This window comes from Oncorhynchus gorbuscha, linkage group LG06 (assembly GCF_021184085.1).
Source record: "Oncorhynchus gorbuscha isolate QuinsamMale2020 ecotype Even-year linkage group LG06, OgorEven_v1.0, whole genome shotgun sequence".
NCBI classification, from domain to species: domain Eukaryota; kingdom Metazoa; phylum Chordata; class Actinopteri; order Salmoniformes; family Salmonidae; genus Oncorhynchus; species Oncorhynchus gorbuscha.
Genome location: NC_060178.1, coordinates 74,215,422 through 74,785,838, shown reverse-complemented (window position 1 = coordinate 74,785,838; position 570,417 = coordinate 74,215,422). Strand labels below are relative to the sequence as shown.

The 570,417-nt window shown below is 43.0% G+C and overlaps 6 protein-coding genes across 18 annotated transcripts; 4 read left to right on the top strand and 2 right to left on the bottom strand.

Annotated features, from left to right (window-relative positions):
- Positions 1 to 69,166: 69,166 nt before the first annotated feature.
- Positions 69,167 to 161,594, top strand: LOC124038322 (zinc transporter 6-like). The gene is made up of 15 exons (XM_046354055.1): positions 69,167 to 69,497; positions 82,455 to 82,501; positions 82,955 to 83,041; positions 93,149 to 93,233; positions 119,214 to 119,256; positions 119,430 to 119,495; positions 136,065 to 136,145; positions 137,157 to 137,192; positions 137,919 to 138,013; positions 146,433 to 146,481; positions 155,388 to 155,507; positions 156,461 to 156,563; positions 157,263 to 157,310; positions 159,724 to 159,792; positions 160,434 to 161,594. The coding sequence occupies exons 1-15, from the start codon at positions 69,311 to 69,313 to the stop codon at positions 160,998 to 161,000; spliced, it is 1,683 nt and encodes a 560-aa protein (XP_046210011.1). The 5' UTR covers positions 69,167 to 69,310; the 3' UTR covers positions 161,001 to 161,594.
- An 18,605-nt stretch (positions 161,595 to 180,199) lies between these two features.
- On the top strand, positions 180,200 to 259,133 carry LOC124038320 (acylphosphatase-2-like). 4 transcript variants are annotated; one of them, XM_046354052.1, is made up of 4 exons: positions 248,609 to 248,740; positions 249,171 to 249,187; positions 249,385 to 249,494; positions 258,323 to 259,124. In XM_046354052.1, the coding sequence occupies exons 1-4, from the start codon at positions 248,674 to 248,676 to the stop codon at positions 258,435 to 258,437; spliced, it is 309 nt and encodes a 102-aa protein (XP_046210008.1). In that variant the 5' UTR covers positions 248,609 to 248,673; the 3' UTR covers positions 258,438 to 259,124. The 4 variants fall into 4 exon arrangements, with proteins under 4 accessions (XP_046210009.1, XP_046210007.1, XP_046210008.1 ...); XM_046354053.1 differs by lacking the exons at positions 248,609 to 248,740; positions 249,171 to 249,187 and adding an exon at positions 180,200 to 180,384 and having other exon boundaries at positions 258,323 to 259,131; XM_046354051.1 differs by lacking the exons at positions 248,609 to 248,740; positions 249,171 to 249,187 and adding an exon at positions 196,168 to 196,283 and having other exon boundaries at positions 258,323 to 259,133.
- On the bottom strand, positions 229,678 to 232,687 carry LOC124038319 (forkhead box protein G1-like). Its single transcript, XM_046354050.1, has one exon. The coding sequence runs from the start codon at positions 232,429 to 232,431 to the stop codon at positions 231,373 to 231,375; it is 1,059 nt and encodes a 352-aa protein (XP_046210006.1). The 5' UTR covers positions 232,432 to 232,687; the 3' UTR covers positions 229,678 to 231,372.
- Positions 259,134 to 272,660: 13,527 nt separating the features above from the next.
- Positions 272,661 to 385,446, top strand: LOC124038318 (spectrin beta chain, non-erythrocytic 1). 2 transcript variants are annotated; one of them, XM_046354049.1, is made up of 35 exons: positions 272,661 to 272,810; positions 301,039 to 301,268; positions 332,042 to 332,193; positions 339,312 to 339,485; positions 350,126 to 350,217; positions 356,768 to 356,964; positions 357,806 to 357,918; positions 358,113 to 358,300; positions 358,932 to 359,049; positions 359,436 to 359,594; positions 359,931 to 360,233; positions 360,443 to 360,596; positions 360,845 to 361,715; positions 362,544 to 362,681; positions 362,795 to 363,551; positions 364,757 to 364,959; positions 365,285 to 365,375; positions 365,657 to 365,803; positions 366,301 to 366,564; positions 370,557 to 370,781; positions 371,513 to 371,602; positions 371,793 to 372,077; positions 373,193 to 373,323; positions 373,957 to 374,161; positions 374,259 to 374,633; positions 374,814 to 375,058; positions 376,188 to 376,326; positions 376,522 to 376,606; positions 376,767 to 376,963; positions 377,620 to 377,720; positions 378,026 to 378,080; positions 382,247 to 382,449; positions 383,530 to 383,703; positions 383,822 to 383,864; positions 384,052 to 385,446. In XM_046354049.1, the coding sequence occupies exons 2-35, from the start codon at positions 301,091 to 301,093 to the stop codon at positions 384,253 to 384,255; spliced, it is 7,056 nt and encodes a 2,351-aa protein (XP_046210005.1). In that variant the 5' UTR covers positions 272,661 to 272,810; positions 301,039 to 301,090; the 3' UTR covers positions 384,256 to 385,446. The 2 variants fall into 2 exon arrangements, with proteins under 2 accessions (XP_046210005.1, XP_046210004.1); XM_046354048.1 differs by lacking the exons at positions 272,661 to 272,810; positions 301,039 to 301,268 and adding an exon at positions 312,003 to 312,603.
- A 4,826-nt stretch (positions 385,447 to 390,272) lies between these two features.
- Positions 390,273 to 490,275, top strand: LOC124038315 (echinoderm microtubule-associated protein-like 6). 4 transcript variants are annotated; one of them, XM_046354037.1, is made up of 43 exons: positions 390,273 to 391,606; positions 422,001 to 422,160; positions 424,182 to 424,280; positions 424,450 to 424,518; positions 425,559 to 425,744; positions 426,134 to 426,269; positions 436,710 to 436,911; positions 437,912 to 438,049; positions 442,021 to 442,277; positions 443,598 to 443,810; positions 443,991 to 444,161; positions 444,447 to 444,553; positions 445,869 to 445,987; positions 449,664 to 449,850; positions 449,968 to 450,073; positions 450,272 to 450,365; positions 450,727 to 450,827; positions 451,120 to 451,322; positions 455,098 to 455,209; positions 455,539 to 455,666; positions 459,493 to 459,634; positions 459,816 to 459,968; positions 460,179 to 460,310; positions 460,417 to 460,505; positions 460,764 to 460,940; positions 461,071 to 461,275; positions 461,424 to 461,550; positions 463,626 to 463,640; positions 467,359 to 467,437; positions 467,601 to 467,730; positions 467,855 to 467,953; positions 468,308 to 468,328; positions 468,607 to 468,780; positions 468,964 to 469,172; positions 469,334 to 469,491; positions 477,223 to 477,337; positions 477,957 to 478,145; positions 478,319 to 478,491; positions 480,758 to 480,920; positions 482,853 to 482,956; positions 484,089 to 484,242; positions 485,952 to 486,052; positions 487,929 to 490,275. In XM_046354037.1, exons 1-43 carry the CDS (start codon positions 391,410 to 391,412, stop codon positions 487,951 to 487,953), a joined length of 5,919 nt encoding a protein of 1,972 aa, XP_046209993.1. In that variant the 5' UTR covers positions 390,273 to 391,409; the 3' UTR covers positions 487,954 to 490,275. The 4 variants fall into 4 exon arrangements, with proteins under 4 accessions (XP_046209993.1, XP_046209994.1, XP_046209995.1 ...); XM_046354038.1 differs by lacking the exon at positions 463,626 to 463,640; XM_046354039.1 differs by lacking the exon at positions 468,308 to 468,328.
- A 431-nt stretch (positions 490,276 to 490,706) lies between these two features.
- On the bottom strand, positions 490,707 to 522,926 carry rtn4a (reticulon 4a). Of its 6 annotated transcripts, none has more exons than XM_046354041.1 (9): positions 522,178 to 522,926; positions 515,970 to 516,020; positions 513,426 to 515,201; positions 502,802 to 503,009; positions 498,111 to 498,249; positions 497,049 to 497,118; positions 494,684 to 494,730; positions 494,452 to 494,510; positions 490,707 to 491,615 (listed from the first exon to the last, which is right to left on the bottom strand). In XM_046354041.1, exons 1-9 carry the CDS (start codon positions 522,641 to 522,643, stop codon positions 491,570 to 491,572), a joined length of 2,862 nt encoding a protein of 953 aa, XP_046209997.1. In that variant the 5' UTR covers positions 522,644 to 522,926; the 3' UTR covers positions 490,707 to 491,569. The 6 variants fall into 6 exon arrangements, with proteins under 6 accessions (XP_046209997.1, XP_046209999.1, XP_046210000.1 ...); XM_046354043.1 differs by having other exon boundaries at positions 513,426 to 514,751; XM_046354044.1 differs by lacking the exon at positions 513,426 to 515,201.
- Positions 522,927 to 570,417: the final 47,491 nt, after the last annotated feature.

The window sequence follows — 570,417 nt, the reverse complement described above, 5'->3', positions numbered from 1 at the left end:
ACTCCTGGACTTGGAAGGAGATTCTGGACGACAAGGGACCATGGGCACAGGCTGGAGAATATCGCCGCCCCAAGGCTGAGCTGGAGGCAGCGAAAGCCGAGAGGCGGTGGTATGAGGAGGTAGCACGGCGGCGCGGCTTGAAGCCCGAGAGGCAGCCCCAACAAAGTCTTGGGGGAGGCACATGGGAGTGTGGCGAAGGCAGGTAGGAGACCTGCGCCAACTTCCCGTGCTTACCGGAGAGAGAGAGGGACCGGGCAGGCACCGTGTTGTGCGGTGGAGCGCACGGTGTCTCTGGTGCATGTGCATAGCCCGGTGCGGTACATTCCAGCTCCTCGTATCGGCCGAGTGAGAGTGGGCACCGAGCCAGGTGCCATGAATCAGTCTCTACGCATCAGGTTTCCAGTGCGTCTCCTCGGGCTGGTGTACATGGCACCAGCCTTACGCATGGTGTCCCCGGTTCGCCAGCACAGCCCAGTGCGGGCTATTCCACCTCGGCGCACTGGCCTGGCTACGGGGAGCATTCAACCAGGTAAGGTTGGGCAGGCTCGGTGCTCAAAAGCTCCAGTGCGCCTTCACTGTCCGGTCTGTCCGGTGCCACCTCCACGTACCAGCCCTCCGGTCGCAGCCCCCCACACCAGGCTGTCTCTCAGTCATCTCCCTACAGGTGCTCCCGCCCGTCCAGTGCTGTCAGAGCCTTCCTCCTCTGCAGCGCTGCAAGAGTCTCCCGTCTCTCCTGAGTCGCCAGAGTCTCCCGTCTGTCCTGAGCCGCCAGAGTCTCCCGTCTGTCCTGAGCCGCCAGAGTCTCCCGTCTGTCCTGAGCCGCCAGAGTCTCCCGTCTGTCCTGAGCCGCCAGAGTCTCCCGTCTGTCCTGAGCCGCCAGAGTCTCCCGTCTGTCCTGAGCCGCCAGAGTCTCCCGTCTGTCCTGAGCCGCCAGAGTCTCCCGTCTGTCCAGAGCCGCCAGAGTCTCCCGTCTGTCCTGAGCCGCCAGTCAGCCAGGACCTGCCTGAGCCGCCAGATCCTCCCGTCTGTTCTGAGCCGCCAGTCAGGCCGAGTACGGCCTGACTGGTCGGACCAGCATTGAACAGACCTCAGTGCGGGAGCTTCTTGTTTTAGTTTCTGTCTGTACGCAGGGAGCAATAAAATGGAGTCGTGGTCAGCTTTTCCGACAGGAGAGCGGGGCAGGGCCTTATATGCATCGCGGAAGTTAGAATAGCAATGATCCGAGGTTTTTCCAGCCCTGGTTGCGCAATCGATATGCTGATACAATTTAGGGAGTCTTGTTTTCAGATTAGCCTTGTTAAAATCCCCAGCTACAATGAATGCAGCCTCGGGATATATGGATTCCAGTTTGCAAAGAGTCAAATAAAGTTTGTTCAGAGCCATCGATGTGTCTGCTTGGGGGGGAATATATACGGCTGTGATTATAATCGAAGAGAATTCCCTTGGTAGATAATGCAGTCGACATTTGATTGTGAGGAATTCTAAATCAGGTGAACAGAAGGACTTGAGTTCCTGTATGTTGTTGTGACCACACCACGTCTCGTTAACCATGAAGCATACGCCCCCGCCCCTCTTCTTACCAAAAAGATGTTTGTTTCTGTCGGCGCGATGCGTGGAGAAACCAGCTGGCTGCACCGACTCTGATAGCGTCTCTCCAGGTAGCCATTTGACTAGATGTTCAGGAGTCTTATGGCTTGGGGGTAGAAGCTGTTTAGAAGCCTTTTGGATCTAGACTTGGCGCTCCAGGATCCGCTTGCCGTGTGGTAGCAGAGAGAACAGTCTATGACTAGGGTGGCTGGAGTCTATGACAATTTTTTGTGCCTTCCCCTGACACCGCCTGGTATAGAGGTCCTGGATGGCAGGAAGCTTGGCCCCAGTGATGTACTGGGCCGTTCGCACTACCCTCTGTAGTGCAGTGTGGAGTGCAATAGAGACGGTATCATCTGTGGATCTGTTGGGGCGGTCCACAGATGATGAGGTCTCTATTGCACTCCACACTGCCCTTTCCCACCTGGACAAAAGGAACACCCGTGCCCACCTGGACATCACAGTTGATGGCCCATGATAATGTCCCGATTTCGATATCTGGGAAATTCATCAGATTTTCCCAAGCACACAAGTCTCTCACCTGAGCCGCCACCACCATTCTGTACAGTCCATTCTGTCTGGTCCATTTTCCCACCAGTGCACCAGCAGCATGAAAGGAGTTTGAACGTGATCCCTCTCCATGCTCACTCCATATGCAAGGTCTAGGGACTCCTGCCACACTCCTGCCACTCGTACACAGGTTGCTGGCTCAGACTCAGGTCTCAGGAGAAGTGGTGCAGGACAGGGCCCTAGTGAACGCCATTTCTTCAGCTGGGTGGGGGGGGATGAAGCTCACTGTTCTCATCGTATTATTTCTTCCATGCATATAGATACAATCAGTAGTCACTATCGCCATAACTACAAGAGAGGCCAGACCAAAACAACAGTTTCATTAATTTCTGATTCAGAAAACCAAACAACTATTTACCATATGTGACCCGTATCAGGAAAGTAGGTGAATGTCATGGGTCATTACTTCACAGGAGAGCCATTTGAAGAGCCGTTTGCATTCTTATCAAAATGCGTTTTTTGGCAGAAATGCCTTCTCAAACATATGAATTTTCATGTGCCTTAACCTGTTAAGTCGACCCTCTACTTTTTCGAACATTCTGTTAAAAATTGCGCAACATTTCAGCGCCCTGCTACTCAGGCCAGGAATATAGTATATGCATATGATTAGTATGTGTGGATAGAAAACACTCAGACGTTTATAAAACTGGTTAAATCACGGCTGTGACTATAACAGAATGTGCGTTTCATCGAAAAGTGCAGGAATATCTGATCACTGAAAATGGAAATAAATATCCATCCGCGACTTCAAGGAATTGTTCAAAGTGAATCGAATTACATGAGACAGAGGTTTCAGTGCCTACAGCTTCCAAACGTTGAGTCTAGAGCAGGGGTGTCAAACTCATTTCGCATCGTGGGCCACATACGGCCTAGGGAGATGTCAAGTGGGCCGGACCATTAAAATTATACCATACTCTGCTATAAATAACCAAAATATCATGTCTTTCCTTTGTTTTGGTGTAAAGAAGCACAAGAACATTAGGAAAATATTGAAATTTAATGAACTATCCTTTTACAAAACATTTCATGAAACACCTCATATTTCCTTAGACAAATGTGCAATTTACTTTTATCATTCACAAATATGCATTGCAACTGATCCCACTGATTGTACAAAGGCACAAAACTTTAATTGGTACTGAAAAATATAGTAATGCACTTTAAGATTAAATGAGACTTTTAAAGAAAGGAATTTTTAAACCACTTACACATACGCATATAAAATCTAAATGTAATCCCTGCGTACACCTTACAAACTAAGGAGAGTGATTTTAAATGTGTAATGAAGAAAGTGTTGCCTGTCCTGTAAATCTTTAAACTTCATACATGAAACATACATACACATACAATACATACTGAAAATTTATGGAGTTGTATGAACAGTAGAATTCCATCACACAACTTTTGTTTTGAAGCTGCTGACTAACATTAAAGTGCACATTTTTTAAATCACCACAGTAAGGATTCATCTTCAAGAGCTGTATTCTTTCAATGCAAACAGTATCTAAGGCAGCATTTTAAAGGTGTTAGTCTAGTCTGGACTTGTATTTGTACCTGAAACTTGGCATCTTTTGGCCTGTACAAGTGCATCAACACCAGGTGTCATGTCCTGACTAGCTGTCACTTTCAGAATGTCATTTAAGTGCTTGTTTGTGAGCCTTGAACGCATTTTTGTTTTATTGATATTCATCACTGAGAAAATTTGGTCACAAAGGTAGGTTGTCCCAAACATGCACAACATTTTAGCAGCCAGGGCTGTTAATTTGGGGTACCCTGGTAGTAGATACTGATAAAATCTGTCCAGACCTACAGAGGCAAATTTGCCCTTCAAATCTGCATCACACTGCAAATCAATTATCTCTAGCTGAATTTCGACCGGCAGATCAGAAGCTTTAACTGTGAAAGGTGAGCGAAAAACTGAAAATTCTGTCTCAAGTTCACCAAATACCTGAAAACGTTTCTCAAACTCCCGCAGTAGTCCTGCAATTTTGTCTTTGTACCGTTTCATGTCCGCATCAGGTCTGGTCACACACATCTCTCAGACAGGGGAAATGAGCAGGGTTGCCATTTGCCAGTTGCATCTCCCACAAAGTCAGCTTCAACTTAAATGCATGTATGTTGTCAGAAAACTGTGTGACAACTTTTTTGCAGCCTTGCAACATTTTGTTCAGATTGTTCAAGTGTTCAGTAATATCAACCAAGAATGCAAGGTCCCGTAGCCATTCCTGAGATTGTAATTCCAACACCGGTTTTCCTTTTTCTCCATGAACTGTCCGATTTCCTCTCGTAGATCAAAGAAATGCCTCAGCACAGCGCCTCGGCTTAACCATCTCACTTCAGTGTGGTATGGCAGGCTGTGGGTAATGTTGCTGTCGCTGAGAAGTTTGTCAAACTGACGATGGTTCAGACCTCTGGACCGGATGAAATTTACAGTGCGAACAACCACCTCCATGACGTGGTCCATTTTCAGCTTGGGGGGAATATATAATGCAGTCGACATTTGATTGTGAGGATTCTTCAGGTGAACAGAAGGACTTGGACCACACCACGTCTCGTTAACCATGAAGCATGCCCCCGCCCCTCTTCTTACCAAAAAGATGTTTGTTTCTGACTTGCAACACAATGCCTCCTGGTGCAAAATACAGTGAAATGTCCAGAAACGATCTCCTCCATTAAGGGCTTGTACTTTGTCTTTGAACTTTGTCGCGACACCTGCTTTCTTTCCGACCATGGATGGCGCGCCGTCTGTAGCCAGGCTGACAGCGCGGGACCAGTCCACTCCAACTCTGTCCAATGCAGCAACGACAGAGCCGAAAATGTCCTCGGCTGTTGTGGTGTCCATCATTGGCACCAACTCAAGAAACTCTTCAGTAACAGTCAATGTCTCATCAACTCCTCGAATAAATATGGCCAGTTGGGCCACGTCTGTGATGTCAGTGCTCGTCAATTGCCACGGAAAATGCAATAAATGACTTGACTCTCTGTTTCAATTGACTGTCTAAATCTGCCGATAGTTCCGAAATCCTCTCTGCTATAGTATTCCTCGTCAGGCTAATATTGGCAAAAGCTTGTCGCTTCTCGGGACATACAAGTTCAGCCGCCTTCATCACAGATTTTTCCTCACCTGAGCCGCCACCACCACACAGTCCATTCTGTCTGGTCCATTTTCCCACCAGTACACCAGCAGCATGAAAGGGTTTATGCATCGTTTAACAAAGTCACCGTCGGAATACGGCTTCGATGCTAATGCTATTTCGCTAGCAATTAGGTAGCTGGCTTTTACCGCTGCTTCACTGACTTCTCGGCTCTGGATGAAAGTTGACTGCTGTTTCCTCAGACCCGCCAGCAATTCGTTAATCTTATCTCTTCTCAGTTGTCCTTGCAAGCCGTCATATTTTTCGCTGTGATGAGTCTCGTAGTGGAGTCGAATATTATATTCCTTCAATACCGAAACTTGTTGCAAACACACCAAGCACAAAGGTTTTCCGTGCATCTCTGTAAATAAATAGGACGTGGTCCATTTTTCTTTGAAAATTCTACACTCCTTATCTACTTTTCTCCGTTTGGATAACGACATTTTGGCTAATGAAGGTGTAGCGGAGAGGTAGAGACCAAGGTATTAACAACGTCGTAACAAGCAGCAGATGGCGCATTGATACCGTCTGCTGTTTTCAGTCTGTCTCAGTGATGCGGCTTGTCTTCTACTCTGATGGAAAGAGTGCGCCCCTTAGCGGATAATCCATGAATTGCAGCGAATTAAAAATATTAATTCCATGTCTTTTATGCATTTTTTCCACTTTCAAATTATCCTGCGGGCCTGATCGAACCTCCTTGGGGGCCGGTTCCGGCCCGCGGGCCGTATGTTTGACACCCCTGGTCTAGAGTCTTGTCATTTGATTCGCAATTGATTCTTGGTCTAACCGAATCAAGGGAATCGATTCCCTCCGGTCTCCGACCGGATGTTTTGGTCGAGCTCTCTCCAAGACATTTTTTCGAAACAGACACCTATAGAATTGACATCGCCTCCTGATGAATTTTATCGCTTATTACCGTGTACTAATACCTAAAGTTGCATTACAAAAGTATATCGAAGTGTTTTGTGAAAGTTTATCGTCGACTTTTTGAATTAAAAAAATGACGTTACGTTATGAAACGCTATTTTTTTCCGTTTATCACACAGTCTTCATAGATCGATATCTAGGCTATATATGGACCGATTTAATCGAAAAAAAGACCCAATAGTGATTATGGGACATCTAGGAGTGCCAACAAAGAAGATGGTCAAAGGTAATGAATGATTTATATTTTATTTGTGCGGTTTGTGTAGCGAAGACTATGCTAATTATTTTGTTTACGTCCCCTGCGGGTCTTTTGGGGTGTTACATGCTATCAGATAATAGCTTCTCATGCTTTCGCCGAAAAGCATTTTAAAAATCTGACTTGTTGCCTGGATTCACAACGAGTGTAGCTTTAATTCAATACCCTGCATGTGTATTTTAATGAACGTTTGAGTTTTAACTAATACTATTAGCATTTAGCGTAGCGCATTTGCATTTCCAGAGCTCTAGATGGGACACCTGCGTGCCAGGTAGGACCAAGAGGTTAATAACAAATGTGTATGCCATCTGTAAATACGAATACAATTGTTAAATTACGAGCCGACTTGGTTTAGCCAAAGAAAATGTGAGCAACCTTCCCACTAGCCATGATTGGCTAATGAGTGTTTCTCTCCATTTTCTGGAGGACTGAGTTTTGAAATCAGTCGAATTCGAGTAGGATAGCTAAGGACATGGAGAAAACACCTGTCTCCGGATTACATCTTCAAACTTAGGACAAACATGACATCTGACAGGAGACATGTCCAATCATGAATGATGTATACAGGTAAGATAGTCTAGCTAGCTACATTTTCAGACATTACACGTTTCTAACTTTGATAGAAAGAGCCATTTGCTTGGCTAGCTATAGCCTAATGTTAGCTAGCTAACATTGAACCTGGTCAGTTAGCTACCTGCAGATTCATGCAGGGTAGTAGTGTCATGAGTTGTCATGCAGGGTAGTAATGTCATGACTATGTTTCATTGTTTACCTAGCTAGCTAGCTAACGTTATCTGGCTGGATCGCTAGCTAACGTTATGTATATGACCTTATTAGTCGTATCGCAGAGACATTTGGTTAGCTAGCTATAGGCCAATTTTATCTAGCTAACATTGCCGCTCTGTTGAAGATCACTTCCAGGTATATGTGACAAGCGGATTGCCACCGGACCCCTGCTCCATGCTATCGGCTCGGGCAGAGGGTATGGCTCTCCACCTGGGACCTGCTCCTCTGGGTGGAGTCCTGTTTCCCCCCGTTTCATCGGCCCGTTCCCCATCTCTAGAGTCATTAGCCCCACTGGTGTTCGTCTTTTGTTACCCCGTACCCTCAGTATTCACCCTACTTTCCATGTGTCTAGGATTAAGCCCGTTTCTCACAGCCCTTTGTCTTCTGTTTCCAGGCCCACCCCTCCTCCCCACCTGGTTGACTGGGAGGGTTATGGCCCAGAGGAGAGCTGCTGGGTCCCTGCTAGAGACATCCTGGACCCAGCCCTCATTGCCGACTTCCACCGTTGGCACCACGGTCAACCAGGTATGTGCCCAGGTAGGACGCCGTGTGGCGCCCCTGGAAGGGGGGTACTGTCACACCCTGATCTGTTTCACCTGTTGTTGTGATTGTCTCCACCCCGCTCCAGGTGTCACCCATCTTCCCCTGTGTATTTATACCTGTGTTCTCTGTCTGTCTGTTGCCAGTTCATCTTGTTTGTCAAGTCAACCAGCATTTTTGTTCTCAGCTCATGCTTTTCCCAGACTCTCTTTTTCTCGCCCTCCTGGTTTTGAGCCTTGCCTGTCCTGACTCTGAGCCCACCTGCCTGACCACTCTGCCTGCCCCTGACCCTGAGCCTGCCTGCCGCCCTGCACCTTTGCCCCACCTCTGAATTATTGAGCTCTGTCTACCCTGACCCTGAACCTGCCTGCCGTCCGGTACCGTTGCCCCACCTCTGATTTACTGACCACTGCCTGCCTTGACCTGCCTATTGCCTGCCCCTGTTGGATTATTAAACCATTGTTAATTCGATGTTGTCTGCACCTGGGTCTTACCTTCCTACCTGATAGGCGACCTCACCGCAGAGTTACTAGGTCAGAGGGTTAGAGAGCTAACACTTAAGGAAAAATCCCGACCATACTGCAGACCCAATCTGGTGAGATTTGTATCGAAACAAAACTTAAAACCAAAACAATAACAGCTATACACTTCTTCATATTATACTTAAATCTCACCCAATGGGTGGCAGGTAGCCTGGTGGTTAGAGAGTTTGGCTAGTAACTGAAAGGTTGCTAGATCGAATCCCCGAGCTGACAAGGTAAAAATCTGTCATTCTGCCCCTGAACAAGGCGGTTAATCTCTCTTGGGTAGGGGGCAGTATTTTGACGTCTGGATGAAAAGCGTGCCCAAAGTAAACTGCCTGTTACTCAGGCCAAGAAGCTAAGATATGCATATAATTGGTAGATTTGTATAGAAAACACTCTAAAGTTTCTAAAACTGTTAAAATTATGTCTGAGTATAACAGAACTGATATGGCAGGCGAAACCCCGAGGACAAACCAACCCCCCCCCAAAATGAATTCAGCCTATCCACAATTTTCAATGGCTACAACTTTTATTATAAGGCCAAGTGCAGTTCCTAGCGCTTCCACTAGATGTCAACAGTCTTTAGAAAGAGTTTCAGGCTGGTTTTTGGAAAAATGAGCCAGAAATTTGTCCGTCTTAAATTATATTGTTTATTTACGTATTAGGGTACCTAAGGTTTGATTATAAACGTTGTTTGACTTGTTCGGAAAAGTTTATTAGTAACATTTCGGATTCATTTTGTATGCATTTTGATGGAGGGAAACTGGGTTGATTATTGACTGAAGCACGCCAGCTAAACTGAGTTTTTATGGATATAAAGAAGGACATTATCGAACAAAATTACAATTTGTGATGTAACTGGGACCTTTTGGAGTGCCAACAGAAGAAGATAATCAAAGGTAAGGCATTTTTTATATCGCTATTTCTGACTTTCATGTCGCACCTGCCTGGGGCGCTGTCCTCAGATAATCGCATGGTTTGCCATCGCCATAAAGCCTTTTTGAAATCTGACACAGCGGCTGGATTAAGTTAAGCTTTATTTTGATGTATTACACTTGTGATTTTATGAAAGTTAAATATTTATAATACTGTCGTTTGAATTTCATGCTCTGCAATTTCACCGGATGTTGGCCAGGTGGGACGCTACCATTCTACCTGCCCATAAGAAGTTAACCTGCTGTTTCTAGGCCATCATTGTAAATAATAATTTGTTCTTAACTGACTTGCCTAGTTAAATAAAGGTTAAAAAATGTGAGGTTGATCAGAAAGTCAGGACAAAGGTCAATCAACGCCATTATGTAGCTTCTTTCCCTTTTCTTTCCTTCAGAAACCATTTAACAACATTTCAAACATTTCCATCATTCTGTGTTGCGTACCCAGTCAACAACCAAATTAAAAAGACCCTACACAATAAATTAAAAACGGTATTAACACCACTAACAAATATTCATAACAGGTGAGTTGTATGTGCGTACTGGTGTTGGCTTTCACCCTCCCTTTACGGGTCTAAGAGGGAACCAACACCACCCGTGATTTACCCCCTAGGACTTGCCCTCTGCAGATACCAGCCTGCTCGGGCATACCTTCCAGGACTTACCATATACCATAAATCTCCAACCGGTCGTATTACAATGGGACTACTGAATATACTCAGGCTTTCTAGCTCTGTATCCTATAATTGGTTTAGCCTACGACTCTCATCTCCCCAAGATGTCAGAATGAGTGGCAACAGGTGTAGGAACTGTGCCTACGTGCTGGCTCCTGTTTCACTGATTCGGACTCTCTAGTTCGACTGTAAATCGTGGTGAACCCTGCTCACTGTTAGATTCTAAATAAACAGAGTAAAACTCACAGATGACTAGTAAAGCTCAAACCAAGTTTATTCACCCACTAGGTCACATAGCTGCATAAGACAAAAACATGTTTCCACCAGCACAAGTCTTTATACCCCCCCTTGAGACAGTCTCCTCTTTTTCTCTCTTCATTACATCTTTGTTGCTAGGCAGGAAGTTAAGTGATGTGGGTAGTAAACTGTTCCTTCTCCCTTCATGTGACCTGACCGCGGCCCCCATTCCTCACTAATCCACAGCTATCCACCCTTATCAGTGACCGCAACCATGTGATTGGCTTTTCCCTTAGTAACATTCTAAGCCCCTGGCTCATATCCAGAGATTGAGATTCAGATCAACTTTATTATCCCACCAGGGGGGAAATTAATTTGGTCATGTGCTTAAAAATACAGTACATAAAACATGAAAACCCAGAAACTACACAAACACATTCATTCAAAGTGCTATAGCTACACATTTAAAGTGAAAGTATGATATGCTGCATACTCCATTGACCCCACCATATAAACTCCTCCTACATATAACCATTCACTTTTGCTGTAGCAAGTATTTCAAACTAGAACCCAACAGTAGTAAAGTATTTGAGAAGTACATTTCCTTGGAAAGATAACTGCCCCATGTTTCTCCGGACATACGTAGCCTACCCTATTTAATTGAGACCACACACGCTCCTGATCACGCAGGTATGGCTTCTGAACTGGACACAGCAAGAATAATGACAGTGACACTTGCTACATTTTGCATAGGCCTATAGGATATAGCCTACCTTTTAAGAGGACGATTTGCAGGCAGAGACACAAAAATGGGTAATCAATACTTATTGAAAATGAAAAGCGCAACGCTCGCTCAACATACTACCCTAACCTATGTGCACGGTGTGCCTTTGTCTTTTAATGATGATTACATTTTTTGATTGCACTTCGACTCTGTGCAATCAAAAAAATGTAATCATCATTAAATGTTGAGCCAGTCTTTTCTTATGTGCCTCTGCCTGCAAACCATCCTCCACTTTGATTGCAGTTAAGCACCCTCCTTCTTTCCAGTATCAATAGCCCATTTATTTACAGACACTGTAGCAAACTACAGTCTAATCATATTTGAGTTAACTGTATACAGCCTACTCTATTTCAATAAGACCAGACATTTTTTATTTCACTAGGCAAGTCAGTTAGAACAAATTCTTATTTACAATGACGTTCTACGATGGCCTAACCCGAACGATGCTGGGCCAATTGTGCACCACCCTATAGTACTCCCAATCATGAACGGATGTCATACAGCCTAGATTTGAACCAGGTACTGCAGTGACGCCTCTTGCACTGAGATGCAGTGTCTTAGACCACCGTGCCACGTGTAGTATGTAGTATGTGCACTTGAACTCTCACGCCCAACTAGGAGAGGTAGGCTACTGGTTGAAGCGGGCCAATTCTGAGAGTGAATAATACGAAAATGATGTGATTTTAATAGAACAGGTAGGCTAACGCATACAAAGCAGAAAGAGGGCCGTTTCCAAATAATCTGTGCGACAACTCAAATATTTTCATCCCAAAGTCGTTTGTCTGACCGACCGCAACACAAGGATCTCTGTCGGGACTGCAGCCCTCTAGAGCACAGTCAGTACACAACACTGGAATATGGAATAAATGTTGTGGATCTTAATGTTTTTCCTCATAATCCTGGACTATCGGACCACCATTTTTCTTTGCAATTGCAACAAATAATCTGCACAGACCCCAACCAAGGAAAATCAAAAGTCTACCCAAGGACGCCAGAGGACAAAAAATCAGTTAACCACCTAACTGAGGAACTCAATTTAACCTTGCGCAATACCCTAGATGCAGTTGCACCCCTAAAAACTAAAAACATTTCTCATAAGAAACTAGCTCCCTGGTACACAGAAAATACCCGAGCTCTGAAGCAAGCTTCCAGAAAATTGGAACGGAAAGGGCGCCACACCAAACTGGAAGTCTTCCGACTAGCTTGGAAAGACCGTACCGTGCAGTACCGAAGAGCCCTTACTGCTGCTCGATCATCCTATTTTTCTAACTTAATTGAGGAAAATAAGAACAATCCAAAATTCCTTTTTGATACTGTCGCAAAGCTAACTAAAAAGCAGCATTCCCCAAGAGAGGATGACTTTCACTTTAGCAGTGATAAATTCATGAACTTCTTTGAGGAAAAGATTATGATTATTAGAAAGCAAATTATGGACTCCTCTTTAAATCTGCGTATTCCTTCAATGCTCAGTTGTCCTGAGTCTGCACAACTCTGCCAGGACCTAGGATCAAGAGAGACGCTCAAGTGTTTTAGTACTATATCTCTTGACACAATGCTGAAAATAATCATGGCCTCTAAACCTTCAAGCTGCATACTGGACCCTATTCCAACTAAACTACTGAAAGAGTTGCTTCCTGTGCTTGGCCCTCCTATGTTGAACATAATAAACGGCTCTCTATCCACCGGATGTGTACCAAACTCACTAAAAGTGGCAGTAATAAAGCCTCTCTTGAAAAAGCCAAACCTTGACCCAGAAAATATGAAAAACTATCGGCCTATATCGAATCTTCCATTCCTCTCAAAGTTTTTAGAGAAGGCTGTTGCGCAGCAACTCACTGCCTTCCTGAAGACAAACAATGTATATGAAATGCTTAAGTCTGGTTTTAGACCCCATCATAGCACTGAGACGGCACTTGTGAAGGTGGTAAATGACATTCTAATGGCATCGGACCGAGGCTTTGCATCTGTCCTCGTGCTCCTAGACCTTAGTGCTGCTTTTCATACCATCGATCACCACATTCTTTTGGAGAGATTGGAAACCCAAATGGGTCTACACGGACAAGTTCTGGCCTGGTTTAGATCTTATCTGTCGGAAAGATATCAGTTTGTTTCTGTGAATGGTTTGTCCTCTGACAAATCAACTGTAAATTTCGGTGTTCCTCGAGGTTCCGTTTTCGGACCACTATTGTTTTCACTATATATTTTACCTCTTGGGGATGTTATTCGAAAACATAATGTAAACTTTCACTGCTATGCGGATGACACACAGCTGTACATTTCAATGAAACATGGTGAAGCCCCAAAATTGCCCTTGCTAGAAGCATGTGTTTCAGACATAAGGAAGTGGATGGCTGCAAACTTTCTACTTTTAAACTTGGACAAAACAGAGATGCTTGTTCTAGGTCCCAAGAAACAAAGAGATATTCTGTTGAATCTGACAATTAATCTTAATGGTTGTACAGTTGTCTCAAATAAAACTGTGAAGGACCTCGGCGTTACTCTGGACCCTGATCTCTCTTTTGAAGAACATATTAAGACCATTTCAAGGACAGCTTTTTTCCATCTACGTAACATTGCAAAAATCAGAAACTTTCTGTCCAAAAATGATGCAGAAAAATTAATCCACGCTTTCGTCACTTCTAGGTTAGACTACTGCAATGCTCTACTTTCCGGCTACCCGGATAAAGCACTAAATAAACTTCAGTTAGTGCTAAATACGGCTGCTAGAATCCTGACTAGAACCCAAAAATGTGATCATATTACTCCAGTGCTAGCCTCTCTACACTGGCTTCCTGCCAAAGCAAGGGCTGATTTCAAGGTTTTACTGCTAACCTACAAAGCATTACATGGGCTTGTTCCTACCTATCCCTCTGATTTGGTCCTGACGCAGGCCTCCTAATTGTCCCTAGAATTTCTAAGGAAACAGCTGGAGGCAGGGCTTTCTCCTATAGAGCTCCATTTTTATGGAATGGTCTGCCTACCCATGAAAGAGACGCAAACTCGGTCTCAACCTTTAAGTCTTTACTGAAGACTCATCTCTTCAGTGGGTCATATGATTGAGTGTAGTCTGGCCCAGGAGTGGGAAAGTGAACAGAAAGGCTCTGGAGCAACGAACCGCCCTTGCTGTCTCTGCCTGGCCAGTTCCCCTCTTTCCACTGGGATTCTCTGCCTCTAACCCTATTACAGGGGCTTAGTCGCTGGCTTACTGGGGCTCTCTCATGCCATCCCTGGAAGGGGTGCGTCACCTGAGTGGGTTGATTCACTGATGTGGTCATCCTGTCTGGGTTGGCGCCCCCCCCTTGGGTTGTGCCGTGGCGGAGATCTTTGTGGGCTATACTCAGGCTTGTCTCAGGATGGTAAGTTGGTGGTTGAAGATATCCCTCTAGTGGTGTGGGGGCTGTGCTTTGGCAACGTGGGTGGGGTTATATCCTTCCTGTTTGGCCCTGTCCGGGGGTGTCCTCAGATGGGGCCACAGTGTCTCCTGACCCCTCCTGTCTCAGCCTCCAGTATTTATGCTGCAGTAGTTTATGTGTTGGGGGGCTAGGGTCAGTTTGTTATATCTGGAGTACTTCTCCTGTCCTATTCGGTGTCCTGTGTGAATCTAAGTGTGCGTTCTCTAATTCTCTCCTTCTCTCTTTCTTTCTCTCTCTCTGAGGACCTGAGCCCTAGGACCATGCCCCAGGACTACCTGACATGATGACTCCTTGCTGTCCCCAGTCCACCTGGCCGTGCTGCTGCTCCAGTTTCAACTGTTCTGCCATATTATTATTTGACCATGCTGGTCATTTATGAACATTTGAACATCTTGGCCATGTTCTGTTATAATCTCCACCCGGCAAAGCCAGAAGAGGACTGGCCACCCCACATATGCTCTCTCTAATTCTCTCTTTCTTTCTCTCTCTCGGAGGACCTGAGCCCTAGGACCATGCCCCAGGACCTCCTGACATGATGACTCCTTGCTGTCCCCAGTCCACCTGACCGTGCTGTTGTTGGCCACCCCACATAGCCTGGTTCCACTCTAGGTTTCTTCCTAGGTTTTGGCCTTTCTAGGGAGTTTTTCCTAGCCACCGTGCTTCTACACCTGCATTGCTTGCTGTTTGGTGTTTTAGGCTGGGTTTCTGTACAGCACTTTGGGATATCAGCTGATGTACGAAGGGCTATATAAATCAATTTGATTTGATTTGATTTTGATGCTCATCATGTCTTAGCAGGATTAGATGGTGACAGGGGTCCCAGCAGGGTCAGACAGCCAGGGAAGACCAGCCTACGGATCTCAGGTGAATTTTGCAGTATATTAACAATATCAGTGAACGATACAAAGTTTCATCTTGAATTGATAGATACACCTACAGTAGCTACAGGACAGCAGTTTAAGCTTTATGCTACAGTTTTGGGATCTGGGAAGAATAGTCATTTCAATTATTGAACCATTGATTCTGTTCTTTCATAATATAATGTATAAATGTACACCAAGGTAATTCTTTGTCAGGCCTGATCTTAGGAGGATCAGATGTTGACAGGGGTCTCAGCAGGGCCAGGCAGCCAGGGAAGACCGGTCTGTGACGGAGTTGAGGTGAATATCTACGGATACAACACTATCCTTTCTGTGCAGCAAACATTGGATAAGCCAGATGCTATTTTAAGGCAGTCTGATAAACCTCAAGTTGATTTCCAAACTGTATCAAGGGTTGAGAGAGGCTTTTCCAGATGACATAAAACATGTCAAACAAATATTTCAGGAAGATCTGGTAGAAGCTATTGATGATGATGAATGGATACAGATATGTTAGAATGCCCAGTCACGTTCATATCATCTCAGACATACATTACTGCAGCTTAAGACCATCCATAGAACGTACTATATGCCAATGAAACTGAACATCATGCACTCAGAAATTGTATTATGGAGATGCAAAGAGGACTATCATGCAGGTGAAAGAGGACCCAAAAGCGACTTAACAGAAACAGAGTTTATTCAAGTCCAAACAGGGAATAACAGACATCCTCTAGTCTGTAGAGGGGAATAACAGGAGAAGCGGCCACAGACTGCAGGTCGCTTCGGGTAGGCGCAGGCCGTAGTTGACAGAGACACCTGCTCACACGCAGCATCTGATGAAGGCAAAAAACACGACAGGACAGGGCGAAAAACAATCACAGCACGGTGAATACTAAACAAGGAACCGACGGGACAGGAACGGAACACAAAGGAATAAATAGGGACTCTAATCAGGGGAAAGGATCGGGAACAGGTGTGGGAAGACTAAATGATGATTAGGGGAATAGGAACAGCTGGGAGCAGGAACGGAACGATAGAGAGAAGAGAGAGCGAGAGAGTGAGAGAGGGAGGGGAGAGAGAGGGATAGAAAGAGGGAAAGAACCTAATAAGACCAGCAGAGGGAAACGAATAGAATGGGGAGCACAGGGACGAGACATGATAATAAATGACAAACATGACAGTACCCCCCACTCACCGAGCGCCTCCTGGCGCACTCGAGGAGGAATCCTGGCGGCAACGGAGGAAATCATCGATGAGTGAACGGTCCAGCACGTCCCGAGACGGAACCCAACTCCTCTCCTCAGGACCGTAACCCTCCCAATCCACTAAGTATTGGTGACCCCGTCCCCGAGAACGCATGTCCATGATCTTATGTACCTTGTAAATAGGTGCGCTCTCGACAAGGACGGGAGGGGGGAGGGAAGACGAACGGGGGTGCGAAGAAAGGGCTTAACACAGGAGACATGGAAGACAGGATGGACGCGACGAAGATGTCGCGGAAGAAGCTGTGTCGCACAGCGACAGGATTGACGACCTGGGAGACACGGAACGGACCAATGAACCGCGGAGTCAACTTACGAGAAGCTGTCGTAAGAGGAAGGTTGCGAGTGGAAAGCCACACTCTCTGGCCGCAACAATACCTTGGACTCTTAATCCTGCGTTTATTGGCGGCTCTCACCGTCTGTGCCCTGTAACGGCAAAGTGCAGACCTCACCCTCCTCCAGGTGCGCTCACAACGTTGGACAAACGCTTGAGCGGAGGGAACGCTGGACTCGGCAAGCTGGGATGAGAACAGAGGAGGCTGGTAACCCAGACTACTCTGAAACGGAGATAACCCGGTAGCAGACGAAGGAAGCGAATTGTGAGCGTATTCTGCCCAGGGGAGCTGTTCTGCCCAAGACGCAGGGTTTCTGAAAGAAAGGCTGCGTAGTATGCGACCAATCGTCTGATTGGCCCTCTCTGCTTGACCGTTAGACTGGGGATGAAACCCGGAAGAGAGACTGACGGACGCACCAATCAAACGACAGAACTCCCTCCAAAACTGTGACGTGAATTGCGGGCCTCTGTCTGAAACGGCGTCTAACGGGAGGCCATGAATTCTGAATACATTCTCAATAATGATTTGTGCCGTCTCCTTAGCGGAAGGAAGTTTAGCGAGGGAATGAAATGTGCCGCCTTAGAGAACCTATCGACAACCGTAAGAATCACAGTCTTCCCCGCAGACAAAGGCAGACCGGTAATGAAGTCTAAGGCGATGTGAGACCATGGTCGAGAAGGAATGGGGAGCGGTCTGAGGCGACCGGCAGGAGGAGAGTTACCCGACTTAGTCTGCGCGCAGTCCGAACAAGCAGCCACGAAACGGCGCGTGTCACGCTCCTGAGTCGGCCACCAAAGCGCTGGCGAATAGACGCAAGAGTGCCTCGAACACCGGGATGACCAGCTAACTTGGCAGAGTGAGCCCACTGAAGAACAGCCAGACGAGTGGAAACAGGAACGAAAAGGAGGTTACTAGGACAAGCGCGCGGCGACGCAGTGTGCGTGAGTGCTTGCTTAACCTGTCTTTCAATTCCCCAGACTGTTAACCCGACAACACGCCCATAAGGAAGAATCCCTCGGGATCAGTAGAAGCCACAGAAGAACTAAACAGACGGGATAAGGCATCAGGCTTGGTGTTCTTGCTACCCGGACGGTAAGAAATCACAAACTCGAAACGAGCGAAAAACAACGCCCAACGAGCTTGACGGGCATTAAGTCGTTTGGCAGAACGGATGTACTCAAGGTTCTTATGGTCTGTCCAAACGACAAAAGGAACGGTCGCCCCCCTCCAACCACTGTCGCCATTCGCCTAGGGCTAAGCGGATGGCGAGCAGTTCACGGTTACCCACATCATAGTTGCGCTCAGATGGCGACAGGCGATGAGAAAATAAGCGCAAGGATGAACCTTATCGTCAGACTGGAAGCGCTGGGATAGAATGGCTCCCACGCCTACCTCTGAAGCGTCAACCTCGACAATGAATTGTCTAGTGACGTCAGGAGTAACGAGGATAGGAGCGGACGTAAAACGTTCTTTTAGAAGATCAAAAGCTCCCTGGGCGGAACCGGACCACTTAAAACACGTCTTGACAGAAGTAAGAGCTGTGAGAGGGGCAGCAACTTGACCGAAATTACGAATGAAACGCCGATAGAAATTAGCGAAACCTAAAAAAGCGCTGCAACTCGACACGTGACCTTGGAACGGGCCAATCACTGACAGCTTGACCTTAGCGGAATCCATCTGAATGCCTTCAGCGGAAATAACGGAACCGAGAAAAGTAACGGAGGAGACATGAAAAGAGCACTTCTCAGCCTTTACGTAGAGACAATTCTCTAAAAGGCGCTGTAGAACACGTCGAACGTGCTGAACATGAATCTCGAGTGACGGAGAAAAAATCAGGATATCGTCAAGATAGACAAAAACAAAGATGTTCAGCATGTCTCTCAGAACATCATTAACTAATGCCTGAAAAACAGCTGGCGCATTGGCGAGACCGAACGGCAGAACCCGGTACTCAAAATGCCCTAACGGAGTGTTAAACGCCGTTTTCCACTCGTCCCCCTCTCTGATGCGCACGAGATGGTAAGCGTTACGAAGGTCCAACTTAGTAAAGCACCTGGCTCCCTGCAGAATCTCGAAGGCTGATGACATAAGGGGAAGCGGATAACGATTCTTAACCGTTATGTCATTCAGCCCTCGATAATCCACGCAGGGGCGCAGAGTACCGTCCTTCTTCTTAACAAAAAGAACCCCGCCCGGCCGGAGAAGAAGAAGGCACTATGGTACCGGCGTCAAGAGACACAGACAAATAATCCTCGAGAGCCTTACGTTCGGGAGCCGACAGAGAGTATAGTCTACCTCGAGGAGGAGTGGTCCCCGGAAGGAGATCAATACTACAATCATACGACCGGTGAGGAGGAAGGGAGTTGGCTCGGGACCGACTGAAGACCGTGCGCAGATCATGATATTCCTCCGGCACTCCTGTCAAATCGCCAGGTTCCTCCTGAGAAGTAGGGACAGAAGAAACGGGAGGGATGGCAGACATTAAACACTTCACATGACAAGAAACGTTCCAGGATAGGATAGAATTACTAGACCAATTAATAGAAGGCAAAATATACTAACAACATGACATACTAGCCAGGGATGACCCAAAACAACAGGAGTAAACGGTGAACGGAAAATTAAAAAAAGAAATAGTCTCACTGTGGTTACCAGATACTGTGAGAGTTAAAGGTAGTGTCTCAAATTTGATACTGGGAAGATGACTACCATCTAAGGCAAACATGGGCGTAGGCTTGTCTAACGGTCTGAAAGGAATGTTATGTTTCCGAACCCATGCTTCGTCCATGAAACAACCCTCAGCCCCAGAGTCAATCAAGGCACTGCATGTAGCACCGAACCGGTCCAGCGTAGATGGACCGACATAGTAGTACAAGATCTAGATGAAGAGACCAGAGTAGTAGCGCTCACCAGTAGCCCTCCGCTTACTGATGGGCTCTGGCCTCTTACTGGACATGAATTAACAAAATGTCCAGCAACTCCGCAATAGAGGCACAGGCGGTTGGTGATCCTCCGTTCCCTCTCCTTAGTCGAGATGCGAATCCCTCCCAGCTGCATGGGCTCAGTCTCAAAGCCAGAGGAGGGAGATGGTTGCGATGCGGAGCAGGGAAACACCGTTGATGCGAGCTCTCTTCCACGAGCCCGGTGACGAAGATCTACCCGTCGTTCTATGCGGATGGCGAGAGCAATCAAAGAGTCCACATCTGAGGGAACCTCCCGGGAGAGAATCTCATCCTTAACCACTGCGTGGAGTCCCTCCAGAAAACGAGCGAGCAGCGCCGGCTGTTCCACTCACTAGAGGCAGCAAGAGTGCGAAACTCAATAGAATAATCCGTTATGGACCGTTCACCTTGGCATAAGGAAGCCAGGGCCCTAGAAGCCTCCCTACCAAAAACTGAACGGTCAAAAACCCGAATCATCTCCTCTTTAAAGTTCTGGAACTTGTTAGAGCAATCAGCCCTTGCCTCCCAGATAGCTGTGCCCCATTTCGAGCCCGGCCAGTAAGGAGTGAAATGACGTAAGCAACCCGAGCTCTCTCTAGAGTATGTGTTGGGTTGGAGAGAGAACACAATCTCACACTGCGTGAGAAAGGAGCGGCACTCAGTGGGCTGCCCGGAGTAGCAAGGTGGGTTATTAACCCTAGGTTCTGGAGGCTCGGCAGGCCAGGAAGTAACAGGTGGCACGAGACGTAGACTCTGGAACTGTCCAGAGAGGTCGGAAACCTGAGCGGCCAGGTTCTCCACGGCATGGCGAGCAGCAGACAATTCCTGCTCGTGTCTGCCGAGCATGGCTCCTTGGATCTCGACGGCAGTGTAACGAGCGTCTGAAGTCGCTGGGTCCATTCCTTGGTCGGTTCCTTCTATCATGCAGGTGAAAGAGGACCCAAAAGCGACTTGGCGAAAACAGAGTTTATTCAAGTCCAAACAGGGAATAACAGACATCCTCTAGTCTGTAGAGGGGAATAACAGGAGAAGCGGCCACAGACTGCAGGTCGCTTCGGGTAGGCGCAGGCCGTAGTTGACAGAGACACCTGCTCACACGCAGCATCTGATGAAGGCAAAAAACACGACAGGACAGGGCGAAAAACAATCACAGCACGGTGAATACTAAACAAGGAACCGACGGGACAGGAACGGAACACAAAGGAATAAATAGGGACTCTAATCAGGGGAAAGGATCGGGAACAGGTGTGGGAAGACTAAATGATGATTAGGGGAATAGGAACAGCTGGGAGCAGGAACGGAACGATAGAGAGAAGAGAGAGCGAGAGAGTGAGAGAGGGAGGGGGAGAGAGAGGGATAGAAAGAGGGAAAGAACCTAATAAGACCAGCAGAGGGAAACGAATAGAATGGGGAGCACAGGGACGAGACATGATAATAAATGACAAACATGACAAGGACATATTTGCATATGTTGTGGTCTTGTGAAGGCTGGCTGAAGTCTGGCAAAGAGTATGTTCTTTTATGTCATGTCTACAGATTCTCCCTTCTCCCTGTTTTTGTTTGCTTGGAACTATTGATACTGGAGACTTATCTGAAGAAATGGTGTAACCAAGCATTTATAGCGGCTAAGACATGGATTGACATTCATTGGAACGTTGGTTATCCTCCCACAATGTCAAGTCATGTATCACTAGCATTGATTTATTATCAGTTTAAAGGGTATACTGGGCAACTTTCATTATGTCTGGATGCCTTATACAGAATACAGTATGACTAAAGGAGTTTGTATTGAAAACATGCCCACGTCAGGGGAGATATCTATTTAGGAAATCCCTAGCTGCTGGGCTGCTCAGTCCTGGCCCTGGGGATCTGCCGTCCTGTTGGTTGTCTCTCTGACCTTACACATCCGAAACCAATAACTTAATGTTTCACTAAGATCCTAAAGCTTAGTGGAGTGTGTTGGGGCACTGCAGAGTGGTGGACCACTCGGGATAGGATGGTGCGATAGGATGGTGCTATTTTATGTGCAAGTAAAAGGATCTCTACAGTACCATAAGGCCTATGAGATTAATTATATGTAGAATTTCCTGTTTCTGTGTATTAATGTATGTTAAAAGTTTTTTTTAAATGTTTGGGAATTAAAAAAAACTGAAGGTGGGAACTGGAAAGGAAATTGTGTTGAGAGAGAGTTGAGTTATTGACTAGACTGGTGGGGGTCATGCATGCAGGTGGCTCGGCCTTGCTGGTCAGTCTGGCTGAAATTTCATATTGAGAATGTCTTAATAAAGACAATCAAAAGTTGTTCATTTGTTAGGCTGTTAGTTAAAGGTGCAACACAATATGTGTTATTGAATAACTTTGATCTAGCTCAGCCTTATTAATCGCTTAAACATATTGAATAACGATCTCTTACCTAGCTTTGACTGTGGGCATTTTTGCTTACTTTTTGTTCTAAATAGAGACGCCATATTTGATTGTGTAAAAGTGCAGGAAATTAGCTTTAGATGCCCCAGAAAATTATGGGGGAGGACCCCCAGATCCTCCACCAGGTTATGTCCCCCCACACTTCTGTGCACAATGCCAACCGTCGGCCGGAATGGTGTAAATGGTGTAGAGCAATGGAAACGCATTCTCCTGAGTGATGAATCACGCTTCACAATCTGCCAGTCTGATGGGTGAAGATGTCTTTGGCATATGCCAGGAGAACGCTAGCTGCCCCAATGTATAGTGCCAACTGTAAAGATGAATGGTCTTGGGCTGTTTTTCATGGTTCGGGCAAGGCCCCTTAGTTCCAGTGAAGGGAAATCTTAACGCTATAGCATACAATGACATTCTAGACGATTCTGTGCTTCCAACATTGCGGCAACAGTTTGGGGAAGGCCCTTTCCTGTGCACAAAGCGAGGTCCATACAGAAATGGTTTGTCAAGATCATTGTGGAATAACTTGACTGTCCTGCACAGTGCCCTGACCTCAACTCCATGGAACACCATTGGGATGAATTGGAACAACGACTGTGAGCCAGACCTAATCGCCTACCATCAGTGCTCGACCTCACTAATGCTGTTGCGGCTGGACGGAAGCAAGTCCTCGCAGTAATGTTCCAACATCTAGTTGAAAGCCTTCGAAGAAGAGTGGAGGCTGTTATAACAGCAAAGGGTGGACCAACTCCATATTAATGCCCATGATTTTGGAATGAGATGTTCAACGAACAGGTGTCCACATACTTTTGGTCATTTATGGGCATTAATATGGAGTTGGTCCACACTTTGCTGTTATAACAGCCTCCACTCTTCTTCGAAGGCTTTCAACTAGATGTATGATTGTACAACAGTTGGTCTGACACAAAACCACCTTGTTCACACAGTCACACCCTTGTAAACACACTCCATCAACCAATGTACCAGTGTCCACATCACTAAGGACCTACCATGGTCCAAACACACTAACACAGTCGTGAAGAGGGCACGACAACACCTCTTCCCCCTCAGGAGGCTGAAAAGATTTGTCAGGGGCTCTTAGATCCTCAAAAAGTTATTCAGCTGCACCATTGAGAGCATCTTGATTGGCTGCATCACCGCTTGGTATGGCTACTGCTTGGCATCCGATCGCAAGGTGCTACAGAGGGTAGTGCGTGTGGCCCAGTACATCACCGGGGCCGAACTCCCTGCCATCCAGGACCTCTATACTAGGCGGTGTCTAAAGAAGGCCCTAAAAATGTGATCTCTGCTAACGCACTGCAAATGATAGCAGAGCACCAAGTCTAGGACCAACAGGCTCCTGAACAGCTTCTACCTCCAAACCATAAGACTGCTGAACAGTTAATCAAATGACTACCTGGACTATTTGCATTTTGGCTCTATGAACACTCACTGGACTCTACCCACACAGTCACAGATATTACACTGACACTCCAACACACACACACACACACGCACGCACGCACGCACGCACGCACGCACGCACGCACGCACGCACGCACACACACACACACACACACACACACACACACACACACACACACACACACTTCACATATGCTGCTGCTACTCTGTTTATTATCTATCCTGATTGCCTAGTCACTTTTACCTCGACCTACATATACATATTACCTCAATTACCTCAAATAGCTCGTACCCCTGCACATTGACTCTGTACCAGTACTCTTTGTATATAGCCTCGTTGTTGTTATTTTACTATGTTACTATTTGTTTTGCTAATATTATTGTACTTTATAATATTTTTTTCTTTATAGTACTTTATAATATTATAATATTTTAGTACTTTTTAACCCAGCATTGTTGGGAAAGGCCTTGTAAATAAGCATAACAAATAAAATTTGATTTAATTTGAGAATGCATCATCATAATAGTAAGACTGCCATCTAGTGGCATCAGATACTAGTGCTCTTTTCACCATGAAATCAGTCATATCTCAAACCCATCAATCAGTATGCGAGGGGAACATTTTTTAAGAATAGTGTTTCGTTTATATAACCCAGTGTATGGTCCTGAGAGTGGAGGCAGTTTTAAGTGGGGTTTGATGATGTTCTCCTCTGATATTGGTGTGTCTAGAGGTAGTGTTAAAGAAATGTTCCGGAACTTTGGCGACTACTAAGTATTTTTTAAACCTCCCACTTTGGGTTGTATGTGTCAATGTGTAGTTCATACATGCATAATGTTTGAGCAGAATTACTGTCTTACCTCAATTTGCCACAAAATCCCTAGTTTGAAAGTGACTGTTTCTCTGGAAGCTGTGCTGCCAGATTTTTTCCCACATGGGCCAGCCCCCTAGCAATTCCTGTTCAACCAATGAGCTTCAGCCCCTTGCCATTTCGATGACGGCTAGCAAGAAGCACATGATGCACCCCCAGCAGAGCAAGAGGGAGAGAGAGCAATGACGTGGTGCACATGTCTGCACATATGTGATGGAATACGCCATTTTCGGGGACCACTTTTGGCAGAAAAGTATACTGGCTAAAAAGTATCCAAAAGTACCGGAGGATCTCTTTAACAGTATCTGGGTGGTGAAGGTGAGAGCCAGAGCTGCAGCCAGGTGAGGTGTAATGGACGTGAAACGCTAGCTTAGTTAGCGGTGGTGCGCGCTAAATAGTGTTTCAATCGGTGACGTCACTTGCTCTGAGACCTTGAAGTAGTAGTTCCCCTTGCTCTGCAAGGGCCACGGCTTTTGTGGAGCGATGGGTAACGATGCTTCGAGGGTGACTGTTGTTGATGTGTGCAGAGGGTCCCTGGTTCGCACCCGGGTATGGGCGAGGGGACCGTCTAAAGTTATACTGTGACAGAGGCATCAGTCTGTGTTACTGGGTCTGGTGCTCAATGATCTTCAACTCTTCCTTGTCCTTCTGCCCAAACTGAATGACGACTGGAAGGAGAGAGGGGAGCGGAAGAGAGTGAGGAGCGAGTAGAGCATGAAAGAGGCTTACATTTGGTGTGTGTGCATGTTTTGTACTGTGAGTGTGCATATGCTGATGTGGTGGAACATTAGTTTTGTGGAGTGTATGTTGAGTGGTGAGATGTGGTCATCGCCACACACATGCCTTGATGTGCACTTGTTGCTCTGGAAGCACTACAAAGCTTATCTCTGACTACTGCATATCTAAAACAGCACAGGTGTCTCAGAGGGGAGAATGGGGGAGGGTTTGGGTAGACAAAGGCGATGGATGGTTTACAGGGTACATGAAGATATTGCCGTCTCAAAAGGAGGCACTGTTATCATTCATCTTCTGATTTCTAGACTGAAGGGCAAAATATACTAACATTGATGACATAAGCTAACTAACCAAGATACTGTAACGTTCATGTAATGTGACACTCAAATGTTTTTAATTTTAATTAAACCTTTATTTATACAGCTTTTTCTCATTGAGATAACATCTTTGTTCCAATAGAGACCTGGTCCAACGGCAGCAGGTGGAACAACGTTTCAGACAAAACAACTTACATACACTAACACAACATTAAACAAAACTACAAACACACATACAGTACAACAATTACATATTACTTTAAAGACACAGAAGTCTTGACTAAAAACAGCTGTCCTAAAGACAATTAATCTCTTCTATGATTATTATATCGATCAAGTGTTTAAACTCCACCAACGAAACTAGATCATCACATTTTTGAACATTCAGGAGAGAATTCCAGAACCACGGAGCTAAGCAACTAAAACTATTTCTTCCATTGACCTGTTCTAATATTTGTTACTACTGTGACTACTGCAAATGATGTACTTCAGATGTATTGTTTATGTTGTACACCCTAACTGTACGATTGACAGTCCAATGTTACTGCTAAGATGTGTTAAACAAAAAGATAACACAGATGTTTCTACTATGTCAAGGATTGTCCCCAATCTGCTTTGACACGATGCCAGACCACAGAAAAGAACACACCTGGGTGTTAACACAGAGGGGAAGTCCTCACACAGACAACATTCCCACAACCTCTTCCAAGTACAGTAGTCTCGACTCTGAATTTTCCTGGAGTAAAATGACCAAATCGCCCTCTAGTGGCCTCATGGCTGAATTGCTTTAATATTTGTCTTAATTTCATAATTATTAATTAATTAACATGAAGAAAATTTTAATTCCAGAAATCCAGTGTTTCTATGTCAAACGGTTTTGTTATATTTCAGTCTTATGTGATGAATATAAAGTGTAAAATTGGGACGCAAACTCGAAATTGAATACATTTCAACTCCATATCTGACATGGTATCGGTGTCTTCTTTTTTAAGCCCATACCCATGTGTGTGAGGTGTATACTTTTTTTTCAAATAGATTTGTTTGACTACCAAGAAACACTGTGTGACCCTGATTTAGTCCACTGCAGTAAAATGTTCAATCTTTTTTTTCCCTCACCCATCTACACACCATTCCCCATATTGACAAGGTGAAAAGATGTTTTTAGACATTTTTGCTAATTTATTGAAAATTAAATACAGAAATATCTCATTTACATAAGTATTCACAATCACAACCAAGTGTCAATACTTTGTAGAAGCACGTTTGGCAGAGACTACAGCTGCAAGACTTTCTGGGTAAGTCTCTAAGTGTGACATTAATGCTAGTACGAAATCTGACCCAGGCGCAGAGAAACACAGCAGACAGAGGTAAGGGTAAATCCACAATATTTACTTAAGGTCTTCATCGCAAAACAACAACACAAGGGCACATGAGAACACTGACCAAAACTTGAGACCCGAGCAACTGGCCCAGTCCACAGAGGAACCTAAATTGTCATCCAGCAGGTGATCCCAATAAGCCCAATCAGGGCCACCTCGATACTAGAAGTAACCCAACGGTGCTCTCCAGTGGCAACCGTTGGTAGTACACTCCAGGGAGAAAACCTGACCTAATATTTTTGAGAATTCTTCAAGCTCTGTCAAATTGGTTGTTGACCATTGCTAGACAACCATTTTCGGGTCTTGCCATAGATTTGAAAGTAGACTTAAGTCAAAACTGTAACTCGGACACTCAATAATATTCACTGTCTTCTTGGGTTATTGTCATGCTGAAAGGTGAATTCAAGTCAAATCCAATTTTATTTGTCACATACACATGGTTAGCAGATGTTAAATGCGAGTGTAGCGAAATGCTTGTGCTACTAGTTCCGACAATGCAGTGATAACCAACAAGTAATCTAACTAACAATTCCAAAACTACTGTCTTATACACAGTGTAAGGGGATAAGGAACATGTACATAAGGATATATGAATGAGTGATGGTACAGAGCAGCATACAGTAGATGGTATCGAGTACAGTATATACATATGAGATGAGTGTGTAGACAAAGTAAACAAAGTGGCATAGTTAAAGTGGCTAGTGATACATGTGTTACATAAGGATGCAGTCGATGATGTAGAGTACAGTATATACATATGCATATGAGATGAATAATGTAGGGTAAGTAACATTATATAAGGTAGCATTGTTTAAAGTGGCTAGTGATATATTTACATCATTTCCCATCAATTCCCATTATTAAAATGGCTGGAGTTGGGTCAGTGTCAATGACAGTGTGTTGGCAGCAGCCACTCAATGTTAGTGGTGGCTGTTTAACAGCCTGATGGCCTTGAGATAGAAGCTGTTTTTCAGTCTCTCGGTCCCAGCTTTGATGCACCTGTACTGACCTCGCCTTCTGGATGATAGCGGGGTGAACAAGCAGTGGTTCGGGTGGTTGATGTCCTTGATGATCTTTATGGCCTTCCTGTAACAACGGGTGGTGTAGGTGTCCTGGAGGGCAGGTAGTTTGCCCCCGGTGATGCGTTGTGCAGTCCTCACTACCCTCTGGAGAGCCTTACGGTTGAGGGCGGAGCAGTTGCCGTACCAGGCGGAGATACAGCCCGCCAGGATGCTCTCGATTGTGCATCTGTAGAAGTTTGTGAGTGCTTTTGGTGACAAGCCGAATTTCTTCAGCCTCCTGAGGTTGAATAGGCGCTGCTGCGCCTTCTTCACGACGCTGTCAGTGTGAGTGGACCAATTCAGTTTGTCTGTGATGTGTATGCCGAGGAACTTAAAACTAGCTACCCTCTCCACTACTGTTCCATCGATGTGGATAGGGGGTGTTCCCTCTGCTGTTTCCTGAAGTCCACAATCATCTCCTTAGTTTTGTTGACGTTGAGTGTGAGGTTATTTTCCTGACACCACACTCCGAGGGCCCTCACCTCCTCCCTGTAGGCCGTCTCGTCGTTGTTGGTAATCAAGCCTACCACTGTTGTGTCGTCCGCAAACTTGATGATTGAGTTGGAGGCGTGCGTGGCCACGCAGTCGTGGGTGAACAGGGAGTACAGGAGAGGGCTCAGAACGCACCCTTGTGGGGCCCCCGTGTTGAGGATCAGCGGGGAGGAGATGTTGTTGCCTACCCTCACCACCTGGGGGCGGCCGTCAGGAAGTCCAGTACCCAGTTGCACAGGGCGGGGTCGAGACCCAGGGTCTCGAGCTTGATGACGAGCTTGGAGGGTACTATGGTGTTGAATGCCGAGCTGTAGTCGATGAACAGCATTCTCACATAGGTATTCCTCTTGTCCAGGTGGGTTAGGGCAGTGTGCAGTGTGGTTGAGATTGCATCGTCTGTGGACCTATTTGGGCGGTAAGCAAATTGGAGTGGGTCTAGGGTGTCAGGTAGGGTGGAGGTGATATGGTCCTTGACTAGTCTCTCAAAGCACTTCATGATGACGGAAGTGAGTGCTATGGGGCGGTAGTCGTTTAGCTCAGTTACCTTAGCTTTCTTGGGAACAGGAACAATGGTGGCCCTCTTGAAGCATGTGGGAACAGCAGACTGGTATAGGGATTGATTGAATATGTCCGTAAACACACCTGCCAGCTGGTCTGCGCATGCTCTGAGGGCGCGGCTGGGGATGCCGTCTGGGCCTGCAGCCTTGCGAGGGTTAACACGTTTAAATGTCTTACTCACCTCGGCTGCAGTGAAGGAGAGACCGCATATTTCCGTTGCAGGCCGTGTCAGTGGCACTGTATTGTCCTCAAAGCGGGCAAAAAAGTTATTTAGTCTGCCTGGGAGCAAGACATCCTGGTCCGTGACTGGGCTGGATTTCATCTTGTAGTCCGTGATTGACTGTAGACCCTGCCACATGCCTCTTGTGTCTGAGCCATTGAATTGAGATTCCACTTTGTCTCTGTACTGACGCTTAGCTTGTTTGATAGCCTTACGGAGGGAATAGCTGCACTGTTTGTATTCAGTCATGTTGCCAGACACCTTGCCCTGATTAAAAGCAGTGGTTCGCGCTTTCAGTTTCACGCGAATGCTGCCATCAATCCACGGTTTCTGGTTAGGGAATGTTTTTATCGTTGCTATGGGAACGACATCTTCGACGCACGTTCTAATGAACTCGCACACCGAATCAGCGTATTAGTCAATATTTCCATCTGACGCAATACGAAACATGTCCCAGTCCACGTGATGGAAGCAGTCTTGGAGTGTAGAGTCAGCTTGTTCTGACCAGCGTTGGACAGACCTCAGCGTGGGAGCCTCTTGTTTTAATTTCTGTCTGTAGGCAGGGATCAGCAAAATGGAGTCGTGGTCAGCTTTTCCGAAAGGGGGGCGGGGCAGGGCCTTATATGCGTCGCGGAAGTTAGAGTAACAATGATCCAAGGTTTTACCACCCCTGGTTGCGCAATCGATATGCTGATAAAATTTAGGGAGTCTTGTTTTCAGATTGGCTTTGTTAAAATCCCCAGCTACAATGAATGCAGCCTCCGGATAAATGGTTTCCAGTTTGCAAAGAGTTAAATAAAGTTCGTTCAGAGCCATCGATGTGTCTGCTTGGGGGGGAATATATACGGCTGTGATTATAATCGAAGAGAATTCTCTTGGAAGATAATGCGGTCTACATTTGATTGTGAGGAATTCTAAATCAGGTGAACAGAAGGATTTGAGTTCCTGTATGTTTCCTTCATCACACCATGTCCCGTTAGTCATGAGGCATACGCCCCCGCCACTCTTCTTACCAGAGAGATGTTTGTTTCTGTCCGCGCGATGCGTGGAGAAACCCGTTGGCTGCACCGCCCTGGATAGCGTCTTCCCAGTAAGCCATGTTTCCGTAAAGCAGAGAACGTTGCAGTCTCTGATGTCCCTCTGGAATGCCACCCATGCTCGGATTTCATCAACCTTGTTGTCGAGAGACTGGACATTGGCAAGAAGAATGCTAATCTCCCAGTGTCTGGTAGAAAGCAGACTAAACCAGGGTTTCCTCTAGGATTTTGGCTGTGCTTAGCTCCATCCGTTTATTTTTTTATCCTGGAAAAACTCCCCAGTCCTTAACGATTACAGTCATTCCCATAGCATGATGCAGCAACCACTAGTCTTGAAAATATGGAGAGTGGTACTCTTTGTATTCAGGACAAAAAGTGTACTTTATTACTTTAGTGCCTTGTTGCAAACAGGATGCATGTTTTGGAATGTCTTTATTCTGTACAAGCTTCCTTATTTTCTCTCTGTCAATTAGGTTAGTATCATGGAGTAACTACAATGTTGTTGATCGATCCTTAGTTTTCTCCTATCACAGCCATTAAACTCTGTAACTGTTTAAATTCAACCTGAGCGGTTTCCTTCCTCTCCATTAACTGAGTTAGGAAGAACGGAACACAAAGGAAGAAATCAGGGGAAAGGATCCAGGTGTGGGAAGACTAAATGATTGATTAGGGAATAGGAATGCCTGCATCATCTTTTTAGTGACTGGGATACACCATCCAAAATGTAGGTAATAACTTCATGATGATCAAAGGGATATTCATTGTCTGCTATTTTCTTTTATCCATTTACCCTTATTTGCGAGGCATTCAAAAACCGCCCTTGGCTTTATGGTTGAATCTGTGTTTGAAATGTACTGCTCGGCTAAGGGCGCTTACCAGATAATTGCATATGTGGAGTACATAGATGAGGTAATCATTCAAAAAGCATGGCAATCACTAGTATTGCACACAGAGTGAGTCGATGCAACTTATTATGTGACTTGTTAAGCATATTTTTACGCCTGAACTTATTTAGGCTTGCCATAACAAAGGGGTTGAATACTTATTGACTTGAAAACATTTGATCTCTTCATCTATTATTCATTTGTAAAAATGTTGAAAAACGTAATTCCACTTTGACATTAAGGGGTATTATGGGTAAGCCAGTGAATAAAAAAAAGCTGTTTAATCAATTTTACATTTCGGCTATAACACAACAAAATGTGGAAAAAGTCAAGGGGTGTGAATACTTTCTGAAGGCACTGTAACCCTGATTGTAGGTCTGACACTCTACAAATGTCTAAAACTGGCCACATGGCCCGAATACACCCCGGATATATATATGTGTGTGTGTGTGTACCAAGACCACTAGCCCCACTTTAAGTTCTTGAAGGTTTTACTATGTGTGTTTGTTGTGCATTGGTGGCATTGGTGGGGTGGGGGTTCTTGGTTTTGTTGTGGGTTCTTTGTCATGGTGCCAGATGGAAAGCCTGATACCATGGTTAGGTACAGAACAGAACATTTGTCACAAAACAGGAAATGTGTCCTCCATGTGCAGTAGCACCTTGTGATTGCCATTCTTTCTTTCTTTCTCTTTCTCTCTCTCTCTCTCTCTCTCTCTCTCTCTCTCTCTCTCTCTCTCTCTCTCTCTCTCTCTCTCTCTCTCTCCCTCTCCCTCTCCCTCTCCATATATATATATATATACATGGGGGTTATTCTGGGGATACCAACCACAGAGAGAACCCTTCCCCTCCACCCACGCATTTGCCCCCATATTGGAAACTTCAGCAGAACACACGCAACCCACATGTGAGGATGCACAAAAACACAACAACAGATACAGAAAAAGAGACTCAATAGGGCTGTCAAAAGAACTCTGTTTTCTGAGGTGAACAAAATAATGCTTCATACCAGCTGTTGTTTTCTTTCCATTTTCTGTTGTTTTCTTTTGTTGACATTCTAAACATATTACACCTAAAAGGAATTAAATGGAGTTGGGTCAGCTCTGAATTGAAATAATGTCATCTACATACATAATGTATTACATACAGTATATTATGCTATGAGCTGGATTGGAGCTAACCTATCACTTCTATTGGCCTTATGGTAACGTTCCACATAATGAAAATGGCCTCAAATCAACTATTGTGCTTGAGCAGGGAGTACAAAATGCTACCTCTAAAATTACTGTCAGAACCTTTTACTTTTCAGTTGGAAATACAACTGAGAAAATTATATATTCCAATATCAATCACATTTAATGCATATGTATATGCATACAGTACCAGTCAAAAGATTGGACACACCAACACATTCAAGGGTTTTTCTTTTTTTAAACATTTTTTTAACTAAAAATAAACCAAACCCCTGGAATGAGTAGTTGCGTCCAAACTTTTGACTGGTACTGTATATAAACTCAGCAAAAAAAGAAACATCCTCTCACTGTCAACTGCATTTATCTTCAGCAAACTTAACATGTGTAAATATTTGTATGAACATAACAAGATTCAAAAACTTAGATATAAACTGAACAAGTTCCACAGACATGTGACTAACAGAAATGGAATAATGTGTCCCTGAACAATGGGGGGATCAAAATCAAAAGTAACAGTCAGTATCTGGTGTGGCAACCAGCTGCATTAAGTACTGCAGAGCATCACCTCCTCATGGACTGCACCAGATTTGCCAGTTCTAGCTGTGAGATGTTACCCCACTCTTCCACCAAGGCACCTGCAAGTTCCCGGACATTTCTGGGGGGAATGGCCCTAGCCCTTACCCTCCAATCCAATAGATCCCAGACATGCTCAATGGGATTGAGATCTGGGCTCTTCGGTGGTCATGACAGAACACTGACATTCCTGTTTTGCAGGAAATCACTCACATAACGAGCAGTATGGCAGGTGGCATTGACATGCTGTAGAGTCATGTCAGGATGAGCCTGCAGGAAGGGTACCATATGAATGAGGAGGATGTCTTCCCTGTAACGCACAGCGTTGAGATTGCCTGCAATGACAACAAGCTCAGTCCGATGATGTTGTGACACACCGCCCCAGACCATGACAGACCCTCCACCTCAAAATCGATCCCGCTCCAGAGTACAGGCCTTGGTGCAACGCTCATTCCTTAGACGATAAACGCAAATCCGACCATCACCCCTGGTGAGACAAAACCACGACTCGTCAGTGAAGAGAGATAAACTTTAAATACTTATTTTCCACCATAATTTGCAAATAAATTCATTAAAAATCCTATAATGTGATTTTCTGGATGTTTTTTCTCATTTCGTCTGTCATAGTTGAAGTGTACATATGATGAAAATTACAGGCCTCTCTCATCTTTTTAAGTTGGAGAACTTGCACAATTGGTGGCTGACTATATACTTTTTTTGCCCCACTGTATCTATGTCTGTGTGGTACTTTGTCTGAAGAGAAACACTAGCTCTGAAACTGCACAGGAAAAACTTTCACAATTACATAACAAGGGAATTGCAAGTTGTTGTTTGGAGGAAGTCGTGGTAGAATTTCATATCACTCATATCAAAAGAGGAAGTTCTGTGGGCCCAAAGCATAAAAACACTGCTGGAAAAGTAAACATGGTAATCGTGAGTTTCATCACAACAACACTTAGATACCTGGTTGAAAGTACATACCTTTGTTTTCTTTGTGGTGAAGGATGCAGGAATGTTATCTGGGTGCATGTGTGTCCCTAGAAATCTGGGGGACGGGGCTTTGTGAATAACCTGCAAGTTAGACAAGGCGTCCATTTAACGCTACATGAGCCATGGTATGCTGTTGCTCTTACGGTCATATGCTGAACAGACACTGTGCATACAGGCATGTTATGTTGTTTTAGGCATAGGGGATCACAGGGAACCAATGTAAGAACAGTTACACACTCTTCAATCCTGACACAGCTGGCCATACAAACCACTGTTATAATATAGCATCTCACTATATCCTCCATGTTAATTGCATTCGGTGTGAGAATCATGGGTGTATACTGTAGATAGACCACTCTTGTTGGATGAAGTTTAAGGTCTAGCTATGCATGACGACATTCATTGGAGGCCACTCACAGCACATGTTTGTAATTCACTAACATTCACTAATGGGCCTTACTGGATCACAGCATGATTGCAACACATGCATCTAATTATTGTGACTAGTTACAGAACAGTAAAATGACATTATTGTTTGCCTGTATAACAGATGGGGGATCTGTGAAACTCACTCCTCAGCCTGAAGTGTCTTCACTTGCGCTGGTGAAGAGAAAGCTTTTCGGTGGTGCGACTGGGTAAGATGCTTCAGGGGTGCAATCACATGTGTTTGCGAGGCAGAGGTCCTGGGTTGGAGCCTCTGTATGAGCCGAATCATTAGGAAGCAGTACTTGCTAAGCAAGCAGTGTGACGTCCTTTACACCTGACTGTATAGATATTCTCTCTGTTTGTGACATAAGTAGGATAGAGAACAGTGTCCTGACCTGACATTGTGTCATGAAAACCTCCTTTATGGACCTAAAGTGGGCTAAAAACTTCCCAATATAACCACAGCACCTCTTTATGCTACAGGGAATGTGTGAAACATACAACCCCACACAACACATACAGAGCATTTCCAATTATTACACACAAAGCATATTACATGATTTACATATCTGATTTATTTGAGGCAGACAAACCTGCAGTGTTGCTAAAACTACAGGGGAGTCAAGCAGTATAAACACACCTGCTGCATTTCTGGCCCAAAGAACTCCATCAATGGAGGGGTTTGGGACTCTGCTTTCTCACCAGTTGCTGCTGCTAGTATTTTACGAAGCACCGCCACCATCCAATTAAAACCTGCCAGAGACAGTGAGCATTCAGGTCCATTAACATTTGAGCATAAGAGAAGGTTTTTCAATTTACACAGAGGGATCCGGAATATAAAGGGTTAGTGTCCTTTGATACTCTTAAAAATGTTTCCCCACGTTTCACAATTAGGCAAGAGTGTTATTAAGTTATTATCCCAAAATATTTGTCATGTGAGTGGCAATCCGCTAAGGAGCAGTTTCCCAGCGACAGAGGAAGTCTTGTCTTGGTATAAAAACCTTTCTCAATTGAGAATCTTCATTAAAAGTTCATTTTAGTCCAGAACTAGGCTTATTCTGTCATGCAGGTGAAAGAGGACCCAAAAGCGACTTGGCGAAAACAGAGTCTTTAATCCAGTAATTCCATGAAACAACCCTCACCCCAGAGTCAAGGCACTACCTTCCAGTAAAGTAATTACAAACAAAAAACACAACTTTCACTCGAAATGACGAGGACAAACTGGAGACTCGATCTTGAACAGCAGGTGAACAGCAGGTTGCCTCGGGAAGGCACTTGAACCAGACAGACTCAGACACCTGCTCACCACGCAGCATCTGAGGAAAACACGACACGACAGGGCGATACACAAACACAGCACGGTGAATTCTAGACAAGGAACCGACAGGACAGGAACGGAACACAAAGGAAGAAATAGGGACTCTAATCAGGGGAAAGGATCGGGAACAGGTGTGGGAAGAGTAAATGATTGATTAGGGGAATAGGAACAGCTGGGAGCAGGAACGGAACGATAGAGAGAAGAGAGAGCGAGAGAGTGAGAGAGGGAGGGGGAGAGAGAGGGATAGAAAGAGGGAAAGAACCTAATAAGACCAGCAGAGGGAAACGAATAGAATGGGAAGCACAGGGACAAGACAAGATAATAAATGACAAAACATGACATATTCTGGGTCTGGAAAACTAGCCCTTAGTGTTTTGTAATATCCATAAAATGGTTTCAAGGACTGTGAAAGATACAGCTAAAAAGAAACAGGGTTAACATCAATGAGGCCGTTTGAGGTTAAAAGGGGAGACAAGGTAAAGGGTGGGACACACCTTCAAAATCAGGATTTGAAATATACTCAGAGTGCATTTTGCACTTTCTAAATTGTCCTTTACAATTTGCATTGTCCTTACAAGATACTTTGAATGGTAGGCTACGTATGCTTTGAACTGTGTACTGAAGATTTCAAAAGGACCAAACTAAAAGATATACCTTTTTTTTTACACCAAATTAACAATGTATAAGGCAGGCAGAGCCACGGGAGGTAGTGGTGCTTGGGGTAGCACCCCCTGTGGTGAAATGGTGAAATGGCACCACTCCCTGCAGAAGATTTGCAACAATTTGTGTTGTTGCAATGAAAACGACAAAACTATTTTTCCTTTGCACTATTGCTATAAATTATACTGGGATTGGGGTAAGGGAGAGACAAAATACATGGGATATTTATATAGGGACCCCATTCTTAGGGGTGCTCCCGAGTGGTGCAGCAATCTAAGGCGCTGCATCTCAGTGCAAGAGGCATCACTAAAGATCCTAGTTTGATTCCAGGCTGTATCACAACTGGCCATGATTGGGAGTCCCATAGGGCAGCACACAATTGGCCCAGCGTCGTCCAGGTTATGGTCATTGTAAATAAGAATGTGTTCTTAACTCACTTGCCTAGTTAAATAAAGGTTAAATAAAATAACATCTCTGCATGGAAAGCTCTCAGCTCTGTTTTGTAAGTGGTGCGTTCATGATCTTATCTATTCAGTTGTGGGGGTTTGGAGTCGGAAACACGCTCTTCTGTACAACAGACAGTTCAGTTTGAGTTGAGTCGGGTCTCTCTCTCCCTCTCTGTTCCTCTCTCATCTTTTGCTCCCTCTTCTTTTCTCTCTCCCCCTTGAGGTGGATATTAAGTGATCTGGAACATGCTCACAATAGTTTTCCACTTTTATTTTCTATAAGTTTACAATTCTAAACTTGGCTAAAATGGGAACAATATAAAAAAAGGAGGATGAATTGCACAGCTGTCCATTTGTGCTCAGTTTGAATCGTAATAATCTTGTTTTTACTCATTTAGGTACAAAACCCATCTCATTTTCTCTCTCTCTCACACACAGACCCATTGTAATAATGCACTACAAAGACATGTCTGTTCACAACGGTCTATTTTGCTTTGCAAACAGACATGAGGTAAATTAACTTAGGAGGTAGTGAATACTGTAACCGAATATTGTCCTATGATTAGGCTACTCGTCACATCAGGAATCGTATACTATTGTTAGCCTGCAAGCGCTTCATTATAAAGGTGCTTTTTTTAAAGATGATTTGGAGATAAAGTTTGGGAAGGAAGGTCTCTTCTACCACATAATATATGCATCCAAGCCAAGCTGAAATCTGATCAGAAACATGTTGGGTCTCTTTCACAGCTTTCTATTTCCTTACAACCAGTCAAATTGATGTACATTTTAAATTTTGCACAGAAAATCTTTCCCATCGTTTGTTTTGTCATTCCATTTTCTCCCAGGTCCCTAAACGTCTTTGCTCCGCGCAAGAAGCAGACATGACAGAGAAAACTTTACCAATGTCAACTGGATTGAAGTATTCATTCTATAATTTATTACATTATTCTTTATTTAGTCTAGGGCAACATATAATAATTGAAGAGAAGCTGCGTGTATATGTCTTATATACAAGTTGACTAACAAATAGCCTACAAAATTTTGGGAAATTATGAGCAGAAACATGTCAAATGTAGTCCATTTTTCTTTTTGCATCCCCTGTCAAAAAATCATGCCGCCATCTCTGACTGTAGCCTACAGCGCATTTTCTATATATGTGGGTTAGGGTCAGGTGCGGACTTAAGATTTTCACTTCATCAGTTGCTTATGAGTTATTAGCAATTGCGGGCTGTTGAACAAACAGCTGACCCACGCACCACTAGTGTGTGTGTTATTTTGTCACGTCACTACGTGTACCTGTGAGTGTGTGTGCAATGTGCATTTGTGTGTTTGTAATACACATTGAGTCTGTATATGTGGGTATATACCAGTAGGTGTGTTAAGGTTACATTAAAGATATATAATACATTCATAACACCTTTATTAAACTATTCATAACCGCTTTGTGAATTTTGCACTATCATTTATAATAACCTGTATAACACATTTATACAATATCATTCATATGAAACCTTCAAAATAAAAGTGTTTTTTCATTACAGCATTACAATTTGTTTTATTAGAAATATATTGTGGGAGTGAGCCGGACAGTTGCTGGTGTTACTGCCTGTGTTAGACTTGCTGAGCTAAAGCCAGGTCATTAGCTTGTGGAGCTCATGCAAGTCTCAGGCAAGGTTACTCGACATATTACAATGACACCAATTGCACTGGTGCCCTCAAGACCTGGGTGCAAATAGTATTTGAAATTGTTCCAGTACTTTGAGGGTTTGCCTGGAGTGCCAGAAGAATTAGCACTTTTGGGACTTCTCCATTGGTTCCATTGCGCAAAGAAAGCACAATCATCAAGTACATTGAGTTAAAGCATTTGAAATATAGGGTCTACAATTTACACCCAGGTCTGGCTCCATTGTGGACTTGAGCCAGGCATATGAACCCAAGGAATATATACTGAGCAAAAATACTGCATGAACTCAACATGCAACAATTTCAATAATTTTACTGCGTTTCAGTAAAATCAGTCAACAGAAATAAATTCATTAGGCCCTGGTCCATGGATTTCACATGACTGGGCAGGGGTGCAGCCATAGGTGGGCATGGGAGGGCATAGGCCCACCCACTTGGGAGAAAGGGCCAGACAATCAGAATGAGTTTTTCCCCCCACAAAAGTGTCCACCGAAACGATCCCACAGGTGAAGAAGTCAGATGTGGAGGTCCTGGGCTGGCCTGGTTACATGCGGTTGTGAGGCCGATTAGTCGTACCGTTAAATTCTCTAGAACAACATTGGAGGCAGCTTATGATAGAGAAACCAACATTACATTATCTGGCAACAACCCTGGTGTACATTTCTGCAGTCAGCATGCCAATTGCACACTCCCTCAAAATGTGATACATATTTGGCATTGTGTTGTGTGACAAAATGGCATATTTTAGAGTGACCTTTTATTGCATCCAGTATAATGTGCACCTGTATAATGATCATAACACTTTTTTTGGTTACTACACGATTCCATGTGTTATTTCATAGTTTTGATGTCTTCACTATTATTCTACAATTTAGAAAATAGTTCAAATAAGAAAGATCCTTGAATGTATGACATTTTAGGGAGGACCCAGATGCAGACAGTGTCAAAGTAACAAAAGTATATTACTAGAACAGGGGCAGGCAGAGGTCAGTACTCCAGATCAGAGTCAAAAGGTACAGAATGGCAGGCAATCTCAGGGGCAGGCAGAGGTCAGTACTCCAGGGCGGTGGGACAAGGTACAGAACTGCAGGCAGGCTCAGGGCAGGCAGAATGGTCAAACCGTGAAAACTAGAAAACAGGGACTATAGAAAAAGACAGGAGCAAGGGCAAAACCGCTGGTAGGCTTGACAGACAAAACAAACTGGCAACAGACAAACAGAGGAATAAATACACTGGGGATAATGGGGAAGATGGGTGACACCTGGAGGGGGGTGGAGGCAAGCACAAAGACAGGTGAAACAGATCAGGGTGTGACTGGTACTGTAGACCTTCTCCCTGTGCACGCCCTCCATGAATATTGCAACACCAACGTTTGATTGAACATTAGTTTTGTGAGATACGTAATTATAGTAATGTTTGTTTGTCTGTGAGAGAAATCTGATATTGCTGCTAACAACTGAAGTTTGTCTTGAATGACAGATGTGTGGAGCTCTTAGACCCTAAGATGCTGCATGGAAATTATGTAAGCCTATGGAGATTGTGCTATTCTTGTGGCGCTGAAACTGAAATAAATTGTTGAATCGCTTCATTTGTCTGTCCTTGATGCAAAGAACCTGTGCTTAGTTTAGTCCCAAGGACCTCACCTTGTGTATAAAAAGGTGGCGTATTGTACAGGAATAGATATTTGTGTAAATCTCCCACGTTAGATTGGGAGTAGCGTGATTCAAGTGTGGGCTTTGCCTGTGCCTCCCAAGGACATTCACATTCGTATTCTGAAGCCATTCCAGTGTTGCTTTGGCTGTATGCTTGGGGTTATTGTCCTGTTGGAATGTAAATCTTTGCCGCAGTCTAAGATTGTTTGCCCTCTGCAGCAGGTTTTCATCAAGGATCTGCCTATATTTGACTCTATTAATTGTTCCCTCTATCCTTACTCGTCTCCCAGTCTCTGCTGCTGAAAAGCATCCCTATTGCTTGGTGCTACCACCACCATGCTTCACGGTAGGGATGGTGTTAGACAGGTGATGAGCTGTGTCGGGTTTTCTCCAGACATAGTGCTTTGCATTCAGGCCAAAGAGTTCAATTTGTCTGATCAGACCACAGAATCTTTTGCCTTATGATCTCAGAGTCTTTCACTTTACTTTTTTCAAACACCAGGCGTGCTGTCATGTGCCTTTTTCTCGGGAGTAGCTTCATTCTGGCCACTCTCCCATAAAGCCCAGATTGGTGAAGTGCTCTAGACACTGTTGTCCTTCTGGCAGATTCTCCCATCTCAGCCAAGGAACTCTGTAGTTCTGTCAGAGTGGTCATTGGATACTTGGTCACCTCCCGGTGCCTGACTAAGGTCCTTCTTGCCCAGCTGCTCAGCTTGGTCTGACGGCCAACTCTAGGCAGTGTCTAGGTTGTTATATTTTTTTTCCGTATACCAATGATGGAGACCACTGTGCTCTTGGAAACTTTCATCGCTCTACAAATGGTTTTATACCTTTCCCTTAAAGTTCCAAAAGTATTGGGAAGTGACCATTTTTGTTTTGTTTTTGCTCTGTGCTCCACCACGCCAGAGCAGAAACTATACAATGAAGATCAAGGAACTGTCCTTAGATCTCTGAGAAAGAATTCTATCTCAGAGATCTAAGGACAGTTCCTTGGACTTCGTGGTATAGTTTCTGCTCTGACATGCACTGTCAATTGTGGGGCCTTATATAGACAGGTATGTTTCTTTCTAAATCATGTCCAAACAATTTGATTGGCCACACGTAGACTCCAATAAAATTGTAGCGACATCTCAAGGATGATCAAAGGTAATTGGATGCACCTGAGCTCAATTTTGAGTTTCATAGCAAAAGTGTGTGATATACTTAGTGTCATGCTGGTGAAAGAGGACCCAAAAGCGACTTGGCGAAAACAGAGTCTTTAATCCAGTAAAGTAAATACAATCAAAAAAACACAACTTTCACTCGAAATGACGAGGACAAACTGGAGACTCGATCTTGAACAGCAGGTGAACAGCAGGTTGCCTCGGGAAGGCACTTGAACCAAACAGACTCAGACACCTGCTCACCACGCAGCATCTGAGGAAAACACGACACGACAGGGCGATACACAAACACAGCACGGTGAATTCTAGACAAGGAACCGACGGGGCAGAAACGAATAACAAGGAGAGAAATAGGGACTCTAATCAGGGAAAAGGATCGGGAACAGGTGTGGGAAGGCTAAATGATGATTAGGGGAATAGGAACAGCTGGGAGCAGGAACGGAACGATAGAGAGAAGAGAGAGCGAGAGAGTGAGAGAGGGAGGGGAGAGAGAGGGATAGAAAGAGGGAAAGAACCTAATAAGACCAGCAGAGGGAAACGAATAGAATGGGGAGCACAGGGACAAGACATGATAATAAATGACAAAACATGACAGTACCCCCCACTCACCGAGCGCCTCCTGGCGCACTCGAGGAGGAATCCTGGCGGCAACGGAGGAAATCATCAATGAGTGAACGGTCCAGCACGTCCCGAGACGGAACCCAACTCCTCTCCTCAGGACCGTAACCCTCCCAATCCACTAAGTATTGGTGACCCCGTCCCGAGAACGCATGTCCATGATCTTATGTACCTTGTAAATAGGTGCGCTCTCGACAAGGACGGGAGGGGGGAGGGAAGACGAACGGGGGTGCGAAGAAAGGGCTTAACACAGGAGACATGGAAGACAGGATGGACGCGACGAAGATGTCGCGGAAGAAGCAGTCGCACAGCGACAGGATTGACGACCTGGGAGACACGGAACGGACCAATGAACCGCGGAGTCAACTTACGAGAAGCTGTCGTAAGAGGAAGGTTGCGAGTGGAAAGCCACACTCTCTGGCCGCAACAATACCTTGGACTCTTAATCCTGCGTTTATTGGCGGCTCTCACAGTCTGTGCCCTGTAACGGCAAAGTGCAGACCTCACCCTCCTCCAGGTGCGCTCACAACGTTGGACAAACGCTTGAGCGGAGGGAACGCTGGACTCGGCAAGCTGGGATGAGAACAGAGGAGGCTGGTAACCCAGACTACTCTGAAACGGAGATAACCCGGTAGCAGACGAAGGAAGCGAATTGTGAGCGTATTCTGCCCAGGGGAGCTGTTCTGCCCAAGACGCAGGGTTTCTGAAAGAAAGGCTGCGTAGTATGCGACCAATCGTCTGATTGGCCCTCTCTGCTTGACCGTTAGACTGGGGATGAAACCCGGAAGAGAGACTGACGGACGCACCAATCAAACGACAGAACTCCCTCCAAAACTGTGACGTGAATTGCGGGCCTCTGTCTGAAACGGCGTCTAACGGGAGGCCATGAATTCTGAATACATTCTCGATAATGATTTGTGCCGTCTCCTTAGCGGAAGGAAGTTTAGCGAGGGGAATGAAATGTGCCGCCTTAGAGAACCTATCGACAACCGTAAGAATCACAGTCTTCCCCGCAGACAAAGGCAGACCGGTAATGAAGTCTAAGGCGATGTGAGACCATGGTCGAGAAGGAATGGGGAGCGGTCTGAGACGACCGGCAGGAGGAGAGTTACCCGACTTAGTCTGCGCGCAGTCCGAACAAGCAGCCACGAAACGGCGCGTGTCACGCTCCTGAGTCGGCCACCAAAAGCGCTGGCGAATAGACGCAAGAGTGCCTCGAACACCGGGATGACCAGCTAACTTGGCAGAGTGAGCCCACTGAAGAACAGCCAGACGAGAGGAAACAGGAACGAAAAGGAGGTTACTAGGACAAGCGCGCGGCGACGCAGTGTGCGTGAGTGCTTGCTTAACCTGTCTTTCAATTCCCCAGACTGTTAACCCGACAACACGCCCATAAGGAAGAATCCCCTCGGGATCAGTAGAAGCCACAGAAGAACTAAACAGACGGGATAAGGCATCAGGCTTGGTGTTCTTGCTACCCGGACGGTAAGAAATCACAAACTCGAAACGAGCGAAAAACAACGCCCAACGAGCTTGACGGGCATTAAGTCGTTTGGCAGAACGGATGTACTCAAGGTTCTTATGGTCTGTCCAAACGACAAAAGGAACGGTCGCCCCCTCCAACCACTGTCGCCATTCGCCTATGGCTAAGCGGATGGCGAGCAGTTCACGGTTACCCACATCATAATTGCGCTCAGATGGCGACAGGCGATGAGAAAAATAAGCGCAAGGATGAACCTTATCGTCAGACTGGAAGCGCTGGGATAGAATGGCTCCCACGCCTACCTCTGAAGCGTCAACCTCGACAATGAATTGTCTAGTGACGTCAGGAGTAACGAGGATAGGAGCGGACGTAAAACGTTCTTTTAGAAGATCAAAAGCTCCCTGGGCGGAACCGGACCACTTAAAACACGTCTTGACAGAAGTAAGAGCTGTGAGAGGGGCAGCAACTTGACCGAAATTACGAATGAAACGCCGATAGAAATTAGCGAAACCTAAAAAGCGCTGCAACTCGACACGTGACCTTGGAACGGGCCAATCACTGACAGCTTGGACCTTAGCGGAATCCATCTGAATGCCTTCAGCGGAAATAACGGAACCGAGAAAAGTAACGGAGGAGACATGAAAAGAGCACTTCTCAGCCTTTACGTAGAGACAATTCTCTAAAAGGCGCTGTAGAACACGTCGAACGTGCTGAACATGAATCTCGAGTGACGGAGAAAAAATCAGGATATCGTCAAGATAGACAAAAACAAAGATGTTCAGCATGTCTCTCAGAACATCATTAACTAATGCCTGAAAAACAGCTGGCGCATTGGCGAGACCGAACGGCAGAACCCGGTACTCAAAATGCCCTAACGGAGTGTTAAACGCCGTTTTCCACTCGTCCCCCTCTCTGATGCGCACGAGATGGTAAGCGTTACGAAGGTCCAACTTAGTAAAGCACCTGGCTCCCTGCAGAATCTCGAAGGCTGATGACATAAGGGGAAGCGGATAACGATTCTTAACCGTTATGTCATTCAGCCCTCGATAATCCACGCAGGGGCGCAGAGTACCGTCCTTCTTCTTAACAAAAAAGAACCCCGCCCCGGCCGGAGAGGAAGAAGGCACTATGGTACCGGCGTCAAGAGACACAGACAAATAATCCTCGAGAGCCTTACGTTCGGGAGCCGACAGAGAGTATAGTCTACCCCGAGGAGGAGTGGTCCCCGGAAGGAGATCAATACTACAATCATACGACCGGTGAGGAGGAAGGGAGTTGGCTCGGGACCGACTGAAGACCGTGCGCAGATCATGATATTCCTCCGGCACTCCTGTCAAATCGCCAGGTTCCTCCTGAGAAGTAGGGACAGAAGAAACGGGAGGGATGGCAGACATTAAACACTTCACATGACAAGAAACGTTCCAGGATAGGATAGAATTACTAGACCAATTAATAGAAGGATTATGACATACTAGCCAGGGATGACCCAAAACAACAGGTGTAAACTGTGAACGGAAAATCAAAAAAGAAATAGTCTCACTGTGGTTACCAGATACTGTGAGGGTTAAAGGTAGTGTCTCAAATCTGATACTGGGAAGATGACTACCATCTAAGGCGAACATGGGCGTAGGCTTCTCTAACTCTCTGAAAGGAATGTCATGTTTCCGAACCCATGCTTCGTCCATGAAACAACCCTCAGCCCCAGAGTCTATCAAGGCACTACATGTAGCACCCGAACCGGTCCAGCGTAGATGGACCGACAAAGTAGTACAGGATTTTGATGGAGAGACTTGAGTAGTTGCGCTCACCTGTAGCCCTCCGCTTACAGATGAGCTCTGGCTTTTACTGGACATGAATTAACAAAATGTCCAGCAACTCCGCAATAGAGGCACAGGCGGTTGGTGATCCTCCGTTCCCTCTCCTTAGTCGAGATGCGAATCCCTCCCAGCTGCATGGGCTCAGTCTCTGAGCCAGAGGAGGGAGATGGTTGCGATGCGGAGCAGGGAAACACCGTTGATGCGAGCTCTCTTCCACGAGCCCGGTGACGAAGATCTACCCGTCGTTCTATGCGGATGGCGAGAGCAATCAAAGAGTCCACATCTGAAGGAACCTCCCGGGAGAGAATCTCATCCTTAACCACTGCGTGGAGTCCCTCCAGAAAACGAGCGAGCAGCGCCGGCTCGTTCCACTCACTAGAGGCAGCAAGAGTGCGAAACTCAATAGAATAATCCGTTATGGACCGTTCACCTTGGCATAAGGAAGCCAGGGCCCTAGAAGCCTCCCTACCAAAAACTGAACGGTCAAAAACCCGAATCATCTCCTCTTTAAAGTTCTGGAACTTGTTAGAGCAATCAGCCCTTGCCTCCCAGATAGCTGTGCCCCATTCTCGAGCCCGGCCAGTAAGGAGTGAAATGACGTAAGCAACCCGAGCTCTCTCTCTAGAGTATGTGTTGGGTTGGAGAGAGAACACAATCTCACACTGCGTGAGAAAGGAGCGGCACTCAGTGGGCTGCCCGGAGTAGCAAGGTGGGTTATTAACCCTAGGTTCTGGAGGCTCGGCAGGCCAGGAAGTAACAGGTGGCACGAGACGTAGACTCTGGAACTGTCCAGAGAGGTCGGAAACCTGAGCGGCCAGGTTCTCCACGGCATGGCGAGCAGCAGACAATTCCTGCTCGTGTCTGCCGAGCATGGCTCCTTGGATCTCGACGGCAGTGTAACGAGCGTCTGAAGTCGCTGGGTCCATTCCTTGGTCGGTTCCTTCTGTCATGCTGGTGAAAGAGGACCCAAAAGCGACTTGGCGAAAACAGAGTCTTTAATCCAGTAAAGTAAATACAATCAAAAAAACACAACTTTCACTCGAAATGACGAGGACAAACTGGAGACTCGATCTTGAACAGCAGGTGAACAGCAGGTTGCCTCGGGAAGGCACTTGAACCAAACAGACTCAGACACCTGCTCACCACGCAGCATCTGAGGAAAACACGACACGACAGGGCGATACACAAACACAGCACGGTGAATTCTAGACAAGGAACCGACGGGGCAGAAACGAATAACAAGGAGAGAAATAGGGACTCTAATCAGGGAAAAGGATCGGGAACAGGTGTGAGAAGGCTAAATGATGATTAGGGGAATAGGAACAGCTGGGAGCAGGAACGGAACGATAGAGAGAAGAGAGAGCGAGAGAGTGAGAGAGGGAGGGGGAGAGAGAGGGATAGAAAGAGGGAAAGAACCTAATAAGACCAGCAGAGGGAAACGAATAGAATGGGGAGCACAGGGACAAGACATGATAATAAATGACAAAACATGACACTTAGTGCCATGCAAAGGTATTCATCCCCCTTGGTGTTGTTCCTATTTTGTTGCATTACAACATGTAATTTAAATGGATTTTTATTTGAATTTCATGTAATGGACATACACAAAATAGTCCAAATAGTTGAAGTGAAATTTAAAAAATTACTTGTTTAAAAAATAAAAATGTAATTATGGAAAAGTGGTGTGTGCATATGTATTCACCCCCTTTGCCTTGAAGCCCCTAAATAAGATCTGGTGCAACCAATTACCTTCAGAAGTCACATAATTAGTTCAATAAAGTCCACCTGTGTACAATCTAAGTGTCACATGATTTGTCACATGATCACAGTATATGTATACACCTGTTCTGAAAGGCCCCAGAGTCTGCAACACCACTGAACAAGGGGCACCACCAAGCAAGCGCATGAAGACCAAGGAGTCTCCAAACAGGTCAGGGACAAAGTTCTGGAGAAGTACAGATCAGGGTTGGGTTCTAAAAAAATATCTCAAACTCTGAACATCCTACGGAGCACCATTAAATCCAGTATAAAAAATTGAAAGAATAATGCACCACAACAAACCTACCAAGAGAGGGCCGCCCACCAAAATTCACGGACCAGGCAAGGAGGGCATTAATCAGAGAGGCAACAAAGAGACTGAAGATGACCCTGAAGGAGCTGCAAAGCTCCACAGCGGAGATTGGAGTATCTGTCCATAAGACCACTTTAAGCCGCACACTCCACAGAGTTGGGCTTTACGGAAGAGTCGCAGAAAAAAAGCCATTGCTTAAAGAAGAAAATAAGCAATAATGTTTGGTGTTCGCCAACAGCATGTGGGAGACTCCCCAAACATATGGAAGGTACTCTGGTCAGATGAGTCTAAAATTGAGCTTTTTGGCCGGTCAGATTTTAAGGAATGATGGATGGCGCTAAATACGGGGAATTCTTGAGGGAAACCTGTTTCAGTCTTCCAGAAATTTGAGACTGGGACAGGGACAGAGGTTCACCTTCCAGTAAGACAATGACCATAAGCATACTGCTAAAGCAACACTCATGTGGTTTAAGGGGAAACATTTAAATGTATTGGAATGGCCTTGTCAAAGCCCAGACCTGAGTCCAATTGAGAATATGTGGTATGACTTAAAGATTGCTGTACACCAGCGGAACCCATCCAGCTTGAAGGAGCTGGAGCAGTTTTGCATTGAAGAATGAGCAAATATCCCAGTGGCTAGATGTGCCAAGCTTATAGAGACATACCCCAAGAGACTTACAGCTGTAATTGCTGCAAAAGGTGGCTCTGCAAAGTATTGACTTTGGGGGTGGGGATGTGGTGGGGATATTTATGCACGCTCAAGTTTTCTGTTTTTTTGTCTTATTTCTTGTTTGTTTCACAATAAAAAATATTTTGCATTTCAAAGTGGTAGGCAAAAATCCCTATTAATTCCAGGTTGTAAGGCAACAAAATAGGAAACATGGGGGGTGAATACTTTTGCAAGCCACTGTAAATAAGATATTTAATTAATTTTCTACAGTGCCTTGCAAAAGTATTCGGCCCCCTTGAACTTTGCGACCTTTTGCCACATTTCAGGCTTCAAACATAAAGATATAAAACTGTATTTTTTTGTGAAGAATCAACAACAAGTGGGACACAATCATGAAAATCAGGAACGACATTTATTGGATATTTCAAACTTTTTTAACAAATCAAAAACCGAACAATTTGGCGTGCAAAATTATTCAGCCCCCTTAAGTTAATACTTTGTAGCGCCACCTTTTGCTGCGATTACAGCTGTAAGTCGCTTGGGGTATGTCTCTATCAGTTTTGCACATCGAGAGACTGAAATTTGTTCCCATTCCTCCTTGCAAAACAGCTCGAGCTCAGTGAGGTTGGATGGAGAGCATTTGTGAACAGCAGTTTTCAGTTCTTTCCACAGATTCTCAATTGGATTCAGGTCTGGACTTTGACTTGGCCATTCTAACACCTGGATATGTTTATTTTTTAACCATTCCATTGTAGGTGTTGCTTTATGTTTTGGATCATTGTCTTGTTGGAAGACAAATCTCTGTCCCAGTCTCTGGTCTTTTGCAGACTCCCAGTCTCTGGTCTTTTGCAGACTCCATCAGGTTTTCTTCCAGAATGGTCCTGTATTTGGTTCCATCCATCTTCCCATCAATTTTAACCATCTTCCCTGTCCCTGCTGAAGAAAAGCAGGTCCAAACCACGATGCTGCCACCACCATGTTTGACAGTGGGGATGGTGTGTTCAGGGTGATGAGCTGTGTTGCTTTTACGCCAAACATAACGTTTTGCATTGTTACCAAAAAGTTCAATTTTGGTTTCATCTGACCAGAGCACCTTCTTCCACATGTTTGGTGTGTCTCCCAGGTGGCTTGTGGCAAACTTCAAACAACACTTTTTATGGATATCTTTAAGAAATGGCTTTCTTCTTGCCACTCTTCCATAAAGGCCAGATTTGTGCAATATACGACTGATTGTTGTCCTATGGACAGAGTCTCCCACCTCAGCTGTAGATCTCTGCAGTTCATCCAGAGTGATCATGGGCCTCTTGGCTGCATCTCTGATCAGTCTTCTCCTTGTATGAGCTGAAAGTTTAGAGGGACGGCCAGGTCTTGGTAGATTTGCAGTGGTCTGATACTCCTTCCATTTCAATATTATCGCTTGCACCGTGCTCCTTGGGATGTTTAAAGCTTGGGAAATCTTTTTGTATCCAAATCCGGCTTTAAACTTCTTCACAACAGTATCTCAGACCTGCCTGGTGTGTTCCTTGTTCTTCATGATACTCTCTGCACTTTTAACGGACCTCTGAGACTATCACAGTGCAGGTGCATTTATACAGAGACTTGATTACACACAGGTGGATTGTATTTATCATCATTAGTCATTTAGGTCAACATTGGATCAATCAGAGATCCTCACTGAACTTCTGGAGAGAGTTTGCTGCACTGAAAGTAAAGGGGCTGAATAATTTTGCACGCCCAATTTTTCAGTTTTTGATTTGTTAAAAAAGTTTGAAATATCCAATAAATGTCGTTCCACTTCATGATTGTGTCCCACTTGTTGTTGATTCTTCACAAGAAAATACAGTTTTAGATCTTTATGTTTGAAGCCTGAAATGTGGCAAAAGGTCGCAAAGTTCAAGGGGGCCGAATACTTTCGCAAGGCACTGTATATATATATATATGTCAAAAGATTTCTCAAAACATGTTTTCACTTTGTCATTATGGGGTATTGTGTGGATAATAAAATCATATTTAATCCATTTTGAATTCAGGCTGTAACACAACAAAATGTGGAATAAGTCACAGGGTATGAATTCTTTCTAAAGGCATTGTATATATGTGGTTAGTTGTTATATTGAGTACTGTCAAATAAGTGCATATATTTGTCCTATAATGAAGTCGTGCGTTTACAACAGAGAGTACAGCACTCCTTTTCTCCATATGAAGTTTCTAGTCAGACTCTTCTTTCACTTGTTATTAGTAACCTTTATTCATGTAGTTAACTCATCTGTTTCTCTATGACCGTGTAGAAGTGGGAACATGACCATCTCAGTAGATGGCAAGGTGTAGGTGTATTCAAAGAAAATCTGGATTCTGTCTTGATATTGTGGCATCTGGATCATCCTATTCCGATCCTTTTTTTAAAAACTGCCTCAAAATCGGATTAAAAAAGGGGATTACACAATCCGGATAATTATTATCCAGAATAAATATTTTTAAGACTGGGCCCTGAGGCTTACCCAGTTCTCCCAGACTGTTGCATACATTATGTGTCAGGGGGTTGGGTACCGTGGTAGCAAAAATACAAACTTCCTTTGTAATAATAAATAAAGAACTATTCAAAGGAAGTTTTCTTTTTGAAAGTTCCTTACGAATGATGTTGAATAAATGTGTAATAACGGTTGTTATGAATGATATTGCAACACTCATAAAGGTGTTATAACTGGTTTCTGTGTGTGTGTGTGTCTGTGTATCTGTCTGTGTGTGAGTGTGTGTGTATGTTTCTATAACTGCATGTGTGGACATTTCAATGTGTGCTTCTGCGTGTGTGTGTAAGTGTGCGCATTGGTTTGTGTGTGTATTTTCAAGAGGTGGAGAGTGGTATTCAAATAAGGGAAATGATACATAACATGTTTTATTTTAGTACGCTATAATTGATTGGACACATACTTTGGCTATTAATCCAAAAAGTTGTTACATGGTATTACATTAACCGGTTTTATTACATTATAAATATGAAAGTTTATTACATGAACCGTTGTTACAAGGGGGCCTCTATGTTTGCAGTATGTAGAGTGGCCTGTGTTAAATTCAACATTCATCACTGATTGCTTATCTTACATCAGGAAAGAACTGACAAAGCCAGCAAAACTGGCTGCACATTTGGGTTGTAATAACAAGGTTAAAACCAGAAACAGACTTTATTGCAACCAATTTTGCCTGCCGGGAGGTCCTACCCCAAAGCGCACAGATCATATTCAGCAAGTCCAAATGCTCAGAGGCCCATCCATTGTGAAATTGAATTATAGGTCACTTTTGTAAGAGAATACCCCAAACCCACTCAGCAAATCAAAAACCTTTTGTATAACTTTGAATACACGCTGCAATAAAATGGCATACACTATGAGCTATGAGTAAGACAACACTATAAGTAAGATGTATTGTATAATGAACTTGAACTTTGAACCTTATGTAGGTAAGGCCATAGAGTAGACAACTGAAGACCAAGAGGAACATTCCTTATTTTACTGATTAAACTTGATACAATAGTAAAATCAAATCAGAAATCAAATCATATTGTATCCGTCACATGTTTCGTAGACAACAGGTGTAGACTAACAGTGAAATGTTACTTACTTACGGGTCTTTTTCCAACAATGCAGAGGTAAAGATTAAAATATAAGATACAAAATAAAAATGTAAATAGTGACACTGTGAATAACGAGTAAAAATAACATGGCTATATAGTGAATGACTATTAGAAAATGTAAATGCTTAATCAAGATGCCAATTGCCCAAGGATGACCATCTAAATGTTTAACAGTAATTCCACATTCAAATATTTTTGACTTACCACATTTGGGATATGCAACTAACATTACATCATCTGCTCTTGCTTCCAGCCTCTCCATAGCCTTCAGGTTCTCCACTGGACTCATGATGACAGGGTACAGCACTCCATTATATCTGTACAACTTATCCTCCTCCTTCATATCTTTAGCCAGTTCCATTTTGGCTGAGAAAGAGCTACTCATTTTGGAGAATACTGCAGAAAATCTCAAGGTAAAGAAAATTCAGTTTCCACCGCTAACAGGCATCCAGTATATTTGTGCAGTTGGATGGCCACGAGCTCCGCTCTGTGTATGCGTGTGGGTGTGTGAATGTGGGTGTGTGTGTGTGAGAGAGAGAGTACAGTAGGAGGAGAAGGAGGCACGTCCTTCAAAGATAGAGCTTGCGTGAGAAGCAGGGGTTTCCTTGTTTCTGTAGCGGAGAATGGAAGATCTGGTGTCCTGTGTGATTGATGGGGAGATGCCTGTGCAATACTAACCAGATGGGAGGGACTGCTAGAGCTAAGACTACAGTAGGTCATTGAATGGAAGGAACTGTTTGGGTAGGGTATCCAAAGGCAGCTGGCCAATATCTGTCCAATGTTGCATGAAAGTAAACTATTTCTATTACATATGTTTTTTCCCTAAGCGTCTAAACAACACTGTGCTCTCTGACATCGAACATACTGTAAATGAATCACTTTAAGGGAATGCTGTGAATCCCTTGCTACACATTTTGCCATTATGTAAATAGAGAGCGTTTGAAATATCCCAGATGTTGAAATGTTGAAATGTCCTGCCACAAGTGTTTTTATAAACAATACCTATGTGGATGTATTTCCCTTAGAATCTAGTGGCCCCTATAGTGGCCCCATCCACTCAAAGGCAAAAGTAATAACTGTTGCCTCATTCACACTTTCTACTGTCACTTGATTAACCGTTTCTGTACAATGTGACTATTCATGCCTATAGAAATAAGCAAATAAGCTTCCTCTCTGGCCTCCCTCTTGGCATGGTGCCACCAACTCAAACACAGGGACATAAAGCATGGCATGTGGTTACGCTTCACATTTTCCATACTCTTACTGGAAATGAATCATCTCTGAATAATGCTTTGAAAATGAGGCCCATTCAACAGTGCCGGCAATAGACAACGTCAGAGGTCGGTGAAAATTGAGATAGGAAAATATTAACGGGCGTAAATTAATAAAATGGGAGGTTTTAGTTAGTTCATTTTCTCGTTTCACTGCGAAGAGTATCATGCTGTAATCTCCGTATGCATACATCATTAAGTATCCCTTTTAGGTTGTTGTTGTTGTTGGACTATTCTTTACTGAGACATCCATATAGGGAAAATGATGACACCCGATCAACCCATAAAAGCCCCAAACAGGCCTAGTTTATTAGTGGTGAAAGTGTGCATTGGATGAGATTTTGACATGATGTGATATATTATGACTATTCTGACCCTGCTGATGTACCATCGACAGGAACGCTACTATTTTTCTGGATGACTTAGACAGGTTACATACTGTATACCACCCACACAGAGCACTATAATGGAACGACTCAAGGGTGTTTTATCACCCAAAGCTGCACAGCACCCAGACTCTAACTCACCTTGACACATGTCACAGCCTATTGGAGAGAAAGAGGTGACTATGTTTCAAAAGATGAGGTCCTCCTTTCCAAGCAGCCAGTCAGGAGATGTGCCCTGTGCTAAACATAAGAAGCTCTAGCAGGCCTCCAGTCTCTCCAAGTGACTACAGGACTTACAACGGCTGGATGACCAAGTGAATTCAGTGAGTGCGGATGTGAATCTGAACACAAACAACACAGCCTTCTCCCATAGCTCTGCAGTGTTGTAGCAAGCACATAACACTGTGATAACCTGGGGAGAAATCATGTAAACCGACTGACTGTATGAAGTGCCGAGATACAGAGTGAAATACAGAGTAACAGTAGAACCAAACTGAACCATCACTGGCATGTTCATGGATCACTCAAAATTGTCTCCCACTGCTGACAAGTGTTTGGCAGTCAAGTTAGCCTTGATTTAAGGATCTGCTAATATTGCTCTTGTATTAGACAAGAGCTATTATTACCCAGCTGAATCACATAGCCTCCTGTTGAATAATCATTCAGCACTTTGCTTCGTGTTGTGTGTATTATTTGTATTATTATTTTAAGTCTCTGTAGCTGCAGAATAATGCTTACACCCACACTACGTGTTTCCAGTTATACAACAAGTTAAGTTGCTGGTCACACGCAACATGATTATATCTTCTATTTTATTACTGCAGAATCCAAAGAATGTAGTAGGCACATGACTATTGTGGTGGTGAACCAAGAAAAAAGGGGTGTGAGCAGATCTGGGTCCAGATTTACTGGGCTTTTGCACCTGTTCAACCTTTCTATGATATTATTTCTAGAATCAATAAAAATAAATAAAAGTACAATTAAGGATGAAAGACTCATATAAACACAGTTTCATGTTTGTTTGTTTTTCATTGTTATCTACTTGGTTGGTCACATATTTTGCTAACTATTTGTGCAAACTAAATACTATATAGTATTTATATATACTATATAGTACTATGTTTTTTATGTTTGTGGAAACTATAGAGTCCATGAGCAATATCTACAGCTATTTAACTATTGACTGTGTAATGGTGTTGATAACAAGTGGGTTGGGCCAGGTGGTAAAACACTGACAGACCAGTTAGGCGGCTTGTTGAGATATACACTGAGTATACAAAACATTCAGATGAGGTCCAATGTACTGCATAGTGCAGTGGCACATACTTAAAAGGACTTCTGTTTGTGCTTACCAATCCAATCTACTGTTATGTTATGTATATCCACACGGTATGTAATACGGTTTACAGAGAAAGTACACAAACACCAAAAAAGTATACTGTTTTTGTTTTAAGTAAGGTGATCTCCTTCTCATGTCATACCACAGTGTAATTACATAACACTAACTTTCCTTGTTATCTTATCAAATAGCATAGTAGCATCTGAACCTTTGTTGAAGTGTATTTCATTTACTGCCCATGTGGATATGTCTTGTTTGACACTGTTTCCGCATATGAATGAGGGAGTTTGACGAAGCTGAACCGGTGTGCACCGGGCTATGGCTCATGACGTGAACGGGCGATTTGTTGTGGCCTGTTCCACCTGTGCCCAATGCAAGTCCTCACGACAGCAATCGGCTGGGTTGCTCCAACCTCTGCCCATCCCCAGCCGGCCCTGGTCCCACCTGTCCGTAGACTTTATCACAGGGTTACTTCCATTCCAAGGGCTTACTACTATCCTGGTGGCCATTGATCAGTTCTCCAAGGCAGCCCATTTCATTGCCTTATCCAAGTTGCCCTCAGCGAAGGAGACTGCTGATCTCATGATTACCCATGTCTTTCGACTATACAGACTTCCCCAGGACATCGTCTCGGATAGTTGGCCCCAGTTCATTGTACGTGTCATGCAGGTGAAGGAGGACCCAAACGCGACTTAACAGAAACAGAGTTTATTAATGTTCAAAACCGAATAACTGAAATCCTCTAGAATAGTAGAGGGAAAAACAACTGGAGAAGCGGCCACAGACTGCAGGTCGCTTCGGGTAGGCGCAGGCCGTAGTCAACTGAGACACCTGCTCACACGCAGCGTCTGAAGAAGGCACAAAACACGACAGGACAGGGTGATACACAATCACGGCAAAAAACACGACAGGACAGGGCGAAACGCAATCACAGCATGGAATACAAAACAAGGAACCGATGGAACAGGAACGGATCACAAAGGAATAAATAGGGAGTCTAATCAGGGGAAAGGATCGGGAACAGGTGTGGGAAGACTAAATGATGATTAGGGGAATAGGAACAGCTGGGAGCAGGAACGGAACGACAGAGAGAAGAGAGAGCGAGAGAGTGAGAGAGGGAGGGGGAGAGAGAAGGATAGAACCAAACAAGACCAGCAGAGGGAAACGAATAGCATGGGGAGCACAGGGACAAGACATGACAATGAATGACAAACATGACAGTACCCCCCCACTCACCGAGCGCCTCCTGGCGCACTCGAGGAGGAATCCTGGCGGCAACGGAGGAAATCATCGATGAGCGAACGGTCCAGCACGTCCCGAGACGGAACCCAACTCCTCTCCTCAGGACCGTAACCCTCCCAATCCACTAGGTATTGGTGACCCCGTCCCCGAGAACGCATGTCCATAATTTTATGTACCTTGTAAATAGGTGCGCTCTCGACAAGGACGGGAGGGGGAGGGAAGACGAACGGGGTGCGAAGAAAGGGCTTAACACAGGAGACATGGAAGACAGGATGGACGCGACGAAGATGTCGCGGAAGAAGCAGTCGCACAGCGACAGGATTGACGACCTGGGAGACACGGAACGGACCAATGAACCGCGGAGTCAACTTACGAGAAGCTGTCGTAAGAGGAAGGTTGCGAGTGGAAAGCCACACTCTCTGGCCGCAACAATACCTTGGACTCTTAATCCTGCGTTTATTGGCGGCTCTCACCGTCTGTGCCCTGTAACGGCAAAGTGCAGACCTCACCCTCCTCCAGGTGCGCTCACAACGTTGGACAAACGCTTGAGCGGAGGGAACGCTGGACTCGGCAAGCTGGGATGAGAACAGAGGAGGCTGGTAACCCAGACTACTCTGAAACGGAGATAACCCGGTAGCAGACGAAGGAAGCGAATTGTGAGCGTATTCTGCCCAGGGGAGCTGTTCTGCCCAAGACGCAGGGTTCCTGAAAGAAAGGCTGCGTAGTATGCGACCAATCGTCTGATTGGCCCTCTCTGCTTGACCGTTAGACTGGGGATGAAACCCGGAAGAGAGACTGACTGACGCACCAATCAAACGACAGAACTCCCTCCAAAACTGTGACGTGAATTGCGGACCTCTGTCTGAAACGGCGTCTAACGGGAGGCCATGAATTCTGAATACATTCTCAATAATGATTTGTGCCGTCTCCTTAGCGGAAGGAAGTTTAGCGAGGGGAATGAAATGTGCCGCCTTAGAGAACCTATCGACAACCGTCAGAATCACAGTCTTCCCCGCAGACAAAGGCAGACCGGTAATGAAGTCTAAGGCAATGTGAGACCATGGTCGAGAAGGAATGGGGAGCGGTCTGAGACGACCGGCAGGAGGAGAGTTACCCGACTTAGTCTGCGCGCAGTCCGAACAGGCAGCCACGAAACGGCGCGTGTCACGCTCCTGAGTCGGCCACCAAAAGCGCTGGCGAATAGACGCAAGAGTGCCTCGAACACCGGGATGACCCGCTAACTTGGCAGAGTGAGCCCACTGAAGAACAGCCAGACGAGTGGAAACAGGAACGAAAAGGAGGTTACTAGGACAAGCGCGCGGCGACGCAGTGTGCGTGAGTGCTTGCTTAACCTGTCTTTCAATTCCCCAGACTGTTAACCCGACAACACGCCCATAAGGAAGAATCCCCTCGGGATCAGTAGAAGCCACAGAAGAACTAAACAGACGGGATAAGGCATCAGGCTTGGTGTTCTTGCTACCCGGACGGTAAGAAATCACAAACTCGAAACGAGCGAAAAACAACGCCCAACGAGCTTGACGGGCATTAAGTCGTTTGGCAGAACGGATGTACTCAAGGTTCTTATGGTCTGTCCAAACGACAAAAGGAACGGTCGCCCTCCAACCACTGTCGCCATTCGCCTAGGGCTAAGCGGATGGCGAGCAGTTCACGGTTACCCACATCATAGTTGCGCTCAGATGGCGACAGGCGATGAGAAAAATAAGCGCAAGGATGAACCTTATCGTCAGACTGGGAGCGCTGGGATAGAATGGCTCCCACGCCTACCTCTGAAGCGTCAACCTCGACAATGAATTGTCTAGTGACGTCAGGAGTAACGAGGATAGGAGCGGACGTAAAACGTTCTTTTAGAAGATCAAAAGCTCCCTGGGCGGAACCGGACCACTTAAAACACGTCTTGACAGAAGTAAGAGCTGTGAGAGGGGCAGCAACTTGACCGAAATTACGAATGAAACGCCGATAGAAATTAGCGAAACCTAAGAAGCGCTGCAACTCGACACGTGACCTTGGAACGGGCCAATCACTGACAGCTTGGACCTTAGCGGAATCCATCTGAATGCCTTCAGCGGAAATAACGGAACCGAGAAAAGTAACGGAGGAGACATGAAAAGAGCACTTCTCAGCCTTTACGTAGAGACAATTCTCTAAAAGGCGCTGTAGAACACGTCGAACGTGCTGAACATGAATCTCGAGTGACGGAGAAAAAATCAGGATATCGTCAAGATAGACAAAAACAAAAATGTTCAGCATGTCTCTCAGAACATCATTAACTAATGCCTGAAAAACAGCTGGCGCATTGGCGAGACCGAACGGCAGAACCCGGTACTCAAAATGCCCTAACGGAGTATTAAACGCCGTTTTCCACTCGTCCCCCTCTCTGATGCGCACGAGATGGTAAGCGTTACGAAGGTCCAACTTAGTAAAGCACCTGGCTCCCTGCAGAATCTCGAAGGCTGATGACATAAGGGGAAGCGGATAACGATTCTTAACCGTTATGTCATTCAGCCTCGATAATCCACGCAGGGGCGCAGAGTACCGTCCTTCTTCTTAACAAAAAGAACCCCGCCCCGGCCGGAGAGGAAGAAGGCACTATGGTACCGGCGTCAAGAGACACAGACAAATAATCCTCGAGAGCCTTACGTTCGGGAGCCGACAGAGAGTATAGTCTACCTCGAGGAGGAGTGGTCCCCGGAAGGAGATCAATACTACAATCATACGACCGGTGAGGAGGAAGGGAGTTGGCTCGGGACCGACTGAAGACCGTGCGCAGATCATGATATTCCTCCGGCACTCCTGTCAAATCGCCAGGTTCCTCCTGAGAAGTAGGGACAGAAGAAATGGGAGGGATGGCAGACATTAAACACTTCACATGACAAGAAACGTTCCAGGATAGGATAGAATTACTAGACCAATTAATAGAAGGATTATGACATACAAGCCAGGGGTGACCCAAAACAACAGGTGTAAACGGTGAACGGAAAATCAAAAAGACATAGTCTCACTGTGGTTACCAGATACTGTGAGAGTTAAAGGTAGTGTCTCAAATTTGATACTGGGAAGATGACTACCATCTAAGGCAAACATGGGCGTAGGCCAGTCTAACGGTCTGAAAGGAATGTTATGTTTCCGAGCCCATGCTTCGTCCATGAAACAACCCTCAGCCCCAGAGTCAATCAAAGCACTGCATGTAGCACCCGAACCGGTCCAGCGTAGATGGACCGACATAGTAGTACAAGATCTAGATGAAGGGACCTGAGTAGTAGCGCTCACCAGTAGCCCTCCGCTTACTGATGGGCTCTGGCCTCTTACTGGACATGAAATAACAAAATGTCCAGCAACTCCGCAATAGAGGCACAGGCGGTTGGTGATCCTCTGTTCCCTCTCCTTATTCGAGATGCGAATCCCTCCCAGCTGCATGGGCTCAGTCTCAAAGCCAGAGGGAGATGGTTGCGATGCGGAGCAGGGAAACACCGTTGATGCGAGCTCTCTTCCACGAGCCCGGTGACGAAGATCTACCCGTCGTTCTATGCGGATGGCGAGAGCAATCAAGGAGTCCACATCTGAAGGAACCTCCCGGGAGAGAATCTCATCCTTAACCACTGCGTGGAGTCCCTCCAGAAAACGAGCGAGCAGCGCCGGCTCGTTCCACTCACTAGAGGCAGCAAGAGTGCGAAACTCAATGGAATAATCCGTTATGGACCGTTCACCTTGGCATAAGGAAGCCAGGGCCATAGAAGCCTCCTCACCAAAAACTGAACGGTCAAAAACCCGAATCATCTCCTCTTTAAAGTTCTGGAATCTGTTAGAGCAATCAGCCCTTGCCTCCCAGATAGCTGTGCCCCATTCTCGAGCCCGGCCAGTAAGGAGTGAAATGACGAAAGCAACCCGAGCTCTCTCTCTAGAGTATGTGTGGGGTTGGAGAGAGAACACAATCTCACACTGCGTGAGAAAGGAGCGGCACTCAGTGGGCTGCCCGGAGTAGCAAGGTGGGTTATTAACCCTGGGTTCAGGATGCTCGGCAGGCCAGGGAGTAACAGGTGGCACGAGACGTAGACTCTGGAACTGTCCAGAGAGGTCGGAAACCTGAGCGGCCAGGTTCTCCACGGCATGGCGAGCAGCAGACAATTCCTGCTCGTGTTTGCCGAGCATGGCTCCTTGGATCTCGACGGCAGTGTAACGAGCGTCTGAAGTCGCTGGGTCCATTCTTTGGTCGGTTCCTTCTGTCATGCAGGTGAAGGAGGACCCAAACGCGACTTAACAGAAACAGAGTTTATTAATGTTCAAAACCGAATAACTGAAATCCTCTAGAATAGTAGAGGGGAAAAACAACTGGAGAAGCGGCCACAGACTGCAGGTCGCTTCGGGTAGGCGCAGGCCGTAGTCAACTGAGACACCTGCTCACACGCAGCGTCTGAAGAAGGCACAAAACACGACAGGACAGGGTGATACACAATCACGGCAAAAAACACGACAGGACAGGGCGAAACGCAATCACAGCATGGAATACAAAACAAGGAACCGATGGAACAGGAACGGATCACAAAGGAATAAATAGGGAGTCTAATCAGGGGAAAGGATCGGGAACAGGTGTGGGAAGACTAAATGATGATTAGGGGAATAGGAACAGCTGGGAGCAGGAACGGAACGACAGAGAGAAGAGAGAGCGAGAGAGTGAGAGAGGGAGGGGGAGAGAGAAGGATAGAACCAAACAAGACCAGCAGAGGGAAACGAATAGCATGGGGAGCACAGGGACAAGACATGACAATGAATGACAAACATGACAGTACGGTATTGGGAAGCGTTCTGGTCCCTGTTGGGGGCGTTAATGAGTCTCTCCTCGGAATTCCACCCACCCCCCCAAACAGAGCGGGCCAACACAGAGTTGGAGAAGTTCCTCAGCTGTTTCGTCTCCACCCAGGCCAGCAACTGGAGCAAGTTCCTCCTCTGGGCAGAGTATGCTCAGAACACATTGCCGAACTCGTTCACTGGACTGTCGCCATTCGAGTGTCAGCTTGCCCCTCCCCCCATTTGCCGCACAAGAGGTCGAAGCGGGGGTGCTATCAGCCGAGGCATTCATTCGACGGTGTCGCTGCACCTGGATCAGAGCGTGATCCTCCTTGCTCTGCCCGACACCTACACCAGGCAAACCGGCACGAAGGCCTCTGGGGCCGTCCCACCGGGTCAGCAGTTGTGGCTGTCCACCCGTGATCTTCCTTAAAGGTGGACTTGCAGAAGCTCGCTCCACCTGCATAGGGCCATTCAAGATCCTGAGTCACATCAACACGGTCACCTATCGTCTCCAGATTCCCAGGTCTTTGAGGGTCTGTCCATCCTTCCATGTCTCCCGTCTCAAACTGGTAAGAACCAGTCCCTTCACTCCCCCTACACCTGCCCCTGTGCCCTCGACATTTTGCTGGTCACCCGGCCTACACTATCCAGAATCTTTTGGGCGCTTGTTGAGTCCGAGGCACCCTGCAGTACCTGGTGGACTGGGAGGGCTACGGCCTCGAGGAGCGGGTGTTGATGCCTGCCCGGGACATCCTGGATCTGGGACTTGTTCAGAACTTCAACCAACTATGTGCTGGTTGCCCTGGCTCCGCGGCCTAGAAGAGGGGGTACTGTCATGGTTCTATCTGTCACCAGAGGCCGGCAGAGACCGTCCTAGAGATATTAACAACACTCTGGTGTGTCCAATTTACTCATTATGATTTACATGTTAAAAGAGGTGTGTTTTCTGTTGTCCTTTGCAGAGCTTGAATTGTTTACCGTGTGCATGTGTTTCCTGAGTGAGTTTTCGAGACTTAGTGTTTGTTGTTTTTCCAAGTTTACTGTGTTCATTCTTAGTAAAGTATTATGTTTATCCTTAAGCACTGATTCCTCGTCTGGTCTCTTTTCTGCACCTGGGTCCAACCTCAACACGTCACACATTCCTGATGACTATTAATCATTTGATAAAAATGTTTACTTTCCATCATTCACACTATGAAAATAGATACTTGATACAAATAGGCTATCCAATATCATAGCTTAGGCTACATGTTATTGCATAAACACACAGACAATAGGTCATACATTGGTTACTGACATGATAGAAAAGTCCCTAGTGGGCTAAGCTGATATGACGGCTTGGTAGACAAAGGAAAGGGGGTGGGGACAGCTCAAGAGCGGGAAACTCAGAGAGTATTCACTGTAATCAGTTCATAAGTACACTCATGAAGTGCTAATATTTTTAACATGAACAGCCTCTCATTCAAAAGGAAATGGCAATTTACATATTTACGAGTGTATGCCTTTGTTGTCCCTCTCTGTGATCTCCTGTCTTATCCGGTGTCCTGTGTGAATTTAAGTACGCTCTCTCTAATTCTCTTTCTTTCTTTCTCTCTCTCTCTCTCTCTCTCTCTCTCTCTCTCTCTCTCTCTCTCTCTCTCTCTCTCTCTCTCTCTCTCTCGGAGGACCTGAGCCCTAGGACCATGCCTCAGGACTACCTGACATGATGACTCCTTGCTGTCCCCAGTCCACCTGGCCGTGCTGCTACTCCAGTTTCAACTGTTCTGCCTGTGATTATTATTATTTGACCATGCTGGTCATTCATGAACATTTGAACATCTTAGCCATGTTCTGTTATAATCTCCACCCAGCACAGCCAGGACTGAGGACTGGCCACCCCACATAGCCTGGTTCCTCTCTAGGTTTCTTCCTAGGTTTTGGCCTTTCTAGGGAGTTTTTCCAAGCCACTGTGCTTCGGCACCTGCATTGCTTGCTGTTTGGGGTTTTAGGCTGGGTTTCTGTACAGCACTTTGAGATATCAGCTGATGTACGAAGGGCTATATAAATACATTTGATTTAAATTTGATTTGATTGAATGTGTGAAGATATCTTAATATCTCCTTGGATCGGATTCTGCACAAAGAGGTTTTGAAACGTCTTTTTCCCAAGGGGTGCTTTCGACAGATCCCCCCTGTGGATGACTGCGTTGCATTTAGCATTGGGGGAAGACAGTGTGGTCAGTGAGGAAGGCACTGTGACCTGTGAACATACATGGTTGGATTTCCAAACCATCAGTGGGAGTAACCGATCCATCAAGTCTGTACCGAGTAGCAGGATTTCAGATTCAAGACTGATTCGAGTCTATAGACAAAGCTTGTGGGCTATTTCCTTGATCGAGCGGGCCCTGGATAGGGTCTCGAGTGAGAGCGGAAGAAATTAGATTTTTAACTACCTTGCTAAGGGTGTTAATTCCCGCGGACCTGGTGTCTGGCAATTCCCCGTCTGGTCTTTGTGACTTATCTTCGACCCTTTTCTCAAAATTTTCTCGCTTTAGTTCTTCACGTAGTGGAACTTTTAAAGAACATTGGTCTACCTTTTGATCATCCTTTAACCCTTTGTTAACCTTGCGCTCTGACACTTGGTGTGGGTTGGGTGCAGGAATTTAGCGAACAGGTCAATTGTAGCGGTAGTCGTTCCGATGGAAACGTACTTTACAGTTATTTCGACCACGGTGGTTATTGGAGTCGCTGTTTTGTGGTAGAAACCATTGTTGTGCGTCATCACTCAATGCTCCAATACCTGATAATACACCCTCTAACTGGAGTGAGTGCTCCTGGTCAAACTTCAAAACTGAGTTGTCAGGGCTCTTAGCATGGCAAGCTTTTGATGCCTCAAAAGCTGTGCTTGCAAGCTCTCTGAGTTGTAAGATAGGCAAGCCAACATGGGCTGTAGGGCCCATGTAGGTCATGAAGGTGGGATACACATTTGTCAGAAACATTTGTTTGAATGGTAACAGCTCTTCCATTCATGTTTTAGTGAGTAGGACAAAGTAAGCTGAACGAAGCCTATGATAGTAAGCTTGTAGGTGTTCATTCCGAACTTGTTTGGCAATAGGTCATGCATTGGTTACTGACATGATAGAAAAGTCCCTAGTGGGCTAAGCCGATATGACGTCTTGGTAGAAAAAGGAAAGGGGGTGGGGACAGCTCAAGAGCGGGAAACTCAGAGAGAATTCACTGTAATACAGTTGATAACTACACTCATGAAATGCTAGTACTTTTAACATGAACAGCATGAACATTCAAAAATAAATAACAATTTACATATTTACGAGTGCATGCCTTTGTTGTCCCGCTCTATGATCACTGGTCCGTCTGCTGAATAGTCAGTAAACAGAAAGCCTCTGGTTTGTCCACCAGAGATCAAAGTCTGTTGGAGTTGTAGGTTGTTATAATGGATACTTCAGAGTAACATTCTGAATTGTTCTTAGGTTGGATGCGTTTACCAGACTAAAGTATTTAAACAGCTGCAGCCTGATTACGTGTTCTTTAGTTTGTAGATTTCTTTGCCATTTCAACGTGGGAACTCCCGTCCCTGAGTTTTTGACTAATGTCAATTTTGTTGGAAGTGGCTTTCATACTAGAGTAGAAAAGGGGGCGGCAATGATGGCAATGTAAATATCTGTACTCACGGGGTGTCGTCACTGACTAGTTAAAACTCGATATGAAAACCCATACTCTCGTTTAGAAGGCTAACATCACATTTCATCTTCTCACAAATAGTTTAATATTTAATCAGATATTTTATACCATATTCAGATGAAAACCCCATAATTGAGAAGTGTACCCAACCAAAGACACAGTAATGTGTGTTTCTTGTCCTTCATGAGATCACCAAATGAAACACACTCAATATGACTGCCCCTTAATTAAGTGTCCACGGACCACTCCCACATTCTAAAAAATTGAAATATTGTTTAATTCTCGATTTTGAGGGATTAGGAGTTTTAGCAAGAAGGGGCCATGATATACACCCAAAAGGGCCACCCCGTGACAACTATATAGCCTGAAAACCCATATTGCCCAAAAAGTTATACTTTTGAATCATCTGTCAAAAAGAACATTCTTCCAAGAGTCTTGATGATCATCCAGGTGCTTCCAGCTGCTTTTTGGCAAACTTGACTCAACTTTTTTGACAACATGGTGCCCATTATTGCCTGGCGAAAACCAAACACTGCATTCCACAGTAAGAACCTCATACCAACGGTCAAGCATTGTGGTGGTAGTGTGATGTTTTGGGGATACTTTGCTGCCTTAGGACCTGGACAACTTGGCTTTCTTTGAAAAGTGGGATTGATCTGTTTTGTCTTTGTTTGTTTCAGTTTTCAGTAGTTAAATTCTTTGACTTATTGTTGATTTAATTATTTTTCATTTTCAACAAAAATGGACTGGATCGGTTGAAGAGTGATACTAAACTTAAACTAAGGTTGTTTCTCAAAATTCATACTACCGTGCTCCGAGCACACCAATTGGAGCACGGAGGGTCGGACTAAGAGTCCAAACAAAAAGTATGCAAAACGGAGTATGAAAGGCGGTTCTCGAATGCGTACTCTGTTTGTAGATATTTTTAAGCATGCATTGATGCAAGCTTCAACAGACAGTATGCAAAGAAATTTGAGCTGAAGCAAGAGAAAATGCACTCAGACTTCAGAATTAAATGTTGCTTATTAACATCTCATTAATAGCCACGAATAATTGTTAGCTAGCTACCCACAAAAAATGTACATTGACCTTGTATAAAATTAGTTGTAGGTAATTTTTGTCTGTTTAACTAGTTGGCTAGCTAGATTATTATGAGTCACATATCTAGCTGATAAATATGAAGTAAAAGTTTGCCTTGTGTATATCTTGTTTCTTTTATTGTTGCTATTGTTCCAACATCTGTCGCCGTTCCAATTCCTCCCAGAGTTGTTGGGGAGTTTTTTGATAGGACATGTAGCTAGCTATCTAAACAATGAACCATAATCACAACTCATGACGTGACTACCCTGTATGATTCTGCAGGTAGCTAACCATCCAGGTCCAATGTTAGCTAGCTAACATTTGTCCATAACAAGCAAAGCAAATGGGTATGATATAAGAAAAATAAGATAATACACATAATGTTAGCTAACGAGCTAGTCAGCTAATGTTAGCTAGCTAGCTTGAAAATACTTCATGTCAAAATTAGAAATGTGTAATATCTGAAAATGTAGCTAGCTAGACAATCTTATCCGTGGTCTGAAATCAGAGTAGATAGCCAGAGTGAATTTACCAGCTAGGATATCGTCTCTGACCGTGGGCCCCAATTCACGTGACTGGTATGGAAAGCCTTTATGGAGAAGCTGGGGGTCACGGTCAGCCTCACTTCCGGGTACTGGCCTCAGTCTAACGGGTAGATGGAGAGGAGGAACCAGGAGTTGTGGATGTTCTTAAGGAGTCACTGCCAGGACCGGCAGGGGTAGTGGCCCCGATTCCTTCCTTGTACGGAATATGCCCAGAATTCATTGTGCCCTTCTTCCACCGGGCTGACTCCCTTCCAGTGTGTTCAGGGTTACCAGACAGTCCTAGCCTCATGAACTCCGAGCCAGACCAAAGCTCCTGTGGTGAACGAGTGGTTCAGGCGTGCCATTCGCTGTCAGAAGGAGCAGGCGGATTGCCAGTGAAGAGATGAGTCTGGGAGGCTGGCCTTCTAGGCAGAGTTCCTCTGTCGAGTGTCTGTGTTCTTTTTGTTCAGTTGCCCATCTTAATATTTTATTGGCCAGTCTGAGATATGGCTTTTTCTTTGCAACTCTGCCTAGAAGGCCAGCATCCCGGAGTCGCCTCCTCACTGTTGACATTGAGATTGATGGGTACTATTTTGCGGGTACTATTTTATGAAGCTGCCAGTTGAGGACTTGTGAGGTGTCTGTTTCTCAAACTAGACACTCTAATGTACATGTCCTCTTGCTCAGTTGTGCACCGGGGCCTCCCACTCCTCCTTCTATTCTGGTTAGAGCCCGTTTGCGCTGTTCTGTGAAGGGAGTAGTACACAGCGTTGTACGAGATCTTCAGTTTCTTGGCAATTTCTCGCATGGAATAGCCATCATTTCTCAGAACAAGAACAGTTTGTGGGCACTGCTTGTCGCCGTTATAGTGCAATTAATATATTGTTTAGTGTTGTTTAGTGTCTTTGCTGGCATGCATCTAAAAAAATGTTTGGGAGTTTGCCCCACCAAGATTTTACATGCTAAAAACTAGAGGTCGACGATTAAATGGAATGGCCGAATAATTAGGGCATATTTTAAGTTTTCATAACATTCGGAAATCGGTATTTTTTACACCTTTATTTAATCTTTATTTAACTAGGCAAGTCAGTTAAGAACACATTCTTATTTTCAATGACGGCCTAGGAACGGTGGGTTAACTGTCTCGTTCAGGGGCAGATTTTTACATTGTCAGCTCGGGGGATTCAAACCTGCAACCTTACAGTTAACTAGTCCAACGCTCTAACCACCTGATTACATTACACTCCACGAGGAGACTGCCTGTTACGCGAATGTAGTAAACCAAGGTAAGTTGCTAGCTAGCATTAAACGTATCTTATAAAAACAATCAATCAATCATAATCACTAGTTAACTACACATGGTTGATGATATTACTAGTTTATCTAGCGTGTCCTGCGTTGCATATAATCGATGCGGTGCGTATTGTTGCTCCAATGTGTACCTAACCATGAATATCAATGTCTTTCTTAAAATCAATACACAGAAGTACATATTTTTAAACCTGCATATTTAGCTAAAAGAAATCCAGGTTAGCTGGCAACATTAACCAGGTGAAATTGCGTCACTTATATTGCGTTCATTGCACGCAGAGTCAGTGTATATGCAACAGTTTTGGCCGCCTAATTTGCCAGAATTTTACATAATTATGACATAACATTGAAGGTTGTGCAATGTAACAGGAATATTTAGAGTTATGGATGCCACCCGATACGGAACGGTTCCATATTTCACTGAAAGAATGTTATAACTAAGTATGATTTGATAGAGCAGTCTGACTGAGCGATGGTAGGCACCAGCAGGCACGTAAGCATTCATTCAAACAGCACTTTTGTGCATTTGCCAGCAGCTGTTAATGACTTCAAGCCTATCAACTCCCAAGATTAGGCTCGAGATTAGGCTCGTGTAACCGATGTGAAATGTCCAGCTAGTTAACGGGGTACGCGCTAATAGCGTTTCAAACATCACTCGCTCTGAGACTTGGAGTGGTTGTTCCCCTTGCTCTGCATGGGTAACGCTGCTTCGAGGGTGGCTGTTCTCGTTGTGTTCCTGGTTCGAGCCCAGGTAGGAGCGAGGAGAGGGACGGAAGCTATACTGTTACACTGGCAATACTAAAGTGCCTATAAGAACATCCAATAGTCAAAGGTTAATGAAATACAAATGGTATAGAAAGAAATAGTCCTATAATTCCTATAATAACTACAACCTGAAACTTCTTACCTGTGAATATTGAAGACTCATGTTAAAAGGAACCACCAGCTTTCATATGTTCTCATGTTCTGAGCAAGGAACTTAAACGTTAGCTTTCTTACATGGCACATATTGCACTTTAACTTTCTTCTCCAACACTTTGTTTTTGCATTATTTAAACCAAATTGAACATGTTTCATTATTTATTTGAGGCTAAATTGATTTTATTGGTGTATTATATTAAGTTAAAATAAGTGTTCATTCAGTATTGTTGTAATTGTCATTATTACAAATCTATTTTTAAAAAATTGCCAATTAATCGGTATCGGCTTTTTTTTTGGTCCTCCAACAATCGGTATTGGTATTGGCTGTTGAAAAATCATACTAAAAACGCCACTTGGGCATATGGCCAATATACCACGGCTAAGGGCTGTTCTTGGGCACTACACAACACCCAGAGGTGCCTTATTGCTATTATAAACTGGTTACCAACATAATTAGAGCAGTGGAAATAAATGTTTTGTCATAACCCGTGGGATACAGTCTGATATACATCGCCTGCCAGCCAAAGACCATTAAAAAATATATGTTTACATGTGTACGTTGAAATGACCTGAAACGTCTTTTCAACGAAAACCGAATGTAGACGGACGTCTTTGTAGTCGTCTTTTCAATGACATGAAAGATTCTGTCTTTTCATCTTTCAACCAAAACCGACTGTAGATTGGACGTCGGGCATAGCAGTCTTTTAAACTACATTTAGCTATGTAATTGTCTGTGTCGTGTACAGTTCACGGATCATAAAAAGGCCTAACAATTTTCAAATGGCAACTTTAATTACCATTTTCTCAACAAAAAAAAGACAGAATGGTAAAAAATAGCTACATTTCCAACATTGATCGCAACTATGTTGGAAATGTGTATGTATATTTTTCTTATCAACCACCAACATAACTACAATTTTCTTTCAAACAGAAAGTGGGCTTTCAATTTATCATTCAGAGATCTGTGATTTAATTAAAACAGCAAAATTAGCAAAAAAAAAATGCGACAAAAACGGTATTTTCTCGACTTCCGTTGTATTACGCGCTGAAATCACTGACTTCTAAGCATTGTAAACAATCGTCTTTTGGCTTAGCCAAGAGCTAAGGTTACATCACGATTATATTATTTACAGATCTGTGCATTTGCGCAGGCTTTCGACAGTTCAATCGATTCATTTTGTGGCTGAAGAGTAAAAAAAAAATGGCGATGGACGGTGGCATGTCCACGTCTCCATCAGGACTATCGTATCACAATGTTGGGGACTTTTACCCCAGAAAATTCGGTTCCAAGCCGGACGTGGTGCCGTCCGGGGTGACCGAGAGGAAAGTTGGTCCCCTTGATAAACCTGACATGGTGGCGGTGGACGTTGTCAACATCAACGACTCAGGTAGCTACTAACGTTACCGCTAGCTAGCTAGCTAGTTATGTTATGCTAGCTAGCCAGTGCAATGCAATTTAGTTGGGGTAACTAGCTAGCTGTCTAGCCACGTTTAGCTAGCCCCATATACCGCTGTGAAGCCTCTTTCCACAACTGTATGTGTCGCTAGTAGCGAACTAGCTAAATCTTCACTTTAGCAAGTGTATTGTTATTCATTGCCAAGACAATACTTGCTTTAGAGTTTACCTGAATTCCGTGGCAAAGCTAACTAACGTTAGCAATGCTCTATCATCTAACGAACGCTATGTAACGTTGTCCTTTGTATATTCTTTATATATACTTGTGTTCCCCCATGTACTTCTATTAATTTGTTCTTAATAATAAAAAGTACAATAATAGATATATATCTCAACGTTAAAAAGTTTAGCAAGGCCAGGAAACCAAAGCAAAGATGGTGGATAAATTAAGATGCCCAACTCAGGCCGTTTACCATAGGATAAAAAGGGTAAATTCTGGTCTGCTTAACCGGTTTGCTCTCACAAAGGCACAATTTCATTAGAATCTGCGTCTTATCAGAGAGGGTCCACCCCTGTCATAGGAATACAGCGATTCTGCTTATTCCCGCCGTTGGGACAACTCTCATTGTTAGGGCGAAGACAAGACCATCTCGTCAATATATACAGTATCTCTGGTCTGCTTAGTTCATTGACTGTATTTCAACCAGAAAAAATGAGGGAGTGCGATGTTTCGCTTCCTTTTCCGCCTCTGACCGAAGCAGATATACAGTTGAAGTCGGAAGTTACATACGCTTACATACGAGTCATTAAAACTAGATTTTCAACCACTCCACACATTTATTGTTAACAAACTATAGTTTTGGCAAGTCGGCTAGGACATCTATTTTGTGCATGGCACAAGTCATTTTTCCAACAATTGTTTGTAGACAGATTATTTCATTTATAATTCCCTATATCACAATTTCAGTGGGTCAGACGTTTATGTACACTAAGTTAACTGTGCCTTTAAACAGTTTGGAAAATGTCAGAAAATTATGACATGGCTTTAGAAGTTTCTGATAGGCTAATTGACATCATTTGAGTCAATTGGAGGTGTACCTGTGGATGTATTTCAAGGCCTACCTTCAAACTTAGTGCCTCTTTGCTTGACATCATGGGAAAATCAAAAAGAAATCAGCCATGACATCAGAAAAAAACTTGTAGACCTCCAAGTCTGGTTCATTCTTGGGAGCAGTTTCCAAGCGCCTGAAGATACCACGTTCATCTGTACAAACAATAGTACGCAAGTATAAACACCATGGGACCATGCAGCCGTCATACCGCTCAGGAAGGAGACTCGTTCTCTCTCCTAGAGAAGAACACTGTCCCAACCGTGAAGTCCATTTCTACAAGGACTACTAAGAATTGTGAAAAACTGAGATTAAATGTATTTGGCCAAGGTGTATGTAAACTTCTGACTTCAACTGTAGCTAGCTAGGTGCCTGCACAGTTGTTAAACCTTTTCCATCTGCATCCATTTTGCACGTTAACGTTACAATACGAAGGAGAGAATTCCCTTTCAGTCTTAACGTTATGGCTAAAGCTAGGCATGCACTACTCACACGGATCTTTACATCAGGGGAGCACTTATGCAAATTGTCTGCATAATCTTTCCATCCTGAAGTCTGTGACCACTGTTCTCACATTGTGACCTGTCAATCAAAATTATATAATAACACAAGGAATAAATACACAATGAGTAACGATAACTTGGCTATATAGGCCTACACTGGGTACTAGTAACCAAGTCTGTGTCCTGGTGTAAGGGGTAATTGAGATTAGATATGTAACTGTAGGTAGGGATGAAGTGACTAGGCAACAGGATGGATTTAAAAAAAACAGTAGCTGCAGCATATGTGATAAGACAAAAGAGGTAGTGAAAAAGGGTCAATGCAAATATTACTGGCAGCTCTATTTGGTTAACTATTTAAGTAACTATTTATCAGTTCTATGGCTTGGGGGTTGAAGCTGTTCCGGATCCTGTTGGTTCCAGACTTGGTGCATCTGTACCATTTTTCCATGCGATAGCATAGAGAACAGTCTATGACTTGGGTGGTTAGAGTCTTTGACAATTTTTTGGGCCTTCCTTTGACACTGCCTGGTATAGTTCATTGATGGCAGTTAGTTTGGCCCCAGTGACGTACTGGGCCATATGCACTACCCTCTGTAGCACCTTGTGGTCGGATGCCAAGCAGTTGCCATATACTCAGCGGTGATGCAGCCTGTCAAGATGCTCTCAATGGTGCAGCTGTATAACCTTTTGAGGATCTAAGGGCCCATGCCACATTTTTTTCAGCATCTTGAGTGGGCAAAGGTGTTTTTGTGCCTTCTTCACGACTGTGTTGGTGTGTGTGGACCATTTATAATTCCTTAGTGATGTGAACACAGAGGAACTTGAAGCTCTCGACCCGCTCCACTACTGCCCCGTGGTTGAAGGTGTGCTCGCTCGGCCCATCGTTTCCTGTAGTCCACAATCATCAGTTCCTTTGTTTGGCTGATGTTGAGGGAGAGGTTATTGGCCTGGTTTGTGCTGGTAAATAGACAGTTAAAAATATAGATAAACTAGCTTGGTAAATAGTATTGTCTGCAGCTTCTCATGAGGGATTCTATCTCAGATGAGCAAAACCCCAAGACTTCCTTAAATTTAGAGATCACGCCCCAGCAGACACATACCTCCCCCTTAACCTTACCCGAAGCTGCTGTTCGGTCGAGTCGAAGTATAGAAAAAACATCTAGATGTGTGTAATCCATGTTTTTGTTCAACCATGACTCCGAGAAACATAGGATATTACAAGTCTTCAGGTCCCGTTGAACGGAACTCGTTCAATTCTCTAGTGGTTGTATGTTCGCCAATAGAAAGGACTCTCTTGTGCTATGTATTCCTCTTTCAAGTACAGGGGATTAGGCCCTTGTCCAGAAGGAGTACTTCCAGAGATGCCGATTCATTGAAGTAGAAATCTTCAACCAAATTGAAGTTAGTGATCGCTGTTGTGATGTCCAGAAGCTGGTCATATGAAATTATGGAGGAAATATGATGTAAAAATGACAATCAACTTTTACAAAAAAACATAAAAAGTAGAAGAATTGGTCAGGAGCCCGTAATACTGCAGCTATCTACTGCAGCTTCATCTTCCATTGTTGCATCGTAGCACCCCCTCGCTGCACAAGATACGACTGGATATTTCTGGCATGCCAGAGAAGTAATCGGGACCTAAGATTCTGATCAGCAGAGTCCCATAATTGCACGTCTTTCACTCGCTCACATTATGCAACGTACGACGTCTTGGTTGTAGCCTACGACGTTAGGATGTACCTGCAGTCCCCGGAATTTGTTGTGGACCCCAAACTGGCTCCTCTGTTGCGACGTCCCCTGAATGCCCATCTGCTAGCTTGCTAGCTGCGCCCCGCTAGCTGTCTAGAGCATTATGGACTGTTCGCTTAAGAGGCCCATCAGACAAATTCTTTGGCCACAATACCTATTCTGCCAATTGACCTGGATCCCTTTTACCACACGAAGCCCTGCTGATCCACGACAACTGGTCTGCAGACATAACAGCATGAGGGGGCTACAACAGACTTGCTAGCTTGCTATCCATGGCACGCTAGCTGCCTGAATCACCGTGTCTCTGGCCCGAGCCACTCACTGGACCCTATGATTACTCGGCTACGCATGCCTCTCCCTAATGTCAATATGCCTTGTCCATTGCTGTTTTGGTTAGTGATTATTTTCTTATTTCACTGTAGAGCCTCTAGCCTTGTTCAATACACCTTAGTTAACCCTTTAATTCCAACTCCCACACATGCAGTGACCTCACCTGGTTTAAATTGTTTCGAGAGACAATGTCTCTCTCATCATCACTCAGTGCATAGGTTTACCTCCACTGTATTCACATCCTACCATACCTTTGTCTGTACATTATGCCTTGAATCTATTATATCGCGCCCAGAAACCTGCTCCTTTTACTCTCTGTTCTGAACGTACTAGACGACCAGTTCTTATAGCCTTTAGCCATACCCTTATCCTACTCTTCCTCTGTTTCTCTGATGATGTAGACCAGGGGTCCCCAAACATTTTCCTGTGAGGGCCACATAACTTTTCCCTTCTCTGATGGGGGGCCGGTGTCAGTTTGTAACAGAAAAAGTGTGACGATCGTAGGGGAGCTTAAAAAATTTATTGTTTTCCAGAAAGCCACACATAACCAAATAACCCTTTCCAGGTTCTTTACAGAAAAAAAGTCAGGAAACAAATAATAACACTATTAATGAAATAAATAATAACTAAATAACCCTCTCTGAGTTCTTCACAGAAAAAAACAGGAAATAAATAATAACTAAATAACTCTCTCTGGGTTCTTCATAGAAAAAAAAGCCATGGAACATTAACTTTCTGTCGTGCCATGCACAATCTTAACAGATAAAGTTCAGCTCAGTTGTCAGAGCAGAATCTCTCTGACACATATGAGCAGTCTCTTAAAGTTCTTGTGTTCCTTCCTTATAATCCTTTTGTAGGTTCCAGTAGGCTTGTAGACACCGCTGTTTGCAGCTCTCTCTCATCAACTTCCCTGTGAAAACCACAAAAGAAGCAGGTTGAGAAACTGAACTAAGTGATACAGCACCTACACAGCACAATACATTTCACTACCAGTATGGTTGTAAAGATGGATTTTATCCCAGTAGATTTTATTATGATTATATTTGTTTATGCTCAGAATGACTCATTCAAGTCAGAAAAGTGAGCTTACCTATGTATGTTCATCAGTGTGAACTGTGAGCCTGCATCTGGCTGGTGAGAAGTTGAATATCAGGTTCCATTCTAGTTACAGCCAGTCTCAAGCACTGATGCAAATGTTCATCTGTCAATCTTGATCTCATCTGGGTTTTCAGCAGTTTCATGCGAGAAAAGGTTTTCTCGCAGATATACGTGCTGCCAAAAACTGTGGACATTTTCATTGCGTGTTTTTTGATGTTTGGATATGTGTCGTTTGGGAGGGCGGCATAGAAGTCAATGAGACTGTTGGGCTTGAATGAGTCTTTCAGAACATCACAGTTCTGTAACTCAGCCAACTCAAACTGATATGAAGGCTGGGCTTCATCAATGTCGGCAACAAAGGGGTTCTGAAAAAGACGGATTTCTTTTGCATGAACATGTAGTTCACTGAATCGCACACCGAACTCCGCCTTCAGCATTTCCAGTGCTTCCACGCACTTTTCAGCTGGGAACGGGACCGCTGGGTTCTCTGTCGACAGGTTTTGGGTAGCAGGAAGATGGACGAAGTTGCGCTTTTTCACTTGTTCCAAAAGCAGCGCTAATTTCACCTCAAATGCTTTTATGTGTGAATACATGTCGCAAATGAGTTTCCCTCGCCTTGTAGCTGCAAGTTAAGGCTGTTAAGTATTTCTGTCACGTCTGTTAAAAATGCGAGGTGCCATTTCCATTCTGGGTCGATCAGCTCTGGGACCGTTTTGTCTTTTAAATGAAGAAATGCGTTAATTTCGGGTAGCAGCTCGTAAAAACGCCTCAAAACTCTGCCCGGCTCAGCCATCGGACCTCTGTGTAGTACAGCACATCTCCGTGCGTAGACTCCAGTTCAGACAGGAATTCTTGGAACTGCCTGTGTTTAAGTCCCTTTGCTCTGATGAAGTTTATGCACGACACCACAACCTTCATTACAGAATCCCACGTCAACACTTTGCAGCACAGTGCTTGCTGGTGAATTAGGCAGTGGACTCGTAGCGGGGCGGTGAGACCCCTTTTTTCCAACTCCCGGTTCATGCGTCCTATTAGACCGCGAGTTTCGCCCACCATGCTAGGAGCCCCGTCAGTCGTGATGCTAGCTAGCTTTGACCAGTCCAGGTCCAACTTCTCCATGGTTTGGCACACTTTGTCAAAAATATCCTCTCCCGTTGTAGTCCCTTTGAGACTTTGGAGGGCTGCCAGCTCCTCGCATATCTCAAAGTTTGCGCTAACTCCACGAATACAAATGAGCAGTTGCGCTGTGTCTTGCACGTCTGTGCTCTCATCCAGTGCTAATGAAAAAAAGTCAAATTCTTTCGTCTTCTGCTGCAGCTGGGCATATACATTACTCCCGATTTCTTCAACGCATCTGGTGATTGTACTCGCCGACAGACTTACGGCATTAAATGCATCTTTCTTCTCGGGACACACCTCCTCCGCGACAGCATCCATACATTTCTTAACAAACTCTCCGTCAGTGAAAGGCTTACCGCTTCTTGCTATCAGTTTAGCAACCCGAAAGCTGGCCCGAACGGATGCCTGGTTCAGCTGAGCTTGGCGTACAAATGTATTCTGCTGAGATAGTAGTCCACTTTTTAGCTTTGAGAGTTTGTCTGCTCGTATTTGGCCTTGCAAGCTATCGTACTTGTCTTTGTGACGGGATTCATAGTGTCGGCGAAGATTGTATTCTTTGAATACCGCCACCGTCTCTTGACAGATGAGACAAACAGCCTTTTCTTTGCATTGAACAAAAAAATTATTGTTTGTCCACTGCAGGTTAAATACCCTGCATTCTGAATCAATTTCTCTTACCTAACCTTTTCGCCATTATTTCGTTCTCTCTTTGACAGGGCCGGGCCTAGGTTTTTTTTTCTGGAGGCCAAATAGGAAAAAAAATTGATAGCGTCTCTGGTATTGTTCAGAGGGCCGGGCCAAATGTGCTGACGGGCCGTATCCGGCCCGCGGGCCGTAGTTTGGTGACCACTGATGTAGACGTTAATCCAGGCTCTGTAGTGCAAAGTTTCACTCCCATTCCCCAGGCGCTCTCATTTATTGACTTCTTTAACTGTAAAAGCCTTGGTTCCATGCATGTTAACATTAGAAGCCTCCTCCCTAAGTTTGTTTTACTCACTGCCTAAGCACACTCTGCCAACTCAGATGTCCTAGCTGTGTCTGAATCCTGGCTTAGGAAGACTACCACAAACCCTGAAATTTCCATCCATAACTATAACATTTTCCGACAAGATAGAACTGCCAAAGGGGGCGGAGTTAGCCTGCAGAGTTCTGTCTTACTATTCAGGTCTGTGCCCAAACAATTTGAGCGCCTACTTTTAAAAATCCACCTTTCCAGAAACAAGTCTCTCACCGTTGCCGCTTGCTATAGACAACCTTCTGCCCCCAGCTGTGCCCTCGATACCATATGTGAATTGATTGCCCCCCATCCATCTTCAGAGCTTGTGCTGTTAGGTGACCTAAACTGGGACATGCTTAACACCCCGGCCATCCTACAATCTAAGCTTGATGCCCTCCATCTCAGACAAATTATCAATGAACCTACCAGGTACAACCCCAAATCCATAAACACAGGCACCCTCATAGATATCATCCTAACCAACCTGCCCTCCAAATACACCTCTGCTGTCTTCATCCAGGATTTAATTGCCTGTGTCCGTAAAGGGTCTGCAGTCAAACGACCACCCCTCATTACTGTCAAACACTCCTAAAACACTTCAGCGAGCAGGCCTTTCAAATCGACCTGGCCCGGGTATCCTGGAAGGACTTTGATCTCATTCCATCAGTAGAGGATGCCTGGTTATTCTTTAAAAGTGCTTTCCTCACTCACCTTAAATAAGCATGCCCCATTCAAAAAATGTAGAACCAGGAACAGATATAGCCCCTGGTTCACTCCAGACCTGACTGCCCTTGACCAGCACAAAAACATCCTGTGGCGTACTGCATTAGTATCGATTAGCCCCCACGATTTGCACATTTTCAGGGTAATTCGGAACCAATACAGTGGGGGGAAAAAGCATTTAGTCAGCCACCAATTGTGCAAGTTCTCCCACTTAAAAAGATGAGAGGCCTGTAATTTTCATCATAGGTACACTTGATCTATGACTGACAAAATGAGAAAAAAATCCAGAAAATCACATTGTAGGATTTTTAATGAATTTAATGAATTTATTTGCAAATTATGGTGGAAAATATGTTTTTGGTCAATAACATTTTTTTTGTTGGTATTTTGCTAGTATTTTGGCCCATTCCTCCATGCAGATCTCCTCTAGAGCAGTGATGTTTTGGGGCTGTTGCTGGGCAACACGGACTTTCAACTCCCTCTAAAGATTTTCTATGGGTTTGAGATCTGGAGACTGGCTAGGCCACTCCAGGACCTTGAAATGCTTCTTACGAAGCCACTCCTTCGTTGCCCGGGTGGTGTGTTTGGGATCATTGTCATGCTGAAACACCCAGTCACGTTTCATCTTCAATGCCCTTGCTGATGGAAGGATGTTTTCACTCAAAATCTCACGATACATGGTCCCATTCATTCTTTCCTTTACACGGATCAGTCGTCCTGGTCCCTTTGCAGAAAAACAGCCCTAAAGCATGATGGTGTTCTTTGGATGCAACTCAGCATTCTTTGTCCTCCAAACACGACGAGTTGAGTTTTTACCAAAAAGTTATATTTTGGTTTCATCTGACCATATGACATTCTCCCAATCTTCTTCTGGATCATCCAAATACTCTCCAGCAAACTTCAGCCGGGCCAGGACATGTACTGGCTTAAGCAGGGAGACACGTCTGGCACTGCAGGATTTGAGTCCCTGGCGGCGTAGTGTGTTACTGATGGTAGGCTTTGTTACTTTGGTCCCAGCTCTCTGCAGGTAATTCACTAGGTCCCCCCGTGTGGTTCTGGGATTTTTGCTCACCGTTCTTGTGATCATTTTGATCCCACAGGGTGAGATTGCGTGGAGCCCCAGATCGAGGGAGATTATCAGTGGTCTTGTATAATAATAATTGCTCCCACAGTTGATTTCTTCAAACCAGGCTGCTTACCTATTGCAGATCCAGTCTTCCCAGCCCGGTGCAGGTCTACAATTTTGTTTCTGGTGTCCTTCGACAGCTCTTTGGTCTTGGCCATAGTGGAGTTTGGAGTGTGACTGTTTGAGGTTGTGGACAGGTGTCTTTTTATACTGATAACAAGTGGGGCGGCAGGGTAGCCTAGTGGTTAGAGCGTTGGACTAGTAACCGAAAGGTTGCAAGTTCAAATCCCCGAGCTGACAAGGTACAAATCTGTCGTTCTGCCCCTGAACAGGCAGTTAACCCACTGTTCCTAGGCCGTCATTGAAAATAAGAATTTGTTCTTAACTGACTTGCCTAGTAAAATAAAGGTAAAATAAATAAATAAAAATGTTCTGAAAGAGCTGCAAAATCTGGACCCCTACAAATCAGCCAGGCTAGATAATCTGGACACAATTTTTTTTAAATGATCAGCCGAAATTGTTGCAACCCCTATTACTAGCCGGTTCAACCTTTCTTTTGTATCGTTTGAGATCCCCAAAGATTGGAAAGCTGCTGCGGTCATCACCCTCTTCAAAGGGGGTGACAATCTAGACTAGAGGTTGACCGATTGATCGGAATGGCCGATTCAAGTTTTCATACAATCGGAAATCTGTATTTCAGGGGCAGAATGACAGATTTTTACCTTGTCAGCTCGGGATTAAATCTTGCAACCTTACAGTTAACTAGTCCAACGCTCTAACCACCTGATTACATTGCACTCCACGAGGAGACTACCTGTTACACGAATGTAGTAAGCCAAGGTAAGTTGCTTAGCTTGCATTAAACTTATCTTATAAAAAACAATTGAATCAATCATAATCACTAGTTAACTCCACATGGTTGATGGTATTACTAGTTTATCTAGCGTGTCCTACGTTGCATATAATCGATGCTGTGCGTATTGTTGCTCCAATGTGTACCTAACCATAAACATCAATGTCTTTCTTAAAATCAATACACAGAAGTATATATTTTTAAACCTGCATATTTAGCTAAAAGAAATCCAGGTTAGCAGGCAATATTAACCAGGTGAAATTGTGTCACTTCTCTTGCGTTCATTGCACGCAGAGTCCGTGTGTTTGCAACAGTTTGGGCCGGCCTAATTTGCCAGAATTTTACATAATTATGACTGTTAGAGCCGATTTGGACATATTTGTATAAAAGACCGAACATATGGAGCTCCATGTATATTTGTGTAAATATATTAAATATGAATGTAAATGATGAAATATTAGGTACGTACCTTTATGATTTATATTTACCCGATTGAGATATATTAATTTGTTGTTAGTGTAACTCGGACATTTGGCCCCCCCTCTTGCCTGTTCATTGTATTGTGGTAATTGTGTTAGGATAAAGGCAGGAAGTTGGGCCTTCGGGAGGGAGTCCTTGCTAGATGCGGGAGCGGTATAGTTTTTTGACCATACAGACATACAGACATAGACATACAGGTCATAATATGTATTTTCCATATCAAGTATTTTGTGCTTTAAGTTGATTGGAGACTCATTTATTTGTTAGATATAAGAAGAATAAACATTTTTGTTGCACCATATCCCTGGATGTCATGGAATGTTTGTTTGGAAACCTTGAGTGTGGACTGTATGCGTACCAAACAACCCCGCTTCAGGCTTGGGCAGTGGCTATGGTAAAGACGAAAGGAAGCCACTACATTCAAATAACATTGAAAGTTGTGCAATGTAACAGGAATATTTTGACTCATGGATGCCACCCGTTAGATAAATTACAGAATTCACTGAAAGAATAAACGTCTTGTTTTCGAGATGATAGTTTCCGGATTAGACCATATTAATGACCTAAGGCTCGTATTTCTTTGTGTTATTATGTTATAACTAAGTATGATTTGATAGAGCAGTCTGACTGAGCGACGGTAGGCACCAGCAGGCTTGTAAGCATTAATTCAAACAGCACTTTTGTGCGTTTGCCAGCAGCTGTTTATGACTTCAAGCCTATCAGCTCCCGAGATTAGGCTCGTGTAACCGATGTGAAATGGCTAGCTAGTTAGCGGGGTGTGCGCTAATAGCGTTTTAAACGTCACTCACTCTGAGACTTGGAGTGGTTGTTCCCCTTGCTCTGCATGGGTAACCCTGCTTCGAGGGTGGCTGTTGTCATTGTGTTCCTGGTTTGAGCCCAGGTAGGGGCGAGGAGAGGGACAGAAGCTATACTGTTACACTGGCAATAATAAAGTGCCTATATTATAAAAAATCATAATCGGTCGACTTCTACTATCGACCCAAACTGCTACAGACCTATATCTATCCTACCCTACCTTTCTAAGGTCTTCGAAATCCAAGTTAACAAACAGATCATCGACCATTTCAAATCCCAACGTACCTTCTCCCCTATGCAATCTGGTTTCTGAGCTGATCATGGGTGCACCTCAGCCACGCTCAACTGCCATCGATAAGAGACAATACTGTGCAGCTGTATTCATCAACCTGGCCAAGGCTTTCGACTCTGTCAATCACCACATTCTTATCGGCAGACTCAACTGGTTTCTCAAATGATTGCCTCGCCTGGTTCACCAACTACTTCTCTGATAGAGTTCAGTGTGTCAAATTGGAGGGCCTGTTGTCTGGACCTCTGGCAGTCTCTATGGGGGTGCCACAGGGTTCAATTTTCGGGCCGACTCTTTTCTCTGTATACATCAATGATGTCGCTCTTGCTGCTGTTGACTCTCTGATCCATCTCTATGCAGACGACACCATTCTGTATACTTCTGGCCCTTCTTTGGACACTGTGCTAACTAACCTCCAGATTAGCTTCAATGCCATACAACACTCTTGCCGTGGCATCCAATTGCTCTTAAATGCAAGTAAAACTAAATGCATGCTCTTCAACCGATCGCTGCCTACACCTGCCCGCCCGCCCAGCATCACTACTCTGGACTGTTCTCACTTAGAATATGTGTTCAACTACAAATACCTAGGTGTCTGGTTAGACTGTAACCTCTCTTTCCAGACTCATATTAAGCATCTCCAATCCAAAATTAAATCTAGAATCAGCTTCCTATTTCACAACAAAGCATCCTTCACTTATGCTGCCAAACATACCCTCGTAAACTGACTATCCTACCAATCCTTGACGTCGGCGATGTCATTTAAAAAATAGCCTCCAATACTCTACTCAGCAAATTGGATGCAGTCTATCACAGTGCCATCCGTTTTGTCACCAAAGCCCCATATACTACCCACCATTGTGACCTGTATGCTCTCGTTGGCTGGCCCTCGCTTCATATTTGTTGCCAAACCCAGTGGCTTGAGGTCATCTAAGTCTTTGCTAGGTAAAGCCCCGCCTTATCTCAGCTCACTGGTCACCATAGCAACACCCACCCGTAGCACACGCTCCACAGATATATTAAACTGGTCAACTCCAAAGCCAATTTCTCCTTTGGCCGCCTTTCTTTCCAGTTCTCTGCTGCCAATGACCCGAACGAACTGCAAAAATCACTGAAGCTGGAGACTCATATCTCCCTTACTAACTTTAAGCACCAGCTGCCGAAACAGCTGAAAGGTCACTGCACCTGTACATAGCCCATCTGTAATTAGCCTATCCAACTTCCTCATCCCCATACTGTTATCTATTTGATTTATTTTGCTCCTTTGCACTCCAGTATCTCTACTTGTACACTCATCTTCTGCACATCTATCACTCCAGTGTTTAATTGCTATATTGTAATTATTTCACCACTATGGCCTATTTATTGCCTCACCTCCGTTATCCTACCTCATTTGCACACACTGTATAGAGACATTTTCTATTGTATTATTGACTGTATGTTTGTTTATTCCATGTATAACTCTGTGTTGTTGTTTGTGTTGCACTGCTTTGCTTTATCTTGGCCAGGTCGCAGTTGTGAATGAGTACTTGTTCTCAACTTGCCTACCTGGTTAAAGGTGAAATAAATAAATACAAATCATGGCAAAATCGCAGTTAAAAATTGTCTAATGTATGGCCAGTTTAAACCAGACCAACCAGATTATTGGTGAAATTTTGAAAAACATGCATAGTCAGACATTAAACTTCACTTTGTGTACAGTCCACATCAGTCATCTGTTGTTTTTCATTTTTCACAACCAAATACTTTCTTTGCAGATATCCCAATCCACAGAAAAAAGCAAGAAACTGACACGTATTTGCTGGTAAGTTTTCCTTATTCAATACACCAGTTGGTAGGGTCTAAAGCAGGGATGTCAAACTCATTTTGCCACATTTGTTCTTTAACGTGGTCCGGAGGGCCTTACTGAAAAAAATGTGAGAGAGAAAATTCCTCCATCCATTGTTTTTGCCATTTCCGATGCTCCCTGACTTTATAGTATTCATTTAGGTGATTTATTAGTGAGCTGGACTCTGTCAAGAACATTTCCACACAAATTTTTTTTATTTGGTTTCAGTCATAAAGTATATTGAGTATGTCCCCCCCCCCTCCACCCAAATGCCATATGTTTGACACCCCTGGTCTAAAGCAGAATTTTGTTTTACAGGCAGCCTACTGTAGCTAAATACGAAGGATAAACACTAGATGGTGGTGCTTCTCTCTGAGTCCTTAATCTCACATCCTTCCATGTGACTGTGTTTTTGTGTGGTACCCACAGGGCACTATACACCCATTCCGGAAGACGCACAGATCCTTCTTTGGGAAACTCTCTCAAGAATTCCGCTTGGTTACTTCAGACAGACGGGTAAGGAATTAGTAAGGGGTGTGTGCATGCGTGTACATTAACATGCCACAGAGACAACTGTCCCACAGTGCTCTTTGTTTTGGAATTCCCCATCCCTGTATAATGGCCCTTACTATATTATTGCATTATTCTGGTAAGCTGTTTAGACATCTCATTTCTTAGGCAAGCCCCCTAACACCATGTTAATTGTTCAAAAGTTTTTAGTTGGTGGCAGCAGCCCATTATTTGGTTGCACCACAAAAAAATATTTTGCAGTGTCACACAATAGAACAATGAGTAATCAATCATTAAGTAATTCACAATGCTTTATTAAGAAGTGTGATAATAGACTACTGAGATGGTATTCATTAAATTCGTTGTTACCTCTAACAGGTCCAGGCAGGAATGCATGATTCAACATATTTTAATATTCATCCTAATCCAGTGATTGTCATGAATTTTAGGTTGACAATTAGACTATTCTTGCTATAATTTACTGTAAAAATTATGCTGCAGAATAGAGATGAATTTGCCTTTATCTTTATGTGCACTAATATTACATGTCTAATTCAATTAACTACCTGAGGAAGTGCAAACTCAAAATAGATGGCCAACTCTAGATAGCTAGATCGCTAACTCTAAAAATAACACCTACTGCTTGTAGCAATGTATGAATCTAACAGTAAATGTAATGTCATAAAAAAAACTTTGCATCGGTAGTAGTGCCGAGGAATGTCTAGCTAGGAAAATCAAAAGCAGGCTAGCTCAGTATTTAGAAACTGATGAATTGACACATTGACCAAAATCGAACATGTTGCAAATATTAGTTTAGTTTATTCACTAATAATAAGGCTTGTGTCGACTTGCCCAGACATGCATGCAATAAGCAAGCTAACTAGCTAAGAAGATAGCTATGTGAAATGTTAGCAAAGTTGATAACTAAACCTTTCATCTGTGGTGTTAGCTAGCTAGCTAACGTTACCTGGTTATCAACATGCACCATTTTCTTCCTGATCATGATTAAAAAAAAATGCTATACTGAACAAAAATATAAACCCAGAATGCAACAATCTCCAACGATTTTACTGAGTTACATGGGTGGGCCTGGGAGGGCATAGACCCACCCGATAGGGAACCAGGGCCAGCCAATCAGAATGATTTTTTTCCCAACAAAAGGGCTTTATTACTTATAGAAATGCTCCTCAGTTTCATCAGCTGTACGGGTGGCTGGTCTCCGATGCCACAGCCTACAAAGTCAAAACGCAGCCACTGCCAGCTAGCCTACTTCAGCAGTACTGTATCATTTTAATCATTTTAGTCAATAAGATTCTTGCTACGTAAGCTTAACTTTCTGAACATTCGAGACGTGTAGTCCACTTGTCATTCCAATCTCCTTGCATTAGCGTAGCCTCTTCTGTAGCCTGTCAACTATGTGTCTGTCTATTTAGGTCTCTCTGCACAGACCATACAAACGCTCCACACCGCGTGGCCGCTGCCTAATCTGGTGGTCCCAGCGCGCACGACACTGACAGAAACATGGATCACCACAGATAACACTGCTACTCCTACTGCTCTCTCTTCGTCCGCCCACGTGTTCTCGAGAGTTTTCTGGTCAGCGGGGTGGTGGCATCGGGATCCTTATCTCTCCCAACCTCTTTCTCCCCTTACCCATCTGTCTATCGCCTCCTTTGAATTTCATGCTGTCACAGTTACCAGCCCTTTCAAGCTTAACATCCTTATCATTTATCGCCTCCAGGTCCCCCATCAATGAGTCTGATAAGCTCCTTTCCTGAATCACCTCTCACAGTTCTGGGCTCACAGTTTCGACTTTAACCTCCCCACATCTACCTTTGACTCATCCTTCTTTCCACTCCTCTCCTCTTTTGACCTCACCCTCTCACCTTCCCCCCTACTCACAAGGCAGGCAATACGCTCGACCTCATCTTTACTAGTCCTGTCCCTCCAAGTCTCCGACCACTACCTTGTATCCTTTTCCCTACTCGGATGGTAACGCCGTCCCAACCTTCGCTCTCTCTCCCCCGCTACTCTCTCCTCTTCCATCCTATCATCTCTTCCCTCCGCTCAAACCTTCTCCAACCTATCTCCTGATTCTGCCTCCTCAACCCTCCTCTCCTCAAACCTTTCTGCATCCTTTGACTCTCTATGTCCCCTATCTTCCAGGCCGGCTCGGTCCTCCCCTCCCGCTCCGTGGCTTGATGACTCATTCCGAGCTCACAGAACAGGGCTCCGGGCAGCCGAGCGGAAATGGAGGAAAACTCGCCTCCCTGCGGACCTGGCATCCTTTCACTCCCTCCTCTCTACATTTTCCTCCTCTGTCTCTGCTGCTAAAGCCACTTTCTACCACTCTAAATTCCAAGCATCTGCCTCTAACCCTAGGAAGCTCTTTGCCACCTTCTCCTCCCTCCTGAATCCTACCCCCCCCCTCTCTGCAGATGACTTCGTCAACCATTTTGAAAAGAAGGTCCGACATCCGATCCTTTTGCTAAGTCAAACGACACCGCTGGTTCTGCTCACACTGCCCTACCCTGTGCTCTGACCTCTTTCTCCCCTCTCTCTCCAGATGAAATCTCGCGTCTGACGGCCGGCCGCCCAACAACCTGCCCGCTTGACCCTATCCCCTCCCCTCTTCTCCAGACCATTTCCGGAGACCTTCTCCTTACCTCACTCGCTCATCAACTTATCCCTGGCTACGTCCCTTCCGTCTTCAAGAGAGCGAGAGTTGCACCCCTTCTGAAAAAACCTACACTCGATCCCTCCGATGGTCAACAACTACAGACCAGTATCCCTTCTTTCTTTTCTCTCCAAAACTCTTGAACGTGCCGTCCTTGGTCAGCTCTCCCGCTATCTCTCTCAGAATGACCTTCTTGATCCAAATCAGTCAGGTTTCAAGACTAGTCATTCAACTGAGACTGCTCCCTGTATCACGGAGGCGCTCCGCACCGCTAAAGCTAACTCTCTCTCCTCTGCTCTCATCCTTCTAGACCTATCGGCTGCCTTCGATACTGTGAACCATCAGATCCTCCTCTCCACCCTCTCCGAGTTGGGCATCTCCGGCGCGGCCCATGCTTTGATTGCGTCCTACCTGACAGGTCGCTCCTACCAGGTGGCGTGGCGAGAATCTGTCTCCTCACCACGCGCTCTCACCACTGGTGTCCCCCAGGGCTCTGTTCTAGGCCCTCTCCTATTCTCGCTATACACCAAGTCACTTGGCTCTGTCATAACCTCACATGGTCTCTCCTATCATTGCTATGCAGACGACACACAATTAATCTTCTCCTTTCCCCCTTCTGATGACCAGGTGGCGAATCGCATCTCTGCATGTCTGGCAGACATATCAGTGTGGATGACGGATCACCACCTCAAGCTGAACCTCGGCAAGACGGAGCTGCTCTTCCTCCCGGGGAAGGACTGCCCGCTCCATGATCTCGCCATCACGGTTGACAACTCCATTGTGTCCTCCTCCCAGAGCGCTAAGAACCTTGGCGTGATCCTGGACAACACCCTGTCGTTCTCAACTAACATCAAGGCGGTGGCCCGTTCCTGTAGGTTCATGCTCTACAACATCCGCAGAGTACGACCCTGCCTCACACAGGAAGCGGCGCAGGTCCTAATCCAGGCACTTGTCATCTCCCGTCTGGATTACTGCAACTCGCTGTTGGCTGGGCTCCCTGCCTGTGCCATTAAACCCCTACAACTCATCCAGAACGCCGCAGCCCGTCTAGTGTTCAACCTTCCCAAGTTCTCTCACGTCATCCCGCTCCTCCGCTCTCTCCACTGGCTTCCAGTTGAAGCTCGCATCCGCTACAAGACCATGGTGCTTGCCTACGGAGCTGTGAGGGGAACGGCACCTCAGTACCTCCAGGCTCTGATCAGGCCCTACACCCAAATAAGCGCACTGCGTTCATCCACCTCTGGCCTGCTCGCCTCCCTACCACTGAGGAAGTACAGTTCCCGCTCAGCCCAGTCAAAACTGTTCGCTGCTCTGACTCCCCAATGGTGGAACAAACTCCCTCACGACGCCAGGACAGCGGAGTCAATCACCACCTTCCGGAGACACCTGAAACCCCACCTCTTTAAGGAATACCTAGGATAGGATAAAGTAATCCTTCTCACCCCCCCCTTAAAATATTTAGATGCACTATTGTAAAGTGGTTGTTCCACTGGATGTCATAAGGTGAATGCACCAATTTGTAAATCGCTCTGGATAAGAGCGTCTGCTAAATGACTTAAATGTAAATGTAAATGTCTTGGGCAGTCATGGTTTCACTGAGATTTTCAACCTGTCCCTGACCCGAGTCTGTAATACCAACATGTTTCAAGCAGATCAGCACAGTCCCTGTGCCCAAGAACACTAAGGTAACCTGCCTTAATGACTACCGACCCGTATCACTCACTTCTGGAGTCATGAAGCGCTTTGAAAGGCTGGTGATGGCTCACATCAACACCATTATCCCAGAAACCCTAGACCCACTCCAATTTGTATAGCGCCCCAACAGATCCACAGATGAAGCAATCTCTATTGCACTCCACACTGCCCTTTCCCACCTGGACAAAAGGAACACCTACGTGAGAATGCTATTCGTTCACTACAGCTCAGCGTTCAACACCGTAGTGCCCACAAAGCTCATCACTTAGCTAAGGACCCTGGGACTAAACACCTCTCTCTGTAACTGGATCATGGACTTCCTGACGGGTCACCCCAAGTGGTAAGGGTAGGGAACAACACATCTACCATACTGATCCTCAACGCGGGTGGCCCTCTGCGTACTCAGTCCCCTCCTGTACTCCCTGTTTACCCATGACTGCATGGCAAGCCCGATTCCAACACCATCATTAAGTCTGCCAACAACACAACAGTGATCACCGACAACGATGAGACAGCCTATAGGGAGGAGGTCAGTGACCTGGCAGTGTGGTCAAGACAAAGTAGATGATTGTGGACTACAGGAAAAGGAGGGCCGAGCACGGCCCCATTCTCATCAGTGGGGCTGTAGTGGAGCAGGTTGAGAGCCTCAAGTTCCTTGGTGTCCACATCCCCAACAAACTGTCATGGTCCAAACACACAAAGACAGTTGCGAAGAGGTTACGACAATGCCTATTCTCTCTCAGGAGACTGAAAAGATTTGGCATGTGTCCTCAGATCCTCAAGAAGTTCTATAGCTGCACCATCGAGAGCATCCTGACTAGAGGTTGACCGATTAATCGGAATGGCCAATTAATTAGGGCCTATTTCAAGTTTTCATAACAACCGGAAATCTGTGTTTTTGGACACCGATTTTTGCCTATTATTATTTAATACCTTTTAGAGTTAATTCTTTTTTACACCTTTTATTTAATCTTTATTTAACTAGGCAAGTCAGTTAAGAACACATTCTTATTTTCAATGACTGCCTAGGAACGGTGGGTTAACTGCCTCGTTCAGGGGCAGAACGACAGATTTGTACCTTGGATCCCCCGAGCTGACAATCTTGCAAACTTAGTTAACTAGTCCAACGCTCTAACCACCTGCCTCTCGTTGCACTCCACGAGGAGACTGTTACGCGAATGCAGTAAGCCACGGTAAATTGCTAGCTAGCATTAAACATATCTTATAAAAAAACAATCAATCAATCATAATCACTAGTTAACTACACATGGTTGATGATATTACTAGTTTATCTTGCGTGTCCTGTGTTGCATATAATCTGACTGAGCATACAAGCATACAAATATCTGACTGAGCGGTGGTAGGCAGCAACAGGCTCGTAAGCATTCATTCAAACAGTACTTTCGTGCATTTTGACAGCAGCTCGTCATTGTGCGTCACGCATTGCGCTGTTTATGACTTCAAGCCTATCAACTCCCGAGATTAGGCTGGTGTAACCAAAGTGAAATGGCTAGCTAGTTAGCGGGGTGTGCGCTAATAGCGTTTCAAACATCACTCGCTCTGAGACTTGGAGTAGTTGTTCCCCTTGCTCTGCATGGGTAACGCTGCTTCGAGGGTGGCTGTTGTCGATGTTTTCCTGGTTCGAGCTCAGGTAGGGGCGAGGAGAGGGACGGAAGCTATACTGTTACACTGGCAATACTAAAGTGCCTATATGAACATCCAATAGTCAAAGGTTAATGAAATACAAATGGTATAGAGAGAAATAGTCCTATGATTCCTATAATAACTGCAACCTAATACTTCTTACCTGGGAATATTGAAGACTCATGTTAAAAGGAACCACCAGCTTTCATATGTTCTCATGTTTTGAGCAAGGAACTTAAACGTTAACTTTCTTACATGGCACATATTGCACTTTAACTTTCTTCTCCAACACTTTGTTTCTGCATTATTTAAACCAAATTGAACATGTTTCATTATTTATTTGAGGCTAAATTGATTTTGATGTATTATATTAAGTTAAGATAAGTGTTCATTCAGTATTGTTGTAATTGTCATTATTACAAATAAATTAATACAAATCTGCTGATTAATTGGTATCGGCTTCTTTGGTCCTCCAATAATCGGTATCGGTATTGGTGTTGAAAAATCATAATTTGTACGGCAACTGCTCGGCCTCCGACTGCAAGGCACTACAGCACATCACTGAGGCCAAGCTTCCTGCCATCCAGCAGCTCTATACCAGGCCGTGTCAGAGGAAGGCCCTAAAAATTGTCAAAAACTCCAGCCACCCTAGTCATAGACTGTTCTCTCTGCTACCGCACGGAAAGCGGTATCAGAGTGCCAAGTCCAAAAGGCTTCTTAACAGCTTCTACCCCCAAGCCATAAGACTCCTGAACTTCTAACCAAATGGCTACCCGGACTATTTGCGTTTCTACGCTGCTGCAACTCTGTTTATTATCTATGCATAGTCACTTTACCTCTACCTACATATACATATTACCTCGACTAACCTGTCCCTGCACATCAAATCAAATCAAATGTTATTTGTCACATACACATGGTTAGCAGATGTTAGTGCGAGTGTAGCGAAATACTTGTGCTTCTAGTTCCGACAATGCAGTAATAACCAACAAGTAATCTAGCTAACCATTCCAAAACTACTACCTTATAGACTCAAGTGTAAGGGGATAAAGAATATGTGCATAAGATATATGAATGAGTGATGGTACAGAGCGGCTTAGGCAAGATACAGTAGATGGTATTGAGTGCAGTATATACATATGAGATGAGTATGTAAACAAAGTGGCATAGTTAAAGTGGCTAGTGATACATTTATTACATAAGGATGCAGTAGATGATATAGAGTACAGTATATACGTATACATATGAGATGAATAATGTAGGGTATGTAAACATTATATTAGGTAGCATTGTTTAAAGTGGCTAGTGATATATTTTACATGTCCCATCAATTCCCATTATTAAAGTGGCTGGAGTTGAGTCAGTGTGTTGGTAGCAGCCACTAGTGGTGGCTGTTAGTGGTGGCTGTTTAACAGTCTGATGGCCTTGAGATAGAAGCTGTTTTTCAGTCTCTCGGTCCCAGCTTTGATGCACCTGTACTGACCTCGCCTTCTGGATGATAGCGGGGTGAACAGGCTGTGGCTCGGGTGGTTGTTGTCCTTGATGATCTTTATGGCCTTCCTGTGACATCGGGTGGTGTAGGTGTCCTGGAGGGCAGGTAGGTAGTTTGCCCCCGGTGATGCGTTGTGCAGACCTCACTACCCTCTGGAGAGCCTTACGGTTGTGGGCGGAGCAGTTGCCGTACCAGGCAGTGATACAGGATGCTCTCGATTGTGCATCTGTAGAAGTTTGTGTGCTTTTGGTGATAAGCCAAATTTCTTCAGCCTCCTGAGGTTGAAGAGGCGCTGCTGCGCCTTCTTCACAATGCTGTCTGTGTGGGTGGACCAATTCAGTTTGTCTGGGATGTGTACGCCGAGGAACTTAAAACTTACTACCCTCTCCACTACTGTTCCATCGATGTGGATAGGGCGGTGTTCCCTCTGCTGTTTCCTGAAGTCCACAATCATCTCCTTGACGTTGAGTGTGAGGTTATTTTCCTGACACCACACTCCGAGGGCCCTCACCTCCTCCCTGTAGGCAGTCTTGTCGTTGTTGGTAATCAAGCCTACCACTGTTGTGTCGTCCGCAAAATTGATGATTGACTTGGAGGCGTGCGTGGCCACGCAGTCGTGGGTGAACTGGGAGTACAGGAGAGGGCTCAGAACGCATCCTTGTGGGGCCCCAGTGTTGAGGATCAGCGGGGTGGAGATGTTGTTGCCTACCCTCACCACCTGGGGGCGGCCCGTCAGGAAGTCCAGTACCCAGTTGCACAGGGCGGGGTCGAGACCCAGGGTCTCGAGCTTGATGACGAGCTTGGAGGGCACTATGGTGTTAAATGCCGAGCTGTAGTCGATGAACAGCATTCTCACATAGGTATTCCTCTTGTCCAGATGGGTTAGGGCAGTGTGCAGTGTGGTTGAGATTGCATCGTCTGTGGACCTATTTGGGCGGTAAGCAAATTGGAGTGGGTCTAGGGTGTCAGGTAGGGTGGAGGTGATATGGTCCTTGACTAGTCTCTCAAAGCACTTCATGATGACGGAAGTGAGTGCTACGGGGCGGTAGTCGTTTAGCTCAGCTACCTTAGCTTTCTTGGGAACAGGAACAATGGTGGCCCTCTTGAAGCATGTGGGAACAACAGACTGGGATAGGGATTGATTGAATATGTCCGTAAACACACCAGCCAGCTGGTCTGCGCATGCTCTGAGGGCTGGGGATGCCGTCTGGGCCTGCAGCCTTGCAAGGGTTGACACGTTTAAATGTTTTCCTCACGTCGGCTGCAGTGAAGGAGAGTCCGCATGTTTTAGTTGCGGGCAGTGTCAGTGGCACGGTATTGTCCTCAAAGCGGGCAAAAAGTTATTTAGTCTGCCTGGGAGCAAGACATCCTGGTCCGTGACGGTGCTGGTTTTCTTTTTGTAATCCGTGATTGACTGTAGACCCTGCCACATACCTCTTGTGTCTGAGCCGTTGAATTGAGATTCTACTTTGTCTCTATACTGACGCTTAGATTCTATAGAACCAGAGAGACTGATCGGGGTAGAGTCAACGGAGTTCACTTCACATGCATGGAGAGGAGACTAAGTTTCCCAAAAAGAACGTTCCTTTGGTGGAGAAAGTGGAGAGTGGTGTCTTTCTTCATAAGGGTGTGATGACGTGATTATTTAGGTTAGGTTACTGTGGCTTGACACTGGGTGTCTGCTCCATCCATGCACTAGGTAGTGGGAGTCTTCCAGACGGATGCTGCTGTTGACCTGGCAGTAAAACTCTTCTCTCCTTCTGTGCTGCTGAGTAGCCCTATATTTGTCTGGATTAAAGCTGATGATGAAGTACATGACGTAGGCATATTATCTACAGATGATATATCAGCGACAGTATTCTGTTACTCAGGGAGGCTGATGTTCCTGAAGGTGTTTGCGAGTGTCACTCCAATATAAGATCTAACCTAGATATGTGATGTCTAAAGAACAACCCTCAGGAAAAAGATGTGCCAACATTTTACTTGCAATATCTTCTTCACCCAGAGGGTGGCAGTGACAACTCGTTGTTTCCTGCTTTCCCAGAAAGTGTGTGTGTGTGTGTGTTTGGGGGGGGGGGGTTGTTGTATGTGTTGGGCAGCATGCTGTTGCTCTGTTTGCACACTGACACAGGCAAAGCGATATACAGGGCCCTGAAGCTGCAACAGGCCCACACACACAAACACACACACACACACACACTTCAGCTCCCATCTCTATCCCTGGCTCCAGCTGTCACAAGACGCCCTAGTCCTGTCATAACACGGTGCACTGCAGTAATTGTAGATTTCACAGCACTCCAAGGACAGGCACTGACTCCAACACAAAGTGACAGACAAAGACGTGGTGGATAGCCTTGAGTTTGTACTGTCCTCACATTTTTGCTTTCCATTTTGTACGTGGTTTGTCTGCAACAAAGCATTCCCTGAATTGGCAAATTAACAATACAATATTATCAGATTAGCCTAACTGACAGATAGGTTAGGCAATGCCATAACAAATCATCCACCTGCATTAGCTATTAATACACCACTCCAAGCAATCCTATAGATCTAAATGAATTCATTGGTTTAGAAAGCTCTGGTTAATGTTCTGTTTGTGTTTTAGTCATGGAGAATCCTGGTGTTCGGGATGCTGAATGTTCTTTGTACTGGCTGCCTGCTGATGTGGTGCAGCTCCACCAACAGTATGGGTGAGTACTCATCTACATGACACAGTGTTCCACACAGCCAGCCAGGCAGAGTTAGCCTAGAGGTTAGAGGGCCCACTGAGTAAACAAGGACATCTATGGACTACAGCTTTGGATACTACGTAGTAGAGTACATCCATGAACACTATGTACTGACATTGTTCTGATACTATGCTCAGACATAATTCTGTTCTTCACCAAGGGCACTTGCAGTTCCCACCATTATAGTGATTATTCTCCAGCTTCCTAGATCCACTCATGATGTCACGTATCCAGAGGGGGAGAGATCCGATATTATAGAGTCCTGCTGACCCATAGGAATAGTAATTAATCTACTATGTTCTGACCTCCCACCCCCATGCAGATTAGATCTCTGCTGGTGTCGCAGTGTTATTGTGATGGTGTGTTCAGGGCTCTAAATTGCGACCATTTTGGCCTCATATGCTCCTAAATATTTTGCTCTGCGGCTATTAATTTGGGAGGACCAGTGTGCCTAAAAAGAAAATCATCCAGATGTAATGATGCAGAAAACAGGATCCCTCATTCAAGTTAAGTAAGAAAATAAAATAAAAAATAGTTTAAGAGCAGCAATGAAGTAAGAGTAGCGAGGCTATATACAGGGGGTACCGGTACAATGTGCTGGGGCACAGGTTAGTCGTGGTAAATGAGGTAATATGTCCCCCTTAGGTAGAGTTAAAGTGACTATGCATAGATGATAACCATATAGTAGCAGCAGTGTAAAGGGGGGGGGGCATAGTCTGGGTAGCCATTTGACTAGCTGTTCAGGAATCTTATGGCTAGGGGGTAGAAGCTGTTAAGAAGCCTTTTGGACCTAGACTTGGTGCTCCAGTACACTTGCCGTGCGATAGCAGAGAGAAGTCTATAACTAGGGTGGCTGGAGTATTTGACAATTGTTAGGGCCTTCCTCTGACATCGCCTGGTATAGAGGTCCTGGATGGCAGGAAGCTTGGCCCCAGTGATGTACTGGGCTGTACGCACTACCTTCTGTAGTGCCTTGCGGTCGGAGGCTGTTGCCATACCAGGCAGTGATGCAACCAGTCAGGATCTTATCGATAGTGCAGCTATATAACCTTTTGAGGATCTGAGGTTACATCATTTTTCATGTGTTGGTTTCATGAGCTGAATTAAAGATTCCAGCACAAAAAGATTATTTCTCTAAAATGTTAAGCACAAATGTGTTTACATCCCTGTTGGTGAGCTTTTATCTTTTGCCAAGATAATCCATCCATATGACAAGTGTGGCATATCAAGAAGCTGATTAAACAGCATGATCATTACACAGGTGCACCTTGTGCTGGGGACAAAAGGCCACTTCTCAGGGAAGCTCATCTGTGTGCTCATCGTCCTCACCAGGGTCTTGACCTGACTGCTGTGCAACATCGCAACCGACTTCATTGGGCAAATGCTCACCTTCGATGGCTACTGGCACGCTTTAGAAGTGTGCTCTTCACAGATGAATCGCATTTTCAACTGTACTGGGCAGATGTGTGGGCTAGCGGTTTGCTGATGTCAGCGTTGTGATCAGAGTGCTCCATGGTGGAGATGGGGATATGCAATTGGCAGGCATAAGCTACGGACAAAGAACACAATAGCTTTTTTCTTTGGCAATTTGAATGCACAGAGATACCATGACAAGATCCTGAGGCCCATTATCGTGCCATTCATCCGCCGCCATCACCTCATGTTTCAGCATGCTCATGCACGACCCCATGTCGCAAGGATCTGTACACAATTCCTGGAAGCTGAACATTTTCTAGCTCTTCCATGCCCTGCATACTTACCAGATATGTTACCCGATGAGCATGTTAGCGATGCTCTGGATCGACGTGTATGACAGCGTGTTCCAGTTCCCGCCAATATCCAGCAACTTCGCACACCCATTGAAGAGGAGTGGGACAACATTCCACAGGCCACAATCAACAGCCTGATCAACTCTATGCGAATGAGATGTCGCACTGCATGAGGCAAATGGTGGTCACACCAGATACTGACTGGTTTTCTGATCCACACCTAGGATTGTTGCGGTGACCATATTACCGCCACACCGGCCATCACAAGTCATGGAGGCAGTCAAATTCCACATGACCATTTAGTCACAGTAATTAGGCGTCTCCAATCTCTGATGCTGCTGATGGTCATTAGTAGTCTACCAAACTTGCTAACTGCCTGGTACTCAGCACTCTATTGTCCCTCTAATCACTCTGACATCAATGCAAATGTAATAGAAAATCTAATTAAACAAACACTTCATGAGAGCTCATGTTGCGCAACATTTCTATAGGCTATCCAATTGCCGCTAATAGAAAGAGGATTCCATTGGGTTTCTATAGGCTAGGCCTACCATATTAAGCACATTGATTATATTTACAACAGGATTATAGCCTACCTTGCTGGCATGAAAACAAATCCCCGAGAATAAATCGTCCTCAATTCGCTATTTAAGTGCATAGATGACATGTATTTTTTTCAGGTGCATGATAATGGTTCATTCTAAACAAATGTCACACATATATTATTTAGTATATGTAAAGACAATATTAAATTAAGAACAGTCTGATGGGTGCCAATTTTACTCTATCACTTGTGAATGATGCCCAGCATAAGAAACACTGCCTTTCTTTTGGCAACTTGTTCAACTCATAGTTGCACACCTCAAGTAGCTTAGGCCTATATGTTTTAATAAGGTTTGTGTAACTTCTTAAATTAAAGCACATTAATCCGCTTTACAAGGGGTGTAGAGTCTGGCATGTATAAGCAGCACGTGAGTTTGAAGTTTGGGGAAGATAATTTTCACTATTAAAAATGTACCATTATAATAAAAGCATCACATGCATAATTGCATTTGTGGTCACTTTTGATAATGATGTTTTCTGCTAATGGAACATTCGTGCTTATAACCTACTACCATGTGCGCATTTCTGTGCTTATGTGAAGAAATAACCTCATAGTTAATCAACATTTTAAGCTACATGTTCTGTTGCGCCAGCCACATTGCATAAAAACATTTTTTTTTTTTAATGCTGATGGTTGTAGTAATTTGGGATCTATCGCATCCCACAACTTTCCCAGACTGTTTGGAATATTTATTTCTCACACAGAATAGAATAGGTTGAGTGGGAGAAGCTTCGGATTGCGCAGCACACTCTGGGAGAAGGGCACAACGCAGCACTCCGGGCCTCAAAAGGCATGGATTTTTTTAGGATGCATTATTGCCACAATGGGAATGAGGCTGTGAAGTTGAAGTAATTATCAAGTGCTGGTCAAATTGGGAATGACAGACTATTGGAGTGTGTACGGCCTGTGCAAAAAAAACTAAGCAGAAATCATGTCCTTTCAAGCAACTTGTAGCCTTACAATGTATTAAAAATCTAAACATATAGCCCGACATTTGTAGAACAACTAAAGTCACATTAATAACTCTAAATTAAGCATGTATGAGTACCTATTTCTTTGTAAACCGCTCAACAAAGAATAGCTGCATGTGTGGACTCCCTCATTGTTTTGAGAAAATATCTATTTTTTAATTCAGCTTTGTTCATTACATTACATTTACATTTAAGTCATTTAGCAGACGCTCTTATCCAGAGCGACTTACAAATTGGTGCATTCACCTTATGACATCCAGTGGAACAGTCACTTTACAATAGTGCATCTAAATCTTAAAGGGGGGGAATACTTATCCTATCCTAGGTATTCCTTAAAGAGGTGGGGTTTCAGGTGTCTCCGGAAGGTGGTGATTGACTCCGCTGTCCTGGCGTCGTGAGGGAGTTTGTTCCACCATTGGGGGGCCAGAGCAGCGAACAGTTTTGACTGGGCTGAGCGGGAGCTGTACTTCCTCAGTGGTAGGGAGGCGAGCAGGCCAGAGGTGGATAAACGCAGTGCCCTTGTTTGGGTGTAGGGCCTGATCAGAGCCTGGAGGTACTGAGGTGCCGTTCCCCTCACAGCTCCGTAGGCAAGCACCATGGTCTTGTAGCGGATGCGAGCTTCAACTGGAAGCCAGTGGAGAGAGCGGAGGAGCGGGGTGACGTGAGAGAACTTGGGAAGGTTGAACACCAGACGGGCTGCGGCGTTCTGGATGAGTTGAAGGGGTTTAATGGCACAGGCAGGGAGCCCAGCCAACAGCGAGTTGCAGTAATCCAGACGGGAGATGACAAGTGCCTGGATTAGGACCTGCGCCGCTTCCTGTGTGAGGCAGGGTCGTACTCTGCGGATGTTGTAGAGCATGAACCTACAGGAACGGGCCACCGCCTTGATGTTGGTTGAGAACGACAGGGTGTTGTCCAGGATCACACCAAGGTTCTTAGCGCTCTGGGAGGAGGACACAATGGAGTTGTCAAACGTGATGGCGAGATCATGGAACGGGCAGTCCTTCCCCGGGAGGAAGAGCTGCTCCGTCTTGCCGAGGTTCAGCTTGAGGTGGTGATCCGTCATCCACACTGATATGTCTGCCAGACATGCAGAGATGCGATTCGCCACCTGGTCATCAGAAGGGGGAAAGGAGAAGATTAGTTGTGTGTCGTCAGCATAGCAATGATAGGAGAGACCATGTGAGGTTATGACAGAGCCAAGTGACTTGGTGTATAGCGAGAATAGGAGAGGGCCTAGAACAGAGCCCTGGGGGACACCAGTGGTGAGAGCGCGTGGTGAGGAGACAGATTCTCGCCACGCCACCTGGTAGGTGCGACCTGTCAGGTAGGACGCAATCCAAGCGTGGGCCGCGCCGGAGATGCCCAACTCGGAGAGGGTGGAGAGGAGGATCTGATGGTTCACAGTATCGAAGGCAGCCGATAGATCTAGAAGGATGAGAGCAGAGGAGAGAGAGTTGGCTTTAGCAGTGCGGAGCGCCTCCGTGATACAGAGGAGAGCAGTCTCAGTTGAATGACTAGTCTTGAAACCTGACTGATTTGGATCAAGAAGGTCATTCAGAGAGAGATAGCGGGAGAGCTGGCCAAGGACGGCACGTTCAAGAGTTTTGGAGAGAAAAGAAAGAAGGGATACTGGTCTGTAATTGTTGACATCGGAGGGATCGAGTGTAGGTTTTTTCAGAAGGGGTGCAACTCTCGCTCTCTTGAAGACGGAAGGGACGTAGCCAGCGGTCAGTGATGAGTTGATGAGCGAGGTGAGGTAAGGGAGAAGGTCTCCGGAAATGGTCTGGAGAAGAGGGGAGGGGATAGGGTCAAGCGGGCAGGTTGTTGGGCGGCTGGCCGTCACAAGACGCGAGATTTCATCTGGAGAGAGAGGGGAGAAAGAGGTCAGAGCACAGGGTAGGGCAGTGTGAGCAGAACCAGCTGTGTCGTTTGACTTAGCAAACGAGGATCGGATGTCGACCTTCTTTTCAAAATGGTTGACGAAGTCGTCTGCAGAGAGGGAGGAGGGGGGGGGGAGGATTCAGGAGGGCGGAGAAGGTGGCAAAGAGCTTCCTAGGGTTAGAGGCAGATGCTTGGAATTTAGCGTGGTAGAAAGTGGCTTTAGCAGCAGAGACAGAGGAGGAAAATGTAGAGAGGAGGGAGTGAAAGGATGCCAGGTCCGCAGGGAGGCGAGTTTTCCTCCATTTCCGCTCGGCTGCCCGGAGCCCTGTTCTGTGCGCTCGCAATGAGTCATCGAGCCACGGAGCGGGAGGGGAGGACCGAGCCGGCCTGGAGGATAGGGGACATAGAGTCAAAGGATGCAGAGAGGGAGGAGAGGAGGGTTGAGGAGGCAGAATCAGGAGATAGGTTGGAGAAGGTTTGAGCGGAGGGAAGAGATGATAGGATGGAAGAGGAGAGAGTAGCGGGGGAGAGAGAGCGAAGGTTGGGACGGCGCGATACCATCCGAGTAGGGGCAGTGTGGGAGGTGTTGGATGAGAGCGAGAGGGAAAAGGATACAAGGTAGTGGTCGGAGACTTGGAGGGGAGTTGCAATGAGGTTAGTGGAAGAACAGTATCTAGTAAAGATGAGGTCGAGCGTATTGCCTGCCTTGTGAGTAGGGGGGGAAGGTGAGAGGGTGAGGTCAAAAGAGGAGAGGAGTGGAAAGAAGGAGGCAGAGAGGAATGAGTCAAAGGTAGACGTGGGGAGGTTAAAGTCACCCAGAACTGTGAGAGGTGAGCCGTCCTCAGGAAAGGAGCTTATCAAGGCATCAAGCTCATTGATGAACTCTCCGAGGGAACCTGGAGGGCGATAAATGATAAGGATGTTAAGCTTGAAAGGGCTGGTAACTGTGACAGCATGAAATTCAAAGGAGGCGATAGACAGATGGGTAAGGGGAGAAAGAGAGAATGACCACTTGGGAGAGATAAGGATCCCGGTGCCACCACCCCGCTGACCAGAAGCTCTCAGGGTGTGCGAGAACACGTGGGCGGACGAAGAGAGAGCAGTAGGAGTAGCAGTGTTGTCTGTGGTGATCCATGTTTCCGTTAGTGCCAAGAAGTCGAGGGACTGGAGGGAGGCATAGGCTGAGATTAACTCTGCCTTGTTGACTGCAGATTGGCAATTCCAGAGGCTACCGGAGACCTGGAACTCCACGTGGGTCGTGCGCGCTGGGACCACCAGATTAGGGTGGCCGCGGCCACGCGGTGTGGAGCGTTTGTATGGTCTGTGCAGAGAGGAGAGAACAGGGATAAACAGACACATAGTTAACAGGCTACAGAAGAGGCTACGCTAATGCAAAGGAGATTGGAATGACAAGTGGACTACACGTCTCGAATGTTCAGAAAGTTAAGCTACGTAGCAAGAATCTTATTGACTAAAATGATTAAAATGATACAGTACTGCTGAAGTAGGCTAGCTGGCAGTGGGTGCGTTGTTGACACTACACTAATCAAGTCGTTCCGTTGAGTGTAATAGTTTCTACAGTGCTGCTATTCGGGGGCTAGCTGGCTAGCTAGTAGTGTTGTTTACGTTACGTTGCGTTAAAAGAACGACAATAGCTGGCTAGCTAACCTAGAAAATCGCTCTAGACTACACAATTATCTTTGATACAAAGACGGCTATGTAGCTAGTTATGTAGCTAGCTATGATCAAACAAATCAAACCGTTGTACTGTAATGAAATGAAATGAAAATGTGATACTACCTGTGAATGCGACCGGGTTGTTGAGTTCTATTCAGAAGACGTTGGCTAGCGTTGGCTAGCTGTTGGCTAGCTAGCAGAGTCTCCTACGTTAAGGACGACAAATAGCTGGCTAGCTAACCTCGGTAAATTAAGATAATCACTCTAAGACTACACACTCTAAACCTAAACAACACAATTATCTTGGAACGAAGACACGAAGACAGCAAAGACAGCTATGTAGCTAGCTAACACTACACTGATCAAGTCGTTCAGTTGAGTGTAATAGTTTTCCCAGTGCAGCTAATCAGTGGACGTTAGCTAGCTGGCTAGTGAAGACTACGTTAGGACGGCGAAATACGATAATTACGCAATTATCTTTGATACAAAGACTGCTATGTAGCTAGCTGAGAAGAAATTGCTAAGATTAGACAAATCAAACCGTTGTGCTATAATGAAATATAATGAAATGTAAAAAGTTATACTACCTGCGTGAGCGAAGCGCCGATGCGACCACCCGCTCCAAACCGGAAGCTGAAGGAGGCTGTATTACATGGATTTATTAGACTTTTTAAAATGGCCTTTAGGTTACAGTATATGTGGAAGCCAGGAGATGCTAAATGTGTTTGTTTATTGATGGTCAATTACCGTGAGACTGACAGTTATATGCTTGACAATCATCGGCCGTCACAATTTTGTGACCGCCACAGCCCTATCCCCACCCTTACCTTTAAAACAAAATCTGGGACCAACATATGCATATTTGTAAGCCCAGTTATGTGAAATCCATAGATTAGGGCCTAATTCGTTTATTTCAATTGACAGATTTTCCTTTTATGACCTGTAACTCAGTAAAATCTTTAAAATCGTTGCATTTTTATTTTTGTTCAGTGTAGCTTTCTTCCACATCTCAAGATGTTTTCCAGTCATTGCATAAAGACCCTGATGTGGCGATCTGCGCGTTTTGGTTTCTGGTTCATAAGATTCCCTTCCCCTCCTGTCCTTTCTTTCCATCCCTCCCACTTCATAGTAAACAATGCCACCACTACAGCAAAGCTACTACACTACCTCAGCTGCTGCTACAAAGGAGATGTACGATTGTCATACTTGTGCTGTACTGCCTCTGGTGCCTTGGGTGGACTTTAATTATTCCAGGACAGTGTAATAATCATGACCTGAGGGACGGTGTGATTACGAGAATCTCTAATTGCGTTTTATACAATAATGCACCAAGGCCATGCAGCAGGGAACCACAGAATGCAGTGTTTGCATAATCGGGCCATAATTTATCCTATCAGCGGCCATATAGTCACAGGGAGAGGAAGAGCGAGGAAGGGCTGTTAGCCTGGTCTGAGAACAAGTCTGAAGTCCCCATCAGCAGCACTGAGCTTCATCACTGTGACTGGTCTTAGCTGTGAATGTAGCTGCTTGGTTGTGAGACAGCGGCTTACTGAAGCGATCTCCTGTTGTAAACTTGAGCAGGATCTGTGCTTCCATAACAAATTCCTTGCAGATTGGCTAGAATCAATGTTCACTCCACAGAGTTTGATGCAAACCCGAGGGTGACGAGGCCTTCACTGATCTGTAAAGTTAAAGCTCAGGGTTTGTCGTTAAGCGAGATAATGATTAACTAAGTTAATTTTATCTCATTTTTCCAATTCAGTGACACCCTCTCTGACTTTTAGGTATACTTAAAGTACATTTCATAAAGCGGTTGTTCACAACGTTACTTGGAAGAGAACACATAATTAACAGTGACATTGCAGGCTATTGCTTGGCTTACCGTGTATGGTGAATAGAATACATCTAGGTCCTGCAATAAACTAGTGCCCTCTCCAGCTGCCTCACATTACAGAAACAGGAGATAGGGCAGGAGCCTATGTGCTGTTCTGGCTCGGGTGAGGCTACTTACTTATTTAGGTCACATTTTTTGTATATCGAGTGTCTGGATGAATCGAGAACACCATAAATTGAAAAGGTGGCCTATCGCTTTAAGATGCCATTACCAAGAAGTCTTGAAAATTCGAAAGGAAGACATTGCACTGCAACCAATTTTCAGTTTGTTTCTCATCTGAAAAAAAGAGCGCTTGATCTCTTAGGAGGCTACTTTTGCTGATATATGTACATTATCCTCAGAAGCTAGCCTAATAGCTATGAACAATAGTGGGAAGATATTAGCTTGTAATTTACTGAATTGTTACCCATTCTGGAAGAATGATATATGCTTTTTTCTGACACTTTTATAAGGTAGCTACCGGAAATATTTGTACATGTTTTGACCCGACGAAGATCTTCTGGATCAAAACGAGATTAAATGGGGAAAATATTTGCCATCAAACAGTGTGTAGGCCTTTGTTCTTTTCATGTATGTACCATTAGCCCAGCACCTAAGTTTCTTGATGGATGTGCATATTACCACAACCATTTCTTCAGCTGAAAATGTTCCCATTCGATAGCAAATTATTAGATTTGATTTTTCTTTGTCTGATTTTCACAGAAATCTGCTTAACATACAAGGAAATCCACTGTGATATGATGAAAGACATGGCATAGGCCTGACATAGCATCAAACATACACAACAATAATGACCGCTTTAGCAACATGAAATCTTGTTTGAATGTGTTCATATACACCCCCAGGAAGAATATGGCAGTGAAGCGAGCACTTAGATATGGTCATTTTCATAAATTCTTAGAATGTTTGGGAATTACATATACTAAGGCATTTTGTTTAAATTCTATGACAATATAGAGTGGTAAAGGGGCCGTGCATTTGCACAAATAATAGACACTGCAGGAAATAAAACCTAATATAAACATCTGTCTTGTCCAGGACCGGAGTCTACGCAGACCAGTGCGCTATAGTCAATCAGAGCTACAGTAGGCCTTTATGCAAATATGCCTTTTGCCACACGGGCCTACCATCACTCACTTTGAACTGGACTGTGTTTACAGGCAGTTGCAACAGTGTGACTTTAAATCATAAGAACGCATTTGCAAACAGCCACAAAATAAACCTGAATGGATTTCTGCAAATACAGTTTGTCGTAAGTTTACATACACTTATGTTGGAGTCATTAAAACTCGTTTTTCAACCACCACCAATTTCTTGTTATCAATCTATAGTTCACCATTTAATAAATTCACCATTTATTGTAGCACAATTCCAGTTGGTCAGAAGTTGACTGTGCCTTTTAAACAGCTTGGAACATTCCGGAGAATTATGTCATGGCTTTTGATAGGCTAATTGACATCATTTGAGTCAATTGGAGGTGTACCTGTGGATGTATTTCAAGGCCTACCTTCAAACTCAGTGCCTCTTTGCTTGACATCATGGGAAAATCAAAAGATATCAGCCAAGAATAAATTGTAGACCTCCACAGGTCTGGTTCATTCTTGGGAGCAATTTCCAAATGCCTGAAGGTACCACATTCATCTGTACAAACAATAGTTCACAAGTATAAACATCATGGGACCACGCAGCCGTCATACCGCTCAGGAAGGAGACTCATTCTGTCTCCTAGAGATGAACGTACGTTGGTGCGAAAAGTGCAAATGAAACTCCGTTACACCAGCTCTGTCAGGAGGAATGGCCCAAAATTCACCCAACTTATTGTGGGAAGCTTGTGGAAGGCACCCTGAAACGTTTGACCCAATTTAAAGGCAACTCTACCAAATACTAATTGAGTGTATGTAAACTTCTGACCCACTTGAAGCACGAGGGAACAGCAGGCTGCGATAGGGATTGATTGAATATGTCCGTAAACACACCAGCCAGCTGATCTGCGCATGCTCTGAGGACGCGGCTGTGGATGCCGTCTGGGCCTGCAGCCTTGCGAGGGTTAACATGTTTAAATGTGTCGGCTGCAGTGAAGGAGAGTCCGCATGTTTTGGTTGTGGGCCGTGTCAGTGGCACTGTATTGTCCTCAAAGCGGGCAAAAGGTTATTTAGTCTGCCTGGGAGCAAGACATCCTGGTCTGTGACGGGGCTGGTTTTCTTTTTGTAATCCGCGATTGACTGTAGACCCTGCCACATACCTTTTGTGTCTGAGCCGTTGAATTGAGATTCTACTTTGTCTCTATACTGACGCTTAGCTTGTTTGATTGCCACGGTTTCTGGTTTGGTTTTGCGCTTACGTCAAATCATTAGTTATTCTGTGCTCTGGAACACAGACGAGTGTGCTCTGAAATTGGGGTAGATAGCCAGAGTAAATTTGCAAACGAAAGAGATGCTAACTGGATAACAGTTGTTCAACTTCTTGCTAGATACCCAAATTACCCCTGCCTTTGTAGCTTTGAATAGCCACCGATAAGAAACAATATGAGGGGGAAAAAGTCACTTAATCACTCCACCCATGACATGACGTTCTCCTAGCAGCTTGCTATCTAGCTAACGTTAGGCTCCGTGTTTTTAGCTTGCTACATAAATAGATACGCTAGCCACGTTATGACTGACTGGTGATCATTGCCCTTGGTAGTTTGATTGTATTGACATTCCAAGTCATTGAAAGTGAAACTGTACATCCCGAATGGAGGCAACAAACAATGTACCAGGCCAACTGTGATTTACAACCTGATAGTCCCAAAATATTGCTATCAAGAAATATATTGGTGAATTATATTAATCATGCATTAAACTGCATCCCTCTTTTCTGCCAACAATGCCTTTGTGTATGTCCTGGAATGTTGAGTCAAATATTTATTTTTGAGGCAGTTTTCAGCAGACTTGTTAACCTGGCTTTTGCCTGCACTGTGACACTGTTGTACTAAGCAGTAATGCACTCTGAATAGCGGAGAAGAATCAAATCAAATGTATTTATATAGCCCTTCGTCCATCAGCTGATATCTCAAAGTGCTGTACAGAAACCCAGCCTAAAACCCCAAACAGCAAGCAATGCAGGTGTAGAAGCACGGTGGCTAGGAAAAACTCCCTAGAAAGGCCAAAACCTAGGAAGAAACATAGAGAGGAACCAGGCTATGTGGGGTGGCCAGTCTTCTTCTGGCTGTGCCGGGTGGAGATTATAACAGAACATGGCCAAGATGTTCAACTGTTTATAAATGACCAGCATGGTCCAATAATATTAAGGCAGAACAGTTGAAATTGGAGCAGCAGCACGGCCAGGTGGACTGGGGACAGCAAGGAGTCATCATGTCAGGTAGTCCTTAGGCATGGTCCTAGGGCTCAGGTCCTCCGAGAGAAAGAAAGAGAGAAAGAGAGAATTAAATTCACACAGGACACCGAATAGGACAGGAGAAGTACTCCAGATATAACAAACTGACCCTAGCCCCCCGACACATAAACTACTGCAGCATAAATACTGGAGGCTGAGACAGGAGGGGTCAGGAGACACTGTGGCCCCATCCGAGGACACCCCCGGACAGGGCCAAACAGGAAGGATATAACCCCACCCACTTTGCCAAAGCACAGCCCCCACACCACTAGGTATATCTTCAACCACCAACTTACCATCCTGAGACAAGGCTGAGTATAGCCCACAAAGATCTCCCAAGGGGGGGGGGGGCGCCAACCCAGACAGGAAGACCACATCAGTGACTCAACCCACTCAAGTGACGCACCCCTCCCAGGGACGGTATGAAAGAGCCCCAATAAGCCAGTGACTCAGCCCCTGTAACAGGGTTAGAGGCAGAGAATCCCAGTGGAAAGAGGGGAACCGGCCAGGCAGAGATAGCAAGGGCGGTTCGTTGCTCCAGAGCCTTTCCGTTCACCTTCCCACTCCTGGGCCAGACTACACTCAATCATATGACCCACTGAAGAGATGAGTCTTCAGTAAACACTTAAAGGTTGATACCGAGTTTGCGTCTCTTACATGGGTAGGTAGACCATTCCATAAAAATTGAGCTCTATAGGAGAAAGCCCTGCCTCCAGCTGTTTGCTTAGAAATTCTAGGGACAATTAGGAGGCCTGCGTCAGGACCAAATCAGAGAGATCGGTAGGAGCAAGCCCATGTAATGCTTTGTAGGTTAGCAGTAAAACCTTGAAATCAGCCCTTGCCTTGACAGGAAGCCACTGTAGGGAGGCTAGCACTGGAGTAATATGATCAAATTTTTTGGTCGAGTCAGGATTCTAGCAGCTGTATTTAGCACTAACTGAAGTTTATTTAGTGCTTTATCCGGGTAGCCGGAAAGTCTAACCTAGAAGTGACAAAAGCATGGATGAATTTTTATGCATCATTTTTGGACAGAACGTTTCTGATTTTTGCAATGTTACGTAGATGGAAAAAAGCTGTCCTTGAAATGGTCTTGATATGTTCTTCAAAAGAGAGATCAGGGTCCAGAGTAACGCCGAGGTCCTTCACAGTTTTATTTGAGACGACTGTACAACCATTAAGATTAATTGTCAGATTCAACAGAATATCTCTTTTGTTTCTTGGGACCTAGAACAAGCATCTCTGTTTTGTCCGAGTTTAATAGTAGAAGGTATGCAGCCATCCACTTCCTTATGTCTGAAACACATGCTTCTAGCGAGGGCAATTTTGGGGCTTCACCATGTTTAATTGAAATGTACAGCTGTGTGTCATCCGCATAGCAGTGAAAGTTAACATTATGTTTTCGAATGACATCCCCAAGAGGTAAAATATATAGTGAAAACAATAGTGGTCCTAAAACGGAACCTTGAGGAACACTGAAATTTACAGTTGATTTGTCAAGAGGACAAACCATTCACAGAGACAAACTGATATCTTTCCGACAGATGAGATCTAAACCAGGCCAGAACTTGTCCGTGTATCGGATACCCCGAAAGACCTCAGCCTGCAAATAAAGTACTTGCGTTGTTGCACCTTAGCACACAGTCCACATGGACTCTCCATCTCAGGTCATGGTCAACATGTACTCCCAGATATTTATACGAGTCGACCTGCTGGATCTGTTCACTTTGAATTATGACTTGGTTCCGGTCAGCCACTGATGTGGGGTCAAATATGACGACGTGTTTCTTTAAAAAAATTCAGGACCAGAGAATTTGTGTCACACCAGGCTGTTTACACTGTCTAGGTACAGAGGGAGGTTGCTGTTGTCACCTATTAAGGCCAGCAGGACGGTGTCATCTGAGAACTTAGTTATGTGCTGCTTGGTATTTTGACTTGTGCAATCGTTGGTGTTCAGAATGAAGAGGACGGGTGAGCTCACACAACCTTGCGGGCCCCTGCAACTGGTGACCACAGGAGGGGGAGAGAGTGTTGTTTACCTTGACCAACTGAGTTCCGTCACTGAGAAATGAGTGATAGAAGTGAATGAGGTGTGGGTTAATATCCAGTTCTTTCATTTTGGTTAGGACAAGGCGTGGTTGTATGGTGTTAAAGGCAGATGAATCTATAAAGAGTGCTCTGGTGTAGGTTTTTGGTTGGTGATGGTGTTTCTGGGTCAGGTGTGAGGGTGGTCACTGCCTCATCTGTACTGCACCCGTTTCTATAGGCAAACTGGTAGGTGTCCACATTCCTATCCACAGAGAGTTTTAGGTACCGAACCACTATTCTCTCTGGAGATTTGATGAGCACTGAGGTCAGGGCCACTGGTCAGTAGTCATTATGCTCCATGGTGCATGGCTTGTTTGGGATGAGGATGATGTGAGATGTTTTCCAGGTCTGTGTGTGTGAGTCGAGGGATAACTGGAAGATGGATTGCCAGACTGGGCCAAGCTCCTCAGTGGTCTTGAGGAGGAATGGGCTTACATTATCTGGCCCTGAGGCCTTCCTTGGGATCAGCTGTTTAAAAACCTTTGTCACCTGCTCTGTGGTAATTATGATTTCCACTGTGTCAGAGGTAGGGACAGTCTGTAGGACTACAAAGTAGGCATTTGTGTGATTTTTGGATGTCGCCAAGCAGCGCACGGCAAGTATCCGATAATGGTACCTTAAAAGGTGGTGTTGGGACGTTTCCAGAGGGGAATCTAAATTGTATTTCCTTGATTCTTTGCGTCCTCTGCTCACCTCTTCCTCAAAACGCATTTTGTGTGTGTGTGTGCGTGCGTGTGTGTGTGTAACTTATCCTAAAGTGGTGAGCTGTTCCGTAGCCTTTCAGAATAAAACATATGAGTCTACAGGATGCTGTTTGGTGTTGTCAGCTGGTCCAGATCATATTTTGCACCGCTAGACTAGATAAAGTTTCAAGCTGTTGAAAAATGCTTTCATTTGATATGCACATTCCTCTTTTGTCAACACTTCTTTTAGCTGGATCAATACTCGCTGGGGAAAGTGGGTTGTGTAGGTCATTACATACAAACACAAACTGACTGCACAAAGTTGTTTGTTTTCAAGGCCAATGATCCTCTAGGTTTATTCCCTTCTTATACTGTGTTTGTTTACTATGCCAATTATTATGCTAAATTGATACAGGGGATTATACTGGATGATTATAGAGGGTTACTTTTAAGCATTTTTAATGCTCCTTTGTGATTTCTGGAAATTCAGGACTTTTCTGCGTTGATGGTATTATGGATCATGGACACACACACACACACACACACACACACACACACACACACACACACACACACACACACACACACACACACACACACACACACACACACACACACACACACACACACACACACACACACACACACACACACACACACACACACACACACACACACACACACACACACACACACACACACACACACACACACACACACACACACACACACACACACACACACACACACACACACACACACACACACACACACACACACACACACACACACACACAGAGTTTAGTTGATCAGTGTGAGTGTGTTTTCTTGTTATAGGTTATGTTTGTTTTTGTGTTAGTTGGTGCATCTGATGTCTTTCTGCTCCTTTATATCAGACAGCATCCTGTCAGAAGCACTAGTCTCTGGGACTGTGTGTTCCCGCCGTACACCGTATTTCTACAGCTGGAGGAAGCCAAGCGAAAGGAGGTCAAGTGCCTGTTCTGCAGGCTTATAAACACCCCTCCTCCTCCCTTATCCTCCCCATCTCCATCCTTCCTCCTGCTCAGGGAGCGAGAGAGCTGAATGAAAGGGTTTACCCTGTCGGACAACCCCCCTAGTCTGAGCTGCTGGCCCAGTGTGGCTCTCGGGAGACTGGCATGGTGGCAAACTCTATGCAGATGCCCCCCAAAAAAAGTATGTGGGTAAGAGCGTGTGACTGACAGTGATGTAAAAAGAGAACGTGTGTGTGGGACTTGAGACTGAGCTTGTCCTCGTTAGGCTCTTGCAGCATGTGTGTGTACAACTGTCCATGAGTTTGTTTGTTTGTTTGTCAGTGTGTGTTTGTTTGACAGTGTGTGTTTGTTTGTGTACATGTGCGGCTGTGTATAAGTGTGTGTGTGTGTTTTCGGTGAAGGGAGAGTTGGTTAGTCCCCAGGCCCCTCCTGTTCTTCCACGTTAGAGCACAGCTGGTGAAGCCATTGAGTCCCACAGGGCTATGAGTAAAGGGAACAGTCCTACATTCAGATTCACTGTCTGTTCCAAATGATTCTCAGCTTTGCCTATAATGAACTCACTTACTTTATTCCCCAAACGACCACATCAGGAAGATCACATCTGCTTTACTTAGAATCTGTCTAAGTAAAGCACGCCGTGATTTAAAGGTAATCGGTCCATGGGGTTCGTTTTTTTCATAGAGATGTAGCTAATAGGCTAGAACTAAGTGATGTCGACACCACAGTCGTGGCCAAAAGTTTTGAGAATGACACAAATATTAATTTCCACAAAGTTTGCTGCTTCATTGTCTTTAGATATTTTTGTCAGATGTTACTATGGAATACTGAAGTATAATTACAAGCATTTCATAAGTGTCAAAGGCTTTTATTGACAATTATATGAAGTTGATGCAAAGAGTCAATATTTGCAGTGTTGACCCTTCTTTTTCAAGACCTCTGCAATCCGCCCTGGCATGCTGTCAATTAACTTCTGGGCCACATCCTGACTGATGGCAGCCCATTCTTGCATAATCAATGCTTGGAGTTTGTCAGAATCTGTGGGTTTTTGTTTGTCCATCCGCCTCTTGAGGATTGACCACAAGTTCTCAATGGGATTATGGTCTGGGGAGTTTCCTGGCCATGGACCCAAAATATCAATGTTTTGTTCCCCGAGCCACTTAGTTATCTATCACGTTTGCCTTAAGGCAATGCGCTCCATCATGCTGGAAAAGGATTGTTCGTCACCAAACTGTTCCTGGATGGTTGGGAGAAGTTGCTCTCGGAGGATGTGTTGGTACCATTCTTTCTTCAAGGCTGTGTTCTTAGGCAAAATTGTGAGTGAGCCCACTCCCTTGGCTTGAGAAGCAACCCCACACATGAATGGTCTCAGGATGCTTTACTATTGGCATGACACAGGACTGATGTCAGTGCTCACCTTGTCTTCTCCGGACAAGCTTTTTTCCGGATGCCCCAAACAATCGTAATCCCTGTACCTTTTACAGAATATCAGTCTGTCCCTGATGTTTTTCCTGGAGAGAAGTGGCTTCTTTGCTGCCCTTCTTGACACCAGGCCATCCTCCAAATGTCTTCGCCTCACTGTGTGTGCAGATGCACTCACACCTGCCTGCTGCCATTCCTGAGCAAGCTCTGTACTGGTGGTGCTGCGATCCCGCAGCCGAATCAACTTTAGTAGAAGGTCCTGGCGCTTGCTGGACTTTCTTGGGCGCCCTGAAGCCTTCTTCACAACAATTGAACCGCTCTCCTTAAAGTTCATGATGATTCGATAAATGGTTGATTTAGGTGCAATCTTACTGGCAGCAATATCCTTGCCTGTGAAGCCCTTTTTGTGCAAAGCAATGATGACAGCACGTGTTTCCTTGCAGATAACTGTGGTTGACAGAGGAAGAACAATGATTCCAAGCACCACCCTCCTTTTGAAGCTTCCAGTCTGTTATTCGAACTCAAACAGCATGACAGAGTGATCTCCAGCCTTGTCCTCGTCAACACTCACATCTGTGTTAACAAGAGAATCACTGACATGATGTCAGCTGGTCCTTTTGTGGCAGGGCTGAAATGCAGTGGAAATGTTTTTTTAGGGATTCAGGTCATTTGCATGGCAAAGAGGGAATTTGCAATTAATTGCAATTCATCTGATCACTATTAATAACATTCTGGAGTATATGCAAATTTCCATCATACAAACTGAGGCAACAGACTGAAAATTAATATTTAGTCATTCTCAAAACTTTTGGCCACGACTATATGTTCAGTAAAGCTAATTTATGTCCTCATCTGCCTCGTTTTATGTAATCTCTTTAGAGCTACCATCCGTCCAAATGAGCTAATCTAATAGCGGCGTCTAGTTTTGTTGCTGTTAAATAAAGAGGAGACTGTAGTAAGACACCTAACACATTCCACAGGTACAGACTGAGATCCACCCTCACAACAGAATCCTATCCAAGCCAAGTCTGGCCAGAGACAGTGTATTCAGCTCAGGGTTGGAGCAGGGAGCTCGCTCTCCTGTCTCCAGGGCAGGGGACGATATCACTACAAGCTGGTATGAAGCTCCTCAGGGGCCTGTCCTTGTACCCCTATTAATTTCTGACAGCCTACTTAAAGTGTAGAGTTCCAGTCTCCATCTGTAGCCTCACATTACACAAGCCTATTCCTTCTTGGAAAAAACTATGTGCTGCTCACCCATGTCTTCCTATTCACAGAGGGCTACATCCTACTAGCCTCATCCATCAGGATTCAGTGTAGCCTGTCACTCTGACAACAGTAGGGCCACCTTGTATAATTGTCTTTAGGCGCTGCGCCGTGAAACACCAACTGTCAAGAGTGAACAAGTGAGAAAACTTTACATAGAACCTGCAGCTTTTTAAAGTTGTAGTTAAATCCATAAAAATACAATCTTATTAAATTCTGTGGTTACAACACTATACCTTGACCATTATCAGAACACTATCCTCCTAAATCAGTGGTGTACCCATCTTCACTTTATTTCCACTGAATGGTAAATAAAAATGTTGATCTCAGAGGTCAGGTTTTCTTTCAAGCAGTTACTCCATTGATTTAGTGGTCTGGTGAAAGTTTCTTAGTGAGAGCTGGTAGTCACTGCTAGCTTCAGGTTTTGGTTACTGATGGGTCAAGTTTGATGGGTCAACTCTATCTCATCAACAGTTGTGTTTTTTATATATATGTGTGTGTGTGTGTGTGTGTGTGTGTGTGTGTGTGTGTGTGTGTGTGTGTGTGTGTGTGTGTGTGTGTGTGTGTGTGTGTGTGTGTGTGTGAAAAATAATATACACTGCTCAAAAAAATAAAGGGAACACTTAAACAACACAATGTAACTCCAAGTCAATCACACTTCTGTGAAATCAAACTGTCCACTTAGGAAGCAACACTGATTGACAATAAATTTCACATGCTGTTGTGAAAATGAAATATACAACAGGTGGAAATTATAGGCAATTAGCAAGACACACCCAATAAAGGAGTGGTTCTGCAGGTGGTGACCACAGACCACTTCTCAGTTCCTATGCTTCCTGGCTGATGTTTTGGTCACTTTTGAATGCTGGCGGTGCTTTCACTCTAGTGGTAGCATGAGACGGAGTCTACAACCCACACATGTGGTTCAGGTAGTGCAGCTCATCCAGGATGGCACATCAATGCGAGCTGTGGCAAGAAGGTTTGCTGTGTCTGTCAGCGTAGTGTCCAGAGCATGGAGGCGCTACCAGGAGACAGGCCAGTACATCAGGAGACGTGGAGGAGGCCGTAGGAGGGCAACAACCCAGCAGCAGGACCGCTACCTCCGCCTTTGTGCAAGGAGGAGCAGGAGGACCACTGCCAAAGCCCTGCAAAATGACCTCCAGCAGGCCACAAATGTGCATGTCTGCTCAAACTGTCAGAAACAGAGGGTGGTATGAGGGCCCGACGTCCACAGGTGGGGGTTGTGCTTACAGCCCAACACCGTGCAGGACGTTTGGCATTTGCCAGAGAACACCAAGATTGTCAAATTCGCCACTGACGCCCTTTGCTCTTCACAGATGAAAGCAGGTTCACACTGAGCACATGTGACAGAGTCTGCAGACGCCGTGAAAAACATTCTGCTGCCTGCAACATCCTCCAGCATGACCGGTTTGGCGGTGGGTCAGTCATGGTGTGGGGTGGCATTTCTTTGGGGGGCCGCACAGCCCTCCATGTGCTCGCCAGAGGTAGCCTGACTGCCATTAGGTACCGAGATGAGATCCTCAGACCCCTTGTGAGACCATATGCTGGTGCGGGTGGCCCTGGGTTCCTCCTAATGCAAGACAATGCTAGACCTCATGTGGCTGGAGTGTGTCAGCAGTTCCTGCAAGAGGAAGGCATTGATGCTATGGACTGGCCCGCTCGTTCCCCAGACCTGAATCCAATTGAGCACATCTGGGACATCATGTCTCGATCCATCCACCAACGCCACGTTGCACCACAGACTGTCCAGGAGTTGGCTGATGCTTTAGTCCAGGTCTGGGAGGAGATCCCTCAGGAGACCATCCGCCACCTCATCAGGAGCATGCCCAGGTGTTGTAGGGAGGTCATACAGGCACGTGGAGGCCACACACATTACTGAGCCTCATTTTTACTTGTTTTAAGGACATTACATCGAAGTTGGATCAGCCTGTAGTGTGGTTTTCCACTTTAATTTTGAGTGTGACTCCAAATCCAGACCGCCATGGGTTGATAAATTTGATTTCCATTGATATTTTTTGTGTGATTTTGTTGTCAGCACATTCAACTATGTAAAGAAAAAAGTATTTAATAAGAATATTTCATTCATTCAGATCTAGGATGTGTTCTTTTAGTGTTCCCTTTTTTGAGCAGTGTATATACAGTGGGGCAAAAAAGTATTTTGGCAGCCACCAATTGTGCAAGTTCTCCCACTTAAAAAGATGAGAGGCCTGTAATTTTCATCATAGGTACACTTCAACTCTGACAGACAAAATGAGATAAAAAAAATCCAGAAAATCACATTGTAGGATTTTTAAATGAATTTATTTACAAATTCTGATGGAAAATAAGTATTTGGTCAATAACAAAAATTTATCTCAATACTTTGTTATATACCCTTTGTTGGCAATGACAGAGGTCAAACGTTTTCTGTGCGTCTTCACAAGGTCTTCACACACTGTTGCTGGTATTTTGACCCATTCCTCCATGCAGATCTCCTCTAGAGCAGTGATGTTTTGGGGCTGTTGCTGGGCAACATGGACTTTCAACTCCCTCTAAAGATTTTCTATGGGTTTGAGATCGGGAGACTGGCTAGGCCACTCCAGGACCTTGAAATGCTTCTTACGAAGCCACTCCTTCGTTGCCCGGGCGGTGTGTTTGGGATCATTGTCATGCTGAAAGACCCAGCCACGTTTCATTTTCAATGCCCTTGCTGATGGAAGGAGGTTTTCACTCAAAATCTCACGATACATGGCCCCATTCATTCTTTCCTTTACACGGATCAGTCGTCCTGGTCCCTTTGCAGAAAAACAGCCCCAAAGCATGATGTTTCCACCCCCATGCTTCACAGTAGGTATGGTGTTCTTTAGATGCAACTCAGCATTCTTTGTCCTCCAAACACAACGAGTTTTTACCAAAAAGTTATATTTTGGTTTCATCTGACCATACGACATTCTCCCATACGACATTCTCCCAATCTTCTTCTGGATCATCCAAATGCTTTCTAGCAAACTTCAGATGGGCCTGGACATGTACTGGTTTAAGCAGGGGGACACGTCTGGCACTGCAGGATTTAAGTCCCTGGCGGCGTAGTGTGTTACTGATGGTAGGCTTTGTTACTTTGGTCCCAGCTCTCTGCAGGTAATTCACTAGGTCCCCACGTGTGGTTTTGGGATTTTTGCTCACCATTCTTGTGATCATTTTGAGGGTGGAGCCCCAGATCGAGGGAGATTATCAGTGGTCTTGTATGTCTTCCATTTCCTAATAATTGCTCCCACAGTTGATTTCTTCAAACCAGGCTGCTTACCTATTGCAGATTCAGTCTTTACAGCCTGGTGCAGGTCTACAATTTTGTTTCTGGTGTCCTTTGACAGCTCTTTGGTCTTGGCCATAGTGGAGTTTGGAGTGTGACTGTTTGAGGTTGTGGACAGGTGTCTTTTATACTGATAACAAGTTTAAAGAGGTGCCATTAATACAGGTAACGAGTGGAGTTCAGAGGAGCCTCTTAAAGAAGTTACAGGTCTGTGAGAGCCAGAAATCTTGCTTGTTTGTAGGTGACCAAATACTTATTTTCCACCATAATTTGCAAATAAATTCATTAAAAATCCTACAATGTGATTTTCTGAATTTTCTTTTCTCATTTTGTCTGTCATAGTTGAAGTGTACCTATGATGAAAATTACAGGCCTCATCTTTTTAAGTGGGAGAACTTGCACAATTGTTGGCTGACTAAATACTTTTTTTGCCCCACTGTATATAGGCTTTCTAGGGTAGACCAGGGCTTGTGACTTCATGCTCCAGATCGGATGGTGGGGGCCCTGGAATTCACGTCATGTCATGATCTTTTTTCTTATCACTTAAATTATAAAAAGGGTGGTTTAAACATTTAATAAAAATCACTTTTGTCACATCTGTAGTGTGTGTGCTCTCAGCTCTCAATGCTATGTAGCAGGCAGCCCTGAGTGTGTTTCCCTTGTCCCCCCCGTGGCTGTCAGCACAGGCCCAGACCAGCAGCAGCTTCCTTTGCACGGCTCCCATTTCCCCTGCCAGGTGTTTCTATGTAGTAAGTCAATAAAGCTTTTAGTTTACATATGGAGCGATTTATTGTTGTTTTAATGTGCCACGTCGGCAGACACCCGAGATGCCCCGGTCGATGCGTGTTTCTCTGCGCAATGACAGCCCACACAGCTGCAGTTAGCAAATCTCTCCTATCTGAGATACTGTGTGTGTGGGGAGGGTGCTATGAGTGTATACTAGGGTTGAATATTTTACAAATGGTCCATCCCAAGAAAAATCACTTTTCTCCGGGTTAACTTGGTACTTCCCACCCAAACCGTAAGTTTCAGTTTAAAGCATATAAATAGGCTTTGATCGAAAATTCAGGGCTGATGAGACATACATTAAATACATTTTATGACCCCTACATTAAATATATTTTATGAGCCCAAGCTCAAAGCCCAAATGATTGTGTTGTTATCCAAGAGAGCATATAGCTAGGGCTATATGTTCTCTCAGCTTTATCATGGTTTGAAAGAGGTGCGTAAATCCAGTCCATATAATACAATTCACACTCAAAAAGATTAGCCTACTGGAGTTTTACCCAAGAGAGCATATAGCTAGCTACATCTAGAGGCTTTAATGTTTTTCTGTCGTCTATGGGCTTTGATGTTTTTCTGTCAGAAATGTAGCTGGCTATATGTAGGATGTCATTGTAAATAAGAATTTGACTTGCCTACTAATACTGACTTGCCTAGTTAAATAAAATGTAAGATTGAATGGTTATTGGTCTGGATAAATAACTTCTATAGCCTACAGCCATCGTGCGTTCACTCTTCTTTCAATCTACCTGTGAGTTCTATTGGCTGCTGTATTTAACATTCAGCAAACAAGAGCTTAGCATCCCTCTTTGAATAGTCTATTGGTAAAAGAAATGCTACAAAAACGATGCCCAGCAAGCTATTCTAGTCTAGCTTTTCCTGCATGGGACTCCAAGAGCTAAGGAGTGTTTTTTGTTTTAGGAAGAGAGGCCATTGAATTTATTACCTGAAAGAGGTATATGGGACATCTAGATTAATCCTGTTCAAGACACGTTATGCTTTTATCTATTTTGGATGGAATTGATGCGGGGAGAGAGAGAGACTGCTCACTCATGCTCTGATTTAAAGCAATGATATTTGAGTGATAGGCTGTTTTAAAATGTAGGCCTACCTGTCACAAGAAAAAAAGTTACCATGATGAGATGATAGGTTTACATCCTTTGTAAACTGCACTACAAACTGAGATGGGCTGACTGTCCCCACCATGAGCATTGATGATTTGATCATGCAGAGAGAAGGCCATAGAGAAGACCGATTTAGTCATTGTATATCATTTAACAGTTCCATTTCACGTCATGCTGTTGATATAAAAAATGTATTGTAATTGACCGGTTTCTCTGAGTTATTTATCCCGGGAAAAGATACTTGTTTTGGGCGGTTGATCTCAGAAACTGTGTTCCTGCCATTCAACCCTAGTGTATACCTGTGTGAAACTGTCTATCTGCCAAGGCAGATAGGACCCAACTTGGCCTGGCCCAGGGAAAGGTGATACACAACAATGGTCCAAAGGCGCCTTTTAACGTTTGCTTATCCTCCGATAACCAGGCAGCACTTAATGCCGTTAATGGATTTTGTTCCCTGGGGTGGGTGTGACTGATGGGCTGGGGCTAGGGGGTGAGGATGGGGCTGGGGCTGGGGCTGGGATTGAGCTGTGGCTGGGATGGCAGAAAGGCATGGGGCACGGTCAGCTGATCAGACTTGTTTGGACTTCTGCTCTGCAGACATCATTAAATATGCAGCTCCCGGGTCATATTCCTCCACTCTGCTCCTTTTTATCTCCCATTGATCAGGTCTACAAACATACACAAATGACCTTTAATCTGGACACGTTATGCTTCACATATTGGGTTCAGCTCCGGAGGGAGCCGAAGGTATGACTAATGTACTTGTGCTGCATGATACCACACAAGTGTGCCAGTGTTTGTAAGTGCCAGTGTTTGTATCCATGATATTTGGAGGGAAGTCTATTTTAAAACCAAAGAGAGCAGAGACAGTCAGGTGGATAAGTGTATAAACTGCTTAGCGTTAAACTCATTCAGACAATTGGCTAGGATATGTGTCCTAATGGATGCAATGTGTCGTGAATTGAACACTGTGTGATGGATGTAAATTATATTGTAAAGGCGCTGAGCTGATATGGCCGGAAGAAAATCTCACCCTCTATTGTTTTATTAAACATGGTCCTTCTTCTAATCATTGAGTGAATAGACCATGCCTAGCACCAGGGCTCATCCAATTGGATAATTTATTTACCAATAGGCAAGTCTAGCCTATGTCCTCCCTGATGTTCTAGTACATTCACATGATTAAAACCTAATGTTAATGCCTGTACCACAGTGGATTTTATAGGATTGGACCACAGTTGAAAAGCCATATGGGATGATACCCTATTTGAGGTGATCTCATGTACCTGTTTGCTCTGGCAGTGACACAGTCACTGTGGCAGCGTGGCCTGGACAGAACAAGCAGAGCTCAGTCAGTCCGATAGATCCACTGGGTGAACGGATAATGGATTACGTCAACTCAATTTAGTCAACATGGTAGAGCAGTGTGAAAACAAAATGTTCCTCTCCATGCAAAGCTTTGCTAATCTCTCCATCATATTCGGCTTACATAAAGCCGGGTTTGCAGGCCGGCAGATATCACTCTGCCTCCACCTCTGTCTCCTCCTCGCCATCCAGCCTACTGCTTCTCTACTCTACAGCGCCCCCTAGGACCAGGGAGTTTACTCCATGTGTTTTTTAAAGTATATATACATTGGGGAGCAGTAGATGGCTGGAGACTGGTTAAGGCCTGTTCACTGAGTATTCACAATTACTGACTTTGTTTATGTGCATGCGTGGGAGTTGGCATTTTAACTTAGACACCACAGCTACACTGTCATCTCTACTGGTTAGGAATAACACAGTTTTGTCAACCAAAGGATATTAATGTTTGTGTGTTCGTGAAATGGCTGGTACACTAAAGGTGTTACGACCGACGTATCATTATAGAACATTTGTCTTGTTGATCGACAGTATATTCAATTGTGGTTTATCTCACCAAAATAGGCTATATTCTTTCAGCTGGTGTATTGCAGCTACCAGCTTCATACTTAAACGTGTTGCAATCGCTTTTACAGAGCAAAAAAATAATTCCTTGATCTCTATTATAATAATTTCAAGTAAAATATAGCACTCACTGATCATCTATTTCTCTTTCATTTCAGCCTTAACTGCATTCACGTACCTCACCATCTTCGATCTCTTCAGGTGAGTAAGTGGGAATCCTGGGGCTCATTATGTTTTATCATCGCTGTCTGAAGAAGTTTTACACTAAGCTAAGTTGTGTACCTAACATTTGTGTTGACTGCTGTGCAACTGCTTGTGTTGAGCTGTTGTTGTTAGTCATTATGACTTATGTGTGTGTACCTGTTGGCCCACAGTCTGATCACCTGTTTGCTGAGCTCTTGGGTGGCAATGAAGAAGCCTAGTCAGCTCTTCTCTTTTGGGTAAGTCCACTAGCACACTGATTCTACAGTAGCCCCTACTGTTAATCTTGATTTTTAAAATGTAGTCATTAGATGACCGTGTTTCCATTGCCCTGTATTGATTATTAACAATATGTGTGGTGTTCATTTGAGGTGTGTATGTATTAATGTATGTGATACAACACTTACATCTTACATACCAACGCAGCTTAGGTTGTTTAAGCCCCTGGGGTACGACAACGACTATGGATCTGTCTCCGTCTGTTCGCACATTAGTTTACAAAATAACTCTGATTGGCCCAAGGGATGCTATAGTAATTGACTGAAATTCCAAACTTTGAACAAACATATCTCCTGTCCCATTTGAGCTACAGTCATGAACAGCAAGTTTCCTGTTAGGACCTATAAGCTCCGGCAATTAGATTTTCTGGCAAATTATACTTTTTGTCCCCCACAATTGTGGTGGCGAATATAATTAAATATATATATAATGCTGCTACTCTTCCTTCCTATAAGATTTGATGACACTACATAACCGCCTGGTATTTTGTCACAAAACTTGTCACAATTTTATTTTTTCATAAATGTGCATGCATTAGATATTCTCAACTTGTTTTTTTTTGCGAGTACTTGATAATAATCTAAGCGAGTACTCACAGTGAAATAATTGTAAATGCCCTAGGAGTGTCTTACATGCCTACTGTATAGAGACCGTTTGCATAAGTGTAAACGATCTACAACAGTGGATCGATGTGAATATTTCAGTCAATTCATTGACATGGGACCATTCTGTTACTTTCAGTTTAGTCTAGCCGCTAGACTAAACAGGATTTATTTTTATGGGCAGACGAGACAGTTATACTGATAGTAGTCTTGCTAGACTCTAGCGAGACTACTATCAGTATAACTGTCTCGTCTGCCCATAAAAATAAATCCTGTTTATATCAATGCTTCTTCCTATCAAGCAGTGGAGTCCGTTCTCTGACATCCCGTCGATTTTGAGCTATCAAGTTTTGATTTCAAGTGAGGGGAGAAAAATACTTAGTTTTTTTGTTGTCTCTCTCTCATTAATCCATGCAACATACATTTTAATAATTGTCACGAATTGGGGGCGAGGGACAACATGTTTAATGTTGCCTTGATGGGGTACGACAGTTGAACTTAGCTCATGCGTCATTTCTAAGTTATTTTCTTCAGTAATCAGTGGGTACATATCATAAGTCAAAAAAATAAATTATGTAGCAACTGCTGATTGCCCCTTTACAGCTGGAAAGGCTTCAACATTGGTATAAATGTACAATAGTATATGATCACATACTGAGATATGGAATTTGAGATGTATTTTTCCGTGCCTTTACTTTCAAAATGTTAGCCCCACAAATTTTGTGGAACAGAAAGGGGGGGGGGGGTCAATATCGAGCCTTTGTTTTACAGGGGCGTGTTTGGGTTCAACTAAAGGGTCTGTTTGCAGTTCTGGCAAACACGAGTGACCCAGTGACATTTGGATGTTGGCTTGACGGTCCCACAGAATGGGACATGGCACTCTGTTGCCCAAACAACCCATTAGGCTTCATTATGGGGATATGCGATGCCTCGCCCTCTTTTTGTGTTCTGCTTTTTGTGGCCAGTGCTATGGTGTGTTAGCAAAACAGAAGTTGGGTATGCAACATTTTACACACATGAGTTTTATTTTGATATTCTAGTTGCCAGTAGACATCAACCCAACTGATGTAGTATTGTATTGTGGTTTGTCTTTGGGTTTTGGACAGACCACTGAGGCTGAAGATGGCGTACTGGTTTGTATCCCGGTCAGGGGAACGGTTTTTGAAGATGAACGGTCATTTGTGTTATCTGGGATTAAAATGATACAGTAGCACTTTCATTAAGGCTTACAGGGAACTGTCCTGTGCATCATGTCACCCAGTCCCAAAACTCATACATTGTATGTTGTTTTATTTATGGACATCTATTGTTTCACAGAATGTTTATATTTACCTCTCTGTTGAGGTTTTCATAAGACACAATGAGATCAGTGACAAATGTTTTGTTAAATCTATTTTCAAAAATGTTAGTAGTCTTTCAGTAGTTTAAATGAAAATGCATGAGTCAAAGCACCTTCTCTGATGTCAGTCATCTGTATTTTCAGTTATGTCAGTTTGCTTGATTGCTCATATATTGTGTGTATTCAGTGTGGGTGTGTGTTCGGTCTTTATTTGAATAGTTTATCTGTAGATGCTTCTTGCATTGGAATATTGAATTCTGCTTATATTATCATGCTACACCACAATAAACGTAACATTCAAATGCTAAGACTCCGAGATCATTAAGTGCTTTTGAAAGTTGTAGCTTATCTCTGCTGCGCTGTATCAGCACAATGGACAGCGCCCTACAGCTAGGTAGTTTGGGTAATGAATATAGGCTACAAGATAGATAGGGCCATTCACAAATTACAAGCAGCATATTTGAATGCAGCTGTACACACAGCTGTCTTACCAAAATAATGCTAAATAAATGCTGAAAGTACTGGCCTAGTCATTTATGCATTAAAACAAAAATACTGAATAGCAGTTTGCCTTAGAATACTGACAACTGTGAATGCAAACCGAATAAAACAGCGGTGCCAAGAAGTAGCGGTGCCAAAATATCAAATGAAAAAGGCATGACAATCTATATTTAGGCTAGTTACATACACAGTAAACAAAAGGTGAATGGAGATCCAAATAACCAAAATATAGCCTACTACAGTGAGATGCAGCCAGTAGGGCTGGGTGGTATACTGTATTTTACTATATACAGTGGCATGCAAAAGTATTCACCCCCTTGGCATTTTTCCTATTTTGTTGCCTTACAACCTGGAATTCAAATGGATTTTGGCTGGGTCTGTATCATTTGATTTACACAACATGCCTACCACTTTGAATTTGCAAAATATTTTTGTGAAGTCAACAAGAAATGAGACAAAAAAAACAGAACTTGATCGTGCGTAACTATTCACCCCCCTAAGTCAATACTTTGTAGAGCCACCTTTTGCAGCAATTACAGCTGCAAGTCTCTTGGGGTATGTCTCTATAAGCTTGGCACATCTAGCCACTGGGATATTTGCTCTTTCTTCAAGGCAAAACTGCTCCAGCTCCTTCAAGCTGGATGGGTTCCGCTAGTGTACAGCAATCTCTAAGTCATACCACAAATTCTCAATTGGACTGAGGTCTGGGCTTTGACAAGGCCATTCCAAGACATTTAAATGTTTCCCCTTAAACCACACGAGTGTTGTTTTAGCAGTATGCTTAGGGTCATTGTCCTGCTGGAAGGTGAACCTCTTTCCCAGTCTCAAATCTCTGGAAGGCTGAAACAGGTTTCCCTCAAGAATTTCCCTGTATTTATACCTCCATCCATCATTCCTTCAATTCTGACCAGTTTCCCAGTCCCTGCCAATGAAAAACCTCCCCACAGGATGATGCTGCCACCACCATGCTTCACTGTGGGGATGGTGTTTTCTGGGTGAAAAGAGGGGTTGGGTTTGCGCCAGACATTGCATTTTCCTCTCATCTGACCAGAGTACCTTCTTCCATATGTTTGAAAAGTCACCCACATGCCTTTTTGGCGAACACCTAACATGTTTGCTTATTTTTTTCTTTAAAACCTCTTGTAACTACCCATCCCGGATCCGGGAGAATTGTCATCAACTGACACTAAGTAGCAATGGACAAAAAATCTTACTAGAAAATATTCATATTCATGAAAATCACAAGTGAAATATATTCAAACACAGCTTAGCCTTTTGTTAATCACCCTGTCATCTCAGATTTTGAAAATATGCTTTACAGCCAAAGCAAGACAAGCATTTGTGTAAGTTTATCGATGGCCTAGCATAGCATTATGCCTAGCTAGCAGCAGGCAATCTAGTCAAGAAAATCAGAAAAGCAATCAAATTAAATCGTTTACCTTTGATGAGCTTCGGATGTTTTCACTCACGAGACTCCCAGCTAGATAGCAAATGTTCCTTTTTTCCAGAAAAACTATTTTTGTAGCCCAAAATAGGTCCGTTAGTTCTTCACGTTTGGCTGAGAAAACAACTGGAAACACTGAAAAATATTCCAAATTAGCTCCATAATATCAACAGAAACATGGCAAACGTTGTTTCTAATCAGTCCTCAATGTGTTTTTCAAATATCTATTCGATAATATATCAACCGGGACAGAGCTTTTTTCAGTAAGACCGGGTGGAAAAATGACTACCTCTGTCTTTTGCGCAAGAAATACACAGAGCCATCAGGTGGACACTGACGCAATGTTGTCGCTCAGGCTCATTTTTCTAAATAAAAGCCTGAAACTATGTACTAGACACATTAAGGACGCCATAGAAAAAGGAATCTCGTTGATATCCCATTCACTGCTCAATAGGGAAGCATAAGAAGGGACTCTTATTTAGAAACCGCTGCGTTCCTGATTGGATTTTTCTCATTCATTTGCCTGCAATATTACATTTACATTTACATTTAAGTCATTTAGCAGACGCTCTTATCCAGAGCGACTTACAAATTGGTGCATTCACCTTATGACATCCAGTGGAACAGCCACTTTACAATAGTGCATCTAAATATTTTAAGGGGGAGGGGGGTGAGAAGGATTACTTTATCCTATCCTAAGTATTCCTTAAAGAGGTGGGGTTTCAGGTGTCTCCGGAAGGTGGTGATTGACTCCGCTGTCCTGGCGTCGTGAGGGAGTTTGTTCCACCATTGGGGAGCCAGAGCAGCGAACAGTTTTGACTGGGCTGAGCGGGAACTGTACTTCCTCAGTGGTAGGGAGACGAGCAGGCCAGAGGTGGATGAACGCAGTGCCCTTATTTGGGTGTAGGGCCTGATCAGAGCCTGGAGGTACTGAGGTGCCGTTCCCCTCACAGCTCCGTAGGCAAGCACCATGGTCTTGTAGCGGATGCGAGCTTCAACTGGAAGCCAGTGGAGAGAGCGGAGGAGCGGGGTGACATGAGAGAACTTGGGAAGGTTGAACACTAGACGGGCTGCGGCGTTCTGGATGAGTTGTAGGGGTTTAATGGCACAGGCAGGGAGCCCAGCCAACAGCGAGTTGCAGTAATCCAGACGGGAGATGACAAGTGCCTGGATTAGGACCTGCGCCGCTTCCTGTGTGAGGCAGGGTCGTAATCTGCGGATGTTGTAGAGCATGAACCTACAGGAACGGGCCACCGCCTTGATGTTAGTTGAGAACGACAGGGTGTTGTCCAGGATCACGCCAAGGTTCTTAGCGCTCTGGGAGGAGGACACAATGGAGTTGTCAACCGTGATGGCGAGATCATGGAACGGGCAGTCCTTCCCCGGGAGGAAGAGCAGCTCCGTCTTGCCGAAGTTCAGCTTGAGGTGGTGATCAGTCATCCACACTGATATGTCTGCCAGACATGCAGAGATGCGATTCGCCACCTGGTCATCAGAAGGGGGAAAGGAGAAGATTAATTGTGTGTCGTCTGCATAGCAATGATAGGAGAGACTATATCAGTTCTGTTATACTCACAGACAATATCTTTACAGTTTTGGAAACTTTAGAGTTTTCTATTATGTAAATTATATGCATATTCTATTTTCTGGTCCTGAAAAATAGCCCGTTTACTTTGGGAATGTTATCTGTGTTAGCTTTGCAGCTACTTCAGGGTTATCTTTGGTCTCTTTGTTGCCTCTCTGATTATGCGTTCCTTGCCTGGTCTGTGAGTTTTGGTGAACTACCCTCTCTTGTCAGGTTTGTTGTGGAGCCATATTCTTTCCATTTTATAATAACGGATTTAATGGTGCTGCGTGGGATGTTCAAAGTTTCAGATATATATTTATAACATAACCCTGATCTGTACTTCTCCACAACTTTGTCCCTGATCTTTCTGGAGAGCTCCTTGGTCTTCGTAGTGCCACTTGCTTGTTGTTGCCCCTTGCTTAATGGTGTTGCAGACCTTTCAGAACATGTGTGTGTACCTACCTACCTACCTACCTCCACCGGGGCCTCCCACAGGTTGGGAAACGCGTAGTATTAAATAGAGCCATGACTACATGTAACTCTCTGCCACCCCAGGTAACTCAAGGCAGCAATACAAACCAGTTTAAAAAAAGAGATAAAAGAAAAACTTACTGCACAAGGGGGAGGGTGAAGGGACACAGCCATTTTATATCAATCATATTCAATCAATCAAATTCATTTCTAAAGTTATTTTTACATCAGCAGATGTCACAAAGTGTTTATACAGAAATCCAGCCTAAAACCCCAAACAGCAGACAAGCGTTGAAGCACAGTGGCTAGGAAAAAATCCCTAGAAAGGCAGGAACCTAGGAAGAAATGTAGAGAGTAACCATGCTCTGAGGGGTGGCGAGTCCTCTTTTGGCTGTGCCGGGTGGAGATTTTAAGAGTACATTGCCATTAAGGCCAGATTGTTCTTCAAGATGTTCATAGATGCCCAGCAGGGTCAAATAATAATCACAGTGGTTGTAGATGGTGCAACAGGTCAGCACCTCAGGAGTAAATGTCAGCTGGCTTTTCGTAGCCGATCATTCAGAGGTCAAGACAGTAGGTGCGGTAGAGAGAGGGAGAGTCAAACAACAGGTCTGGGACAAGGTAGTATGTCCGGTGAACAGGTCAGGGTTCCATAGCCGAAGGCAGAACAGTTTGAAACTGGAGCAGTAGCACAAACAGGTGGACTGGGGACAGCCAGGAGTCATCAGGCCAGGTAGTCCTATGGCATGGTCCTAGGGCTCAGGTCCTCCATTAGGGGAGGAAGATGGGGCGAGAGAATTAGAGGAAGCATACTTCACACAGGACACTAGATAAGACAGGAGAATTACACCAGATATAACAGATTAACCCTAGCCCCCCGGTACATAGACTATAGCAGAATAGATACTGGAGGCGGAGACAGAGGTGCGCCATCAACAGACCACCAACTTACTACCCTGAGACAAGGCTGAGTATAGCCCACAAAGATCTCCTCCACTGCACAAGCCCGAGGGGGCGCAAAACCGGAAAGGAAGATCACGTCAGTGACTCAACCCACTGAAGTGACGCAACCCTCCTAAGGACGGCATGGAAGAGAACTAGTAAGCCAGTGACTCAGAGGCAGAGAATCCAAGTGGAGATAGGGGAGCCGGCCAGGCAGAGACAGCAAGGGCGGTTTGTCCTTGCCGTTTACCTTCACACCCCTGGGCCAGACTACTCAATCATAGGACCTACTGAAGAGATCTCGAGACAATAAGGAGGCCTGCGTCTTGTGAACGTGTCGGTATGTAAGCCAGGACCAAATCGGAAAGATGGGTAGGAGCAAGTCCATGTAATGTTCTGTAGGTTAGCAGTAAAACCTTTAAATCAGCCCTAACCTTAACAGGATGCTAGTGTAGAGAGGCTTGCCCTGGAGTAATATGATAAAATAGTATGGTTCTAGTCAAGATTCTAGCAACCGTGATTATCACTAACGGAAGTTTATTTTGTGCTTTATTCGGGTAGCCGGAGAGTAGAGCATTGCAGTAATTTAATCTAGAAGTGACAAAAGGATTGATGGACTTTTATGCATCATTTTTGGACAAACGTGTTTCTGATTTTTCAGAAAACGGAAACGAAGATGTAAAATAGCTGGCCTTGAAATATTCTTGATATGTTCGTCAAAAGAGAGATTGGGGTCCAGAGTAACGCCGAGATCCGTCACAGTTTTATTTGAGACGACTGTACAACCGCCAATATTAATTGTCAGACCCAACAGCAGATCTCTTTGTTACTTGGGACCTAGAACTAACATCTCTGTTTTGTCCAAGTTTAAAAGTAAAACATTTGCAGCCATCCACTTCCTTATATCTAAAATACAGGCTTCCAGTGTAGGCCATTTTGGGGCTTCACCATGTTTTATTGAAATGTACAGTTCTGTGTCATCCGCATAGCAGTGAAAGTTGATTTTCACATCACTATGAGGTAGAATATTTAGTGAAAACAATTGTGGTCCTAAAACAGAAGCTTGAGGAACACTGAAACGTACAATTCATTTATCAGAGGACAAACCATCCATGGACACCAAATAGGGTTTCTAATCTCTCCAAAAGAATGTGGGGATCGATGGTGTAAAACGCTGCACTAAGGACTAGGAGCATAAGGACAGATGCAGAGTCTTGGTCTGACGCCATTAAAAAGGTAATTTACCACCTTCACGAGTGCAGTCTCAGTACTATGATAGGGTCTAAAACCAGACTGAAGCATTTCGTATACATTATTTGTCTTCTGGAAGGCAGTGAGTTGATACATAATTGAAATTGAATTCTATATAGGCTAGAGGTCGACCGATTAATCGGAATGGCCGATTAATTAGGGTCGCTTTCAAGTTTACATAACAATTGGAAATCAGTATTTTTGGATACCGATTATTTTATTTATTATTTAATCTTTATATAACTAGGCAAGTCGGTTAAGAACACATTCTTATTTTCAATAACGGCCTAGGAATGGTGGGTTAACTGCTGTGTAAGTCGCTCTGGATAAGAGCGTCTGCTAAATGACTTAAATGTAATGTAAATGTTGTTCAGGGGCAGAACGACAGATTTGTACCTTGTCAGCTCGGGGATTCAATCTTGCAACCTTACAGTTAACTAGTCCAACTCTCTAACCACCTGATTACATTGCAATCCACTAGGAGCCTGCCTGTTACGCGAATGCAGTAAGCCAAGGTAAGTTGCTAACTAGCATTAAACTTATCTTATTAAAAAAAATCAATCATAATCACTAGTTAACTACACATGGTTGATGATATTACTAGTTTATCTAGCATGTTCTGCGTTGCATATAATCGGTGCGGTGCGTATTCATGAAAAAGGACTGTCGTTGCTCCAATGTGTACCTAACCATAAACATCAATGCCGTTCTTAAAATCAATACACAACTATTTATTTTTAAACCTGCATATTTAGCTAAAAGAAATCAAGGTTAGCAGGCAATATTAATCAGGTGAAATTGTGTCACTTCTCTTGCATTCATTGCACGCAGAGTCAGTGTATATGTAACAGTTTGGCCCGCCTAATTTGCCAGACTTTTACATAATTATGACATAACATTGAAGGTTGTGCAATGTAACAGGAATATTTAGACTTATGAATGCCACCCATTAGATAAAATATGGAACGGTTCCGCATTTCACTGAAAGACTAAATGTTTTGTTTTTCGAAATAATAGTTTCCGGATTCGACCATATTAATGACCTAAGGCTCGTATTTCTGTGTTATCATGTTATAATTAAGTCTATGATTTGATAGACCAGTCTGACTGAGCGGTGGTAGGCACCAGCAGGCTCATAAGCATTCATTCAAACAGCACTTTCGTGCATTTTGCCAGCAGCTTGTCGCTGTGCTTCAAGCATTGCGCTGTTTATGACAAGCCTATCAACTCCCGAGATTAGGCTGGTGTAACCGATGTGAAATGGCAAGCTAGTTAATGGGGTGCGTGCTAATAGCATTTCAAACGTCACCCACTCTGAGACTTGGAGTGGTTGTTCCCCTTGCTCTGCATGGGAACGCTGCTTCGAGGGTGGCTGTTGTCGATGTGTTCCTGGTTCGAGACCAGGTAGGAGCGAGGAGAGGGACAGAAGCAATACTGTTACACTGGCAATACTAAAGTGCCTATAAGAATATCCAATAGTCAAAGGTTAATGAAATACAAATGGTATAGAGAGAAATAGTCCTAATAATAACTACAACCTAAAACTTCTTACCTGGGAATATTGAAGACTCATGTTAAAAGGAACCACCAGCTTTCATATGTTCTCATGTTCTGAGCAAGGAACTTAAACGTTAGCTTTCTTACATGGCACATATTGCACTTTTACTTTCTTCTCCAACACTTTGTTTTTGCATTATTTAAACCAAATTAAACGTTTCATTATTTATTTGAGGCTAAATTTATTTGATTAATGTATTATATTAAGTTAAAATAAAAGTGTTCATTCAGTATTGTCATTATTACAAATACATTTTTTTTTAAATCGTTCAGATTTATTCGATATCAACTTTTTTTGTTCCTTCAATAATTGGTATTGGCGTTGAAAAATCATATTCGTTCGACCTCTAATATAGGCCAATAGTTTTTTTCCATTATTGGGCTCAAGGTTTGGCTTTTTCAAGAGAGGCTTTATTACTGACACTTTTACTGAGTTTGGTTTCCAGAGGATATGGAGACATTTATTATGTCCAAGCACCAAGCACAGTAGTTTAGTTGGAATAGGGTTTAGTAAGCATCTCGAAGGTTTAGAGGCCGTGACTATTTTCGTGAATGTGTCAAGATGCATGATTTAAAAAACTTGAGTCTCCATTAATCCTAGGTCCTGGCAGTTCTGTGCAGACTCAGGATAACTGAGCTTTGCATATATACGCAGATTCAAAGAGGAGTCCGTAATTTGCTTTCTAACGATCATGATCTTTTCATTGAAGAAGTTCATGAATTCATCACTGCTGAAGTGAAAGCCATCTTCTCTTGGGGAATGCTAGTTTTTAGTTAGCTTTGCGACAGTATCAAAAATAAATGTTGGGTTGTTCTTATTCTCCTTAATTGAGTTGGAAAAATAGACTGGTTGAACAGCAGTGAGGGCGCTTCGATATTGCACAGTACTGTCTTTCCCTAGACGGTGCCATTTCCGTAAAAATGTTCTGGAAGATTGCTTCAGGGCTTTGGTATTTTCCGTATACCATGGAGCTAATTTCTTATGACAAATGTTTTTTGTTTTTAAATGTGTGACTGCATCTTCAGTATTACGCAAGGTTAAATTTAGATCCTCAGTTAGTTGGTTAACAGATTGCTCTGACGTCCTTGGGTAGGTGGAGTGAGTCTGGAAGGGCATTTTTGGTTTGTCTGAGAATTTATAGCATGGCTGTTGACATTCTTTGGTTGGGGTCTGAGCAGATTATTTTTTGTGATTGCAAACGTAATACGATGGTGGTCCGATAGTCCAGGATTATGAGGATAAAAAAATGTATCCAAAATATGTATTCCTCTGGTCAAAACTAGATCCAAAATATGTCTGTCACAATGCGTAGGTCCAGAGACATGTTAGACTAAATCCACCGAGTCTGATGGCTGTGAAAGCCTTTTGGCGTGGGTCTGTGGACTTTTCCATGTCGATATTGAAGTCACCAAAAATTATCAGCCTTGACTACAAGGACCAATAGGAATATTTGGGAACTCAGTGAGGAACGCTGTATATGGCCCAGAAGGCATGTAAACGGTGACTATAAAACATGATTGAGAAGGCTGCATAGATTTCATGACTAGAAGCTCAAAAGACAGTTATTTTTGGGGTTGGTAGACTTTGTTGTTGGAAATGTTAGCAACACCTCCGCCATTGCAGGATGCATGGGGAGTATGGTCACTAGTGTAACCAGGAGGAGAGGCCTCAGCATGCTTGAGCCATGTTTCAGGCCAATCACATCAAGGTTATGATGAGTGATTAGTTGATTGACTATGACTGCCTTGGAAGTGAAGGATCTAACATTAAGTAGCCCTATTTTGAGATGAGATGTCAGAATTTCTTTCAATAATGACAGGAGGTCTTTATTCCAGTGCGATTGCTAAGGCAAACACCGCCATGTTTACTTTTGCCCAACCTAGATCAAGTCACACAGATGCTGTTTTAATGGGGATAACTGAGCTGACTACACTGACTATGCTAGTGGCAAACTCCACTAAACTGGCAGGCTAGCTAACAACCTGCAGCCTGGCCTGCACCCTATCATTGTGGAGCTAGAGGATTTAGAGCCCTGTCTATGTTGATAGTTAAGATGAAAGCACCCCTCCAGCTAGGATGGAGTCTGTCACTCCTCAGCATGTCATGCTTGGTCCTGTTTGTGGGTGAGTCCCAGAAAGAGGGACAATTATCTACAAATTCAATCTTTTGAGAGGGGCAGAAAACAGTTTTCAACCAGCGATTGAGTTGTGAGACTCTTCTGTAGGGCAGAAACAATTACTCAATGCCGGCACATCTTTCTAGCTAATTTACAAGCTGAAGCTATGTTGCGCTTGGTGATCTCTGACTGTTTCATCCTAACATTGCTGGTGCCGACGTGGATAACTATCCCTATACAATCTACACTCGCCAGTTTTGGACTCAGCCAGCAATCTCTTCAGATTAGCCTTTACGTTGGTAGCCCTGCCCCCATGATTGCTGAATGTTTGTTTTTATGTATAATATTATAGGTATTGGAGTCGCCAATGACCTAGGGTTTTTAATTTGCCACGGCCAATGGTGGGAGGCTTTGGCGACTCCGACCCCGTAACCGGTGGAGGAGACCTGAGAAGGCTCGGCCTCTGACTAACTCGTTGCTTAATGGGGAGAACCGGTTTAAAGTTTCTATCGGCTAAATGAGCTACTCCGGTTGAGCATGCCGACAGCATTTCTTTCCAGAAGCCTTGACAAAATTGTCAGACTGCGTGGATTGTGCGGGGGGGGGGGGTGTATACTACTATCTGTACTTACTGGTGGCACAGACATTGTTTCTTCCTTTCCTACTCTTAAATTTCCTTTGCCTAACAAATGCATCTGAAGCTGGGCTTGTAAATCGGCTATCCTCACCATAAGGCAGTAGTTCTCCTGCATATTATGAGTACAGCGTCTGCATAAATCTGTTTTGTCACCAAAGCCCCATATACTACCCACCATTGCGACCTGTACGCTCTCGTTGACTGGCCCTCGCTTCATACTCGTCGCAAAACCCACTGGCTCCATGTCATCTACAAGACCCTGCTATGTAAAGTCCCCCCTTATCTCAGCTCGCTGGTCACCATAGCATCTCCCACCTGTAGCACACGCTCCAGCAGGTATATCTCTCTGGTCACCCCCAAAACCAATTATTTCTTTGGCCGCCTCTCCTTCCAGTTCTCTGCTGCCAGTGACTGGAACGAACTGCAAAAATCTCTGAAACTGGAAACACTCATCTCCCTCACTAGCTTTAAGCACCAACTGTCAGAGCATCTTACAGATTACTGCACCTGTACATAGCCCACCTATAATTTAGCCCAAACAACTACCTCTTTCCCAACTGTATTTAATTTATTTATTTATTTTGCTCCTTTGCACCCCATTATTTTTATGTCTACTTTGCACATTCTTCCATTGCAAAACTACCATTCCAGTGTTTTACTTGCTATATTGTATTTACTTTGCCACCATGGCCTTTTTTGCCTTTACCTCCCTTCTCACCTCATTTGCTCACATTGTATATAGACTTGTTTATACTGTATTATTGACTGTATGTTTGTTTTACTCCATGTGTAACTCTGTGTCGTTGTATCTGTCGAACTGCTTTGCTTTATCTTGGCCAGGTCGCAATTGTAAATGAGAACTTGTTCTCAACTTGCCTACCTGGTTAAATAAAGGTGAAATAAATCCAATTTAAAAAAATTAGATGGCATAGCGTTAATGTTAATACTTTGCTTTTTTTGGCTTGTGGAGGTTCTATAGAACCATGTCCAGATAAAGCGTCCGGGGTGAAAAAGTTCAGCGAGCAAAAACTAAGACGTTGGTTAATGTGTTAAATGCAGAGTTTTGAAAAAATAAAACATTTGGCAGGTAACCAAGTAGCAACAAATAGCACAGCAGCACGGATACAATCCGGAAGTGTGACATTGTAATTTGCACTATACTATGTATTAGACCTAGATATTGTGTACACACAAATATACATTTGTTTGCTGCTTCAGTGGCTTTGGATATTTTTGTCAGATGTTACTATGGAATACTGAAGTATAATTACAAGCATTTCATAAGTGTCAAAGGCTTTTATTGACAATTACATTAAGTTGATGCAAAGAGTCAATATTTGCAGTGTTGACCCTTCTTTTTCAAGACCTCTGCAATCCGCCCTGGCATGCTGTCAATTAACTTCTGGGCCACATCCCGACTGATGGCAGCCTATTCTTGCATAACCAGTGCTTGGAGTTAGTCAGAATTTGTGGGTTTTTGTTTGTCCACCCGCCTCATGAGGATTGACCACAAATTCTCAATGGGATTAAGGCCTGGGGAGTTTCCTGACCATGGACCCAAAGTATGGATGTTTTGTTCCCCGAGCCACTTAGTTATCACTTTTGCCTAATGGCAAGGTGCTCCATCATACTGGAAAAGGCATTGTTCGTTACTGTTCCTGGATGGTTGGGAGAAGTTGCTCTTGGAGGATGTGTTGGTACCATTCTTTTTTCATGGCTGTGTTCTTAGGCAAAATTGTGAGTGAGCCCACTCCCTTGGCTGAGAAGCAACCCCACACATGAATGGTCTCAGGATGATTTACTGTTGGCATGACACAGGACTGATGGTAGCGCTCACCTTGTCTTCTCCGGACAAGCTTTTTTCCGGATGCCCCAAACAATCGGAAAGGGGATTAATCAGAGAAAATGACTTTACCCCAGTCCTCAGCAGTCCAATCCCTGTACCTTTTGCAGAATATCAGTCTGTCCCTGATGTTTTTCCTGGAGAGAAGGGGCTTCTTTGCTGCCCTTCTTGACACCAGGCCATCCTCCAAAAGTCTTCGCCTCACTGTGTGTGCAGATTCACTCACACCTGCCTGCTGCCATTCCTGACCAAACTCTGTACTGGTGGTGCTGCGATCCCGCAGCTGAATCAACTTTAGGAGACGGTCCTGCCGCTTGCTGGACTTTCTTGTGCGCCCTGAAGCCTTCTTCACAACAATTGAACCGCTCTCCTTGAAGTTCATGATGATTCGATAAATTGTTGATTTAGGTGCAATCTTACTGGCAGCAATATCCTTGCCTGTGAAGCCCTTTTTGTGCAAAGCAATGATGAAGGCACGTGTTTCCTTGCAGGTAACCGTGGTTGACAGAGGAAGAACAATAATTCCAAGCACCACCCTCATTTTGAAGCTTCCAGGCTGTTGTTTGAACTCAATCAGCATGACAGAATGATCTCCAGCCTTGTCCTCGTCAACACTCACATCTGTGTTAACGAGAGAATCACTGACATTATGTCAGCTGGTCCTTTTGTGGCAGGGCTGAAATGCAGTGGAAATGTTTTTTGGGGGATTCAGTTAATTTGCATGGCAAAGAGGGACTTTGCAATTCCTCTGATCACTCTTCATAACATTCTGGAGTATATGCAAATTGCCGTCACACAGCAGACTTTGTGAAAATGTATATTTGTGTCATTCTCAAAACTTTTGGCCACGACTGTATGTATTGATATCTAGGCTGTGTGAAGTTTTAAATGTATGTATTTCGGTCCTTAACTAATAATGTCCGGTACTATGTTTCATGTGGACCCCATGAAGAGTAGCTGATGCTTTTGCGATGTGGATCCTAATAAATACCAAAGCATATTTAGAACTTGTATTATTCAAAAACATTCAAAACCATCATACCGTCAATAATGTGAAAAATATTGTGATATGATATTTTGGCCATATCGCCCAGCCCTAGCAGCCATGTACAGCTGTCTTGACAAATAAATAGGCCTATACAGGCCCGCTTCAAGCATGGAAAATCATGCCACTCGCTCATGAGTTCAGCAACACGTTGTGAAATGGCACAATACAATTCTCTGAATCAAATTTGAGCAACATAATCAATTAAGCAATGCCACCCTACCATACAAACGCTTCCATTATATACAGTTCATTTTACAGAAATAGAAACAGGCTATAGAATAGGCTATTAAGAAAACCATAATAGCATCTGCAGTAACCAAGTGTTCCAGCCACACTCTTCCTATGAACCAGTTGCTATAAAGTAACATTTTTGGATAGAACCTGCGGCTGGGGTAGGATTCTAAGCTAACCTGGGCTGGCTCCTCTGTTCCAAGATCATCAGGGACAGTTGGAGGTGGAGGCGGCTTTGGAGCCATTATCCAGGCTGCGCTTGTGGAAGGGTGGGTAGGCTCTCAACAAGGAGTTAGCTGGAGCTTGGCAGCGGCCTTGGTGGTTTGATGCTGCTGCTCATCACTCCTCCTTTGTTTGGGTACTTTGGCAAAGCAAATTTCTGATATTTGTCTTGCCAGATTAGCTGGTTCGAGCTAGCTAAATAGGTTAAGGCTAATAACATTAACACTTTTTACAGCTAGCTAAGCGATAGTTAACTTGACCGCGCCCTTTCACGTTATTCACTTAGCCTGCCACCGAGATGAGAGATAAGAAGCGTTTTTTTCATGGAGTCCTACCTAACCGCCCAGTGGCTTTCCGTAGCCCCCCTACACACACCACGGCACGTCCTGTCCATTGTGCTGACACAGCGCAGAGGAGATGCAGATTTTGTTTGCGCCTACCTGTCACTCATTTGAACGTTTTTGCTATTTTTATAAAGGGACATAAAACTAAACCGAGGGGTCTGTGCCACCTTTAGCCCCCTCGTGGAGCGGGGCCCAATGGTCATACGATTAACAAACTATCTGTTGATAAGCAATTGCTTGTTATGGTTATGGCTTGGGTTAGGTTTAGAATAAGGGTAAAAGTTAAGTTTAGGGGTAGGATAAGGGTTAAGGTTACTGTTGGTAGATAGTTAGTTAATTGAAATGTTACTGATAGTGTTTAGACCATATACAGATGGACAATCCAAATAAAGTGTTACTGTGTGTTCCTCCAGGTTTGAGCGGCTGGAAGTCCTAGCTGTGTTTTCCTCCACGGTGCTGGTGCAGCTGGGAGCTCTGTTCATCCTGAAGGAGAGGTGGGTGGAACCAGGGTTTACCCCTGTTTGTGACAGGGGATGGAGTGGGGTGGGGGACTGGGGCTTCTGAATATTTCAGCTGTGGGAATGTCTCCTCCTGCCTGTGCCCGCACCTAGGCCCAAGCACCCAGAGCCAGGGTTTATCCAGCGGTCACGGCTCAGGCAGGGAAGGGGTGAGGAGGGGAGTGAATGCTGCCAACTAGTACAGCAACCATGTGTGTGCAGTGTGTGTGTGTTTGTGTGGCCCTAATTCCAATAGCATAGAGAGTAAGAGCGAGAGAGAAAGAAAGACTGAGTGGGGTTATATGAGGAGAAGATGGATGTTTGTGTTGATGAGTGTAGGACATATTTCAGAGCTGTGGTCATGTTTGCTCCTGCATATGTCCACACCTTAGCCTGAAGCACACATTATAGAAGACATGGTTTATCTAAAGGTCACATTTCTGGAAGGGGAGGGGAGAGATGGTGATGTTACACCGTCGCACAAGCATGTGTGTAACAAGGCTCCCGCTATTCAGAGAGAAACGGAGGGGGAGGGGAGGGCAATATGAGAGAATACATACATACTGTGTATCTGTGGTAAATGTATGGTAAATATAGACTGGCCGCATGCCTTCTTCCCTCCATGCCTCCATGAATACTGGACACAGGTTTTGATCGTCCACCTTAAAAGGGTCAGGTTGATGTTGTTGTCATGTTTACACGTCGGAATTTATCCTGTTGAAATCTGCAAGAACACTTCTGTATAGCCTTGAGGGGTGTTTCTGATGGCTGTTGTCACGGTGAGTGGTACTCGTGTCACTATCAGACTTAATCAGCCATTTAGCTCCCAGCGTGTCCAGGCCATCTATTATATCACTCTGCTTTAACATCTCAGCACAGGCAACAGTTTTTCCCGGTCAGGTCACGTGGTACCTTTAAAAAAAAAAAAAATTGTTTGTTTATTTACTTGTCCCATATTGCCCAATGTTTCTGTGTGACAGTTTTTCTTCCCTTCTGTTATTTTGCCAGTCTGGAGAGATTCGTGGAGCAGCCGGAGGTGCACACGTAAGTAGGCCCCGGTCCAAACACGCACGCCCACGCACCCCTGTTCCACACACACACTCCAGGGAGAACATCAGCCCAAACAAACATCACAGCTGGGTCTGGGTCCAGATAGAATTAGCCTACCATTCCTCTCATCCCTCTAAACTGAACGCAGTGGGATTTTCAGCTAATCAGGTTGCTGTCCCTCGCTGCAGCTGCACCATCCTGGATCGCCATTATGAAACAAAGATTAGTAGTTTGATGAAAACACGCCCGATTTAAACCAGTCTTCGTTGACGAGATTACCTTTTCAAAGCAGTGGAACATTGGAGATGTGATGTTGGGTGTAATGCAGGGCAATATCACTAAAACAACAGATTATTATCACTGCTGGGCAGCAGGTGCCAGCCAGGCAAGACGCCACATGTTCTAGGTAACAGAACACTTCATCTAGTGGAGAACATCCATTTACACTGCAGCACCAACTGAATTCCTCCAGCATTAAAATCTGCCTCTATTTTGATGTTTATGTGGATGGTTGTGTTTTGGAAATGTTTACATGTGTTTGTTTTCCATTAAGATTGACTTATTTCACTTCATTGTGAACGTGTCATGTATTCCAAATGTAATTTTAGCAATAATATTGAAGTCAACGGAGACTACTGTACAAGCCATGGAGAGGATGTGCTGACATGTGTTACAAGTAAACATCTATGTTGTACTGATAATGCTCTTCTGTGTGTGTAGGGGTCGTCTGTTGGTGGGGACCTTTGTAGCGCTGTTCTTCAACCTGTTAACTCTGCTCTCTGTGAAGAACAAGCCCTTTGTCTATGTCTCAGAAGGTAGGTCAACTCTGACTCTCCTCACCTCTCACTGCCTTGTATGTCTGAGGTTATAATAAACTGCTATACCAACTTACTGTGTGTAAAAAGAGGTTGACAATATCAGTGTCAATAATAATTTATGCCAATTATAATGCATCATTATTGTGGTTCATTCTGGGATACTATCAGGTTTTTTGACTGTTTTTGTTAGTAATGGATTCCACATGGTCATTGATAATCAATTATAGCTGTAGTACATGCCAGTCCTAGTACCATGGTGCCTCCTCACTTTCCCTGGTTCTGCTGTATGTGGCTCTGCCTGCTGCAGTTTGGCTGTTATTCCCTGAGCTGCCAGCAGAGGGCTTGGCGCTGCATGATGCCTGTGGCTCCAGTACTCCACTAAGCAGGGCCCAAGCTGTCATGGCTCACTGTTTGTTTGTAAATCCTCATTGACACAGTTATGGACTCTTGGACAATCCAGACCCCAGACTAGTTGACCCTCAATCTGTCTGCCTGAAATCCAGTGAGACGTTTAATTTTATACACCGTGTACACACAGCCCTGGGCACGTCATTTGCACTGTCTCTACTCTAGCCCAAGATTGAACCAAGTAGTCAGAGAAAAAGTTTGCTAGGAGGGATGCAGTAAGGTGAAAGAGATGAGAATGGCCATAGAAGTGAGCCAGAATGAACGAATGGAGGGAGACGGGGGGGGGAAAACACAATACCTGGAGATCACTCAGTCAGCACAGAAATCTGACCTTCCTGTCTTTGTTTGTTTGTTTTCAGCCCAATGTTTACGACACAAGCAAAACGTTGTCTTTGTCCCCTTCGCCTATGGTTCGTGCTGTATTAGTGTCAGCTCCGATTTGCCCAATGTTTTTGATTGGTCCAGATGTGGTCCATTTGATCCATGGCCTCTTAGAGACTATATAGCTTTGTTCTTATGTAATTAAGGGCTTTAATTGAGCAGTATGCTCGATTTAGGAGCACTACGACTGTCTTGCCTTCCTCCTTTGCCTTTCATTGGAATGACTTAATCTGCTCGAGGAACATTATTAGGACTCGAGACACGACTTATATCATGGACGGCTTGTCTTCTCTGTCTGTCACCCAGTCACGTGCCACAGAGAAGAGCTCTGAATGGCTCTGGTTGTACCTCTCTCCACCAATCCTCTCCTTGGTTTGGAAGGACTTCTTCCTGTGTTTTGGCCCTGAGCAGGTTGTATTGAGTAACAGTGATGTAGTGCACAATGACTGAAGGTTTTCATGTTAGTATGCACATTTAGATTGTGCTGTTTGATTGATGAGTTGTGGTGAAGCTGTACATTGGATACATTTTGTCTGGGTCATTCACTTTACCCCACACTCAAATTAACAAGGCTAAATGAACAGGCTAACTTCATTTAACATCTCATTGCCAGGAGTGCATTAGTCAGGCTAAAGGCACACCGCGCGCGTGCACACAGTGAGTTCAAAATGGTATTATATAAGCATGTTCCAGACGGCAGAGCCCTGAGGCAGCCAGACAGGCTGCCATATCATAAATAAGTCACTCTGCTAAAATGGTTCATTCATGGAGTAGGCCCAGCAAAATTGCCCTTCCTGTGGCTTTACTCAACACAAGTCCACAGAATGGGGGGTGGGTTTCATGTGTTACTCTGACTGTTTTTGTAGACTAAGATTGTTTGCATTATGATTATAAATCATTGTTTTTATCCATAATGATTAGTCATTATTCAAATGAACATGTATAGACTTAAACACCTTTATAATGCTTTAACGGAAATGGGGCTATGGACAGTAAACTTGACAGAGGATTGCTTATCTGTTGGTTAGCAAGCAGACTTTCTAGGACTATTCCTTTCTCCATCACAAGCACCTCATTCTCATATCCTTAAGAAGCGGTACATGATACTAGGGTTGGGATATTTTACGATTGCATCATCTATAGAACTTTTCAACTGTCAAATCGATAACACATTTCTACTCTACATAACCAAAGTATATGGACACCTGCTCATCAAACATCTCATTCCAAAATCATGAGCATTAATATTGTGTTGGTCCTCCTTTTTCTCCTATAATATCCTTCACTCTTCTGGGAAGTCTTTCCACTAGATGTTGGAACATTGCTGCGGGGACTTGCTTCCAATCAGCCACAAGAACATTAGTGAGGTCGGGCACTGATGTTGGGCGACTAATGTTCCAATTCATCCCAAAGGTGTTCGATGGGGTTGAGGTTAGAACTCTTTGCAGGCCAGTCAAGTTCTTCCACACTGATTTTGACAAACCATTTCTGTGTGGACCTCGCATTGTCATGCTGAAACAGCAAAGGTCCTTCCCCAAACAAGCCTCAAAGATAGAAGCACAGATTGGTCTAGAATGTCATTGTATGCTGTAGCGTTAAGATTTCCCTTCACTGGAACTAAGGAGCCTGAACCATGAAAAACAGCCCCAGACCATGATTCTTCCTCCACCAAACTTCACAGTTGGCACTATGCATTGGTGCAGGTAGTGTTCTCCTGGCATCCACCAACCCAGATTTGTCCATCGAATTACCAAATGGTGAAGAGTTATTCATCACTCCAGACGCTTTGCGCATGGGGATAGGCTTGTATGCATCTGTTCGGCCATAGAAACCATTTCATGAAGCTCCTGACGAACAGTGCTTGTGCTGACGTTGCTTCCAGAGGCAGTTTGGAACTCGGTAGTGAGTGTTACAACCAAGGACAGATGATTGTTACGCTACGCAGAAAAAATCGGAATCCACTCATTTCAAGTGGTGTCCACATACTTTTGGGGATCATTGGAAAATGTTTTCCCCCCCCCCCCCATTTATGGCGGTGGTCGAGGGAAAGTCCTTATGACATTAAAAGCAACTCGGGAGTATGAACAATGTTTGACAGCCATCACTGATGGTAATGACATTGTGATGTCACAAACAATGGTTTAGCATATTTGAAATTGCCTGCAACTCCTGATGAAACTGAGTATTTTTGTCTGTAATATAGCCCTATTGTGGGGAAAAACTCATTCTGATTGGCCTATGCCCTCCTAGGCCCACCCATGGCTGCGCACCTGTCCAGTCATGTGAAATCCATGGATTAGGGCCAAATTAATTTATTTCAGTTGACTGATTTCCTTATGTGAACTGTAACTCAGTAAAACTGTTGAAATTGTTGCATTTCTATTTTTGTTCAGTAGAGTGTAGAAAGAGCAGAGAGCATCAAAGCAGAGCAAAACGTCAGATAGGGCCTAACATGTTTTATTCCATCCTCTCCAATGTTGAATTATCATGGGCCTTTTGCAGCAGACACTCTGGTTTATTGTTTAAAATCATAATTTCCCTTGATCTCCCCAATCTCCAATCGATTTTAATGTGACGTGTTGGCCTAGCCATAGCCTACTCTTTCATGATCAACCATCTCAGAAAGTTGTTTGGTAATAATGAGAGATAAACAATTGCAAGATAGACTTATCAAATAGGAAGTTTAAACAAACCTGGTACATTTCTGCTTTAGTTGAAGTGTAGGCAAATAAATTGTGCCCTTGGAAAATCCTTCCTTGCAAACCAAACAGCCAATAATATAGGCCTTCACATTGGCTACTGTCAATAAAAGTTGCAGTAAATGTTTATTTCACAAATTAAACAATATAAACAAATTTTTCTAATACTGTCAGTGTTTATTCATGTCCTTGAATTGCTCGGTGGGCAATCGGCATAAGCTCCCGCAACAACGCTTTTTAATATAATTTTCAATAGCTTACAAATGTTGCATTTACAGTGCATTCGGAAAGTATTCCGGCCCCTTGACTTAATCTATATTTGTTACGTCACAGCCTTATTCTAAAATGGATTTTAAAAAGATGTTCCTCAATCTACACACAGTACTCTATAATACTCTATAATGGCAAAGCGAAAACAGTTTTCAGCATTCAGACCCTTTGCTATAAGACTCGAAATTGAGCTCTGGTGCATCCTGTTTACATTGATCGTCATTGAGATGTTTCTATAACTTGGTGCAAGTCCACCTGTGGTAAATTCAATTGATTGGACATTATTTGGAAAGGCGCACACACCTGTCTATATAAGGTCCCACAGTTGACAGTGCATTTCAGAGCAAAAACCAAGCCTTGAGGTCAAATAAATTGTCAGTAGAGATCTGAGACAGGGTTGTGTCGAGGCACAAATCTGGGGATTGCCTGCAGCATTGAAGGTCCTCAAGAAACAATCACAGTGCAATCCGTTTTGTCACCAAAGCCCCATATACTACCCACCATTGCGACCTGTACGCTCTCGTTGGCTGGCCCTCGCTTCATACTCGTCGCCAAACCCACTGGCTCCATGTCATCTACAAGACCCTGCTAGGTAAAGTCCCCCCTTATCTCAGCTCGCTGGTCACCATAGCATCTCCCACCTGTAGCACACGCTCCAGCAGGTATATCTCTCTGGTCACCCCCAAAACCAATTATTTCTTTGGCCGCCTCTCCTTCCAGTTCTCTGCTGCCAGTGACTGGAACGAACTGCAAAAATCTCTGAAACTGGAAACACTCATCTCCCTCACTAGCTTTAAGCACCAACTGTCAGAGCATCTTACAGATTACTGCACCTGTACATAGCCCACCTATAATTTAGCCCAAACAACTACCTCTTTCCCAACTGTATTTAATTTATTTATTTATTTTGCTCCTTTGCACCCCATTATTTTTATGTCTACTTTGCACATTCTTCCATTGCAAAACTACCATTCCAGTGTTTTACTTGCTATATTGTATTTACTTTGCCACCATGGCCTTTTTTGCCTTTACCTCCCTTCTCACCTCATTTGCTCACATTGTATATAGACTTGTTTATACTGTATTATTGACTGTATGTTTGTTTTACTCCATGTGTAACTCTGTGTCGTTGTATCTGTCGAACTGCTTTGCTTTATCTTGGCCAGGTCGCAATTGTAAATGAGAACTTGTTCTCAACTTGCCTACCTGGTTAAATAAAGGTGAAATAAAATAAATAAATAAATAAAAAATCCAATGTTATTTGTCACATGCGCCGAAGGTGTAGACCTTACAGTGAAATGCTTACTTACAAGCCCTTAACCAACAATGCAGTTCAAGAAAGAGTTAAGAAAATATTTATTAAATAAACAAATGTAAAAAATAAAATAAAAATTGGGAATCAAATCAAAAAGTAACAAGAAAATTCCATAACAATGATAAGGCTATATACATGGGGTACCGGTACCAACTCAATGTACAGGTTAGTCGAGGTCATTTGTAAAGTGACTGTGTGTAATGAAAACAGGATGGGGGGGGAGTCCAAGTAAATACTGCGGGTGGCCATTTGATTAATTGTTCAGTAGTCTTATGGCTTGGGAATAGAAGTTGTTAAGGAGCCTTTTGTTCCTAGACTTGGTGCTCCGGTACCGCTTGCCGTGCGGTAGCAGAGAGAACAGTCTATGACTTGGGTGACTGGAGTCTCCCAATTTTTGGGGGGCCTTCCTCTGACACTGCCTAGCTTGGTCCCAGTGATGTACTGGGCCGTACGTACTATCCTCTGTAGCTCCTTACGGTCATATGCCGAGCAGTTTCCAACAGGTCAGGATGCTCTCAATGGTGCAGCTGTTTAACTTTTTGAGTATCTGGGGTGTTGTCGTGCCCTCTTCACAACTGTCTTGATGTGTTTGGACCATGATAGTTTGTTGGTGATGTGGACACCAAGGAACTTGAAACTCTCGACCTGCTCCACTTCGATGTTAATGGGGGCGTGTTCAGCCCTCCTTTTCCTGTAGTCCACAGCCAGCTCCTTTGTCTTGCTCACATTGAGGGAGAGATTGTTGTCCTGGCTCCACACTGCCAGGTCTCTGACCTCCTCCCTATAAGCTGTCTCGTCGTTGTCGGTGATCAGGCCTACCACTTTTGTCGTCAGCAAACTTAATGATGGTGTTGGAGTCGTGTTTGGCCACGCAATTGTGGGTGAACAGGGAGTACAGGATGGACCCAAGTGTTGAGGATCAGCGTTGCAGATGTGTTTTGTCTACCATTACCACCTAGGGGCGGCCCGTCAAGGAGTCCAGGATCCAGTTGCAGAGGGAAGTGTTTAGTCCCAGGGTCATTGGCTTAGTGATGAGGTTTGTGGGCACTATGGTGTTGAACGCTGAGATGTAGTCAGTGAACACAGTGACCTCCATCATTTTTAGTTTTGAACTGTCAAGACCTTTTTCTAGAGCTGGCTGCCCGGCTAAACTGAGCAATGGGCGAGAAGGGCCTTGGCCAGGGAGGTGACTCTCAGACCATGAGAAACAAGATTCTCTGGTCTGATGTAACCAAGATTGAACTCTTTGGCCTGAATGCCAAGCGTCACGTCTGGAGGAAACCTGCCACCATGCCTACGGTGAAGCATGGTGATGGAAGCATCATGCGGTGGGGATGCTTTTCAGCAGCAGGGACTTGGAGACTAGTCCGGATCAAGGGAACGCGGAACAGAGCAAAGTACAGAAAGATCCTTGATGAAAACCTACTTCAGAGCGCTCAGGACCTCAGACTGGGGCAAAGGTTCATCTTCCAACAGGACAATGACCCTAAGCACACAGCCAAGACACCGCAGGAGTGGCTTCGGGACACGTCTCTGAATGTCCTTGAGTGGCCCAGCCAGAGCCCGGACTTGAACCCGATCTAACATCTCTGGAGAGACCTGAAAATAGCTGTGCAGCGACTCTCCCCATCCATCCTGACAGCGCTTGAGAGGATCTGCAGCGAAGATTGGGGGAAACTCCCCAAATACAGGTGTGCCAAGCTTGTATGATAGTGTCATACCCAAGAAGACTCTAGGCTGTAATCGCTGCCAAAGGTGCATCAACAAAGTACTGAGTAAAGGGTCTGAATACTTATGTGAATGTGATATTTCAGTCAAAACAATTTAACCTTTTTTTGCTTTGTCATTATGGGGTATTGTGTGTAGATTAATGGGGGACTATTTAATCAGTTTTAGAATAAGGCTGTAATGTAACAAAATGTGGAAAAAGTCAAGGTGTAAACAACAATCAGATAAAAAGGTATTATTTATCCTATAACATCCTTTATAACACTTGAATGAACATTGGCTTCGGCAAAAAACCTAATAGGTCCATTATCCTTAAGGCCTTTTGCCTATCGAACTGTAAAAATCCTAAATCTATAAACCGATAAAGCAAATTATTATTTATAACATTCTTTATAGCCTAACACATGAAAACAAATGAACATTCGCTTATGCATTCGCTTAAAACTAACAGGCCTTTTTGGATATGCCTTTTTCCTATCGTACTGTAGAAATCCTAAATACAAGCCTGCGAGTTATAAAATACATTAGTCAAGTTGTGTAAACAAAATACGAAACGACCTAAATTCGTTTTTTTTTTAAAGTATTTTCAAGGTTTGACGGAACATTTTTCTGGATTTGAATATAAGAGGCTATATTTAAAGTTAAATCATAAAGTGCAACAAGGAACCATTAGGTCTAGTTTTTTTTACCATGTCTTAGGCCTACCGAATGTCATAGCCACGGGAACTAAGGGTGCTGAGGATGCTGCAGTTGGAAAAAAATATTATTTAAGAAAATTACTTTGTGTACTAGGCCTTTTATTACTCCTGTATGAGCGGAGAAAAATACTCATCAGCAGAGAGGGGAAAAAGCAATATCTTTGGATTGCACATTTGCAACTGTCAATTTATTAACATTTTGTGTTTTGTGTTTTTGCGTATGTACATGATTTATCAGTACAAATTAGAGCATAAGACTATGTCCTGTCCCCTTTGCCACACCAGAGTCTCTTTCAGAGAATATTGCCGTACAGAATCTGGACCAAACATTTAGCTTTGCTTTGCAAATTTGGATGTTCTGTGTCCTGTCATCTCAGAGTCAGGGAGAGACCTGTTCAAGGAGAGCAAACACGCATACACAAACACCCCAAAACTCCTGGTGTGGTCAGGCTTATGTGGGGGAGTGAAAATTGGATTTGGGGAAGGCTTTTTTGTAGTCTCTCTCAATGCCTCTCTCACTTATCTGCCTAAACCACAGTAAACTAGCCAATATGGGCTGAGAGGTTTGCTCTGTAGCCATTTGTGTTTAAACGTCACAGATGGCAGTGGGATACTCTAAAATCATATATGTGCCCTCCCCTGGTCAGTCGTCTGTGATTGTAACCCATCCTCTGGGGTGGACAGCTGAGGACACACTCTGCTTGCTGATCAAATGGCACTCTGGCTCCTGTTACTGCCACAACAATGGCCACTATGGAGGAAGATATATGGGAACAGACTGCAGATAAGGGCTGCTAGAGTGATGCTCTCTCACTGTGTTGATGTGTGTAATTCTGACCCCTGTCTTCTGTCTTCTCTCTCTTTTTTTCCCCTCCATCCCTCACTCTCTCTCCCCCTCCCCACCATCCTCCCAACAGCTGCCAGCACCAGTTGGCTCCAGGAGCATGTCGCAGACCTGAGTCGAAGGTAAGATCCTCTTTCAATGAGTCATCCTGCTGTATTGATCCTCCTTGTTTTCCCCCTGTAGTCCAGAAGTGGACAGTTTCCCTCCCAAGCATCCCTCAGGAAGTGTATGCACCACATTGTATCTGTGTAATGTGATTAGCAGTCTGTTCCAATCAAACTGAGGCTAAAGGGTAAATAGACACACAGAACTACCCTACGCCTTGCCTTGACCCTTTTCTCCGCATTTTCTCCAGATGAAGTCCTGCGACTAGTGAGGTCCGGTCACCCAACAACCTGTCCGCTCAACCCTATCCCCTCCTCCCTTCTCCATAGTATCTCTGGAGACCTTCCCACTTCCCTCAACTCATCCCTGACCACTGACTGCATCCCCTGACTACAAAATGGCCCGAATCGATCCCCTCCTAAACAAACACTTGACTCCTGACGTCAAAAACTACAGACCTTTATTTTCTTTCCAAAACACTTGAGCGTACTGTCTCTGACCAACTCTCTTGCCATCTTTCTCAGAATGATCTTCTTGACCCTAACCAGACGTGTCCCTCAACAGAGACTGCTCTTCTCTGTGTTACGGAGGCTCTCCGCACTGCCAAAGCTGACTCTCTATCCTCTGTTCTCATCCTCCTACATCTATCCGCTGCCTTCGACACTGTAAACCGTCATATCCTCCTCTTCACGCTCTCAGGGCTGGGCGTCTCAGGCTCTGCACACTCTTGGATTGCATCGTACCTGGCAGGCCATTCCTACCAGGTGATGTGGAAACAATCTGTGTCTGCACCACGTGCTCTCACTACTGGTGTCCCCCAAGGCTCAGTTCTAGGCCCTCTCTATACACCAAGTCACTCGGCTCTGTCATCCTCGCATGGTCTCTGCGATCATTGCTATTTGGATGACACTCAACTACTTTTCTCCTTCCCCGTTCTGACACCCAGGTGGCGACACGCATCTCTGCGTGCCTGGCATATATCTCCGCTTGGATGTCGGCCCACCACCTCGAGCACAACAACACGGAGCTGCACTTCCTCCCGTAGAATGCCTGCCCGCTTCAAGACCTCTCCATCACGGTTGACAACTCCACGGTGTCCCCCTCCCATAGTACAAAGAACCTTGGACAACACTGTTGTTCTCTGCAAACATTAAAGCAGTGACTCACTCTTGCAGGTTCATGCTTTACAACATCCGTAGATTACGATCCTACCTCACACAGTAAGTGGTGCACGTCCGAATCCAGGCACTTATCTCCTGTCTGAACTACTGCATCTCGCTGTTGGCTGGGCTCTCCGCTTGTGCCACCAAACCCCTGCAACTTATCCAGAACGCTGCAGCCCGCCTGATGTTTAAGCTCTCTCATGTCACCCCACTTCTCCACACACTCCACTGCCTTCCAGTCGAAGCTCGCATCCACTACAAAGCTCGCATCCACTACAACTTTCCTACGGAACAGTAAGAGGGACTACCCCTTCCTACCTTCAGGCTATACTCAAACCCTACACCCCAACCCAAGCACTCAATTCCGCCACCTTTGGTCTCTTGGCTCTCCCAACCCTACGAGAGGGCAGACCCACAGCCCAGTCCAAGCTCTTCTCTGTCCTGGCATCCCAATGGTGGGACCAGCTTCCCCCTGAAGCCAGGAGAGCAGGGTTCCTGCCCATTTTCTGAAAACATCTGAAACCCTACTTCTTCAAATATTAAAAAGAAATAATCCCACAGCATCTGTCTTGCACCCCCTTTCATGAACTAACACTCGCACTTGTCCCCCCCCCTCACCTTTACTAGCGCTGACTTTGCTGTAAGCTACTTTATTGAGGAAAAATGTGCTTACTATGAATGTGATATGCGGGTGTCCGTCCCACTTAGCTGTCTTAAGATGAATGTACTCTGTAAGTCGCTCTGGATAAGAGCATCTGCTAAATGACTAAAACATTTCAAAATGTCAAATATGACATGGGGTGTAGTAGTATATTTTTTCAGCAAGATGTTAGGGAGTGGCTTTTTCAGGGAAACATATTGGCTTAATCGATTGAGCTTCTTGGAATTATTGTAAGGTATCTGGACAGCAAGGGCCGGTCTCATGTAATTTCCAATGGATGACAATGACCCCCTCTGGCGAAACCTGCCTGTAGAGGTCAGATGTGAAACTCTTATCTTCCCTTTCACCTCCTCCGTATAGTGCTGTGTGCCCTTGCCCTGGGGTTAAGACCTGATGGATACTCTCAGGTCAGCCACTTCCTGGCCCTCACCCCTGGAGACCCTGTGCAGGGCTGGGGAGAGGCTTGTCAGTGAAACTCCACCCCTCTTCCCTCATATAGTAGCTTCCAGGATGATGAATCGCCTCACTTGTTTTGTCTGAATAATGGATGTTGGTGGGTTTTGTTTCAGTCCAGAGTGTTGAGATCACTTTGCACCTCTACTTTCTCTGCTGGTGCCCCGGTCTGGATTATGCCACTCAGGAAGTGGAATATGACAAAAGGCTGAGTCATGTTTGGAGTTGGAGGACTCATTGAAAAATAACCCTCCCGTACCTCCTAATGGGTTATGTGAATGAGCTGCTGAGGGTCATGTTAAACAAGCCTCTAACTCATTGCAGGTCCAGCTATATTTTGCTTTCCATTATGCAGGCGTTCCCTCATAGCTATAACACCCTGATCTGAAATAATATACCAGTAGCACTCTATGAAACAAAACTAGACCTAAATAAGATTGATTCTCATCTATTCTAAAACCCTAAATATTATTGAAGTGGCTTTCTGTCGCATTCCATCCTGAATAGTAAAAGGCACGTACAATCCCACCCACTCTCCAGGTCACCTAGGGCAAAAGCACCTAATATACAGTTGAACAAATTTATTGAAAATTCAATTACAGAAATATATCATTTACATAACTATCCACACCCCTGAATCAATACATGTTAGAATCACCTTTGGCAGCCATTACAGCTGTGAGTCTTTCTGGGTAAGTCTGTAAGAGCTTTGCACACCTGTATTGTACATTATTTGTACATTCTTTTTCAAATTCTTAAAGCTCTGTCAAGGTGGTTGTTAGCATCTAGACAGCCATTTTCAGGTCTTGCCATAGATTTTGAAGCCGATTTGAAGTCAAAACTGTAATTAGGCCACTTATGAACATTCAATGTCGTCTTGGAAAGAAACTCCAGTGTATATTTGGCCTTGTGTTTTAGGTTATTGTCCTGCTGGAAGGTGAATTTGTATCCCACTGTCTGTTGGAAAGCAGACGGAACCAGGTTTTCCTCTAGGATTTTGCCTGTGCTTATAGCTCTATACCGTTTCTTTTTTTTAAATCCCTAGTTCTTGCAGATGACAAGTATACCCAAAACATGATGCTGCCACCACCCAGCTTTTAAATATGAAGAGTGGTACTAAGTGATATATTGTTAGATTTTCCCTAAACATAACACTTTGTATTCAGGTCATGAAAGTACATTTATTTGCCAAATTTTTTGCAGTTTTACTTTAGCGTACTTTTGCAAAAAGGATGCATTGAATATTTTTATTCTGTACAGGCTTCTTTCTTTGCACACTGTCATTTAGGTTAGAATTGTGGAGTAATTACAGTGTTGTTGATCCATCCTCAGTTTTCTCCTCTCACCGCCATTGAACTCTGTAACTGTTTTAAAGTCACCATTAGCTTCATGGTGAAATCTCTGAGCGGTTTTCCTTCCTCTCCAACATCTGAGTTCGGAAGGATTTGAGGAGTTTCTCCCATTCTTCTCTGCAGAACCTCTCAAGCTCTGTCAGGTTGGATCGGGAGTGTCGCTGAAAAGTTATTTTCAGGTCTCTCCAGAGATGTTCGATCAGGTTCAAGTCTAGGCTCTGGTCAAGCCACCTAAGGACATTCCGAGACTTGTCCCAAAGCCACTCCTTTGTTGTCTTGTCTGTGTGCTTAGGGTTGTTATTCTGTTGGAAGGTGAACCTTCGCCCCAGTCTGAGGTCCTGAGTGCTCTGGAGCAGGTTTTCATCAAGGATCTCTGTACTTTGCTCCGTTCATCTTTCCCTCAATCCTGACTAGTCTCCCAGTCCCTGCCACTGAAAAACATGTGCACACCATGATGCTCCCTCCACCATGCTTCACCGTAGGTATGGTGCCAGGTGTCTTCCAGACGTGACGCTTGGCGTTCAGACCAAACAGTTTAATCTTGGTTTCATCAGACCAGATAATCTTATTTCTCATGGTCTGAGTCCTTTAGGTGTCTTTTGGCAAATTCCAAGAGGGCTGTCATGTGCCTTTTACTGAGGAGTGGTTTTTGTCTGGCCACTGTACTATAAAGGCCTGATTGGTGGAGTGCTGCAGAGATGGTTGTCCTTCTGGAAGGTTCTCACATCTCCACAGAGGAACTCTGGAGCTCTGTCAGAGTGACCATTGGGTTCTTGGTCATCTCCCTGACCAAGGCCCTTCTCCCCCGATTGCTAAGTTTGGCCGGGCGGCCAGATCTAGGGAGAGGCTTGGTAGTTCCAAACGTCTTCCATTTAAGAATGATGGAGGGTTCTGTGTTCTTGGGCACCTTCAATGCTGCGCACACATTTTGGTACCTTTCCCCAGATCTTTGCCTTGACAAAATCCTATCTCTGAGCTCTACGGACAATTATTTCACCTCATGGCTTGTTTTTTTTCTTCTTTGAAGTGCACTGTCAACTGTGGGACCTTATATGGACAGGTGTGTGCTTTTCCAAATCATGTCCAATCAATTCAATTTACCACAGGTAGAATCCAATCAAGTTGTCATTATGGGGTGTTGTGTGTAGATTAATGAGAGGGGGGGGGACTATTTAATCAGTTTTAGAATAAGGCTGTAATGTAACAAAATGTGGGAAAGTCAAGGGGTCTGAATACTTTCCGAATGCACTGTACACCATCCAAAGTGTAATTAACTTCACCGTTCTCAAAGGGATATTCAATGTCTGCTTTTTTATTTCTACCCATCTACCAATAGGTGCCCTTCTTTGCGAGGCATTGGAAAATGTCTCTGGTCTTTGTTCTTGAATCTGTTTTTGAAGTTCACTCCTTGACTGAGGGACCTTAAAGATAATTGAACAGAGATTAAGTAGTCATTAAAAAATCCTGTTAAACACTTATTGCACACAGTGAGTCCATGAAACTTATGTGATTTTAAAGCACATTTTTACTTATTTAGGCTTGACATAACAAAGGAGTTGATTACGTATTGATACTATTATTAATAAAACTTTTTGTAAAAATGTCTAAAAACATAATTCCACTTTGACATTATGGGGTACGTTGTGTATGCCAGTGACACAAAATCTAAATTGAATCACTTTTAAATTCAGGCTGTTTTACACAACAAAATGTGTGAAAAGTCCAGGGGTGTGGATACTTTCTGAAGGCACTGTATGACAGAGTAAAGTTCTGATAGTTCTGAATAGAAGGCACAGTGGACAGGATGTCCCGGACTACTTTGACTCATTGTTTCATTATCTGCTTTAATCGTGTCATCCGTGCCTCTGGGCCTCACCACCCTCCCTGATGTTTGGTGGGTAGACATTATATAACCCTCGGAGCTAGTCCACTGTGTACTATTATTTGGGCAACAGCGTTTAGCCTGTATTTATAGCCGACCGACATCATATCAAGTGTTTGTATGTCTCACCGTAATCCCACAATTTCTGTCTCCAGTGGGTGGTATTATGCAAACTGTCACTCTGGAACAAAGCTCCCTCTATACACACAGTGTTCTCTCTCGCTCTCTCTAGGCAGCGCCGGACGCACAGACTGTGCAGACAGACGGTCGTGGAATCACACGACCCTGTCCCTAGTACTCAAATTATATCAATGCAGTGGGGAGATTTAGGAGATTATTGGGATTGTAAATCCTGCTTCCCCCCCCCCCCCCCGCCCCAATGTTGGCTTCAAATTAAGTGACCGGAGGTCGGGCTTCTTTAGGTTAATGGGTTTTCTTTTCTTTTTTTAAAGATAATGCCTCTTTTTTTTATTGTGTCCTTGTTGGACATCAGTGGACTAGTATCCATGCATGTTTAATAAGAGGTTGACAATGGACAGGGATGCAGTTTAAAAACACTATATAGAATTCATCTTCTCAGTATTTATCTAATCATGACCTATTTCAAATAATATTATGCCAAGATCTGAATACATCACTGCAGATAAAAAAAACAGGGCTAAATGTCCTGATTTAACACTGGCTAAATGTCCTGATTTAACACTGGCTAAATGTGAGTGAACTCATTGCCCTCTACTCCCCCTACAGATGATGATGAGTATGATGTGTGGTCTCAAACACTGCGATCCCCAGAGTTGACAGCACATCCATTCATATCATCATGTTTACTCTGATGGGTTACACCTCCTAATGCACTGCATTAACATCTCTGATTAAACACAAATAACTGATCTGTAAAGCACTGCCTCATCACCACACAACTAAGATCCAGAGGGGGTTCAACTCACTATAGGGATCTCGTTTTTCTTTTTGTGAAATGAGAGCAATGTATTTATTTTAGTCACATGCTGAAAAGCGACACACATGAATGCTTAATTGTACATGAATTGTATCACAACGGCATAATGAACGGCTAGCCATTTGAATTAGATCAGACATTGGTCATTTATGAACAGGACGAAGCACATCCCAAAAATATAATTGATCTAAAAACACACCACGTAGAGAACACGGGATGAATGCATACATCCATCTGTCTGTAAAATAATACATTGAAGTGTTGGTGCCCAAGAATATACACTACATGGTCAAAGTATGTGGACACCTGCTCAACGAACATCTCATTCCAAAATCATGGGCATTAATATGGAGTTGGTCCCCCTTTGCTGCTATAACAGCCTCAACTCTTCAGGGAAGGCTTTCCACTAGATGTTGGAACATTGGTGCGGGGACTTGCTTCCATTAAGCCACAAGAGCATTAGTGAGGTCGGACACTGTTGGGCGATTAGGCCTGGCTCGCAGTCTGCGTTTCAATTCATCCCAAAGGTGTTCGATGGGGTTCAGGTCAGGGCTCTGTGCAGGCCAGTCAAGTTCTTCCACACCGATCTCAACAAACCATTTCTGTATGGACCTTGCTTTGTGCACAGGGGCATTGTCCTGCCGAAACTGAGATTTCCCTTCACTGGAACTAAGGGGCCTAGCCAGAACCACGAAAAACAGCCCCAGACCATTATTCCTCGTCCACCAAACTTTACAGTTGGCACTATGCATTGGGGCAGGTAGCGTTCTCCTGGCATCCGCCAACCCAGATTTGTTAATTGGATTGCCAGATGGTGAAGTGTGATTCATCACTCCAGAGAACTCGTTTCCACTGCTCCAGCGTCCAATGGCGGCGAGCTTTACACCACTCCAGCCGATGCTTGGCATTGTGCATGGTGATCTTAGACTTGTGTGTGGCTGCTCGGCCATGGAAACCTCTTTCATGAAGCTCCCGACTAACAGTTATTTTGCCAATGTTGCTTCCTGAGGTAGTTTGGAACTTGGTAGTGAGTGTTGCAACCGAGGACAGATGTTTTTTTATGCGCTCGGCAGTCCCATTCTGTGAGCTTGAGTGGCCTACCACTTCGCAGCTGATCCATTGTTGCTCCTAGCTGTTTCCAATTCACAATAACAGCACTTACAGTTGACCGGGGTAGTTCTTGCAGGGCAGAAATTTGCCAAACTGACTTGTTGTGAAGTTGGCATCCTATGACGGTACCACGTTGAAAGTCACTGAGCTCTTCAGTAAGGCCATTTTACTGTCAATGTTTGTCTATGGAGACTGCATGGCGGTGTGCACGATTTTTATACACCTGTCAGAAACGGGTTTGGTTAAAATAACGGAATCCACTAATTTGACGGTGTGTCCACATACCTTTGTGTATGTATATTGTGTATTAGTGTTTCATATTTCATAAATTCTAACATCAGTTAAAAAAAAATGTTTCTTCCACTTTTACAATAGAGTATTTTGTGTAGATTGTTGATGAAAAATGGCATTCATTTTAATCCCACTTTGTAACACAACAACATGTGGAAAAAGTCAAGAAGATGTGAATACTTTCTGAACACACATTGAACAACACAGCAGCTTTTCAGCATGTTTTGTTATTTCCTTATAACCAAAAGTCGATGAAGAACGTTTGTTTTCCAAAATGTGTGGTCGTGGTCGAGGGGAATTCTTTCATATGACATGAATACCGACTCGGAGTATCAACAATGTATGACAGCCATCGTCGATGGTGACGGCAGTGTAATGTTACTAACAATGGTTTAGCAATGGTTTAGTACAAGCATTTCGCTACACTCGCAATAATATCTGCTAACCATGTGTATTTGACCAATGATTTGAGCATATTTAAATTTGACTGCACCTCTGTGGAGTCTGGCAGCGCAGTGAGCACACCAGCCACCTGAACATCTGATCAAACTGGCTGTAATAAAGCCTTTTGTGGGGAAAAACTCATTCTCATTGGCTGTGCCTGGCTACCCAGTGGGTGGGCTCCCCAAGGGGGCTATGCCCTCCTAGGCCTACCCATGGCTGTACCCCTGCCCAGTCATGTGAAATCCATAGATTAGGGCCTAATGAATTTGTTTCAATTGACTGATTTCCTTATATGAACTGTAACTCAGTAAAATCATTTAAATGTTTTGCATTTATATTTGTGTCTAGTAGATTGTTATTACAATCACTTAGTCTCAGCATTATTAATATTTAAACTTAAAAAGATGTGTATATTACAGGTGCTTTCTGTGAGTCCCTGTCTTGGATTGTTTGTGTGATTTCTTTGGTTGCCCTTTGGTAATGTGTGTTGTCACTTTGGTAATGTGTGTTGTCACAGTAACTCTAACAAGTTTAGACACGTTTGGAGCATCACCGCAGGGCTGAATGGCTCAGTATAGTAATTGTATTTTTGTGTTTGTATGTTTTCAGCCTGTGTGGGATTATCCCTGGTCTCAGCAGTGTCCTTCTGCCTCGTATGAATCCCTTTGTCTTAATCAACGTGGCCGGAGCTCTCTCACTCTGCATCACCTACATGCTCATTGAGATCAAGTAAGTCCTCCCCTCCGACATGGTGTAATGGAATTAGTTAGTGGATTCGGGGAAGTTATAAATCAATATTGTTGAGGAATAATGTGTACTCTGAATTGTGTTCCCACAAAGCCCTCATTATCGACCTGATGTGTGTTTGGCATCCCTCTTGTTACTTATCAACCTCCATGATAACTGTTGACATAGAGATGGGACGATAAACCGAAAATTATCGACACCGACCACTTATCGTGGGCATTTGCTGATATCGCTCATAATGATAAGTTGCCTATACTAGAGAAATGTGAACTTTGAAATTAAATAAGTCTGCTTATATGGAAATGGCCTTGTACCAGCCGCTCATAGGGCAGGAGCCAAAAGCTAGTCTATCGCACGGCCTTACCCTCAATCTATCTCCTTAATGCGGCAGGTATTAAGGACTGTGGGCGGCAGGTAGCCTAGTGTTTAGAGTGTTGGGCCACTAACCGAAAGGGTGCTGGATCGAATCCCGAGCAGACAAGGTAGAAATCTGTCGTTGTGCCCCTGAACATGCATTTTCCCTGGTAGGCCGTCATTGTAAAAAATAATTTGTTCTTAACTGACTTGCCTAGTTAAATAAAGGTTAATTTAAAAATGCTGAGTGCCAAGCAGTGACTCGTCAGGTGCCATTTTTACAGTCTTATACAGTATGACTTGGCCAGGGATCGAACTCACAGCCTTCCAATCTCAAAGTGGACACTAACCACGACTGTGTTGGTGATTGTTACATGGATGATGTTATATGGATGATTGTGAATACCGTTATGGTGTACATGGATGTTATAAACGTATCGTTATGATAATTCAGTCAGTTTATTGTGATATGGATTTTTGTCCATGTCTCCCAGCTCTATCCTGACAGCTATATGCTCCTAACTTTATAACGTACTAATAGTATCTATTATGAAGTACCTGATGATTCTCTCTCTCTCTAGTAATTACAATGCCGTGGACACCGTTTCGGCGGTGGCCATCGGCCTCATGATCTTTGGCACCATGTATCCTATGAGTGTGTACAGCGGGAAGGTGCTCCTTCAGGTAGGCTATTCAAACATGTCCACAGTCTAAATTGAACTGGATCATTGATTCTCTGTAGGATGTGATGTGGATCGCACAACTTTACTGTAACTCAACTCAACACTGTAAACTCTTGGAATGACTGAGTTATGTTCTGTCCGGATTATGTTTGTTTTACAGTGGTTCTTCCTATAAAAGTTGCAGCACGTCATTTAAGTGTCAGCCATTGTTGCCAGAATGACACAATTTACCACCATCTACCACAAACGGTCGTGGCATAAGCTCAAAACTTTTAAAGGAAGAAGCACTGTTGGGGCTGCAGGTAGCCTAGTGGTTAGAGCGCTGGGCCAGTTACCGAAAGGTTGCTGGATTGAATCCCAGAGCTGACAAGGTAAAAATCTGTCGCTCTGCCCCTGAACACGGCTGTTCCCCAGGTAGGCCGTCATTGTACATGAGAATTTGTTCTCAACTGACTTGCCTAGTTAAATAAATACATTAGCCTAGTGGTTAGCATGTAGCAGCAGTCAAGCTTTCAAGATATTGGACTTTTAAGAAACAACGGCCACATCATCATGATGATGCAGGAGACATTTTGGGACTGCATCAACAGTGGACTAATGAAAGAAATACTAAAATAGTTTTCCTGTGGATTTTCTGGAGCACTGTGTTTTGAACAGAGGCACTGGTGACTCACACCTGGCTGTGTTCTGTTCTCTTTAGACCACTCCCTCCCATGTCATCGGTCAGCTTGACAAACTGCTCAGAGAGGTAAGAGCACTCAAGTGGGGGTGATGTTTTTGTTTAATTAACTATTGAAATAGGATGGGAGGTCAATTTAAGGACGGTTTTAACTAGGTGGTATACAGCTACGGAAGTTACTTTTTTGTAGCTGGTTAGTAGAACTTAGGCAACGGGTCTGAAGAATTAACGTAGCAAGTTAGGTGAATTAGGAAAGGGGTTAGCTAAAATGCTCTCCTAACCTGCTACAAAAAGTGACTTCCGGTCATAGTTGTACTCCATCTAGACAAAAGCAATGAGGACAACCCTAGTGAATTGTGGAGAGGAGATAATCCTAACAATAAAGGGAAAGGGGATACCTAGTCAGTTGTACAACTGAATGCATTCAACTGAAATGTGTCTTCCGCTTTTAACCCAGCCGCTCTGAATCAGAGAGGTACGGGGGGCTGCCTTAATTGACATCCACGTCATCGGCACAACAAAGTGTAATGTAATGTCCAAATGGAGCTAAAGTTAGACATGAAATACAATGTTAATAACGAGGCATATGAAGTGGAAAACATGTGAATTATTTACATAATACGGGATATTTACACAGTGATCAAACCGTTCACAGAAAATATTTAAATAATGATTTTGATGGTCCAACAACCCTGGAGTTGTTTGGCTCCATGGTTGTGGAGGGCAACGTGCTGGAAGCCGAATGGGAACCTCTCATCTTTGCTCCTAATGGCAATCAGTGATGCGTTTGCTGAGGGTTGTCCTCTTTTGACCTCTTTCCTATATTTAAAGCACGTTGCACTCGCTAAATAAGGCAGTTTAAATGTGTACCATGTGTATTGAAGCCAATTTTTGTTTCTGTGCTTTATATGTATATATTATTGAAGTGTATTTCACAGTGTGCAACAACTTGCAATGATTCCCTAACATGTTTTAAAATATATTGTGCCCCTTGGGATCCTATTGTGCCACTCTAGCAATATTATAACTAGAGCCAGTTATATTTTTTTCAGACCATTGGCATTGACTGGGACTGGTCACACGGTCAGGTTATACTGGTTCCCTCGTGGCAGAGACTCTGTTAGACCCCTACAGAGATTGTGGCGCGGTCTGCATTTTTCATGATGCGGTCAGATCCCGCAGGTTATTTGGAAACATACGTCTTTCTGCTTTGTTTGCCTTCCTATTGTATTAAAAGCACCTCTTTGTCGCGTTTTTCACACACCCTCAGAATTTCGCTGATTCAAGTTCAGTAGCCTTCCTCTCCTAGTTGGGTGTGCGAGATCATGTGCGCCACTGGTTTCAGTGAAGTAGAGTAGGCTGCCTATGCATGGGCAGAGAATCACGTGGCTAAAGCCCAACTGATATTTTTTTGGGTCCAATACTGATTCCAATTTTTTTTTTGTGTGACAAAACATCTGCAGCTATATCTTCCCGTTGTTTCACTCCAGGGAAATTAAATCTATATAGCATTTTAAAAAACTATCGGCCGATTTTAATATCGGACTCTACACGTTGCAGGTATCTTTCCAAAGGAAATTAATTTCAATATGATTAGGCTATAATTTACTACAGTGTCTGTAAAGTAATATTGATAATGGAAAGAAGTGTAGGGCCCTCAATCAACGTGAGTCCAGGTGCAATCAAAAAAATATATAATTGAAAAGGCGCAATGTATGCATAGGCTACCATCGTGAGTGAGCATTACGCCTTTTCCATAAATATGAATTACCCATTTATTTGTCTCTGCCTGCAAATCGTCCTGCTCCTAAAGGTAGGCTACATCCTATATGCAAAACGTAGATCAAGAAAAAGTGCAAGTGTCCGCGCTCATCATTTTTGCTGCTTCAGGTTCAGTATCCATATGTGCAAGATCAGGTGGGCATGTGGTCTCAATTAAATAGAGAAGGTTATAGCCTATGCATGTGTGGAGAATGATGGGGCAGTTATCATTTCCAAGGAAATGTACTTCCTAAATCTGATTTATACGATAGTTTACTACATTGCCTTGAAATAAGTACTGATCACCCATATGTCCCATCTGAAAATTGTCTCCTGCTCCTTAAAGGTAGGCTATAAAATGTAGCTCAAGAGAAAGTGCAAGTGTTCACACTGCTCTCTTCAAACTCCATCTAGCCTGTTGGTTGATATAGCCCAGGAATACCTACCATTAGCCTAATATAATGGGCCATGTGACGTAAGAATCTTAGGTATTTTTGCACATTTTGATACTGCCTATAGGATGCAGAATTGCTGGGACCATGGCTGGCAAGTAAGCCGCGTCACATACGCCTAAAATAACATTGCGGGACTGCGGTTGGGTTCGGGACCAGTTATTGCAGGAGCGGGTGGGAGTCAGACAGAAAGCCAGCGGGAGCGGGCAGGAGCAGACCTCTAGACTGTATGTACGTATGTGTGTAAAACTGTACTTGTCTTCCATCAGGTCTCCACTCTGGATGGGGTCCTGGAGGTCCGTAACGAACACTTCTGGACGGTGGGCTTTGGCTCTCTGGTACGTCATCATCGTTCTGTCCATGCTGTCTCCTCATTATACCCAGCAGACTCCTAGCGTAATGCGTCACGCTCTGTTTGCTCTGCCTCTAGGAGAAGCAAGGCCATGTTCCTTGATTCCCATTGTGAAGACAGAGTAGTCACACAAAAAAGATGACAGTAGTCATGTCGTACTCCAATACAGGGAATATGGCATAAAGACAGAAATGCAGTCATTCGGGTTTCATTGAAACGCCTGAGATGTAAATTATTCAGACTGTGGCTCTAACAATGTTGCTTCACGTAGAATGACTTAAATACAGATTCTGTCTGTTCTACTGCTACATTAAATCTCATTCAATGAAATAACACTTATTTGCACTCTGCATAATAGCAGTATAATGTAATGGTAACATTACGCAATTACAGCATCACTGCTGTCATATCGATAAATAGACCAGCTTCTTGGCTGCACTCGTAAATTCCTGTGTAGACTAAGTTTATACAGTGGTGTTGCTGCTGTGCTCAGTTGTTGTCACACTGTTCTCTCCAGATTGTATGACCTAGTAGAGCAAGAGGGAGAGAAAGGGAGAGAGAGAATGTGGAATAAACACGCAGACTGACACTTTAACTCCTTGTCTCCTCCACCGGCTTTGTGTGCAGGCTGGCTCTGTCCATGTTCGAATACGCCGGGATGCCAATGAGCAGATGGTGCTGGCCCATGTGACCAACCGCCTCTTCCCCCTCGTGTCCACGCTGACGGTTCAGATTTTCAAGGATGACTGGATCCGGCCTTCCCTCATGGCCGGAGTGCTCCCAGCCGGCACACTCAGTCCCTCTGACCACGGGGGCCTGTCTAGCTTTGTCCCCCCTTCCCCCAAATCCTCTGAGGACATGGACCGGCTCACCTCCACCCCATCCAAACTCAGCAGCCCACCGCCAGAGTTCTCCTTCAACACCCCAGGGAGGCATGTCCAGCCCATGGTGCTTCCCAGCACCCAGCCCCAGAGGCCCTACAGCATGGGCCTCAACTACGGAGCCTCCCCCTACACCAACATGCTCAATCAAAACCTAGCCCGGCCAGGGAGTGAGCTGGGGATGGGTATGAACCTGGGAATGGGTGTAGGGATGCCTTCATCACAACAAGGTTTCAGAACTGCCTTAGGCGCAGCGCCACAGCGATTTGGAATCAACCCTCTCCCATCACAGTACAGCCAGTACAGACCCTGATGTTTAGAACAAAAGGTATAGAAGTGGGATATTCAGAGAGAGAATATATTATGGTATTTATTTTGATGGGACCAGGACATACATTCTGACCTTTGGTGGATTTTCTATATTTTTTTGTACTATTCTTCAAAAAGCAAATGAGTTTGAAATTAACTGTAGGCATGTGTTCTGTATATGATATGCCAGTTAACATTTTTCTTCTGATTGAGAATCGTGGAAGAGCTCTATGGCTTTTGTGTGCTTTAAACCATTCATTGACTTTCGTACTCATAGGACTTGAATGTTTGATTACATTAACTATTATTCCCTTGGTAAATGGTCATCAAAAGATGGTCAGCTCAGCCGTTCCTACCTGCAGTAATATTTGTAGGTAGAAAACGGTGAACTAATGCAGGGTCAATACATAATGGGGTAATTAGACTTATGTTTTGCCCCATAACTGCTGCATTAAAGGCATCACTTTGTTAAACTAATGTTTCTTAATGCCAACCTCATTGTGAAGGAGCGATCTGTATGTATTTTCACCTTTAATGGAAAACAAAAACTGTAATTTTCCGTTTCAGTATAGTCTGCAATAAATTAAATGCAAATGTACTATACTTGCCCTATTATTTGTCACTAACTTTATAGGTCAATGTCTATTGAAAGACTCTCCAATGAGTTTGGCGACACAGCGTGGGACATGAATTATCCTAGGCATATAGGCCTGTCTGGATCGGAGTTTGGGTATAAGAAATGAGGTAGGCCTACGTAAATGTTGCAACATAATATCCTGACCGAAACTTTAAGACGTTGAGTAAAAAAAAACACCCTGGGCTACCTGAAAGTGTTGTTGAGAGCAAATGTTGAATAGTGAAGAGGACCATAAAGAAAATGGATGTGTGAGATGAGTGTTTAATTTAAAAATCTGATTTGTATTTCATTCATTTAATTCATGTTGATAGTAATTCATGCCTCCCAGGTGACGCAGCGGTCTAAGGCACTGCAATGCAGTGCTAGAGCGTCACTACAGACCCAGGTTCGATCTCGTGCTGTATCACAATTGGCCCAGTGTTGTCCGGATTAGGGGAGGGTTAGGCTGGGGTGGGGCTTTACTTGGCTCATCCCGCTCTAGCGACTCCTTGAGGCAGACCGGGTGCCTGCAGGCTGACCTCTGTCAGATGAACGGTGTTTCCTTCGACACATTGGTGTGGCTGACTTCTGTGTTAAGCAGGCGGGTGTTAAGAAGCTCGGTTTGGCAGGTCATGTTTCAAAGAACGCATGACTCGACCTTTGCCTCCTGAACACGTTGGGGAGTTGCAGCAATGAGGCAATATCAAAATTGGGGAGAAAGAGGGTAAAATACTACTACAACAACAACAAAAAATTAATGCATACATATAGTACCAGTCAAACGTTTGGACACAGGGTTTTTCTTTATTTTTTATATTTTCTACGTTGTAGAATAATAGTGACAACATCAAAACTATGAAATAACACATATTGAACCATGTAGTTACCAAAAAAGTGTTAAACAAATACAAATAGATCTTAGATTCTTCAAAGTAGCCACCCTTTTCCCCGATGACAGCTTTGCACACTCTTGGCATTCTTTCAACCAGCTTCACCTTGAAGGAGTTCCCACATATGATGAGCCCTTGTTGGCTGCTTTTCCTTCACTCTGCGTTACAACTCATCCCAAACCATCTCAATTGGGTTGAGGTCAAGTGATTGTGGAGGCCAGGTCATCTGATGCAGAACTCCATCACTCTCCTTCTTGGTCAAATAGCCCTTACACAGCCTGGAGGTGTGTTGGGTCATTATCAAATGATAGTTCCACTAAGCACAAACCATATGGGATGGCGTATTGCTGCAGAATGCTATGGTAGCCATGCTGGTTAAGTGTGCCTTCAATTCTAAATAAATCACGTGACAGTGTCACCAGCAAAGCACCCCCACACCATCTCACCACCTCTTCCATGCTTCACGGTGGGAACCACACATCCAGAGATCAGCCGTCGCCTACTCTGCGTCTCACAAAGACACGGCTGTTAGAACCAAAAATCTCAAATGTGGACTCATCAGACCAAAGGACCATTGCTCGTGTTTCTTGGCCCAATCAAGTCTCTTCTTATTGCTGTCCTTTAGTAGTGGTTTCTTTGCAGCAATTCGACCATGGAGGCCTGATTCACGCAGTGTCCTCTGAACAGTTGATGTTGAGATGCCTGTTACTTTTACTCTGTGAAGCTTTTTTGGGGCTGCAATTTCTGAGGCTGGTAAAACTGCTGAAGAGAATACGTTCATTAGAAGTAACTCTGGGTCTTCCTTTCCTTTAGCGGTCCTCATGAGAGCCAGTTTCATCATAGCGCTTGGTGGTATTTGCGACTGCACTTGAAGAAACTTTAAAAGTTCTTGACATTTTCCAGATTGACTGACCTTCACGTCTAAAAGTAATGATGGACTGTCATTTCTCTTTGCTTATTTGAGCTGTTCTTGCCATAATATGGACTTGGGCTTTTACCAAATAGGGCTATCTTCTGAATACCACCCCTACCTTGTCACAACACAACTGATTCAGAAGGAAAGAAATTCCACAAATTAACTTTTTACAAGGCATACCTTCTTTTAATTGAAATGCATTCCAGGTGACTACCTCCATGAAGCTGGTTGAGAGAATGCCAAGAGTGTGCGCAAAGCTGTCATCAAGGCAAAGGGTGGCTACTTTGAAGAATCTCATATAAAATATATTTTGATTTGTTTAACACTTTCTTGGTTACTAAATGATTCCATTTGTGTTATTTCATAATTTATGTCTTCACTATTACTCTATAATGTAGATTTTTTTTTTTTTAAATAAAGACCCTGGAATGACCGGTTGTGTATGTACAGTTGAAGTCGTAATTATACATACACTTACATTGGAGTCATTAAAACACGTTTTTCAACCACTCCACAAATATCTTGTTAACGAACTATAGTTTTGGCAAATCGGTAAGGAGATCTACTTTGTGCATGACGCAAGTAATTTTTCCAACAATTGTTTATAGACAGATTATTTCACTTCTAACTCACTGTATCACAATTTCAGTGGGTCAGAAGTTTACATACAATAAGTCGACTGCCTTTTTAAACAGCTTAAAAATTCCAGAAAATTATGACATGGCTTTAGAAGTTTCTGATAGGCTAATTGACATCATTTGAGTCATTTGGAGGTGTACCTGTGGATGTATTTCAAGGCCTACCTTCAAACTCAGTGCCTCTTTGCTTGACATCATGGGAAAATCAAAAGAAATCAGCCAAGACCTCAACAAGTCTGGTTCATCCTTGGGAGCAATTTCCAAACACCTGAAGGTACCACGTTCATCTGTACAAACCATAGTATGCAAGTATAAACACCATGGGACCACGCAGCCGTCATACCGCTCAGGAAGGAGACGCGTTCTGTCTCCTAGAGATGAACGTACTTTCGTGCGGAAAGTGCAAATCAATCCCAGAGCAACAGCAAAGGACCTTGTGAAGACGCTGGAGGAAACGGGTACAAAAGCATCTATATCCACAGTAAAACGAGTCCTATATCGACAAAACCTGAAAGGCCGCTCAGCAAGGAAGAAAAGCCACTGCTCCAAAAAGGCATAAAAAAGCCAGACTACGGTTTGCAACTGCACATGGGGACAAAGATTGTACTTTTTGGAGAAATGCCCTCTGGTCTGATGAAACCAAAAAATAACTGTTTGGCCATAATGACCATCCTTATGTTTGGAGGAAAAAGGGGGAGGCTTGCAAGCCGAAGAACACCATCCCAACCGTGAAGCACGGGGGTGGCAGCATCATGTTGTGGGGGTGCTTTGCTGCAGGAGGGACTGGTGCACTTCACAAAATAAATGGCATCAATAGGGAGGTAAAAGTACGTGGATATATTGAAGCAACATCTGAAGACATGAGTCAGGAAGTTAAAGCTTTGTCGCAAATGGGTCTTCCAAATGGACAATGACCCCAAGCATTCTTCCAAAGATGTGGCAAAATGGCTTAAGAACAACAAAGTCAAGGTATTGGAGTGGCCATCACAAAGCCCTGACCTCAAGCCTATAGAACATTTGTGGGCCGAACTGGAAAAGTGTGTGCGAGCAAGGAGGCCTACAAACCTGACTCAGTTACTCCAGCTCTGTCAGGAGGAATGGGCCAAAATGCACCCAACTTATTGTGGGAAGCTTGTGGAAGGCTACCCAAAACGTTTGACCCAAGTTAAACAATTTAAAGGAAATGCTACCAAATACTAATTGAGTGTATGTAAACTTCTGGCCCACTGGGAATGCGATGAAAGATGTAAAAGCTGAAATAAATCATTCTCTCTACTATTGTTCTGACAGTTCACATTCTGAAAATAAAGTGGTGATCCTAAATGACCTAAAAACAGGGTGTTTTTACTAGGATTCAATGTCAGGAATTGTGAAAAACTGAGTTTTTAAATGTAAACTTCCGACTTTAACTGTATATATATATATAAAATACTGTGTCTTCGGAAAGTATTAAGACTGCTTAAATTGTGTGTTTCATTCCAGTATATATTAACACACCTAATTAGTTGAATCAGGTGTGTTAGTAGGCTTAGACAGGGGGTGTAGGAAGGCCTCTGACATGTTTAAAAACTGTTTTTAAATGCTTATTTCTAGTGACTTTTGAGAAAAGAATATAGACAAATCTTAACTTACAAATCAGCAAATTTACAAGGCTAAGGGGGGGGGGGGGGGCTTGTAGAGGTTGTACTATGAACACACCTGCTTCAACGAATAAGCCTGACCTTGATTAGTTGGGCTGGAAAAATAAAGCCTGAATGCCCTGGGGGTTCCAATGATCAGATTTGTAGAACATTGCTCTAGATAACATTCCAGTAGAGTGATGGCCAACATTACCTATGTTCTTTAGGAAACCCCTTAGTTTACAAAGGCAGGCAAGTTCTGATATATATTTTTTAATTTGCCAATAGCACTGAAAAAGATCTGATGTGAAACGATCTGGTGTGATTGGTCAAAAGACTGATTAGTAGAAAAAAATATTACAGCTGGGCTGCCTGTGTAAACACAGTCTTAGACCACTTAGAACCACTTACTCAGACTGTAGTTTTATCCTAAAATCTCCTTATTGGATGACTCATTCAGTAGCTAAACAGTACTGGAAGTTATATCCTCAGTGCTGCTTGGAAAGCAACTGACTAGGCTGTTTTCCAATGGATCATTTGCACAGTTGTAAAGTGATTATTCTGTCAGGCCAGAATACAGACCATATACAGAGCATCCTCGAAGCAGCAACACCTAAGGCTACATTTATTTTGCTCTAAATGCCTGACTCTAGATGCTTGAGGTGGCATATTGCCTAGCGGTTAGAGCATTGGGCCAGCAAAGATTGCTGATTTGAATACCCGAGCCAACAAGGTGAAAAATCTGTCGATATGCCCTTGAGCAAGGCACTTAACTCTAATTTGCTACAGTGGTGCCATACTACCATGGCTGACCCTGTAAAACAACACATTTCACTGCACCTATCCAGTGTACACTGGATACAACTCAAAATTATAGCGTGACTATTTCATAGGTCTCATATGTTTTGTTTTTATTCCAGTCTTTATGAAATCACATTAAAATTGTATCTTGGTTTATCAGATCAATTTCTCACACATAATGCCTCCAGTTGCAATTATTTTTATAAGAGTGATTTTTAATTGGAGTTCGATTCTGGTAATGGTTCTTTGGTATATTGTCTGAGGATGTGTGTGTGTCCATATTCATTATATATTTCTGAATTGTCATGATTTACTTCACACTTATCAGTGAAATTTGCCCTTTGTCAAGTATTAATTGTTTAGGCCACTGCAGCTCTCAAGTGGCACAGATCGACTGAATGACTATATAGATGATTTATTCTGTTCTGTGCCATTTCTGTTTAGTAGAAGTATTTATTGGGATACCCAATTAGCCACTGTCTTTCCTAGGGTCCAAACAGGAAACAAAACAAAAATACATAATACTATATAATCTCCTGCTGCCTCACGAAAGAGGAGATGGCTTCTGCCCTATGAGCCGTTCTGGTTCGCACAAGCCAAGGATTCGTGCAAGGCCACCCACCTACATAATACAATAAATACAGAATTACAATAAAAGATATATAAAAATGGCTGTCTCTTCGCAGTACCCATTGTGCCGTAAGGTGTTCTTTTATCAATTTTTTGTATCTGTTTTTATTGCTAGTTTGAGTAACCTAAGGTAGCAGAGTTCCATGTAGTCATGGCTCTTTAATACTGTGTGTTTCCCAGCCTCTGTTCTGGACCTGGGGACTGTGAAGAGACCTCTGATTGTATGTCTTGTGTTGTGTCCGAACTGTGTGCCAGCTGCTTGAATGGTTCCAAATCAATTTGTCAGCGAATGTCTGACATCTAAATACAGGGTTGATGAGATTTTCGATGTATTGATTCCATGGCACATGGTGGGTTGAGTGGTTTGCTGATGTCAACGTTGTGAACAAAGTGCCCCATGGTGGGGTTATGGTATGGGCAGGCATAAGCTACGGACAACGAACACAATTGCATTTTATCAATGGCAATTTGAATGAGGCACATTGTCGTACCATTCATCTGCCGCCATCACCTCGTGTTTCAGCATGATAATGCAGAGCCCCATGTCGCAAGGATCTGTACACAATTCCTGGAAGCTGAAAATCACAGTTCTTCCATGACCTTCATACTCTCCAGACATGTCACCCACTGAGCATGTTTGGGATGTTCTGGATCGACGTGTACAACAGCATGTTCCAGTTCCTACCAATATCCAGCAACTTCCCAAAGCCATTGAAGAGGTGTGGGACAACATTCCACAGGCCATTCAACAGGCTGATCAACAGATTTATTTAATGTTCGCCTTCACACATTACAGTCGTCTACAGTACTCTCTACAGTGTCTTCAGCCCAACTCTCCAATACTCTCCAGAACTTTTACTGCCCTTGCATCTCATAATCCAATCACTTCAATGCAAGAACGGAAACCCCATTATCATTTGTTAATTCAAATAACTCAACCCCTACATACAAAGCCCATTGGCTATTTGCAACCATTTTACTTCTAAACTCATTAACACATAATACATTTCTCAATACACCACACCCCAGATATTCTCACTTCCTCTGAAAACATCCTTTATGAATATCATGGGTTTTCCAAAACAGTTTTTCCACTTATTAACTCATATACAACCTGTTTACAGATCCAATCGGTCCGGAGGCCTTCTGACCATATTTTGGCCTCTCATGATGCTCTGGGCCCTCAGGCTCAGGGCCTGGCACAATCTGTGTCTCTGTATGAGTGCCTGTCACGGTCGTAGTTCCCAAGTCCCAATCAGAAATGTTCCACTCTGACACATTCAGGTCTTCTCTTTCATTGTGTTGCATCATCATTTGATCCACATTCTTCTTACACAATTTTCCCTCAGTCTGCACTAAGTAGGTTACAGGACCAAGTACCCTTTTCACAACCCTGGGTACCCATTTCTCTATCTCTCCCCCCCGGTAATCTCAGACAACACTGTTTGCTCCTACTGAAACAAACAAAGACGCTTTGCACACCCCGTTGTCCTGTATCTTACACGGAACCCAAACCGGCTGCACGCGTACGCCATTGTGCATAACTTTATTTTGTCCCCCCACATCAAACGCGATCACGACACGCAGGTTGGCCGACAGGTCGAAAAGCATTAAACATTTACGGCAATGTAGCTAGTTAGCTTGCACTTGCTAGCTAATTTGTCCTATTTAGCTAGCTTGCACTTGCTAGCTAATTTGTCCTATTTAGCTAGCTTGCTGTTGCTAGCTAATTTGTCCTGGGATATAAACATTGAGTTGTTATTGTACCTGAAATGCACAAAGTCCTCTACTCCGACAATCGACACAAAACGGTCAACCGAATCATTTCAGGTCATCTCTCCTTCTAGGCTTTTTCTTCTCTTGGCTTTATATTGCGATTTTCAACTTTCATAAAACAGGTGCATTACTGCCACTGACCTCATTCGTCTTTCAGTCACCCACGTGAGTATAACCAATGAGGAGATGGCACGTGGGTAGCTGCTTCTATAAACCAATGAGGAGATGGGAGAGGCAGGACTTGCAGCACGATCTGCGTTAGAAATAGAACTGTCTTATATTTTAGCCCTTGACAATGCAGACGCTCGTTGGCGCGCGCGCAATAATTTAATAATATAGATTTCTAAATGTATTTTGCAACGCTCGTGCACGTGATGCGAGCGGTGTAGTCAGCCTGTTAGACTGCATGTCAGCTGAAAAGCTGGGTTTATTCAGTGATAACCTTGTTCTAACCTGTCGTTTTAGGAACAACTCTGCTGGAGTTTTTCCAGTTGTGGCATGTGGCATATTCCTGTAGGTAACTAGTAAGTTGTCCACACTATGCTGTACAGACCGTCCTGATGACTTGTCCTTCTCTAGAGCCTGTTTCAGATTCTGTACAAGTTGCTGCGCCATTTGAAGCTGCATGATACGGAGCCGACTCAACTGGAAGAATGTCTCCATCTCCTTTGACACAAGCTATGGCCCATTGTCTGAAACACACCCCTCAACTAACCCATAGACTGAGAACATTCCCCGGAGTGTCTCTACCGTGTAGCTGAAGTATTACTAACACACTTTACTTCAGGCCAGCGTGAGTATGCATCCGTAACTACTAAGAACAGGTGCTTTCCCATTTGAGCAAAGTCTATATGGATGCACTGCCAGGGCCTCAGGCCATTTCCAAGGATGCACTGGTGCAAGGTTTGGCATATGTCTATTAGACTGACACACCTGGCATCTTCTTACCATGTCTTCTATGTCTGAGTCTAACCTGTGCCACCAGAAGTGTCTCCTTGCAAGAGCTTTCATTTTTGCCATTCCCCAGTGGTTTTCATGTAGCTCCTTCAGTAGATCCCTCTGTAGAGTAGCCGGCACCACCACCCTCATACCCCATAACACACAATCACTTTCTACAGTAAGCTCATCGCTTCTCCCCCAATCAGGCTTTAGTTCAGGATCAGTAACATGGTTAGGCCACCCTGTAAGTGTGAAGTGCTTCACTTTTGCCAAACCCTTGTCCTTGGTAATTTCCCTGGCTATGTCCTTAGCTAAAATGGGAAGTACATCTAAAAATGACACTCGATAGTTTGGATTGCTCCCCCCCTCTATCTTTCTGTAAGAGCTCTGTCGTAGGTTTGTTGGGAGTAGAGAGATTCTTCATGAACTTGCCATAGTAGGTAAGTAAAGCCTTTGCTATGGCTTCAGTCTTGTCCTGCACTGGATGTAGCACATGTTCGTCTATCCTGTGACCTAAGTGACACAAGACTGAAAAAACGCACACTTGTCCCTGTTTACTCTTAACCAAAGCTCTTGCAGCTCTTCAACACTGCTTCTACATTCTGTAAGTGGTCCTCCACCGATTTCCCTGTGATACGAATGCCATCTAGAAAGCACACAACCACAGATAAATCCTGTAATACATTGGTCCATAATATATTGGAATATAGCTGGAGAGCTTGATACTCCATAAGGCAGTCTATTCATCTGGTAAAAACCCTTCAACGTGTTTACAGTCAGGAAATGCTTTGACTCTTGAGCTATCTCCACTTGCTGGTAGGCCCGTGTAAGGTCTAACTTTGAACTGTTTACCCCCGGCGAGATCAAACAAGTCCTGCGTCTTTGATAAGGAGTACTGGTACACATCCACCCATGCATTTACAGTCACCTTGTAATCATGACATATTCTGAAGCCCCCGTTTGTCTTTGGAACACAAACTATAGGTGCTGCCCATTCACTGTATTTTATGGGTGTGATCACTCCTTGTTTTTCTATCTCTGTAATCTGTTTGTCTACTGCCTCTCTGAGTGTATAAGGCACAGGTCTAGCCTTACAAAACTTTGGAACAGCTTTTTCTGACACTTGAGTTTTGGCTTTAACTCCCTTTACCACACCCAGTTCACCACTAAACACCTCTGCATATTTATCACACAGCTGCTGCAACTGAGTCTGACACATTGTTCACTCTTAACCAATCTAATTTGAGGTGATGAATCCAGTTCCTCCCCATTAGCTAGGACCCTTCCCGTTTGACACTAATAGAGGTAGTAGTAACACCTGAGCACCACATTTCACTTTAACCTCCAGCTGTCCCAATAATTGAATTGGCTGAGCTGAGTAAGTTCTCAAAATAACATAACATGGTTGCATTTTATGCTTCTTAAAGCTGCTGTTGTACAGCTTCTCTGAGATAATAGACATGGCAGCCCCAGTATCTACCTCTGACTTTTCCCATGTAAGGTTTCACATACTCACAGTCACGATCAGTACACACAGTAAAAAGTCCCAAGTCCTTTTCTGACTGGTGATTTCTGACTGTGCTGGATCCTGCAGGTGTAACGGATGTGAAACGGCTAGCTTAGTTAGCGGTGGTGCGCGCTAAATAGCGTTTCAATCGGTGATGTCACTTGCTCTGAGACCTTGAAGTAGTTGTTCCTCTTGCTCTGCAAGAGCCGCGGCTTTTGTGGAGCGATGGGTAACGATGCTTCGTGGGTGACTGTTGTTGCTGTGTGCAGAGGGTCCCTGGTTCGCGCCCGGGTATGGGCGAGGGGACGGTCTAAAGTTATACTGTTACACAGGCAATAGAAGTTCGGCCTCCTCAACTTGATCTGTTGTTCTACACCTGCATTGCTTGCTGTCTGGGGTTTTAGGCTGTCCCCTTCACTGGATTAGAGTGCGCTGTTTGAGAGTGTTGCTTAGAAAACGTGCTGCTCCCCGCAGATACTCTCCCCCTGCAAACCCTTTAAAGATGTCCGTTCTTCTGGCACGCTCTGCATTGGAACTCCTTGTAACGGCAGGTCTGCTGTGTATGTCCTCTCCCCCTCTGGTTTGACATCCACTGTCTCTCCCTGTCAGATCCTGGTCGATGCCCCTCCCGTTTTGTGGTCAACTGAGTCGGTGTCTGCTGGAATTTCTGCATACTTTGGGCTGTGCATTCGAAGTTGTTGACAATGTCCAATACTTTTGCCCATGTTAAATTCTCCCTGACTGCCTGCGCTTAACATCTTGCTACACAGCTCCTTACTGGCAACTCCATAAACTAGCTGGTCCCTCCTCTAGTGCAGCCCCAAACTCACATGTAGCCGCCAGTCCCTATAGCGATGCTATATACTCAGCTAACGTCTCTCCCGCCAACTGTTTCCTATTCCGAAAAGCATACCTCTCGCTCAACAAGTTCTGTTTTGGCGCACAAAAGTCTCTCAGAGCTGAAATGAGCTCCTGGAAGCTAGCCTCTCGCGGCTTCTTCGGCGCTACCAAATCTTTCAGCAGCGTTATAATGTCTTTGAACCCACGGCTGATAGAAACACCGCTCTTCTGTGGTCGTCAGCTATCTCTCGTTGGCCTCCAAAAACGTCAAAAAATCGCTCCTCATATGTGCTGATGTTCTCGTTGGAAACACAAACCGGTCTCACTGCTGAAAAGTGCCATAACTCTCATTAGCCCATGCACCGTTTCTTCCCAGCTGACCAGTTAATTTACTAACGTTAGTTCTAGCTAACTTTCTAGATCGTTCACTCAGTTGGTCATCAGTAGTCTGAGGATTTTGCCTCAGAATTCCGTTATCCTCGTCGCCAGTTGTTGCATCCTAAGATGCTGGGTTTCTTTTACTGAAGACTTCGAAGCATACTTATAACAGATGGAAAAGATTTATTTAATAATGTTCTCCTTAACACATTATAATCGAATGCTCTCTACAGTGTCTTCAGCCCAACTCTCCAATACATCATTGAACTTTTACCGCCCCTGCATCTCATAATCCAATCACTTCAATGCAATAACGCAAACTCATTGTCATTTGTTAATTCAAATAACTCAATCCCTGCATACAAATCCCATTGGCTATTTGCAACCATTTTACATCTAAACTCATTAACACATAATACATTTCTCAATACACCACAGTATATGTGACCAATAGATGCATATCTGTATTCCCAGTCATGTGAAATCCATAGATAAGGGCCTAATTGACTTAAATTGACTGATTTCCTTATATGAACTGTAAAATCTTTGAAATTGTTGCATGTTACATTTATATTTTTGTTCAGTGTAAGTGCAACACGTGCTGCTCTGTTCTGGATCAACTGCAATTTCCATATGTCCCTCTTTATGGTGACTACACAACTGGGCAGTAGTCCAGTTGCGACAAAACTAGGGCCTGAAGGACCTGTCTGGTCGACTGAGATGTCAAGAAAGCAGAGAAACACCTTATCGTGGACCGATCTCTTCCCATTTTAGCAATCTTTGAGTCAATATGTTTTGACCATGACAGCTTGCTCTCTAGGGTTAAATCCAGCAGTTTAGTCTCCTCAACTTGCTTTGACAGAATGTCATCCAAATCAGTTGATCTCTTGTGGATGTTTTTTTTTTAAAGCCAGGTGTTATTGTTTGAATAGAGCTGTGCTTCCCAAAATGTCTACACTACCTAGAGGTGGACTAACAAGTGGTGAAAGAAGCTCTTGGTGGGGTGTTAACAGGGCCACAGCTGGTGTGAAAACTGGTGCTAGCCCTGAGCGAACAACCCACGCCTCAGATATGCTATGAAAGCTTAGCTGTCACATTGGATGAAGGGGGAAAAAGCTACACAGTACACTGTGAACCATTCCCAGGGAGGGAGTAATTGCGATGCCAACAAATGTTATCACCTTTCACCCCAATGCCCATGGAAATGGTGAAAAAAAAAGAACGCTTTTCTGCAGAAAATGTATGGTCTGAATTCCCCTTGCTTCCTCTATTACTCATTATTTTAAGCACTTTCATCCAAACAACTTGTTATCATGTGACTCCCAACCACTAACTGTGTTGCTTTACTCTCAATGTGGATTGGAATAGACCACTTGATATCATAATCTGATTGCCTGCCAGTACGTAAGAGAAGTGGACAATGCCACCACTGTGTTGGACACACTTGACCTTTTTACTCAAGTTCACTCTTGAATAACTGTACATCATGTCTTGCTGCCTGACTGCATCTCCATCGAATGCATTTGTGAAGATAAAATAGCGCATTCCACAAACTGGGAACTTACAATTATCCCGCAAAACGATTTTATTTTTCTAAACTATACATTCCCTTCATTAGACAACATCTGTCTGTTTTGTCGGAAGTGTTACGCGAATGACTTTTCCACTTGTGACTCAATAGAGATCTCAGTGTTTGGTTCCAGATCTGAATACAATTTGTCAGTGAATGTCTGACGTCTAAATACAGTGTGGAAGAGAATTTCTATTGTTGATACCAAGGCACATGGTTTATGAACTGGCACAAAAAAACAACACTTGATTCAACATTTTGAGTTTGTAAATTGAAATTATCATACAAAATTCTTGCCACCAACAGAATGCTATAGAATGAGAGAGATAGATAGATAGATAGATAGATAGATAGATAGATAGATAGATAGATAGATAGATAGATAGATAGATAGATAGATAGATAGATAGATAGATAGATATATGGGGCATAAAACAATCTCAGCTCTGTAGATTTTGCTGCGAAGAAACATAATCACTAGATTTATTATGTTATTGCCCCTATGTAGATTGTTTCTGGTTAGCAGTGTTGGGCAATTTGGAAAGCCGTACCCCATCAATAAATAATATAATAATACTCGTAGGAAAGTTTTTCATCTTTAGCTCACAATCTGTGGTATCTATATGATTAGAAAGGTTTTCAAATGTATGTAAAACATCACAGAACAATTGAAAGATATTATATGGCACATAGAAACCAAACCAGGCTGGTCTATGGTGATAGGTGGGATGGGCTGAGAGTGGCTGATTAAAGAGTTTATGTTTGGTAATGTATTATTGTTATGTGATTGCTTTATATAAAAGTGCCATGTATGCAAAATGTATATGTAAAATGTATGTATATGTAGCAGAAAAATGAAGAGGGTAGATGGGTTAATAAAAAATGGAAACAAATAGGGTTAGAGAGTCGGTCCAGGGTCAAATGATGAACCAGCACCACTCTCCTGCTTCACAGTTCTCATTCAAGAAAAATGAGTCCTCTACAGACAGACTGCTAGTTCATTTTAACCCTGGGATTTGACTAATGGCAGATGAGATCAGAATTTCGTACCTGCAGTCACTGCCCAGGTGTTTTGACTGCACCTGCACCCATTGGCTGTGCCCACTCTAGTCTACATGTTTCTCTTTAAGACGGTTTATTGTCTTTGGTGCCTGTGAGCATTAGAGCACGGAACAGGAGGGTGGTTGGAAAACGTTCCGGGACATTTCCTACACCAAACCTGATCCACAGGAAACAGAATCCTTATAAAAAAAATTACCAATGGATGAGAGCCAGTGAAAAGGCCCCTTTTGACACTACCCTGTTCTGGATTGCCACTAAAGCAGTGTGCCGCAAACCCAGTTCAGCCCGTATGCTATGCTTGTCCAGGAATGTGACAGGAGGGGAGTGTTTCCATGATGGCTGCTGGTAGAGCCTGAAGACTCCCAGCTCTGTTAGGGGTTCCTCCTCTCAACCTGAACAGACACAGGGCACTAAAAGCCCCCAGCCAAGCCCGCTTTTCAGTGTGTTCTCCACGCCTGCCTTCCACACAATGCAAACTGCCCACCCCTACTGGTGCAGAGACAGTGTGTCTGTTACTCGCTGCCACTAATGACCTCCTGGGTGCGCTCAGATCAGGGTCACCAGCTCACTGAAGCAGAACCATGCATGTCAGGAATGCAGAGGCCTCAGCTCCATAAACCTACTCATGTAGGGACCCCTCTCTCCCTTGCGACTGTCCTCACTGTACACATGTACATCCCTTTAAGTGTCTCCCATACAGCCCCCCACAGTGCGACTGTCCTCACTGTACACATGTACATCCCTTTGTCTCCCATACAGCCCCCCACAGTGCAGTTAACGAACAATCAAGAATGCTGAATGGATGTGTGTTTGTTTGTGTGGATAGTGCTGGCAGATGTGAAGATTTGACTGAGCGTTTGTGTAACACGATGTTGGCTCATGGATATGGAATCGCGTTGGTTTATAACTCATGACATGGGCTAATGACTACATGTATAAGTTTGTGCTGATATGGCAGAACTTTTGCATGGAGGATGATGTCAGTCGGTGACCTACTAGCTCTTGACAAAAATGTTGATCTGTTAACCTCTTCCTTTATACATTCTATTAGCAATAAAGCGTTATATCTGCAGCCTTTAAGTCATTACCGAAATATGATCATATCATCACAAAGAGAGATTGTCACACTGTAACAATTTTTGTTTCTTGATATACAACTAAAGTCGCATATATAAACTTGCCATTTCTGGTTGCATTTCAAAGTAGCCTACTGCCTGGAGCTGGCTTGCTTACCCCTAGGGTACCAGACCAGTATAGAATGTGAAAACATTGATGTAGGTTGATATGACAACATACTCTGAGGGGGAGGCAGCCTGGTGTAAAGGAGAGTACCATTTAAATGTCTTCCCTCCAAGTTGTAAATGTTACATAACAAGGATTAACCTACTTGGAGGCTATAAATATAAGTGTACACTGTGTACAGACATTTAAGATCAGTGCATCTGTGATGGTTGAGATATGTCTGCACGGTCCTAATGCTTATTGGATTCAAATTAAAATATGAAAAAAATCCTCTCTCCTAATTAGGTTGTCTTTTCGCTTCAGATCTGGTTAGAATCAAGAGTTTGTGGATCAGAGTCTGGTTCAGTGGGTAAAACTCACCTCTGGATAGACCGGAGCCATATACTTCCCTGCATGAGCCCTGCACACAACTCTGTCTCTTTTCTTCTGCTTCTATCCTGTCATAAAAATAAAATAAAAAAACATAAGTACTTATGAATTCTGTTCTCCTAATATACATACATATATATATATAACATTTTTATCAAGAGTTTGATCCAGACAGGACTTGACGTGCTACTGTAAAGGTCAAATGCAGAGTGGTTTTACCATTAAGAATACATTCATTCAGCAAGTACTCAGACCCCTTGACTTTTTCCATATTTTTTTTACGTTAGAGCCTTAATCTAAAAGGTGTTAAATTGTTTTTTTCCCTCATCAATCTACACACAATACACCATAATAACAAAGCAAAAACGTATTTTTAGACAATTTTGCAAATCTATTTAAATAAACAGAAATATCACATTTACCTAAGTATTCAGACCCTTTATTCAGTACTTTGTTGAAACACCTTTGGCAGCTATTACAACGTTGAGTCTTCTTCGGGTATGACACTGCAAACTTGGCACACGTGTATTTGGGGAGTTTCTCCCATTCTTCTCTGCAGATCCTCTCAAGCTCTGTCAGGTTGGATGGGGAGAGTCGCTGCACAGCTATTTTCAGGTCTCTCCAGAGATGTTCAATTGGGTTCAAGTCCGGGCTCTGGCTGGGCCACTCAAGATCATTGTCCCGGAGCTACTCCAGCATTGTCCTGACTGTGTGCGTGGTTTGTTGTCAGAAGGTGCTGCTGAAAAACATCCCCACAGCATGATGCTGACACCCACATGCTTCACCGTAAGGATGGTGCCAGGTTACCTCCAGATGTGACACTTGGCATTCAGGCCAAAGAGTTCAATTTCGGTTTCCTCAGACCAGAGAGTCTTGTTTCTCATAGTCTGAGAGTCCTTTAGGTGCCTTTTGGCAAACTCCAAGAGGGCTGTCATGTGCCTTTTACTGAGGAGTGGCTGTCTGGCCACTCTACCATAAAGGCCTGATTGGTGTAGTTCTGCAGAGATGGTTGTCCTTCTGGAAGGTTCTCCCATCTCCACAGAGGAACTCTGAAGCTCTGTCAGAGTGACCACCAGGTTCTTGGTCATCTCCCTGACCAAGGCCCTTCTCCCCGATTGCTCAGTTTGGTCAGGCGGCTAGCTCTAGTCTTGGTGGTTCCTAACTTCTTCCAACTAAGAATGATGGAGGCCACTGTGTTCCACTGTGTTCAATGCTGCAGACATTTTTTGGTACACTTCCCCAGATCTGTGCCTTAACACAATCCTGTACCGCAGCTCTGCAGACAATTCCTTCAACCTCATGGCTTGGTTTTTGCTCTGACATGCACTGTCAACTGTGGGACCTTATATAGACAGGTGTCTGCCTTTCCAAAATCATGTGCAATCAATTAAATGTACCACACATGGACACACATCAAGTTGTAGAAACATCTGAAGGATGATCAATGGAAACAGGATGCACCTGAGCTCAACTTCGAGTCTTATAGCAAAGGATCTGAATACTTACAGTAAAAGTCGGAAGTCTACATACACCTTAGCCAAATATATTTAAACTCAGTTTTTCCCTATTCCTGACATTTAATCCAAGTAAAAGTTCAATGTCTTAGGTCAGTTAGGATCACCACTTTATTTTAAAAATGTTAAATGTCAGAATAATAGTAGAGTGATTTATTTCAGATTTATTTTAATATTTCCCAGTGGGTGAGAAGTTTACATACACTCAATAAGTATTTTGTAGCATTGCCTTAATTGTTTTACTTGGGTCAAAAGTTTAGCGTAGCCTTCCACAAGCTTCCCACAATAAGTTGGGTGCATTTTGGCCCATTCCTCCTGACAGAGCTGGTGTAACTGGGTCAGGTTTGTAGGCCTCCTTGCTCGCACATGCTTTTTCAGTTCTGCCCACAATTTTCTATAGGCTTGAGGTCAGGGCTTTGTGATGGCCACTCCAATACCTTGACTTTGTTGTCCTTAAGCCATTTTGCCACAACTTTGGAAGTATGCTTGGGGTCATTGTCCATTTGGAAGACCCATTTGCAATCAAGCTTTAACTTCCTGACTGATGTCTTGAGATGTTGCTTCAATATATCCACATAATTTTCCTCCCTGATGATGCCATCTATTTTATAAAGTGCACCAGACCCTCCTGCAGCAAAGCACCCCCACAACATGATGCTGCCACCCCCGTGCTTCACGATTGGGATGGTGTTCTTCGGCTTGCAAGCCTCCCCCTTTTCCCTCCAAACATAATGATGGTCATTAGGGCCTACCAGTTGTTGTTTCATCAGACCAGAGGACATTTCTCCAAAAAGTACAATCTTTGTCCCCATGTGCAGTTGCGAACCGTGGTCTGGCTTTTTTATGGCGGTTTTTGAGCAGTGGCTTCTTCCTTGCTGAGCGACCTTTCAGGTTAGTCGATATAGGACTCGTTTTACTGTGGATATAAATACTTTGTAACTGTTTCCTCCAGCATCTTCACAAGGTCCTTTGCTGTTGTTTTTGGGATTGATTTACACTTTTCGCACCAAAGTACGTTCATCTCTACAAGACAGATTGCTTTTGAAGGCACAGTCAACTTAGTGTATATAAGCTTCTGACCCACTGGGAAACAGTGAATTATAAGTGAAATAATCTGTCTGTAAACAATTGTTTTAAAAATGACTTGTCATGCACAAAATAGATGTCCTAACTGACTTGCCAAACCTATAGTTTGTTTTAACAAGACATTTGTGGAGTGTTTGAAAAACGAGTTTTAAGGACTCCAACCTAAGTGTATGTAAACTTCTGACTTCAACTGCATGTAAAGAAGGTGTTTGTTTTTTATTCATAATAAATTTGCAAAAAATGTTTTTGCTTTGTCATTATGGGGTATGACGTGTAGATTGATGAGGAAAATACATGTATTTAATCCATTTTAGAATAAGGCTCTAACGTAACAACATGTAGAAAGTCAAGAGGTCTGAATACTTTCCGAATACACTGTACATTGTGTTTTGACAGACACTTCATTGTGCTTAGTTATGAATTGCAGTATGGCTCACATTTTGATGCTTTTAAAATATATGATTTAATATAAATAAGTTCTGTAAACTATGATATTCGTTAGATTCAAATCATTTCATCTTAAGTCATTACAGTAGGGCTCATTCCAAAACTTGACATACTTACCTCAAGGGAATCTATATTGAATTATGAAGCGAGGGGATGTGAGGTTGTGTCCTCTCATTCAGAACTCCAGTGCCTCTCCTCTCTGTCTGGTTGACTGGGCAGGTGAGTCTTATGCTCTGTGTCAGAGTGGAGCCACCAGGTCGCCCAATGGGACGCTACAGGACCCAAGTCAACCCTGTCTGACTGACTGCCTGGTAGTGTTTGGCTGTGCCTCTTTCCCCTAACCCACCACAAGACCGTAGATAACCCATCAGCTCAGCTCTCACCACTTTTGTGCCTATGAGTTTCTGGGATGAGAGGTGCTTTTACCAAAAGAGAAGGAACTATGTGACATAATATTGGATTGGCTGACATGTGAAATCGAGGGCCTAATGGCTATGCTGAGGCAGTATCATGACGACACAGGCTTTAGTGAGAGGAGCCTGAACCCTGTGAGTACAGTTCACATACTTTCCCATAGTTTGATTCCTCTTGTCTCACTTCAGATGTTGGCTTATATCACTCACCGGTTTAAATGCTTGGTATGGACATGATCAAGTTCATGTACAGTGGAGGAAAAATGCAGATTTGACCATGTACTTCCTTGCAGCCATGTATTTATACATTGTACAAATAATTATTAATCTCTCCTTTCTGTTTGCAACACATCTGTAGTGTGAGCTGTAAATTGGTTATGTCAGAGAGGATAATCTGTTCAAATGCAATGTAGTACTTAAAATGATTCCCATGTAAATATAAGTATTCTGCTGATGACGTTTGCTGTGCTGTCAGAAAGCACATTAGTGCCTGATTTGGAGTGTAGTCCAATACTCTACTGTTGTATAAATGCTGTTTATGGATGGTAATGAGTACGATGCAGTTTAGGGATTTACCTAAGCATGGTGCCTAAACTTGTGACGGTGTGGGGTGTCCTTTCAACTGCGCATTTGGCAATCTCCACTTAACCTCCAAAGCCTCTCAGTATTGTAGCTATTTGCTAAATAATTAGTAGAACTGACACAAGTAGACAGAAACATGCATCCAAACTCAGGCTGAGATGACAATTGGCGTTGGCCTGGGGGAGGTTTATGACAGTCATAAATACCTCTTCCCCCCCTTTTTCCTCTCTCTACCCTACTGATGTTACATTTGCAAAACCCTTGGTTAACATAGAGATTCTGGGAACATCAGAAGGTGGGGGGAAATTAACTATATTCGGGTAATCGGACCAATTGAACATATGCGGTGGTACTTAATGAATATGATGTCAGTTCGGTTGTCACCTGAGACATTCTCATCAATGATAAGATGACATAAACTCTACAGTGGAAAGTCTACACATCGGAGTTATCGGATTCACATGGAATTGTTCAATTTAATGTTTGAATATGAAATTATTTGTGATGGGATGAAATGTGATTTTAGCTTCTAAAATGTGAGAATTGGGGTTTTATAAGGTTAGGGCTCTGCTCAATTAGTGGCCCGCCCCTGTGAAGGGACATGGGCTATAAAACTTTTCAAACACGCCCTCCTCTCCCTTCCTATATAAAGCCTTGATGACAATATAACCTCCTGTTCTGAGGATGTGAGGACGACAGTCTGATGTCAGAATGGTTCAGATAATAACTACAGAACGAAGCCAACATCAGCGTGAGCTTTGGTTGCGAATGGTATGAACTTTGAACTCTTATTCACTACAGAAGTGATACCTCCTAGCCGTTGAGTTAGCAACAGCAGCTGCAAACGAGGGTTAGGAAGGAACCGACAGAGTATCCCGTCTATCACACAATAATGTTACTACAACGTATCCAATTGAGCACCAGAGACATTCTTCAAAGGACTCGGTTTGGCAACACGGCCTTCCATCTACCACCAACCTACAGAAGTGCAGCTCATAGTAAATATTTACTGCATTTTCCTTTTCCAAATGGGCGGTAATTTAGAATGCATAAAATACTGTATTTACGATAGCACAGCTTCTTTCTTTGGTCCTCAGTCTTCCCGCTCTTTCACTCAAACCCAGCCCTTTCATTTTGTGTAACCAGCTGTCATATCTGTTCTGCCCGCTAGGGACGTTTTCCTTTATGACGTAATTTGTAATCAAGGTATGATTAATTCTGTGTATATGTAAGTCTGTGTGATTAGTTGGGTATTTAGTAAATAAACAATGAAACCCAATTTTATATTACTGATTCAACTTGTTAGCCAGGGTTCGTGAAGATAACCTAGAATTTACAACTTTCAGATGAGACTGAATTAAGGTGACTATTAATATTGACTGCTATTGATGTAAAATATTACTAGGTCTTTAAGAGTTTATTTGGAAGATAACAGCTCTATAAATATTATTTTGTGGTGCCCCGACTCTCTAGTTAATTACATTTACATGATTAGTTCAATCAGGTAATATTAATTACAGAGAAATTATTTTCTCGAATAGCATGTCATATCACTTAATCCGGCATATCCAAAGACACGACACAATGATATAATACATTTCCGAAATAAAATGTTTTGAAACTGTTACAGGCCGGCTCATAGCCTGGGGCAAAAAATTAGGGGACGCGAACAACAGGTAGAGAGAGAGATAGATAGATAGATAGATAGATAGATAGATAGATAGATAGAGAGAGAGAGAGAGAGAGAGAGAGAGAGAGAGAGAGAGAGAGAGAGAGAGAGAGAGAGAGAGAGAGAGAGAGAGAGAGAGAGAGAGAGAGAGAGAGAGAGAGAGAGAGAGAGAGAGAGAGAGAGAGAGACCAGGTGACTCCAATCACTAACGACCCTCCTCTGCCTGCAGAAGGAACCGCCCCTGCACTGCAGAGGAGGAGCCGTGACAAAACATACCTGAGCAGGTTGAAGTTGTGTGGGGTCAATAAAGAGCACTCTCGCCTCCGGACAAAACAAGTAGAAGACCTAATGGCCCAGTACATTGACAGCCATGACACTGTTCAAATCAAATTTGATTGGTCACATACACATGGTTAGCAGATGTTATTGCGAGTGTTGTGAAATCCGACAGTGCAGTAATATAAAAATTCCACAACAATTACCTGATACACACAAATCTAAGTAAAGGGATGAAATAAGAATATACAGTTGAAGTCAGAAGTTTACATACACCTTTTTTTCACAATTCCTGACATATAATCCTCGTAAAATATCCCTGTCTTAGGTCAGTTAGGATCCCCACTTTATTTTAAGAATGTGAAATGTCAGAATAATAGCAAACGGAATTATTTATTTCAGCTTCTTTTTCTTTCATCACATTCCCAGTGGGTCAGAAGTTTACATACACTCAATTAGTATTTACTAGCATTGCCTTTAAATTGTTTAACTTAGGTCAAATGTTTTGGGGAGCCTTACACAAGCTTTCCCACAATAAGTTGGGTGAAACAGAGTCAGGTTTGTAGGCCTCCTTGCTCGCACACGCTTTTTCAGTTCTGCCCACAAAATTTCTATATGATTGAGGTCAGGGCTTTGTGATGGCCACTCCAATACCTTTGTTGTCCTTAAGCCATTTTGCCACAACTTTGGAAGTATGCTTGGGGTCATAGTCCATTTGGAAGACCCATTTGCGACCAAGATTTAACTTCCTAACTGATGTATTGAGATGTTGCTTCAATATATCCACATAATTTTCCTCCCTGATGGTGCCATCTATTTTGTGAAGTGCACCAGACCCTCTTGCAGCAAAGCACCCCCACAACATGATGCTGCCACCCTCGTGCTTGACAGTTGGGATGGTGTTCTTGCAAGCCTCTGCTTTGTCCTCCAAACATAACAATGGTCATTATGGCCAAACAGTTCTATTATTGTTTTGTCAGGCCAGAGGACATTTCTCTAAAAAGCACGGTCTTTGTCCCAATGTGCAGTTGCGAACCGTATTCTGTCTTTTTTATGGCGGTTTTGGAGCAGTGGCTTTTCTTCCTTGCTGAGCGGCCTTTCAGGTCATATCGATATAGGACTAGTTTTAATGTGGATATAAATACTTTTGTACTTGTTTCCTCCAGCATCTTCACAAGGTCCTTTGCTGTTGTTGTGGGATTGATTTGCACTTTTCACACCAAAGTACGTTAATCTCTAGGAGAAAGAATGCGTCTCCTTTCTGAGCAGTATGACGGCGGCGTGGTCCCATGGTGTTTATATATGCATCTTTATTATGTACGGATGAACAAGGATGAACCAGACCTGTGGAGGTCTACAAATTGTTTTCTGATATCTTGGCTGATTTCTTTTGATTTGACCATGATGTCAAGCAAAGAGGCACTGAGTTTGAAGGTAGAAATACATCCACAGATACACCTCCAATTAACTCAAATGATGTTAATTAGCCTATCAGAAGCTTCTAAAGCCATGTCATTACTTTCTGGAATTGTCCAAGCTGTTTAAAGGCACAGTCAACTTAGTGTATGTAAACTTCTGACCCACTGGAGTTGTGATACAGTGAATTATAAGTGAAATAACCTGTAAACAATTGTTGTAAAAATGACTTGTGTCATGCACAAAGTGGATGTCCTAAACGACTTGCCAAAACTATAGTTTGTTAACAAGGAATGTGCGTGGTTGAAAAACTAGTTTTAATGACTCCAACCTAAGTGTATGGAAACTTCTGACTTCAACTGTTTACATATAAATATATGGATGAGTGGTAACCGAGCGGTATAGGCAAGATGCAATGCATGGTATAAAATACAATATATACACTACCGTTCACAAGTTTGGCATCACTTAGATATGTCCTTGATTTTCCAAGAAATGCAAAGAAATGTTGTCTATTAAAATAACATCAAATTAATCAGAAATACAGTGTAGACCTTGTTAATTTTGTAAATAAACACTGTAGCTGGAGACGACAGATGTTGTATGGAATATCTGCCTAGGCGTACAGAGGCCCATTATCAGCAACCATCACTCCTGTGTTCCAATGGCACATTGTGTTAGCTAATCCAAGTTTATAATTTTAAAAGGCTAATTGATCATTAGAAAACACTTTCACAATTATGTTAGCACAGCTGAAAACTGTCGTGCTGATTAAAGAAGCAATAAAACTGATATTCTTTAGACTAGTTGAATATCTGGGGCATCAGCATTTGTGGGTTTGATTACAGGCTCAAAATGGCCATGCGAGAAATCGCCAAGAAACTGAAGATCTCGTACAATGCTGTATACTACTCCCTTCACAGAACAGCGCAAACTGGCTCTAACCAGAATACAAGAGGAGTGGAAGGCCCCGGTGCACAATTATGCAAGAGGACAAGTACATTAGAGTGTCTAGCTTGAGAAACAGATGCCTCAAAAGTCCTCAGCAGCTTCATTGAATAGTTCCCACAAAACACCAGTCTCAAAGTCAACAGTGAAGTGGTGACTCCAGGATGCTGGCCTTGTTGGTTGAGTTACTCTGTCCAGTGTCTGTGTTCTTTTGCCCATCTTAATATTTTCTCTCTTTTTTGTGGTTTTCTTCAATTGTACCCCTTTTCCTCCGATATACAACCAAAGCAAGCCGCACTGCTTCTTAACACAGTACGCATCCAACCTGGAAGCCAGCCGCACCAATGTGTCAGAGGAAACACCGTGCAATCTTGCATGCACTGCGCCCAGCCCGCCACAGGAGTTGCTGGTGTGCGATGAGACAAGGGTATCCCCACTGGCCAAACCCTCCCTAACGCTAGGCCAATTGTGCGTCGCCCCACAGACCTCCCGGTCGCAGCCGGTTGCGACAGAGCCTGGGCGCGAACCCAGTCTCAGCTGGCACTGCAGTACAGCGCCCTTAACCACTGCGCCACCTGGGAGGCCCTTAATCTTTTCTTGTTATTGGCCAGTCTGAGATATCGCTTTTTCTTTGCAACTCTGCCTAGAAGGCCAGCATCCTGGAGTCGCCTCTTCACTGTTGATGTTGAGACTGGTGTTTTGCGGGTTCCATAAAAAATCAGCCATTTCTGACCAATTTGATGTTATTTTAATGGACAAAAAATAAGATTTTCTTTCAAAAACAAGGACATTTTTAAGTGGCCCCAAACCTTTGAACAGTAGTGTACATATGAGATGAATAATGCAAGATATGTAAACGTTATTAAAGTGGCATTTTTAACGTGAATAGTGATCCATTTATTAGTGCCAAGGATTTCAAGTCTGTATGTTGGCAGCCTCTCTATGTTAATGATGGCTGTTTAAGAGTCTGATGGCCTTGAGATAGAAGCTGTTTTTCAGTCTCTCGGTCCCAGCTTTGTACTGACCTCGCCTTCTGGATGGTAGCGAGGTGAACAGGCAGTGGCTCAGGTGGTTGATGTCCTTGATTATCATTTTGGACTGCCTGTGACATTGTGTGCTGTAGGTGTCCTGGAAGGCAGGTAGTTTGCCCCCGGTGATGCGTTGTGCAGACCGCACCACTCTCTGGAGAGCCTTGCGGTTGTGAGCGGTGCAGTTGCCGTACCAGGCGGTGATACAGCCCGACAGGATGCTTTCAATTGTGCATCTGTGAAAGTTTGTGAGGGTTTTAGGTGACAAGCCACATTTATTCAGCCTCCTGAGGTAGAAGAGGTGCTGTTGCACCTTCTTCACTACACTGTCTGTGTGGGTGGACCATTTCAGTTTGTCCGTGATGTGTATGTTGAGGAACTTAAAACTTTCCACCTTCTCCACTGCTGTCCCGTCGATGTGGATAGGGGGGTGCTCCCTCTGCTGTTTCCTGAAGTCCATGAACATCTCCTTTGTTTTTCTGGTGTTGGATGAGAGGTTGTTTTCCTGACACCACGCTCCGAATGCGCTCACCTCCTCCCTGTAGGCTGTCTCATCATTGTTGGTAATCAAGCCCATTCCTGTTGTGTCGTCCTTAAACTCGATGATTGAGTTGGAGGCATGCATGGCCACACAGTCACCCTTGTGGGGCCCCAGTTTTGAGGACTATGTTGAATGTAAATGAGTTTCAAGGTCTGACTTTTTCTGATAAAGATTTTGTATATTAATCAGGACCGGACTACCACACTTAGTCATGAGGCTAAGAGAACATTTTCCAGTTTTAAAGTACATTCCCTGCAATTCTATAATTTTTGCCACGAGTCAGAGAGAAAAATATGCTGTTCCCTTTGTCAGTCAACTTCAGTACAACATACTATGGGGGGAGTCGCACAATCGCAACTTTGGTTGAAGGTTCAACAATCACGCCTGACTAGGCCAACCGAATTCGCGCCTCGCTGGAAGCCCTGCCTTCCACAGATGATAAGTGTTCTACTCTTCAATTATTCCGCTCTTAACCTTGTGTGAATAGGAATGATTCACACTAATTCACACCATTCCTATTTCCATTGTTGGAGGGAGTAGAAAGAGAGAGGAGCTTGCGTGCTCCTCCAATGAGGAAGTAGCTCCCGAACAGTTGTGCCACAAAAACATTGCTCTGAAGACAGTGCCTCCACTTTCAGTACTGCATCAGCCATTGCCGGAGCCCTCTGTGCCCATAAGAGGTAAGGGCTTCATGCAGGCTATACAGTCTCAAGGAAGCAGAACCTGTTTCGAAATTAAATTGTATTAGTCACATACAGCAGTGAAATGCTTACTTACAAGCCCGTATCAAAAAATGCAGTTTTAAGATAAATAATGTTAAGAAAGTGTTTACTCAAATAAACTGAAGTTAAAAAAAGTTTTTTTTAAAGAATTAACTCGAAAAATAACATGACTTAAAGGACAACATAAAATAACAGTAGCGAGGCTATATATACAGGGGGTATCGGTACAGAGTCGCTGTGCAGGGGCACAGGTTGGTCGAGGTAATTGAGGTAATATGTACATGTAGGTAGAGGTAAAGTGACTGGGCATGTATAATAAACAGAGTAGCAGCAGCGTAAAAATGGTGGTTGGGGGCAGGGTAAGTTCAAATAGTCTGGGTAGCCATTTGATTAGCTGTTCAGGAGTCTTATGGCTTGGGGTAGAAGCTGTTAAGAAGCCTTTTGCACCTAGACTGCTACTACTTGCCGTGTCGGTAGCAGAGACAACAGTCTATGACTAGGGTGGCTGGAGTCTTTGGCAATGTTTAGTGCCTTCCTTTGACATCGTGTGGTGTAGATCCTGGATGGCAGGAAGCTTGACCCCAGTGATGTACTGGGCCATACGCACTACCCTGTGTAGTGCCTTGCATTCGGAGGGCGAGCAGTTGCCATGCCAGTTGATACAACCAGTTCTCGATGGTGCAGCTGTAGAACTTTTTGAGTATCTGGGGACCCATACCAAATCTTTTCAATCTTCTGAGGGGGAATAGATGTTGTCATGCCCTGTTCACGAATGTCTAGGCGTGTTTGGATTGACGCTTTGCCTGTTCGATGGTTCGTTGGAGGGCATAGCGGGATTTCTTATAAGCATCCAGGTTAGAGTCCCGCTCCTTGAAAGCAGCAGCTTCACCCTTTAGCTCAGTGCGAATGTTGTAATCCAAGGCTTCTGGTTGGGGTATGTACGTAGGGTCACTGATTTGCCAAATGGAGGGCGAGGCAGAGCTTTGTACTGTACGTGTCTCTGTGTATGGAGTAAAGGTGGGGTCAAGATTTTTTCCTCTGGTTGCACATGTAACATGTTGGTAGAAATGAGGTAAAACAGATTTAAGTTTTCCTGCATTAAAGTCCCCGGCCACTTGGAGCACCGCCTCCTGTGTGAGCATTTTCTTGTTTGCTTATGGTATTATACAGCTTGTTGAGTGCGGTCTTAGTGCCAGCATCAGTTTGTGGTGGTAAATAGACAGCTTATGAAAAATATAGATGAAAACCCTTGGTAAATACTGTGGTCTACAGCTTATCATGAGATACTCTACCTCAGGCGAGCAAAACCTTAAGACTTCCTTAATATTAGATTTTTTGCACCAGCTGTTATTTACAAATAGACACAGACTGTCACCCCTTGAGGCAGTTGTTTTATCTTGCAGAGAAAACCCAGCCAGCTGTATGTTATCCATGTTGTCGTTCAGCCACGGCTCGTGACAAATTAAGATATTACAGTTTTACAGTCTCGTTGGTAGGATAGTCTTTATCGGAGCTCATCCAGTTTATTATCCAATGATTGCACGTTGACTAATATGACTGATAGTCGAGGCGGATTACCCACTCGCCGTCGGATCCTTACAAGGCTCTCTGACCTACGTCCCCAATATCTCTGTCTCTTCTTCATGCGAATGATGGGATTTGGGCCTTGTCCGGTGTCTGAAGTAAATCCTTCTCGTCCGACTCATTAAAGAAAAAATCTTCATCCAGTGCGAGGTGAGTAATCGCTGTCCTGATATCCAGAAGCTATTTTCGGTCATAAGAGATATAAGTTACAAATAATGCCAGAAAACACACACAATAGCACAATTGGTTAGGTGCCCATAAACGGCAGTCATCTCCTCGGGCGCCAGTTACAACATGTTTAATTGCCCCTCTTTTACCCCACGTTTCATGGTGTTCACATGGTTCATGTTGGCAATTGGATGATGGGAGCAGAGTCGAGGGAACAAGCAGGGTTGGACACAACCATGCTATTATCGCACACACAGTCTGTGGTTCATCTGGACGTTGTTGAACTATAAGAGATATTTGTGCTGCTGCAAGTTGGGCCGCATGACACATTTTGTGAAGTTTTATCACTTGGATGTCACTCCTCCAAGTGCAGCCCACAGGGTTTTTATGGCTAAGACAGGGGAAATTCACTAGACAGTGCGCCATGTGCTCAGTACCCAGACTGCTGCATCTGTCGTAGTCAGGTCTGGGTGGTCTGCCATAGGCTGTTTTAATTTAGTATCCGTTGGGGTCAGCTGGGGGCGTGATTATATTTTCCCCATAGTATGTTATATCGAAGTTGACTAACTGAAAGGCAACGTAATGTTACGGCTATAACTACTGTTCCTTGAAGGAGGGAATTGAGGTACAACACCCGTTTGGCCCCGCGCTGCCCGTTCCTGGGCTCAGTGAAGACCAGAGGAGCACTTAAGTCCCACTCTCTCTACTGTCTCCAACTCCAGAAATTGAACATAGGAATGGGGTTGCCATAGCTCTGGTAGAACGCTAGAAAGCTTAATTCACCAGAAGTTATGCATGCTAACCAAGAGGGTCTTTAGTCTAAGCTAGGCTAGCTAGCCTTTGAACGCAGCACGGTCTGTTTAAAATAACCAAGCTAATTTGATCAAATTTGATTTAATTGATTTGATTTGATACCCAAGAAACTCCACCATGGGGAGGCAGGAATACCTAGTAGTAGCTAGCTCGCTATGCTAGCCTGATCTCCATCATTCTTAAACAGAAGAAGTATGGAATCACCAAGACTCTTCCTAGAGCTGGCTGCCAAACTGAGCAATCTGGGGAGAATGGCCTTGGTCAGGGAGGTGACCAAGAACCTGATGGTCACTCTTACACAGCTCCGGAGTTCTTCTGTGGAGATGGGAGAACCTTCCAGAAGGACAAACATCTCTGCCGCACTCCACCAATCAGGCCTTTATGGTAGTGTGGCCAGACGGAAGCCACTCCTCAGTAAAAGGAACATGATAGCCCACTTGGAGTTTGCCAAAAGGCACCTAAAGACTCTCAGATCTTGGCCTGAAGGCCAAGCATCATGTCTGGAGGAAACCTGGCACCATCCCCACGGTGAAGCATGGTGGTGGTAGTATCCTGCTGTGGGGATACTTGTCAGTGGCAGGGACTGGGAGACTAGTCAGGATCAAGGGAAAGATGAACGGAGCAAAGTACAGAGAGATCCTTGATGAAAACCTGCTCCAGAGCACGCATGACCTCAGACTGGGGCAAATGTTCACCTTTCAACAGGACACCGACCCTGAACACACATGAATGGCTTCAGTACAATGCATGAATGGCTTCGGAACAAGTCTCTGAATGTCCTTAAGTGGCCCTGCCAGAGCCTGGTCTTGAAGCCTATCGAACATCTCTGACGAGACCTGAAAAAAGCTGTGTAGCAACGCTCCCCATCCAAACTGACAGAACTTGAGAGGATTTGCAAAGAAGAATGGGAGAAACTCCCAAAAATAAAGGTGTACCAAGCCTGTAGCGTCATACCCAAGAAAACTCAAGGCTGCAAACGCTGCTAAAGGTTCTTCAACAAAGTACTGAGTAAAGGGTCTGAATAGTTATGTAAATGTGATATTTCAGTTATTTATTTTTCATCAATTAGCAACATTTTCTAAAATCCTGGTTTTGCTTTGTCATTATGGGGTATTGTTTGTAGATGGATTAGGGAAAAAAACAATTTGATCAATTTTAGAATAAGGCTGTTTACGTAACAAAATGTGGAAAAAGTCAAGGGGTCAGAATGTTTTCCAAATGCACTGTATGTTGCCTGCAGTGGTCCGGTAACCCTCTCCGATATAATAACAAAAACCAAACGTCATGAGTAATCAATAGGTCAGCTCTCTGAGGATGCTATCATTCATGGATGAGCTGACTCCCACCACCTACTGTAAAGTGCTAGATATGATTCATACACGAAGTATACAAAACATTAGGAACACCTTCCTAACAGGAAGTTACACCCACAATATGTAGACATATTGTGACAGCTTCATTTTTTTGGTACATTTTAATAAATGTGGCATGTATTTTAAGTGGAATTCAGTGTCTGTTGGTGCTGTTTAATATGAGGGAGGACGCTAATTATTTTAATGAGGATGGCCTTATTTCTATTACAGCATATTGGGTAACTGTCAGTCATATTCCATTCACCCAGCTCAATCTAACATTGATTGGTTTAGGCTACTACATGATACTCAAATTGTCTCTATACCCATCATGAGGTTGCTACAACCTAGCCTATGAATGAAAGTTTACAACAGATTGAGAGAAATTGGAGTAATCAAGGTGACAGACATTGACACATTCAATACTGCCTTGCACACTCTAGCCGGCATCTGGCTGATCTATGGTTATATCATTAGTTAAACAGTTGCAAGCAAGTTTCTATCGGACAAATTCAAGTATGTTTATCCCCGTTTTATTCTGTTTGTTTCCATTTAAGAAATGTTTTTCAACAGAATGGGTGGAATGAATGCACCCCTGATTACATGCAAACAAAGTTCACTTTCATAGCAGCCACATACAAACAGCATGATCCCTTTGATCGTTGTATTCCTTCTCACATCTATGCGCTCTCCTCCTTTCACCTTTTCCCTTTGCTTGTGGACTTCAGTACGCAACAGATCAGCTTTCTGTGACCAGGTGAAAAAAACGCTAAACACAGCCTTCATCGTTGTCACCATATTAACGTCATAGTCAACATAGCTACTAGAACTAACGTGTTAGTAAACTTGCTACAATCATGCAGTACAGCGTGAGGTTAGCAGCAAGCAGTTTAGCAGTTACACCCCAGTGGCAATAAGTTAATAAAACCAAAAGCTTACCTTTACTTGGAAGAGTTCCAGTGTTGGATAGCCATGACCAGCTAGCTAATATAGCACCCCTCTTTGTTTGAGCCGGCTGTTTGAGTAGGCTAAACTAGCTAGCTGCATTCACTAAGTAAGTGAAGAAAATACAACAAAATATCTCTCTCTCTATCTCCCTTGCTTCTCTGTAATTTTTCTCTCTCTTTGAGTCAACTACTCACCACATTGTATGCACTGCACTGCTAGCCAGCTGTAGCTTATGCTTTCTGTAATATATTTTCTTTAATACTTTGTTTGGGTGGACAACATGTCACTTCATGCTTCAGGAGCTCTGATAGGTTGGAGGATGTCCTCCTGAGGTTGTCATGATTACTGTGTAAGTCTATGGAAGGTGGTGAGCACCAGGAGCCTCCTAGGTTTTGTATTGAAGTCATTGTACACAGAGGAGGACAGAAACTAGCTGTCCTCCGGCTACACCATGATGCTACCCTACAGAGTGCTGTTGAGGATACTGTAGACTTTCATTGCAAAACCATGTATTTTAATCAATGATTTGGCGACGTGAATACATTTAGTAGAGTTCCATCTTTAATGTTTCTCTATTTTTATGAAATTCACTGAGGAGGATGGTCCTTCCCTTCCTCCTATGAGGACCCTCCACTGGTGTAATTGGGCTATGACCATTTTATAAACATGTTTACTAACAAAACACCATTTATAGCTTTGTGAATTCCATATTTGAAAGTTACAAATGAATAGGGTGATCTGGGCTCCTGAGTGGTGCAGTAGTCTAAGGCACTAAGGTGTCACTACAGTCCCTGGTTAGATTCCAGGCGGTATTGGAAGTCCCATATGGAGGCGCACAATTGGTCCAGCATCGTCCGGATTTGGCCGGGGTACGCCGTCATTGTCAATTTGTTCTGACTTGTCTAGTTAAATAAAGGTTACATTTAAAATAAAATAAAAATGGTATAGGTATTAAATAAATGGTAGCATATTGCTTTGAAATGAAGAACGACTGTATAATTCACCTCTCAGAAACATGAAAACTGTAGGCTGTGTCACCCCACGTCATTGATGCTCATGAACGGGAAATGCAGTCATCGATCATTTCACTGCACTTGTATCAAATGCTATGCATATCAAACACTCCCTGCACATTGCACATTTGAAATGAATTTACGTATGTTTAGACTATTTATTGATCTTTTATCCACATAAATATAAATTATTGAAGCAAAATTGCACCCAGAACAAATTACACTGTCCTGCCTATTTCAATCATTTGAAAATAATTAATTAGGCTATTTGGGTTGATGGTCTTCACAGAAAAACAGTTTACTGTGGTTAGAATTGAAATGTTTAATCTTTGTTTAGATTTTGCCATTCGTCTTGTTATATTCAATAACAATATCTGACTACTGGACGGGTTATGGTGTAGACGTTACTTTTCCATGTAGCTATAAAAGTGTGTGTATTTGTTTCTGTTCATAAAACAAATATGTTGATATACTAGGCTACATACACTGAGTGTACAAAACATTAGGAAAAAAAACTTTTTCCCTCAGAGCAGCCTCAATTGTCAGGGCATGGACTCTACAAGGTGTCGAAAGCATTTCACATGGATGCTGGCCCATGTTGACTCCAATACTTCCCACAATTGTGTCAAGTTGGCTGGATGTCCTTTTTGTGGTGAACCATTCTTGAAAAACCTAGCAGTATTGCAGTTCTTGACACAAACAGGTGTGTCTGGCACCTATTACCATACCCAGTTAAAAGGCACTTAAATATTTTGTCTTGCTCATTCGCCCTCTGAATGGCACACATACACAATCTATGTCTCAATTGTCCCAAGGCTTAAAAATCCTTCCTTAACCTGTCTCATCCCCTTCATCTCCACTGATTGAAGCGGATTTAACAAGTGACATCAATAAGCGATCATAGCTTTCACCTGGGATTCACCTGGTCAGTCTGTCATGGAAAGAGCAAGTGTTCTTAATGTTTTGGATACTCAGTGTAAATGGAGGCTGCTGCTGAATTAGTTGAGATTGCAGTGCCTTTTCCTCCACAGTTGGTGCAATACTCCCTTTATACTGTGGAATGACTGGGCAAGCTTCAACAATCGTACAGTACAGAGGTTAGGAAAAGGGGATAGGGGATAGTAGTGATGGAGCTGTAGATACTTTAGAGGGTACATGTGGATACCTGAACACACCTGAAGAACACTCTTTGTCTTTTCACAATATTTGACCACATTCATCACTGTTCTTCTATTGTTGTCGTGACCATCTTATCTGGAGGATTACGTTGTATGTGTTTGTTGAAAGGAAAACATGCATTCCGAATATCCTGTACACTCTGTTTGTCTGCTTACAGTATGTTTACTCTCTGCTTATGCCTAATTCATTGTATTGTTACAGTAACATGGGATAATGAAACTGTCTGTTTTCATTCCAAAGATTTTCTGCTTTCACCAGATTCTGTTATCATCTAAATATATGATTAGAATTGTGAAATAAATGTGCTAAATTGATGTAATATATAAGCTGCTTTTGTTTGTTTCATGATGGCAATGTCAACAGGGCAGTACAAATCCTGCAATTCTCATTTGTCAGCGGGATGTAAGTCTTTGTGTGTGTGTGTGTGTGTGTGTGTGTGTGTGTGTGTGTGTGTGTGTGTGTGTGTGTGTGTGTGTGTGTGTGTGTGTGTGTGTGTGTGTGTGTGTGTGTGTGTGTGTGTGTGTGTGTGTGTGTGTGTGTTCTGACAAAATATAATCGAGAAATGTGGTATCCTACATAACATGAGACGTACTACATTCCTCTACACAGCACATGTAATCTATTGTTTATTGCTGTATAATATAAAGGCCTGTTATACTGCCAGACGGGTGCCAGTGCTGGACTGAAGAAAAGCCTGCACACACTGTATTGTTGCTCTAAATGAAAGCCAAAGACAAGTGCTTACGGAGACTTATCTGATAATGTACAGTACCAGTCAAAAGTTTGGACACCTACTCATTCAAGAGTTTTTCATTATTTTTTACTAATTTCATTACTAATTTCTACATTGTAAGGTAATAGTGAAGAGAACAAAACTATGAAATAACACAAGGAATCATGTAGTAACCAAGAAAGTGTTAAACAAATCAAAATAGATTTTAGATTCTTCAAAGTAGCCCCCCTTTGCCTTGGTGCACTCTCTTGGCCTTCTCTCAAGCAGCTTTACCTGGAATGCCCTTCCAACAATCTTGAAGGAGTTCCCACATATGTGTTGGGTCATTGTCCTTTTGAAAAACAAATGATAGTCCCACTACGTGCAAACCAATTGGGATAGCGTATCGCTGCAGAATGCTGTGGTAGCCATGCTGGTTTAGTGTGCCTTGAATTCTAAATACATCACAGACAGTGTTCCCAGGGAAAAAAAAAAAAAATGTAATGAGTATGTGTGTCTCAAAATGTTGACTGGTACTGTATATGAAACTAGCGTGAATAGGAAGCTTCATTAACAGTCTAGGATTTAAATGCCAGCTTTTTATGTTTATTTCAGGTAGTTTCGGACATGTACAGTTTGTTTTACAGAAAACTAATATTGCCAGAATTTAGTTCATATTGGTAGCATTTCTGTATGATGAAGAGTCAGAGACTGTGTTTTTTGTACCCCTGCTTATCATATGAGTACATCTATCAGAATAGGTATTTTAATTCCTGCAAGACCACTTGAAAGGGATGTACACAAATGACGCTCATTAGACAGCTCAGCTATAGAGGCAGGGGGTTAAAGGGCTGTTTTGTTTTAGCTTTTGTGATTTGATTATTCAGCCGTTGGTGGTAGCAGGCCACTAGCAGCACGCCATGCTAACCCAGCTGCCCGTCTGTGAATGGACAGTGCCAGGCTGAGTGAATGCATGTAATAAATGACAGTAACAGTATCGGGAGTCTAATCATGGTTCCACAAGCCAGTGTTACTGGACATCAGCTCAGCACCCTAATGGAGGTTACACACCTAAGATGGCAGGTAGATCATGTGCTTCTTCTCTTCTCTCCTTTATGACTACAGTGTGATCCCTGTGTTCCAATGCAATTCACATTTTACACCCTTAATTATAAATATTCCCTCATTAGGCCTATAACTACAACTGTGCTATGATGTGCCTGCAAGTATTTATATGTTGTTATTTGTTGGACGGTGTTTTTTCTCTGTTATGAGCTGTGTGTTCATCCTGTGCTGTGAATTTTTTTCGCAAGGGTGAAGGCACAGCTGTGTTTGTGTGTGTGTGCATATGTGGGCAGTACTGTTTATTTGTGTATGTGTGTGTTTACAGTTTGTTTCTGTGAAACGGCATAATGTTACGGTACAGTGGTGTGTGTGTGCGCTTGTGCGTGAGCTTGTGCGTGTGTGTGCAAGTGTGTTTGCATGTGCTCAGTCAATGTGTTCTCTGACTTGTGTTCACCTTTGTTCTGCAGTCTGTTACTTTGGCCAGGGCTGTTTGCTATTCCCTAAGCAGAAAGACTTCCATTAGCTCTGATGATCACATGTATTATCACTGATTAGGAGACAGGGGAAAAGGCTGTTTCACCCTATTGCTTTTCCCTTCATTTATTTAGGCATATTCATCCTTTGATTGTCATGGGTTGCAGATGTCCCAGAAAACTGAATTATGGTGATTTGATGGTGATTGTAAATAATAGTACTCCACTTGATCTTAAGTGCACTTTCTGTCTTACTATTTAGGGAAAATGTAAAGGCAGTGTACTGTCTCCTGCTTCCTACTGGAATGTAGTTTGAGAGGGTCACAGGAAATAGGACTAGACTGCAACTTCTACATTAGTACCACTGCCAAATGCCAAACTTGACCCTTTTGACCTAGAGTCAAGATCTTCAGTGACAAGTAAGCTCGGTCTAGAGGGGTACTGTATATCAGTAGCAGTGGTGTAGTGGAGGTTAAAAGCACGTCAATGTTGTTTACTCACCTTTTGCAGAAAAATGCATTTTAAAGTATAGGTAGGGCTACTTTTTTCACAGTGACCTGCGATCAGAGTTTACCCATTATTTGTTTTACCACTACATAACTGATCAGTAACCAACCCATTGCCAAACTACAGGTGTGAAGACATTTGACAATCAAAAACAAATAGTGAAATCTCATAGTAACTTGAGTGCCTGCTTCACTGCTTTTTCGCTGAGTAGTGCTGGTTTTCTGGTTGGAATCAAGTCAAGAAAATGAGATAAGGGAAAATGTTGTTCTATTCAGGGGTCGATACCTCAATTGCGGAGGTCAGTAGCAATCACAGTACCTGTGTACATAAATAAGGTATTTACATGCATAAGCCAGAGGGATTTTCTGAGGGAACATGCTCTATAATTACCAGAGTGCTGGTACAAAACGCTTCAGGAAAACGTGTATGTTTATTTGGATTACAGAAAAACAGAATTCTGTCCTCCTGAGGGACATATAGGTTTAAAAGCTTACTTCGGTATATGTGATATTTTTGAAAGAAGGGTAACAAAAGCTCGTGTCACAGGGCACCTCCAGTCTCCCAGCCTATGGAACTAAATGCACTTATTCCGAAAGTGTGTGTGTGTGTGTGTGTGTGTGTGTGTGTGTGTGTGTGTGTGTGTGTGTGTGTGTGTGTGTGTGTGTGTGTGTGTGTGTGTGTGTGTGTGTGTGTGCGTGCGTGCGTGCGTGCGTGCGTGCGTGCGTGTGTGTGTGTGTGTGTGTGTGAGTGTGCGTGCGTGCGTGTGCGTGTGTTTAAATAAATAATTTCAAATCCCAATGCCACAGTTTTGATGAGTGTTTACCCAAATTAGTACAACAGACTCTTCCAATAGAGGATGAACTATGGAGAGATGTTGAGAGTGCCTTCGCTGCCTCAGAGGCAGATGGAATAGGTTACAGGGATGCACTGATCACAGGATCCTGTATGGCACTTCACCCGCACAAGGTTTGAAAACATTGAGAGACTTATATTTTACAAACAGACCATCAACGAACAGTGAAAGGTGAAGACACTTTTATGGAAATTAGTTTGATTGTATGTAGTAGAGGGGGGATAATGTTGCTGTTGAAAGCAAGAGGAGCAAGAAGGCTAAACTACCTTAGGTCTTTGTATCTGCGCATCATTATGTGATGGTCTGTAGCTAGTAATGCTAACTGGGAGGTTTCCATTGAAAACACAAGGTAATTATTCAGGAGAAATGACTTGAGAGTGTTGCAGCGGTTGTGTGGAGGACGAATCTGAACCCACCGGGCTTCTAATCTGATCCAGTAAGATTGCAAAGCCGTTTAGTCTTGAATTTGACTTGAAGGCGGCTTTGCAGTATGTCAAAACAAGTGCAAGTTGTACAAATAGACATTTCTGAGTGGTGTTTACACATAACAAATATGTCCTTGACCTTGTGTCATTGTCCTTACTTCAGGTGTGACAGTTCCCTGCTTATTTCTGAGTGAGAGGAGTAAACAAAACTTTCAAGAGGTTATCCTGAAGAGGTCACACAACCTTAATCAGAATTGTTTCTCTTTACTAAATTCTGCTTAAACCATGGATCTATGGATTATTATGAAAGTGTATTATTATAATTGTTTTGTGTGTGTATACGTGTGTTTTTCATTGTAATACATATGCCCTTGACTTTGTGTCTTAGAAATCCCACATAGGCTTTCTGGATATTACATGGTGAAACATATAATCTTTACAATTCCAGATAATTTACAATTGAAATGTTATTTTATTAGGGGTTGAAATGTTTTTGTTTATAACGGCGTGCCCTTCTGAGATTTCTATTCTCTCTGCTCTTAAAGGACGATGAATATCATGATCGCTTTGTCAAAGACCAGCCCTATAGTTATTAGACAGACATGCCTGATCGAATGCATATGGATCTCTTCCTTAAGAGCCACAGAGGGTTGTGATGGCCTTTCCCTGTCATTATATCCCATTTATGGCCATTCATGTCTCTGCAGAGCACCAGGGAGTCGTAATCCGGGAAGTCCAGGCTTGTCCTCCCTTTACAAATGGAGGATATCAAAATGGACACCAATTAGGATGGAATAAGGGGGGCTAAATACTGTGCAACATTGTATGCAAATTTTAAAAAACTCATCTCAATGAATAGGTTAAGTGCAGAAGTGGAGAATACATTGTACTCATGTTGAGAACATTGTACAGGTCTGCGGTATATAATCTAATGGACATACAAATTACCTATATTTTGATTCATTGTGTGATGGCAATAAACTAGAGGTTACCAAACTAGGGGTGGCAACCCCATTTGGCAACGCCCGAAAAATATATATACAGCGCATTCGGATAGTTTTCAGACCCCTTGACTTTTTTCCACATTTTGTTATGTTACAGCCTTATCCTAAAATGCATTAAATGTGTTATTGTTCTCATCAATACCATATAATAACAATTTGAAAACATGTTTTTACATTTTGGAGCAAATTTATTAAGTATTCAGACCCTTTGCTATGAAACTCGAAGTTGAGCTCAGGTGCATCCTGTTTCCATTGACCATCATTGAGATGTTTCTACAACTTGATTCGAGTCCACCTGTGGTACATTCAATTGATTGTACATGATTTGGAAAGGCACACTCCTGTCTATATAAGGTCCCACAGTTGACAGTGCATGTCAGAGCAAAGACCAAGCCATGAGGTCGAAGGAATTGTCAGTAGAGCTCCGAGACAGGATTGTGTCAAGGCACAGATCTGGGGAAGGGTACCAAAACACTTCAGAAACATTGAAGATCCCCAAGAACACACTGGCCTCCATCATTCTTAAATGGAAGAAGTTTGGAACCACAAAGACTCTCGTAGAGCTGGCCACCCAGCCAAACTGCGCAATCTGGGGACAAGGGCCTTGGTCAGGGAGGTGACCAAGAACCTAATGGTCACTCTGACAGAGCTCCAGAGTTCCTCTGTGGAGATGAGAGAACCTTCCAGAAGGACAACCATCTCTGCAGCACTCCACCAATCAGGCATTTATGGTAGAATGGCCAGACGAAAACCACTCCTTTGTAAAAAGGCACATGACAGCCTGCTTGGAGATTGCCAAAAGGCACCTAAAGTCTGAGACAATGAGAAACAATATTCTCTGGTCTGATGAAACCAATATTGCACTCTTTGGCCTGAATGATAAGCGTCACGTCTGGAGGAAACCTAGCAGCATCCCTACGATGAAGCATGGTGGTGGCAGTGTCATGCTGTGGGGATGTTTTTCAGCGGCAGGGACTGGGAGTCAGGATCGAGGGAAAGATGAACGGAGAAAAGTACAGAGATCCTTGATGAAAACCTACTCCAGAGCGCTCAGGGCCTCAGGGCCTCAGGCCTCAGACATCAAAACTATGAAATAACACATATGGAATCATATAGTAACCAAAAAAGCATTAAACAAATGAAAATATATTTTTTACATTAAATTGTCAAAAGTCGCCACCCTTTGCATTGATGACAGCTTTGCACACTCTTGGCATTCTTTCAACCAGCTTCATGAGGTAGTCACCTGGAATAATTTTCCAACAGTCTTGAAGGAGTTCCCACATATGCTGAGCACTTGTTGGCTGCTTTCCCTTCACTCTGCGGTCACTGTCATTCCAAACCACCTCAATTGGGTTGAGGTCAGGTGATTATGGATACCAGGTCATCGGATGCAGCACTCGATCACTCTCCTTATTGGTCAAATAGCCCTTAGACAGCCTGGAGGTGTGTAGGGTCATTGTCCTGTTGAAAAATAAATGATAGTCACACTAAACGCAAACCAGATGGGATGGCGCATCGCTGCAGAATGCTGTGGTAGCCATGGAGGTTAAATGTGCCTTGAATTCTAATTAAATCACTGATAGTGTCACCAGCAAAGCACCTCCACTACCTTCTTCTCCATTCTTCACAGTGGGAACCACACATGCAGAGATCATCTGTTCACCTACTCTGCGTCTCACAAAGACACGGAGGTTGGAACCAAAAATCGCAAATTTGGACTCATCAGACCAAAGGACAAGTTTGCACCAGTCTAATGTCCATTGCTAATGTTTCTTGATCCAATCAAGTCACTTCTTATTATTACTGACCTTCAGTAATGGTTTCTTTGCAACAATTTGAGCATGAAGGCTTGATTCACACAGTCTCTGAACAGTTAATGTTGAGATGTGTCTGTTACTTGAACTCGGTGAACGCTGCCAGTGGCACAGCGGTCTAAGGCACTACATCTCAGTACATGAGACATCACTGCAGTCCCTGGTTTGAATCCAGGCTGCATCACATCTGGCTGTGATTGCGAGTCCCATAGGGCTTTGCACAATTGGCCCAGCGTCGTCAGGGTTTGGCCTTGGTAAGCAGTCATTGTAAATAAGAATTTGCTCTTAACTGACTTGCCTAGTTAAATAAATGTAAAAATTATATTCGGGGTGCAACCTGATGTGCAGTTAATTACCGATTTCTGAGGCTGTTGACTCTAATTTATCCTCCGCAGCAAAGGTAACTCTAGGTCTTCCTTTCCTGTGGTGCTCCTCATGAGAGACAGTTTCATCAAAGCTCTTGATGGTTTTTGCGAATGCACTTGAAGAAACTTAAAAATTGGCTGACCTTCATGTCTTAAAGAAATTATGGACTGTCGTTTTCTCTTTGTTTATTTGAGCTGTTCTTGCCATAATATGGATTTGGTCTTTTACCAAATAGAGCTGTATACCAACCCTATCTTGTCACAACAGAAGTGATTGACTCAAACGCAATCAGAAGGAAAGAAATTCCACAAATTAACATCTAACAAGGCACACCTGTTAATTGAAATGCATTCCATGAAGCTGATTGAGAGAATGCCAAGAGTGTGCAAAGTTGTCATCAAGGCAAAGGGTGCCTACTTTGAAGAATTTGAAATCTAAAATATATTTGATTTGTTTAACACTTGTTTTGGTTACTACATGATTCCATGTTTTATTTAATAGTTTTGATGTCTTCACTATTATTCTACAATGTAGAAAATAGTTAAAAATAAAGAAAAACTATGGAATGAGTAGGTGTGTCCTAACTTTTGACTGTTACTGTATATTCTAATATTTTTTTTGTATCTCAAATTCATTGTAATGTGGTTAACCTTAAAAATGCATATTATTCAAATCTAAAAGATTAAATTCAACCACACCCGAAACACTTGGCCTTTGAATCATTCCCACGGGGAATGGCTATGTCCGCTATGCTATGAAACCATACACTACTGCAGAGACTTTGATATTACCGGCTGCAATTTATATGGTGAAAGTAATTTTGGGAGAGGCGGAGGCACATAAACTCACATCAATACCTTTGTCAAATAACACTGTTAAACAAAGAACTTGTGCTATTGCTAGCTATTAAGAGTAAACTCTGACTGAACGACTCAAACTCCCCAACTTATGTTCTCCAAATGGACGTTAGCTGTGAGCAGTGCTTGACTTGTGCTGAAGCTGTCCGGAGCGCTTGGTCCCATGTTTTTTTTAAATCACTGAATTTTTCCATACACACAAAAATATGATTTATCTCAAATTTTGTGCACACATTTGTATCCATCACTGTTAGTGAGCATTTCTCCTTTGTCAAGATAATCCATCCACATGACAGGTGTGGCATATCAAGAAGCTAATTTAACAGCATGATCATTACATAGGTGCACCTTGTGCTGAGGACAATAAAAGGCTTCTTTCAAATGTGCAGTTTTGTCACACAACACAATGCCACAGATGTCTCAAGTTTTGAGGGAGTGTGCAATTGGCATGCTGACAGCAGGAATGTCCTCCAGAGCTGTTGCCAGATAATTTAATGTTCATTTCTCTTCCACCAGCTACCTCTTCCAACATTGTTTTCGAAAATTGATCAGTACCTCAAACCAGCCTCACAACCTAAGACCACATATAACCACTCCAGCCCAGGACCTCTACATCCGTCTTTTTCACATATTCTGATTGCCAGGACCTGGCTTCCCAGTGTGTGGGCCTGGCTGTCAAGAGGGGGGGCCTATTCCCTTCCAGGCCCACCCATTGATGACTGCACACCTGCCCAGTCACGTTAAATCCATAGATTAGGGCCTAATTTATTTATTTAAATTGACTGATTTACTTATATGAACTGTAAATCAGTAACATCTTTGAAATTGTTGCATTTATATTTTTATTCAGTATAATTTTGGGGGAATTGCGTACCAACTTCTATATCAAAACATACAGGAACTCAAATCCTTCTGTTCACCTGATTTAGAATTCCTCACAATCAAATGTAGACCGCATTATCTTCCAAGAGAATTCTCTTCGATTATAATCACAGCCGTATATATCCCCCCCCAAGCAGACACATCGATGGCTCTGAACGAACTTTATTTAACTCTTTGCAAACTGGAAAACATTTATTCGGAGGCTGCATTCATTGTAGCTGGGGATTTTAACAAAGCCAATCTGAAAACAAGACTCCCTAAATTTTATCAGCATATCGATTGCGCAACCAGGGGTGGTAAAACCTTGGATCACTGTTACTCTAACTTCCGCGACGCATATAAGGCCCTGCCCCGCCCCCTTTCGGAAAAGCTGACCACGACTCCATTTTGCTGATCCCTGCCTACAGGCAGAAATTAAAACAAGAGGCTCCCACGCTGAGGTCTGTCCAACGCTGGTCAGACCAAGCTGACTCTACACTCCAAGACTGCTTCCATCACGTGGACTGGGACATGTTTCGTATTGCGTCAGATGGGAATATTGACGAATACGCTGATTCGGTGTGCGAGTTCATTAGAACGTGCGTCGAAGATGTCGTTCCCATAGCAACGATAAAAACATTCCCTAACCAGAAACCGTGGATTGATGGCAGCATTCGCGTGAAACTGAAAGCGCGAACCACTGCTTTTAATCAGGGCAAGGTGTCTGGCAACATGACTGAATACAAACAGTGCAGCTATTCCCTCCGTAAGGCTATCAAACAAGCTAAGCGTCAGTACAGAGACAAAGTGGAATCTCAATTCAATGGCTCAGACACAAGAGGCATGTGGCAGGGTCTACAGTCAATCACGGACTACAAGATGAAATCCAGCCCAGTCACGGACCAGGATGTCTTGCTCCCAGGCAGACTAAATAACTTTTTGCCCGCTTTGAGGACAATACAGTGCCACTGACACGGCCTGCAACGGAAACATGCAGTCTCTCCTTCACTGCAGCCGAGGTGATTAAGACATTTAAACGTGTTAACCCTCGCAAGGCTGCAGGCCCAGACGGCATCCCCAGCCGCGCCCTCCGAGCATGCGCAGACCAGCTGGCCGGTGTGTTTACGGACATATTCAATCAATCCCTATACCAGTCTGCTGTTCCCACATGCTTCAAGAGGGCCACCATTGTTCCTGTTCCCAAGAAAGCTAAGGTAACTGAGCTAAACGACTACCGCCCGTAGCACTCACTTCCGTCATCATGAAGTGCTTTGAGAGACTAGTCAAGGACCATATCACCTCCACCCTACCTGACACCCTAGACCCACTCCAATTTGCTTACCGCCCAAATAGGTCCACAGACGATGCAATCTCAACCACACTGCACACTGCCCTAACCCACCTGGACAAGAGGAATACCTATGTGAGAATGCTGTTCATCGACTACAGCTCGGCATTCAACACCATAGTACCCTCCAATTCTCGACCCGCCCTGTGCAACTGGGTACTGGACTTCCTGACGGGCCGCCCCCAGGTGGTGAGGGTAGGCAACAACATCTCCTCCCCGCTGATCCTCAACACGGGGGCCCCACAAGGGTGCGTTCTGAGCCCTCTCCTGTACTCCCTGTTCACCCACGACTGCGTGGCCACGCACGCCTCCAACTCAATCATCAAGTTTGCGGACGACACAACAGTGGTAGGCTTGATTACCAACAACGACGAGACGGCCTACAGGGAGGAGGTGAGGGCCCTTGGAGTGTGGTGTCAGGAAAATAATCTCACACTCAACGTCAACAAAACTAAGGAGATGATTGTGGACTTCAGGAAACAGCAGAGGGAACACCCCCTATCCACATCGATGGAACAGTAGTGGAGAGGGTAGCTAGTTTTAAGTTCCTCGGCATACACATCACAGACAAACTGAATTGGTCCACTCACACTGACAGCGTCGTGAAGAAGAGCGCAGCAGCGCCTATTCAACCTCAGGAGGCTGAAGAAATTCGGCTTGTCACCAAAAGCACTCACAAACTTCTACAGATGCACAATCGAGAGCATCCTGGCGGGCTGTATCACCGCCTGGTACGGCAACTGCTCCGCCCTCAACCGTAAGGCTCTCCAGAGGGTAGTGAGGACTGCACAACGCATCACCGGGGGCAAACTACCTGCCCTCCAGGACACCTACACCACCCGTTGTTACAGGAAGGCCATAAAGATCATCAAGGACATCAACCACCCGAACCACTGCCTGTTCACCCCGCTATCATCCAGAAGGCGAGGTCAGTACAGGTGCATCAAAGCTGGGACCGAGAGACTGAAAAACAGCTTCTATCTCAAGGCCATCAGACTGTTAAATAGCCACCACTAACATTGAGTGGCTGCTGCCAACACACTGTCATTGACACTGACCCAACTCCAGCCATTTTAATAATGGGAATTGATGGGAAATGATGTAAATATATCACTAGCCACTTTAAACAATGCTACCTTATATAATGTTACTTACCCTACATTATTCATCTCATATACATATGTATATACTGTACTCTACAACATCGACTGCATCCTTATGTAACACATGTATCACTAGCCACTTTAACTATGCCACTTTGTTTACTTTGTCTACACACTCATCTCATATGTATATACTGTACTCGATACCATCTACTGTATGCTGCTCTGTACCATCACTCATTCATATATCCTTATGTACATGTTCCTTATCCCCTTACACTGTGTATAAGACTGTAGTTTTGGAATTGTTAGTTAGATTACTTGTTGGTTATCACTGCATTGTCGGAACTAGAAGCACAAGCATTTCGCTACACTCGCATTAACATCTGCTAACCATGTGTATGTGACAAATAAAATTTGATTTGATTTGATTTGATTTTAAGGCAACAGGTACCCTGCCGGGTAGGAGCGTAGCGCCTGTGACCGAAAATTTGCTGGATCGAATCCCCGAGCTGACAAGGTAAACATCTTTCGTTCTGCCCCTGAGCAATGTACTGTTCCCCGGGCGCCGAAGACGTGGATGTCGATTTGAAGGCAGCCCTCCGCACCTCTCTGATTCAGAGGGGTTGGGTTAAATGCAGAAGACACATTTCAGTTAAATGCATTCAGTTGTACAATTGACTAGGTATCCCCTTTCCCCTTATATCGCTGGCCCAGATTCACACACCGAGGCAAACATGTCCGATCAAGAGGAATGAAGAAGGGATATTCATTCAATAGCAATGTAGAATGGCATTCATTTCCTGATTACGCTTTATTTGTCATTAGTTTCATAATTGTTGTTAATGTAATTAATGAAATCACACTTTTAAATATGATCAATCAATTGAAAAACGACATATCAGCTATTATCGGAATTACTTTTCAGTGCATGTCTGTGGTGCTGCGTGTGTGCCTGTATGGGGGCCTTGGCCTCAGGAGAGAGAGCGACATTTCAGCTGCAGGAATACAATGACATCAATTCAAAACATAACTTGTTGTAGCTATATCGCTAGTTAACTATAGCTAACTAAGCATTAATTTTGTCGTTGCCTTTCCACCGGAACTGTAGAGCCTAAATAAATCGGCACCGTTGGAAAACTGGGATTCCCGTCTATTAAACAGTATCCATGTAATTGCGACAACGTAAAAAAATTTTATAATAGCCTAATTGACAAATAACTTGCTGTGCATAGATCTCCCCCGAAACAATATTTGAGCCTTATATATAAATATGTCAAGTTAGATACCTTGCTTTGAAGTAGCCTACCTTGTCCATTTGATCCTTGATTTTCTGAATGAGGGAATCATTTTATAAAGACAAAAGTATTTGGTTGTAATGTTGAAAAAAACCTGCACACCTAGGACATCTCCAGATGGAGGGTTGACCACATGTTGACAACCTGTGACTAACAGTGCAGTTATATATATTATATATATATATATATATATTCACCTTTATTTAACCAGGTAAGCTAGTTGAGAACACGTTCTCATTTGTAACTGCGTCCTGGCCAAGATAAAGCTGCGTCCTGGCCAAGATAAAGCTTGATCAAGGCTAAGTGCCTTGATCAAGCGCACAACGGCAGGAGGTGGTAGGTAGGTCTACATGGGATCAGACACAGCAGCGTTTCAGTGTCAATAATGCTTACGTTTTCATGTAGGCTATAATAATAGTCATGAAGATTTGGTCAAAGGTCATGGACAATGTGTATAAACCATTAACATTGTATAATCAGAGGTTTCTATTGCATGTCATTTGCGAATTTCAGTGAACCGAGTCTAATGGACCGAAATTGATAAAGTGCGCACTGTTGATCACGCCCCCTGACTTTGATAAACTCAGATGCGACGTGCATCAAGCACACCCATCTCACCAGACTCATTTGCAATTGACTGTCATAGCCCCACATGAAAAGTACGTGATTGTAGTTGAGAAGTCAATCAGAAATAGCCTACCTTTAGTGTTTTTTTAACTGAATGTCATAGCCTAAAATAAAAAAGTAAATGCTTGCTGTTAATTACATGATAATTACATAGTTGGGGTCACGAGAATTTTCAGATATCCAAATGGGGTCGTGGGCCAAAAAAAGTTTGGGAACCCCTACTTTAAACTGTCACGTGGCCCACCATGCAGCACGGGCACAGCTAGACAAACTCCCAGTATCCTTAGAAAAACAATCATTATTGGATCCGTTTCAATTTACTTACTTGAATTGTGGGTCTTAAATGCTGATGAATAACATTATGGTTGCACCCTGACATCCTATTTTGCTGACAGGACAGGCGAGTTATTGGGCGGATCACTTTTGTCAAGTCAATGATGGTCGCTGCCTTTCAAAGTGTGTTGCATTATGGAGAAAGAATTGTCAGTCTACTGCATGAACTACAGAAATTCTGTAATCAAGGGTCATGAAGTTTTGACTGCAGTCAACTGCAAGTTTCTACAGTTGCTCTTCACCAGCTTCACCCTGCTTCCATCATGGCAGTGTAGAAGGTAAAAAGCGTTCCTCAGCATACACATCACTGACCATCTGAAATGGTCCACCCACACAGACAGCGTGGTGAAGAAGGCACAACAGCACCTATTTAACCTCAGGAGGCTGAAGAAATTCGTCCTGCCCCCTACCACTCTCACAGACTTTTACAGGATGCTCCCCTTCTAATTTCCTTAATTTTGTCTTGAGTCAAATACTTTCTGTGGCACACATCAGTGTCAAATACTTTCTATAGAACAAACTTTTCGTAAGGATAGGCAACCAAAATGAATAATTAATGTATATGTGTTATATTAAACATAGAGGAGGGAGTAGAATGTAGACAAGCAATAGACATTTCAGAACAACTACTAGTCGAATAAGACATGGGAGAGATGACGACTTTTGGCAAAGAGATTTATTTATAGACTAATACGCTTGAAACAAATAGCCAAACCGAAAACTGCAGACATTACTAGTGCCTCCCTCGCGACAAACCGACATAAAAATCCAATGAAACGCAGCATAACGTGGTCACTGACAGCTGCCTTGAAGGATACAAATAAAACATGCTTTCTGCTACTAAGATCAGTGAAATGTAGGCTAAACTGACAACGGAGTGAAGAGCAGCAATCTCAACTAACAAGCAAGTCGCAGCAATGAAGAATTGACTGTGTGCGCGTTCACGCGAAGGAGGGGGGGGGGGTGTGACAGAGGGTCAATTTTCGGCACCACACGGGTCTTGTGGTCTTGTCTATTTGGTCTCCTTCGCGACGCGTTCCCTGAAGTATCGCGATGTTGGTGCCTCCGTTTGAAAATGTATTACATTCAACAGACAGTGAAAGGTGAAGACACTTTCATGGAAATCGGTTTGAATATGTTTAGTTAGAGGGGGGATAATATCGCTATTGAAAGCAAAAGGAGCAGAAAGGTAAACTAGTTTCAGGTCTTCTTGTATCTGTGCATCATTATGTGATGATATAGCTAGTAATACCAAATGGGAAGTTTCCATTGAAACATAAGGCAGGAGAAATAGCTTGAGAGCGTTGCAGTGGTTAACGTTACCAGCGGTTGTGTGGGGGACGAATCTGAACCTACAGAGTTTCTAATCTGATCCAGTAAAATTGCAAAACTGTTTAGTCTTGAATTTCATCTTGACTTTAAGGCAGCATTGCACTTTGTCAAAAACAAGCGCAAGTTGTAAATAGACATTTATGAGTGGTGTTAACACATAACAAATACACTACATTGGCAAAGGTATGTGGACCCCTGCTCCTCTAAAATCTCATTCCAAAATCATGAGCATTAATGTGGAGTTGGTCCCCCCCTTTGCTGCTATTACAGCCTCGACCTTTCTGGGACGGCTTTCCACTATATGTTGGAACAATGCTGCGTGAATTTGCTTTCCATTCAGCCATAGAGAGCATTAGTGAGGTCGGGCACTGATGTTGGGCGATTGGACCTGGCTCTCAATCAGCGTTCCAATTCATCCCAAAGGCGTTCGATGGGGTTGAGGGCAGGGCTCTGTGCAGGCCAGTCAAGTTCTTCCGCACCAACGTATGGATTTTGCTTTGTGTACAGGGGCATTGTCATGCTGAAACAGGAAAGGGCCTTCCCCAAACTGTTGCCACAAAGTTGGAAGCACAGAAACGTCTAGAATGTCATTGTATGCTGTAGAGTTAAGATTTCCCTTCACTGGAACTAAGGGGCCTTGCCCGAACAATGTTAAACAGCCCGACCATTTTTCCTCCTCCACCAAACTTTACAGTTGGCACTATGCATTGGGGAAGGTGATGTCCTCCTGACATCTGCCAAACAATGATTTGTCCATCGGACTGCCAGATGGCAAAGTGTGATTCATCACTCCAGAGGATATGTTTCCACTGCTCCAGTCCAATGGTGGTGATCTCATGATCTCTTTGTCAAAGACCACTCCTATAGTTATTAGACAGACACGCCTGATCAAATGCCTATGGATCTCTTCCTCAGGAGCCACAGAGGGTTGTGATGGCCTTTCCCTGTCATATCCCATTTAATGGCCATTCATGTCTCTGCGGAGCACCAGGAAATCCAGGCTTGTCTTCTCTTTACAAATGGAGGATATCAGAACGGACACCAATTAGGAAGTAGATCAGAGATAAATCCTGTGCAACACAGAATGCAAAACTTAAAACACTTCTCTCAAGGAATAGGGTAAGTGGAGAATACATTGTGCTCATTTTGAATTTTTTGTGAACTTTGTTCAAATTTAGTTACAGATTTGAAGGCCTGCGGTATATAATCGAATGGACGTACAGTATGATTTATCTTCATGTTGATTGTGTGTGATGGCATTAAACTGTCGCATGACCAACTACACAGCACAGGCACAGCTAGACAAACTACCAGTTTCTTTAGGAAAAACAATTATTCTTTGATCAGTATAAATTTACTTTCTTGAATGGTGATGAATAACATTATGGTTGCACACTCTTTGGCTGACAGGACAGGCGGATTATTATCAAAGCCCATGGCTGTTTGCTTAACCTGCTCACCCACCCCCTGCTGAGGTCAAGGTGCCCAGCTACGCCCCGTCGTTACCACGATTATATCACAAGTTGTCAAGCACACCAGGGGAGGTCTTCATGATGGGGAGGTTGTGTGACTCTGAACTGCAGAATAGATTCTTTCTTCCTGTGCTCAAGGAGCTACAGTATGTGAGGCCCTGGCCACTTTGGTAAAGGTCTGTCTGCACTTGCAAAGTATTCAATTTGAACAATTACAGCATTCATCAAAGATAATGATTCTCTGATTAAGTTCTTGAGGCTGAAATGTTAGCGATGAATGAAAGTGATACTTTACCAGCGCAGTGAGTGGGAGCTTAATTTATTTTAATATAATTTCAACATGTCTGAGGCACATGCTGAAACATCCTTCAGGTGTGCTAGTGTATTTCATTTTCAACAGGTTATCCTAGCTAACAACAAATGTTCCCGCAACTTTAGAGAATGTTCCCTTAAGGGTCTCATTAGGTCATTAACTAATGTTTACATAGGAATGATCCTGTGATGTGCAAGTAATGTTTCCAAGAGACATCCCTCAATGTCAAATAGAACTTAGCCAGAACGTGGTACCATTTTCTCAGAATTTAAGATATTAATGTTCTAGACACATGTCATGGGAACATTGTACGAACATTCATGTGTCCAGTTTCAAATCTAATCAAATTTAATTGGTTTATTGGTTTTCTGTGGGTTAGGAGAATATTCCATCAACGTCCCCCCAAACATATCCAGAACATGGTTACCAATTTCTCAGATCATAGGATATTAATTTTCAAGAAACATTACCTATGAACTTTGCAATAACATTTCTGTGTACCAAAAAAGTGTTCTCCCCCAAAATATGTGTTTCATTACACATCACGCCTTGATTGGTGAACTACTGATCCATTTATAGCTTATTAATCACACACAGCGTTTTTAACATAGTGTTTTCACCTTAAATATCTGACACACTTTGATATACATGATTACATTGTGCATGTTTATTTATATAGTAATTACTATTCAACAGTCCTGACCTCAGATTTGAACTTTTCCTTCAACGGCACCATGTCCGTGTCCGGACCATTGATTTGATTTACATATTTCAGCAATTTAAGGGCTTTCAGTATAGTTGTCTAATGTTGGTGAGGCATGTTAATGACACCCCTGAATCACTGTGATCAATAAGTGGAATTTAGTGTAGTTTTAACAGAGCTGAGATTTACTTCAAAGTGCCAACATTAGAGAACTATACAGAAAGCCCTTGAATTCTTGAAATAAGTCAATCAAATCAATGATGAGAATAGTCAGATTAACCAATACCTGATACGGACATGGTGACCTACCGGGAAGATGGGAGTACAGTGAACCAAGAGGTTAGGTTGTGAGTTCAAATTCCAGAAGAGGACATGTTGTAAATGAACATGCACAATATAATCAAATATGTAAATTGAAAACATTATGTTAAAAGCACAGTGAGTCTGAGTACGAGTCTGAGTATCCCTAACCTCGTCAACAGACAAAGCTATGAATGAATCAGTGGTTCCCCAATCAGGGCCGTGATTGGCTCGGAAACAGTATAAAGGCATGATGTTTAATTAAATAAAATAAAACATTTGGGGGGGGGGGCGTTTCTTTGGAATAATGAGGCAACGTCCTGACAACTGATATACAGAAATGTTTCTGCAACGTTCCCATGAAACGTGTCTACAAGATTATTAGCATGGCAACATGACAACCATGTTCTGTGTATGTTTGGTGGGACTTTGATGAAATATTCTTCTAACCCTCAGAAAACTGGACACATGAATGTTCTTGCAATGTTCCTATGAAAAGTGTCTAGAACAAAACTATTTGATGTTCTGAGAACATGAATATGTTATGTTCTGACAACATGGCAACCATGTTCTGTATATGTTTGATGGGATCATTGATGGAATATTCTCCTAACATTCAGTAGACTGGACACATTAATGCTTTTGCAATGTCCCATGAAGCGTCTCTAGAATATTCATATAGTAAATTCTGAGAACATGACAACCACGTTTGACATTAATGGAATGTTCTCCAAACTTTAACGCCAAAACATGCTAAAAAAAAGGGTTATCTGAAGGTTTTTGCTAACATAGATAGAATATTCCCCCTAACTAATAGAAAACTGGACACTCAAACATTATGGGTAACATTACAAAAATGTAGCCTGGCTGTTACAATGCATGCGCTGCCCTGAATGTTTTGTTTGTCTGTCCTAGTTTAGGAGCGCTAGTCTCCTAATACCTATATTCTCGTTCAATAATTGCAGACACCTAGAAGGCCTGGAGTCAAGGTGGCGAATTTGGCTCTCTGAAAACCTGACAATCATGTCATTCTGCAGAGATACTGTAGGTGTATGTCTGTGATCTAGCTCTGTAAGATTGGACCATCTCTTCTTGTTGTTTTCAGTTATTGGGTCAAGAATTTGACATCTGCGTTAAGCCACACCCCCAAAATAATGGCTTTGGCTGCCAAAGTAATCCAAGGTATTTGTCCTACCGTTCGCCAAAGTATTAACCTTAGAATCCTGTCTTACACGGAACATAAACTGGCTGCGTGCGTGAGCCATCGTGCATAAATTAATTTTGTCCCCCTACACCAAACGCGATCACGACATGCAGGTTAAAATATCAAAACAAACTCTGAACCAATGACATTAATTTGGGGACAGGTAGAAAAGCATTACACATTTATGGCAATTTAGCTAGTTAGCTTGCAATTTCTAGCTAATTTGTCCTATTTAGCTAGCTTGCTGTTACTAGCTAATTTGTCCTGGGATATAAACATTAGGTTGTTATTTTACCTGAAATGCACAAGGTCCTCTGCTCCGACAATTAATCCACACATAAAAAAGGTCAACCGAATTGTTTCTAGTCATCTCTCCTCCTTCCAGGCTTCTTCACAGTTTAATGTATATGGTGATTGGCATCTAAACTTTCATAGTATTACCACGACAACTGGCAACAGTTCATCTTTCAATCACCCACGTGGGTATAACCATTAAAAAAAATATATATATATATTTCACCTTTATTTTTAACCAGGTAGGCAAGTTGAGAACAAGTTCTCATTTACAATTGCGACCTGGCCAAGATAAAGCAAAGCAGTTCGACACATACAACGACACAGAGTTACACATGGAGTAAAACAAACATACAGTCAATAATACAGTATAAACAAGTCTATATACGATGTGAGCAAATGAGGTGAGATAAGGGAGGTAAAGGCAAAAAAAGGCCATGGTGGCAAAGTAAATACAATATAGCAAGTAAAACACTGGAATGGTAGATTTGCAGTGGAAGAATGTGCAAAGTAGAAATACAAATAATGGGGTGCAAAGAAGCAAAATAAATAAATAAATTAAATAGTAGGGAAAGTTTTTGGGCTAAATTATAGGTGGGCTATGTACAGGTGCAGTAATCTGTGCGCTGCTCTGACATTTGGTGCTTAAAGCTAGTGAGGGAGATAACTGTTTCCAGTTTCAGAGATTTTTGTAGTTCGTTCCAGTCATTGGCAGTAGAGAACTGGAAGGAGAGGCGGCCAAAGAAAGATTTGGTTTTGGGGGTGACTAGAGAGATATACCTGCTGGAGCGTGTGCTACAGGTGGGAGATGCTATGGTGACCAGCGAGCTGAGATAAGGGGGGACTTTACCTAGCAGGGTCTTGTAGATGACATGGAGCCAGTGGGTTTGGCGACAAGTATGAAGCGAGGGCCAGCCAACGAGAGCGTACAGGTCGCAATGGTGGGTAGTATGTGGGGCTTTGGTGACCAAACGGATTGCACTGTGATAGACTGCATCCGATTTGTTGAGTAGGCTATTGGAGGCTATTTTGTAAATGACATCGCCAAAGTCGAGGATTGGTAGGATGGTCAGTTTTACAAGGGTATGTTTGGCAGCATGAGTGAAGGATGCTTTGTTGCGAAATAGGAAGCCAATTCTAGATTTAACTTTGGATTGGAGATGTTTGATATGGGTCTGGAAGGAGCGTTTACAGTCTAACCAGACACCTAAGTATTTGTAGTGAGGAGATGGCACGTGGGTACCTGTTTCTATAAACCAATGAGGAGATGGGAGAGGCATGACTTACAGCGAGATCTGCGTCAGAAATAGGAATGACTTCTATTTTAGCCCTTGGCAACGCAGGCGCTCGCTGACGCACTCGAGCCGCATGGGTGCAATAATTGAATAACATAGATTGCAAAACAAAAATGTGACGCGAGCGGTGTAGTCAGGGTATTAGCACACTGAAATATAGCTATAAAATGTAGGAGCTACACATTTGCCATTTTTTCAGCAAATAAATGTCTGAGCCCCATATAAGCCACTCGATGTAGCTCCAATTGTAGCCATTGGCCATATAACATGTTGATACTTTGCCATCAGTAAGTGTCTGACATCACATTCCATGTTTAGTCAAAAGGGAGTATAGCATTAGCCCCCAGTGTTGCATCGGTTATTATCCACTGGAATATGTGGCCAACTGTAGTGTTGGCGAACGTTATAATCCACAGAATTAATCCTGTTATCTCCAATCATTATCCCTTCACGTGTTCCTAACATTAGTGACCTATGTAAGCCCCTATAGTGGCATTAAGTATCACCTCAGGTTAAGGAGTTGTGTCTAAGTAAACAGAATGTAGCTATGACTAGAATGGTTACAGCTGGCATGTGGGTAACATACATGCTAGGCTAAAGTAGACCCTTAGCTGAAGTATTAACTGTAAACAGTTACTTTATCATCTACAATCTGAACACCTGTCTTTTTGTGAGCATTGAACAATTAGAAACAAGTAGGCCTATAGATTGTTGTGTTCTTAGGGTAAATTACCCTATTTCATAGTTTTTTGAAATTATGATAATAGAAGTCAGATACAACCTCAGAGTATAAAGATTTATCACAGACATAATTTGACTTGTTTTCTCATAGGCAAAATAATAAATAAATAACATTGTGTTCAATTTGCTCCCATTGTTTTTAGGTAAAAAGTGTTGATGGCAGTTGATAGCATTGGCAAGTATGCACATTTACATTTTCTCTATTGATTGCAGTCTATTAATCAGTTAAGATAAATTGGCTAACATTTGAGTATATATGATCTGGAAATGTTGAGGCCTGACTGCGTAGTTTAGCCTATGCATCTGCGGCAACGGATGAATAAACATTATTTTTTTCCTAGGCAATCTTTCATGTGTAATGTGCGCTCAGGATGGCATTTAAAGTGCTTATTGTAGCTTTGAGTGGTTTGGACTTTTTATTTTACTGTAACGTGTCATTTTTTGATAAACTCCTAAAATATTAAGTCAGTTAAGAACAAATTGAATAGCAAAAAAGATGAGAGAGGCCTGTAATTTTCATCATAGGTTCACTTCTTCAACTATGACAGACAAAATGAGAAAAATGGTGGAAAATAAGTATTTGGTCACCTACAAACAAGCAAGATTTCTGTCTCTCGCAGACCTGTAACTTCTTCTTTAAGAGGCTCCTCTGTCCTCCACTCGTTACCTGTATTAATGGCCTGCATTAATGTATTTATTTATGAATAAAAGACACCTGTCCACAACCTCAAACAGTCACACTCCAAACTCCACTATGGCCAAGACCAAAGAGCTGTCAAAGGACACCAGAAACAAAATTGTTGACCTGCACCAGGCTGGGAAGACTGAATCTGCAATAGGTAAGCAGCTTGGTTTGAAGAAATCAACTGTGGGAGCAATTATTAGGAAATGGAAGACATACAAGACCACTGATAATCTCCCTCGATCTGGGGCTCCACGCAAGATCTCACCCCGTGGGGTCAAAATGATCACAAGAACGGTGAGCAAAAATCCCAGAACCACACGGGGGGACCTAGTGAATGACCTGCAGAGAGCTGGGACCAAAGTAACAAAGCCTACCATCAGTAACATACTACGCCGCCAGGGACTCAAATCCTGCAGTGCCAGACGTGTCCCCCTGCTTAAGCCAGTACATGTCCAGGTCCGTCTGAAGTTTGCTAGAGAGCATTTGGATGATCCAGAAGAAGATTGGGAGAATGTCAGATAGTCAGATGAAACCATAATAGATATTTTTGGTAACAACTCAACTCGTCGTGTTTGGAGGACAAAGAATGCTGAGTTGCATCCAAAGAACACCATACCTACTGTGAAGCATGTGGGTGGAAACATCATGCTTTGGGGCTGTTTTTCTGCAAAGGGACCAGGATGACTGATCCATGTAAAGGAAAGAATGAATGGGGCCATGTATCGTGAGATATTGAGTGAAAACCTCCTTCCATCAGCAAGGGCATTGAAGATGAAACGTGGCTGGGTCTTTCAGCATGACAATGATCCCAAGCACACCGCCTGGCAACGAAGGAGTGGCTTCGTAAGAAGCATTTCAAGGTCCTGGAGTGGCCTAGCCAGTCTCCAGATCTCAACCCCATAGAAAATCTTTGGAGGGAGTTGAAAGTCCGTGTTGCCCAGCAACAGCCCCAAAACATCATTGCTCTAGAGGAGATCTGCATGGAGGAATGGGCCAAAATACCAGCAACAGTGTGTGAAAACCTTGTGAAGACTTACAGAAAACGTTTGACCTCTGTCATTGCCAACAAAGGGTATATAACAACATATTGAGATAAACTTTTGTTATTGACCAAATACTTATTTTCCACCATAATTTGCAAATAAATTCATTAAAAATCCTACAATGTGATTTTCTGGATTTTTTTTCTCATTTTGTCTGTCATAGTTGAAGTGTACCTGTGATGACAATTACAGGCCTCTCTCATATTTTTAAGTGGGATAACTTGCTCAATTGGTTGCTGACTAAATACTTTTTTGCCCCACTGTATACAGTGCCTTCAGAAAGTATTCAGACCGTTTGACTTTTTCCACATTTTGTTTACGTTACAGCCATATTCTTTTAAAGATTTTATTGAACCTTTATTGAACTAGGCAAGTCAGTTAGGAACAAATTCTTATTTTACAATGGTGGCCTACCCCGGACAAACCCTCCCCTAACCCATGCGACACTAGGTCAATTGTGTGCCACCCTATGGGTTGTGATACAGCAACCAGGGTCTGTAGTGACGCCTCTAGCACTCAGAAGTAGTGCATTAGACCCCTGTGCCACTCGGATTCTAAAATGGATTACATTTTTTTAAATCCGCAGCAATCTACATGCAATATCCCATTATGACAAAGCAAAAGCAGGTTTTTAAAAACCATTTTTGCACATCTATTAAAAGTAAAGAATAGAAATACCTTATTTACATAAGTATTCAGACCGTTTGCTATGAGACTCGAAATTGAGCTCTGGTGCAACCTGTTTCCATTGATCATCCTTGAGATGTTTCTACAACTTGATTGGAAACTCTCCAAAAACAGATGTGCCAAGCTTGTAGCGTCAGACCCAAGAAGACTCGAGGCTGTGATCGCTGCCAAAGGTGCTTCAACAAAGTACTGAGTAAAAGTAATACTGCATTTTTTTATTTTTAGAAAAAATTTGCAAAAAAAAATCTAAAATCCTGTTTTTGCTTTGTCATTATTGGATATAGTGTGTAGATTGATGGGAAAACCCCAATTAAATCGATTCTATAATAAGGCTGTAACAAAAAAAGTCAGAAGGCACTGTACATAGACTTACACAGTTCAGCAACCTACTTAAAAACAGCTGTGCAGTGCTTGGTAACGCAACTATCAACAAAAACATTTTAATGCTGAAGCAGTAGTTTTTCATTGATGGAGTTGTGCTTCTCTTTACTTCAAATGGCGCCTTTTGTTCCTCAGGGTGACGATGGGGGCAGACGACATGTTGTAGCTGAGACTGGTCGCGTTCCCCTGCTCAGACATTGCGTGCATCAACCAATGGTTGTGTGCCACGTCATCGAATGTGTCATCAGCTGTGTCATCAGCTGCTGTAACATATGATGCGGTTAGCTGATACTTAAAATACCTATCGTGACAGGTGCCAACAACGCCTGGGCAGAGGAACGCAGGCTGTATCTGTCATTCAGCTTGGCCTTAACCCTAACTGTTTCCCACACAGCTTTAGTGAGAACCCCAACTCTTCCGCCTTTCATCTCCGCCCACATTCCTGCCCTTCCACCTTCGCAGTGCCAGGGAGCATACGAGTCTCATACATCACCGGCTGTATGCTAGAAAAGATCTCTACAGACCCAATTTAAGCTCTTTCAGCGGTTATGTACAATCTATAACACTATTACAGCTTATTGTGAAATAGACACAAATGACTTATTCGGAAATACTTTGTCATTTTTTTGTGTGTATTACACACATTTTCTTCTGCGCAACGCATTTCATGTACATTACAGATTCCAATTTGTTGTGGCTAACGTTAGCAAGGCTAGCTAGGTGGCTAATGTTATCTAGGCTAGGGGTTAGGTTGAAGGGTTAAGGTTAGGGTTAGAGGAAGGGTAACTAACATGATAAGTACTTGCAAAGTATCTAAAAAGTAGTTAGTAGTTTTAAAGTTGCTAATTAGATAAAATGCTAAAGTTGTCCATGATGAGATTTGAACATGCAACCTTTTCAATAAGCAATTTGTGCGTATATCGCAGTCTGTGATACTGGGTTGACAATCTCATCAACTTTTCATTCCAGCTGTCAAGAGTTCAATGCTTTCGTAACTACAAAATCTTGGAGATTAGCCTTGAGTGAGCAAGATTTACCCATGACTTCATTGCTTTAATGACTTTAAAGTTATCAATAAATTAACCAATGTAGAATAATAACAATAAGGCTGATGCTTAAAAGACATTTGGAAAACTATAAGGAAAAAATGCAGGAAATGTGTGATGGTACAATGTGATGGTACAATAAAATATAATTTTAAGGTTATAACCAAATGTTTCATTAACGTTATCTTCACCAACACTATGAAGCTATTCAAGCTAATATGAAAGATTAAGAACTGTTGGCACTGAAAATGGGGTCCCGCAAAGAGTTTGACTGCTTTACATCTGACCATTTGCATGCCTAAACTCAAAGTACTTTAAAGCAGATGTGGTTTGTAAAAAACGAGGGAAATAAAAGCCTGCGTACATAATAAACTGAAATGATGAGAAGAAGTGGAGTGTATCAGCCACACTTTGTTTGTGTAAATGCAGAACTCTAAACAAAGAAAGCTCAAATGGAGCGACGGGGAGGACCTCGTCACGAAAGTGGAGGCATCTCTGAAAAGCATTAAGATTGGAGTTTTGAAAATAAAGCCAGTGGAAGATTGAAATCATTCTAATTAGAAGGGACTCTGTGTGCCAGTGATCCATGCTGACTATTAGTGTTGTCATGAAATGCTGCAGATGCTACTGCGCACTGGCACCCTTGCATCATTGCCAGTTTAGGGAAGGTAATCTCGCCTGGGTGTACATGCTCCCAGAGCCAACAGTGGGTCTATGATTCTGCACGCAATCATTACCAGGGGCGGGGGGAAAGGTGTCTGTCCATGGAGGTTTAAGCACATAGGTTTCTGCTTGTTTGTTTCAAAATAATCCAGAAATGCCTCACAAAATCCAAGCTAATGTTGCAGGGTCACTGATGTTGTTAGTGATTTAAACTGCTGGTTCAAGATGTTGACCTCAGCCAAAGTGTATTGAGTTTGTGCTAAAATGGCAGAGACCTTTGAAAGAAAATGGACAGTGAAATAGCATGGATGAGTAAGATTCTGGTGCTACAATTCCTGCTACCAAATATTTTTAGTTATCCAAAGGCAATTAATTATATGATTTATGTTAGTAATTTTAACAATTATATAACAGTGGAATCACACTGGTTTTCAATTAAGCTAAATGTTTTGACACAGTTGAAGGATGTTTGATATTTTAAGACTATCAAACATTATAGCGGCGGGAAGACAGACATCATATTACAAATCTAATTAATATGCCGTGTAATACTAAGGCCCAAGCGGTTCAGTTTTATGTTGTCACAATACTTTTCTGCGGTGACCATTGCATTCCGCAATGTGATATAGTGCTGGATAATATTGACCGAAATATAGTGGATAATATATTGCACAATATGTATTCCTTATTGAACCAAAAATATATGGAACCCCTAAAAGTTTTCTATAGAACCTGTTTATAGGGTTCTTTGATCAGAACCCAAAGGATTTGTCTTCACTGAACCAAAATGTGTTCCATTTATAACCCCGTATAGTGTCATTTATGAATTATGACTACTACTAATAAAATAAATCAGGTATAACTTTATAGATTTTTCTACAAAACATAGAAATGTGCTGTTTTCACATATGTAGACTCTGGTATTGTGCTGGATAATGAAAATGAGGTTGAAAAGTGGTGGAATTCCCTTTAAATGTTTGTTTTCAGAGTAAAACATTTTTCAAAGGTAACTTCTAATACTTCATGTCTGTTTTAGTTCTTCAGAGTGTCTGGTTTCTAAGTCTGATTTCCCATTGATGTGAAATGGCTGCTTAGGCTTAGTCAGTGATGTTGAAAGTCTTAAGTGCCATGGTATGATTTTTAAAACTATCCTATCAAACAGATGATAGGTGGGTAAACATTATGGTAGAAAAAATATAGCGAAATATTGAGGGATGTCATTCAGTGTGGGGTTAGAGCTTATCTTTAGCACTTTTATGTCTAAGAAAAAAACATGATTCTATCACTAATGAAAACAGTATGATGATCATTGTTGGGAAGTAGATGTTAACAGGCTAAACTTGTTTTTAATGGACCAAAGATACCTGCAATCTGTTGTTGACGTCTATAATAAATCACAGATATACAATTCCTTCAGAAAATGTTCATACCCCTAGACTTATTTCACATTTTGTTGTGTTACAGCCTGAATTAAAAATCAGTTAAATATTATTTTTGTCTCACCCATCTACACAAAATACCAAATAATGACAAAGTGAAAATATGTTTATAGAATTTTTAGCACATTTATTGAAAATGAAATACAGATATATCTAATTTCCATAATAAGTATTCACACCCCTGTGTCAAAACATGTTTGCATCACCTTTAGCAGTGATTACAGCTGTGAGACTTTCTGGGTAAGTCTCTAAGAGCTTTGCAAACCTGGATTGTACAATATTTGCCCAATATTTAAAATATTCAAGCTCTGTCAAGTTGGTTATTGATCATTGCTAGACAGACATTTTCAAGTCTTGCTATAGATTTTCAAGACGATTTTAATTCAAAACTGTAATTAGGCCACTCAGGAACACTCAACGTCATTTTGGTAAGCAACTCCAGTGTATATTTGGTCTTGTGTTTTAGGTAATTTAGGTGAATTTGTCTCCCAGTGTTGGAAAGCAGACTTAGCTGTATTCTGTATCTTTTAATCCTAAAAAAAACTCCCTAGTCCTTGCTGATGACAAGCATACCCATAACATGATGCAGCCACCACCATTCTTGAAAATATGAAGAGTGGTACTCAGTGATGTGTTGTGTTGGATTTGCCCCAAACATAACATTTTGTATTCAGGACATAAATTACATTTCTTTGCCACATTTTTTGCAATTATTCTTTAGTGCTTTATTGCAAACAGGATGTATGTTTTGGTTTATTTGTATTCTACAAGCTTCCTACTTTTCACTCTGTCATTTAGGTTAGTATTGTGGAGTAACTACAATGTTGTGGATCCCATCATCAGTTTTAGCCATTAACCTCTGTAACTGTTTTAAAGTCACCATTGGCCTAATGGTTAAATCTCCAAATGGTTTCCTTCCTCTCTGCCAACAGAGTTAGGAAGGACACCTGTATCTTTGTAGTGACTGGGTGTATTGATACACCATCCAAAGTGTGATTAATAACTTCACCATGCTCAAAGGGATATTCAATATCAGCTTTATTTTTATCCATATACCAGTATGTGCCCTTCTTTTCAAGGCATGTGAAAACCTCCCTGGTCTTTGTGGTTGCATCTGTATTTGAAATGCACTGCTCGACCTAGGGATCTTACAGCTAATTGTATGTGTAGGGTATAGAGATAAGGTAGTCATTCAAAAATCATGTTAAACACTATTATTGCACACAGAGTGAGTCCATGCAACTTATTATATAATTTTTTACTCCTGAACTTATTTAGGCTTACCGTAAAGGGGTTGAATACTTATTGTGTCCCATCCTGATCTGTTTCACCTGTGTTTGTGATTGTCCCCACCCACCTCCAGGTGTCACCCGTCTTCCCCATTATTCCCAGGGCATTTATTCCTGTGTTTTCTGTTTGTCTGTTGCCAGTTCGTCTTGTCAAGTCAACCAGCGAGTTTTTTCAGTGTGCCTGCTTTTTCCTTGTCTCTGTTTTTCTAGTCCTCCAGGTTTTGACCTTTTGCCTGACCTGACACTAAGCCCACCTGCCTGACCATTTAGCCTGCCCTGACCTTGAGCCTGCCGCCCTGTACCGTTTGGAACTCTGACCTGTTTAATTAACTTTTGCCTGTCCTCGACCTGCCTCTTGCCTGCCCCTTGTTGTTTTAATACATATCAGAGACTCGAACCATTTGCCTCCTGTGTATGCATTTGGGTCTCGCCCTGTGTTGTTATATTTTGACTTAAAATATTTCAACTTTTTGTTTTTTATTCATTTGTAAAAATGTGTAAAGATACAATTCCACTTTTACATTATGTGGTATTGTGTATAAGCCAGTGACACATTCTCAGTTTAATACATTTTAAATTCAGGCTGTAACACAACAAAATGTTGAAAAAGTAAAGGGGTGTGAATACTTTTTGAAGGCACTTTTTAAAATATTTTTTTATCAATTGGCATTTAAGTTTTATCTCTCCCTTCAGTTATCTCTTCTTTTTGTGATCACTTTATTGTATGACTCCATAACATATAAGCACATTTTGAATTTGATACTGGATTGATTGATACATTACTTTAAAACAACCTCTCTACAGCACCCAGTATATTGTCCTATGCCAAACAAAGTCCATCCGTTGTCAGAACATTTTGATTAAGCTCTTCTCCAGTAGCCTATTTAGTGCTATCAAAATGAACCACAGTACATTTTGAAAAAGAAAAAAAATCTTCATGTTCTACTATGGAGAACTGAATATGATCATTAAATCTGGCATTTGTTGTGTGTAAGTTAGCCAAATGTGTCAAGCTATAAACTAATAGGCCTTTAAACAATACTGTATTAATAAATGCTACTAATATTCAGCTGGCATATGTAAACTAAAGTTCAAATTTGTCATTCGTTTGAAATTCAACCTATTTTAGCCAAATATTGTTGGCAAATAGATGGGGCACAGTGGTCCAACGCATTCCAGGGCAATATTTCAGCATCCGAACTGACTCCGAAAGGATTAACATGATCTCGCTAAAGTTGAAATGATGTCTCCATTATACCAATTTCACACAAAATGCTTAGATGATAATAATTATACTATACATTGGGACTGTAAGTGAATATCACACACATGTACTGTATGTGTATATATGTACTGTATGCCCCTATATACTGTATATGGCAGCCCTATATATATGGTTCATTCTACAGAAATGATTCAAATTGCTGTCCACAATCAAAGAAACTATTTTAAAAACACAGGAAAAAATGTATGTCTTTATTGTCACATATACCAGATAGGTGCAGTGAAATGTATTGTTTTACAGCGTCAGCCATAGTAGTCTGGCACCCCTGGAGCAAATGGGGGTTAAGTGCCTTGCTCAAGGGCACATCAACAGATTGTTTTACCTTGCTGGCCCAGGTATTCGAACCAGCGACCATTCAGTTACTGGCCCAACACTCTAACCGCTAGACCTTAATTAAACATTAAAAGACTAGAATAAGGCCCATAGACCCTGTGCCAATGTGTTTGTCAAACTCCAGGCAGTGCTATAGTCAGATGACATGAGAATATATATCTTTGGCCACACACCCCAGTAGTGGGTTTGGCATTGAAAAGCTTAAACATATGTAGAAAACTACCTCATACCTAAGGTATAATATGGTGGTCGATCTTTGATGTTATGGGGAAATGCCAACTTCCACAGGTCCCGGGGCCCTTGTTAACGTCAATGGCATCATGAACATGACCAAGTATTTTGACATTGTATTCAAAAACCTGGTTGCCTCTGGCAGGAGGCTGACACTTGGCAGCAAGTGGATCTTCCAGCAAGACAATAACCCGAAGTATACTGAAACCATCCACTACGTGCAAAGTATTGAGCAACAAAGTTGAAGGAAAACGTACAGTAAGTCCAACGATAAACGGGCGTTTGGTTATATAGCAGCAAAAACGTGATTTGCACAGAAGTAGCTAGCCAGTTATGCTAACGTTAGCTAGCTAACCAAATGAGAATGTTTAGGTGAATCCCTCTAGAATCAACACAAATATTTTAGCTAACGTTCATCAGAACAGAACTTCCATTCCATTTAGCTGTTCTTGGTAGTTTTCAGTTCAAAATATTAAACAAATGATCCAAAAGTTGCCTACTGTAGCAGCTTGTGACTAGTTCATGTTGAACATGCATAAGAAGTAAGGCTAGATCGAATAGTTACATTAAGTTTTATATCAGATCTGGCTGAGATGTTATTGTCTGAGAATATCGTTTTTTGTGTGATTTTTAACACGATAATAAAAATACATATTATACAACCTAATGGAATTTTAAATTAAAATATGTTATTTCTATTATTTTACATTTACATGTAAGTAAGTAAGCGTTTCACTGTTAGTCTATACCTGTTTTTTATTAAGCATGTGACAAATAACATTTAATTTGATTTAATCTTTAATTAGGTTGAAATTTGAATTAGTTATAAAATTGTGATTAATGGTAGTTAACTACAGATAAATATTGTTATCGTTGGACAGCAGGGAAACTCGAGTTAACTTTTTGTAATTTTAGTGCACTCATTTTTTATCTGATAGCGTTGAAAATAAAATACATAATCTATAGACTGCGGCTTAAAAACAACGTGATGTAAAAACAAGTTGACATTGAGGTTAAAGAAAGTGTGCCTTATCAATATACCTGTTTCTGCATAACGTTAGCCTTACTTTGGACAAAATCCAAGAGGTCAATAATTATTGTAGGCTTATGCTTCCTGTATAATAACCGGCTATAACGTTGTTTCTGCAATGAATGTCTTCCTTCTTTGAGCCAAAGACACTCACGGTTTGTGTCGTCTATTCATGCAGGTGTGTTGTCTGTATTACAGACCTCTTTTATTTTAATAGGCAAGTTAGCTAAGAACTACTTATTATTTACAATGACGGCCTATACCAGCCAAACCCGGACGACGCTGCGTCCGCCCTTTGGGACTCCCAATCAGCCTGGATTCGAACCTGGGTGTCTGTAGTAGCCTCTAGCACTGAGATGCAGTGCATTAGACCACTGCGCCACTCGGGAGCCCTCATTCATCCAATGTTACATGACAAGTAATCCAGTAAATCCTTGCAGAACAATTGGTTTTACAACGTCTAACCCAGAGGCAATGCTATGTCTAACCCAGAGGCAATGTGAGATTCCCAAATATGAAGCTTATATTTCTACTTTTTTTGTAGTGAGGCCCACAGAAGCCTCTATGTGCGGACTTCGGGGGAGTAGGGACAGCAATGATTTTTCGGCTTTAAAACTATTTGCATTTTGTAGTCAACTATTTATATTGAAAATCTTTTATCTGGCTATACGTTGTGTACTGTTTCTAGATATTGTTTAAGGCAAATAATTGTTTAAGGCAAAGCTATACTCTGGAATATCTTCCTGATAAGCAGTTTGTTTGTTTTCTTCTATAATTAACTATTGTAGTAGAACTCACGTTTAGGCTGTAACAATTGAATAACGGAGTAATTATTTAAACTGATCCATAATAACAATGTATAGTGTTTTGTGAACGTATATAAAATGTTTGATCTTTCTCGAGAATATAGGAGCTTGGAACAGTTACATTCTGAACTCGTTAGCCTATGCTCTAGTAGAAATGCAATAATGCATGTAAATTGTGGAGGAACATGACCAAAGTGGTCAACAATATTAGTTTGATCTAATGTGCTATATGAACAACAAACATAAGGATGATTACTCCAAGATATAGGTATTTTCATGCACACTGGCAGTAGAGAAATCTTGCACGCGTTGTAGAACTAAAACAGTAGCCTACTTCTATCAATGTGGTGCGCTATTATCCATATAATAGGGAAACATGTTTGTATTTATACAGTTTAAGTGAATAAATCCTCAAAATAATTGTTATATTCACAGGTTCACACATATTCATGCCCACATCATCAGTAGCATATTGCTTGCCGCCAGAACAATGCATGCTTCACGGTCCAATTTGTTTATGTTTTGTAAAGTGCCAATGACATGGATATAAAATCATCCTGAACACAAGGAGAATTTGATTGTTTCTATCCATTTTCTATAGCATATAAGACATAGACCCTGTCCTTTGTGTGATGTCGTGCTGTTCTGGTCACATCAAAGTTCCAATGCATCATTCTGAGGGTTTATTTCATTTTGTTTCCTAATATGGTTTCACTTTCTCTACGTTTTTGTCTTCAACAACCTTTCTATACTTTAGAGTACGAAGCCCCCGAAACAGCCCTCCACCCACATTTAGCTCTTGGCTACTCTTGAGCCTGTGTTGCCTATGCCTTTGCCATTAGGCCTATTTTTTTGGGGGGACATAGGCCTAGAAATTAAATGAATGTTTGAACGGGAATGTTCGTTTTGAATAGTGTATGAAAAATAGGCCTACATCTTATAAAAAAGGTTCTATCTAGGGTTTTTTGGCCGTACAGATAGGATAACCCTTTGAAGAATCAAATCAAATCAAATGTATTTATATAGCCCTTCTTACATCAGCTGATATCTCAAAGTGCTGTACAGAAACCCAGCCTAAAACCCCAAACAGCAAGCAATGCAGGTGTAGAAGCACGGTGGCTAGGAAAAACTCCCTAGAAAGGCCAAAACCTAGGAAGAAACCTAGAGAGGAACCAGGCTATGTGGGGTGGCCAGTCCTCTTCTGGCTGTGCCAGGCGGAGATAACATAACATGGCCAAGGTGTTCAAATGTTCATAAATGACCAGCATGGTCAAATAATTGTCGAGGGTGCAGCAAGTCAGCACCTCAGGAGTAGATGTCAGTTGGCTTTTCATAGCCGATCATTAAGAGTATCTCTACCGCTCCTGCTGTCTCTAGAGAGTTGAAAACAGCAAGCACCCTTTTTGGTTCCAGGTAGAACCCTTTTGAGTTCCATGCAGAACCTTTTCCATAGAGGGTTCTACATGGAACCCGAAAGAGTTCTACCTGAAACGAAAAAGTTTTTTAACCTGGAACCAAAAACGGTTATCCTATAGGGATAACCTATAAGAACCCCCTCGGTACCCTTTTATTAAGAGTGTATATGTGGTCCAATCACTCAAAGAAATGTGATCTGCACATATTAACCCAACACTTTCGGACTACTTTTGAGTCCATTATTTCACTTAAAAAAATGTTACATATATTTTGGGTGGAATTGGGCTATGACCATTTTGTACGATTTTGTTCTAACAAATGTATGTTTATGTGAATACAGTATTTGAAAATTATAAATGAATAGGCATATATATTAAATAAATTGTAGCATATAGATTTGACATTAAGAATAGCTGTATACGTTGCCTCTCAGAAACACGAACTGTACTCCATGTCACCCCACGTCATTGTTGTTAATGAATGGGAAATGCGGACATCGATCCTTTCACTGCAGTTGAATCATATGCCATGCTTATCGAACACTCTCCACACATTGCACATTTCACTTTAATTGACACATGTTTAGACTATTTATTATTTATCTGTATTATGTATATTTTACCCAGAGAAATATAAATTATTGAAGCGTAAATTGCACCCAGAACAAATTACCCTATCCTGCCTATTTCAATATTTTGAAAATAATTCATTAGGGTACTTGGGCTGATTGTCTTCACAGAAAAACACATTTTTTGTTGTTGGGACAAGCATAACATATTATATTTATTTAGATTTAGCCCTTCACCTTGTTAGATTCAGCAACAATATCGGACTATTGGATAGGATATGGGATGCTGTTATGGTGTAGACGCCCAATTTTATGTGAATTTGCACTTTTTTCACGCAAGCATAGAAATGTGCTTATTTGTTTATGTTGATAAAACAAGGCTACATACATTAGGAACACCTTCCTAATATTAAATTGCACCCGTTTTTGCCTTTAGAACAGCCTCAATTCGTCGGGGCATGGAGTCTACAAGATGTCGAAAGCGTTCCACAAGGATGCTGGCCCATGTTGACTCCAATGCTTCCCATAGTTGTGTCAATTTGGGTGGATGTCCTTTGGGTGGTGGATCATTATTGTTGAGCCTGAAAAACCCAGCAGCGTTGCAGTTCTTGACACATTCAAACCGGTGTGCATGGCAGCTATACTATTTCCCATTCAAAGGCACTTAAATCCTTTGTCTTGCCCCTTCACCCTCTGAATGGCATACATACACGTCTCAATTGTCTCAAGGCTTAAATCCTTCTTTAACCTGTCTCCTCCCCTCCATCTACACTGACTAAAGTGGATTTAACAAGTTACATCAATAAGGGATCATAGCTTTTACCTGGAGTCACCTGGTCAGTCTGTCATGGAAAGAGCAGGTGTTCCTAATGTTTTGTACACTCAGTCTAGTTTTCCTCTGTCTATAGCGTGTCTGAATGTATAACAGTAGGCCTACATTAGGTTTGTGTTGTTCTTCTTCCATTCATGATAGCAAACTTATTGCAAACTTGTAATGTCTTACACTTTAATCAAGTTCATTTTTTTCATACAGCAACAAAAACAGATAATACTCACATTAGATAGGCCTATTCTAACAACAAAAAGTGCAAAACTTTGAAATAACATTTACAAAAAAAATCGTCAACATCGAAAATATAACGTTAAATAAATAAAACTATAGTATTCCCAATAAAGGAAATAAATATGTCAAATGTTAGGCCAAAATGTGTCAAATGTAGCCTAATTGTTATTTGTTGTGTTAATCAGCGCATTATTCTCCAGTATTAATAGGCTACTATTTTGCTAGTAAATAGGCCTATTGGGTAATGAAAGCGTAATTGCTTATTACAATAACAACTCCGGATGTCATTTATTTGGATCAGCGTTTGCCAAACTGTGGTACTGTAAGCCTACCCCAGTGCTACGCAATCCAGATTCAGGAAGTAGATTATCATTGATGATCTTGTTGTTGAATTTATTTGAATAGTCATAGGCTAGACAATATCAAACTAGTTTTCTCAGAATGTGAGGTGTAATCCTAAAGTAGGCTAATTTACAGTTGAGTAAAATCCTAATTTACAGAATAAAGTAGCACAAAATGGGCAATAGCAAAGGGTCAGCAGACATGTTTGTAATTTTGTCAGGGCAATAGCTATAGGACGCTGGTAGGCCTTATACGTCGTTATTTGGGTTTAATTATAATAGGTAGACGTGACTAAGAAAACATTGGGAACCACTGATTTAGAAGTGAAATTTTATATTGGTGTGGATATTATAGGCTACGTCGGTTTGCCAAATGTGTACTTGATGTAGCCCAATAAAGCTAAATGATCAGACAATTAAAATGATGTATTGCAGGCCTGAATAAGTAGCCTATAACACCGTATCAAGCATGGCAAGGTTCAAGACAGGAGGAACTGGTTTTAACGAGAAACTGAAACTTCAAGTGCTTTATATGAAAGATGAAAACAAATTCGAACAAAGGGTCAGTCACCGGGCATGCTATTATAAGAGGAGGCCTGCACTGTCATGCACTGTTGTATTTTATAATCTACATGTGCTCATTATGGCTCGATCAACAAAACAGAGGACAAAATAGGCTATAATTAACTTATGAGTACACACAAAACTCCACTTCTCTCTAGAATGTGTTGCATACATTACAGATACAGCAGGAGCCGAGATTGGAGTCTATAGAAGGAGAACCTGAGAAGACATAACTTGTAGGCTTTTGTTATATCCCGCGTGTCTTATTAACCCTGATCTTTATAAGGCGTTTTCCCCAAAAAAATATTTCGAAATGAATTATTATATGAATAATGAAAAATCCTGTATGTTTTTTCTTCAATACTGATGAATACACTGACAATAAAATGTAAATAGAGTGTTTAATAAATAGCCTACCAAACAAAAATAAACGATTCAAAGAATTACAATCTTTGTACAAGATATAAATAGCCCGAAATATAGTTACATTTGGCAATTCTAGTTACAGTTTAAACCCCACAGGTAACGACGTTTGTCCCTTTAACGCGAAAAGAATACATCGTTGCACTTCAGGATACATTGCCTAATATGGCCATATTTGCTTTCAGGAATGGTCGTTTCTGACCTAATTAGTGATCACTGTTTGTTTACCCCTATAATTGCCATTTCTATGATGCTTTTATTTGTCCTTCCCATGTTGTAGTTGTGTCATCAATTTAAGAAAGCATTTGGAGTGACCCTCTTTTGATGTGACAACATTCCTGGAAACCCGCTAGAAACTCCCGGTGAAAAAGAATGTAGAGACGTTCGAAGTGAGTCCGAGAGCAGTGTTTGTGGGGAGCTCGTGGGTACACCGTAGCCTTGCGCGCTCTGCTGGAGATGCGGCGGCTGGTGCTGACTCCCTGAGACAAAGTAGCCACTCTGTCCGGATAATAGACTAGACGTGCTTACGCCGTAACTGTTTGACAAGCCCAGAGCACCGACAGATCCACTTAGATGGCGCGTAAGGTCCCCATTACTCAGCTGGTCCACCCCGGGGAGTAGGGACCCATACGCGTGCCCCTGGTTCAGAAATCCTGCTGATGATCCATTGTAATGGGGATGGTGCAATGATAAAAACGGCGAGATTTGCCAATACAGAGGGTTGTTTGCCCTGTCGTTTATTCCCAAACCAAGAGGCGAGAAGCGCATTCCACGTTTCATCGCCAATTTGCCCCTGGAGGTAGCAGAACGTCTCCGAAGTTTCCCCGTAGTTCCACCAATAAATACATCATCGCTCGAAGGGTCCAACATCCAGTAGTTCCCTTTGCCCGGGTCGTCGTAATGCCTTGGCACTTTCACAAAACACTTATTGAGGCTCAGGTTGTGTCGGATAGAGTTTTGCCAGCCTTGCTTGTGCTCTCGGTAATATGGAAAGTTCTTCATAATAAACTCATAGATACCGTTTAGAGTCAGTCTCTTCTCGGCACTCTGTCTGATAGCCATCATAATCAAGGCGTTGTAGCTGAATGGCGGTTTATCATATTTCCCATTTTTGCTAGGCTCTGTCGCCCTCAATGTACCATCGTCTTCCTCCTTTTGTTTCTCCCGGTCCAAAGGTGCAGATTCCATATCAGGATCCAGGGATTTTTCCGAATCAGACCCGGAAGAACCCGTGTTTTTTTCCGGGAGCACCGAGTCCTGTTTGTCACATTTTGAGGGAAGCAGCAGACTCTTGATACTAAATGAAGTAGATCGGTGCACCATCGGCGGTTCTTTCTGATCTTCCATGCCGGACACTAACAAAAAATGATTGGGCTTTGTGTTTAAAAAGGAAAAGGTAAGACGCAATTGGATCAGGGCATTGCATGCATGAAGGAACTTGTAGGATGGAGAGTTAGCCGGGACTGGGATGTAGAAATTACTAATTAAGGAGGTTCCGTTTTATCACTAGGCTACAGGGGAGGAGCCTGTAACTTGCAGATTTTTATCCCTCTTTCCCATTCGATATTGTTGAAACACGAAATAGACTTTCAGTGCACATATAGCCTATAGAAAAAAAACATTTTCGTAAGGATTTAACTGAACGGCTGTATCCGTTTACCCAATGGCGTAACGCCGTTTTACGGCCCGTTCTAAAAGCTCATCTTCTGTCATTCTAAAAATAAATTAAAGGATTATGACGCGTTAGTATGCTAATAATATTTTATGTCAATGCTAATATGTAAAAAAAATCGCTAGCTGGCTAACCAACAACTGTAACGATGTATTTGAGAGACAAGTGCTCATTGTGCAAATGTTAGCTATTAATGTTATTTTTTGTAATCAACATTAGACGAAATATAGAAATATATGTTGTCAACAATCTAAGCCAACTCCCTCTGCTTTGCCCCATAGTTGGGCATGCTCCGTTTTGTTGCTAAACAACCAACCCATCTGGGTCAAGATACACATTTTCAGTTTTATAATTTATCTCATGATATTTTACACATTTTGCCATGAGGCTGAGTGGAAATGTAGCGCTTTTAGAGGTAATTTATTGCTATTCTACACATTTTACCATGAGGCTGAGATAAAATATATCGTATATATAAAATATATAAAAATAATACCGTTTAAGATAATTTCCAGTAAAATAAAAAATGCATGGCTCATGACGTGTTCATATAGTCTAATATCTGGAACACAAAGCTATGCGGGCGTGTGGCGTACGTGCATGCCCTTGTAACTGTTTCTGTCTATGTGTGGTGTGGTGTACGCGTCAAATTGTTCGTCGTCGTGAGCCTTGTTGTATTGAGGACAATGGTGGTTTGAATAGGCTACCATAAATGTAATACTGCCTTGAGCATTGTGGATGCGCTCCAATCATACTATTGTTCTGAGTACTGGACATATCAGATGCACATCAGAGAGCCCACTCAGGCTGAACACAACTACTTGAGCGCCTCTAGTGTACTGGGATGTTCCTGCATTGAGTGCGCACTATTTTAGCAGCATGCAGGCCGGTTTTGTGACCAAATATAGGCTAATTGACTACAAACATAACATTTGGTGCTACTAACGAGCTGTGTAGCCCTATGAGTAACATGTTTGTTTTGGTCTATCCACTTAAAATAGAATAGCCTATGATGTAGACTTGACTTGAACAAATAAGCAACAGACTTAATTTGTTTTCGATCTCAGAAACTTTGTTTACGACTGCGTAAAGATCCCGATACAAACAGGGTTAAAATTATAATTTTTTTTAATGGTTTGTTAATTTGTACTTGTATATACATTACAATTTATGTAAATGTTATCTCCCATTCGGAATATTAATGCATTACATGACATTTTAGTGACATTTTTTAACTTAACGTAGACCTAATTATGGTATACAAAAACTATTAAGGTTCTATGCCATTAATAATCATTACTAGTAGGCCTAATTTTGTTAATTGAATATTTGGGAACTCTTTAATAATTATCATAGGCCTACCATTACAATAGTGCAATTTTCTATGATTGTTATTATTAGTGTGTGTGTTGTTGTTGGAGTAGTAGTTGTAGTAGTAGCTCAGTTGGAATAGTAGTCTTTTATTTTAGTTTTTTGAAGTATTGTTTGCACTAGTAAAGTTTTGCCCTCATTGTAAAGTTTTCATAACCAAGATTATTATCATCCTTGTTATTCTAAAAGTAATATGTACTATCATGATACATTGAGATGTCATTTTCAGTTAGGAGATTTTTTTTTCAAATGTAGTACCAACTTTTAATTACATTGAATTGAAAGTAATATTGGCTGTTAGGATTGATCCCTGATCATCATCAACATATTGATGGTTCACCAGAGGTATTTTTTAAGAGGTATTTTAAATGATGAAATAATGCGTTGGGGTAAATGAACCCTTTACCAATTACAGTGTCAAGGGCTTTGAAACCCGGTGAAGAAATACAATACAAAACATCTGAAATGTTTTATGCTTTTAGCTGGGGTACTGTCTCTGTGCTTCCATTGTGTCCAACAATACCTTGATACTGTAAGTGACACGGCTCCAATAGTAGGCCTTTGGGGTAAGAATGAATAACAAAACAGGCCAAGGACTAGAGGTTGTCTGAAATGATTGTAAACATGTTTGGGTGTTAGGTAAAATAACACGTTTCCTGTCTATATTTAAGAAGTTTAGATATCAATTAAATTTGAGTTTTTATTTAAAAAGATACATTGTGCAGATTATATTACTTTATTGAAACTATAATGCATGTATACTGTATTATAACTATATTGTACCTATCACTATGGGATATCATTCTGTACATTTTGTATCACTGAGGAAGGCCTAAGGCTTTTGATTACATTGTAATTGGGAGTAATATGTGTTGACTTTTAGTTCATGCAGACATTGTTTGTACTGTATGACAGCTGAGACAAAAATCCTCCATTTAACAAATCTCAAACACAAACCCCAACAAATCTAATCTTAAATGATGAGAAGCCGATATTGCCCCCTTTGTTAAGGCCTGTCAAACAGCAGCAGGTGTTATAAGACTCCACATATTCAGTCTAAATGACTCTTATCTAACAGAAATGCTGAAGGTAATAATACCTAAGTATTCACTACATGTTGGTCATTGAGGCGGCAGGTAGCCTAGTGGTTAGAGTGTTGGGCCAGTAACCGAAAGGTTGCTAGATTGAATCCCTGAGCTGACAAGGTAAAAATCTGTCCTTCTGCCCCTGAACAAGGCAGTTAACCCATTGTTCCTAGGCTGTTATTGTAAATTATAATTTGTTCTTAACTGACTGGCATAGTTAAAAAATAAAATTGAGGTACAGTTTTGGAAGCAATCGGCCTCAGAATCTTGCAATTGTGTTCGTTGTCCATAGCTTATGCGTGCCCATACCATAATTCCACCGCCACCATGTGGGTACTCTGACAACAATGACATCAGCAAACTGCTCGCCTACACGACGCCATACACACTCTCTGTCATCTGCCCGGTACAGTTGAAACTGTGAATCATCCTTGAAGAGCACACTTCACCAGCGTGTCAGTGGCCATCGAAGGTGAGCATGTGAAGAAGCCGGATGTGGAGGTCCTGGGCTGGCGTGGTTACATGAATGCCCACTCTCTATTGCTATTCAATGAAAATCCTGACTTCATTCTGCTTTGATCAGCCTTTTTTTGCCTTGGTGTGTGAATCTGGGTCAGCAACAGGCTACTTTGTTTTTATAGAGGATCTGGTACGCAATTCCCCAGGTGAATTAGCCGGATGTGGAGGTCCTGGGCTGGAGTGGTTTGACGTGGTCTGTGGTTGTGTGGTAGGTTTGACGTACTGCCTAATGACGTTGGAGGAGGCAGCTTATGGTACAGAAATTAACACTCAGTTCTCTGGCAACAGCTCTGGTGGACATTCCTGCAGTCAGCATGCCAGTTGCACACTCCCTCAAAACTTGAGACATCTGTGGCATTGTGTTGTGTGACCAAACTGCACATTTTAAAGTGGCCTTTTATTGCCCCCAGCACAAGGTGCACCTGTGTAATGATCATGCTGTTTAATATGCCACACCTGTCAGGTGGATGGATTATCTTGGCAAAGAGGAAATGCTCTCTAACAGGGACGTAAACACGTGTGCACAAAATGTCAGAGAAATAAGCTTTTTGAGCGTATGGGATATTTCCGGGATCTTATATTTCAGCTCATGAAACATGGGACCAACACTTTACATGTTGTGTTTATATTTTGGTTCAGTGTATAATCACACTGGTATTATATAGAGATACGTCTATTTTAGAAAAACAGTTTGACATTAACCTCAGTCAAGTCACTACATTACCATTGTTCTGTAGGGAAACACCTAAATGTTTCACTGTAATATCTCTACTACTACACCTGGCATCAGTGTGTTACCACAGACTGTCAGTTGACAAATGTTGGATAAAGTCAAGAAATCATTTCCATTTCCCCCAGCAATGAATTATTCCACAGCTGCACAGATTAAAGCAATATTGCCACAGTACTATTTAAGTGCGAGATGAATATTTTTTGGTGTCACTAAACATGAACTTGGCTGACACTCCTCTCATCCACTTGAAATCATGTGTTCACAAGAGATGTAGAGTGAGGACTTTGGAATAAAGTCATATATTAGAGTCCGGTCAGAGAGTTTATTTTCTTCACACTTAGTGTTTTATACTAATTTGTGCTATTTCATTTATTGGATCCGATGTCCCCTTTACACATCCTGGGAATTCTGTCATTTTGTGTAAAAAATTTTGGTGGTAGTTTTGAGTGAATTTGAAAAACATTGCATTCTCTAACTTTTCAAGTGGCTTCACTAACCTGTGACCTCAACCTTTTAAATTGAATATGAGAATGTCCTATCGTAATGCCACATTCACTACATAGAAACAAATTCTGGCATTGTCAGTTGGAAAAGTTCAAACACAAGTTCAAACACAGCTTTACTAGATGGCAAGGATAGTCTTGATGGACATTAAAGAAAAAGACACTCTGTCAAAACATTAGTCTAGCCCATCAAACAGGACATCTGTGTGCCAGAGCACCCCCTCGGGATTCTTGGAGGATCTACCATTAAATACTCTTAAAGCCTAACCTAACACACCAACGCCAAATTAAATCAGGTTGAATCGCCAGCAGTTTCGGGGTCATTCCAAGTTTACTGCTATTTATAGAGCCGAGGTAAGGAGCCTTTTCCAGGGCTACGATGGTAACGCCCCCACACAGCGTGCCTGATTACTCTAGCTCCATCGGGGCTGGAAGAGACACAATGCAACAAACCAGGATGTTCCCACAGGGAAGTTATAGCTACCGTACACAGAACATCCCATTGTGGGCTTTCTCCTGCTCTAAATCTGGTCTGTGTTGTCACACTTGCTCACATGAATGGGTTTTGTGTGTGAGTGTGTGCACAAAATTCACAGCAACACCCCACGCATAGTCGTGCACACACACACACACACACACACACACACACACACACACACACACACACACACACACACACACACACACACACACACACACACACACACACACACACACACACACACACACACACACACACACACACACACACACACACACACACACACACACACACACACACACACTGATAGAAGATGTTGTGGGAGTTTATATTGGTAATCAGATAATGTAGAAGTGTGTCTCAGCAGTAACAAGGTTTCAAGCTTAGGTTCATTGTCTGGAATGCCTCTAATAGAACATGAGGCTAGGTCATTTTAGGTCGGGGAAGCTATTGATTAATTACCTCTTATTGAGGTTGGTTCCAGGAGTACCACAGTGTTGCTCTAGCTTATTACAGTAAATCAATGTTTTTTTTTTAAAGTTTTGAGGAAACAGCTAAAGTTTTACTCCATTTATTGTGGTCTGTTTAGAACTAATATTTGTGATTGTGTTGATGTTGGTGATTAGCAGGTTCTCCATCCTGGGTTAGAGGTTAATAGGTCAGTTTTCTGAAGTTCAGAGGCTTCATAAAGGTTCATATTACGTTCCTGGCTAACTGCCCTATTTAAGGTATGTTCAGGAGATCGTTCTTGGAAGTAATTACTGTTACGAGTCACTCTGATAGTTTTAATGTTTATGCATAACTCATTATACATATTTGTAAATGCTTTATGATTTATTACGTGATAGATAAATGCTTATGAGTTGTACATGCTTATAGCTGTAAATGTTTACAAATGATTAAATACTTAATTATGAATTGTTTATTAATCACATTTTTATTCATAAAAATGATTATGAAGGAATATTTAACAATGACTTCACAAATGACCTCTTTTAACCTAATTGCAGCATGTTTACATTGAAGTCCAGCTTATCTAATTGTTCCTGTTCTGTTTGTTGATGGAGAGTTAGCTTAGCTGTATTACCAGACAAAATGTTCCTCTTGTCATATTGATTATGCAGACACATTTAGCTGGGACTGGTGTGGCTGGGGAAAGCGCCTCTGAAGCCAGCCATATACCCTGATGTAGCCTGGGGGCTATGGGAGCAGGGGCCGCTTCCAAGTCAATTGTCCTCCCTGCTGTAAGTCAATGCCAATGGGTGCATACAAGTCTTCATTAAAGACCGTACGCACTGTATTACATAGAAAAAATGGCTATGATGAATCATGCAACTAGGCCAACTATTAAGTCTATAGCTAATTTACATAATTACTGTATTGGATTTAATTTAATTAATGTATTGTTTATTGCAGGAGGATAGTCCACTCAATAACAATCACAGGTGTTTTTCTGAACTGTGTCTCTTTCTACATTAGTCAAGGCAAACAAGACTGAAGATAAGAGATGGAGTGTACTCCAACGCTGGGCCATTCACATGAGTTATTCACTGCTTTAAAACAGAATCCATACTAAGGCTGTTTAGACAAGCAGCCCAATTCTGTTATGCACTAATTCATCATTTGACCAATCACATCAACTCTGAAAAAGATCTGATGTGAAAGGATCTGATGCGATTGGCCTGTCTAAACGCAGCTTAAGCAACATAGACAGAGGCAAAGTTCAGAAGCATTATTCTCAGAGCACTTCAGCAACTACTATACATAGTAAATCCTGCGTTACTGTATGTGTTCAATGTATCTGACAGTGAGGAAATACAAACAATCCTCAATATAGAAATAATCCATAAAATGTTTGGACTCAATGGAATACAGTTTATGGGTTATACTCTTTGGGGTTTTATGTGATACCTTAGTTGAGGACTATTACACCACATTGCATCAGTTTAGCTTTATATCATTGCAGAGGATCAAAACATGGATAGACTACTTTCCCATGTATGTGTGTGTTTGAAGCATTGTGGCTTTTTACTGGTACTCCAAACATACAGTCTATGACAAAATCTACCATAACATGTTATTGCACAATTTACAGTACCAGTCAAAGGTTTAGACACACCTGCTCATTCAAGGGTTTTTCTTTATTTAGACTATTTTCTACATTGTAGAATAATATTGAAGACATCAAAGTACATATGGAATCATGTAGTAACCAACCAATCAAAATGTACTTTATTTTTGAGATTCTTCTAAGTAGCCACCCTTTGCCTTGATGACAGCTTTGCACATTCTTGGAATTCTATCAACCAGCTTCACCTTGAATGCTTTTCAAGCAGTCTTGAAGCAGTTCCCACATATGCTGAGCACTTGTTGGCTGCTTTTCCTTTACTCTGCGGTCCAACTCATCCCAAACCATCTCACTTGGGTTGAGGTAGCATGATTGTGGAGGCCAGCTCATCTGATGCAACACTCCATCACTCTCCTTCTTAGTAAAGTAGCTCTTACACAGCATAGAGGTGTGGTACGTCATTGTCATGTTGAAAAACAAATGATGATTCCACTAAGTGCAGACCAGATGGGATGGTGTATCGCTGCAGAATGTTGTGGTAGCCATGCTGGTTAAGTGTGCCTTGAATTCTAAATAAATCACAGACAGTGTCACCAGCAAAGCACCCCCACACCCACACACCTCTTCCTCCATGCTTCATGGTGGGAACCACACATGTGGAGATCATCCATTCACCTACTCTGCGTCTCACAAAGACACAGAGGTTGGAACCAAAAATCTCAAATTTGGACTCCACCAGTCTAATGTCCATTGCTTGTGTTGGTTCGCCCAAGCGAGTCTCTTCTTCTTATTAGTGTCCTTTAGTAGTGGTTTCTTTGCAGCAATTCAACCAAAAAGGCCTGATTCACGCAGTGTCCTCTGAACAGTTGATGTTGAGATTACTAGAACTCTGTGAAGCATTTATTTGAGCTGCAATTTCTGAGGCTGGTAACTCTAATGAACGTATCCTATGCAGTAGAGGTAACTATGGGTCTTCCTTTCCTGTTGTAGTCCTCACGAGAGCCAGTTTCATCATAGCGCTTGATTGTTTTTGCAACTGCACTTGAAGAAACTTCCAAAGTTTTTGACATTTCCCAGATTTACTGATCTTCATGTCTGAAAGTAATGATGGACTGTTGTTTCTCTTTGCTTATTTGAGCTGTTCTTGTTTTAATATGGACTTGGTCTTTTACCAAATAGAGCTATCTTCTCTATATCACCCCTACCTTGTCACAACACAACTGATTGTCTCAAATGCTTTAAGAAGGAAATAAATTCCACATATTAACTTTACACATGTTAATTGAAATGCATTCCAGGTGACTACCTCATGAAGCTGGTTGAGAGAATGCCAAGAGTGTGCAAAGCTGTCATCAAGGCAAAGGGTGGCTACTTTGAAGAATCTCAAATATAAAATATATTTTGATTTGTTTAATACTTTTTTAGTTACTACATGATTCCATATGTGTTATTTCATAGTTTTGATGTATTCGATATTATTCTACAATGTAGAAAATAGTCCAAATAAAGTTTGTGTCCAAACTTTTGACTGGTACTGTATATTTAATAATTGGGAAACATAAATGTTCTTGCATTATTCAAGAGGACAATGCAGTGCAATGCAATCAATCAGTATGATTTCAGTCATAAAATGGTTAATGGAAACACCTGAAAGTATTGACAGTTGTTAAATACAGATTCTGGTTTTGAATAATATGCGATATGTACGTTTGTTGACAAGATGGAAGTGGTTATGTTTAAAAAAATACATTTTTTTACTGCTTTTGTAAATTTTGCCTATACACAATCCACCCACAATTATATCCACCACAAAAACAGCGACAGCATTTTTTTACTGCGACCTAACGTAGCATAATGTCCTAGGCTGAACAGTCAGTACCATTGAAAGTCTTTGAACTGCTGCAGGTGTCTTTTGACAAGTCCATTGCTGTTCATGGATGTGCCCTAATTCTCTCCTCCCCCTTGGGTTTGTGTACACTAGCGCCTAGTGTTCCCGTGTCCTTTACAAAGGTCAATTTGGCTGCTTTGGTTGGCCACACACTTCCTCCCTAACCAGCCTCAACCCCACACTGATCATCAGACACATCAGGGAACAGGCCAACCAGGGCCAACTGCATACAATGTATTTAATGGAGCTCTATTTGTGCATGCGCCGGTGTCAGTGTGAATTTTTGGTTTGTGTGTGTGTATTTGTGTGTGTTTGTATGTTCCGTGTGTGCGTGCGTGGATGCACAGGGAGGGGCGATGGACTCTGGCCACGGATGCATTCTGTTGGATGATATTACTAAAAGGAGCCGACATGTTACACAGCAGACATGGCGTAGCTTTGCCTTTCAGCTCAGCTCTCTGCCCCCGTGCCTGACAAGGCCTCAGGGATCACCCCAGTCCACAGCAAGGCGCAGAATAGCACTCGACATCTTTCACAGACGCTGCAAAGAACACAGCGACCTAAAAACCCAGCTCACAGAAAACCCTGCATTCCAAACAGAAGAGTCATCCATGTGTGAACACAGTGAACACACACTGAAATTCGATTATATCACCACTCTCCAATAATTTAGCAAGACTGTAAAATTGTTCCCTGTCGCCTGCAATGTGATGAGGGGGGGGTTTGTTATGGAACAGTAGAGTAAATATTTCGATAGGAGCGATCATCGTTGTTTCATGTGACGATCCTCAGCTGTCAGTTCTGCGGCTCGTCTGTCTCATTCTCTCTTTATCTGTGGGTGGTAGGATGCTGTGTCTGTTTGCCTGTGTGTTGGTGTGCGCCTGCCTGTCCAGTGGTATGTGTCTGCACACGCGCGTCTGTCTATCTGTGTGTATGTGTGTTTGTTTGTATTCCAGCCCCTTTCATTTTGTGCTTATGGTAATTATGCTCTGGCCTTAGTCACAAAATAGCTGGTTTGTAGAGGCTAATTAGATGAATGTCAAATGCAATCTTGGTAGCTAACCACCACAACCCTGCAGCTGTATGCTAACTTTAAACTTCATACAGACCTGCAGATGTCTAGTACTTGTCTGGGACTACCTGATATACCTGCTAACACGAGGCTACCTAGCTGAGCTATCGGTAACTACAATACAGCGTTAACCTTGGGCTAAATGATAACTAGGGCTCTTTGCCAACCTGGGGCCCCTTAGCTATGACCTGCTGACTCAGAAACATGAGCTGAACTGGACTCCTGACTGATCTTTGCCTGCAGCATCACCCTCTCACTGACTTTGAGGGCAAAAGTATAAATAGCACAAATATGCCGTTACTAACCCTTGGAATTCACCCCCCCCCCCAGCACTGTGGCAATTAGCCAGGCAGAACCTGCATCAGTCAGCAATGTGGTACCATATCCCAATGATGCATTAATGATTGTGGAAACATAACGCTATTTAATTAGAAAGCTTTATCAAATCAGATAACCTGTTCAAATTTTTGTCCAGCACATGTTGGGCACAATGCCCATCTGATTCAAAGTGATGGGAGAAATATAAACACATTAACACAGAATAAGAGCAAATGACCTAAGCAAGCTACTGTAGCCGCTGGCAAATGCAGTATTGAATAAAATAGATCATTGTGGACTGTGAACCTAAGGATGGTATTTGCTGTAGGGTTGTTCTGGGTTTGAGCATAAAGATTACATTTTCTAAACCAGAAACTATCAGTTCTAGTTTAGAAAATAACGGGACAATACTTATGCAATGCATTTTTTCTACTGGAAATGTTGTACAGTGTATGAGCTTTTATTTAAATTTGAAGGTAGTAGTAAATATGAATATACTGTATTTGAATGGAAATATATTCCCTTGGATATGTAACATGAGTATTGACTGGGTTTGGAAATGTGAGTCAATGTGGGTGGGAGGATTTATTTTCTGGGATCTGGATTGGAAATTAATTACAAGGGTTAGGAATGGCACATTTGTGCTATTTATTCTTTTGCCCTCCAAGTCAGCATGAGGTTGATGCTGCAGGCAAAGATCAGTCAGGAGTCCAGGTCAGCTCAGCTCATGTTTCTGAGTCAGCAGGTCATAGTGCAGGTAGCTGCAGGTCATAGTGCATTCGGAAAGTATCCAGACCCCTTCACTTTTACCCACATTTTGTTACATTACAGCCTTATTCTGAAAATGTGATTTTCTTCTCATCAATCTACACACAATACCCCATAATGACAAAGCAAAAACATACCTTATTTACATTTATGTAAATACCTTATTAACATAAATATTCAGACCCTTTGCTAAGAGACTCGAATTTGAGCTCAGGTGCATCCTGTTTCTATTGATCCCCCTTGAGATGTTTATACAACCTAATTGGAGTCCACCTGTGATAAATTAAATTGATTGGACATGATTTGGAAAGGCACACACCTGTCTATGTAAGGTCCCAAAGTTGGCAGTGCATGTCAGAGCAATAACCAAGTCATGAGGTCGAAGAAATTGTCCGTAGAGCTCCGAGACGATTCTGTAAAGGCACAAATCTGGGTAAGGGTACCAAACAATTTTGATACCCTTACCCAGACCTGTACCTCTGCAGAATCCTCTCGGAGCACTACGGACAATTCCGTTGAAGGTCCCAAGAACACAGTAGCCAACATCATTCTTAAATGGAAGAAGTTTGGAACCATCAAGACTCTTTCTACAGCTGGCCCCCGGCTAAACTGAACAATCGGGGGAGAAGGGGCTTGGTCAGGGACGTGACCAAGAACCCAATGGTCACTCTGACAGAGCTCCAGAGTTCCTCTGTGGAGATGGGAAAACCTTCCAGAAGGAAAACCATCTCTGCAACACTCCACCATTCAGGCCTTTATGGTAGAGTGGCCAGACAGAAGCCAATCCTCAGTAAAAGGCACATGACAGCCCGCATTGAGTTTGCCAATAGGCACCTGAAGGACTATCAGACCATGGGAAACAAGATTCTCTGGTCTGATGAAACTAAGATTTAACTATTTGGCCTGAATGCCAAGATTCACGTTTGGAGGAAACCTGGAACCATCCGTACTGTGAAGAATGGTGGTGAGAGCATCATGCTGTTGGGATGTTTTTCAGGAACAGGGACTGGGAGACTAGTCAAGATTGAGGAAAAGATGAATGGAGCAAAGTATAGAGAGATCCTTGATGAAAAGCTGCCCCAAAGCGCCCAGGACCTCGGTTCACCTTCCAACAGGACAACGACCCCAAGCACACAGCCAAGACAACGCAGGAGTGACTTCAAGACAAGTCTCTGAATGTCCTTGTGTAGCCCAGCCAGAGCCCAGACTTGAACCTGATCTAACATCTCTGGAGAGACCTGAAAATGGCTGTGCAGCAACGTAATCACTGACAAAGGTGCTCAACAAAGTAAGGTAAAGGGTCAGAATATTTATGTCAATATGATATTTCAGTTTTTTATTTTAATGCATGTTTTTACTTTGTCATTATGGGATATTGTGGGTAGATTGATGGAGGGAAAAAAATATAGGCTGTAATGTAACAAAAAGAGGGAAAAGTCAAGGTGTCTGAATACTTTCTGAATGCACTGTAGCTAAGGAGCCCCAAGTTGGCAGAGAGCAGTAGTTATCATTTAGCCCCAGGTTAATACTGTATTTTTGTTACCAATAGCTCAGATAGGTATCCTCATGTTATTCGTTATATCAATATCAGACAAGTGGTAAACTGCTGTAGGTCTGTATAAAGCTTAAAGTTAGCAAACAGCTGCAGGGTTGTTGTGGTTAGCTACCAAGATTGCATGGGTCATTTATCTAATAAGCCTCTACAAACAAGCTATTTTGTGACTAAGCATTCTTTTAAAATGTTTTCTGAAAAGAACATGAGTTTTACTGCTGTGCTGTTCTGATGTGTAATAGTATCTATCTTTGTGTTTGTTGTGTGTGTGCATCTGATTTACACATGTTTGTATTTGTTTGTGTGTGTTGGGTATATAGCCGCTCTGCACTGTATTTTACAGGTTAAGTAGGTTATGCTTTTTGTATGTAATTTCAGACCCTGGGGGGGGGGGGGGTCTATCAGATCATCTCGTTTCCATCAGATTGAGCCAGACATTTGCTGAACCTTCACCTAAATGTTATTTTTCTTCCTCACTAATACAGACAATTGACTGTGTTTTGCTCGGGTGCTTTTTTCTTCTTCCAATGGCTGGCGTTTACCATGGTTATTCAAGATATGAGTGTTTTAGGAAATATGTCTAAAAACAGCAGTAGAGCTGTGTGTGGGTCAAATGAGACAGGATGGTTTGTCTGCCATCTAGTGGACAAAGTGGCTCAAGCTTTTCTGTTGCCAGTTCATCCCAACATTATTCTGGACAACTGTTGGTGTCTTCAAGTTGCTTGTAGTTCTTAATTGCACATATTCCCGTTGTGAGTGACCATACTGTTAAATGATCTGTGTTTCTTAATTTAGTTGCTTGCAAGTGTCCATTGCTCTGTGTTTCTACAAGCGTAGTGCACTTCACCAAATAAGCAAAGTAACACTTGCTTGCTAAGAGTCTCTGATTTACACTTGCCTTCAAATCAAATCACATTTTATTGGTCACATACACATATTTATCAGATGGTATTGCGAAATGTAGCGAAATGCTTGTGTAGAATAATACAAACAAATTCAACAATCAAAACAGACCTTTGGACATAAACATACCTCCGCAGAACCGCTACAATATACTTCACAAATAAAACTCTGCGAAACAACTAACTCAGGACACTAAAGAAGCTCTCTCTGAGCAACAAACACAGAATACAGGACATAACCATACACTCTCTCTCAGCAACAACCAACACAGGACATACTAATCATCTCCCTTCTGAGCAACAGAACACTGGCTTATATAGCTGGAGAAGGAGTCTGTAATGGGATACAGCTGTATCCTGATGAGGGGGCGGGATCAGCTACAATTAGCAATGGGACCAACCAATCAGCTGCTTGGGGGAATTTCAAACCGCCATCCTGAAACACACACATACAAACAAAACGACAACACAGAAACTGAGGAACGTAACACTCAAGAAATGTGGTTTCCACTTTGCACAAAGTCCAGTGTAGTTCCTTGAGTGCCGCCGTGGTATATGCTTGCACTATTGTAAAGTGGTTGTTCCACTGGATGTCATAAGGTGAATCCAATTTGTAAGGGGAATATATGCTTGAGGGGAATATACACAGCAGTGACTATAACTGAAGATAATTCTCTTGGGAGGTAATAAGGTTGACATTTGATTGTGAAATATTCTCGGTCGGGTGAACAAAAGGACTTGAGTTCCTCTACGTTATCACAATCACACCATGAGTAGTTACTCATGAAAAACACCACCGCCTTGCTTCTTCCCGGAGAGTTCTTTATTCCTGTCTGCGCGATGTACTGAGAACCCAGCTGGATGTCCTGAGTAGACAGGGACACATAGCATAATGATTCTAACAACCTAAGAGCTTGTTGCTGCATTATTATTATTATTTATTTATTTATTGAATTTTTTACCCCTTTTCCTCCCCAATTACATGGTATCCAATTGTTGTAGTAGCTACTATCTTGTCTCATCGCTACAACTCCCGTACGGGCTCGGGAGAGACGAAGGTTGAAAGTCATGCGTCCTCCGATACACAACCCAACCAGCCGTACTGCTTCTTAACACAGCGCACATCCAACCCGGAAGCCAGCCGCACCAATGTGCCGGAGGAAACACCGTGTACCTGGCAACCTTGGTTAGCGCTCACTGCGCCCGGCCCACAGGAGTCGCTGGTGCGCGATGAGACAAGGACATCCCTACCGACCAAGCCCTCCATAACCACGCTAGGCCAATTGTGCATCGCCCCACAGACCTGCCGGTCGGTTACGACAGAGCCTGGGCGCGAACCCAGGGACTCTGATGGTACAGCTCCCTTAACCACTGCGCCACCCGGGAGGCCCTGTTGCTGCATTATTACACCCACTGTGAACCTATGGATGGTATTTGCTGTAGGAGGAAGCACATGGATGTTCTGGGCTTGAGCATAAAAGTTAACTTTTCTAAACCGGAAAGTATCAGTTCATGTTTAGAATATAATGAGGTAATATTTATGCAAATACATTTTTTTCTACTGGATATGTTGTATAAGAACTGTATTTTAATTTGAAAGTGGTAGTAAATATAAATATATTTTAAAGTAACTGTATTCCCTTGGATATGTAAATAAGTATTGCTTGGGTTATGAGTCAATGTGGGTGGAAGGATTTATTTTCTGGGATCTGGAGTGGAAATTCATTCCATGGGTTAAGAAATGGCACATTAGTGCTATTTATACTTTTGCCTTCAAAGTCAGTGTGAGGTTGATGCTGCAGGCAAAGATCAATCAGGAGTCCAGTTCACCTCATGTTTCTGAGTCAGCAGGTCATAGCTAAGGGGCCCCAGGTTGGCAGAGAGCCCTAGTTATCATGTATCCCCAGGTTAACACTGTACTCTAGTTACTGGTAACTCAGATAGGTAGCTTCATGTTAGCCGGTATATCAGCCTGAGACAAGCGATAGACAGCTGCAGGTATAGATGAAGCTAAAAGTTATCAAACAGCTGCAGGGTTGTGGTGGTTAGCTACCAAGATTGCATGGGTCATTTATCTAATAAGCCTATACAAGCAAGATATTTTGTGATTAAGCATTCTTTTCAGATGTTTTCTGAATATATTATGAGTTTCACTGCTGTGCTGTTCTGATGTATATCAGTATCTCTGTGCTTGCTGTGTGTATGTGTGTGTGCGTTCATCTGATTTACACGTGTATTTGTTTGTGTGTGTTGGGGATATATCCGCTCTGCACTGTATTATACAGGTTAAGTAGGTTATGTTTGTTTTTATTTCATTTCAGACTCTGGGGGATCTATCAAATCAACTCTTGTTTCCATCCAGACAGTTATTTGCTGAACATTCACCCAAATGCTCTTTTTCAACATGAACACCCTCACTAATACAGACTTTGACACTTTACGTTGTTTTGCTTGTGTGCTCCCCCCCCCCCAATGGCTGGCACTTACCCTGGCTATACAAGATATGAGTGTTTTAGGAAACACGTCTAAAAACAGCTGTAGAGCTGTGGGCCAAATGAGACAGGATGTTTTTTTCTGCCATCTAGTGGACAAAGGGGCGCAAGCTTTTCTTTTGCCAGTTCCTACCGACATTATTCTGGACAACTGTTGAATTCACCATGTCCAATGACGCAGCTGGTGCAAAATTGTGTTCTGTAGATTTTGAGATTTTTGGCCATGTCCAAGGTTGGTGTCTTCAAGTTGCTTGTAATTATTAATTGCACAGTATTCCCGTCGTGAGTGACCATACTGTAAAATGATCTGTGTTTCTTAATTTAGGTTCTTGCAAGTGTCCATTGCTCTGTGTTTTTATAAGCGTACTGCATTTCACTAAATAAGCAAAGTAACACTTGCTTGTTAAAAGTCTCTGATTTACACTTGCCTTCAATTCCGCATAGCCTACAGGTTCTAACAACCTAAGAGCTTGCTACTGCATTATTACACCCACATTCTGTTTACAATCCTGCAGTTAGTTATTCGTTTACACCCACAGAACTCTTAGTACAGTCAATATGGAACCTATCATCATAAGTGAAGACTCAGTCAACTGTATAAGCTAATAAGTGACATAGCCTATTACATTTGTCAGTAATCACGTTTTCTCTGTTTCTTGTAGGGGTCTGTTTCAGAATGGTACGTTTCTCCCACAAGACCCTATAGCTGAATTTCAGTCAAATGAAAATAATACAAATTCTACTCTGCTATATTAAGTGCCCACCTCTCGCACTTTCACAGAGGAGATGCCAACCAACAGTATAGTGCCTAGTGATATCACTCATGCCTGTATGAATCATCTTCATTGCTCTCTCTCTCTCTCATCTTCTCTACAGTACACAGAAAAGGAGGGTCTGAGACTGGGTCTGTGTGGCTGGGTAAAGAACACCAACAAGGGCACTGTGGTCGGACAGGTTCAGGGGCCTGCAGACATGATCTGTGAGATGTAAGTCCTATACCACTATCTACTGCATTGAAAAAACACTCCATGCTAACCAACGTACTGAACGCAGGAAAAGCTCCACAGAGTGAAAGACAGTAGGAACAACAGCAAACTAATACTAAAGACAAAAACAATGCAGCAGCGGAGAACAGAGCTGGGGACCGACAGATATAGGGGAGGAAATGAACAGGTGATAAGTGACTCCAGGAGAACAGAGCTGGGGACTGACAGATATAGGGGAGGAAATGAACAGGTGATAAGTGACTCCAGGTGAGTCCACTAACGCTGATGCGCGTGATGAGGGAAGGCAGGTGTGCATGATGGATGGCAGGTGTGCATGATGGAAGGCAGGTGTGCATGATGGAAGGCAGGTGTGCATGATGCAGGCAACCTGGCGCCTTCAAGCGCCAGGGGGAGGGAAGAGCGGGAGCAGATGTGACACAAACTGTGGGAAGCATTGGAGACAACATGGGCCAGCATCCCTGTGGAACGCAACTCAATATTAGGAAAGTGTCCCTAATGTTTGGTATACTCAGTATATATTTCCATACTATGATGTTGGAATAATACTGTGAAATTGTGAAAATGATGATAATGCAATTTTAGTGTAAGAGCCTGTTTTGGTGGGATGGAGTTTTAGCCTGCCTGGTGACATCACCACTATAAGTTAATATACCAATAATAAAGAGACTTTCAAACCTCTGCCAATAACAGATAGGGATCTGTAACCTGAAAACTTCTATTAGGCTCATCCAATTAGGCACCTAACTCAAACCACTCCCAGACTGTCCAAGCAAATTCTTGCTTGAGAAATTGCTATTTGCTAAGACCATTTTGACCATTTTAATTGAACAAAATAACAGTAAGGTACTTAATTGTTACCCAGAAATGATTTGATCTTGAAATTTAAAAAAAATGGCTGCATTGGGCCTTTAATCAGTGCTTGACTTGGGCAGGAGCTCACTTGAGCTTTTCTACTGCTTGAGTTCCTATTCCACTTATAGAATATGAGCTAAAAAGTATTGTGGAGCTCCTGCACCTAAATCTAAACAGTACCAGCACCCATAATGAATATCGGCACGTATTTCAGTCCAAGTCAAGCACTGCCTTTAATGTTTTTCTCTTAATATACCAGCAGATGGCACTATTACCCTGCATAGACCAGTTCCAACATTCCATAGTCGTGTTATAGTCGTGTTATAGAACTATACTCAATAGAATTTAGACTTTTTGGAGTCACACTTCACTCAGTGATTGTTTTTACAATCCTCACAATCCTCGCGTCTGTCTAGCCCCATAGATATGATTGGCTTTATTTTCATCTGTTCTTTTTGGGCAGGGCAATCACAGACCACTGCTGGCACATTCTGTAATGATGAGATATTGTTTTGGCATAGCCTCCCACTAGAACGTCCTGATACATTCAGTTTCTCTGGGAGAGAAATATCACACGATTCAAACTACATTTTCCTTCCAAGTTAAGTGCTATTATCCAGACCTATTATTTTGACTGATCTTTTGTGTGTTGGTGTGATATGAGCTGTTAATTGTTGTTGTTGTTGGTGTTGGCTCACACGTAAGCTGATTACTATGGCTAATGTGTTTCTTATTGTCAGAGTTTGTCACAAATGTTCCCTTTGAGAGTCCGTTTGGGGAGGTGACGGAAACCTTCGACTGTCTGCTCTAATTCTCTTTTTCTACATTTTCTTCTTTCTCCTCTCTCAGCATTGCTCTCTACCTCTCTCTCGCTTTCTCTGGCTCTCTTGCTGGCCAGGGACTGAGTTTCTTGGTAGAGATAATCTCACCGACAGGACCGGGGTCCGGGGGTGGGTCTCTCATCCAGATGTGAATCTGATGTCATCGGGGTGGAAGCAGGTCACAGAGATTACATCATAATCTCAAGTGTGTTCCACAGAGAGCTATGAGAGGCTGCTCCAAACACCCACCCTGCCGCACACCCTCTCTAATGCTTACTGTATCTCATCACTACGCCCAGAAATTCTTGTAACTAAACACACACACACACGCACCCGCACACACACACACACACACACACACACACACACACACACACACACACACACACACACACACACACACACACACACACACACACACACACACACACACACACACACACACACACACACACACACACACACACACACACACACACACGTTGTTGATACACTGTAGGAGACAAAGTTTTCACAGATCAAAATGATTTTCGTTTTTAGTTAACGCCAGTCTTTCAAGACCTCTGTCAATGTGAGCCAAAACCGAGCGTTTACATCTTTTCTCACTCTTAAAGGTTAATTGGTGTAGAGCACACTCTTTGGAAATGCCAAGCCTTCACAGATCACACCTACCCCTTCATGAGGGATACACATTGCTGTGGGTGTGTGCGTGCATGTGTTTGTGTGTTGTTTTCTTTTACGTCAAGCACAATAGTGTAACGGCTGATCCTGTTTCTCCATAGACAGTTGTAGCAGAAAAAAACAGAACAGTGTCTTTGGGACTCAGCAGGGGTCATCTCTTCCTGAGCTCAGCTCTGTTGAGTGTTCTGGATACCTCAATCTGTAGACATGGGATCATTGAGAATGCAAACTAAACCCTGGTGCCTACTCACAAGGTCCAGCTGTGCATGCTGCTATGGTAACAGTGTCATTCCTGGGCCATAAAACCTCTATTTACAGAGCCCTAATGGAATTATCCCCAATTTACTCTGTCTGGTCAGGAGAGAGAGAGTGGTTTGGCCAGTATCAGTCGGCTTTTGTGTTCCCTAATATGACATGATTTCCTTCTTAATTGTTATTTTAGGCCACAGAATTCTGGGTGGATGGATGAACTCGCCCTGCTATTGGGCCCAGATCATATCTGCATGACTGCTGCATCCATCCCTATTGAGATAATTCAACCAGCCATACAGCTACAATGTATTCTACTCAAATCATTAACAAGACTATTTCTTTAACAAATAGGTTGACAAATAATCATGTCTGAAGCTATTGGACAGTATGCAGCTGAGCTCCTGCATTGAATTAGAGTTTTTGATTTTCTCTGAAGCTAATACCCAGTACCCCCGGCGGCCGGTAGCCTGGCGGTTGAGAGTGTTGGGCCAGTAACCAAATCGTCTGGGTCGAATCGCTGAGCCGACTAGGTGAAAAATCTTTCTGTGCTCCTCCTGTAAATCGCTCTGGATAAGAGCATTTGCAAAATGGCTGAAATGTACCCACCCACATACCTGCATTTGGCCTTTTTTCCCTCATTTTCTACTGCTCTTTCCCTATCCTACTCTGTTCTGTATTTGGATCATATTGCTTATTGGTATGTCACAAATAACTTATATGTATAGAACAGCGAAACCACCACTGAAATCAAGCTAGAAGTCCCCACCCGTTCATTCAGTTTCCAGCTAGCTGATGTAGGCTAGTAGTCTGCATCAGACAGGGAGCATACTGTTTTTATGTGTCACACACAGGGTTCTCTCATCCTTAAAATCAATCAAAGTCATCACAGAAAGCACATGTGTCCCTGGGTGTTTTGTAGACTTGGAGAAAGTGGATGGTGATTTAGTGCTCTGTATCAGTTGTACCATGTATGCAGCACTGTGGGACTGACCTGCTGCCTGCTATAACCAATATAGCTCTTCTCTCTCCTGAGTCGTGTGACCCAAATCAGAACAACTTCTGTGTAGGAAGAGACCTACAAACCACCACTAGGAGGGAGGGAGGGATGATTGTTCAAGAGAGTGAGGGAGAGTGACAGAGGGAGAGGAAATTAGAGAAAGCGAAAGGGAGAAACTGAGAGATGGATTAAGGGAGAGGGAGGGAGGGAGGGAGGGAGGGAGGGAGGGAGGGAGGGAGGGAGGGAGGGAGGGAGGGAGGGAGGGAGGGAGATTGAGTTAATCTATAAGGGAGTATGAGAGATGGGGATAGAATGAAAACAAGAGAGAGAGAGAAGCAGAGGGTGATGAGGGAGGATGATAAAGTAGTTAGATGGAGGCTGTAGGTGGCTGTAGGTGCCACTGTTTTCCACAAGGTCTCTGTCCATGGCGGCTGAGACCGCTGGTCAGCGAGTAGCACCGCGGGGACACAGATGGTCTGGATTCTGGCCCATTTAATCCCTCTTAGCCCTGTTTTGATGGAGCCCCAACTAAAGCCTTATTCATCTCTAAAGCTGTCTATAGGAATGTCACTACGCCCCCTATTCACTGCAGCTATGTGTAATGCACTGACTGCAGCTGTTGGGCTGATGACTGTTTGGGGACAGGGGTTTTCAGCCTATTATGAAGCTCAGACTGGCCCAGATGTTTCATTTTGACCTCCTCCAGCTCCAATGGTAAGATTTCCTCTGGAAGTGTTTTCTATAAAGCTGCTGTTTAGGATGCTTTATCTCTTGTGAACAAACATCCACCAATGTTTTGGTTCCCTTCCCCAGATCTGTGCCTCAAATACAATCCTCTATGGACAATTCCTTTGACCTCATGGCTTGGCTTTTGCTCTGACATGCACTGTCAACTGTGGGACCTTATATAGACAGGTGTCTGCCTTTCCAAATCATGTACAATCAATTACATTTACCACACATGAACACAAATCAAGTTGTAGAAACATCTCAAGGATGATCAATGGAAACAGGATGCACCTGAGCTCAACTTCGAGTCTTTTAGCAAAGGGTCTGAATACTTATGTAAAGGTGTTTCTAAAAACCTGGTTTTGCTCTGTCATAATGGTGTGTTGTGTGTAAATTATTGAGGATTTTTATTTATTTAATACATTTTAGAATAAGGCTGTAACGTAACAAAATGTGTAAAAAGTCAAGGGGTCTGAATACTTTCCAAAGACACTGTATACCCAGTGAAGGCAAATAACCTTGAATGTAATGTGGATTTTAGCAAACAACAGCTAACAAAAGCTAACACAGTCAAATAAAACTCTGAAATTACAGCTAACTAGCTCCCTTTAAATGCATTTTTAGCTATTTTGCATTGACATTCATGTCCACATTAATGATGCTGCATAATTTCACCTGGTCAGGAAAATAGCTAGCTGACACCCGACACCATTAACTATCTTTGCGAGGGGGAGATCGAATTCGCATTTTGCAACATTGCTTCCATTGTCTGATTGGCAAACTGCAAGTTTCATACAAAGCTGTGCTGTTGCAAACTAAATGCTAGCTAGAAGCAAGAGGAAATTGTGTTAAATACAAGCATGCACTCATAGATAAAAAGGGTCTCTAGATAGAACCTTTTGGTCAATTCAAATTTGAACTGCCATTCTGATTCAAAACTCAACTGCCATTCCATTATGGTGATGGAATGCAAATAGCCAACCAATAAGCATGTTATTTTTCAATTTATTAAGGTAAGCAAACTTTATGATTTAATTTAAATATATAAAACCAAAAGTCATATGGCAAACTATAGCTAGGCTAGATAAACAAAGTTGTATTTGAATTTGAGCACCATTTATAAGCTAACTTTGCCTTCTAGCTGCCTAGCTAGACAGGAAAAACTTAGGCTACTTTAATTAGCCACATTATAAGCTAGCAAGCTAACAAATAAACATTTTTTATTATGGAATATGGCAAATAGAGCTAGCTACTGACCCAGCCTGGCATTGGCAATTAGCTAATTGTTAATTTTATTTCAGTTGCAACGTATGTGTACTGTCTAATCAAATGTCCCAAAATTAAATGAAACAAATTAAATTAAAATAAAACCTAACCTAAAACCTTTAGCACACATTCATTTGCATCAAGCCTGTTTTGAGCATTTGGCCATAAATTCTCATCCACATCAAAGTGAATGTTGTTCATGCAACGTGTGAAATAACTTTTGGCATGGCGAATCCAAGCTTGACATTGGTCTGAATTGATGTCGTCGTATGCCTCATCCATGGCCAGAAGGAGGGTGGTAAAACTCATGGGGATGGCAATCGTATACCTTCCACCTCCCATTCCTCAAGTGGGTTAAGGAAAGGAGAGTATGGAGGCAGTTGACAATTGATCTTCTCAGATTGGGGTGAACTAATCGGGCGGCCTCTGCCATGGTAAGGCCTCTGTTTACCATATGATCAACAACGATGGCCCGGACTTCATTAGATACAACAGTTCCCGCCGTCTGCCTCCCTCTCTCTGATGTCCACTTCTTTGACGGGGCCCATGTCCACCTCTCTGAGGGGCCCCTTGTCCACCTCTCTGAGGGGCCCCTTGTCCATGAGCTATTTGATTTATTCTTCTCCCTTGCTGTCTATCCTACTCCATGTTGAAATAAAGTGCAAGTGTTTACACACACCCTTTTATATGGTGACAAATTGTGGTTGCCCCTATTTGAAATCAATTAGCAATAACAAGTGGTTATTATCTATGGTTATCATGTATCATACATGTCGTTTTATTTTATTTATTTTTTATTGAACCTTTATTTAACAAGGCAAGTCAGCTAAGAACAAATTCTTATTTACAATGATGGCCTTCACCGGCCAAACCCTAACCCGGGCCAATTGTGCGCCGCCCTATGGGACTCCTAATCAGGGCTGGTTGTTGATACAGCCTGGAATCAAATCAGGGTGTGTAGTGACACCTCTAGCGCTGAGATGCAGTGCCTTAGACCGCTGCGCCACTCTGGAGCCCATTAGGAGGCCACATTTAGATGTTCATACTTTACAAACACACGTTTTATTTCTGTAGTTCTCTAAATCCATACATAGTAGACAAACCAGTTAAAATCTATAGGTTTACCGAACGGTTAAGTGATTAACCATTAAGTGCAATTGGATTAAGTGATGGTCAAATGTATTTAAGCAAATGAGAAGAGAATCATATGAAATGTGCTGTGAGCATTGCATCGTGAAAGGTATTTTTAGATTAAATGACTAATTAGGTTTAGTTGAAAATATGCTTAAAGTTTTGATGATCTGTTTTGAGTTTTGTACTAAGAGTTGTTCAATATTACCACATACTTGTGAAAATAGTACCAAAGCGATACAAAAAAACAAAACTTGTAACCTTGGCAGAGTTTTGGAAGTCCAACTTCATTATAAACCATAGAGAGCCATTAGCCAGCCAGGCCCAGTTAAGATCTGCTCCAGATTGCTCTCCAGGAACAATGCAATGCCTTAGTTTATTCTGCAGCAGAACATTTGTTTTGAAACACATTGAATTCCTTCCCATACGCTGGTCTATGTTATCTCATTTCCTCAAGTGTGTGGGAAAAAGGAAATGTCCTTTCCTCTAGAGGCCTGGTCAGTCAGGCAGAGTGGGTGCAGTGGGTGGTGCTCACTCAGAGACCAGGCCATTATTATCAACCCACAATCACATGGTCAACGTTAGCTCTTGTTATAGGAGCTCTCTCGCTCTGTCTTTCTCTCTCTGTGACACACACCAGGTTTGTTTTCTTTTCATGTGCTTATTAGATCAGTTCACACAGTCATGTGCTTCTAAATTGGGATAATAATTCACTTATTAGGGGGTAGCTTTGCTTGACAGGTTCAACCTACGAGTCAAAAACATCAGTCCATCTATTACCAGGACAAGAAGAGCAAATGCTTTTAAAAAGGAAAATAGCCACAGACACATCATATAGTAGATAGACAACCCTCCTTATGCTCATACTATTTTGGGTTCAATCCTCCATTTTATTTAGCAGAGTGATGTCAGGGGAGATGAATATTTACCTGATGCAACGGGCGATTTAGAGCTAACCTCTAAGCCCTGTGATTGCTGTCAAATCAGCAGTCTGTGGGCTGTGTGCGACACGAGAGCAGAGCAGAGCAGAGAATGCAGATGGAGATGTTGCCTCATCCCTCTCTCTCTCCCTCCATTTCGCTCTCTGTCATTGAGGCGTTGTGACTGAACTCCCATCGCACCAGACCGTGCTTCAGGATGACCACATGTGGCGCACTGATCCTCTACAATCTCTCCACTAATCTACACAGACTAGGAAACAATGTAGCCCATATCGGCCATGCAGCGACTTGAGTGACAGGGCCTCAGTCTCCAGGGCTTGACCTACATGCTGTAGAGTAAGCATGTTGCCTGTTGCTCCTCACTGAGGCATGTCTCATGGTAAACTAAGGTTTAGACTTAAGACAGTGCTGAGTTATACAATTCAATTTACTTGATTATGTTTGTGTTGTGCTTTTCCCAAAGTCATTTGTCATAGAGAACAGTAGAGATGGTGCCAAGAAAAACTGCCTCCTATGCACTGTACCGAGGTTGGCTGGGGCTTGGACTCAGGCTATAGCTGAATCATTTGTCTTTGCTGACAGAGGTTAGGATCATGTTGCTGAACCATTTTCACCAGTGGGCTGAACAGAGGTTGAAGTTTTAGTGAATGCCCACAGCTGTTTATGACAAAAATTCCAGTTTTGCAAGGGATAGGAGGGACTATATTATAGTGGATACAGTCATTCTAGTGTCACCCCCAAGGGTTGGCCGGCTTTCTTAGAAAGCCTGCATTCCCTGTGTCTATCTGACATGTGACAAGCCTTATTTGGCCTAGGCACTGGTTGCTGAACAGAAGGGTCTCCAGAAAACCTCAGATTCCTTGCTATCTAGAGCGTGTTCAAACTCTCAAAGTTAATTTTAGCAATGGAATGTATGTTCCCAAGCTATAGAGAACATGGTTAGCTGTTGAGCTGATAAACAGATCATGTAGTAGCTTATATTAGAGAAAATAGCCAACACAAGAACAGAGCAGAGTGATCATTCCTTTTGTGAAACAGAAGCAGTGTGTTGCCTAAAGAAATGACCATCATTGGCATGAGGGTGGTGGATAACAGAACATCTCTTTCTTTCCCTTTTCTATCTTTCTAATTGCGCAGGAAGGTGTGGCTGTGTAAGGAGGGGAGTCCCAGCTGTTCCATCACCCGAGCCTCGTTCTCCAATGAGAGATCCATTGACAAGGTGGAGCTCTTTGGCTTCAAGACACGCTTCTGAGGAACTCCCTTCATCCAACGCCACTCTAACCACACCCTCTCCAGTGCTTTTACCACATCAATGTCTCTGTGGGTACCACCTTATGTTTCTAAATGCATTGTTTCGTTCCCAACCTTTCGGGAAAAATACATTACAAAATGTCAAGATTGTTTGACATACCTAAATCGATTATGCAAACAGTTTGAAATTGTGTGACATTTAAAAAAAAGTAGAAGCTAATCCAAATAGTTGCTCATCCAAAAGTTGTTTTTCTCATAAATGCATTCCCCGTCTGAACATTTTGAATGTTACATTCAGGCTGGCAGAGCAGCATATATTGTCAGGCAGCTTTGTGCTTTGCAGATTCTCAATGCTTTTCTTCTGAACATGTAATGCTATAAATAAAACCATTCAAGCTCGATGTTATTATAATTCAATACACATGCACTATTAAATAGTTAATGGGGTTTTGGGGTGGCAGGGTAGCCTAGTGGTTAGAGCATTGGACTAGTAACCGAAAGGTTGCATGCAAGTTCATATCCCCGAGCTGACAAGGTACAAATCTGTCGTTCTGCCCCTGAACTGGCAGTTAACCCACTGTTCCTAGACCATCATTGAAAATAAGAATCTGTTCTTAACTGACTTGCCTAGTAAAATAAAAAAATGTGTCCCTTTAAGATAGAACCTTTTACTGTGTCTCTTTCCTACCTGGTCTCCTCTGGTCCTGAATAATGTTGTGTAAGGTCACGTGACTGTTTACCTAATCCAATTAAACACAGAGAAAGCCAGCCAGTCAGACTGCACCATCATGCTGAGTTGCCAAGACACAACTGGCCAAGTCAGGAGTATTGAATAACCCATTAGAGTTTGTGTGTGTGTGCGTGTCTGCTAACGTGCATGTGTGTCAGTGGAAGCTGCTGAGGGGAGGATGGCTCATAATAATAGCTGGAATGGGTTAAATGGAATGGCATCAAACACATGGAAACATGTTTGATACCACTCCATTCCAGCCATTATTATGAGCCATCCTCCCCTCAGCAACCTCAATTGGTGTGTATGCTTGTGTGTGTGTATGTTTGTGTGAGTGCCCGTGCGCGTGCATGCATCTGCATGATTTTCGGTTCATTAGACACGTAGGCCTATGTGTGTGTTTATCTCCACTTTCTTTCTCTCGTACAAATCATCTCGCTCTTTGTCTTTCGACACTATGTTGTTGACTCCCAGCTGCCCCTGCCCTGACCCCTCTCTACCTTGCCTTGTGCCAACACCATCTCGTCATCACCCAGTCAAGTCTACCCGAGTAACAACATCCATTCTGGTCTGCTTTTTACCCAGCATGCAGTGTGGTGGTAAATCCTCCATGTGAGCAGGAGCAGGGCAAAATCCTCTTATCTGACAGAGAAACTTGATTTGACCCAAGGGCTTATGATCCAATATTGAGCCCAGTCTCCTACTGCTCTGCATGGGAATACAGTCTCAGAGAGCGAGAAGCATACTGTACCTGAGTCTCTCTTCACAGCAGGAGGCTACTGTCCTTACAGCATTCATATGAACCTATCAGGACCCCTCCAGGGATAATGATGCTTGTTATAGATTTAGCTTTATCTAATCATGATATAGGGGCAGTGTTTTATCTAATTATGATATATGGACAGTGCTTTATGTAATTATGACATAGGGACATTGCTGTATCTAATTAAGATATATGGGCAGTGCTTTATCTAATTATGATATATAGGCAGTGCTTTATCTAATTATGATATATGGGCAGTGCTTTATCTAATTATGATATATGGGCAGTTCTGTATCTAATTATGATATAGGAGCAGTTCTGTATCTAATTATGATATATGGGCAGTGCTTTATCTAATTATGATATATGGGCAGTGCTTTATCTAATTATGATATATGGGCAGTGCTTTATCTAATTATGATATATGGGCAGTGCTTTATCTAATTATGATATATAGGCAGTAGTTTATCTAATTATGATATATGGGCAGTAGTTTATCTAATTATGATATATAGGCAGTGCTTTATCTAATTATGATATATAGGCAGTGCTTTATCTAATTATGATATATAGCCAGTGCTTTATCTAATTATGATATATAGGCAGTGCTTTATCTAATTATGATATATAGGCAGTGCTTTATCTAATTATGATATATAGGCAGTGCTTTATCTAATTATGATATATGGGCAGTGCTTTATCTAATTATGATATATAGGCAGTGCTTTATCTAATTATGATATAGAGTTAAATGTAAATGTAAATGTAGGGGCAGTGCTTTATCTAATTATGATATATGGGCAGTGCTTTATCTAATTATGATATATAGGCAGTGCTTTATCTAATTATGATATATAGGCAGTGTCAGGATTTGGCCAGGGTTGTTCTGGTTTTTGGTCACTAGATGCCCCCATTGTGCCTTTTGACCTTTTGTTTTCCCTTGATCCCCATTATTATTTGCACCTGTGCCTCGTTTCCCCTGATTGTTTTTAAACCCTTTGTTTTTCTCAGTTCTTTGCTCTGTGTTTGTATGTTAGCACCCAGCCCTAGTACTCTGTGAACTCTTGTTGATCCCGGTGGACTCGCTTGTGGAATTCAGTTTTTTTTGTTCTTGTTTGTTTGTTTTTGAGTATCTTTTGAGGCTTTTTGTGCTATACCTTCCACCTTGTGGATTTACCTTTTTGTCTTGGAGGATTACCTTTGTTCTTGTAGAATTCCTTTTGAGGTTGTGGAGTTACATGTTTTCCTGAAGAACTTCACTTTTTACTTCATTAAATACACCGTCTCAAGTACTGCTGTGTCTGCCTCATCTTCTGGGTTCTGCCGACTATTCGTGGCTCAGTTGGTTAAGTGACTGTTCCTCACTCCGGAGACCCGGGTTCGTAACCGGGTCTGACAGAAACACAGAGCCAAAAAATGAACCCAGAGGCAGCCAGTTCCCAGGACCTTGTTTCCATGCTGTCCCACCACCAGGAGACTGTCCAACGCCACGAAGCCTCCCTGGTTCAGCAAGAGGCCTTAATGGCTAGACATTCTCATCTTCTGTCGGAGATGCTGACTTCCATAAAGCAGATATCTGATCGACTTACCCAGGCAACAGTTCCTGTCCCAGTACCTCAGATTCACGTACCCATGGCAGTTAACCCTCTGGCTGAACCTCGTCTTCCACCTCCCCAACGGTTCTCAGGTGAACCAAGTGCTTGTAAAGGGTTTCTCCTTCGAGCTGCAACCCTCGTCGTTCCCCACCGACCGGTCTAAGATCGCATATATCATCACCCTGCTGTCGGAAAAAGCCCTGGCCTGGGCTACTGCTGTGTGGGATGCCCATAATTCCTGCTGTGCCAGCTACTCTGCCTTTGCTGAGGAATTCAAACGAGTGTTTCAAGGCCCAAGCAGTGGTCCTGACTCAGCCAAACAGCTCCTGACTCTCCACCAAGGTCGGCGCAGCGTGACGGACTATGCCATCCAGTTCCGCATGGTGGCTGGAACAACGAGGCGCTCACGGTGTGCTTTCTGAAAGGCCTTTCCAACACTATCCAAGATGAACTGGCCACTCGGGAACCACCGGACAATCTCGAGTCCCTGATCAAGTTGGCCTCACGCATTGACCAGCGTCTGAGAGAGAGAGAACTCAACCGTAGACCTCTAGCCCCTATCAGTCCCAGCTCCGAGTCCCCACCTTTATCCTAGCTGGCTCCACCGGAACCCATGCAGATTGGATGCATCTCCCAGGCTGAGAGAGACCGCCGGATGAGGGAGCGACGCTGTCTATATTGCGGCAAACCGGGCCATTTCCGTTCCACGTGTCCCGGGCTCCAGGGAAACGCTCTGTCCCGTACAGACCGGGGGGAACTGTAACGGGAAACATAAGCCCCTTCCTATCCGTCCAACTCCCGTCTGCTCATTCCAGTCGCCCTTTCCTGGGACAACCACAAGCTTCACCTTCAAGCCTTGGTAGACTCTGGAGCCGCAGGTAACTTCATGGATGGTGTCTGGGCGAAGGAGAATGGCGTTCCCTCTGAACCTCTAAGTGACCCCATGAGGGTTACTACATTGGATGGATGGATTTTTGTGCTATACCTTCCACCTTGTGGATTTACCTTTTTGTCTTGGAGGATTACCTTTGTTCTTGTAGAATTCCTTTTGAGGTTGTGGAGTTACATGTTTTCCTGAAGAACTTCACTTTTTACTTCATTAAATACACCGTCTCAAGTACTGCTGTGTCTGCCTCATCTTCTGGGTTCTGCCGACTATTCGTGGCTCAGTTGGTTAAGTGACTGTTTCTCACTCCGGAGACCCGGGTTCGTAACCAGGTCCTGACAGGCAGTGCTTTATCTAATTATGATATATGGGCAGTGCTTTATCTAATTATGATATATGGGCAGTAGTTTATCTAATTATGATATAGGCAGTGGTTTATCTAATTATGATATATAGGCAGTGGTTTATCTAATTATGATATATGGGCAGTGCTTTATCTAATTATGATATGGGCAGTAGTTTATCTAATTATGAGATATGGGCAGTGCTTTATCTAATTATAATATATGGGCAGTGCTTTATCTAATTATGATATATGGGCAGTAGTTTATCTAATTATGATATATGGGCAGTGCTTTATCTAATTATGATATATGGGCAGTGCTTTATCTAATTATGGTGTAGGGTCAGTGCTTTATCTAATTATTATTTATGGGCAGTGCTTTATCTAATTATGATATATGGGCAGTGCTGTTTAATATCATAGACAGACAGGTTTGGAAAGTGGGGGTTTCTTGGTCAACGACTAATTGTTTAAGTGCCCTTTGAAGCCTCATGTGAAGGTTTTTTCCCGGTCTCAGATGATTGGATAAAAGCCTTTAGTCTCCACTACGCCCCACCCCCACCCTTCAGACAGGATCTCATATAGTAAAGATCAGTGGCACACTTAAAGTGACCAGGTAGCCTAAGCAGTCCCATTTCCTCAAGTCCATTACTACACTTGGGAACGGGGGTGTAATGGCCACTTAACAACAGGGTGGAATGGAGAGACTGACCAAGGTAACTTCTTGATACAGCAGTATGATAACCCCACCAGTGCACACACATCACACCCACACAAGTCTCACTTATGCTTCAATGTTCAGTCACAAGATGCTCTCCACCCACTCATAACAGTATGTTATACACTGAGTGTACAAAACATTATGACTGACCGGATGAATCCAGGTTAAAGCTATGATCCCTTATTGATATCACTTATTAAATCCACTTCAATCAGTGTCGATGAAGGGGAGGCGACAGGTTAAGTAATATGTTTAAGCCTTGAGACAATTCAGACATGAATGGTGTATGTGTGCCATTCAGAGACAAAATATTTAATTGCCTTCAACGGGGTATGGTACTGTAGGTGCTAGAACAGGTCCACCGATTTGTGTCAAGAACTGCACCGCTGCTGGGTTTTTCACGCTCAACAGTTTCATGTGTGTATCAAGAATGGTCCACCATCCAAAGGACATGCAGCCGACTTGACACAACTGTGGGAAGTGTTGGAGTCAACATGGGCCAGCATCCCTGTGGAACGTTTTCGACACCCCGATGATTTCAGGCTGTTCTGATGACAAAAGGCGTTCCAACTCAATATTAGGAAGGTGTTCCTATTGTTTTGTACACTCAGTGTATAACTCCTCAGTCTAAAGAGCTGTCTGTCCATTGTTTTCTACAGTACAGTGTTTGTCCCTGATATATTGCAATGCTCAGTAAATCATTCCTAACTGTGTCCAGTCCAAAACACACCACCTTCATGATGTTCTCAGTACCCTCTCTCTCCCAGTGTGAGTAGGCTGGGTGCGATGCGGAGTGTGTTGCCATGCCACCCATTCCCAGGACCTTTCTCACTGGAGCCTCTGCAAGGACAAAGGAGGAGGCCATCTGATTGGAGGTGGCCAAAAGCAGTGGATTTATGTCCCATGTGAATTGGACATGCACCACTAGAGAACCACTCATTTAGGCCCCAATCCGCTACAGTTACATAACCTATACAATCCCCCATTCAACACAGTCTTCAGCCTTTGTCTGTGTGGTGTGGTATTTATCCCAGTCCTGGCGTTTCCATGACAATGAGTAAGCGGTGTGGCATTGAATCACAGGCTGTGTATTGTAACTGTACGTTAATAGCCACCAGTGGTGCTCTACATGGAAACAGTACAGGGGCAACTCTCCTCTCTGGAAAAAGCTATCCATCACTAATGGGGAGAAAAGGGCACATTGCTGCTTGTGTCGTGGCTACAGTGTAGGAGTACACACACACACACACACACACACACACACACACACACACACACACACACACACACACACACACACACACACACACACACACACACACACACACACACACACACACACACACACACACACACACACACACACACACACACACGCACGCGCACTAAATGCACACTAAATAGGACTGTGAACATACCCGCTCTCACATACAGTATGTACAACAACAAAAAAGCCCACACATCCTCCTACTCAGATACTATGAAATGTGACAAAACACTATTATATAAGAAGAGCTATACAAGGAACAAGGGGACAGTCTTTAGCCCATCAGGTAAGAGATCAACTTGTTGCATATGTTAATAATATATATATCCCCTCACCATCGAGAAACACTCTGTAGCTCCGTCGTGTCTGACTGTGTGCATTGTTCAGTGTTTGGCTTTCATGCTTATTAGTCTCCCACAGTCTGCGCCATCACTGACACAAAGCCATGCTGCCTGAGGGCCAGTATTTCATTACCAGTCATTCTGTCAAAGGTCCTCACTGAAAGCCCCCCATCTGATTGCATCAACATAGAACCAGCTCCAACATAGAACCAGTAATTATGTTATATTCAGCCAAATATTTTAATTATATTGTAAGTAAATGTATTGACCATCGTCTTGTCTCTATTTTGGAGTAATGCAGTGATATTCCATGGTCATGCCATCAAATGCCCACTGTCTTGAAGCCAAGCGCAGGCGGATGGAGGCAGAGAGAGAAAAGAGGAGAGGAGTGATCAGAGTGGAGCAACACCGTGCACCCAGACCACCCACTCTCTTCACTCAGCGCTGTGCCACGTCTGAAATCAGACGTAGAATATCTGCCCCCTCGACCTCTTCACTCTGCTCTTCTCTTCTCTCTTCCTCTTCTTTCTCCTCTTCCACTTCACACACAGGCCACTTCCATGGCAACCAACAGAGCCAACTCACACCAGTGGCCATGGTAACCAAACCATGTGGAAGGGTTTCGGAGAAACTAGAAGTGCTGAGGCCTTTTCCATCCTGTCTCTCTATCTCCTAGCACTCCTTACAAAAGGGCTTCGCAATCAGCTGCTACATAATAAAGGAGCTAGGATCTGATGAATATCCCACAAAGAATGATATTGGTCATATTGTTGTGTGGGTAAACTCAATGGCAATGCAGACTCTTAATTGGAAAACTGTGCTATATCTTTTTAAGTGGTCGAAGAAATCAAACCAAAGCAAATGCTATCTGTCACGTGTCGTATACAACAGGTGCAGACCTTACCGTGAAATGCTTACTTACCAGCCTTTAACCAACAATGCAGTTTTAAGAAAATATGGGCGAAGAAAATATTTACTCATTAAACTAAAGTTTAAAAAAGTAACACAATAAAATAACAATAATGAGGCTATATCCAGGGGGAACCGGTACCGAGTCAATATGCGGGGTTACAGGTTAGCCGAGGTAATTGAGGTAATATGTACAAGTAGGTAGGGGTAAAGTGACTATGCATAGATAATAAACAGAGAGTAGCAGCAGTGTCAGCAGAGGCGTCACTGCAAAAAGTCTGGGTAGCTATTAGTTTAATTGTTCAGCAGTCTTATGGCTTGTGTGTAGAACCTGTTAAGGAGCCTTTTGGACTTGGCGCTCTGATACCGCTTGCCGTGTGGTAGCAGAGAGAACAGTCTATGACTTGGATGGCTGTAGTCTTTGAGCCTTCCTCTGACACCGCCTAGTATAGAGGTCCTGCTACCCTCTGTAGTTGCCATACCAGGCGGTGATGCAACCATGCTGTCGATGGGGCAGCTGTAAAACCTTTTGAGATCCTGGGGACCCATGCCAAATCTTTTCAGTCTCCTTAGGGTGAATAGGCGTTGTCGTGCCCTCTTCATGACTGTGTTGGTGTGTGTGGACCAGGTTAATTCATTAGTAATGTGGACACCAAGGAACTTGAAGCTCTCGACCAGCTCCACTACTGCCCTGTCGTTGTGAATGGGGGCGTGTTCGGCCCTCCTTTTCCTGTAGTCAACGATCAGCTCCTTTGTCTTGCTCACGTTGAGGGAGAGGTTGCTATCCTGGCACCACACGACCAGGTCTCTGACCTCCTCCCAATAGGCTGTCTCATCGTTGTCGATGATCAGGCCTACCACCGTTTTGTCATCAGAAAACGTAATGATGGTGTTGGAGTCGTGCTTGGCCACGCAGTCGTGGGTGAACAGGGAGGACAGGAAGGGACAAAGCACGTGAAAGCAGGGCATCACTTAGTGGTGTCAAAACATTGAGAAAGTTCCCCCTCACTCTGTACTGTTTGTACACTGCTCTGATTCATTTCTTATGGAATGAGTCTGATGTATGCCAGACTTTCCAACCAAATCCCATTATGTCACTGCTTTGGCTGACAGAAGCTCAACATGACCACAAAAACACAGTCTTTTCTCCCTCTCTATGGGTCCCTCATTACCAGTGACCAAACATTCTCAGTGCCTCCACAGTAAGCTCTAAATGATAAAAGTTATTATCCATCCATACCAAACATACATCTATGTTTTTACCCTTCTCTCTATATTACCATACATCGGGGGCGGACATCGTCAACACATCACTTCACCTGTCGTTAAGAGTGTGCTGAGAGGAAACGGTTGCTAGGCAACTTACAAACGTTCCCAGCTAAGGCCAACTTTCTTGTATCAACAGTTCACAGTGATTTCATTGTGGGGGCGGTATTAGTAAAGCTGAGAATATATATATTGTCACCTTGCTTGAGCTATCATTTGAATATACAGTATTTTGCTTCATCTAAGTCTATTGTGCAAAAGCAAAGCTGGGAGCAATTACTGAACATTTTCTGTGCTGTAAACTATGTGGAAAATGGAGTAGTCCTTTGTTCTCTCGCAAGTCTGACCTAAGTGAAAGTCATTTTCTTGTAATGTGGTTCAGACTAGAGAAAGGCATAACCAGCCCTGTGTTAGGTTGGTTTGATCGATTGCTTTGACATGGGTGATGTTTAATTCCTATTCACTCCTATTTGCTGTTGGACAGAAGACGGACCTCTGGCCCTCTCACAGTCTCTCGTTTCATAACAAACATGGCAGTGCCTGTTCACTATGGTGTCTGGTGTCTGAATGGAAATACTCTATGTCATCATGAACACTGCTGTCTCCTTAAGCTGACCAGATCCAATTCAGCCAGAGAGAATTATAGGACCCCCTCAAGGTCATCCAGAAAAGTTATCTTGAGAAGTAAGTTGATATGGTTCCAACTACATTCTGTAAGAGGAACAGTGGTAGTCTCTTCAAATACGATATCTATCTACAGTGCATTAGGAAAGTATTCAGACCCCTTGACTTTTTCAACGTTTTGTTACGTTACAGCCTTATTCTAAAATATTTTCCTTATCAATCTACACACAATACCACATAATGACAAAGCAAAAACTTTTTGGGGTGCAAATGCATTAAACATTTAGAACTGAAATACCTTATTTCCATAAGTATTCAGACCCTTTGCTATGAGACTGAGATTGAGCTCATGCGCATCCTGTTTCCATTGATCATCCTTGAGATGTTTCTACAACTTCATTGGAGTCCACCTGTGGTAAATTCAACTGATTGGACATTATTTTGAAAGGCACACACCTGTCTATATAAGGTCCCACAATTGACAGTGCATGCCAGAGCCATGAGGTCAAAGTAATTGTCCATAGAGCTCCGAGACAGGATTGTGTAGGGGCACAGATCTGGGAAAGAACACAGTGGCCTCCATCATTCTTAAATGGAAGAAGTTTGGAACCACCCAGACTCTTCCTAGAGCTGGCCGCCAGACCAGACTGAGCAATCGGGGGAGAAGGGCCTTGGTCATGGAAGAGACCAAGAAATCGATGGTCACTCTGACAGAGCTCCAGAGTTTCTCTGTGGAGATGGGAGAACCTTCCAGAAGGGCAATCATTTCTGCAGCACTTCACCAATCAGGCCTTTATGGTAGAGTGGCCAGACGGAAGCCACTCCTCAGTAAAAGACACATGACCGCCCGCTTGGAGTTTGCCAAAAGGCACCTAAGGGACTCTCAGACCATGAGAAACAAGCTTCTCTGGTATGATGAAACCTAGATTGAACTCTTTGGCCTGAATGCCAAGTGTCACATCTGGAGGAAACCTGGCACCACCCCTACGGTGAAGCATGGTGGTGGAAGCAGGGACTGAGAGACTAGTCAGGATCGAGAGAAAGATGAATGGAGCAAAGTACAGAGAGATCCTTGATGAAAACCTAAGACGAAGGTTCACCTTCGAACAGGACAACGACCCTAAGCACACAGCCAAGACAACACATGAGTGGCTTCAGGACAAGTCTCTGAATGACCTTGAGTGACCCAGAGAGACCCCGGACTTGAACCCGATCTAACATTTCTGGAGAGACCTGAAAATAGCGGTGCAGCAACGCTCCCCATCCAACCCGAAGAGCTTGAGAGGATCTGCAGGCAAGAATGGGAGAAACTCCCCAAATACAGGTGTGTCAAGCTTTTAGCGTCATACCCAAGAAGACTCGAGGCTGTAATCGCTGCCAAAGGTGCTTCAACAACGCACTGAGTGAAAAGTCTGAATACTTATGTAAATGTGATATTTCAGTCATTATGGGGTATTGTGTGTAGATTGATGAGGGGAAAAACGTTAATACATTTTAGAATAAGGCTGTAACGTAACAAAATGTGGAAAAAGTCAAGGGGTCTGAATACTTTCCGAATGCACTGTCAAAAAATAGAAAACTCAAGGAGTCTAATTTCTAAATATGTTCATTATCCTAATTGTATTAACCAAGTGATAAGGTATAGTAACAACAACAAATCAGTGGTCCTCAAATGGACTTAAGCATGGACTTGTCTGGTAGCAATTACTGCATTGTTTTGTGATCCAGATGTGAGGCCATAGGACTGGGATTACTCATACTTCCACAGTGAGCGCAACATCCACCACAGAGCAACAATGTCTGTCTGAGTGTTGCTGTCACTGACTCCACAGCAGGAGGGACTAATTTCTGCCTGCTGGACAGTTCCAGGACTGCAGCCAAGATGGCTTTTCCTGGTAAACACATCGTCATGACAACCATACTTCGATCTAGCACAGAGATGAGTTACAAATGTTACCTTTCCTTCTGTATTTATTGAAAGCATAGTAGGCCTACTGTAAATTATGTGAGAATACTTTACATACATAATGAGCATGACAATGTCTGAATAAGTTACTGCAGAGAAGAGAAAGCACATTAACAGACTACATATACTTCACTCCATGTAAAGAGGTTGGACCCTGTCCACTCAGACCCTTCAGCGTGCACATGCATGCACGCGCCCCATGTGAGGAAACGGGATGTCCTGACCCAAGCTTGTCTCACTTTCTCAACTCCAGATGTTGGAAGCAGTGGATGCTCATCAGAACCAGAGATGTGAGAAAATGGTGTGTTCAAACAGATGGTTCTGAACCTCTGTCCAGAGCTATACCCCATACGGAGCATTAACAGACATACAACTCTCCTGCTGTAATACCTCCAGCTGACACCAGGCCCATGGCCCTGCGTGTCACAGTACCACTGACTCTGCAGCAGCTGGGCTACACACACTGTACTCCTCTAGTGGACTCATTTTTTGAGTTGTTATACTTTTGTATGACTATTTGTTAAACAGTTTTCTAGATAAAGTATTTATGATATACAAAACACATATGGTGGGAATCTTGAAAGCTTCTTGTGACCGTGTCAGAGTTGCTTCACGTACAGTGTTTTCTGTCATCAAATCAAAAATAATCGAATCCAAATCATATTTATTGGTCACATTCACGTGTTTAGCAGATGTTATTGCGGGTGTAGCGAAATGCTTGTGCTTCTAGCTCCAACAGTGCAGTAATATCTAACAGTTTCACAACATATACCCCAAATACATGTACATCTAATTAAGGAATGGATTAAGAATATATATATATATACATATATGTCAGGGCTGTATTGGACTAAGATACAGTGGCATAGTATAGAGTACGATATATACATATGAGATGGGTAATGCAATATTTACACACAATTAAAGTGACTAAGATACCGTAGAATAGTATATAGTACAGTTTACACATATGAGATGAGTAATGCAAGATACGGAGACATTATTAAAGTGGCTAGTGTTTCATTTCCTTAAACAGATTCTGTGACACAGTCCATTACTTTGCAGTACCTGTACCTCATTCACATGTTTAGGATTTCTTTGTTCTCACTATAACCATTTAATGCATTAAAATGATGGCTAAACATTCTCTCATATTTTGTAATGTCTCTCTATTTTGATGGAGAATAAACACGAAAGCTAATTCCTAGAGACATAATTGGATTTGTTTTTTGGAAATCTTTCTTCTGGGCTGCCTGTTTCTCCTTTTGGGGTTTTCTATAACACACCGTTTTTAAAATCTGCCTATAAAACATCATCTACATCTGAATGTATCATTAAACCACAGAATCTTTGAGGAATTTCCACAAAGTATTTCCAATGTGTAGGCCCCTTTAGGTTCCATGAGTCCACTCTGGTGACTCTTTAGTACTCACACAATTTTCTTTGGCTTGAGCTGTTACCAGTCCTGATTTAATTTAGTTTAATAATTCTCAGCTGGTATAAATGTATGTAACATGATACATTTAATTAACCCTTCCCTTTAAACATGTCAATTTCACCCGCAACTGAGTTTTTAAATCACTAAAATACTATTTAACAAAAACAAATCCACCATGACCCTTCATCTAGTCCTCTAGGTAATAACCTTGTAAAACGACGGAAAAAAAAACACTACTCTGTACTTGACCTGTAGTTGACTTGTATTTGACATGCAATTTGTCCTTTGACCTTGACCTTAGTGCTAGAGACTAATGGTTTTCTGTGCAGTAAAGGTCTCACCACGATGATCACAAGGATATAAGTATGCTATCCTTGGGATGTTCAGAGGCCGAGGGACAGATCTGAAGTTTGACCAGTGGTCAATACTTTAATGTACTACTTAAGTCGTTTTGGGGGGTATCTGTACTTTACTATTTATATTTTTGACAACTTTTACTTCACTACACTCTTATAAAAAAAGGGTTTCAAACGGGTTCTTCGGCTGTCCCCATAGGCAAACCCTTTTTGGTTCAAGGCAGTACCCTTTTTGGTTCCATGTAGATCCCTCTGTAGAAAGGGCTCTACGTAGAACCCAAAGGGGTTATTCAAATGGTTCTCCTAAGGGGACAGCTGAAGAATCCTTCTAGGTTCTAGATAGCACCCTTTTTTCTGAGTGTACTTTTTACTCCATACATTTTCCCTGACAGCCAAAAGTACTGGTTACGTTTTGAATGCTTAGCAGGACAGGAAAATGGTCCAATTCATGCACTTATCAAGAGAACATCCCTGGTCATCCATACGGCCTCTGATCTGGCAGAATCACTAAATGCTTCTTTTGTAAATTATGTCTGAGTGTTGGAGTGTGCCCCTGGCTATCTGTAGATTACAAAACAAACAATGGTGCCGTTTGGTTTGCTTAATATAAGTGTGAAATTATTTATACTTTTACTTTTGATACCTAAGTATATTTAAACCAAATACTTTTAGACTTTTACTCAAGTAGTATTTTACTGGGTGACTTTTAATTGAGTCATTTTCATTTTAAGTTACAGTATCATTACTTTTACTCAAATATGACCATTTTCTACTTCATCCACCACTGAAATTGACCCGGAGCATAACTCGTGTGGCATATAGCCTTTTCGAACATAAGGGCAGGGTTGAATTTCAGTGGCAGCATAGCGATATAGACCGCAATAAATCCTACTTTTATTTTCAAACAGGTCAATTAAATACCCAAATCACGCCTGTGGAGAGATGTTGACGAAGTAGCGCTGCGTAGAACCCACTTGGTGTGTGAATGAGACCTTGCGGGCGAAATCTCCGCCCCTTGTTGAGATTGTGCTGCAGTTGGCAGTGCTGTTGCAGCAAAGGAGGTGGAGAGGATTCTTCCATCAGGATTCTACGTTTTGGTCGTCCAGTCTCTGGCTTCGTGCTGTTTGCAGCCTTCTCCGCGGTGAAGTTCATTGCGAATTTGTTGATTGGTAAGTTTGATTATTTTATTGAGATAGGCTATTGGGTGGGTGCTCTTCTCGTTAATCTAAACTATGCGCAGATTAGGGTGCGAATAATTGTTTCATTGTATCTAGCATCAGTTGCAAAATATGGAAAGGGGACAGATTTTTTTATATCATCTTTGCTAGGGATGCAATCATACGTTGAAGTTGGTTCCTGTTCTTCTATTTACCCCGTAGACGTTGTTTTTTTGCTTATCAGATATCTATTGTATTTGTGCAGCATAGTGTTTTTGAAAAGGCCATTCAGAGCTTCTATGAATCAGTTAGCCACTTCGCAGTCACAGAAGTGCGCCATGTTAATATGGAGGGTTAAGAGTGTATAGATAACGGTATACACACAGGAGCCTACTGCCTTTTGAAGAGACGCAGGCGTAGTCGCCCTGTATGTAGACAGATTGCAACGCTGATTTCAAATTGAAATTGTGACATTCAAAGCAAAATCATAGAATGTATTATATTAACTGTGCGTAATGATATTGAATTGGCGCTCAGATGTAATTATATATTGATAACTTGAAACCATTATGTATAATATATTATAGGCGATAGGTATCCATCACTGTAGACATAATGTCACATCTTAATCAGTGCTGTCCGCTACATGTGGCGCGAGGCTACCCTTTGATGTTGTCGAGCTAAAAACATTCAGCGACTTCATGTCATTGGCACAATTTAAATCACACCCGAACTGCTAAAACTACCATTTGGTGACAAAAATCCCCCATTTGCCTCACATCTTCACAGTTTGGTGTCAAACTAGGTTGTATCTATATTGAGCGAAGTGGGCTTTGAGGCCCTTTAATTGGTTACGAACGCCTTGTGATTATGAGACATCCATGGGCTTTGCTCGCCCGAGTTGCACTGACTGTCGTGATGCAGCTCGGTCGTAAATCATTGCTCTGCTGCAGCATCACTATTGGAAGTAAGCGGGCCTCTTTCTATTGAATATTAATATTTACCACACCATGTCACAAACCCGTAATACCCATTTAGAGTATGGGATACTGCTCCATTAAGCCATCCAAGAGGAAACAGTAATGCGCATAGGCTATACGTCAATAGGTCTCTGCTCAGTTGTTAGGACGGCTAGCATCATAGGCGGTTGGCCTACTTGTGAACCCTTGGTGATAGTTTATGGTTCGCTGTGCTCTAGTATGAGTATGACTGTGATTAGAATAATCAAAGAGTGTATCTTCCAGTTATCTCTATCTGTCTTTGTCTCCATCTTCTCTTGTTTTCTACATATGAACCAGAGCAGTATGTGTTGCAACAGTATTTAGTGCAGCCACTGGGTAACGCAGTTTCTTTGGACTTCGGACCCCCTGCCAAAAATATTTAATAAAATTGAATGCATCAGCCCGACAGCCACTCAAAGTATGGACTACTGATCACTGTCCATGGTGCTGAAATTGCGACATGTCTATGCGACTGCCGATCAAATCGATAATGGGCTTTCTGTGGTACCAGGGCGTGTACCCTATAGCTTTGCTTTAGCTAAAGGATACATGTTTATTGGTAGGCCTATTGGGTGATTATTTTCTCATGTTAAGCCTAACATTTCATAAAGCTATAGTACCTCAAAGGCTGCGTTTTAGACTGCTGTCTGGTGGCAATAATGTAATTACTTGTTCATAATTAAACCTGGAAATTCAAACATTGCAGATTGTGAAATGTATTTTTTTAAACAAAAAAAGCATACAAAAGCATATGAATTAGCATACTAATTAGTACTGATTAGCATACTAATCAGCAACCAATAGATGTAAAAAAAATATATACAACTGTCCTGTATAGCCTACCTAAACCTGCATTGCACAAGTCGTCCTTGCACGCTCTCCCAGCTTGGATAGAAAGTTGTTGTGCATACAACCAGTTTATTATTCAAATAAAAAAAATAAAACACTAGCTTGTTTCATTATGCAGTGTAACCTACTATCTATAGTGCCTTCGGAAAGTATTCACACCCCTTGGCTTTTTCCATATTTTGTTGTGTTTTGTTGTGTTGTGTCGGAATTTAAAATGAATTACATTTAGATATTTGTCACTGACCTACACACAATACCCCATAATGTCAAAGTTGAAATGTTTAAAAATATATATTTTACAAAAAAAAAAAAAAAAAAAAGCTTAAATGACTTCAGTCGATTAGTATTCAACCCCTTTGTTATGTCAAGGCTAAACAAGTTCACGAGTAAACATTTGCTTAACAAGTCACATTATACGTCATACATTGTATTTAACATGATTTTTGAATGACTACCCCATCTCTGTACCCCACACATTCAATTATCTGGTCCCTCAGTCGAGCAGTGAATTTCAAACACATATTCAACCACAAAGACCAGGGAGGTTTTCCAATGCCTTGTATAGAAGGGCACCTATTGGTAGGTGGGTACAAAAAAAGCAGACATTGAATATCCCTTTGAGCATGGTGAAGTTATTAAATACACTTTGGATGGTGTATCAATACGCCCAGTCACTACAAAGATACATGCATCCTTCCTAACTCAGTTGCCAGAGAGGAAGGAAACCGCTCAGGGATTTCACCATGAAGCCAATGGTGACTTTAAAACAGCTACAGAGTTGAATGGCTGTGTTAGGAGGAAACTGAGGATGGATAAACAACATTGTTGGTCCCATGTTTCATGAGCTGAAATAAAAGATCCCAGACATTTTCCATACACATAAAAAGCTTATTTCTCTCAAATGTTGTGCACAAATTTGTTTACATCCCTGTTAGTGAGCAGTTCTCCTTTGCCAAGATAATCCATCCACCTTACAGATGTGGCATTTCAAGAAGATGATTAAACAACATAATAATTACACAGGTGCACCTCGTGCTGGGGACAAAAAAGGCCACTCTAAAATGTGCAGTTTTGTCACACAACACAATGGCACTGATGTCTCAAGTTTTGAGGTTAACGTGCAATTGGCTTGCTGACTGCACAATTGTCCACTAGAGCTGTTGCCAAATAATGTGAAATTCTCTACCATAATCCATGTCCAAAGTTGTTTTAGAGAATTTGACAGTATGTCCAACTGGCCTCACGACCGCAGAGCACGTGTATGGCGTTATGTGAGCGAGCGGTTTTGTGGTTTGCTCAGTTCAACTTTGTGAACTGAGTGCCCCATGGTGGCAGTGGGGTTATGGTATGGGCAGGCATGAGCTTCGGACAGTGAACACAATTACATTTTATCAATGGCAATTTGAATGCACAGAGACACCATGATGAGATCTTGAGTCCCATTGTCGTGCTATTCATCTGCCGTCATATTTCAGCATGATAATACAAGGCTCCATGTCGCAAGAATCTGTACACAATTCCCGGAGGCTGAAAATGTCTGCATACTCACCAGACATGTCACCCATTGAGCATGTTTTGGATGCTCTAGATCAACATGTATGACAGCGTGTTCCAGTTCCAGCCAATATCCAGCAACACTCTCACAGTCATTGAAGAGGAGTGGATCAACAGTTGAACATCTCCGGAGAGACCTGCAAATAGCTGTGCAGCAACACTCCCCATCCTATCTGACAGTGCTTGATAGGATCTGCAGCGAGGAATGGGAGAAATTCCCCAAATACAGGTTTGCCAGGCTTGTAGCGTCATACCCAAGAAGACTGGGATGTAATTGCTGCCAAAGGTGCTTCAACAAAGTACCTAGGAAAGGGTTTAAAATCTTATGTAAATGCGACATTTCAGTTTTTTTTTAATACATTTGCAAAAATCTCTAAACTTGTTTTTGCTTTGTCATTATGCGGTATTATGTTTTGATTGATGAGGAAAAAAATGACTTAATCTATTTTAGAATAAGGCTGTAATGTAACAAAATGTGGAAAAAGTCAAGGGGTCTGAATACTTTCCGAATGCACTGTACTAGAGGTCGACCGATTAATCAGAATGGCTGATTAATTAGGGCCGATTTCAAGTTTTCATAACAATCGGAAATCTGTATTTTTGGACGCCGATTTAGCCGACTTTTTAGTTAAAAAAATTAAATAATTGTTTTTTTACACCTCTATTTAACTAGGCAAGTCAGTTAAGAACACATTCTTATTTTCAATGATGGCCTAGGAACAGTGGGTTAACTGCCTTGTTCAGGGGCAGAATGACTGATTTTTACCTTGTCAGCTCGGGGATTCAATCTTGCAACCTTACAGTTAACGAGTGCAACGCTCTAACCACCTGCCTCTCATTGCACTCCACGAGGAGCCTGCCTGTTACGCGAATGCAGTAAAAAGCCAAAGTAAGTTGCTAGCTAGAATTAAACTTATCTTATAAAAAAACAATCAATCAATCATAATCACTAGTTATAACTACACATGGTTGATGATATTACTAGTTTATCTAGCGTGTCCTGCGTTGCATATAATCGATGCGGTTCGCATTTGCGAGAAAGGACTGTCGTTGCCCCAACGTGTACCTAACCATAAACATCAATTTCTTAAAATCAATACACAAGTAAATATTTTTAAACCTGCATATTTAGCTAACAGAAATCCAGGTTAGCAGGTAATATTAACCAGGTGAAATTGTGTAACTTCTCTTGCGTTCATTGCATGCAGAGTCAGGGTATATGCAACAGTTTGGGCAGTCTGGCTCGTTGCAAACTAATTTGCCAGAATCTTACGTAATTATGACATAACATTGATGGTTGTGCATTGTAACAGGAATATTTAGACTTATGGATGCCACCCGTTAGATAAAATACGGAACGGTTCCGTTTTCACTGAAAGAATAAAATTTCTTGTTTTCGAGATGATAGTTTCCGGATTCAACCATATTAATGACCTACGGCTCGTATTTCTGTGTGTTATTGTGTTATAACTAAGCCTATGATTTGATAGAGCAGTCTGACTGAGTGGTGGTAGGCACCAGCAGGCTCGTAAGCATTCATTCAAACAGCACTTTTGTGCATTTGCCAGCAGCTCAGTAGCCTAGTGCTTAGAGCGTTGGACTAGTAACCGAAAGGTTGCAAGTTCGAATCCCCGAGCTGACAAGGTACAAATCTGTCGTTCTGCCCCTGAACAGGCAGTTAACCCACTGTTCCTAGGCTGTCATTGAAAATAAGAATTTGTTCTTAACTGACTTGCCTCGTAAAATAAAAAAATGACTTCAAGCCTGTTAACTCCTGAGATTAGGCTGTTGTAACCAATGTGAAATGGCCAGCTAGTTAGTGAGGTGTGCGCTAATAGTGTTTCAAACGTCACTCACTCTGATACTTGGAGTGATTGTTGCTCTGCAAGGGCTGTGGCTTTTGTGGAGCGATGGGTAACGCTGCTTCGAGGGTGGCTGTTGTCGATGTGTTCCTGGTTCGAGCCCAGGTAGGGGCGAGGAGAGGGATGGAAGCTACAGTGTTACACTGGCAATACTAAAGTGCCTTTAAGAACATCCAGTAGTCAAAGGTATATGAAATACAAATCGTATAGAGAGAAATAGTCCTATAATTCCTATAATAACTACAACCTAAAACATCTTACCTGGGAATGTTGAAGACTCATGTTAAAAGAAACCACCATCTTTCATATGTTCTCATGTTCTGAGCAAGGAACTTAGACGTTAGCTTTCTTACATGGCACATATTGCACTTTTACTTTCTTCTCCAACACTTTGTTTTTGCATTATTTAAACCAAATTGAACATGTTTCATTATTTATTTGAGGCTAAATTTATTTTATTGATGTATTATATTAAGTTAAAATAAGTGTACATTCAGTATTGTTGTAATTGTTATTATTACAAATAAATAAAATAATAAAAACCATCCGATTAATCGGTATCGGCTTTTATCGGCCCGCCAATAATCGGCATCGGTAACGGCGTTGAAAAATCATAATCGGTCAACCTCTACACTGTACATCTCCACATATCTCCTTTAATAAAGTCAATCCAACACAGAATTTCCCTGTGAGTGGGTTTGGTTTCCCCATTAGTGGGTTTGGACTGACTTGTATAGCCTCACTCTATCCTATCCATCTATGGGACCCCTGGTCAGCTGTGCTGTGCAGCCCAGGCTGAGTGCTCTCCTCTGGTTGAGAATGGCTGTGGAGACTGGCATGACCTTGCCTTGTGGGATCTTCTCTGGCTCTCTATCCACAATTCTGTAAGTGGGTTCGAGCCCCATCGGGGAGGGGAAAGGAGGCATGTGCTGGAAATCTGCCAGCAGATAAGAAATGGAATAGTGCGACAGAGAACTAGTGCGTTTGCCCAACAGCACAGCCCTGGCTAAATATAGACCACTCTGTTTCAGCCGGGAAGGTATTCAGCATCGCCTCCACCTTTTCTCTCTTTTTTCTGCCCTTTTAGTTAATTCGATGGAGACTCTCTCTCTCGCCTCTTGTGGACTTGTCTGTATAAATGGAGAGATCGAAATTAATGGTTGAACGTGTTCTCAATGTTCTTTTCCTCTGTACCTTTTACCTCCCTTTCTTCTCCTGTCCTTTACATCAGGCTCTTTGGCATCCATTTCAGCAGGTTAATTCCCAGGCCGCCACCACTTTTATTATCACACAAGAGAGGACATTTTCCTCTTTTTATTTCCACTGTGCCGGACCCAGAACCTAAGTGAGGCATGTAAAACATGTCCAGTGCTGATCTTGCTTTGCCTCAAGTTCTAACCACAGAGAGTTATGAGAGGTCCAGGGATGACCTCTGACTTTACTACAGCTGTGCCCTGGGTGCCATCTATTCTAAACAACCTGTTGGAAGATTATGTATTATCACTGTTACGGTTGAAGTATGTATGTGTGTGTGTGTGTGTGTGTGTGTGTGTGTGTGTGTGTGTGTGTGTGTGTGTGTGTGTGTGTGTGTGTGTGTGTGTGTGTGTGTGTGTGTGTGTGTGTGTGTGTGTGTGTGTGTGTGTGTGTGTGTGTGTGTGTGTGTGTGCGTGTGTGTGTGTGTGTGTGTGATTTATGGGTTGTATGGAATCAGAAGGGAGTTGAATGAAGATAATGGTGTTGCAGTGGGCATTCTGGAATGTGGTGGGCAATGATAGTGTGTAGAGAGGCCTGGGCTGTGGAATGTGTGATGTTTGACAGGATGGCGGTGGCTGGACAGGAGCTTGGTGTTGGGCCAAATTTGTCTCTACTGCTCAATTAAAAACAGCTACTATTTTTCAATGGGTTTGGGTCTGAATATAAAACATCTCAGTCATGTTTATTCACTTATGGAATAAACATGACTATTCACACCAGGAAGTTTGTGTGAATACATTTTGTGTGCACACCCAAGGGCCCATGCATGGCCCTAGGCCTAGGATTCAATCTGTATCGCCGACGTTCTGCGTCTTGTAGCCAGATTGACATTTAAAGGCAATGTTCCTGTGTTAGCAGAGACTGCATTCATGGCAAACACTGCATACCGTTTAAATTTCAAGTGCGCTACAACACTGAACTTTGGCGATACTGATTGAATTCAGCCCTTATATTAAGAAGCAAAGTGGAATACAGCATCATTCTGTTGAATCTTACAGCAAGGAGGCGGAACTGCGCTGCTTGAGAGACAGAGGTCAAGGCTTGGTGTGTCTGGCCAGAGGAGAGAAGCGACAGAGGAAACTATAAAAACAGACGGCTGAGTGGCGTTTCAAAATAATGCATGCCATATCCATATTGCACATGTCAATGCTGTGATTTTTTATATGAATTTGGGATCTTTGGGATCTTAAGCACAAACAATTCATAACATATTGCACAAATTCGATTTGTAACATATCACACGAAATGGATGATGTAGTACACAAAACAATGGGTATTTGTTTTGGCTCATGAGCCCCAATTTAAAAACTACTGGCAGAAATTATACAAACATTTGAGAATGCATCTTTAATTGGGCAGCCCTATTTGTTGTGAATGTTTTGCGTTAACCTTCAGGCTTTTTCCTTTTGCTGATGGGGAACGATTTGCTTAGAGGGGGAGAGAGAGAAATGCGACATGACCTTCACTGGGATTACTTTAATTTGATTTTCATGTGGCCAAAGGCATGTCTGTTACATACAACATTAGCTGAAACCCTACAAACTCCCACATGTAGCAGCTCTGGGATAATGGTATAGAGTGGGAGTAAAACACTAGCCAAGGAGACATACACTCTTTGTTAATCTGTTCTATCTCTAAAGAATCATTCTGCAAACACCCCCACATAATGTCAACATAAGGAGATGAAAATGAAGCACCAATATACATTTGTTTCTTTTTCATTTTTGAGCTCATGAGATGTTTCGACACAGTTACATTTAAACAGAGTCCAAACCCCTCTGCTATGAATTCAGAGGCTTTGAGAGAGGGTGACATGAACGTGTTAATGGTAAAGTCAATGTGAAACCCAGTGTTTGCTCAGTACCTCTTTTACAGTGGCAAGAAAAAGTATGTGAACCCTTTGGAATTACCGGGAGTTCTGCATAAATCAATTGGTCATCAAAATTGATCTGACCTTCATCTAATCTGCCAGGCGGCAGGGTAGCCTAGTGGTTAGAGCATTGGACTAGCAACTGGAAGGTTGTGAGTTCAAACTCCCGAGCTGACAAGGTACAAATCTGTCATTCTGCCCCTGAACAGGCAGTTATCCCACTGTTCCTAGGCCATCATTGAAAATAAGAATGTTTTCTTAACTGACTTGCCTTAATTAAATAAAGGTAAAAAAATAAAATGTCACAACAATAGACAAACATAGTGTGCTTAAGCTAATAACACACAAATGACTGTATTTTCTTGTCTATATTGAGTACATTATTTAAACATTCACTGTGTAAGTTGGAAAAGGTATGTGAACCCCAAGGCTAATAACTTCTCCAAAAGCAAATGTAGTCAGGAGTCAGCTAACCTGGAGTCCAATCAATGAGCCGAGATTGGAGATGTTGGTTAGAGCTGCCTTGTCCTATAAAAAACAATCACAAAATTTGAGTTTGCTATTCACAAGAAGCATTGCCTGATTTGAACCATGCCTCGAACAAAAGATATCTCAGAAGACCCAAGATTAAGAATTGTTGACTTGCATAAAGCTGGAAAGGGTTAGAAAAGTATCTCTAAAAGCCTTAGTGTGCATCAGTCCACAGTAAAACAAATTGTCTATAAATGGAGAAAATTCAGCACTGTTTCCAAAGGGTTCACATACTTTTTCTTGCACTGTAGATAGAGGAGCTTCAGGAGGTTGTTGTGGATATTAGCTGTACAGGCAGAGCCCCAGAATGAATCTACGGAAATGAGCGATTAGACGTCCCCCTGCGATAAGGCGAGGGTCTTGAACTCTGCTGCAGCTGGACTGGGGTTGTTCCTTTCCCTTTTTATCTGCCTTTTCTTCTCCTTTATTCACAGTAACTGTATGTGTCATGCAGGTGAAAGAGGACCCAAAAGCGACTTAACAGAAACAGAGTTTATTCAAGTCCAAACAGGGAATAACAGAAATCCTCTAGTCTGTAGAGGGGAATAACAGGAGAAGCGGCCACAGACTGCAGGTCGCTCCGGGTAGGCGCAGGCCGTAGTTGACAGAGACACCTGCTCACACGCAGCATCTGATGAAGGCAAAAAACACGACAGGACAGGGCGATACACAATCACAGCAAAACACGACAGGACAGGGCGATACACAATCACAGCACGGTGAATTCTAAACAAGGAACCGACAGGACAGGAACGGAACACAAAGGAATAAATAGGGACTCCAATCAGGGGAAAGGATCGGGAACAGGTGTGGGAAGACTAAATGATGATTAGGGGAATAGGAACAGCTGGGAGCAGGAACGGAACGATAGAGAGAAGAGAGAGCGAGAGAGTGAGAGAGGGAGGGGGAGAGAGAGGGATAGAAAGAGGGAAAGAACCTAATAAGACCAGCAGAGGGAAACGAATAGAATGGGGAGCACAGGGACAAGACATGATAATAAATGACAAACATGACAGTATGTGAATGTCCCTGTCTTGCTGGCTGTTAATGAAGTCATCTTGGGTCAGTTCAACCTTTCGCTACTATCTGTCCCTTGCTGTGGTTTGAAGCATTGTGAGTTAACCTTTGTCTTTCAGGGGTTAGAAAAACTGTTTACTATCAAGGAGTCATGCTGAGATTTGTTCTAATTGACCTGTTCCCCTCAGAGCCTAGTCCCCCTGTAGTGTGTGTGTGTGTGTGTGTGTGTGTGTGTGTGTGTGTGTGTGTGTGTGTGTGTGTGTGTGTGTGTGTGTGTGTGTGTGTGTGTGTGTGTGTGTGTGATGTGTGTACTTGTCGTTGTGAGCTTTGAAGTTGTGCCAGTCTCACCCTTAGGAGGAGGATCAGGATCAGCCAAGCACTTGTTGGGCCTCGCCATTGTCAATAATATACTGTTATAATGACAAAGCAGCTGATGGCCTCAACACACAGGCTGTCTGGGTCCTGTAAAGCCCTGTCTCCTCTACAGCCTTAGGGCTAGAGGTCCCTGGAACAACTGCATATGTTGACCAGCATAATGGCAGAAGCTTTTCCAAAATAATATTGTACTGTAATTATCCTACTACATTGCTGCATCCAGATACTCTTTCATATGACGTGTTTGTTTGGAGATCTGTGTGCTTGTTTTTCAATGTGCCTGTGTTTGTGGATGATGAGAGTTAAACATTTTTTTTTACAAAGGCTGGGGGCTCTGTGGGATTTGGGGGGTTGGGGGATGAGCTATGCAGAGGGAGTATTGAGGAGATTTTCCCCTGGAGTATTATTTTCCCAAAGATACACTTGGCATGCTGGGAAAAAAGTGGGGGCCCCTGGCAAAACCCTCAGAGAGTGTCCTTGTACACATCATTCAGCCACATGGCTCACAGTGGCCACCCAGAATAGATTACCCAGGAGATAGGGCGGATTGTTTGATTGGCTGACCTGACAATAATGTCACAGCAGGAGATTGACATCAGAGCTGAGAGTAAGGAGAACTGGGGATTCCCAAGAACTAGCCGTTCCATGGTCTTGGTTTCCACTGTGATGCTGGATACTGACCACTGGATAACCCAGCTGACTTCCCGTGCAGCCCTGCTCTAATAACAGAGCGATGAGAGCATGCCCAGAGACTCACGTATATAATCTGAATAGAGTAATATGACATACGACAATGCACTGGGGGGGGGGGGGGGGGGGGGTGATGGATGTGATGGATTCATCTGTCCGGAGCTTTGCATGCCGACGGTCGATCTGCCTAGAGCTTCACTGATGGAAGAAACTGAGGATGCTGGAGTGTGTGCATGTACCTACTCAGTGCTCAGCTATGACCCTCCTAGATTTATGGAGGAGCTACAGCACATACTGTAGGGAGGGTGGAGTTCAGGGGAGTGTTCTTCCTGTTCTCTGCTCTGTACGTAGCTGCAGAAGGTGGTAATGTAATGGGAGACGTGCTGCAGGAAGCCTGTGTATATCCATTGTGGATATATAACAGATATGACAGGGGATTGGAGGAATTTCGGAATGCGTTGGCTCCCACTGGTGCTGCCAAAAGTATACTTTATACCCTGAGCATACCAAACATTAGGACCCCCCCCCCCCATTTGCCCTCAGAACAGCCTCGATTAGTCGAGGCATGGACTCCAATGCTTCCCACAGTTGTGTCAAGTTGGCTGGATGTCCTTTGGGTGATGGACCATTCTTGATCGACATGGAAAACTGTTGAGTGGGAAAAACCCAATTGCAGTTCTTGGCACCTACTACCATACCCCGTTCAAAGACACTTAAATATTTTGTCCTGTAAATGGCACATATACACAATCCATGTCTCAGTTGTCTCAAGGCTTAATAATCCTTCTATAGCCTGTTTCCTCCCCTTCATCTACACTGATGAAGTGGATTTAACAAGTGACATCAATAAGGGATCATATCTTCACCTGGATTCACCAGGTCAGTCTGTGTCATGGAAAGGGCAGGTGTTGTTAATGTTTTGTATAGTGTATATAGGGGCAGCAGGGTAGCCTAGTCGTTAGAGTGTTGGACTAGTAACTGGAAGGTTGCAAGTTCAAACCCCCAAGCTGACAAAGTACAAATCTGTTGTTCTGCCCCTTAACAGGCAGCTAACCCACTGTTCCTAGGCTGTCATTGAAAATAAAATTTCTATTTCTTAACTGACTTTCCTAGTTAAATAAATGTTTAAAAAAAAGGTTGTTATATACTAAACACCTTTGATCATTTCTGATTTTATAAAGTGACTTATAGTATATTCAACATGATTGTTTTATGGAGAAAAAACAATTTTCTTGAGCCCATTTTCCATCTGTTTTATACAATCATTGGAATGCATCACTGTATAAACAAATATGAATAAAATAATCGGTGCCCTGCAGTAGTCAGATACCTGCTGACCAGTAACAGTCTAGATTTGAACGCAGAAGAAATATATTACTAATAGATGGCTACAAATAACTTGTGTAGAGTCTCAGGGATCTTGTTCCTCCTCCCCTTTCCTTGGCTGTGCACCAATACTGTCCCACCCTGGTCTGAGATGTGAACAACCTGTGCTGTCTTCAGTGCAAATGTCTGAGATAAGCTTCAAAAGACAAGAAAATGTAATCAAGACAGAGAGAACTGCTAGATACATGCAGAGGTTTAATCCGAAATATGGTCTCCCAGTGGCCGGTCAAAGTCAGGTGAGGTTAAGCACTGTAGATAAATATTTGTTTTCCCAAAAGGTAGGACGTGTGGTTTATGGAGACAGTGAGTAAGTGTTATGAGTGCTTTATAAGAAACCAAAAGATGAAGGGGGAGACACTCTCTCTACCTGTGATTCCACATGTGAACATTTGTCAACCTTGACTTGCAAGCCTGCATGTAGTTAATTGTTGGCTGGGTTGTCCTGCTAAATACTGACTTATGTTTAGGATGTCTTGGTGGATCCATATCAGATTTCCTCATTTAGGTGGGGAGGGAGATAGGAGATCTTGAGCTCTGAAAGGTCCTCTTGACCCTATTTGTTTCAAGTGCTTCCTGCCCATCTCAGAGGAATGGAAATGTGCACCCTTCACTTCCCGACTAAAGTGGTGAGAAATTTGAAGAATCCCTTTTCCATGCAAGACAATGAGTGTTATTTCAGTGACTGTAGCATTAATAAGTAGCATTAATAACTGTATTTGAATTGTTATAGATAGAATTGCTGACAGTTTGTGGTTTACAAAGAGTTTAGACAGACTTGTAGCTTCAACACAACATGATTTCTCTCCCCAGATATAGCTCCCAGGAGTCCTTTCCCTTTCTCCTGTCCCAACCGGTCTCTCAGCAAAGCTCCCGTTCAGCGTGGTGCACTGTTCCGCCTCAGTGGAGCCAGATGAAGCAGCCAAGATCCCAAACACAATTCAGATGATCATTAGGAGCTTCCTGTAAACGTGTTTTCACTTTCCACATGAACATTCAGCAGCTCATTATGCAATGCGCTGAGCCCTTCCGTGTGCTATCAGAGACCGGATTTATGTGTGAAGTGTATTTTGCTGAGGGGGGTTCACAGTTTATTTACATTGTGGACGTCCTCTTGCTGTGTGCGTGTGGCTAAGCTACAACGTTAAGCTGGGAAAAAAAAGAGGATATTCAAAACAAGACCGCCCATCCTAAATCCTCCATTTAAACGTCCCATCACTGGCCCTTACTCCCATTAACCACAAAATGTCCGCCCCACTTTGGGAGTTGTGTATGGCAGGCTTGGCTAGTCCCCAAGGACAGCCAAAGTGCTTATGAGGGTTTCCATGGTGACATATTTGACATAAAATGCTGGGCAGGGCTCCAGTCCTCTGGGTCTGTATGGGCTGAACTGTCTGGATGCCTTGTTCATTTGAGATTAGTTGATGTATGATTTTGATTACTGCATAATTCTGCCTCTCCCTAGTACTCAATACTCTCTGTTACAGTTTGGTTTGGCTTCTTGTTTGTTATTAAGGCTAGACACCAGTAGTTTAAGCTGTACAAACAGTATTTCTATGTTTTTTAGTACTCTTTATATCATTGACATCATGCTATCGCTATTGTTGTTCGTAGTTGCCATTCTGACTTCGGCCCTGCTTTTCTGCCAATGTTTTGGCATTCCTCTGCTGGACTGAAGGACTGTACCAAAGGAGAGATGCCTTGGGTCATCAGTCTTATTTCTCTTGGGCCTTATTTTCTCCCAAATTATAGTTTTATGTAATGTACTTTTTTCAGTCCAAGCCCATGAGCAGCAATGAATTGAATTCAGGTTATGCTGCACAACCTTGTGAAATGTGTTGTTCACAGTTGAAGCGTCTGTGCTGTGAATCGAGCCATCTGTAAAGCGCAAAACTGTCAATGGTTCTATTCTCCTGTGCAGGGGAAAGGGAATTATTTTGAGGACTAATTCTCTATCAGATTTGTGCAAATGTGTATATCTGGGAAACTTCAACTAGATCTGCCTGCGTTACCTGGCTGGAGGGATGTGAGGGTCATCTTGGTTTCTTCATGTCGGATCTCTTTCACTAGTGATTTTGTCCAGGCCTTCATTGCTTTTAAAATGGTCTAAATTTGACCAGGGAACTGCGATAGAACATTTCCTTTCTTTGATCCGACAAAGAACTGATATATATTTTTGTGCTGTATGTAACCTTGTTCTTCAATTTAACATATTTGGCATCGGCTTCTTTAAACAGGACTTTTATTATTCGGGACAGGGAAGCGCTCTTCTGAAATGAAATATCCACAGTGCATTTGGCAAAGTCTCAGTTACCCGGCTCAGTGGTGTGAAAGTTACCCGGCTCAGTGGTGTGAAAGTTACCCGGCTCAGTGGTGTGAAAGTTACCCAGCTGTTCATCTGGCCTGATATCGGACCAGAAGCCAACTGGAAGACTGGTCGCTTTTAATGCCTGGTTCATTTACTGTACCACGAGGTTTGTCTGTTAGGGGATTATCCTCCCATTTGTTAAACCTGGGTTAATGGCATACCAGGCGTAACATGAACGTGGCCGAGAGCCACAAAAATACGTTGTCGTCAAGTGTTGAGAAACGTGAGCGGTGCTGGTGGGCTGGAGGAGTGCCCGCCCCGAGCTTCCCTCTCTTTCTCCCTTCTGCTACACCACCTAAACGGACTCCTGGATGGGAGGTTTTACTAAGGTATGCTTTGATACTGACTAGTGCTGTAGACAACTTGCCTGTCAAACAGCTAGCAGGGAGCAGAAGTATAGTATAAGGGAGATATCATATCGTTCTCTTTTGTTCGCTTGGCATTCTCTGTCCTCTTACCCTTCTCCTCTCAGCTGCGCCTGTGGACATTAACCGTTAATGACTTTGCCCTCTAAGCACAGATCAAAACTGTCTGGTTATATTATTTAGGCTCTAGGTTCAGAGACCCTCGATCCCTAAAGCCTGTGGCCCGCCGCCAGCCGACCACCCCCCCTCCCTGTCCCCCACCCATGCATGGAGAGGAGTGGCTGCTTTTGGGACAGAGGGAGAAGAGATTTTTGGCAACAGGGATTGAGGGAGTTAACATTTGAGTGTTTGTACTCTGAGAGGAGAGTGGGTGGGAGAGTAATGGTATCCAGACCATTGTGTGCCTGGAATATGCACTGTTTCTGCCTGTGCGCTGGCTAGGGTTATGTCGTTTTTGGCTTTCAATAGGGGTGCATCAATATATTGGCATCCTTTCTGATTAAAGAGACTTTCCCGGAACTTTGGCAACTACACAAGTATTTTTTAAACCTCTCGGTTTGGGCTGGATGTGTCAACGTGTACTTCATACATGCATAATCTATGAGCAGAAATACTGTTTTACCTCAATTACCCATGAAATCCCTAGTTTGAAAGTAACTGTTTTCTGGAAGCTGGGTGGCGCCATTTTGAGTACTGCAAGCTTGGCCCACATGTGCCAGCCCCCTAGCAATTCGAGTTCCAGCCAATAAACTTCAGGCCCTCACCATTTTGAGTGACAGGAAAGAGTGTTTATTATATTGAAAAGATAGTCAAGTGACAGCTCTAACAATGGAAATACTTCTTCAAAGATTGAAGGGAGGAGGCGAGATCAGGTGGGACCATTCCAGCCAATGAGAGGGCAGATACAGTGCCTTGCAAAGTATTCATCCCCCTTGGCATTTTTCCTATTTTGTTGCATTACAACCTGTAATTTAAATGGATTTTTATTTGGATTTCATGTAATGGACATACACAAAATAGTCCAAATTGGTGAAGTAAAATTCATAAAAATGTCAAATGCAAAGGTGGTGCATGTATATGTATTCACCCCCTTTGCTATGAAGCCCGTAAATAAGATCTGGTGCAAGCAATTACCTTCAGAAGTCACATAATTAGTTAAATAAAGTCCACTTGTGTGCAATCTAAGCGTCACATGATCTGTCACATGATCTCAGTATATATACACCTGTTCTGAAAGGCCCCAGAGTCTGCAACACCACTAAGTGAGGGGCACCACCAAGCAAGCGGTACTATGAAGACCAAGGAGCTCTCCAAACAGGTCAGGGACAAAGTTGTGGAGAAGTACAGATCAGGGTTGGGTTATAAAAAAAATATCAGAAACTTTGAACGTCCCACGGAGCACCATTAAATCCATTATTCAAAAATGGAAAGAATAAGCTCCATAGCGGAGATTGGAGTATCTCTCCATAGGACCACTTTAAGCTGTACACTCCACAGAGCTGGGCTTTACGGAAGAGTGGCCAGAAAAAAGTTATTGCTTAAAGAAGAATTTGTAACAACCTAACCATTACAAAACTTCTATTCAATAAAATAATCGCCATGTAGAAAATTAGCCATACAAAATGTGTTGCCCAAATTTGACAATATCTCATTGACTTCCATACAAAAATTCCTCACTTCAAGGTCTTATTGTTGTGGACAGATTTTGGACAGAGTAAAACCTCTCGCTTCACCTCTTCCTCTCTGGTGACAGCTAGCAAGATGCACATTGATAAGTTGCACAATGAAAGAATAAAGCTGGCCCAGATCTCGGCAGCATTATCCCATGAGGTAGCCCAACGGCTCAGTAACACAGCAGAGAGAGAGAGAGAGCAATCACTTATTGCACATATCTGCACATACATGATGTAGTAAGCAATTTTCGAGGGCCCATTTTGGCTCTTGACCTCTACTTTGAGAACTACTGGCTAAAAAGTATGCTAATCTTCCAGAAAGTCTATTTAAATGTGGTAGACTATTTCTGCCCTCATGAACATGCACACGAGGTACCAACATGCCCATAATATCTGATAATGGTACTGAACATAACTGCTATGGTTTGGAAAGTACTGGTTTGATACTGCTGTACAAATAAAATCTATATGCCAATGTATTTCTGCCTGTTATAGTCACTTGCTGTCCTTAGGTCAGTGTTGATGAAACCCATTTTATTCATGGAAAAGGAAAATAGTTCATTTATTTCACTATTGCTGTTTATGAGAAGGGTTTTCCTCTACCATCACCTCCACATTGAAGCCCAGTAAGCTGTGGCTAGAGGCTGTGGCTGACCCAATAGTGTGACATCTCTCTTCCTCTGAATAAAGCCTACTGTGTTACTACGGACGAAGGGAGGTCAGAGAGCAGTTTTCCTCAGTGCACGCTTGCTATTGATCATGAGAGACGCACACATCCCCACCCCCACATACACCCAGGCCTTTATTCATAATTCATCCACAAAACAGGAGTGTATTTACCAGGAGACTACTGTAATATTGCTAGTGCTGTTGACCAACATGAGTGCTATCTGAACTGAACACGATGGAGACCGGCACAACCGAATACTTTCGGTGCATTCATCTGATTTGCACAAACACACTAACATCAACATATTTTATTAATGGTAACACACTTTGGGTTCATATGATTGGCTGAGCCCTCGTCAGGTGAGAATCTCCCTCTACTTAGGTCGGTAAGACCGTAGCCTTGGTTGGTTAAGAGGCTTCTCCAGGCTGACTGTCACAGTTGGGCTGGCTAGACTGAAGATATTATAATAATCTGGGCACCATCCATTGAAGTACGTATGTATATACCCAGCTATTTTAAAAAACAGACCCACTCGTCATATTTGGCATGCCAGAGAACTCCCTTGAGTAGGTTTATCACGGCTCCAACACGCATCCCATATTCACTGGATCATTAGACACGGCCCTGTAGGCTCCTCAGGGCCCTCAGTCTAATGAGGTGATGACGTGTGGCCCCCTCGATTCCACTCAACTGGTCCCACTGTGGCCCTCGCTGCACTCTCACTGGCTCACTGCCACATGTTCTCATCTCTTGGAATCCTCATATGAAGAAGGGAGGAGGGGGGAGTGGAAAATCAGTCTCCATATTTCAGTTTATTAGCAGAGGGAATGAATGAATCAATGTATTCAATGAGGGTGTTGTGCAATTTGATGTTTATATTGTCCAGAAAGACTTTAACAGATTTTGTAATTTTATCACCAAAGGCAAATACTGCAGCAGAGTTTGTCTGGTCAATGATGTCATTTTCAGAGTGACAATACTGCACTGCAATCACTTCCAATGATTGGCCTCTGGAACTATTGAGAAGTGTGCACTTTCTTTTATTGGCTGTTGGATGTACTTAGGATTACCTCTGTTTCCAAAGGCATGGGCACACACCCTCTCCCTTCTCCCCACTCAGCAGGGACAGTCAGTGCGGTGTGTCTGACATTCTTTTACTGCACATGACATTGCAGAGGTGTCCGGAAGCCAGTGAATGACTGACTTGACTCCAGCCAGGCTCTGGCTTGACTCTGCAGGGCCACAAAGGGAGGTTGTTATCAGTCCCCTGACGCCAGCACCATGGGATCACCATGGGAGCTGTGGAGAGTGAATAATCACCATGCAGAGGCATACTAGGTCACTGAAGGACTGCCCGCCCAGTCGCCCAGACACAATTCCTAATCACTCTTAGTGTTTGAGATGATGCCTGTTAAGAATCATGAGTATGAGTGTAGTTTGACACAATTATTGGCTCGTAAATAAAAACAGTTTAAACATTATCCCGCTATCAGATTTTCTTCAGAAAGTATAAAGACGCCTTGACTTTTTCCACATTTTGTTACATTACCACCTTATTCTATAATGGATTAAATAAAATATAAAATCCTCAACAATCTACACAGAATACCCCAAAATAACAAAGTGTAAACAGGTTTTTAGACATTTTTGTAAATGTATTAAATAAAATAAAAAAACAGATACCTTATTTACATAAGTATTCAGACCCTTTGCTATGAGTTTCTAAATTGAGCTCAGGTGCATCATGTTTCCATTGATCATCCTTGAGATGTTTCTACAACTTGATTTGAGTCCACCTGTGATATATTCAATTGATTGGACATGATTTGGAAAGATTTGGAAAGACACACCTGTCGATATAAGGTCCCACAGTTGACAGTGCATGTCAGAGCAAGAACCAAGCCATTGTCCGTAGAGCTCAGAGACTGGATTGTGTCGAGGCATAGATCTGGGTACCAATACATTTCTGCAGGCTACAGAAAGATCCTTAATGAAAACCTGCTCAAGAGGGCTCAGGACCTCAGACTGGGGCGAAGGTTCACCTTCTAACAGGACAACGACTCTAAGCAACCAGCCAAGACAACGCAGGAGTGGCTTCGGGACATGTCTCTTAATGTCCTTGCCAGAGCCCAGACTTGACCACGATCGAACATCTCTAGAGAGACCTGAAAATAGCTGCAGAGAAGAAAGGGAGAAACACCCCAAATACAGGTGTGCCAAGCTTGTAGCGTCATACCCAAGAAGACTCAAGGCTGTAATCGCTGCCAAAGGTGCTTCAACAAAGTACTGAGTAAAGGTCTGAATACTTATGTAAATGTGATATTTGCTAACATTAAAAGAATAACTGTTTTTACTTATCATTATGGGGCATTGTGTGTAGACTGATGTAACCTAACAAAATGTGGAAAAAGTCAAGGGGTCTGTATACTTTCCGAAGGCACTGTGTGACACATGAACATTCTATGTCAACATGTTTAGATAGGAGTTAAGAAAAGGACATCTATCTCCATCTTGCTTATAGTTATCTATAAGTGACTGCTATTCCTTGGTGAATTATGTTATTGTGCCTACATAAGCCTCAGAGAAGACATTCAGCTCTCAGACAGAAACGGACATGTATTTGAGACTTTATCACAAAAGACATAGCAACTGCTTAAGACATTAGCTGTCCATTTATTGGATAACCTAATAACCAGGCTGGAATGTTTGACATGGAAAACCCCCAAAATATCTTGTGACCGAGGTTTTGGTATTTTATTGGTGTCATTATGTTATTCTCTTCAGTGTCTGACCGTCTGGTGTAATTCTTCTCCACACTATAGTCCTATATCCCAGATGTTATTGTGACCTTAGGGTCACCAGTTTGGACCTGTCCTCCCTTTTATATGGTATAAATTATTATCAAAGAATACATATTATGGTCTGGATAGATTTGTAGTAAATCGACTGGAGGCATTCCACAGTGGGTCCTGGAACTTGACCAGAATAGTTAATGTCCTGAAGTTAGCCTCCCTTATCTGGGCACTAGTGTGGGGTAGGCTTCACCTTGAAAAATATTACAGGAGTGGCTTATAGCTTGGATAGAATAGCCCCACAAGCCTGAATGATGTGTCCACAACTGACTTGAGAAATTCCCTGTCTCTCAGGAGCCAAGGGTAACATAGTCTTCATTTTGTCATTTTCTATAAAGTGAAGGGTTAGCGTGCTGTGCTAAGAATGTTGACACTCCGTTCCAGAGACTCTGTCACTTCAAAGTGCTGTTTGTGTACCTTGGCGACCCTGGACTGTCTTTCTCCAAGCAATCTCAATGAAACTCAACAGCTGTCCAACATAGCCCAGATGTTGTAGATAGAACCACTCACTGAATCATTCAGAAAAGTTCTGGACAGTTTTCCTCTTCTGTCAGAATGAATGGGAAAGTCTCATTTGACTTGATTGTGCCAAAGCAGGTGATAAGCATGACCCACATATTTAGTCAGTGTTTAACTGTAGGGCAATTCCACGGTAACAAAATGAAGCTGAGACTCACATGTTTTCACTTTAAAAGTATGACAAACAAAAAGCCTTGATTGCAAAGTTACTTTTTAAAATCCATTTTCAAAAACACATTTACCCGAAGAACAGTGCACAAGTACATTTTGTGCAACAAAAGGACGGTAAAATGTTCCACAGTTTATTTGACCACGTTTGACAAAAAACAGTTAAATATCTACTCTGAATTAAGATTTAAAGATGTCTGCAGAAAGAATGGGGTGTCAGCTATGATATGAAATCTATTTTGGTTATATAATAAGTGAAGTGGATTAACACCACAGGACGATAGTAACAGAATGACATCATGGGTCCCTAATCTGTACTATACAGAAATGCATAATTATGAAAGTCATTCTCTTCATGGTGATGTATGCTGAATAGGTACACAAAGGTAGACACTGGCTATTATTCTAACGAGCTCCAACCCTCAAACAATACCAAATTTGGTACTAATCATAGATGTCTCTGTTTCACAAGTTTAGACATCACAGTACAGCACAGTAGAGTACAGTATGACATGGTAGAGTAGAGTTCAGTAAATTATACTGTACTCTACTTTAGTGTACTCTACTAAACTCTACTCTACATTACTGTATTGTACTGACTTATACTCTACTGTCCTTTACTGTGCTAAACTCTACTGTACTGTTTTGTACTGATCTCTACTTTACTGTGCTGTCCAAACTTGTGAAACAGACATCTTTGATTGGTTCAGATTTGGACTGACCAAATTTCAACTACTTTTGGAAGTCCGGTGCTCAGTGGGTGAGCGGGCTGGTTATGGGAAGGAGGGAGGGAGAATAATTATGTTTTTAGAAATATTTACAAATGAATAAAAAAATGTTAAGCTGAAATGTCTTGAGTCAGTAAGTATTCAAAACCTTTGTTGGCAAGCCTAAATAAGTTCAGGAGCAAAAACTTGCTTAACAAGTAACATAAGAAGTTGCACTAATAGTGTTTAACATAATTTTTTAATGATTGCTTCATCTCTGGTCCCCACACATACAATTAAGGTCCCTCGGTCGAGCAGTGAATTTCAAACACATATTCAACCACAAAGAACAGGCAGGTTTTCCAGTGCCTCGCAAATAAGGGCCCCTATTGGTAGGTGGGTAAAAAAAAGCAGACATTGAATAATCCTTTGAGCTTGGTGAAGTTATTAATTACACTTTGGATGATGTATCAATACAAAGTCACTACAAAGATACAGGTATCCTTAACAAACTCAGTTGCCGGAAAGGAAGGAAGCTGCTCAGGGATTTCACCATGAGACCAATGCTGACTTTAAAACAGTTACAGAGTTTAATGGCTGTGATAGGAGACAACTGAGGATGGATCAAAAACATTGTAGATGTATTATTTTTTATTGAACATTTATTTAACTAGCCAAGTCGGTTAAGAACAAATTCTTATTTACAATGACGCCCTACTTACAATGACGGCCCAGGTTCTCCACAATACAAACCTAAATGACAGAGTGAAAAGAAGGAAGCCTGTACAGAATTTAAATATTTCAAAACATGCATCCTGTTTCCAATAAGGCGCTAAAGTAAAACTGAAATAAATTTGACGAAGAAATTAACTTTATGTCCTGAAAACAAAGCATTATGTTTGGGGCAAATCCAACACAACACATCAGTGAGTTACTCCTCTTCATATGTTCAAGCATGGTGGTGTCTGCATCATGTTATGGCTATGCTTTCATTGGAAAGGACCAGGGAGTTTTTTTTGAGGGGGATAAAAAGAAATGGAATAGAGCTCAGCACAAGCAAAATCCTAGACAGACACTGGGAGACAAATTTAGCTTTCAGCAGGACAATAACCTAAAACACAAGGCCAAATATACACATTGGAGTTGCTTACCAAGACGACATTGAATGTTCCTGAGTGGCCTAGTTACAATTTTGACTTAAATTGGATTTAAAATCTATGACAAGACTTAAAAATGGCTGTCTAGCAATGATCAACAACCAACTTTACAGAGATTGAAGAATTTGGAAAAGAAAGAAGGAGAAGAAAAAAAGAGTGATTCTAACATTTATTGACTCAGGAGTGTGAATACTTATGTAAATTTGATATCTGTATTTCATTTAATTTGTAACATTTTCAAAAAACATGTTTTCTCTTTGTTAGTATGGGTATTGTGTGTAAATGAGTGAAAAAAATATGTTTTCATATGTTTTGAATTCAGGCTGTAACACAACAAAAGTATGAATAAGTCAAGGGGTATGAATACTTTATTAAGGCACTGTATAACTATACAGCCTACAGTATATAGCTGCACTTCTCAAAAATATAGACTCTTAGCTTTCATTTGACCCCAAATTTGATGTGCTCTTATGAACGTCTTCACATGTTAGTGCTCATGGAGCTTTTTACATGGAAATCCCCTGTAGTAGCTATGTAGAGAGAGGAAGTGAGGTAAAATGTGTTGTATGATCTAAAGCTTGAAGGACTGTACAATTATTGGATGTGTTTGTGTGGGCGATATGTGCTAGTGGATTTATTTGCTTCAGCTCCTAATGATGCGCTTTCAGCCTTTAGACATATACAGTACGTGTGGGTGTCTCCTCTAGGAATGGGAGTAAAAATGATGAAATAACCCAAAAGCAAAATCCTATGTGCGTGAATGTGAAAACTTGAAATGTATATGTGTGACTAAGTAGAGCTGTCATAATCTATAAAGTAAAATCAGGTGCACAGTGAGGATGTTTGAGTGGGCGTAGTGAATGATCCATCCAGCTGTGTCCCTCAAGGCAGGTAATAATGTATGGTAATGTTAAGATAGATTGTGTGGGCGCAGAATACTATCCTGTGCCTGGCTTTTCTAAAGCATCAGGAATAGTCAAGCTTTAAGTGAGGCTGACTGTAGCTAGGTTTCCATCCAAATGGCAACATTTTTACACCATCAAATGTATTGCAGATTAAAGTCTGTGCGTGATGATGTAGTGCACATTTGAGGTTAACTTCCCATGTACTGAATACAAAATACAAGTTAAATGGGTTTCCATCGCATTTTCAACTCTAGTGATGGTTTTGTCACAAATGTGCCCACTCTGGTCTTGGCACCTGTGCTCTTGCCAACAGCTGGCAGATACAGTGCGGGTAGGCTACCTACGTGATGAGATTATTATAGATAAGTGAGATTATTTTTAGTTGTCAAACGGCAGCCAATCATCTATCATCATGTCACCAGAATAAGACCCTCGATATTTATTGGAAAGGAGCGTCAAACTCCTTTGTGTGTGCACTTTCACCACCCTGTGAAGTTAATAATTAATTTAATCTGTGGCCTAATAAACTGCATGCTTTCCCGAGACGTAGTGGGAGGACTACACAACCCTCACTACCAAGGCCCTTCTCCTCCGATTTCTCAGTTTGCATGGGCGGCCAGCTCTAGGAAGAGTCTTGGTGGTTCCAAACATCTTCCATTTAAGAATGATTGAGGCCACTGTGTTCTTGGGGACCTTCAATGCTGCAGGAATGTTGTGTTACACTTCCCTAGATCTGTGCCTCGACACAAACCTGTCTCGGAGCTCTACGGACAATTACTTTGAACTCATGCCTTGGTTTTGTTCTGACATGCACTGTCAACTGTGGGTCCTTATATAGACAGTTCTGTGCCATTCCAAATAATGTCCAATCAATTGAATTTACCACCAATCAAATTGTAGAAAGGATGATCAATGGAAACAGGATGCACCTGAACTCAATTTCTAGTCTCATAGCAAAGGGGCTGAATACTTATGCACATTTTTTTAATTAGCAAAAATTCTGAAAACCTGTTTTCATTTTGCCATTATGGGGTATTGTGTGTATATTGAGGTAAAAAAAAAAAAAAACATAATGGATCTGAATACTTTCCGAAGGCACTGTAGATCCGATCCCTGTTTTCAGAGGTTCAGGCTGTGACGATGATATATTTACAAATGAATAGCAAACTAAGTTTATATAAGTGCTCTAGTCTAGAGTATACTATAAAACTACAAATCGTCTGCTGTTTCACAAAACCCTTTAACTGAAAATATTTGTTTTTAACCCTTCATTGGTTTTCAATTCCTATGTGAACTATCACTGTTTTTCTTTTCCTATCTCTTGATCAAGTAAATTGTAAAATAAGATTGTCTTGGACTTGCCTTTGTGTTATGCTTGGCAGCCTTGTGGAGTAGGCCGAGATGGAACACTGTACCATTTTCAGTTTCCAACAAAGGCTTTTGTCTGTTTGGTTTCCATGGAGATCTTTAGTTCGATCTTGATAAAGGCCCTTTTCAATACAGTCACTGAAATGTTTCTATGTAGGAGACTGGAGAGAGAAATGGCGCAAAACAAAAATGTATGTAAAGAGCTGGCTCAAAAGAGAAAACATGAAAGGGTGAAGGAGAAATCAAACAAATCATTTAGAGAAAGGCAGCACAAAATTGAAAATGAGAGCCGGAGTGGATCCAATACAGCTGTAACTAAATGGCAATAAGTTATTGCAAATTATTACTGATCTGTGTTTGGCCACACATGTAGCTTTAAGACTAATATTGAGAAAGTGGACCCTTTTTTACCCTGTTCTTAAGTATCATTGGGGTCAATGTAAACAATGCAAAATGCTAAGCATATTCTGATGATGCAATCATCCCCATGCCAGCGTTCTGCTTTCTAAGCTCATATTGACCCAACGTTGACCTCTTTTTAATTTAATTTTATTTTATATACAGTATATCGATGTGCCAGTCTACAGATCAGTTTATTTGACCCCTGATGTGCTTGTGTTGAGCCTGTGCTCAGAGAAGGCACAATGTGTGTCGCTCTTAGGGTAGGAGAGAATGATGAAATTACCCTCCTCAAGAAGAGAGGCTTTGAAAGTGAAATGAGTCAGCAGTTGGTATGGATTAGCCCTGATTTAAAGGATGGAATGTTGCTCTATTGTTTTTTTGTGTATGATGTCATCTCTGCATGTCAGTGTCAGTACAATCCATGTCTGTATGTTGTGTGTCTGTGTTCAGAGCACTGTCATGGATAATGTCATGGATAATGAAAACATCCTCTGTAGACCTGTCAGATGGGGGATATTTGTAGTCTGTAATAGGATGATGGATGGATACAAGCCGAGGTACAATTTGTTGAAGGTCGTCCATAGATAGGTATTGAGAGGACCCAAATTTAATACATTCTCGTCTTCCCTTTATCCTCTCCTCCCTATTTCTGTCTCTTGTGAGGTGCTCACCTTCCTCTACCACACAGGCTAAAAATATATCTGTTCGACCTGTTATCCATCTAATGCCTTATGTGCGCGCGGGCACACACACACACACACACACACACACACACACACACACACACACACACACACACACACACACACACACACACACACACACACACACACACACACACACACACACACACACACACACACACACACACACACACACACACACACACACACACCAGCATCTAGATTCTGTATCTTATCCAGGCCCTTTGTAGCCTACAGTCACAGCAGATCAACCTTCTCTCTTCTCTCTCTCCGTCTCTCTGTCTTACCCAACACACAGTGGGTGAACACTGCATCTCCCTGCATCATCAGAGTGACAGGATGGGAGGATGTCAGTGGGAGGATGTCGGTGGGGGTGTGAGGATGATGCATTGGTGGGGCTGAGCCTCTTTGGTGAAGCAGGTTTAGAATGATAGTTTCCATACATACTACCCCTGAGCCAAACCCATTACATACTGCAGATGCTCTCATGCAATCTAGCAAATGTGGAGAACAACATTGCTCACTCTATGGAAGAATGATTTGTAAAATCCATAGCCCTTATTCCACACCAGTGATCCCGGGCATGGTTCGATAGCTCTCAACCATCGATAGTGGTTGGTTCCCCAGGTGGTCTGGTTATGTACTGCAAGACAGGTGCAGTTGGTATTCAGCATCATTTACGGTGTGCTGCTTTCACCACTAGATATAATTCTGCTGTGCTGTCTGAGTCTTTGTGTTAATCTCTTCCACTGTCACTGCTGGTCGCCACCATGCAGTCTCCTCCCCTCCTAAGTCCATGTCCTGACACACTTTCAGACGTGTGTGTGTGTGTGTGTGTGTGTGTGTGTGTGTGTGTGTATGTGTGTGTGTGTGCGCGCACAGGCACATTGCTGTATCTCTTCTATGGGTGCTCAGGCTGTGTTAACCCACGCCAGCAGTAACACTCCGTCCCAGAGGCAACATATTTTTAGCCTAGCAACACAAGCTCTAGTTTTAGTGGTTGGTAGCGTGGAGGCGGATGGAACGGCTCTCTCTCCATCTCATCCCTTCTTCACAAAGACCGTACACTCAGTCAACCCTCTCACGCTGTCCTGCAGCACATACACATCCGCAAAATGGAAAGGGGAGAAAAAACCTTTTCCAATGTCATGTCTCTATGTAAGAAGGTAATGTGATGTGATATTTAACTTGAGTAAATAAAAAGGTAAAAACATACATAATGCAAACCTTAATGTAAATATGTAAGTCTCTGGTGTGTGCATCATGCATGTTTTTGCCATGTGTCGTGTGAATGTGTGTGTTTCTCTATGATTGCGGCTCAAATGTCTCCATTTGTTTCTAACTTTAAAATAATTGACCATGGGGATTGTACTTGATCATAATAAACTAATTTTAGAGCCCAAAACAGCCATCAATTATTATTATTTTTGGTCGCTCTGGTGATAGAATTTGCAATAGGCTTTTTAGGATAGACCATGGCTTTTGGCACCACTAGGTTGCTACGCAGTAGACGACCAACATAGTTTGTGACTTCACGCTCCAGACCGGACACTGCGAGCCTGGTGTGGATGGATCAAATCAACATGCACGCGATGGTGCATGCGGACACGCGTGTGGCCGCTGCAGTCAGCATGTAATGGAGCCTCACAGTTGCTGCCATTGCCAACAGATGTAGAATTCAGCTTTCTTCTATGTATTGGAGTAGTTACATTTTATCACCAGGAGGTGGTACTGTAAACAAGCTTTACAAATTCACACAAACTGTCTGAGACATTAGGGGGAGACAACTTACTTCTAATTTGGACAGAATTGGTCAGAATCTCTATAACCAGTACAATATAATCATTGAAGATTAGGGATTGAGATTAAAGACTAATGTTAGGATGTAGTTGGAATAGCAAGGCACATTTGCTTGATTTAACACACCCTTGGTTGATTATGTATCATCATCATATGCCTGATCATTTCCCTAAACATATCTCCTCTGTGTCCACAGGGCTTCAGGAGAAGTGGCCGATGTGTGGCAGTGTGACATTTGAAGGGTCAGGATGACATCTGTAGCCGCCGATTACGACCACATGGAGATCCAGCAGCAGCAGCAGCAGCAGCAGCAGCAGCAGCAGTACAGCAGCGACATTGTCAACAACCGCTGGGATGCTGACGAGTGGGACAACGAAAACAGCTCGGCCAGGCTGTTTGAACGCTCCCGCATCAAGGCCTTGGCAGGTAGGCACCAGAACTACAACACTACTGGTTCTGAGGACCGTCTTACACATGGATATACTGTTTTACATTGTCCTTTCCAGCACAGTTCAAGCAATGTTAGCTATGGGGCGGCAGGGTAGCCTAGTGGTTAGAGCGTTGGACTAGTAACCGGAAGGTTGCAAGTTCAAACCCCTGTCGAGGTACAAATCTGTCATTCTGCACCTGACCAGGCAGTTATTGAAAATAAGAATGTGTTCTTACCTGACTTGCCTAGTTAAATAAAGATTAAAAATACATCTACAGTGGATACACAAACAACTTTGTCCCCTGCTCCTGACTTCCTGGTCATAGACTAAACACTAGGGGCCAACACTGGCCCCAACTAACCCATAAATGGGTTACAAATGTCACAATACTTCATCATGGGGTTGGGCTGGATTCAGGCTATGCTTTGGCTACTCTTGAACCAAATGAACGCTCCAGCTACTCTCTTGATCTAATCAGATTACGTTTCTGTGCTACATAGGATTAAGCTGTATTGCTTGTTAATAGGGATCATTAGGCTTTAATGTCATTGTGGTGAGTGTGTCCACTGTCTCTGGACCGCATAAGGTACTTCTGTGAAGATTAACAGGGGATTAGTGGACACAGAGTTGCAGAATAGCCGTTAACGAGGAATGAATAATTATGGAAAATGAAGATAAACTCTGGTGGCAGGTAATCTATGTTGTACAGAAAGTAAATATACTATATACGTACAGTAAGTGGCCAAAGCCCGGTGTTATTGTAGAAAAAGTATACACACACACAGGTTGCCACTGCCTCCTTTTAAGATGAAGCATTGTAGCTAGAATGGCCATTCTAAAGCCATATCCTCCTGTCCTAAGGTCTATGTGGCACTGTTCCATAATGCCCTTCTTACATCTTAATACAAAGAGACCACCTACTGTACCCCCCTATAGTACAGAATGTGTCCCTGCTGAGGTGTTCCTCTTTTACCCCCAGTAATATTAGTGGTGGCACTGTGTTTGTGCTGTAATCGTAGCTGTAGGCCTGTTTTTGGGCTCCATAGTTCACTGGTTTCTAGGCTAATATGCTAGTGTTCCACTTAACTAAATAATTTACCTGCCTCTTAAATATGCAGGAGTTGTTGGGGACTACAGCACCACAACATGGCTTCTCCGGCTCTTTGACTTTCAGTAAAGTTGGTCTTTGAATCATAATGTCTGTATTCCTGTTATTGGGCCATATGTATTGTAAATCCGGCTTTTCTCTTATCCCCATAGAGTAGCTTGTGTCACTGTCTAAGTTGCTTTTTGTAGACGATGTACAGTGCCTTCAGAAAATGTTCAGACCCCTTGACTTTTGACACATTATGTTACGTTACAGACTTATTCTAAAATGGATTAAATAGAAAATAATCTGCGGCAAATCTACACACAATACCCATAGTGTCAAAGCGAAAACAGGTTTTTAGACAATCATGCCTTTATGGTAGAGTGGCCAGACGGAAGCCACTCGTCAGTAAAAGGCACATGACCGCCCGCTTGGAGTTTGCCAAAAGTCACCTAAAGACTCTCAGACCATGAGAAACAACATTTTCTGGTTTGATGAAACAAAGATTGAACACTTTGGCCTCAATGCCAAGCGTCACATCTGGAGGAAACCTAGCACCATCCCTACCATGAAGCATGGTGATGGCTGCATCATGCTGTGGGGATGTTTTTCAGAGGCAGGGACTGGGAGGCAAAGATTAATGGAGCAAAGTACAGAGCGATCTTTCGTGAAAGCCTGCTCCAGAGTGCTCAGGACCTCAGACTGGGACGAAAGTTCACCCTCCAACAGGACAACGACCCTAAGCACACAGCCAAGACAATGCAGGAGTGGCTTCGGGACAAGTCTCTGAATGTCCTTGAGTGGCCCAACCAGAGCCCAGACTTGAACCCGATCAAACATCTCTGGAGAGACCTGAAAATAGCTGTGCAGTAATGCTCCCCATCCAACCTGACAGAGCTTAAGAGGATCTGCAGAGAAGAATGAGAGAAACTCCCCAAATACTGGTGTGCCAAGCTTGTAGGGTCATACCCAGAAGACTCAATGCTGTAATCGCTGCCAAAGGTGCTTCAACAAAGTACTGAGTAAAGGGTCTGAATAGATATGTAAATGTGATATTTCATTTATTTTTTATTTTTTATCAATTAAGCAAACATTTCTAAAAACCTGTTTTTGCTTTTGTAACAGTATAATTTTAAACTGTCCCCTCGCCCATACCCGGGCGCGAACCAGGGACCTTCTGCACACCATCAACAACAGTCACCCATCGCTCCACAAAAGCCACGGCCCTTGCAGAGCAAGGGGAACTACTACTTCAAGGTCTCAGAGCAAGTGACGTAACCGATTGAAACGCTATTTAGCGCACACCGCTAACTAAGCTAGCCGTTTCACATCCGTTACACTCACCCCCCTTTTGACCTTCCTCCTTTTTCCGCAGCAACCAGTAATCCGGGTCAACAGCATCAATGTAACAGTATAATTTTAAACCGTCCCCTCGCCCATACCCGGGCGCGAACCAGGGACCTTCTGCACACATCAACAACAGTCACCCACGAAGCATCGTTACCCATCGCTCCACAAAAGCCGCAGCCCTTGCAGAGCAAGGGGAACTACCACTTCAAGGTCTCAGAGCAAGTGACGTAACCGATTGAAACGCTATTTAGCGCACACCACTAACTAAGCTAGCCGTTTCACATCCGTTACACTTTGTCATTATGGGGTATGTAGATTGATGGGGGGAAAAACAAGGTCAATGTTCTGTTCTGAAGGCACTGTAGCTAGAATATTATAAACTGGGTAATTTGGGTCCTGGATGCTGATTGGCTGAAACAGCATTTAAGGCGTATGTATATCAGACAATATACAATGGGTGTGACGCAAAAATACTTTTTTACTGTTGTATTTATGTTTGTAACCAGTAGGGATGGGCACTAATATGTGGAAATTCCATATCGATATCAGTTGTAGGGTTGGGCAGTATCAAGATTTCCATACTTTCATTCTGTTCCTGTACCACATCGGGGTGTAAGGTATAACCGGCAGGGCACACATAGGGCACTATTTATTTCCTGAAAAGAAAATGCTAACAAAGTAGTAGTGAAGTCCTATAGCGGATGCTAGCTAAATGCTAACTTGCGCAAGAGAATATAAACTATTTGCAAGGACAGACAACCCAGCTCATAAATATCTTAATAAAGGGCTACTCACACTTGATCTAGGAGGGGATTGTTTGTCTGTACTGAAACCAAGAAGCTTGATTTAGCAAGTTAGCAAACCAAATGCATAGCTGGAGCCCTGAGCTGAAGAAAATGTATTTGGCATGTCTTAGTTAACTTCTAGTTAGTTATAAGATATTTAGCTGTCAAACAATAGTATTGAATTTGTGACTGGCTCAACTACAAAAATGGGTGGGTGGAAAATCATACCGTGGGTATTTCAAAATACCCCGGTTTATGGAATATACAGCATTTGGCCCAAGCCTAATCAGTTGCCATTTTTTTCATATCAATATCATATATATATATTTAAAAAAATGTTATATCACATCATAACGTGGTTTCGGTTCCTTATGAGCCACCATAGTTGTTGTCATCTGATGAGAGCTCAAACTGCTCCAAATTTGAACAAGCAAACTGACTGGCTAGCTAGCTAGACCTAAATTGGAGTAAACTAATTTAGCTGTACCCCTATACCAAATCTGGAGCTAAATTTCTAGCTATACATTTTGTGCCCATTCCGTCTTTGTCGGATTAGCAAAAAATCTGATCTGTAGGAGAGAGTTGATCTAGTAGACCACTGATTTGGCCAGCTCTTCCTTCTCTAGGCCGCTGTTTGGCCAGGTCGACATCCTTAGCGAGATGACATCATGTTCTATGAGGAAATAGAACACATTTTATCAATGTTCTGTTTGAGATAAAAGTTTGAGTTGTTTAAAAAAAATATTTCTCTCTCCAATTAATGCTTTGGCCACGTACCAGTATAGAACGAGTCAAATTTCTTTGGATATGAGTTAACGGAATAATATCTTTTAAAAGTTATATTTTTACTGGGCAGTTACTTTAAACTACACATAATGCAAATAATATATGTATGGTACAAATATCCATATATCTTACCATGTGCTAGCTGGCTATTTTGTCAGGTGGGTTCCACCACTGATTTGTGGGCTAGTCACTAACTGTCACAGCTGGCTGAAGGACTGGACCAAGGTGCAGCATGGTAAGCGTACATTTTCTTTATTTAAAAATGACGCAGACAAAACAAAAACAAACCAAACCGTGACGCTATGTGCCCTGAACAAAGTCTAAATTAACCTCCCTCAAAACAGGTGGGGGAAAAGGGTACCTAAGTATGGCTCTCAATCAGAGACAACGATAGACAGCTGTCCCTGATTGAGAACCATACCAGGCCAAGACATAGAAAGGACATATAATGTCCACCCTAGCCTAACCAAAATAGAGAAAAAAAAGCCTCTATGGCCAAGGTGTGACACTAACGTTAGCTACTTGGCTAGCTAGTTAGCTACCATCTAGCTGAAGGGGATTAGGTAACGTTCGCTAAAGCAGATGAAAAAATAAAATAAAGTTGGCTAACTACAAACATGTTTGTTAAAACCAGATGATGTGTGCACAAGCATAAACAGAAATAATGTAAAGAATACATACATGGTACAAATTTGCTTTCTTACAATGCTCCAACAGTCTAGCTAGCTCGTGAATAAGTTTTCCACCAGCAGTTGTTAGCCTGCTATTTTGTTCTATAACTGTTTGTGGGCTAGCTGTCTAGTTAGTTAGCAGGTGAAGGCGGTTGACTCATGGAGAGCAAATAATATAATAATAATATATGCCATTTAGCAGACGCTTTTATCCAAAGCGACTTACAGTCATGTGTGCATACATTCTACGTATGGGTGGTCCCGGGGATCGAACCCACTACCCTGGCGTTACAAGCGCCATGCTCTACCAACTGAGCATGTATGTATACTTAAAAATATAAACGAAACGTGAAATGTTGGTCCCATGTTTCATGAGCTGAAATAAAATATCCCAAAAATGTTCCACATGCACAAAAAGCTTATTTCTCTGAAATTGTGTTCACAAATTTGTTTACATCCCTGTTAGGGAGCATTTTTCCTTTGCCAAGATACACCTGGCAGGTGTATCAAGAAGTTGATTAAACAGCATTAAACAGTCATGTGAAATCAATAGATTAGGGACTAATGAATTAATTTCAGTTGACTGATTTCCTTATATGAACTGTAACTCAGTAAAATCTTTGCTTTTATATCTTTGTTCAGTAACCAGTTTATAACATGTTTTACCATAATTAGTGCATTAAAAATAAATGTTTTGTCATACCCGTGGTATACCACGACTGTCAGCCAATCAGCATTTCAGAGCTCGAACCACCCAGTTTGATAATGGCCAATAAACGATTTCTAAGGACTGTTCTTATGCATGACCCAAAGCGGAGTGCCTGGATAGAGCCTATATTTTTGTTCAGAATATGAAACATGAAATACATTGTGGACCATTGTCTTGCCTATTTTGACAACCTTTTTGTTGTATTAAAGTTAGTGAGCTGGTCTCATTGGTGAACCCATGCTATGTCTTTGCTTTGCTAGCTATCCGCCGAGTGTGGCAGCAAATGCTGGTGCGATGTTTTTTTTTTACAAAAGAGTGTAGAAAGCGGGGTAAAATAAGTATTAAACGACATGCCTCAGTCATATCGATATCAAACGATATTGATATCATATAGAATTATCGATATTGGTGCCCACTAGCAACCAGTTTAAAATACCAATAAGGAACCTCTGGGGTTTGTTGCATATGGCCATTATACCATGACTAAATGTTATGCAGGTGAATGAGGACCCAAAAGCGACTTGGCGAAAACAGAGTCTTTAATCCAGTAAAGGAAATATGCAATACTCCTAGACAAATCGGAGCGGTAAATAAAGCATAAAAAACAATTCCACTCGTAATGACGAGAACAGACTGGAGACTCGATCATAAACTGTAGGTTGCCTCGGGAAGGCACTTGACCGTAGCAGACTCAGACACCTGCTCACCACGCAGCATCTGAGGGAAACACGACACGACAGGGCGATACAAAGACACAGCACGGTGAACAATATACAAGGATCCGACAGGACAGAAACGGAAAACAAGGGGAGAAATAGGGACTCTAATCAGGGGAAAAGATAGGGAACAGGTGTGAAAAGACTAAATGATTGATTAGGGGAATAGGAACAGCTGGGAGCAGGAACGGAACGATAGAGAGAAGAGAGAGAGGGAGGGAGAGAGAAAAAAGGGAACGAACCTAAAAAGACCAGCAGGGGGAAAACGAACAGAAGGAAAAGCAAAATGACAAGACAATATAAGACAAAACATGACACTAAAGGCTGTATCCAGGCACTCCACTTTGGGTCGTGCATAAGAACAGCCCTTAGAATGGTATATTGGCCATTATAAACTGGGTGGTTCGAGCTCTGAAATGCTGATTGGCTGACAGCCGTGGTATACCACGGGTATGGCAAAACATTTATTTTTAATGCTCTAATTACATTGGTAACCAGTTTATAACAGCAATAAGGTACCTCGGGTTTGTGGTATATGGCCTATATAGCACGGCTGTCGTGCATAATAACAGCCCTTAGCTGTGGTATATTGGCCATATACCACACCCTCTGGGGCCTTATTGCTTGAATACTGTATATAGCATAATTTGTATTGTTAGGTCTGAGTTATATTGTTCATGTATCACCGGTTATTATGTTGCATGGTATTATTACTTTCCCCTGTTTTCGAATTAAGCAGATCTGATTTAATTGATTACTGCACCATTCATGTAATCTATCTTTATACTGACCTGATGTTTGTGCAGTACAAACCCTTTCTCTCCGCCCTACCCTTGCTTTTTTCTCTCTTTCGTTCACTCTCTCTCACTCCCTCTCCCCCGCTCCCTCTTAGCATTTGCTGGCCAGATGTGAGTTTAACGTTGCAGTGGCGGTGGCATTCTGCTCCTTGCTCGTCACTTAATGGAGGTGCCTGCGCTTACATCACTCACACATGCCTGCCCCTTTTTTCAGAGGTGTTCATCATCAGTTATGCAGCCAGTGTGGTTCTGCCTATGTCAGCAGTTTAATATGGAATATTGCCATTTTCTCACAATGTTAGTTGTGAAACATGTATTTATAGGCATTATTTAGGTTAATTGTAACTATCCATACTGTATTTAAGTAAAATCTGCAATTCAGAATCACCTCTCAAAATGTCGTCCAGCAGTTGCAGTCAAGGTTAGCTGTACAGTGTAGGGCAGGGCACAATTGGCCCAGCGTCGTCCAGGTAAGGGGAGGGTTAGGCTGTCATTGTAAAATAAGAATTTGTTCTTAACTGACTTGCCTATTTAAATAAAAATAAATAAATACATTACATAATGCACCCCGCCAACACACTAAACCATGCTGTTCAAGGATACAGAATGACTTAGGAGGTGCCAGGTCTTGTGTTTGATCAAACTAACATGTCTGTGTAAACCTATCAAATCTATGGTGTAAACTGATGCCCCTTCCTGAGGCACAGGCTAGTTTTCTCCTGAACAGTGCGTATGGCCTGGTGTGTTTCAGCTCCACAGTGTGCATATGATAGGTAGGCAAATCTGAAACCACTTGCGGCTAACTGCACTGATCTCTTTAGAAACAGATCTGTATCTCCTTACACTGAAGGAAGGAGCGAGGGAGTGTGTATGTATGGCTAACTACATATTCAGTGTGGAGCTAATCCCAAGTTAGGGTATGGTATGTACAGTAGTGTACAGTATGAGAATACGCCCAACAGCCAAGAGGTCGGTGTGTGAATGTCTGTCTGCGATGGTAAATAATCATGAAGAACCCCCTGCATTTGCTAAGACAGTCTGCACTGCGGGATGCTGGTTTCCAGTAATAGTGTTTGTGGTTTGTTTTTTACACCCTTTCAATTTGACCTGTTTGTAATCTTGGCAGTATCCCTGCTGTGTTTCTGGTAAACTTCGCTCTGCTTGACCCTGGAAGGTCCAGGAATAACCCGTGCGGAGGTCACAAGAATGGCTGTGGAGTTGAGGAGAGGAGCTCTTAAAAGCAATCGCCACATTCTGAAAAGCTGGCCCAGCCAAGACGTTAAATAAATAAAACTAGCCATGGCAGCCTCCTCTCCTCCCATCTTAAAGAGTCTTTATGCTGCTGAGCACCCACCCCAAGCCCCCCTGCTCCTAACATTCTTTGCATTCCAAAATGTACACATTAAAACAGGAAGCCCCCGACTCAGACAGACTCGCCAGGTCTGGGGGAGGTGTATCATGTCCCAAATATAAGAGAAAGACGAGAATGTGTGTGGAGTGGACTCTGACTCTGGCTCAGTAAAGATGTTCATCAATCTCTCTGGCAGGAGCTGAACTCATAAGAATAAAATTTACATTCGACAGGGATGAAGCGGAGTGCTCTTGTGAAATTCTCCACGATGGCTTTACAAGTTTGTGTCCTTAACGCATCACTGTGGAGCCCAGTGAAGGCTGTGTCAGCAGGGCCAGGTTTCTTAGCAACCCACTGGCCTCGTACCACCTCCACCTGTCATAGCTGTCTCATGGCTGACCCCATGTAGCTTCTAATCTAGATTATGTATGGGCTATGTAGAGTGCCTGTGTGTTTGAGTCTGTGCCTTAGCAGGTCTCTGGTTTACCATTTTTATGGAAGCATTTAGTTAACAGAGAAGCAAAAGGAAGGCGCTTATCAAGTAACACATTGGTTGATTGACTTTGTGGCATCTATAATGAAGTATAATGAGTTTCTTTTGTCGCCGCTGGTGCGCCGTTGTGGATTACAGTACAAAGGCAGTACAAAGGCTGTAGAGGCATGTCTGTCGTGTAGCACATGCCAAAAAGAGTGGCTGTCGAGTGATATTTCACTGCTTCACTCTCTTGGTTGGCGGGGTATGATTAAGATCACGTGGTTGTCTGTCCCCCAGGACCTTCTTTGTGAAAAGCATTTGCAACATCCTCACGGGACATTGTAGTGAGGTTTTGCTCTTGCATGCGTTAATTAGATAAAATAGAAACTGTTTCAGGTGAGGGTTCTGCTATTTAAGTGAGGGAGTATTTAGTTAAACAGGCGCGGCAGGGTAGACTAGTGGATAGAGCGTTGAACTAGTAACCGGAAGGTTCCAAGTTCAAACCCCTGAGCTGACAAGGTACAAATCTGTCGTTCTGCCCCTGAACAGGCAGTTAACCCACTGTTCCTAGGCGGTCATTGAAAATAATAATTTGTTCTTAACTGACTTGCCTAGTTAAATAAAGGTAAAAAAAAAAAAAAAAAAAAACAGTGGAGAGGAGAGGGATGTTTTTTGAACGGAATGTTCCACTCAAACACACTATTCAGAAGAGGAGCCTCAGAGGCGATTCACGAGGAGGCCTTGTGATTTGTGCTCTAACCATACAGGAAATTGAGGCAGTTCATACGGAGTTTTCATTTGGTCCATACTCTTTTCCCCTCGGACATTCAGCTTTTTTCACTTCACTATTGACTACTATAAACAGCCCCCTTTCACTGCTCATGTTTACCTTGCTCATTCGGCTATCACCGTGCATTTACCTCCCACACTCATTATTTACAGCACAGAGATACCCCACTCACCCAACTTTCAAAGGGTTTGTATATAAAACCTAATCTGGAAGCGCCTCCCCCGCCATGCTATGCCAGGCTGGCCCGGGCCAAACCTGGAATGGTTTTCAGTACGTATAATCACATTAGACTGACTGCCCTGTGAAAACATACAGCAATGTTAAGATATGTTACAGTATAAATACATTGCCAGGAGTAATGGGCCCAGCGTGGTTGAATTCACATGAGGTTTGGGAAGTAGAAACCTTTTATCCCCTAAAAGCCATGCCTTCCATTTAAAGCTAGTGAAGAAATTCCATACCATTAAAATGCCTGGAATTTAAGAAAGGCCAGCTTTGAAATGGTCTAAAAGGGGGGCTTTCCGGCAAAGGGTTTTCAGATGGGTGGGAATATTGAGGATTCAATGTTTTTCTGATCAGTAAATGGCTTATTTTGTGCTCTGGGATTATATAATAACCCCTCACTTCAATCGGTGGGTCAGGCGGACTACATGGCTAAATAATGAAGAGGAAAGGAGAGAAGACTGGAGAGACCTGCCTGCACTTTGGGTCCAGTTCACTGTCTAGGATATTATTACACAGAGCTCACTATGAGAGCTCCTTATTCTTCTGGCTTTGTCTGGCCATTCAAAAGCCAGTGCATTTTTGTAAGGCCCACACACTAATGTGAAACGGTGAGGGTGGGGGGGGCTAGCAATGAACTCTAACAGGACGTGCTGGTAAAACACAGTCAGGAAGTTTGTTTTTTTGTGCATGAGCCTGTCTACGCATCAGTGAAATATTAGGGGATGTTTTGTCTCTTAAAATAACAAATGTACTTAGAAATGGGGAAGGTCATGGCCAAGTCTCCCCCTCCCCCTTTCCATTTCCATTTGGTACAGCCCACCACTCCCCTCTGCTCCTCCCTCCCACTCCCCCTTTTGGTAATGAGGCTGTGACATCACCACTGAACACAAGGACTGTGAGTGGCTGCTGAAGGAATTCCAGGTTGCTGGCTCCTCCCCCCTCCCTAAGGTTTGTAAAAGGTGTGCAGTGTTTAAGCAGCCCTTCGCTCATTGCAGGAGTACAGAGTCCAGCGTGCTTTCTCTGCTTCCCTCTCTCTCTCTCTCTCACTCTCACTCTCACTCTGTCTCTCTCCCTGTGGCTTTTACCATATTGGAACGGAGCACTTTATCGTTCTCACTGTGCGTGTTAGTGTCAGCAAGCTGCTTGTGCTGTGCGAAGATGGGGGGGATGATAGAGTAGGGGAGGACAGAAGACTGAGACGAGTATGATGCTGTGGTGCTGCTGAGCCAGCATTTCACCTCGGGGCTAACTGCTGCACGATCACCCAGAGAGGGACTCTCCCAGCTAACCTTTACAGGGACCACCACTGGACATTGTTTTTTAGAAGGAGGGGGACCAGCGAACCCTTCTTCTCTCCAGCCCTTATTTTCTACTGGACTGATGGAGCTACAGAGGGCGACCAGCATGCCTGGCCCCTTGTCCCCAGGGCCCGTCTTTCCAGGGTCCCACTCCCCAGGGCCCCTGTCCCCTTCCTCTGGGCCCGGCCCCTCTCTTGCCTCCAGCCCTGGCCCTGATCCGGGCTACTCTGCTAAACAGGCTGCCTTCAACTACAACCAACTCGAGGGCCGATTTAAGCAGCTGCAAGGTAAGATAAGTAGGGAGGAAGGCAGAGCAGAGCCCAGGGCTTTGTTTACCAGCGTTGCTATGCACGCTAAAGTTGCGGATGATAGCTGACAAATGGGATGGTCTGTAGTATCCGGTTCATAAAGATGTGATTTCATGGTGTGGGGAAGCAGTTGTGAATCTCAGGATGCCCGGGGATGTAAGGTCTTTCCCGTCTTTGTTTTGCATTGTCTGTCAGTGATAGGAGAGGGTCGCAGCATCCTCTAATTCCTACGAGGGAGAGGGCTGGTGGATCATGAGGCAATGACAGACGCCATCCATCACCTAATGAAATATTGATGAGGTAGTGCAGGGTGGGAAAAGAGGAAGACTGGATATCAGCTACACGTGTACAGAGACACCTTTTTAGGGAGACGATGGGGTAAAAGGAAAGAGCCATTTAAAATATCGCCTTTCAGACCAGACAGCATGGCTGCAGCTGACTGGCTGTTCCAAGACGACAATGGCAGGCGAAGAGAAGTGGGAGGGGCGGTGTTCTCCTGTGTTGCTTTGTAAGCAGCATGGAGGAGAGCCCTGGCATTGCTCCTTGTTAGACGGTGTGTTGTGGAGTTGTTAACCAGACAGGAGGAGCCTCACGTCTTGTTTTGCAGCACATTATAGGATGAAAGAGGGCTGTAATGGAGCACGCTCCACTGAGCATACTCCGAACAGCGGGAAGAGCATTTGAGCCCCTCTCTGTCCCGTGCAGTCTACCTGCATTCCACAGCCCTGCCGGCTCATTTAAGTGTGTGTATGTTTGGGTCTGTCAGTGCTGCTCTCGTTCCCTTTCTCATGGGCAAAACCTAAAGAACAAACACGACTCCCCATCTTAGCTGAGACAGAAGTCATGTCTCACTCTACGTTACAAACGAAGCCTTGTATAGCCTCCGATCATCTGTTGACATCTGTTATTTCTGTGGGCAAGATGCTGTTTGTTGACTGGGATCCTGTGGGGGTTGGTTGTTGTCTTGTGCTCAGAGCTGTGAAATACAAGGAGGTCACAACTGGAGCACGAGGGCTGGGTTGAAGCAGGGGGCACACAATCTCATGCAAACAGCATTATACAGTACGTGTACGCACAGACTGGTACATTATCGCAGGCGCCAGGAATGAATGAGTGTGTTGACTTATGATATTGAGATATTGAGATTTCTTGCATAATGGCTTGCATAATGAAATATCTTTGAGATTAGGTATTGGTGAATGATATGTTTTCCTGGCAGTCTCCTCTGTGGTTTCATTAGCATGCTAGTGCCTCTGAACATCTTCAGACACCCTATGGAACCCATGACTCCAGAGGAGTCTCTGTTATCGTTACTCATTGTGTATTTATTCCTCATTTTACTATTTTTTTTAATTATTTCTCTATTTTCCTCTCTGCATTGTTGGGAAGGGTCCATAAACAGTTCACCTGTTGTTTACGAAGCATGTGATGAATAATTTGTTACGAGCCAATGTCACTGTGAGACTGAGTCTCCCCTGATTTAATATGAATACCTGCAGCCCTGACAGCACAGTGCTTTCACTCCACACAGAGACATGGGACAGGGACAGGGGGGGATACCGCCCAAGTATTGTGGCATCGCTGAGATAATGTAGTGTTGAAACGTGGCAGATTGGTCTGTCGCTTATTGGTCTTCTGCATTAGCTTTCTCTGTACAGAGAAGGGTGCCAGAGAAAGGTGCTGACCCAATGAACTATTGTCCCATTCAGCTACATATTTCTGTCTGGGTCCAGCATGGAGAACACTAGCTTATGATAAGCTCTCTGTGTGTACCCACTTTGGTGTTTAGTACTGGACATGAAGGCACTGATACATTGACAGACAATTCCAGTCTTTATTGTTTTGGGTCTGGTTTCTGAGGCCAGTCCATTTGGCTAGGAGTCAGCTCTAGCGCCTAACTGTTGCTTGGTACAAGACAGTTATCAGCCTGGTAACACCACTGACAGACTCTTCCTGCACTGCCCCTGTGTGCTGTAGGGGCCATGATGAATGAATAAACAAGTCTTCTAAAATAGACAGGGTGAAAGAGGAAGGAAGTTGGCATCTTTATGAAAGGGCCAGTCATTGCTGCATTCCCAGCGCAATTCAATCAATGACTCAGTGGAAAACCATACCTGTTGTGCTAATTTGATTGTACTATATATCGAATAGTTGCAGAGGGAAGAGGAGGCTCTTGGTTCCAAGTCTGGCTGAATGTGTTTTCGATTTGTGCCGCAATGAGACTATAATGAGAAACAGAATATCTGTCAAGTGACGTGTGTTTAACTGGTGGTAGTACATCTTTCACAGGTGGTAGTATGTCTTCAGACTTCACACTACATGATATGTCCATCTGGGTGGATATGTAGGGTTGGAATGTCTGGGAGGCCATAGTGACACAGTTCTTTATGCTCCCTGGACTCGAGATGGTGAAACATGAGCTCGGTGGAAAGTGTAAATCTTGCGTTTCCTGGAGCTGTGCTGAAGGTTAAGGAGGGCCAGAGAGAGAGGGAGAGAGAGAGAGGGGGAGACTATACCAACCTGGTGAAATGGGCAGTCCTTGTGTCTGCCCTCCCACTGGCCTTAGAATGATTGATTTGTCAGAGAATAGGAGGAATCTGGTCTTTGGCACTCTTATAACTTCATTTAAAAATGGCCACCGGCACATCCATAAATAACGTCGACCATTACAGCGATGACGGAGGCCCTGGTTAGCAAACATGAGGTAGAAGAAAATCACATGTGGTAAAAAGAAAAACACTATGTTGCTGCATTGACTTCTTACCTCATCTTTCTATCCATCATATGACCTCAGGAGTCTATCTGGCAATGAATGTACTGGCACTGGTGGAAATGATTGACCTTGGCAGCAGACAAAGTTAGTGTGGATAGTGATGTCTTCTGGGAGGGAAGAAAGACATAAAATGCTCTAAAGAGCTGTAGACTGTATGGATATCAAACATAATGTCACCATACAGGTGTGATGGAGGCATAGCTACACAGTTCAGGCCATCAGGTTCAGGTTGGCGTAGCTACAGTGTGCAGGCCTACATGTTCAGGTTGACATAGCTACACAGTTCAGGCCTACATGTTCAGGTTGACATAGCTACACAGTTCAGGCCATCAGGTTCAGGTTGGCGTAGCTACAGTGTGCAGGCCTACATGTTCAGGTTGACATAGCTACACAGTTCAGGCCATCAGGTTCAGGTTGGCGTAGCTACAGTGTGCAGGCCTACATGTTCAGGTTGACATAGCTACACAGTACAGGCCAACATGTTTAGCTATAGGTATCAGATAAATGTAGCCTAACTGTGTGGTTTTGGTTAGCCGATGGTGCAGTTTTACACTCCCTCCTCTTGCCCGCAGAGACAAAATTGGGCTATTTTAAAGTTTCCTGCACACATTGTAGACATTTTGTCTTGGGGCTGAGAAACAAATTGCAGTTTAAAGCTAATGTCCTGCAATTCTACACATTTTGACATGGGGAGGGGGGGAATTTTACAGTTTTAAAGCTAGTTTCCTAAAAAAATGTTTTTTTCATGTAATGAAGCTGAGATAAGAATTGCAGTTTCAAAGCTAATTTCGTGCAATTCTACACATTTTGCCATGTTCTTATGTCATCTGAGTGACTCAAACATTATAACAAATCAGTGGGGGCCCCATGGAATTTTAGATTCTCAGTTTTTATTTTTGGTGACTGTTGCTCCATTATGTTTTCGACATCCTTTATATCTAGTTTTATTGGTTTAAGTTTACACTGAAAATGTTTTACCATCCCAATTTTTGAAATTACATTCCTTTGCAGTGGCGGCCACAATTTAGCTAAATGCATATAGGGGAAACATTGCCTCTGTTCCGCTTTTAGCTCCAATTCCCAACTCTCTGATTAGAGAAAGTCCACAGGGTGAGACATTGGTTGAAATGAGTGAATGGCCATGTCTGCCTTGTAGGAAACTGACTTTACACCCTTTGAGCCACACTGCATGGAACCCCCTAAAACCCATCAGGGGCCTCCGGATCCCTCTAACAAAGGGGGTTGTATCAGCCTATCAACTCCAGGCCAATGCAGTGTGGCCCAGACTGTTATGAATGGGAGTGGAGTGACAGAGACTGGGAATGCTGAGATGACAGGCAGCCTCTTTCATCCAGCTATCAAGAGGGAAAACGACCCAGGCAGCAGAAAAGGAGCCAAGCTCATTGGATGGCCCAGATTGGGATAGTATCAGTATTGTCAAATGTAATTGGTTGTGAAAGGCCTGCTTGGCCCTGAGTGTGTTTTGGAGTGGATGGGCATGGACAGTGGGGTGTCCCGGTTCCCAGTTTATGTGCTGGTTTTCAGATGTTGCCTGTGTACATTCTCACACTCTCTCTGAGGTTTCATATTGACTCTGTGTCTTTGCATTACTTAGAGTTTATTTGATTGTTTGTACCAATACTACATTCAATTTGGCATTGTGGAATGTAAAACCGTACATTGTGTGTTACATTTTCTTGTTAACAAGAAGATTTTACAGTAAAACACTGAAAGTGGTCAGCATTTGTTAAGATAAAGCATTTCCAGGAGATTAATAGTAGGTACACTGGGCTTGCCTGTTCTCTTACAGGGCTGTCAGAGAACAAGCAGACTGTTTGATTTTCTTCCTTCAAAACAAAGGTCAGCTTCACCAATCAACTGAAATGTTGCTACATGTGCAGGGCACCTCTTTCAGATCGCAACAGTTGGCCAGTCAAGGGTAAACCTCTACTCCAACAGAGCAGAGCGAGGCAGGCTGATCAGCTGAGTAGCCCTGGTAGGCAAAGGCAGCTTTGTTACAGCCATTGAAGAGGTTTGTCTTAACATGACCTTCTGTGTCAAGAACCTTGGCGGTTAGTGTTGTGAAGAAAATAAACACATTTTGTAGTGTTGAGTCTTGGTACATGTGTAGGCAAGGCATCCACATTATCAGTACAGGGTACGTCATGGTAAGTACTGGGGCGTGAGCCCACATTCCACCCTGGTGAAAGGCACGGAAGCATGGGACTTGGGTCCGGATGTGTTGGGAATGTGAGTTTAGATATGTTATACGATCCAGGTCAAATGGCCCAAAGCCCTGTTTGTGTTAGTCTTCATAACAGTCATGCGAGAGTGAACAGAGTTAGGCTAAAGCCAACCAGGCTGGTCTGTCTTTGTCTGTCCGCATGTCTCCAATACGCTACAGGGTGTGGTTGGAAGAGAGAGAGCGTCAGTTGCATGTGTGTCTGACATAAGAGGGTGTCGGAAAGCTTCTAGTTTTAGAAGCACATCCACCAACCTTCCACCCTCTATCTACCCCCCCCCTTCCCCCCCCTCTCTCTCTCCACCATCTCTTCTCCCCCTTCTCTTATTAAAGACAGATGTTTGATATAATGAGCTTGTCTATCTCCAGGCTTGTGGGCTCTACCCCTCCTAGAATAGCACCCACACACCAACCCGTATGTCACAGCCTTGGCCTCTGTATAAGGGGAAACATGGTTTCTTGTAAGACTTCATTTCATACCTGGGTTATGTTTATCAGTAATACTGCCAAGACATGGAGTCCATAGCATTAGGTTGTAAGTCAGAATGCGCTCCAGTTCCAATATGGGAAACCTATCGTCCTATTATCCAAAGCAGCAGACTGAACTATATATATACTGTTTTTTTTTCACTGTAAAAGGTGATATAGATCAGGTCTTAAAAGCCTCATGGTCCTTCCTAAAGAGGTTGAGATGAGGACTGAAAGCTTCTCTTTAACGCTCAGTGAATTAGTTTGCTTTGGAGTGTCTTCTCTATGCCTAAAGCAACAGAGAGAATGACTAGCATGTGCCCTGCACCTCTCCTCTCCCTCCCACTCTCCATATGACTTCATGACTCCGCTGTGGTTGACTCTGCCTGCCATCTCCTCACTACACCAAGGGTGATTCGTTAAACAGAATAACAACTCCAATATCTTCTGAACAGCTTATGTTCCACATGATTGGAGGATTTCAGAGCTTCTTAAAACACAAGAGTGGGAAACATTGACATATCTGAGCTATTATGTAGCAGTCTAAATATTTTGGTTCTGTTCAGAACGTTAGCTTGTTGCGCTTGAAGTTTGATTAATTAGTTGCGTGTAATATTTGTCACACTGAGGATTGCGCCAGATTCCCTGTGAACAGCGTCATGTTTTTAATTTTATTGTTTTACATCAGAAGGCTTGTCTTATTCTTAGTGATTACCTAGTATACAGTCTTCTGTATGACTGTGTTTCATCAAACACATACAGGTAACTGCCAAAATAAGGGAAACCCCTATATAAAGTGTCCTAATAGGGCGTTGGGCCACCAGAACAGCTTCAATGCGCCTTGGCATAGATTCTACAAGTGTCTGGAACTCTATTGGAGGAATGCGACACCATTCTTCCATGAGAAATTATATAATTTGGTATTTTGATTGATTTAGAAAACACTGTCTCATGAGCCTGTCTAGAATCTCCCAGAAGTGTTCAATTGGGTTGAGATCTGGTGAATGAGACAAACACACCTCCCTAAACTCCTTTGAGACCCCTCTTTCAAAGTCACAAAGTTCAAATCGTACACTCTTTGTGCTCTCAGAGAGTCATATCTGTGACTGTAGGTTCTTCTCTGAATGAGTGAGTGAATAGTCATCTCTAGAAACAGGCTGCAAAAAGGATGAACAAAGTTCACATTCACAGATGTGGTTATGGAAGATTATACAGGAAACACATCATACAGTTTCATTTTTCAACTGGGTTTCCGAGTGTATGACTTGAGTAATAAACTAACATGAGTGATATCTCCCTTGTGAGGCCACACAGCTGTAGCGCTCTCTCTGTAACTCTCCCCTTGGCTCTGTACTAATACAAAGAAGGGAAACATACTGCTCGACCAGCCTTGACATAACCCGATAGGAAAATGTTTTCTGGCTTTTAATTTTTTTGGTGGGTGTTTTTTATGTCCCTGTTCAGTAAATCAGGGTACTGTTGAGGTGCCTGTCTGTTCGACACAGTGTGCCAGCTATCATGTGTGGGCCCATAAGAAAGGGAAGCCATTTTCCTCCTTGTTCATCCTTCAACCGCTCTCTCCCTCTCTCGCGGGTATTGGGTGAGCACCTTACACTGAGCAGGAAGTTGAGAAATTACAGATTTATAAGTGAAACAATGTGGCCTACATTAGAGGGAGGCAGGGTGGAAACATTTGGGAGGACAACCTCAGGGGTGAGTGGTTGTATACTTGGTCTGGATGCAGGGACTGTGTCCTGACTGGAGAGTAAAGCGAGGTGTAAATCTCCCTGGACAAGCAGGGTTGTGTATACATACAGATCATCTGTCTGTGTATGCTTTAGCTGGAGTCATCTGAAGCCTTTCGTCCATCTTGTGTAATTTGCACAGCTATCTTCAACAGGACAGTGCCACACAGAATTCCCAATTGTACATGCAGTTTTTCCACAGACATACTGTACAGTACATGTAGACTTTGTGTTGGTAGCTGAACAGTTGTATGACCTGCAGCCCACATCTCTTTCAATTACCGCCCCAGCAACCATAGGGTGGGGCAACTGTGAATGACATCAGCTACCAAAGGCCTCAGCCAGATTTTCATTTTGTTGAATGTCTCACCGTATCGTAATGTTTATTTTGGTGCATGGTATTTGTGTGTTTTTGATGAATTGTCTCCAGGAAAAAGTCCAAATTCCTCCCAACCAGATGTAGACATAATTAAACTGCAGTTTTCTAACAACAATCTGGGACATGTGGCATTGGGGTGCTGCGCCACAACCAGCGTGAAGTTGTTAGGCTGCTGCTAGCCTGATTTTACCGTCACTGGCAGCTCTGTATTCCTCTTTTCATCCTTTCACCCTTCCCTCTCTCCATCATCTTTCTCTCACTATGGATCTTAGCTGAATGGGGCACAAATAGGCTATAGTTCTCTTTGCCTCGGGATTAAGATGTTAACAAACCTAGAGAAAGAGTTCATTCTAGGACACAGATGCTGATTTTGTCAGCTCATTTCAAAGGCATTGGAATCATTTTTCACAAAGGGTCATAAAGGGACATTACATCAGGCTGTAGTAGCCTACAGACTGTTATATGAAACAATGCAGTGTTGATTAGCTCTGTATTCTGTTGAGTAAGACACAATGTGACAGTGTTTTCCTGTGACTAGGTTAGCCGGCGGTCACCAATGGCCTGGCTGTCCCCAAACACACAGCTGCAGAGAGCTGCCCTGGGCGTCAGTATCATTGGACGGTTTTTCTTTATTTGGACTATTTTCTACATTGTAGAATAATAGTGAAGACATCAAAACTATGAAATAACACATATGGAATCCATGTAGTAATTATTAAGTGTAAATACATTTTATATTCTTTAGATTCTTCAAAGTAGTCACCCGTTGCCTTGATGACAGCTTTGCACACTCTTGGCATTCTCTCAACCAGCTTCACCTGGAATGCTTTACCAACAGTCTTGAAGGAGTTCCCACATATGCTGAGCACTTGTTAGCTACTGGTCCAACTAATCCCAAACCATCTCAATTGGGTTGAGGTTGGGGGGGATTGTGGAGGCCAGGTCATCTGATGCAATACTCCATCACTCTCTTTCTTGGTCAAATAGCCCTTACACAGCCTGGAGGTGTGTTTGGTCATTGTCCTGTTGAAAAACAGATGATAAACCCACTAAGTGAAAACCAGATGGGATAACGTATCACTGCAGACTGTTGTGGTAGCCATGCTGGTTAAGTGTGCCTTGAATTCTAAATAAATTTCCCCTGCAAAGCACCATCACACCTCCACCGTCATGCTTCATGGTGGGAACCACATATGCAGAGATCATCCATTCACCTATTCTGCATCCCACAAAGACACGGCGGTTGGATCCAAAAATCTAATTTTGACTCTTCAGACCAAAGAACAGATTTCTACCAGTCTAATGTCCATTGCCTGTGTTTCTTGGCCCAATCAAGTCTCTTCTTATTGGTTTCCTTTAGTAGTGGTTTCTTTTTAGCAATTTGACCATGAAGACCTGATTCACGCAGTCTCCGCTGAACAGTTGATGTTGAGATGTATGTTTTTATTTGGGCTGCAATTTCTGAGGCTGGTAACTCTAATGAACTTATCCTCTGCAGCAGAGGTAACTCTGGGTCTTCCTTTCCTCTGGCGGTCCTCATGAGAGCCAGTTTCATCATAGCGATTCATGGTTTTTGCAACTGCACTTGAAGAAACATTCAAAGTTCTTGAAATGTTCTGTATTGACTGACCTTCCCATCCAAAATAAATTATGGACTGTCGTTTCTCTTTGTATAATTGTATAAAGTAATTCTGCAAATTATTTTTTAACAAGGCACACATGTTAATTGAAATGCATTCCAGGTGACTACCTCATGAAGCTGGTTGAGAGAATGCCAAGAGTGTGCAAAACTGTCATCAAATCAAAGGGTGGCTACTTTGAAGAATCTCAAATACAAAATCTATTTTTCTTCACCGTCTTCACTATTATTCTACAATGTAGAAAATAGTCCAAATAAAGAAAAACCCTGAATGAGCAGTTGTGTCAACTTTTGCCTGGTACTGTATGTTTCTGGAAATAGGGAGCTGGACTGGCAGACAGGCTTCCAGAAATTTTGTCTCTCTTAACTCTGTTTTGAATTCCTTTGTTAATGCCTCAGGAACTTGTGCAATATATTTTATTCGTTCTGTTTTTTATTTTTTTTAAATCTGAGGGTTAAAGTGTCACATGCAGTGTTGTGGAAGAAAATATATTTCACCAAGCTACCAATTACTTCACACTGGAAAAGATTAAGCTACACTACAACTACCCTTAGGAACAATATAGTTTAGTTAACTAAAGTTACTTTGAAATAGTAGTTCACTCCATCCAAACTACTTTATGATACAGTTGGAAGTTTACATACTCCTTACATTTTAAACTCAGTTTTTCATAATTCCTGACATTTAATCCTAGTAAAAATTCCCTGTCTTAGGTCAGTTAGGATCACCACTTTATTTTAAGAATGTGAAATGTCAGAATAATAGTAGAATTATTTATTTATTTCATCACATTCCCAGTGGGCCAGAAGTTTACATACACTCAATTAGTATTTGGTAGCATTGCCTTTAAAATAGTTTAACTTGGGTCAAACGTTTTGGTTAGCCTTCCACAAGTTTCCCACAATAAGTTGGGTGAATTTTGGCCCATTCCTCTTCCTCCTCCTGATGTAACTGAGTCAGGTTTGTATGCCTCCTTGCTCGCACACGCCTTTTCAGTTCTGCCCACAGATTTTCTATAGGATTGAGGTCAGGGCTTTGTGATGGCCACACCAATATCTTGACTTTGTTGTCCTTGACTTTGAAAGTATGCTTGGGGTCATTGTCCATTTGGAAGAACCCATTTGCGACCAAGCCTTAAACGAGGCTGCAAATTTTCGCAGCTTTTTGTTAAAAATCACGCAAACTTTCAACGTCCTGCTAGTCATGCCAGGAATATAGTATATGCATATGATTAGTATGTGTGGATAGAAAACACTCTGAAGTTTATAAAACTGGTTAAATCATGTCTGTGACTATAACAGAACGTGTGTAGGAGGCAAAATCCCAAGGAAAACTGTTCACAAAAAAACACACAAAAAATCACTCCGCCAGTCTCTGTATTGTCTATGGCAAGGGAAAATACAGTGCCTTGCGAAATTATTTGGCCCCTTTGAACTTTGCGACCTTTTGCCACATTTCAGGCTTCAAACATAAAGATATACAACTGTATTTTTTTGTGAAGAATCAACAACAAGTGGGACACAATCATGAAGTGGAACGACATTTATTGGATATTTCAAACTTTTTTAACAAATCAAAAACGGAAAAATTGGGCGTGCAAAATTAAATTTAAAAAAGTCGGAGACCGGAAGAAATGCCCTGCCTCGTGTCCGTTTGACCAAGAAACAAATCGTAGGCAAATGACAAGACTGTTGACATCGTGTGGAAGCTGTAGGTATTGCAACCTCGGCCCCATTTAATGTGGTACCCATTCAACAACACGTTCAAGTGGCGCGTGGATATATTTTCCCATTTTCAGTGATCAGATTTTCCTGCGCTTTTCGATGAAATGCAAGTTCTGTTAGTCACAGCTGTGATTTAACCAGTTTTATAAACATCTGAGTGTTTTCTATCCACACATACTAATCATATGCATATACTATATTCCTGGCAGGGCGCTGAAATGTTGCACGACTTTTAACAGAATGTTCGAAAAAGTAGTTTAGGAGTAACAGGTTAAATTTATTTATTTACAATTTATGGTGGAAAATAAGTATTTGGTCAATAACAAAAGTTTATCTCAATACTTTGTTATATACCCTTTGTCAATGACAGAGGTCAAACGTTTTCTGTAAGTCTTCACAAGGTCTTCACACACCGTTGCTGGTATTTTGGCCCAGTCCTCCATGCAGATCTCCTCTAGAGCAGTGATGTTTTGGGGCTGTTGCTGGGCAACACGGACTTTCAACTCCCTCCAAAGATTTTCTATGGGGTTGAGATCTGGAGACTGGCTAGGCCACTCCAGGACCTTGAAATGCTTCTTACGAAGCCACTCCTTCGTTGCCCGGGCGGTGTGTTTGGGATCATTGTCATGCTGAAAGACCCAGCCACGTTTCATCTTCAATGCCCTTGCTGATGGAAGGAGGTTTTCACTCAAAATCTCATGATACATGGCCCCATTCATTCTTTCCTTTACACGGATCACTCGTCCTGGTCCCTTTGCAGAAAAACAGCCCCAAAGCATGATGTTTCCACCCCCATGCTTCACAGTAGGTATGGTGTTCTTTGGATGCAACTCAGCATTCTTTGTCCTCCAAACACGACGAGTTGAGTTTTTACCAAAAACGTATATGTTTCTTTCATCTGACCATATGACATTCTCCCAATCTTCTTCTGGATCATCCAAATGCTCTCTAGCCAACTTCAGACGGGCCTGAACATGTACTGGCTTAAGCAGGGGGACACGTCTGGCACTGCAGGATTTTGAGTCCCTGGCGGCGTAGTGTGTTACTGATGGTAGGCTTTGTTACTTTGGTCCCAGCTCTCTGTAGGTCATCCCCCGTGTGGTTCTGGGATTTTTGCTCACTGTTCTTGTGATCATTTTGACCCCACGGGGTGAGATCTTGCGTGGAGCCCCAGATCGAGGGAGATTATCAGGGGTCTTGTATGTCTTCCATTTCCTAATAATTGATCCCACAGTTGATTTCTTCAAACCAAGCTGCTTACCTATTGCAGATTCAGTCTTCCCAGCCTGGTGCAGGCCTACAATTTTGTTTCTGGTGTCCTTCGACAGCTCTTTGGTCTTGGCCATAGTGGAGTTTGGAGTGTGACTGGTTGAGGTAGTGGACAGGTGTCTTTTATACTGATAACAAGTTCAAACAGGTGCCATTAATACAGGTAACGAGTGGAGTTCAGAGGAGCCTCTTAAAGAAGTTACAGGTCTGTGAGAGCCAGAAATCTTGCTTGTTTGTAGGTGACCAAATACTTATTTTCCACCATAATTTGCAAATACATTCATAAAAAATCCTACAATGTGATTTTCTGGATTTTTTCCCCTTATTTTGTCTGTCATAGTTGAAGTGTACCTATGATGAAAATGACAGGCCTCTCTCATCTTTTTAAGTGGGAGAACTTGCACAATTGGTGGCTGACTAAATACTTTTTTGCCCCACTGTATCCATATAATTTTCCTACCTCTTTATGCCTTCTATTTTGTGAAGTGCACCAGTCTCTCCTGCAGCAATACACCCCCACAACGTGATGATGCCAACCCCATGCTTCACAGTTGGGATGGTGTTCTTCGGCTTGCAAGCCTCCCCCTTTTCCCTCCAAACATAAGGATGGTCATTATGGCCAAACAGTTCTTTTGTTTTATCAGACCAGGGGACATTTCTCCTAAAAGTATGATCTTTGTCCCCATGTGCAGTTGCAAACCACAGTTTGGCTTTTTTAAGGCGGATTTGGAGCAGTGACTTCTTCCTTGCTGAGCGGCCTTTCAGGTTATGTCGATATAGGGCTCGTTTTTACTGTGGATATAGATACTTTTATACTGGTTTCCTCCAACATCTTCACAAGGTCCTTTGCTGTTGTTCTGGGATTGATTTGCACTTTTTGCACTAAAGTACCTTCATCTCTAGGGACCACGGCTGTGTGGTCCCATGGTGTTTATACCTGAATACTATTGTTTGTGCAGATGAACGTGGTACCTTTTGGCATTTGGAAATTGCTCCCAAGGATGAACCAAACTTGTGGAGGTCTACAATTTTCTTTCTGAGGTCTTGGCTGATTTTCCCATGATGTCAAGCAAAGAGGCAGTGAGTTTGAAGGTTGGTCTTGAAATGCATCCACAGGTACACCTCCAAATGATGTCAATTAGCCTATCAGAACCTTCTAAAGTCATGACATTTTCTGGAATTTTTCATGCTGTTTTAAAGGCACCGTCAACTTAGTGTATGTGAACTTCTGACCCACTAGAATTGTGATACAGTGAATTATAAGTGAAGTAATCTGTCTGTAAACAATTGTTGGAAAAATGACTTGTGTCATGCACAATGTAGATGTCCTAAACGACATGCCAAAACTAAAGTTTGTCGGCAAGACATTTGTGGAGTGGTTGAAAAACGAGTTTATTGACTCCACCCTTAGTGTATGTAACTTCCGACTTCAACTGTATATTATCATATCTAAATCTGAAATGTCATAGACTAATTGCAAGACAGAACTCTGGACTCATGTTAACAGAATGTGTAATTTAGCCCATTTAACACACCAACTATGTTTTTAAGTGACAATTAGGAAATTCTTGCCTACTTCACCAATATTACACTTTAGCTAAACAAGTTGTGTAGTTCCAGTAGTTGGCTACAATGCTGCATGGCAAAAAGTGTTTTCAGTAGTTAACAAGATTTTTTATTATGTTCAGTTACCGCCAAGCTACTGCAAAATGTATTTAAATTACTAGTTGAACTACATGTAGTTCAGTACTCCCAGCACTGATCAAATCCAATTTTATTGATCACATACACCTGCAATTACATCTAAATATGTGTATCAAAATGCTTGTGTTCTAAAAATAAACAACAATAAACAAACCTAAAATTTAAATAATGAAATGAAGAAATATATAAATATTGGACGAGCAATGTCGCAGTGGCATTGACTAAAATACAATATAAACAAATGAATATAGTAAAGCTGTATGTAAACATTGTGTTCCATGTCTACAGTATGTATAGAGGACAGCAGCCTCTAAGGTGCAGGGTTGAGTAACCAGGTGTTAGCCGGCTAGTGATGTATATTTAAAAGACTGATGGCCTTGAGATAGAAACTGTGTTTCAGTCTCTCGGCCCCAGCTTTGGAGGGCAGGCAGTGTGCCCCCTAGTGATTCGTTTGGCAGACCGCACCACCCTCTGGGTAGTCCCGCGGATGCGGGCGGTGCAGTTGCCGTACCAGTTGGTGATACAGCCCGACAATATTTTTTTTTTTTTACCTTTATTTAACTAGGCAAGTCAGTTAAGAACAAATTCTTATTTTCAATGACAGCCTAGTGGGTTAACTGCCTGTTCAGGGGCAGAACGACAGATTTGTACCTTGTCAGCTCGGGGTTTTGAACTTGCAACCTTTCGGTTACTAGTCCAACACTTTAACCACTAGGCTACCCTGTCGCCCCACAATTGTGCATCCGTACATGTATGAGGGTCTTAGGGGCCAAGCCACATTTCTTCAACCTCCTGAGGTTGGCTTTAAAGTGTACATCAAGTCACATGTAGAGTGTATAGTAGAGTATAGAGTTATTGTGTGGGCAGAACAGTCAGAGAGGGGAGGGGGTTAGCTCCTAGCTAGATATCCTGGCCAAGTCTCTGTTTCAGCCATGTGGCCACACCCAAACCCAGCCAGTATAGCCGGAGGCAACCTTTGTTCCCCACACTGGGGTCAAGGTCGACCTCTAATATGCATGACTGTGTCGGTGAGCTTTAGTATTGACCCAAAGAGGACCCCGCATATCAATATGCTGCTTTAAATGGGGCTGCCCCTACACGCACGCACACAAACACACACACACACACACAGAGACAGTGTGTTACAGCCACTCTGGAAATAGCCCCGCTGTTGGTTCAGCATTATTGATAAGCCACTGAGTAATTTAAGACGACTCTCTTGACATTGAGACGTGGGGGTTTTGACTACCTAGCAGAATGAAAGTATTTGTAGCCAATCAGCAGAGTGGGCTAGCCTGTTCTATCACTGTCTCTACAAACAGGCTTATACACAAAGCGTGTCATTTATTTTAGAATGCATTGTTTTGAATTATAATGACCCAATCGAAGCCGGGTGGGCTGATTATCTGCTTCGACACCTCGCTCAATTTGAACTTTTCTCTATGTTTGCGGTTTATTGCAGGCGCTGTAGTCACACATCAACAATAAAAATGTCATATTTCACTTTTTTTTGGAGCTCAATTGGAAGAGGTAGCGGAAGGGTTGAGGCTTTACCTTAAATTAGACCAATTCATCCACTTATGGAAACACAACATCGCTATCAACAAAGATGATCCTATCCTCCTAGTATACAGTCACTGCTCTGCCTGTCCCGTTCTTTCCACCCGCCTTTCTCTGCCTGCTCCGCCCGCCTGCTTCTGTAGAGTGTTTTCGCTTGCATCTCATTCCCAGAGGTCTGTGCTCTTTAATTTGTCAATAACAGCTTTTTATCTTTAGCTTCCAAAAAACATTTATATTTTCTCCCACTGCAGTGACTTTATCTCTTCTTAGCTCACTGACTACATTGAATCTGTTCAGACTCCTCTTCACTAATGTATGAGCTCCATCTTAGCTGTGTAACATCCTCCCTCCTCTAAAATCACCTTAGTTTTGCTCCACTGAGCTCTGAGAGCAGGAAGTAAGTCCTGTCCTCGTATGACCGGGTGCAGTCTGCTAAATGTCACTGGGATTAAATCTATGGCTCTGTCATTGGCTCAGATGACTGGTTATTCGAGCCATCACCATCCAAGCCATCGCCCCTCCCAAACATATCCAAACTCATCCAGTGTCTCAGAAGGACTTGTCATCAAACGGTCCTGTTCTGTCTGCATCCTTTCCTTGTCCAACTCACAACTCTTTTGTTAATTACCTCAGTCCATTTTGGAGCCGTTTCACAGAAATGCTCAACATTTGCACCTAAGGCCCTGCAGACGCCTGTGAAAAATAGCATGCCTCCTTTACATTCGGTGTCTGTGTGAGTGCACTGGCTGCCTCACACTAATTCTAGAATAATCTAATGAGGAGCCAGAGAGGATGTGACAACATTAATCTCTGCCATTTTGTCTTTTATCTCACCGTCAAACTTTGTCTCTTTCCTAGTTCCTTCTTTTCCTTGACTCTATTACTTGAGAGGCCAAGTCATGTACTACCAGGCCTGATGATAGTTTGACGTTGCTTTGTAATGCTATTACATAATATTCTTAACACTTTTATACAGTGTACATTACTGATTTTGACTTTTGAACATAACACTGCCTTTCAGCAGCCACACAGTAAAACAACTGGTCTTGGCAGACTAATAGCATTTAACTTTTAGGTATTTTTGATGTAAGGAGTTGACATTGATTGCACACAGTTCAGTGATCAGGACATCATGCATAGCATAGCAGCTGTCCACAGATTGTGGTCTGATCATTTGGTAGACTTGTGGTTTGTGGGTCTTGATCAGTAGTCTGTGATTGTGGTCTGTGACTGCTTTTTGGGATTGTGGTCCAAGGGGGTTACTGTTTGTACTCTGCAGAGCCAGAGAGCTGCAGGTTGAGATAAAAGTGTGTGTGTGCAAGCGTGTGTATGCAAGCGTGTGTATATCTGTTGACCGAGGGTTTCCCTTTCCTGGGCTCTGCTGTGAGGGCCAGATGCTCTCCCCTGCAGGAAACCCTGTTTACAGACACTCAGGACATGTCCAGCTCCACCCATATCCTCCATCCGTCTCCATCTCAGCTTTAGAACGCACATTTATTTTAGACATTTGATGCCCTTTTGAACTGCAGCTGATTGTCAACAAGTAATTGGAACCTTGAACAGCACACAGGGTCATGTTTCTTAAAGCAAAATTTATATTGTGAATGGACTATTTCACTTTACTGTTTTGTATTTGAAGCTACCTTTCATTCTGTTGCTTTTGTTTGGTATCTTATGTGCTGCTAAGAATATCCAGCATCACCCTGATTTCCAAAACGTTTTTCCTGATTCCCAAAGTCATGACTAACCTAGCCCCCCTGAGGCCACACAGGCATGATCTAACCATGCAGCCCGTGTCACAGTGAAGGAGCTGAATGTTACTTAGTCTAGTCAGTGATAAGGCCTGATGCCGTCTGATGCTGCTTTGCGTGGTATGATGGAGAGCAGAGAACACTGGCTTCATTGTCTCTGTGCTGCTCTGACTGGTCCCCCACAGTGGGGCACACAGCTCCCTCTGTCTCACCGCCTCCATCTGCCTCTGCCCTGGGCACTGGGACTCATAAAGGCCACTATCTACTATCTCTGGGACCTGGCTGTCAGGCTGTTGGACAGTGTGCTGTTTGGTACCTACATGATATCACACAGTCATGCTGCTGCTTTATTAGCTGTCTGGTCACGCTGTGATGTCGCAACGTCCTCTGAGCTGACGGCTGGGCTGGAGCTGGAAGGGAAAGTGCATCGGTGCACTTTGTTAACGGGTGTCATCTCTCACAGTCAGCGAGACGGAGAGACCCACCCTGATGGAGGGAGGTTGTGAAACTTCCTCTCAAAGCCAGATTTCCATGGCAACCGGCTTTGAGTTCATATGAGGAATACCTTGTGAAGCGGAGACGTCAGTTGGTACACTTTGTTTTTGTGTGTGCACGTGCGTGCGTGCGTGCGTGCGTGCGTGCGTGCGTGCGTGCGTGCGCGTGCGTGTGTGTGTGTGTGTGTGTGTGTCTGGACATGCTTAACTATACCAGAAGTCCCCACAAAAATAGTTACCATACAAAAAATGAGACCAACTGGGGACATTTTGCCAGCCCCCACAAGGGGAAAAGAAATTTCTAGGGGGTTTAGGGTTCGAGGTTAAAGGTTAGGTTAAGGGTGAGGGGTTAGGGAAAATAGGATTTTGAATGGGAATCAATTGAGTCCCCACAAGGTTAGTAAAAGACTGTGTGTCATGATGATGTTCATGGCTAATGCAGCAGAGGGGCAGCTGGTTCTCTTGGACCTGGCTCCTGTACTACGTTGTGACTGATGTTTATTGGGTCTGCGGTAGGATGAGAAGCCTGGGCCAGACCACCTGCCTTGCCCTTACGAAAAAATATTGTAGTCAGAGTGCAGTATAACTGCAGAATGCTGAAAATACTGCATCCAAAATGCCACACTCGACTGCAGTAATTTGTCAGTGTAACTAAAGTTAGAGTGCAGTATAACTTCAGTTCAACTATATAGTACACTGCAGTTTTCTGCAATTACTGCGTCCAAAATACCACACTCGACTGCAGTTACTGCACTTTTACTGCAGTTTCAAAACGCCAATCTTTTTTTGTAAGGGTGCATGGAAACACTACATTAGAACAACCCTGTGAGAACATGACCAGCTAACAACACTAGCAGCAGCTAGCTCACATGAATAGCATGTACAGTAGACTGGAGACCAGCACAACAAATATCACTTGGCTTTCAGTATGTGCAGAAGACTATCTGGCAGCAAGACCATTATGTTAGGAATGTAGTTGTTCTGTGAGAATAACTCCAGCTATGCTAACAACATTTAGCTTGTGCAAACAAGACTGGCTATTTAAAGATGGTGTATACGAATAAGTCTGTTTCAGACAACAATTGTAAGAAACATATTGAGCATTGAAGTATGTTTACTAAGAACCCGCCTGGCCTGTGAAATGTTGATATTTACAGTACTCTGTTGCTGTGAAAGAGAAGTCAGCTAGCTAGCTAGCTACAGTAGCTACATTGTACTTCTTAGACAGAGGAAGCTACACCCTACACAGTTCTTCCAAGAACAATGACTGCCTTGGTGTATGTTTTCAACAGAAGACGAACAGTAACAAAGGCCAACAACCCTCCGCCCAGGAAAGTGAGGGACACCTGGCATAAACAGGAAGGATGAGTGGAATGTGCTGTTTCTGATGAGGCCTGCAAACCCTCACGTTCTACTCTGTTAGCTGCACAGCTGGAGTGTTAGCTTTGTAGCATATATTGTGCCGCTGTTTTTCTGAGTGCCCAGAACATAATCATAGCAGGATGTTGTGTGTGTCTCAGTCTCTAAAGAAGAGCACACGTTAGTGGAACTGTAAAATACGTTACACATCTTCTACCCCCAGATGATAACCTGGTGAATATGTTACCATTCTAGAATGCAGAAGTAAAACTTAACCCCTGATCTCTCTTTCTCTGCTCCTCCCTGTAGATGAGCGTGAAGCAGTGCAGAAGAAGACCTTCACCAAGTGGGTCAATTCCCACCTAGCCAGAGTGTCCTGCAGGATCACTGACCTCTATATGGACCTGAGAGATGGACGCATGCTCATCAAACTACTGGAGGTTCTCTCTGGGGAGAAACTTGTACGTAGGCAGTTCCATTTTCTTCACTGATTTTACAGGGCACACATACAGGTAACTGCCAAAATATAGGAAACACCAACATAGTGTCTTAAGTGGGCGTTGGGACACTACGAGCCAGAACGGCTTCAATGCACCTTGGCAAAGATTCTACAAGTGTTTGGAACTCTATCGGAGGGGTGTGACACCATTTTCCCCCGAGAAATTCCATATTTTGGTGTTTTATTGGTGGTGGAAAGCTCTGTCTCAGGCGTCGCTCCAGAATCTCCCATAGGTGTTCAATTGGGTTAAGATCTGGTGACTGAGACTGGCATGGCATATGGTTTTCATTGTTTTCATGTTCATTAAACCGTTGTGACCACTTGTGCCCTATGGATGGGAGCATTGTCATCCTGTTGACATAGCCATGGTCGCCAAAATAATTGCAAAAATAATGGCCTGTCGAGCATTTTTGTACATGACTCTAAGCATGATAGGATGTTAATTGATTAATTAACTCAGGTACCACACCTGTGTGGAAGCACCTGCTTTCAATATACTTTTCATCCCTAATTTTCTCAAGTGTTTCCATTATTTTGTCAGTTACTTGTATTTTTCAACTTGAAAGAGTATTTATTTGTAGTCATAGTTGTTTCTCTTACTACAATCTTATTTGTGCTTTGCATGATATCAGCAGTTAAGGTTTTCTTCCGTCAAAGAGAGGACCAAAATGCAGCGTGGTTTTCTTTATACATCTTTAATGAAGATGATAAATGATCAATATACAAAAACAATAAACAGCCCTATCTGGTGCAAACAAACACAAAGACAGGAACAATCACCCACGAAAATACTCAAAGAATATGGCTGCCTAAATATGGTTCCCAATCAGAGACAACGATAAACACCTGCCTCTGATTGAGAACCACTCTAGGCAACCATAGACTTACCTAGACTACTCTACTAAACACAACCCCATTAATCTACAAAACCCCTAGACAAGACAAACCCATAATCACCCATGTTACATCCTGGCCTGACCAAAATATTAAAGAAAACACAAAATACTAAGGCCAGGTCATAGTTTACCAAACTATCAACTACATAACCACGAAAGAAGTTAAGCTACCCGTAAGAAAAATATAGTTTACTTAACTAAAGATGAAAAAATATATAATTCTTGCCTACTTAACCCATATTTTGTTTTATATTAGCGTAAAAAAGTAGGGTGTAGTTCTAGGAGTTAGCTACACGCTACATGGCAAAAAAGTAATTAACTACTGAAAACACTACCTAGATTTTTATTTAGTTCAACTATCACAAAGCTTCAGCGAAATGTAGTTTAATGACTAGTTGAACTTAAACTGTAAATCTTCCACTCTCAAACAAGAATGTTGAATATAATTTAATTTCAATTTACTCTACCAATTGTCTGTTCGGTTTGTCCTTTTGTGAGTAGGAATTTGAGAGAAAGTATCCACAGGAGTACTTATAAGCCATCTGTTTCTCCGACCAACTGTGTGTAATGGAAGAAGAACGCCACAGTGTTGTAACTGAAAGATACTGTCGGCTGCAACTGAAGTTAAAACCGGTTAAAACAGATACAGTAATTGTATATTTAGCATTTGTGAAATTATTTTATGTGATATGAAATTAGAGGGCTTTGATTCTAGAACAGTACGGCAAATGAGAATCTATTCCTGTTTATCTGTATTTAGTTGTTCTGTAACTCAGTTGGTAGAGCATGGCGCTTGTAACTCCAGGGTAGTGGGTTCGATCCCCAGGACCACCCATACGTAGAATGTATGCACACATGACTGTAAGTCGCTTTGGATAAAAGCGTCTGCTAAATGGCATATATTATTATATATATTATATCATATATAGTTGTTTTGGCTATCAGAGCCAATTCGCTTCTGAACATAACGTGTAAGGTACTCGGACTAAAAAAGTACGTTCTTGGGCTCGTACTAGTGTTGATTTTTAGCACCTGGCACATGCGCAAAACCTTGTAAACACCCGCAAGACTTCGGCTGCAAGACTTCGCCTGCATGTATATCCGTCTTGTGCTTCAGGTGATGAGCGAACAAAGTATGAAAGCCAAACAGAGACCTGTGTTTTGAAGTCTGTTTAATTACTAGTTTTATAGGTTTTCGTCAATACAAATTAACGTGGCTATGTCGTTTAAGGGACAGCATAGGAATGTCGGGTCTTATCTATGCTACGTTTGTGGTTCAGAAGTATAGACTGGTTGGCTGACAACTTCATGAAAATGATGCGTGCTGTTCAATGTGTCCGAAAGGTGTGTATTGTTATGATTCTGAAAGGTCAGATGGCTAGCATCAATGACAAGAAGCTGCCTTGTGGGGAATCAGAATTAGCTCTTTTCAGCTTGTTTTATCTTGTTGTTGATACCATGTCTTGTTTTGAGTTGTTTTGACTGATATCATGTCTATGCTAATATGGCTAAAATTCTCTAGCTAGTTGTCTCTAAAAATACATTGTTACAGTTAACAACTGCTCATTGTGCAAATGTATTTGTTTTCATTAAACATTTGAAGATGAAATATAGCTTACATGTTATCAACAGTCAAAGCCAGCCCAGTCTGTTTTGCCCCATAGTTGCCCACTCGTCGGTTTTGTTGCTAACCACAAACCCGTCTCTCACTCAACTCTCACCCACTCTGATGTATATCGCTATGTTACACGTTATATACAGATCACTCCCTTGTCATATCTTACAGAGTCAACATTTATAAAACCAGACACATCTTAACTACTCTCTCCACCTCTGGGACAGAATGTATTCAAAGCAGCCCTGGTAAAGTCATGGTCTTTACCTGTATACCATGGAGAGGTTATGAGCAGTTCGGTTGAGGATAGTGCAGAGAAAGATATAAGGGTGAAGTGGATAGTAGTAGTGTGTCCTATTGGTTTATGCTCTGCTAGAGTTTCAGACTGGGTCACATATATTAGGTTACATGGATCCTGTTGTCTCGCATGGAAACATCATGGAAATATACACTACCAGACACACTCACAAATGTACACTGAGCGATCCACCCAGGCATCTGACAAACACAGAAATACACGTTTAAAAAACCTACATGTACCACAATCACACTAATGCAGATCCAATTATACAGTTAATGCACCGAGCAAGTTGCAGTATAGCATGTGGTTACACAAAGACAGGCCGAGTGCTTACAGAATGCTAGAGGCCAAGCTAGGTTAGACCTTATGCCCAGACTGGCGTCAAAGAGATTAAGGCAAAACCAAAACATAATTACTGACTATAGTAGTAGTAGTAGTAGTAGTACTACGCATGTGACGTTAGAGAGCAAACTTCATTCCGAACTTTTCCATCTTAGCAGCTGTGCTGAAGGAGGGGAGAGAAGTAATTATCATGGCAGGATTGCCGCTAAAAGAGAGGTTTGATTAACTATGTCTCACTTTAGCTCATGCACCCCCCCCCCCCCCCCCTTCACCATCAGTGGCTTTTGAAAGGCAGCTCTCTGATGGACTCGTCCAAACAGCTCTGGAATCAAAACTCAATTAAGGCCGATTACAGCCCCTACCACTTTAATCCCCCCATCACCCTCTGCCTTGTGATTTCCAGTGGAACGTGCCAAGATCCTCCATTGAGGGAGCTCACAGGGCTTCGCTGTGAGAAAGATCTGACCACAGCTTCAACTCACTCCCAGTGAATGCAGTCTACTGTGGTCCCTTCAAAATATGAGTCCTTTGTCCTTCCCTCTCTTTTGGCTGTTTCGAGGAAGTAAGGCAAAAAAAACTACAACAAAACGGAGAAATGTCAGTTGATTTTCTATGATGGAGGAAAGGAAGGCAGATATGATCAATGAGATCTTTGAGAGCGAAACAGTGGGGAAGTGAACAACATCCTGCTAAATGATCTCAAGTCAGGCGACTGAATTCAAGCCAGCCGCCATTTCTCAACTGTTTCATGAAGAGTAGGAATTCCATGTTAGAGTTCATTCCACCAAACACTACATTAAAGTGCCAGATGGGTATCTCTCTGGTTTGGTGTTATTCATGTTGGGCCGAGGAGATATCCACTTGTATTCTCCAGCTGTCCCAACAAGTTCAGGCCCTGGGTACGTCCTAGGTCATGACCCATAGAGAATGGGCTCTAATCCTGGGAAAGCTTTAGATGACCTGTCTCTGGACATACAATGCCTTCAGAAAGTATTCATACCCCTTGACTTATTCTACATTTTGTTGTTACAGCCTGAATTCGAAATGGATTAAAAAACATTTTTCTCACCCATGTACACACAATAACCCATAATGACAAAGTGAAAATGTGTTTTTAGAAAACATTGCACAATTATTGGAAATTAAATACAGAAATATCTCATTTACATAAGTATTCACACCCCTGTTAGAATCACCTTTGGCAGTGATTGCAGCTGTGAGCTGTTCTGGGTAAGTATCTAAGAGCTTTGCATACCTGGATTGTATAATATTTGCCCATTCATTCTTTACAAAAGACTTAAAGCTCTGTTAAATTGGTTGTGATCTTCGCTTGACAACCATTTTCAAGTCTTGCCATTTTCAAGCAGATTTATTGTAAGTCAAAACTGTAACTCAGCCACTCAGGAACATTCACTGTCTTCATGGTGAGCAACTCCAGTGTAGATTTGGCCTTGTGTTTTAGTTTGTCCTGCTGAAGGGTGAATTTATCTCTGTTTCTGGTGGAAAGCAGACTGAACCAGGTTTTTTTTCTCTGGGATTTTGCCTGTGCTTAGCTCCATTCCATTTCTTTCTCATCCTGAAATGCTCCCCAGTCCTTAAGATTACACGCATACCCATAACATGATGCAGCCGCCGCTATGCTTGAAAATATGGAGAGTGGTGCTCATTAGTGCAGGGGTCTCCAACAGATTGATCACAAGCTACCAGTAGCTCGCAGCCCACCTACGAGTAGCTCACCAAACAATTCTGAAAGTGCAAGGCTTAAAAAGCCAAACCTGACACAATATCCGCCAATTAATATCCAGCAATATTGCCCATCTGTCGGTCTGTGGTGGGTGCGTTTTGTCAATCTTCCAATGTGTAGCAAGTTGATGTGATAACTGTCTTGTGGGTTGACAGAAATACCCTCCCCAAAACCTTCTCAATTAAATGTTACCTGCAAAGTAGGCTAACCTGGCAGATTAGCGTATATCATGAGTAAGTATATAATTTGTTATTTGCAAACTTTGCCATGAAATGAGCAGCAACAGTACAGAACCATTGCTAGACCGGCATGTTAGCACATTCCTCACTTGCTAGGTGAATTACATTTAAATATAAAATGTTTAGTTTTCTTCCAGACCCCCAAACAATTAACAATTTTAATTTTGAGAGTGAACACAAAAAATATATAAAAGCAGGAAAGATGTAACTGAGAACATAGTTTGGGAAAATACAAAACACAATTTTGGCGGGGAAAATCACATTTTATAGGACCCCCTTAGAGTTGTTTATTAACCATTATTTTACCGGGTATATTGATGGAAAACAGCACTACTTTATCTTGTACACCAAAGACCCGGGAAAGAGTTGCAGGGGAGAGAAGAGAAAAATGTGCCAAAAAATGAGTAGCCCTGTATCTTTGTTGAGACTGGGTGTATTGATACATCATCCAAAGTGTAATGAATATCTTCACCATGCTCAAAAGGATATTCAATGTCTGGTAAAAAAAACAACAATCTATCAATAGGTTCCCTCCTTTGCAAGGCATTGGAAAACCTCCATGGACTTTGTGGTTAAATCTGTCTTTGAAATTCACTACTCGACTGGGGGACCTTTACGATAATTGTATATGTGGGGTACAGAGATGAGGTAGTCATTAAAAAATCCTGTTAAATACAATTATTGCACACAGTCCATGCAACTTATTATGTGACTTAAAAGCACATTTTACTCCAGAACTTATTTAGGCTTGCCATAACAAAGGGGGTGAATACTTGACTGAAGACATTTCAGCTTTTCATTTTGAATTCATTTGTTCAAATTCTGAAAAACATAATTCCACTTTTACGTTATTGGGTATTTGATATATCAGGATCCCCATTAACTGACGCCAATGACGACAGCCAGTCTTACTGGGGTCCGACACATAACGAAAAATACTTTACATATTAAATACTTTACAATTTACATATATGTAAAAACATTTACATGTAGTGTGAGTGTATACATCGATCAGTTACACATATGTCAGTACATACACACAACAAGTAGGTCACATGGGGGAGAGGTGTTGTGCCGTGAAGTGTTGTTTTATTTGTTTTTTGAAACCTGGTTTGCTATTCACTTGCCCTATATGATATGGAAGGGAGTTCCACGCAGTCATGGTTTTGAATAAGGCTTTGAATAATACTGTACATTTCCTTTAATTTGTTGGCCCCGGGGACTGTGAAAAGACCCCTGGTGGCATGGCTGGTGGGGGAAGTGTTTGTGTCAGTGCTGTGTAAGTTGACTATCCAAACCATTTTGGATTTTCCAACACATTGTTTCTTATAAAAACAAGAAGTGATTCCATCAGTCTTTCCTCAACTCTTAGCCAAGAGAGACTGGCATGCTTAGTATTCATGTTAGCCCTCTGATTACGATGAAGAGTAAGACGTGCCGCTCTGTTTTGGGCCAGCTGCAGCTTAACTAGGTTTTTCTTTGGATAATAATCCATATAAGATCAAAAAGAACCTTGCTTTTTGGAGTGTGGTGTCATAAAAGCAGAGCATCTCTTTACTATGGACAGACTTCTCCCCATCTTCAAAACCATAGAATCTAAATGTTTACACCATGACAGTTTACAATCTAAGGTATCACCAAGTAATTTAGTCTCTTCAACAGCCACACCATTCACTGATGTACCATAGATATGTCCCTGTATATAATGTGCATGATTTTTTATTGTTGTTGTGTAATAGACACAGGTAATTCCTAAATCTGCCTACCTCAAGGATTAAAGAAGTCTGCTAAGTAGGTCATCAGCCAAGGGAGTTACAATACACAAAACCAAACAGTTTAGATTGTTGGCAGTAGAATATCAGTTACATGAAGAGTTTGAGTGACACTAATGTAATTTGCCTGTGTTAATACCACCTATCCCACTCTTTCTTTCCCCTCTGCAGCCCAAGCCCACTAAGGGGCGCATGCGTATCCACTGCCTGGAGAATGTGGACAAGGCCCTGCAGTTCCTCAAGGAGCAGAGGGTCCACCTAGAAAACATGGGCTCTCATGACATTGTCGACGGCAACCACCGCCTCACCCTTGGCCTCATCTGGACCATCATCCTCCGCTTCCAGGTCAGCTGACCACCCAGTACTCCTCTCTCGTTTCTCGCACGCTTTCGCTCTCTCTTTAAAGAACGTATTTTGCATGTGCTAATCAGACCTGGGCTTAAATACATGTGTATTTGGGTATCTGGTATTTAAAACACTTTTTTCAACAAGTATTTTATTTGAGCATTTGAATGGTTATTTGTAAAAATAAATAAAAAATAAACTGTATAATGTGCGAGTGCACAGTTGGTAAAGGGATTTCATTGTATAAGCTGTGTGGATAAAAAAAATGTGTCTACTTAAATCCACTGATGTGTGTGAAAATGTACAGTAGATGGCAAGGAATGTGGGTGGGTATGAATTTGTGTGGAGTGCGGACTGGGCGGGCCTAACCTTGAATAAAATAGTGCAGTACCTTCACCTGGGTGGTTCAAGCCCTGAATGCCGATTGGCTGACAGCTGTGGTATCAGACCGTATACCATGGGTATGACAAAACATTTATTTTTACAGCTCTAATTACATTGGTAGCCAGTGTATAAAAGCAATAAGGCACCTCAGGGGTTTGTAGTACAGTATATGGCCAAACCACTGCTAAGGGCTATGTCCAGGCACTCCGTGTTGCGTCATGCATAAGAACAGCCCTTGGCCGTGATATATTGGCAAAATACCATGAAAACCGGAAACTCCCACCCAGAGGCAGCACTCCTCATGGCCGGGGACTTTAATGCAGGAAAACTGAAATCAGTCTTACCTAATTTCTATCAGCATGTTAACTGTGCAACCAGAGGGAACACAACTCTAGACGACCTTTACACCACACACAGAAACGCATACCCCGTCGTGTCTTTGGCTATGCCGGATTAAGTGATATGACATGCTATTCTATAAAATAATTTATCCGTAATTAAAATGACCTGATTGAGCTAATCATGTAAATGTAATTGACTAGAGAGTCGGGGCACCACAAAATAATATTTATAGAGCTGTTATCTTCCGAATAAACTCTTAAAGACCTAGTAATATTTTACATCAATAGGCAATATTAATAGTCACCTTAATTCAGTCTCATCTAACAGCTTGTTACACAAAAGAAAAGGGTCTGGGTTTGAGTGAAAGAGCAGGAAGACTGAGGAACAAAAGGCGAAGCTGTGCTATCGTAAATACAAAATCTTATGCATTCTAAATTACCGCCCATTTGGAAAAGGAAAATGCAATAAATATTTACTCTGAGCTGCGCTTCAGTAGGTTGGTGGTAGATGGAAGGCCGTGTTGCCAAACCGAGTCCTTTGTCCTTTGAAGAATATCTCTGCTGGTAAATTAGATATGTTGTAGTAACATCGTTGTGTGGTAGACGGGATACTCTGTCTGTTCCTTCCTAACCTGCGTTTGCAGCTGCTGTTGCCAACTCAACGGCTAGGAGGTATCAATTCTGTAGTGAATAAGAGTTCAAAGTTCATACCATTCTCAACCAACGCTCACGCTGTTGTTGGCTTTGTTCTGTAGTTATTATCTGAAGCATTCTGACATCGGACCGTCGTCCTCACATCCTCGGAACAGGAGGTTACATTGTCGTCAAGGCTTTATATAGGAAGGAAGAGGAGGGCGTGTTTGAAAAGTTTTATAGCCCATGTCCCTTCACAGGGGCGGGCCACTGATTGAGCAGAGCCCTACCTTATGAATATCCAAATCTCACATTTTAGAAGCTAAAATCACATTTCATCCCATCACGAATGATTTCATATTCAAACATTTAAATTGAACAACAATTCAATGTGAATCTGATAACTCTGATGTGTAGACTTTCCACTGTAGAGTTTGTCATCTTATCATTGATGAGAATGTCTCAGATGACAACCGAACTGACATCATATTCATTAAGTACCACCACATATGATCAATTGGTCGGATTACCAGAATATAGTTCATTTCCCCCCACTTACTGAAGTTCCCAGAATCTCTATGTTAACCAAGGGTTTTGCAAATGTAAAATCAGTAGGGTAGAGAGAGGAAAAGGGGAAAAGAGGTATTTATGACTGTCATGAACCTACCCCCAGGCCAACGTCATGACACTGGCTTCTACAATAAGTGCATCAACAACGTCGTCCCCACAGTGACTGTACGTACATACCCCAACCAGAAACCATGGATTACAGGCAACATCCGCACTGAGCCAAAGGGTAGAACTGCCACATTCAATGAGCGGGACTCTAACCAGGACGCTTATAAGAAATCCCGCTATGCCCTCAGACAAACCATCAAACAGGCAAAGCGCCAATACAGGACGAAGATTGAATCGTACTACACCGGCTCGACACTCGTCAGATGTGGCAGGGCCTGCAAACTATTACAGACTACTAAAAGAAGCACAGCCACGCGCTGCCCAGTGACACGAGCCTACCAGATGAGCTAAATCACTTCTATGCTCGCTTCGAGGAAAGCAACACTGAGGCATGCATGAGAGCATCAGCTGTTCTGGACGACTGTGTGATCACTCTCTCCGTAGCCGACGTGAGTAAGACCTTTAAACAGGTCAACATTCACAAACCCGCTTGTCCAGACGGATTACCAGGACGGGTGCTCCAGGCATGTGCTGACCAACTGGTAGGTGTCGTCCCTGACATTTTCAACATGTCCCTGATTGTGTCTGTAATACCAACATGTTTCAAGCAGACCACCATAGTCCCTGTGCCCAAGAACACTAAGGTAACCTGCCTAAATGACAGACCCGTAGCCATGAAGTGCTTTGAAAGGCTGGTCATCGCTCACATTAATACCATTATCCCAGAAACCCTAGACCCACTCCAATTTGCATACCGCTCAAACAGATCCACAGATGATGCAATCTCTATTGCATTCCACACTGCCCTTTCCCACCTGGACAAAAGGAACACCAACGTGAGAATGCTATTCATTGACTACAGCTCAGTGTTCAACACCATAGTGCCCTCAAAGCTCATCATTAAGCTAAGGATCGTGGGACTAAACAACTCCCTCTGCAACTGGATCCTGGACTTCCTGACTGACCACACCCAGGTGGTAAGGGTAGGTGACAACACATCTGCCACGCTGATCCTCAACACTGGAGCCCCTTCGGGGTGAGTGCTAAGCCCCCTGTTCTCCCTGTTCACCCACAACTGCATGACCAGGCACGACTCCAACACCATCATTAAGTTTGCAGACGACACAACAGTGGTAGGCCTGATCACTGACAATGACGGGACAGTCTATATAGGGAGGAGGTCAGAGACCTGGCAGGGTGGTGCCAGAATAAAAACCTATCCCTTAACGTAATCAAGACAAAGGAGATGATTGTGGACTACAGGAAAAGGAGGACCGAGCAGGTTGAGAGCTTCAAGTTTGTTGATGTCCACATCACCAACAAACTAACATGGTCCAAATTCACCAAGAAAGTCGTGAAGAGGGCACGACAAAGCCTATTCCCCCTCAGGAAACTAAAAAGATTTGGCATGGATGCTCAGATCCTCAAAAGGTTCGACAGCTGCAACATCGAGAGCATCCTAACTGGTTGCATCACTGCCTGGTACGGCAACTGCTCAACCTCCGACCGCAAGGCACTACAGAGGGTAGTGCATACGGCCCAGTATATATATATTTTTTATTTTACCTTTATTTAATCAGGCAAGTCAGTTATGAACAAATTCTTATTTTCAACGACGGCCTAGGAACAGTGGGTTAACTTCCAGCTTGGCCCCTATCACTGGGGCTAAGCTGCCTGCCATCCAGGACCTCTATACCAGGTAGTGTCAGAGGAAGGCCCTAAAAATTGTCATAGACTCCAGCCACCCCAGTCATAGACTGTTCTCTCTGCTACCGCATGGCAAGCGGTACCGGAGTGCCAAGTCTAGGAATAAAAGGCTTCTCACCAGCTTTTACCCCCAAGCCATAAGACTCCTGAACAGCTAATCAAATGGCTACCCAGATTATGCAGCGTGCAAATGGAAACCACTAGTCAATGGACCTATGGCTGTCCCAATGAAACACACTGATACGGCTCGACACAGTTCCTTTTTATGAAAACCACAAAAAACAAAGCGGTCCTCTTCAGTTACAATGGGACAACTCAAATTGAAAGAAGTATGTGGACACCTGCTAGTCGAACATCTCATTCCACAATCATGGGCATAAATATGGAATTGGTCCACCCTTTGCTGCTATAACAGCCTCCACTCTTCTGCGGAGGTTTTCCACTAGATGTTGGAACATTGCTATGGGGACTTGCTTCCATTCAGCCACGAGCATTAGTGAGGTCGGCGTCTAATGTTGGGCGAGAAGGCCTGGCTCACAGTTGGCGTTTCAATTCATCCCAAAGGTGTTTGAATGGGTTGAGGTCAGGGCTCTGTACAGGCCAGTCAAGTTCTTCCACACCGATCTCAACAAACCATTTCTGTGTGGACCTCGCTTGAGGGCATGGTCATGTTGAATCAGGAAAGGGCCTTCCCCAAACGGTTGCCAAAAATTTGGAAACACATAATTGTCTAGAATGTCATTGTATGCTGTAGCGTTAAGATTTCCCTTCACTGGAACTAAGGAGCCTGAACCATCAAAAACAGCCCAGATCATTATTCTTCCTCCACCAAACTTTACAGTTCGCTACATGCCCGAATGCATAGTGCCTTCTTCTGGCATCTGCCAAACCCAGATTTGTCCATTTGATGACTGCCAGACGGTGAAGCGTGATTCATCACTCCAGAGAACGTGTTTCCACTGCTCCAGAGTCCAATGGAGGCGAGCTTTACGCCACTCCAGCCGACGCTTGGCGTTGCACATGGTGATCTTAGGCTTGTGTGCGGCTGCTCGGATATGGAAACCCATTTCATGAAGTTTCTGACTAACAGTTCTTGTGTTGATGTTGCTTCCAGAGCCAATTTGGAACTCGGTAGTGAGTGTTGCAACCGAGAACAGACAGTTTTTGCGGGCTTCAGCACTCGTCGATCCCATTCTTTGAGCTTGTGTGACCTACCACTTCGCGGCTGAGCCTTTGTTGCTCCTAGCCATTTCCACTTCACAATACAGCACTTACAGATGACCAGGGCAGCTTTAGCTGGGCAGAAATCTTACAAACTGACTTGTTGGAAAGGTGGCATCCTATGACCGTGCCACATTAAAAGTTACTGAGCTCTTAAGTACAAGCCATTCTACTGCCAGTGTTTGTCTATGGAGATGGCAGGGTTGTATGCTTTATTTTTATACACCTGTTAGCAACAGGTGTGGCTAAATTGCAGAATCCACAAATTTGAATGGGTGTCCACATACTGGTGTACTTTTATATACTACATTTATTTGCACTTGTGAGCGAGTTACACAACTGTAACTCCTTGACGCAACTAGTTAGCAAATGTTGTTTGCATGTAGTTTTCGTGAGTCTTCTCTCAAGCGCATCGCACTGTTGGCTAGCAATCGGTCCATCTCACAAATGTGTCCCACATGCAACAATGTCAGCACACAGTAAATAATACAGTCTGGGCTCATCAATGCCTCTTCACTCTGACCTTCTGTGACGACTTCTCTAGTCAAAGGAGGAAATCAGAGATCTTCTCCCCAGGTTTCTGTCGCAGGCCCTCAAACTTGTAGTAGAGGTGCTCCCATGACTCTGCTGTGCCGTATGTGTGCTCCAGTATGTTCAATTAGTCCTCTACCAATGCATCTTTGTGGTTAGCTCTTAGCACTGTAGCCACACTCAGAGCAGGGGCCTTGAAACTCTTGATGAGTCTCTTTCTCTTCTCCTGGTTGGAGTATTGCCACTCATGCAACATCTGGTTTACTTGTTCCATCCATGTCCTCTTCCCCAAAGGGCATTTACACCGTGCCATTGAAAGTCTGCAGTCTTCTGTACGGACTGGCCTCGTAGTGAGATGTCATAGCTTCCTTCAGAACCTTCCCCATGGCTTCAATGATGTATTCAGGTCTTGAGGCTGTGGCTTGGGGTTTGACAAGGTTCTTCAGCTTGCTATCTGAGATCTACTTACTCACCATGAAGGCCTGTAGTTTTTTTTTTTTTTTGTCCATCCACTGTTTCAGCTTTTCCATATTAATCTCCATTCTCTTTCCCTCTGAGCAATTGGAACTCGCTGTTAAAATGAGAGGGTTCCTAAATGGCTTGATATCGCCACTAATAGTTGGCCTTCTGATAGGGGGATAGTCTTTTCAATGTTTTATATTCACTGTTCACTGCACTGCCTTAATGTATAGTCCTGTTGTTTAATCGTTGCTCATCCATTATCTCAGGATCTCCTGTTAACCATCTCAGCAGTGCCTCCATTTGTAGCCCACTCTTCTGAGGTACTGGAGTTCATGTCAGTTTGGACCTACAGTAGTATCTAGGTGTGTGGCAATAATAAATTATGTGGTCTGTAAGCAGGCAGCATGTGAAAATGAGTGTGTGGACTGGGTGGGCCTAACCATAAATAAAATGGTCCAGTGCTTCCACCTAGTAGGTAATAAACCCTGAAGAATATTTAGTTTACCCAGTAGGAAATATAATACAGTGCCTTCAGAAAGTATCCACATCCCTTGACTTTTTCCACATATTGTTGTGCTACAGCCTGAATTTGTGACACTGGCCAACACACAATACACCATAATGTCAAAGTGGAATTATGTTTTTAGATTTCCTTACAAATTAATACAAAATAAAAATCTTAAATGTCTTGAGTCAATAAGTATTCAACCCCTTTGTTATGGCACGCCTAAACAAGTTGTGCAATAATAGTGTTTAACAGGATTTTTGAATGACTACCTCATCTCTGTACTACAGACATACAATTATGTGTAAGGTCCCTCAGTCAAGCAGTGAATTTCAAAAACAGATTTAACCACAAAGTCCAGGGAGGTTTTCCAATGCCTCACAAAGAAGGGCACATATTGGTATATGGGCAAAACAAAAGCAGACATTGAATATCCATTTGAGCATGGTGAAGTTATTCATTAGACTTTGGATGGTGTATCAATACACCCAGTCACTACAAAGATACAGGCGTCCTTCCTAACTCAGTTGCCGAAGAGGAAGGCTGGTGACAATGGTGACTTTAAAAACAGTTTATAGTTTAATGGCTGTGGTAGGAGAAAGCTGAAGATGGATCAACAACATTGTAATTACTCCACAGTACTAACCTAAATGACATAGTGAAAAGAATGAAGCCTGTACAAAATAAAATATTCCAAAACATGCATCCTGTTTGCAATAAGGCACTAAAGTAAAACTACAAAATAAATTAACTTTATGTTCTGAATACAAAGCATTACTTTTGGGGCAAATCCAGCACAACACATCACGTAGTTATTACTCTTCATATTTTCAAGCATGGTGGTTGCTGCATCATGTTATGGGTATGCTTGTCATCGGCAAGGACTAGGGAGTTTTTGAGGGGGGGGGGATAAAAATAAACGGAATAGAGCTAAGCACAGGCAAAATTGTAGAGGCAAACCTGGTTCTGTCTGCTTTCAAACAGACACTGGGAGACAAATGTGTCTTTCAGCATGACAATAACCTAAACACAAGGCCAAATATACACTGGAGTTGCTTAGACAACATTGAATGTTCCTAGTTACAGCTTTAACTTAAATCGTCTTGAAGATCTATGGCAAGACATGAAAATCACTGTCTAGCAATGATCAACAACCAACTTGACAGTACTTGAATCATTTTTGTAATGTGTAAATTATGAACTATCCAGGTTACTCAAAAAGACTCACAGCTGTATTTGCTGCAACATGTGATTCTAACATATCAGGGGTGTGAATACTTATGTAAATGAGGAATTTCATTTTCAATATATTTGCAAAAATGTCTAAAAATAAGCGCGCGGTGTGGTCAGCATTTTAGCATACGGTCGAGAGGCAGAAAGTGGAGCCTGTTGATTACAGTTGATCCTCTCAGTCAGAGACCGTTTATATTTTGTGTTTATTTTATTTAACCTTTATTTTGTCAGGGAGTCTTACTGAGACCAATGTCTCTTACAGACTAGCCCTGAATGACAAATGACAGAAAATACACATCAAAATGCGAGCAGAAAGAGAAACCCAGTCCTCAAAAGCAAACACATTCATCAGTAATAAGGTCCTCAATCAGCTTTCTGAATTGCACTAGAGGCACCAGAATATCAAATGTTAAATAAGTTTTAAGATTGTTCCACAAATAAGGTGCAAGAAAACTACAAGCTGATTTACCCAACTCCGTAGAGATCAAAGGAATTTACAGAGTTAGCCATCCCTGAGACCGGGTGTGGGAACTCGTATGTCTAAAGTTTAGTAAAGATGTTAAGTACAGTGGGACTTTTTTGTAAAAGAGCTTTTTAAATGGAAACATAGCTATGTATCAACCTGTGTGACATCTAAGAGAGTCAAACAACTTTCTGGTAGAGAATGCAGTGACGAGTACAAAAATGGTCACCCGTAATAAAGCACAGTGCGCTATGATAAACTGCATCTGATGGCTTTAATGAAGTGGCAGCTGTTCATATAGATGATGTAGTCTAGGTCTGATAGGAACGTTGACTGATAAATCTGCTTTCTACTATGTAGCGAGAGGCTTTCCACAGGTACAAGCAATAAATCCCTCGCTATCCTCACTGTGATCGGGGATGCTCAACTAAATATTCATCATATACTGTTGAAGTCAGACGTTTACATACACTTAGGTTAGTCATTAAAACCCGTTTTTCAACCACTCCACAAATGTGTTGTGAACAAACTATAGTTTTGGCAAGTCGGTTAGGACATTTTTTGCGTGACACAAGTAATGTTTACAACAATTGTTTACAGACAGCTTATTTCACTTATAATTCACTGTATCACAATTCCAGTGGGTCAGATGTTTACCTACACTAAGTTGACTGTGCCTTTAAACAGCTTGGAAAATTCCAGAAAATTACGTCATGGCTTTAGAAGATTCTGATAGGCTAATTTACATAATTTGAGTCAATTGGAGGTGTGCCTGTGGATGTATTTCAAGGCCTACCTTCAAACTTGGTGCCTCTTTGCTTGACATCATGGGAAAATCTAAAGAAATCAGCCAAGACCTCAGAAAGGAAAGAGGAAGGAGACACCTTCTGTCTCCTAGAGATGAAGGTACTTTGGTGCGAAAAGTACAAATCAATCCCAGAACAACAGAAAAGGACCTTGTGAAGATGCTGGAGGAAACTGGTACAAAAGTATCTACATCCACAGTAAAACGAGTCCTATGTCGACATAACCTGAAAGGCCGGTCAGCAAGGAAGAAGCCACTGCTCCAAAACCGCTTTAAAAATGCCAGACTACAGTTTGCAACTGCACATGGGGACAAAGATTGTACTTTTAGGAGAAATGTCCTCTGGTCTGATGAAACAAAAATAGAACTGTTTGGCCATAATGACCATCCTTGTGTTTGGAGGAAAAAGGGGGAGGCTTGCAAGACGAAGAACACCATCCCAACTGTGAAGCACAGGGGTGGCAGCATCATGTTGTGGGGGTGCTTTGCTGTAGGAGGGACTGGTGCACTTCACAAAATAGATGGCTCCATGAGGAAGGAAAATTTATGTGGATATATTGAAGCAACATCTCAAGACATCAGTCAGGGAGTTAAAGCTTGGTCTCAAATGGGTCTTCCAAATTGACAATGACCCCAAGCATACTCTCAAAGTTGTGGCAAATGGCGTAAGGACAACAAAGTCAAGGTATTGGAGTGGCCATCACAAAGCCTTGACCTTAATCCTATAGAAAATCTCTGGGCAGAACTGAAAAAGCGTGTGCGAGCAAGGAGGCCTGCAAACCTGACTCAGTTACACCAGGAGGAGGAAGAGGAATGGGCCAAAATTCACCCAACTTATTGTGGGAAGCTTGTGGAAGGCTAACCAAAACGTTTGACCCAAGTTAACCAATTTAAAGGCAATGCTACCAAATACTAATTGAGTGTATGTAAACTTCTGACCCACTGGGAATGTGTTGAAAGAAATAAAAGAGGAAATAAATCATAAATCATTCTCTCTACTATTATTCTGACATTTCACACTCTTAAAATAAAGTGGTGATCCTAACTGACCTAAGACGGGGAATTTTTACTAGGATTAATTGTCAAGAATTGTGAAAAACTGAGTTTAAATGTATTTGGCTAAGGTGTTTGTAAACTTCTGACTTCAACTGTATACTACATTGATTTGCACTGATGAGCGAATTACACAACTATAAACTGCTTGAAACAACTATTTAGCAAATGTTGATAGCTTGTAGTTTTCATGAGTCTTCTCTCGCACTTTTCACACTGTTGCCTAGCAACCGGTCAGTCTCCCAAATATGACCAACATGCAACAATGTCAGCACACAGTAAGTAATACCTGTTAGGCCCGGTTAAACAATTAAAAGGTAACCAGAGGGTTACATTTGTATATCAAGAAAGTGCTAAGTGGTGTGTGTGTGTGTGTGTGTGTGTGTGTGTGTGTGTGTGTGTGTGTGTGTGTGTGTGTGTGTGTGTGTGTGTGTGTGTGTGTGTGTGTGTGTGTGTGTGTGTGTGTGTGTGTGTGTGTGTGTGTGTGTGTGTGTGTGTGTGTGTGTGTGTGCGCGCTCGTATTTGTTCTGTGCACGTGTGTGTGTGTGAATAGTGGTTGTATCAGTCTTTGGGTCCTGTTGATGGCTGGTGTTGTGACCGTATTCTTTGATATGTGCTTCACAGATCCAGGACATCAGAGTGGAGACTGAGGATAACAAGGAGAAGAAGTCGGCTAAAGATGCTCTGCTGCTCTGGTGCCAGATGAAGACCGCAGGGTTAGTGTCTACACCACCACCAGCCTGAGGCCTACTGTATTCTACTATAGCACAAAGTTTGCAGAAACATCCTAGGGGGGGGGTTTCCAGAAAGATGGTTTAACAAATGCAGTATTCCCTGAACATATCAGGCTTCTCTTAACCAGAAAAGTGAGTCTGGGATTTCTTCCAGTTGCAAAAAATCACAAAGCAATACACAGCATTTGTGTAGAGGTCAAAGGGAAACTGTGTTGGGTTACATTGCTACAGGTTAAGTTGACCAGATACATGATTGATTGTAAAAAATAAATTTAAAAAAGATTAAGTTCCAAAATAAGATCTTCAGAATGATCTATTCTATGTCCAGTAAAGGATCTATTCGATGTCCAGTAATTCGTTCCATTTGTAATGCACAGCAAACAATTTTAGATTTTCCATAAAGGGATCAGTCATGGTGTTGGACAAGAATCTGATTGGCGGAGATTCCCCGTCTTTATCCACCAGGACAGGCTAAAATCAAGGTAACCTAGGAGGTAACACGTTTGCTTCAGAGCATTCATTGCCATGGTGTCTGATCATGCTCAACGTCAAGCTCTCTTTCTGGAACTGTAAATTCTGAGTTAGCCAGATCTGTCATATCAGAATTTGAGCAAACTCAATAATCTGTTTTTCTGGAACATCCGTCTGGTCAACAGATTATGGTCCTCAGTTTGGATAGAAAATATCAACATCATCAAGGGTTCCAACTTTGTGGCATCAGTTTGGGGAAGGCCCTTTCCTATTTCAGCATGACAATGCCCCCATGCACAAAGCGAGTTCCATACAGAAATGGTTTGTTGAGATTGGTGTGGAAGAACTTGATTGGCTTGCACAGAGCCCTGACCCCAACCCCATTGAACACCTTTGGGATGAATTGGAACGCCAACTGTGAGCCAGGACTAATCGCCCAACATTAGTCCCTGACCTCACTAATGCTCGTGGCTGAATGGAAGCAAGTCCCCGTAGCAATGTTCCAACATCTAGTGGAAAGCCTTCCCAGAAGAGTGGAGGCTGTTATAACATCAAAGGGAGACCAACTTCATATTTAAGCCCATGATTGTGGAATGAGATGTCCACATACTTTTGCTCATATCGTGTATATAGAACAATTTGGCCTATCCCAGTATTTATGGGTGAGTGACAGCCGTCTCAGGCATCACATGGCCTTGAAAGAAAAGCATCTAAGATATTTCACGATCAATGCTGTGTTTAACACAATTGATTTGATTAATTTTATTTAATTTCATTCATTGAAACTAAAGAGAATCTGTAGAGGAGCACAGGGCGGAAAACAGAACAGATGAAAGGTTGTCCACTTTTTAAAAAAACACAAGAAAGAGGATTTCAACACCCACTATCTGATATTGTTCTGAAAATGTTTCTGTAGTTAGTAACAGATACAATTAGCATTTGTGAAACACTCTTTTGTTGAAATATAATTTGATCTCTGAGAAAGCTAATTGATTGCACCCAAATTGGCCATTTTAATTCATAGGATTCAGATAATATTCAATAAATATAATAACCAACATCTGATTTGGACCAAACTTGTTCCTACCAATGAGTAAGACATGAGGAATCCCACCAATAATGGTCAAAAGCCAACCACGGACCTCCCACACCCCATGCCAATCCCACCCCAACAACCAATATACATTATTAGTGTTTGACAACTCGTATGAAGCTGTGGCTTGGAGTATTGCTTCTCCCCATACTATGAAATGTATTGCCTGTGAATATTGTGATGGTTCTCCCCTGTTCAGAAAAATATGCATTAGTTGTCGCTTGCATTATTTACCATGACATAGTGTGAAAGTACTAGGTTTTGACCACTAGATGCTGCTGTTCTTGCTACTCTCACACTGTTTTATCCATTCTGCTGGTCTCTTGTGTTTATTAAATAGATAGATTTGGCTCATTAGATTTGGCTGTTTATGAAAATAAATAGTGTGGTCATCAAGTCAGTCATCCATGAAATCAATTCAGTTTGTCCTTCTCTTAGCAACCTAATGCTTCAACCCAACTCTCCTTGAATAGTCCAACAAGTGGCCGCTTTCTAAAAGCGCCATCTCTAGGGACTATCTCTAGGGACTATCTCTAGGGGTTCAAATTTTACATTTACATTTACATTTAAGTCATTTAGCAGACGCTCTTATCCAGAGCGACTTACAAATTGGTGCATTCACCTTATGACATCCAGTGGAACAGTCACTTTACAATAGTGAATCTAAATCTTAAAGGGGGGGGGGGGTGAGAGGGATTACTTATCCTATCCTAGGTATTCCTTAAAGAGGTGGGGTTTCAGGTGTCTCCGGAAGGTAGTGATTGACTCCGCTGTCCTGGCGTCTTGAGGGAGTTTGTTCCACCATTGGGAGGCCAGAGCAGCGAACAGTTTTGACTGGGCTGAGCGGGAGCTGTACTTCCTCAGTGGTAGGGAGGCGAGCAGGCCAGAGGTGGAACAACTTTTGTGACAACTCTGATAAAATAATTGCATGGCAGTCTTATTTGTTTAAATAAAAGTTTCGGGAAACTGCTCTATATGTATTGTGGTTAGTGACGTTTACTATTAAACCCAACACAACTCGATAACAATTGTAAAATACTATGCATTGTGTGTTATTTACCACGCACGGGACAAAGTATATAAAAAAAACCCTAAGCAAGTCTCAGGTCTTAACTTTTGAGTCTCGAGGCCCGAGTCTCAAGTCACAAGTATTAATGGGCAACTATCAAGTAAAGTCCCGTGTTCCACAAGTGTTTTATGACAATTCCGTAGCAATGTCAATGCAGCACCCCCCCCCCTAACGATTTTTTAGTACCGATGATGCCCTGATGCAGAGGTGGCACCACAGGCCCCAAATTGGTGGGGAAATATGTTTTCCCCTGGTGTCCGGAGCCTTTCCTAATCTGAAAACCTAACCAAGTATAAATCAGGACCCTATATGGTCTGACAGTGATTCATTTGTAGTTGTAAAAAGGTATTTATAAGGGCAATGATTGGAGTGGGACCAGATTGACATTTGAGTCATTTAGCAGATGCTCTTATTCAGAGCAATTCAGGTTAAGTGCCTTGCTCAAGGGCACATCTGCAGATATTTTCACCTAGTCAGCTCGGGGATTCAACCAGTGACCTTTCAGTTAATGGCCTAACGCTCTTAACTACTAGGCTACCTGTTGCCTAGGTATACAGATATGTTCTAAACAGGTCACGTGGTTTTAAAGAAATTCTGGAAAAACTCCTGGACCTAGGGAGGATGAAAAACCTGTCAAACTGCAGCAGCCTTGTACTTGTTAATATGAATTATATTTTAAAAAGACACTTTTCCTTTTCACAGACACAACCACTGCAATTGGACAATAGAACTCACTGGGCTGAGCTTTCTTTATGCAGGTTTGCATCATATAGGCCTATGCAACTGCAATTCAAAAGTAACTCGGTGTGTTTATATAATCAGTATTGTGTTTGATTACTTTCAGTTAATAATTTTGGATTATAAAGGTCAGCCTAGCCAGCCAGCCCTAGATTGAATATAGCCTAAACCAAATTCTAACACAAATAAATGGGCTATAAATTGGCTACATTACATTACCATTTTGTTTACCCTGGCCAGAGGGCAAGACATTACAGGGTGCATTGGCTGTAGCCTATGCAGCTGCAGTAGTTCTCAGTAGCCTAGTTGATCAGACTGAGAAATCGACTTGTTTTCTTCGCATACAGTTTAGGTGTAGGGCAGCTGCAACATTCCTGTGAAGAGTTCTTGCTTGTGTATGTCAGGAGTGATGTGTTATCACCTTTGCTAAATAAATACCGGAGGTCAGTGGAGCAGCACACGCTTTCCTAGACCTGTGATTTCCGTGAATCTGATTGGTCACGACACAGAACAGAACACACAGAACCTACAGCACTCGTATATGAAGGACAAAAATGCTTACATAGTGCACAAGATGACAAATCAAGTCTCGGGTTATGCAGTTCAAGTCCAAGATAAGTCATGAGTCATAGATGCTGAAGACAAAGTCAAGTGGCAAGTGTTTTTTCTTTTAGCCAAGTCATGTCTCAAGTCACAAAATCTGTCACGTGACTCAAGTCAACACCTCTGGTTTTTACCATTGAAGACCAGTAGAGACCATAATATTGGAACCATTAGAACTGGATGTAGCCTTGTAGTTTGCTTGTTCACCATGAATGGTCCAATAGTAACTAATACAGACCTTTTTGGAAGGGAATAAACCACACGCAACAGGGCCATTTCCTGACAAACTGATTTGCTTTCATAGAGGACTAGACAATGACCTGAATTGTTAGGATGACCACACAATGTATTTTCATCATGAGTCAAATCTATTGGTTTTCTACCAAAAATTGCAAAGGAAATGTTGTGACACACAAGAAAGCAGGAAAACATATAAAAGATTGTGGCGGTATATCAAGAACAGCAGCATCTAGTGGTCAAACCCTGATACTTTCTCACTATTTTAAGGTAAATAATGCAAGGGACTTCAATAACTAATTTCTCTGAACAGGGTGAAAAAAGAACATCACCAGATTCACAGGTAATACATTATATAGTATGGAGAAGCAATACTCCAAGCTGAAGCTTCATACTACTTGTCAAACATAGAGAACCGATACAGTATATTGGTTGCTGGGGTGGGATTGGCATGGGGTGTGGGTGGTCCGTAGGTGGCTTTTGACAATTTTGGGGGATTCCTCATGTCTTATAGACTGGGATAACTATTGAATATTATCTGAATCCTATACATTAAAATGGCCTATTTGGGTGCAATAAATTGGCTTAATTTCTCAGAGAACAAAATAATGTTTCAGGAATGCCAGTATAACTATAGAAACCATTTCAGAACCATCTGAGATGGTGGGTGTCATGGCTTGCTCAAATGACATGGAACGACTCTGAAATCACACGAGGGTGTCACATCAGACATCACGGCCTAAATGTTAGGCTGTTTAAAACATCAGCAGCATTAACAGCCCCCGGGCTACATGCTGAATAAGTCAATTCACTCATTAACAAAGCTAACACTGCTAATGCCCAGCTTCAAATATTGTTTGTCATTTGAAACTTATTTGGAACATAGGGTAGGTAGGTGGAACACATTTTCAAAAGCCATCTGTTTCATTGATGAGGGATTTGGATGCAGGAGATTTGATTTGATTATTATTATTATTATTATTATTAGATGATTGAAGAACAACAAAGGTCTCTCCAAATTGCCATCAAAGACTTATGTTGACGGACAATGTGAGTTTGTCGTTTAGTCAACAGTAGGCTCATACACAAGCAACAGAGCGCAATAGTAATGGCATATTTTTGTTGGCACTAACTCCATGGTTCGATGCCCAAAGTCTATGGGCAAATGCATGGAGTTTCTGTAGGGTTTTTGGATAAATGCTAAAGTAAGGTCTGTGATAAACACAGGCTTCTCATATCTTATACTGAACAGAAAAATATTTATGCAACCATTTCAAAGATTTTACTGAGTTACAGTTCATTTAAGGAAATGAGTCAATTAAAATAAATAAATTAGGCCCTTATCTATAGATTTCCCATGTCTGGGCAGAGGTGCAGCCACGAGTGTGCCTGGGAGGGCATAGGCCACCCACTGGGGAGCCAGGCCCAGCCAATCAGAATGATTTTTTCCCCACAAAAGGGCTTTATTACAGACATAAATACTCCTCAGCACCCCATCAGATGATCCCACATGTGAAGAAGCCGGATGTGGAGGTCCTGGGCTGGCGTGGTTACACGTGGTTGTGAAGCCAGTAGAACATACTGCCAAATTCTTTAAAATGACTTTGGAGGTGACTTATTGTAGAGAAATAAACATTCAATTCTCTGGCAACAGCTTTGGTGGACATTCCTGCAGTAATGCCAATTGCATGCTCCCTCAACTTGAGACATCTGTGGTGTTGTGACAAACTGCACATTTTAATGTGGCCTTTTATTGTCTCTACCACAAGGTGCATCTGTGTAATGATCATGCTGTTTAATTAACTTCATGATATGCCACACTTGTCAGGTGGATGGATTATCTTGGCAAATGAGAAATGCTCACTAACAGGGATGTAAACAAATTTGTGCAAAACATTTTAGACAAATAATATTTTTGTGCGCATGGACAATTTCTGGGATCTTTTATTTCAGCTCATAAAGCATGGGACCGACACTTTACATGTTGCGTTTATGTTTTTGTTCAGTGTATATGTTTTCTTCTATGAGATCGGCTAACGTAACTTTTTTTTAAATAAATGTAAAAAAATCACAAAGCACATAAGTCCTCATAATTCATAAGGTCATGTTAACTGGCTGATATGATCTCCTAGAACAAAATGTATAAGATATCCTAAATCTGTGTTAACCTCAGGCCTTATTTTTTGGCGTTTATCCCAAAACTCTATTCTTTCCCCCCATAGGAATGGCTGAACGAACCAGAGGTAACTCATTTAGGTTTCTTAGGACTTCAAGCAGGCGAGCTCTATTTCCCTAACCTATGTGTTCTGTCGGTTTTCCAGATATCCCAACGTAAACATTCACAACTTCAGCACCAGCTGGAGGGATGGCATGGCTTTCAACGCCATCCTCCACAAACACAGACCTGACCTGATAGACTTTGACAAGCTGAAAAAGTCAAATGCCCACCACAACCTGCAGAATGCCTTCAACCTGGCAGAGCAACACCTGGGCCTCCACAAGCTACTGGACGTAGAGGGTTAGTACAGAGTACACGCATGTAAACACACAAGCTCAAACGCATGGAAACGTGAACACGCACATACTTCATTATGCATTACATACTCTGAATATACTCATCGGCGCATGACTCTGTACTGTTTTACATAGTCCTGGAATTCCATAGTCTGGTGAAAACAACACATACAGTGTACAGAACAGTAGGAGGCTGGAGGAGGTGCTTACACTGCTGAAGCATACTGTACTCTAGTCCTGCCTCCCGTGCATCTGCCAGTGCTTTATGCCATTATGATAGTACATTTTCACCTGACACCCAGTTATGTATGCCCTTAAAGAATGCCATATTATCCCGGTATGAATACATGGAAACCTGACAACTGTTACTACTGTACAACACTTACAGAAACCACATCATGTGTAGTTTGACAGGCCGCTACTTCTGGGTCGCGTCTTTAACGGGTGACTGACAGACCCATTATTGGAGGGTGACGGGTACAAACAGAAAAGCAATGTTCACCGCTGGAGCTCTTTCTTTTTAAGCGTGGCAGAGTAATGGCTGTGTTAAATATTTAGTAAGGTGTGGTTCTGAGATGTCAGCATGCTTTCTCAGAGGTCTGCAGTATGGGGCACAAAGAGACGCAGGCATGAGAACGCTTCCGAGCATAGCAGCCCCTCTTCCCCGACCACCTCCGTCTAAACATAGCTACTAAATCAATTTTCCCTCAAATAAATTGAATTTTTCTCAGCAGAGCGGGGCGGAAGCCAAGCCCTCTGTTGATGTCTGTAGATTAGGGAAACATGGGGCTGTCAAAGCCATTTCTGTCTGACTCTTATCGTGCGTGTTATCGTTACCTCTACAGATATCAGCGTGGACCACCCTGATGAGAAGTCCATCATCACCTATGTTGTGACCTACTACCACTACTTCTCCAAGATGAAGGCCCTGAAGGTGGAGGGCAAACGGATTGGGAAGGTGAGGGGTCAGAGTTCACATCTTCCACAACCTGGATCACAAGAGAACAAAGTATCTTGTCCTGTACTTCTCCAAGCACAATCATTCCCTTTACTTTATGACAAGGCCTTATATTTGAACTTTCTCACCGACGTAGCTGTAATCAGTATATAATGTATGTACTGTTATGCTGATTCACCACATTCATCTCCCAGGTGCTGGACAATGCCATTGAGACCGATAACATGATTCAGAAATATGAGAGTCTGGCCTCTGACCTCCTGGAATGGATTGAACAGACCATCATCATCCTCAACAACCGCAGGTTTGCCAACTCCCTAGTTGGGGTGCAGCAACAGCTCCAGGCCTTCAACACCTACCGTACCGTCGAAAAGCCGCCCAAGTGAGTCTCACACACACACACACACACACACACACACTTACATGGCGGAATTAAGTCTCACACCATATCCTCCACCTATGATCCACACAGCAGCTTGTAATTTACTGTAACATTACAGCATCAATTCCCGGAATTGACTCACCAAGGACTAAACTGAAACTGTCAGGATTCTAGATGTGTATTCTATTACTGATATACAGTTGTATCGGATTCATGGTGAACTAATGCCTCTTGGCACACTGCTCTTGCTAGTATCACTTTTTTTATTCAAGCTTCGTGTCGGCATTTGTCAGAGCTTTTTCAGAATGACATTTTTTAATTCTGAGAAGTGGCTAAAAGTAAAGCTTGCTTAGACAGATGTTTCAGCCTGTTGAAATGGACTCTGACACCATTTCCACAGAGGCAACAATGTCACCCCTACTGCTGACAAAATACCTCTCCCTCTGTGGTCTACGGTCCTTGGACTACGGGCAGAAAAAATAATGCTGGTCTTTATGTTGACAGATGGAGCTGGATGGCTCAACGCAAAAGTCAAGAGGCCACCAGCCATTAGGGAGATTAGCCAAATTCCACTCAGTCTCTCCTCGGTAAGGTTTACGCTCAAAATTAAAATAGTTTCTGTTTCTGTCAGGTTCACTGAGAAAGGCAACCTGGAGGTTCTCCTCTTCACCATCCAGAGCAAGATGAGGGCCAACAATCAGAAGGTCTACATCCCGCGGGACGGAAAACTCATCTCAGACATCAACAAGGTGAGACCTATTGCTCTTTAAAGAACAGGCTCTTATCTCGAAACATACACTCAGAAACCTAATATGTGGTTCCTCAATTAGAATGGATTAAGGTGACAGACAATTTAAGGGCGGTAAGCTGATCGACAGTGGGTTAAAATAGATTTAATAGACAGACATGGTTTCTGTAAGTTTGGTATAGTTGATGACAGGAAGCTTTACTTTGCTTTGTGCTAGGTGTATTTAGTTGCTAGGTGGATTTAGTTGGTGCAGTTGCTAGGTGGGTTTAGTTGTTTGACAATATGGTAAGACCATAAGACAAGGTTTAATACGGTAGATGTATTAGGTCCATAGAGTTCTGCACCGGGCACCTGTGTGACTGTTACTCGATCGTGTGTGTGTGTCAGGCCTGGGAGAGGCTGGAGAAGTCAGAGCATGAGAGGGAGCTGGCTCTAAGGACGGAGCTGATTCGTCAGGAGAAACTGGAGCAGCTGGCCCGCCGCTTTGACCGCAAAGCCGCCATGAGAGAGACCTGGCTGAGTGAGAACCAACGGCTCGTCTCACAGGTAACACACACACATACACTCATGAAAACACTAATGCTGCACGCTCATTGATACACACACACTATTGGTACACACTAACGATGACGCCACTCCTACAGTATTGTCTACATTAACTCTATTGGTTCATAGCATTCCCTTGTGGTCATACAGAGTAATGTACAATGAAGTCATTTCCCTCCCCTGATTCATCCTCATGATCTTGACCCGTTTAATATCCCTGCTAGTTCTAAGAACATAAACTACTGGGTGGAGATTATGTCACTGCTTAGCAGTTAGATACAAACCTGTAACTCTCCTCACTCCTTCTTTCTCTGCCCTTCTTCCGCCCTCCCTCAGGACAACTTTGGCTTCGACCTGCAGGCGGTGGAGGCCGCCACCAAGAAGCACGAGGCCATCGAGACGGACATCGGGGCCTACGAGGAGCGTGTGCAGGCAGTGCTCTCCGTGGCCAAGGAGCTGGAGGCAGAGAACTACCATGACATCAAGCGCGTGACAGCGAGGAAGGACAACGTGCTGCGTCTGTGGGAGTACCTGTTGGAGCTGCTGAAGGCCCGGCGCATCCGGCTGGAGATGAACCTGGGCCTGCAGAGGGTCTTCCAGGAGATGCTTTACATCATGGACTGGATGGATGAGATGAAGGTGAGGAAGATGATGTTGGTGATGATGATGGAGGGATATATTGGGGACTTTGGTTGGATGGTGGGGTAAGAATTGTCTTGATACAGTAGCTTACTCAGTCACATATTTGTGATGTAAGAGCTATTGCCTATTTCTTAGTTACATTACCCACTATTGACCCCAGTGACCTGTGGCCTTCCTGACCCTGGAGATGTGTCCTGTATCTTCAGATGCTGCTGCTGTCTCAGGACTATGGGAAACACCTGCTGGGAGTGGAGGACCTGCTGCAGAAGCACACTCTGGTGGAGGCTGATATTGCCATCCAGGCCGACCGCGTCAAAGCCGTCAACAACAACGCTCAGAAGTTCGCCATTGATGCAGAGGGTGAGTAACATGTTCTGGGATTACAGTCGGTTTTGGGTGGTACGTGATTATACTCTCTCTGTGGGTGATACCTGTAGGCTAAGAGGTGTGAGATTAATTGTATCCTGAAAGGGTATAGCCTGTTATAAAATCCAAGCCAATGCTGCCACCTGTCAGCAAAATAAGTCCTTGATCTTTGTCAGTTAAAGCCTGTATTCTCAGTTTAAATGAAACAAGTGTGCTAATAATTGTGATGTGTTCCTCTTTAGGCTACAAGCCCTGTGACCCCCAGGTGATCCGGGACCGAGTGGCCCACATGGAGTTCTGTTACGCAGAGCTGAGCCAGCTGGCCGCCGATCGCTGTGCCCGCCTGGAGGAGTCCCGCCGCCTCTGGAAGTTCTTCTGGGAGATGGCCGAGGAGGAGGGCTGGATCCGTGAGAAAGAGCAGATCCTGTCCTCGGAGGACTCCGGTAAGGATCTGACGGGCACCGTGCGTCTACTGAGCCAGCACCGCGCCTTCGAGGATGAGATGATCGGCCGCGCCGGCCACCTGCAACAGACCATCAAGCAGGGCGAGGCGCTGGTGGCCGCCGACCACTTCGGAGCCGACAAGATCCGTGAGCGCATTCAAGACATCCAGGAGCAGTGGGCGGCCTTGGAGAGGCTATCTGCCGTTAGGAAGGCCCGGCTGGAGGAGGCCTGCAACCTGCACCAGTTCCAGGCTGACGCCGACGACATCGACGCCTGGATGCTGGATGTTCTCCGCATTGTGTCCAGTGCCGACGTGGGCCACGACGAGTTCTCCACCCAGGCCCTGGTCAAGAAGCACAAGGATGTGGCCGAGGAGATTGCTGGCTACCGACCTGTCATCGACGCCCTGCACGAGCAGTCCAAAACCCTGCCCGGGGAACAGACTGGCTCAGAGGAGGTGCAGGGGCGCCTGTCGGGCATCGAGGAGCGCTATAAGGAGGTGGCTGAGCTGACCCGGCTGAGGAAGCAGGCCCTACAGGATGCCCTGGCCCTCTACAAGATGTTCAGCGAGGCGGATGCCTGTGAGGTGTGGATCGATGAGAAGGAGCAGTGGCTCAACAGTATGGAGATACCAGAGAAACTGGAGGATCTGGAAGTCGTTCAGCACAGGTAAAGACAACCAGCCTAACCATGCTTATTCAGTCCAGATGCATTATGTCAGTTGATATATTTGGAGATTTGCTGTTTTCATTTCAGGACAACCCATTCTCTTGAGGCAGACTGTGTAGACATATAACTCCCTCAGTGAAACCACTTTGCAAAGAAAATGAGTTGTAAGAATATTTCCCATCATGTTTGCAGTAACTTTGTATGTTTGTGACAGCTAGAATGAAATGAATGTTCTCCCGGCGGTTTGATTGGCCATTGGAATGTAGCACAGTGAAAGGGATGTGTGAAACTAACACTTTTTATGCAAGCACGGGTGGGCCGCTAGTGTAAAATGTGGAAACTAGACTCCTATAATTCATGTTCCACTTAACAACAGAGCCCACAATGTTTTAAAGCCAATCATTCTAAAGTCTTCCCACACTGAGAAGAAACAGGCACTTGTCTTCAGTTTGCTGAGTGTTTTGGACAGTGGTTCAATGCTTGTTTACTCCAATGTGTGTCTTTGGTCTGAAATGATCTCTCCCCCTCCACACTGTTTACTCACAATGCACCGCATGGAATCATTCCCAGACTCCTGTTTCATTGGCTTAGCTTCTGTGTGATATACTGGCAACTGGAACGTGACATTATAGTTCAGCTGGAAACAAAGCATGTTAACGGGATTTACATTAAGATTACATTGTTTCCATATGTTTATGTACAGTACACTCATTCCCTCTACCACCTCTACCGTTTCTACTCCTCTACCTCCCCCTCTCTAACTCCCCCTCTCTACACCATCATCCTCCTCCTCTTCCTTCCCCTTTTCTACCCCCTCTTCCCTCGCAGGTTTGAAAGTCTGGAGCCAGAGATGAACAACCAAGCCTCACGTGTTGCCGTGGTGAACCAGATTGCTAGGCAACTCATCCACAGTGGTCACCCCAGTGAAAAGGAAATCAAAGCCCAACAGGACAAACTCAACACCAGGTATAGTAGCACCCTACATCAACCTCAACACCAACAACACTTAACCTCAGTTAATAACCTCTAGTGGGAAAGTAGTGTTCCCTGACTGTGTGTGTGTTTCGACATCTCTCTAGATGGAGTCAGTTCCGTGACCTAGTTGACCTGAAGAAAGACTCCCTCAACTCAGCTCTGGGTGTACAGAACTACCACCTGGAGTGTAACGAGACCAAGTCGTGGATCCGCGAGAAGACCAAGGTGATCGAGTCCACCCAGGAGCTGGGCAATGACCTGGCCGGGGTCATGGCCCTGCAGCGCAAGCTCACCGGCATGGAGCGTGACCTGACCGCCATCGAGGACAAGCTAGGAGAACTGGGGAAGGAGGGGGAGCACCTTGCAGCCGAGCACCCTGACCAGGCCCAGGGCATCATGGGTCGCCTGGGGGAGATCACAGGAGTGTGGGACGAGATGAAGGGCACCCTGAAGAACCGCGAGGAGTCCCTGGGCGAGGCCAGCAAGCTGCAGCAGTTCCTCCGGGAGCTGGATGACTTCCAGTCATGGCTATCCAAGACCCAGACGGCCATTGCTTCAGAAGACATGCCCAACACACTGACGGAGGCCGAAAAGCTGCTGGCGCAGCACGAGGGCATCAAGAACGAGATCCGCAACTATGAAGTGGACTACCAGAAGATGAGGGACATGGGGGAAATGGTGACCCAGGGCCAGACAGACGCCCAGTACATGTTCCTGAGGCAGAGGCTGCAGGCCCTGGACACGGGCTGGAACGAGCTGCACAAGATGTGGGAGAACCGTCAGAACCTGCTGTCCCAGTCCCATGCCCACCAGCTGTTCCTCAGGGATACCAAGCAGGCTGAAGCCTTCCTCAACAACCAGGTAACATCCCATTACATTACACAGTACGGACTCCATTTGGCTCACAACAATGTTAGTGAGAACTAAGCAAAATAATATATTGGATAGACTGGGTGGCACAGTGTCCAAGGAGACTTCTGAAAGCACGTACCACCGCATTTAACCCTGGGAAGGTGACTGGGAGTATGGTTGAATATAAACAGTGTAGTTATTCATTCCGTAAGGCAATCAAACAGACAAAATGTCAGTATAAAGACAAAGTGAAGTTGCAATTCAACGGCTCAGATACGAGACTTATATGGCAGGATCTACAGACAATCATGGACTACAAAGGGAAAACCAGCCAAATCACGGACACCGACGTCTTGCTTCCAGACAAGCTAAACACCTTCACCTATCACCGGACTACTCAACCCGGAACCTTAGAGGCTGCTGCCCTATATACTGTACATAGACATAGAACACTAGTCATTTTAATAATGTTTACGTACTGCTTTACTCATCACATATATGTTTATGCTGTATTTTAGTCAATGCCCCTCCGTCATTGCATGTCCTAATATTTATATATTTCTTTATTCCATTATTTTACTTTTAACTTTGTGTATTGTTGTGAGTTGTTAGATACTACTACACTGTTGGAGCTAGGAACACAAGCATTTCGCTACACCCGCAATAACATTTGCTGAATACGTGTATGTGACCAATAGCATTTGATTTGATTTATACTGCGACTAGCGATTGCGTCACATGCATCACACTGTTGGAGTCTACTCAACTTTGGTGAAATAATGTCCTCCTTCTCATGCAAATGGTTAAAAAAGAAAGTGTGTGTGTGTGTGTGTGTGTGTGTGTCAGGGTGTGTGTGCGTTCCTGTGTGGTCTAGCCGAGGGATTGAACCCCGCTCTCATTATTAGTGCGATGCTAACAGAGGCAGACGGCTCTATTAGTCAGAGCATTGTCTGACTGGACGACATCACTGCCCTGTTCAACACCACCACTCACATCAGAGCCAATCAGACGCACACACCCTCTGTGGGCTCAGTCCTCTAGAAAGATTTCTGAGAGAAACACCATGTAAGCTGTTACTATGCTACAAGTAGGCTACAGTATACAAGAGTCACCTGCTTGTTCCTGATCAAGTGTCAAATGGCACACTCCCTAACACCTCTACTACCCTCTCCTTCTCTCCCACCCTCCCTCTCGCCCTCCTCTCTCTCTCGCAGGAGTACGTGCTGGCCCATACTGAGATGCCCACGACTCTAGAGGGGGCAGAGGGAGCCATTAAGAAGCAGGAGGACTTCATGACCACCATGGACGCCAACGAGGAGAAGATCAATGCCGTGGTGGACACCGGACGCAGACTGGTCAGTGACAAAAACATCAACGCTGACCGCATCCAGGAGAAAGTGGACTCTATCGATGAGAGGTATTGAATGCTTTGTAAAAAGCGCTATACAAATATTCTGTATTTGGCTACCACAAAATCAGCCCCAGTTCTCCATCTTGTGAATGTGTTTTACTCCAGTGATAATTATGGCAGCGATGTTATGTGCTTAGATTAAACTGAATTACATGCATAAAATGAAGATTTACATGCATATAATAAATTGTATGTATAGCACTTGTCAGGTTTGCATAACATCATCTAGGAGTCTAATTAATGAAACCAATACACAAAAAATATGTGTCCGAGCCGTAACGTCTCTGTGCTAATTCATCACGTTTTAACCCCTGCCCTTCTGTTTGTGTAGACATCAGAAGAACCGCTTGGCGGCCAGTGAGCTTCTCTGTAAGCTGAAGGATAACAGAGACCTGCAGAAGTTCCTTCAGGACTGCCAAGAGGTGAGCTGCCACCTGCCCCCTACCAAACCCTTATGACTCACCCCTCACTTACTCCCCCCAGCCCCCCACTGCACAACACCCATATCTGCCAGCTAGGGCTACCCCCACACTTCATTCCCACACAAGGAAACCCGAACACCCACTGATTCCTCCCACCAGCTCTATAGAGTACAGTACTGTAGGTGGAATTTCTAAGTAATTGTGGATGGTGCCAAGCTGTGGTTGTGTGGATGAGTCTGTGTGTCCGTCTGTCTCACTGATTGGCTCTCTGGTGTGTGCAGCTGTCCCTGTGGATCAATGAGAAGATGCTCACGGCTCAGGACATGTCGTACGACGAAGCCAGGAACCTCCACAGCAAATGGCTCAAACACCAAGCCTTCATGGCCGAGCTTCAGTCAAACAAGGAGTGGCTGGACAAGATCGAGAAGGTCAGTGACTAAATGATGGCTGTCTGATCTTTTTGACAGTTTCGTTGCATGCCTTCTCCCTGTTTATGTTTCGTGAGTGTGCGTGGCCCTTAAGCTCTGTGTGCGTTTGTGTGTGGGTGTATTTCCCCTGTGTAAAGATGCTTATGCCCCCAAAACACTCCAGACTGTTGAGCACAGCCCTCTGTTGTGGATATTTTAGTACTAAATGCAGAGAGATTGAGTCATAACAACCACGTTGGCTATTATTATATTTGTGTTCAGTGGAATTAATTTCAAAACAAGCTTTCAACGGAATCAGCGTAATAAGCTCTGCAGACTAGAACTAGTAGTTTGAAAGTTCAGTATTGATGCTTGTATACATGAGTGATTGTGGGCAGAGTCACATTGCTCAGGTCAGATTGGAAGAATTTCCAGTGTCTTCCTTTCTGAATGATATTAGTGTAGATCTATTTATCTCCATTAATGTCCTAACATGGTTTTCTCCAACCCAATCCCAGGACGGGATGCAGCTGATAGCTGAGAAGCCGGAGACCGAGGCCATGGTGAAGGAAAAGCTGGCAGCGCTCCATAAGATGTGGGATGACCTTGAGTCCACCACCCAGACTAAGGCCAAGTGTCTGTTTGACGCCAACAAGGCCGAGCTGTTCACCCAGAGCTGTGCCGACCTGGACAAGTGGCTGGTGGGAGTGGATGGACAAATCCAATCAGATGACTACGGCAAAGATCTGACCAGCGTCAACATCCTGCTCAAGAAACAACAGGTATTGTATTTTTATTTTTTAGGTAAGAGTTATTTAACTAGGCAAGTCAGTTAAGAACAAATTATTACTTACAATGACGGCCTACCAAAAGGCAAAAGGCCTCCTGCGTGGATGGGGGCCTGGGATTTAAAAAATAAATACAATATAAATATAGGACAAAACACACATCACAACAAGAGAGACACAACACTACATAAAGAGAGACCTAAGACAACAGCATAACAAGGCAGGAAAACATGACAACACAGCATGGGAGCAACACAACATGACAACTACATGGTAGCAACGCAACATGGTAGCAGCACAAGAACATGGTACAAACATTATTGGGCAAAGTCAACAGCACAAAGGTCAAAAGGGTAGAGACAACAATACATCATGCAAAGCAGCCACAACTGTCAGTAAAAGTGTCCATGATTGAGTCTTTGAATGAAGAGATTGAGATAAAACTGTTCAGTTTGAGTTTGTTGCAGCTCGTTCCAGTCGCTAGCTGCAGCGAACTGAAAAGAGGAGCGACGCAGGGATGTGTGTGCTTTGGGGACCTTTAACAGAATGTGACTGGCAGAACAGGGGTTGTATGTGGAGAATGAGGGCTGTAGTAGATATCTCAGATAGGGAGGAGGGAGGCCTAAGAGGGTTTAAATAAATAAGCATCAACCAGTGGGTCTTGTGACAGGTTACAGAGATGACCAGTTTACATGAGAGTATAGAGTTCAGTGATGTGTCCTATAAGGGATATTGGTGGCAGATCTGATGGCCGAATGGTAAAGAACATCTAGCCGCTCAAGAGCACCCTTACCTGCCGATCTTAAATTATGTCTCCGTAATCTAGCATGGGTTGGATAGTCATCTGAATCAGGGCTAGTTTGGCAGCTGGGGTGAAAGAGGAGCGATTACGATAGCCTGCAGCTTTGATATGTGCTGAGCGAAGGACAGTGCACCATCTAGCTATACTCCCAAGTACGTGTATGAGGTGACTACTTCAAGCTCTAAACCCTCAGAGGTAGTAATAACACCTGTGGGAAGAGGGGCATTCTTCTTACCAAAACCACATGACCTTTGTTTTGGAGGTGTTCAGAACAAGGTTAAGGGTAGAGAAAGCTTGTTGGACTCTAAGAAAGCTTTGTTTGTAGAGCATTTAACACTGTATAAGACTGTATCATCTGTATATAAATGGATGAGAGAGCGTCTATGACAGATCTGGACAGGTCATTTCACTGAGCAGCCATTACAAACACATGCTGTAAAACAGTGATCACTAAGGTCATTACAGAAAACACCAGACTGATACACATCAGGATTATTTGTGAGGATAACATCGAGAAGAGTAGCCTTTTCTGGGTGTTTGGAGTCATACCTTGTGGGATTGGTGATAATCTGAGAAAGATTTAGGGAGTCCCTTTGCTTCAGAACTTGGTCAGGTGGTTTTAGTATGTCCCAGTTTAGGTCACCTAGTAGGACAAATTCAGACTTAGTGTAAGGGGCCAGGAGAGAGTTTAGGGCAGGTAGGGTACAGGCCGGTGCTGATGGAGGACGATAGCACCCAACAACAGTCAACAAAGAGCTATTTGAAAGTTGAATGCTTAAAACCAGCAAATCAAATTGTTTGGGGACAGACTTGGTAGAGACAACCGAGTACTGAAGGTGATCCTTGATAAAGATGGCCACTCCCTCACCTTTGGAAGAGCTGTCTTGACGAAAAAGGTTATAATCAGAAAGGTTATCCTCAGTATTCAAAACACTCATCCTTAACCACGTCTCAGTAATGACCAACACATCTGGATTGGAGCTGTGAACCCACACTTTCAGTTGATCCAAGCTTCTAATGTTAACATGCAGAAAACCCAGGCTTTTACGAGAGCAGAAATCAGTGAAGCAGATATCAGAGCACAAGTCAGAATTGGGGCTAGCAACTATAGATGGGCCAGGGTGTACATGCACATTTCCAGATATCATCAACAGTAATACAATCAAGGCACGGCATAGTACAGGGAGAGTTCATAGGACAGAGAGAGCTCTACAGTGCTGATTTATGACATCTGAATGTGCATCAGATGGCAACAAGATCATATTGTTCAGCAATTTCATCAGGTAACATGAATACAAAGCTGGCGAGAGGTGGTTAGACTAGGATGGGAGGCCAAAAGACTGTAACCAATAGAGTCAGAGTCCCGCGTGTGGAAACAAACAGTCTGTGGTTGTAGTCAAAGTTTGTAGTCAACAAAGTATGCACAATCAAAAAAAATATATATATAACGACTTGGGGCTAGCCATTTTAAGTTCAGAGTCACTCGCCCCAACGGTGCGCGTGAGCTGGAGGCGAGCGAAAGCTCGGTAGAGAGGGTTGAGTGTGGTGGGAGGTACCTGTACCAGACAGGGGGAGACAGGACAGGCCAGGGAGAACAGAGAGGGTTGAGTGTGGTGGGAGGTACCTGTACCAGACAGGGGGAGACAGGACAGGCCAGGGAGAACAGAGAGGGTTGAGTGTGGTGGGAGGTACCTGTACCAGACAGGGGGAGACAGGACAGGCCAGGGTGAACAGAGAGGGTTGAGTGTGGTGGGAGGTACCTGTACCAGACAGGGGGAGACAGGACAGGCCAGGGTGAACAGATCACCAGATGGAATCCAAGCAGCAGTGCAGCAGGTAACAGGAGTAGGTGTCACACCACCTTGGGAGAAGCTTTAATTTCTGGAGGCAGATTTCTTGTAGAACATGCCAGTGAATGGTCTTTGAACAGCAGGAGGGGGCTTCAGAGGACGCTTGTTGGGCCAAAAGCCCTTTTACGTCACACATTAGTGCTAATTGAATTTGTATCTGGTCTGTCCTTTCAAGCCTGGGAGCTCAGTTCCAGGTTGGAATGATGTCCTCAGGTCTCTGCTGTTTGTTGGCTAGAGCACCCTCTGTACAGCTTGGTACTGCTGGAGCTTGACATATTGTATGTCTCCCACGGGTGTGTTATGTCACCATATAGGACTGCGCTCTTTTCCTCTCCCTTTGATTGGTGTGTAGGTAAATGGTACATTTCTGTATAATTTTACATCGTGGTTTCATATTAGGTAAAAGTACAATGTCAGTAATTGACCTGAGGATAAGTTCACTTGCATAGCCAAACTACGAGTGAAATGTTAAGTCTGATATTAGGTTTTCTCTTTTCCTTTAATTAGGAAAATTGCAGCATAAGCTACACCGCAGACATATGCCGTGTTGGCTCAAGGTTTATTATATTATGCAGATAGTTTATTCGTACTAGCGAGTGGCGCTGTAGCGAGCAGACAAACCACGTTATGTAACAGCCCATGCTTCTCACATACACCCCCCCCCCATTATGTTATCTCTCCCTCGCCATGATGTGTGGAGGAGCCAGTTCTGTGTCTGTGAGATGTGTAGTGTGTGAGAGAGACAGAGTAAAACAGAGAGAGAAATGGAGCGGAACAGAGAGCACTTGGTAGAAATACAGTAGAGAATACTGATTGTATATTAGCAATTATAAACGCGGTGGTTTGAGCCCTGAATGCTGATTGGCTGACAGCCGTGGTATATCAGACCTTATACCACGGGTATGTCATAACATTTATATTTACTGCTCTAATTACGATGGTAACCAGTTTGTAATAGCAATAAGGCACCTCTGGGTTTTGGATAAGGGCTGTGTCCAGTCACTGCGTGATGCGTCGTGCCCAAGAACAGCCCTTAGGCGTGGTATATTGACCATATCCCACACCCCCTGTGCCTTATTGGTTATCTGTGTTATTAAAGATTGTGTACCCATGGTATCCTTTGTGTAACCCAGACCTAAAATGTGTGCATGTGAGAGAGGGAATGCATTTCCACTGTTTGTTCGATCTGCGAGAGAGAGACTGAAAACTCCTAGAGCACAAACGAGACGGAGAACTCTGGAACGCATGCTAGGGGGTCGACCAGAGAGGGAGCTAGAGAGAGCATGCTATGACTGTCTCTATCCTCTCTACTCCTCCTGGTGTGGCGTCCCTAGATGCTGGAGAGCCAGGTGGAGGTGCGTCAGAAGGAGGTGGAGGAGCTGCAGAGCCAGGCCCAGGTCCTCAGCCAGGAGGGGAAGGACACAGATGAGGTGGACGGCCAGCGCCGCATCGTGGAGAAGAAGTTCCAGCAGCTGCTAGACCCACTGAAGAAGAGGAAGGGAAACCTCATGGCCTCCCGCGAGATCCACCAGTTCAACAGAGACGTGGAGGATGAGATCGTAAGTACATTAAGCCTTTAATCATTCACCTTTAATTGTGTGTCTGTCTGTTTCTGTCTGTCTGATGCTGTGATCCATTTCTGTCTCTGTGTGTGTGTCTGCCTGTGTCTGTCTGTATGTGTGTATGTCTGCCTGTGTGTCTGTCTCAGTGTGGGCGTGCACATGTGTGTTTCAGAGAACGAGTAAAAGAGATGACGTACTGTATGCCTACTTATGCAAATGTTGATTGTATTTTTATGCAAATGTGAATAGGCTACAGTACGTTTGTGCTTGTGTGAAATCTCTGCCCTATGGTAGTGTGGAATGGCAGCAGAAGCTGAACAGCAGAGCAGTTTCCTTGTGTCTGAAGTGATTTAAGTGATAAAAATCACTATTTTGTATTTTTTTCTCCTCTTTTGAGGGAAGGCACCCACTAAGAGTAGCAGCAGGTGCATGCTTTCATAGCTGTGAGGGTTTGTTTATTATTGTAATGACTGTATTGACTCCTTTCATACAGGCAAGAAGGAGCAGGCCTCGTGTTTTGAAATGGGTTGGGTCTCTGAATAGAACTGATGTGTCTCATCTGTGTATGTCATCAACTGCATTTAAAATGCTTACCAAAAAAAAACGCTTTGCCCAAATCATGCTTTTCAAGTGGTTAGCTGTTGTTTAATTTCTGTCATTGCATTTGCTACATCAATGTATCAGTCTTCCGAAAATGATTCCTACCTATTTCTGTGTTTTCCTCTTAGCTCTGGGTTGAAGAGAGAATGCCACTGGCAACATCTACAGACCACGGAAACAACCTGCAAACAGTCCAATTACTCATCAAGAAAAACCAGGTAAGAAACAAACTCCCATCAGTTTGAACCTTGGAACAGTATGTCCATCCATAGAATATTAGTTCTTAGCATTTACAGTTACTACCATTAGAATCCAGTGACAGATCTATTTCTGTACCAGATAACCACTGTACTTTTAAATCAGCTGACATCATTCTGACCTGTTGCCCTTTGACCTCTCCCCCACCAGACCCTGCAAAAGGAGATCCAGGGCCACCAGCCGCGCTGTGACGACATCTTTGAGCGGAGTCATCAGGTGCTGAAGGATGACGACAACAGCCCCAGCGGCGAGGGGATCCGCCAGCGGCTGGCCGACCTGCGGCGCCTGTGGGCCCAGATCCTGGAGGAGACGGCCAAACGCCATGGACGCCTGGAGGAGGCCCACAAGGCCCAGCAGTACTACTTTGATGCTGCCGAGGCTGAGGCCTGGATGAGCGAGCAGGAGCTCTATATGATGTCAGAGGAGAAAGCCAAGGTGAGGGGTGCAGTGTGTCTGAAAGCTATAATTGCTATTCATAAGCAATCAGAATGGGGTTTGAATGTGAAGTAGGATGGTGACTGGACCTGATAGGATGAGTAGCAAGCCGTTAGAGATACAAAGTGGTTTTTGGTTAGGACTGGTGGGTTGTACTCCAGTATTTTGTTGTGATGGATCATTAGTAGGGGAAAAGTTGAATAGGAAATTGGGTTTGGTTTCAGGGCAAGCTGCTTTTTTGTAACAGGGCAAAGCTGCTGGATAGGAGGGCTGGTTGATACTGTACCAGGGGTATTGCTGCACTTGGTAGAGTTAGGTCTATGACCTTTGCCCAGTAAGATGTTGGTTTACCAGGCAGAAGTGGGTCATTGTCACGAGGAGAAATGAGGAAGTCAGTGGAGGGTGAAAGATGAGGGCAGTGACTTGGTCTAACAGGCTGAATCCCAATTCTTCCCCTTTTCCTTGATGCTCTGCCCTCCATTTGCATAAGTGTCCCAAAACTGAAGGAGTGAAAAATGTATAGGGTACAGGAGCTAATTAAGACCTCCGATAGCCTCTTCAACCAAGCCAGCAAGGTTGCAGGCTCCAGAGCTGTCCCAACAAAATACAAAATAGTTGAGAGGCGTACCTAATTATATGACACGCGTTTGTGTCTGATTCCAAGACTTGACACATAAAACAAACTGAGGGATTTGTTCATTTGAATTTCATTTTTGTTTTGTTATTTAAAAGTGGAACATGAATTGCATCATCCAAATCAGGAGTGTGTCCCGAACGTTGATGGGTTTAATTGATCCCTTCGCCACTCTCTGGAGTTTTGTTAGCAACACGTGACAATGGAGGGACGTCTGAGCGAGTTGGTTAAGGGCGAGGGGATGATTTGAGATTCAGCGAGGGCTGTGTGGTATTGGATGTGAAAGGTGAGTAGACAGAGAGAAGTCTTCCAGGCCATCATTCCATTTGTCCTTGACTCCTTAAGTCTCCTTCTACAGGCCTGGATCTCTGTGAGACTAGTCTATTTCTAGTCAATACTGTGCCCTCTACACTGATTGTATGTGCCTGTTCATACTCACTGTCTGCGTCTGTACCTTGACTCTGTCACTCTCTCTGTGTAGGATGAACAGAGCTCCGTGGCCATGCTGAAGAAGCACCAGATCCTGGAGCAGGCTGTGGAGGACTATGCTGAGACTGTCCACCAGCTCTCCAAGACCAGCAGGGGCCTGACTGCTGCCGGACACCCAGAAAGGTGAGGGGTCTCAGGGGCTTATCCTCAGGGTTAACAATCCCCTCCAGTGAAAATTGGAAGTTGAATCCATGGTCCTATTCACCAATTTCAGACTAAAGAACGTTAAAGGGATAGTTCATGATTTTGGCAATGAACTCGTGAATGCCATTTTTATGTCCAATGTGAAGGAAGTTAGAGGTGGTTTTGCTAGCCAATCCTAACTTGCATTAGTGCAATGACTGAACTTTTACAGGAGCTGTTCCCATTGACTTCCAGTCATTGCGCTGATGCTAGTTAGCAATTGCGTTTACGTTAGTTGGCAACTTCCTTCAAACTGTGCACTGAGACACAAAAATGGTACCCACGAGTTCATCTGATTCTAGGGAAGTAGATAAAGGGCTGCATTGCCAGAATTCCCAACTATCCCCTTAAGGGCTTAAACCCAGAGTGGTCAGTCAGTACCAGACAACTAACATTAGATCAGTGTAAGGTTAAGCTCCACTCCTGCTGAGTTGATGTAGGATTTAACCACGCAGAGGTTTATCACTTGACAGTTTAGCATCCCCGAAGATAGCGAGGATAGGATAATGTAGTTCCTACATTATCATCCACCCCCTCCCTTTCTGCCTCCTCCTCCCTCCTCCTGCTGTGTAGTGAACGGATCGGCATGCGTCAGTCCCAGGTGGATAAGCTGTACGCGGGGCTCAAGGACCTGTCGGAGGAGAGGAGGGGGAAGCTGGACGAGAGGTTCCGTCTTTTTCAGCTCAACAGGGAGGTGGATGATCTGGAGCAGTGGATCGCTGAAAGGGAGGTGGTGGCTGGGTCACATGAGCTGGGACAGGACTATGAACATGTCACGGTATGTAGTGCCACCCTGCCACCCATTTTCCCCTGTTGCCAGAGTATCCTGCGGAATATGTCCATTCAGACTTTGCTGTGATCATCTCCCTCTACAGATGCTTCAGGAGCGTTTCCGTGAGTTTGCTCGCGACACGGGCAACATTGGTCAAGAGCGTGTGGACACTGTCAACCAGCTGGCGGACGAACTCATCAACTCGGGCCACGCCGACGCGGCTACCATCGCCGAGTGGAAGGACGGGCTGAATGAGGCGTGGGCCGACCTGCTGGAGCTGATTGACACACGCACGCAGATCCTGGCGGCGTCCTTCGAGCTGCACAAGTTCTACCACGACGCCAAGGAAATCCTCAACCGCATCCTGGACAAACACAAGAAGCTGCCTGAGGAGCTGGGCCGGGACCAGAACACAGTGGAGACCCTGCAGAGGATGCACACCACCTTCGAACACGACATCCAAGCCCTGGGGACACAGGTATGACAATGACACCAGAGAGACGGAGCCAGTAGCCAGAAAGCCAAAATGCCTAAAACAGAGGTTGGACAACAGCCTTAACTAAATGTGCAGCTATAAGGTGAATCTCTCACAGATCATAGACGAGACTTCTCAACATTTGGTATCTGCCTACCCATATTTCTCCCTTTTCCTCCCCAGGTGAGGATGTTGCAGGAGGATGCTGTGCGCCTGCAGTCTGCCTATGCCGGAGACAAGGCTGATGACATCCAAAAGAGAGAGGGTGAGGTTTTGGAGGCCTGGAGAACACTGCTGGAGGCCTGTGACGGCCGCAGGGTCAGACTGCTCGACACCGGCGACAAGTTCCGTTTCTTCAGCATGGTCCGAGACCTCATGCTCTGGATGGAGGACGTCATCCGCCTCATCGAGGCGCAGGAGAAGCCCAGGTACCGTGAACCTGATGGGAAGCGGTTTTGCCTCAGGCTGGTTCTTTTAATAGTTTGGCATTATTGCAGTACACATTTTTTTCTCCTACCGACTCCCCAACAAAAGCCAGAAAAGAAGGTGTCAGTAATCTCTGTCGTTTTCTGTAAGCAGCTTTTGGTCTGCAGCTTACGCTGTAATCACACTTTCTCAGGTCTGGATTTATGTATCTAATCCTCAATGTTCTGATTGTTGTTATTTACAAAGTTATCCACACTAGCTCACCCCAAACAACCGTCTGTATGAGTGCTGTAGCTCTGGCACTGTAGTGTAGCCCAGGTTTTCAACTGAAGGCTCAGCTGAATGTATTGCCACCCACGGATGGTTCTTTTTATAACCACTGAAGATGCAGCTGCAGAAAATGGTGAATAGTCAGTGTATCAATACTCAATTAATGTCCCAGGATGTCTTCTCCTCTCAGGGAGAAAGCAGCACACCAAGCCCTTATCTGGCTCTGGTTTCAGCTGTAATTGTGATAATCACCAGGGTCGACAAGGCCTTCATTATCTGTGCCTCTCAGCTGAATCTCAGCCAGCAGCTTACCATGGAGACGGATGAAGAGGGAGAGAGGAAGAGAGAGGGGGAGAGAGATAGGAGGAGACAGAAATAGAAAAGATAAGAGACAGACAGACAGACATAAGGGGCTAATGATGATGTAAGGGGAAGTGGAAAAAAGATACTGGAGGAAAAGAAAGGGGGAAGAAAGATGGATGGCTAATGGGGTGAAGGGGGAAAAAAGCGGGTGGTCGAGGGGAATTGAAAGAGACTTGGTTTGTGTCAGCAATTGCATTGCTCTGTTTCCACTGTCCGAGAGAATGACACCCTATCCTGACTAGAGTAGACTAGTGTTTAGTTTGATAACAGCATGGTCCCAGGTACTCACCCTGGAACATCATTATGTTGAAGGCTGTAGTCCACTGAAATACGCTGGCTGTCAGCATCCTGTCTGGACTGTATGTACATGTGGTTTTAGAAAACATATGCTAGCATCGTAAGTAGCAACGTAAGCAGCATTTCTTGGGTAATTTAAACCCCAGGTAAGGACCTTGGTGTGTTCAGTGTGTGTAACTGGCTTATTGTTGTGTCTTCAAGGGACGTGTCGTCTGTGGAGCTCCTGATGAACAACCACCAGGGCATCAAGGCTGAGATCGACGCCCGTAACGACAGCTTTACCAACTGCATCGAGCTGGGCAAGTCCCTGTTGGCACGAAAACACTACGCATTAGAGGAGGTGAGAGGCCAACAATTTCATAACACCCTCACAGATTCGTACCTCCTTCTCTCCTCTGCTCTCTGTTTCTTTCTTCACCCCCATTCTCCTTCTTTCGGTCTCCGGACGGAAATGTGGCTCCCTCTGGTTTTGTGTTGCGTCATTAAATGTATGGTGTTTTTAGACTCGTTTAACTTAATTTCCTTCCATTTTCAGATCAAAGAGAAGTTACTACAGTTGACGGACAAGAGGAAAGACATGATTGACAAGTGGGAGGACAGATGGGAGTGGCTTAGATTGGGTAATTCTATCAAATCGTTTTCAGTCTGTTGCACAGTATTAGCTAAGAGTGGTGCCTTGGGGCTCACCGAGCATTATCCCACAGTCCCTTGGTATTTCCAGAGGTATCACCGTTACTTTTTTACTGCCGTGGTGTGTGATCTAGCTGTGTTTCTGCCCAGTTCTGGAGGTGCACCAGTTTGGAAGGGACGCGGGTGTGGCCGAGTCGTGGCTGCTGGGACAGGAGCCGTACCTGTCCAGCAGGGAGATGGGTCAGAACGTGGATGAAGTGGAGAAACTCATCAAGAGACACGAGGCCTTTGAGAAGTCAGCTGCCACCTGGGAAGAGCGGTTCTCTGCTCTGGAACGGCTGACTACGGTGAGAGGACGGGGGATGTTCACAACTCACTGGGCTGTCAGTTAAACCATTCATCTAATAACTCAATCAATTTTGTTTTTAAATAGATTAGACATCCATCTGCAATGCTCTCATCACATTTGTCTGTCAGTCAAATCGTGACGTAAGGGTCCAATGCAATGAAGTACCTTGCTGTGATTGTTTTCAATTAAAATGGTAAAAAAAAAAAAATTCAAATAGCTTCTTAGCTAAATGCAAATTCTCAAGCAAGAATTTTGCTAGGGCTGTCTGGGAGTGTTCTGAGAGAGGAGCCGAATGAGAAGCATGTGTAACCTGAACTAGCTGTTTGTCAGAGAGGAGGGCAAACTCTCTTTGTTATTGGTCTACGAATGTATACTGCTGGTGATGTCACCAGGCAGTTAAAAAAAATCCACCCAGCCAAACAAGCTGAAATTTCAGACGACATTTTCAAACAGTTCTTACACTAAAAGGGAATTACCGTCATTTTCACAATTTCGCAGTATACCGGTAATTACAACCTCATAGTGCAGAAATATATATAAAACAGAGAAAAATCATGTTTTTGACTGCACCTTTAATGAAATTACTTAAATGTTTAAATTTCAATTGGACAAATTCTGTTGGTCATTAATGATGTGTGTCTGTTTGTGATGCAGATGGAATTACTGGAAGTGAGAAGACAGCAAGAGGAGGAGGAGAGGAGGAGAAATCCCCCACCTGCAGAGACCCAGACGGACACTGCATCGCCACAGCAGAAGTACGATATGAGCCCGGAGCACCATACTGAAATAATGTGTTTGGTCTGTTTGTGTGTCTGCTCTGTGTCTATGTTTAGACTGAGCAGGCATGCTGTATTCTGGTGTTATGACTATCCCAGTGTGTTTATAAAGACTTAAGTACGGTGTTTGAGGCTGACAGTTTTCTGTGTGTGTTTATAGATACGGCAGTACAGCGTTGGAGACTGACTGTTGTCTCTATACTGTACGCTATGACTGTCCCAGTATGTTTATCCTGCACTATGTTTGAGACTTACTGTTGTGTCTCTGTGTGTTGTCCCTACAGGGAGGGTGAGCAAGTGTCTCTGAATGGACTGCCATCGGACCAGGACTCCCCTCGGGTTAGTTACCGCTCCCCAGCCTACCAAAAGTACACCAGCTTTCAAACCCGCAGGACTGGGACTGGGCGAGAAAGGCGGGCGGGCTGGACCGTGACCCCCCCAATGCCTCCCTTGCCCTTTGAACCCCCTGCCCCCACCACAGGGAGAGGACTGTACACCCCTCTACCCCTGACCCCCCCTCCCCACCACCACCAATTGTTCTGACAGTTAGTTAGTCACACTTATTCCTCATTTACCATTTAGCCGTATCCTAATTCCATTACAGGAGACTATACTAATTCTACCTTGATTATTCCTTTTTATTTTTTATTTGCTTAATGCATTTGAATGAAAATTAGCTTTGCTGATTGCAGTTTCATTTATTGTAGTTTTTATTCACCCAGTCTTATTTTATCATATGGATGTTGCAGGACTGAACATAGATGAACAGTAGCAGGGTACTAGATTTTTTTTGGGGGGGGCCAATCGTATAGTTATTTATGCTTTCATCTTTTTATCTTCATATTCCTACAAACCGACTGGTACCTTTTATTGATACTGATCGAACACTCCGCTGAGGACGGCTGATAAACGCTAGCTGCAGCTCACAGGAGGCTGGTGGCACCTTCATTTGGGAGAACGGGATCATGGTAATGACTGGAGCGGAATCAGTGGATTGGTATCAAATACATCAAACATGTAGTTTCCAGGTGTTTGATGACATTCCATTTGCTCCGTTCTGGCCGTTATTATGAGCCGTTCTCCCTTCAGCAGCCTCCACTGCTGCAGCTAAATACTGTAGTATTTACTGATTAGATGTAAGCTGGGCCGAGATCAAATGAGAAAGTAGAAAGAAGATTAAACCGTTTTTGAGTTAGGCAACCCTATTTCAAAAGCAGTACAACATTTCCTAATTGAACATTTTGAGATTTGAGCAAAAGATCATTTATTTAATTGTATTCACAGTAGATTGACATGATCTATTGACCTATTGACACCAGAGAAAGGCATAATGGGACACAGAAGCACTACAGCACTACGTAGTCTAGAATGAGAATGAGCACAGCGTGTGTGTGTGTGTGTGTGGGTGTGTATATACGTGTGTGTCCGTGGGAACAAAGAACACGCCCTCCTTGCCCCCCCCCCCCCCCCCCCACTCATATATTTTCTTTATATAAAACTTTTTTTCCCCTCTACTGTCAGGTTTTAGTCTTTATTCCCTATTTTTCCTCTCTCCTTTCTCTCTTCTCTCTTCTATCCCTGTTTTTCTTCTCTTCCGCCTCTCAGCCCAACACTCCTCTCCTCCTATCTCCATCCCTGATGATATTACTCTTTGTGTACGTTATTATTTACAAACTTACCATGTGGAACCTGAATAACTGACAGACAAAATACATGGCTTAATCGTTGCCTCAGTAATGCAGTTAAATCGTCTTCTTTAGTCTCAGGTTTCAAGTTGCCCCAGATCAAATCAACCAGGTCTCTTGCAAACTAGATTTTATCTCCATTACTTGCCTGAATAAATAAAGGTTAAATACAATTCAAGAGAATAGGAAATCAAAAGTAGTAAGTAGCTATCTGCCCCAGATATCCATCCATTTACATGACCTGCACATCCATACCACACGTTATACCACTGTCAGAAAGTACCATCTCAAATACCATTTCACTATGTATGATTCATTTCACTATGCTTCACCGTCGTAATTCTGTTTGTAGGGTTGTTCCAGTCATGGTGTGTGTGTGTGTAGAGGGGTGTAAGCACATTCCAATTTATTCCGGTCGTTGGGTCTCAGTAGTTATATGATACCTACCTTCTTGTTTCTCATATCATTCTTCATGTCAGCTCTGTGCATCAGATCTTCATTTTATTCCTGGTCATGTTGCACGTTGAATCATGTCAGCATCCCCAACCCACTAACGCACATTCCCCAATAAAACATTGTTAGAGTCAATCACTCCCCATGTATGTCCGGTTTTTGTTGTCCCTGTGCTGTCTACAAAATAACACTGTTTTTGTCCTCATGTCTTATGTTGGGTATATTGTTTTGCATGTCATTAACATGCTGGTTATCACCTTTCACTTTCAGTGCCCACTGTTTTTGTGTTTTTCTCTGTGTGTATTTTCTATGTTTTCATCCTGGGGTGGTTTTATACATATTGATGTACAATACTTTTTCAAATATTTTTTTGGTAACACATCACTTGACACCCAGTGTCATAACACGCAGTCATAATCATGGCATAATATGTCGTAACAGCTGACATAACTTGTCATAAGTGTTATGACCATATTATGACAGGTGATGTCAGCTGTGGTTATGGTTATGACCATGTCATAACATGTTATGACACTCGGTGTCAAGTAAAGTGTCATTGATTTTTCATACCCTTTTTTAAATGTAATTTTCTTGTAGATATCATTAATCCAGTAGACTTCTGACAATAAATCTCCAGTATTTTGCTTTTGTGTAAAAAGGTACCCATCCAAACTGAGAGATCAATGTTTGAGCAATTCTAAGTTTAGTGTTTTTAGTTCTGCAAAAGGGTCATTTCTAAGGGAACTACAGTTACTGCTATCAAAGTGATCCTCCTTCACAGTAATCAAACTTTGAGATGATCAGACTTCTTTCCGTATTTATGTGGAGGTAACTGGGTTCATATTATAAGCTTGGAGAGTATATTTGAGATAGAATGAGGGTGCAGATGTGACCATTGATAATGTGATTACCTATATGAGTGTTAGCCCAAGCGAAAACTATTTTAGCTTTTATCCTGAACATTTAACAAAGAGGTGGTGAGAAATATCAGTCCCATGTTGCACCAATCGAACGTTGCAAAACCTGGCAGCGATGCAGTCCTTCGTGTCCAGTATTGGTGGTCCAGCCGATGGCAGGATCTCTGTATAAGCATCCAGGATTTGTCCATCGCCTGGCAAGCTCTCAGTAAAAGTGTCCACGATTGGTCCAGCCTTGAAGAGCTCAGTAATGGGTAATAAGTGACAAATTGGAGTGGGTGTGTTGTGATAAAATCTTTTAACTGGCCAATTTTGCATTCCCCTTCATACCGTAAAATCAATAATGAGTTCAAGCAATTGTGTTAATTGTTTGGGATTTTATTTTGGACTTTATCTCCCTTTCGCTGGCTTTCTCTTTCTCTCCAACAATATTTTGTGTGGGTGTGGCAATGTGGTTTGCATGTCTTAACCCCTGATCTGTGCATGTCTTTGAAATGATCTCTCTCGCTGTCTCGGCTGGACTCCGGTCCCATTTTAACCAATCCCATAAACCAAAGCTCTTCTAAATCTGTATGGTCCCAGCTTTTCTCAGAATCTATATAAATTGATTTTGATCTGCAAAGTCTCCGCCTAACTGTGCTTAGATGGGTCTGAATCTGAGTTAGTCAAACAGTGAGTTAGTATAAGTGAGAGTGAATCCAACTGTGAGTTAGTGTAAGTGAGTCATTTTAGAGGCTGTTCGTCTCAAGATTCGGATGGAGTCATAGAGGTTCATGATGAATCAGTCGGATTGAGTCGTTTGATCCAGAGTCAAGTTAGTGTAGAAGTAAAAAAAATCAACTGTCCCAAGTAGATGGCATTCAATGTTGGAGAGATGGAGTGAGAGGGTTCGAGATAGGAGTCAGAAAGAGACTGAGATGGAGTTAAACACTTGATAAGTTTCACTCCAGGCACTGAACCTTAAAAGACCTGAGACACTGTGGGTGACGCAGAGATTGAGACATGATGTAAGAATAGCACAAACACTCAGTTCTGGGGTTCAGTGTCTGCCATTCATCTTTTGATGAAGCTGGGCTATAATTGTGAAATTCAGGCACGTTTAAAAATTTGATGCTGGTGTTATGGCATTGTTTTGATTTATACAAATACCTACCCAGAGGCTGTTTTACTCATCAAATGGAAATAAGGACACATATTGTGATGAACATATTTTGGGGGGTATCATTTACAGTAGAGTAGGCCTAGTCGTATAGAATACCCCTTTCTACTTAACTTTACTTGTCTTAAAGCCATTGTGATATAATATAGCAATCAAAGGGAAAGTACTGAATGTTTCTACACAGCCTCTGATCCTGCTATGCATGAAGCCAACTCTCTGATTTCCATCCCCACTGTGTGTTTTGTCTACCAAGCCCCAGCTTTCTCTAATACCAGTTTCTGTCTACCTCAGGACAATGGGGAAGGAAGTGACATTGTAAATGGGGTGGCGGAGCCCAGCCCAGGCGGGTCGCCCAGTGCAGCACGCAAAGGCATGCCCAGCCAGGCTGCCACGCTGCCGGCCAAGTCCCTGGACTCAACCCCAGTCAACCAGATGGAAGGCCTCCTGCACCGCAAACATGAGTGGGAGGGTCACAACAAGAAGGCATCCAGCAGGTACACACACACACACACAATTCACATACACTCCCCTTAGTATTTATTTGGACAGCGAAGCTAAATCTTTTAATTTGGCTCTAAACTCCAGCATTTTGGATTTGATAGGCGACAATACAGGATGCCACCTTTTATTTGAGGGTATTTTCATATCTGTTTCACGGTTTAGAAATGAAAGCACTTTATGTATCTAGTCCCCCCATTTTAAGGTGATACATAGTCAAATTCACTTATAGTGTATTAAATGTAGCCAAAAGTTTAGTATTTCGTCCCATATTCCTAGCACGCATTGACTACATTGAGCTTGTGACTCTACAAACTTGTTGGATGCATTTGCAGTTTATTTTGGTTGTGTTTCGGCTGTTTTGCCCAATATAAATGAATGGGTAAATAGTGTATTGTGTCATTTTTGAGTCGCTTATTGTAAATAAGAATGGAATATGTTTCTGAACACTTCTACATTAATGTGGATGCTACCATGGGGGCATGGTCTCTGCATCTAACGTTCTCACTCATCACTATTCACAAATCATTCATGATTATCCATAATCATAGTAGCATCCACATTAATGTAGAAGTGTTCAGAAACAAATTATTTTCTTATTTACAATAACATTTGTAATACATGATTTACCATTCATTTATATTGGGCACGACATAATAGGAAACACAACCAAAACAAACTGCAAATGCATCCAACAAGTTTGTAGAGTCACAAGCTTGATGTCATTGTGTGCTAGGAATATGGGAATAAATTCTAAGTGCATTTGTCCAAATATGCACCTTCAAATGAGGGAACTAGATACATAAAGCGCTTTAATTTCTAAACAGATATGAAAACACCCTACCATAAAAGGTGACATTGTGTCGCCTCATAAAACAATTGATCTCAAATCCAAAGCGCTGGAGTATAGAGCCAAATTAAACGTTTTCGCTTCACTGTCCAAATAAATACATAGGGGAGTTAACATGTATGCTTACTGGACATGTCCATGCATGCCAAATACTTTCCCCTTACAATAATGCCAACATTTTATTTAGCTGAACAGACTCTGATAACTGTGTTTCCTATGGTTTCAGATCCTGGCACAATGTGTATTGTGTGATCAACAACTGGGAAATGGGCTTCTACAAAGACATTAAGAGTGCCAGCCAGGGCATCCCCTATCACAGCGAGATCCCCATCAGCCTGAAGGACGCTGCATGTGAGATCGCCCTCGATTACAAGAAGAAGAAGCATGTGTTCAAACTGAAGTGAGCACTATTTGCTCTATAGCTCCCTATGTGTCTTGTATTATCAGAAGATGAGATCTTCCATACAGTACAGTAGTTAACTTGACTTATTACTCAAGTTTCTATTTTCCTTTTACAGAGCTACAGATGGGAATGAGTATCTCTTCCAAGCCAAAGATGACGTAAGCTTGCTTAGCTTTTAATTTGTACTTTGTGCATGAATGACAGAATATCTTCCTCCTGTGAATGTTGTGTATCCTTTGCTGTCTTTAGTCCTTGTCTCTTACGAGGATCACGTGGGTGTCTGAGTGTTGCTGTATTGACGTGATCTGTGTTGTGTGTCCTGATAAATCCTCGTCTGGGCCGCAGGAGGAGATGAACTCGTGGATGCAGGCCATCTCCAGTGCTGCGTCCTCTGATAAGACCGAGATGACCCCCAGCAGCCATAGCACCCCCGCATCCAGCCGAGCCCAGACCTTGCCCGCCTCTGTTGCCCTGGCAACCGAATCCAGCCCAGGCAAGCGCGAGAAGGACAAAGAAAAACGCTTCAGCCTTTTCAGCAAAAAGAAGTAGATCCTCTTCCCCAGCCCCTTCAATGCCATTCCTCTTCTCTCCCCTGCTCCTGTTCCTCTTAAAGCGAGACTCCAGCATGCAAGCTCAGAGCCAAAACTCCACACTCTGTGCCTAACAATCCAACAGCCGGGCTCAGAGGTCGACCACAGTATGGTGTTTTCTTTTTTAAGATAAGGAACACAAAAAAAATACAAACAATTATGTTAAGGTAGATTTGATGCTTTGGGCAGCTGCCATTGTAAACCATCCAGAAGTCGCCGCTGAAAAACAGGATAGGGTTTCTAGTTAAGATTTCTTTCTATTTTCTCTCTTTTCCTGCTTTCATCTCTGCTTTTCACTTGTTGTTAATTCCCAGTTCTTTTTGTAATTCTATGTAGTTTCTAGGGTCTGTCCTCAGTTTTGTGAGGCTATCATTGAAAGATGACTTGCATTCTTCTGCGGTTGAAAAGCAAAGTCAGCGGTGCTTTGAACTGTGTGTATAACTTGTGTATAACAAACTATTAAAAAAAAACATTTCATTTCACTTACTAATAACAAGCCCTACAACATTATAAGCTTCAATATAGTCTCACTTTTTTTCCAAAAACGTAGTATGACATTAATTTGAGTGAAAAGATCATATTGTAAAATGTAATCCTATACCTACTCGGGCTCAAGTAATTACTAAAACCAGTCAGAATGTTGGATATCCATGAAGAACTACAACACACATGAAGGTTTATTTCTGTCATTTTGTCATTTTTCAAAACATTATTAAACATTGTTTTCCTATGTATTTGAGTTGCATTATAATGTATGTTTAAAATATATTTAGTACAAAGTATAAAAATTAGATGTACAAAACAATAAACACTTTAAGCATTGTTGTTAAGTAGAAAAGTGGATTCTAAGGCAAATACTGGAATAAGGTTGCTTGCTTGTTGGCTATAGCACCGCATATTATCATTTTGCTACATTCTCTAGCTATTTGATAAATAGTGTGCATTTCTCTGTCACTGTAACTATTGTAATGAAATATTTCTTCATATTGCACAATCAATGCCACGATGGGAGAAAGCTTGTTTGCCATAGCGACGCCTCTAGGTATGTAGTTTAATATGGACCATTGTCACATGTAGATGGAACTGCACCCGTAGACTTTTGCCCTCTCTGTTAAATATGTGCAAATCCATTAAATTGCTTTTAAGATGATGTCTGTCTCTTGTGTTTTCAGTACTACAGCGTCACACCAAATCAGCAACAATTCCTCATGTCATTACTGCTTCTATACGATTGAATACATTTTCATGAAATCATGCCTCATTCAGTGCAAGCACTATGTTCTCATTCATTTAAAAAAAAACACTTACCAAGCAATTACAGAGCTATTACGATGTAACAATGAAATTAATGGCAGAATAAATCCTGTCTCCTTTGACTTCATTTAGGCAACAAAGATTTTTGACTGCCCCTAAATGTGTCCACCATCTAGTGGCGTTATGGAGATTTTGCAGCCAGTGTTGAACATTTCTGCAGAACGCATATCTCGTTCCCAGACACCTAGGCCTGGGTAAGAGGCTAGCAGAAAACTAAACAATATATCACTGGAAAAATACAAATACGCCATTTTAATTTGTTTTAATATGAGACGAAAGAACACTATGGGCAACAGTTTGTTAAAATGTTAAAACTCAAAATGGCATAGATTATTGAGATTACAGGTGGCCTGTTAAATTGACCACTTCTATCCCCTCTAAAAACATCAGGATTTAGGCTGGTCTGTTTTGGGGGATATGGGTGAAGCTTGCCTCTAAACGAATGTGAGAATACCGTGTTTGACCTTGCAAGACTATCTAGGGTGAAGCTTGAGAATCGTTTATGATTAAAACTGAGAGTAAAATAATCGGACCATAGTTCTTAACCATTTTACTTTAATTTAGAAATCCTTTCTTAGCAATGACCATGAATGAAAGGAGACCACAAAGAAGACTCAGTGTTTACAGATTATAATTTGGCTACTAAACATCAAAGTAACCCCATTGGCAGAGTTTTCTATCACCTCTGAGTAATCTAACAGCCAACCTGAGGGGACAGGAGTATGGGATATATATATAGATATATTTGTTTGTTTTTTAGATGATCAGATTAACTATGCTCCCGTATCTCTCGTATTGGGAGAGCGCAGAGACGTTCCGTCATCACTTCTATCACAAGAGGGCGCAAGAGTACCAGTAAACTGAGAACTCAGACTGCCCTTCACACAAGGACATTATACACTGAGTGTACAAAACATTAGGAACTGCTCTTTCCACGACAGACTGACCAGGTGAATCAAAGTGAAAGCTAAGATCCTTTATTAATGTCACATGTTAAATCCACTTCAAACAGTGTAGAGAAAGGGGAGACGGGTTAAAGAATACGTTTTACGCTTTGAGACAATTGAGACGTGGATTGTGTATGTATGCCATTCAGAGGGTGAATGGGCAAGACAAAAGATTGAAGTGGCTTTGAACAGGTATCGTAGTAGGTGCCAGGCGCACCGGTCAACAGTTTCCTGTGTGTATCGAGAATGGTCCACCACCTAAAGGACTTCCAGGCAACTTGACACAACTGTGGGACGCAATGGAGTCAACATGGGCCAGCATCCCTGTGGAATGCTTTCAACACCTTGTAAAGTCCATGCCCCGACGAATTGAGGCTGTTCTGGGGGCAAAAGGGGGTGCAATTCAATATTAGGAAGGTGTTCCTAATGTTTTGTACACTGTGTAGATAGGTCTGTTCTGTCAACCCTGACAACCAGGTACCTCCTGTCAATCAAAAATCTTGCACTGCTATCAAATCAAATCAAATTTATTTGTCACATACACATGGTTAGCAGATGTTAATGCGAGTGTAGCGAAATGCTTGTGCTTCTAGTTCCAACAATGCAGTAATAACCAACTACCAATACTACCTTATACACACAAGTGTAAAGGGATAAAGAATATGTACATAAAGATATATGAATGAGTGATGGTACAGAACGGCATAGGCAAGATGCAGTAGATGGTATTGAGTACAGTATATACATATGAGATGAGTAATGTAGGGTATGTAAACAAAGTGGCATAGATTAAAGTGGCTAGCGATACATGTATTACATAAAGATGCAGTCGATGATATAGAGAACAGTATATGCATATGAGATGATTAATGTAGGGTATGTAAACATTATATTAAGTAGCATTGTTTAAAGTGGCTAGTGATATATTTTACTTCAATTTCCATCAATTCCCATTAATAAAGTGGCTGGAGTTGAGTGAGTGTGTTGGCAGCAGCCACTCAATGTTAGTGGTGGCTGTTTAACAGTCTGATGACCTTGAGATAGAAGCTGTTTTTCAGTCTCTCGGTCCCTGCTTTGATGCACCTCTACTGACCTCGCCTTCTGGATGATAGCGGGGTGAACAGGCAGTGGCTTGGGTGGTTGTTGTCCTTGATGATCTTTATGGCCTTCCTGTGACATCGGGTGGTGTAGGTGTCCTGGAGGGCAGGTAGTTTGCCCCCGGTGATGCGTTGTGCAGACCTCACTACCCTCTGGAGAGCCTTATGGTTGTGAGCGGAGCAGTTTCCGTACCAGGCGGTGATACAGCCCGATAGGATGCTCTCGATTGTGCATCTGTAGAAGTTTGTGAGTGCTTTTGGTGACAAGCCGAATTGCTGTTTCCTGAAGTCCACAATCATCTCCTTTGTTTTGTTGACGTTGAGTGTGAGGTTATTTTCCTGACACCACACTCCGAGGGCCCTCACCTCCTCCCTGTAGGCCGTCTCGTCGTTGTTGGTAATCAAGCCTACCACTGCCTACCACTGATGATTGAGTTGGAGGCATGCATGGCCATCCAGTCATGGGTGAACAGGGAGTACAGGAGAGGGCTCAGAACGCATCCTTGTGGGGCCCCAGTGTTGAGGATCAGCGGGGTGGAAATGTTGTTACCTACCCTCACCACCTGGGGGCGGCCTGTCAGGAAGTCCAGTAGCCAGTTGCACAGGGTGGGGTCGAGACCCAAGAATACCCATTTGGATTCATGTGCTCAACAAATCAATACAGTTTGAAACTAGTTATCCACTGCATCAATTCAAACAGTGACATGCAATTACTTTGTGCATCTGTAGTATTTTTTATTTTACTAGTCACAAGGAATATGAGGCAGGATTCAAGACAGTAGTCTTGTCTAATACTTAATTAGATGCTTGATTGCACACAAATAGTGCATGAAATAAACCACAAACATAGAACATCTCTTATTTTTACAGAATCACCCAGCATGCCCTGGTTAGAGGAGTGAGGGAGGGGATTATGTATTATAACAAAGTAACATTAGGCCATCAACCAAATTATAAACCATAAGGAAGTATAACAAGTGCTTTGTCTCCCTCCCAGCACCATGACAACATGAACAGTTGTCATCGTTAGATTAAGCTTCGCAGTGATATAGAAGCTTATTCTGATGCTAAGGTCAGGCTGGTTGAGGCATAGTATGGTATATAGTCAGATCAGATTATAGGCACCCTTGATAAAGCCAAGAAAAAAGACTGTATACAATGAATAATAGCAATTGTATTAGTATAAAATAATATAATATAATTGTACCTTTTGTATCATACAATATAGCTCCGTATTTGTATTGTAATTATTTTATAGTATATTTTGCTCATCTTTATCAAGGGTGCCAATAATGGACCTTACTGTATATAGGTTATAGCCAGTTCCTTTTGTGCTTTATCCAATGCCTCTATCAATAATTGTCAGAGGAGTTGGCTAAGCACAAGCAGATCTTGGGTTGGGTGGAGCAGTAATACAAACCTCGAGCAGTTGCTATGTTGAGGAATCGGTAAGCCGCTAGAGTCCCATGGGAGTTGTCAGTCAAGGTCTTTGTGAACATGACTGTTAGTGTGCAAGAAGAATATTAATTCATCCAACTCCTCTCACTCGCAACATATTCACAGAGAGCCCTATATGAGGCCCTAAGAATGGCACGGTAGATTGCGCTGGCTCTCCAGTAAAGTCAATCACCGTTGTCTAAGGGGCTGTCTAAGGGGCTGGCAATGGCATGCTCTACTTAGCATTTGAGAACAATCTACATAACATCCATTCCAAGAGTCCAGCTTCCATCTAGAAAGACCTCTTGTTCCATATATAAACATGTAAGGGATTTTTTTTAAACCTTTACTTAACTAGGCAAGTCAGTTGAGAACAAATTCGTATTTACAATGACGGCCTACTGCCTTGTTTAGGGGCAGAATGACAGGTTTTTACCTTGTCAGCTTGGGGATTCAATCCAGCAACCTTTCTGTTACTGGCCCAACACTCTAACCACAAGGCTACCTGCCGCCCCAATCAAAGAGTGGCATATGAATAATAAGTAAGGGGTTATGGTTGTTCAACCTTTTACAGAAAATCTAGCATAGGCTACTGGTGTTCAGTTTTGAGAGCCATGGATCCAAGAGATATTCCGTTCTCGAATGCATCTGTGTATGATCTAAAGTATCACATGTGTGTTGAGGACTCCCTTTGGTTCAACTCTCTCCATTTTGATAAATCCTGATATTAATATTATTCAGGCTAAATTATTACATCCAATTTATTCGCGATTGAACTCCAATATCATCGACTATCCAACTTGTTACAAAAAACATTTATCAGTTGCTATTCGATTCAGTCAGTTCCTATTCAGTGTAATGCCTTTATTTTAATTAGGGCCTAAAATGATGATTAAATCAAAGTACATTTCTATCATATGAATTTACTCAATTATTGCTGATCGCAGAAGCTGCCATTCTGTTTTCATAGCTAACCGATGTTTTGTTGTATCTTTAGGTCTTCAGGACCTTGGATAGCGCTTTAGCACTGCTGACTGGTAGTTGTAGTTTTCAATGTTTTGGACCAATGAGAGAGGGAATGCCACAGACATAAATACATCAATACCCATAAACCTGTGCAGCTGGCCCCTTAACGTCGGCGGCAGGGCAGGGGTGGCTCGCAGAGCGACGTGGTAATAGCATTTCGAAAATAGAGAGAGGCTGTTCTGAAAAATATTACGCTAAATACTTGATGGGGAAAGTCTCCATTACGTTACTACATTAATATTAATACGCAATGAATAACACAGTACTAGACCTCTGCTCAGTTTTCCACCCCGGTTTATCATAGGCATCGCCTGTCATTCGCCTTTATGAGTAATAGGCTTCTGTCGCTTGCCGCCCGGAATCCCTATTTTCATCAATCCATTTGAGATGCGGGAGATGCGACGGAGTCGCGCGGTGAGCGACTGTGTTTTGAAACCCATAGATTGTTTGCCTCTGCACGGAAGTTATCATATAATTTGCATTTTGGGGCGCCTTCACTCTGACAGCGGCGAACCAGCTGTGGCTGTCAGACAGTTTGCACTCTGTCGGAGTGATTTGCAGTGAAAATCCGTAATTCCTCACAATACTTCGACTCTTGGATTTACTTAAACCAGATTTGTCAATTGACGACAGACAGATTGCATGTTCGCCCTATTTTCTACGTGTTTGTTTGATTGAAATGTTTAGTTGTTAGTTATTGTCTTGGGAATTGTATACAACCATAGTAACTATGGCTGGTGTTACAGTTGAGGATTAGTGTCCGGATTATATTTCAGCAGCAGCCGAATCCTCTAGCAATTGTGTTCATTTGCTGTTTGTTTATTTGGCCAGTTCTTCTGTTTTCGTTGTCATTTGAAAAGGAACCCATTTTAAATACATATAAAATAACATTTGATGTGGAGTAAATTAACTTTAGTAAGACATCATGGTAAGAGTGAAAACATATTTTTTATGATGAAAATAATCCATTAATTCACAGTCTCTAAGAGTAGCCTAACATAGTAACCATTCAGGCAACACAGTTTTTAAAAGCAAAAATTATGAATAGACCTGAGGTGTGTGGTGTCGTGTCCTTGCTGGTATTTCTTCAGATGTGCACATCTGCTGTAGAATGCGGGAATGAATTTTAAAATCGATAGCCTAGACTACAGGAAAATGTCATCTGTTAGGATTTTTCAAATTTTATCAGTGAGTTTTCCATAAACTTTGCATATGCATGTCTGCGGTCCCTGTGGTCGTGTAGCCTACTTTCGAGTGGAATAATTCACAAAATAAACCAGTTGTCAAATATAATGGCGGATCGGACTGCTCCGCGTTGCCAATTGAGATTAGAATGGATCTACGGGTACAGAGGGCATCAATGCCGAAACAACCTGTACTACACCGCTGGGAAAGAAGTGGTCTATTTCGTGGCTGGAGTCGGCGTGGTTTACAATACCAGAGAACACACTCAGAAGTTTTACCTGGGTCACAACGATGACATTATAAGGTGAGTGTTACTTGGAATGTATCGCTTTACCTACAGCCAATGAACACCAACAAGCATGTCGTAAAATGCGTACAAAATGCGCACAAGTGTAAAATATGTATAATTTCAAATCAAAGTTTCTTTGTCGCATACACAGATTTGCAGATGTTATCGCAGGTGCAGCTAAATGCTTCTAGCTCCAACAGTGCAGTAATGCATAGCAATACAAAACAATACACACATAAAACTAAAAGTAAAAAGAAAGAAATTAAGAAATATCAGAATGAACAATGTCAGTGTTCAGAGTAAAAATATAGTCCTATATATATAATGGTGTGTAAAGACTGTATGGACATTATAAGAATAGAAAAGGTGTGTACATCAGTAGTTATATAGGAGGATCCATGACTAGAATACAGTATATACATATAATGTGGTGTAAAACAGTATGTAAACATGATTAAAATGACCAGTGTTCATTGACATGTACATAGGGCAGCAGTCTCTAAGGTAGAGCACCTGGTGGTTGCTAAGTGACTACGGTTCACATAGCTGATCAACTTTAAAACATAACATTTCCTCGGTCCCTCTCTTAGTCAGTTATCAAAATCACATACACATTTGATTGAATCTGTGGATCTTAATGAATTGCTTAATTAAAGCAATAAATTGACCCATGGCATCACTCCAGTGTTGCTCTGTCCAGTGGCCATGTGAGCCGTCACTGTGCAGAAGTAATGTGTAGCCTCGCCTGTCCAGAGAGCCTATAACCCAAGGGAGTCATTGCAAGAATTCTATTCACAGAGATCATACTATTTGTACTATCACTTTCCTTAGATCTCTCATCACGTCTACCTATGTCAAAACAGCCATTTCAGTGCCACCAGTTGGTGGACAGCTCCTTGCTTTTTGAGTCAGCAACCATGATGATTTGAAAGCATGGAGCTGGCCAACAGTTCCTCACCCAGATAGTTATTCAAGAGCCAAAAAGGCCCTTAAAAGCTCTTGTCTCCCTTGGATGCCTGCAACTACAGCAGCAGTGCCCCCTGTAAAAGCACACACTGGAGAGGGGTTGAGGCTGGTGGATGTGTGAAATGTATAGTTCTTGGTTCTGTATGCAAATATAGTATTTTTTTGAGAGCTTGAGCTGGCAGTGCAGATGGTCTTTGTTCAGCGACAGCAAGCCAAGCTGGTGCCAGCAAACCACAGTAACAACCCAAACACAAACATGATAAGCCCTAGTCTGTAGTTGTCCTCAGTCATGCTTGAAACTACAAGGCTCACTGCAAAGCCGCTGTTCATAGCTAGTCAATGCAAAGTCCTCCTCAGGTCACAGAGCACAATCAAACTGGTTGAAGCCTACAGTGTTGGTGAGATTGTAACACCAATCCATCCCCATCTACTTTGGTTACAATAACATTTTAGTCATTTAGCAGATGCTCTTATCCAGGGCGACTTACAGGAGCAATCGGGGTTAAGTGCCTTGCTCAAGGGCACATCGATATATTTTTCACCTAGTCGGCTCATGGATTCTAAATAGCGACATTTCGGTTACTGGCCCAACGCTCCTAACCGCTAGGCTACCAGCCTTGTTGAAAAGTCCACTAAATAGTCCACTGTTATTTCTCTCCACTCTGTCAGGGAATCATTCTACTGCAGACACTTTATCACAGTCGTTGTATTGATGGATTAGGTCTGTGATTGCGCCAGTCATATTGATGAATTAAATCCATGTTGGGCCTATAATTTCTGAATAAAGGCCTTTTCAGTGGACACTCCCCGCTGTTGAACAGTTATTACATGTCTCCATGGCCCGGACTGAACAACAAAAAAACGGTGATTTGTAACACAATTGGGCTTACCCCCCTTCAGAAATATATAGATCTAGATATAGTGGATTTGTTTAGTGATGCACTTTTATTGAATAGTTCATTAAAACTGGTTTATGCCTGTTACACATTCTCTAGTCATACATGTCAGTCACTCAATATTGAGGGTAGCTGGAGCACTGGACCTAGATGCTCTAGGAAACCATTGAAACAGCCAGAACCTGAACTCGGAGAGACCCCATTGCATATTCAATGGATGTGATGAATGATAACGTCCAGTATACAGATCAGCTTCATCTACACAGAAGTGTTGGTACCTTTCCCATGTTTCGGAAAGAGCTGGAGAGCCTATTTCAATGTACCATGTTAAATATGTTACTTCATGTTATTTCCATGTAGCCTAAAATACTTTAAGTTTTATCGCAAAATCTGTGAGTGATATACAAGTATTGCGGATTTCTCCAAACGGGGCCTCACGAGTGGCTCAGCGGTCTAAGGCACTGCTTGAGGCATGAGGCATCACTACCGACCCCTTGCGGTGGACGGGCGCCTGCCGGCTAACTTCAGTCGTCAGTTGAACGGTGTTTCCTCTGGCACATTGCTGCGGCTGGATACTGGATTAAGCGGGGCGGGTGTAAAGAAGTGCGGTTTGGCGGGTCATGTTTCGGAGGACGATTGACTTGACCTTTGCCTCTCCCGAGCCCGTTGGGGAGTTGAGGTGATGAGACAAGATCGTAATTGGATATCATGAAATTGGGGAGAAAAAGTGAGTAAAATTTCCTGAACTTTTTTAAACAGGAAAAAAAGAACACAATTAGCACCTAGCATCAATAAGTTGGGCTACTCGGTTACCCAATGTTGCCATGCGTCAATAAATTGCAGTATGTAGTTGTAATGTGATTACAGCATGTAACCTTATAGCATATTGCATTATCTACTCTGGACTGGCTTGGCTTTGTCACAAGGGCCTATCAGAGCTTTCCCTGTGGTGTGTCAATGGCCATTTTCTGGTCTTTTACAACATGGATTTTCTGTGCTCTAGACCAGTGGTTCTCAAACTTCTTATATTCCCTTACCCCTTCAAACATTTAACCTCCAGCTGCATGCCCCTTCTAGCACCAGGGTCAGCGCACTCTCAATTGTTGTTTTTTTGCCATAATTGTAAGCCTGCCACACACACACTATACGATACATTTATTAAACATAAGAATGAGTGTGTGTTTTTGTCACAACCCGGGTTGTGGGAAGTGGCAAAGAGCTTTTATAGGACCAAGGCACAAATAGTAATATAATAATATTCAATAATTTTGCTCTTTATTTAACCATCTTACATATAAAACCTTATTTGTTCATCGAAAATTATGAATAACTCACCACAGATTAATGAGAAGGGTGTGCTTGAAAGGATGCACATAACTCTGCATAGTTGGGTTGTATTGGAGAAAGTCTCAGTCTTAAATCATTTTCCACACACAGTCTGTGTCTGTATTTAGTTTTCATGCTAGTGATGGCCTGAGAATCCACTCTCACATAGGTATGTGGTTGCAAAGGGCATCAGTGTCTTAACAGCGCGATTTGCCATGGCAGGATACTATGAGCGCAGCCCAATCCATACATCTGGCAGTCGCTTCTGATTAAATTAAATTTTCACAGAATAGCTTATTGCAATTTCAATGAGGCTCTCTTGTTCAGATATCGGTAAATGGACTGGAGTCACGCCCTGACCATAGAGAGTCTTTTTAGTCTCTATTTTGGTTAGGTCGGGGTGTGACTAGGGTGGGTGATCTAGTGCATTTATTTCTATGTTGGCCTGGTATGGTTCCCAATCAGAGGCAGCTGTTTGTCTCTGATTGGGGATCATATTTAGGCAGCCATTTCCCCACTGGTTTTTGTGGGATCTTGTTTTCATGTTGCTGCCTGTGAGCTTTACAGAACGTCACATGTCGTTGCTCTTTAATGTTTTTGTGAGTTTCATTTAATAAAAATGTGGAACTCTACGTACTCTGCACCTTGGTCCATTAATTCATTAGACGATCGTGACAACTGGAGGCAGGGCATGAAAGAGATAACGAATCCAGTTGTTTGTGTCATCCGTTTCAGGAATGTACGTGCGTATTTGTGCACCCAATTCACTCAGGTGCTTTGCTATATCACATTTTGACATTGTCCGTAAGCTTGAGTTCATTTGCACGCAAAAAAATCATACAATGATGGAAAGACCCGTGTGTTGTCCTTGTTAATGCAGACAGAGAAGAGCTCCAACTTCTTAGTCATAGCCTCAATTTTGTCCAGCACATTGAATATAGTTGCGGAGTCCCTGAAATCCTAGATTCTGATCATTCAGTCGAGAAAAAACATCACTCAGATGGGCCAGTCGTGTGAGAAACTCGTCATCATGCAAGCAGTCAGACAAGTGAAAATGATGGTCAGTAAAGTAAACTTTAAGCTCGCCTCGCAATTAAACAAAACGTGTCAATACTTTGTCCCTTGATAACCAGCGCACTATGTTGTAAAAGCATTGCACGGTTGCTGTCCATATCATTGCATAGTGCAGAAAATACACAAGAGTTCAGGGGCCTTGCTTTAACAAAGTTAACCATTTTCACTGTAGTGTCCAAAACCTCTTTCAAGCTGTCAGGCATTTCCTTGGCAGCAAGAGCCTCTCGGTGGATGCTGCAGTGTAACCAAGTGGTGTCGGGAGCAACTGCTTGCATGCACGTTACCACTCGACTATGTCTCCCTGTCATGGCTTTTGCGCCATTAATTGTTTCAAAACATCTCCTTTCATGTCACTGATGCGTCATAAAACAGTGTTGTTTGATGAAGGCATTGTCTGTATAGTTTTTTTGGCCTTTTCCCCCAGCATTGTCCCAGCCATATCCACAGCAGCAGGAAGAATTAAGTCTTCCACAATAGTATGGAGCTTGCCTGTCCTAGCCACTCGGTAGCTCACCATATAAGACACTTCTAGCCCCTTCTTATTAATGGTACATTATATGTCTTACTACTCGAAAGTCATCATAATTCTTGCTCAAAAATCTCCAGTGACTTATTTTTTTTATGTTGGCATGTTTTTCTTCTAAATGTCTGCGCAAGAGTGAAGGTTTCATCGAGTTGTGAGATATTACTTTTGCACATATAACACACTGTGGCTGAGGAAATGTGAATCACGTGAATCACCCAGGGGGTTTGGGAATACCTGCTCTACACCTTCTTTACAGTTAGGTAAAGAAACATTTTCATGTTGTCCTTGGTGTTACTTTGCTAAGACATCCTCAAGATCAACATCCTCTTTAGAATCATGGAATGAGGACCCAGAGTGAGTTAAGATGTCATTAAATCAGACCTACTTTGTGCCACAGCTCCATGAAGGCTGAAGGGGTTTACACAATCACAAGTTTCCGGAGTTTGACTATCTTGATCTCACACAGGGTGCAGTTATTTTAGAAGGACCCTCTGGCATCATCTCAACAGAGGCAGAAGTCTCCCCACTGACTTTGATTGCTTTCAACTATGAATATGAAGAGGAAGAGAAATCATTGGGCTTATATGATTGACGTGTACTGGTAAATGAGTGTTATTATCCTGTGGGACCATCATCTTGAAACAGGCCTTAATGGCCTCTTAAATCTCCACCCAATACAGACAGAAGAGGACTGGCCACCCCTCTGTGCCTGGTTCCTCTCTAGGTTTCGTCCTAGGTTTCTACCTTCTAAGGAGTTCTTCCAAGCCACTGTGCTTCTACATCTGCATTGTTTGTTCTTTGGGGTCTGAGGCTGGGTATCGGTAAAGCACTTTGTGACAACTGCTGACATAAAAAGGACATAAAATAGATTGTATTTATTGATTGGCCCGTCTGCATTGAGTGCATCTGAAAGTGAAATGTATCAGGCTGTTGAAAAGATGGCTTGTGGGTGGGGGGTAATGAGGTTCATGTATGTGTGTCCCTGTGTCATTGTCTATGTGTGTGCATGCAGATGGTGTCTATACTCCTGCCTGTGTTTCCACATCTGTGCATTTCTGTGTGTCCATGCAGGCAGATATGTTTTTGCAGAGGGATGGTTAGGGAGTCATTATAGGAATACCAATAATGTAGCCCCTGCTCCATGGCTTGTACACGTCACATGCATTCTCATTATCACAGTACATACACACAGCACCTTAAGGTCGTTTCCTTTTTCCAATTTGAGCTCAACGTTATTATTTCTTGGTGTAGGGATGTGCTGCTGTCTGTCTGCTGCCTACTCTAATTGAAGTTGAATTGAAGTCTGGTCCTCACACTGTGATTTGCTACGTGGTCTCAAGTTAACCCCTACCTCAGGACTCTTATTTTCAAGAGGACACACTCCAGTGTCCTATATGAGAGGCTTTAGAATTACCCAGCCACTTTCAGTACTATTTCAGACCTTATCTCCTTTTCTCCATGTACCCTTGCAACAAAATAGTCACCATTGTAGATGCCTTTATCCAAATCTCTCGTGGACAGACTACGTAAACACATCTGACCAAATTACGCCATATTTTAGTTCTGGGTTAACCGAGATGACCTTTACCCTAATGCTGTGGTACTGTGTATGATGTGACACAGAGACACCCTGTGTTGGAGTCAGTGATGGGCACAGTACAAAATGATGTATAATTACAGTGGTTTTAAGGTCAACGGGTTCTTGAATGCTCTCCATTTAAACAGCTGGTAAGGTAATACCAACGTATGGAGATCAAATCAAATCAAAGTTTGTGTCACGTGCGCCAAATACAACAGTGAATTACAGTGAAATGCTTACTTATAGGCTCTAACCAATAGTGCAAAAAAGGTATTAGGTGAAAAATAGGTAGGTAAAGAAATAAAACAACAGTAAACAGACAGGCTATATACAGTAGCGAGGCTATAAAAGTAGCGAGGCTACATACAGCCATGCATGCCCTTGGCAGATACAAAAGGGCAATCAAAAAAGAGAAGAAAAAAAGCTCTTGCTAAACTCCGGTTCAGTTGTGAGTTATTCTTATGTGTCTTTCTGTCTGGAAGTGACTGGTGCTTGTGGCCCCGGCTGGTGTGTTTCACAGTGTCGTACCCTTGGCTGGCGTCCCCTGCCTGGCCGCGGACGGGCTGTGCCACTGCTTCCTCTCATGCTCTGGTTCTCTATCCTCCCTCTGCTGTCCCATTTCCGTCAGTGCTGCAGGGCAGAACCCGGCTCCGGATGCATCTGTCACTGCCAGCCAGACAGAAGTAGGAAGAACCGGGTCACAACCACACTTTCATACAGCCCTTTCATGCTCAGACAAGCAAGTCTTTAAACTAGACCTTTACAGTCTACTGTCACATTCACACACTCCACAGTCTAGTCTTGAAGGGTGGCTGGTAGCATAGCGGTTAGAGTGTTGGGCCAGTAACCAAAGGGTTGCTGGTTCAACTATCTGAGCCGACATGGTGAAACATCTGCCGATGTGCCCTTGAGCAATGCACTTAACCCTAATTTGCTACAGGTGTGCTGTACTACTATGGCTGAACCTGTAAAACAACACATTTCGTTGCATCTATCTGTTTTATGTGACAATTATTATTGACATTTATTTTAATTTATTTTGGCAAAATCTTTATATAGCCTAGTCACAAGCTATTACAACTATTTTACAACTTATCAACCAGCTGGAATCTTACACCAGGACGTCATTCAATTACGCTAGTGCAATGACATGGTTGATTATATTTGTTTTATGTAGTATCACTGATTGAAAAGGCTAGTATTGAAAATACAAAGACCCCATCAACCTCTCCCCACCACTGCCCCATCCTGTCTCCTCCTCATGACCTTTGCATACATTACTGAGGCTGACTGGGACACCACAATATCAGCTTTATTAGAAAGAGCATGCTGAGACTAGGAGATGGGCATGGCTTGCCGATGGTGTGTGTCTTTGTGTGTGTGTGTGTGTGTGTGTGTGTGTGTGTGTGTGTGTGTGTGTGTGTGTGTGTGTGTGTGTGTGTGTGTGTGTGTGTGTGTGTGTGTGTGTGTGTGTGTGTGTGTGTGTGTGTGTGTGTGTGTGTGTGTGGAGGGGGGGTGTCATTAATCAGGGTTAATGACTGGATCAGAGGCGGACGGATAGCTGCTCCCATGATGCTCCATTAACACCAGGCTGGGCTCTAAGTGCTCCTGATTTCACGGAGCTGAAGACTTCAAATGAGCCGCTGACCTTTACTGGCTCATCTCTCTCCCTCTCTAGAATATGGAGTCCTTTGAAAAATAGATGGGTGGAAAGGGAAAGAAAATGTGGAGTCCAAGAATTTTTTCTCAGTGGTAATGCATGTTTTATTTTATGTTAATTGGACTTGATAATGATTGGTAATGTTACAGTATATTAAACATGATTTAATAAACGGTGCTGGGATATTCCATTGGTTGTCTGTGTAGCTGGGCCCAGCTGTCTCACAAACACACATTGTAACTGCGTGGGTGGTTATGACTACATATTGATTACGTTGATGACACATCGATTATATACTTTGTTGACACACAGCTTGTCTTGTTGACAGATTGCTTCGCCAAGACACACATCCATATCACATGGCTACAGGTTCATCTGCCTCACCTAATGCCCATTCTTGTGGGACGCTGCTATAGACCACCAAATGCTAGCAGTCAGTATCTGGATAACGTGTGATATGTTTTATAATGTATGTGATATCAACATAGAGGTATATTTTCTGGATGATTTAAATATTGACTAGCTTTCATCAAGCTGCCCACTAAAGAAAAAGCTTAAAACTCTAACCAGTGCCTGCAACCTGGTTAAGGTTATCAGTCAACCTACCAGGCTAGTTACAAACAGAACAGAAATTAAATCATCAACATGTATTGATCACATCTTTACTAATGCTGCAGATATTTGCTTTAAAGCAGTCCATAGGATGTAATCCATGGGATATAGTGATCACAATATAATAGCCATATCTAGGAAAAACACAGTTCTAAAAGCTGGGCCTAATATAGTGTATAAGAGGTCATACAATAAGTTTTGTAGTGATTCCTATGTTGTTGATGTGAAGAATATTTGTTGGTCTGTGGTGTGTAATGAGGAGCAAAAAGGAGGAGGAGCACTTGACATATTTACAAATTGCTTATCCCAGTTACTAATAAACATGCACCCATTATGAAAATGACTGTAAAAACTGTTAAATTCCCATGAATTGTTGAGGAATTGGAAAATGTTATGGTTGAGAGAGTTGAGGCAAAAGGAATGACAAATAAGTCTGGCTGCACAACCGATTGGCAAATGTACTGCAAGTTGAGAAATCATGTGACTAAACTGAATTAAAAAGAAGAAGAAACTACACTATGAAACAAAGATAATTACATAAAGAATGATAGTAAAAAGCTTTGGAGCACCTTCAATGAAATTTTGGGGAAAAAGGCAAACTCACCTCCATCAATCAATGAATCAGATGGCTCGTTCATTACAAAACCCACTGATGTTGCCAACTACTTTAATTATTTTTTCATTGGCAAGTTTATCAAACTTAGGTATGACATGCCATCAGCAAACGCTGACACAACACATCCAAGTATATCTGACCAAATTATGAAAGACAAGAATTGTAATTATGAATTCCGTAATGTGAGTGTGGAAGAGGTGAACAAATTGTTGTTGTCTATCAACAATGACAAGCCACCGGGGTCTGAAAACTTGGACGGACGATATTGCCACTCCTATTTGCCATATCTTCAATTTAAGCCTTCTAGAAAGTGTGTGCTCTCAGGCCTGGAGGGAAGCAAAAGTCATTCCGCTACCTAAGAATAGTAACGCCCCCTTTACTTGCTCAAATAGCCGACCAATCAGCCTGTTACCAACCCTTAGTAAAGTTTTGGAAAAAAGTGTGGTTGATCAGGTACAATGCTATTTTACAGTAAACAAATTGACAACAGACTTTCAGGGCTGTCACAGATCCCCCCGGTACTGCTGCTCATTCGGTTCACCAGTACCGGAGGTCGACGTCATCGGCCTTCTTGGCTGCACTGAACTGTGTCATTACACACACCTGGGTCCAATTCCTCACTGATTGTATTTGTATAAATGTGTTTCCCCATTGGGCTGTCGATTATTGTTCTCCTGTCTGTTGGTCGTGTGAATACCTATACGTTGTCTCAGCCTGTGCTGCGTGCTTTGTGTATTACGGGTCTCGTGTCATTACGGGTCTCGTGTCATTCTATGAGGTTTACCCTCACTCTTTGTTTGGCTACATCCCAGTGTCTTGTATACATTTGTTTTGGGTGTATTAAAAACCCAGATGATGTATTCCTGCACCTGTCTCCAAAACCTTTATACCAGCGTGACAAGCATGCTTATAGGGAAGGACATTCAACAAGCACAGCACTTACACAAATGACTGATAATTGGCTGATGCTAAAAATATTTTGGGGGCGGTTTTGTTAGACTTCAGTGCGACTTTTTACATCATCAATCATAGTCTGCTGCTGCTGGAAAAACATATGTATTATGGCTTTACACCCCCTGCTATATTGAGTTACCTGTCTACCTGTCTAACCTGTCTTACCTGTACACCCTCTGTTCAGTTACCTGTCTAATAGAACAGAGGGTGTTCTTTAATGGAAGCCTCTCCAACACAATCCAGGTAGAATCAGGAATTCTCCAGGGCAGCTTTCTAGGTCCCTTACTTTTTTCCATTTTTACTAATGACATGCCACTGGCTTTGAGTGTGCCTATTTATGCGGATGACTCAACACTATACACGTCAGCTACTACAGCAACTGAAATGACTGCAACACTTAACACAGAGCTGCAGTTTATTTCTGAATGGGTGGTAAGGAATAAGTTAGTCCTAAATATTTCAAAAACTAAAAGCATTGTATTTGGGACAAATCATTCACTAAACCCTAACCCTCAACTAAATTGTGTAATAAATAATGTGGAAATTGAGCAAGTTGAGGTGAATAAACTGCTTGGAGTAACCCTGGATTCTAAACTGTCATGGTCAAAAAATATTGATACAACAGTAGCTAAGATGGGGAGAAGTCTGTCCATAATAAAGCGATGCGCCACCTTAACAGCACTATCAACAAGGCAGGTCCAACAGGCTCTAGTTTTGTCGCACCTGGACTACTGTTCAGTCATGTGGTCAGGTGCCACAAAGAGTGACAGGAAAATTGCAATTGTCTCAGAACAAGGCAGCACGGCTGGCCTTTGGATGTAGACAGAGAGCAAACATTAATCATATGCATGTCAATCTCTCCTGGCTGAAAGTGGAGGAGAGATTGACTTCATCACTACTTGTATTTGTGAGAAGTAATGACATGTTCGAAAGCACCGAGCTGTCTGTTTAAATGACTAGCACACAGCTCAGACTCCCATGCATATCCCACAAGACATGCCAACAGAGGTTTCTTCACATTCCCCAAGTCCAGAACAGACTATGTGAGGTGCACAGTACATACACATGACCACACACACACTATACATACACATCCATAATAAATACAAATATCCTGTTCAATATTTGAAGAGTTTATTAGCAAAACGCTATATCCACCAATTTTTCACATTTGTGTTTTTTCATCAGAAATTATTGCTTATTGGTACCTTCATGTATGTAAAATATTACTGTTCTCAGATTTGTAATTGATGGGTTTTACCAAATGTGTTTTGTTTGCTAAATGCTAATATCTCTGAAGTTATATATTTCAACAAATACATGTCTTTCATTGAACAACCCTTTGAAATGATTAGATAGTGAAATAACACACCAATCTCTTTCATCATTTCTTTAAACAAATACATTTACCAACATTTCTGAAAATGGATATATAGCATTTTGGAATGAAACTCTTAATTTGCATCTCATGCATGCTCATACACCATCTCAGACAGGCTTACTGTAGATCATCACCGCAGTACCTTCAGAAAGTATTCACACCCCTTTACCTTTTTCATGCTCATACACCATCTCAGACAGGCTTACTGTAGATCATCACCGCAGTACCTTCAGAAAGTATTCACACCCCTTTACCTTTTTCATGCTCATACACCATCTCAGACAGGCTTACTGTAGATCATCACCGCAGTACCTTCAGAAAGTATTCACACCCCTTTACCTTTTTCATGCTCATACACCATCTCAGACAGGCTTACTGTAGATCATCACCGCAGTACCTTCAGAAAGTATTCACACCCCTTTACCTTTTTCATGCTCATACACCATCTCAGACAGGCTTACTGTAGATCATCACCGCAGTGCCTTCAGAAAGTATTCACACCCCTTTACCTTTTTCATGCTCATACACCATCTCAGACAGGCTTACTGTAGATCGTCACCGCAGTACCTTCAGAAAGTATTCACACCCCTTTACTTTTTCTGGTCACTGGCCTACACACAATACCCCATAATGTCAAAGTGGAATTATGTTTTTCAACATTTTTTACAAATAAATAAAAAATGAAAAGCTGAAATGTATTGAGTCAATAAGCATTCAACCCACTTGTTATGGCATAAATTGAGTAAACATTTGCTTAACAAGTCACATAATAAGTTGCATGGACTCACTCTGTGTGCAAAGTTTTGAATGACTACCTCATCTCTGTACCCCACACAGTTTCTGGAAAGGAAGGAAACCTCTAAGGGATTTCAACATGAATGTCTATGATAGGTGTAAACTGATGATGGATCAACAACATTGTAGTTACTCCACAATACTAACCTGACTGACAGAGTGAGAAGAAGGAAACTTGCACAATAAAAATATTACAAAACATGCATCCTGTTTGCAACCAGGCACTAAAGTGATATGGAAAAAAATGTGGCAAAGCAATTAACTGTTAGTCCTAAATTCAACATCTTATGTTTGGGGCAAATCCAATAAAACAAATGACTGATTACCACTCTACAAATCTTCAAGCATAGTGGTGGCTGCGTCATGTTATCAATATGCTTGTAATCATAAGAACTGGGGAGTTTCAAGATTTAAAAAAATTAATCAAATGGAGCTAAGCACAGGCAAAATCCTAAAGGAAAACCTGGGAAATTCTGCTTTCCACCAGACATTGGGAGATTAATTCACCTTTCAGTAGAACAATAACCTAAAACACAAGGCCAAATATAAACCTGGAGTTTCTTACCAAGAAGACAGTGAATGTTCCTGAGTGGGAGAGTTACAGCTTTGACTTAAACCTACTTGAAAATCTATGGCAAGACCTGAAAATGGTTGTCTAGCAATGATCAAACAACCAATTTCACAGAACTTGAAGAATTTTGAAAAGAATAACAGTAAATGTTGCACCATCCAGATATGGGATGCTCTTAGAGATTTACCCAGAAAGAATCACAGCTCTTAGAGACTTACCCAGAAAGAAGCACAGCTCTTAGAGACTTACCCAGAAAAAATCACAGCTCTTAGAGACTTACCCAGAAAGAATCACAGCTCTTAGAGACTGACCCAGAAAGAATCACAGCTCTTAGCAACATACCCAGAATGAATCACAGCTCTTAGAGACTTACCCAAAAAGAATCACAGCACTTAGAGACTTACCCACAAAGAATCACAGCTCTTAGAGACTTACCCACAAAGAATCACAGCTCTTAGAGACTTACCCAGAAAGAATCACAGCTCTTAGAGACTTACCCAGAAAGAATCACAGCTCTTAGAGACTTACCCAGAAAGAATCACAGCTCTTAGAGACTTACCCAGAAAGAATCACAGCTCTTAGAGACTTACCCAGAAAGAATCACAGCTCTTAGAGACTTACCCAGAAAGAATCACATCTCGTAGAGACTTACCCAGAAAGAATCACAGCTCTTAGAGACATACTCAGAAAGAATCACAGCTCTTAGAGACATACTCAGAAAGAATCACAGCTCTTAGAGACTTACCCAGAAAGAATCACAGCTCTTAGAGACATACCCAGAAATAATCACAACTCTTAGAGACTTACCCAGAAAGAATCACAGCTCTTAGAGACTAACCTAGAAAGAATCACAGCTCTTAGAGACTTACCCAGAAAGAATCACAGCTCTTAGAGACTTACCCAGAAAGAATCACATCTCGTAGAGACTTACCCAGAAAGAATCACAGCTCTTAGAGACATACTCAGAAAGAATCACAGCTCTTAGAGACATACTCAGAAAGAATCACAGCTCTTAGAGACTTACCCAGAAAGAATCACAGCTCTTAGAGACATACTCAGAAAGAATCACAGCTCTTAGAGACTTACCCAGAAATAATCACAACTCTTAGAGACTTACCCATAAAGAATCACAGCTCTTAGAGACTTACCCAGAAAGAATCACATCTCTTAGAGACTTACCCAGAAAGAATCACAGCTGTGATGGCCTCCCAAGTGTCGCAGTGGTCTATGGCACTGCATCTCAGTGCTGGAGGCGTCACTACAGACCCTGGTTCAATTCCAGGCTGTATCCGAACCGGCTGTGATTGGAACACATAGGGCGGCGCACAATTGGCCCAGTGTGGTTAGTGTTTGGCCGAGGTAGGCTGTCATTGTAAATAAGAATTTATTCTTAACTGACTTGCCTAGTTAAATTAAATAAAAAAGGCCTGCAAAAGGTGCTTCTACAAGGCATTGACTCAGGGGTGTGAATGCCTTTGTGAATGAGATATTTCTAAAACATGTTTTCACTTTTATTATGGGGTATTGTGTATAGATAGGTGGTGGAAAACATTTATTTGTATTTATTTTATTTCATTTATTTATTTTTATTGACAATATGAAGGGAATTTTTCCTGACCACATGACCCAAGAAAATCTCAGGACCCTAATTCCAATTTGTCCTGGGCTGATCACAAGGTCAGGAATATCCCTGAGCCCCTCTACGCCCTAGATATTAGAACAGTAGGCCTTGGATGGTAGTTAGACAGTGAGTGGTCTGTCAGGGGGCATACTAGTGACCATCGTACTAGCACTTCAGTTCTCTCACACCATGAGAAAGGACCATGCTGAGATCATGAAGTACTGTGTATAGAAGCTCGGGCTTATCTAAAGGCATTCACGTGTGTAAGATGCGTGTTCACGGTTGAGAGAAGGAGCCATCGTCACTCGTTAAAAGCTGTAGGATGTTGAGGAAACTGAACTTTTCATTAACTTAAGTGCCTCTAAGGTCAAGCCATGGAGATAGTCGTCTTTTTGTAATAGTGTTGAAGTATGTAGGATTTCATTAAGTACTGTAACAGGATGTCAAAAGCCCTATTCAAGCATGTAGACTTGTGATTACCTGTCACAGGATAATAACACCAGAGGAAATGAAGTTAAGGTCAGAATATGTCGTATCTGTAGACACTACTTTGACACATCTGCATTCATTTGATCTCCTCACCAAACGAGTAGTGGGTGAATAGCATGCTAACCTCATGCTTAAATTCAAGGTCAGAATATGCGTAGAGAGAGAAAGTGCATAAAGGGGGAATTCCAGACAGTAGGTGAATATACCTAAGAGAGTGTCTGAGGAGTAGCTTGGGTTCCAGTTGGTTTGTACATGGCAAATCTTGACGTTGACATTCCCAGCAAACTACAATACAGACCATCTAAGTAGGTCTTTGATCATGAAAATCCGAATGTGTCTGTTCCTCCCTGAGCACTCAGACAGAGATGCTTATCTTGCTGTGCTGAAATTGCACAGGATAATAGGCTATACAGGACTGTATTTCCATCAGGAATTTTCCACTAGTACTAGAATATTCACTGGATACCTTAGGTGTGGCATCTAATAGGGAATCCTATCCACTTCGGAGGTGGTGTGATCCATTCATTATAAATGTCTGTAACATGCCAGTCATAACAGCCCAGGCTTTTTTCCATAGATACTGTAATCACATACAGTATTGAGATGAATGTTTTCTGAGAGTCTTGTTAGAATGACTGATCCTCTGTTTTCCTTTGCTCTGTCTAACTTGACAGCTCTATAATATCAGTGTAATTACAGTACTCCTTCCAACACTGTCTGGTGGCAGACACTTATTGTTCTATTATTCATTAAGTGATTTGAAATGTTCGAAGGAGGAATTGCGCTCATTATAGATTAACTGAGACTATGAATGTTTTAGATTATGCCCCTTATGGCAGAATTTCCATTGATAATCGGTTATATTTCCTGCTCCTCTTATAAAATATGCTGTATCAAATCAAATCAAGCTTTATTTTTTACAGCCAATTTCAGACATGGAATGCAACTCAATGTGATTCACAGAAAGAAAAACGCATTTTAAAATAATTAAATTAAAGCTGAAATACCTACTACATAACAAACATAAGATAATAAACAAAATAGTGACAAAAACAAAATGACAAAAAAACACCCTGTGTGTGTGTGTGTGTGTGTGTGTCCCCACCCCCAGAGGCGGGGGCCATAATACTGTAACTAAAGGCTGCCTCTTCATGCCTCTTAGTCCTAGGCTTTGGGATACTTAAAAGGCCAGTGCCAGAGGACCTACTGGGTACATAACTTAAAAGCATGTCAGACATGTATTAGGATGCACAATCGTGGATTGATTTAAAAAGCAATAGAAACAGCAGCCAGTGCAAAGACCTTAAAACCGGTGTAATGTGTGCTCTCCGTCTGGTCTTCGTCAGTACCCGTGCAGCAGCATTCTTTATTATGTAGCCATTAGTACAGTGCTCAACGAATGACCCTCAATGAATACCTTTTCACTATGAGTTTGTCTAGCTATGTTTCTTGAGTCTTTCTGTCTCTTGACTGAGCTATCACTGTAAGGCAAACATCTTCCTCAGGAGCAGAGGGATGTATTGAATCTTCTGAGGCAACACAAACAAAGCATCATTTAATGTTCTTCTGTTTATCTCCCCTCTGCCCTCCAAACCCTATTGGATTATTTATAAATGGGGTTATTGCTTTTTACCGTGGAAACCAGCCTCTTGCCGGAGTCCCTTTCTGCTGTTTTTAGCCTGAGCTTTTTGTGGCAGCTATGAATAGCCGGGGTGATATTGCTATCGTTTTAGTGGAGCAGATGGTGGTTGTCCCGAGGACACAGGCTTCCAGGAGAGGAACTCACACTAATTATGAGAGGGCAAGATTACAGGAGAGTCAGACTGACATCCCGAGCAGAGTGGGGGGTCAGGGAAGGGTCAGAGGAAAGAAGGAGTGGTACTGTTGTGGAGTGGATGGGTAATGCATTAGCAGTATAGGCTGGATGAGTGTTAAGGTGATTGCTAAGTAGACCTAGGTGCCTTTTGGAGGGGGGGTGACCGGGTGCAGTGAGATGTAGGGTTATTGTTTAGGTCATTAAGAGATTGTAGGTTATCACATCAGTGAAAATTAAATGTTTCACATTAGTGAATTTTTTATTTTTTACATTTGCATTTTTTCATCTGAAATGAATGCTCATTGGTCCCTTTCTATGTGTATGAATCATGGCTGTTCTCATACTCTTAAAACATTTGACTTTAGATGTGCTTTAAAATGTGTGTGTGTTTGTTGCTAAAAGTGATATCCGACACTTGTTTCATACTAAAATGCACTATATCCAGAGACATGTTAGAGAGTTGGGCTATTGAGGTTTCTGCATTATGATACATTTACATGACGCTGCAACATTCTATGGCTGTTCAATTGTAAGTTTGTCTAATTATATTTTTCCACGCCCCTGGCTTAGTCAGCTGGATGTGTTGATTGACAGCTAGCACTCTGCTGTTTGCACTGGCTAGCTAGCGTCATGTTAGGCTTTGTGCGCTTGTGTGTCGTGGACCTTTTGAGTATGGATCCTTTTGACAGTTTACTGGAGCCTGTGATATCTGTTCCTGTTGGACTAAAGAGGAACAATTCTAAACAAACAGAGATCCAGCGACTCTCAGGTGAAGGGAAACAACCTAGGCTAATAGCCTACCGGCTGCAAACATACAGCGGGCTGTGTCACTCCAACAATAGGAATAAATCCATCATTTACCGGCAAATTACTCTGACAGACTTTCAATATCCTTATTAATCCTTAAAACATTCCCTAAAGTGTATATAATCAAACCCAAAGCTTCCCTTGATTTATCCTAACAAAAAACCTGTAACCCCCCATAACATTGTTCCAAAAATGGCTTAAATTACCAAAAGAGAACATTTTATACACTGCTCACCCTCTGCATAGGCTACAATACATTGGCTATGTGATATTTGCACAATAATGTTGATCAAATTGAATATTTGTATAATTATTTATGTATCGATGTATTTATGTACTTTATTACATGCAACTTTTTAAAACCGAAATGGGATACTTTTTATATTGGAGTTATGTTGTTTGAAGTGGCAAAACACGATTATAAAATAAAATGATATATCAAATGATCTTGCAATATATTTCTAACAAGATTTTGTCTGTCTTTTCACTAGCACATGTCATGGTAAGATTAAAAAATAATAGCTCTATCTCTTTCACAATATCATTTTTTAAATTAATGTCAATTTACCAACATTTCCGAAAATGTTTATCTCGTTATCTCGTTTTTGAATGAAACTCTTCAAATGTTTGTATTTATATTTCTCTGTTAGAACTAGTTGGATCTGTGGTGTGGTATAAAGATGCAAGTAAGGGACCAAATAAGTTTCTTGAGGGTGATGCCATAGGGGAACCGTTTTAGGGTGTCTGAAGAAACAGAAATGGGATGGTTCTTTGAAGTACCATACAAAAATTCTAACCCGGAAATGTTTAGGCCCTCCAGGACCGGAATTGAATAGCCCTGCTGTAGGGTTTTAAGCCTTATTTGCATATTTTCCAGGGTGCCTTTTGAGTGGATTTTAGAGTTACCAGTACCACCCATGACTGTGTTTGCTAGTGACAGAGACATGGTTGTTGCATAAATTCAGTGAATATATTGTCATTAGAATTACATTATTTAAGACAATACAATACATATTTCATAAGGTCTTCTTTTGATGCGGCCTAGTTTTACCCTAATACGGTGGCCTTCTGAAACTCATAGTTTTCAGGCCTGCAAGTCACATTATGCTGGCTTGCAAAGTGATGTGTAATCTCTTTTACACCACTGAGTGTTAATTTAACTCTCGAATCAACACTAGAAATGTTAGACTGAAAAATGCAACACTAGTTAAAACCTCTTGAATCTAGGGGGCACTATTTTCATTTTTGGAAAAATAGCGTTCCTTAAGTAAACAGGCTATTTTGTCAGGACAAGATGCTAGAATATGCAGATAATTGACAGCTTGGGATAGAAAACACTCTAAAGTTTCCAAAACTGTAAAAAAATAAAATATAAAATATTGTCTGTGAGTATAACAGAATTGATATTGCCTGAATAAAATCCAATCAGGAAGTGACTCTTATTTAGAAACCTCTGCGTTCCTATGCGTCTCTATTGAGCAGTGAATGAGATATCAACCAGATTCCCTTTTCTATGGCTTCCCTAATGTGTCTAGTGTCACATTACAACGTTTCAGGCTTTTATTTTGAAAAATGAGCCTGAACATCAACATTGCATCAGTGTACAGCTGAAGTCTCTCAGAGTGTTTTGTGAGTAAAGGACAAATGTGGCCATTGTTTCTCTCTTTCCTACGAAGAAGCCATCTGTCCCGGTTGATATATTATCGAATATATATTTGAAAAACACCTTGAGGATTGATTATAAAAAAACGTTTGCCATGTTTCTGTCGATATTATGGAGCTAATTTGGATTATTTTCCGGCGTTGTCGTGACCGCAATTTCCGGTCGATTTCTCAGCCAAACGTGAAGAACTAAAAGAGCTATATCGGCTACAAAAATAATATTTTTGGAAAAAAGGAACATTTGCTATCTAACTGGGAGTCTCGTGAGTGAAACCATCCGAAGCTCATCAAAGGTAAACGATTTAATTTGATTGCTTTTCTGATTTTCGTGACCAGGTGGCCTGCTGCTAGGCATAATGCTATGGCTGTAAAGCATATTTTCAAAATATGAGATGACAGGGTGATTAACAAAAGGCTAAACTGTGTTTCAATATATTTCACTTGTGTTTTCATGAATAGGAATATTTTCTAGTAATATTTATGTCCGTCACGTTATGCTAATTAGTGTCAGTTGATGACAACGCTCCCGGATCCGGGATGGGTAGTACCAAGAATTAACACGGGCATATTTGCTGTGTGCTATGAAAGGGACACATCTGCAGCTCTCATATGTTTCAAGAACCTTTTAGAATTCTGAAAAACCGAAGATGCCACATCAAACACTTGACTATATTATTGCCTCTTTCCATAGTGTACAGAGCCTTCAGAAAGTATTCATACCCCTTGACCTATTTTACATTTTGTTGTGTTACTGCCTGAATTCAAAATGGATTAAATATACCTTTTTCTCTCACCCATCTACACACAATACCTGGCTACCCCTAACCCGGTCAACTGCCCTGCACCCCCCATTAGCAACTCACCCAAGCCTCCCCCATTTCTCCTTCACCCAAATCCAGATAGCTGATGTTCTTAAAGAGCTGCAAAATCTGGACCCCTACAAATCAGCCGGGATAGACAATCTGGACCCTCTCTTTCTAAAATGATCTGCCGAAATTGTTGCAACCCCTATTACTAGCCTGTTCAACCTCTTTCGTATCGTCTGAGATCCCCAAAGATTGGAAAGCTGCAGCGGTCATCCCCCTCTTCAAAGGGGGAGACACTCTAGACCCAAACTGCTACAGACCTATATCTATCCTACCCTGCCTTTCTAAGGTCTTTGAAAGCCAAGTTAACAAACAGATCACCAACCATTTCGAATCCCACCGTACCTTCTCCGCTATGCAATCTGACTTCCGAGCTGGTCATGGGTGCACCTCAGCCATGCTCAAGGTCCTAAACGATATCATAACTGCCATCGATAAGAGATAATACTGTGCAGCCGTATTCATCGACCTGGCCAAGGCTTTCGACTCTGTCAATCACCACATTCTTATCGGCAGACTAAACAGCCTTGGTTTCTCAAATAATGGCATCACCTGGTTCACCAACTACTTCTCTGATAGAGTTCAGTGTGTCACATCAGAGGGCCTGTTGTCCGGACCTCTGGCAGTCTCTATTGGGGGTGCCACAGGGTTAAATTCTCGGGCCGACTCTCTTCTCTGTATACATCAATGATGTCGCTCTTGCTGCTGGTGATTCTCTGATCCACCTCTATGCAGACGACACCATTCTGTATACTTCTGGCCCTTCTTTGGAAACTGTGCTAACTAACCTCCAGATAAACTTCAATGCCATACAACTCTCCTTCCGTGGCCTCCAACTGCTCTTAAACGCAAATAAAACTAAATGGATGCTCTTCATCCGATCACTGCCCGCACCTGCATCACTACTCTGGATGGTTCTGACCTAGAATATGTGGACAACTACAAATACCTAGGTGTCTGGTTAGACTGTAAACTGTCCTTCCAGACCCACATTAAGCATCTCCAATCCAAAATTAAATCTAGAATCACCTATTTCTCAACAAAGCATCCTTCACTCATGCTGCCAAACATACCCTCGTAAAACTGACTATCCTACCGAGCCTTGACTTCGGCAATGTCATTTACAAAATAGCCTCCAACACTCTACTCAACAAATTGGATGCAGTCTATCACAGTGCCATCCATTTTGTCACCAAAGCCCCATATACTACCCACCACTGCGACCTCTACGCTCTCCTTGGCTGGCCCTCGCTTCATACTCATCGCCAAACCCACTGGCTCCAGGTCATCTACAAGTCTTTTCTAAGTCAAGCCCCACCTTATCTCAGTCCACTGGTCACCATAGCAGCACCCACCCGTAGCACGCGCTCCAGCAGGTATATTTCACTGGTCACCCCCAAAGCCAATTCCTCTTTTGGTCACCTTTCCTTCAAGTTCTCTGCTGCCAATGACTGGAACAAACTGCAAAAGTTGCTGAGCTGGAGACTCTTATCGCCCTCACTAACTTCAAGCAACAGCTGTCAGAGCAGCTCACAGATCATTGCACCTATGCATAGCCCATCTGTAAATAGCCCATCCAACTACCTTTCCTCCCTTGCCTCATTTGCTCACACTGTATATATACTTTTTCCCCTACTGTATTATTGTATGTTTGTTTATTCCATGTGTAACTCTGTGTTGTTGTATGTGTCGAACTGCTTTGCTTTTTCTTGGCCAGGTCGCAGTTGTAAATGAGAACCTGTTCTCAGCTTGCCTACCTGGTGAAATAAATAAAAAATACCCCATAATGACAAAGTGAGCACATTATTCCATTTTATTTCCAAATATTTTGAAAATAAAATACATAAATGTCTAATTTACATAAGTATTCCCACCCATTTGCTATGACACTTCAAATTGAGCTCAAGTGCATCCAATTGCCTTTGATCCTCCTTGAGATGTCGCTACAACTTTATTGGAGTCTACGTGTGGCCAATCCAATTGTTTGGACATGATTTAGAAAGAAGCATACCTGTCTATATAAGGCCCCACAGTTGACAGTGCATGTCAGAGCAGAAACTATACCACGAAGTCCAAGGAACTGTCTGTAGGTCTCCTAGATAGAATTGTGATGAGGCATATATCTGGGGAAGGGAATAAAACCATTTCTAGAGTGTTTCCAAGAGCATGGTGGTCTCACTGGGAAATTGAAAAAATATGTAACTGCCCAGCCTGCCTAGAGCTGGCCATCCGACCAAACTGAGCAACTGGGCAAGAAGGACCTTTGTCAGGGAGTTGACCAAGAACTGAATGGCCACTCTGACAGAACTACAGAGTTCATTGGCTGCACTTCACCAATCTGGGCTTTATGGGAGAGTGGCCAGATGGAAGAAACTCCTGAGAAAAAGGTACATGATAGCACCCCTGGTGTTTGCAAAAGGACACATGAAAAACTCTGAGATCATAAGGCAAAAGATTCTGTGGTCTGATGAGACAAAAATGTAACTCTTTGGCCTGAATGCAAATCAAATCAAATTGATTTGTCACATACACATGGTTAGCAGATGTTAATGCGAGTGATAGCGAAATGCTTGTGCTTCTAGTTCCGACAATACAGTAATAACCAACGAGTAATCTAACCTAACAATTCCAAAACTACTACCTTATACACACAAGTGTAGAGGGATAAAGAATATGTACATAAAGATACATGAATGAGTGATGGTACAGAAGGGCATAGGCAAGATGCAGTAGATGGTATCGAGTACAGTATATACATATGAGATGAGTAATGTAGGGTATGTAAACAAAGTGGCATAGTTTAAAGTGGCTAGTGATACATGTATTACATAAAGATGCAGTAGATGATATAGAGTACAGTATATGCATATACATATGAGATGAGTAATGTAGGGTATGTAAACATTATATTAAGTAACATTTTTTAAATATTTTTTTAACTAGGCAAGTCAGTTAAGAACAAATTCTTATTTTCAATGACGGCCTAGGAACAGTGGGTTAACTGCCTGTTCAGGGGAAAAACAACAGATTTGTACCTTGTCAGCTCGGGGGTTTGAACTTGCAAAATTCCGGTCACTAGTCCAACGCTCTAACCACTAGGCTACCCTGCCGCCCCAACATTGTTTAATGTGGCTAGTGATACATTTTTTCCATCAATTTCCATCAATTCCTATTATTAAAGTGGCTGGAGTTGAGTCGGTGTGTTGGCAGCAGCCACTCAATGTTAGTGGTGGCTGTTTAACAGTCTGATGGCCTTGAGATAGAAAATATTTTTCAGTCTCTCGGCCCCTGCTTTGATGCACCTGTACTGACCTCACCTTCTGGATGATAGCGGGGTGAACAGGCAGTGGCTCGGATGGTTGTTGTCCTTGATGATCTTTATGGCCTTCCTGTGACATAGGGTGGTGTAGGTGTCCTGGAGGGCAGATAGTTTGCCCCCGGTGATGCGTTGTGTAGACCTCACTACCCTCTGGAGAGCCTTACGGTTGTGGGAGGAGCAGTTGCCGTACCAGGCGGTGATACAGCCCGACAGGATGCTCTCGATTGTGCATCTGTAGAAGTTTGTGAGTGCTTTTGGTGACAAGCCAAATTTCTTCAGCCTGTGCCTTCTTCACGACACTGTCTGCGTGGGTGGACCAATTTCAGTTTGTCCGTAATGTGTACGCCGAGGAACTTAAAACTTACTACCCTCTCCACTACTGTCCCATCGATGTGGATAGGGGTGTGCTCCCTCTGCTGTTTCCTGAAGTCCACAATCATCTCCTTTGTTTTGTTGACGTTGAGTGTGAGGTTATTTTCCTGACACCATACTCCGAGGGCCCTCACCTCCTCCCTGTAGGCCGTCTCGTCGTTATGGGTAATCAAGCCTACCACTGTAGTGTCGTCCACAAACTTGATGATTGAGTTGGAGGCGTGCATTGCCACACAGTCGTGGGTGAACAGGGAGTACAGGAGAGGGTTCAGAACGCACCCTTGTGGGGCCCCTGTGTTGAGGATCAGCGGGGTGGAGATGTTGTTACCTACCCTCACCACCTGGGGGCGGCCCGTCAGGAAGTCCAGTAGCCAGCTGCACAGGGCGGGGTCGAGACCCAGGGTACTAAAAGGTGGAGGGTACTATGGTCTTATGCTGAGCTGTAGTCGATGAACAGCATTCTCACATAGGTATTCCTCTTGTCCAGATGGGTTAGGGCAGTGTGCAGTGTGGTTGAGATTGCGTCGTCTGTGGACCTATTTGGGCGGTAAGCAAATTGGAGTGGGTCTAGGGTGTCAGGTAGGGTGGAGGTGATATGGTCCTTGACTCGTCTCTCAAAGCACTTCATGATGATGGAAGTGAGTGCTATGGGGCGGTAGTCGTTTAGCTCAGTTATCTGAGCTAAACGTTTTCTGGAGAAAACCAGGCACAGCTCATTACCTGTCTAGCACCATCACTACCATAAAAGCATGGTGGTGGCAGCATCATGTTATGGGGATGCTTTTCAGCCGAAGGGACTGGGAGACTGGTAAGGATAGAGAGAACAATGAATGGAACCAAATACATGCACATCTTTGAGAACCTGCTTCAGATTGCAAACAACCTTAGACCTGGGGCAAATATGTACGTTCCAACAGGACAATGACTCCAAGCATACAGCCAAAGTAACGCTGGAAAGTCCTTGAGTGGCCCAGCCATAGCCCAGATTTGAATCGCATTGACAATCTGTGAAAAGACTTGAAGGATTTGTTCACCGCCACTCTCCCACCTAACTTAACAGAGCTTGAGAAAATCTGCAAGGAAGAAAATGCCAAATGCAGATGTCCAAAACTGATACAGACAATCCCAAGATGATTCAAATCTGTAGTCACAGCCAAAGGCGCTTCTACAAAGTATTAAGATTTATCAGATATTTCTGAATTTCATTTTCAATACATTTGCACAAATTTCTAAAAACATGTTCTCACTTCGTCATTATGAGGTATTGTTAGTAGATAGGTGGAAAAAAATGTAATCCATTTTGAATCCAGGGTGTAATGCAACAAAATGTGGAATAAGTGAAGGGGTATGAATACCTTCTGAAGGCTCTCTACCCTTCAATTTATCACAATATTGTGTTCTTAACAGAAATCAGTATGCTACATAAGGATATATTTTGTCTGACATTTTGTTGGTTGAGCATGGTTTGCTCATGTGTAGGTGAGGTTTGTTGTGCACGTCTGCTGATATTTCACCTCTGGTTAGACTTTCATTCTTAATCTTGATTCCTGTGTCCTTGGCTGTCCAGTTGTCAAGGCAACCATGCTGTCAGCAGGTTGGTTGTTGTTAGTGAATTGTGTGTTAGATCAGACATATTGGCTCACATTAGCTCATGCTGTTCACATATGGCGCCGGCGGGCAGTGAACATTTAAAAAAATATATATTAAAAAAATACAGAAATATGACATTTACATACATTGCATTACGAAAGTATTCAGACCCCTTGACTTTTTCCATATTTTGTTACGTTACAGCCTTATTCTAAAATTGATTCAATATTTTATTCCTCATCTATCTACACACCATAACAACAAAGCAAAAACAGGTTTATAAAATTTTTTGCAAATTTATAACAAAACAACAACCCAGAAATACCTTATTTACATAAGTATTCAGACCCGTTGCTATGCCATTCGAAATTGAGCTCCTGTTTCCATTGATCATCCTTGAGATGTTTCTACAACTTGATTAGAGTAAGTTGAATTGATTGGACAGGGTTTTCGAAAAGTCACACACATTTACATTTACATTTAAGTCATTTAGATAAGGTCCCACAGTTGACAGTGCATGTCAGAGCAGAAACCAAGCCATGAGGTTGAAGGAATTGCTCTAGACACAGGATTGTGTCTAGACACAGATCTGGGGAAGGGAACCAAAAAATGTCTACAGCATTGAAGGTCCCCAAGAACATAGTGGCTTCCATCATTCTTAAATTGAAGAACTTTCGAACCACCAAGACTATTCCTAGAGCTGGCTGCCCACCCAAACTGCGAAATCGGGGGAGAAGGGCCTTGGTCAGGGAGGTGACCAAGAACCTGATGGCCACTCCGACAGAGCTCCAGAGTTACTCTGCGGAGATGGAAGAACCTTCCAGAATGACAGCCATCTCTGCAGCACTCCACCAATCAGGCCTTTTTATGGTAGAGTGGCCAGACGGAAGCCACTCCTCAGTAAAAGGCACATGATAGCCCGCTTGGAGTTTGTCAAAAGGCACCATGAGAAACAAGATTCTATGTCTGATGAAACCAAGATCGAACTCTTTGGCCTGAATGCCAAGCGTTACGTATGGAGGAAACCTAGCTCCATCCATACGGTAAAGCATGGTGGTAGCAGCATCATGCTGTGGGAATATGTTTCAGCTGCAGGGACTTGGAGACTAGTCAAGATCAAGGGAAAGATTAATGGAGCAATGTGCAGAGAGATCCTTGATGAAAACCTGCTCCAGAGCATTCAGGACCTCAGACTTGGGCGAAGGTTCACATTCCAACAGGACAACGACCCTAAGCACACAGCCAAGACAACGCAGGAGTGGCTTCAGGACAAGTCTCTGAATGTCCTTGAGTGGCCCAGTCAGAAACCAGACTTGAACCCGATCGAACATCTCTGGAGTGACCTGAAAATAGCTGTGCAGCGACACTCCCCATCTAACCTGACAGAGCTTGAGAGGATCTGCAGAGAATAATTGGAGAAACTCTCCATATACAGGTGTGCCAAGCTTGAGGCAAGAAGACTTTAGGCTGTAATTGCTGCCAAAGGTCTGAATACTTTCCTAATGCACTACAACCATTTACACCCCTTTCTGGGTACGTTTCTCAGAGCTTTCCACATCTGGATTGTGCAGGAGATGATTGTGGACTTCAGGAAACAGCAGAGGGAACACCCCCTATCCACATCGATGGAACAGTAGTGGAAAGGGTAGCAAGTTTTAAGTTCCTTGGCATACACATCACAGACAAACTGAATTGGTCCACTCACACTGACAGCATCGTGAAGAAGGCGCAGCAGCGCCTCTTCAACCTCAGGAGGCTGAAGACATTCGGCTTGTCACCAAAAGCACTCACAAACTTCTACAGATGCACAATCGAGAGCATCCTGGCGGGCTGTATCACCGCCTGGTACGGCAACTGCTCCGCCCTCAACCATAAGGCTCTCCAGAGGGTAGTGAGGTCTGCACAACGCATCACCGGGGGCAAACTACCTGCCCTCCAGGACACCTACACCACCCGATGTTACAGGAAGGCCATAAAGATCATCAAGGACATCAACCACCCGAACCACTGCCTGTTCACCCCGCTATCATCCAGAAGGCGAGGTCAGTACAGGTGCATCAAAGCTGGGACCGAGAGACTGAAAAACAGCTTCTATCTCAAGGCCATCAGACTGTTAAACAGCCACCACTAACATTGAGTGGCTGCTGCCAACACACTGTCATTGACACTGACCCAACTCCAGCCACTTTAATAATGGGAATTGATGGGAAATGATGTAAATATATCACTAGCCACTTTAAACAATGCTACCTTATATAATGTACTTACCCTACATTATTCATCTCATATGCATACGTATATACTGTACTCTACATCATCGACTGCATCCTTATTTAATACATGTATCACTAGCCACTTTAACTATGCCACTTTGTTTACTTTGTCTACATACTCATCTCATATGTATATACTGTACTCGATACCATCTACTGTATGCTGCTCTGTACCATCACTCATTCATATATCCTTATGTACATATTCTTTATCCCCTTACACTGTGTATAAGACAGTAGTTTTGGAATTGTTACTTAGATTACTTGTTGGTTATCACTGCATTGACGGAACTAGAAGCACAAGCATTTCGCTACACTCGCATTAACATCTGCTAACCATGTGTATGTGACAAATAAAATTTGATTTGATTTGATTTGATATTTTCCCATTATTCATTTCAAAATTCTTCAAGCTCTGTCGAATTGGTTGTTGATCATTGGTCTTGCCGTAGATTTTCATGTAGAATTAAGTCCAAACTGTAACTCTGCATCTCAGGAACAGTCACTGTCTTCTTGGTTTGCAACTCCAGTGTAGATTTGGCCTTGTGTTTTAGGTTACGGCCCTGCTGAAAGGTAAATTAGTCTCCCAGTGTCTGGTGGAAAGCCGTCTGAAGCAGGTTTTCCTCTAGGATTTTGCCTGTGCTTAGCCACCACAATGGCCAAACAACACTTTGTATTCAGAACAAAAAGTTAATTGCTTTGCCTCATTTTTTAAAATATCACTTTATTGTGGCTCTGATTTCCTACCCCTGGGGAATTCCCTGTGCCACTCTGCAGAGGAGAGGAATGTCACATTACTGTTTGTTTGTGTGACGGGAGTCCGATACTGCAGTCCGGTCCCACTGGGACTGACTCTGTGTCCTTCACTAGCATTTTGTCTATGAATAATGCATTAGTACAATAAATGATCTCATCAATTATATAATTTGTATGCATAATGATTTTACATATGTTCTTTTATGGAGTGAAAACAAGACAAGTTGTTTTCTCTTTAAAAATACACATTTTTATTTCTGGCTCATGTTGTTTATGTAATCTAACCACTGGTAAAGGTATAGTGTACATACTTATCAAAGAATGTATTGAAAACTGCACAGTATTGTATGTATAACATGAAATACCCCGAACACATTCATCATGATTGTAGCTGTCAATAAATCAGAAGGTTCATCCATCAGTCACAGTACAGTGAGTTCCTCTCAGGCTGGCTGGGTTGCCATCACACACTGCATGAATGGAGCATCTTCTGATGCATCTCTTCACGTGCAGTCCCTCTGCTCCTGCTCCTGCTCCTGACCCTGGCAACCCAACAGCCCATTGAAACACATGAGCCAGCATGTCGTAGTCTCTCCATCTCCATCAGCTAGCTTTGCACTTCTGCTCATCCCCATGTGCTATATTAGGGCCAGCTGGGATGTTGACTGTCTGGGAATGCATGCTTCCATACTGTGTGGGAAACCTCCCGAACAGTCAGCTGAGTAGAGTTGAGCTCTCTCTCCCATTCTGTCTTTCTCTCACTCAAATTGCATGAGGGTTTCTCCATTTCTCCCCCTACCTCCATTCCTTTTCTCACAGCTTTTATTTATCCCTTCTTCCTCCTTCTCTACTTCCTCATTCTCTCCTCTGCTGAGCCTCAGCTCCAGGCAGAGCTCCAAGCCCAGATTTACAGCCATGAGCTTCATGCAGAAAGAGGCTTTGAGATGAAAGAGTCTGAGACAGTCAGACGGAGCACACAGAGAGAGAAAGATATTCACAAACTGAGAAAGCGTTGAAAGAGAAAGAGAGAGCAAGACATGAAAATGTGCTTTGCAGTGTGTACTACCATGTCTGCTTTGTAGTGTATACTACCATGTCTGCTTTGTAGTGTATACTACCATGTCTGCTTTATAGTGTCAGGTTATTTCTCTTGATAGAAATTGTAATTTTACACCCATTTTTACGATTGGACTATTTTCAATGCCAAGGCTCAGTTTGGTAGGCTACCGCTTGTCCTCTGTACGGTGTCCATGGTCAAGGTCACAGAGGGCTCACCGTGTCGAGCGTAACTGAGCACGGTATTCTCCTCAGTCCATTGGTGGTGTGATGATCCCTGACCCTGTGTGGCTGATGCAACTAACACACTAATGTCTGACGCTCAGACAGGCCCCAGTAATGATGCCATTAACCTCATGTATTTATAGAACACCAGTGCACCTTTCATAAAGGAGCACAATGACCTGTGGGTACTCTTCGGCAGGACTCTTCTCTCCCTAGAGAGAGAAAGAGAGATAAAGATATAAAAATAGAGGGGTGGCAGAGAGAGAAAGGGGGAAAGAGAGAGGGGAGATAGAGAGATACTGAGGAACATGTGGAGAGAGGGAAGGATAGAGAGAAAGATGGAGAAAGGGAACGAGGGAGGCAGGTTGGTGCCTGGAGCTACCAAGGACCCACTGTGGCGTCTGTAACCCATGAGTTTCAGATTGTACTAATAAGGCTGAAAATAGTTATTGACAAAGTATCAAACACTGTGTATGATTATTAATGTCAACAATGAGTCAAGCACATGGTTTAACCAGAAAGAGCAACAGGTTATATACATGTTTAATCCAAATGTCTTGCGCTGGTATTTCCTGTTATGTCTCCTCTCCTGTTTCTCCAGCCTTGCCCTTCATCCTGAGAGGTCACTGGTGGCAACAGGTCAGGTGGGGAAGGAGCCCTACATCTGTGTGTGGGACACCTTCAGTGCACAGACCATCTCTATCCTCAAGGACGGACACTCCCATGGGGTGGCTTGCCTGGCTTTCAGCGCAGATGGACAGGTGAGACACACACCACCTCATGCCTGCAAGCATGCACACAAGCAGACGTACACACACACACACACACACACACACACACACACACACACACACACACACACACACACACACACACACACACACACACACACACACACACACACACACACACACACACACACACACACACACACACACACACACACACACAGCCAAGCACGCACCACTTCACACACACACTTCACCTCACGCATACAGGCACACATGTACACCTCTCATCCACTTTTTCTCTGAGTGGGTGGGTTCCTGTACTATCACCCTGTTACCAAGGCAAATATGTTTGATGATCTGAGTCTGACTGAAAAACAACAATACTCTGACACACAGCAATGTGAATGCTCCATCATTGAAGGGTCATAATTCATAGATTTCTCCCAATTATATCATATGTAAATGTGCCTTATGTCTCACATAGCCTATAGCCATGGGAATGGTATTGTGGTGGTGGGGTTGCTGAGAAGTGAAGCCTGCTGGGTAACTGTGCAGGTTGGGGATGATATACGGCTCTGCCATGAATCATGATGGCCCATGTTTACTGGGGGGAATCCTGGGACAGCACCAGTCTCCTATGACCTTTAGCTTGATGTATGGGGCTCCGTGAGAGTCTCCTACAGCAGCAGCAGCCTGTTGACGTCCCCCATACAAGACCAGTAGGCTACACACAGGAAAGATTGAAGGGGAAAGGGAGGGGAGGGAGGGAGGGAGGGAGGGAGGGAGGGAGGGAGGGAGGGAGGGGGAGGGAGGGGGAGGGAGGGAGGGAGGGAGGGAGGGAGGGAGGGAGGGAGGGAGGGAGGGAGGGAGGGAGGGAGGGAGGAAGGAAGGAAGGAAGGAAGGCAGGCAGCTGTTGTCATTGCCTTCATTGTGGTTTTGGAGAGGAGGCTGCGGCTGGTGAAGAATGTGTCTGGGATGGAGAGGGAGGGGGAGAAAGAGGAAGGGTGGGTGAGTAGAGCCATGGCTAATGCTAGCAGGGCTAATGCTACCAGGGCTAATGCAACAAGTCTTATCACTTCCTGCCACTGGCCACCAGTCCACATTACTGCTACATTTGTAATGGAGACCAACCAGGGAGGCGCAGTAAACAAGGTTTACCTCAGACCCTTAGTCAATCATAAAGACATTTAGGCCTTTTCATTTTATTAGCTCCATTCTGAAACGCATTAAATGGCTGATTTCTTGGAAACCCCTGTGGGTAGAGCAGGTAAACAACTCTGGGAGATGTCATATAACACAGATGGATGTCTTGTTTGGTTGGGATTTAAATGGGTTTGTGGATGAATGGTTGTGGCAAACCACAAATATGACAAAACATGTCTTCCTGCTGAAAAGAGAATGTATTCTCTATCACTGAAATGCATTGATTAATGGAAACACACATTACCGTTTCATTGTAAAGTCAACAGCACATCAGGTCAACTAACATTTGGCATTCATCTCCTCTCTTTTGTAGTCAGTAGAATGGCCCATACTTATTTTATATTGGAGCATCAAATCTGAAATATCCCTACATTTAGGTCTAATTTATTTTCTATCTAATGTTTCATTGTCACCCCAATATTCACCCGGAGACAGTTGTCCAAATGTTCCTAAAGGCCAAGCTCTTTTGTCTAAGTCATAAAATGGGTAATTAACAATTAACTCGCTGAATGGTAATTGACGCCAGACTAATTGGAAACAATTTGCATTCCATTCCTTTCTACAGCCGGTGTGATAAAATAAAGAAGGCTTTTTGAATAGTGCTGTTTAAGGTCCTACTGTATTATCTGCACATGTCTGCACTGCCTGTGTGCGTCTCTGCAGTTGTCACATGGAACAATTCTGTCATATGTCCCGTCATAGAGATACATTGATTATGAAAATATAACTATTTACCTCCGTTTACAGTACATTAATTAAGATGTATTCATCTTCCTCCATTGAATAGAAACAGTCTCTCTCCTTTATTCGCAGATTAATTCATGGTTTCCCCCTTTTCTCATTTTCAGCGGCTGGCTTCTGTGGGGCTGGATGCCAAAAATACAGTGTCTGTTTGGGACTGGAAGAAAGGAAAGGTTCTGGCCACTGCGACAGGACATTCAGACAGGGTAAGCTGTTGTGTGTGCCGTGCGCACGTTGGCATTTGAGTGTGTGTGTGCGTTGTGTATTGATTCAGTTGTAGTGAGTACACGTGTGAGTACACAGTGTGTATGCGACATGGCGTTCTGTGTGAAGGACAGGAAATGCATGTGTGTTAATGGCTTGGCCGTCTTTCAGATCTTCGATATATCTTGGGATCCCTTTCAGCAGAACCGGCTGGTGAGCTGTGGGGTAAAACACATAAAGGTGAGCTTCACAATAACAACACAGTATGCTCTGTGCTGTCCAGTCAGTCCATACATTACCTTTGAGCCAAGTTCAAAAATAACACATGAGAAGCTATCAATGTTGAGATGGGTCACCCTCACTCAGTGCAGCCGGGCATCAGTCTATTCAAGTTATTGAACATGTCATACGTTTATACGGTTGTTGTTAAAAGCTGCCTTTGGAACAACCTCATAAACCATATGACATGTTGTCAGTGGAGCAGTAAGTAGGGCGCTATCAGATATTCTAGCAGTAGAATGAGAAAGTGGTGTTAGGGGGACTGGGGCATATTGTTTTCAATGGGTACGCGTGAAGAGCAGTTGGAGGACGCCAGTTTCTATTCAGTCAAAAGCAGTAATCTGTTCTGTCATTCCCCTCCGGAAGGGCTGTCTCCTACTGTACATACAAGCACACAAACACACACGCGCACGCACACAAAAAAACACACAACACTGAACTTACAGAAGAGCCCTCAGTTTACAATAAATATGTAAATACATATGCCTCACACACAGTAGCAATGGACAATCAGTTTTCTTGTTGTTTTGTTTGTATATATATATCAATATATTTATGCATATCCAGTTATGGTACGAGAACTAAATAGTTGAGCCTATTGTGCCTTTTGGCCATAAAACAGCTTTCATGGACAGGGAATCTTCTTAACTGACCGCTGTGAGCTTTATTAGAAATAAGCCCCATGCTATCTACCCTGAGGTGATCAGGCTGGCAAATGAGCAGTCGTGATTTAGAGCAACGGTTCTCCAAACGCACTGTGACAGCAGCTGATCTCTGAGCTCATGTTCTCTCTCTCTCTCTACCCTCGATCCTTTCCTGTCATCATCCACCTTTCTTTTTTCTTTCCTCCCATTGCCTTTTTTATCCACCTTTCCCTTCACCTCTCTAATTATCTTGCTTCGCCTTTCCTTCCCCTACCTATGCCTACTTGTACATCTCTCCCATTTCCTGTCTCATCTCTCCTTCTCCTTTCACTCGCTTCCCCGTCTCCATGTCTCTAGTTCTGGGCTCTCTGTGGCAATGCGTTGACGCCCAAACGGGGGATATTCGGGAAGACGGGGGATCTACAGACCATTTTGTGTGTGGCATCGGCTAAAGATGATGTCACATACTCTGGGGCGTTGAATGGGGATATCTACGTGTGGAAAGGACTGAACCTGTTACGCACGGTGCAAGCAGCTCATGGAGTGAGTGAAATACGTCACTCTAATTCTCAAGACCCATTGATTGTACACTTCCAGACATCCAAACACCCGCTCCAGCTAAACCCCATCCCTCTCATACCTATAATCGCTTACACCCCTACACTGAAGCAACTCAATCCCCCTTACTCAATTCTCCTTCCCTCCTTCCCTCCCTCTGCATCCCTACCCTGAAACCTTCTTTGTAAATCTCTAAGGCCTTTAAAAGCATTGAAAATAATGATTTTGCCCCCTTTTTGTGTCTCCAATACGGAAATAGACTTTTGACCCACATTCCTATTGAAATCATATCCCTTTCCAAGTACCTTTTTCTATGCACAGAACCGTTTGATAATCCCCCTGCCTATGACTAAAGTTGACTGCACTGTGTGTAGGCTGGGATCTTCAGCATGTATGCCTGTGAGGAGGGCTTCGCCACGGGGGGACGTGACGGTTGTGTCAGGCTTTGGGATCTGGACTTCAAGCCTATCACCAAGATCGACCTTCGGGAGGCTGAGCAGGGGTATAAAGGTAGGCCTCGGGAACCTGGTTTAACTACCAGCTCTTGGTGATAATATATAATGGTTCTAATTAAAAAGCCAATTGCATAAGCTAATGATGCTAAAGTTAGTGCAAGACTTATATCCCCAAGAGACACTTCTGATCATCCCAAACAACGAGGCTTTAAAGTCAATGGCCTCATGAAAAGTTGCAATTTATTTTGGGTATTTCTTTCTGGTACTCACCTCTTTCTTTGCATTCATGTCAAAATGTGGTTATGCAGTTTGTAACCCCGACTGCATACAGATGAAATGTGATATGTCCATGTTGGTTGGCTCTACCTGTGATGTATGATCATACAGTAACATATCGCAATATCATTTTGGACGACATTATACTGAACAAAAATATAAACACAACATGTAAAGTGTTTCATGAGTTGAAATAAAAGATTCCAGAAATTGTCCAAACGCACAAACAGTTTATTTCTCTCAAATGGTGTGCACAAATTTGTTTCCATCCCTGATAGTGAGCATTTCTACTTTGCCAAGATTATCCATCCACCTGATAGGTGTGGCATATCAAGAAGCTGATTAAACAGCATGATCATTAAATATGTGTCACTTGTGCTGGGGACAATAAAAGGCCACTCTAAAATGTGCAGTTTTGTCACACAACACAATGCCACAGATGTCTCAAGTTTTGAGCGAGCGTGCAATTGCACACTGACTGCAGGAATGTCCACTAGAGATGTTGCCAGAAAATTGAACGTTCATTTATTTACCATAAGCTGCCTCCAACGTCGTTTTAGAGATTTTGGCAGTACATCCAACCAGCCTCACAACCGCAAAACCATGTGTAACCATGCCAGCCCAAGACCTCCACATCAGCCATCTTCATCTGCGGGATGGTCTGAGACCAGCCACTCAGACATCTGATGAAACTGTGGGTTTAAACAACCAAATACGTTCTGCACAAACTATCAGAAGCTCATCTGCGTGCCTCATCGTCCTCAGCAGGGTCTTCACCTGACTGCAGTTTGGCATCGTAATTGACGTCAGTGGCAAATGCACACCTTCAATGGCCACTGGACACGCTGGAGAAGTGTGCTCTTCGCGGATGAATCCCGGTTTCAACTGTACCAGGGTGATGGCAGGCAGCGTGTATGGCGTTGTGTGGGTGAGCGGTTTACTGTTGTCATAGTTCTGGGATTATGGTATGGGCAGGCGTAAGCTAAGGACAATGAACACAATTATAGAATCGGAAAAATCGCAATACAATATCGTATCGGCAGCTATGTATCGTGATAATATCGTATCGTGAGGTCCCTGGCCATTTCCAGCCCTATTCTGTATTCAATACTTGAATTGATAAAGACAGGAGCAGGTGTGAATGTAGCATGGGGCTACATGGCTGGTGAGTGTTAGCCCTCTCATCAATTAAACATCACAGTCTAAGCTGTGTGCATTTGCAGGCAGGCCCTTCACAGGCTCGTGGGGGACGTCAGGGGCCCCAGCTGATCAAACCATGTCATAGTCTGCATGTTTGTGCTTGTCCCTGGGGTATGATGGGTAATTAGGGTAGCTGGGTGACGGAGAGACAGAGGATAAGAGGCACGTCCTTATGAGGAGATCCATCTAAGCACACAGGGTTGTGTGTGCACTGTGCTGTCTATGGATTTAAGGGTCAGAGTCCACGCTTCCGTGGCAGAGGTGTGTGAATAGGTCGATCCAGACACTGATGTATTTGTACAGGGGGTAAAATACTGTAACCAGGGATAATGTGTAGGTCACTTAAGTCAGTCTGTTTGTGCTGCCTAATAGAGGCCGATGTGTGTTTAGCTCATTGAGAGCCCTGCCATGATGATTTATTAGCCTGTCCCTGTGGATGTATCATTGACATCTGTTGACTGGGAACAGATACAGAGGACAGAGAGAGAGACCGACAGAGAGAGAGACCACTAAGTTCAAATATGCCACTCATCCATTTCCATTCATCCGAGCCAGAACAGGCCATGTTAGTCCAATCAGACAGAGAAACGAAAGATGGTTATATTCTAGGGGCCTGAGAGAGTTTGACTGTGAGGTATGGATAAAACAGAATAGAGAAGTTAAGATCACAAAAAAAATGTGAAACCTTTGACAGATGACATTTAGTAAACTCTCCTTTGTAGAGCATGGCGCTTGTAACGCCAGGGTAGTGGGTTCGATCCCCGGGACCACCCATACGTAGAATGTATGCACACATGACTGTAAGTCGCTTTGGATAAAAGCGTCTGCTAAATGGCATATATTATTATTATTATTATATTATTCATAGCATTTTCATGTGGAATCCTGTTGCTCTATGCCTTCTGCTAAATGTATGTATTCATGTATTATCAATGAGGGTCTTCTCTCTTCCCTTCCTCTGCTCCTCTGTTCTCCTCCTCTCTTCTGAGCAGTGGCTGCCTGGCTGTCTGTGGTTAAAGCAGAGAAAAGCTCTGTGTCCCCAGCCAGCCCCAGCGGTGGGGAATACTAATATCTGAAAGCCCCACAGACACCGGGTACACCCTGGGATTAGATAATGGCATTGTTGGGTGTTTGTTGGCCAGTCAAAGTATAAGAAATTTTAACATGTAAATGTTGGTGGAGCAAAAACATTTTTTTAAAGCCACTACACAACACTAAACAATACATTACTCTCTGTTCATCATATATGCATAGTCACTTTAACCATATCTACATGTACATACTACCTCAATCAGCCTGACTAACCGGTGTCTGTATGTAGCCTCGCTACTTTTATAGCCTCGCTACTGTATATAGCCTGTCTTTTTACTGTTGTTTTATTTCTTTACTAACCTATTGTTCATCTATCTTTATCTTTATGTACATATTCTTTATCCCTTTAAACTTGTGTGTATTAGGTAGTAGTTATGGAATTGTTAGGTTAGATTACTCGTTGGTTATTACATTTACATTTACATTTAAGTAATTTAGCAGACGCTCTTATCACTGCGTTGTCGGAACTAGAAGCAAAAGCATTTCGCTACACTTGCATTAACATCTGCTAACCATGTGTATGTGACAAATACATTTGATTTGATTTGACCTCATACCTTTTTTCACTACTGGTTAGAGCCTGTAAGTAAGCATTTCGCTGTAAGGTGTATTCGGCGCACGTGACAAATAAACTTTGATTTGATTAATTTCACTATATCGGTGCCCATAAACTGTTAGGGCCTACATAAAGCTGTCCCAACAGCAGAGTCCCAACATCTTACCACTGCTACACCTGGCTATCAGCGGAGCCTTGTCTTGTAGTAAAATAGATCATTCGGCCTCATTTACTGCCTTTAAAAAACATTGCTGATATATAAAAAACATTGCTGATATATAAAAAACATTGCTGATATATAAAAACATTGCTGATATATAGAAAACATTGCTGATATATAAAAAAACATTGCTGATATATAAAAAACATTGCTGATATATAAAAAACATTGCTGATATATAAAAAAACATTGCTGATATATAAAAACATTGCTGATATATAAAAAACATTGCTGATATATAAAAAAACATTGCTGATATATAAAAAACATTGCTGATATATAAAAAATATTGCTGATATGTAAAAAAACATTGCTGATATATAAAAACATTGCTGATATATAAAAAAACATTGCTGATATATAAAAAAACATTGCTGGTATATAAAAAACATTGCTGATATATAAAAAAACCATTGCTGATATATAAAAAAACATTGCTGATATATAAAAAACATTGCTGATATATAAAAAAACATTGCTGATATATAGAACAGGGCTCCGGGCAGCCGAGCGGAAATGGAGGAAAACTCGCCTCCCTGCGGACCTGGCATCCTTTCACTCCCTCCTCTCTACATTTTCCTCCTCTGTCTCTGCTGCTAAAGCCACTTTCTACCATGCTAAATTCCAAGCATCTGCCTCTAACCCTAGGAAGCTCTTTGCCACCTTCTCCTCCCTCCTGAATCCTCCTCCCCCTCCCCCCCCTCCTCCCTCTCTGCAGACGACTTCGTCAACCATTTTGAAAAGAAGGTCGACGACATCCGATCCTCGTTTGCTAAGTCAAACGACACCGCTGGTTCTGCTCACACTGCCCTACCCTGTGCTCTGACCTCTTTCTCCCCTCTCTCTCCAGATGAAATCTCGCGTCTTGTGACGGCCGGCCGCCCAACAACCTGCCCGCTTGACCCTATCCCCTCCCCTCTTCTCCAGACCATTTCCGGAGACCTTCTCCCTTACCTCACCTCGCTCATCAACTCATCCCTGACCGCTGGCTCGTCCCTTCCGTCTTCAAGAGAGCGAAAGTTGCACCCCTTCTGAAAAAACCTACACTCGATCCCTCCGATGTCAACAATTACAGACCAGTATCCCTTCTTTCTTTTCTCTCCAAAACTCTTGAACGTGCCGTCCTTGGCCAGCTCTCCCGCTATCTCTCTCTGAATGACCTTCTTGATCCAAATCAGTCAGGTTTCAAGACTAGTCATTCAACTGAGACTGCTCTCCTCTGTATCACGGAGGCGCTCCGCACTGCTAAAGCTAACTCTCTCTCCTCTGCTCTCATCCTTCTAGATCTATCGGCTGCCTTCGATACTGTGAACCATCAGATCCTCCTCTCCACCCTCTCCGAGTTGGGCATCTCCGGCGCGGCCCACGCTTGGATTGCGTCCTACCTGACAGGTCGCTCCTACCAGGTGGCGTGGCGAGAATCTGTCTCCTCACCACGCGCTCTCACCACTGGTGTCCCCCAGGGCTCTGTTCTAGGCCCTCTCCTATTCTCGCTATACACCAAGTCACTTGGCTCTGTCATAACCTCACATGGTCTCTCCTATCATTGCTATGCAGACGACACACAACTAATCTTCTCCTTTCCCCCTTCTGATGACCAGGTGGCGAATCGCATCTCTGCATGTCTGGCAGACATATCAGTGTGGATGATGGATCACCACCTCAAGCTGAACCTCGGCAAGACGGAGCTGCTCTTCCTCCCGGGGAAGGACTGCCCGTTCCATGATCTCGCCATCACGGTTGACAACTCCATTGTGTCCTCCTCCCAGAGCGCTAAGAACCTTGGTGTGATCCTGGACAACACCCTGTCGTTCTCAACCAACATCAAGGCGGTGGCCCGTTCCTGTAGGTTCATGCTCTACAACATCCGCAGAGTACGACCCTGCCTCACACAGGAAGCGGCGCAGGTCCTAATCCAGGCACTTGTCATCTCCCGTCTGGATTACTGCAACTCGCTGTTGGCTGGGCTCCCTGCCTGTGCCATTAAACCCCTTCAACTCATCCAGAACGGCGCAGCCCGTCTGGTGTTCAACCTTCCCAAGTTCTCTCACGTCACCCCGCTCCTCCGTTCTCTCCACTGGCTTCCAGTTGAAGCTCGCATCCGCTACAAGACCATGGTGCTTGCCTACGGAGCTGTGAGGGGAACGGCACCTCAGTACCTCAGGGCTCTGATCAGGCCCTACACCCAAACAAGGGCACTGCGTTCATCCACCTCTGGCCTGCTCGCCTCCCTACCACTGAGGAAGTACAGCTCCCGCTCAGCCCAGTCAAAACTGTTCGCTGCTCTGGTCCCCCAATGGTGGAACAAACTCCCTCACGACGCCAGGACAGCGGAGTCAATCACCACCTTCCGGAGACACCTGAAACCCCACCTCTTTAAGGAATACCTGGGATAGGATAAGTATTCCCTCTCACCCCCCTTTAAGATTTAGATGCACTATTGTAAAGTGACTGTTTCACTGGATGTCATAAGGTGAATGCACCAATTTGTAAGTCGCTCTGGATAAGAGCGTCTGCTAAATGACTTAAATGTAAATGATAAAAAACATTGCTGATATATAAAAACATTGCTGATATATAAAAACATTGCTGATATATAAAAAACATTGCTGATATATAAAAAATATTGCTGATATGTAAAAAAAACATTGCTGATATATAAAAACATTGCTGTTATGGCTGACTTGCTTAAACAAAATGTGGGTTCTACTGATAATTGAGATGTACAAACTATGGCAGGGAACGACGAGCGGATAAGAGGCAATACGTCATTTCGATTAAGACATTAATGGGAGTGCTAGGACAGACGTAGTCAATGCAACAATTTGGTATTTGGTATTTTAATAGGATCCCCATTAGCTGTTGCAAACGCAGCAGCTACTCTTTCTGGGGTCCAACACAAAACATGAAACATAATACAGAATGAGTAATACAGAACATCAATAGACAAGAACAGCTCAAGGACAGAACTACATACATTTGTTTAAAGGCACATGTAGCCGACATATCAATACATACACACAAACTATCTTGGTCAAATAGGGGAGAGGCGTCGTGCCGTGAGGTGTTGCTTTATCTGTTTTTTGAAACCAGGTTTGCTGTTAATTTGAGCAATATGAGATAGAAGGAAGTTCCCATGCAATTAGGGCTCTATATAATACTGTACGCTTTCTTGAATTTGTTCTGGATGTGGGGACTGTGAAAAGACCCCTGGTGGCATGTCTGGTGGGATAAGTGTGTGTGTCAGAGCTGTGTATGCAAACAATTTGGGATTTTTGACACATTAATGTTTCTTATAAAAAGAAGAGGTGATGCAGTCTGTCTCTCCTCAACTCTTAGCGAAGAGAGATTGGCATGCATAGTATTTATATGAACCCTCTGATTATAATTAAGAGCAAAACGTGCCGCTCTATTTGATCAGCACTTTTGAAATGTACAGCAACAGAATTCAGAACAATGGCCGTTCTTACATTGTTCTCTCTGTACATCAAGTCAGAACCGTAGGATAAATAAAGGGGGCATATAAGCAGACAATGATGATTACAATATTCAATGATTACATTTCTCTAAAACAGGCTATAGGCTACATGTGCACCACCAAGTCAGAACAGTAGGTGAAATTAAGAGGGGAAAGGGACCAAATTATTAGGGTGAGGCACATGGGCTACTAACAACTTACTACACAACATACACATAGTATTACTTTCTTAGCTAGAGTATACATATCTCCCTGGGATATAACATAATTTATGCAACAGCATACAAGACATTTTTGGACTCCTTGTTGTGCTGTACTCACTTGAACAGGAAGGTGGCGCGGCTGTCCTTCATGGGGCAAATTTTGTCATCAAACTTTGTCATCAAAGTCTGGCATTCTCTGGATTTATGGAGCTTTCAAGACAACTGGGAACTCAGGAAAAAAACAAGGTTGAATCATGATTCATCATCAGTGATCTTCAGGTCAGAGCTCTAGAAAGATGCCCGAGTTCCCGACTTGCAATTCCGAGTTGGATGAACGTTCTAAACCTATTTTCAGAGTTCCCAGTTTTCTGGAACTCACTGAAGTCAGATTTCTCATTTCTGAGTTTCCAGTTGTTTTGAGCGTGGCAGAAGTCATGCTGGATTGACAGCATGGCCAATGTTGAATGTTTTTAAGCTTTTTCAGACTTGGGACCACACACCTACTACACTGAATAGCAGACCAGCGATTGTTTTGTGATGCTTGCAGTTAGCAACTGATTCCTTCTAAATTACTCACTGTTGAATTTGCGATTTCCAACTTGTTGTGTAGTGTTTATGTTCAATGGCCAATGAGCACCGATAGATTTCTCTTCATTATTTCTCTTCATATGACAAGGATTAAAAAGCATTTGCCAGTAGATTGTCTACTTGATTCATGCCTTTTGAAAGTATGATGTTGATATGAACAGTCCAATCAAAGCTGCTGTAGATATAACATTCTGTAGCTCAGTTGGTAGAGCATGGCGCTTGTAACGCCAGGGTAGTGGGTTCGATCCCCCGGGACCACTCATACGTAGAATGTATGCACACATGACTGTAAGTTGCTTTGGATAAAAGCGTCTGCTAAATGGCATATATTATTTGACATCATTTTATCTATGGCCAATGACCTTGAGACTTCTTGGATGGGCACTTCTAATATAACTCTATGGTAGCACCCAAGGTGCTGGAATTTTCGAGCTCTACCCTTAGATTTGCCAGGGACATAGTGTCCCCATGAGTGATAGAACACTGAGCCAATCACGGCGCAACTAGAGAACATTACCAACCGCTGTGCTCCCCCCCCCCCTCCCCACCACCACCACCACCACAGAAATCACTGAGCTAGGCTGAAACACCTGCAATTTGGAGCTGCCTTACTCAAGAAGCAAAAAAGACTTTATTAACTCTATTATTATTATTTATTTATTTACATTGTTTGCAAAGTGATATGTGACCCGCATTAATGTCAAAATAACATGCAAAACAGGAACCCATCTTTTCCAAACACAAGTCAATCAAATTTCTTTATAATGCCCTTTTTACAGTGCTAAACAGAAACCCAGCCTAAAAACCCAAAGCAATGCAAATGTAGAAGCACGGTGGCTAGGAGAAACTCCTTAGAAAGGCAAGAACCTAGTAAGAAACCTAGAGAGGAACCAGGCTCTGAGGGGTGGCCATTCCTCTTCTGGCTGTGCCAGGTAGAAAGTATAAGAGTACATGGCCATTTAAGGCCAGATTGTTCTTCAAGATGTTCAAACGTTCATAGATGACCAGCAAGGTCAGTACCTCAGGTGTAAATGTCTGTTGGCTTTTCATTGCCGAGCATTCAGAGGTCAAGACAGCAGATGCGGTAAAGAGAGAGAGAGTCAAAGCAGCAGGTCCGGGACACGGAAGCACGTCCGGTGAACAGGTCAGGGTTCCCTAGCCGCAGTCAGAACAGTTGAAACTGGAGCAGCAGCACGACCAGGTGGACTGGGGACAGCCAGGAGTCATCAGGTCAGCTAGTCCTGAGGCATGATCCTAGAGCTCAGGTCCTCCGGGAGGGGAGGGAGAGAGGGAGAATTAAATTCACACAGGACACCAGATAAGACAGGAGAATTACACCAGATGTAACAGACTGACCTTAGTCCCCCGGCACATAGACTATTGCAGCATAGAAACTGAGACAGAGGTGGGTCGGAGGACACTGTGGCCCCAGCCGACGATACCCCCGGACAGGGCAAACCAGGCAGGATATAACCCCACCCACTTTGCCAAAGCACAGCCCCCACACCACTAGAGGGATATCAACAGACCACCAATTTCCTACCCTGAGACAAGGCTGAGTATAGATAATTCTGAGTAGATAATTCCATAAAAATGGAGCTCTATAGGAGAAAGCCCTGACTCCAGCTGTTTGCTTAGATATTCTAGGGACAATAAGAAGGCCTGCGTCTTGTGACCGTAGTGTACGTGTCGGTATGTACAGAAGGACCAAATCTGAGAAATTTGTAGAAATGCCAAAAACCGTTGTAACAGTTTGTGGCTCTAGATTAGAACGTGCTCCCAATGATTTTTGTATCCTCCGTATTAAGGGATTTCCTACTTCTGTTCTTGAAAGTTTGAGTCCCAGTGAAGGTTTGATTCCTAACTATGGATCAGTTTTAGTGAGAGGAAATCTGAGATAAGAATCCACATTAATTACTTTTTAGAAATGGTTATCCCCCCAGGGTGTCAAAGCTGAAGTGTATTGTGCAGCCAATTAACTCTAGTTCATGTTACTCCGGTTGCCAGGGATTCTGTCCATACACACAGATTATGAGACTGGTTTCGGTTGCGAGGTATTCTGTGAGCCTATACAGATGTAGGATCTTAATTTGATCACTTTTGTAGTGTATTTGAGTTTTTAAAATGCTTCTAAAATGTGTAATTGCCATTTTGAAATTTCAGACTTGATTTGCCCTAACAAAACATTCATCAACCCCTACAAAAATGTACATGAATTATAATTCACATTTTCTGTTGCTACAGGATTATTTTTCTGCTGTAGCAAAAAGGCTAAAATTAAGATCCTACATCTCTATATTGGCTGTAGCTGGTTTCTGGTTACCATGTATTTTTATATATATTTTTCATATTGTGTGATGTTAGTGAGGTGTTGTTTTAGGAAGAGCCTGAGGATTTGTAGCTGTGCTTTTCGTGACTGCTTTAAATACTATTTAGTATTAATGAGGGGCATTGGGTGATGTCTTGCATTGGGTGATGTCTTGTTGATGTCTTGTTGCTTGAAGTGCCTTCACTGTAGCAGCTCAATCTGTTCCTCCCTCTAGAGTTGTCTACTTCATTTCTCTCTCCTGAAATGAAAGTCTACCTGTATTAGTCACACATCACTATGTGAAAAACTTGCCACCTGAAAGTTGTCTGAACGTAATAGTTTCTATCTCTGGATTGAAGTGTAATACACAATGAAATGGATTAGATGCTACCCTTCATCACCTGCTGAAGAACGGGTGTGATTGTATTCAATCCCATTCTTTGGTTTCACAAGATAGAGCATTCATTATTTGCGGTCTTTCTCATCCTCTGTCTCTCTCCATATCTCTTTCTTTTTTTCTCTCCCTCCATCCATCCATCCCTCCCCCTCCCTCCTCCCTCTCTTTCCCTTACAGGGCTGTCTATCCGTAGTGTGTGTTGGAGGGCAGACCGTATCCTGGCAGGGACGCAGGACAGTGAGATCTTTGAGGTGATGGTTCGGGACAGAGACAAGCCTCTGCTCATCATGCAGGGTCACTGTGAGGGAGAGCTCTGGGCTCTGGACGTCCACCCCAAGAAACCGCTTGCTGTGACCGGCAGTGATGACCGATCTGTACGGTCAGTCTTAACTCCAGCAGTAATTTAGCTCATACATCAGCTCCCTCAGAAGCATCTTTACACTAGCATCTTTATAGACCCTGTAGTTATCATCAGAGCTTTCTTCCCTAATTTATCCTTTCTCAGTTTACCCAGGCCACCATCCCTGTTCATTCTATTTTAATGTACCACTTCATCCAGACTTTTCATCTTAATTACATACACTCAGTGAACCCTGACCAGTAGTACTACTCATCCTTCTTGGTTCACTGGTTCTCCTCTCCTTCAGACAGCCCTTAGTTTGTCAGACACTGTTCTACACATTTCTAACCGGGACAGTTCTAGCCCAGAGTTCAGCGCTAGCTATAGAAAAGTCACAGTGCCAGCCTGTGCAGGGGGCAGACACTTGACAATGAAGCCACACACAACCCCTTCCTACCAGGAGAGACAGAGTTCTCTGTGGGCCTGGTAACACTTATTATCTATTTTAATGGTCCCTAATAAACCATACATGAATCATTATGCCCACATTTATAAACCATCTATTAATCATTATGCCCACATTTATAAACCATCTATTAATCATTATGCCCACATTTATAAACCATCTATTAATCATAAGTAAAGTATTTTTGCAGTCCCTAATCTAAAGTGAGCGCTATCTTACCCTAACCCTTAACATAACATAACCTAACCCAACCGTAACCATTATGCAATCTTTTTGTAAATGTTTTATAAATGGTTTATTACGGACTGTTAAAAGAAAGTGTAACCCTTAATTCAAGCCCTCACCCTGCAGCAGTAACTAGCTCATTAAAATGTCTGTCTTAGTCACTTAGCTGCTACTGAGATCTTCTTCACTTAATACTTTCTAGTGGGTGTGGCTCCAGAAGCCATGTTCATAGCTGAAACTGTGCTGATTGGTTATGACTGTGTGTGTGTTTGTGCGTGTGTGTGTGTGTGCATGTCTGTGTTTGTGCGTGGCTGCGTGCGTGCATGCCTGCATGTGTGGTGTTCTCAGGTTATGGAGCCTGGCAGACCATGCCCTGATAGCTCGCTGTAACATGGAGGAGGCAGTCCGCAGTGTGGCCTTCAGCAACGATGGCTCTCAGCTCGCTCTGGGCATGAAGGACGGCTCCTTCACCGTGCTCCGAGTCAGGTACTGCTAAAATGTACCTTCACTACCTACCTTTAGTCCCTAGAGTCAGTTAAACTAACACCCACTCACTCACACACGTGTAGCTCACAGTTACAGAAAACATCCACAAACAAACACTTTTAGGTCCGAGTGTCAGGTACAACAAACTCCCACCTTCCATATCACTACCTCCTTTAGTCCCTAGAGGCAAGTGCAGTACGGCATGCACTGTCTTGCACATTTAGTTCCCAAATACAGGCACCACTTACCACACCTGTAGTCCCTAGACTAATCTTACAAAGGAGTACGACAAGCACTCCTTTCATAATCTGCTTTAGAGCTCAGTGTTCAGTACAGACTCTCCTATCGGGTATAGGACCATCACCTCCCGCCTTTACTGCTACAAGTTCACGCATCTCCTATTACCCACCTTAAAGGTTACTACAAGCTTCCCTGCGGGGATCTAGTGTGTGGGTGCGCGTGGGAGGAGTGGGATTTTTGGAGCAGCGGACACCTTTTGGTAACATAATATCCTCACCAGTCCCACTCCCATTCACAAGGGGGTGATAGGTGATAGCATATTATTTACATATTTAACTTTTTTTATTTTGTGATAGCAAGGAAAAGTCATCTTCCCTTGCTAGTATTAGCTAGCTGGCAGCCTGGCTAGCAGGCTTTAACCTGTCTAAAAACATAGCAAGCTAGCTACATTTTTTAGCCTCCCACATCTGCATGTGAAATAATCTGAGTTATAATTTAAAAAAAAATATATACACTACCGGTCAAAGGTTTTAGAACACCTACTCATTCAAGGGTCTTTCTTAATTGTGTTACTATTTTCTACATTGTAGAATAAACGTGAAGACATCAAAACTATGAAATAACACATATGGAATCATGTAGTAAACAAAAAAGTGTTAAACAAATCTAAATATATTTTATATTTCAGATTCTTCAAAGTTGCCACCCTTTGCCTAGATGACAGCTTTGCACACTCTTGGCGTTCTCCCCAACAGTCTTGAAGGGATTTCCCACATATGTAGAGCACATTTTGGCTGCTTTTCCTTCACTCTGCGCTCCGACTCATCCCAAACTATCTCAATTTGGCTGAGGTTGGAGGATTGTGGAGGCCAGGTCATCTGATGCAGCACTCCACCACGCTCCTTCTTGGTAAAATAGCCCTTACACAGCCTGGAGGTGTGTTGGGTCATTGTCCTGTTTAAAAACAAATGATAGTCCCACTAAGCCCAAACCAGATGGGATGGTGTATCGCTGCAGAATGCTATGGTAGCCATGCTGGTTAAGTGTGCCTTGAAATCTAAGTAAATCACAGACGATGTCACCAGCAAAGCACCGTCTCACACCATAATACCTCCTCCATGATTTACGGTGGGAAATACACATGCGGAGATCATCCGATCACCCTCACCGCGTCTCACAAAGACACAGCGGTTGGAACCAAAAATCTCAAATTTGGACTCCAGACCAAAGGACACATTTCCACTGGTCTAATGTCCACTGCTGGTGTTTCTTGGCCCAAGCAAGTCTCTTCTTATTATTGGTGTCCTTTAATAGTGGTTTCTTTGCAGCAAATGGACCATGAAGGCCTGATTCACACGGTCTCCTCTGAACAGTTGATGTTGAGATGTGTCTGTTACTTGAACTCTGTGAAGCATTTATTTAGGCTGCAATTTCTGAGGCTGATAACTCTTAATGAACTTATCCTCTGCAGAAGGTAACTCTTGGTCTTTCAATACTCTGGTCCTTATGAGAACCAGTTTCATCATAGCACTTGATGGTTTTTGCAACTGCACTTGAAGAAACTTCTTGACATTTTCCGTGTTGACTGACCTTCAAGTCTTAAAGTAATGATTGTTTATCTTTGCTCATTTGAGCTGTTCTTGCCATAATATGGACTTGGTCTTTTACGAAATAGTGCTATCATCTGTATACCCCCCTACCTTCATGCTCAAACGCATTAAGAAGGAAAGAAATTCCACAAATTACATTTTAAGAAAGCACAACTGTTAATTTAAATGCATTCCAGGTGACTACCGCATGAAGCTGGTTGAGAGAATGCCAAGAGCATGCAAAGATGACATTAAGGCAAAGGGTGGATACTTTGAAGAATCTGAAATATAAAATATATTTTGATTTGTTTAACACTTTTTTGGCTACTACATGATTCCATGTGTTATTTCATAGTTTTGATGTATTCCCTATTATTCTACATTGTAGAAACTAGTAAAAATAAAGAAAAACCCTTGAATGAGTAGGTGTTCTAAAACTTTTGACCGGTGGTGTATATTATTATACTTGCTGGTGTAATCTAAAACAGTATCCCAGTTTGATATGCTGCTGTTGTATTCATTATGATATCAGCTAAAAATAGAACATCATGTTTTGGTCATGGAGAAAAGGCACATGGCTAGCTAGTTGGCTACAGCAGTTTCTACCATTTCACAATAGCCTGGAATCACTTGTTATTACCCATAAACAAAATACCCTTTTGGGTGGATTTGTGTTGTTTTGGTTTACTGTTTGAACAGTCGCTGAGATTATTTACATTTGGTAATCAATGCAAAATAGGCTACTTTGATGAATAGCCTATATAGCCTATAGATCAGATCAAGGAGCCAAGCAGACTACATTGCCCCCACGGCTGCGGGAAGGAATGACACCGGGCATCTCAATTTTCAAGTAATACACAAGCTTGTTAAGTCCCGGAGCGTATTACAAGGAGCCGCCCATTTTGTGACAAAAAAAGTACATTGCAACACTAGCGTGTGTATTTACCTTAAGTGCCTTTTCCCCAGTGGAAGCTAACAGTAGTCAAATGGCCATTTAGGAAAATAATTTAATTTAGAAAATTAAGGAACGTTTTTACTTTGGTTAGTTAGCTTTCATAAGTACTTGCATTATAGCAAAGCTGGCAAAAGTATTTCCAGCATCAAACTCTTCAGATACATCTCGTAAAGAAGGGCCATAAAGTTATGCAACCCAGCCTACAGTGCCACCATGGGCCGAAATCTCTGGTTTTAACAGCCTTCAAATGAGATGCTGAATTCATCACTTAAAGCCTGACTGAAGGCCCCAGTTTAATTTACTCCCCAGCAGATTCAGTTGGTATGCTGGCACTTTCCATTAGGTTATAGTAAATTGGTCCGCAGTGCTGTTAATCAATACGTTTTGAAGTGGCTAATCCTCACGCTGCACTTTGAAGTGAACAGTGCTCCTGATTTGCATTTAGTCTATCGGAAAAGAACGGGTTTACAGCATTAGGAGCAGCTTTTTATGATTGGATGAATTTATGTTGCCTGGGGCTGTGTTGTGTTGTGCTGTATGATTTTGACTGAGAGCTGGTGCATTTAAAAGGGTTTGACTTGTTACTTTGAATTTTTATCGACCTCATCGTTGAATATAGCTGTTTGAGGTTATTCCCTATGATTACTGTTCACCATATCTTATCGTTAGGAATTTGTCAGGATAAGGGACAAACATCACTGGCACTATGATTCACAATTACAGCACATTATAAGAATACGAAGCCACACTGTCTATACGTCCTGTGATTACATACTTCCTTCCACCTTTTGTGATCGTACCAACATTAACATTACCAGAGAGCAATTTAGACAGAAAAACATAATTATGTCCCCATCTAAAATGACCCTTGAAATATGAGTTAATCAAGTCTGGGCCCGCGGAATTGCTTTTGGGTGGGCGCAGCAGGTGTGATAAGACTGTGGTGGTTCATTGTAATGCGTCCTCCTCAGAGAGAGACAGCAGGAAGATGAGTTTAGTGGCGAGGCTCCCTCTCAGTGTTTCAGCTGGCCTCAGAGTCATTATGACAATGAATGGGCCCAGTCCATCTGCTGCTGCTCACTGTTGGTTAGATAGATGAGCTAGCCAGCCAGCCTCCTGCCTAGAGCAAAGGGATTCACTCTTCTTTTCCCTCCCTCCCTCCCTCCCCCCTCCTCTCTCCCTTCCAGGGACATGACGGAGGTGGTGCACATTAAAGACAGGAAGGAGGTGATCCATGAGATGAAGTTCTCTCCGGATGGCAGCTACCTGGCCGTGGGCTCCAATGACGGCCTGGTGGATGTGTACGCCGTGGCACAGCGCTACAAGAAGGTGGGCGAGTGCAACAAGTCCTCCAGCTTCATCACCCACCTAGACTGGTCCATGGACAGCAAGTTCCTCCAGAGCAACGACGGTGCGGGTGAACGCCTCTTCTACAGGATGCCAAGTGAGTGAATCACCGCCACCAGCCGCCACCACGTTTTGGCAACGTTGTGACAATGTTGTGCTTTGGCAGCTTGGCTTTGCTTTTGATAGATTCTGCTGTCACTTTGAGAGTGACTCACTTTGCAGAAAAGCAACGCTTCATAATGACAAAATTGTCCCTGTGTCTCTCTGAACTAGGCCATGATAACCATGGTATAACTCCTATTATCTCAGCTTACTGGGAACACTATCCGTGATTGAATCTGATGTAGCGGTTTCTTGTTTCCTTGTTGGGAGAAGGCACGTAAACAGATCACACAGCAATCAGCTTGACAGTAAACAGTCATTTAGTCCATGAATCGAAGGTGGATCACAGCTAGCTTAGCGCCACGCCAAACAAGCCCTTGTTAAACACACACACACACACACCTCTCTCTCTCAAACTACACTGTTTTTGGAGAGCTGTGTGAAAAGCCCTGTCAGAGTGAGTGACTCAGCGTTGCTCCAGGGTGTTTAGTGTCAGCAGGCAGACTGTCTAGACTGACAGTCAGGAGGGCAACAGGTTATGCTGCAGAGAAGACAGGAGAGAGGGGAAAAATAGTTTGGTTGCTACATTTTCCTATTATTTATTAGGGAAAATATTTGACATCAATGGGTAATTTATTACATTTACCTCAAACATATTACCTCAATGTGTTTGTTTATTTGTGTTTCCTGCTTCACTTATCTGTCTTTTTAACATTGCATTATTTTGCAATTATAAAAGCCAAGGGAATATTCTCTTAGAAAGTCAATTAATTACGATAATAGAATGTCGTCAATCAAGTGTTGAAGCATGGTAGATTTTCTCATTTCACTTGTCCCATAGGGATTCTAGATAGCTCCCTCTTCCCTGGGGGTTAGACTAACAAACCACGCGCATGCACATGCAGTGACACACACGCGCGCACGCACATACACAAATATTCATGCTGAGGACCCTAATTAAAAAAGGAGCTCCACAAGTGATGCAAGCTTCGGACAGAAAAGGGCTCCCGGCTCGAGGCTTTGTTTACGTTGCTATTTGGTTTATTTCTTGCACCAATTAAACCCCTCATTAACACAGGAACAGGGTGTTTGTTTGTTAACACCTTCAGTCTCATGTTTATGTAACCTTTACCTACCTGTTGAGTAAACGTATTGCCCTTTAGTTCCTACTAAGAACCTTAGCAGCTAGGTTAGTAGAGTCGTAACAGAGTCAACATTATTTAAAGGTCATATTATTTACGCACAACAAGCTGGTTTTACAAGATACATGCATTCTGCCAATGTTTGTCATCCATCCTGCTTTTCTCCCCTGAAGTTGGGAAGCAGCTGACCACTAAGGAGGAGGCAAAAGGGATCCACTGGAGCTCGTGGACAAGTGTGATTGGTCCAGAGGTGAGTGGGATCTGGCCCAAGTACACCAACATCAGTGACGTCAACTCTGTGGACGCCAACTACAGCAGTGCTGTGCTCGTTACCGGAGACGACTTTGGTCTGGTCAAACTGTTCCGCTTCCCCTGCCTAAAGAAAGGTCAGTAAATGTCTTTGTTCTAAATATGCAACATGCCATTTTTACTTTGGAGTCATTACAATAAGAAATACATGTGTACCCATGCAAATATAGAATGACGAGATAGGGAATTATGTTGAACACACTCCCCTTCTCTCATTTAATTTTGACTAGTTTTTCTTTCCCTGATGTTGTGAACAGGGGCAAAATTCAAGAAGTACATTGGCCACTCTGCCCACGTGACCAACGTACACTGGTCTCACGACCTGCAGTGGGTGTTGACCACCGGAGGGGCTGACCACTCTGTGTTCCAGTGGAAGTTCCTGCCTGATGGCGTCATGAACGGAGGACTGGAGACCAATATACCACAAGGTACGTACAGTATTTAGCCTGAGGAACCTGGGGGTTTGATTTCAGAATGTATTGTATGGTTCTAATGAGAGATCCGATATTGTCATGTTGAGCTGGTGCTGAAGTGTTCTTGGGTAGATTTGTGTATGAAATATTATTTAATATGATTAATCTACCTTAGAGTGACTACAGTACACAATATCCATGCTGTTGTCAAAAGTCAATGTAATGACTATGTGAGTGATTGTTGCAGCAGTGAAATCAGTTTGCTTGCTGCCACTGTCTCCTGGTATCGGTTCCCTCTAGATGGCCATGCAGACTCCAACAGTGAGGAGTCTGACTCTGACGTGTCTGATGTCCCGGAGCTGGACTCTGATATTGAGCAGGAGACACAGATCAACTATGACCGACAGGTGGGTGTGTGGAGCTTACAGACACTGGAGGGAGTCCTATATGGGTCAGACAGAAAGTGGGTGAAATCAGGTTGAAGATGATACACGATATGAGGGACATTGAGAAAGTTCCATATGAGGAACAGGGAGAGTGTCTTACATGATGCAGAGAAAAAATGAGTATCAGTACAGTTGTGGGATCTTAATTTGACCAGTTTGTTCGAAGTAATAAAATAATAAAATAATTTTAAAAGTTATCATTTCTTATCGGAAATTTGTTGTGATAGACTATAGTTTAGTTGTGAGATCTAGTGAGAAAAAAGAGAACTGTGGGTTTTTAGTGAATTTGTGTAAATCACAAGGCTCATTTGAATTTCCTGCGGCACAGGGAAATGATCTGCGACAACAGGGTAATCAAATGAAGATGCTATATTCATATATGAGAATGACAGTTGAATGAAATGAGAGGAGAATATGCCCCATTTAAACTGGTGTCTGAAAAAAAACATGAGAGCCAAGAGAACACACTACTCAAGGCTTAAACAATACCCTGTTTAAATACCCTACAGTAGATGAGGCAGAGAGAGAATAAATTGTTTGAACAACCCACATTAGTCAGTGTAATCTGAATTGGAATGGCCCGTTGTTAGTCAGAATGCCTCCAGCCATATACTGTATGAGGATCCTGAGGCATCCTGAAAGTCAGTGAAGGTGCCGAGTGGAGATATTCTGATATTGATTGATGTTAGCAGAGAGAGGCTGCGAGGCGGACGGAAGGGGAGATAATATATTCAAATAGCAGAGTGCTCCTATCAGCAGCTTTGTATGGGATCAGCGCTGACTGAGACTTTATTTGTCGGAAAACGCCTGGGTTGCCATGGCATCCATCACATGCCTTATCTCCACTGGCAGCTGGATCTGCATTCGTTGCCGTGACGATGCGGGTTGGTGCCACACGGAGCGCTGCCATGTGTGCTCTGGAGATACATGGCCGGCTGTGCCAACACTGCTTCATGACAGATCAATGAGTTGCCTGTTTAAAGTTTAAAGTGTGGGGTAAAAATATTATTGTCCCTGCATCTCTTAAGACTTCATTTTTGTCCTCATGCAACACTTTTGTTGATTGTTATTTGTACTATTTCATATCATGGTTCGGTAAAGCATATGATGTGTTGTAGGAGCATGAAGTCAACATGATCACCATTCATGTTATTTAGTCAACCTTAGCAGCTTGTGATTGTGGGGAAAGTGGATGATAGCAGGTTGACATGATGTACAATATGAGGGACTGTTGTTGTTGCAGGTGTAGAAGGACGACTGTGTGTGGTTGTTTCAGGTGTATAAGGAGGACCTTCCCCAGCTGAGGCAGCAGAGCAGAGAGAAGAAGCAGCAGGTCGGCTCCCTGAAACGCCAGAGAGGGCCAGATGAAGCTCTTCGTCTGAAGTTTGTCCACGGGTAATGGGCTCTTATGACAGGTCTTATGGGTCTCATTTTGACTGTGTTACTGAGTGTTCATCAGAAAGAATGTGTTTTAGGTGTCATCTTTTCAATGTCAAATTGGTTGAGATGACACTCAACCATTTGGAATGGCGTGATAAGGACAGATGTCTTGTATTGAATTGAGAGGAAATCGTGTGTTTCCATCGCGATGAAACAATCTCTCTCTCTCTCTCTCAAAAATTGGCCTGTCTGTGTCAGCTGTTGGAATATGCAAATCCCTTTTCAAAGCTGTAGTATTTCAATCATTTTTGCAACATTTTTTCAAGATGTGTGAAGCAGTTAACATTACTGATTCAGCACGAGCAGCCATTAAATACTTCCCTGTAGCAGCTCTAATACTCCCTCAGTGTCCTTTCCTTTTTGTAAAACTTAAAGACCTCACAGTGGGGGAGGCAGAAGTCTTTCAGTGTTTGAGCGATGAAATAAATGCTGCACATTTGATTAAAATTCCCCACGCCGGGTTTATTAGACACTCTTATATAGGCCATGTAGGGGCTGAGACAGCATATGAACTTTTCTGCTTTTATTTAGAGTACCTTTTAGATAAGGATCCTACCTTCCCAGTTTCAGAAAAATAGCCGTCTTATCTTAACATGTCATTTTCCCTAGTCAGCTTTACAGAAACACCCAGGCAACTCAGTCAAGGAATTAATTGACATTTTGTTTCAGTATACAGTCCATTCCGGAAAGTATTCAGATCCCTTGACTTTTTCCACATTTTGTAACGTTACAGCCTTATTCTAAAACGGACTGCGTCTACACACAATATCTCACAATGACAAAGCAAAAACATGTTTTTAGACATTTTTGCAAATGTATAAAAAAAAACTGAAATATCACATTTACAAAAGTATTCAGACCCTCCACTCAGTACTTTGTTGAAGCACCTTTGGTAGTGATTACAGCCTCAAGTCTTCTTATGCATGCCGCTACAAGCTTGGCACACCTTTATTTGGGGAGTCTGTCCCATTCTTCTCTGCAGATCCTCTCAAACTCTGTCAGGTTGGATGGGGAGCGTTGCTGCACAACTATTTTCAGGTCTTCAGAGATCTTCGATCAGGTTCAGGTCTGGGCTCTGGCTGGGCCACTCAAAGACATTCAAAGAGTTGTCCCGAAGACATTCCTACATTGTCTTGGCTGTGTGCTTCAAATCAAATCCAATCAAATTGTATTGGTCACATACACATGGTGAGCAGATGTTATTGCGAGTGTAGCGAAATGCTTGTGCTTCTAGTTCCGACAGTGCAGCAATATCTAACAAGTGATCGAACAATTCCACAGCAAATACCTAATACACACAAATCTAAGTAAAGGGATGGAATAAGAATATGTACATATAAATATAAAATATAAAATACAGTATATACATCTGTGATGAGTAGTGCAAGATATGTAAACATCATTATTAAAGTGGCATAATTAAAGTACATTTGTTAGAGTGGCCAAGTCTATATGTAGGCAGCAGCCTCACTGTGTTAGTGATGGCTGTTTAACAGTTTGATGGCCTTGAGACTGAAAAATAGCTTCTGTCTCTCTGTACCAGATTTGATGCACTGACCTCGCCTTCTGGATGGTAGCAGGATGAACAGGCAGTGGCTCTGGTGGATGTTGTCCTTGATGATCTTTTTGGCGAGTGAGAGGTTGTTTTCCTGACACCACACTCTGAGTGCCCTCACCTCCTGCCTATAGGCTGTCTTGTCGTTGATGGTGATCAAGCCTACTACTGTTGTGTTGTCTGCAAACTTGTTGATCGAGTTGGAGGCATGCATGGCCACACAGTCATGGGTGAACAGAGAGTACAGGAGGGGGCTGAGCACGCACCCTTGCGGGGCCCTATTTTGAGGATCAACGAAGTGTAGATGTTTTATCCTACCTTCACCACCTGGGGGCGGCCCGTCAGGAAGTCCAGGACCCAATCGCACGGGGCAGGGTTGAGACCCAGGGCCCCAAGCTTAAATGAATGCTGAGCTTTGGTCAATGAACAGCATTCTTACATAGCTATTCCTCTTGTCCAGATGGGATATGGCAGCGTGCAGTGTGATGGCGATTGCATCGTCTGTTGACCTATTGGGGCGGTATGCAAATTGCAGTGGGGCCAGGGTGACAGGCAAGGTGGAGGTGATATGATCCTTGAATCGTCTCTCAAAGCACTTCATGATGACAGAAGTGAGTGCTACTGTGCGATAGTCATTCAGTTCCGTTACCTTTGCCTTCTTGGGTACAGGAACAATGGTGGCCATCTTGAAGCATGTGGGGACAGCAGACTGGGATAGGGAGAGATTGAATATGTCCATAAACACACCAGCCAGCTGGTCTGTGCATGATCTGGAGACGCGGCTAGGGATGTGCTATTGGAAGGTGAACTTTTGCCCCAGTCTGAGGTGCGGAGCGCTCTGGAGCACGTTTTCATCAAGTATCTCTCTGTACTTTGCTCCGTTCATCTTTTCCTCTATCCTGACTAGTTTTCCAGTCTCTGCTGCTGAAAAACATCCCCACAGCAGTATGCTGCCAACACCATGCATCACAGTAGGGTTGGTGTCATTCCTCCAGACGTGTCGCTTGGCATTCAGGCCAAAGAGTTCAATTTTGGTTTCATCAGACCTGAGAATCTTGTTTCTCATGGTCTGAGAGTCCTTTAGGTGCCTTTTGGCAAACACTAAGCGAGCTGTCATGTGACATTTACTGAGGAGTGGCTTCTGTCTGGCCACTCTACTATAAAGGCCTGATTGCTGGAGTGCTGCAGAGATAGTTGTCCTTCTGGAAGGTTCTCCCATCTCCACAGAGGAACTCTGGAGCTCTGTCAGAATGACCATCGGGTTCTTGGTCACCTCCCTGACCAAGGCCCTTCTCCCCTGATTGCTCAGTTTGGCCCTGCGGCCAGCTCTAGTCTTGGTGGTTACAAACGTCTTCCATTTAAGAATGATGGAGGCCACTGTGTTCTTGGGTACCTTCAATGCTGCAGAAATGTTTTGGTACCCTTCCCCAGATCTGCGCCTCGACACAATCCTGTCTCAGAGGTCTACGGACAATTCCTTCAAACTAATAGCTTGGTTTTTGCACTGTTAGCTGTGAGACCTTATATAGACAGGTGTGTGACTTTCCAAATCATGTCCTACCAATTGAATTTACCACAGGTGGACTCCAATCAAGTTTCAGAAACATCTCAAAGATGATCAATGGAAACAGGATGCACCTGAGCTCAATTTCAAGTCTCATATCATAGAGTCTGAATATTTATGTGAATAAGGTATTTCAGTTTCTCATTTTTTATTTAAAAAAATCTGTTTTCAGTTTGTCATTATGGGGTTTTGTGTGTAGATTGATGAGGAAAAACATTTCTTTAATACATTTTAGAATAAGGCTGTAACGTAAGAAAGGTGGTGAAGGGGAAGGGTTCTAAATACTTCCCGAATGCACTGTAAGTGGCTTTCACTCCCCTTAATATAGTAGAATTATGTTTATTGGTGTGACCTATTTCTCTCTCTGTGTGTGTGTGTGTGTGTGTGTGTGTGTGTGTGTGTGTGTGTGTGTGTGTGTGTGTGTGTGTGTGTGTGTGTGTGTGTGTGTGTGTGTGTGTGTGTGTGTGTGTGTGTGTGTGTGTGTGTGTGTGTGTGTGTGTGTGTGTGTGTAGGTACCGTGGCTACGACTGCAGGAACAACCTGTTCTACACCCAGGCGGGGGAGGTGGTGTACCATGTGGCAGCGGTGGGCGTGGTCTACAACAGAGAGCAACACAGTCAGAGGTTTTACCTGGGCCACGATGATGACATCATCAGCCTGACTGTACACCCACTCAAAGACTATGCAGCCACTGGACAGGTACACATGTAAAATCACCCCTCCCTCCCTCTCTCTCTCTCTCTCTCTCCTCTCTCTCTTACACACACACACACACACACACACTGATCTTAATCACCTCTTCGTGAATGAATCCAGGTTGGCAGGGACCCAGCCATCCATGTGTGGGACATCCAAACCCTGAAGTGCTTCTCCCTGCTCAAGGGCTTTCACCAGAAAGGCGTTTGTGCCCTTGATTTCTCTGGTATGGCTATGTATTTTCCTGGGCATGTAACTTATGTCGTTATCAGAATTTAATATCAATACCAGCCTATTGAATGATCAAAGCCCATAATGCTTCCTAATTTTTTAAATCATATTTTGTAAATGTGTCGTCCATGGGTGTTCTGTCCCTATGTCTGTTAAGATGTCAAACTAAGAGTAGCTTGTTGTTTCTGTGCAGCGGATGGGAAGAGCCTGGTCTCAGTGGGCATTGATGAACACCACTCTATCATCGTGTGGGATTGGAGGAAGGGGGAGAAGCTGGCCACCGCAAGGTACTAAAAGCTTTTTCACACCGGCTGATAGCTACTATTTGTGTGATCAGTGGGGGTGTGCATTTAGACATTTAGAGTTATTACAAAAACACAGTTGTATAGAATAGTTCAGCTAAGCTGGGTTCAAATTGTAATTTTTTCTTTCAAATACTTTAGCTGCGCTTGAATTGAGCTTACCTGGCACAATGGAACTTATGGTATAGTCCTAAAAGTCTCAGGTTTGTTGTCTTAATGATAACACATTTGTAGAATAAGTTAGAAGTTTTTTCCTGACCACATTACATAACCAGGAAAAACTTAGGGCTCCATGTATTTGAGCTGACAGAATGTGAAGTGGATATTCTGTCTCTGTTATTCCCAGGGGACACAAAGACAAGCTGTTTGTGGTGAAGTGTAATCCTATCCTCATGGACAAGCTGGTCACAGTGGGAATCAAACACATCAAGTTCTGGCAGCATACAGGTGTGCCCTCCTGTTCTCCCTGGCTGTCTCTCTCATACCATCAGCAGTGTTGGGGAAGCTACTCTGAAAATATAGTTTACTAAGCTACGAATTACTTCACACGAGAAAAAAAAAAATCAGCTACACTAAAGCTACCCTTAAGAAAAATATAGTTCCATAGGTGTTTTCACACAGGAAAGTGATCCGCCCTGTAATTCTTCTTATGAACAACTATTTAGCTTGTCAGGCATGGTATGTTTATTGAAATCAATTAATGTATGCCTGAGTTTCTAACGGTGTGCTGTCTCTGAAGGTGGGGGCCTTATGTTCAAGCGAGGCATCTTTGGGAGCCTGGGGAAGCTGGAGACGATGATGTCCGTGTGTTATGGTCGGACAGACGAGCTGGTATTCTCTGGAGCCGCCACAGGGGACATATATGTCTGGAAGGAACCCATGCTGCTGAAGACCATCAAGGCCCACGACGGACCTGTGTTCGCCATGTACTCCCTGGACAAGGTTCTGTACTGGATATCAGCCCTGTCTGCTATCAACGAACTGATGGTCAACTAGTTTCCGCTCATCTTATAATCATGATCTCAATAATCATAATATCATCATATTTATTGCATGGTTATTTTGACCAATGACAATTGGGAATGGCTCTATTCTGTACTCAGTGGCTTCCCAACACCCACTTAGTGTAAATATTTCAGCCGGTACCTATTCCACAAGTTACCACCGGCTAAATCTATGACGTTAAAATGCCTATTTACTCTGTTCCATCTGACCGTGCAATCCACTGTCTCATCAGCCCAGCCAGGCAATTTATAAACTTGATCTCCACTATAAAAAGCATCTAGACATTATCTCACATTTCAATAATAGTGATTGTCACGGGTTTGCCGGCCCTCTGGCCTAACATGCCAATATATCCTCCAGACACTGGCTTCAAGGGCATTATCACTTAAATATAACAAGTTACCAACATGTTCAAATAATGATTGACATATTTTCATTAAAAACATTATTTTGATGAATTTATATATACTATTTCATCCGTCTACAGTCCCGACACAAATCTAGGGTTGCTAGCAAAGCCGGCTGATCGTTCGTTCAATCGGTTCGGTTGACAGAGATGCAACCCAGTCGTTCAGTCTTTTTGTTCTATATCTATGGACGCCAGCCAGTCGTTCATTCTAAATGTTCCATAGCCATACTGGCTGGTAATGTTCTTATCCCTTGCTTGCTAGTGAGCCAACTATGGCCAACTTACAGTCAAGTCAGCATTTGCATTTGCTGTTTTCTAGTGACATTTATTTGGATAGATCCACTACATTGAGCTAATAATGCGCGATTTCGCCTGGTGTAGAAAATGTCCTCTCTCGTCAGGACACTGTTATTCAGAGTTGGTAGCCAACAACACAACAAACACAATCCCTTCGAACTGAAGCTGAAAAGACTGCAAACTAGCTGCACTTTGTTCCGTTTGACCTGTTTTCTATTGATAGTTCTTTGTATATATCCATAAAAATTATGCAGATTCATGATTTCCACTGGCTGGAAAAAACTGCCTGCCCGTCTGTCTCATCCCGACTCCCGACACGTTCATTACTATGGGACAGCTGGAGATCGAATTTGAATATTGATACAATATTGTAAATGTCATAGACAGACAGTTCAGTATAGCTATCTAGCTAGCAAAATGATTCTCATTTCTTGCTAGCTAACCAAATGACACCTGCATCTCTAGCTGTAGCCACTGAAAAACAGTGAGGGTAAAAGTTGATCACTCACCCACTCCTCCAATGATATGACATCCTCCCAGCAGCTAGCTAGCTAACGGTAGGCTCTGTGCTTTTAGCTTGCTAAATAATTAGCTACATGAATAGATACACTGACCTATTAGCCACGTTATGAGCATGACTGACTTGTGATCATTGCCCTTGCTAGTATTATTGTATTGACATTCTCAGCCTTAGTTACATTGGTCCAATTTTTGTCCAAAATAGTGGAGGCTGCTGAGGAGAGAAAGGCTCATAATAGTGACCGGAATGGAGAAAATGGAATGGCATTAAACACCTGCAAACCATCTGTTTGACCAAGAGAGACTGGCATGCATAGTATTTATAGTATTTACCTCAGCCCTCTGACTACAATGAAGAGCAAGACGTGCTGCTCTGTTTGGGCCAGCTACAGCTTAACCTGTTTTTTTGGAGTGTGGTGTCATAAAAGCATAGCATCTCTTTATGACGGACAGACCTCTCCCTGTCTTTACAACCATTGAATCTATATGTTCTTACCATGACAGTTTACAATCTAAGGTAACGCCAAGTAATTTAGTCTTCTCAACTTGTTCAACAGCCACTCCATTCATTACCAGATTCAGCTGAGGTCTAGAACTTAGGGAATTATTTGTACCACATACAATGCTCTTAGTTTTAGAGATGTTCAGGACCAGTTTATTACTGGCCACCCATTCCAAAACAGATCTAAACTCTTTGTTAAGGGTTTCAGTGACTTCATTAGTTGAGGTTGCTGATGCGTATATGGTTGAATCATCAGCAAACATGAACACACATGCTTTGTTTAAGGCCAGTGGCAGGTCATTGGTAAAAATAGAAAAAAGTAGAATGCCTAGAGAGCTGCCCTGCGGTACACCACACGTTACATGTTTGACATTAGAGAAGCTTCCATTAAAGAAAACCCTTTGAGTTCTATTAGATAGATAGCTCTGAATCCACGATATGGCAGAGGTTGAAAAGCCATAACACATGTGTTTTTTCAACAACAGGTAATGGTCAATAATATCAAAGGCTGATTGATCACAAAGACAACAGAAGCTGCCTTCACTATGCCAGCACCATTTCAACTTCAACATCATCAAATCACCTCTGCTTAGTCTAATACAGGGACAAAAAAAACAATTTAGTCCAAGCTAAATATCATGTGGCTGTCCATGGTTCTAATTTCTGTGTGTATGTGTGTGTGCGCGCGCTCGTTCATGCATGTAGAAAAACATGTTGACTCACCCTACTTGTAGAAACGCCAATGCCATCCTCCTCTCTTTCATGTTGACGAAACAGTTTATCACTGTCATACAGTCTCTGTCATACAGTACACACTAAAATGCTTGCTCGCTAGCCTAACTTCCATTCATGGTCAGCGTTAGCTAGTTAACATTAGCCTTCTACATCTAGCTACATATTGAACTTCCATCCTCTCAGGCCAGAGGCACAACAATGTATGAATTAATGGTTGGATCAGAATCGCTGTTATAATCATTGACCAGTATGGAGAATTAAGTAGAATCACAAGTCCAAATCTTTATCTCCATCTAATTTAGGAAAGAGATGATTTTAGCTAGCAAGGCACCGGAGGACAACAACACAAAGATATGCAACATTTCAAGTTTTTCTGTCAATGATGTATACTCCCAATGGGAATTAGTGATAGGAGTGATCCCAAAATCCAAGCTGGCTTCCTTTGGAACATTTTTTCTTGTTGGCTGCTTTTCCAGCCAACAAGTGCTCAGCATAGGTTGAAACTTCTTCAAGAAGGTTGGAAAAGCATTCCTTGTGAAGCTGGTTGAGAGAATACCAAGGGTGTGCAAAGCTGTCATCAAGGCAAATGGTGGCTAATGTGAAGAATATACAATATAAAATATGTTTTGATTTGTTTAACACTTTTTTGGTTACTACTTGATTCCATATGTGCTATTGCATAGTTTTGATGTCTTCACTATTATTCCACAATGAAGAAAATTGTAAAAATAAAGAAAAGCCCTTGAATGAGTAGGTGTGTCCAAACCTTTGACTGGTACTGTATATGTGATGCTTTTCCCGAAAACTTTAATCAGAGAAGTAGCCTTAAGGAGGATGTGGGAGGCCATTCCTGGTAGAGACCTCCACTGAATTCCTGATGTGTTGTTGTTGCTGCTGCTGCTTCAAATCCTTGACAGGCCCTGCCTGCTAATAGAATAGTAATTGTAATTCCCTGCTGATTCTGTGTGTTGGGAAAGATGTCAGCGAAAGACAGTATTTTTCATTTGTCTTCCATCCATACTTTCCTCATGCACTTCATCATCCAACACTACATTCTCAGTTTCAAGACAAACGGACCCCCTAGCATACTTCAGCAATTCAGACCGACCTCTTGAGAAGATGTCAGGCAGAAGATTAGTGTAGGTCAGAGCCCCTGTCTCATCCGGCCTTCATCACTGAAAGTTTTCCTCAGTGTGGTTGTCAGAGTTGGAGTACACTGGGTGACGTCCCTCTGCTGTTGTTCCCTCCAGGGCTTTGTGACAGGTGGGAAGGACGGAGTGGTGGAGTTGTGGGACGACATGTTTGAGAGGTGCCTAAAGACCTACGCCATCAAGAGAGCAGCTCTCTCCCCAGGATCTAAAGGTAGGATAACACTCTCTGCCCTACAGTAACTGAAAGAGTCTATGACAGATATAGAAACACTGTCTGAGAAGTGCTGTAGTTCTCTCTTGAGCTCACACTGACCATGTAAAGCACATACCTGTATCAGGAAGCATAATGTGTTTGAAATTTGACCATAAACATTCAATAAATACTGTAACCATCATTGACCACTTTTGCCTCCTACATTTAGTGTTGCCATCTCTTGGCCTCATGTGGAATTGCAGTTATATTTCACATGGATCTGCTGCTATCGATCTGGGAGGATTTAGCACTGTAAGTCTTTACAGTGCTATTTGTGTCCCCCCCAGGGCTACTCCTGGAGGACAACCCCTCCATCCGTGCCATAACTCTGGGACACGGACACATCCTGGTGGGAACCAAGAACGGAGAAATACTTGAAATCGACAAGAGTGGACCCATGACCTTGCTGGTCCAGGTAGAGGGTTTGTTTGTGTGTGTCTGTGTGCCTGTGACTGCGTACAGCTGAAACACCTAGGGTGGTGTGTTTTATTCTACTTGGTTTTCCCAATTCGGGTTAGAGACATTTTTACAGCAGCATCCTGCAGTAAAACAGCAGCCCTCAAGTGTTGTCTGTTCTCCACCTACTCAGGCTTCTGGATTTGTTGGCTTCTTCCCCATTTCCTGTGTTCTACACTCAGGGAATGCAGTCGGAAATATATCTTTGCTATCTGAGGCAGGCTTTAACAGTTTGCCGCTTGGCTGGTTCCGAAAAGCTCTGTGTTCCCCCTCTGGATTATCCAGCCCAGTTGAGGAATAGTTCATAGCTTAATATCTCAATACCTTCTTCCTCATTGTCAAACCAGTCACATTTTCTTCTTCACCTGTGTGAACAAGGCTTGTGTATGGCCTCTGTAGCAGTAATGTGCAGTTTGCAAACAATTAGTTTTACTGACTTGAGTCATGATTTGTTTTTGAGGGACTCATTCGTTTTAGTCGTTCGTTTGACTTGCTGGCCACAATTAATTCTACAGCAGGGTTAATGCGCAGTCCTCCGGCTCAGTGGCTCAGGAGACCTGCTCCAACCAACAACCCAAGAATGGTGCTGCAATGGATACCTGCTGTTTTACTGGCTCCTGACCATTTGTGTTTCTTGCACTGATCTTACATTGTTCTGTTCATAATGTTTCCGCTATTGTTTCCTATGACCGAAAAACACTTCAGGACATTAGAGCAGTGATCACTAACTTTGGACCAGGCCCTAATCCCAGAGACTCGGAAAAGGAAAAAACGGCATAAGAGAGGCGAATAAATATCTGCCTCTACCCTCCTAAGGGCACGAGGCCAGACAAAGGAGAGATGGTTAGAGGCTTTGTTTATTAATATCTAAAAGGAGTACGCAAGACAATGGTCATGGACAGGCAAAAGGTCAAAACCAGATTCTGAGTCAAGGAGGTAAAGAGTGGCAGACAGGCTCGATGTCAGGGCAGGCAGAAGGGTCAGACAGGCAGGTACTGAGTCCAGAAAAACAGGCTAGGGTCAAAACCGGGAAGAATAGAAAAAGAGAATAGAAAGCAGGAGCACGGGAAAACACTGGTTGACTTGAAAACATACAAGACGAACTGGCACAGAGAGACAGGAAACAGAGATAAATAGACTAGGAAAAATAAGCGACACTTGGAGGGGTTGGAGACAATCACAAGAACAGGTGAAACAGATCAGGGCGTGACACCTTCGTTCTATTGGCGAACGTACAATGACCGGTGAAAAAACTAGACAAGCTCCGTTCAAGACTATCCTATCAACGGGACCGGAAGAAAAGTCATATCCTATGTTTTGTGGCTAAACATGGATAATAACAACATGGGTAATATACATCTAGCTGGATTTTCTATGCATCGTCATGACTTTACGGCAGCGTTGGGTAAGGTTAGGGGGAGGGGCATGTCGGTTAACGACAGCTGGTGCACACTCATAATTAAGGACGTCTTGAGGTTCTGCTCATGGTAAGTTGAAGGCCACACTTTACCATTTACATTTAAGTCATTTAGCAGACGCTCTTATCCAGAGCGACTTACAAATTGGTGCATTCACCTTAAGACATCCAGTGGAACAGTCACTTTACAATAGTGCATCTAAATCTTAAAGGGGGGGGGGGGGGTGAGAGGGATTACATATCCTATCCTAGGTATTCCTTAAAGAGGTGGGGTTTCAGGTGTCTCCGGAAGGTGGTGATTGACTCCGCTGTCCTGGCGTCGTGAGGGAGTTTGTTCCACCATTGGGGGGGCCAGAGCAGCGAACAGTTTTGACTGGGCTGAGCGGGAGCTCTGTATTTTTCATAGCCGTCTATACCCCACCTAAAACCCAATGCTGGCACCTTATGACATGTTTTACTTCAATTGTTTCTATGCGTCTCTGCATTGTTGTGAAGGGCCTGTAAGTAAGCATTTCACTATTCGTCTACACCTGTTTACAAAGCATGTGACCAATAAGATTTGAGAAAAAGACAAGTTTAGAACTGTTAATTGATCACATTGTGCTATAATGAATGCAATCAATTGATTATTAAATGTTATGATGGACACAGCTTCATAGATCCAAAACATACACACAGCATCTGCTCAACAAACTCCAACTCAAGAACAAATCATTTGGGGTGCTGCAGTTCAAACGATATTCTGCTTGTCACCCTCACGGCAGTCAAGCAATGCATTCTGCCAAGATCTCGTTCACAGTCTAGTTGCGGCCACAACTAGACCTCGTTTCAAATGTATCAAGAAATGATTGTTTGTTTGCCTAGTAAATCAACAAATGTTCATTGTTTAAAGCACATGTTACAAATCCCTTTTGGCCCGACAGTCTAGGGGGGGTGGTAGTGAGACCCGTAACATAACTCAGGCAAATTATAATAGTGACAAAGTAAAAATGTGAACGAAATAACCAGGACAACTGAAATCTACCGTCAAACTCCAGGTTTATTTGAAAACACACGGTAATGGGGTGGGGGGGCGAGCAGGAAAAGGGGCTGAGCTGGACCCAAGAAAAGAAACAATAAGTATTTTTTTTTAAACTAAGTTAGACTAGCCTACTTCAACAGCTAACCAAAAATACAGTGGGTGATCCACCACGTTCTAACTAGTGTATTTAACAAAGTCTACCTACGGGTAGTGTATGCCCATGGGCAACTTGTCTTGGTTTCCCCTTTTCCCACCAGCAATCAAACACAAACAAACACCATAACCAAAAACAATACTCACAGGTGAGGACAAAGTGCTATGAGGTGCTCAAACAAAAGAGAGGTTAATACACAAAGAGAGCGTGAAACACAGAGACCTACAGACATGGCATTTATAGAGAGATTGAGCTCTAGAGTAAACAACTGACAGGGTTTTTAAACCAAGGGAAAGGAACTGTGATAGGGTAGGAAACAGGAGGAGGTGTGTCTTCTGATTGATGATTGGATTGGTGACTGATTGGGGAGTGATGATTTTCACCTGTGAGGGGAGAAGGAGAGAAAAGAACACAGGATACACACACAGACACAGGATACTGGTATCCGTAACAGCACACTTTTATAAGTCTCAATCACAAATGACAGCTTGTAGAAACATGACTCTTTCGAGTTTTCAGTTCATCGTTTGCAGGTGGGAGGGGGTCCTGCGCGCTCTGGGCATTACTGACTCAAATGAACAAAATGAGTCAAAAGATTTTGTTCTTTTGACTGAACAAGACGAAAAGAGCTGAACTTCCCATCCCTGCTCTGTAGTGCTGCATTGTAGATGCCAGTTATTGTAGTGTGTGTGTGTGTGTGTGTGTGTGTGTGTGTGTGTGTGTGTGTGTGTGTGTGTGTGTGTGTGTGTGTGTGTGTGTGTGTGTACATGCGCGCGTGCATATGTTTCCTTGCGTGCATGTGTGTTTCTGACTGTCAGTGTATCTCTGTGGTAGTTCCCTCCTATGGGTGCGGTCCAACTCTCAAAGCTCAGAGTCAGAGCCTTCCAGACTCCCTAGCGGTCAGGTACCTGTGCTCTGTTGCCATGGTGAACAGAGCTGATAGGGATGGGTTTTGAAGGATCAGTATGGATGTGTTGTTGGGTAGAATGACTGCAGCTATCTGAGATGCGATCGATTGGGCTTTTGTTTTGTCTCAAAAGTACCGTCTCACACTCAAACCCCACTTCAATATGAGCACAATGTATTGTCCTGAGAAAATGGCAAGGGATTTTGTGGGTGACAGGTGTGTAGGTCAGGGCGTGTCAACTGACTGACTGACAGCTGTGTGTGTCTGTCTGTTGCTATGGTTACAGGGTCACATGGAAGGCGAGGTGTGGGGTCTTGCTGCTCACCCCCTGCTCCCCATATGTGCCACAGTGAGTGACGACAAAACGCTGAGGATATGGGAGCTCTCCACCAACCACCGCATGGTGGCCGTTCGCAAACTTAAAAAAGGTACTGCTGAATGTTTATCTTCATCAACTAATGAGTCATTAAGCGAGTCATTAATTCCCATGATCATCAACAAACATAAGGCACTCCAGTGTCACCTTCTGTTTCTGTGTCTGTCAGTCTATGTCTGTATCTCCATTTTGGAAGTGTATAAGTGTGTGTGCGTTGTGTGTGTGTGTATCAGGTGGAAGATGCTGTGCCTTCTCCCCTGATGGGAAAGCCTTAGCGGTGGGCCTCAATGATGGTAGTTTTCTGGTGGTGAACTCTGACACCCTGGAGGACCTGGTGTCCTTCCATCACAGGAAGGAGTCCATCTCTGACGTCAGGTTTTCACAAGGTAACCTTTGACATTTGACAACTGACTTATCATTAAAATGTCCATTCATTGTTGTCTGTATTTCATAACACTGCTAATATGCATAGGTATTTTTTAGTAATGTTCATTTGAGTTAAACCTTTCCTAAAATATGAAGTGAGGTTTCGCAGATTAGCATTTTCGCCCACCTGGCTGAGGTATTAATTATTTGTTCTATGGCTTCCTCCTCAGATGCTGGTAAATACCTCGCTGTGGCCTCTCATGATAACTTTGTGGATATTTACAATGTGCTGTCCAGCAAGAGGGTGGGAATCTGCAAAGGAGCTTCCAGCTATATCACTCATATAGACTGGGACTCTCGTGGTGAGTTTATGGTGTAATTGGAAGCAGAGCATGGATTCCTATTAGTACTCTGTAGATACAAGTTCTATTTTGTCTTTTGATAATGAGATTGTTATTTTTTCAATAGGTAAATTGCTGCAAGTAAATTCAGGTGCCAAAGAGCAATTATTCTTTGAAGCCCCAAGAGGGAAGAGACAAACCATACGAAATGCTGAGGTTAGAGACCCAACTGAGATTGTAATTTTTCCCAGCTAGACATCAAATATTAATGGACACCCCATAAAAGCATGAGGCATTGTTAAACACTGTGTGTGTGTGTGTGTGTGTGTGTGTGTGTGTGTGTGTGTGTGTGTGTGTGTGTGTGTGTGTGTGTGTGTGTGTGTGTGTGTGTGTGTGTGTGTGTGTGTGTGTGTGTGTGTGTGTGTGTGTGTGTGTGTGTGTGTGTGTGTGTGTATTCATGTTCTCGCTTGTCAGATAGAGAAGATGGAGTGGGCTACCTGGACGTGTGTTCTGGGCCCCACCTGTGAGGGGATCTGGCCCACCCACAGTGACATCACAGACGTCAACGCTGCCTCGCTCACCAAAGACAAGAAGCTGCTTGCTACGGGAGATGACTTTGGCTTCCTCAAGCTCTTCAGCTATCCAGCCAGGGTGAGACAGGCACTTTTACTCTCTTGAACTGAAATGGAATTGACCCCAACGCTGGTACATGACTCTGTTGTTGATTCAAGTCCAATGTTGTCTCTTGTTTTTTCTTGTGCTCTGTCTGCTCCCTCCTCAGGGTCAGTATGCCCGCTTCAAGAAGTACATGGGTCACAGTGCCCATGTAACCAATGTTCGATGGGGACAAGATGATGCCATGCTACTGACGCTCGGCGGAGCTGACACAGCGCTGATGATCTGGGCCCTGGAGAGAACCGGAGAGGGTCACAGGGAGAACCCTGTGGACAGTGAGGAGTCAGACGATGACATTGAGGAGGACGGAGGTAAACGCCAGCCTTTAGACTACTGATTCATACAGTACAACTCTAATACAACATTCTCAACAAACACATACAAAGCGATCTTGATCAAATCCTACTTTTCACAAACTGCTCTAATTGGTTGAGTCTATTCCTGTGGGCGTGTCTGTAGGGTATGACAGTGATGTGGCGAGGGAGAAGAGCATTGACTACACCACTAAGATCTATGCTGTCAGCATCCGGGACATGTGTGGCATCAAACCCCACCAGCAATTGAAGGAGGTGTCGGCAGAGGAAAGGTACACCCCCATGCCAGCTTCTGTGTTTGGACTGGTTGTTGTCATTCAAAGTGATAGAGCTTAAACATTAGAGTGTGTCTTGACTCCTAACTGTTGTTTTGAGTGTGTAGATTTAAAACCATTTAAAAAGTCTGAAGCAGTGACAATTTAAAAACACTGTAAAGTTTTAGCTGTTGTTTTATGCCTCAAAAGACTGTGTTAACATCTTGATCCTAATCAGACTGCCATCAGCAGCCAACACCATGATTATCTCTAATTAGAAACTGGGTGGTTCAAGCCCTGAATGCTGATTGGCTGACAGCTGTAATATATCATATATCATATATCATATATCATGGGTATGACAAAATATTTATTTTTACTGCTCTTATTACGTTGGTGACCAGTTTATATATTGACGGCCTACCCCGGCCTAACCCAGATGATGCTGGGCCAATTGTGTGCCGCCCTATAGGACTCCAAATCACAACCGGTTGTGATACAGCCTGGAATCAAACCAGGGTCTGTAGTGACACTTCTAGCACTGAGATGTAGCCTTAGACCCCTGCATCACTCGGGAGCCATAAAATAATATAATAACAATAAGGCACATCGGGGGGTTTGTTGTATATAGCCAATATACCATGGCTAAGGGTTGTGTCCAGGCACTCCTCATTGTGTTGTGCTTAAAGAACAGCCCTTAGCAGTGGTATATTGGCCACATACCACACCTTCTCAGGCCTTATTGCTTAAAGGAATGCTTATAGAGCCCTCTGGTGTCAGAAACAGAAACTGCACCTGTCTTTTTTGTCAGTTGATACAACTTTAGTTACCTCCTGCCTATCAATATACATCATGGTGTTTGAGTATAACTGACATCTACTGTATGTATCATTTTGTAAAGCCTCAGAGGTGGTCATTGTAGGATTGGCATGGATATAGATTTTGGTCTTGCTTTTATGATGCAGAGTGAGTTGACTTTTTAGTGCTGAGCTGACATCATTTACAGAGTAAGGGAAGGCTGCTTGGGGTGTTTTTTCATGTTAGAGTATGATGCCTGATTTAATCATTTGATAGGTAGATCGACATTATAGACTACTCTACCTATCTGTACTACTTAACCCAAACATTTGTTTTTACAAAAAGATACATTATTCTATGCACATATAAAGATATTTATGTCCTTCGGCACTGTATGAGTGTATGTGTGTACTCTCTCCCCAATACTCTCTCTATATTAGTCAGCTCTGTTGCTATGATACGATGGATTGTCCTTGGCATGTATTGTGGGTGTAGCCCGTTGATATTGTATGCTGTGTGCATGTTTTATATGTTGTCCATCTATTTGTGGATTGTTGGATGTACGTGTTTGGGTCATAATCTGTAGTAGATGTATGAGATTGCATGTGCATGTATTTGTGGCTTGTGTAGGAATCTAGTCAATGTATTGCATAATGTTATGTGCATGTATAGCAGGTGTGCTCTCTGGCGCTTCTGTGTGATATATGTTGCTATGATACCGATATGTGGTCTACACATAACAGTATCATTGGTATGAGCTCAGTTGCTTTGAGACTGTATAGAGTATATACACTAGTGAGTGTGTGTGGTATGTACAATAAGTAGAAGTATTGTTGTGAAAAATCCAATGCAGTATACACTTTGCATGATTTACAATAAAACTTTATGATTATATTATCCATCCCTTTATAATTTGTATAGACTTAATTAAGCAATTTGTATGTTTGCACAGTACTAACCCCATTAAGCAGTACTGTAGCTAGATATCCTCTCTATAGCCACCAATAAACAGTGATTGCATATAATGATATGCAGTTACTACAAACCCTGATATTATAGCTAATAGGGTCAATTGTTGCCCTATGACCTCCATTGTCTGTAGTGTTCAGTAGTGCGTTCCTAGTCCTTGATGAATGTATAACAGACTGTATTCTCTGGGGTTAGTCAGCTCCATGGTAACATGCTGATTTGTCCCCTCAACCTTACTATCTGTGATCCCCATGACTCTGGGGCACACTTCTGTCTGCAGAAACACCTAATATCTCTATTGTGTTTTAACTTGCATTCCTTTGGAGGCAGGGCATTGTCAAGTAAGTATGACCTAATGCATACATTATGTGCTAGCTATGGGATGTGGATGTGGGTGGTATTCCCATACATTAAGTCCCATTTATACCTGGTGCTAACATGCGTCCTTTGTCCTGATCTTGTCCACATTCTGATTGTGCCCACATTGTTAGACTGGTGTAGATGATTAAAAGGCACATTGTGATCTGATTGTAAAGTGTAAACGGACAAGAGTAGGATGAAGAAAGCATATTAGAACCAGGTTTATCAACGGGGCTTTAGATGTGCAGGACAAGGATATTCGTAGCGTGGGCAGAAGCTAGAATACGGTGTTGTTATTTCAACAAAATGGAAGAAAAATCTGTGTTTATTCCTTTTTAACCTTTGTACCTGTAATTTTAAAAGTGTTTGTTTATTCATTTGTCCTATAATGGTACTACAGGAGCCAGGTCTGAAACATTTTGTAGTCATCTATTTATTTGGACTATGGGCATAACCTCCCATAGCCTATGGGTCCTAATATCACTCAGCTTGCTCAAACTCCTCAAATTCTGAGTAACATGAAAGTCATGGGAATTGCATGAGTAACACATTTTATTTCAGATTCTCACTTTTGTGTCATTTGTATCACAATAATATATTTTGTTTTTGGGGGTGAAGAGCACTAAGAGTACAGTAATGATCTACCAAGTGGTGCTGGAGGAGACCTTTCTGTTTCTGTCTCTCCCCCTCTCTCTTCCTCACTCCCTCTTGTGGGGCCCCAGACATCGCAGGACCTTGTTTTCCCATAACCCCCTGCGTGATGAGATAGAGGCACTGACGCATTTCTCTCTCCCTGTGCCCCTCCTCCTCCCCCCTCTCTATTGCACAGTTTGCACAGGGACCCCAGTGTATGACCCCCTCCCCTTATTGCTCTTTAGACTGGGACACTCTCTCATTCCACACCTCTCCTCTGAGCAGTCTCTCTCTCTCTTTCTGGCATGCTGACAGTATGCTAACAGTCAGAGCATGGTTTGCAGCAGGCAAAAATGATGGGCAAAAAGCTCTCAAGGTTGCTTGTTGCATGAGCCTTATAGCTATACTGTAGTATAGTGAGTCCCCTCGGGCTCTGACCTGTGTCCTCTAAACCTCTCACTTGGTTCTGTCCACTGCTCTCAAGGGGATCCAGGTAAAGTGAGCTACTTGTGTCTATCACACTGTGTGTAAACTGTGGCTCCAGGTCCAAGTGTGTCTCTGTTTCTCTGTGTTGTTCTGTATGTTTGTCCTGCATGGTGACAGTCGGCTCATCTCGTTCCCATCTGATCACAACTGCATCTTTGCATCCAGACTGCAGAGTTTCACACCCAGGGGGCGGATTCTTCTTTTCATCTTCTTTCTTTCTGTTCAGATAGAGACATGGAATTGAACAACGTCCCAGACTCCCAGTTCATGTCACTGTGTGATCATACAATCCTGGCTCAGCATGAAACATGTTGCAATCAGTCCGCAGGAGTTAGTTACTACACTTGTGCAGATATTCAATCTGTGGTGTTGTGTGTGGCAACGCTACACTCTGATATGCTGATTGAACTCATTTCAGAGCACGTAGACACCGTCACCAAACAAATGGTTAAAACATATGGGGAAGAGGGAGTCTGATTTCAGAATGAAACAGGAGAAATGAAAAGATTGGAAATATTAACTCCCTGTCATGCAAGATCCTCCAGACAATGCTTATAAAGTGCTGTTCGGACAAACAGAGAGGAACGGTAGTGTCTGTCAGCTGTAAGGAGTGTAAACTATGTATGTATGAGATCACAGCTATCACCTTTGGGCTATAAGTGCTTTATCAGTGACCTGGAACCTTGTCATGTGCAACCGTTTGACACGGTTGTAGTTATACAAGGCAACTGCGTGAAGAGACCCCTGGTGGCATGTTGTCTTGTGGGGTACGCATGGGTGTCTGAGCTGTGTGCTAGTCATTTAAATAGACAGCTCGGTGGTTTAAACCGAGCCTCTTGGCAGCAGTTAATGTGGATCCTTAATAAGTAAATCAAATAAATGCACACAGTGGTGGTGCTGTATAACCAATCCTTCTGCATCGTCATTGCACTGTTCAACCTCCTGTGGGATTTTAACCTCAACGTCTACTTTAATGTGTGTTTCTCTGTTCATTTGTAGACTCTCTCTGTCTGTGCAGATTTCCGTGAACCTTTGACAGCCTACGTTTAGGAGCAATAACTTCTATTCTTCCTCTAATGGCCCTGTGTTTTTGTGTCAGATAACAATAGTATTGATTTAACTAAGCAAGTCCGTTAAGAACAGATTCTTATTTTCAATGATGGCCTAGGAACAGTGGGTTAAATGCCTAGTTCAGGGGTAGAACAACTCGTTTTTACCTTGTCAGCTCAGGGATTCGATCTTGCAACCTTTCGGTTACTAGTCCAACTCTCTAACCACTAGGCTGCCTGCCACCCCAATATCAGTCAGATGTTTAACCACATCGGTCTGTTAAACCCTAAGTGTGACCATGGACCTCAGGTCTCAGCAAGGCCACATCACTGTGGTAACCAACACTATCTAGGAAATCTAATTTTACAACACATTCATTTTTAATGAAGGTGGAATTCCACCAGTGCAGTCAACCAAGTGAATTTCCTGTTTTCTATATAATGTATTTCCACACTATGAGACTGGAATAATACTGTGACATTGTGAAAATTATGTTAATGCCCTTTCAGTGTAAGAGCTGTTTGAAAAACCACCTGAATGTTTAAGCCTGTTGAGTTGGGATGGAGTTTTGGCCTGCCGGTGACATCACCAGTTGGTAAATTAGTTAATAGACCAATAAGAAAGAGTTCCAAAACTCTCTGCCAATAACAGCTATTTTTCAGTTTTCCCCTCCCCACTCAGACCACTCCCAGACAGTCCTAGCAACAAACAAAAACAATCACAGTAAGGGGGAGACGGAGAGAGAGAGGGAAATACAGGGAAGCCTCACCGAGAGGCAGATGTACGTGTGCAGCAGGCTGCAGTGCAGAGCTCCTAGACTGACTGAGTGGAATTTCATTCTGTGGCTCATTGCCATACATGTTAAATGTAACCTCAGCCAGCTGGTGTGATGTGTCATTATTGGTGGAATCCTTATGTGAAAGTTGACGCTTGTTGATGTTGTGAATGTGATGTGTCACCTTGGTGATATGTGTGTGTGCAGCGGCTGGCCAAAATTCATAAATGTGGAAAATGTAATGGGACAATTTCATTTGATGTATGCAATTTATTCCATTATATGTAGCACTGAATCTGTCTGTAGACATTGTGTAGTATCTATAGTGTCATGGGGCACACTGAATGTTTGTATTTATAAACAGTAAGGCCTATTATGAGTGATGAACAAGCAATGATATACAGTAGCAATGCTTAACAATGTTTCTATTCAGAGTGATATGACTGATTGCAGCTGTTTTGTTCTCTCTGAGCTGCTCAAGCTGCAGTTTACTCCATAGGTCTATTTTTTCCTCACGTGCCCTCTTTTATATTCCTTCCTCTCTTTGTTTCTATCTGCCTCATGTCAGACCAGACAGCCCCTTTAGAACTTGGCCTAATCTGTCCTTTATGTGCCATTGCTGTGTCCTATAATGAAATTGTTCTGAGAAAACATGACTTGTGTTTTTTTCTTTTGAAGTTCTGTGGTAGACATGTTCATATATTTGTCCAATATATCAGCTGTGTGAGGCAGTTCTACCTGTTTACTCTCTGCAGGCCTCCTGTTAGCCGAGCTGCTCCCCAACCAGAGAAACTACAGAAGAACAATATCACCAAAAAGAAGAAGCTTGTTGAGGTTTGTCTCACAGTGGTGTTAAAGTGAACTCTGAATGACTCTGATGTTGTACCCATCCTTTTTTACATGTTCATGGTACATTTTCACTGTTTGTTATGAACCAGTGTTGGGCCAGTTTGGTGCACAGCGGGATGTGATTGGTCGGTGACGTGTGTACTTTCAGGACCTGGTGCTGGACCACGTGTTTGGGTTCAGGGGCTTTGATTGTCGCAACAACCTTCACTACCTCAACGACGGCGCCGACATTGTCTTCCACACAGCAGCCACGGCTATGGTGCACAGCCTCACCACCGGTACAGCTACATGGCCACACTTTTGGATAACCTACTCAACATTAACTTCAGGGCTTGTGATATATATAGGAATGTACATGATAAGATGAAGATGAACGCTGTGTTTAATGCTATTTCTACTCAGGGACTCAGAGTTTCTACTTGGAACATACAGATGATATCCTCTGTTTGACCGTCAATCAACATCCAAAATACAAAAATGTCATCGCTACAGGACAGATTGGTATGTCCTGTACTGCTGTGAATGAGCGTGTTTCATTTTATTTTGATTGTGGTTGTGTTTATATGTACTTTGCATGTACTTGTATGTACTTATTGGTAGCATTTGTGCGTGGGCTGACTGTGTGCACATGAGAGAAAGAGCTAGATATTGAATGCCTTATCGTCTTTTCATTTTTGTGGGCCATTTTTGGTGACCGGTTCAGTCTGCATTGGCACATTTTCATTTTGTTTGGTGCTAGAATTAGTTATATTGGTGCTTTATATCATAATGTCCTCAGCAGCATCTGAAAAAGCACTCACTTTAGATTTCAATTGTTATTTTGCTGCCTAATTTCCCATCGCTCACACACCATAGGTGAAGTGACAGACCTACCAGGTAAAACACCTTCCAGATTGCCCCTTGTACTGATGTGTTCTAGTTTTACCCTATAGGTTTACCCTTTCCTTGCTGTTCTCCTACAGTTTTCCCAGTGGGCTGTCCTCTGTTTTCTATCCTTAGTTTGTCCAGTAATTATCCCTCTGTACTGTTCCATTGATTCAACCTAGACTCTGCCGAGACATTCTATCTACTACAGACAATTATTTGGCCTTTATTGCTCCATGCTGCATCCCTATATACTTGATCAGAGTATGATCTTTTTCTCTGTATTGCAGGCACCACCCCCTCCATCCACGTGTGGGACGCAATGAGTAAACAGACACTGTCCATCCTGCGCTGCTCTCACACTAAGGGGGTGGGCTACGTCAACTTCAGCGCCACAGGCAAGCTGCTGCTCTCTGTGGGGGTGGAGCCTGAACACACCATCACTGTGTGGCGCTGGCAGGAAGGTGAGCCATTCTGACCCTGGTAAAATACACTGAGATGGTGGTAGGCTACAGCTTAGATTGGTCTGTGATAAGTGAATTTTTGTGATAATTAATCATAACAATGTTGTTAGATATCATTCAGTAAACTGTAAATAGCAGGTCTTAGAAGTGTGTTTGTGCTTGTCTGTGTGTTCCCCTGTCCAGGTGCTAAAGTGACCAGTAAAGGAGGCCATCCAGACAGGATCTTCGTAGTGGAGTTCCGGCCAGACTCTGATTCTCAGTTTGTGTCTGTTGGCATCAAACACATCAAGTTCTGGACACTGGCTGGAGGCTCTCTCATGTATAAAAAGGGAGTGGTGGGCTCAGTGGAGGACGGCAGGATGCAGACCATGTTGTCTGTGGCCTTCGGTGCTGTGAGTATTGACAGCATTTTTTACTGAACTCTTTAATCTGCCCTAATGGATTTGATTTACCCTAGACTAATAGGCTAATATAATAAACCATGTTTTCTGTGATTCATTTGAGATAAATGTTAAGTTTTGTGATCCTACCTGTGTGGTTTCTCTTCCTCCAGAATAACCTAACATTCACAGGTGCCATAAACGGGGATGTGTACGTGTGGAGAGATCACTTCCTGCTTCGTGTCGTGGCTAAAGCCCACACCGGGCCAGTGTTCACCATGTACACCACACTGAGAGACGGCCTCATCGTCACAGGGGGCAAGGAGAGGCCGTGAGTAACGCACTGCTGCACGACCACTGATGATCCACTCAATGATCCTCTTATAACACCATTCCTTGTCAAACCAAAACAACAACACACAATAGCACCAAAATCACATATGGAATTCCACTGGCTAACACTCTCCTCTTGTGTCCATGATGATGATGATACAGTTGAAGTTGGAAGTTTTACATACACCTTAGCCAAATACATTTAAACTCAGTTTTTCACAATTCCTGACATTTAATCCTAGTAAAAAGTCCCTGTTTTAGGTCAATCAGAATAATAGTCAGAATAATAGTAGAGATAATGATTTATTTATTTCATCACATTCCCAGTGGATCAGAAGTTTACATACACTCAATTAGTATTTGGTAGCATTGCCTTTAAATTGTTTAAATTGGGTCAAACATTTTGGGCAGCCTTCCACAAGCTTCCCATAATAAGTTGGGTGAATTTTGTCCCATACCTCCTGACAGAGCTGGTGTAACTGAGTCCGGTTTGTAGGCCTCCTTGCTCGTACACGCTTTTTCAGTTCTGCCCAGAGATTTTCTATAGGATTGAGGTCAAGGCTTTGTGATGGCCACTCCAATACCTTGACTTTGTTGTCCTTAAGCCATTTTGCCACAACTTTGGAAGTATGCTTGGGGTCATTGTCCATTTGGAAGACCCATTTGCAACCAAGCTTTAACTTACTGACTGATGTCTTGAAATGTTGCTTCAATGTATCCACATAATTTTCTCTCTTCATCATGCCATCTATTTTGTGAAGTGCACCAGTCCCCCCTGCAGCAAAGCACCCCCACAACATGATGCTGCCACCCCTGTGCTTCACGGTTGGGATGGTGTTCTTCGGCTTGCAAGCCTCCCCCTTTTTCCTCCAAACATAAGGATGGTCATTATGGCCAAACAGTTATATTTTTGTTTCATCAGACCAGAGGACATTTCTCCAAAAAGTACAATCATTGTCCCATGTGCAGTTGCAAAACGTAGTCTGGCTTTTTTATGGCGGTTTTGGAGCAGTGGCTTCTTCTTTGCTGAGCGGCCTTTCAGGTTATGTTGATATAGGACTCGTTTTACTCTAGCATCTTCACAAGGTCCTTTGCTGTTGTTCTGGGAATGATTTGCACTTTTCACACCAAGGTACGTTCATCTCTAGGAGACAGTGTCATGTTTTGTCTTTTATTATCATGTCTTGTCCCTGTGCTTCCCATTCTATTCGTTTCCCTCTGCTGGTCTTATTAGGTTCTTTCCCTCTTTCTATCCCTCTCTCTCCCCCTCCCTCTCTCACTCTCTCGCTCTCTCTTCTCTCTATCGTTCCGTTCCTGCTCCCAGCTGTTCCTATTCCCCTAATCATCATTTAGTCTTCCCACACCTGTTCCCGATCCTTTTCCCTGATTAGAGTCCCTATTTCTCTCCTTGTTTCCCGTACCTGCCCTGTCGGATCCTCATTTATAATTCACCGTGCTGTGTCTATGTTTTGCCCTGTCGTGTCGTGTTTCCCTCAGATGCTGCGTGGTGAGCAGGTGTCTGAGTCTGCTAGGTTCAAGTGCCTTCCCGAGGCAACCTGCAGTTCTCGATCAAGTCTCCAGTCTGTTCTCGTCTTTACGTGTAGTATTATGCTTTTTGTTTTGTAAAGTTTATTCTGGATTAAATACTCTGTTTTCGCCAAGTCGCTTTTGGGTCCTCATTCACCTGCATGATAGAAGGATCCGACCAAGGAATGGACCCAGCGACTACAGACGCTCGTAACACTGCCGTCGAGATCCAAGGAGCCATGCTCGGCAGACACGAGCAGGAATTGTCTGCTGCTCGCCATGCCGTGGAGAGCCTGGCCGCTCAGGTTTCCGACCTCTCTGGACAGTTCCAGAGTCTTCGTCTCGTGCCACCTGTTACTTCCTGGCCTGCCGAGCCTCCAGAACCTAGGGTTAATAACCCACCTTGCTACTCCGGGCAGCCCACTGAGTGCCGCTCCTTTCTCACCCAGTGTGAGATTGTGTTCTCTCTCCAACCCAACACATACTCTAGAGAGAGAGCTCGGGTTGCTTACGTCATTTCACTCCTTACTGGCCGGGCCCGAGAGTGGGGCACAGCTATCTGGGAGGCAAGGGCTGATTGTTCTAACAATTACCAGAACTTTAAAGAGGAGATGATTCGGGTTTTTGACCGTTCAGTTTTTGGTGGGGAGGCTTCTAGGGTCCTGGCTTCCCTATGCCAAGGTGATCGATCCATAACGGATTACTCTATAGAGTTTCGTACTCTTGCTGCCTCTAGTGACTGGAACGAGCCGGCGCTGCTCGCTCGTTTTCTGGAGGGACTCCACACAGTGGTCAAAGATGAGATTCTCTCTCGGGAGGTCCGTTCCAGTGTGGACTCTTTGATTGCTCTCGCCATCCGCATAGAACGACGGGTAGATCTTCGTCACCAGGCTCGTGGAAGAGAGCTCGCATCAACGGTGTTTCCCTGCTCCGCATCGCAACCATCTCCCTCCTCTGGCTCTGAGACTGAGCCCATGCAGCTGGGAGGGATTCGCATCTCGACTAAGGAGAGGGAACGGAGGATCACCAACCGCCTGTGCCTCTATTGCGGATTTGATGGACATTTTGTTAATTCATGTCCAGTAAGAGGCCAGAGCCCATCAGTAAGCGGAGGGCTACTGGTGAGCGCTACTACTCAGGTCTCTTCATCTAGATCTTGTACTACTATGTCGGTCCATCTACGCTGGACCGGTTCGGGTGCTACATGCAGTGCCTTGATTGACTCTGGGGCTGAGGGTTGTTTCATGGACGAAGCATGGGTTCGGAAACATAACATTCCTTTCAGACAGTTAGACAAGCCTACGCCCATGTTTGCCTTAGATGGTAGTCATCTTCCCAGTATCAGATTTGAGACACTACCTTTAACTCTCACAGTATCTGGTAACCACAGTGAGACTATTTCTTTTTGATTTTTCGTTCACCTTTCACACCTGTTGTTTTGGGTCATCCCTGGCTAGTATGTCATAATCCTTCTATTAATTGGTCTTGTAATTCTATCCTATCCTGGAACGTATCTTGTCATGTGAAGTGCTTAATGTCTGCCATCCCTCCCATTTCTTCTGTCCCCACTTCTCAGGAGGAACCTGGCGATTTGACAGGAGTGCCGGAGGAATATCATGATCTGCGCACGGTCTTCAGTCGGTCCCGAGCCAACTCCCTTCCTCCTCACCGGTCGTATGATTGTAGTATTGATCTCCTTCCGGGGACCACTCCTCCTCGGGGTAGACTATACTCTCTGTCGGCTCCCGAACGTAAGGCTCTCGAGGATTATTTATCTGTGTCTCTTGACGCCGGTACCATAGTGCCTTCTTCCTCTCCGGCCGGGGCGGGGTTCTTTTTGTTAAGAAGAAGGACGGTACTCTGCGCCCCTGCGTGGATTATCGAGGGCTGAATGACATAACGGTTAAGAATCGTTATCCGCTTCCCCTTATGTCATCAGCCTTCGAGATTCTGCAGGGAGCCAGGTGCTTTACTAAGTTGGACCTTCGTAACGCTTACCATCTCGTGCGCATCAGAGAGGGGGACGAGTGGAAAACGGCGTTTAACACTCCGTTAGGGCATTTTGAGTACCGGGTTCTGCCGTTTGGTCTCGCCAATGCGCCAGCTGTTTTTCAGGCATTAGTTATTGATGTTCTGAGAGACATGCTGAACATCTTTGTTTTTGTCTATCTTGACGATATCCTGATTTTTTCACCGTCACTCGAGATTCATGTTCAGCACGTTCGACGTGTTCTACAGCGCCTTTTAGAGAATTGTCTCTACGTAAAGGCTGAGAAGTGCTCTTTTCATGTCTCCTCCGTTACTTTTCTCGGTTCCGTTATTTCCGCTGAAGGCATTCAGATGGATTCCGCTAAGGTCCAAGCTGTCAGTGATTGGCCCGTTCCAAGGTCACGTGTCGAGTTGCAGCGCTTTTTAGGTTTCGCTAATTTCTATCGGCGTTTCATTCGTAATTTCGGTCAAGTTGCTGCCCCTCTCACAGCTCTTACTTCTGTCAAGACGTGTTTTAAGTGGTCCGGTTCCGCCCAGGGAGCTTTTGATCTTCTAAAAGAACGTTTTACGTCCGCTCCTATCCTCGTTACTCCTGACGTCACTAGACAATTCATTGTCGAGGTTGACGCTTCAGAGGTAGGCGTGGGAGCCATTCTATCCCAGCGCTTCCAGTCTGACGATAAGGTTCATCCTTGCGCTTATTTTTCTCATCGCCTGTCGCCATCTGAGCGCAACTATGATGTGGGTAACCGTGAACTGCTCGCCATCCGCTTAGCCCTAGGCGAATGGCGACAGTGGTTGGAGGGGGCGACCGTTCCTTTTGTCGTTTGGACAGACCATAAGAACCTTGAGTACATCCGTTCTGCCAAACGACTTAATGCCCGTCAAGCTCGTTGGGCGTTGTTTTTCGCTCGTTTCGAGTTTGTGATTTCTTACCGTCCGGGTAGCAAGAACACCAAGCCTGATGCCTTATCCCGTCTGTTTAGTTCTTCTGTGGCTTCTACTGATCCCGAGGGGATTCTTCCTTATGGGCGTGTTGTCGGGTTGACAGTCTGGGGAATTGAAAGACAGGTTAAGCAAGCACTCACGCACACTGCGTCGCCGCGCGCTTGTCCTAGTAACCTCCTTTTCGTTCCTGTTTCCACTCGTCTGGCTGTTCTTCAGTGGGCTCACTCTGCCAAGTTAGCTGGTCATCCCGGTGTTCGAGGCACTCTTGTGTCTATTCGCCAGCGCTTTTGGTGGCCGACTCAGGAGCGTGACACGCGCCGTTTCGTGGCTGCTTGTTCGGACTGCGCGCAGACTAAGTCGGGTAACTCTCCTCCTGCCGGTCGTCTCAGACCGCTCCCCATTCCTTCTCGACCATGGTCTCACATCGCCCTAGACTTCATTACCGGTCTGCCTTTGTCTGCGGGGAAGACTGTGATTCTTACGGTTGTCGATAGGTTCTCTAAGGCGGCACATTTCATTCCCCTCGCTAAACTTCCTTCCGCTAAGGAGACGGCACAAATCATTATCGAGAATGTGTTCAGAATTCATGGCCTCCCGTTAGACGCCGTTTCAGACAGAGGCCCGCAATTCACGTCACAGTTTTGGAGGGAGTTCTGTCGTTTGATTGGTGCGTCCGTCAGTCTCTCTTCCGGGTTTCATCCCCAGTCTAACGGTCAAGCAGAGAGGGCCAATCAGACGATTGGTCGCATACTACGCAGCCTTTCTTTCAGAAACCCTGCGTCTTGGGCAGAACAGCTCCCCTGGGCAGAATACGCTCACAACTCGCTTCCTTCGTCTGCTACCGGGTTATCTCCGTTTCAGAGTAGTCTGGGTTACCAGCCTCCTCTATTCTCTTCCCAGCTTGCCGAGTCCAGCGTTCCCTCCGCTCAAGCGTTTGTCCAACGTTGTGAGCGCACCTGGAGGAGGGTGAGGTCTGCACTTTGCCGCTACAGGGCACAGACTGTGAGAGCCGCCAATAAACGCAGGATTAAGAGTCCTAGGTATTGTTGCGGCCAGAGAGTGTGGCTTTCCACTCGCAACCTTCCTCTTACGACAGCTTCTCGTAAGTTGACTCCGCGGTTCATTGGTCCGTTCCGTGTCTCCCAGGTCGTCAATCCTGTCGCTGTGCGACTGCTTCTTCCGCGACATCTTCGTCGCGTCCATCCTGTCTTCCATGTCTCCTGTGTTAAGCCTTTTCTTCGCACCCCGTTCGTCTTCCCTCCCCCCTCCCGTCCTTGTCGAGAGCGCACCTATTTACAAGGTACATAAGATCATGGACATGCGTTCTCGGGGACGGGGTCACCAATACTTAGTGGATTGGGAGGGTTACGGTCCTGAGGAGAGGAGTTGGGTTCCGTCTCGGGACGTGCTGGACCGTTCACTCATTGATGATTTCCTCCGTTGCCGCCAGGATTCCTCCTCGAGTGCGCCAGGAGGCGCTCGGTGAGTGGGGGGGTACTGTCATGTTTTGTCTTTTATTATCATGTCTTGTCCCTGTGCTTCCCATTCTATTCGTTTCCCTCTGCTGGTCTTATTAGGTTCTTTCCCTCTTTCTATCCCTCTCTCTCCCCCTCCCTCTCTCACTCTCTCGCTCTCTCTTCTCTCTATCGTTCCGTTCCTGCTCCCAGCTGTTCCTATTCCCCTAATCATCATTTAGTCTTCCCACACCTGTTCCCGATCCTTTTCCCTGATTAGAGTCCCTATTTCTCTCCTTGTTTCCCGTACCTGCCCTGTCGGATCCTCATTTATAATTCACCGTGCTGTGTCTATGTTTTGCCCTGTCGTGTCGTGTTTCCCTCAGATGCTGCGTGGTGAGCAGGTGTCTGAGTCTGCTAGGTTCAAGTGCCTTCCCGAGGCAACCTGCAGTTCTCGATCAAGTCTCCAGTCTGTTCTCGTCTTTACGTGTAGTATTATGCTTTTTGTTTTGTAAAGTTTATTCTGGATTAAATACTCTGTTTTCGCCAAGTCGCTTTTGGGTCCTCATTCACCTGCATGATAGACAGAATGCGTTTCATCCCTGAGTGGTATGACGGCTGCGTGGTCCCATGGTGTTTATACTTGCGTACTATTGTTTGTACAGATGAACGTGGTACCTTCAGGCGAAATTGCTCCCAAGGATGAACCAGACTATTTTTTTCTGAGGTCTTGGCTGATTTCTTTTGATATTCCCATGATGTCAAGTAAAGAGGCACTGAGTTTGAAGGTAGGCCTTGAAATACATCCACAGGTACACCTCCAAATCACTCAAATTATGTCAATTAGCCTATCAGAAGCTTCTAAAGCCATGACATCATTGTCTGGAATTGTCCAAGCTGTTTAAAAGCACAGTCAACTGTATGTAAACTTCTGACCCACTGGAATTGTGATATAGTGAATTATAAGTTAAATAATATGTCTGTTAACAATTGTTGGAAAAATGACTTGTGTCATGCACAAAGTAGATGTCCTGATCGACTTGTCAAAACTATATATTTTTTTGTTTGTTTTTCTGTCATCCCCTTTTGTTCTCCCCAATTTCATGGTATCCAATTGTTGTAGTAGCTACTATCTTGTCTCATCGCTACAACTCCCGTACGGGCTCGGGAGAGACGAAGGTTGAAAGTCATGTGTCCTCCGATTCACAACCTACCAGCCGTACTGCATCTTAACACAGCGCGCATCCAACCCAGAAGCCAGCCGCACCAATGTGTCGGAGGGTACGCCGTGCACCTGGCAACCTTGTTTAGTGCACACTGCGCCCAGCCCGCCACAGGAGTCGCTGGTGTGCAATGAGACAAGACATCCCTACCGACCAAGCCCTCCCTAACCCGGACGACGCTAGGCCAATTGTGCGTCGCCCCACAGACCTCCCGGTCGCGGCCGGTTACGACAGAGCCTGGACGCGAACCCAGGGACTCTGATGGCACAGCTGGCGCTGCAGTACAGCGCCCTTTAACCACTGCGCCACCTGGGAGGCCCCAAAACTATAGTTTGTTAACAAGAAATTTGTAGAGTGGTTGAAAAATGAGTTTTAAGGACTCCAACCTAAGTGTATGTAAACTTCTGACTTCAACTGTATATTCAGTGGCGTGTCCAGAACATTCTGAATGGGGTGGCCAAGTTGGGGCACAGACCCAGTTTAGTGTTAGGGGTTAGGGAAAATAGGATTTTGAACAGGAATCAATTGTGTCCCTCCACAAGGTTAATAAAATGTATGTGTGTGTGTGTGCGGCACATGCTTTCTCAGTACAAAGGAGGGCGGTGCAGTGAAACTGTGGGACCAGGAGATGAAACGTTGCCGAGCGTTCCAGCTTGAGACGGGACAGACTGTTGAGTGTGTGAGGTCCGTTTGTCGAGGCAAGGTGAGTTCAGCACAGCCAGCACACACCCCAGTGGGAAAGACTATAGGCAAGCGTACAGCAAATGTTAAACCTGAAAATAACTCCCTGAAGTTCCCTTTGGAAATAAATATACAGTACACTAGCTAGCTATATTATTTAAAAAACAGAATTCATGTCTTCTAATTTGATATCATAAAATAAAATGTAGGTACCTTCTCATCTGCAGTTACAAATATCTTCTAATTGGATAGACTGATGATTAGACATTAGATAAGACTTGGTTTTGAGTCAGAATCTTTGGGCCTTTACAACTACACAATCTATGTGGTGCTCTTTCATACATACTTGCTCCTTGTTTATTACACTGCAACAGAACATACATTTTGTTACAGAGTTGGGATATTCAAGGTCAGAGAAGGTATTAATGCAGCGAAAAAAATCACTTTTGCTTTCTTCCCATACTGTGGCTACCTTCGGAAGCTCATAGCCTACTCAGCAGCTTTAGCCACCTTTACAGTAGTAGTATGGGAGATGTGACATATTATTTGAACTAGTCTGTCACGTCAAGTTAAGTCTATAGCTTCAACTAGGGTTTTTGAAGGGTCAAAAACAGTAACCTTCTTGTGTGCCTGTCTACCAGGGTAAGATATTGGTAGGCACAAAGGATGGTGAGATCATTGAGGTGGGGGAGAAGAACGCTGCGTCCAACATCCTGATCAACAGTCACATGCAGGGCGAGATCTGGGGCCTGGCCACCCACCCCTCTAAAGACCTGTTCATCTCCGCCAGTGACGACGGAACCATCCGCATATGGGACCTGGCCGACAAGGTACAGAGAAACACAGAGAAACACTAACACTACTTTTAAAAATCTCAAATGACAGTTTATTTGTGTTCTTGGTTTCCTTTGCACCTGTATTTAGTTAGGACGGTATGTGGCCATTCTAAGGCTACGTCTCATGTTTTGTTATCTCAAAACCCTGCTGTCTGTTTCCTTGATAGAAACTGCTGAACAAAGTGAGCCTGGGCCACCCAGCCAAGTGTGCCAGCTACAGTCCTGATGGGGAGATGGTGTCTGTGGGCATGAAGAATGGGGAGTTCATCATCCTCCTCACCAACTCACTTAAGATGTGGGCCAAGAAACGAGACCGCAGTGCTGCCATACAGGACATCAGGCAAGAACTGAGGAGAGATAGGAGCCACCTGGAGCTGAGCTCTTGTACTTTAACTAGACCATTGTCTACTTCCTGGCTCAACCCTAACCCTTAACCAGATACAGTGGGGCAAAAAAGTATTTCGTCAGCCACCAATTGTACAAGTTCTCCAACTTAAAAAGATGAGAGGCCTGTAATTTTCATCATAGGTACACTTCAAGTATGACAGACAAAATGAGAAAAAAAGATCACATTGAAGGATTTTTAATGAATGTATTTGCAAATTATGGTGGAAAATAAGTATTTGGTCACCTACAAACAAGCAAGATTTCTGGCTCTCACAAACCTGTAACTTCTTCTTTACGAGGCTCCTCTGTCCTCCACTCGTTATCTGTATTAATGGCACCTGTTTGAACTTGTTATCAGTATAAAAGACACCTGTCCACAACCTCAAATAGTCACCCTCCAAACTCCACTATGGCCAAGACCAAAGAGCTGTCAAAGGACACCAGAAACAAAATTGTAGACATGCACCAGGCTGGGAAGACTGAATCTGCAATAGGTAAGCAGCTTGGTTTGAAGAAATCAACTGTGGGTGCAATTATTAGGAAATGGAAGATATACAAGACCACTGATAATCTCCCTCGATCTGGGGCTCCACGCAAGATCTCACCCCGTGGGGTCAAAATGATCACAAGAACGGTGTGCAAAAATCCCAGAACCACACGGGGGGACCTAGTGAATGACCTGCAGAGAGCCGGGACCAAAGTAACAAAGCCTACCATCAGTAACACACTACTCCGCCAGGGACTCAAATCCTGCAGTGCCAGACGTGTCCCCCTGCTTAAGCCAGTACATGTCCAGGCTCGTCTGAAGTTTGCTAGAGAGCATTTGGATGATCCAGAAGAAGATTGGGAGAATGTTATATGGTCAGATGAAACCAAAATATAACTTTTTGGTAAAAACTCAACTCGTCCTGTTTGGAGGACAAAGAATGCTGAGTTGCATCCAAAGAACACCATACCTACTGTGAAGCATGGGGGTGGAAACATCATGCTTTGGGGCTGTTTTTCTGCAAAAGGACCAGGACGACTGATCCGTGTAAAGGAAAGAATGAATGGGGCCATGTATCGTGAGATTTTGAGTGAAAACCTCCTTCCATCAGCAAGGGCATTGAAGATGAAATGTGGCTGGGTCTTTCAGCATGACAATGATCCCAAACACACCGCCCGGGCAACGAAGGAGTGGCTTCGTAAGAAGCATTTCAAGGTCCTGGAGTGGCCTAGCCAGTCTCCAGATCTCAACCCCATAGAAAATCTTTGGAGGGAGTTGAAAGTCCGTGTTGCCCAGCAACAGCCCCAAAACATCACTGCTCTAGAGGAGATCTGCATGGAGGAATGGGCCAAAATACCAGCAACAGTGTGTGAAGACTTACAGAAAACGTTTGACCTCTGTCATTGCCAACAAAGGGTATATAACAAAGTATTGAGATAAACTTTTGTTATTGACCAAATACTTATTCTCCACCATAATTTGCAAATAAATTCATAGAAAAATCCTACAATGTGATTTTCTGGATTTTTTCCCCCTCATTTTGTCTGTCATAGTTGAAGTGTACCTATGATGCAAATTACAGGCCTCTCTCATCTTTTTAAGTGGGAGAACTTGCACAATTGGTGGCTGACTAAATACTTTTTTGCCCCACTGTACCTATCCCTAGCTTCATGTCCACATCCTGGCAGTAACCCTAACCCTAGCATCAAACACAACTCTAACCCTAACCCTAGCTTCATGTCCACATCCATGTTCAAACCTCAACCACAACCCTGACCATGCTTAATGTACAGATCTCAGTTGAACCCTAGCCTCAACCACTACCTTAATGAACCCTATCTTCATGTCCACATCCCTGTTCACTTGAGAAATAATAGGAGAGCCACACACTCTTGGAGCTCAGATGAAATAATTGAATAACCTAATATCCAATGTTTCAACAGACAAGCTGTCTTCATCAGGGTATAATGACAAACACTGCAGATCACTAGTTTATATAGTGTCAAAGGACACACACAGGTGTCTGTAAACGTTGAGACCGAGGGGAGCAAGGGTCTTTAAATTAAAGATCCAGGCAGCCTCGTGTTTTAACAATAAATTGTCGAGGTCACCCCCTCTCCTAGGTTTAACCTTAACCCTTGCCTCAGCCACAACCCTGATTTGGCATAACCCTAAGCTTAATCTTGGCATAACTCAAACCATATATATTATGTCTATTGTGTGACCCTGTCAGGTTCAGTCCAGACAAACACCTCCTGGCAGTGGGCTCAGTAGAGAGTACGGTTGACCTCTACGACCTTACCTTGGGCCCCTCGCTAAACCGCGTGGGCTACTGTAAGGACATCTCCAGCTTTGTTATCCAGATGGACTTCTCTGCAGACAGCATGTTCATTGAGGTATGCTACACTGACCGTGATGGTTTAAAAAAACAGGTGGAATATGATAATTCACTTGAGAGCTGTTGTTGTTAAGTAAACGATAGACACTACAATTGTCCTAAAACCACACAAAATAGATAGTGGAATGAGTTAAATGTTATTTTGCTGTCAAGGTCATTATGTTCGAATGGTAAAAAAAATTGAAATATTATTTGATTATTGTGGAAACCAATTGAGCTAAATCTACAACCTATGTTGTGTTTAATACGGCACTCTTGACCATTTGATCATGTTGCACAGTGTTCTCAACATGATGGACACTCATATATCCATTTCAAAGCATACTGAATGTGGAAAAACCTATATTTAGACACACACATGTATGGCAGGCAGGTCATAATCATTTATAGCCAAGTGCCCTTCTAGTTAAAGGTACTACACATAGGATTTTTTTTTTTAATTGTTACATTTTAATTTTTGAAAATGTCCATAATATATCTGCCCTAAATAGTGGAATGACAGTGTTTTCATGGTATTACTTACCTGCCAGTGTTGTGATTGGCTGTCATACTCACCTATGGATTTCTCCCGCCGGAACGGCATCTGTTGTCCAACTGGGATACCTATTCTGACTTTGGCTATGTTATCTAGTGGAAATCGTCCCTGTTTGCAAAAATTCTACAGTTTTTTTCACTTGAATAGTGTAGGAATTCATTGTATCATCTAAATCGCTGTGAAATATATTTTCATTTTTACAGCTGTTTGAAGCTGATGGACCAAAACTGCTGTTTGAGGCTGGTGGACCAAAACCGGAAGTATCTTTTGTTTTGGTCCACCAGGTTCAAATAGTTTTAAAACAATATTTTTTGCTATAGAAAATATATTTCACAGCGATTTAGATGGTACGATGATTCCCTAAACAATCCAATGCTTGTTTTCTCATTTAAACTAAAATGTAGCTAATTTTAGCAACCAGGAATTGACAGTGATTTCCACTAAATAACACAGCCATAAAGTCAGAACTGCTTTCCCAGTTTGACAACAGATGCCTCTCTGCCGGGAGAAATCAAGTGGCGAATATCACAGCCAATCACAACACTTGTGGGTAAGTAATACTGTGAAACACTATCATTCCAGTATTAGCAGCAGATATATTATGGACATTTTCTGAAAATCAATGCAACAAAAAAAGACTCAAACCTGTGAGTAGCACCTTTAACAGCAGTCTGGAGCTGCTCTAGAGTAACCTCACGCATCAGTATGCTACAAAGTAACCCTATCTGAGGTATTTCTATAGACTCATTCCTTGCTGTTATGGAGACCCTTGCACCTTTTCTGAAATGTTGATGTGACTGGCACATGGTCAGAAACAGGGTAAGATGGTGACTTGGCTTGCTAAATTTAACCTGACCTCAGCGTACAATTACAAGTACAAATGTGTCTGTGGCTTGAAGGGACAGAGGGAGGACACAGAAGGGGAGGGTCCAGTATAGTTGGCCAAGGTCCTCCCAGTCCATTTGAAGTTATATAATGGACTAAGCTCATTACGAGTTCATTGTAAGGCCGGGGTTCAATCCGACTGTGGGTTTTCGACAATACGGCAATGTCCCTGTGTTCGCAGAGATTTTACAGTAAACCCTGCATCTGTCGGCTCAATCGTTAATTGCCTTTAAAAGCCACATTGTCGACAACCCACGGTCTGATTGAATCCCAGCCTGAATCCATGTTTTGGTTGATCTAAAGCATGAAATATTAATGAGGCTTCTATATCTTGAACAAATTTGCATATGGAAAATTATGTCACATTTTCTTTCCTTCCTAGCTGTGCAGACAGTGCTGGTAGATAGATGACTGATGGATTTTAGAGTGATATAATACGACGACATCTGCATATGTGTGCATATGCATGAGTGTGTGTGTTCTGACGTGTCACTGGCTGTGTGTCTACAGGTGTCCACAGGAAACTATAAGCGCCAGGTGCATGAGATGCCTTCTGGGAAAATTGTGACAGAACAGACTGTGATTGACAGGATCACCTGGGCCACCTGGACCAGGTAGAAAGATTAGTTGTAGTCACTGGAATTCAATCAAACCCACATACTCTCTAAAATCAAAACTGAGATCCATATTCAGTAAAGAACGCAAGCACTGCACGGTAACACTATTGAGATATTGCGTCAACAATGGGAGCTACACCTAACAGCTCACTCTGGTAGGGACATTGCAATATGGCAAGCCAAAGCAATACAAATACATTGCTGGTTCAACTTGTTTGAGCTTTAGGCTCGTTGAAGCCATCTGGGCACGTTTTTGTACGGATGTTTAGTGGGGCACACCCAGACATGTTGTTTTGTAGTTGTGTTTGGGTGTCTGTTATTGATCAATGGAATAATAGAGGTCAATCAATACTGTCTGCAGCACAGCTGTCACTGTTCACTTCTCATGAATAGACCCCAAACTCCCTCTAACATCAGTCTTCCCAAGGTTAATGGGTTAAAAATAGATTCTGCATATAAGCAGTTATTATTAGGCAGCCTGGTCTCAGAGCCATACAAAAAATACTTTACGTATTTCTGAGCACTTCCGAGACGTATTATATCTACTAATAGTATAGTTACTTTAGACAAACAAAAGTAGGGAGGTTGGTTGGAGAGGATGGATGAGCGTAATCCGCGACCGTCTAGCAATCCAAAGGCTATTCGTTCCGAGTCGCATCGGGGACAACAGTAGCATTTTAGCTAACCCTTCCCCTAATCCTTATTCTGAACTTAACCCAATTCACCTAACCTGCTACGTAAATTCGAACATTTTATGGAAGTTATACTAACCTTTGTCATTAGTTCCCCTAACCGCCATAACGTAACGTAATATATCATAATAAGTCTTACCGCTTTACGTACATAATAATACGAATTTCCCTGAGACCACGTTGTAATGGGAAACAAACTAATGTCTGGTTGAGATCTTTAGTAGTATGCAGGAATCCTTTTTTTTCTTTCTATAGTATACATATGTTTTACTACTGAGGAGAGAAATTTACTATAGTATTTCAATTGACAGATGAAACTCAAAAATGGCTATTCTGTGGTGGAACAATGTCATCTCAGTATTTTACTGGCAGGCCTGTGGTTTTGTGCAGCATATTCTGCAGTCTGAGCATGGCTCCTCTCCCTCATTTCTTCTCAGTATCCTGGGAGATGAGGTGCTGGGTATCTGGCCGCGGAATGCTGATAAGGCTGACGTCAACTGTGCCTGTGTCTCCCACACCGGACTCAACGTGGTCACCGGGGATGACTTTGGGCTGGTCAAGCTCTTTGACTTCCCATGCACTGAGAAATTTGTGAGTGCTTCACTTCATCTCAACAACATCACTGTGATAGCTTAAAAAATATATGTACAGTGGGGCAAAAAAGTATTTAGTCAGCCACCAAAATGTGCATGTTCTCTCACTTAAAAAGATGAGAGAGGCCTGTAATTTTCATCATAGGTACACTTCAACTATGACAGTCAAAATGAGAGAAAAAAAAATCCAGAAAATCACATTGTAGGATTTTTTATGAATTTATTTGCAAATTATGGTGGAAAATATGTATTTGGTCACCTACAAACAAGCAAGATTTCTGGCTCTCACAGACCTGTAACTTCTTCTTTAAGAGGCTCCTCTGTCCTCCACTCGTTACCTGTATTAATGGCACCTGTTTGAACTAGTTATCAGTATAAAAGACACCTGTCCACAACCTCAAACACACTCCAAACTCCACTATGGCCAAGACCAAAGAGCTGTCAAAGGACACCAGAAACAAAATTATAACCTGCACCAGGCTGGGAAGACTGAATCTGCAATAGGTAAGCAGCTTGGTTTGAAGAAATCAACTGTGGGAGCAATTATTAGGAAATGGAAGACATACAAGACCACTGATAATCTCCCTCGATCTGGGGCTCCACGCAAGATCTCACCCTGTGGGGTCAAAATGATCACAAGAACGGTGAGCAAAAATCCCAGAACCACACGGGGGGACCTAGTGAATGACCTGCAGAGAGCTGGGACCAAAGTAACAAAGCCTACCATCAGTAACACACTATGCCGCCAGGGACTCAAATCCTGCAATGCCAGATGTGTCCCCCTGCTTAAGCCAGTACATGTCCAAGCCCGTCTGAAGTTTGCTAGAGAGCATTTGGATGATCCAGAATAAGATTGGGAGAATGTCATATGGTCAGATGAAACCAAAATATAACTTTTTGGTAAAAACTCAACTCGTCCTGTTTGGAGGACAAAGAATGCTGAGTTGCATCCAAAGAACACCATACCTACTGTGAAGCATGGGGGTGGAAACATCATGCTTTGGGGCTGTTTTTCTGCAAAGGGACCAGGACGACTGATCCGTGTAAAGGAAAGAATGAATGGGGCCAATGTATCGTGAGATTTTGAGTGAAAACCTCCTTCCATCAGCAAGGGCATTGAAGATGAAACGTGGCTGGGTCTTTCAGCATGACAATGATCCCAAACACACCGCCCAGGCAACGAAGGAGTGGCTTCGTAAGAAGCATTTCAAGGTCCTGGAGTGGCCTAGCCAGTCTCCAAATCTCAACCCCATAGAAAATCTTTGGAGGGAGTTGAAAGTCTGTGTTGCCCAGCAACAGCCCCAAAACATCACTGCTCTAGAGGAGATCTGCATGGAGGAATGGGCCAAAATACCAGCAACAGTGTGTGAAGACTTACAGAAAACGTTTGACCTCTGTCATTGCCAACAATGGGTATATAACAAAGTATTGAGATAAACTTTTGTTATTGACCAAATACTTATTTTCCATCATAATTTCCAAATAAATTGTGATTTTCTGGATTTTTTTTCTCATTTTGTCTGTCATAGTTGAAGTGTACCTATGATGAAAATTACAGGCCTCTCTCATCTTTTTAAGTGGGAGAACTTGCACAATTGGTGGCTGACTAAATGCTTTTTTGCCCCACTGTAGTTACTGAATCCATAGAGCAGCCATTGTTGGCTGTGGCTGCTCCAAATGTTTAATACTTCTTTTGATCCTCTGCAGGCCAAACACAAGCGATACTTTGGGCACTCGGCACACGTGACCAACATTCGCTTCTCCTATGATGATAAATATGTGATCAGCACTGGAGGACATGACTCCAGGTATGCAGAGCTTGTGTTAAGGCTTAACCACATGTTAGATGAATTATGTTATACAGTTGAAGTCGGAAGTTTACATAGTTTACAACCACTGCACAAATGTCTTGTTAACAACTATAGTTTTGACAAGTTGGTTAGGACACCAACTTTGTGCATGACACAAGTAATTTTTCCAACAATTGTTTACAGACAGATTATTTCACTTATAATTCACTGTATCACAATTCCAGTGGATCAGAAGTGTACATACACTAAGTTGACTGTGCCTTTAAACAGCTTGGAAAATTCCAGAAAATGTCATGGCTTTAGAAGCTTCTGATAGGCTAATTGACATAATTTGAGTCAATTGGAGGTGTACCTGTGGATGTCTTTCAAGGCCTACCTTCAAACTCAGTGCCTCTTTGCTTGACATCATGGGAAAATCAAAAGATATCAGCCAAGACCTAAGAAAAACAATTGTAGACCTCCACAAGTCTGGTTCATCCTTGGGAGCAATTTCCAAATGCCTGAAGGTACCACATTCATCTGTACAAACAACGCAAGTATAAACACCATGGGACCACGCAGCCATCATACCACTCAGGAAGGTAGAGATGAATGTACTTTGGTATGAAAAGTGCAAATCAATCCCAGAACAACAGCAAAAGACCTTGTGAAGATGCTGGAATAATATATAATAATATAATAATATATGCCATTTAGCAGACGCTTTTATCCAAAGCGACTTACAGTCATGTGTGCATACATTCTACGTATGGGTGGTCCCGGGAATCGAACCCACTACCCTGGCATTACAAGCGCCATGCTGTACCAACTGAGCTACAGAAGGACCACAGGTACAAAAGTATCTATATCCACAGTAAAACTAGTCCTATATCGACGTAAGCTGAAAGGCCACTCAGCAAGGAAGAAGCCACCATTCCAAAACCGTCATGAAAAAGCCAAACTACGGTTTGCAACTGCACATGGGGACAAAGATCGTACTTTTCGGAGAAATGTCCTTTGGTCTGATGAAACAAAAATAGAACTGTTTGGCCATAATGGCCATTGTTATTTTTGGAGGGAAAAGGGGGAGGCTTGCAAGCCAAAGAACACCTTCCAAACCGTGAATCACGGGGTGGCAGCATCATGTTGTGGGGGTGCTTTGCTGCAGGAGGGACTGATGCACTTCACAAAATAGATGGCATCATGAGGGAGGTAAAAGTATGTTGATATATTGAAGCAACATCTCAAGACATCAGTCAGGAAGTTAAAGCTTGGTCGCAAATGGGTCTTCCAAATGGACAATGACCCCAAGCATACTTCCAAAGTTGTGGCAAAATTACTCAAGGACAACAAAGTCAATGTATTGGAGTGGCCATCACAAAGCCCTGACCTCAATCTTATAGAATATTTGTGGGCAGAACTGAAAAAGTGTGTAGGAGCAAGGATGCCTACAAACCTGACTCAGTTACACCAGCTCTGTCAGGAGGAATGGGCCAAAATTCACCCAACTTATTGTGGGAAGCTTGTGGAAGGCTACCCAAAACATTTGACCCAAGTTAAACAATTTAAAGGCAATGCTACCAAATACTAATTGAGTGTATGTAAACTTCTGATCCACTGGGAATGTGATGAAATAAATAAATCATTATCTCTACTATTATTCTGACTATTATTCTGATTGACCTAAAACAGGGACTTTTTACTAGGATTAAATGTCAGGAATTGTGAAAAACTGAGTTTAAATGTATTGGACTAAGGAGTATGTAAACTTCCGACATCAAATGTAGATATTCTACAATAAGTAGTAGCATTAGAAGGTGATTTCAGACAGGTCTGATTCAGAGTTATGATTTTTTTTTGTTACTGATTGCTGTATTGTCTTCCTCTTTTTCAGTGTCTTTGTGTGGAAATGCCTATAAACCAGAGTCTTTTCTCCACAACCATGCATTCAGACTCCTTAGCCTAACGCAGTAAGTCTTGGATTCTGACAAGAATGCAGCCAGGATCCCAACGCCTCAAGTGTCTGGCTACGGTCAATATTTTGCCTGACATGCTGCAACTATGTCTCCCCATCCACCTGTGGGGGAGAATGGGGTGCAATACGCTAATCACTGTAGTATTAATTCAAGTCTAAGCATTAGGCAGAGCAGGTAGCTCTTTTTCTAACAAGAAATTACTTTGAAGCAGATTTTTTGCCACTAGAAAATGGTGGATTTTCTGTCTAAACAAGAAATTACCATTTGTGTTTACATTCTCATCTGCTTGTAATGAAGGACACATGAAAATAGGTTGCCACGCCAGCTATTGATTTATATTTAAACCATTGATAATGGCTGGGATTCAATCCGATTGTGTATTGTCGACAAGGGGGCTCTTAAAGGCAATGTTCCTGCGCTTGCGGAGATTTCATTCACAGTAAACGCTGCAAATGTCAGCTCAAACTGAAATTACCTTTAAAACCTCAAGTCTAAACCCTGTCTAAGGGGGGGGGATAACATATGGAATTTTTTAATATGGTAATACCAATGATTATTTAGCTATTAGATTTGTAATTTTAAGACCCATTAAGGTATCAAGACAATATATATAAAAATTGGATGAAACATTGACTTTGGCATTACTGCTATTTGCCAATAGAAACACATTTAATAACAGATTCACTACATGGAACAACAAATAGTTCCCAAATAATCTAAAGGAAGATTGTTTTGAAATGTCTGCCCAAATTCTGAGAGATAAGAAAAATCAGGAAACTATATATATATTTTTTAAATGTACATGTATTTATCCCCCTTAGTTTAGTGCCTAAAATATCTTCATATATACTTCCATTCATCAGTATCTGGTACCTGGGTCCTTCAGACGAGTCTTGTGAGCATCCTAAAGCAAAACGGAGAATACCATCCTGTGAGTCTCATCCTTCAATAGAGTGGTCATAATAGTTTTTAGGCCAAACCGTTCGGACGCTAGACATTTTCGTTTTGTGAGAAGAATGATTTTCGGGATGTCTCATGGTCTGACAAAACACCGCTCTAGCTCTGCGACCTTTCACCGCAGATAGGGAAGGGCGATATCGGTGGATGCGGTGGATTGAGACGCAACGAATGCAAAAAAAAACATCTAGTTTAAACAGACGGATTTTGATGGGGATTCTTTTTATGTTAGTAAGATTTCCACAGGGCGCAGAAATTGTAGGCTAAGGGTTACATTTCGCATTGTCAACAGCGCTTCAAGAATTGAATCCCAGCCAATGTAGAGCAAAAAAAGTCGTTTTCCCATAACTTATTTTTAAGAGCCTTTTCCATTGAACATTAAACTTAAGTGCCTTTATGAATATTTCTACTGGTCTTATATTTTTTTGCAATTTCAGTTGAAATAATTTTGTACATGTCTGGTGCTATTAGATTGTAAACTTTTACTCATTCAATATGCAGAAAAGGGCATTGCTTTGCTGCTGTTTAAGTTAATGCATAAACATCCAAAGTATGACGACATGTATTATAGTATGTTAATAGCTAATGAAAATATTTAAACGTTACTCAGTGATCTGACGTTCAATGTCCAGCTTGTGAACGTCACAGAAATGGCAGTGAGCATTCTTAGTTTGTCAATGTTACTTACACTTTGTGGAATATATTGGTGAAATGTTCTTCCATGTAACCATAGTGAAAATAATCTAATACACTGAAGAATACTGTTTTAATCAAGATTCACTTCCAGTAAGGGATTTCAGTGGTACTTCAAAGGGTGGCTTTAAGGTTAAGTGAAATTAGACAGTCGAGTGACCTGTCACACCAAAGCCGACTATGCAGTCTTACTCAAGCCCTGGTCATCTTTCCATTCTTCTGTGTTCGTCTGCTGTTGAACTCTTTGCCTCACCTTGCTGTATTTAGTCAGTCAAGCTCACTGTAATGTTTAGCTATTGTGGCAGCAATATCTCAATATTGTTACTATGTGCATTCTTTATAAGTATGAATTCATGTTCCCAGTTAAGTCATTTCGTTTTGTACAAGACTGATTGTCCAGATATTGTTTCATATTATTTGTATCATATTGTAAATTACTCAAATATGCTCAAATGCATGAATTTATTTTTTAATCAAAATTACATCTTTGTAGAGTGAGGCAAAATTATTGTATGAATGACAATCATGGTTGTTTTATACCAATTTATTGTAAGTGATTGTGTGCCAACATAGATGTACAAACGTATATGGAAATATTAAATGAACATGTATACAAAAATCGTAATCATTTGTCCAATGAAAGTTGAATAGTTAGACAGGGGTATCACTCAAAAGGCACATTGAGCTTCTCTGCCCCCAGTTGAACTTTCGGTGGTTCAGACTTCGTCATTTCGCTTTTACCTTCAGATGAATGCACGGACTAAGTCACCGAATAAGACCATCCGCTAAAATCACTCAAGTGTACCTTCAGACTAGGTTGAGACAATGGCAATTCTTGTACTGTTAGTATTTACAATGTACTAGCATTCCTACATGCTAGTTAGAAAAGCATTGAGTATACTGTAAATTCCTATTCAACAAAAAAGGTGAAGTGACAGCCAAGCATTTAAAACATGCCCTGGATAGGAGCAAGGGGTTGTTCAGGCAGAGCTATAGTTTCTGCACCCTCCATTACCTACTGAGAAATAAACACAGTAATTCATCTAGAAGCTTTATTGTAATTGTTTATATTTCACAATGCATTCCACAAACAGAAGAGTTCATTACAATTGTATGAAGTAACATTCACAATTACTTGCATAAACAATGCTTGAAGTTACCAAGTAACATAATTTTGCAGCTTTAGATAGGGTCCACAGACAGTGTTTCATTTTTTTCATCTTAAGTTGTTTGTAAACGTGTTAGAGTTTAACTAGGCAGCTGCATGAGGTGAAATCATTAAATGCTCAATTTTTTTAAAAGTTCTAAATGTTTCTAACTACAAATACTCAGAAGCATGAAGTGCTATGGAATAGCGCCCTGCTGGTATTAGACCATCGCCAAGCACAATGACACATGTCAAGCACACTCAAGAGTCACTGAAGAAGGCTAGAAGCTATGAAACTACAGTCGATCAATAAAACAGTAAAATCACAAACACCACCAACTTAATCATACCAAAAAAACTCAGGTTTCCTAAGTTCTCCCTCTTACAAAAAAAAGACAAAGCAATTCCAATTGTCTGAACACTGCGTCAAAGAACAAATGAACCAGCCCATGGAACACAATTTCCTTTCAACATCCATCACTGGTCATGTCCAAGTGCAAGATTAAAATATATATATATTTTACATATTCCAACTAGCTTTTTGAGCCAGATAGCATGTTATGGTCAAATTAGTTAATCAAAAGGTGGCAATACTTGAGCTATAGAATACTGATAATCCAGGGTGTTTCGGGGAACACAAGGAATTCTGAAATGAAGAGATTGTGAAAATAACAGTGCTGCATACCACCTTACACACCACCCCAGCCCAGTGCCACCCACCCTCTCTCAAAGGACTTCAGGGACTGACCGGCATTTCTTTCTTCAGTCAGCCTTCACACGCTTCAGTCCAGGGACTTTGGCCTGGACCCTGAAAGTGGAAAGAAGCAAAAAGCTTTAGTTAAAAGATGTTGATATGCTTAAAAAAATACTAAAATGAAAGCGCTCATTCTGAGTAAAACACCCTTCTACAAATACCTCAATTCAACATAGGGCCTACTTTATCATACAAGGGTCAATTATGTAGGCAGGAGTGCAGACATGTAAAAAATAACGTAACACCAATAGTTTAAAAAACGTAATACAAAATCCAGCCAAAGGTTCCTAGCAGATATTACAAAGTACATAAATATAAAGTGGCTACGTTTTTGGGTAATCCAGTTCTGGTTCTGAATGAAAATTAATTCTGAATACAAGGGCTGTGTTCTTCCTGTTTGCATGTTGTGTAAATTATTTATAATACAATTTAATTTTTGCAGAACCTTTAAAATGGTAAAATGATGCAATATGTGTCTGATAAATGTGAATAAATGGTTAAAATCAGTGGTATAAGAGTGATTTAATTCATTTGTCATCAATTGGAGATTCACATTTTTTCAAAACTATTAGATAATTTCCTTGCTTTGTTGGTAAAGGATTTTAAACGATCAAGTCGGATTAGACTGCTACACAGCGCATTCGGCAGTATTGAAACCCCTTCCCCACATTGTTACAGTCTAAAATTGATTACATTAATGTTTCCTTAATCTACACAATACACCCCATAATGACAAAGCAAAAACAGTTCGAAATGTAGCTAACTTAATTTAAAAAATGTAACATCTTTACATAAGTATTCAGACCCTTTGCCATGAGACTTGAAATTGAGCTTAAGTGCATCCTGTTTCCATTCTAGCCATGCCCCAAACGTTCCCTGTGCCTGCACCACTTACTCATTGCTAGCTCTAGCCTGTCCTGAGAAACCACTGCACTCACTGGGAGTCTGGGCTGCGTCACCACTTATGCTGCACAGAAGTTACACACACATATATATATATATTTTTACACCCCTTTTTATCCTCCCCCCAATTTTGTGGTATCCAAGTGGTAGTAGTTACAGTCTTGTCTCATTACTGCAACTCCCGTACGGACTCGGGCGAGGCGAAGGTCGTGAGCCATGCGTTCTCCGAAACACAACCCAACTGCTTCTTGACGCAATGAACATCAACCCGGAAGCCAGGCACACCAATGTGTGGGAGGAAACACTGCACACCTGGTGACCTGGTCAGCGTGCACTGCACCCGGCCCGCCACAGGAGTTGCGAGTGCGCAATGAGACAAGGATATCCTTACCGGCCTAACCCCGTCGCCCCATGGGCCTCCCGGTCGCGGACGGCTGCGACAGAGCATGGGCTCGAACCCAGAATCTCTGGCAGCACAGCTAGCACTGCAATGCAGTGACTTAGACCACCTTACAATACAATAAGATACCAGGAGTAGCTTGCTTGAAATCATTATGCAAAATATTTTCATTTTCAAAGCGGATCGTCACCAAACATGAACTAACTTAGTCTACCCCGCCTCATCTCTCCCAGTCAAGATATTTTCTTGAGCCGTGTGTGTAAATGTCATGGGCCTTAAAAAGAGGCAGCGTACACATTTATAAAAAGACTAATGCTATTCTATGCAAATGTTGAGTATAATAAAATAAGTCAAACGGAAAGGAAACATTTTGTCACCCCATGAAAATCAGCCAAAACAAGCTAAATAACTCCATGCATGCACATCCTATTGAATATACATGTATTGTGAATATGACTAGGCTACATTCATTTACCCAGATTATCAGAGATTTACCATTCAAATAAATCAGTGTTATATAGATTGATTTTAATGTATGCATTAACTAATCCATTATACACTCAATTTGGCTTTGGTAAAAAAGCTATTGAACTTTAAAGCCTGTCTGGATCAAGTACCATTGTGACTTTGGCCAATATGCCTTTTTTTGACATAGTATCGGGGTGACGTTGAATTGAACCGTATACAAAATCTGAATGGTGAAAGACCCATTGAAATCCCTTAGAATGTATGCGTTGCCACCCTAGGGTCATGAACTATGCAAAGCAAATTCATAACCGATTTTTCCAAAACATAAAATACTGTCAAATTTGAAAACTAGGTGGATATGTAAAATAAGCATTTTAATAAGCACTTAACAGTTCATGCCAAACACATGCACCATCTATACAAAAGTTGTGGACAACCCTTCAGATGAGTGGATTTGGCTGTCAGGAGGAGGGATAATGGTCTGGGGCTGTTTTTCATGGTTCGGGCTCCCGAGGTCCATACCTCGCTTTTTGGTACCCTTCGCCAGATTTGTGCCTCAACAGAATGCCGTCTCGAAGCTCTACGGACGACCTCATGACTTGGTTTTTGTTCTGACATGCAATGTCACCGGTGGGTCCTTATATAGACAGGTGTGTGCACGCATTACCAAATCATGCCCAATCAATTGAATCTACCAAAGGTGGACTCCAATCAAGTTATCAAAACATCAAGGATGATCAATGGAAACAGGATGCGCCTGAGCTTAATTTCAAGTCTCATAGCAAAGGGTCTGAATATTTATTTTTAATTTGCCTTGTTCAGGGGCAGAACAGATTTTTAACTTGTCAGCTCGGGATTCGATCTCACAACCTTTCGGTTACTAGTCCGACGCTCTAACCACTAGGCTACCTGCCGCCCACGAATATTTGGAAGATGCATCTCTCATTACATCACTGCCAGGATAATTCTATTTGATCCACCACAATTTATTTTTCAACAGCTTTTTAGGACTGCAATTGACCTGGTTGTTCAAAGAGTTTTGGATACTTTCTTTACATTTTTCCTTCGCATTACAACACTGCCAAGATATTCACATTTTGTCAACCAGTATTTACTTACGTTGCAATAATGTCTTTGACCCGCTTGTTGGCCATCCCCACATAATGGTCAATCTGTACCTAAAATACACAAAACAAAAATCATTCTAGTGAAAAGCTTAGGTACAATATTAAACTTCCACTTGACCTTGAAGTCAATTGATCAACATTTCAGTTTAGGTGCGAATGTTCTATGCTTCCCTCGTCAGATCAACATATTTTTTATACATTTATCAGCAAATAACAGCTCATACCTTGTACTTCTCATAGATGATGGGGAAGCTGAACATTCCAACCAGACCTGGAGAGAGGGGGAGAAGGTTGACACCTGTCAGTAAGCCACTATGTCTGTATACAGATTAAATATTGCATGCGAGCATTGCGCCCAATTTGACTGGAGCTAAATTCCCAAAGGCTGGAGGGTCTGCCTTCTCGCACGCTCTAATTTCTCTACAGTTGTGCTCACGTCACAAGGTCAGGGTAACCCGGCCCAGCATGCATTTGTAGTCTACTTGTGTGCTGCTATAGCCCCTTGCTTTACCTGCTGTCGGAGTACGCTAAATATTTTAATAAAGAAACTGATAGAACACGTGCTAAATCAAGGTGACTTACAAAGATAAGGACCAAGATGATAAGGACACTGATGTCGTGTCCTCAACTAAAGAATAATTGTGAAATCTGGAAAGACACGTCTCCCAAAAACATGATAGTAAGTACACAATGTGCACATGCTAAACGGGAACAAAGTGGGTCGGTGTGTGTCATGGTAGCAAAGTACACTGCTCAAAAAAATAAAAGGGAACACTTAAACACAATGTAACTCCAAGTCAATCACACTTCTGTGAAATCAAACTGTCCACTTAGGAAGCAACACTGATTGACAAAATTTCACATGCTGTTGTGCAAATGGAATACACAACAGGTGGAAATTATAGGCAATTAGCAAGACACCCCCAATAAAGGAGTGGTTCTGCAGGTGTTGACCCCAGACCACTTCTCAGTTCCTATGCTTCCTGGCTGATGTTTTGGTCACTTTTGAATGCTGGCTGGCGGTGCATTCACTCTAGTGGTAGCATGAGACGGAATCTACAACCCACACAAGTGGCTCAGGTAGTGCAGCTCATCCAGGATGGCACATCAATGCGAGCTGTGGCAAGAAGGTTTGCTGTGTCTGTCAGCGTACTGTCCAGAGCATGGAGGCGCTACCAGGAGACAGGCCAGTACATCAGGAGACGTGGAGGAGGCCATAGGAGGGCAACAACCCCAGCAGCAGAACCGCTACCTCAGCCTTTGTGCAAGGAGGGGTAGGAGGAACACTGCCAAAGCCCTGCAAAATGGCCTTCAGCAGGCCACAAATATGCATGTGTCTGCTCAAACGGTCAGAAACAGACTCCATGAGGGTGGTATGAGGGCCTGACGTCCACAGGTGGGGGTTGTGCTTACAGCGCAACACCATGCAGGACGTTTGGCATTTGCCAGAGAACACCAAGTTTGGCAAATTCGCCACTGGCGCCCTGTGCTCTTCACAGATGAAAGCAGGTTCACACTGAGCACATGACAGACGTGACACAGTCTGGAGACGCCGTGGAGAACGTTCTGCTGCCTGCAATATCCTCCAGCATGACAGGTTTGGCAGTGGGTCAGTCATGGTGTGGGGTGGCATTTCTTTGGGGGGCCGCACAGCCCTCCATGTGCGTTGCCAGAGGTAGCCTGACTGCCATTAGGTACCCAGATGAGATCCTCAGACCCCTTGTGAGACTATTTGCTGGTGCGGTTGGCCCTGGGTTCATCCTAATGCAAGACAATGCTAGACCTCATGTGGCTGGAGTGTGTCAGCAGTTCCTGCAAGAGGAAGGCATCGATACATCAGGTCTCGCTCTATCCACCAACGCCACGTTGCACCACAGACTGTCCAGGAGTTGGCTGATGCTTTAGTCCAGGTCTGGGAGGAGATCCCTCAGGAGACCTACGCCACTTCATCAGGAGCATGCCCAGGCGTTGTAGGGAGGTCATACAGGCACGTGGAGGCCACACACACTACTGAGCCTCATTTTAACTTGTTTTAAGGACATTACATCAAAGTTGGATCAGCCTGTAGTGTGGTTTTCCACTTTAATTTTGAATGTGACTCCAAATCCAGACCTCCATGGGTTGATAAATTTGATTTCCATTGATCATTTTTGTGTGATTTTGTTGTCAGCACATTCAACTATGTAAAGAAAAAAGTATTTAATAAGAATATTTCATTCATTCAGATCTAGGATGTGTTATTTTAGTGTTCCCTTTATTTTTTTGAGCAGTGTATTTATAAACTAACAGTCTGATCTTAAACGTTCATTTTTGTTCTACTATCTATACAATAGGCCATAAGCCCAACATGCCTGCCTGGCATATTCCCACATTCAAGGAGCTTTTCATTTTGATTGGGTTATTGCCTAAACCTAAGCCTACCCATTACAAAAACAAAAAAAATACATATATATATATATATATTATTATTTTTTCTTAACTGCAACTCTGCCCAGCCAGGCAGGCGTGGAAGTGAAGTGAGTCAAAAATGTCATAAAAAGCCTTTATGCTTAAGTCTCCAATTATCAACTTTTTCAAACGGTATCTTACCTAGAATAAGGAGTGTGAGTCCGTTGAACAAGGCACCAACATAGGTGAGAATCCACATCAGCACAGCAAACTGGATGGGAGAAGGATAGGTTTTAATTCAGTCTGTTCAGAACACTCAGCCTATTAATGGGTTGCAGCATGTTGTCACAATATTGTTTTGAACATTCGTTTTAAGACCAGCTGACCATACTACTCCATAGTCTCAATTGGTGCCAATTAAATTAAATTAATTAAACATTTTAAATGTAAAATGTAATTAAGATTATCTGAAGTGCATTACTGTGGCTTGGAAACACAATGACATTTCAAAATGTAGACAAATTAGTAAGAAGTTTCTGTAATCATTTTGATGTCTCCAGAGACTTTAGATGCAGTACAACTTCAGCTAAGATTGAGGGGAGAGCGCCGACATTCTACCTAGCTAATGTTGGCATTGTTAGCCATTTCTGATGAACTCTGCTAGCTCATGGCGACATGGCCATCTCTATCTTAAACTTAACGAAATCATGATGGCAAAGTTGTTTTCTACTAATTAGTCTAATTAAGCAATGTCAACGTATTTACAGGCCATTTGCGTAGATTTGACCAAGTCATAAGCAACTGTTCTGAAAGACTTGGCATTAACCATCTGTCAGAAATCAATATGCTGAGGCATCTGTAGAACGTTGAGAACTATGGCAACGACGCGACCGAGTGACAGAGGTGCAACCATGAGCATGTAAGAGGCTATCTTTCCATATATTGATTAGCAAAGCCGTTCTATGACAATTTCACTCAAAATGTTGCTTATTCCTTCCTACGGAGCTTAGGTATGTTAACATGTGAGGCTGTTGTAATCCAGGATCACATGCATCCTTATAAAGTGATATCCAAGGTTTTGCGTAGCTATTAGGGGGTTGAACCTGAACATTCCCAACTGGTTAACAGTCAAATTCCCCCTAGACTGAGTAAAAATAAAAATATATAATTAATACCAAAATATGTAGCCTACTCCTAAACAAGCACCATATTTCCGTGCAGGAGGTTAGCCTACATACTTAAATCTTAAATTTGCATTCTTACCTTGAGGGAATCCACTAGGTCTTCAACAAGAAAGAGGCGACGCAGCTCTATGACTGTTGTGTTGAACCGTGCCAGAGCACAGTCGCTGTACTTATGGACGGTTTCCTCTGACAGACCCACATCCTGCTTCAGGTACAGCCTGCAACACCACAAAACATGAGCGGCAAGACAAATCCTGAATCTAAACAAGGTGTGTTATCATTCAACAATGGAGTTAACCCACATATGTATAAACTCATGACTGATTCAAATAGGTCCAACCAGACCCCCTCTCAGCCACATAAGGGGGGCCGGGGGTAACACCTCACACCCTGTTGTAAATCAAGGAGAACTTTCAGCATCTCCCTCTACAATTTGCACCACAGGAATGAGCCCGTTTCAGACCTTTTCCCGTGGAAACTAACACATTCTAAAGCAAATACTGGAACAATATTTCTAACATGGAAAGTGGGGAATGGTCAGGAGTGATCTGGAGAACACTGGTGAAGTTTCAGTTATTTTGTGATGTCATTAAAAATGTTAAAGGAAATACTGTAACTTTAAAAGTATATATGTCCATCCTGTGTTGTGCATGAAATATGAAGTGTGTGTGTGTTTTTAGGAGCCATAGAGTTCTACGTCGACTTTGCAGTGACTAGCCACGCCCACAAGTGAGGTCAGAGAATGTGTCAGCCTGACAGACCAAGCCCTTTGAATGAACTGTGTAAAATGGGTTAAGAATTTACACATCAGACCAGAGAGAAGTAGCGCTGCAGCTCACATTTAAAGTGGTTAGAACTCAATCTCAACAAGGTAGAGACGATAAAGTCACGTCCCGGACAATCACTGGTACGGCTGATTAGCTGTCCTCAGTAAAGTATCTAGAAAAGCACATTTAAGTGGGACCATTCCATTACTGTGTTCAAATCATCATATTACACTACTCCCATCACCCCACTGGAACCATCTTCAAAGAAACATCTTCCAGAGCAAATGGAAGTAGAATAAAATCTGTAATTCTGTTCAGGACTACACGACAAGTCACCGGATATCGGACGACTGCAGAGGAGAACCGTAGAAGACTGGTGGGGACCCCTTTCGGACAATCAGAGCCTTATAAGCGAAGAGGTCCAACATCCTTTCCAAGAAGGCCTTGTCTTTTCGGATTTTCACATAAATACATTCATGATTTCCTACTCCAAGCGGGTGGTGGTGTGCAAAGTATAAGTGAGAGTAGTTTCTAAACGTAACAACGTTAAAAGGTATGTCCCTCTCTCTTGTAACAAGCAGCCATTTTGTTGTCAGTCTGCTAGGGACCTGTTTCTAATGTATTAAGTGTGTATGTTTATACTGTGTTACCATTTAGTTAGCAAATAAAATAAATACATTTGTGTAGTACTGAATCATAAGTAAGGCTGGGTTTTTTGCAGATGCACGACTGTTCAGAATGATGATATGATACGAGGTTATGATTAATAAGTTAACTGTTTATGGATGTGATAGGTAAAGACCTTTAGAGTTTAATTCGGGAGATTGTAACTTTAAAGAACAGCTCCCGTGGTGCCCCAAATCCTAGTGAGTTTGTTACACGATTAATTTAACCGGGTAACACTTAAACAGTTGATTAGATAAGTCATTAGATTAATGAAAGTAAAGTCACGACACTATTCTAGTCAAGGCTCATCCTAAACTACCCTCTGTACACCTTTTTTCTATTCATATATAGTGTCCCATACTCTCTACACACCATCATATACATTCCAGACTGACATTGCTTGTTCTAATATTTATATATATATTTTTTATTTGCATGTATTGTTATTACTGCACTGTTAGAGCTAGGAACATAAGTGTTACGCCATACCTGCATCATCTGCAAAATGTGTACAAAACAAATAATTAAATTGTTTCTTGTTGAGGTTATTCACAAAATATGGGCGAGGGGTCTAGAAACCCCTCTGAAGCCTACAGGTTGTCGAGGAGTGGTTGGCCTTTTTGCACATCAGATTGATTTCTTAGAACGCAAAGCCAAGAACCGAGCTTGACCGGCTTAGTTATGATTTTCTGAGCACTAGTCACAATCCCTGTAATCTTAAACCAAGATAATTCAATGTTAATGAGTGGTTGGTGAGAATTCATAAGGCTTTAAGCCACTGCCAGGAATGGGGATAACCGGAGTAGCAGCTCTGTGCGACAGAGTCAGAATGTTTACTCTCAAATAAGAGACATGTCCCTTTCTCCCTCCTTGGCTGGGAATAAATCTACTTCTGCAACCCAATCATCTAATCAGACCAATATTTTACTCCAACTATAAATTAGCCAGCAGCTGAATAATCATGTTCAAATTGCATGATTCATAAAACGTGTAGTTTCAATTCAGTCATTTAACTTCAATTCAATTCCTGAAGTGACTAAATGGAATAATCCACAAAAAGATGCACTCTTCAGGAACACTGCCTTGGAACAGTGATCACTGAAATGTATGTGAGATGCCAAGGTTACTCTGCTGTATAGGACTCTTAATCTGCGTATTTGGAACAAGAGATAGTCCAGAGAGCAGCTGAGGCTAATGCATGCATGATGTATAGAATAGAATATATGGATGTTTTCTGCAATACATCATGGTGTATGTTGAGCAGTGGAGTAAAGTACATAAGAAAAAAATACCACTTTAGTAGTTTAAAGTATCTGTACTTTACTACTTATATTTGACAACTTTTACTTCACTACATTCCTAAAGAAAATAATGTACTTTTTACTCCATACATTTTCCCTGACACCCAAAAGTACTTCTTACATTTTGAATGCCTAAGAGGACAGGAAAATGGTCCAATTCACACACTTTTAGCAAGAGAAGACCACTGGTCATCCATACCGCCTCTGATTTGGCATACTCACTGAACAAACACTTAATTTGTGAATTATGTCTGAGTGTGCCCTTGACTGAAAAAGAGAGAAAATTGTGCCATTTGGTTTGACATTTATGATGTATACTTTAGTATATTTTTGCAATTACATTTCCTTTGGATTAAGTATATTTAAACCCAAACACTTTCATAATTTTACTCAGGTAGTACTTTACTTGGTGACTGTCACAACTCATTTTCTATTAAGGTACAGTGGGGCAAAAGGGCATTTAGTCAGCCACCAATTGTGCAAGTTCTCCCACTTGATTTGATTTGACTTAAAAAGATTAGGCCTTATGAATTTATTTGCAAATTATGGTGGAAAATAAGTATTTGGTCACCTACAAACAAGCAAGATTTCTGGCTCTCACAGACCTGTAACTTCTTTAAGAGGCTCCTATGTCCTCCACTCGTTACCTGTATTAATGGCACCTGTTTGAACTTGTTATCAGTATAAAAGACACCTGTCCACTACCTCAAACAGTCACACTCCAAACTCCACTATGGCCAAGACCAAAGAGCTGTCAAAGGACACCAGAAACAAAATTGTAGACCTGCACCAGGCTGGGAAGACTGAATCTGCAATAGGTAAGCAGCTTGGTTTGAAGAAATCAACTGTGGGAGCAATTATTAGGAAATGGAAGATATACAAGACCACTGATAATCTCCCTCGATCTGGGGCTCCACGCAAGATCTCAACCCACGGGGTCAAAATTATCACAAGAACGGTGAGCAAAAATCCCAGAACCACATGGGGGGACATAGTGAATGACCTGCATAGAGCCGGGACCAAAGTAACAAAACCTACCATCAGTAACACACTACGCCGCCAGGGACTCAAATCCTGCAGTGCCAGACGTGTCCCCCTCCTTAAGCCAGTACATGTCCAGGCCCGTCTGAAGTTTGCTAGAGAGCATTTGGATGATCCAGAAGAAGATTGGGAGAATGTTATATGGTCAGATGAAACCAAAATATAACTTTTTGGTAAAAACTCAACTCGTCCTGTTTGGAGGACAAAGAATGCTGAGTTGCATCCAAAGAACACCATACCTACTGTGAAGTATGGGTGTGGAAACATCATGCTTTGGGGCTGTTTTTCAGCAAAGGGACCAGGACGACTGATCCGTGTAAAGGAAAGAATGAATGGGGCCATGTATCGTGAGATTGAGTGAAAACCTCCTTCCATCAGCAAGGGCATTGAAGATTAAACGTGGTTGGGTCTTTCAGCATGACAATGATCCTAAACACACCGCCCGGGCAACAAAGGAGTGGCTTCGTAAGAAGCATTTCAAGTTCCTGGAGTGGCCTAGCCAGTCTCCAGATCTCAACCCCATAGAAAATCTTTGGAGGGAGTTGAAAATCCGTGTTGCCCAGCAACAGCCCCAAAACATCACTGCTCTAGAGGAGATCTGCATGGAGGAATGGGCCAAAATACCAGCAACAGTGTGTGAAGACTTACAGAAAACATTTGACCTCTGTCATTGCGAACAAAGGGTATATAACAAAGTATTGAGATAAACTTTTGTTATTGACCAAATACTTATTTTCCACCATCATTTGCAAATAAATAAATAAAAAATCCTACAATGTGATTTTCTGGATTTCTTTCTCATTTTGTCTGTCATAGTTGAAGTGTACCTATGATGAAAACGACAGGCCTCATCTTTATAAGTGGGAAAACTTGCACAATTGGTGGCTGACTAAATACTTTTTGCCCCACTGTATATTTACTTTTACTCAAGTATGACAATTGGGTACTTTTCCCCACAACTTATGTTAAAAAAAAAAAAAAAGTGGGTTACTAACTTGAATGGGTGCCCTTCATCAGACTTCTGGATGGCCTGCAGGATCCCCTTGTATATCCTGAAGCAAATGGTGACGGAGAGGAGCACCAGAGTGATGTAGGCTGAGACACTGACGATGCTGCAAAGTGTCAGGGAGAGCAGCAGAGAGAGGCCAGCGCCAAACACCACGCCAGAAGTCTTGACATCACGCCAGTACAGGAGCTCTACCACTGCAGGAGAGAGAACAGGGTCAGATAGCTGCAGGACACAAACTAAGTGTGCTTCTTTTCAACACATTAAAATAAAAGATTATGGTGGTGATGTTGGAGGTGGAATGAGAAGGGGTAAATCTATGAAAAAATGAACACCCAATTTAATTTGCTTAATGATTTGTCTGCAGATAATTAGCTACTAGCCACACTACTTTACTAAACGGGAATCCCTGGTGTTCCCTACAGCTGACACGTTTCATTTACTGTTGGAACGCCAGTATACCACTGCAGGTAATGCACCTAGGTCCAGGTTCATTCATAGCCATGGCACCTGTTCATTTTTAAGATTGTTAGCCAACCCACACCCAGTCAGCTAGGGGCAGGACAGACCCATGCTTGTGTTTCACCAGCAATTCCTAGCACGTCAGTGTACAATATTAGATATGAAAGACATATTTCCTACTGGTAGACGCATTTTAAAACGTAGGCCAGTCAGCAAGCGGGCATTGCTCGCGTCTTCAATGTGCAATGACTTGGCAGGCTATCATATTTCAAATTGCTTAACAAGTAATGAATGGGCTTATAGTTGAAAACACTAATTTTACAGGTTTCTGCCAAATAGATAATCGTATCAAGCGATTCATACCAAAGCAACGACTGATGCATTATTGTGATTGAATTGATCACATAGCGAACAAGTAAAATACCTAAAGGCACCGCAGAAGCAAAAGAAGCGTCAGCAGTTTTAGCCAGCCTAGGGACACACTTCACTGTCAAATCACAAGAATGCTTCTCGTGAGGAATCATGTCAGACCCTTTATGGACCACGCTCGTGGGGTCTTTTTAGGTGGTGACGCTAAGCTTTTAATTTCTCCCAAACGCCAATGTTAGCTGCTAGCTTAACTGGATAGCTCGGCTACAGCTCGTTTAAATATAGCTAGATCGCTAACATTGGCCAGTTACTAGTAGCTAGCCCAAACATTTGCGTCACCAGGACCCTTTGTTAAGAATGTTTCTAGCAATAATAGCTAACGTGCAACCGTGAAGGGGGGGGGGGTGTTCGTCCTTTCAGTCTATCTACGGTACATATGGTAAGCATGAACTAGCATGTGGGGGAACTAAAAATAGACCAGGCATATCAACTGCGCTAATCTCATCATATAGCTAGCTAATAACATGCCATGATTTAATAATGTCCTTCCGTATACATCTCCATGTAAACACAACTTTAATATCCACGGGGGGAGATGGATAAACAGGAAAATGACTGAATCGTACATGAGTCTGACGCCATGTAGTTCTCAGCGTAGCCCATCACGATAAAATGTCCAGTTTGACCTAGCTGGGCCTCTGCATAGCGCCATGCACAGCTCAATTCCTACCCATTCGCCTCACACCGTAGCGTCGGTAAGCCAAATTGGTCAATTCAACGGCGATACAATCGAATATAAATGTGATATGTAAAGACAGCATTGTACACACGAGAATGACAGCACTTACCCCGTTCGGCATCCATCTTGAGCCTCCTAGCATCCAGCACTTAACTAGCACAGCTGCGCGAAAGGGTGTTCACTTCCTGCTAGATACATTTGAGATCCACTCATTATGCGCAGCTCTGCAGCGCCTCAGCACTTTCTAATTATGTTGAAGTTTCAATACGTGCCCAATGCAAATATGCGAATGTGCTTTTCTACTATTCGTGGGAACACTGGTAGAGCTTTGTAGTAATAGTAATTTGGTTTCAAAACTGAATGAAAATATTAGAAATGGGGGAGTAGTGGTGGGGAAAATGTTAGTCATAACTGCAAATGTTGACCAGCTTTATCAATATAACAGTGCATCATTATGACCGACAACTGGTCATATCTACAATCAGGAGTTTATTACAGACATTTTTATAAATCCCAATTCCAACAAATGTAAAAACTGACAACCACAGGCAATTTGCAATGTTTTGGAAGTCTTTCATACAGCCATGTGAAGCTGTTGGTCAATATTTTACCAATACAATTGTCTGGTAGTGAGTTCATAGCCTTAATGCGATAGCCAGAAAGAGTCCTCTACAAACTCTTACATCAGAACACATGTCAGATGGAAATCCATGCACCCATCTAACAATATGCTTACCTGTTAAAACTAATTATGGGGCACACCAGAAAACATCCTACTTAATCGCCCAGCTATACAATTTATTTGGCCCCTTTAGGGTTATGTCACTGCCATCTGCCCCTCATGCTTTAATCCTGTAATTTTTAAATACATAATGTTACAGACCAATGTAGACAGTCTCTCAGCCCAATACTGCTTAGTCACTGGAGTGACTCAGGCTGGTAGTCTACTACACCCATACCCTATCCAAGTGCGGGTCATGCTCAACTGAGCACTCAGCCAGATGGTAGTTACTAAAATGGATGACATACCATTTAGTCAAATAGAGTTGACAGGGTCCCTTTGAGCACAATGCCCTTTCTGTTGCAATGTGTGCCAATTGCCATGCTGCATTCCAGAATGATGCAACGCAGTAGCACACATGACAAAAATCAGCAGGACGTGAGCACAGTGCCATTGGTTGCCTGAGCCTCACAATGTCCCGTCTGAGCTGAAAGCAGATGGCTACAACTGGGCCTGGAAAACACCAGCAGACCTGTCATAAGCCACATGGCTCCTCTGGTGATTGCCATATAGGCTAAGTGTTAATACACACATTTGTAATTTAGCAGACATGCTTATCCATAGCGACTTATAGGAGCAATTAGGGTTAAGTGCCTTACTAAAGGGCACAGAGATTTTTCACCTAGTCAACTCAGGGATACAAACCAGCGACCTTTCGGTTACTTGTCCAATGCTCTTAACCACTATGCACACACCTTATTTTTGTTGCACATGCTGAACAATGGACTTAAACACCTTTATAAAGCCTAGTCAGCAGACTGTGGGGCTGAAGGCTGGTCCTGTATTCAGCAGCATTTGTCAAAGGGGTTAGAGACCCCTGGTGCACCGGACCAGGCAGTCGTGAGTCAACTCCAGGCAGCATGGAATCATTAGACATCTATTACATTATCACTTCAGCCCAACACCCCTCCTCCCACCATGCACCTTTGGACAGAATTCTTCCCGTCAGTGCTACCCTTACCAAAAGGTTCTGCTAGTGTATATTACACATTAGAAATCCAGAGAAACTTTTAGATTTTTGTTTGTGGCATTAACAGTTTCACTGGTTACCAACAATCTTATTTATTTACAGTTGGCTACACATTCAAAGCAAATGGCATGCATGGCTGGATGGGACAAGCAATATAAAAAACAACCCATTCAACTACCAGAGTGATTGCCAATTACATACTACAAAATGTCCACAATACCTGTGCATGGTTTAATAACCACCCTCTAAAAACAAATGGACTACTTTTAATTTCACATACATCTAGAGAACCCAGCAATAACTACAAAAATATATATATATGTATTCAGGAAAGGTTACCGCAACAGTACAATAAAAGAGGGATACCCTTGTCTTTCCACTGTGGTGGAGGCTGGGTGTCTCCATTTTCTGTTTTCCCGTTTTCCATGATAGAGCCGCTGTGAAGGTATCAGCAGGGCATTCCAGACAGCATGCGGTGTGTGGGCTGGAGGCGGGTGGGGTGCGGGGACCGAGGTGGAAGATGGGGGACAACCAAACCTTCCTCCTGTGAGATGACTGCAGCACTACTGCTCTCTCTACCTCACTCCCCCTTTTCTCTTCCTCTCAGGCTGTAGGACTGAGGTCAGCTGACTGTCTGCTGGCACCTAACGTACTGACGCAGCAACTTCCCGAACTAACTCACTCCCCCTACCTCCGTCTGATACTCTCCCTCCCCTTGCGCAAATGTACATGTGCTTTTCCCCTCCCTCTCATCCCCACATGGATGACAAAGCAGCAAGTAGGTGACTACACCCCACGGTCTCTGTAGGGACTACAAGTACAGGCTATCCCACTACCTTCAAAATGATACTTCATTTTAAATGCCCTCTGAATTGCCTCAACGTTGGTAAGTAACAAAAACCTCAAATCTAACCTCATGCTCTGGAAAGCATCAGACATCCAATCGGACCATTACTGCGCTTAAATTATGAATGTAATATTATTCTGTTGATCAGAGTCAGTCCATCTTCAAACAGTGTACCATATCGAAATCAGCCAAAACAATTATGATTTGGTCATCACCAAACCAACACACATCAGTAGTCAGTCTTAAATCACATAAGAAAATTGTGATTGTTGTATTAGTCCACTAGAGGGCACCTCACTAATTTCACTTAAGTCTGCCTAGGTTTCCTCATTCCTGTGTCAATTTATATTGCGTTAGTATTTTCAGCAAGTTATTTAGAGAGTTGACAAAAGTATATTCACTCAGAACTACAGCTGGAGTCATTTAGATAAATGGGAGTATCCGTGCAAGGTACATTTTGTAGCATATGGGTGTAGTCCTACTGAAGACTATGGGTGACTAATTAATGATACAGTGGTCGGTTACAACAGTTCTGTGGATTCAAAACCACCTGCAATCTCACTAAGGGGGTTTTGCGAATGAGATAGGTCAGGGGTGATGTTTGATAGTATTTCATTGAGTCGAACAAATAAGGGAACACTCGCTGACAAGCTCTATTCTTCATCGGCTGGTGTCGCAATGCAGGCAGAGCCTTTTTATTGGGCGATTCCTCACACGCAGTCTAGGTGTCCGCCAGCCTTGCTCAAAGCAATGTCCCAATCAGATAAATAAATCTGCACCGGTGTGAATAACCAGCAAGGTAAAACTAAGCCATTCATTGTAAAATGAGTTAATATGAAAGCATAGCCTTTAACCTAACAGCAGTCATGCAAAAATAAAAAACACTAAATCAGAAGGCCACTGCCCCAGAGCAGTAAGCCTTCCAAACATATGGCAATTTTTTCTACAACTCTGCCCGTTTCACTGAGCTGGGTAAGGTTTATCTGGACAGGGGACCTCAAAAGGCAAAATGGGGCCTACAAGGTGGTGTATAGTTTCATATCTCTGGTTTAAGCCCTGGTTGAAAATAACAACCAGACAGCAGACAGAGTTTGGTGATATCAACGACACACGATCAGGGTTTTCCAAACTTCCTGGGTGCATGTTTTTGTTTTGCCTTAGCACTACACAGGAGATTCAAATCATCAAAAGCTTGATGAGCTGGTTAATTGAGTCAGCTGTGTGGTGCTAGGATTATTTATTTATACAAAAACAAAATGGACCCAGGGAGGGGAAGATGTGTGAGATTATCAATATATATATATATATATATATATATATATATATATATATATACATACATACACACTGGGGCAAAAAAAGGATTTAGTCAGCCACCAATTGTGCAAGTTCTCCCACTTAAAAAGATGAGGCCCGTAATTTTCATCATAGGTACGTACGCTTCAACTATGACAGACAAAATGAGAAAAAGAAATCCAGAAAATCACATTGTAGGATTTTTAATGAATTTATTTGCAAATTATGGTGGAAAATAAGTATGTGGTCAATAACAAAAGTATCTCAATACTTTGTTATATACCCTTTGTTGGCAATGACAGAGGTCAAACGTTTTCTGTAAGTCTTCACACACTGTTGCTGGTATTTTGGCCCATTCCTCCATGCAGATCTCCTCTAGAGCAGTGATGTTTTGGGGCTGTTGCTGGGCAACACGGACTTTCAACTCCCTCCAAAGATTTTCTATGGGGTTGAGATCTGGAGACTGGCTAGGCCACTCCAGGACCTTGAAATGCTTCTTACGAAGCCACTCCTTCGTTGCCCGGGCGGTGTGTTTTGGATCATTGTCATGCTGAAAGACCCAGCCACGTTTCATCTTCAATGCCCTTGCTGATGGAAGGAGGTTTTCACTCAAAATCTCACGATACATGGCCCCATTCATTCTTTCCTTTACACGGATCAGTCGTCCTGGTCCCTTTGCAGAAAAACAGCCCCAAAGCATGATGTTTCCACCCCCATACTTCACAGTAGGTGTGGTGTTCTTTGGATGCAACTCAGCATTCTTTGTCCTCCAAACAGGACGAGTTGAGTTTTTACCAATAAGTTCTATTTTGGTTTTATCTGACCATATCACATTCTCCCAATCTTCTTCTGGATCATCCAAATGCTCTCAAGCAAACTTCAGACGAGCCTGGACATGTACTGGCTTAAGCAGGGGGACACATCTGGCATTGCAGGATTTGAGTCCCTGGCGGCGTAGTGTGTTACTGATGGTAGGCTTTGTTACTTTGGTCCCGGCTCTCTGCAGGTCATTCACTAGGTCCCCCCGTGTGGTTCTGGGATTTTTGCACACAGTTCTTGTGATCATTTTGACCCCACGGGGTGAGATCTTGCGTGGAGCCCCAGATCGAGGGAGATTATCAGTGGTCTTGTATGTCTTCCATTTCCTAATAATTGCTCCCACAGTTGATTTCTTCAAACCAAGCTGCTTACCTATTGCAGATTCAGTCTTCCCAGCCTGGTGCAGGTCTACAATTTTGTTTCTGGTGTCCTTTGACAACTCTTTGGTCTTGGCCATAGTAGAGTTTGGAGTGTGACTGAGGTTGTGGACAGATTTCTTTTATACTGATAACTAGTTCAAACAGGTGCCATTAATACAGGTAACGAGTGGAGGACAAAGGAGCCTCTTAAAGAAGTTACAGGTCTGTGGGAGCCAGAAATCTTGCTTGTTTGTAGGTGACCAAATACTTATTTTCCACCATAATTTGCAAATAAATTCATAAAATCCTACAATGTGATTTTCTGGATTTTTTTTCTCATTTTGTCTGTCATAGTTGGAGTGTACCTATGATGAAAATTACAGGCCTCTCATCTTTAAGTGGGAGAACTTGCACAATTGGTGGCTGACAATTGGTGTCTGGTGTGTATACACTGCTCAAAATAATAAAGGGAACACTTAAACACAATGTAACTCCAAGTCAATCACACTTCAGTGAAATCAAACTGTCCACTTAGGAAGCAACACTGATTGACAAATTTCACATGCTGTTGTGCAAATGGAATACACAACAGGTGGAAATTATAGGCAATTAGCAAGACACCCCCAATAAAGGAGTGGTTCTGCAGGTGGTGACAACAGACCACTTCAGTTCCTATGCTTCCTGGCTGATGTTTTGGTCACTTTGAATGCTGGCTGGCGGTGCTTTCACTCTAGTAGCATGAGACGGAGTCTACAACCCACACAAGTGGCTCAGGTAGTGCAGCTCAACCAGGATGGCGCATCAATGCGAGCAGTGGCAAGAAGGTTTGCTGTGTCTGTCAGCGTAGTGTCCAGGGGGTGGAGGCGTTACCAGGAGACAGGCCAGTACATCAGGAGACGTGGAGGAGGCCGTAGGAGGGCAACAACCCAGCAGCAGGACCGCTACCTCTGCCTTTGTGCAAGGAGGAGCACTGCTAGAGCCCTGCAAAATTACCTCCAGCAGGCCACAAATATGCATGTGTCTGCTCAAACGGTCAGAAACAGACTCCATGAGGGTGGTATGAGGGCCCGACGTCCACAGGTGGGGGTTGTGCTTACAGCCCAACACCGTGCAGGACGTTTGGCATTTGCCAGAGAACACCAAGATTGGCAAATTTGCCACTGGTGCCCTGTGCTCTTCACAGATGAAAGCAGGTTCACACCGAGCACATGACAGACGTGACAGTCTGGAGACGCCGTGGAGAACGTTCTGCTGCCTGAAACATCCTTCAGCATGACCGGTTTGGCGGTGGGTCAGTCATGGTGTGGGGTGGCATTTCTTTGGGGGGCCGCACAGCCCTCCATGTGCTCACCAGAGGTAGCCTGACTGCCATTAGGTACAGAGATGAGATCCTCAGACCCCTTGTGAGACCATATGCTGGTGTGGTTGGCCCTGGGTTCCTCCTAATGCAAGACAATGCTAGACCTCATGTGGCTGGTCATGTGGCTGGAGTGTGTCAGCAGTTCCTGCAAGAGGAAGGCATTGATGCTATGGACTGGCCCATCCGTTCCCCAGACCTGAATCCAATTGAGCACATCAGGGACATCATGTCTCGCTCCATCCACCAACGCTACGTTGCACCACAGACTGTCCCGGAGTTGGCGGATGCTTTAGTCCAGGTCTGGGAGGAGATCCCTCAGGAGACCATCCGCCACCTCATCAGGAGCATGCCCAGGCATTGTAGGGTGGTCATACAGGCACGTGGAGGCCACACACACTACCGAGCCTCATTTTGACTTATTTTAAGGACATTACATCAAAGTTGGATCAGCCTGTAGTGTGGTTTTCCACTAATTTTGAGTGTGACTCCAAATCCAGACCTCCATGGGTTGATAAATTGTGTGATTTTGTTGTCAGCACATTCAACTATGTAAAGAAAAAAGTGTTTAATAAAAATATTTCATTCAGATCTAGGATGTGTTATTTTAGTGTTCCCTTTATTTTTTTGAGCAGTATATAACACAAGTTTTTGCCACATTCAGTCCATTAGACACTTTAATGCATATTTGTAAATAGTATATTAAAACATTTTCCTTAAAGTATCATTTTGAAAGATCTAAATGTTTGGCATGGGTCCCGAGATCCTCAAAAGGTTCTTCAGGTGCACCATCGAGAGCATGCTGACTGGTTGCATCACTGCCTGGTATGGCAACTGCTCGGCCTCCGACCGCAAGATACTAGAAGGTAGAGCGTATGACCCAGTACATCACTGGGCCAAGCATCCTGCTATCCAGGACCTCTATACCAGGCAGTGTCAGAGGAAGGCCCTAACAATTGTCAAAGACTCCAGCCACCCTAGTCATAAACTGTTCTCTCTGCTACCACACAGCAAGCAATGCCGGAGCACCAAGTCTGGTTCCAAGAGGCTTCTATAGACAGCTTCTACCCCCAAGCCACATGACTCTTGAATATCTAATAAAATGAAATGTAAGCACAAACCCCCCCCAGACTTACTCCACATTTAGTTGCATTACAGCCGGAATTCAAAATGGATGAAATAGATAATAATAATAATAAATGCCATTTAGCAGACGCTTTTATCCAAAGCCATCTACACACAATACCATAATGACAAAGTGAAAACATGTTTCGACATTTTAGCAGATGTATTGAAAACTAAATCTCATTTACATACACAACCCCGTGTCAATACTTCGTAGAAGCACCTTTGGCAGAAATTACAGCCAAGAGTCTTTCTGGGTAAGTCTAAGCGCTTTCCACACCTGGATTGTGCAACATTTGTCCATTATTATTTTCTAAATTTGTCAAGCTCTGTCAAATTGGTTGTTGATCATTGCGGGAACCATTTTAAGGTCTTGCATAGATTTCAAGTAGATTTAAGTCAAAACGTTAACTCTCAACATTCCCTGTCTTCTTGGTAAGCAACTCCAGAGTAGATTTGGCCTTGTGTTTTAGGTTATTGTCCTGCTGAAAGTGTCTGGTGGAAAGCAGACAACTAGGTTTACCGCTAAGACTTTGCCTGTGCTTAACTTCATTCTCTTTATCCTGAAAAACTCCAGTCCTTAAAGATTTCAAGCATACCCATAACATGAGGCAGCCTCCACTATGCTTGAAAATATGGAGTTGTACTCAGTAATGAGTTGTATTTGCCCTAAACATAACTTTGTATTCATGACAAAAAGTGAATAGTTGAGCCACATGTTTTGCAACATTACTTAAGTACCATGTTGCAAACAGGATGCATGTTTTTGAATATTTATATTCTTCACAGGCTTCCTTCTTTTCGCTGTCAATTAGGTTAGTATTGTGGAGTAAACACACGGTTGTTGATCCATCACTGTTCAAGGTGAAATCCCTGAGTGGTTTTGTTCATCTCCGGCAACGAAGTTAAGGATACCTACCTGTCTTTGTAGTGACTGGGTGTATTGCGACACCATCCAAAGTGTAATTAATAACTTCACCATGCTCAAGGGGACATTCAATGTCTGCTTTTTTATTTTTACCCATCTACCAATAGGTACACTTCTTTGTGAGGCATGTGAAAACCTCCCTGGTCTTTATGGTTGAATCGGTGTGAAATTCCCTGCTCGGCAGAGGGACCTTACAGATAATTGTATGTATGGGCTACAGTTAGAAGGTAGTCATAAAAATAAAAAGAATCTCTTTGTAACACCCCCCCCCATTGCACACGAGAAATGCATTACTTACTAGATCAAGAGGATGGATTCAAAAACACAAAAATTATGAAAGAAACCATGAAAACCATGATCATGAAAACAAAATCATGCCAACACATGCACCCAATTGTAAATGATTATTTATTTATTTTTAAATTATAAAAAAAGGGACAATGCAGAGGAGAAAGGTGATGAAAAAGTTAAAACTTATGGGGGGAAAAAAGGGAAATGACAGAGTAAAATGATGCACCAATAAAAAAAATAACTGGTGGTTAACTTCCATGTGGAAATTACCTGCTTCAGCACTCAGGTTGGGCATCTGATCCATTCTGGGGCCCTCTGTGTCCTTAGAGAGCAACTCCGGTTTGCGAACAGGCGAGTGGATGAGAGGGGCCTTTGAGGCGGGACCTTTGGTATCATCCTTCTCCAGGTCTGACTTGACCTTCTGGGTGAGTAGGAGGTAAGAGCGCTGACTAGGAGATTCTTCCGGAACTTCTGGGACTATATTTGCAGACTCCACATCAGTCAGCCCAAAGCGCATGTCATCTTCATCCATGCTAAACTCTGTTGCCTTAGCAAACTTGGAGCTATCTAATGCTTCTAGAAACTCATCGATTACACCCCTGAGGGGCCTCTCGATGAACTCAAACTCTTCAGAGGACACTTCCGGCTCAGAGATATCCTCTGCCTCTTCCACTTTCATGTCATTCTTCTCAGACTCCACCTGGAAACTTGCAGGATTCTTGGCCATTGCCTCCAGAACAGGGGACAGGGAGTCTGCTGACGGACTCTCAGAATCAGAATCTTCAGGTGTCTTCGTCTGGAAATGAAGAGGCTCTAATTTGTTCACAATTTGTGGAGAATCTTGACTGGACAACATCCAATCTTTTTGTTCTATCTGGACAGGTGCTTTGCCATGGGGTGTAGGCTCTGCCTCCTTTACGAGGTCAAAGGCACTAAAGCCTTCATCTTCAGTCTTCACAGCTAGTCTTGCTTCAGTCTCCTCAGTCAGCTCCTTCAGCAGTAAAGCTTTGGAATCGAAAGCAAAGGGATTTGTGGCTGACAGAGGGACAGGGACAGTGGGTGACTCAACCATCTTCCGGATAGGAGCAGGGCTCGGCTCAGTGCTTCCTTCAGAAGAGCCTGAGTCCACTTTGTCAGGGTTCAGAGGGAAGGGCTTTAAGATATCTGGAAGAGATGTAAGTGTAGAGTCCTCACTCTCTTTTGGGGTGGTTGAGAACTGATTGAGTGGCTCCATGAGCGAGTCCGCAGCCATCTTGACAGACTCATATGTTTTTGTTTCATCGTAATATGATGGTGGGCTGCCATCTTGTGAGTCTTCAGCCCGGCCATACTGGACCAGGTCTGGGGTGGGACTCTCAGACATTTTAGCTGCCTGGCTGTCAGAGGTCATATCCCCAAGATGGGAGAACCCAGCATCTGCTACAGGGGAGAAGCCCTGGAAAGGATTCTTCTTCACCTCAAACATTAAGTCATCTGATTGGCCAAGCATATCTGGCTCATACCCAGAGGAGCCTCTGGATGCTGAGTCTTTGGAAAACGTATCCATGGAGGCCCTGGGGTTGTCTTGAGAAGCTAAGAGTGGAGAATCCCAGTGCTCTGTTGGGTTAGAGGAGGCAGGTGCAATGTCAGAGTCAGGAGTCATCAGGGGATTATTGGGGGACTGGGAAGGAGTAGTAGACCTGACTGGGCTACAAAGCTGCTCTTCAGGAGAGACCACGCCACTGTCTCCACACAGAGACTTGGACCCTACATCGCTCTCGGGGCAATTTTTTATATGTTTACTTTGAATGTAGGTAGCAGTTTCTAACCCTGTCACAATATCCTCATCACTCTTACTAAATCCTAATCTGGTGTTACCCTCTTCATTCCAAGGCATATCCTTGGTCAGTATTTTGGGGGGCTCAGTAGAAGGCCAAGAAGAGAAGCCCAATGGAGCAGATGTTGGATTTGGACTCTCTGACAAAGAGAGGTCTTCCAGAGAGTCAGGAGAGTGAAGGCGAGAGAGAGGGGAGATGGGAGCAGGGGAATCACCCTTCTGCCCAAGTTCTTGAGTAAAGAGGGAAAATGCAATACATCAAGACACACTCCATTCCTTCAGCGCTAGCAAGCCATGCCCTGCCAGCAGTCTGCAGAGTTGAGGTGTTGTTTCCCATCAGTGATTTCAGAGTTATAAACTGGCATGCCAAAAGATACAAAACCAGTTATGGGAGATTTTGTTTTTAAACATAGTAACAATCAATGAGGGGAATCATCACCTAAACATTTAACTGTAAAGTTAGTGTCTATCTTCTCTACTGTAAGTGGACTTATCACAGGGATTCATATTATAGGATCAAACAATGTTAGTCTTTCTTTTAAATTACTTAAATGCAAATACAATGTAAAATAGTATTAAAGGCCAAGTGCAGTTACCCTGTGTTTTATATCATATTGTACAATAGCTGATCAAAATTAACATTGTAAAAGTGTGAACAAATTTTATCAGTGTTATTTCCTGATTGTAAAATTGTATTTTCAACCAGCAACCCAGGACCTTCTAATCATGGGTGGAATTTCAGCTTGCCTGCTAACATCCCCAGGTGGTAACTGTAGCTAAAAAGGCAATTGGTTAATTTTTTTACAATTGGAAACTATTACCGTAAGGTACATAATTGCTACCAAGAAATGTGACATTACTATTAAAAAAACAGCTGCATTTGGGCCTTTAACAAACTTTTCATGCATATCAGTCAAAATGTAATTAAGGTATAAAAGGCATGAAATTAAAAAGAGAAGATGCAGGAGGACAAAGGCAGCCAAGAAAAAAGAACTTGCCTTTTGGGAATTGCATCAGAGGTTGAAGCGCAGCAGGAAGAAAATTGTCATCTGAAAAAGAGACAGTAGCACAGTGTGAAGTGGACAATGCCAGCAGCTGAGAAAACAGAAAACAATTAACACTACAACAGTGTGAAACAGACCCTAACATGGGGCCTCTACACTACTTTGACAACAAACTAGGTCCAGGAGAGATACTTCTGTAGTATAAACAGATGGATCTAGATTCAAAATCTCTTGAAGAGATCTGCCACACGACCTCTGGAGATAGTGTGGGGAACATCTACACCACATAGTGGGGTCCGAAAATATTGATACCTTTGACAAAGATGAACAAAAATGACTACATGTGCACAAGGCTACATGTGCACAAGGCTACATGTGCACAAGGCTACATGTGCACAAGGCTACATGTGCAAAAATAACATTCACTGAGTAAAAATGTAATAATCCCCCCCTCACTCAACTGTTACTGTCAAGTTCAACACAACAAAATCAATATCTTTGGGCTACACTGCACATTATACACTTTCTGCCTGTGGACATCTGTTCTACAATGTGCCAGCAGAGCATGATACCCTTTGTTGGCTTAATTGATCTCTTTCAGGCAGAGAGAACACCTAGCATACCCCTTTTAAATCACTGAATTGAAAAAGTGAGAGGTGTTCCTTTCACCTCTATAGTGGCATCCAGCTTAAGCCAGGCCCAGCACCAGCAACACCTCACTGTTTAACAAGCAAAGCCTCATTTTCACCTAGTTCTCTCATTCTGAAAATTAACCACACACTGTAGAGGGAAAACATTAGCTCACAGATAGTAGTTAGTTCCTTAGAGTTAACATTACACACAGATTGCCAGGGTCCAATAAGCAACTGACGTGTTATAACTTGAGGAACGGCAAATAGTCATCTAACATTACCAGTTAATACAATAGCGAATTGGTTAGGTTACTAATGTTAGCGCATCTGTTGTAACGTTACCCAACTGACTTTATTAGCCAGCTAATTTTCACACCATAAACAAAATTATTTGATCAGATAAGTTGGCTAATGTGACTCAACATTTCTCTGGTTAGCTAACGGAGAATTCGAGCAAGCCAGCAAGATCCTTAAAAATATTTGTTCCACCACCCTCATCTCAAACTTTCCAAAGCCAGTTCTCACATCAGTCTCCGTGGTCAGGCTTCTCAGCTACCTCTTCGTTATCATCCAGGGGAAGCGCAAACTGCCTCTCCACTCTCCCGCAGTCTTCCCAGAGTGTGCGCTGACGACGTAACTAGCAAATTATTTGTCTCTTCTCTCTTCAGTCATGTGCTGCTTCTGTTATGTGAACGATTGGCTGAGCCTTGGATACAGCCAGTATTGCTCCAAATGCGAATCACTCGTTCGCTTACAGCCAGTAGTGATCCAAAGTCGTCAACAACTGGTGCACGAAATCTAAAGAAGTCTCTAGATTTTGTTTGCCTGAAGAAGAGTATATTGTGATAAACTGCAGGAAACACTACTTGCCTAGAGAGTTCTCAGCTATACTTTGTGGCTGTTTATTTACCACCACAGACAGAGTTGGTGGCACTAAGACAGCTGTATATGGAAATAAGCAAAGAGGGAACCACTCACCCAGAGGTGGCGCTCCTAGTGGCCGGAGACCTTAATGCAGGGACACTTAAATCAGTTCTACCAAATCTCTATCAACATGTTAAATGTACAACCAGAGGGAGAAGAAAAATCTAGATGACCTGTACTCCACACACAGAGACTCGTACAAAGCTCTCCCTCACGCTCCATTTGGTAAACCCAACCACAACTCTATCCTCCTGATTCCTGCGTACACGCAAAAATTAAAGCAGGAAGCACCAGTGACTCTGTCTGTAAAAAAAAAAAATTCAGATGAAGCAGATGCTAAACTACAGGACTGCTTTGCTATCACAGACTGGAACATGTTCCGGGTTTCTTCCAATGACATTGAGGAATACACCACATCTGGCTTTATCAATAAGTGCATCGAGGACGTCGTCCCCACAGTGACTGTACATACATACCTCAACCAGAAGCCATGGATTACAGGCAACATGCCGCTTTCAAGGTGCGGGACTAACCCGGAAGCTTACAAGAAATCCCGCTATGCCCTGTGACGAACCATCAAACAGGCAAAGTGCCAATAGAGGGCTAAGATTGAATCATACTACACCGACTCCAAAGCTCGTCGGAGGTGGCAGGGCTTGCAAACTATTACAGACACAAAGGGAAGCACAGCTGCGAGCTGCCCAGTGACACGAGCCTACCAGATGAGCTAGATCCACAGATGATACAATCTAGATTGCACTCCACACTACCCTTTCCCACCTGGACAAAAGGAACACCTATGTGAGAATGCTGTTCATTGACTAAGGCTAAGAGTTCAACACCATAGTACCCTCAAAGCTCATCACCAAGCTAAGGATCCTGGGACTAGACACCCCCCTCTGCAACTGGATCCTGGACTTCCTGACAGGCCTCCCCAGGTGGTGAGGTGAGGGTAGGTAGCAACACATCTGCCATGCTGATCCTCAACACTGGAGCTCCCCAGGGGTGCATGCTCAGTCCCCTCCTGTACTCCCTGTTCACCCACGACTGCACGGACAGGCACGACTCCAAAACCATCATTAAGTTTGCTGATGACACAACCGACAACGACGAGACAGCCTATAAGGAGGAGGTCAAAGACCTGGCCAAGTGGGGCCAGAATAACAACCTATCCCTCAACGTAGCCAAGACTAAGGAGGAGGAGGAAAAGGAGCACCGAGCACGCCCCCATTCTCATCGACGGGACTGTAGTGGAGCAGATTGAGAGCTTAAAATTCCTTGGTGTCCACATCAACAACAAACTACAAACACACCAAGACAGTCGTGAAGAGGGCACGACAAAGCCTATTCCCCCTCAGGAAATTTGGGTTTTAAAACCCTGACCAGAGTGAGACTGTCAAAGAATACTGAAAAGAGATGCTGTTTTTAGGAGTGCGTTCATGCCTAAGTTTTTATTCAGAACCGACACTGTTTATATTCGACACTATTACAAAAGGCGCTTCTGCCTACTTTCCACTCACGCCGCAATGAATGAGTAGCAAAGTGTATCGATAGCCCTGCGTTTTTATTATTAGTAGCTTGTTGCGTCTATTTTACCATCAAATAATTTTTTCACTTTCTCTGGTCATGGGACCAACATGAATTTGTGCATGAGGCAGATGCGGTGCGACTCGAGTTTCACCATCAGGTGGAAGACAGTATCCCCCTTGAATGCACTGATTTTCCAACCTGAAGATCACAGATCATATGATTTGACCTTTCCCTTCCCCCTCTGAGGTAGATCTCTGCTTCCTTTTTGACTGCGAAAGTGATCGACTGAAAATGTTGGTGTCCGTTGTATTATAGTATGCTAATAGCTGCACCCATATCCAACGTTAGTGTAAACAGAAAAGTTGCAAATCTGATGTTATCCCTAGACATAATTTACTAATGTAAATCCACCCAGTGTGCAACATTGCTGACACCATCTGTAAAGACAGGCAGCTTATAGCATACAAGATAGCTTACAGGCATGTAATAAAGTCTGGGAAAAAGGTCATAAGTGTCCAAATGACTGAAGAATTTCCTTTTTAATGTAGCAACATGAAGATCAGCCTTTAAAAGGCAAAATTACTGATACAATTAAGCACAGCAATCATTTTCTGATCAAAGTTTACAAAACATTTAAACAAGTTAATGAAAACTAAATCAATTCACAACAGGTTAAGCTGCAAAAATATGGTTCAGGCTCTTATCTAAGATATAATAGCCTAGACAACATATTTGAAAACGGTATTCCCTCTTTGAATTCTTGATTCCAGCTTTTGTGCCTAACTGGTTGTGACATATGCTTGACAGACACCTAAGCAGAGCATTAGGGGAGAGAGAAAGGGCAGAAAGAGCACAAATTCAAATCAACCATCTAAACTAAATGTTTAATAGCAGAAATCTCCCAATTTGAATGCTTTGAGCTCCATTTTAGCCAAATCACCAAAATGTTACAATATTCTCAATAATCTGTAGATTAAGATGTCAGGGAATATTTCAATAGGACAGAAGCAAAACATGTTTTCTTAAACAAGTTGCCATCAACGTACAATGGTTCTGAATACCATAGTCCAATCATACAAAAAATTATAATAAAAGATCAGGCATCCACCCATCAAAAGCCAGGAAATATCACGTTACAAATATATTTTGTTTTGCTGTTATTACCGTAATGATTATTCAGATTAGACCAGTTTAAAGACCAGTTACTTCTCTAGTCTAGGTTCCTGAGTTGAAGAATATCTACAATTGAACCATAGACAATTCTCACCCCCCTTAAAATATTTAGATGCACTATTGTAAAGTGGCTGTTCCACTGGATGTCATAAGGTGAATGCACCAATTTGTAAGTCGCTCTGGATAAGAGCGTCTGCTAAATGACTTAAATGTAACATGTAAATGTAACATTAGCTATAATTGAAATCCATGTTGCTTGAATTCTGTCCACCTGTTCTGCGTAGGCTAGTAGTCAATGACTTCGCTTGAACACTTTTGTGGAACCTAAAATGTAGGCCAACACCTGCCCATGAAAGAGCTGCATCATAAAATGTAATATGTCTGAGAGGAGGCAAAGAAAGCGAATGGCACAGACTGCAATGAACGCCATGTTAACTCTAGTCACAAGTCAATATGAAATATGAGAAGGGGTCATTCTAGGACATTATAGTTGTGCAGTTATTAACTAGAGCGGTGTACAGTATTGTAGGTGTAACATTAAAGAAGCAATTACAGCACTGTGTTATTAACATTCCTATTTAAAAAAGTAGATCAACAAAGTCAGAAGTGATTCAGTGCACTAGTAGCAGCGAAATCCAGCTGTGATGCTATTGATACACGCTTAAGCATGCTCATCTAGCCCTTCCTATGATAGCGAGAATACACCTCACAGCAAAGACAGAGGGAGCAAACCCACAAGGCCCGTCAGAGCCAGTAGGACCATTTCCTTTACGTTTTTAGCATCTATCCTGCAGTAAGAAGACATTCCAAATTATTGCAGAAAACCGAAGTAGAATATAAAGCATGTCTGCCCTTCCAAAATGACAAGTATGCTTATATTAGTTCTTAGGCAATAGTCGGGCCTAAAGCGATTAAATGGAATGACACTCAACCAGGTTTTTGTAATTGTCTCCCAACCCCGCCCTGCCCGTCTGGCCTCGCATGTCTGGGAAAGTGCTTAGCTATTCTAACAGGAAAGAACATATTTTATTAAATTCGCGTGCGCTAATGCGCTAACTAATTTACACAATAACAATGCCCCCGAACAATGTCTGACTTCACCCGAATGAGATAAAAACACCCCATTATCCAAAAGCGTGAATGGTTGGCAGATCGGGAGATTGGAGGGGTGAAAACCCAATTTCTCGTACGATGAAAAATGTTAGCTATCATTAAGTAGTTTCCAGTAGATAGCGACCGTTCACTTAAGGAATTTTGGGATAAACAACTAAAATAGGGGAGTGGACGAATTTAGATGAGATTCCTTTGTTGTGACGAATCCAAGGCATCTTGACTGAGTCAGAACAGAGCTTGCTAGCTTGGTTTGCGCAACCACAAACCAGGTCGGAAAATTACAGTCAGGATTATTCTAGTATGAGCCAATTAGTTAGTTTCTTTGATTTAAAAAAATACCATGGCATTACATGTTATGTAATAATCAGCACAGATGCATCCGCATACATAAATAGTCAAAATAGGTGGTACAATTCTTCCAGTTCACTATATTAACTAGCTTCTTGCTGATGTGTCAAGTAGGTGGTCTGCATCATCTTTACAAAGCCAGCTATCTAGTTAACCATCCTTTTTTTTAGGGGGAAGACATCGGAATGGTTAGTTAGCTAGCCTGCCACTACCGGCCTGTGTGGAGTATCTGACTATATCAAGCTACCAATGCAGTCTCGAACCGTGCGCAACAATTTTATATTTAAAAAAAAGATGTTGCCGCATTAATTCCACAATCACATAAGCTAGCTAACGTTACCAAACATTAGTTAGCCAGCCATTCAACTGTAACATTATTGCCAATTAAGTTAGCAAGCAAGTACTGAAACGTCTATTTTAATAACGCTTTAACAAGAGACATATTTAAAAAACAGATGATCCTTAAAATATTGACGACTCACGGGATGGTGCTGGAGGAGCAGCAATCGCTTCTTTCTCTGGAGCTGCTTCTAGTACTGGACCTGCTTCTTCTGGAGCTGCTTTTGCCGGGGGATATGGTCTGATGAGTTCTGGCAAAGAGTCTGCATCCAAACAACTGCGAATCACTGGTGTTGGAATTATTTCTGCCAACTCTTCCTCTGATGGGGTGGAATCTGGAATCACCTCGTCGTGTGTCTGTTGTCCCGTGGCACGCTCTGTGGTGGTAGTCAGTAGCGCTTCCTCGTCCTTCGTAAATGTGATTATATCCTCGGGGTACGAAGCCTTGTGTCTCTCAATAGCATCATGTGCTCCGCCAACTAAGTCTACAATATCATCATCGCCAAATGTAGCTGTGGCCTCGTTGTTGCCATAATGATTACCGTATTGACTGTATCTACTCATTTCGTCTTCGGTTGTGGATGATACGACTTGCTCGCCGTCGTCCATCTAACGTTAACTACCGGTTATCTGCGGATAAAGTTTGTACTTTGCAGGGCACGTTCAATGAATAACTACGAACACTCAACAACAAAAAAAACTCCAACGAACAAAATACGCTCGTTGAATTCCCTCAAGCCTTTTGGGTCCGAATAAACTACTGTTACAGAAGAACGACTCGACCACTGCCACGGAACAACCGAATAGCTCGTGTGAGTCGCCTATTTTACAGCGAGTTGCTTCACCAGAATGTTGAAATGGATAAGCAAGAGTTGAGTGACCAATAACTACCTAATAACTCTGAGCGATGCCACCTGTGACCAATAAGGTGTTGGGGAATCGCTGCATTTGTTAACACCCCTTTCACAAACCTGGCACAGTGAGGGGATTCGATTATCTAGCCCGGGTTATTGTGTGTGAGGAGTTTATACTGGGTGAAAAGTGTTCGCATTCGTTCTGGAACTGGGCCGCCTGGGTGAGCCAGGAGCCCCATTTAAAGCCCACAACGAAAACAAAAAGAGGTGAAGCACTTAAGAGATTGTTGCCTTGCCTACTATTTTGCAAGGCAACGTTTCTTTTCTGCAATGAGCCTGGGGGCCCTTTCCTATGCTTATTGCTTACACATGACAGATCTTACAACACCTGTGTAGGCTAACCACAGTAATTCATGACAATTAGAACTAATTACGAACTACTTAAATTATTCATGTAAATATTTTCCCTGATTTTTCAGGGGGCGCTGCAGCACCCTTCTTACGCTTTGAACACACCGACAGCTCATTGCATTTTGGTACACCAGAATTGCATTAATTTCCTATGCCTTGCAGCATTGCATAGCAGAGCCAGTTGCAGTGCATAAGTTGATTTGTCAAACATATTGTAGCGACCTGCACAGACAGCTGTGTGTTTTACTATTAGTTGGTTGTGTTGTACTTACCAATACCTAGTGTTCGCGGGGTCCGACATGCCAATCAACCTGCTATCGACCAGTCACGGGAATGCCTGGAATGTTCTGATGCCGGGCATCCTGGTGGTTGGCGGAGTGACGTGGGAGTTGGCAGGAGGGTTGAGCATTGCAAGTTAAGACCATGTTTAACCCTTCTAGGTGGCACACCCTTTAGTGTGTTCATTTTCATTTCACAAGATTTTACATGATTTTTTCAAAATGTATAATTTCAATAGCTCCTTGGTCATGTGACCTAGGGACTTCAAACAAGGTTCAGAATGTCCACTGAGTGGGCCTACACATTGCACACCCTTTAGTTTGTCCATTTCCATCTCACATGATATTACATACATTTTTCTAATTTTTCGGCTACAGTCGTCTGAAACAGCTGATCCTCTCATGCATGTCTGTGTTACTTGCCTCGAAACGAGCATAAAAGTGATTTAGCTCGTCTGGTAGGCTCGTGTCACTGGGCAGTTCGCGGCTGTGCTTCCCTTTGTAGTCTGTAATAGTTTGCAAGCCCTGCCACATAAGACGAGCGTCAGAGCCAGTGTAGAATGATTCAATCTTAGCCATGTATTGACGCTTTGCCTGTTTGATGGTTCATTGCAGGGCATAGCAGGATTTCTTGTAAGCTTCCGGGTTAGAGTCCCGCACCTTGAAAGCGGCAGCTCTACCCTTTAACTCAGTGCGAATGTTGCCTGTAATCCATGGCTTCTGGTTGGGGTATGTGCGTACAGTCACCGTGGGGACGACGTCCCCAATGCACTTATTGATAAAGCCAGTGACTGATGTGGTGTACTCCTCAATGCCATTGGAAAAATCCCGGAACATGTTCCAGTCTGTGATAGCAAAACAGTCCCGTAGTTTAGTATGTGCTTCATCTGTCCACTTTTTTACAGACCAAGTCACTGGTGCTTCTGCTTTAATTTTTGCTTGTAAGCAGGAATCAGGAGGATAGAGATGTGATCGGATGTTAAAAAAAGTTTGTACTTTGTTTACGCTCCCTACACTGTTTACGCTCCCTAACTAATTCAACTAGTAATACAAAATGCAGCTCACATTTCCACATGTTTATTAGCTCCGGAAAGCGAATTTATGTCCAAATCGTGAAAATAAGACCTGTGCAATGTTGTGCGCAAATTTTCCAACATAATTACACTTATTTGGAGCCTGTGGGTTAAGTGGTTTGAAAGCCTGAATATCCGTTGAATATCCAATTTGAAACTGTCTTTACCTCGGTAGCTGACGACAGGAGGATACATGGACGTGCATGAGGGTGAAGTATCAGAGGTGGTAGGTGCGGTGAAGTTACCTGAGACCGAGGTACACCGAGGATCAGGAAAAAGAAGAGTCTGTGACAGTAGGAGTGAAGTTGATGGAAAAAGTGGACTCTTGCCTTTTGGCTGATCCATTTGTGGTTTCACGGTGGGTGAAAAAAAGAGGTGGGTCATGACTCATGTTGAATCGGTGAGGGTAACCAGAAGTGGTCTAGTGATTGTTTGTGTTTCTGTTGGGCAGAGGGAGAAAGCGCTTGGAGTAAAACGAATGGGGGCAGGAAAAGTGTATTGTTTCATTCTCTAGAAAAGGGCACAAATGAAATGAGTGATAATAGGGGTAGCAGTAAATATTAAAGTTGACCAGCTGAGGGGAAAGATTCCCGGTGTATGTGATGCTCGTCGTTTGATGTGATGCACGCAGTGTGGCGAGAGTGTGGAAACAGAAGAGTCATTGTCTGTTCTTTTGAGTTTAGAAGTCAAGTCTTTGCCTGACAACGTGAAGTTAGGATACAGAAGTTATCCTGTACGAGTGTATGTGTCAAATACATTATGATGTTACAGGTGTCAAGCTTATGGGCATGTGGCAGCAGTTGTCGTGGAGAATCGTTTCAAAATATAACACTTACAAGAACTTGTGAATTCAATATAGGCTTTTAATACAAACATATCAGAAGCCTAGATGGTCCGCGGAACACACCCTTTTCCAGAGCACTGGCTCTGTATTTATACACATACAACATATGAGTCCATTCCACATGCAAATGAAGTTACTTCCCTTAGTCCATCTGCCACCATTATCTTTCAATCTGTGCTTCCTGTTTGTTCACGCCCAATAACGCCCATATCTGCTTTCAGTTAAGTTATAATGGTGGCAGGACCTCTTCATGTCCCAAAAATAATACATACCCATCTTATCCTATGGGCCCCTTATGTTTAGCTTGGTGTGTTCTTTGGTATGTCTGTCCTTATTAGGACTAGTAGACTGTGTCTCTTCTAAAATTCCTTCAGCATCTTCATGTCCTTAAAATGTATGCCCTATGTCTATAGTCCATCAGTTGGTCATTTGGCTGACCCCCTCCTTTGTGTGTCCCTCTGACCTCGGTATGTCCAGCTGTCCTATGCACTCATGGCCTTGCTTTGGTTTCCTGTCCTCTACAATATACAATGCATTTTACCCTAAACCTTTATGCATTTTATGGCTTTGGCCATTACGTCTGTTATTTTTGGTTTCCTGTTTTTACCAGAATGGCAAATGCACTCTAAGTGTGTCCTCTTCCTCCTGTGGTCTAATGTACACCTTTGCTCTACAGTATTATGTTTGTCCCTAAATGTACCGTTTGCTCCCACACAGTGTGTAGGAGGGAGGGTCCAAGGTGTGAGAAATGTGCAGAACAGCATGAGACAAAGGAATGTCTAGTATTGGGGAAAGTAGTGGAATGTATTAATTGTAGGGGTGCCCATGGAGCTGGGGCATCAGAAATGTCCCGTGTGAGAGCGGCATGTTGAGGTTCTCCAGGGTTAGAGTAGTTCAGAAGTTGTCACATGCTGAGGTAGTGAAGAATGTAGAGGAAGATGGATTAAGGGGGGAGAGTGGTGAGAGTAGTAGAGACATACCTGTACAGAGGGATAGGCCAAAAGTGATATAAATTTCAGTAGATTGGATTTTTAACATTTATAGCAAAGGTTATCAAAAGAAATGGTAGTAGAAGGTGAATGTTAAACTTTTGTTGCATACATATCCAGATGATGCTGTGTACTATTTACAGCGTCATTGCATTTTGGTACACCAGAATTACATTCATTTCCAATGAAATGCTGCTTTTGCCTTGCAGCATTACGTTGCAGAAGCAGTTGCAGTGTGTTCAGTGTGGGTCGTCAAACTGTATGCCTAGAAGGCTTGCCAGAAATGGTAGCAGAAGGTGAATGTTGAACTTTTGTTGCATACATATCCAGATTATTCTGCATACTATTTTGCGCAACGATGCCGTCGGTGTGTTCAAATAATTAAGAACAGAGTAACGCTTTGAACACACCCGCAGTGTTTTTGTCCAAAATAGTATGCAGCATCATCTGGATATGTATGCAACAAAAGCTCAACATTTACTTTCTGCTACCATTTCCGTCTAGCCACTTTCTGCTACCATTTCCGTTTAGCATACAGTTTGATGCATACTTTAGATAAATCCAATGTATGCACCACACCGAACGCACTGCAATTGCCTCCATTGGTATTGAATGTAATCCTGGTGTACCAAAATGCAATGATGCTGTCGGTGTGATCAAAGTGTAAACCATGGTTTAGCAGGTCATGGTGGTTTTAAAATGCACTATGCAGAAATCAATTCACCCTTTCCTGGTTGCAGAAATTCTAATAGTTTGCTTTATTTCATGTACTAACCATGTTTCCATGCAACTGTTTGTGGATGAATTACCTGACGTATGAAAAAAGTCACGATCGGCTTGATGGATTACATGGAATGCTTGTACAATTTTATAAATGCCAACAGACAATTTGTTAATTCGACATGTGTGATGTTTTTGTGTTAAAATTAATTATGCAAAAAATGGCCGCGCTAACACCTTTATGTTGAAATATTGCTATGATAACCAGAGCTGCTAGAGTCTCCCGTCTGTCCAGAGCTGCTAGAGTCTCCCGTCTGTCCAGAGCTGCTAGACTCGATGCCCACTCTAGCCCGGCCAATACGAGGAGCTGGAATGTACCACACCGGGCTATGCACCCGCACCGGGGACACCGTGCGCTCCACAGCATAACACTGTGCCTGCCCGGTCTCGCTCGCTCTCTGATAAGCACAGGAAGTTGGCGCAGGTCTCCTACCTTGCTTAGTTAGTACCCAGTACCTTAAAGGTCAAAGTAGGGTAGCCTAGTGGTTAGAGCGTTGGACTAGTAAAGGTTGCAGGTTCAAATCCTTGAGCTGACAAGGTAACACACTGACACTGACTCAACTCCAGCCACTTTAATCATGGGAATTGATGGGAAATGATGTATATCACTAGCCACTTTAAACAATGCTACCTTATATAATGTTACTTACCCTACATTATTCATCTCATATGCATACGTATATACTGTACTCTATCATCGACTGCATCCTTATGTAATACCCGTACGTAGAATGTATGCACACATGACTGTAAGTCGCTTTGGATAAAAGCGTCTGCTAAATGGCATATATTTATTATATTATATATTATTGCTTCGCCACACTCCCTGTGTGCCACCCTCCAATACATTTTTGGGGCTGACTCTCAGGCTTCCAACCGCGCCGCCGTGCTGCCTCCTCATACCAGCGCCTCCCTGCCTTCGCTGCCTCCAGCTCTGCTTTGGGGCAGCGATATCCCCCTGCCTGTGCCCAGAGTCCTTTCCAGTCTAGGATTTCCTCCCAAGTCCATGAGTCCTGTGTCTTTGGCCGCTGTTGCTGCTGCCCATTACCACGCCACTTGGTCCTCTGTTGGTGGGTGTGTCTGTAATGGCAGATTTCCTCCTCTTCGTCTGAAGAGCAGCGTGGTAAGTATCCATATCGTTTATTATAAAACATAAACTGAACACTAAGAACTACAAAACAACAAATGTGAACATGAATGAAAACCAAACCGAAACAGTCCCGTGTGGTGACAGACACGGAAACAAACACCCACCAACCAACAGTGAAACCCAGGCTACCTAAGTATGATTCTCAATCGGAGACAACTAACGACACCTGCCTCTGATTGAGAACCATACTAGGCCGAAACAGAAACCTAAACACAGAAACACAAAACATAGACTGCCCACCCCAACTCACGCCCTGACCACACTAAATAAAGACAAAATAAAGGTCAGAACGTGACAGTACATGGGAATTGAACAGTAAAAGTTATTTTTATGTGCACTGTCATCATGCACAGCTTTTAATCCACAAAAAAAGTATGTTTGATGGAAACATCTCTGGTGCTACAATGCACATATTGTTTTATGCAGATTTTTAAATATTTGCATGGAAATCTGTGGAAAATTGGATAGAAACCGAGTTTGTGACAAAACAAGCAAGTATAGTGTAGAGAACCATTGTACCATCTAAACTGCTGTGAAATATATTTTACATAACCACAAATATTATATGTTCTGCTGTTTGAAGCTGGTGTACAAAACCCAAAGTAAAAGACACAAAAAAAACAAAATGTAAGAGGAAGCATAGAAATATGCACATAGAATAGATCTACCGCTTCTTAGACTTGCTTTCAATGAAAATTATAGATCTATAAAACACCTTTCTATGTTAATATGGTCTGGTTGCCCAAATATGTACATATTGCAGCTTTAACATAATTCAGCATCTTATGCTGCTTACAGCAGTGATTGAAAATGTGCCCTCAATAGCTAGGTTTCCATCCAATTGGCGGCAGATTTTCATATTCTTAAATCTGCATCAATAAACAATGCACATTTTCCCACTAGTGGTATGTTTCTACCAAATGGACTTGGCGCGGATAAAAATCAATGTGTGATGACATAGTGCGCACACAAAGTAATATTTCATTTAAGTTTTTTATGTACCGAATAAAGATCTAAAGTTCAATGTGTTTCCACTCTACCAATAGTTTTGTCACAAAAACTGTTGCGTTTAATAGTAAATGTGCCTACTCTGGTCTTGGCACATGTGCTCTTGCCAACAACAGATACAGTGCAGGTAGGCTAGTCTACATGAGATTATTATGGATAAGAACGATTCATATTTTTACTTGTCAAACAGCAGTCAATCATCGATTATCATGTCAGCAGAATAAGACCCTCAATATTTATTGGAAAGTAGCATCAAACTTTCACCACCTTGTTAAGTTTATCATAAATTACTTAAATTGTAGTGGGAGGACACCCCATATCATCACCTGACTCCAAGTTTAATTTCATATTATGGTTATTATACCAATATTTTCACATCAAGCATTTCCACCACCGTTTCAAGGCATTAATAATTTTACAGACACAAAAAATATCCCACCATGTCGAACAAATAATTCTGTCAACATTTTAAAAATTGTGTACCGACACTTCCTATTTCCGTCATAGCTGTCAATATTTTTTTTAAATACTTTACTCATATAATAACTGGATGGAAACATAGTTATAGTGTGTTGATAAGATATTTATGTTTAACCTCTTAGAGCTTAGCTTCACTTAAATTTCCGCCTGAAGACATACCCAAATCTAACTGCCTGTAGCTCAGGCTCAGAACCAAGGATATGCATATTCTTGATTTAATTTGAAAGAAAACACTCTGAAGTTTGTGTAAATGTGAATTGAATGTAGGAGAATATAACACAATAGATCTGGTTTAGATAATACAATGAAAAAAACATAAGTTTTTGGACTTTACTCCTTGACTGCCATCTACAGTTGGCTACTTTTGGCTTACCTCTCAAACGCACCCAGAGTATGTTTTTGGTGGTTGCAGGTAGGGCTGGTCGGTATACCATATTTTACAATATACCGGTGTTGACGCACGGACCGGTTAGGGTTTTTAATTTACCTTCTATAATGGTATTTGAATGTTTGGTTTGTTAAACGTGATACGCCATGTGTAACGTCGTTTTGTATTGTTTAGTTTGCTAGTTGAGTCATCTGCCCGCTCTCTCTTTCTCTCTCTCCAAGCCGCTTTCAACATAGACCTAGCACCGCCCCTGTCACTCAAGTTGACCACAAGACACTTGCGTTCAGTCTGCATGGCCAATGGAGAACATGCAATAATGTTGATGACAATGATGCTGTTTTCACTGTGCTTCATAATATAAATCCACTTGAGTTATATAGTTACACAATTAGTTTGTGTTTCTTACATCTGCAAACAGCTAGTTTGTGTTTCCTTAGCAAGTTGGGTTTAAATCTTGTTAGCCGCTAATACTAATCGCTAGCTAGCTAATAAATGTACTGATTCAGAGCAAATGTAATTATCTATTCAGCCTGGTAATGCCAGTGATGGTGTAGACCTAAATCAGCATGTTTGTGCAACAGTATCTTGTAAAGAATAATGTTGGATACTCAAAGTAAGAATGTTGTCTACATGTAGCTAAGAGAAACATTCAATGTAGCCAAAGATTATAGGGTCCCCTAGGAAACACAATAACTCCTCCCTGGCATTTTCATTCATTGTCATGTCAAACAACTCTGTATTCCGAGTGCCCACTATTATATTCTAACTGTAGAATTTGAATAATCATTCTATTTCAATGATTCCAACAGCTTACCCAAGTGTGTTGCTCTAAATTGCAAGTCAAATCGCAATTGCAACATTAAAAATAAGGCCTAGATTGTTAGCCCTCATCATGCAGCCTTATATGACAGTGTGGAAATGATCTCAAATTATATATATATTTTTTTAACAATCAGAATGGCGAAAGACCCATTGAAATCACTTAGAATGTATGTGTTGACATCCTAGGGTCACACACTAGGTTGGCAGTGTGGTCAGTGGAGACGGCACGGTTACTTGTGACCATACTTTTTTCTAATCCATTAGTGGGATCAAACGATCCATCAAGTCTGCTCCGAGTAGCAGGTGTTCAGTTTCGAGGCTGGTCACGTACACAAGGTGAACAAGCGAAATGTCTTGGAAGTGTGGTTTCAGCATGCGTCACATAGTGAGAGGTGAGGTTATCTGAGTGAAACCTCAGTGTAGTGTCGCATCGTTCTGTTTTTAACCAAAGTTTAGCAGGGTTCACAGCCCCTTTGAGATTATTGAAAAACATTTGAGAGATGAGCGATATTGTTGAGCCTGAATCAATTAGGCCATCACGGGTTAAGCAGTCCTCCAGCACTGTTTCCAGGTAGCGACTTTCAGAGGTGCGTTTTGTGGTCATATTCCCAACAGAGAAGAGTGTTTGTTTGTAACAAAGTGTTTATTTCTGTTCATGGTGGGAACAGATTGACTTATCGGAGTTTGAGTGGAATCGGTGTTTGCGAATCGAAGAACCACTGAATTCTATTTAGAAAGCCGTGGCAAGTTTTGTGTAATCGTTTTGCATGTGTTGCTGTTGTAGACAGATGAATCTTGTCAGGTGTCTATTCGACGTTCACTTCAACAGGTAATGCCTATCAGTACCCGTAGCGTTCTGGTAGCTATCATAGGCGTCCGCTGTCTGCTAAGAATGTCTCAGTGTCGTTTGGTTTCCCTGGAACGGGGTCAAAGGTGCTGAAGTTTTTGACGATTTTGTCAAGGTGTTCCGTGCCAAGTGTGTGGAGAGGGTTGGCTTCATCCTTTTTTGGGCTGATTGAGATTTTGGGCCAAATTAGATTTTGAGGAAAAGACTGAGGGACACCTGAGAGAGGTAAAGTCTGAAACCTTCTGTCTTCACTCCTTTGTGTACCGAGCTCTGGTTGCGTGCATGGTTGCATAGTCACGCTGTAGCTCGTGACTGTTCTGGAGTTCCTCCAGATGGTACCTAAGGGTGGTATTCTGCTGCATTGCGGAGTCCACCTGGGCGCTTAGAGAACTTATACTTATCTTACATGGTTTGCAGATAGAGGTCTTGAGTGCAAAGCAAGAGATTCAGTTATGAGATTTCCTCTGCTTGCTTAGAGATAATTTTGTCCATATTCATCACCTAAGTTCTCTCATCATTAATTTAGTCAGCGACTTCAATGAGTTCTGAGCTGTTTTGTCATCCAACTTGGTCATTGTGTTCATTAACTGATCTTCTTTGGTCTGCATTATTTTGACTAGAACATTATTGCTTTGAGTGTTGTTCATCGGAACTGAATGCATGTTATCCAGTTACACGACCCTGTTTGTAGATAACTCATCAAATGTATCTAGTTTGGAGTGGACTTTGTCGTATTTGTTTTTGGCTAAATCAAGTTGTTCCTGTAGAAGACAATTTTGTTCCTGTAGTACATTTGTTCCCAAACTTTTTATAGTCCCATACCCCTTCAACATTCAATCTCCAGCTGTGTACCCCCTCTAGCACCAGGGTCAGCGAACTCTCAAATGTTGTTTTTTGTCATCATTGTAAGCCTTCCACGCACACACTAAATGTAACAGTATAGCTTCCGTCCCTCTCCTTGCCCCAATCTGGGATCGAACCAGGGACCCTCTGCACACATCAACAACTGACACCCACGAAGCATCGTTACCCATCGTGCCACAAAAGCCGTGGCCCTTGCAGAGCAAGGGGAACAACTACTTCAAGGTCTCAGAGCAAGTGACGTCACCGATTGAAACTCTATTAGCTTGCACCACCGCTAACTAGCTAGCCTTATCACATCGGTTACACTCATCCCCCTTTTGACCTCCTCCTTTTCCGCAGCAACTCGTGATCCGGGTCAACCGCATCAATGTAACAGTTTAGCTTCCATCCCTCTCCTCGCCCCTACCTGGGTTCGAACCAGGGACCCTCTGCACACATCGACAACAGTCACCCTCAAAGCATCGTTACCTATTGCTCCACAAAAGCCGCAGCCCTTGCAGAGCAAATGATAAACTATTTCAAGGTCTCAGAGCAAGTGACGTCACTGATTGAAACTCTTTTAGCGCGCACCACCAACTGGCTAGCCATTTCGGTTACATATACAATACATTTATTAAACATCAGAATGAGGGTGAGTTTTGTCACAACCCGGCTTGTGGGAAGTGACAACAAGCTCTTATAGGACCAGGGCACAAACAATGATATAATAATAATAATCAATAGCTTTACCCTTTATTTAACCCCTTCTTATTAATGGTATCTGTTGCTTTTATACATGTCTTACTACTCGAAAGTCATCTAAATTCTCTCTCAAACTCTCGTGGCTCATTTTTCAAATTGGCATGTTTTGTTTCTAAATAGTACTTTTGCACATATAAAACACTGTGGCTGAGGAAAGGCACTACTCCCAATATACACTATTGTTCAAAAGTTTAGGGTCACTTAGAAATGTCCTTGTTTTTTAAAGAAAATCAAATTGTTTGGTCCATTAAAATAACATCAAATTGATCAGAAATACAGTGTAGACATTGCTAATGTTGTAAATGACTATTTTAGCTGGAAACGGCTGATTTAGTTTTTGAATGGAATATCTACATAGGCGTACAGAGGCCCATTATCAGCAACCATCACTCCTGTGTTTCAATGGCACTTTGTGTTAGCTAATCCAAGTTTATAATTTTAAAAGGCTAATTGATCATTAGAATACCCTTTTGCTATTGTTAACACAGCTGAAATCTGTTGTCCTGATTAAATAAGCAATACAACTGGCCTTCTTTAGACTGAAGCATCAGCAGTTGTGTGTTCGATTACAGGCTCAAAATGGCTAGAAACATACCTTTTTTTCTGAAACTCGTCAGACTATTCTTGTTCTGAGAAAGGAAGACTATTCCATGCGAGAAATTGCCAAGAAACTGAAGATGTCATACAACGCTGTGTACTACTCCCTTCACAGAACAGCACAAACTGTCTCTAACCAGAATAGAAAGAGTGGGAGGCCCCGGTGCACACCTGAGCAAGAGGACAAGTACATTAGAGAGTCTAGTTTGAGAAACAGACCCCTCACAAGTCCTCAACTGGCAGCTTCATTAAATAGTACCCTCAAAACACCAGTCTCAACGTCAACAGTGAAGAGGCGACTCCGGGATGCTGGCCTTCTAAGCAGAGTTCCTATGTCCAGTGCCTGTGTTCGTTTGCCCATCTTAATCTTTTATTTTTATTGGCCAGTCTGAGATATGTCTTTTTCTTTGCAACTCTGCCTAGAAGGCCAGCATCCCAGAGTCGCCTCTAAACAGTTGACGTTGAGACTGGTGTTTTGCAGGTACTATATAATGAAGCTGCCAGTTGAGGACTTGTGAGGTGTCCAGCTTCGGACCCTGGGCGGTAGGAGATGGTGGAGCCCAACAGGCCTGCCTAGAATTAAGGCACTTGGCTGTGCGGAGATATTGCAAATAGTGTGCAGAGAAAGGAGCCGCCACTGAGCTGTTGCCCCGAATGAAATGGCTGTAGAAATGAGCAAACCCCAGGAAACGTTGCAGCTGCACCCTGGGCGTGGTTTGGGGCCAATCCACCACCGCTCATCTTTTCAGGATCAATCTGAACATTCCCCTCAGCGATGACGTATCCCAGAAAGGAGATAGTAGAGCGGTGAAACTCATACTTCTCTGCTTTCACAAACAACTGGTTCTCCAGTAGGCGCTGAAGGACTTGTCAGGCATGAAGGATGTGTTCTTGGGCAGAACAGGAGAAAACAAGGATGTCATCGAGGTACACAAACACAAAACGATTCAACATGTCACAGAGCACATCGTTGACCATGTCCTGGAAAACAGTGGGAGCATTGGTGAGTCCAAACGGCATGACCAGGTACTCAGTGTCCACTGGCAGTGTTGAAGGCCGTCTTCCACTCGTGTCCTTTGCGTATCCGAACAAGGTGGTAGGCATTCCGAAGGTCCAACTTGGAAAAGATTGTTGCCCCCTGGAGAGGTTTGAAAGCCAAGGAGAGGAGTGATAGGGGTTAACAATTCTTAACAGTGATGTCATTGAGGCCCTGGTAGTCAATACGTGTCCTTCTTTTCCACAAAGAAGAACCCTGTGCCTTGGTCTCAGGGCCAGACAGGGAATATAGCTGGCCTCTAGGCGGGGTGGTGCCTTGGAGGTTGTCAATAGTGCAGTCGTAGGGACGGTGCGGAGGAAGGGAGGTAGCGCGAGCCTTGTTGAAAACCTCCAGAAGGTCCTGGTACTCTGCGGGAAAGGCAGAGAAATCCGAGGCTTTACCTAAACCCATAGGAGGATATTGTTTTTGGGCTGCCTCTCTCCCGGACACTGGAAAATCTAACACCTTCCTCACCTCCGCCATAACATTTTCCAGATGAAGGCAAATGGAGAACTGTTGCTCCCAAACTGCCGTAGCCCAGAAGAGCGCCCTTCCAGACATTAGCGTAATCAGATATGCTAACTTTTACAGATCCGAAGGGAACAAAGATGGCTAAAGCTCAAAAATGAGGGAGAGCTGGTATAGAAACGCCCGGCAGGTTCCAGGATCCCCAGCATAACACTCCAGAAGAGGTAAGCGGGGTTCTCAGGAAGCCGCGGTAGGCTGTACAAAACCACCACTGGTTGGGGGATTACTGAGCGTCTTGGAGGTCTCGGTTGTAGCACGCTGCCTGTGAGATAGTCCACGGAATTGCTCCAGTAACGTCTTGAAACCCTGGTCATGGCATTCCGCCAGTGAATGGAGACCTTCCATTAGGTTCTGAAGTAGCTCCTTATGTTTTTTAATGGTGGCTCCCTGCAGTGAGACAGCGTGACGGAGCTGGTCCGAGTCTGCTGGGTCAGTTATGGCCAGTTCGTACTATAACGACACAAGGGGAGACCCAGATGCAGACAAGGGAGGCAGATGATTTGAGTCTCTGATATTTATTGAAAAACAAGGGGCGGGCAAGAGGTAGGTCGAGGATAGGCAGAAGTTCATAAACCAGGTCAGAGTTCAGAAGGTATAGGGCAGCAGGCAGGCTCGAGGTCAGCGCAGGCTGGATGGTCAGGCAGGCGGGTACAGTGTCAGGACAGGCAAAGGGTCAGAACCAGGAGGACTAGAAAAACGGAGACTCGGAAAAACAGGAACACGAAGAAACATGCTTGTTGACAAGACGAGCTGGCCACATACAGACAGAGGACACCGGTATAAATACACAGGGAATAACAGGAAAAAATGGGAGACACCTGGTGGGGGGGTGTAGACGAGCACAAGACAGGTGAAACAGATCAGGGTGTGACAATCTGGGAATTAAACTTTAATTAACCTGAAAGCGTCGCTGTATTAATAAGATTGACAAGTTTAAAATGTTTCATTGGTTGGAACAAATTAATTTTGTCCTTATCCGAGTGATCAACCTGGTAAAAAGCTTTTTTGGCCAATTTGACATCGAATTTAGACAACAATATCCAATCATTTTAGATTGGCTGGATATTATTAAAGTGTTTAACCAGTTGTTACAAATGTGAGAAGACGTTGGCCCTCACATTGAAATCCCCCCCCTCAAAAAAGAATACTGCAGATTCCTCACCACAAGGGGTCACTTACCCTTGAAAGCTGAAATCAGACAGGATAACAGCAAAGGCGGGACTTCCGTCGCTCAAGACATGGGATTTCGCCCTGAAAGCTGAAATCACACGGGATTCCCGCAAAGGCATGACTTCCGTCGCCCAAGCATGGGATTACGCTGTAAACAAAGGCTTTTCTCTATTTTGTTAGCTTAGCATCCAATGCAAAACTAGACGTTCTTATACAAAAATGTTCACTTCCAAGCTCAAAAAGGTTTCTTTCAATTCTGGAATAGGGTTTACGAACAACGTCTCATGTTCAACCCAATCGACGTTTCTTGCTAGCAATATTACCGGAACACGCGATAACATAAAGAAATACTCGCCGTGACTACTCATGCTTTAGAAGCGGGAAAGAGAGGGATAAGACTTCGCTTCGGCCAAACTTCCTTAATCGGTTGGCCCTTAAGTCCTAGCTCTGGAAACGTAATAATTGGCGAGTCTACTCACCCTTTATCAGGTATACAACACCGGAGGCAATCTTTCCCTGCTATCTGGGTCAAAATGAAACACACACACATTCTCAACGATAATCCTGCCTTCAGCTCTATTGGTGTATAGCGTAATTTGCTACGAAATAATAAATGAATCCAACAGTAAGGTCTAATTTTGTCTTAGATTCCTTGCACGGGGCTCCAATATGTCATGTCTTTACTTGCAATAATCTGATGATTGTTATTTATCTAATCAACTAACTATGTTCCATTGTTACAATATTAATTATTACATTATTAGTTTAACTCATTAGGAATTGGGACACCACAAGAGCGGTTGTTTAAAGAGTTACCATCTCCCGAATTAAACTCTAAAGGTCTTAGTTAGTTAGTAAATAAAATAACTAACTAAATGGTAACACAGGATAAACATACACACTTAATACATTAAAACAGGTCACAGGACACTATTGTGGCTTGTTACAAAGGAGATGGAGAGGGCGAGTGGGACAGAGACATAATATACTTTGGTACATTTAGGAACTACTCTCAAAGTAATCATATACTTTGCACACGAACTGCCGCCCGTTTGGAGTAAGAAATCATGAATGTATTTACGTGTAAATGCCTTTGTTCGCCGTGCATATGTCGGAACCTTCTTAGAAAGGGTATTGGGTATTTCCTGCGCATGCTTGTAAGGCTCATATTGTCAAAAGTGGTCTCCACCCGTCTCTTCTACTGTTGCTCTGCTCTGCCGTCGCCCGGCATCCAGTGATCCGTCATGTAGTCCTGAACAGAACTACAGAACTCTCTTATTTGTAGATAAGCTAGTCAGATGGTTCGATATGTTAATTCTTAACCCACCGTTTGATACAGTTCATTCAAAAGGGGCCGTTCGTGAGGCTGACATGCTCTCTGATCTCACTCAAGGGGTTTTGACTACTCACTTGTACAAAGTTATAGTTTCTAAGATCACATCCCTCTCTTAACAAAAACACTTTCATTGTTTCATACACAACGTAGAGGATGGAGACGTCGTACCTGTAGTGTATATACTTTTCAAGATACATTATTTCCTTTATAACATTTTTAATGACATCGCAAAATAACAACCAAAATTACATTGTTCTTTAGATTGCCTCTGACCATTCCCCACATTCTATGTTATAAATAGTGTTCAAGTATTCGTTTTAGAATGTGTTAGAGTTTCGGCTGAAAAATGTCTGTGAAAAAAAAGCACATTCCTGCGTGAATTTGAGAGGGAGATAGCTGAAAGTTCTAATCCTTGATACAACAGGGTGTGAGCTGTCAACCCCCCCCATCAGCTCCCTTCTCCCCCTCTGCGAGTGAGAGGGGGTCTGTCTGAAGTAATTCATCCCAAAGTTGATCTGACCCATCTGGATCCTCATAGGACAGTCATGACACTACTCAGAAAGCACATTTTTTAAATATTTATATTACTCAAAAACAAAGTACCGTCGTACCGTCAATTTTCTTTTTAAAAATATTGTGATATGATATTTTGGCCATATCGCACAGCCCTGTTCCAATCCTTTATGTTAATTTAGTCATATTTGAAAATACACAGGTATATGTGCCTAATTTGCATAAATACACATCACATAAATACACCATGTGTATTACATATTAGAAACATATAACTATCTTTATTTTAAACAAAAAATATAAACAAATCGCTGATAAGAAAATGTATATATGAGTGCATTCTAAGAAAAAAAGTGAAATTTGACATGCCTGAATTCCCACCAAAACCGCTGAATTCCATTATTTGTCCGTGCCAGTAAAATGTTTTATATGTTATAATTCAGTCAACATCTGATGTAGTATAACAATTGTAGAAGTTTGGAGTGTCTTCATTGTCCAATTTTGCATTTATTATAATTTATTTTAAAACCTTTTAACAATTTCAATGACCGTTGCTAGCAACTCCCACTTGTAAAAAAGAATAATAATAATAATTTTAAAAACCTTCCATGTAACACAGCCCATGCTACAATATTTTAAACCACCCTGCCCACTACTTCCTATGAATTTACAACAGTCCTGGGCTTCAAAAAGTTTGACCTTTCTTTAATTGTGTGACAGATCCCAAAAACGACAAACTTTCCCAGCAAGATTGTGCACAGTCATAACGTGTGATGAAGTAGCTTCTTCATTAGACAATGCATCAAACAACTAGAGGTGCTAAAATACAGACATAAACTACGATCTTGTGAAGCAAACTACAATAATAATGTGGTAATGGCCTGTCACATTGGTCATTTGGTACACAATGGCTGAATAAATCCTCTCTCTTTCCAGTCTGGCGGTGAGAGTGAATAGGTGGCAGATCCTGTATGGCGGTGAGAGTGAATAGGTGGCAGATCCTGTATGGCGGTGAGAGTGAATAGGTGGCAGATCCTGTATGGCGGTGAGAGTGAATAGGTGGCAGATCCTGTATGGCGGTGAGAGTGAATAGGTGGCAGATCCTGTATGGCGGTGAGAGTGAATAGGTGGCAGATCCTGTATGGCGGTGAGAGTGAATAGGTGGCAGATCCTGTATGGCGGTGAGAGTGAATAGGTGGCAGATCCTGTATGGCGGTGAGAGTGAATAGGTGGCAGATCCTGTATGGCGGTGAGAGTGAATAGGTGGAGGTCCATACCAGGGCTCAGGCATGTACAGTTCCTTCAGAAAGTATTCATACTCTTCAACTTATTACACATTTTGTCCAGTTTACAGCCCAAATTCAAAGTGGATTAAATACAGTGCATTAAGAAAGTATTCAGACCCCTTTCCTTTTCCCACATTTTGTTACGTTACAGCCTTATTCTAAAATGTATTACATTTATGTTTTTCCTCATCAATCTACACACAGTAACCCATAATGACAAAGTTAAAACATGTTTTTAGACATTTTTTGAAATGTTTTGAAAATGAAATACAGAAATATCTCATTTACATAAGTATTCACATCCCTGAGTCAATACATGTTAGAATCACCTTTGGCAGCTGTGAGTCTTTCTGGGTAAGTCTCAAAGAGCTTTGCACATGTGGATTGTACAATATTTGCACTATATTCTTTTTACAATTCTTTGACCTCCGTCAACTTGGTTGTTGATCGTTGCTAGACAGCCATTATCACATCTTGTCAAAAAAATTCAAGCCTTTGCCGATTTAAGTCAAAACTGTAACTAACCCACTCAGGAAAATTCAATGTCATCATGGTAAGCAACTCCAGTATCTATTTGCCCTTGTGTTTTAGGTTATTGTCCTGCTGAAAGGTAAATTTGTCTCCCAGTGTCATTGAAAAACAGACTGAACCAGGTTTTCCTCTAGGCCTGTGCTTAGCTCTATCTCGTTTCTTTTTGTCATTAAAAAAACTCCCTTGTCTTTGCAGATGACAAGAACACACAAAACATGATGCATCCACCACCTTGCTTGAAAATATGAAGAGTGGTACTCGGTGATGTGTTGGATTTGCCCCAAACATAACTCTTTTAATTCAGGATATAGATTTAATTTCTTTGCTACATTTTGAGCAATTGTTCTTGAGTGCTTTATTGCAAACATGATACATATTTTAGAATATTATTATTCTGTACAGGCTTCCTTCTTTTGACTCTTTTCATTTAGGTTACTATTGCAGAGTAACTAAAATGTTGTTTATCCATACTCAGTTTTCTCCTATCGCAGCCATTAAACTCTGTAACTGCTTTAGTCACCACTGGCCTCATTGCGAAATCCCTGAGTGGTTTCCTTCCTCTCCAGCAACCGAGTTAGGAAGGACGTCTGTATCTTTGTAGTGACTGGGTGTATTAATGCACCATCCAAAGTCTAATTAATAACTTCACCATGCTCAAAGGGATATTCAATGTCTGCTTGTTTTATTTTTTACCCATTTACTAATAGGTGGCCTTTGCGAGACATTGGAAAACCTCCCTGGTCTTTGTGGTTGAATCTGTGTTTGAAATGTGTTAAACAATATTATTGCACACAGAATGATTTGATTTTGATCCAGGGTAGCCTAGTGGTTAGAGTGTTGGACTAGTAACCGAAAGGTTGCAAGTTTGAATCCCTGAGCGGACAAGGTACAAATCTGTCGTTCTGCCCCTGAACAGGCAGTTAACCCACTGTTCCTAGGCCGTCATTGAAAATAAGAATTTGTTCTTAACTGACTTGCCTAGTAAAATAAAGATAAAATAAATTAGGATCTCTTTTAGTCCCCATTTGGACTAATCTTCCAAGAGTCCTTAACATTAAAATACAATTTATAATACAAACACACTTTCACATATAACACACTATTACAAACATGCATAATACACTAGCATAATGACCCAATAAATACTCAATCTAAAAAAATATTGATTCATCATCTACTATAGTCCCACAACATTTCTATATACTATATTTAAATTGTTTTTAAATAATGTTTAAACTTATATATTGAAAGGTTTCTAGTTTGCTCAGTTAATTTATTCCATATCTCTATTGCTCTTTATTGAAATGTCCTTTTGCCCATTTCTTTTTTCTGTCTGGATAACGCATAGATGGTGGACAATCTATTCCTAGTATTTACGGAATGTCTGTGCATTCTGCAGCCTCCTAACTTCACGAGATGATGCATTTCCCCAGACCACCGAACAGTAGTTTACTTGACTCTCAACCAATGCCTGTGTTATTTACTGAAGGATTTTCCCTGGTAAATATTTAGCTATCCTTCTGATTATGCATGCTGTTTTAATATTTTTTTTTACATAGATTAGTTATTTGAGACGACCATGAAAAGCAGTTGTCTAGCTGCACTCCCAGTAGTTTGGTTTCTGCCACTTCTTCAATTTGTACTCCTCCCATACTTAATTGTATCCCATGCTGTTTTGGCCTTTTGCTAGTTGAACAGACCAACATAACTTTGGTTTTCTTGGTGTTTAAAGCAAGTTTGTTTTGGCAAACCCATTTCCTGATAATCTCCAAATCTCCGTGCAAAGTTTGCTGTACCTGTTGAACCGATTGTCTTGCTGCATAAATTGTAGTATCATCTGCAAATATAGTAGCTTGAGTTTCAACCAAGGCATAGGGAAGGTCGTTGGTGTATATTAAGTAGAGAAGTGGCCCAAGGCAGCTGGCCTGCGGTATTCCACAGTTTAACACATTAGGGGAAGAAAATGAACCATTGATATAGGTGGACTGTTTCCTGTCAGTTAGATATGATTGTACCCAATTCAATGCTACCTCCTTAAAACCATAATGCATTAATTTTGTCAAAATAATGTCATGATCCACTAAATCAAATGCTGCACTGAAATCTAAAAATAGTACACCTACAAACCTGCCATTAAGCATAGCATTGAGCCACTGGTCAGTCATGTCAACCAATGAGAGCATGCAACTTATTATGTGACATGTTAAGCACATTTTTACTCCTGAACTTGCCATAACAAAGGATTTGAATATTGAACAAGTTTTATTAATTTATAAAACAAATCTACAAACATAATTCCACTTTGACATTGTGGTGTATTGTGTGTTGGCCAGTGACACAAAATCTGAATTTAATCCATTTAAAATTAAATCTGTAAAAACAAATTGTGGAAACAGTCAAGGGGTGTGAATACTTTCTGGAGGTACTGCATGTGGAATATGTAACTATGCCTCAAGGCAGGGCAAATGTAAATAATTTACTCTTGAATATGACCCTGCCCTGTGATATGGCCATTTGCCAGAGTAGTAATGTGTAGAGTCATGGCAGGACAAGTATACAGGCATAAAGGGTGAAGAGGGGCATTGCCCTGGCATAGCAGCATGAGGATGGATCCTCAATAGAACAGGTGTGAGAGAGAAGGGTGCCAGCATCATTGGCATGGATAGACTTGAGTCTTGTTATTAAATGGGACAGGCATGTGGCAACTTATTCCATCCAACAAACTCTGGGTATATGCAGGACAAAGGTGGCAAACTTTCATTCAAAATGAGAAATAATTTACAACTAAAAGGTGTGTTTAATCCATAGCTGTATTCAAGTAATGTAAATAGAAAAGGTAACACAGTGTCACAGTTGTTGTTAGTACCTGGCACTGAAAGGTTGGTTGTTATTCTCATTGGACTTGCCAGGGGGGATGGCAGTTGCTCTGCTTCGTGGTGTTGTCTGGTAACACCTTAGCTTGTTGGACATGTGTTTGTGGTTTTAAAATACCTTTATCTGGTGGGACTCCATCTCTTGTGAATGTCTTTGTTACAGTATTTTACCTCATTGTTATAAACTATGGCCTGGAGCGGCTTTAGAGGTGAAGTCATCAGCAGACTCAGACAGCTTAGTCATACCTCCCTCCTAGCCGTCTTGGAGCCTGACCATGAAGATCACAGAAATAAAGCACAGAGAAAGGAAATAATATGGCATTTAAACAGCTCAAGGTGAATAAATACAAGTATATTAGTAATACAATTGTATGTGTTAGACTGAAAAGAGAGATTTACAAAAAAATGATTGCAGTCAGAGTGCAGTATAACTATGCAATCTTTTTGTAAGGGATTAGACACCAGCTCAATATAATACATAATGTATACTCATGAAAGTAGTGTTATAGTAGATTAATGAATGGCACTGTGCAGCACTTTCACTGTTGTTTTGGACTGGTGCAGGATCATGGCACAGACGGTGTTGTTGTCGGTCTCTGCTCCAGCTGGAGCGCTATAGTAACACCACCATGTTGTTTTATTGATGAGTCGGCTGAAGTGGCTCACATAACAGGCCTGATTTAGAATAGCTCAATGTCTTATCACATGGCTTCGCTACAGGAGGGAGAACAGGATTCGCCACATTGTCAGGCTCCTTGGTTCAGAACCAGGAATAACTCCAACTGTTCTACTCTCACAATAACTCTGACACAGTTACAGTACACTGGTATGGCATCAGAAATGCCAGGAACATTATATTATAGCTGCTTCAATGGCATCTGATACATTCGAATAGTCTGTAGTCTGTGTGAAATGTCAAAGGGATTGTATTTTGCGTTTGTCAATATGTGGTATGATTATATGATTCAAAGCAAACACAATAAGAGGAGAGCTTTGCTTGAATAACGTTTCACTCAAGAATATTTTCTTTTATGAAATTGACCCTGTTTTCTGTTGCAGTTCATGTTAGACAATTTTCCATTTCTATTCTCAGCAATGAGACCGACTCTACAGCCTCATCATGTAGGTTTGTGGTATTAATCCTCTAGAAGTGTGAAATAACGGCTGATCGCATCAGACAGCAAATATGACAGAAAACTATGTTCATGACAGAGGAAGTGACTGACGATTGTGTGTGTCTGTGTGAACAAGGGACTGAAGGTCAGTGGTGAATGCCTTGAATTGCCTCATCAATAATTCAGATGTTTCTTGGCCTACAACTTGTTTCTCTCCAAGTAAAATGCGGAATACCCCTAATTCCATGAACTCTGACTGCTGCATTGAGTAGGCTGCTGGCCAAGTGAAACCTGCAATATGATGCAATAAATAGTCTTCAATCCATCTGTGGCACCAACAGGCAGACCCCGTACAGACCGGTGATTATACATCAAAATGACCAGTATAACCACCTGTATGACCAGGTGGTAGAACCTATTTTCTACATTATTAATTGATTATCTTAAATCCCTATAGAGAATACCCAGAGAGCACCATTTTTTGAGAATCATATGTTTCTTAGAGTTTAGTGAGAGCGTGGTTGTCCTATGGTTATTTTGCCAATAACCTACCCACAACTTTCTGGGAATGGTGCAGGATAGTTGCTTGGCTTTGGAACTGTCTCAGAACATTTAAGGAACTTGCTTGGTATTTCATTACTTTAACATAACATTTCCTAAAAGTGTTCTAGGAACGTTCTCCAACTGGTTTGACATTGGGAATGTTCTCAAATAGTTCAGAGAACGTTAAGAAACAATGTTCTTCTGTGGGAATTTCAGTACGTCAGCATAACATTTCCAACCGGTTTCCTCCTGGTTCAATTTAATCATGTTCTCAAATTGTTCAGAGAACGTTAAGAAAACTTTCCATAAAAAACAATTAAACTTTTGCAATATTTTAAGAATGTTATTTAAAAACACATTCCGTTCTCAACCTCAACATTCTCTCTATCTTCTACTTTAACCACACCTGGTCATAAGGAGTGCATGTTTCCTTAGAAATGGGGGGTGTGTGAATAGAGTCAAATGAACAGCTTTGTGTTCTAGCTTCATCCTGGTGGCGTAGTGGACTTATTCCATGGATAGAGAACAGAAGATTAAGGGTTTGAATCTCACTGATGTCATAATAAATAAATGTGTTTGCATGAGTAATTGCTAAGGAAATTAATTTCCATGTGTCCTATTTGTGCTTGGAGTTCAATAAAGTTTCCCCAAATTAAGCTAGCAGTGTATTATTGAAACATTCAGTTAATTAACGGTCTAAGGAAGTTATTCAAAACCTCCAAATAACCCACAATTTCAGTTTTCAGAGCTTTAATAAAAGCTCCCAGGAAAACTATCAAGGAACCAGAGTAAACATTCTCAGAAGGTCCCTGCAACCTAAAAAATAAACGTTTGCAGAACAGCGGTTCTCAAAACATTAAAAAACATTACGTTTTACCTGTCAGGAAGCTTTGTTTCTACAATCAATGTAAAACCAAATACATACGTTCCCACAACTTCCAAGGAACCATATGTGCTTGCTGGGTAATACATTCTTAAAAACGTAAAGATTGTGTTGACGAGCATCATTATACTGACCAACCAAGGCAAACGGAACTCGCATACAACACCCTAAATATGATTATAGTATAGCATGACTAATCAGCCCCAATGAAAACCAGCAGTCCCCTCCCAGGGTGGAACCCCAAATGGCTGTATAGAGGAGGATCTGCATCGATATACTGTCCTAAAAGCATCCTGTTCTTGTTTTGACTGGAGTAGACCACTGGAGCTTCCAGCAACGTTAATTAAAAGAGGAAACACTTATGTAATATGTTCCCCCAAAAAAGAAACTGCCTCTTCTGGGACATAAACAAAGGCTACTGCGTGTTTAATTGGGAGCACCCCCCCCCCTTTAATTGAAGATTGTTATGACTCATATATGCCAAATCCTCACACCTTTGCTATAAAACATTTTTGGTGTGCTATACCTGACAAAGCCCTCTCCACACAAAAAGTGAGGATTAATTAAATATTGTATTTGAAGCCTTGGGGCCATTTTAATTCTCTAGCACAGAATAGTTGGCTGTCATTCCCCTGAGATTAAACCCAGAATGTAATTACAAGGCAGATAGCTCTCTGTTCTCTCTAAACACAGAAACCCAGCATCACTCTGATGTTGGAGAAAATAGATGTTTCGGCTGTTAAACAGACTGGGAGAAGGAGCTGACGTTAAGAGGAGGATCAGAGAACAGAATGTTCCAGAGCTGGCAGCGGACAACATTTTAACAATCCAAGATATGGCAGTGATATGGCAAAATTAGAAATTCTCTCCTGATCCTATACCAAACAGTGTTTTTATTTTATGTCAATGACCACTCTCCGACACCAGTCTGTTTACTGTGTGTCACATAAGCTAACCCTGGAGAGGATATACAGTTCAAGTCAGAAGTTAACATTTATTTATTTTACCAGGCAAGTCAGTTAAGAACAAATTCTTATTTTCAATGATGGCCTAGGAAAAGTGGATTAACTGCCTGTTCAGGGGCAGAACGACAGATTTGTACCTTGTCAGCTCTGGGGTTTGAACTTGCAACCTTCCGGTTACTAGTCCACCACTCGAACCACTAGGCTATCCTACCACCCCATACACTTAGGTTGGAGTAAGTAAAACTAGTTTTTCAACCACTGCACAAATTTCTTGTTAACAAACTATGGTTTTGGCAAGTCTGTTAGGACATCTACTTTGCGCATGACAAAAGTAATTTTTCCAACAATTGTTTACAGACAGAATATTTCACTTATAATTCACTGTATCACAATACCAGTGAGTCAGAGGTTACATACACTAAGTTGGCTGTGCCTTTAAACAGCTTGGAAAATTCCAGAAAATTCCATCATGGCTTTAGAAGCTTCTGATAAGCTAATTGACATAATTTCAATTGGAGGTGTACCTGTGGATGTATTTCAAGGCCTACCTTCAAACTCAGTGCCTCTTTGCTTGACATCATGGGAAAAATCAAAAGAAATCAGTCAAGACCTCAGAAAAAAATGGTCTGGTTCATCCTTGGGAGCAATTTCCAAACGCCTGAAGGTACCTCGTTCATCTGTACAAACAATAGTACGCAAGTATAAACACCATGGGACCACGCAGCCTGCTAGAGATGAACATACGTTGGTGCAAAAAGTGCAAATCATTCCCAGAACAACAGCTAAGGACCTTGTGAAGATGCTGGAGGAAACTGGTACAAAAATATCTATATCCACAGTAAAACGAGTCCTAAATCGACATAACCTGAAAGGCCACTCAGCAATGAAGAAGCCAAAGATCATACTTTTTGGAGAAATGTTCTCTGGTCTGATGAAACAAAAATAGAACTGTTTGGCCATAATGACCATCGCTATGTTTGGAGGACAAATGGGGAGGCTTGCAAGTCGAAGAACACCATGACCGTGAAGAACCGGAGTGGAAGCATCATGTTGTGGGGGTTCTTTGCTGCAGGAGGGACTGGTGCACTTCACAAAATAGAATAGGAAGGAAAATTATGTGGATATATTGAAGCAACATCTCAAGACATCAGTCAGTTAATGCTCTGTCACAAATGGGTCTTCCAAATGGACAATGACCCCAAGCATACTTCCAAAGTTGTGGCAAAATGACTGAAGGACCACAAATTCAAGGTATTGGAGTGGCCATCACAAAGCCTTGACCTCAATCCTATAGAACATTTGTGGGCAGAACTGAAAAAGCATGTGCGAGAAAGGAGGACTACAGACCTGACTCAGTTACACCAGCTCTGTCAGAAGGAATATACCAAAATTCACCCAACTTATTGTGGGAAGCTTGTGGAAGGCTATCCTAAACGTTTGACCCAAGTTAAACAATTTAAAGGCAATGCTACCAAATACTAATTGAGTGTATTAAAACATTTGACCCACTGGGAATGTGATGAAAGAAATAAAAGCTGAAATAAATCATTATTTCTACTATTATTCTGACTCTTCACATTCTTAAAATAAAGTGGTGATCCTAACTGACCTAAGACAGGGAATTTTTACTAGGATTAAATGTCAGGAATTTAGAAAAACTGAGTTGAAATGTATTTGGCTAAGGTGTATGTAACTTCCGACTTAAACTGTATTTGCTGCCAAAATAATAAATGACAGCTGCACAACAAAGCACTCCCTCTACCCATCTGCCATGCTGGAAATCAATTTACTATTTTCCATTGCAAATCCAATGTGGCACTGCTTTAATCCATGGAAATCTCAACAAAATGGGCAGGACACAACCACAGTGAATAAATATACTATCAAACCAGGAGACATCAATACAAAGTGCATGAGATGTGCTGTGCTGTGAAATCCAGAGATTCCCCTTCCCACTCCAGTACAAATGTGAATAAATCTCCTGTCACAGCTCAGAAATAGAAGGCTTCACAAAGGTATTTATTACAGACCACATTCCTTCCAAAACCGTAGCCACATCCCACATGTGATAGCATTAAAGCAGGGTCAAACGCTCTATCAAACAAAAGCCCGGAAGTGAGTCAAAACTCTGTGGACATTGCCTGGACGAAAGCATGTAAGACGTTAGGGCCAACGCCCCCCTCGCTCTCTTTCTGTGTTGGTCTGCTTCACTTAGCTCTATCTAGACCAGAGGCTGTGTGTGCTAGACACGGCTGTCAGTTTACATAACGCTGCCGGACTGAGGAGAGGGCCGATATCTGTGTCACACTCTGGGAGATGAGAAACACATTGGAGCTGGAATACAGAGGGAAAACCCTGAGCTGTTAAACAGGTTCTGACAGGCAGGCTGGAGCAGGGAAATACCTCCTTTAAAGGGCCATTAAATACAGTATGATACTACACTGGTGTTTTTTTCTGTACTTGTAAAACTACCATCAATATTTTAACATTCTAAAAGTGCTATCCAAGGACACTACATGCATCCTTTTATAATTGGGATCCTGACTAATAGGCAGTTTGCAAAACACAACTATTTATTGCATCGCTCTGGGAAGATGGATAGTAATGCTTTTTCTTGTTGATAATAGTTTTAGCATAGGAAACGAAAGATGTGAGAAAAGGCAAAACTCAACACCCTTTTCACCCTTTACCCTTTATGAACACAAAGACACAAGGTTATACGGCACACTTTGACACCCAGGGCTGAGGTAGTCCTCAGGGCAGGACACTGGGCTGCTCCGTGAGCTGTGGAGTAAGGGGTAGGGAGGTAGAGTCTCTGGGGAGCTGCGTCGGGGCCATCAACCGGCCAGCTCCAGCTCCTCTTACTGCAGGAGATCAATAACCGCAGGAGGGGTGGAGCCATGCTGCGCTGATTCAGCATAGTCTCTCACTCCCCTGCTACCATTTCTGCCTTTCACAGTCTCCTTTCCTCGCTCTTTGTTTCTCTTTTTCATTGCACACTGTCTCTTTGCTCCTTACTCTCTGTAATAGAAATGCTATATCAGCATCTTAATCTTACTCTCTCCATTTTTGCCTCACATATTATCAACCCACTCTTTTCTGCTTTCTCCATCTCGCCAGCAAAATGTCTCCCCTGGATACCAGCTGCCCCCACAATCTGCAGTCTGACAACACAGTGTGCTAGCGTCATTGTTCTAACACCACAAATTGTGGGGTCTAAACTGCATTGGTGCCTAGAGAGCAACCAGCATCAATTAATAATCACAACAGGAAATGTTTCATGGGTGATATTTGTGGCAAATACGAATAAAAGTCTCTATAAGAGCCCTGTTTTCCATATCATAGTTGATCTGCTCTGGGTTTAAATTGGTATGACCTACAAGCCCATCAACTACACACGTCCGTTTACTAACCCGTCCGTTGATCCATTTACTAACGGATCAAACAGATATACACAGCAATGCTCCAAAAGACATGAGCAGAATTGATTGACTGTGGGGATCATAGACACACAGCTCAGTGTAGCTTCATGACTCTAAGGCGGCGGCAAAGAAAACTGGACACTGTGTTTATTGATGGTGGGCGTTGTTTGTGCTGTGTGGAAGGTTCACTCACTCTAATATGGCTGGGTGATTGAGACTGGCCCTGCACTAGGACAATAGGTCCACTGTGTGAGGGGGAGGCCACTGAGATGCCTGCTATCTGCCATTGTGTCCTCTTCATATTTCTGTTGACATAACTGTGCGCCACTCAGGGTGTGGCCATTATTATTCTCATCTCTGTGGGGATAATGACTAATCAAATCAAATAGAATTTGTCACTCGCGCCGAATACAGACCTTACAGTGAAATGTTTACTTACAAGCCCTTAAACAACAATTTACATAAAAAATACCTACCAAAAATAGGAATAAGAAATAAAAGCAGCAAATAATTAAAGAGCAGCAGTAAAATAACAATAGCAAGGCTATATACAGGGGTACTGGTACAGAGTCCATGTGCGGGGTCAGCGGTTGTTTGAGGTAATATGTACATGTAGGTAGAGTTATTGAAGTGACTATGCATAGATAATTACAGAGAGAAGCAGCAGTGTAAAAGAGGGGTGGGGGGTGGAGGGGCAATGCAAATAGTCTGGGTAGCCATTTGATTAGATGTTCAGGAGTCTTATGGCTTGGGGGTAGAAGCTGTTTAGAAGCCTCTTGGACCTAGACTTGGCACTCTGGTACTGCTTGCCATGCGGTAGCAGAGAGAACAGTCTATTTGTATTTATTATGGATCCCCATTGCTGCCAAAGCAGCAGCACACTGTGCGCCTTCAGGCCCCAACTCAACCACTAGTCTACAGTACTAAAACCATGTATATATATATTGTGTGTGTGCTTGTGTATGCATGTGTCTGTGCCAATGTTTGTGTTTATTCACAGTCCCCGCTGTTCCATAAGGTGTTTTTTAAAATGTTTTTTATTTATTTTTTATTTTACTGCTTGGGTCAGTTACTTGTTGTGGAATAGAGTTCCATGTAGTCATGGCTCTAAGGTGTACTGTGTGCCTCCCATAGTCTGTTCTGTACTTGTTGATTGGGTGTCCGAGCTGTGTGCCAGTAGTTTAAACAGACAGCTCGATGCATTCAACATGTCAATACCTCTCAAAAATAAAAGTAGTGATGAAGTCAATCTCTCCTCCACTTTCAGCCAGAAGAGATTGACGTGCATATTATTAATATTAGCTCTCTGTGTACATCCAAGGGCCAGCCATGCTGCCCTGTTCTGTGCCACTTGCAATTTTCCTAAGTCCTTTTTTGTGGCACCTGACCACAAGACTGAATAGTAGTCAAGGTGCGACAAAACTAGGGCCTGTAGGACCTGCCTTGTTGATAGTGTTGTTAAGGAGGCAGCGCATCACTTTATTATAGACAGACTTCTCCCCATTTTAGCTATTACTGCATCAATATGTTTTGACCATGACAGTTTACAATCTAGGGTTACTCCAAGCAGTTTAGTCATCACAATTTGCTCAATTTCCACATGATTTATTCCAAGATTTAGTTGAGGTTTAGGGTTTAGTGAGTGTTTTGTTCCAAATACAATGCTTTTAGTTTTAGAAATATTTAGGGCTAACTTATTCCTTGCCACCCACTCTGAAACAAACTGCATCTCTTTGTTGAGTGTTACAGTCATTTCAGTCGCTGAGGTAGTTGACTTGTATAGTGTTGAGTCATCCGAATACAGAGACACTCTGGCTTTACTCAAAGTCAGTGGCATGTTGTTAGTAAACCATTTTAAAAAGCAAGGGGCCTAAACAGCTACCCTGGGGAATTCCTGATTCTAACTGGATTATATTTGAGAGGCTTCCATTAAAGAACACCCTCTGTGTTCTGTTAGACAAGTAACTCTTTATCCACATTATAGCAGGGGGTCTTAAGCCATAACACACGTTTTTGCAGCAGCAGACTATGATCGATAATGTCAAAAGCTGCATCAATTTCTCTCAGGCAATCATCAGTCATTTGAGCAAGTGCTGCGCTTGTTGAGTGTCCTACCCTATAAGCATGCTGAAATTCTGTTATCAATTTGTTTACTGTGAAATAGCATTGTATCTGGTCAAACACTATTTTTTCCAGAAGTTTGCTGACTTCTGGAAAGTTAGTTGGTAACAGGCTGATTGGTTGGCTATTTGAGCCAGTAAAGGGGGCTTTACTATTCTTGGGTAACGGAATGACTTTAGCTTCCATCCAGGCCTGGGGGCTCACGCTCTCCAGTAGGCTTAAATTGAAGTTGTGGCAAATAGGAGTGGCAATATTGTCTGCTATGATCAGTAATTTTCCATCCAGATTGTCAGACCCCAGTGGCTTGTCATTGTTGATAGACAACAACAATTTTTTCACCTCTTCCACATTGACTTCACGGAATTCAAATGTACAATTCTTGTCTTTTCATAATTTGGTCCGATATACTTGGATGTGTAGTGTCAGAGTTTGTTGCTGGCATGTCATACCTTAAGGGAACATTTTGACATTTGCTGTATGGTTAGTGAGAAAGTCCATATTGCAAATGTATGGTCCCTTACTAGACGTCCGAAAACGTTTCTAAAATTCACGGTCGGCGTCGGGCCGTGCGGCAGGGCTGGACCTACCGGGAAGTCATCAAACGAACTTTCTCTGACATTCGGTTTCCGTTTTATAAAATAATCATAATTTTCCGCTTTCCCGGAAAATCCCACAAGAGGGCATAAGCAATCATATTGCAATTGTACAAAACATCACGAATCACGACAGGGCCTTATCTCCAAAACTGAAAATATTTTGAAGCCGAAACTTGGTGAGCGTAGGTTTGGCATAATGGGCAGTTGGCCCCGAACAAGATGGCGTCTAGGCCTAAACGGTCTTTGAGTTATGGCCATTTCTCTGGGATTAAAGGTCCAAAATGAAAATAGAGAAATTATTTTTACACTTCACGTCAAAGTCAAGGAGCCTCCGGTGTCAATAACAAAAGAACCAGCCATTTCTCTATCGTCATTTAAGAGAAATCGTACAATGACAAATTGGTGATGTTCAAAGATAGGTGTTTTTTTAACAGTTACAGATCCAGTTGCAGGGTGTTCATACGAATCTTTTTAAAGTGTGCTGCAGAGCTCTGCGAGATTTCTGTGATTGTCTATGATTTTCTGAAATAACACACACTCACTAAACCCTACGTAAATAACTCAGTTCTTTAACGTAAAGACTTATAACTCAGGATTCTGTAAAGGCATACCCCAATCAGGATATGAGTTTATTTATAGCTTCCTGTACCAACGGGAAGTGCCTTAAATGGTGTCATAGTGACTGTTTCCAAGGGTTAAAAAGGGTTAAAAAGGTCAGATCTTTTCAAAACTTCATATGTGTGATTAGGCAACCGGCAATCAGTCATTTCTCCCAACAGATGTCAAAGAAAAGCTCACACACACACACACACACACACACACACACACACACACACACACACACACACACACACACACACACACACACACACACACACACACACACACACACACACAGCAAGGATGGAGTGACAAAGTACGGTGCTTAAAGACACAGAGAGCAGGCAATGGCATTACCTTAATCCCTAGGCCGTGCCGAGTTCAACGAAATATCCCGCTTGACCGTAGCTCGCTCGGTCTAAGCGCAGCGACCATTACAAAAGTAGGCCCAGAATGAAGCCTGCCCCACAACGTCATTTGCTTTTGGGTGACAGTGAGAGAACCGTTAGGGTGAGAAGCACAATTCGACCTCAGGTACGTTCCTAAGGTCCTCCCGATCTGTGCAAGCCTAACCTTGACCGTGTGGCATTAACCCTTAATAGTTAAAAGAAGGTGTTTACTTCAAAGTGTTTGCATTGACTTCTCTCCCCATAGGAATACATTGCCTGCACCCCTAAATTGAACCTGAAGCCTATATGGGTTATGAATGCCGTATGAACCTGTCTTCGGTAACAGTCCATCAGGCCATTATGAAGTCTACCTGTATTGATTCTAAGCTTCCTGGACCAACCGGAAGTGGTTAAAATCACCCTAAAAGTGTATATCCATACCCTGCCTGCAGTTTGATAGACATAGTGCATTCAACCAGTCAGTTCTTAACGTAAAGACTTAAAACTCAGGATTATGTAACAGCATACCCCAATGAGGATATATGTTGACTTATAGCTTCCTGTGCCAACCGGAAGTGCCATAATTGGTGTCTCAGGGGCTGTTTCGAAGGGTTAAAAAAGTCAGATCTGTCCGAAACTTCATATGTATGATTAGGCAACCCCCATGAACTGTAAATCAGTCATTTTCCCCATAAAATTTCAAAGGAAAACTAAATCACACACACACACAGCTTGGAAGGAGGGACACATTGGGGTGCGTAGAGACATACACTGCCTGCATTAGTTAACCTTGTTGGAACTTTTAATGAACCGTCAGACTGTCAGGATTTGGCCAGGGTAGTTCCGGTTTTTGGTCACTAGATGCCCCCATTGTGCCTTTTGACCTTTTGTTTTCCCTTGATCCCCATTATTATTTGCACCTGTGCCTCGTTTCCCTTGATTGTATTTAAACCCTTTGTTTTACTCAGTTCTTTGCTCTGTGTTTGTATGTTAGCACCCAGCCCTAGTACTCTGTGAGCTCTTGTTGATCCCGGTGGACTCTCTTGTGGAGTTCTGTTTTTTGTTCTTGTTTGTTTGTTTTTGAGTATCTTTTGAGGCTTTTTGTGCTGTGCCTTCCACCTTGTGGATTTGCCTTTTTGTCTTGGAGGATTGCCTTTGTTCTTGTGGAATTCCTTTTGATGTTGTGGAGTTACATGTTTTCCTGAAGAACTTCCTGAAGAACCCATGCAGATTGGACGCATCTCCCAGGCTGAGAGAGACCGCCGGATGAGGGAGCAACGCTGTCTATATTGCGGCAAACCGGGCCATTTCCGTTCCACGTGTCCCGGGCTCCAGGGAAACGCTCTGTCCCGTACAGACCGGGGGGAACTGTAACGGGAAACAACCTCCTCCCATCCGTCCAACTCCCGTCTGCTCATTCCAGTCATCCTTTCCTGGGACAACCACAAGCTTCACCTTCAAGCCTTGGTAGACTCTGGAGCCGCAGGTAACTTCATGGATGGTGTCTGGGCGAAGGAGAATGGCGTTCCCTCTGAACCTCTAAATGACCCCATGAAGGTTACTACATTGGATGGAAGCCCTTTGGGATCTGGACTTGTCACTCATGTCACTACCTCCTTGCGACTTTCAGTTTCACAACACCAGGAATTGATGAACTTTCATTTGATCTCCTGTTCCGAGTTCCCTCTCGTCCTTGGATACCCCTGGCTTCACAGCCATAACCCTCACATCGACTGGTCTGTGGGCACTATCAAGCAGTGGGGTCCTACGTGCCAAGCTACTTGTATTTTCCTGAATTCCCCGAGTTCTACTCCCGAGTCTTTAGAATCCATCGACCTGACCCGAGTTCCCGAGTATTACCATGACCTCAAACTGGTATTTAGCAAACAGAGGGCCACCATGCTACCACCCCATAGACCTTATGATTGCCCCATCGAACTGTTTCCGGGCACTTGTCCCCCCAGGGGTCAGATCTTTTCCCTATCTCCACCCGAACGAGCTGCTATGGATATCTACATCAAGGACGCTCTGGAAGCAGGCCTCATGCGTCCATCCACCTCCCCTGCGGGAGCAGGGTTTTTCTTTATGGCCAAAAAAGACGGTGGATTACGTCCTTGCATCGACTACCGGGGACTCAATGCCATAACCGTCCGTAACCGTTACCCGCTACCCCTTATGGCCACAGCCTTCGAGCTGCTCCAGGAAGCAGTTGTTTTCACTAAGCTTGACCTGCGGAACGCATACCATCTTGTGCGGATCAGACCTGGTGAAGAGTGGAAGACCGCTTTCAACACGCCTACTGGTCACTATGAATACTTGGTGATGCCCTTCGGCCTGACCAACGCCCCAGCGGTGTTCCAAGCACTCATAAACAATGTTCTTAGGGATATGCTTAACATATTTGTGTTCGTTTACTTGGATGACATCCTCATCTTTTCGAGCTCTCTTCAAGAACACACAAAGCATGTCAGACAAGTACTCAATAGCCTCCTAGACAGCCAGCTGTACGTTAAGCCGGAAAAATGTGAATTCCATTCATCCCGAGTACAATTCCTGGGATTTGTAGTGGAACCCGGTCGAGTCCAAATGGATCCCAGGAAGGTAGGGGCGGTAGCGGATTGGCCCACACCCAAATCCGTTAAGGAAGTTCAGCGTTTCCTGGGCTTCACTAACTTTTACCGCAAGTTCATCAATAACTTCAGCTTGGTGGCAGCCCCTCTCTCAGCTTTAACCAAGGGTGGCAATGCAAGGTTTTTGTGGGGAAGAGAAGCTGAGACGGCCTTCCAAGGACTCAAGCAGCGCGTCCTCTCTGCTCCCATCCTGATACTACCGACTACGGATGAACCGTTTGTGGTGGAGGTAGACGCCTCAGAGGTTGGTGTTGGAGCTGTCCTGTCTCAGAGGGGTGAAGACAAGAAGCTTCATCCGTGCGCTTTCTTCTCACACCGGCTTACCCCGGCTGAGAGGAACTACGATGTGGGGGATCGTGAACTCCTAGCGGTTAAGATGGCATTGAAGGAATGGAGACACTGGCTCGAGGGGGCTTCTCACCCGTTTCAAGTGCTTACGGACCACAAAAATCTGGAGTATATCCAGCGGGCGAAGCGGTTGAACTCTAGACAAGCTAGATGGTCTCTTTTCTTCAATCGATTCCAGTTTATCCTCACCTATCGGCCCGGGTCGAAGAATCTCAAACCGGATGCCCTGTCCCGAGTCTACGCTCCTGCCATTCGAGATGACACGGACATGCCTGTCCTTCCTGCTGCTAAGATCGTGGCTCCGATCTCGTGGCAAGTTGAGGATACCGTGAGACGAGCTCAAGCTATTGAACCGGACCCGAAAGGAGGTCCTGCCAATCGGTTGTTTGTCCCCAAGGCAGTGAGGACTCAGGTCCTTCTGTGGGGGCACTCCTCTCGCCTCACCTGTCACCCGGGCGTAGGTCGCACCTTGGAGTTCATCCAGCGTAAGTTCTGGTGGCCTACCATAAGAGAAGATGTTGCCACTTTCGTCAATGCTTGCCCCGTGTGCTGCCAGGGCAAATCTTCTCACCTCCGCCCGCAAGGACTCCTTCACCCTTTACCTGTTCCCCACAGACCCTGGTCCCATATCTCGTTGGACTTTATTACTGGCCTTCCTTCATCCCATAGCAATACTACTATCCTAGTCATAATCGACAGGTTTTCAAAGGCGGCCAGGTTCGTCCCTCTGACTAAGTTACCTTCTGCCAAGGAAACGGCTGAGTTGATAATTAATCATGTGTTCCGAGTCTTCGGCATTCCTCAAGATATGGTTTCTGACAGAGGTCCCCAGTTCGCCTCAAGGTTTTGGAAGGCCTTCTGCCAACTCATGGGGGCTTCTGCCAGTCTATCTTCAGGGTACCATCCGGAGTCCAACGGCCAAACAGAGAGGATGAATAAAGAGCTGGAAACCACCCTCCGATGTATGACTCGTAACAACCCGTCCACATGGTCGTCCTTCATTGTTTGGGCCGAATACGCGCACAACACCTTGCGCTCCTCCTCCACTGGTATGTCCCCGCACGAGTGTCAGTTTGGCTATGCCCCTCCATTGTTCCCGGACCAGGAGGCAGAAGTCAGAGTGCCTTCAGCCTTGAAGTTCGTCAGACGCTGTCGGCTTATGTGGAGGAAGACCCGTCTTAATCTTATGCGTTCCTCACAGAGGTACCAACAACAAGCCAACAGACGTCGCCGTCCCGGGCGTACCCTGCGCCCCGGCCAGAGAGTCTGGCTCTCCACAAGAGACTTACCACTACGGGTGGAGTCTCGCAAGCTGTCCCAAAAATACATCGGTCCCTTTAAGGTTGCCAGGAGAGTTAACCCTGTTTCTTATCGCCTACACTTACCCAGATCCCTTAAGATTAATCCCACGTTTCACATTTCCTTATTAAAACCTGTTGTTTTTTCTCCCCTTGTCCCGGCAGACAGACCTCCCCCTCCGCCTCGTGTCATTGGAGGCCAGCCGGCTTATACCGTCCATCGGATACTGGATTCCCGCCGGGTGCAGCGGTCCTGGCAGTATCTGGTGGACTGGGAAGGCTACGGTCCCGAGGAGCGCTCCTGGGTTCCTGCCAAAGACATACTGGACCCTGACCTCATTCGTCAGTTCAGGGCCCTCCACCCTGAGAGAGCTGGTAGGAACGTCAGGAGCCGTTCCTAGGGGGGGGGGGGGGGTTCTGTCAGGATTTGGCCAGGGTTGTTCCGGTTTTTGGTCACTAGATGCCCCCATTGTGCCTTTTGACCTTTTGTTTTCCCTTGATCCCCATTATTATTTGCACCTGTGCCTCGTTTCCCCTGATTGTATTTAAACCCTTTGTTTTACTCAGTTCTTTGCTCTGTGTTTGTATGTTAGCACCCAGCCCTAGTACTCTGTGAGCTCTTGTTGATCCCGGTGGACTCTCTTGTGGAGTTCTGTTTTTTGTTCTTGTTTGTTTGTTTTTGAGTATCTTTTGAGGCTTTTTGTGCTGTGCCTTCCACCTTGTGGATTTGCCTTTTTGTCTTGGAGGATTGCCTTTGTTCTTGTAGAATTCCTTTTGAGGTTGTGGAGTTACATGTTTTCCTGAAGAACTTCACTTTTTACTTCATTTAAATACACCGTCTCAAGTACTGCTGTGTCTGCCTCATCTTCTGGGTTCTGCTGACTATTCGTGGCTCAGTTGGTTTAGTGACTGTTTCTCACTCCGGAGACCTGGGTTCGTAACCGGGTCCTGACACAGACCTAGAGTTCCGAAACTTTAGAATCCTGTTCTAGACCTCAGGTCGATAGTGCGTGGTGAGTTACGTGGCTCTAGAAGGTTCTCGGACCAAGAAACAGCCTCGTACATTTGCAATGACTTCAATTCATTTTTGCATCACGAAAATGCCGAGATTTAGAAATGTCCCAGAGTCGCAAGACTAGGTGCATTGCGACCGTCTCGGCCCATAGAGACGGAACCCAACGTTTCTGTCTGATAGCTCATTCAAGGACCCCATAGCAAGTCTTGGAAAAAAAGTGGATTTTCAGCACCAATTAGGGTTTTGTTCAGACACCAAATGACTTATCGAGCCGAAACTTGGGATTCGGGGTCGCCTCAGCTAGGCCTACACATGACATCTGAACTGGACCCGCAGCTGGAACGTAACTCTGTGTTTTACATTTTTATTATGGTTTGAATAGAATGCGTTGTGAATTTTGGGCCATCTCTGTAGTATGTGATATTTGGCTACTAAACGAGTTGGAAAAAGTGGGTTTGGCGTCAGATTGTATCAGTTTGGTGTCAGAATGATATCTAATTGACTGATGGACGGTGACTTGCTGGTGACTCTTGTCCATTTGCAATATGTTTAAACAGTGAGGTACCATCACCAAAGTGACATTCTGAAATCAACCCTAACAAGCGATGGAGAGGAACCAGAATCACTGCCCAGCCATCCCGAGTTCATCAGGCCAGTCAATTTCGCATTCCTGCAGTATTTTTATAGTATGACAAATTTGTGATGGTAAATGCCCATTGAACCATATTGCAAATGCACAGTGACTTTGCAAAAGTGAGAAAACATAAACAAATGGACATAATGAAATCAACACAACGAGAAGACCCACTATCAATGCCCGGCCATCCTGTGTTCATCAGGCCAGTCAATGTTGCATTTCTGCAGGGTTTTGAGCACGTCAAATTTCTTATGTTATTTGGCCAAAGAAAAAGTGACTTTTGACTTTGACTTTTGACTTCCTATGAAATCATCTTGCAAATGGACAAAACATATTGTTATGCTGGTGAATGAGGACCCAAAAGCGACTTAACGAAAACAGAGTCTTTATTCCAGTATATGACAAAAGTAATAATCCTGGAAAAATCAAGAAGAAAACAAAACAGGAAAAAACTTAAATCCACACGTAGTAACGAGGACAGACTGGAGACTCGACCATTGACTGCAGGTTGCTTCGGGAAGGCACCGACCGTAGCAGACTAAGACACCTGCTCACACGCAGCATCTGAAGGAGACAAAACACGACAGGGCGAGACAAGGACACAGAACAGCGAACATCATACAAGGATCCGACAAGGACAGAAGCGGAAAACAAGGGGAGAAATAGGGGCTCAATCAGAGGGCAAAATAGGGGACAGGTGTGAAAAGAGTAAATGAGTGAGTTAGGAGAATGAGGAACAGCTGGGAGCAGGAACGGAACGATAGAGAGAAGAGAGAGAGGGAGGGGGAGAGAGAGGGATAGAAAAAGGAACGAACCTAATAAGACCAGCAGGGGGAAACGAACAGAAAGGAAAGCACAAGGACAAGACAATATATGACAAAACATGACAGTACCCCCCCACTCACCGAGCGCCTCCTGGCGCACTCGAGGAGGAATCCTGGCAGCAACGGAGGAAATCATCAATCAGCGAACGGTCCAGCACGTCCCGAGATGGAACCCAACTCCTCTCCTCAGGACCGTAACCCTCCCAATCCACTAAGTACTGGTGACCACGTCCCCGAGAACGCATGTCCATGATCCTACGTACCTTGTAAATAGGTGCGCCCTCGACAAGGACGGGGGGAGACGAACGGGGCGCGAAGAAAGGGCTTGACACAGGAGACATGGAAGACAGGATGGACGCGACGAAGATGTCGCGGAAGAAGCAGTCGCACAGCGACAGGATTGACGACCTGGGAGACACGGAACGGACCAATGAACCGCGGAGTCAACTTACGAGAAGCTGTCGTAAGGGGCAGGTTACGAGTGGAAAGCCACACTCTCTGGCCGCGACAATACCTAGGACTCTTAATCCTACGTTTATTGGCGGCTCTCACAGTCTGCGCCCTGTAACGGCAAAGTGCAGACCTCACCCTCCTCCAGGTGCGCTCACAACGTTGGACAAACGCCTGAGCGGAGGGAACGCTGGACTCGGCGAGCTGGGACGAGAACAGAGGAGGCTGGTAACCCAGACTACTCTGAAACGGAGATAGCCCGGTAGCAGACGAAGGAAGCGAGTTGTGAGCGTATTCTGCCCAGGGGAGCTGTTCTGCCCAAGACGCAGGGTTTCTAAAAGAAAGGCTGCGTAATATGCGACCAATCGTCTGATTGGCCCTTTCTGCTTGACCGTTAGACTGGGGATGAAAACCCGAAGAGAGACTGATGGAAGCACCAATCAAACGACAGAACTCCCTCCAAAACTGTGACGTGAATTGCGGACCTCTGTCTGAAACGGCGTCTAACGGGAGGCCATGAATTCTGAACACATTCTCAATGATGATTTGTGCCGTCTCCTTAGCGGAAGGAAGCTTAGCGAGGGGAATGAAATGTGCCGCCTTAGAGAACCTATCGACAACCGTAAGAATCACAGTCTTCCCCGCAGACGAAGGCAGACCGGTAATGAAGTCTAAGGCGATGTGAGACCATGATAAGGCATCAGGCCCAAGCAAGTCTTCTTCTTATTGGTGTCCTTTAGTGGAGGGTTCTTTGCAGCAATTCGACCATGAAGACCTGATTCACGCAGTCTCCTCTGAACAGTTGATGTTGTGTCTGTTACCTGAACTCTGTGAAGCATTTATTTGGGCTGCAATGTCTGAGGCTGGTAATTCTAATGAACATATCCTCTGCAGCAGAGGTAACTCTGGGTCTTCCTTTCCTGTGGTGGGAGCATGATGGTTTTTTCGACTGCACTTAAAGAAATTTTCAAAGTTCTTTTCATTTTCTGGATTAAAGTAATGATGGACTCTCGTTTCTCTTTGCTTATTTGTGTTGTTCTTGCCATAATATGGGCTTTACCAAATAGGGCTATCTTCTGTATACCACCCCTACTTTGTCACAACACAACTGATTGACTCAAATGCATTAAGGAAAGAAATTCCACAAATTAACTTTAAACAAGGCACACCTGTTAATTGAAATTTATTCCTGTTGATTACCTCATGAAGCTCATCCAGGCTGCCATGATTGGGAGTCCCATAGAGCTGCGCCCAATTGGCCCAGCATCGTCCAAGTTTGGCCGGGGTAGGCCGTTATTGTAAATAATAATTTGTTCTTAACTGACTTGTCTCGTTAAATTAAAGATTAAATAAAATAAGAAAATAAAAAGCTGGTTGAGAGAATGCCAAAAGTGTGCAAAGCTGTCAGAGGCAAAAGGCGGCTACTTTGAAGAATCTCCTATATAAAATATTTAGATTTAACACTTTTTTGGTTACTACATGTTATTTCATAGTTTTGACATCTTCACTAGTATTCTACAATGTAGAAAATAGTACAAATAAAGAAAAACCTTTGATTAGGTGTGTCCAGACTTTGATTTGCATGTTATTTTGGCATTAATACGTGTCACATCAGTTTACAAACAATGTAAAAAATAAAATAAAATAGAGTTAATCAAGCCACATACAAACTTGGTCTCTTTTTTACATTTACATTTACATTTAAGTCATTTAGCAGACGCTCTTATCCAGAGCGACTTACAAATTGGTGCATTCACCTTATGACATCCAGTGGGACAGTCACTTAACAATAGTGCATCTAAAACTTAGGGGGGGTGGGGTGAGAGGGATTACTTATCCTATCCTAGGTATTCCTTAAAGAGGTGGGGTTTCAGGTGTCTCCGGAAGGTGGTGATTGACTCCGCTGTCCTGGCGTCGTGAGGGAGTTTTTACTTTCTTGATTGAGGCAACTCCAAAATGCAGGTGTTTCAGCCAAGCTCAGTGCGTTCTGTGGTGGTGGGAACCACATTTGTTTAAGCAAATCAGCCATATCAGCTATGTTTTTTTAAAGGCAGTAAATGAGGCTGAATTAACTGTTTCGCTGCAAGACAAGGCTCTGCTGATAGCCAGGTGTAGCAGTGGTAAGGTGTTGGGACTGCTGTTGGGACAGCTTTATGTAGGCACTAACAGTTTGTGGGCACCGTTTGTCACCGTTATAGTGCAATTCATGTATTGTTTAGTGATGTGTTGTATTGTGTAGTGGCTTCTTTAAAAATGTGTGTGGTGGCTTTGCTGGCATATATTTGAAAAAAAGTGTTTGCCCCCCAAAAATGTACATGCTAAAAACGCCATTGCTTATGTTCATAATCCAAGTGAAATTATATTCAAATGACTTAATGATTTGGACTCTGGAGGACCTGTGTGGATGACTGTGCAACTCTCTGTGTGCACTTAGCAGGATGACACAGTGAGTTAAAAATTGAGTTGCTTTGCTGTGAGGCCTCTTGGATTGGTTCAGATCACATGGGCACCCTCTGGTGGCTCTCTCCCTACATGTACACGTGTTCCATCATCCTGGAGCTCTCTATGCCAGGGGAAAGGTACATGGCCCCTGACTGAGACAGCAGGATGAAGAGGATCTCCTGGGCCAGCAGGGTCCCTTTGTTCTGGCAACAGCAACCTGCTATCGCACCTCAGTTCACTGCAGAACACCCAGTATCATCCAGAATAACCTTCTCCATAGTACCTGGAAATCACAGCAGCACAGGTCAGCTCAACTAATGCACGTGTGTGCGACCATGTCTGCTTGCCCTGATGATTGGTGCTTATAGCATACCTATTTGTATATACTATGGCTCCCCATTGGCAGCAGTTACTCTTCCTACAGCAAAATTAAGGCAGTTATACATTTGAAAAACATTACAATACATTCATAACACATTTCACAACATATTAACCTCAACCTCCTTGCGGCCTCTACTCTATTACCACATATCGATAACACAAAATCCACGTGTACATGTGTGTATAGTGCGTATGTTATCGTTTGTTTGTATGCATGTGTTGCTTCACAGTCCCCGCTGTTCCATAAGGTGTGTTTTTATCCGGGGGTTTTTCAATCTAATTTTACTGCTGGCATGAGTTACTTGATGTGGAATAGAGTTCCATGTAGTCACGGCTCTATATTGTAGTGTGCCTCCCATAGTCTGTTCTGGACTTTGGGACTGGGAAGAGACCTCTGGTGGCATGTCCTGTGGGGTATGCATGGGTGTCCGGTGCATTCAATATGTAAATACCTCTCACAAATAAAGTAGTGAGGAAGTCAATCTCTCCTCCACTTTGAGCCAGGAGAGATTGACATGCATATTATTAATGTTAACTCTCTGTACATCCTAGTGCCAGCCGTGCTGCCCTGATTGAGCCAATTGCAATTTTCCTAAGTCCCTCATTGTGGGACCTGGCCACACGACTCAACAGTAGTCCAGGTGCGATAAAACTAGGGTCTGTAGGACCTGCCTTGTTGATAGTGCTTTTAAGAATGCAGAGCTTGGGTCTCCCGGGTGGCGCAGTGGTTAAGGGCGCTGTACTGCAGCGCCAGCTGTGCCACCAGAGACCCTGGATTCGCGCCCAGGCTCTGTCGCAACCGGCTGCAACCGGGAGGTCCATGGGAGCACAATTGGCCTAGCGTCATCCGGGTTAAGGAGGGCTTGTCCGGTAGGAATATCCTTGTCTCATCGCGCACCAGCGACTCCTGTGGCGGGCCGGGCGCAGTGCACGCTAACCAAGGTTGCGAGGTGCACAGTCTTTCCTCCGACACATTGGTGCGGCTGGCTTCTGGGTTGGATGCGCACTGTGTTAAGAAGCAGTACGGCTTGGTTGGGTTGTGTATCAGAGGATGCATGACTTTCAACCTTCGTCTCTCCCGAGCCCATACGGGAGTTGTAGCGATGAGACAAAACAATTGGATACCACGAAATTGGGGAGAAAAATGGGTAAAAAAATAATAAGAATGCAGAGCTTTATAATAGACAGACTCCCCAACCTAGCTATTGTTTTATGTTTCAACCATGACCGTTTACAATCTAGTGTGTGGTGTCAATCTAGGTTTACTCCAAGCAATTTATTCTCCTCAACTTGCTCAATTTCCACATTATTCATTACAAGAATTAGTTGAGGTTTAGGGTTTAGTGAATTTGTCCCAAATACAGTGCTTTTAGTCTTTGAAATATTTAGGACTAACTTATTCTTTGCCACCCACTCTGAAACTAACTGCAGCTCTTTGTGTTGCTGTCATTTCAGTCGCTGAGGTAGCTGACATGTATAGTGTTGAGTCATCCGCATACATAGATACACTGGCCAAGGCAGCAGCTACTCTTCCTGGGATCCAGCAAAATTAAGGCAGTAATACATTTTAAAAACAGTCATCCGCATACATAGACACACTGACTTTACTCAAAGGCAATGGCATGTCATTAGTAAAGACTGAAAAAGTAAGAGCCTAGACAGCTGTCCTGGGGAATACCTGATTCTACCTGGATTTTGTTGGAGAGGCTTCCATTAAAGAACACCCTCTGTGTTCTGTTAGACGGGTAACTCTTTATCCACAAAATAGCAGAGTGTAACGGATCTCGTCCTCCTCTTCTGAGGAGGAGTAGCGAGAAGGATCGGAGAACCAATTTGCAGCGTGGTAAGTGTTCATGATGTAATATTTAATGAATCAAACTGAACACTGAAATACAAAAAACAATAAAGTGAACGAACGAACGAAAACCGAAACAGTCCTGTCTGGCGACATACACAAAGACAGAAAATAAACATCCACAAAACACAGGTGGAAAAAGGCTACCTAAGTATGATTCTCAATCAGAGACAACTAATGACACCTGCCTCTGATTGAGAACCATACTAGGCTGAACACAGAAACCAACATAGAAAAACAAACAGACTGCCCACCCCAACTCATGCCCTGGCCATACTAAAACAAAGACAAAAGGCCAGAACGTGACACAGAGGGTGTAAAGCCATAATAAAAGTTTTTCCAGGAACAGACAATGATCGATAATGTCAAAAGCCACACTGAAGTCTAACAAAACAGCACCCACAATCTTTTGATCATCAATTTCTCTCAGCCAATCACCTATCTTGCCCACTTGAATGCATTTTCTCCACCATCAGCAGTACCAGGTCCTCCAGATCAGAGTTGAGCAGAGCATGGCAGGCAAAGCCCAGAGAAATCACTGAATACTGACCCTGATACTCCTTAGTCAATGCCTGGAGTAGAGACAAACTGAGACAGCCAAACAGACAGTCATCTGCACACAAACATACAGAGAACAATACACATTTACTTAAATACACACACTGAGTCACTCACACATACACTACATAGGATGTGTGTGAATAGTATCAGTAAATGAGTGAGAGTGTGTTCCCCACCTGCAGTAAAGCCTTTGCTTCAATAGATTAACTCCATAGCATCGCTGGTCATGCCTCTCTTGCACATGCTCAGTGTGGCCTTCCTGAGCACGCTGCAGGCCTTGTAGACGATGTCGGCCAGAGCCATGCGTGATGACATGAGTAGGTGAGTTCAAACTTCTGACTGGTACCGTATATTGTTGATTATGTGTTGCTGAATTTTCATTGGTGGACACAAGACTATCAAAACACCAGGAAATTAGCTCCAAGTGATTTTTATTTAAGAAAGCTGTTCCCAAGTATTCCTATGCATAATAGAGAGACACGTGATTGTATACAAATATAAGCAAGGTTTTAAATTATTATTTTTTAGTCAAACATATCTGTTTGGGCTTCTTGCTGTTAGTTTGCAGTCTACAATTGATTTGTAATTATGTTCTGGCTCCCCGACCAGCCGCTCAAGAAAAAGAAATCACCCCGTGGCTGAATGTAGTTGATGATCTCTGTCCTATAGGTACAGTCGGAGAACCCTTTTAGGTTCTAGATAGCATCTTTTTTTCTAGGAGTTTACTAATACTGTAGTTATTACTATTATTCTATATTTGCTACAACCATGCCCAGCTATACCATTCAAACCCTACAACAAAAAGACTGATAACCCCTAACACTCATATTATACACAATTATATGCTAACATCTTCTGGGTGACCCATTGCGTGACCAGCTCTACAAAGTTGTGCTGTATGGCACACCGGACCCCCTAGGGTCTCCCCAGCCAGATGTTTCCCAGCATGGACTGATATCATGAAGACCTGGAAGAAAAGGAGCAGAGGGGGCAGCTCCCCCTGACACACTGTGACCTCTGTAGGGGAAACAGAGATGGCATAGGCGGAAAACAGTTCATACAGGCGTGTGTGTGCCTGTACAAGATGCAGAGTTACTTCATGGTTGAGACTTCACAATAACCAACATTATGTGTGTATAGGGACCACAACACTATATGACCTCTGTTTAAGACAGACAACAAAGAGATCCACCTTTTAACCTTTCCATTGTCTCAAGACAACGAGACCGCAGTGGAGAAGTTCGATGTGGATATGGGGATGCTCCCTCTGCTGTTTCCTGAAGTCCACGATTAGCTCCTTTGTTTTGTTGATGTTGAGTGAGAGGTTATTTTCCTGGCACCACTCTCCCAGGGCCCTGACCTCCTCCCTGTAGGCTGTCTTGTCATTGTTGGTAATCAGGCCTACTACTGTTGTGTCATCTGCAAACTTGATGATTGAGTTGGAGGCGTGCGTGTCCACGCAGTCATGGGTGAACAGGGAGTACAGGATGGGGCTGAGCACGCACCCTTGTGGGGCCCCTGTGTTGAGGATCAGCAAAGTGGAGGTCTTGTTTCCTACCTTCACCACCTGGGGGCGTAGAGTCATGAAGTCCAGAACACAGTTACACAGGGTGGGGTTCAGACCCAGGGCCCTGAGCTTAATGATGAGCTTGGAGGGTACTATGGTGTTGAATGCTAAGCTTTCTTACATTAGTATTCCTCTTGTCCAGATGGGATAGGGCAGTGCGATGGCGATTGCATCGTCTGTGGATCTATTGGGGTGGTAAGCAAATTGGAGTGCGTCTAGGGTAACAGTAGGGTAGAGGTTATATGATTCTTGACTATTCTATTGACTATCTCTCAAAGCACTTCATGATGACAGAAGTGAGTGCTACTGGACGATAGTCATTTAGTTCAGTTACCTTTGTTCCTTTACCCAAGAAATCAATGGTGGACATCTTGAAGCATGTGGGGCAGCAGACTGGAATAGGGAGAGATTGAATATGTCCGTAAACACTCCAGGAAGCGGGTCTGCGCATGTTCTGAGGACACGGCAAGGGATGCTGTCTGGGCCGGTAGCCTTGTGAGGGTTAACACGCTTAAATGTCTTACTCACGTCGGCCACGGAGAAGGAGGGCCCACACTCCTTGGTAGCGGGCCGAGTCGGTTGCACTGTTATCCTCAAAGCGGGTGAAGAAGGTGTTTAGCTTGTCCGGAAGCAAGACGTTAGTGTCCATGACGTGGCTGGTTTTCCCTTTCTAGTCTGTGATTGTCTGTATATCCTGTCACATACGGCAGGTAGCTTAGTGGTTAGAGCGTTGGACTAGTAACCGAAAGGTTGCAAAATTGAATCCTCGAGCTGACAAGGTAAAAATCTGTCGTTCTGCCCCTAAACAAGGCAGTTAACCCACTGTTCCTAGGCCGTCATTGAAAAAAAATAATTTGTTCTTAACTGCCTTACCTAGTTAAAGGTAAAATAAAAACATTTAAAAAAACATATGTCTTGTGTCTGAGCCGTTGAATTGCAACTTTACTTTGTCTCAATACTGACGTTTTACCTGTTTGATTACCTTACGAAGGGAATAACTACACTGTTTGTATTCGGCCATATTCTTAGTCACCTTGCCATGGTTAAATGTGATGGTTTGCGTTTTCAGTTTTGCGCGAATGCTGCCATCTATCCACGGTTTCTGATGTGGGTGGATTTTAATAGTCACAGTGGCTACAACATCTCCTATACACTTCCTGATAAACTTAGTCACCGTATCAGTGTGATCAGACGTTCCCGTTTTTGGTGGCCTGTCCCCGGCTGGAGCTTTCCCCGGAAATTTCCTCGTTTTTAACTGTGCGTTAAAAACAGACGGCAAGGTGAAATATTTTACTTGGCAAGAAAGACAGGGCAGCAGAGCCTACCGGTTGACGTCTCAGTCGCGTTGTGCTTGTTTCGTCCAGCAGAGGGGGCTGCTCGCTATAGCAGCTTCATTCACTCTTCTACTAACTTCTTGCTCGCGATAGTTTTAGAGAAAACTGCTGTGGACAACTCGGCCAGAAGCTAGAAAGTATCAAGTGAATCCACAACATCACCACAAACGTCTTTTCAAGCCAGGTAAGTTACAATCGTTTAAGATACTAGTTTTGTTATACTGTCACAATTTATTATATAGATAGATGATCTACTCTATAAGGGTTTAAATAGGTTATGCTAGCTAAGTTAGCTTACTTACTGTTATGGTAGGTTAAAAAACGTTCACATGTAAACATGCAGTGGGCGGGCTATTTTGAAAATATGATTATATTAAATGAATGCACAATTAATTCTGAGAATATTTTTGTAGATTACAATTTTAATGGTTTGGCATTATAATAAGTAGTGTGAAAATATATTTAGAAATGTTCATGGATAACATTAGCAGTGGAGAGGAGGAAGACTGGATCGGAAGAAGAGTGAAGGAGAGAGGAGGAAAGGTAAAGATATGGTTACAGAGCCTGACAATTTATTATTCCAAACAATATTTTAAAGATAAAATACAAAAATGAGGCAAGCAATGGGAATCTGTTAACCAGTGTTTTATCTAATAGTATGCTATTTATTAATACAGATTGGAGAGGAAGGAGAAGGAACAATTAAGGGAGTAAAAAGAGTGAAGCAAGGAGAGTGTAGAAGAGTGAGGTGGAAAGGTGAAGAGAAGGAAAGGAAGACGAGTGAAGAAAAGAGGAGGAGAAGAAAAAGTTGAGAGCGTAAAAAGAGTGACACAGGGAGAGTCAAGAAGAACAGACAGAGGAGATACAATGACTCTTTCCAAGAAACGGAAATGCACTTTTTATGAAAAACATGATGAGAATTTCCATTTATACGCTCAGGTCAAGACAATAGAATTGTTCACGGCACCCTTTGTAATTCCTCTCTTGCATTTGGTATCTGGAGAAGAA

What these genes read in the sequence shown, in the direction of transcription:
- LOC124038322 (XM_046354055.1), top strand. Translation starts at nt 69,311, where the DNA reads ATGGCGATGGACGGTGGCATGTCCACGTCTCCATCAGGACTATCGTAT. An exon ending in TGTCAACATCAACGACTCAG is followed by an intron (nt 69,498 to 82,454) that starts GTAGCTACTAAC and finishes CTTTCTTTGCAG; the next exon opens with ATATCCCAATCCACAGAAAA. An exon ending in CAGCTCCACCAACAGTATGG is followed by an intron (nt 93,234 to 119,213) that starts GTGAGTACTCAT and finishes CTTTCATTTCAG; the next exon opens with CCTTAACTGCATTCACGTAC.
- LOC124038320 (XM_046354051.1), top strand. Translation starts at nt 196,170, where the DNA reads ATGCATGTAATAAATGACAGTAACAGTATCGGGAGTCTAATCATGGTT. An exon ending in TTACACACCTAAGATGGCAG is followed by an intron (nt 196,284 to 249,384) that starts GTAGATCATGTG and finishes TCTTCTCTACAG; the next exon opens with TACACAGAAAAGGAGGGTCT. An exon ending in GCAGACATGATCTGTGAGAT is followed by an intron (nt 249,495 to 258,322) that starts GTAAGTCCTATA and finishes CTAATTGCGCAG; the next exon opens with GAAGGTGTGGCTGTGTAAGG.
- LOC124038319 (XM_046354050.1), bottom strand. Translation starts at nt 232,431, where the DNA reads ATGGAAGATCAGAAAGAACCGCCGATGGTGCACCGATCTACTTCATTT.
- LOC124038318 (XM_046354048.1), top strand. Translation starts at nt 312,399, where the DNA reads ATGGAGCTACAGAGGGCGACCAGCATGCCTGGCCCCTTGTCCCCAGGG. An exon ending in GTGGACTCTATCGATGAGAG is followed by an intron (nt 364,960 to 365,284) that starts GTATTGAATGCT and finishes CTGTTTGTGTAG; the next exon opens with ACATCAGAAGAACCGCTTGG. An exon ending in TCCTGCTCAAGAAACAACAG is followed by an intron (nt 366,565 to 370,556) that starts GTATTGTATTTT and finishes TGGCGTCCCTAG; the next exon opens with ATGCTGGAGAGCCAGGTGGA.
- LOC124038315 (XM_046354037.1), top strand. Translation starts at nt 391,410, where the DNA reads ATGGCGGATCGGACTGCTCCGCGTTGCCAATTGAGATTAGAATGGATC. An exon ending in AGTGATGACCGATCTGTACG is followed by an intron (nt 436,912 to 437,911) that starts GTCAGTCTTAAC and finishes TGGTGTTCTCAG; the next exon opens with GTTATGGAGCCTGGCAGACC. An exon ending in TATAGACTGGGACTCTCGTG is followed by an intron (nt 460,311 to 460,416) that starts GTGAGTTTATGG and finishes TTTTTTCAATAG; the next exon opens with GTAAATTGCTGCAAGTAAAT.
- rtn4a (XM_046354041.1), bottom strand. Translation starts at nt 522,643, where the DNA reads ATGGACGACGGCGAGCAAGTCGTATCATCCACAACCGAAGACGAAATG. An exon ending in GATGAAGGGCACCCATTCAA is followed by an intron (nt 498,250 to 502,801) that starts GTTAGTAACCCA and finishes GTGGTGTTGCAG; the next exon opens with GCTGTACCTGAAGCAGGATG. An exon ending in TCATCTATGAGAAGTACAAG is followed by an intron (nt 494,511 to 494,683) that starts GTATGAGCTGTT and finishes TGTGTATTTTAG; the next exon opens with GTACAGATTGACCATTATGT.